This window comes from Capricornis sumatraensis, chromosome 10 (genome assembly GCF_032405125.1).
Source record: "Capricornis sumatraensis isolate serow.1 chromosome 10, serow.2, whole genome shotgun sequence".
NCBI classification, from domain to species: Eukaryota; Metazoa; Chordata; class Mammalia; order Artiodactyla; family Bovidae; genus Capricornis; species Capricornis sumatraensis.
Genome location: NC_091078.1, coordinates 77,668,614 through 78,245,329, shown reverse-complemented (window position 1 = coordinate 78,245,329; position 576,716 = coordinate 77,668,614). Strand labels below are relative to the sequence as shown.

General features: G+C 41.1%; 6 protein-coding genes, 2 non-coding genes and 1 pseudogene across 10 annotated transcripts; 4 read left to right on the top strand and 5 right to left on the bottom strand.

Moving 5' to 3' along the window:
* Window positions 1-5,292: 5,292 nt before the first annotated feature.
* Window positions 5,293-42,277, bottom strand: EOGT (EGF domain specific O-linked N-acetylglucosamine transferase). The gene is made up of 14 exons (XM_068982311.1): window positions 42,246-42,277; window positions 40,610-40,665; window positions 38,723-38,946; window positions 37,227-37,327; window positions 36,523-36,631; window positions 32,874-32,968; window positions 32,427-32,531; window positions 29,601-29,707; window positions 25,945-26,048; window positions 17,778-17,846; window positions 13,932-13,993; window positions 8,594-8,713; window positions 6,311-6,413; window positions 5,293-5,732 (listed from the first exon to the last, which is right to left on the bottom strand). The coding sequence occupies exons 3-14, from the start codon at window positions 38,930-38,932 to the stop codon at window positions 5,586-5,588; spliced, it is 1,332 nt and encodes a 443-aa protein (XP_068838412.1). The 5' UTR covers window positions 38,933-38,946; window positions 40,610-40,665; window positions 42,246-42,277; the 3' UTR covers window positions 5,293-5,585.
* Window positions 42,278-48,927: 6,650 nt separating this feature from the next.
* Window positions 48,928-86,445, bottom strand: TMF1 (TATA element modulatory factor 1). 2 transcript variants are annotated; one of them, XM_068982150.1, is made up of 17 exons: window positions 86,304-86,445; window positions 82,358-83,558; window positions 80,061-80,165; window positions 79,289-79,415; window positions 73,290-73,395; window positions 65,784-65,926; window positions 65,365-65,531; window positions 64,923-65,079; window positions 60,584-60,676; window positions 59,748-59,904; window positions 56,278-56,470; window positions 55,373-55,442; window positions 55,053-55,145; window positions 54,093-54,194; window positions 53,660-53,812; window positions 52,202-52,327; window positions 48,928-51,631 (listed from the first exon to the last, which is right to left on the bottom strand). In XM_068982150.1, the coding sequence occupies exons 1-17, from the start codon at window positions 86,443-86,445 to the stop codon at window positions 51,488-51,490; spliced, it is 3,279 nt and encodes a 1,092-aa protein (XP_068838251.1). In that variant the 3' UTR covers window positions 48,928-51,487. The 2 variants fall into 2 exon arrangements, with proteins under 2 accessions (XP_068838251.1, XP_068838250.1); XM_068982149.1 differs by having other exon boundaries at window positions 80,061-80,164; window positions 82,366-83,558.
* A 1,991-nt stretch (window positions 86,446-88,436) lies between these two features.
* On the bottom strand, window positions 88,437-115,902 carry UBA3 (ubiquitin like modifier activating enzyme 3). 2 transcript variants are annotated; one of them, XM_068981761.1, is made up of 18 exons: window positions 115,883-115,902; window positions 115,655-115,696; window positions 113,711-113,831; window positions 112,218-112,298; window positions 107,811-107,893; window positions 104,594-104,674; window positions 100,710-100,753; window positions 100,297-100,361; window positions 99,836-99,991; window positions 96,174-96,276; window positions 95,920-96,033; window positions 90,985-91,038; window positions 90,425-90,461; window positions 90,257-90,338; window positions 89,827-89,927; window positions 89,647-89,710; window positions 89,506-89,560; window positions 88,437-89,162 (listed from the first exon to the last, which is right to left on the bottom strand). In XM_068981761.1, the coding sequence occupies exons 1-18, from the start codon at window positions 115,900-115,902 to the stop codon at window positions 89,074-89,076; spliced, it is 1,392 nt and encodes a 463-aa protein (XP_068837862.1). In that variant the 3' UTR covers window positions 88,437-89,073. The 2 variants fall into 2 exon arrangements, with proteins under 2 accessions (XP_068837862.1, XP_068837863.1); XM_068981762.1 differs by lacking the exon at window positions 115,655-115,696.
* A 5,390-nt stretch (window positions 115,903-121,292) lies between these two features.
* ARL6IP5 (ARF like GTPase 6 interacting protein 5) lies at window positions 121,293-142,587 on the top strand. The gene is made up of 3 exons (XM_068982328.1): window positions 121,293-121,854; window positions 139,175-139,392; window positions 141,718-142,587. The coding sequence occupies exons 1-3, from the start codon at window positions 121,679-121,681 to the stop codon at window positions 141,888-141,890; spliced, it is 567 nt and encodes a 188-aa protein (XP_068838429.1). The 5' UTR covers window positions 121,293-121,678; the 3' UTR covers window positions 141,891-142,587.
* Window positions 142,588-156,475: 13,888 nt separating this feature from the next.
* On the bottom strand, window positions 156,476-160,848 carry LMOD3 (leiomodin 3). The gene is made up of 2 exons (XM_068983113.1): window positions 160,558-160,848; window positions 156,476-157,891 (listed from the first exon to the last, which is right to left on the bottom strand). The coding sequence occupies exons 1-2, from the start codon at window positions 160,846-160,848 to the stop codon at window positions 156,476-156,478; spliced, it is 1,707 nt and encodes a 568-aa protein (XP_068839214.1).
* Window positions 160,849-182,255: 21,407 nt separating this feature from the next.
* Window positions 182,256-182,327, top strand: TRNAE-UUC (transfer RNA glutamic acid (anticodon UUC)). The gene has a single exon. It is a non-coding gene; the product is annotated as a tRNA-Glu (tRNA).
* Window positions 182,328-197,878: 15,551 nt separating this feature from the next.
* On the bottom strand, window positions 197,879-396,620 carry FRMD4B (FERM domain containing 4B). Its single transcript, XM_068981787.1, has 23 exons — window positions 396,459-396,620; window positions 340,217-340,282; window positions 337,552-337,646; window positions 326,279-326,371; window positions 314,003-314,087; window positions 278,242-278,298; window positions 277,406-277,428; window positions 251,938-252,021; window positions 250,353-250,418; window positions 247,824-247,881; window positions 246,219-246,305; window positions 224,969-225,045; window positions 223,303-223,441; window positions 222,681-222,822; window positions 221,627-221,760; window positions 221,412-221,531; window positions 219,902-220,130; window positions 217,340-217,396; window positions 214,526-214,673; window positions 209,643-209,762; window positions 207,835-208,646; window positions 203,613-203,745; window positions 197,879-199,550 (listed from the first exon to the last, which is right to left on the bottom strand). The coding sequence occupies exons 1-23, from the start codon at window positions 396,618-396,620 to the stop codon at window positions 199,430-199,432; spliced, it is 3,108 nt and encodes a 1,035-aa protein (XP_068837888.1). The 3' UTR covers window positions 197,879-199,429.
* Window positions 396,621-406,740: 10,120 nt separating this feature from the next.
* On the top strand, window positions 406,741-406,844 carry LOC138088044 (U6 spliceosomal RNA). The gene has a single exon (XR_011145637.1). It is a non-coding gene; the product is annotated as a U6 spliceosomal RNA (small nuclear RNA).
* Window positions 406,845-414,765: 7,921 nt separating this feature from the next.
* Window positions 414,766-415,411, top strand: LOC138087705 (ras-related protein Rab-2B-like; annotated as a pseudogene).
* The last annotated feature ends 161,305 nt before the right edge of the window (window positions 415,412-576,716 follow it).

Here is a 576,716-nt window from a genome sequence, read left to right as displayed (position 1 = left end):
ACTCTGTCCTAGACCAGCCGCTCCCAATCCCTGTGCAATGCGACACCCGGGGACATTTGACCAGAGAGTCGCCTGATGGCATCCCTGAGAATCTAAATACTTCCGTGTGGGGAGAAGTCTGGAGATTCAAAATTTAACTGCTTTCCACATACTACAGCTTTAAATAATAACAGTTCTTTATGTTCCATAGTATAATAGCATTTACTGAACAGATAGTATGCACCAAGCCCTAAACGAGTGTGACTTTATTTTTTTTACCCTTGAGTCTACCCTGCCTAATAGATATTGCCATCAATTTATGAGAAAATTTAAGCTTCATAACACTAAGCAATAAACCCCTGATCACACAGCTGCAAGGGATGTGCAAGGCTGAGGAGTCAGAGCCCTCTGATTCCTAGAGCTGAATTCCTGGGTCTACAAAACATGCTTCTCCCAGGAACTTTCTCTCTTGGTCTGAAAGTTCCTGTTACTGGTGGGCAGTCAACAAACCATAGTGAAATGAACAAAAGCTACAAAGGATCTCAAGGTCCTTTTCAGCAAAAACATCCCCAAATACTGCAATTCATAGTTGTAAAAAACAAATAATAGCAAATACCTGGAGAACTGCATGGGTCAAATTCACGTAAAGACTCGATATTAATACTCCTTTGTTTGTGCTAAAAACTCCTCTTTAATTAACACGGTACCACTCTTGACATTTAGACCTCAATGAACTCCTTCGTTTACACTGGGCTTCCCCGTTGACTCAGTGGGTAAAGCAGCTGCCTGCCAATGCAGGAGATGTAAGAGACACTGGGGTGGGAATATCCCCTGGAGAAGGATATGGCGACCCACTCCAGTATTCTTGCCTGAAAAATCCCATGGACAGAGGAGCCTGGTGGGTTACAGCCCAAAGGGTCGCAAATAGTCAGACATGACTGGGCAACTAAACACAAGCACAAGAACTCTTCCACTTACAGTCTGGTTCTGCTCAATGATAAAAGCACTTATATATACAATAACCTATCAAGCCCAATATAACAACGAATTTAGGTCCTAAAAAGGACTGAGGAACTAACGGGCTATCTAGAGATCCTACAATAGAGCTCTCTACCCAAGAAAATTCCTTCACATCAATGAGACTGCATTCCACTGAACAGTTTCTGTCACTAGAAATCACTTCCCAAGACCAAATGCTCTTTCCACAGGACGATCAGGAGATGGTACAAAGGGTTCAGGAATTGGCTGCAGCTAAGAAATTCCACACTTAAATCTGAAAACTGTCCAGGATAATTTTCCCACTCTACCTCAAATCAGGGATGAAAAAAATACATCACACACAGAAGCAAGGCCTTACTCCTGGCACTCAGGTGTCTGGAATCTACAATGAGATTATTACACCCAGGCTTTCAGAGTGCAGAGGCCATTTGGAAGGGCTTGACTGCCACCTCATGGTTAAAATGTGCATTACCATCCAAACAGGGCCCACATAACCGCAGCCAAGCTCTAAGCCACTTCCTCCATGACAAGCGTGCTTATGACATCTTATGCCATGCCCCAATAAGCTAACAGAGGAAGACGATATTAAAGTGTCTGGCAATAATAGCCCTTGGTTGTGAATATAGTACTCTGAAAGACTGGTTTCTCCAAGGCAACCATACCTGATCTGATTATTGCTCTTAGTTTCAAAAAGCAAGTGTTTTTCAAATTCTCTCTCCATTGAGTGTGTATCAGAGAAAACTATATTGTAACTGCAAGGAATAGCCTCACACCAGGACTACTTTCTCTATTTTCTTTTCCACCCAACTTCTCTCTTCTCTTTCCTTCTTTCCCTCCCTCCTTCCCTCTTTCCTTTCCTTCCTTTCATCCTTTACTTCCTACATTACCTCTGTTTAAATTCCTTCACAAAGAAAGCCCTATATCCAATTCATGGCTTTGGGCAAGATCCTTAACCTGTTTAAATATCCCAAAGAATGTTTTTTACGTTTGTTAAAAGATTAGAGGTGGGGCCCAACACATAATAAAATGGGACAGAGAACTCATATGGCCCACAAAGCCACTCTCACCTTCTACCATATGAAGTACACAGAACTGTCTTCAAGGAGTCTTTAAAACAAAATCTGAATCAAATGAAGCCTTAGCTATAACTTTCTATTGGCAGGCAGTAGACAAGTGGAACATGCTGAATGGTAACATCGCACTATGGATGCTGTAGAGGGCCTGGGAGATCCACCCACCACACTGCAATGGGAATATTGACCACTGATGGATCACACCAAGCTCCTCTCCAGGAACTGTCTTCAGCTGAAGAGAGCTGCCCTGCTCCAGACGACACCCCTCTGGAGAAATGTCGGTATTCAGGGATTCATTGCTATGAGGATCTCCAGCGTTTACAATCAGCTCTACAGTGCCTCCCTGTGGCCTCACTTGCAATTGTGTTGCAGCTCCACGGCTCCCTCCACCCCAGTCTTGTCCCTTTACTTCCTTCCAGGTGTCCATCAAGGAGCATCTTCCCCAACACACCACCTGCATACAAATTTACACCCCATAGTCTGTTCCCCAGGGTACACGACCTGAAACATTTCTCCAGAGTCTCTTCCCAGCATAATAGCTACAGTTCTCCTCTTCAAAGTCAGGCCATTCCTCCTGTTGATATTCCCTTCAATGACTTCCATCTCATCACCATCAAAGGACAAGAGCCTTGCCATTTGAACACCAGGCCCATTACCTCTTTGACCTCATCTCCTCTGCCCCCAATACTGGCTTCCTGGCTGTTTCTCAAACATACTGGGTACCCTCCTGCCTCAGGACCTTTGCACATACTATTCTGTCATCCTGGAATACTCTTTGCCAGCTATCTACATTGCTTCCTCCTTTAAGTACTTTAAGTCCTGACTCAAAAGTGACCTCAACAAGGACTTCCCTGACCCTCTACCTAAGTGTGCTGGACTCTACCCACCCCCCCAGAGCTCCAGAGCCCTCATTCCTGTTTTAGTTTTGTCCATACCATGCTTGTATCAACATCCAACACACAGTGTATTTTCCTTATTTATGTTAATATCTGTCTCCTCCATCAGAAAGCAAGGGCCATGAAGGCAAGGATTTTTTTCTGTTCTTCTCACTTCGGTATCCCCAGAACCTAGAGTAGAAACGTACACAGTAGTTGCTCCATCAATATTTACCGCATAATCTGGTGTATAAATGTAGGACTATAGATGTGGAGTCAGAAGACATGTGATCTTTAGGGAGGTCCCCTAAACAGTATCTGACTTTTGTCACATTAAAAAATGGGAACAACTAAGTTGAGTTTATGCAGATTATGCAATATACCATGAAAGCATCACATAATAAACTGCTAAATAATTGTAAGGTACAACTTTTCCTTAAATTGAATTGTCACTGACCTACTCAATTCGTATAATCTAGAGCGACCAGATTGCACACACACACAAAAGGTAAACATCTGACATTCAGACACAGAAAATCCTGAAAATAGTCTGGTGTTCAAATAAAATATAAAAAGATTTATTCTAAAGCCATATCCCAAATGTACAAACAATGACATGCATCTCTTTCAAAGACTTAATAAAAAGAGCAGTCTTAACATTTTAAATTTTATAACAATTTGAAGACCTTCTTTTGCTCCCATCAAAAAGAAAGTCTGATAAAAGTGAATTACATAAAGTACCTAGTGTATTTTCTCATTTCTATAAAACATACTGTTTCTTTGTGAAATATGCAAATATAACATTTTATTATGAAATTGTTTTCAATGTCTAAAATTCTTGCTCATCTACAGAATCACATTGCCAAACACTTCTTAAAATGAGGTAAGAAGATAAATGCTGAAACCTTTTTTTTCCAGGCCATTTTTTTTAGATGTTTCTGCCTCTCTGACTAAACATGCAACATAGCCTTGACAATTCCTTTCATGTGAATGATCTTCTCAGTGGATACTCAGTATTTTGGACAAAGAACAGCAGCAACACCAATCATTTCAAAAGTCATGTTGTAAATCTTTTTAAATATTGTAAAGGTCTCAAATCAAAGCTACTGCTATAGTGATTCATTAATTCATTTACAGATATTTTAATAAATATTCCTAAACTCTAGAAGACTGTTGATAATCCTTTAAAGCAGGAGTCAGCAAATGTGTTCTGTAAAGGTCCAGATAATAAATATTTTAGGGTTCTCAGGTCACTTGTCTGCTGTATATTCTTTTTTCTTTTAACTACTCTCAAACATAAAAATTTAGCTTTACTGTACTTTGTTAATTCCTTACTTAAAAAAATAGAAGTTGCTAGTCTCTAAATGAGATTACTCAGTGTTAATAAAATGTAAACTTCACATTCTGCAATAAAACAAATCCGTGGTTTCCAACCACTAAATTGAAGGTTCATAAACAGTAAGAAGTGAATCTCATTGAGGGAGTAGGGGTGGCTGTCAGATACCCTTTTTAATCTATGACACTTTCCTATGGCTTCTTATTCATTTTGAACTGGCTAATTCACGTGTGTCTTTACCCTTTTTTGCCTTTACTTTTTTTATAGGGGAAAAAAACTCTCTACTTGTGGCTAACCTGAAGTTTGCAAAATCAAACACTGTAATAGTTCCATGCTAAAAGAGGTAGACGGATACACACAGGTATATGCACTTACAAATATGTGCACAATGAAACCACTGTTTCATACATAAATGCTCTCCACAGCTAAGAAGGAGCCGGTGGGAACCAGCTAGAAGATACATAAAACCGTTCTAAAGAACGTTCTCATTTGTTTTTATCATATGTGGTTGTTACATGTGGGGAAAACATGATTTGCATATGAAATATATGAATATGACTTAAGGAAACAGCATGATTTATTCAGGTTCTAGATGACTATAACCTGGCGTTGACTATAAGGATATAACAGAGAATTCATTGGGACGAAGTTTGAACTCTGATAAGAATAAAACAGATCTATTTATAATACTGTTTGATCTGTAACACAGTCCTATAGCTTGGTCCTAAAAACCACAACCGTGTGTGTGTGTGTGTGTGTGTGTGTGTGTGTGTGCGTGCGCACATGGGTGTGTTGCATGTTTTCCTTTCCAACTATGAACAGTAGTGTGTGTGTGTACATTGCATGTTTTCCTGTCCAACTATGAACAGTGCTATGAACAAACTATGGCAAAGAAATGAGTTGTGATTTTACTCAAACATATTATTATCAAGTTGGAAGCCTCTAAAATGATGATCTCATGGTATTCTACAAAAACACTTACAATTTCTAAAACTAAGAAAGTTGCAAACTTTGGCATCCCTAAGAAAAAAGCTCAATGATACCAGTGAGCCCAAGCCCAATTTTTGAACTATAAAAAGTAAAGTTTTCAGTGCAAAAATAGTATCTTGATAAATAGCAATAACACAAAAATCAAACAAAACACTTAAAAGCTATAAAAGACGTAAGTAATATCCTGAAGGCATTGTATTGGTTTTTTTTTTTTTAAAAAAAAGGGTGATTTGGGGCTAGGAGATAACAGGCTGTTTTACCTATTTAACTGTGAAGTAAGTCTGGGTGCAGGACTGCTCAAGAACTCCCTTTCGGCAAAAAGACTCAACAGATTTATAGCTCATCATGTTTTTTCTTAAATGGCCACTTTGGGTGTTGCAATACATGATCTGCAGCCTGAAGGACAAGGTACATAAATTCTTCTACATCAAAAGAATAGTTGGTAAACTTTGGATGCTCCCCCAGAGTTGGGTGGTGGCCCTGCAAAAATAGCAAAAGACAAATTTGTAAGCTGTTAAGCATGTGGTTTTCTGAACAAGAATAAAATTACTTCACTTTGGCCAAAAGCAACTATTTTAATTCATGCTCTACATCAGAGGCTGGCAATTTTTTTCAGTAATAGGACAGACAGCATGTACTTTCTTCAGCTCTGTGGACCAGAGTCTCCACCACAATTATTAAGCCCTGCCACTGAAGTGCTCAAGGAGTCATAGAAAACATGTGAACAGAAGAGAAGGACTGTGTCCCAATAAAGCTTTATTTATAAAAACGAGTGGAGGGCCAGAGATAGCCCACTGGTCTATAGTTTGCAGATCCTGTCTCTAAATAATTTAACAGATCTCTCTAGTCCCAAATTTCATGAAGGTCACTTTTCCACATAAAGATAGAGAATAATTAACTTCCCCTCTCCCACAAGTTTGCAAATATTAAAAACAATTCACGATTCCAAAGAACGGTTTTATCTTTGGATTGAAGCTTAAAAGACAGGTTGCAATTTAATTAGATGCTTTAAGCCAATTAAAAAATAAAACAAGATGATTTTTGTCACTGAACTTTACCTTATCTTGAGGAAAGACTTTGTTCTGCCTTCGCCAAGTGATGTAGTGGACACCTCTCAGCCTAGCCAGGTCCAAGTAACAACGTTCATCTCCACAGTTGTACCTAAGGACACAAGGGCATCTGTACGTGGGGCTTTGGCCTGGGATTTTTGACCAATCCACAGTTCTTTGGGGAAAAAAATTCACCACCCAAATACGTCCTTGCAAAAGATTGTATAAACAGTACACAAGAAAGAGAGAGAGATTCATGTTCATAGCAGCATTATTCACAATAGCCAAGAGGTGAAAAGAATCTGAATGTCTATTGACTGACAAATGGATAAATAAAACGTGGTATATAACCATACAAGGAATTATTGCTAATAAAAAGGCATGAGCACTGATCCACGCCCCAACATGGATGAACCTTGAAAACACGACACTAAGTGAAAGCAGCTGGTAAGAAAAAGCCCACATATTGCATGATTCCACTTCTGTGAAATGTCCATAATGGTAAATCTACAGAGATAGAAAGGAGATTAGTGGTTTCCAGGGGCTGGGAGGAAGATGGAATGAGAGTAACTGCTGAAGAGGACTGATTTTCTCTGGGGGGCAATGAAAATATTGTAAAATTGATGGTGGTGGTTTCACAACTCGGTCAATATCTTAAAAGCAATGAATTATATGATTTACATGAGTGAACTATAGTATGGTATATAAATAAAACTTGTTTATAGAAACACACACACACAAGAGTGAAACAGATTATTTTAAAAATATTTCCATAACTAAATCATCCTAACTTTCAAAAAGCAGAACAGGATTAAAGAATGGAGGAGATTTTTATCAACAGGTCTGTGAACTTGATATCAACTCCTAATAACCCCAGCTTTGTACATAGGAACATGGCCTTGAGGTGGGTGGGTAACACATTCTCCAAAAGAAACTGATCCCAAGACTGTTGACCTCCAAGGACTGAAATGTCTCAGTGACATTTTTTTCCTTCCTTCCTTTTTCTCTTTCCCCCCTCTTTCTCGGGGAGAAAGGAACAACTAAAACAGAATCCACAATGATCTAGCTATTTCTCTAACATATATATTTATTTTTAAGGGTTTTTCAGGGTGTTGAAAGTTCATGACAAATCTTTTTCTAAATAGTCTCTCATTTGAATGCCAAGTTATTTTTGAAATATGACCACAAAATCAAGATATTTAGTTACAAGGGGAAGAAATCAGGTAACAGCAATCACCGTTGGTATCCAGAGTAGAATTATTAAAGGAGAGAGGTCCACGTCTCCACAACCAAGCACCGAGTTAGAGGAACGCTGTGGGAACATTACTTTCACCTGAGGCCTCAGTCTCGTGTGTGTGTATGGAATCAAACAGGCCCGTGGAATGGTATGGTGCCTGTGAGCACCAGGCAAAGAGGTTGGCTTATGTTTTGGAGCTGTGTTCTTCTCTAGAAGTACAGATACTCAAACCTTCTCTCTCTCTTTTTAAATTGTGGTAGAAAACACATGACATAAAATTTGCCATCTTAACCATTTTTAAGTGTGCAGTTCAGTAATACATACAGCTCACTGTTACAACCAATCACCAGAACACTTTCATCATGCAAAAGTGAAGCTCTGTCCTCATTAAACACTTCACCTCTCCCACTAGTCCTTGACACCCGCCCTTCTACTTTCTGTCTCTATGAATCAGACTTCTCTACGTACCTCATGAAAGTGAAATCATACAGTATTCGTGCTTTTCAGAGTAACATTTCACTTAACATAATGTCCTCAAGGTCCATCCCTGTCACGGCACGAGACAGGATTTCTTTCTTTTGTAAAGCTAAATAGTATTCCACTGGGTATGTGTGAGTCTGCATCACGTTTCATTTACCCGTTCCATAGTCAATGGGCAACTGAGTTTCTTCTACCACTTGGCTAATGAGATAACACGGCTATGAACATGGGTATGCAACACACAGGTTCTCTTTTCACACAGTAACTACACTGATGGCAGGGAGAGGCTTTCAGTTGACAAGCACACAGGAATGCACTCAGAGCAAGGAAACCACAGATTCACATCTCCCGAATCCTGCTGAGATGGGGGAGGAAAGGGTTATTTGCTTGCTAAGGATGCTAATCGCAGTCTTCAAACTTTTAGGTCCTTTTTTCTTTTCTTTCTAGATGTATATATGATGTGACTTCTTTATAATAATTAAACATTAAGCCTTTTGAGGCTCTGAATGGAAGTCTCAGCAAGCAGAAAAAGCATTATCAGCTGCCTCAATGTTAAAGTGTCCCCGGACACTTACAGTTCAAACACCGCAGCCCAGTCTGGAAGGAAAAGCAAATGGGTAAGACCAGCTCCATGCATTCCAATAAATATGTCTGTGTTATGCGTGATTCTCAGCTGATCTAAAAACCCAAGTTCCCTGTGAACATAAAGAACAACAAAAGAAAGGGGAGGAGAGGGAAAGTACTGAGTTGAGTAAGCTCATGATTCATGGTAACAACATTTATACAAGTGTCTTTCCCAGTTGAAAGTACATTTCCTCATGATATTTGCCAATTTCAAGCCTACTCCCATAACTAACGGCTTACTTAATAAAAAAACATTTTTCTAAGGTAAGCTTGCCTTTTTTAAAACTTGCATGTTCTTATTTTAGAAGGAAACTTTTATACCTGTCTTAAATGAAAAACTAATAACACATGACATAAAACTGTAAAAATGGGTATAATCAAGCTAAAAAGCATTATTCCAAGGTAGGTAGGTAACACTACAAGGCAAAGCTCTGATTCCAAGGCTCACTCACTGTTTAAAAAGTGGAATTAGCAAGCATTACTGTGATGTTATGATATATTTAGCAACCAACTGAAAACTATTTCCTTAAGATCATACAGGAACTTTTCAAAAATAAATTCTTGCTTGCATGATTTGAGTTATTCAGTTGACATCTGTGTACCACTAAAATGATCTCAGATACCATGAGGGCATTTTCCTGCCTGTGCAACAGATGAATTCACAATTTTACACGTGCTGGTCTTTGAATTCAAGACACTGAAAGATGTACAAACTTTAAAATGAAAGTAAGAGGCAAAAGGTTCATGAATCAAGGTAAATTGCAAGTGGTTAAACAGGAGATGGTAAGAGTGAACACTGACAGTTTAGGAATCAGTGAACTAAAATGGATGGGAGTGGGAGAATTTTATTCAGATGACTATTATATCTTCTACTGTGGGCAAGAATCCCTTAGAAGAAATGGAGAAGCCCTCAGAGTCAACAAAAGAGTCCGAAATGCAGTACTTGGGTGTAATCTCAAAAATGACAAAATGATCTCAGTTCATTTCCAAGGCAAACCATTCAGTATCACAGTAATCCGTTTATGCCCCAACCACTAATGCCGAAGAAGTTGAAATTGAATGGTTCTATGAATACCTACAAGACCTTCTAGAACTAACACCCAAAAAAGATGTCCTTTTTATCACAGGGAACTGGAATGCAAAAGTAGGAAGTAAAGAGATACCTGAAGTAACAGGCAAGTTTCGCCTTGGAGTACAAAATGAAGCAGGGCAAAGGCTAACAGACTTTTGCCAAGAGAACGCAGTGGTCATAGCGAACACTCTCTTCCAATAACACAATAGATGACTCTACACATGGACATCACCAGATGGGTAATAATGAAATCAGATTGATTATATTCCTTGCAACCGAAGATGGAGAAGCTCTATAGAGTCAGCAAAAACAAGACCAGGAGCTGACTGTAGCTCAGATCATGAACTTCTTATTGCAAAATTCAGACTTAAATTGAAGAAAGTAGGGAAAACCACTAGACCATTCAGGTATGACCTAAATCAAATCCCTTACGATTGTACACTGGAAGTGACAAACAGATTCAAGGGATTAGATCTTATAGACAGCGTGCCTGAAGAACTATGGGCAGAGGTTCGTGACATTGTACAGGAGGCAGTGATGAAAGCCATCCCCAAGAAAAAGAAATGCAAAAAGGCAAAATGGTTGCCTGAGGAGCCCTTACAAATAGCTGAGAAAAGAAGAGAGACAAAAGGCTAAGAAGAAAAGGAAAGAAACACCCATCTGAATGCAGAGTTCTAAAGAACAGCAAAGAGAGGTAAGAAAGCCTTCCTAAGTGAACAGTCCAAAGAAATAGAGGAAAACAACAGAACAGGAAAGACTAGAGACCTCTTCAAAACAATGAGAGATACCAAGGGAACATTTCATGCAAAGATGAGCACAATAAAGGACAGAAATGGTATGGATCTAACAGAAGCAGAACACACTGCGAAGAGGTGGCAAGAATACACAGAAGAACTATACAAAAAAGATCTTCATGACCCAGATAACCACAATGGTGTGACCACTCACCTAGAGACAGACATCCTGGAATGTGAAGCAAGTGGGCCTTAGGAAGCATCACTACAAAGCTAGTGGAAGTGATGGAATTCCAGCTGAGCTACTTCAAATCCTAAAAGATGATGCTGTGAAAGTGATGTACTCAATATGCCAGCAAATTTGGAAAACTCAGCAGTGGCCACAGGACTGGAAAAGGTCAGTTTTCATTCCAATCGCAAAGAAGGGCAATGCCAAAGAACGTTCAAACTACCATACAATTGCACTCATCTCACGCACTAGCAAAGTAATGCTCGAAATTCTCTTCAACAGTACATGAACTGAGAACTCCCAGATGTTCAAGCTGGATTTAGAAAGGCAGAAGAACCAGAGAACAAATTGCCAAATTTGTCTATCTGTTGGATCATAGAAAAAGCAAGAGAATTCCAGAAAAACATCTACCTCTGCTTTATTGATTACACTGAAGTCTTTGACTGTGTGGATCACAACAAACTGTGGGAAATTCTTAAAGAGATGGGAATACCAAACCACCTTTTGCCTCCTGCAAAATCTGTATACAGGTCAAGAGGCAATGGTTAGAACTGGGCATGGAAAAACAGACTGGCTCAAAACTGGGAAAGGAGTGTGTCAAGGCCATATCTTGTCACCTTGCTTATTTAACTTATATGCAGAGTACATCATGTGAAATGTCAGGGTGGATGAAGCACAAGCTGGAATCAAGATCTCTGGGAGAAATATCAATAATCTCAGATATGTAGACAATACCACCCTTATGGCAGAAAGCAAAGAAGAACTAAACAGCCTCTTGATTAGGCCACCTGACACGAAGAGATGCCTCACTGGAAAAAAACCTTGCTGCTGGGAAAGACAGAAGGCAGAAGGAAAAGGGACACAGAGGACGAGATGGTTGGAATGCATCATTAACTCAATGGACATGAGTCTGAGCAGGCTCCGGGAGTTGGTAAAGGACAGGGAGGTCTGGCGTGCTGCAGTCCATGGGGTCACAAAGAGTCTGACATTACTGAGTGACTGAACAACAAGAACAACAGCCAAAGAAGTTCACTGAAGTAAGGCTGGGAAGAAATGCTGGACAGAGTCTAATACTCTGATAAATAAAACAGAATCCAATCTCCCAGTCTCACCCACCCACAGTGAAGAAAAATAAATGAACAAGATCTGTTTGCATCGAAGAAGGGGAAGCAACTTTCCTCTTAATCAGCTTCTCCTCTTTGAAGAGCTTCCTCTCAGGACAGAACAGAAATCCCACACCTGCACAAGGGAAGGAAGACAAAGGCACCAAGTGCATCTCACATGAAGTACATGTGCCTCAGTTTCCCCAGGATGCCAACTGATACTGAGGAGAACAAGGGGCATTTGTCCAGGGAACACATCTGTGGAGTGGTCATTTCTGGGAAATGCCTATAGATCAAAACTCACAAAGCTCAACACTATTAGTTTCTATCGTGTCCCTCAGGTTGCCAAGGTCTGAATTCACTGTCACTAACCCTGGGCTCTCTTCTTGCCTCTGTACCTCCTCAGGTGGCAGTGAGGATTGCCACCATCAGGTTAGTGTCACCTGTCAGACAGAAACAGCTTCAGAAACTCCACAAGACTTTTGAAAGAGGAAGATGAGACAGAGCAAGGAAAGCATTAAGAATACGTGTCAGCGCTCACAGACTTAGATTAACGAATTTATGGCTGTTGGTGAGCAGGGACAGTTGAGAAGATCATGTATGGACGGTTATACTAAAATGGATAACCAACAAGGACCTACCATACAGCACATGGAACTCTGCTCAATGTTATGTGGAAGCATGGATAGGAGGGAAGTTTGGGGGAGAAAGGATATATGTATATGTATGGCTGAGTCCCTTTGCTGTCCACCTGAAATCACCACAATATTGTTAATCGGTTCTACCCCAATACAAAATAAAAAGTTTAAAGGTTGGGGGGAAAAAAGAGTATGTCTCAATAAACAGTTGCTGTTCTTGCAACTGCTATTTACTTGTACTTAGTGTCTGACGTAGGGACACGGCCATGCTTCCTCCGAAACTGTCTTCCTGCTTCGAAGCCTGGTGACCAGCTTATGGCATGTACCTGACAAAGACTTGTTGTGGAAATGAACAAACGTGTAATGAATGAGGTGCTAAACGCCCAGGCTTACTGATAAGTTTAAACCGAACCATGTCAGGCACTGTATGTTGGTAAATGTGTACTTTTTAACACAGACAAAAGCTGTTAAATTTGGAAAACAACACTATGACTGTGGGTGGGTGAAAAGGAGAGAGAAAAATTTTTACTTTCCTTTGGCACTTTTCTATACTGCTTGACTTTTTCAATCAAGAACATGTATTACTTCTATAGCCCTATAGTTTCTATATCAACAGGGGTTATGTAGACAGGGGTTACATAACATATAACATATGATATAGTATCTATATCAACAGGGCCTACATAAATGGTAGGCAAATTATATCTTTCTAACTTTTTACTTATGTTAGAATTTTAAAGGAAATGTAAAAAAAAATTTTTTTTCTTTTCAATTTTTAGCCTCACCCCACAGCATGTGGGACCTTGGGTCCCCAGCCAGGGATCTAACCCATACCTCCCGCATTAGAAGGCAGAACCACTGGGGAAGTTCCCAAAATGTAAATATTTTATAAGATTTTTTTTTTAAACCTCATACTGTTCTATGAACCTCAAATTATTCCCATATCTTAGGCCAGAAGATGAAACCCAGCTGCTAACAGGGCAATTTAGGCTTATGCCATTTTTTAAAATTTGGAATTAGTTGCTGGTTTTAAGATTTTTTTTTTAATGTGGATCATTTTTAAAGTCTTTATTGAATTTGTTGCAATATTGCTTCTGCTTTATGTTTTGATTTTTGGGGGCCACAAGGCATGTGGGATTTAGCTACCCAACCAGGGACTGAACCAGCAGCCCCTACATTGAAAGGTGAAGTCTTCACCACTGGACTGCCAGGGAAGTCCCCCAGTTGCTGACTTTAGAAATTCAGAAATTTCAAATGAAAATAGGATTCATCACTTCTCTTTAAAAAGGGACAGTGTGGCAACATCAGGCCTATCACAGCGGAAGAACTTCTGCCCACTAGCCTTGGCATCTTCACCTGCCCACTTCATTCACCGATGGTATCCGCTTGTCCCTACCAGATCCACGAGTGCCAACACCTCCCATTCACAAAGTCCTCCCTCCTCTCCCTGCCAAAGGATGCCTCACCAAAGCCAAAGAGGACAGGATCTGCCCAAGACTGGATTATTACTTACTTATACTTATAATCAACAATCTGGACTTCAAATGTAGATACTGTTTTCAGTGCATTTACAAGCTGGGGGAAAAAAGAAATATATTTAGAATTTCTTTTCCTTCCTTCTCTTCAGTTTTATTTACCTTAAAGTCCCCAAATTTCTTATTTTTCATGTAAAGTTATGTTTCAAGTATTAAATCCCCTTTGTATTTTCATACAAATATGTTTCAGTTTTAAACCTTAACTGAGTTCAAGTACAGGCTCCACCTCTGCATTTTAGGGAGGAACACACCACCTTCCTAAAATTGCTCTGCACTGGGCTGCTATGAGGATGAAAGGAGAAAATTCATAAAAGTAAATGGCTTGTCATAGACAAGCTAGACACACATGAAATGTTACCTTTTAGCTACTGTTATTCTAATAGTTCGGAGAAGGTGATGGCACCCCACTCTTGCCTGGAAAATTCCATGGACAGAGGGGCCTGGTAGGCTGCAATCCATGGGGTCGCTAAGAGTCGACACGACTGAGCGACTTCACTTTCACTTTTCACTTTCATGCATTTGAGAAGGAAATGGCAAGCCACTCCAGTGTTCTTGCCTGGAGAATCCCAGGGACAGGGGAGCCTGGTGGGCTGCTGTCTATGGGGTTGCACAGTCGGATATGACTGAAGTGACTCAGCAGCAGCAGCAGCATTCTAATAGTCCCTCAACTTTCAATGTATATTCACTGGGCACCGACTTTGTTTCAGAATTTTCTTCCTACCCACTATATCATTTCAGACAAACACCTAGTGCTTGGAACCTCATCCACCAAAAATACTAAATTCCTGGCAGAAAAAAATTTCAACATCTCTACATAGAAAAATAACTATACTTTTAGCAAAGAGAAAACAACTAAGCTCAATTCATCATCACATCAAAAGCATCGCTATGGTTCTCTAGGTCCCTCACAAATAAGCTATCTTAACCCAACACCACGGATCACTGCTTTTCAGAAGCATTTTGTATTTGTATCCTGCTCTCTCATGTGTACACTTCGATTGCGACAACAACAGGTACAGAAGCATCACTGACTGTGCACTGAAATCATGCTGGCATTTCCAAGTGCTTTAGGTATATATCACTTCCTGCTCACAAATACCATACCAAGGAAGTATTATATTATACACATTTCATAAATGATGTACTGAAGTCTTAGAGAAGGTAAACAACTTTGCCAGGATCTCCCATATAGCAAATGGCAGGGCCAAAACTAAATCTAGGTCATCTGACCCCAGAACCTGTGTTCTTGGCTAGTGCACTTCCACTCTATCGCTCATAAAAAGCAACAGGCAGTGGCCCAAATCCAATCCCATCCCCCATCACACACTCACAGAGTTATAAAATAGAAGTTTCTCTCACTGGACAGTCCCTGGATGCCCACAGATACACTGTTTATAGCAAGTATTGAAGGAGTGAGGAGAGATTAGAATTCCACTTTTCAGGGGAGAATTAATCAGAGGACATGAGCCCCTGTCTTGTAATGAGACGGGCCTACCTTAAAGGAGTCACATGTCTCCAAGGATCCCGAAGGAAGTGTGTTCTTTTCCATGATTTCTAGTCAGACCAGAGACATGGCCATACCCCTTCCGGAATGACTGCTGTAACCTTGAGTCTGGGCAAGACTACATGAACCATCATTTAATGAGAGTATCTAGGTTTTGTTGGAGAAGGCAATGGCACCCTACTCCAGTACTCTTGCCTGGAAAATCCCATGGATGGAGGAGCTTGGTGGGCTACAGTCCATGGGGTCGCTAAGAGTCGGACACGACTGAGCAACTTCACTTTCACTTATCACTTTCATGCATTGGAGAAGGAAATGGCAAGCCACTCCAGTGTTCTTGCCTGGAGAATCCCAGGGACGCCAGAGCCTGGTGGGCTGCTGTCTCTGGGGTCGCACAGAGTCGGACACGACTGAAGTGACTTAGCAGCAGCAGCAGCAGCAGGTTTTATCTATTCACAAGTCAAGGAAAAGGAAAAAGTGCTTTCTTCTCTGCCTGGGAGTTACCTTTCCCAGTGACACCAAGCCTGGGAGCAAAGCAACCAGTTGGGCACACGATGGCTTGGGGTTGGAGCTGAATGACCAAATTCTGCCTTAGGGCAAGAGCATCCAGGCGACCTGAGGGGCTGGATGTGAGAACACGGACAGCTGCAGTGCAGCACCCACTGGTGGTACCTTTCCACTGGACTTCGCTCCAGCAGTTGACCGACAGACAGGGAAGGAAAGTGGTTAGCCTCCTCCCAGGTGAAGCTGGGTTACAGCTATGGAGTGTTCTCTGCCTATGAAGTAGACTCCTTTCCCTCCCCGACCCCACCCCGTTACTCTGCTCACCAGCTGGGTGAACTTGGGCATGTTTTTTTTAACCTCCAAGGTTCAGTGTTCTCGTTTAGAATGGAGAATAATAATAAAATACTGATATTATTGGTCTGCTGGGAGAGTTGAAGGACAGGCAGAGGGAACACGTGCTTGGCATATACCTGCATCCAAAACGTGTTACCTTACCAATAAGTACTACTCATCTGCCTATTAATGACGCATCTCAGTGCATTACTTTATACACTTTTATTTCCAGGTCTTTAAAACATACATACACACGCTGTTCACTTCTTCCATCCACAGAGCTTACAATCGATGCCTCATTACACCATATGTTCATGTCCTCCATAATCGATATGTGTCTCAAGAAGAGATGCTAATTACACAATTTGAATCAGCCTCTTAGGCATCCAAATTAACTTGTGCCAAACATTTTACCCATTAAAAGCTGCCCCCAAATTCCCTCCCATCTCAAGTCCACTGAAGTGCTTAGGCTAACAGTCCAGGAGTTCATGCCTGATTCTCACTACCTCTCCTGGCCTCACCGAGGCTGTAACTTTACACTCCCACAAGCAGTGTCATAGGCTCTGTCTCCAAGATATATCCTGAAACCATTTATCTTGTCATCCCTCCTGTCCTCCCCTTCATCTAAGCTCTTATCGGGACAACAGCTCTTAATCAATCTCCCTCCACCTATTCTTGCAGCCAGAGTGATTTACAAATAAATAAAGAAGTCGGTTTCATGCCTCTCTATTTGCTACTATGACAAATTACTACACACTTATCATCTTAAAACAACACAATTTATCCTCTTACAGTTCTGTAGCACAGAAATTTGACACACAGAGACAGAAGTCTCAGTGGGATGAAATCGAGGTGTACGCAGTGCTACACTCCTTGTGGAATCTCTAGGGGATAATCCTTGTCTTTTCCGGACATCTAGAAACCTTACTCTTGCAAGCACATTGCCCTGTCCTGCTGTTGCAGGGAGCCTTCCATTGCAATCTTGTTGAAATTAAGTATAAGTTTTGAATTGATGTTGTTGAAATGAGTCAGGAAGCATAAGAGGGGAACAATTTCTAAGATACTCATGAAAAGGATAAGGACTTTTCCAACTTCATCTGCTGCTGGAGGCCACAGTCTTGCCACACTCCATCTACCATCTGCCCAAAGATATTCTCCCATTGCTCAGCTGCTAGTTTGTTCAGAGACAAAATGTTTGGCAATCCACTGCAGCAAAGGCAGGACTCGGGCAGTTTTGTCTCTGTTTCCACTCTGAGTTAGTGCAGAGGAATGTCTATAGTAAGGCAGAGCTCATTTAGTAATGTCTGGTTTGATGATTTCCAGTAAAAATCTAATAAATGAACTGGGTGCAACCATCAAAATATTCTAAAAGCTAATAATTTCAAACCAAAGCATTTAGTAGGGTATGAAAAAAAAAACAAAGCACATTACTCATAGGAAGTTAAATTCAATATGTCGCTATTAAAAATGCATACCAAAAACTGACCTCATTTTGGTTCAGTATTTTCCGATACTCTGTGCTCCGTGCGAGAATGGTCACTCGAATTTTTCCACCCTGTGAAAAAGGCAAAACATTGCTGTGTATGCCTGGACAGACAAATAAATAAAATTTAAAATGGGATTTTCACCAAAAGATAAAACTCAATAAGAACACCTTTATGGGACTTTTTTTTTTCCTTTCAGCCTGATTTCTTCACAGTTCTCCCAGGGGTTAAAAATGTATTCACTTTAGCCACAGAAGGCAAAACGCATTCATTACACTACTTCTGTTTGTTTGAGTATATTTGGGGGCAGAGGATGTGTGGACTGGGTGGGAGCTTGGGAAAGGAAGGGGAGAGATAGGGAAAGGAAAAGGAAAAAAAAGTACATTCTTCCACTATCTCTTAGTTTATCAAAATTTCCTAGGTTGTTGACATCTGATTTCAAATTACTCCAGGTCAGAATTTCTGGTTAACCCAGAAAACACTGTCTGCTGATGATCTTTTTCTATAAAGATGATATTGACTTTTATCAGGGGGTGAAAAGTCCAGCCTACCTCAGAAACCATAATGCAGCCATTACCTTGGGACCCTCTTGTGTGATGTTCAGTCTGTGCAGTACATGCTGGGAAAATGCCCTGAATAACCCAGTATTTTGACACCCAGAGATCTACAATAAAAAACAATATTTCCTATTACAATGAGTAATTTCTGCGTTACTATTTAAGATGTTCTCAAGTTATACATAAGTACTATCTTAATGGCCATCATCAAAAAATCTACAAACAATAAATGCTGGAGAGGATATGGAGAAAACGAGGCCCCCCTACACTGTGGGTGAGAATGTGAACTGATACAGTCACTGTGGAAATCGGTATGACGATTCCTTGAAAAACTAGCAATAAATCTAGCATCAGTTCAGTTCAGTCGCTCAGTCCAATTCTTTGCCACCCCATGGACTGCAGCATGCCAGCCTTCCCTTTCCGTCACCAACTCCCAGAGCTTGCTCAGACTCATGTCCATCAAGTCGGTGATGCCATCCAACCGACTCATCCTCCATCATCCCCTTCTCCTACCGCCTTCAATCTTCCCCAGCATCGAGTCTTTTCAAATGAGTCAGTTCTTTGCATCAGGTAGCCAAAGTATTGGAGCTTCAGCATCAGTTCTTCCAAAGAATATTCACCCATTCCAGTCCATTTTAGTTCACTGATTTCTAAAATGTCAGTGTTCACTCTTGCCATCTCCTTTTTGACCACTTCTAATTTACCATTGATTCATGGACCTAACATTCCAGGTTCCTATGCAATATTGCTCTTTACAGCATCGGAATTTACTTCCATCACCAGTCTGGGTCTAGGTCATCTACCATATGACCTAGCAATCCCACTACTGGGCATATATCCTGAGAAAACCACAATTCTAAAAGACACATATACCCCAATGTTCACGGTGGCAATATCTATAATAGCCAAAGCACGGAAGCAATCTAAATGTCCATCAACAAATGAATGGATAAAGATGTGGTACATACATACAATGGAGTGAAAAGGAAACATATGAGTCAGCTGTAGTAAGGTGGATGAATCTAGAGCCTCTTACAAAGAATGAAGTCAGTCAGAAAAAACAGAATCAAATATTAACAGATATATGGAATCTAGAAAAATGGTACTGATTAATCTAGTAGAGAATGGACTTGTAGACACACCAGGGGAAGGTGAGAGTGGTATGAATTGGGAAAGCAGCAATGACATACATTCACTATCACGTGTAAAACAGACAGTGGGAAGTTGCTATATAACAAAGGGAGCCCAGTCTGGCACTCTGTGATGACCTAGAAGGGTGGGATAAGGGGAGGGGAGGGAGGCTCAAGAGGGAGGGGATGTGTGTATATATATATATATATATATATATATATAAAACTCTGTGTGTGTGTGTGCATATATATATATATATAATTATGACTGATTCACATTGTCGTGTGGCAAAAACCAATACAACATTGTAAAGCAAATTTCCACCAATTAAAAAATTTTTTTTGATTTTTTCTTTTAAATGTTATCTTAAAATCCACCAAGAATCAATTCTCTGAACATGACTGTCAACCACAGATGACATGCTTACCAGAGGGGTGTTATAGAACAGCCCGTATCTCATCCGAGGAAGTAAGGAAAAAATAGCTTCTTTAAAACATACCTAAGAATGGAGATGTTTTAAAAGGTAAGAGAATTACAATCTGCATCCTTCACACTAAAATAGCAATTTTTAATAGAAAAAAATTAATGCCTATTTTGCATTAAAATATTTTGATTAGCTAATTATTTCAATCAAATGGCATTCATATTTTCATAAAAGTTATGGGGAAAAGTTTTTAAAAGCTACATGGTTAAAATAATCATGATGATTCTAGTTATTACAGAGAAACTAAGGAGTTAGAAATCAATGATAATAGCTCATAGAAACCCAGATTAAATATTTATTTGATGAGTGAGTCATTGATAATGACAGTTATTTACAGGCATTTCAGTAAAGCTTCCAGTACCCTTTTGGAGTCATAAGTTTTCAAATGTATAACATCATAATCAGTAAATGCTTTCCACGTGTCGGAGAATAGGTCACCATATCCATAGGAGCTCTGAAAGTGGAAACAAAGTAAGTTAGGGAATGTGGCTAAACCTGGCTTTTCAAAAACATCAGAAAACACCTGAATTAGCTTGTTAGTGAACCAACAACCTGAAACACTGTTCATAAAATCCACAGAAGAAAAATGGATTTTCATCTTGGGCCTGAGCAAGTCCCTAATTTGATGTAATAGCATCAGAAAGAATCATCACAATTATAATCTCATTCTGCTAAAAATGTTTTGTTTTCTCACCCTAGCCCTTTTTATTCTCATGTCCTTGAAATTGGAATAATTGTGGGGTTTTTTTCCTGTGAATTCTCTATGCAAACTACACAACACATAGACACATCACCTTTCGTACACACCAGAACATGCACAGGAAGCAAAACTCATCAGAGCAGACAGAATGCACTTTTGGAAAGAAATCTGAGCGCTTATGGAATCTAGAAACATGGTACTGATGATCCTGTTTACAGAGAAGAAAAGGAGATGCAGACGTAGAGGAAGGACTGGTAGACACAGTGGGGGAAGAGAGGGTAGGACAAATTGAAAAAGGAGCAGACATACATGCACTATCATATGTAAAACAGTACCTAGTGGGAAGCCGCTATATAACACAGGGAGCCTAGCCTGGCACTCTGTGATGACCGAGAGGGGTGGGATGTCAGGGAGATGGAGGCTCAAGAGGGAGAGGACACACACACGGACGGACACACACGGACGGACACACACACACACACACACACACACACACACAGAGTTATGACTGATTCATGTTAACGTATGGCACCACAACATTGCAAAGCAATTATCCTCCAAGGGGGGGAAAAAAATCTGAGAGTAAGAAAATGCTTTGAAAGTTTTAACATTAAAAATATAATGTTAGTAACTCTAGGAAATGATCTCCCTATTGATTAATGAGTAATATTTGATAATTCCCTTGGACATTACTAAGAGTAATGACAAGAGTATCTTGCATACTTCCTAGATCCCAGGCACTGTTTTAAGAACTTGATGTTATTAACACATTAAACCACTGCACTAACTTCATGAGTGAGGGAATACCATTATCCCTGTTTTACAGATGAGGAAACTGAGACAAAGTTAAAGTAACCCGCCTCAACTGTAGAGCTGCTGGGATTACAGAGCTGGGATTAAATCCAGCCTCATTGGTTCCAGACTCCATACATGTAACCTCCATACATGTATATGGCAGAACTAGTTCTTTCTGGACACTTACCAAATGCATTTAATTTTTGAAAAGTAGACATTAATTACTACTCCATCAGCTGAAGGAAGTAGGTCAATTTATATCAAAATGGTAGAATTTAGATGGAAAAACTCAGCCAAAAGAAATAAGAAATACATACTGTAGGGTTACATTCAAGGTCTCCAGCTGGTTACACATGATGTTCATTATGTCCATGTCTTTTTATCTTTACAGCATTCTTTTTTTCAGATTTTGAAAATTTTATGCTGCACATATTAGAGTCATTTCAAAGGTACTGAGAACTGTTAGATGTGATGATAAAAAATAAAAATTCTTTCCTTCAATGGGTCTCTGGTGCTGTTCTAATAAAGGCCCTTCTCAACACCATCAAAAATTACATGTTCCTGTTTTGGTTCAATAATACATAAAGGGTAATTAAAGAAGTGATTCTAGGCAGTTTCCTGAGCTAAAATACTTGTGATGAAATAAGATGAAATAAGGAAAATTTAATAATAAAATACAGTGATCCTGACTGGTCCCTTTTCCGAGATAGCATGTGTTATTCAGTAATAACCACCTCGAGAAGCTTCTTTTTCCACATCCCTCAAATTCAAATGATTTGCCACAGAGGAAGGAGGGACTTTTCCAGTCTTATATTGAAGAATATTTGTACAGTCTTAAGATGACATAAAATTTCCTCCTGTGTATATCTCAAACATAAGACAACCTATGACTTAGAAATTCCCCTTATAGGAATCTGCCCTTCAGAAATTCTAGGATGACTGTGTAAAGATACATGTATATGAAAAAGATGTTCAGGACAGAATTTCTGTAAAGAGAAAAGAACTGGAAACAAATTAAATGTGACCACAGTAGGGGCAGAGGGAAATGCATGAACTAAGGCATTCCTGGTGGCTCAGGCAGTTAAGAATCCACCCGCAATGCAGGAGATCCAGGTTCAATCCCTGGGTTGGGAAGATCTCCCCTGGAGGAGGGCATGGCAACCCACTTCAGTATTCTTGCCTGGAGAATCCCATGGACAGAGGTGCCTGGTGGGCTACAGTCCATGGGGTCGAAAAGAGTCAGACACGACTGAGCAATTTCACATTATGTATATATACACATCCTTATGTAAGTCCTTGTATAAGTGTTGTATAAAGATGTGTTTACATTTATTAAAATAAAGTCTTGCAATGTATTCTCATATATGCTAACCACAATTAACCTTCAAAGGAAATGGAATTTGAGGAGATACAGGAGACTTTAAAAAAAAATAAAAACTTTATATACTTCTGGGTTGACCGAACTCATCATAACTTGGTCTTAGTTGTGTAATTAAAAATAGTAATAATAAAGCTATAGTACACTTTTCAGCACAAGGAAAGGCGGAAAGCCTGCAGAAAGCTCCCTGGTGCTCCTTTGTGAGAGCAATCCTGCCATGCCCAGAAATGCGTCTGCAGGAGTGTCCCCGGGTGCGTGGCTCCAGGTCAGCAGTTACACTGCTGAGCTCTGTGCAGGTGAGAAGGGTGGCCCCAGATGCTTCCTTGTGGGGAGAGTCTGTAAACTGACCTGAAGTGCAGCACCGCCAGCTCCTAACTCCTCCTCGGGGCACACAGCTCGTCCAGGGCCACAAAGACTGGTTCCAGGGCAACACCATCCACCACAGGGGGTTCAACTCATGTCAGCCAAGGGTGGCAGAGCTGCTTCCCTCAAGGCCTTCCCAGCAAAAGAGAACCAGGTGGCAGCCACAGGACACCTCACCCACCCACATCCTCCCTACAGGCTTCCAGGGGGTCTCAATTCTGACACAACCTGGTACTTGCCTGTCCTGAGACCCTGACTGAGCCACGAGCAAAGGCCTCTCTGACCAAGAGCACAGGTTCTAAATGGATGCACAGACAGGAGCAGAGGAGGGAGGTCACATCAGGCTGGCCAACTTGCTCGACTAAAAGTACAGGGCAGTCGAGGTCAGGCTGCACTAACACCATGTGTCCCATTAACTGAGTAACTGGGGAGCCCCATGGTGGCCACGCACCTTATTCACTCCACCCCAGCAGGCTTAGAGAAGGGGAGAGGCTGTAGACGCTGGCTCAGTTTAGTTTACTCCACTAGAGGAAGACACGGAAAAGCATCCAATGAGATACAAGGAAGCTTCTGGAAAACTTTCCGTCAACTTAACAAGATCTTCAGGGAAGTACAGGGAGACGAGGAAGCACTGTAGTTGCAAGGCACAGGTCTGGGGACAACTGCTTAGATGGGAACCCTGACTCCACCCTTCACCGACTGTGTTGTCTTATAAATACTAACACCTCAGCTTCCTCATCTATAAAATAAACAAATAAAAACCCTGGCCCACCGACACTTGTGAGCATTATGAGAACATCAGATGCAAATGAAAAATAAAAAAACCACAACAACCCTGAGTTAATCATTCAGAGCTACAGTGAGCCTGTGCATGGGACCTAGAAACCACAATCATATACAAAAAGAGGAAAGAAAGGGACGGTAGATCCCTTTGCTCAGAAAAACATTTCTAAGAAATAGAACCATAGTGGCAGCAAAACTGAAACACAAAAGGGAAGTGAAAACACATGCAAAGAAGGAAAGCAAAAAGTGAGCATTAAGTTGCTGAAAATGTTAGAAACAGTTCTCATCAGGCTTGAAATCAAACTATAGGGCTAGGGAGCCATGATGATGAAACCTCTTGTCACAGCTCTGCTACCAGCCCCTCATCAGCAAAGAAAGTGTTAGCAAAACAGTTCCCCTTCTGCAAGACAACCTGACCTCAGTTCACGGTGCAGCTCTGCCCTCTGGAACTGGACAGCACGTCTCCACCGTGCGCTAGGGGCCATGGCTTGTGATTCTAAAAGACACCTGACGGGTACACTGAGTGTGGACGGAAGAGAGCTCAAGGACTCCTGTAACTGGCTTGCCTCTCGGGATCCTGGTGGTGTGGCCAATGCAGTTGTTTCAGAAGATCCTGGCCCTGGGGGACCTGTACCTGTCCCAGGAGGAATCACATCTCTCTGCGAGGAGTCCTGAGAAGCAGTGCCTAACGCTGCCCTGCCAGCAAGCTGTATTTCCCCTGAACCATCCTTCTCAATAGACTTGGGGTAAGAGGGGGCCCTGTGAGCATCCTGAGCATTGGAATGTCTGAGTGAACCTGAGGTGACTTCTCGGTGGGTGTTCCCACCTCCCAGGTTGGGCAGCCTCTAGCATGCACACTATATACCATGTGTTCTCCAGCCCACTGTCATGGTTACCATTCAGAGCACATGTGCTGTGGATCAGGCGCTGAGACTGTTTGCACATGATATGCTTTATCCTCAAAACGACACTGAGGTAGATACTGTAATTCTCCCATTCTAGAGGTGAGAGTAACAGGGCAACTTTGGGATGACCTTGGCCAGTGGAAGGGCCAGCTATAGGAAAAAAACAAGTGAAAGGCAGGCAAAGAAAGAGAAGAGGGAAAAAGATGCACTAAAAACAAATAAGCCCATAGCAGCTGTGATTCAACATGTGTAGCTACATGTAGGCCTAACACTCAGATACATGCGGCGCAACCTGGCACGAAGCAGGAAGCAACCAGGAAGGCACAGTGAGGCAAAATGGATGGCGATCGCCAGAGGCCAGACTGTGAGCAGAGGCAGGCTCTCCCCACCCAGGGACCACAGTGGAAATGGATGCCGATCACCGAAGCCAGACTGTGAGCAGAGACAGGCTCTCCCAACCCAGGGACCACAGTGGAAACGGATGGCGATCACCAGAGGCCAGACTGTGAACAGAGGCAGGCTCTCCCCACCCAGGGACCACAGTGTAACAAATGACGATCTTTTATGCTTGTCTCAGTGGCACCCTGAGCTCTACCTCCTCAAAGCATGGAAAGCAAGCTTCTACAACCTCATTCTAAATTTCAAAAACATGTGCATCTTCCCATATGTATCGAGGTTGTAGTTCAGTCACTCAGTCATGTCTGACTTTTTCGCGACCCCATGGACTGTAGCCCGCCAGGATCCTCTGTCCATGGGATTCTCCAGGCAAGAATACTGGAGTGGGCTATCATTCCCTCCTCCAGGGGATCTTCCTGACCCAGGGATCAAACCCACATCTCCTGCATTATCGAGCGGATTCTTTATCACTGAGCCACCAAGGAAGCCCAGCCATGTGTATACCTACACATAAATTCATCCACACAGATGCATTCACACCATCTGCACATGCATGAATATGTATGTGTACATGTGTAAAAGTGCGTGCATCTTAGCAAATTCTATTACATAAGATGAGAGTCAAACCAGTACTGAGCAAGGTAAAGACAGCACTAAAGCAGAAAGCCAGTTCGTACCGTGTCCCACATCACAACATACACGTCTGTGCTAAAGGAATTGTTAACGTGCTGGGTAATGTAAAGATTGATGAAATCACAGAAGTGGTGATACATGTTAACACCTAGGATTGAAAGAAAAAAAGAAATTAATGTCCATTAACCCCAAAAGAAATGATTACACAATTTTTATTCTACCCCATCCATTTACAGTATGGTAGACTTTTAGCTGAAATGAATCAGTGGAAAATTAACAATTTTCTAAACATAAAATGATCATACACAAGTTGTCCTCAGTTGACAGATTGATTATGCTCAAACATTTATTTTCAAATCGATCATGTGAAAACTAGGAATGCCTTTTCCTTACACACTAAGAAATAACTGATCACTAAGTTCCCAGAAAAAGTAACAGAAGCTTCTTTAACTCAACATGAGAACTATAGAGCCATTAAGACTAATCACTATTTTTATGACCTTTTATTTTTAAAAATCAATCGATACCTGCTCATGATGGTACTGGCAACGATGGCAACCATTAACATTTTGGTATTTTTTCATTCCTGTCTCTTTTTCTCCTTTTAATCACTACTTATAATATTGCTTCTTGGGAAAACAGTAACCAGTTATCATTTAAAGAGCTGAAATCTCATGTCCTAATTAAAAGTGTAGGAACTCTGGACTCAGAAAGAGGTTGAAATTATGAGCAACATTCTCAGGTAAGTCTGTAAATTCCAAAGCTTCAGCTTCTGTACTGGAAATAGGAAGTCAATATACTTAGATGCCAGCTTTTAGGTAACATACCTAAAGGAGACACCCCAGTGCCTGGCACAAGGGAAAACTTCAACCAGCTGGAGTGTTCTGGGTCAAAGAGGAAAGGGGAGGGTGGCGCTGCTCTTTGTAAGTTCCTAATTCTGGCATTCACGAGAAATAAATGTATAAATCTAAATGGGGTGAAATTCCAAGAACTGACACCTTAAAGGAAAGGTCAGTTAAAAGATAAACAGTGACTTTCGAAAGCAGAAATCATAAAGTATTCTGACTTCATTCCTAGCAAATAATAACACTGTGTGCCAGAAACTAAGAGGAAAAAGGACTCCATTTATAAAAGTCAGGTCATTACAGTGTATGCCTTCAACATAAACAGTGCTGGATGTCAATTATATCTCAACAAAGGAAAAGGCAAAGAAAAAAAAAAATTACTCCCTTTTTAGACCCGTATCTTAGGTGAATGTTTGGAAGGACTTTTTTATTTTCACCCAGAAAAATCCTGCCAAAGAGCACATTTTCAAATAAACAAGGAAAATGATGTCTTATGACAAGCCATCTCCTTTTCCCAGATTAGCACACAGCCCACATTAGCTTCTCATGAATCGTTCAGCAACTTCATAGCACTTACTGAGGGAGACCAAATGTATAAAACAGCAATTGGTACCAGGAGGATTTATAAAAGAGGGAAAAAACGTAGGCTCTGTCCTCAAGAAACAGGCCCCACTTGAGTATTATTCTGTGGAATGCTCATTTTCTCAAGGTAACGGTTAATATGGGGGCGTCCCTGGTGGCTCAGTGGTAGAAGAATCTACCTGCCAATGCAGGAGTCATGGGTTGGATCCCTGATCTGGGAAGATCCCACACGCCGCGGAGCGACTAAGCCTGGGCTCTAGAGACCATAAGACACAACTCCTAAAGCATTTCACCTCTCCTCCTCATCCCCTCTCCCCACCGCACTACCCTAGAGTCTGTGCTCCGCAACAAGAGAAATCACCGCCAGTGAGAAGCCCGGGCACAGCCACTAAACAGTAGTCCCCACTTGCCACAACTAGAGAAAGCCCGTGCAGCAACAGAGCCAGCACAGTCAAAAATAAATAAATAAAATAATAGAAGTTATTTTCTTTTAAAAGAGTGAAAACTGTTTGATGTATGTTTATGAGATTTGTTCAACTGTTTAAAAACAAAAGTTAATATGAGAAGGAACATGGGCTGATAGTGTTAAGTTGGAAGAAAAAGGCAGAGTTATAAACACAGGAAAGAGAGGATGCAGATCTACCCTCGCCTATTATTCCAACTTTATATTCTTTATTGCATAAGTAGCTACATAAATTCAACTATTTGCACATGTTCAACCCTTCCTCAGACAGATCAGTATTTTCTTTGCTCCATTTTAATCTGCATATTTTAAAAATGTGTTGGGACCTTGAACACAGCATTTTTACCTGCTTGCATTTCTAAAACCTAAACCTGTCTGATTTCTGAACCTCAGATTTTGTCATGTAAGAATTACGACTTCAGGAAGTGGAGCACATTAAAAATATGATCAATAAATTAGAGGAATTCTGAAATATTCATGACAGGGGGCTCTCTATATTTCATCGTAAGCCCAGCCTCTCATGAATTTGGATGTGGTGTGGCACAGAAATCTCCATTTCTTGTAACGAGAAAGATAATAGGTACAATTTGTGTTTCTTCTCTCCAGGGCAGCAAGTTCACAAAGCAAAAGCTGTGCTTGCATGTGGAGAATTGGAAGCTTTAACTGTAAACAGGACAATAATTTTAACTTTTTTTTTTTCCCAAGAATATATGCCAGGGCTAACTTCCAAAAGAATTTCAAGTTAGCTTCAGTCATGGAGACAGTATCACAAAGTCTGCCTGAAGAGGCCACAGGCCTTCCTTTCCCACCTACACTGCATACAGGGCTCTTAATTTTTAAAAAGTTCTATTGAAGCACCAGCTAAATCAAGGAATTAGAGAAACCACATGGGGTAAATATAGTTGCAAAAGGGGTACCCAGGCATTCTCCACTCATCTTTCGGTTTTCACTGAGTTATTTGACAATGATATGAAAGTTTCTTTAGCACGCCAGAACATAAAACAGTGGGAAGTTCAAATTAGTTCACTTTTTCAAGAGAAGAAACCAAAAAGTAAATCTACTGTTCAATGTCACCTTGCTAATGTTGTTCAGTCACTAAGTCATGTGTGATACTTTAAGACCCCATAGACTGCAGCACGCCAGGCTTCCTCATTCTTCATTATCTCCTGGAGTTGCTCAAACTCATGTCCATTGAATTGGTGATGCTATCCAACCACCTCATCCTCTGTTGTCTCCTTCTTCTCTTGCCCTCAATCTTTCCCAGCCTCAGGGTCTTTTCCAATGAGTCAGTTCTTCGCCATCAGGTGGCCAAAGTATTGGAGCTTCAACTTCAGCATCAGTCCGTCCAGTGAATATTCAGGGTTGATTTCCCTTAGGATTGACTGATTTGATTTCCTTGCTGTCCAAGGGACTCTCAAGAGTCTTCTCCAGCTACTGCAATTCGAAAGCATCAATTCCTCGGCACTCACCCTTCTTTATGGCCCAACTCTCACATCCGTACATGATTACTGAAAAACCATAGCTTTCACCATATGGACCTTTGTCAGCAAAATGATGTCTCTGCTTTTTAAAACACTGTATAGGTTTGTCATAGCTCATCTTCCAAGGAGCAAGTGTTTTTTTAATTTTGTGGCTGCAGTCACCATCTGCAGTGATTTTGGAGCCCAAGAAAATAAAATCTGTAACCGTTTCCACTGTTTCCCATGGTTTTGCCATGAAGTGCTTCCCAAAGTTACAGGAACACATATATCAGTAAAAAGGAACAAAGCCACATTAACCAATAAATAAAACAGACAAATTAACTTCTCACCTGCATCTAGTTTCATGAAGTAGGTTGGTTTTTCAATAACAGTGTCACACTGAGCATCTTCTACAGGTCTGAAGTTGAGCTCAGTGTAGCTCTGTAGCTCCGCAAACCTGGAATTAAGAATCAGGAGATGCTTTAAAGGGCTCCTCCTGTATCTCTTGTTGCAATACTGTAATTCAGGATCTGTTCATTCGGTGAGTTTTATTTCCAGAAAATACTCATAAACACATGTGAAACTTCTCAAACTTACTAATACTTATGCAGCTTGAAATCAATTTTAATGTTCAGACAAGAAACACAAATGATTTTAAATTTCAGCCTAATGTGCAAGAGCAACTGGGAACATTTCTGACAAAGAAGAAATTTCCACAGAGAGCTGGAAAAACAAAAAAATCTACCAGTAATGTGGAAAGATTCAGAAAGGTTTCTTGCAGTCTGGCAAGGCTCAGAAGGAACACTGACCCAGAGAAACTTTTTGGATTCTGAGAAAGAGGGCATACCAAGACTTATCAAGTACCTTGGGAAAAACTGCAGACAACTACATTTCCCAGAAGAAAGAAAACTCTGTTTCTCGGAAAACCACTTCTGAAGCCACTTGGTACAATTTTATTCCATACAAAAGAAGACAATCACAAGTTAACCTACAGATCATTTGTAAACTTTTTATCTTTGAGACTATATGTGACTTAAGACAAGTATCAAAGAGATCCTTTTAAAACACACATAATGCTAAAATATTTATTCCAGTGGTTTCAAAAATATGTCCATAAATTCTTCAATACTTCTTCCTTCCAGAGGTGGAGATGAATTCCCTGCCCTGGAGGGTGAGCTGGACTTAGTGATTCACTTGTAATGAACAGAATATGGCAGAAGTGATGGTAGTCACTTTCGGTGTGACCATTAGGGTATAAATATAAAGACTGAGGCCTCCGTTTTGGGCCATGCTTACACATGTTCTCTCTCAGACAATATGATCTTGGGGAAGTTGGCTGCCAGGCTGTTGGCAGCCTCAGGGAGAAGTCCATATGATAAAGAAATGACACCTCTAGCCAACAACCAGAGAAGAAAATCTAAAGATAACAGTTACATGAGTGAGTTTAGGAAACAGATTCTACAGGCCCAGCTGTGCCTGAACCCATAAGGAAATATTATTGTACAACCCAGGGAATATAGCCAATATTTTATAATAACTAAGTATTGAGTATAACCTTTAAAAACTGTGAATCCCTATATCATATACTGGAAACTTATATAATATTGTATATCAACTATATCTCACCAAAAAGAAAGAAAATGAACATTATGAGTGTCCTGTATGACTATAAAGGGAAGCACGACAGTTTCTAGGATGATGGGAACAGTTTCTTTAGTGACTGTGATAGTGGTTACATTTACCTAAACATATGATATAAATTTTACTGAGCTCTACATCCAAAAAAATAAAGAATGCATGAAGTACTGATAATATTCAAATGTGTTTCTTTAATAACATTGTACCACATATACACAATGCAGTATTACTCAGCTATTAAAAAGAATGCATTTGAATCAGTTCTAATGAGGTGGGTGAAACTGGAGCCTATTGTACAGAGTGAAGTAAGTCAGAAAGAAAAATACCAATACAGTATATTAATGCATATATATGGAATTTAGAAAGATGGTAACAATGACCCTTTATGTGAGAGAGCAAAAGAGATGCAGAGATAAAGAACAGAGTTTTGGACTCTGTGGGAGAAGACAAGGGTGGGATGATTTGAGAGAATGGCATTGAAACATGTATATTATCATATGTGAAACAGATCGCCAGTCCAGGTTCGACGCATGAGACAGGGTGCTCAGGGCTGGTGCACTGGGACGACCCCGAGGGATGGGAGGGGGAGGGAGTTGGGAGGGGGATTCAGGATGGGGAACGCATGTACACCCATGGCTGATTCATGTCAATGTATGGCAAAACCACTACAATATTGTAAAGTTATTAGCCTCCAATTAAAATAAATTTTTAAATTTAGAAAAATTAAAAAATAACATTGTACCAATGTCAATTTCCTGCTTTGGATTACTGTACTATGCTTATTTTAGATGTTATCATTAGGGGAAGCTGGGGTAAGGGTACAATGGAAATTCTTTGTACTATTTTTAAACTTCTTATGCTACTTTTGAATTATTCTTAAATGTCTATGACTCTAAAGTTATCTTAAAATATAAAGCTTTTAAAATCCCCCAACTCTCTAATTTCCAGAGATAGTAAATGTCTTGAGAGACCTAGTTTAATATTCAAAAAATTTTAAATCAAAACGTGTTCTTCAATCTATCTAAAGTTCAAAAAGCTTATGAAAGGTGCTTAAAATCAGGGTAGTGTTTATCTTTGGAAAGGAAGATGGGGTTTGCATTTGGGAGACAGCCTGGGTAGATGATGGTCTAACTGTAAACCAGGTAAGAGTTACTCAAGTGGGCTTACTTTTTCAAAATCCAAACTGTACATTTCTCTATATGCTTGGTATCTGCTTTAATAAGTATGTATTTTTTTAAAATGTATTCTCCAAAACACATGTAGCAATTATGAGGAGCTAAAAAAATTCATTTTTGAACTTTTTTGTTAGCAAACAGTAAACAGTATCACTTCCTAATATTTTATGAACACATACTTAAGTCAAATACAACTGATGATTCACTGTGGAGCCATCACTCCCCAGAAGCTCAGGCCAAATTATCCACAAATGGAGTCACATTTTCCATTTAGAGTCCCTACCAAAATTCGTAAGCATCAAAAATAAAGACAAATACTTCAGAAACATATTCTCTGCCCCTACCCCCCCAAAAAAATCTTACCAAGACTGCAGAGGGCTTTTGCGCTGACCTTGAGACATCAATGAACGAATGTCAAGTTTACAGTGTCCTCCAATTTCTCCACTCTGGACAAAATCTTCCTTGAATCTAGTGGATAACAAAAAATTGAATTTGGAATTTTTTTTCATGACTCAGGCACACAGGTTATAACTAAAGTGGTCTACCAATTTCCAAAATCAGTTTCTCATTAGAAGTTAACTCTTATAATAGAACATTTCAAATTTCTACAAAGTAGCAAAATCATATCTAACGTAGCCATCACATAGCTTCATAATGATCAACTCATTATGACAGGTGTGGGTCATTCATCTCCCTCTCCCATTCTCAAACCTCCTAACCATATTATTAGGAAGCAAATCCAAGGCATAATCCTGGACCTGCAAATATTTCAAGATTTTCCTTAGATTTTAACATCCACTACTGAAGTACCTGTCGTGGTTTCTCTTGATGTTTCTTAAATCAAGGTAGATATTGGTGGCTCTGCAGTACTGAAGGTAACGGGAACACACCAGACTTGAGTCATTCTGAAATAAGGTGGAGAAACAAGAAAAAGATAACTGTGAGCATTAACACTGCAAGGACACACCCAGACTTGCTAGACATCCACACACTGTGATGAATACTTCCCAATGACACTTCTGTTTAAGAATTTTCCTCCCTGGGAGGCATTGCCCAAGCATACTTTTGCCAACTTGCACACTTTTAGGTTACTACAAAGAACTCCAAAATGTTCTATTTCTTTAATTTTCAAACTTTTAAGAGCCCAGAGTTGTATGGTTTATGGTTCAGTTTATCTTCATGAGAAAAAAAAAAGGGCACTCAGAACCCTCACTACCCTCACAGCTGTGTGAAAAAGCATTTTCAAAGACGAGCCAAAGGAAACAAAGAAGAAGGCACATGCCACAGACCTTAAAATGCAAGGCAGGAAGGGTAGTTTGTCAAATATGAGTTACTTTCAGCAAGCCTTTTCCCAGTAGTTTAGCAGTAAAGAATCTGCCTGCAATGTAGGAGATGCACGAGTCGTGAGTTCAAACTTTGGGTCGGGAAGATCCTTTGGAGGACGGCATGGCAACCCACTCCAGTATTCTTCCCAGGAAAATCCCATGGACAGAGGAGCCTGGCAGGCTACAGTGCATGGCGTCGCAAAGAGTCAGACACAAATGAAGTGACTGAGTATGCATGCAGGCAAAGGAGTTTAAGAGTCAGCCATGGAGCCTGTTTCTACTTCTGCCAACTGTGTTGAAAGAGGCCTGAGATGTCAGAGGCTTGGGTGGAGCTCAGGAACATTCAGTTCAGCTCAGTCGCTCAGTCGTGTCCGACTTTTTGCGACCCCATGAACCACAGCACGCCAGGCCTCCCTGTCCATCACCAACTCCCGGAGTTCACCCAAACTCATGTGTATCAAGTTAGTGATGCCATCCAGCCATCTCATCCTCTGTTGTCCCCTTCTCCTCCTGCCCCCAATCCCTCCCAGCATCACGGTCTTTTCCTATGAGTCAACTCTTCCCATGAGGTGGCCAGAGTATTGGAGTTTCAGCCTCAGCATCAGTCCTTCCAATGAACACCCAGGACTGATCTCCTCTGGGATGAAATGATTGGATCTCCTTGCAGTCCAAGGGACTCACAAGTCTTCCCCAGCACCACAGTTCAAAAGCGTCAATTCTTTGGCACTCAGCTCTCTTCACAGTCCAACTTTCACATCTATACATGACCACTAGAAAAACCATAGCTTTGACTAGACGGACCTTTGTTGGCAAAGTAATATCTCTGCTTTTGAATATGCTATCTAGATTGGTCATAACTTTCCTTCCAAGGAGTGCATCTTTTAATTTCATGGCTGCAATCACCATCTGCAGTGATTTTGGAGCCCAAACAATTAAAGTCTGCCACTGTTTCCACTGTTTCCCCATCTATTTCCCATGAAGTGATGGGACCAGATGCCATGATCTTCGTTTCCTGAATGTTGAGCTTTAAGCCAACTTTTTCACTCTCCTCTTTCAGTCTCATCAAGAGGCTTTTTAGTTCCTCTTCACTTTCTGCCATAAGGGTGGTGTCATCTTCATATCTGAGGTTCTTGATATTTCTCCTGGCAATCTTGTTTCCAGCTTGTGCTTCTTCCAGCCCAGCGTTTCTCATGATGTACTCTGCATAGAAGTTAAATAAGCAGAGTGACAATATACAGCCTTGACGTACTCCTTTTCCTATTTGGACCCAGTCTCTTGTTCCATGTCCAGTTCTATCTGTTGCTTCCTGACCTGCATACAGATTTCTCAAGAGGCAGGGCAGGTGGTCTGGTATTCTCATCTCTTTCAGAATTTTCCACAGTTTAGTGTGATCCACACAGTCAAAGGCTTTGGCATAGTCAATAAAGCAGAAATAGATGTTTTTCTGGAACTCTCTTGCTTTTTCCATGATCCAGCAGATGTTGGCAATTTGATCTTTGGTTCCTCTGCCTTTCCTAAAACCAGCTTGAACATCTGCAAGTTCACAGTTCACATATTGCTAAAGCCTGGCTTGGAGAATTTTGAGCATTACTTGACTAGTGTGTGAGATGAGTGCAATTGTGTGGTAGTTTGAGCTTTCTTTGGCATTGCCTTTCTTTGGGATTGGAATGAAAACTGACCTTTTCCAGTCCTGTGGCCACTGCTGAGTTTTCCAAATTTGCTGGCATATTGAGTGTAGCGTTTTCACAACATCATCTTTCAGGATTTGAAATAGCTCAACTGGAATTCCATCACCTCCACTAGCTTTGTTCGTAGTGATGCTTTCTAAGGCCCACTTGACTTCACATTCCAGGATGTCTGGCTCTAGGTGAATGGTGGACCCTAATCCTAAGTGCTTATGATTCTCTGGGGCTTTAAAAAACTATCACTGAGCCCTTTGCTGTGAGCCTGGCCCTGTATGGAGCATTTTTCAGTGTGGAATCTCATTTCAGCTTTACCACAAGTTATAAAACAGGCGTGGCTTTAAAGCAGAAGAAGCTGAACACAGAAAGGTTGGGTGCCCTTTCCACAGATCAAGATTTGAACCCCATAGTCCATTCTTCTCTATTACCCCAAACTGCCTCCTGATAATGTGTTTATCACTGAGTGCAATGGGGTATGAGTGAAAGCACAAGAAAAAGATCTGCATTTTAATTCTAGAAAGATTGAAGGCAAAGGAAAAGGGAGCGGCAGAAAATGGTTAAATAGCATTACTGACTCAATGGACATGAACTGATGACATGAACTCTAGGAGACAGTGAAAGATAGGGAAGTCTGATGTGACCTGGTGCAGTCCTTGGGGTCACAAAGAGTTGGATGCAACTTAACAGCTGAACGACAACAACAACAGAATTGTAAAAGACCACACTTAGTAGCTGTGTGGTCTTCGACAGGTTGCTTAACATTTCTGAGGATTCAGTTTTCCTCTCTAGTCCAACAGCACAGATAAAACCTGCCCTGCCTATCTGTTATACTGTTCGTGAGAATCAAACCAGATAACATACTGAAAAGCTTTTTGCAAAATGTAAAGTGCCAAAAAATACAGAGCAGCATGGTGGGAATGTATCACCTGTCCCAAACTACCAGCAAGGAAATTTATAAAGTTGTAATTCATCAACTTACCTTCTTTAGTGTATGTTGGGGGGAATAATTAATTCTAAAACTCGAAATATTTGACCGACCTCAAAATATGACCATCTGATAATATGTGTGTGAAAACAAGGACATGGCTTCCAACTTGGTTTTGGAAGTTAAATAAAACTTTAAGCCAATAAATATGTGAGAGTGAGGGTTTCCTCTCATAGAGCCCTCTATCTTGTATTTATATTACAATCTAACTATTACGAGTGCAAGCAATTAAGAGGTGCAAAGTATTATGTATAAAACAAGCTAAAAGGATATATTGTACAACACAAAGAATATAAGCAATATTTGGAGTATAACCTTTAAAAGCATGCATCTGAAATCACTATATTGTATAACTGTAACTTACACAATATTATACATCAACTATACCTCAATAAATAAATGAATAAATAGATACCACAGGTATTTTTAAATAAACATCTTCACTTATGAAGGGGTTGAACATCCACCTTTTCCTTCGGCTGGCAGAGCACATGGAGCTCCTCCAGACGCTCTCCGGCGTATCCGAAGTCAGCTTGCTTCCAGAATATTTCCTGGGCTGATTCAAGAGTGTCCGTCCTGTTTGCAAACAAAACAATTCTGTGATTTTCAACTTTTTACTTTTTCTGGACCTTAAATTTTCTAAAGGTTACATTGCTAGAAGTCAGTCATTATTTTCTTAAGTAAACTATCATAATTTTAAAAATCTACCCTCACTACATGAGGTTACCAAAATAAGTTATTTATAGACTTACTCCCTGATAATAAATATACACAATGGAAATCAGGATCATTTGGAACTGAAGACAATAAACTGTTAATTACTGTATTTTCTTTGCCCCATTAACCCTGACTGTATTGGAAATACTGATTATACTTAACTCTCTTCTCCAAAACCAAAGTCAGCCATCCATCTCTTTTCTTAGCATATGGTGAGGAAAAGTATTTTCTGTGAACCATACTGTTTTATCCCTCTGGCAGAGGAAATATATTCCTGTCCCAGTGGGAGACAGTCAAAACAAGTGAAATTACTCATGAATGTGTAAGCAAATTAATATCTAAAAGAATTATTATCTAATAGCAAAAGAGTCTAGCTGGGAATTGATGTTTCAGCATACACTGCAGAGAAAGGAGACAAGTATAGGGCAGGAGGGAAGTCCATCCAGAAACTTACCATCCCATATCCACATAGCTGCAAATAGGGTAACCAAATCTGAACTCTGGTCTGCAGGATTTCTCATAACCCCAGCAGTATTTCAAGTTTTCTAAGTATTTCTGGAACATAAGAGGTGTGTGTTGAGACTGGTCTACCTTCTGACATTCAGAGAGGACTCATAGATTTTTTTTTTCCATGAAAAAAACAAATCTTTCTAGAACTTTCACTTTCACATTTTATAATACATACTCATGAAAGAGAAATAAGTAAATTCTAAGAAAAACCGTCTTGAGATTCTTAACAGCAATTATCTTTAGTCACCAATCCCTTCCCTACCAGGTCTGTTTTCCAAACAAAAGTCTGGGTTTTAGCTAGACTACCACAGATCATTTGAATTGGGATTTTTTTTTAATTAACATTTTTTATTTAATTATAGTTGAAATTTACAATGTGTTAATTACTGTTCTGTGGCAAACTGATTCAGTTATATATATATATACACATACACATTCTTTTCTTAAATCTTCTTTTGTATTATGGTTTATCATAGGATACCAAATACAGTTCCCTGTGTTAAACAGTAGGACCTCATTATGTATCCGTTCTGTATAGAGAAATTTACATCTGCTAACCCCAAGCTCCCACTTCATCCCTCCCCCGACCCCCTTGACTGAACTGAAACTTCTTGAAGTAGCTTAAAGAAGTCAAGTGAGTAAACTGATTCTAAAATCAGTTTTTTATGACCCAAGAGAGTCATAAAAAATGGAATTTCTATGGCCAAAAGGATCACAACTAAACTGAATGGATCAGCAGCTTTATTGATTGATCAGGACCAGCAGAGATCTGGGAATACTTATAGCTTCCTAGCCCTTGGGGGACACACAACTGCTGCAGGCCAGGAGGTTGTTCTGTGGGGCCCGTAGGGGCAGTGCCAGCTGGCTTCCCAGCCCAGCCTATCCACGTGCTTCCTGTGCCAGCACCATGGGAAAGGAAATGGCTCACAATGCCCCGCTTTGATCTCTGAGGCCTCGTGAGATGTCTGAATGGGCTCCAATTTGAAACCTTTCCAACAACTCTGAAACAGAAGGAAGGCCACACTAACAGTCTTAATTATGGAGAGACAGAGGTGTAGGTGTTATTATCAAAACGAAGTGCTGAGAGATCCTCTTAAGTGCAATTTAAGAAAAGAGAGGTGTGAAATTCTTCAGTTACTTTTAACTACATATTCTTTTCTGCATCAAATCTAATTTATTTCATTTACAGACTAAACAAACCATACAGACTGCCTATTTCTTTTACTAGTGATTTAGATTTGTAATCTTACCCTTGTGAGCAGGACATACTTCTAAGCAAAGTCGAGTCCTAAGAAACATGAGATGAAATACAAACATCGACTGACCCACAGTTACAACCAGGAGTCTACCTGCAGATTCAAGTTATGATGGAGAAACTAGTAAACCAGCCTCAATTGCAACCTTTTAAAAATATGCAAGAAGAGGAGAAATAAGATTTACCTTATAAGGACAATGTGAGTCTTTCCTGCAGACTGTGGCAATATGCCTATTATTGTGCAAAAAGAAGGGAATATGTTCTTCCGGCAGGCGGAGGCTGGCATAGTTGAACAGAGGGGTGGCTGGAATGCCATTGGCCTGGGGAGGAGCCTTGTCTTGGCCACTCAGGGGGACCTCAGGAAGCAATGCTCCAAAGACAAGCAGCATGAACATAGCAACCTCCAAACCTAAAGGTCAAATTGATAACATCTTCATTAAGACAGAGCCTTCAAAGTCAAAGGGGTTAAATTAACTTCACTACTTTACTGAATAATGTTCTTTTACTCAACAAATACTGATTGTTGTAGGCCAGGCACTGTGTCAGGAGCTAGGTATATGGTGGTGAATAAAACAGGAAAGACCGCTGCTTTCATGGAACTTAGAAGCTAGTGCAGTAGATATAAAGTAAACAACCAAATAAACAACTTCAGATAATGACAAGGGCTGTGAATCAAATAAACCAAGGGCCAGCACATTTTTTCTGGAAAGAGCCAGGCCGTAAATATTTTTGGCTTTATAGGTCAGATAGTGTCTGCGCCCGTCAGGAAAGCAGCCATAGTTCTGCTAGGAATGGGGGGCTGTGTTCTAATAAAATTTTATTTACAAAGATGGGAGGAGGACCTTGACAGGACCCTGTTTGCTGATGCCTGAGTAAGTCAGGTAATATGATAGACAACACAGTTCACTAGTTAAGCATGCAGACTTTGAAGCTAGGCCACCTAGGTTTGAATGTGGCTGCAGCTAAGAAGAATGACCTTCAGCAAGTTATTTAACCTTGCTGTGCCTCGGCTTTTCCATCTGTTAAATGGAAATCAGAATAACCCTTTCTCATAGGACTCCGCAGAGGTAAATATTGGCAACATGTCTAGATATACCTGGCATGTTAAATGCTATGTTAAGTGTTTCTTAAATAAAAGTTTAAAGCTACACGGGATGGGGCAGGGTTGCTAAGTAACATTTAAGCTGAGATCTACATGATGCGGATCCAGGAAAACATGCCAGGAAGAAAGAAGAAAGGAAGTACAATGGGTCCGAGCAAGTGTGTACCTGCTGGATTAAAACTAACAGTCACTGAAGTATGTGAGAATATGCAGCGTGCCAGGTACTCTGCTAAGTACAAGGAGGCAGCAGCAAACTCCTAAGCCCTTGTGAAACTTTTCTTTCGCTTGGTGTAAGAACAATGATATTAAGAACTAAGACTAAGAAAACTCTAGGAGTGAAATCCAGACAGTCTGCCTCAGAGCTGTACCCTTAAATTCTCTCCATCTAGCTTTAGCATTGAGAAAAGAGATAATGGTCATGAACCTTCCTGCATTTCTAACTCATCCCAGAAGGATTAAATCTCTTAAATCAGATTTTTTTCTTTGTATTTCACAGATAATAAACATGTCATTTGGGGTTCATTTTAGTGATATATTTGCTCTAGTTTTTCAAAGGGTCTCCCCATCAGATGATAAAGCTCTAGTACATATTAGTTGCTTCCCAGCAGGGTCTGCTGTCACTGCAGCATACTGGAAAAATCCAAAGTTCAAAATCAGCTTTCAATGAATATGGCTGATGGAGACGGGGCCTTTAGAAACAGACTGCTATGTTCAATCACGTCTCAAGTTCCAAGATCAAGCAATCATAACTGAAATGTTGGAATGCTAAGAAGAAATCCTTTTCCCCTCTGCAGTAAATATAATTGTTCTTTTAGGTATCCCTAAAGAGTACCTTGTTATTTGTAATAAAAGTCACCTGAATTAATATTTTAATTGAGGCTTTTACCCAACTGTGAGTTCATAACAATTTCACAAAATTTAAAATACACATTAATAGTAACAGTGACTCTAATTATAATGAAACATTTACCTCTTTAATCCTCAGAACCACCCAGAAGTTGCTGTGATGTTTCAGGTATCTAAAATCTGTCAGAAATGAAACACATTGCCTTAAAAAGATGTCAAAGAAGACTTTTGCATCCCAGTGATATTCTGAATTAAAAGAAATATTAAGAGAGAAGATAATGAGATAATCTGTAAGCAGAGGGTCTGGCATTTAGTGAGATAAGCCATAACCAGAAGGCCTGGCTTATAAAACCTTTCTCTGCCTTAACAAATACAAGCTACTAAAAGTGAGGTAGCAGGTACAATCCTCAACACAGTAACGTAACAGAAGAGATTCTAAGAGTGAGCAGGAAGGAGATGACCCACTTCATACAGGCACCAACTGGTACAGGCCAACAGGACACTCAGCATTTCCAAGAGCAGACAATCCGACTGGTTCCCACCACAGTAATCCGACTCACCGAATGAAACTGCTCCCTGCTTTCATATTCAACAGGCAGAATGGCCATTCTCTCCCAGAAACAGGTCATTGTTACGACCAAGTTGACCTTTGGTTAGCCAAGTCCATTGTCCTCTACTGAGCTCTAGCCATAACTAAACGCATGGATCCGTAAACGATTTTTCCGCCAAGCGAAAAATCTAAAGGTTCAGATCAGAAACCTGGCTTTTGCAAAGGGCACGTACCCACTTGCATAAACTAGCAGGAGTGGCTGCTGTGCATGAAAGCACAACCCCAGGGCCTGACAGAGAGCCTTTCCGGGGTTGAGTCCTCTTGCAGGGAGAGCCCCTGAGGAACAGGCGGGCGCACTTCAGGAGATGGACGCTTTAGCAGCTGAGCTACTTTTTCCTTCTGCGCAAAGCTGCTGGTTCCCCACCCCCCCCACCTCTCCACGGGGATATCATGACTGGATTTCCACTGGCCTAAGAAAGGGGAAGGGAAAGGGAGAAAGCTTGAAAGCGAATGAGAGGTGAAACTCCGACAGTGACAAGGAACACAGTGGGTGAGATGGGGCAACACTCTGAGAGAGCTTGTAAAGTTTACAGAAGCCAGTGGACAGGGGAAAAGTTAAACGCATGTGAGACCCACAAGGACTCCTAAAACGGCTCGCCCCCACTAGCACTAGTTTTACAAGGCAGGAGGTTAGCAAGGGCCTGAGATGGCCAGGTGAGGTCCATCAGCGGTGCGCGGCAACGTCTGAGGAGCCAAAGCGGCGGGGTCGGTGGCGAGCGCCCTCCCGCAGCCATGATGCCGCGCTGGGGTTCGGGGCGCAGAGATTCCCGGGGACCACCCGCCCCCCAGCACCGCACACTGCACCCTCCCACCACAGACCTCAACACGCCTGGGAGGGGCCTGGAAGGAGGCTACGTCCCGGCCTGGGAAACCCGGCATGCTTCCCCGTGCCCAGCGGGCCCGGGGCCCCGCGCGCCGCGGCAGGCGCCGTAAAGGGGGCCGAGCGCTCGGTAACGGGAGGATCAGGTCGGCTTCCCCACGTCCTCCTTCTCGGCCCTCGGGCGATGGAAGGCGCGGGCGGACCCGTGGAGAAGCGCCAGCCCGCCGGGAAGCCGCGCCGGGAGCAGGCAGAAGCGCCCACCGCGCGCCCGGGCGAGGCAGAGGGCAGGGGGGCGGGTGAAGATTCCGCGGACCGCGGGGCGAGTCCCACCTGGAGCCTGGGAAGCCGGGGCTGCGGAGGAGGCGGCGGCGGCTCGGGCTGAGGGAGTCGTCATAACCGGCGACTGCAGCTCACCGGAAACCTCCGGCGCCGGAGCCGGGCCAGGGGGCGCCCGGGAGCTGACGGGACACCTAGGCCGGGCTGTGCCGGGAGCCGGTCTCCGCCCCGCATGGGGTCCTCGGGGTCGGAGCCGGGACCACGCGCGCACGACCTCACGCGGAGTCAAGGGGCATGGTCCGCAGCTCCCTGCGTTTCCCGCCAGGACGAGGACCTCTGTGCTGCGACCCCGGCCATAGCGCCAGGGGAGGAGGACTTTAAGAAACTGGACTCCTCCTTGAGAGGTAGCGAGAAGGCGCTTAAGGGACACTGCGACCGGTTGCATACAAAACCGGACTCTTTCCCTTCTTCCTTCCCGTTGCACTGAGGTGGAGGGTTACTGTATCTTATTTAGGGTACAAGTTGTCGCCCTCACATTCATTCTCTGAGCCTGCTCTTAGTTGGCTGCACCTTCTGGTGATGAGAATTCTTCGAAGCCTTATTATATAGTAGTCCTCTTATCTGTCTTAGTGACTATCAGAAAACTCACCAGCTCAAATGTCACTTTGTGGAGTTTGACTTTTATCCTTTTATTGTAGTTATTTAAATTGCACTGGTTTATCTTACCGTACTTATTTGAACGCCCATCTCCCCACACTTTTACTCTTGGCACTCTCGGTCCATATAGTATACTGTGTAGTGTAGAGCACAGTAAAGTTGAGCATTAATGACTGCTTCATCTTGAACTGATCAAAGCTGATGTCATCATACATTTATGCTCAGACACAAAGTCACCGGTTTTAAGTACTATGATCATCAGAAAACACAACGGTTTGTTTCTAAATCTTTACATACTTTTCAAATAATCTTTTCAGATACTGTTTGGAGAACTGTTACACGTTCCATTAGTAACCTGCTAAATGAGCCACATTATCTGGATTTCTTTTTTTCAAATAATCGCAATGCAGAAACATGGTATTATTCTACAGCAATTTACAGGACTAACTCATTTACTCTTCATGTAAGGTTTTGCTTCTAAAGGAACTACTGCTTTATTATAATTTCATACTTTGCCCACCCCTTATTAATAAGGGCAATAGCCATAAAAAGTGCTTTCTCAGGTTACTTGCCACCAACCTATTTTGTCACATACAGGAAATACAACTTTTCTGTCAGTTGATTCAAAAAGAACACACAAGCTAGTTTGCCTCTAAGTGATATGCAATAAAGATATAGAGATAGAGATATAGATATATAAGAACACATGAGAACAATATATGAGAAAGGCTTCTAAAAATAGTCTTATTACAAGAGCTGACAGGCCAATCCAACTGTTGCCAGGTGCACATAGTGCTATTTTAAATGGCTAACAATTAAGTTGTGGTCATTCAGACTCAGAGAAGACAAAATGTAAGGGGGTTTTAAGAACAAGAGGTTGAGTTCTATCATACAGTAACAGCCATTCTTAACATAGAAATTTCCCTCTCAAAATATCAATGTGAAAGTTTAGTTTTAAATGATAAATTCAAATGTCTATTAATAGTAGACTGATGAATAAACTATAATACACCCATACAATGCAGAGCTAGGCAGGTGTAAAAAAGGACTGAAAAATATCACTATACCCTGCAGGATATATTAAGTGGAAAAAGCACAGTAGAAAAACAATATGCAATATGCTATCACTAAGGAAAGGCAACATATATGTATTTATGTATATAAATTGTTATTTACAAATAGAATAACAACATTAAAATGATTACCTATAGGAAGAAGGAAGGAATATAGGTATAGGGAACAAAGAAGGTAAGTTCTCCAAATATACATTGTATAGATGTGACTTTAGAATCAGTAAACATTTTACATTATAAGACAAAAGTAAATTTTAAGAAGTAATCCTTGAAAACTGACAGTAAAATGAAACAAATCCAACTGTCATTCAGTTGTGGCATTTACCACAACAGGGGTACTAAACCAAGTGACTCTGAAATAGAATCTGTACATTTTGGTGAAATGTACCTTCAGGATTAAGAGAATTACAATAAATCACAAACTGCTTTCAGAAGCCAAATTACTGGTGGCAGTGTTGGTTGGTTGGTTGGGATAAACTATTCAGGAGTAATTAAGATGGTGTCTTTGAAGCTAAAATTTTTGACATGCAGTATACCTATAAGCCTGATGGAAGCTGTAGTTCCAAATTTGAATAAGTGTGAACTAACAATATATTTTATCCTTAAAAACAAATCTCTCCGTCGTCTGTTGAAAAGGCCTAGAAACAACCAACCCGGTATTATAGCAAGAAACACTCCTTGTGCCCAGACTGTGATCTTGGCAAACACTTTCCCATTTAAGGAACATGGTATCCAAAGAAAAATGGATAAATTGGTATACCCAGAGAAAAATCATCTTAGACATGGGGCAGGAAATGTACTAGAAAAATCTGAAAGATCTTACAGGAAGATGCAAGGAAGCAATCAAAGGCTATGAGGGTCATACCATAAGGACTCAGGAACCAATTTGAGAAGACTCCCTCCAGTCAAAATTGGAATAATTTAAAAGCAACCATTGGGTAACTATAATGGATTGAAGCACAAATGTACTCAAATATTAAATTCAAAAAGATCCAACTAGAGATTTTCCTGGTGGTCCAGAGGTTAAGAATCCACCCCACCAATATAGGGTACATGGGTTCAATCCCTGGCTCAGGAAGATTCCACATGCTAGAAGCAACTAAAGCCCATGTGCCACAACTACTGAAGCCCAGACCCTGCAAGCAGCAACAAAGAACAGCCCTGGCTTGATGCAACTAGAGAAAGCCCACACACCAATGAAGATCCAATGCAGCCATAAATAAATAAATTAATTAATTAATTAAAAAAAATCCAACTAATTGATTAAATACACAAGCCAAAAACCTCATTTCTCATCTTTGATGACAGAAAGGAACCAATTTTAATTGTGAAATTTGGTAAAGGAAAAGAATGAAGCATATTTATCCTGCCTTTCCTATATGAATTATGATGCAAGTATCCAAATAGTTGATGAGGAAAAGTTACCTTTTACAGAAACATTTCAGATTTAAGTAAGTCATACTTCTGAAACTGAAACTTGCTTCAAAATAATGTAATTAATAGGAACCACAAGCGAAATATAAAAAACAGAATGGATCATATATTGAATGCTATTAAAAAGAAAATGTTAATAAGTTTACGGGACTCATTTATCTGCTATTTCTTTTACGTAACTTTGAAATTTTGTATAATCATTACATCACAAGTTTGCTAAATGTGTTCTAAGTTTGCCACTCATATACTGATATTGGATAGCTCACAGAGTGTTAGCATGAACTATCCGCAGAATACAGCTTATTGGTTCTCTGATATATCCAATTACTTAAACCATAAATGAAAGCTATTGAAATTTTAAGCAAGCAAATTTTGACTAAATTTGATCTTATGCTACAGTTCATCTATATACTTACAGTTTTACAGAAAAGCAGGACGGGAAGCAGCATTGGATAGTTAATGGTTCAGAGCTTGGACTCTGCAGCCCAACGGCATAAATTATTTGCCATATGACCTTGAGCAATTGCTTAACCTTTTTTCATTTTAAAAATGAAGATGATAATGGTATCAACTTTAAAAGGATCTGAAGATATAGTACAGGTACACAATCTCTTTTCCAAAATCTTTGGTACCATACATGTTCCTGAATTTTTTTTTAATAAAATAGGGTATGCACACCATCCAAACACTCTAACACCATGATCTGCAAAATGCATGAGTGCTCACACTAAGTGAGATAAAGCCTGTAAAAGCCTCGTGTTAGTGAAGGTCAAGCTTTACTACCAAAACAGATTTGACAACAAGCTTATTTTTTAAAAAGCACTTGGTTTTCAGAGCTTTCTAGATTTTGTGACAGTGGATAAGTGATTATGATTCCATATAAGTGAATTCCTTAAACAAAAGCAAAGCAAGCACTGTGTTCCCTATTATCACCCATGACCACAAATTTTTGTTTAATAATGTGTATTGGCAAAAATTGTCATTTAAAAAAAAGACATATAGGCATGGAACACCTCTACCTACCATACTCTGACAGTCACTACCTGTAAAAGAGAGTTTCAACAGAAAAACCTCCCATTAGCCCTTGCCTAGTATTATTTGAGGACTGAAATGAAATTTAGCTTACTTGGGAGTAGGTCAGTATGGGGAATAAATTCAGGACAGCACTATGAATAAATTCTCTGTATCACAATTGTGGATTACTGCAGCATTGTAAGGTTTTATTTGAGAAAATGTATTTTTTAAGATATTAATATATATTTAATTTCCATTCTATCTTGTTAAAGGATCTTGATTTGCTAAAAGTTAGCTGAGTATATGTAAAGGCAATAGGGCTTCCCTGGTGGCTCAGACAGTAAAGAATCTGCCTGCAATGCAGGAGACCCAGGTTTAATCCCTGAGTCAGGAAGATCCCCTAGAGAAAGGAATGGCAATAGCTTAAAAGTACTTTAAAGGATCAAAGTTGCAGAGTTCAATAGTACCAGCAATATGAAGTCAAAATAACTTGTGAATGGAGGATACTTACATAGAAGAACTACAAAAATGATCTTCATGACCCAGATAATCACAATGGTGTGATCACTCACCTAAAGCCAGACATCTTGGAATGTGAAGTCAACTGGGCCTTAGAAAGCATCACCACAAACCAAGCTAGTGGAGGTGATGGAATTCCAGTTGAGCTATTTCAAATCCTCAAAGATGATTCTGTGGAAGTGCTGCACTCAATATGACAGCAGATTTGGAAAACTCAGCAGTGGCCACAGACTGGAAAAGGTCAGTTTTCATTCCAATCCCAAAGAAAGGCAATGCCAAAGAAAGCTCCAACTACCGCACAATTGCACTCATCTCACACGCTAGTAAAGTTATGCTCAAAATTCTACAAGCCAGGCTTCAGCAATACATGAACCGTGAACTTCCAGATGTTCAAGCTGGTTTTAGAAAAGGCAGAGGAACCAGAGATCAACATCCGATGGAACATTAAAAAAGCAAGAGAGTTCCAGAAAAACATCTATTTCTGCTTTATTGACTATGCCAAAGACTTTGGCTGTGTGAATCACAATAAACTGTGGAAAATTCTGAAAGAGATGGGAATACCAGACCACCTGACCTGCCTCTTGACAAACCTATATGCAGGTCAGGAAGCAACAGTTAGAACTGGACATGGAATTACAGATTGGTTCCAAATAGGAAAAGGAGTACGTCAAGGCTGTATATTGTCACCCTGCTTATTTAACTTCTATGCAGAGTACATCATGAGAAACGCTGGGCTGGAAGAAGCACAAGCTGGAATCAAGATTGCCAGGAGAAATCTCAATAACCTCAGATATGCAGATGACACCACCCTTATGGCAGAAAGTGAAGAATAACTAACAGCCTCTTGCTGAAAGTGAAAGAGGAGAGTGAAAAAGTTGGATTAAAGCTCAACATTCAGAAAACGAAGATCATGGCATCTGGTCCCATCACTTCATGGGAAATAGATGGGGAAACAGTGGAAACAGTGGCTGACTTTATTTTTGGGGGCTCCAAAATCACTGCAGATGGTGATTGCAGCCATGAAATTAAAAGATGCACTCCTTGGAAGGAAAGTTATGACCAACCTAGATAGCATATGAAAAAGCAGAGACATTACTTTGCCAACAAAAATCCATCTAGTCAAGGCTATGGTTTTTCCAGTAGTCATGTATGGATGTGAGAGTTGGACTATAAAGAAAGTTGAGTGCCAAAGAATTGATGCTTTTGAACTGTGGTGTTGGAGAAGACTCTTGAGAGTCCCTTGGACTGCAAGGAGATCCAACCAGTCCATCCTAAAGGAGATCAGCCCTGAATATTGATTGGAAAGACTGATGTTGAAGCTGAAACTCCAGTACTTTGGCCACCTGATGTGAAGCGCTTACTCATTTGAAAAGACCCTAATGCTGGGAAAGACTGAGGGCAGGAGGAGAAGGGGATGACAGAGGATGAGATGGTTGGATGGCATCACCAACTCAATGGACATGAGTTTGGGTAAACTCCGGGAGTTGATGGTGGACAGGGAGGCCTGGCGTTCAGGGGGTCACAAAGAGTCAGACACGACTGAGTGATTGAACTGATACTGGTTATATCTGTTATTTGAATACAGAAATATTTCAAGACTTTTAGAAGAATATCTTGATACACTTTAAGACCTTAAAAAGACACAAATCATCCTTACAGTAATTATACAAGAAGGTAAATTCTTACAATTATATTTTCCAAAAACATATCTTCATTAGGAAAACTATGCTGAATTCCTATAAAACTCTGAGTAAAATAACTCATAAAACATCTGGACTTACCTTCATTTTCTTAAAATAAGAATTTCAAAGTTATACAAGTCATCTATCTTCATAAAACAGAACTGTCTTCACTCATTGATACTGACCACTCTAAATCATGTTAAAAATGAAATACATTATTACTACTTTAAAATCTTTATTCACATCAGAATCATGCTTATTATTTACATTATCTTTCATTTAGAATTAAAATATAGTATCAATTAAAATATAATATCAAGTAGTTTTAAATCATACTTTTAGCCCTTTACAAAATATGAAGTTAAAGTTGTTATGTTTTAAAACTGAACAAAATTAGGGAAATTAGACTCAAATGAAAATGAAAAATTATGATACGTTAAAACATACATGTACACATACTAGACAAAGAGTAGTAAAACAAGTTAAAGTATAGTCACTTTCTATTATTCTTTTGTCTATTTTCTATATATTATAAATCACATACTTTTAATTAAAATTATGTAAATAAAACTTTCAATTAATAAGTGCCAAATGAAGGATTATAAGAGAAAACTTTTCCTGAACTTTTCTTTTCACTTACTTAAACTACATGTTTCCCTAGGTCAGAAATTTCCCATATCTAGAATATCTTAAAAATCAAAGATTTGATGCATCCCCACATGCTACACACTATACAATTCGAAGTTCTCTAAAAAGAGGTAAACAAAGAAATGGTACTCTCAATTTAGCTTCCCAAGAGTTAGAAGGATGCCCATAATCTGTGCTTACTTGTCTATATGGAAACGACAATGTTCATACCTTTTACTCTTTTTTAAAATATTCTTAACATTATTATGATTTATATTATCTATTTTCTTTCAAGAATGGAAACATCTGACTGCAAACTATTTTCTTATCTATTAAAATACAAATATTTTCTAGAATATGGATAGATAATTTTTAATGACAAACAGCAAAATATAGCAACCAATATCCAATAGGTATTCTGCCACTTAGTGGAGTTTTTCAAGAAAGTAATTGGTATACTTTCTCAATTTATAGATGTATTGGAAAATCTAAACATATAATAAAACAAACTCCTTTATGAATATCAGCTATTAATTTGTGGATAAAGAACATTATATGGTAATATACAGTCAACGACTTAAATATTAAATAGCTGCTGTATTTTTAAATTAAACTAAAAACACCATAAAATTTTAAGTTGAATTGATTTTATTAATGTTAATAAGGATTAAGAAAAGAGAATGTTTAATATTATAAAATTATAAAGTAAAGGAATTTTATCTCAATCTTTTCTCCACTGAAGGATTTTCTCCCTCTTCATTAATGGATACCATAAAAGAACAATTTCATAATTCCTAAACTTCTGGTTTCAAAAACTTGATAGAATTTTGCAACTTGTGTTTCCCGTATTTTCTAATTCTGTAAATTTCCTATTGCTATCAATTTTGTCATTCTGTCAACCCCTGAATATTAATAATAATTTTTAAAAAAGAAAAGCTATTTTACTGCTTTTTACCACTAAAATATAGAAAATGAATTTCATGAATTTGGCTCACACTGAAAGAATATTTATTAATGCTACAAATCAGAGATCCAATGACAGAAATACTGTCTTGAATCCAAAAAGAACAAAAATGAGGTCACTTGAATTGCCCTGAAAAGCATTCCACAATCTTCAGCATGGCTTACTTGTAGCTATACTCTAAAGTTTTAGTGTTTAAACTGTAACTAAAAACTAAGTGAGAGTTCTTATTTTCAAGTAAAGGCATCTAAATGACTTTACAAGTAATAAAATCTATCAAAATATTTCACAAGTCTAAAACACAGCTGAGAAGGAATAGCTATTTTTTCAGCTATTCTACACTGTTTTTGATTCTAAAAGTCCAAGAAAAAAATTAAATGATAAATTACAGAAAACTGCAAAATGTCAAACTTAACTCCTATAATTTCTCTATTTTGTTATGAATATTATTATGAATGTCAACATTTACTTTTAATGTGCCAAAAATAGGACTTTACAAAATGTGAACAATTAAAAAGAAAATTACATTGGGAATTTTATTTCTTTTGATTCATTTTATAGGGTGCTAAAACAATACCTCTTTAAAACCACTAAAATGTTAATGAAGTTATCACAAAATCTTTTTAAGTAGATTTTTCCACTATTCAATTATGCCTAGATAACTTTGAATAGCTACTGCTTTCTCCAAATAGGTACCAAAGTTTGTACAGACTTAATTGTGAAATCTGACTGAATTAAAACTTGAGATCACAAAAATTTTTAAGTTTTAATTATTTACCTTTTAAACTTCAGACTTTTTTTAAAAGAAAAAAATTAGTTCAAAATTTTAATAACTGCAGATTTAGTAATATTTTTACTTGAAAACAATGTCCATTTTCATGAATCGCAATTAAGATATATTGAAGATTTAAATGTGAAAGATTTCAAAGTGTCAATGTTACTATAACTCTTTAAATGTTCTCAATATATACAAAAACATACAAATTATAGATACAATTAGTTATATATCTACAATACAACATATGAACCATTCTCCTTCTCTAACCATACTGATATGAGGATCAAGTAATAAATCTCTGTGCTATTCAAGGCAAAAAAAAAAGACCTTTTAAAAAATAAATCTTTTAAAGAATAGTTTTAAAAATAAAGTTCAAATATTGCACAAAATAATTTAACTGGAAATATTACTATATACTATAAAAGAATTTTTTCAATTTTTTAACACTACAGTAAATTCCACCTTCTAATTCTATAAAAGAATTTATTGGATGTCTGCACGTAGATATTAAATGTTTACATTCAGCTTGATGGGAATGTAATTTGCAGAAGTTAACTGAGTCTTTGTCTTAAAAGTTCATCTATTTGAGTCTTATACATATTTTTTACATCTTCAAGATCTAATCGAAGTTCTTCTGCCTCTTCTGCTTTTTCTCCATACATCTGCAGAATAGTGTTGTATCTTTGATCCAAATCCTATAAAATATATTTGTTTATAACTTTTAAATAATGGTACAGAAAATCTTTAATATTATATTTATATTATCATAAATAAGCCACCAATAAAGACATTACAATCTAAATATAAGTATATAGTCATCTCTCATAAAAATTAAACTTGCACTTTAGTCTGTTAGAATAAAAGACTAAAAAAACAAATACTAGACTAGATAGCTATTAATCTTAACATATCTCTTCACTAAATGTACAACTGTAGATTTAGTAGCTTAATCTGTCTTTTCTCCCATTAATTTCAGCACATTTGATGCAATTTAAGTGTATGATTCCCAGTAGTTTTATCTGGCATTTACCCCAAAAGAAAATATATTCTCATATATAGGTTAACAGCAATTGGCAATCCAAATATGCTAATTGTGAGGATACATTTAACACTAATCAATAAAATATTACTCAGATCATGCAAAAGTTCAGGATTATTAAAGCCTTGGCCAAATGAAATCTAGTTATTTTCCTATGCTGGGACTAAACATAATTGTGAAAAATCACTGTGCATGTAAACTGAAAATAAGAGTGAAGGATACTTACCCTTAGCTGCATTCGAAGTTTGGGTATCTCCTTCACTTTCTCTTCAAGCTCATCATTTTGATTTGTTAATTTAACTAGCTCTTCAGCCATTATGGAGCGTGTTTTTTCTAGATTGCCAATTTCTAGCTGAGGCACATTACCAGAGAGTGATTTAAATCAAATATATCTTGTTTAATAATCCCATTAATATAAACATATATAATGTGCTAATTTTTAAGAAATAGATATGTGAATATATAACCAAGAACAAGCTCTTTCTTAAATAAAAGGAAATAGTGGCACAAAAAGGGTTTCAACTTTCCTCAGAGGTGTATCATTCACAGGATTTAGATATACTATGAGAAAGAAAGAACTAAAGAAAATTTAATAATCTGTAACATGCAACTCTATATTTTTCTCTAATCTAAGGAAATAGCAATATATTTCAGTTATTCTGTGGTTTAGTCCCTAGACTGTGTCCAACTCTTGCGACCCCATGGACCGTAGCCTGCCAGGCTTCTCTGTCCATAAGGTTCTCCAGGCAAGACTACTGGAGTGGGTTGCCATTTCCTTCTCCAGGGGATCTTCCCGACCCAGCAATCAAACCCGGGTCTTCTGTAGTGCAGGCAGATTCTTCACCGACTGAGCTACCAGGGAAGCAAAAACTAACTTTAATGTAGTGCCAACTGTGTAGGTCATATTGGTAAGAACTTATCAACTACCAAAGAAGTTTGTTTGCACCCTCAACAGGGCTACATAAACATAAAAGGTATTAAGATCATGCTGATCTATTTTCTTCGGATTCAAGGACAACTTCTTTAATAAGAGTTACATTTTCAGCTAACTAAAATCATAAAATAAGAACAGAAAAGTTCTCCTTTTGAGTGTATCAAGTTTAACAATGAAAACAGGTAAGTAAAACATTTTAACATTTCCCATCACATTAAGTTTATGAAAAGCAAGATGAGATAAGAGGATGTCCCACTCACACTCTTTCCTTTTTGTATAGCAGGTTACAGTTCTAATCTCTCTCATCACCTTTGTTCTTTCCTCATAGGGGGTGCTGGAGTAACTTATCTACGAGGTGAATCTCGGAAGAATTAAATGGCTATGCTCAGCTCAGCAACTTACCTTTTGTCATGTCTGGAAAAAGCTGCCTGCAAGGAGCTCTCTGCTTCTAGATGCCTCTAAGTCTTACTGAGGCAGGCTACCTATCACATGTGGGGAGGCTTACTCTAGCCTATCATTTTCTGTGACAGTCTCCCAAATTCTGGCACTCAGCAGACCCATCTGACTTTCATCCTTGGCTAATTTCTCCAACCAGCCTTTATTGTTAATATATATGATTTATTTGGGGCTTTATAGGCCACTATCACTTTATTTCTCAATTTGCTCAAAAAGCAGGTAGAAATGAAGGATGCAACTTACTGGGCCTCAAAATTTCATTTACTTGTATAGCACATTTCATTTTTACAATACCTGTAAATGAGAAATTTCTCCTTCCCTTAGCTTCAACTGAGACTGTAGATTTTCAATAATGCTTGATCCCGCTCCCATCCTTACAGCATCATAAAGATTGCTTCCATTTGCTGACACAGACATTGGTCCAAATGAGTGATCATGAGGCTCATCCTATGTTAATTAAAGAAAGTACATACAGTTATTTAGCTACTATAGACTATGCACAAGGTTCAAACAAAATGGCTTGGTCAGTTCTTGCTTTAAATTGTCTATGATTTTCTTAAAGGCAGAAAATTTTCTCTATTTCCCCAGTGCAATTAGCACTCCCTTACAAAAATGCAGATAAATTGTTCATAGAATGGCAAGGTCATCGTGAGAGCCAAACTACTATCCTGCACACTCTCTTTATTATTATTCAACTTAAGAATGCATACAAACAATAAAACATCACCTGAGACAGAAAAGATGTCTGTAGGCCTGCCATATCAACTCCACTTATCGAACTTGAACGTGATATTGTAGGAGTGCTAGAAACAGAAAACGGTTTCCGCTCCTTAGGGTGTAAAGAAAAAAAAATTAAATTCAGATTAAAAGGTAAAATGTTAAATAAAAAAGCAAGAAACTTTCCTAGGATCAATGACAACAAAGATTCATTCTAATATCCTCATAAAATGGTTACAGATATGATTTCTGAAGTCTTATCAAAAGCACAATTATTTAGTAATTTAAAAGTATAGACAATGTTGATCAAATCATCACAGGACTCATTTATATTCTACAATATAATTTGGTTTATGTTTAATGAAATGTGAATGTTTTTAACAGAGCAATTATATGAACTGTTTCATATTATATAACATATCACCAATTAAACATATTTCTCAAGAATAAGATTACCAACATTTACAAACTGTAACGTTTCTGGCTTATCCATTTTATTTTTACTGTATTTTAGACCAAATAAATTTAGAAGGTAGTCTCAATGTACATATAGGTGGTTTTAACATATTATGCTAATTACTGAGTATACTCCTTTAAATACAGGAAACTCCCATTAGAAAAATTACCTTCATTAACCAGAAACAAAGTGAACAAACCAGTTTCAGGCCCAGGTGCCTATGGGCCAAATGAGGTGCATCAGTATCAGTGAGAGACCACAAAATTCATTTAAAAAGGGACAAGACATTCTATAATTCATCTCCTAGAAATCACAGATCTCTTTGTATAAACTCAAGTCACTTTGGATCTACTCTGAGGAGAACACTGATTATACTACTAGAATTCATCACTATACTGACTTTAAATGTTAAGAAATGGTATTTATAAAGTTTAGCTTGAATTACATAACAATGACTAATCCCAAGAGCTACTAACTGGTTACATCAAAAAAGAAAATAACAAAATTTAATACCTTTTCTTTTACTGCTTCTTGAGTGAAAATTGCTTTCTTCCTCTCTTGTTCAACTTTCATTTTCTCCATTTCTAACTGACTATTCAACAGTGTCTAATGGAGAGAGACAGTCAGGTTATTTCTGTGAATCTAAGTCATCATAAGTCAATCTCCAAATTAGGAATATAAGGTATACAATCTTATTTGTTCTACCACTAAAGACCCAAGTACCAAAAGCAGAAACATCACCCATTTCGTGTTGTCATCTCATTAACTTGCTACCATTCCCAACCATTCTCTAATGGAAGCTCTAAGAGGTAAGTGAACACTAACAGAAATACCTTTTCTTTCCTTGTCTCTTCAAGTGTTCTTACATATTCATCTTTTAGGTTTTCTAATTCGACCTGGTACCTATTAAGCCAAAGGGAATTAAACAAAAAAAGATGATAGTACCGACTATTAAAAACATACTACTATATTACCTCTAGTTACATACTTAGTAGTCATTTTTATTATCAGCTTGATTTTCCAACTGTATTTTCCAGATTACCTGGGTTTTATTCAGAAGCTAAACTACCATGTCTGTGTATTTTTTGGTTCTTTGGGTTAAGATTTCATTTAAAAAGAGACTTCCTAAATAGAATTTCGAATACCACCATTCCATAATATTAATACGTTCAGATTCTACAAAAGCATTATGGAGTTCTACGAAAATGTCTGCAAAAGTTCATATTCTTTAGTTTATAAATCATTTTTCCCTGACTACTTTTTTTAAAAAGTAAAACTTCCAAAGAACTTTCAGGATAAAACCCGTCCTCATAGCCTTAATTAACTTCACACAGATAGATGTTACAGCTTGTGATTTCCAAAGAGCCCAGACGTTTATTTAGAAAGAGGAACAATGCTTAAACCCTTGTCATACACAAATAACTCCAGTGTGTGGTCTTCAACTACTTTGTGGTCACAGACTCCTTCAAAAAAATCTGATTAAAGCAATGAATCTTTTCCCTAGAAAACGCAAATATATTCAGAACATGCCACACATGTTCAAGAGACTATAGAAGGTTCAGTGAATCCTAAACCTAACTTGGTTCCACATCCTAATTAGTAATGACTCTGACATTAAACACTAAAAGTATGTATTTCCAGTTCTCAGTGCGATGAAGTTAAAAACCAACAGCATATTTTTTAAGTGCTTTAAAATGTCAAGAAACTATCAAGAATAACACTCAAGAAACATGCTCACCTATTATTTTCATCCTCTACTTTTCTTAGCCTATTTTTTTCTGATTCTAGCTGAGCCTGAAATCTACTATTTTCTTGTCTTAAGAGAGAATTTTGTGACTCCATGGAAGACATTTGAATTTTGTTAGCAAGAAGTTCTTCTGTGGCCGCACGTTCTCTCTCAACTGCAGCTGCCAACAAGGTCTGGGATTCACCTAATGGTAGGATAAGTAAGAAATTTCAATCATATATACATATATTCAAGAGGCCAAGATAATAATACCAAACAGATTCTGACTTCAAACTTCTAATGATGCAAATAGCCACACTTAAAACTGTTTAAATATTCACTGAGTAAGGCAGACTTGCCTACAGAGACAAATTTTACAAATCTTAATTTATAGGTGCTTTACCATTTTTTTCACCAATATATTTTAATTTGAAAGTGGAGTCATGTATCAGCAGAGTAGTGAATCAACAGTGCTGGATCAACTGGATAGTCAAAGGCAAAAAAAAATAACCTCAAACTAATCTTCACAACATATACGAAAATTAACTCAAATGGATTATATACTTAAAAGTAAAATAAAATATATTGAGGGGGGGCAAAACAGGTGAAGGGGATTAAGAGGTACCAACTACCAAGTATAAAACAGGTAAGCTGCAAGGATGTAATGTACAGCACAGGGAATACAGCCAATATTTCATCGAACTTAATATGAAGTCTGATCTATAAAAATGTCAAATTACTATTGTATACCTGAAACTAATAGAATACTGTAAGTCAACTATATTTCAATTTTTTTTTTAATCATAAAATTTTTAGGAAAAAAATCAAAGAAATCTTCAGGATCCAAGGATAGGCAAAGAGTACTTTGGTTTAACACAAAACCATGAGCCATAAAGAGAAAAACTGATAAATCAGACTTCCTCAAAATTTTAAACTTTGGCTCAATGTGAAAAAAATGAAAAGACAGGCTACATACTTGCAGGAAATAAATACAAACCATATTATCTAAGACTAGTATCTAGATTACATAAAGAAGCCCCAAAACTCACTAGTTAAAGTATAAATGGTCCAATTAGAAAATGGGCAACAGACAGTTTACTGACGAGGATGTACTAATGGAAAATAAGCATATAAAATGTCATTCACCATCTTTTATGAGGAAAATGCAAATTAAAATCATAATAAGGCATCATTACACCCCTGTCTGAATGACTAAAAGAAAATATAGGGGCAAACACCAAAAGAAAATGCTGGCCAGGATGTAAAGAAACTAGATTACTCTCATAGAAAGCCACTTTGGAAAACAGTTTGGCATTTGCTTAAAAAACTAGGCACACAACTAGACATACAACCCAGAAATTGCACACATGGGCATATATCCAGAGAAATGAGAACTTAAGTTCACACTAAAACCTGTACACAAATGTTCATTACAGCTTGATCTGCACAGACAAAATCTAGATACAGCCCAGACAGCCTTTGTTAGGTAGATGGTCAAACAAGATGTGCTATATATAAACACAGAAAAAATACTCAGCAGTAAAGACTAAATCTCTAATATACACAAGAACTTGCATGAATCTTCAGGGAATTATACTGAGCAAAAAAAGTCCATTCCCAAAATGTCACATATTATACAATTCTATTTATATAACATTTTGAAATTCCAAAAGTTTAGAAATAGAGGATTAATGATTGCCAGAAATTTGGGTCTGGGAGGGAAGGCCAAGAGGGTGGTAGTACAGTTTTAAAGGGCAAAATGAGGGGTCTTTGTGGTGTTTGAACTATTCAATATCTTGACTGTAGTGACAGATACATGAACCTACACGTGGTCAACTTGTATAAAACTTAATACACACATAGCCATAAACACACATACATAGACAAGAGAGTACCAGTATTCTGGGCAAATCAGAATAAAATCAGAAGGTTGTTTCAATGTCAATACCTTGGTTGTGATATTCTACTACAATTTTGCAAAACATTAAAATTTGAGTATTGGGGAAAGTGTGCAAGGGACCATTCCATATCACTTCTGCATATACTATAACTATGTATGAATCTAGTTATCTCAATTGAAAATTTCAACTTAAAAAACAAAAGACTAGTGGATAAAATTTTGAGATTTAACCAAGGCAAAAATTTTCATATTTTTCCCCACTAAAGTAGACCCAGTCATATCTCTGTTTTACATATATTCTTTTCTATACTGTATCTATGCTCTTATTTATAGCATTATAAAGTATGTTCGTCCTGTGGCTTTGCCTGCACTGTAGCACGATACCATACACACTCTCAGGTAAAAGCCACAGAAATAACGGCTTCTAGCTTCAATTTTATTGCTAAATATGTATTTGTTTTAGAAGGTGTCATTTTCAGAGATCTCATACTTCATAACAAATCAGTCTCAAAAAGCTGTCCAACATAAATGACAGACCTAAAATTTATATCTAGAAATTAAACAGTAGATGAAGGTTCATCTGTTTAGGGATTTTTCTTTTTAAGCAGATGAATCTATTTCAGACAAAATCTTACATGAAACTACAAGGAAAAAAAAAAAAAGGTAGTCAAAAGAGGCACTACTTTCATTAAAGAGGCCTGGAGGAAGCCCAGCACGTTACTTATCGAGCTTCCCTCTCACCATGACAGCCACCACTAAGACATACAAGAGATCTACTGAACACTGTCTCAAACCCACTAACCTAGCTCATCCCTCATGATTTTATAGGGCATAGTCCAAAGAAGGTAAATGACTTGCTCCAGAGTGTTCGGCTGGATGATTGAAAACAAACCATAAAACCTATGACTCCAAGTGTTTTGACACCCATTCACATCGGCTTTTATCACTACACCATGATGTCTCTCAAATTAACAGTTAATTTTAGGCATAGAAAAGAAACCGGAATTTTTCACCATTTGCTAGCTTCTGGGATATCTAATATATACATATTCTACATGTTTGTGCTTGAATAAGTATCTTGGAAAAAAAATTTTCTTTTTATTAACAGCACAGGGTATTTTTGTAAAGAAGCAAAATATGGAATCTTAAGACTTCATAACATCTGTCTATCAGAATCTGAACTTGATTTAACTTAGACCTATCTCTGCTCTTGGAATCCCACCACTGATTGGAATCATATCTGATCTCTACCTCCTACACTACCGCCGACAAGCTAAAACAAGGTCAGATTTAGCAATGGACAAGGAAACAATAGACTGCAAAAGTTTGTAAAAATGAGCAAAAGAATGACAAGAAAGTATTTTAGACAGTACCTGACACATTATGTAAGGCATGGTTTGAAAAGAGTCAATTAAGATATTAGAAAATAAATGTAAGAGAGGAGAAGAGGTCAAAATCTACAAGTGAGACACAAAATAAAACCATCAGATTCAGTGAATTTCAATTTCATGCCATTACCCTAATTCTGAAACAGGATGAAGGGCTTAAGAACTGCATTGAGCTTAAGAACTAAAGCAGTTACCAAGTCTATCAGAAAGATTCTTCTCTAACTTCTCCCATGATGACGTCTGGGACCCTAGAGTTGCTTGCAAATTTTCTATCTGTCGAAGCAATGGTCTTGTTGTTGATGAAACACTTTGACTCAGTTCTTGGTTTCGATTCTCTGCTTCCTGGAGTCTCTGAATTATGACATTCTTAAGTCATTATTACTGACAGCAGTAAAAACACTAAAAATGCTAGCAAACAAACTTTATGAGAGATTTCGGGAATAAATTATTTGTTTTCTATTACTTTCTAACTATTCAATCCTTAAGTTATAGTTAAGCTGCATAATGGAGTAACTAAGTTTGTGCTTCTTTTCAAAGCATTTCTATGTAATGACAGCCTTTGATTACCTTAAGGTAATAAAGAGTATCATCCAAACTTCTTAGTAGTTGCCTTCTCTCTAAATATTTCTAAGTATTTATAAAAACAGGAAGATCAATATGAGTGGAATTTTCTCCCCCTTTTCCTGCACAACTTCACTGACTGAAATCAACAGAGTAGGCATTGCTTTCTGCCCCACAGTAATCAAAGACTGAAAATAATTAATCAATCAGCCGTTACAAATGAAAAAAAACAATATACTACATATCTATCATGATAAAATTACTTTATAGAAAACAAAATTAGTTTTTTTCTTATAAATTTTTGAAGTGCCCACTCTGATTTTATTCACATAAACCACATAAAAATACAGAAAATGAAGAGTATGGCAGAAATCTTCTCAACTTGAAGAACATGGTCCAATTAAGTCATTTATTATTTTTAGAAAAACACATCTCAAGATTTGTATTTTAGGGAAACTCTGACAAGTACCTGCTGGAGTTCACTGATCTCATGGCGTAAATAATCCTCTTTTCTGGCAGCTGTTTGCTCTGCACGTTGCAGTGCCAGCCTAAGGTCCCCCACCTGTAAGAAGAGAACCAACACACTATCACAACCAATGTCAAGTATTATCTATAACTTCCTGCTACTATCTTTTGTGTTGACTTATGATTCATATATAATATGCTATGCTATCCAGTGAGCATTTACATACAATTATCACCTATCTCATTCTTCAGGCAATCCCTGAACCACATGTACTCAATATGTACTTATGAAAGCACAATAGGTATACACACATACACACACATACACACATGAGCATATACATATGTACAAGGTCCAGACACTGACATACAATATAGGAGGAAACACAGTGCATCCATAAATGTTTGCAGTGTAAGGCAGAATGTGATAGGAACTATATGAGCTATAAAAACTGGCTGCTATATTCACACACAGCTGCATAGGTTGTAAACTTGCTACAGCCTTTTCAGAAAGCATTATGGCAACATATTGAAAGAATCATCAAACTTTTTACATTCTTTCATCTGATCATCCTAGTCCTGAGAATTCACTCTATAGAAACAGATCTATAAACATACAAAAATATTCTCTACACTGTCAGCTAGACTAACAAAAACAAAACAAGAAATACTGCAAATACCCATTAGCAGTAATTTATTTTTGCCAATGTTGATACAACATGAATATGCCCAATAAAAATTAATATGACCACAAAAAACATGCATAAATGTATAATTTAATCTTAAATGAAAAAAACTACAACATAATATGAAAAAAGTGTGAAACTGTTAGTCACTCAGTCATGTCCAACTCTGCAACCCCATGGACTATATAGCTCGCCAGGCTCCTTTGTCCATGGAATTCTCCAGGCAAGAATACTGGAGTGGGGCCATTCTCTTCTCCAGAGGATCTTCCCAACCCAGGGATCAAACCCACATCTCCTGCACTGCATGTAGACGCTTTACCATCTGAGCCACCAGGGAAGCTCATATCAAATTATAAAAAAATATGTATATAGAGATAAGGACAAGAAATTAATACACAAACTGACAGTACTTGTAAAAGGTGATATTTGAATGGTAACCCCATGCACTCTTTATCTCAATTTTCTCAATTTTTCTTTATTGTCCCAATGTATTTTTAATTTAAAATATTAATATTTTATCTATCCCAGTGAGGGAGCAGCAGAAACACAAGGGGTATATGAAACATGGTGTGATCTACAACAGCAAAATATTGGAAACAACCCCAATATACATTAATAGGAACTGACTGAATGGTATAGTCACAGAATGATAAACTATAAAACTGTAAAAAGAAATTAAAAAAAAAATTCTATGCTGTATCATGAAATGATCACCGGGATGTTTTATTAAGTACATAGAGCAATCTATAAAACAGCATATTAACAAATAGAAAACTGTATTTTATGTAGAAAGGATGTGTGCTCATTCACTCATTCATGTTAGACTCTTTGCAACCCCATGGATTGTAGCCACCAGGGTCCTCTGTCCATGGAATTTTCCAGGCAAGAACACTGGAGTGGGTTGCCATTTCCTTCTCCAGTAAACTATACATTATGTAGAAAAGATGAAAGAGATACAAATAAACATGTGTAAAGTGTATGTGTATATACACACATTGAGGAGGAATATAAATAAATGTAGATATGGAATTTATTGCATTCACAAATAGAAACACTGAAAAAAAAAAAACCTAATTGTAATAAAATAGCTATTTATAGGCAAAGAAAGGGAATGGGGAGGGACTAATTTGGAATCAAATGTTACCCTAGTATATTTTGCTATGTAGCTTTCACTTTGGAATGATGTAAATGTTTTACATATTTATGTAAAATTCAATAAAAAATGCAATGAGATCAGTGAGAAAAGAATAGTCTTTTCATCAAGTAGTGCTGGACAATTTGATATTCACATGCAAAAGACCTAAATGTGAGAACTAAGACTATAAAAATCATAGAAGGAAATAGGTGAAAATCTGTGTGATCTTGAATTAGGCAAGAGGTTCTTAAATATGATATCAAAAGCACAAGGAACAAAACAAAAAATAAGTAAGTTGGACTTCATCAAAATTAAAAAACTTTTTTGTATCAAAGGACACGCTGAAGAAAGTGAAAGACAACATAGAAAGTGGGAGAAAAATATTTACAAATTCCACATTTGATAAAGGTCTAGTATGCAGAATCAGAGAAAGCAATGGCACCCCACTCCAGTACTCTTGCCTGGAAAATCCCATGGGCAGAGGAGCCTGGTAGGCTGTAGTCCATGGGGTCGCTAAGAGTCGGACACGACTGAGTGACTTCACTTTCACTTTTCACACTTTCATGCATTGGAGAAGGAAATGGCAACCCACTCCAGTGTTCTTGCCTGGAGAATCCCAGGGATGGGGGAGCCTGGTGGGCTGCCATCTATGGGGCTGCACAGAGTTGGACACAACTGAAGCAACTTAGCAGCAGCAGCAGCAGTATGCAGAATATATAAGGAACTCTTACAAATGAACAATAAAAATGATAATATAAAAATGGGCAGAGGATTTAAATATTTGAATAAATTTCTCCGAAGGAGATACAGAAATCCAATAATCACATAAAAAGATGCTCAACATTATTAATAATTAAGGGAATATAAATCAATACCATAACAGATACCATATAACACCCCTAAAAGGGCTACCGTGAAAAAAAAAAAAAGACAATGAGAAACACTGGCAAGAATGTTGAGAAATTGAAACCCCCATATATATGGCTGGTGGGAATGTAAAATGGTTCAGCCACTGTGGATAAGTCTGGTTGTTCCTGAAAAAGTTCAATGTAAGATTAGCATACGACCCAAGGGTATATATCTAAGAGAATTTAAAACATATGGTCACATAGAAATTTGTAAATTAATGTTTAGAGCAGCATTATTCATAATAACCTAAAAGTGTAAAAACTCCTGGGTATATATCTAGAGGAAGTGAAAACACTAATTTGGAAAGATACACACCCTCCAATGTTTATAGCAGCATTGTTTACAATATCCAATATATGGAAGCAAATAACTATCCATCAATAGATGAACAGATAAAAAGGTGTGATACATATACAGCTGAAATACTACTCAGCCATAAAAAAGACTGGAATTTTGTCATGTGCAGCAACAGGGACGGTGTGTATTATGATTAGTGAAATAAGCCAGAGAACAAATACTGTATAATATCACTTATATGCGAAATCTAAAAAAACAAAACTAGTGAATATAACAAAAATGAAACAGACTCATGAATTTAAAGAACACGCTGGTGATTACCAGAGGGAACAGAAAACAAGGGAGGGGAAAATCAGAAGTACAAGACTAAAAGGTACTGCTGCTGCTGCTAAGTCGCTTGTCGTGTCCGACTCTGTGCGACCCCATAGATGGCAGCCCACCAGGCTCCGCAGTCCCTGGGATTCTCTAGGCAAGGACACTGGAGTGGGTTGCCATTTCCTTCTCCAATGCATGAAAGTGAAAAGTGAAAGTGAAGTCGCTCAGTCGTGTCCAACTCTTTGCTACTCCATGGACTGCAGCCTACCAAGCTCCCCCATCCATGGGATTCTCCAGGCAAGAGTACTGGAGTGGGGTCCCATTGCCTTTTCCGTAAAAGGTACTACTACATATAAAATAAATAAGCTACATGATATATTGTACAGCAAGGGAAATATAGCCAGTATTTGATAATAACTAAAAATGGAATATAACCTTTAAAAAAATGTGAATCACTATGACATACACCTGAAATTTATATAATATTATAAAATAACTATACTTCAATAAAATAAATAAAATTTAAAAGTGTAAATAACCCAAATATCTATCAATTGATGATTTTATAAGACAAAGCCTGACAAATGTTGGTTTTACTCCTTCATTTGAAGTCCATGGATTCCCATAGATGCTATGAATGAGCTCAGGAGTTAAACAGATTCTCCAGAAATTATATGCAATGTTTAGTATTTATCTGCATACATGCATTCTTTTGGTTGAGAATGTCCCTAGTTTTCATAGCACTCTCAAATAAGTTCGAAATTCATAAAAATAATAAGCAATACTGGTTTAATGTAAGCATCACTTTAACAACAGTTTAAAAAACACACAATTAATTAAATTTGGCACAATCTAGTATTCTTAGAAAAGTGCCCAATAAGATTACAAAGGAAATGCAACACATATGCCACTATATAAGGTTTTATTCAAATTAACTAATGGATTCTTTATTTTGCAGAAGCACAAAGATTTTTAAAGACTAATTATCATCCAATGCTTACTTGAATTGCTAATGTTTCCTGCTGCTGACGGGATTCTTCTTGGGCCTTCTCCAGTGCTGCAGAAAGTTCTTCTTTAGCTCTCATTTCACGACTTAGAGCAGCTTCCTGGGCCTCACTATCCTTTGCAGCATTGGCTTTGTGGAGATCAGTAAGTTCTCTTAAAAATAGATAATTTTTAATTTAAAATAATATACAGTTAATTACATGACCAAATTAATTTCCATGTAGATTTCCATGAGATCTACAGAATGAGGAAGTTTACCACGTAATAAACACTGATTACAATGAGGACTCTCTGTGAAGCTTGCTTTAACCAATCATAAGTCCATATACCAGGAAGCTTATAAATGTTATTAGTGATCGGATAATAAGAAAAGTGTTTCTTCCATTTCTTGCTCTGGTAATTATTTTCAATGAGTTGCATATTTGTTCATTTTCTTACTTGTATGCACTATCAAGAGCAGCCTGAATACTTCGGTTCTTTTCTTCAAGTTCATTAATGTCTACTTGAAGTCGGCCAAGGTCTTTCTCTTGGCGTTCTACCACAGAATTTAGTTTCTTAATATTTTCTCTATGTTGTTTCTCAACCTCTTCTTTGCCATCAAGGACCTATATTATAAAAAGAGACAAAGGTATATTTCAGTAAAAAAAATACACCACAGTAAACAACCATGTTCTAGGAATCTCAAGCACTGTATCAATAATAACGAAGAAAAACCTTAACATTCACTATTTACTTGCTTGAAAATTCCTCCCAAATGACATACCTTAATAATTCATTCCAAATATTTTATAACCCATGGCCAACTATTCATATTGGAAGTAACAGCAACATGTATGTAGAGAATGGTTAATATTCACCTGTTTTAAATGTTGTAACTCTTCTTCTAGCTCTTGAACTTTTTTGTTCAGCTTTGCAATAATATTTTCATTTTCTTTGTCTTTAGTTCTTAATTTCTTAATGATGTTAGAATTATGCAGCTGCTGTTTTGAAAGTTTCTCTCCTGGCAATGGCAAAAAAGTATAAGTTCAAATAACGATGATTCTCTAAGAATGTGAGTAGAATGTTTTCTCTAACCAGTGACAGAAAATGACAGAATATTTTTAAAATCACAATGCTGTAACAGTTAATGTTAAAGTGATTTAGACAGGAATCAGTGATTTGGACATGAATGCTAAAATTACTAGGCAGAAGGATGGTGTGGAACAAAATATTTACAGTCTTAAACAATCATTCCCACATATTATAAATTACAAAAGGAAAAAAAATGTGCTTTTACAACAGAGAAATCTGGTTATAATCTTAACCAAACATTCAATTCTGACATCACTAAACTGTGCTACAGCCTGACATTATGTGTCCACTGATGGGATGGAGTAGAAGGTGCACAATATCACCTATTTTATTTACTAGAAATCTGATCTGAATCTAATCATGAAGAAAGTGACAAACTCCTAAACAGGGGTTAGTCAACGGGACAACTGGACTCCACAAAGTCTTTGATGTCATGAAAAAAATATCCTAGATTAGAGGAAGACTGAAAGAATATAATTTCCAAATGCAATGAACTTTGATTGGATCTTGCTGCTAAGTCGCTTCAGTGGCGATCGTAGGGCAGAACAAATAACCAGACATGAGAGTCATTTTTAGAGACAACTGAGATAAAGCAAAAAATACATGCTAGAATACACTTTTGAATTAATGCTTATTTTCTTAGATGAGATGACAATGTTGTGCCTGTCAAGAAAAACTGCCCTTGGGAGATGCAGACTGAAGAACTGAGGTGTGGACTACAGAGTCAATGCAATTTCTATCAAAATCCAAATGACATTTTTCACAAAAATAGAAGGAAAAAAAAACCCTAAAAGTCATATGCAACCACAAAAGACCTCAAACAACCAAAGTGAGTCTGAGCAAGAACAAAGCTGGAGATATCACACTTCCTAATTTCCTAATTTCCAAACATATGACTAAGCTATAGAAATCAGAACAGTATGGTAATGGCATAAAAACAGACATAGACCAATGGAACAAAACAGAGAGCTTAAAAAGTGATCTTCAACAAGGATGTCAAGAGTACAACCATGAGGAAAGGGCTGTCTCATCCATAAATGATACTGGGATATGCATATGCAGAAAAATTAAACACTATAGCATCATACATCAAAAATAAAAATCAATTCAAAATAGATTAAAGACTTAAATATAAAACCAGAAACTGTAAAACTACCAGAAGAAAACATAGGGGGAAAAAAGGAAAAAGTTTTCTGACGTTAAGTCTTGGGAATTGCTTTTGGAATAGGATCCCAAAAGCATAGGCTACAAAAGCAAAAAAAGGATGTGTGAGGCTGTATCAAAGTAAAAAAACTACTGCACATTAAAAGAAACAACAGAGTAAAGAGATAATCTACAGAATGGAAAAAAAATATGTGCAAACCATACATTGATGAGGAATTAATATCCAAAATATGTAAGAATTCCTAGAACTTGATAGCAAAAAAAAAAAGCCAATTTTGAAAATGGGCTAAAGACCTGAAGAGACATTTCTCAAACAATGCATATGAATGGCCAAAAGGTATAGAAAAAGGTGCTCAACATCACCCACCAGCAGGGATATGCAAATGAAAACTATAGTGAAACATCATCTCATACCTGTCAGGACAGCCATTATCAAAAAGATAAAAGATAAATACTGGAGAGGATATGAAGAAAAGAGAACCCTTGAGTTAACAGTGGTGACAATGCAAACTGGTATAGCCACTATAGAAAGCAGTATGAAGATTCCTCAAAAAATTTAAAATAGAACAACCATATGATCCAGCAGCCTCACTTCTGAGTATACACCCAAAAGAAATGAAGTCAGGATCTCAAAGAGAGATCTGCATCCCCATGTTCACTGCAGTTTTATTTACAATAGCCCAGATATGGAAACAATCCATGTTTAGTCAATGCACAAATGGATAAAGAGAATGTGACATAGATTGATAAATCTATATATAAAGAGATATAAACATTATTTAGCTTTGAAAAAACAACTTGCCATTTGTGAAAACATGAATGAATCTAGAGGATGAAATAAACCAGACACAGATACAGATGATCTCACTTAAATGTGGAATACAAAAAAGTTGAATTTGTAGACACAGAGAACAGAATGGTGGTCAACAACGGCTAGTGGGTAGAAGAAATGGGGAGATGTTGGCCAAGGGGTACAACGTTTCAGTTATGCAAAATGAGTAAGTTCTAGAGATGTAATTTACAGCATGGTGACTATAAATTAGAGTTACTAATACTATACTATAAACCTGTAACTTGCTAGAAAGAGTAGATGTTAAAGCTTTCTCATCACACACACAAAAATGGTAACTATGTGAAGTGACTGATACATTACTTAGCTTCACTGTGGTAGTAATCTCACAATATATACATATAAAAAAGTCACACTATACACCTTACAAATACACAACTTTTATACCTCAGCAAAGTTGGATTATTCCCTGGTAGCTCAGCTCAGTAAAGAATCTGCCTGCTATGCACGAGACCCCGGTTTGATCACTGGGTCGGGAAGATCCCCTGGAAAAGGGATAGGCTACCCACTCCAGTATTCTTGGGCTTCCCTGGTGGCTCAGATGGTAAAGTATCCACCTGCAATGCAGGAGACCTGGGTTCCATTTCTGGGTTGGAACAATCCCCTGGAGAAGGAAATAGCTACCCACTCCAGTATTCTTGCCTGGAGAATGCCACAAAGAGTCAACACAACTAAGTGACCCTGGTGGCTCAGTCAGTAAATGCGGGAGACGTGGCTTCCATCCCTGGTTTTGGAAGATCCCCTGGAGGACAGCACGGCAACCCACTCCAGAATTCTCAGCTGGAGAATCCCCATGAACAGAGGAACCCGGCAGGCTGCAGTTCACAGGGTCGCAAGCGTCAGACATGACTGAGCAACTAAGCACAGCACAGCAAAGTTGGATTAAAAAAAGAATTTAGGAGTTGAATGATACAATATCTGTCAACTACATTCAAGAGGTTAGGCAAAAGGGTAGTATATGCATGTGCAGAAAGATATGGAGGCGGTATAGCTAGATCTTAACAGTCAATGACTCTAGTTAATGAAGTAATCAGATACTTATTATAGTGTACTCTCAGCTTTGAGACCTGCAGCTCTTCAGCTATGACTTTAAAAATACCTCTAGGGTATACAGGAGCAGTATGTGAATACATCTATATGAAATCATTCTGTTTTCCCTATAAAGAAGCTAATTAAGCAAAAGAAAACATCACCTCACTCCCCAATTAAATTAATAAATTCCAACATAGTGAAATTTGATATTGATATTTTTAATAATTTTTAAAAATTATGAAACCATGTACTTAGCCTTCCCCTCAGTCTCTAATGCTATAACAGAAAATAGTAACAGACTGCAAGATATCTTGAGATATGTGTTTAATTAACTCTTCCTTCTTTCTTTTATTTTAGTGATTAGGTTGTTTTTAATTATCTCTGAACCTCTATTTCCCTCTCATTAAACTATAGTGCCTAAAGGACAGGGAATGTGTCATTTATTACAAATTTGTCATTTGTCTATATGAAACACAGAATCTGACCAACTAGCTATTAAATATAAGCTGAATAAATGAAAAAGAAAAACTGGACAGAACTATTTCAAATGCAGTGATTATTTCCAATTACTCTCAGTCTGGAAATTCACTTAAATGCAGTGATTTAAGTACAGAAATGTTCATCCCACTATGATTTGTAATATTAACATTTTAAAAATAAACACATAACATTAGGAAAAGAAAAACAAATATATCCATATAATGCACTTTAATACAGTCATTAATAATGGTATCAAAGCACATTTATTGGCTTAAGGAAATTTAAAAGAAAGAACACTGCAAATTAGATATATGATATTATGTTTAAAAATGTATTAAAATGCAATAAAAGGAAACTAGAATAATTCCTTATAAAACTGGATTATGATCTTTTTTCTCTTTCTTCATATACCTCCTATAACTTAAAAATCTTCTGGAAGTAGGAAGCATTATTCTTACAACTAAAAAACTTTAAGAAAAAGAAAAATTTATTTAACCATCTTTTCCAAAACTACCTTGTTTCCTATGACATTCCAATGTCCCACTGCAATGTCTAGTCTCCTGTAGAATCTTTAATTTTCATAACCCTATTAATTATAAATCTTTTCATATACAAAGTGTTTAATAATTGAAAAAATTAAAATATGAATTTAAGAAAAAATTCACTATCAAATTCCAGAACAACAGAAGGATACCATATAGTACCCAAGCTAGAGATTCAGATATTATATAAACTCTAGAATTAGAACTTTCAAATATCTTGGTTTAAATGAGGGCTCTAAAACGCCTATCCTACTCAAACTTTTCCAGAAAATTGCAGAGGAAGGTAAACTTCCAAACTCATTCTATGAGGCCACCATCACCCTAATACCAAAACCTGACAAAGATGTCACAAAAAAAGAAAACTACAGGCCAATATCACTGATGAACATAGATGCAAAAATCCTCAACAAAATTCTAGCTATCAGAATCCAACAACACATTAAAAAGATCATACACCATGACCAAGTGGGCTTTATCCCAGGGATGCAAGGATTCTTCAATATCCACAAATCAATCAATGTAATTCACCACATTAACAAATTGAAAAATAAAAACCATATGATTATCTCAATAGATGCAGAGAAGGCCTTTGACAAAATTCAACATCCATCTATGATAAAAACTCTCCAGAAAGCAGGAATAGAAGGAACATACCTCAACATAATAAAAGCTATATATGACAAACCCACAGCAAACATTATCCTCAATGGTGAAAAATTGAAAGCATTTCCCCTAAAGTCAGGAACAAGACAAGGGTGTCCACTTTCACTGCTACTATTCAACATAGTTCTGGAAGTTTTGGCCACAGCAATCAGAGCAGAAAAAGAAATAAAAGGAATCCAAATTGGAAAAGAAGTAAAACTCTCACTGTTTGCAGATGACATGATCCTCTACATGGAAAACCCTAAAGACTCCACCAGAAAATTACTAGAGCTCATCAATGAATATAGTAAAGTTGCAGGATATAAAATCAATACACAGAAATCCCTTGCATTCCTATACACTAATAATGAGAAAGTAGAAAAAGAAATTAAGGAAACAATTCCATTCACCATTGCAACGAAAAGAATAAAATACTTAGGAATATATCTACCCAAAGAAACTAAAGACCTATATATAGAAAACTATAAAACACTGATGAAAGAAATCAAAGAGGACACTAATAGATGGAGAAATATACCATGTTCATGGATCGGAAGAATCAATATAGTGAAAATGAGTATACTACCCAAAGCAATTTACAAATTCAATGCAATCCCTATCAAGCTACCAGCCATATTTTTCACAGAACTAGAACAAATCATTTCAAGATTTGTATGGAAATACAAAAAACCTCGAATTGCCAAAGCAATCTTGAGAAAGAAGAATGGAACTGGAGGAATCAACTTGCCTGACTTCAGGCTCTACTACAAAGCCACAGTCATCAAAACAGTATGGTACTGGCACAAAGACAGACATATAGATCAATGGAACAAAATAGAAAGCCCAGAGATAAATCCACACACATATGGACACCTTATCTTTGACAAAGAAGGCAAGAATATACAATGGAGTAAAGACAATCTCTTTAACAAGTGGTGCTGGGAAAACTGGTCAACCACTTGTAAAAGAATGAAACTAGATCACTTTCTAACACCGCACACAAAAATAAACTCAAAATGGATTAAAGATCTAAATGTAAGACCAGAAACTATAAAACTCCTAGAGGAGAACATAGGCAAAACACTCTCAGACATAAATCACAGCAGGATCCTCTATGACCCACCTCCCAGAATTCTGGAAATAAAAGCAAAAATAAACAAATGGGATCTAATTAAAATTAAAAGCTTCTGCACAACAAAGGAAAATATAAGCAAGGTGAAAAGACAGCCTTCGGAATGGGAGAAAATAATAGCAAAGGAAGCAACTGACAAACAACTAATCTCAAAAATATACAAGCAACTTATGCAGCTCAACTCCAGAAAAATAAACGACCCAATCAAAAAATGGGCCAAAGAACTAAATAGACATTTCTCCAAAGAAGACATAGAGATGGCTAACAAACACATGAAAAGATGCTCAACATCACTCATTATCAGAGAAATGCAAATCAAAACCACAATGAGGTACCACTTCACACCAGTCAGAACGGCTGCGATCCAAAAATCTGCAAGCAATAAATGCTGGAGAGGGTGTGGAGAAAAGGGAACCCTCCTACACTGCTGGTGGGAATGCAAACTAGTACAGCCACTATGGAGAACAGTGTGGAGATTCCTTAAAAAATTGCGAACAGAACTACCTTATGACCCAGCAATCTCACTGCTGGGCATACACACCGAGGAAACCAGAATTGAAAGAGACACATGTACCCCAGTGTTCATCGCAGCACTGTTTATAATAGCCAGGACATGGAAACAACCTAGATGTCCATCAGCAGATGAATGGATAAGAAAGCTGTGGTACATGTACACAATGGAGTATTACTCAGCCGTTAAAAAGAATTCATTTGAATCAGTTCTGATGAGATGGATGAAACTGGAGCCGATTATACAGAGTGAAGTAAGCCAGAAAGAAAAACACCAATACAGTATACTAACACATATATATGGAATTTAGAAAGATGGCAATGACGACCCTGTATGCAAGACAGGAAAAAAGACACAGCTGTGTATAACGGACTTTTGGACTCAGAGGGAGAGGGAGAGGGTGGGATGATTTGGGAGAATGGCATTCTATCATGTATACTATCATGTAAGAATTGAATCGCCAGTCTATGTCTGACGCAGGATACAGCATGCTTGGGGCTGGTGCATGGGGATGACCCACAGAGATGTTATGGGAAGGGAGGTGGGAGTGGGGTTCATGTTTGGGAACACATGTAAGAATTAAAGATTTTAAAATTAAAAAAATAAAATTTAAAAAAAAAAGAACTTTCAAATATCTTGGTTTAAATGAGGGCTCTAAAATCTGTTACAAGCTTCCTTAGGAAAGCACAAAATTCTATTTCTCACAGAGTCGGGGTTTTTTTTAACTCCCTAGAAACATAAAGCTACATACATTATATCTCTACTTCTCTACATGTTGCTCCACATTCTTTCATAAACTGTTACCTATCACTTCTGAAGCTTAAGTCCAAACCTTTCTTGCTTCCCATGTTTTTACATTAGGAAAAAGCAGCAGCTACTCACATGGTAAGTATTTTATTGTCACAATATTTTTCACGACCGACTGAATATTTTACTTACCTTCTTCCATTAACCCTCGGATCTGCTCATCTTTCTCTTTCAAAAGGTCTGCCGTTTCACTACTATTTAATCTAGTAGCAAGTTCTTCTTTCATACTTTTGATTTCCTAATTAAAAAAAAAAAAACATGAATACCATAAAGAATTAATTTCATTCTGGGCATATTTTTCATTTTTTTCCATATTCAATTAATTGTATTTTCAGTAACAATCCATAAGTTTTGTTAACCTGAGTTTATATTACCTTGTTTAATTAAGAGCAAGTAAAGACCTTTGAAACTGACATAGAAAATCTAAATTCAGACATAAGCAGGTTTTACTATGGAAATGTAAATATGTGTAAGTTAACTTTCAACACCCTTTTTGAGTATTTCTACACATATTTTCTACAGTTGAGACATTATTTTTGGAACATTCAACTAGTATATCTCCATTTTTCACTGTATTTCTTTTCCTCACCTGATACTTAAAATGAGTATTCCTCATCCTCATACTTTAAACTATGTTGCAAAGTGAGAGGAAAAAAGCATAACTTCATAAGGTTCAATCTACTTTAATTAAGCAGAGATTTAACAGAAACATGTTATGATATTTCATCTTTTGAAACAATGGTGATATAAAGTGTCCTATGATTTAAAATTTGCTTTTCACAATGCTTTGAAACTAAACAACAGCTTAAATCAACTAACATTTACTAAGTATTTAAAGTATACTTTGTATCCATTATCATTAATCCTTACAACAGTCCCAGGAGAGAGGAATTTGTACTATTCAACTACACAAGTAAGAAAATTAAGATTAAGAAAGCTTGAGCAAACTTTGAAGGTCAGAGAGCTATAAAGAGGTAGAGTTATAACCTGAACGCAGGTCTGTGAGCCCCTAAAGCTTATGCTCTGAACTATCAACAGCACTGCTGTCCATTTTCAACTGCCAAAATTCCATCCATCAAGGTCGAGGAAGAATGTCATACCTTCCATGAAAACTTACTCAGTTCCTCTGATTAAAATTCGTCCTCCATGATACCATTTCAAAATCCTTATTCATCCACCTACTACTATATGTTTGTTGATATTATTTGTCTTTCAAACTAGGAAGGCAAACTCTTCACTTAAGGTAATTCAATTCACCTTTAAATTTACAATGGATCCTAAGCAGGGGTTTCATACATGGCAGTACACATAAAATGTATTTAAAAACTTACGACCCAAGGTTTTTCCACCTATTAACATACTGGTTTGGATCTATTTTAGATCTACAATGCAAAGTGCACTACAGAAGACAAACATTCCTTAAAATCTACTTTTTGTACTGTATTCAGATGGAATGGAGCAAGAACAAGAGTTAAGTTAGTTAAGATAATCTCAGGTTATTGTTACTGTCTGAAATGATACTAATGGAAGTCACTAATTAAATCAGCCAAGAAGACAGAAGTATATCATGTATTATTTCTTTTCTGTAAAAATATGCACAGAAAAATTATAACATTGGTGAAGAAAGGGGAAAACAAGCTTAGAAAGGCACCTAATGAGAAATGCTACTATTAACAGTTGAGATACAAGCAATAATTAGTAACCTATTGGTTACAAGAAAATATTTCTGAACTGCTCCAAATGATGAGAACTAGAACAATGGTTTCCAACCAGGAGTATTTTTGCTCCTGGGGGACATTTGGTAATATTTTCAATTTTCACAATTGAGGGGGGATTGAGATGGCGTGTGGGTAAGGCAAGACAATACTCTATCTTGTAGATATGGGCCTGGGAAGCTGGTAAACCCCCTACAATGCACAGGACAGTGCACTACAGTATAAAATCATCCAGCCCAAAATAGCAACAATGCTGAGGTGGAGAATCAATATTTTATTCTAACATTCAATGCCACTAATCATTAGGAATTTCAAGCGCAGGCGGCGGCGTTGGGCCGGCGCACTAAGCGCCGCCGACAGCTACCCCACGTCCGAAGTCAGGGACAGCGGCCCAGAGTGCCAGGCTGTGACAGCGCAGGAACGGCTGGGAGGAGCTACCCCGCGTCCAAGGTCAGGGGCAGCGGCCGGGAGGACACACCCCAAGCCCGAGGCCAGGGGCAGTGACCCTGAGGAGCCACCCCGAGCCCGAGGCCAGGGGAGGCGGCCGGGAGAAGCAACCCGAGGAGTGGTGGCTGAGCAGGCACAGGAGGGCCTAGAGGAGCTATCCCACACTGAAGATCGGAAAGGGCGAGGGTAAGGAGATAACCCTCGTCCAAGGTAACGAGCAGCGGCTGTGCTTTGCCGGAGCAGCGGTAAAGAGATACGCCAAGACCAAGGAAAGAGAAACCCAAGTAAGATGGTAGGTGTTGCAAGAGGGCATCAGAGGGCAGACACACTGAAACCATACTCACAGAAAACTAGTCAATCTACTCACACTAGGACCACAGCCTTGTCTAACTCAATGAAACCAAGCCATGCCTGCAGGGCAACCCAAGACGGGTGGGTCATGGTGGAGAGGTCTGACAGAATGTGGTCCACTGGAGAAGGGAATGGCAAGCCACTTCAGTATTCTTGCCTTGAGAATCCCACGAACAGTATGAAAAGGCAAAATGATAGGATACCGAAAGAGGAACTCCCCAGGTCAGTAGGTGCCCAATATGCTACTGGAGATCAGTGGAGAAATAACTCCAGAAAGAATGAAGGGATAGAGCCAAAGCAAAAACAATACCCAGCTGTGGATGTGACTGGTGATAGAAGCAAGATCCAATGCTGTAAAGAGCAATACTGCATAGGAACCTGGAATGTCAGGTCCATTAATCAAGGCAAATTGGAAGTGGTCAAACAAGAGATGGCAAGAGTGAACGTTGACATTCTAGGAATCAGCGAACTAAAATGGACTGGAATGGGTGAATTTAACTCAGATGACCATTATATCTACTACTGCGGGCAGGAATCCCTCAGAAGAAATGGAATAGCCATTATGGTCAACAAAAGAGTTTGAAATGCAGTACTGGGATGCAATCTCATAAACGACAGAATGATCTCTGTTCATCTCCAAGGCAAACCATTCAATATCACAGTTATCCAAGTCTATGCCCCAACCAGCAACGCTGAAGAAACTGAAGTTGAATGGTTTTATGAAGACCTACAAGTCCTTTTAGAACTAACATCCAAAAAAGATGTCCTTTTCATTATAGGGGACTGGAATGCAAAAGTAGGAAGTCAAGAAACACCTGGAGTAACAGGCAAATTTGGCCTTGGAATGCAGAATGAAGCAGGGCAAAGACTAATAGAGTTTTCCCAAGAAAATGCACTGCTCATAGCAAACACCCTCTTCCAACAACACAAGAGAAGACTCTACACAGGGACATCACCAGATGGTCAACACCAAAATCAGATTGATTATATTCTTTGCAGCCAAAGATGGAGAAGCTCTATACAGTCAACAAACACAAGACCGGGAGCTGACTGTGGCTCAGATCATGAGCTCCTTATTACCAAATTCAGACTGAAATTGAAGAAAATAGGGAAAACCACTAGACCATTCAGGTATGACCTAAATAAAATCCCTTATGATTATACAGTGGAAGTGAGAAATAGATTTAAGGGCCTAGATCTGATAGATAAGAGTGCCTGATGAACTATGGAATGAGGTTCGTGATATTGTACAGGAGACAGGAATCAGGACCATCCCCATGGAAAAGAAATGCAAAAAAGCAAAATGGCTGTTTGGGGAGGCCTTACAAATAGCTCTGAAAAGAAGAGAGGTGAAAAGCAAAGGAGAAAAGGAAAGATATAAGCATCTGAATGCAGAGTTCCCAAGAATAGCAAGAAGAGATAAGAAAGCCTTCTTCAGCGATCATTGCAAATAAATAAAGGAAAACAACAGAATGGGAAAGACTAGAGATCTCTTTAAGAAAATTAGAGATACCAAGGGAGCAAAGATGGGCTCGATAAAGGACAGAAATGGTATGGACCTAACAGAAGCAGAAGATACTAAGAAGAGGGGGCAAGAATACACGGAAGAACAGTACAAAAAAGATCTTCACGACCCAGATAATCATGACGATGTGATCACTAATCTGGAGCCAGACATCTTGGAATGTGAAGTCAAGTGGGCCTTAGAAAGCATCACTATGAACAAAGCTAGTGGAGGTGATGGAATTCCAGTTGAGCTGTTTCAAATCCTGAAAGATGATGCTGTGAAAGTGCTCCACTCAATATGCCAGCAAATTTGGAAAACTCAGCAGTGGCCACAGGACTGGAAAAGATCAGTTTTCATTCCAATTCCAAAGAAAGGCAATGCCAAAGAATGCTCAAACTACCACACAATTGCACTCATCTCACATGCTAGTAAAGTAATGCTCAAAATTCTCCAAGCCAGGCTTCAGCAATACATGAACCGTGAACTCCCTGATGTTCAAGCTGGTTTTAGAAAAGGCAGAGGAACTAGAGATCAAATTGCCAACATCTGCTGGATCATGGAAAAAGCAAGAGAGTTCCAGAAAAACATCTATTTCTGCTTTATTGACTATGCCAAAGCCTTTGACTGTGTGGATCACGACAAACTGTGGAAAATTCTGAGAGAGATGGAAATACCAGACCACCTGACCTTACTCTTGAGAAATCTGTATGCAGGTCAGGAAGCAATAGTTAGAACTGGACATGGAACAACAGACTGGTTCCAAATAGGAAAAGGAGTTCGTCAAGGCTGTATATTGTTACCCTGCTTATTTAACTTCTATGCAGAGTACATCATGAGAAACACTGGACTGGAAGAAACACAAGCTGGAATCAAGACCACCAGGAGAAATATCAATAACCTCAGATATGCAGATGACACCACCCTTATGGCAGAAAGTGAAGAGGAACTAAAAAGCCTATTGATGAAAGTGAAAGAGGAGAGCGAAAAAGTTGGCTTAAAGCTCAACATTCAGAAAACAAAGATCATGGCATCCAGTCCCATCACTTCATGAGAAATAGATGGGGAAACAGTGGAAAACAGTGTCAGACTTTAATTGTTTGGGCTCCAAAATCACTGCAGATGGTGACTGCAGCCATGAAATTAAAAGATGCTTCCTCCTTGGAAGAAAAGTTATGATCAACCTAGATAGTATATTCGAAAGCAGAGACATTACTTTGCTGACTAAGGTCCGTCTAGTCAATGCTATGGTTTTTCCCGTGGTCATGTATGGATGTGAGGGTTGGACCGTGAAGAAGGCTGAGTGCTGAAGAATTGATGCTTTTGAACTGTGGTGTTGGAGAAGACTCTTGAGAGTCCCTTGGACTGCAAGCAGATCCAACCAGTCCATTCTGAAGGAGATCAACCCTGGGATTTCTTTGGAAGGAATGATGCTAAAGCTGAAGCTCCAGTACTTTGGCCACCTCATGCGAAGAGCTGACTCACTGGAAAAGACTCTGATGCTGGGAGGGATTGGGGGCAGGAGAATGGGACGACAGAGGATGAGATGGCTGGATGGCATCACTGATTCGATGGACGTGAGTCTGAGTGAACTCCGGGAGTTGGTGATGGACAGGGAGACCTGGCATGCTGCGATTCATGGGGTCGCAAGGAGTTGGACACGACTGAGCGACTGAACTAAACTGAACTTTAACTTGGAAGAGTGCGAGTGTGTGTGGGTGTGTGTATGTTTGAAGTGGAAGTGAAAATAACAAATGAGAATAATGATAACTTTTAAAATTGATAGAGTACCATTTAGATTTAAGTGTTATTTATTTTGATGGAATTCTAATTTATAAAAATTCTAAAGATCCTTGCTACATACCTTGCAAGGACTTTATACAGAAAGTATACAAACAAATATATGCTTAATTTTTTTTTAAGTATCAAAAATCTGAAATTCTAAAGGTATTGGAAAATCTAAAATTTAAGTGTTAATATACTCCATGGATGTTAATCTTTTAATCAGTCTTTTAATCTTACTTTTTTTCCCAATACCAAAATATTATTAATGCACTCCTCAAAAATATATGTCTCTATAGAGTTAGAGTAATATTATTTTAAACTTCCATTACCTTTTTAGCAGCATCTCTCTCTTTGCAGGCTAGCTGAACTTTCTTTTCCGCTTCTGCAATTCTTTGTGTAAACTCATCTTTCAAGGAAGAAATGCTGCTGCTCTCTTCTTTCACTCTGATCATTTCACTAAATTTGAAACAATGCTAAGACTGAAAATATTTGTTTATATATTCCAAAGTTGAGTTCATTTGCCCCCCCAAAATAACAACATTCTCTTCAACATGCACCTTACTAAAATAGATTAATTTGAGGAGTATTAACTTTTAAGAAGAAAACTACCTCCTTAATTTATTTTAAAACATTTCAAAGAAAACTCATTAGAAATTGAAAATGTCACCAATATTTGATGTGCAAAAATTAGAAAAAGAGAAAGCTTGTTATTTTTGAATCTTATTGTGCCACATTTTGCTAATCACCTCCTTTAAGCAAACCAATGCAACGCTCAATATTTTTTTAAACTGTAATCTAAGTTTTCCCTAAATATACCTTTTAAATCTCTAATACTAAAAGATTATTAATAAGTAAAGCGGAAGAAGTTTTTCTGGTTTTGTTTTACAAAACACCTCTCTTCAGTGCCACTGGTAAAAAAGTAAGATAATTTGAGGAGAAAAGTAATCTCTAAGGGTAGAACTGAAATGCTATTCAATTTTCAGTAATTATAAATAGGTTAAAATATAAAATATTTCAATTTAAAAAACATACTTAAGTAATAACCAAGTGCATGGGCCACTACAAAATGTATAAAATTACTCATATTTGTAAAGTACTTACTCTTTCAGATTATCATAAGCTTCTTCTAGAAGTGCTTTTTCTTTACTAAGAGATAATAACTGAGCTTCCCTTTTATCCAGTTTCTCATTCAGAAATTCAACTGTCTGGTAAGAAGAATACACAAAAGTCCAACATTTAACATTAAAACATCATTTTTACATGCAGGTAAACACTGTAAAGGTCACCTAATCACTATAATAAATCAGCATTATTTCATGAAAAGAATTAAAAAAAAAAACAGAACACAGTGGACATAGAACAGCAAGAACTCACACACAGTGGGTAGGATGGTATAAATCAGTAGTACAACCACAAAGCTGGATAGCTGGTGGTTTGGTAAAATGCTTTGGAAAACAAGCAATATCTAGGTGAAAATCTATATAACCTTTCATGTAGAAAATTCTATTTTTAGGTGTACCTCAGAGGAGAAAACTCTTGCATAATTGTACAAGAACATTTATAGCAGTTTATAATAACAAAAATGTAGGGAAGAGTGGACATGTCCAGTAAAAGAAGAGAGGAAATTAGATGCAATCAAAAGAGATCAAAGCCTCTACTAATGTTCTCTACGTTATCTGGGTAGTGGACATACAAGTGTTTGGTTCTCCACATTATTTTTTAACCCTAATGTGTAAGCTTTTTAGCATGATACATTGCATTTAAAAAATAAAGGTAACTTTAGGGACTTCCCTGGTGGTCCAGTGGCTAAGACTCCATGTTCTCAATGCAAAGGGCCTGGGTTCGATCCCTGGCCAGGGAACTAGATCCCACATGCTGCAACTGAAGAGTCTGCATGGCACAACTAAAACCTGGCATAGTCAAATAAAATAAATAAATATTTTTTAAAAAAGTAATTTTAGAAAATCCCTAGGCACGTAAATTTAAAATCTCCAGAATATATCAGTATGCTACTGCTCCTGCTAAGTTGCTTCAGTCATGTCCGACTCTGTGCGACCCCATAGACCGAGCCCACCTGGCTCCCCCATCCCCGGGATTCTCCAGGCAAGAACTCTGAAGTGGTTTGCCATTTCCTTCTCCAATATATCAGTATAACACCAAGCAAAAAGGAAAGATCAGACTAGCTAATTCTTTAGGGCTTGCTGAAGCAGTAATACACCTGTGCATGAGGAACAGTGCCTTTTATACTAAAAAATAAAGTCCTAACCTGATTTAGGTCTAGGTGAACTTAGAAATCACTGATCTCCTAAGAATGGTTCAAAAATATCTTAATAATAAACAGTGTTGTTTCTAGGAATTCAAACTGCTATTTTAGCTGGAGCACGACATTTTGTTTGTGAAAAATATTAAACCTAGGTAACAGAATCTGGCACTTTTTGTACATTAAATAATTCAAATACATGACACTTAGAGAACATTTCTTCAAGATATCCTATATCTCAGAGGAGTCTATTAAAGATGCCAGATTAGAGTCAATTTCTATATCTAAAAACCATAGAAAAAAACAAAACTGTGACTTAATGTCAAAAAATTTACACCACTTTCCTTTTGCCTGCCAGGCTCCTCTGTCCATGGGATTCTTCAGGCAAGAATACTGGAGTGGATTGCCATGCCCTTTTCTAGGGGATCTTCCTGACCCAGGGACTGAACCCACATCTCTCGGTCTCCTGCATTGGCAAAAGGGTTCTTTACCACTAGCACCACCTGGGAAGTTTTTTTATCTACTAGGTAAAAGCAATTTGTCATTCCTAAGCAACACCTTTGATCCTTGGACATTTCTCTTTTTCATTTAAGACAGCTATCAATAGGAAACATCAGAAACAACATAAACAAGAAAACAAAATGAAGCAATTAATAACAGAAAAACATCAATGATCTGAAACCAAATTTTTTCATTTAACATCTCCCTATAAATAATATGAACATGCAAAAAATGTTTGGTGTAAGAAAAATCGTGTAACATTTAGATTTCCTTGAGCTCCTCTATCTGCAAAGGAGTTGAAGATATCTGTTTACATAAGATAGTCCTTTACAAACTAACAAAGAATATATAGCAAAAGACAATATTAAGGTGATAAGAACTCAACAGTAAAGGCCTATGACGGGAATTGTTTATGCTCAGTTATACTGAAATATCAACTTATGTTACCATAGCTGCCTTGGAGAAATTTCAAATAACGTCAATAATTCTTCATCTTTAAGATCCTTAACACCACACTTAAATGGCAAAAGGCCTGTCTTTTTTAATCAAGACAAATCATTAGGCATCACTGAACATTAAAAATAAACCAATGATTTAATCTCTGAAGAAGATATCAAAAAACCCTCTTCCATTTCTCAGAGTTACCTTGCAGACATCTTCCTTCTCAGAAGGTGCCTCTGGCTGACTTGAAGCTTCAGGCTGCTCAGCCTCCTCAGCCAGGACAGCACGTCCTTCATTTACTGATGCCAAGATATCAGGCTGTTCGCAGTTAACAGGAGTTGCACTTCGTCCACTTTCTTCCATTTCTGTTTCCTCATTGGGCATAATTAATGTTTCATTTGCTTCTGCAGGTTTTCCTTCAACAGATTCAATTGTTTTGGTCTTTGGAGTTGAAGAATTAAGTATAATAGGTACTAGAGCATATCCCTTGCCTGACAGTTCATCATCTGAATTGATTTCGCTGACACTACGGCTATCTAATGACTGTACACTAAATGAGTCTATTCTTTCAAAAGCATCAGATGAGCAGCAACTCTCAGTGAGTTTTTGGAAATCATCTAAACGATTATATTCAGGACAAGCAGATGCTGAGAGAAGCTGAAAGGATGTCTGCATCAAGTGCAGGCTTGATTTTGAATCTGTATTCTCTTGTCTAGAACTTGCTGAGCTCTCACTTATTACACTTTCATGATCTAAAACTTCAATATCACTAGTGGTAGAAGTACCTGACGAGAAGGTACTAACAGGAGGAGAAGGTGTATTGCTCTGTCGGTCTTCAGGTTTTTGTTCCTTAGGTTCCAAAGCCATGTCCTTGGTTTCTGCTGTGAGAGGCTGTGTAGACATATTAGATACATTTTCCCTATTTGTTTTCACATTCATAACACTTTCAGATATTTTCAAATGCACTGCTGGCACCTTCGTATCAGATTCTTTATTAACCGTTTCTTCGTGCTTATCCTCAGTTTTAGGTGACAGAGTACTGACTGCTGAAGTTTCCTCGGATACACATGGAGGAGAGTCCTTTACTTTTGACTCAGTGGCTTCAGTTGTTTTTGACTGTCCAGTGTGCAAGGACTCTTGTAAGGTGCTTTTCACTTCTTCTTCTGGTCGCTGTGATTTAGCTGGTGGTTTTGATACCACTGGACTCTTCTGAATGGTCTGGACATCAGTTGGAGAGAGAAAGGCACTGAAGAAATTTTCAGATTCATCTACCACAGTTCTCCGAACTGGCTTTGTAATTGCTTTAGGAGAGACTACTGGCTGACTCTGAGGTTCAGTGTTGGATTTTAACCCCCAGGTTGAAGTATCCCATCCTCCACTGACAGGGGGACTTATTCCTTTGACAAAAAAAAAAAATTAAAAAAGAAAATTTTACACACACACATATATATAAAACATGCAAATTGCAATAATTATTGTAAGTCAATATAAATACATCTTTTTAAAATTCTACAAAGTACAACCTATAATTTGTATCTGTTACACTCCTCACTTACAACATAATTAATTAGTTCATCAGTTAACTTTGGGCCATAAAGATGAAAACTGGTATGCATTTGCCCAGGAGGAACTAAGAACAAAGATGAAAGACTGGACCTGGCATATGCCAGAAACAAGTATGTTATTCCCTCCTACAACAAATTAATAAAGTAATGGTAGATGTTAATAATCCATGCCAAGTCCAAAGTACATATTATGCATCTCACAATAATAGGCAGTATATTCACTTACAGGTCACGTGGAGTCATGAAAGATAGAATCTACCTTCTATATAGATAATTTCATATTAATTTTATTCTTAGAATATCAATGATAAAGCATCATTATCAGCTAGACAGACAGTAACATTCAACACTGAACCCAAAATACTGGTGACAAACATGCTTTATCAAAGATCAAAGTAAAATAATGGAACAGTAACTTCTAAAGGACGAACTCATTTCCATCCACTTAATGACAAACTCATTTTCTGAGTCCCACTCTCCAAACCCACTTCCTGAGAAACTTTTGTTCTCTTGCTGAATTCTAAATTATGTTAATAATTAGTAGAAGTTCATATGAATTTCAGAAATATATGTTTAGAATTATTGCCTTTTTGATAAAGACAGCAGTTTACACTAGGATTTAACAAAAAAAAAAAAAAAACCCTGGGAGAAAATAACCATCTTCTGGGCAAAAAAGGTAATTGTGTCAGTCATACAAATAATATGTTACTGAAAAACCCAACGATAAACAAAAAACGGCATATTTGCTAAAATAAGCATTTCTTAAAAAAAAAAAGTCACCCATTTCTAAATTCAAAAGCAGCTGAGCAGAATTTATCACATACTGTGAACAATTAGAAATTGTTGGGCAGAGCACAAGTACCTAAAAGCTCTTAAAAGCTGTCAAGCCTGAAACTAAAGTCTATCCTAATTTAATATGACTTTGGAGGTATGTAGGAAACTTTAGCTTGGGGGTATAGTATTATATCCATTTATTCAATATAGCAGAACAGTGAAAAACAAAATTAAAGATACAAAGGAATGAGCAAAATAAAGTGCTATATTAAGTTATGTCAATGAATGACAGAACTCAAATTTGCCAATTGGAGAAAGTTTTACACAAATCGCGGGGTTATGCGATATCCACTTGTGATTGTGATTATAAATATGTGATAATCACTGGTCATCGTTTAGTGATAGCAACATAAAACACAGGTGATCAGTGAACATATATGGCATTTCACTAAAACCTGAACCTATTCTGGATAACCTATTTTTTTTTTTAATTGAAGTCACAGTACAGGATTCAAGTCCCGGGTGTCACAGAAAGAAGTATCCTTACAATTAATATTCTCTTTCAAAGTTTAGTCATTCAATATGTGGGGTAGCCTGATAAAAAGGAAGTTGAGCTACTCCCACCAAGGTCCTATGCAGTTCAGTTCAGTAGCTCAGTCGCGTCAGATTCTTTGCGACCCCATGGACTTCAGCACGCCAGGCCTTCCTGTCCATCACCAACTCCCGGAGTTTACTCAAACTCATGTCCATTGAGTCGGTGATGCCATCCAACCATCTCATCCTCTGTCGTCCCCTTCTCCTCCCTGCCTTCAATCTTTCCCAGCCTCAGGGTCTTTTCCAATAAGTCAGTTCTTCGCATCAGGTGGCCAAAGCATTGCAGTTTCAGCTTCAACATCAGTCCTTCCAATGAATATTCAGGACTGAAGTTAACAGGATGATGACATAAACACTTGCGCCAAACCATCTTAAAATGAGGTACCTCAAATTTAGGTCCTGACTTCTCAACGATGTAAAATTAGAAACCAGAAAGAAGTAGTCAGGAATAATTTATTCTTTCTCTTACAGGTTCACACTCCGAAAGAGGGGCCATCCTCACGCCACACACCAAAAGGATAAACTGTTCCTTAGACTTAGCGCCAAAAACAACTGAAGATCCCTGAAAGATGAAGCCCAAGGTCTCTGAGAAAGAGACTGGGCTCTTAGGGACTAGACTGCGCAGCAAGCCGCAAACGCCCGGCGCGCCCCCACGGACCCTCCCCCTGGTGGAGCGGCCGAGAGGAAGTGACCGCGCGTCTCGGTACCACACTCAGGGCAGCACCCGAACCCGAGGAGCCGTCTCAGGAGAGACGGTCATAACAGAGAACAGGAAGCGCTTGCAAACTCGCAGTGCTCGCGAAATGTTTGCGACTGTTCTTCCCGTCCCAGAGGACCGATTTCGATACTGGGCTCCCCCGGCGTCCGGAGAACGCAGCGCACCGGGGCTCGGGGGAGGGGGAGAGGGGGCTGTGCTCCGTGGTCTGTGGAGCGAGGGCGCGGGGCCACTCCCGCGGAATCGGGTCCCCGTCAGCCCCCAACCCAGGGCCACAAGAAAGGAGGGACCCTGGGGCTGGGTTTTCCCTAGGGACCCCAGCAAAGCTCAACTGAGAGGCCAAAGCAGCGTTCGGGGCCGTGCTGGGGGCGAGGACGCTCAGGAGTCCGTCGCTCAGCGACAGGCAGGGGCCAGGCCTCCCGCCCCCCGCTTCACCTGTTGGCCTCTTGAGAGACGCCCAGGGGATAGAGGGACGCCGCCGCTCGCGCCCTTACCTGGCTCTCCGTACGGAATGGTCTCGGCCCAAGCGCTCGGCTCCTCTTCCTGGATGTCCAGGACCCTGTCGATGGACTTCTGGGCCTGAGACAGGGCCTGCTTGGCGAAGCTGGAGAGCTGGGAGGCGTTGAACCAACTCATCTCCCCTCCTCAACCGCCAGGCAGCGGCAGCACCAAGCGGGAAGGCCAAGGGACAGGCCGACGGTCGGGGGCCCGGGGGAGGGTGCACGGAGAGCCTCGCCTGCTTCTCCACTCGGCGAGCCCTGTCAGTGGGAAACCATGACCCCGAAGATCTCCCCCGAGCCCGAGATGTTACCCGCGGCGCTTCCCACACAGCTGAGACGACAGATCCAACTGCGCAGGCGCTAGCTGCTTCCACGTACACAACCGGCAACTCCGGGAGCCCGGAGTTCCGCCGATAGACGGAAGACCTGAAGAACGTTGACGTCACTTCCGGGGACGCAGGCTCGCCTATAGTTACCGAAGAACGCGGAACGCTTCGTATTGGAACTGGTTCCAGGCGTACCACAAAATTTCTTCGCCTCGGAATAAACTCTGAGGCTAAACCAGCAGAGACCGATTCCTTACGGAGGAATAGGAAGGTTTTCAAGTGGGTTCCTTCCTGGAAAACAGCCCTCGTACTAAGAGCTAGCGCATTGCCATTAATAAAAATAGGGAAGTTGGCTCTTGCATTTCTCTTATAGCCTTCTCTCAAATATTTAATCAGTTGTGTTCGGCCTCAAAGAGGAACTTTGGGTTTGAGTTTGTCTAAAAATAGTGCGCATCATATAAAAGACCTACCTGATCCGAGAAACTAAAAAGCCATCTTCCACAAGGAGGAATTAGAACAAGACAATCTCCTCCTCACAATACAGGTCGACTCTCAGCTACAGTTGAAACAAACTAGCATTAAGACTAGTACTCTATACAGTGCATATTATTTAAAACACACCTTTTTTGCATGTGCTCATCAAACAAATTGCCGGCCTTCCTAATCTAGTCAGCAGCTGTTAGGTTTGGCCACCATGTTAAAATTCTATCAACATTTAAAAGGTTTCATACAAAAACCCAAACTTCCAGCTGATTTTGAAAAATACGTACACCAACATGCAACAGTCAGCTGGAGCAGTTGCCCCTTTTGACAAATATTTTTCACTCCAGGATGTCACAGTCCCCACTATTCTAATTACACTCTCCCACTCTCACCTGTTTTTGCCTAATGAGTATTTTACCCCACTGCAAGGAAACATGCCATAAATGAATTATTTTTATTTATTTTTTAGCCAGATTTAAACTCTGCCCGTGAGAAGTTATGATCTTCTGATAATTTTATCTAACTTCTGTAAAAATGTGCATAATGAAACCTTTACAATTCAGTAATGTATAACCTGAGGAAGTGTCAGGTTAGACTTGGAATCCCTTCCAAGACCTCTAACTGTGTAGTCTGAGGCGAATGACCTAAATTTCTAAATCTATTCAGCTCTCAGATGAAGATACTATCACGTTCTCACAAGGCTACCTGCACAAGAATTACTGTTGTACCTGAATACAGCACCTGTAAGCTGAATCTGTATATAGCACCTGTAAACTCAACGTGTAACTTTTTAAGGAGATCGTATGAATTTATACCATGTTTTTATAATGAAACAAATTACTTGTCAATATAGAACTAGAAAGAATAAAAATAAATGAAAATCTAACCTGGTGATACATAATCACAAAGCATTTAACAGAAAGCTGCCAGAAAAATCAAAAACAAAGAACATGCACTATGTTCCCACACTAAGATACTAAAACTCACTTTCAGTACTTATGTTTAATTCTGTTTTAAGCCTTAGACTTTTGGAAGGGGGAAAAAGCATTTCAAGAGGCCTTAATATAAAAATTAAGTCATTCCATTTCATTATGTTATTATGTCAGAGCAAATTAAATCAGTAGGTATTTATTGTTGCTAAAGTACTAATTCAAGTACTATAAAATTTTTGTATTAGTAACTCTACTACGTTTTAAAATTATTTCTACATCAGTACAGAACTACTTACTAAATATATTTTAAAAATTTCAGTGACAAAATTAGACAATATATGATTTTATTAATAAATAATGTGAAAGCATCAGTGGTAATGGTTTAAACATTAAATTCTTTTAAACATCCATGTCTTGGCTTTAATGTTGTGCATATTGGCCTCTGTGGCACTGAAGGTAAACACATGAAAATATACCCCATTTCCAAGCACAGGTGTTCAGCTATATACCGTTTTCAAATTATTATGGACAAGGTAACTTTTGCAATAATATTCATTTGGACAGCCACAATTAATATTAAATCAAGCAAGAAGTAGGCTATGTTGAACATATGCTCTAGATGTCAGTATTTAATATTATTTAAAACTTAATTTTCTTATTTTTTTAAGGGACATCTTTTTGTATATGTGGGTGCTCAAATGAAAACTGAAGAATGCATTCTTTGACCATATCCAAATTCTCATACAAGAGGGTATTTGCCTCCTCCTCTAAAAGAAGCAATATATTTGCTCATTAATCTCCCTCCCCAGGCACCGTTTTCCATATTACTAATGAAAATGCTCACAAGCACCAACCCCAAAATTTTGTCTTCAAGGGAAAGGTATAAAGTTAAAAAAGTGGCTCATATTTTAAAAAGTCAAATTCCAGCAACACTAATGCTAAAAATGACATCAATTATATTTCTTAGCATCCACGAAGTATAGTATTTTCATGAGTTTTCTACTAAGTGAAGATTTATTTTCCTTAAGAAGTAAAATGAAGTTTGAATAGTACAGTCTGTGGTGTGGTGACATCAGCAACTGCCAGTTCTTGCCCATCAACGAGGCCTAATTCTAAAAAAAAAAAAAAAAGCTAAATTAACCCAAGCAAAAAAATAAATCTCAAGAAAAGAGATAACACATTCACAAACTATAGCAAATTATGGTCTAAACAAACATCAAAATCCAGTTCTCTTTACTCAAGGTAATATTATATTTTATTTCACACAGATTTTTTAACACTACTCAAAGAGCAATTAATTCCATTAATGTTTCTTAAGATATAACTAATTAGAATGGTATTACCATTCAAAAGCATTAAGAGCAAATCTAAAACTGGCCTTTATTACTTTTACTGAAAAAAAAACAAAAACAGAAGAAATTGATTAGCATTAGTAAATACACTCATTTAAAATACCTTTCAATGTCTTGGAGAGATTTGGCCTTGTTCGTTCTTCAATAGAGGTTACTGACTAGAAAACAATAATGTAAAGCACATTAAGTGAAATTAAACTTTTAATGTAATTTTGTGGGGGGAAAAAAACTAAACACTGATCACCTGTAAGTAAAGTGTTCTATTTTTGCCCTCTAATGTGGCTGTGATAGCTGGAGATTTCATCTGCCTATATTATAAGAAAAAAAAAGTCAGAATCATTTTTCAAAAAAAGCAATTCTAGTTTTTCAAGTTTTAAAATCACAAATTTTTTTCTACAACATAACAAAAGTCCTGAACACTTACAGAGAAGCACTATTGGTTAGATAATCCAAAACCTCCTGCAGTTTAGCTGATGGAGAAAACTGAATGTTTTGAGGAAGCTGGCTGCAAGCTGGGCAGTTTTCCTAGACATAAAACACAAATCACGGTGACACATGTACCAATTACAGTGTATTTATAATGATGAAATAAAAATCAAGTTGTTTTATCATCCGTTTATTTCCTATGGACAAATTTTTATGTTTTAAAACCTGCTTTTCCCAATGGGCCATTTTTCCTAAATTATTTCACCACACAGGCTGTACTACAAAAGATATACAGTTAAGTAGGGCTCTGGAAGTCAGAAAATACTAATGGTGTGGGAAATTTCATTCACATTTCCAACCAGTAATCAATATTTAAAAATCAAAGTATGCATAATCAAAAAAGCTTTCATTAGTATACTACTACTAACCTTTCTCTCTGCTTCAAATGTGTACGTGTACAGTCCATCTACATCGTTGAAAACCAAGTAATTATTAAGGGGAATATATGCACTGTAATGAAAAAAGTGTTCATTTTTATATAACTGAACCAGATCAAAACACAGACTTACATACATACTAAAAATGAAACTCATTACCTTGTGGCTATTTTAAAAACCTCAGTGGCACACACAGCTGAAGAGGAAAGAAAATAAAAATGCTTTAACTCAATGAAAATTAGACATTTAAAAACAGAAGTCAGTTATAAATCAGAACAGATAAAATTACAAAGCTATTGATTACAAAATAAATAGAAAAATACATACAAAAACACTATTATTTTTAAAAACTGAGAATATAACATTTTATGTTTTGTATAATCCAAATGATAAACTAACATTTTAAAGTAAAATTATAAGTTTCCTTCCCTCTTCTTCAGATTGAGTAGCCTGTTATACTGATTAAAAAGAAATGGCACTAAAATGTCTTATTATAGAGCAGTTTATGTATGAAATAATGTAAGACGAGGTAAATACAAGGTCCGATAGTTTGTCCAGTAGTTTTGGGGGCAGCTTAATTATACTACCATCCACCCAAGAAGATAATCAAATCCCCAGAACACTAGTTTTCTGAGATCATGTACTGCAGAAATACCAACTTAGGTACTGAAAATCTGAAGGGAAGGAAATAAAATTAAGTTGTGGCCATTTTTCCTCACCTGCAATGACTGCATTTGTGGAAGCTACTGCAGGAATGATTCGTTTTACTACTCCTAAAAAATATATTAATTAAAATATGGTTATTCCTTTTTTTTAAAAGTAGGTATCTTGCATTAGACAATGATTACTATTAAATATCATGCCCATTACTTGATTTTTCAGGCTTTCAGGTCAGAAAATAGACTTAAGTTTAACCATGAAACAATCTTCTTTCACACTCACATTATTTTGTATCAACAGCATGTTCAGAATCCCAAGTTATAGTAGGAAAGATAAGTAAATTCTTCACACTATTTCATATAAAGATGTGACAATAATATACTAATAAATCCTAAAATTTTGGGTGTTTATTTTGCTCCAAAAGTATGAAAATTAAATAAAATTTTACTGAATTTGCATAACATCATGTTAGTCTTATTACTCTGATTTTAAGGAAAATGATGTTGAGAGAAATAAACAACATCCACAGCTATACATCTTGTAAGAGATAGGGGTGATATATGAACCCAGATCTGCCCTAATGTACATAATCGTCAGGCAAGTGTACGCTTCTCGGTTCTTGTCTCGTCACAACAATGATTTGTAGCATCGGACATTAAAGCCCTCGGCGTGTCACAGCTCTGCGGTATTGAACAAACCATGCCATAGCTCTTAGACAAATCAGTGTTACAGCTCTATTTTATTTAGAAGATAGCAGGAGAATCCATCCTCGAAGAAGAAAAGAGAGTGGAAGAGCGCATCAACGCGGGTTGGGGGTCAGAGCGTAAGCACATGGGAGAGAGAAAGAGAGAGCAAGAGAACATAATCTTAACTGATACAGTATACTATGCTATCCTCAGTAAGGTTTGAGTAAAGTATGAGGAGTAAGAGCTAACTAGTTTTTCTTCGTCTATTAGTTTTAGCCATTCTATTCACAAAAATTTAAGACAAACAGAAAACCTGCCCCTAAACACTTTCTTTCACTCTACAACATGGACTATACAAAATATTAAACACAGTTCTCTATTTCTACCCCACTTTTTTCATATTAGTATCCACAGATTGGGAATAACCAAAGCCCCACCTAAAATTATTTTTTAAGTACAAAATAAATATTCTGTAACTACATCTGTACTGTTCATTTTAGAAAACAAAAATTCTGATAAAAGTAGCTATATTATCTTAGACTGTGAGAGAGCCCTGAAAGATGTGTTTCCAAGATTTTAGGTGTTGGCAGGTCAGGCTTTAAAAACTTAAGAAAGGCAAATATCTAAGAAGATGTGAAAGGAAAATAGTTAACGAGCTAGAAAGCTGTTTTAAAAAATTAATTCTGACCATCTGACCATTATGTGCAATTTCAGAAAAGAGGAAATAGGGAGGAGCTAACCTCCTGGCAATTCCTGGAAGCTCTCCAGTGAAACACAAAGAGCAGGATGTAGTGGAAGGAGAAACAGGTTGTCACAAACAGTGAGAAGATGAAGACACACTGTCCAATAAAAGATTCACCCATCTCTTACCCCTCAGAAAATCTGGATTCCACTTCCAATTTGGCTTCTCTACTCTTTGTCAAGGCCCTCAATCATCAAGCTAAGAAATGCACACCAAGCCTTGCTAAAAGGTATGGAAGGATAAATAAGACTACACACAGAAATGAGTTTGCAGTTCCTGATCACAACAAACGGAATTCATTTGTTAATTCAAACAATTAGCAAATAAATGTGGATTATATGCCAGATACCATTCTAGGTGCTGTACAGAGAAGCAGTAAAAAAAAATTATCTTACAGTGACGGAGGAGTCCATTAGACCATCTCCTTGGGGAGGTAATAATTTGAATAGAAATCTAAACCATGGAAAAGACCCATTCATGCAATGACCTGGGGAAAGTGCAATTGTGTACATGGCAGGGACAAAGGTCCCAAAACAGGGATGAATCAGAGTTCTAAGGATGAAATATTCTTCATATAGGAAAACAAGGCTATCTGAATTCTGAGCAATTATAAAAAGGTAAAATAGTGAATGGTTTATAAGTCATTATCAGTTGGTATGATCAGGAAATTGTTAAGTTAATACCTGAGGGACAGGCAACCAACCCTGAGGGGAATCCAAGGGAGAGTATTCCAGGCATAAGGATCAGGAGTTATTAAAGTTCTAAGGTGGGATCATGCTCGCTGTGCTCCAGGAAGACAAAGCAGGTCAGAACAACAGAACAATGAGTGTACAAATGCAACAAGGAGTGTGTAAGAAGAGAATTTTCAAATGACAGTACTAAAACATCAGGAAATAATTACAGGAGAGAAATGGCAGATTTTCAGAAAGAAAAAGCTCTTTCTGGTGAGCTTAATGATCTTGGACAAAATGCTTGGAAAGGTGAACTATGAGTAGATACACTAAGAAACATTAGTCACTAAAACTGAGTGTTAGGATTGTTACTGAGACAAGTCACAAGACTACCTCATTTAATTACCATGACTAGCTTTGGAGCCAAGGGAAATGTGGAAGATGAGTCTCAACAGAGCATCTGGAAAGGTCTTTCATGACACCCTTGTGAACAAGATAAAGAAACATGAAGTACTCAAGAACATATGGTCAACAGAAGGGAATAAATCTAAAAGGTCCTGACCAGAAGTATGATTCAGTTATCTGTTCTCAGCCACTTTAGTCTTATTAAAATTTTTAAGTATTTGGAAAAGAGATAAAAAGATATCAAAACAAGTGATATGAAGCTAAAAAGAATACGTTAAGTTGGCAGGCATAAAGAACATATTAGGTTGGTGCAAAAGTAACTGGTTTTGCAGTGCTGAAATCTGCCATTTGATGTTGGAATACATTCTAAATAAATGTGATTATGTTACACATCATTTTGATGTACATTTCTCACTTTATGTTTATTTACTAAATGACTTATTACTTGCTATTTATTTTCTTTTTATTTTAGACTACAGAAATGATGTTAGACAAAAAGCAAATCAGAGCAATTTTCTTATTTGAGTTCAAAATGAGCCATAAAGCAGCAGAGACAACTCACAAAATCAACAATACATTTGACCCAGGAACTGCTAACGAAGATACAGCACACTGGTGGTTCAAGAAGTTCTGCAAGGGTGACAAGAGCTTTGAAGATGAGGAACATCGTTGCCAACCACTGGAAGTTGACAATGACAATTGAGAGCCATCAATGAAGCGAAGCCTCTTACAACCACACGAGAAATTGCCAAGAACTCAATGTCAATCATTCTATGGTCATTTGGCATTTGAAGCAAACTGGAAAGGTAAAAAGGCTCAATAAGTGGGTGCCTCAAGAACTAACTGGAAATCAAAAATACCATCATTTTGAAGCATCATCTTATTCTACACAACAATGAACCATTTCTCAATGGGACTGTGATGTGCAACAAAAAGTGGATTTTATACAACCAGTGATGATCAACTCAGTGGCTGAACTGAGAGGAAGCTCCAAAGCCCTTTCCAAAGCTAAACTCACACCAAAAAAAAGTCTCGGTCACTACTGGGGGTCTGCTGCCCATCTGATCCTCTACAGCTTTCTGAATCCCAGTGAAACCATTACTGAGACGTATACTCAGCAAATCAATGAGATGCACCAAAAACTGCAACATCTATCGCCAGCATTGGTCAACAGAAAGGGCCCAATTTTTCTCCAAGACATTCGACTACACATCATACAACCAACACTTCAAAAGTTGAACTAACTGGGGTACAAAGTTTCACCACATCTGCCATATTCACCTGATCTCTCGCCAACTGACTAACACTTCTTCAAGCATCTCGACAACTTTCTGCAGGGAAAATGCTTCCACAACCAGCAGGCGGCAGAAAATGCTTTCCAAGCGACTGTCAAATCCCAAAACACAGATTTTTATACTATAGGAATAAACAAACTTATTTTTCATTAGCAAAAATGTGTTGATTAATAATGGTTCCTACTTTAATAAGGATATGTTCAAGCCTAGTTATAATGATTTAAAATTCAGTTCAAAACTGTAATTACATTTGCACCAACCTAATACACATATATACAGAACAGCAGGATGAGTCTAAGAATAAACTTAAAAGGACCTATACCTAAATATAAAGAAAGAAAAAAAATGCCATCCCCCAAAAACTGCCAAATCTATAACAGTGGGATGTGGCTTAGCAATTGCATATGTGAAAAAAACTTCCAGATTTTAGCAGACAGTAACCTAAAGGAATCAAAAGTAGAGCATCAATGTAAACCACAAACAATACAAAACCCTGGCCTCCTCTAAGACTGCATCAATGCTCAGAAGCATATCCAAAGACTCATCCTAGAGCACTGCATTCTCACCTGGATAGTTCAGAGAAGTATGGATAACTGAAATATGGTTAGAAGAAAACAGCATGATAGGAATTTGAGTCATGGAAACATGTTGATGGGTTAAAGTAACTAGCAAGGTTGATGGGAGTGATAACATTCTGGAGGGTTCAATATGTTAAGGGCTATTACTTGAAAGAAAATTAAATTTACATATGGCATAAGCATATGGCATACTCTGGGACAATATCCAGCCCACATGAAAAAGATGGAGATTTTTCTTCAATACAGAGAAGAACTGTCTTAACAATACTGTCCAAATGTGAAATGACTGCTCCAGAAACAGATCAACTGCTCTTCAGCAAAAGATAAAGTGAATGAATGGCTTGCCCTGGATGACTCAGGGACTCCTCCCAGCCTAAGTAAATAAGATTCAATGATTAAATTCCTCCAAGTTAAAAACTGCTATGGATTCTAGTAAACTCAGTTTCCTTCTAACAAATTTGGGGCAGCTGGAAACTGTTATTTCCAGAGCACTTTTACTGAATAGCAAAGGGACAGTACCATCTGAAATCACTTATCAATTATTTCGCCCAAAGCATCATATCCTCTGAAAAAGGGACCATCTTAAGATCATTATTAATGAAAATTCACTAACTTACCTTGAGTGAGTCTATATGTAACACCTCTAATATTATATTGTGATGCTCTTTCCAGGGCTTTTTGGAAAATCCACTGAATATGATCAGGGTCATCACCATCTAATGGAACCCCTTCTGTCAGGAAAGGGGGGAGAAAAAGAACAGAAGACAAAAACATGTACACATAAATCAAATTATTTTTAAAGTAAATGTCCAAATAAATAATATAGACAAATATCTTATGTAATTCTGAATTAGGAAATTAGGTTTATTACCTCCAAAAGGCTGCTCCTTAGGCCACTGCAATATCCTGACATACTCAATACAGTGTTCTGGTAGCCTGGGCATAGACGCAATGGTGCACATGGGAAAATTAACCTAAAAACACAGTTTGCCTTTTTTAGTGGATTTTAAATAAATTATTTTAAAATGCAACTTCTAGTTATGATCTAGTTTGCAAAGTTTCTTATAATTCACATTAGCCTTCCCCTTACAGAAACAAAATATTTAATACTATTAAGAATGCTTCTGAAATTAACATAGCTGATCTAAGTCACTTCACTTAGGTTGATCTCCCTAAAAAAATAGGTTTGCCCTACACTTAAAAAAATATATAAAGTTAAGCTTTGTTAGAACATGGGAAGAATAGGAGTGAATAAATTCTCAAATATGAGTACTCTATTATGTTTAAGATTTAAATCTGAAGATATAAAATTAACCAAATCAGTTTCAAATAAAAATTAATAAATTTATAAATCAGACTTCTAAATGCCCTTTCATGTGGAAATGCAGATTAAAGAGCCTCATCATTGGAAATATCATTCTCATCTCTGGTGTCTTTATATCCCTGAAACACAGGCAAAAACCAAACAAAACAGATTACAGCTCCATCCCACATATAACTTTCTAACTGATCCCTTGATCCTTACTCTCCAAATAAAAAACTAACAGAAATGAATTACAAGAACAGAACAGTATCAAAATGATATTGAGTCTATGTATGTGTGTGCTCAGTTGCTCAATCGTGTTCAATTCTTGCAACCCCACAGACTAGAGCCCACCAGGTTCCTCTGTCCATGGGGTTTTTCTGGCAATACTGGAGTAGGTTGCCATTTCTTTCTCCAGCGGATCTTTCCAGACCAAAGGATGGAACCCAAGCCTCCTGCACTGCATGCAGATTCTTTACCGCTGAGCCATCAGGGAAGATACATTATGTATCTTTCCTTAAATAGAGCAAAATTTCGTATTTCATCATCGTTCTTAGCATGCCTCTTTGCAGAAGAACACCGGCTGCGACGGATCGCGCAGAAGCATGGCCGAGAGGAGCTACCCCTTGCCCAAGGTCAGGGGCGGCAACCAAGTGCCAGGCTGCATCGGCACAGGAGCAGCCAAGAGGAGCTACTCCATGTCTGAGGTCAGGGGCAGCGGCCAAGAGGAGCTACCCTATGTCCGAGGTCAGGGGTGGCGGCCGAGATGAGCTACCCCACGTCCGAGGTCAGGGGCAGCGGCCAAGAGGAGCTACCCCATGTCCAAGGTCAGGGGCAGCGGCCAAGAGGAGCTACCCCACATCCGAGGTCAGGCGCAGTGGCCGAGATGGGCTACCCCACGTCCGAGGTCAGGGGCAGCAGCCAAGAGGAGCTACCCCACATCTGAGGTCAGGGGCGGCGGCCAAGACGAGCTACCCCCAATCCGAAATCAGGGGTTACACTTTGCTGGAGCAGCTGTGAAGAGATAATACCCCATGTCCAAGGTAAGAGAAACCCAAGTAAGATGGTAGGTGTTGCGAGAGGGCATCAGAGGGCAGACACACTGAAAACATAATCCCAGAAAACTAGCCAATCTGATCACACGGACCACAGCTTTGTCTAACTCGATGAAACTAAGTCATGTCATGTGGGGCCACCCAAGATGGACGGGTCATGGTGGAGAGGTCTGACAGAATGTGGTCCACTGGAGAAGGGAATGGCAAACCACTTCAGTACTCTTGCCTTGAGAACCCCATGAACAGTATGAAAAGGCAAAATGATAGGATACTGAAAGGGGAACTCTTTCAGTTGGTAGGTGCCCAATATGCTACTGGAGATCAGGGAGAAATAACTCCAGAAAGAATGAAGGGACAGAGCCAAAGCAAAAACAATACCCAGCTGTGGATGTGACTGGTAATAGAAGCAAGGTCCGATGCTATAGAGAGCAATATTGCTTAGGAACATGCAATGTCAGGTCCGTGAATCAAGGCAAACTGGAAGTGGTCAAACAGGAGATGGCAAGAGTGAACATCGACATTCTAGGAATCAGCGAACTAAAATGGACTGGAGTGGGTGAATTTAACTCACATGACCATTATATCTACTACTGTGGGCAGGAATACCTTAGAAGAAATGGAATAGCCATCATGGTCAACAACAGAGTCCGAAATGCAGTACTTGGATGCAATCTCATAAACGACAGAATGATTTCTGTTCGTTTAAGAAGCTGAAGTTGAACAGTTCTATGAAGACCTACAAGACCTTTTAGAACTAACACCCAAAAAAGATGTCCTTTTCATTACAGGGAACTGGAATGCAAAAGCAGGAAGTCAAGAAACACCTGAAGTAACAGGCAAATTTGGACTTGGAGTACGGAATGAAGCAGGGCAAAGGTTAATAGAGTTTTGCCAAGAGAATGCACTGGTCATAGCAAACACTCTCTTCCAACAACACAAGAGAAAACTCTACACATGGACATCACCATATGGTCAACACCAAAATCAGATTGATTATATTCTTTGCAGCCAAAGATGGAGAAGCTCTATAGAGTCAGCAAAACAAGACTGGGAGCTGACTGTGGCTCAGATCATGAACTCCTTATTACCAAATTCAGACTCAAACTGAAGAAAGTGGGGAAAACCACTAGACCATTCAGGTATGACCTAAATCAAATCCCTTACAATTTACACAGTGGAAGTGAGAAATAGATTTAAGGGGTTAGATCTGATAGACATAGTGCCTAATGAACTATGGATGAAGGTTCGTGACACTGTACAGGAGATAGGTAGGGATCAAGACCATCCCCATGGAAAAGAAATGCAAAAAAGCAAAATGGCTGTCTGAGGAGGACTTACAAAATGGCTGTGAAAAGAAGAGAAGTAAAAAGCAAAGGAGAAAAAGAAAGATATAAGCATCTGAATGCAGAGTTCCAAAGAATAGCAAGGAGAGATAAGAAAGCCTTCCTCAGCGATCAATGCAAAGAAATAGAGGAAAACAACGGAATGGGAAAGACTAGAGATCTCTTTAAGAAAATTAGAGATACCAAGGGAACATTTCATGAAAAGATGGGCTTGATAAAGGACAGAAATGGTATGGACCTAACAGAAGCAGAAGGTATTAAGAAGAGGTGGCAAGAATACATGGAAGAACTGTACAAAAAAGATCTTCACAACCAAGATAATCAGTATGGTGTGATCACTCACCTAGAGCCAGACATCCTAGAATGTGAAGTCAAGTGGGCCTTAGGAAGCATCACTACAAACAAAGCTAGTGGAGGTGATGGAATTTCAGTTGATCTATTTCAAATCCTGAAAGATGATGCTGTGAAAGTGTTGTACTCAATATGCCAGCAAATGTGAAAAACTCAGCAGTGGCTATAGGACTGGCAAAGCTCAGTTTTCATTCCAATCCCAAAGAAAGGCAATGCCAAAGAATGCTCAAACTACTGCCCAACTGCACTCATCTCACACGCTAGTAAAGTAATGCTGAAAATTCTCCAAGCCAGGCTTCAGCAGTATGTGTACCGTGAACCGTGTGCTGTGATTCATGTGGTAGCAAAGTCAAGACAGGACTGAGCGACTGAACTGAACTGAATCCTAATTAAAAATCAAAAATATTGACTAATCTTAATAATGCAACCCTTATTTCACCCCAAGATACTATCAAACAGATGCAGGTGCTTTTGTGATTACCTGTGGTGGATATAGTTCCAGCGTGCATTCAATACAAGCAGTCATTCCAGGCAGAATCACTCGGGCATTTCCTTTAAAACCTTCTGTCCCCCCATCTATCAAAGGGACAATGGAGCTTGGATCTAATACACCATCTTCATAATTTAGAAGAGATATCTAGGAAAATTGTTTCAAGGGTTTAAAAGGAGAGGGGATAAGAATTCAAAAAAGGAGAATGCTTTCAACAATTCTAAAAGTCAATCACATTACTGAATATAAATACACCAAATCAAGGGATTACATTAGCAGCAATTTACATCCAAACCTGCAAATTAATGACTAGCAATAAACGATGAACTACATCTATTACTGAAAATTGAATAAACTTTGATTTTTCAAAAATATGGTGCAAAGTCTCATTTTTAGTATGTTAAGAGCAGCAGGAAGAACTTCAGAGAACTGTAAAAACACTGAGTCTTTACCAGCATGCCATTTATCCATCTTCTGGCTATGATGGAGTCCAGTCCACATACAATTATATGAAATTCTACAAGAAAAAAAATGCAAGTTGAGTTTTTAAAAATGCTGCCACACGAAATGATTCACAATTTCTAAGAAACAAAAAACATTTTTCATTATAAAATAAATATACAGCTTCCAATCCTTGAGTAATCCTTACTCAAAACAGTATAGAAAAATGCAGCTAATGGTGCCAACTAAGAATTTAAAAACAGTTTGCCATCCTTTCAGTCAGTCAACAATATTCCTGAAAAGCCAACACCAAGAAATGAAAGGAAATAATAAAGAAATAGTAATCAAATAGCTAGCAATCTGTAAATAGCAACTAAAAAATATAAAAATTTAGTGAGAATTGAATTTCAAGTGGAAAACTTACGTCGATAGAAAGTGTCGTTAAAATCCTGAATCTTGTTGAAATGTCTGAATATAAGTAAAGGAACTTAAGCTGCTAAACTTTTAATTTGTAAGATGAATTCAACAATGCCACAGGATCAAATTATAAATGTATATTTAAAACAAGACTTAAGCCATCAGTGTTCAAAGCAATGGAATTTAAGGAATCTGATAAAATGAAAACAATCCTACCTCCTAAGAAAACTGTCTTCTAAACACTCCTCCCCTAATGACATAGAATAGTTTCTCTCATCCCCAAGCTTTCATATCAGTATAATTGTATGTCTGTTATACTTTCTACTCTGCTGCAATTCTTATGTAAAACCATAAACTCTGGGAAAATAGAATGTGTGTCTTCAACCATCAGCATCAAGCAGAGAGGCAATAAAAATTTGTTTAGTGAAGGGAACAGATATGCTATAGTTCCCACTTACAAAGGGGATTCTAGGAGTTAACGTACTGCACAAATTAATACACTGTGCTGCTGCTGCTAAGTCGCTTCAGTTTTGTCCGACTCTATGCAACCCCATAGACGGCAGCCCACCAGGCTCCCCCATCCCTGGGATTCTCCAGGCAAGAAACTGGAGTGGCTTGCCATTTCCTTCTCCAATGCATGAAAGTGGAAAGTGAAAGTGAAGTCGCTCAGTCCTGTCCGACTCTTGCGACCCCATGGACTGCAGCCTACCAGGCCCCTCCGTCCATGGGACTTTCCAGGCAAGAGTACTGGAGTGGGGTGCCTACACCTTTACAGTTTTATATGTCAGACATAGGAAATTTAAAATAAAAAAAAGTTACTGCAAAACTAATTTTTAGACAACACAAACATTTCCAATAGTTTTTTCAGGTGCTAATGATTTGTTATCGATTTTTTTCCCCTTGTTGGAGGGAAGGGTGAATTTTCTTCCTTTCTCGCTAAACTCAGTTCTTCAAGTCTCTCTCTTTCTACCCAACCTGCACCATATAAGCAGGCTTTCCTCAGCCTGGAGGGTGCCAAAAGAACGCCATTCAAAACCGGCTGTGAATGTGAATCATAGTACTTAACATGTGAACAGCATACGTATGCAAAAAAAGCATTTTTTTTCTAATGGAGCAATTTCATTTAGTACACATAAATTACACTCCCCTAAAACAAATCATCCATTGCAGGCTTTAAAAACCAAAATGGAAAAGAGGGACAATACATAGTATGTGTGCTCTAGATTTTATTATTATTATTCTGGCCTACAAATAAATATGTTCAATTCTAGCCCTCACCCACCAAGACCCCTATTCCTTTTGAATACCAGGCAAACGAGAGGTATAAGCTGCAGCTAGAAAACAAAAGCCAAAAGAGAACCAGAGCAAACATTAGCAGAACAAAAACAGGAGACCAAGGAGCCAGACCAAGAAATGCTATCTCCTGGATTTCTACAAAATACCCAAAGTTCCCCAGATCTAAACAAGAGAGACAAAAGAGTCTACACACTCTTTCCCTCTTCTCCCTATAAGGACATGTATTTGCATGTTTCAACTTTTTATTTTTGCAAAGACAGTACACAGTGTCCCATATTTCTTTCACACAATTTCCCCTAAGGGTTACATCATATATAAACCATAGAACCATATCAAAATTACAAATGGGACACTGGTACAATGCGTGTGTTAAGTTTTGCCATTTAAATACATGTAGATCAGTGTAACTACAATTAAGATGCACAACTCTTACAGCGCCACAAACATCTCCCTCCTGCTACCCCTTTACAGTCACATCTATCCCATCCAACATGCCAAATCCCTGGCCATCACTAATGTGCTCTCCATTTCTGCAATTTTAGTATCTGAAGGTTATATGCAATCATTCAGTATATGACATTTAGAGACTGGCACTTTTCATTCAGCGTAATGTTCTTGATATCCATCCAAGCTGTACCTCATTAGTTAGTTTTTTATTGCTCAGTATTATTGTACTGCGTACAATAATTGTATATTGTATACACAGTATAACTGTAATACAGGTTAACAATTCACCTATTGACGGATGTTTGAGTTGTCGCCAGTTTTTGGCTACTTGCAAACAAAGCTACGAACATTGGAGGATAAGTTTTTATACAGATGGTAAATGTCCAGGAATGAAACTGCTGAGTTGTATGCAAAGTGTATATTTAAATTAAAAAAAAAAAACAGCCAAACTATTTTCCAGATGACTATCATTTTACACTTCCAGTTTTCCTATATCTTTGCAAACGTTCATTACTATTTTTATGTCAGCTATCCATGTAGTAATCTCATTGTGATCATAACCTGGATCTCCCTTAAAGCTAGTGATACTCAATATCTTATCATGAGCTTTTTACTATTTTCTTTAGTGAAATATCCCTTCATATTTTTGGTCCATTTTCTAACTGCTTTTTACTGTTATGAGAGTTTCTCATATATTCTTGATGAATCCTTTGTCAGATACCTACTTCATAAGTATTTCCCAATGTGTAGCTTATCTTGTCATCCTAACAAGATCCTTCACAGAGCAAAAATTTTTAATTTTGATGACATTCAATTTACCTTTTTTTTTACTTTTATGGATTATTCTTTTGATGTGGTCTACAGATTTTTATCAAACCCTACGTCCCAAAGCTATTTCTCCTATGTTATCTTCCAAAGTTCTACAGGTTTACATTTTATACTTAACCTATGATCTATCTTGAGCTTATTTTTGTAATTTTGAGTTTTGAGATGCATTTTTTTTTTTTTTTGCTACCACAATTTACTGAAGAGATGGTCCTTCCTAGAGTGAATTGTTTTGTACCTCTGTCAAGTATAAATTGGCCATACTTCCATGTGGTTATTTCTGGTTTCTCTATTCTGTCCTGCTGATCTGTGTCTATACTCTCTCCTTGGCAACACCACAGTCTTGATTATTGTACTTAGATAATAACTCTTGAAATTGGCCAGTGATTCCCAACTTTATTCTTTCACAGTATTGTCTTAGGTAATCCTTAACTCTATCCATTTTAGAATAATCCTATTTGGAGCAACAGAAAAGTTTGCAGGAATTTTGATAGAAACTTGTATACAAATTGTACACAAATCTGGGGCTAAGTAACATCTTTACTATGATGAATCATCCAGTCCTTGAACACTATCATTTCATTATTTAGATTGCCTTTGATTTCTTTCATTTGCATTTTGCAATATTCAGCATACAAGACCATACTTATTTTGTTAGGTTTACACCTAAGTAGTTCTCCTTTTTTTGAGTGGTTATAAATGGCACTGTAGTTTAAATTTCAGTTTCCATGTGTTCACTGCTAGTATACAGAAATACAAATGATTTGTGTATGTCGACTTTTGTATCTTGTGGTATTTCCAACATAACAAATCCCATTTCCTAAGTTTCTATAAAATACTAAAAGTTCCCTGGACCTAAAAGTATGGGAATCAACAAAGTATGAATAGTCCTTTTTTAAAACATGTTTCTTATAAAAATATATTTATTCTGACACACCTTCCATTTGTCTAATAATATACTGACTCTTTACTTTGCCTGCTATGATAAGGCGATACAAAGATTACCAGTATCCAGCCTACAAACTTAAGAGTCTAGTCGAGGACATATGCAATTGAAACTTAAAGACAATAGGCAAATAAATGAAGGTATTTGCTACCTAAGCTTAATTTTGGGCAAAAAACATTTTATATAACCTTAAAAAGAAAAGATTGAGAGGACATTAAACAAAGTGTTACCAAAAGGTATGTCAGTAATAAGCTTACTGCTGCTGCTTATTTTTTTTGCCTATCTGTATTCTCTATGTTAAACATATCTTGTATAATAATAAATATAATAAGCTTCAAATAGTTAAGTATTGAGTAACTTATTTGTCAAAAGGATACGGAACTACATTGCAATTAGGAATTCTGTCATTTAGAAATTCTGCAGCAACTTCAGCCTTAGGTCTTCCAACATCTTTAGGCCTACAGAAAAAATTATATTTAAATTATCATTCATGATATAAATCTAGATTATATACATAATCTACTTTCACACATAAAAATATCCACAGTGAATTTATCTAGAGGCTATTTAGAAGGAATATTTTTACCTAAGTATTTCTGATGAATAATGAGTCATTCAACACTAAATGTAAACTCTTGTTGATATTCCAAATTAAGTATTTTTAAGTACTAACAAGTCTAATTAAGTATTTAAGTGAAAATAAGTTTTTTAAAGTAAAGTGTAACAATAGCATGTTTCCCAGACATTTCTCAACATTGTATTTCCTAACATAAAAAATTATCCCAGATTCAGAGATTTCCATGTCTTTGCCCTGAATCCCAGAACTTCAAGGCATTACTATGCAGGTCTTGGCAGAAAAAAAATCAAGGGATCCTAGGGATGCGAGAATGTTCATATACCCCCTTTTCCCCATGTGTGCTAATTAACTAGTAAACGCTGTATCCCATAAGTAGCCATAACTGTTTTTTGAAGGAATAATTCCAAAGGCAGTATCTAGAACTGCAAATGTTACCACTATCTTCAAGATGGTAATAACAAAAGACTTCAAAAGGTTACTCCTAGATAATAACCACAGTTACAGACAGGAAAGGACATGAGTTCTCTCTTCTTATCTCAGTATGAACGATATTTTTCTTTCCTAATATTTTCTCATTCTCATCATGGGAATAAATCACTCCCTCAGGTATACATAATAAGCGCTTCATTACTACTTTTTCACAACATGATTTTTGGTTATATATATATATAGGTCTATCATACCTACCAGACTATGAAAAACTGGAAGAAAGTTACCATACTCTTATCTCTTTGTACTCCTTCCTAGCTAAGCACAGAGTAAACACTTGAAAAATAAATGAAAATTAAACAGTCACTGTGTGCATTAGAAATCATATTTTATTTAAAATTGGAATTTTTAACATGTATATGTATGGCTGAGTCCCTTGGCTATTCACCTGAAACTACTACAACACTGTTAATCAGCTATACTCCAACACAAAATGTTTCTGCTGCTAAATAAATAAAATGCTAAAAATAAATAAAATAGGAATTTTTTAAAATGCTTTAACAGGTCAAATTTCTTCTCTCCAATAAGGCAGAATGCTTTTTTGACTCAAAACATTTGGTAAGAGTTTTATTCTTTATCCAAACTTGTAATTACAAGAGACTCTAGCACAAGTCAACGAACTTGATTTCAGTATTGCATCCACCCACCCTGGACAGAACTCTTTAGGTATACAGAGTAGATAAAATAGTTTCAAGAATCTTTCAGACTGTGTATTATATGTGCTTTCATAATTGATCCCAAAAAAAGAATTCTAAGATGGTTTCTGTGGGAACTGCTACTTTACCATCCCATAATTAGGGGATTCAATTGCTCCTCAGAAAAACTGTACTTTGAGTAAAATGGTCTTTCATACACATCATCCTTGCAAGAATGGCACTGTTATACAACAACAACACATCATCCTCTCAAGGTATCTTGGCCTAATTACTTAACCTGGAAAACAAGAACCTATCGTGGGGTTTGCTCTGAGATTAAATTAAGTAGTATAGATAAAGAGCTCAGAAAGTACTTAATATATCCTAAAGAAAGAAAGAAAGTGAAGTCACTCAGACTTCAGACTCTTTGCGACCCCATGGATAGTAGCCTGCACCAAGCTCCTCCGTCCATGGGATTTTTAAGGCGAGAGTACTGGAGTGGGTTGCCATTTCCTTCTCCAGGGAATCTTCCCAAACCAATTGTAGACAGACGCTTTACCATCTGAGCCACCAGGTAAGTCCAATATATCCTAAGCACTTCACAAATCTTCATTGTCACTATGATCTTCAATCATTATTTCAGCTCTGTATTAAAGGGCATAGCTTATTGTCAATAACCAATCAATTTGGTGGTGTCATTTCAAGAGCAGTCCTACACTAAATATTTGTCAGACTGTAAAGGGCCCACAAACTTTTTCTATCAAGAGAAGAGAAATGTCAAGGGCTGAAAAAATATACAAAGAAAACCTTAAAAGTTAAATGTAGGGTTCACCCTACAATTACAATACTTCATTAACTTGACTTAGTTTAACCCATCCTTCAACCTGTTTAAGATCTTTCCTAAAGTTAATTTTATCTTTTCTGCTACCTAACCTCATCCTGCATCCTAAGACTATTTGAGCACCCTTTGTCAGTACTCTATGATCACTACAGAGAGAGAAAAAAGTCCTTATCTCTGTGCTGTTCTTAGTTGCTCAGTCATGTCTGACTCTGCGATTCCATGGACTGTAGCCCACCAGGCTCCTCAATCCATGGAGATTCTCCAGGCAAGAATACTGGAGTGGGTTGCCAGGCTTTCCTCCAGGGGATCTTTCCAACCCAGAGATTGAACCCAGGTCTCCCACACTGCAGGCGGATTCTTTACCATCTGAGCCACCAGGGAAGCCCATCCGTATAATTCTTTGAGTAACAAATACACACTGTTATCTAAGCCATTCAAGTCCCTAAACACTACATAGTATTATTCATTAATGAACTTTTCCTCAGATCTGCATGTAAGGACTACTTCTAGTATTTAAAGTTACTCCACATAAGCTGCTCTTAGCTGTTTACTGCATTTCACTTACACCTAAGGTAATATCCCTCTCTGTTCCATTTCACTTGCTCCTGGGTTTTTTCTCCTTAACTCACCATCTTATTTCACCTTCTATAAAAAGTTCAAACTGTGTCATAACTTCACTGCCCCAGAGTCACCACTCAAGTCTTGGCTCATAAGTCCCTACCAATGTATCTCACTAGGGCGTAATATATATTTATTGTTCTTTTATGAAATCAACAGGAGGAAAAGAGTGGAACTTGGTGTCTTCAAGGCACAATCATCCCAAAGATCACATTCACCTTTTGGACATTTCTTTAAAATCAACAAATACATATATTTGTTTACAGAACTATTTTTGCTAGAATGCCCAAAATTTTCCTGCAAAATCTACCTAAGACAGGAGTGACAGTTCTTAACAAAATTAGCAATAACCTCTCAGCAGTTTTTTATTAAACTGAAAATGTACTCAAATTTGAATGATCACCACAATTTTAAAATAGGATATTAAAACTCACCTAAATAAAAATTGCCTATTCAGATTGGAAACATCTATAGTGTCCATGTCTATAACGTGAATCTGTCTAAAACCAGACAAGGCCTGTGAGAATAAAAGAAAAAAAATATCTAATTAAGCAAAAGGTTCATCACATTTGAAATTTTAAAATTTCTTTTCAATGGTCTTAAATCTACAAGTTCTCAGTAATAAGTTCTGCACAATTGTATTCAATGGTTAAAGAGTCATACAAGGTATATAAAACTCAAGGTTCTTGTAAAGGTCAAAAAAGTGTAGGTACTCAGTTTTCAATAATCCATAACCTAAAGAGAGTAACTCAAAATTTCTATGGTTGTTTCATAATCCCATAAACACATCTGTTAAAGTTTGTTTTGCTGTTGCTGCCAGACATTTTAATTTTACTATTCTTACTACTTAACTATAGTTGCTATTCTTTTCTAGAATACTGTTGAAGGTAATTCCTACAAGATTTATACTAATATAAGCATGCTGCCAATCAGAAATACCTATAAGATTATAAACATACACACACATATATATATACACACACATCCTGGACATGTAAAAGAAATACCTTAAAAGCAAAGTCAAGAGCAAGCAATCAAACAGCTTGAGAAAAGCAACAAAACTCGTGTGTTTCAATGATAATGCCACATAGTTTAACAGTACAAGGTGTTCAAACTTACTAGCAGATTAATGAAAAAAAAAAGGGTCTCAAGACTCAATTGTGCATCTCTGGTTATGGTCAGCTTACTTAGGTAATCAAATTGAATCACTTGGTAATAATTTCACCATTTTTCCGCCCTCTTTATAGTAAGAGTTGTCTATACTTTCATTCTCAAATTCCTCTCTTGCACTTGCTATAAACAAGCTTTCACTCCACTGAAAACTACACTTGTCAGTCACCAGTGACCTCCCATCACCAACTCTTACTCTCTCTGATATGACCCATCTCAAGTATTTGGCAGGGTATATGGATCAATTCCCCTCCTTGAAACACTTTCTTCACCTAGTCACCTCACTCACTCACAAGAATCTGAACACTTTTTAAAAATTGGTTTCCCATTCACTACTCACTCAAGAGTTTTCCTCCTCATTTACTGGCCAGAATTTGGGGCGCCCTTGCACTTATTAGTTGTGGTTACTTACAGCAATTTCAGACCATCTTGGAAGGTAAACCATCGTCTAACAGATATTAATATCTGAAATTTAACATTTTCCAAAACCAAAGCCAATCACCTTTGCTGACCCAAACCAGCGAATCTGTTCTTTACCCAGCCCACCTCACTTCAGCAAAAGCCAACTCCATCTTTCCAGCTGCTCACAGCAAAAACCTTATCATGTCAGCCTTGACTCCTCTTATGTTCCACACCAATCCACCAGCAAATCCTACTGATTTCATCTTCAAAACATCCATAATCCAACCTCCTCTCACCACCTCCAGTACTACTACCCTCTTCTAAGGGACTACCTATCACCTCTTGCCTAGGTGACTTCAACAACCTTCAAACCAGCCTCTCAGCTTCCTTGTCTGTTCTTTCTCTTGCCTTTTCTTAATATATCAGCCACAGCGATCCAGGTTAAAGTTGTATGGAGTCAACTCACAGACTTAAACCTCTTCCAATGACTTCCTGACTAAGAGTAAAAGGCAGTTCTTACAGCAGCACCTCAAGCCTTTTGCAACTCTCACTCCAAGCTCATTTTGTTATCTCATCCTCCTAGAAAATGCCCCTCTTCCTTACTTCTGCTTTAGCTACAATGACCTCCGTGTCCTCCTGGAACATAACAGTTATGTTCCCACTTCACAGCTTTTGCACCAGATACTCCCTCTGCTTAGAACGTTCTTGCTCACCTTTTTGCCCAAATAGCACCTTTTTGTGAACCCTTTCCCCTCCTGCCAGGCTATCTATATTCCATCCTTCCTTTCTCCATAGCATTTAAGCATTTATTACCATCTGACATACAACATAGTTCACTTGTCTTTTCCTTCCACTAAAACAAAAGCCCTCAACATACAAACACCTGTTTTGTTCAAGGCTGTATCTTTAGCATATAAAACTGTACCTGGTATATAGAGAAAGAGGTTTAATAAATATTTGCTCTATCAATAATATTAATGTCATATCCTTTATTTTAGAATGAGCCTTTGGGGGCTTACGATCAATTCAAAAAATATGCATGCATTTTTTATCTCTTTTGTTATTTATGTGTGAAACAAGCAAAGTAACAAGTGGTAAAATTGAAAACCCAGTTTTCTTCCATGTAAGAGATTATTACAATGCACTGAACAACAAGCCACTTCTGAAGTTGCTTGATGACTACTCCTCAGATCTAACCTCTAATTACTTTACATTTTAAACTGGTATCTATCACGTTTGCAATAACAGCTTTGAAATGGAAAAAGCTAACTATTTAGGAGATTTGTGCATACAATGCCTATGAAAACCACAGCCTACCTTTCCCAAATCCTTTGGTTCTTGTGCTGCAAGGGTATTTGTATCTAATAAAGTACTGTCATTTTGGCATCCTGCTGATGCTGCTGCTGCTAAGTCACATCAGTCGTGTCCGATTGTGCGACCCCATAGACGGCAGCCTACCAGGCTCCCCCATCCCTGGGATTCTCCAGGTAAGAACACTGGAGTGGGTTGCCATTTCCTTCTCGAATGCATGAAAGTGAAAAGTGAAAGTGAAGTCGCTCAGTCGTGTCCGACTCTTAGCGACCCCATGGACTGCAGCCTACCAGGCTCCTCTGTCCATGGGATTTTCCAGGCAAGAGTATTGGAGTGGGGTGCCATTACCTTCTCCATCCTATCACAGGGCAAATCGTGTGTGTGTATGTGTGTCTCTCACAAGGCACATCATGTGTGTGTGTGTGTGTCTCTCACAGGGCACATCGTGTGTGAGTGTGTGTGTGTGTGTGTGTCTCTCTCTCTCACAGGGCACATCGTGTGTGTGTGCGTGTGTCTCTTCTCACAGAGCACATCGTGTGTGTGTGTCTCTCTCTCACAGGGCACATCATATGTATGTGTGTGTCTCTCACAGGGCACATCATGTGTGTTTATGTGCGTGTGTCCACGTGCACTTAGTCGTGTCCAACTCTGTGTGATCCCATGGAATGTAGTGTAGTCCACCAGATTCCTCTGTCCATGGAATTTTCCAGGCAAAATACTGGAGTGGGTTGCCATTTCCTTCTCCAGGGAATCTTCCCAACCCAGGGATCAAACCTGCATCTCCTGCATTTCCTACACTGACCAGCAGTGTCTTTACCACTGTACCATCTGGTAAGCCCTATATGATACATAACAGCTATTTATTTTGTGCGAATACTTCAAATTCACTACAGACATACATCATGATGACCTGCAATGCCCACAGAACCAAACACTAAGTACCAGGAAGTGTATTAAGTTTTTGCAGTCTCACTAGGAGTGACGTTAGTGTTTCCTAGCAAAAGTAATGTGATTATTTATATTTAAACTTAGGTCCCAAGGCTGACTATTTAGATCCTTCATCTGGCTGTTACTTGCTTCATTTTCTAAGGAGTATGCTCTACCATTTTCACTTTTCCACATACTAATCAGAAGGCAAGCATACAACAGCTCCAAATCAATTCTTCCCCTAACCATTTTTGTTAAATAAACTGATAAAATCTTATAAAGATCTACTTTGTAGTTATCAGAAGTAATGAAACTAATTAAGTCACAAATTATGGATTCCATCCAGTACATAGGAAGAGCTTCACTAAATAGTACCCTCTTGAGATGATGTTCATTTAAAAGACTGACCAAAAAAGAAAAAAAAGGTTTAGCTCTCTCATACTTTATGAGTCTATTACCATATGGTTATCAAAAAAAAATTACTGTATGATTAGATCATGTAATGACACAATGGTTCAGTGAAATACTTGACTAAAAATTGATGGCCTGGATTAGATTCCAGACACACCACCATAATCCAGAAAAAACCTGTCACTAAACATCCCTGAACCTGTGTCTTACTCTATATAAAATGAGATAGTCCTATTCACCTAAGTGGATTATTTTGAGGGACATACAAAATAATAAATACTTTGAAATTACATGTGAAATATGAATTAACAGTTTTGCTATTTACTTCTCTCAATTAAAGAGCACTTTGCAAGAGGAAGCACAAAAATCTGCTGGATAAAAAGAAGAGAAGAAAGGAGAAATAAAAATGTCTATCAATCATTACTTTATAGCCAAGGACTTTAGAGTTTAAAAAGTTAAGTTACATCATCATTTTAATTACTATCTGGAATTTGACCTACTAAACTTATTTAACAAAGGCTCAGGAGAAACAGTTAACAATCATAATAAAGAAATGACAGAAAAGGAAAAAGGTTTAATTATTATAGAGAAGGAAAGTACATATTTTATATATATATTACCAGGTTTTTCAGGAGCTCACATCCTAAGCCGCCAGCTCCAACGACTAGAACTTTACATGTATCTAACAAAAACTGGAGAGACTGTAAAGAACGAAAGGCATATTAAAATCTAGTTGATAAAAACCATAAGTACCATCAATAAACCAATAAACCATAAAAGAGTTTCTGTTTCCATGAAAAATGCAACTGAAGATAAAGAGCAGCCTTTGAAATTCATAAATTATTTAAATTTATGAACAAGGTAGAACCAGAAACTGTATAACCCTAATGATTTCTGAGAGTTCCAACTTCAATGTTGCTAAATTGAGTTTTATTGATTGAAATGAAAAAGCTACTATTTCTAACAAGAAAAAATATGCCTAGTTTAGAGTTGTCTCTTTTTTTAACTTTGAAAGGAGAGCATCAAACTCAATTATTTAATTGACTTCTTAAAAATAGAAAAGTGTAAAAATCATAAGGACTGAAGATTAAGCACTGCACAAGCTGTTCAGAGGTCTTTAAAAAAAAAAGGGTAAGAACAATAACAGCTGCTTTTCCATACAGTTGGTTACACTTACAAAACAGGAGATGGAAGGAAGAAAAAACAGATAAAACTCTTATTTTTTGCCTATCAGCAGAAATATGATTTGAAACCACCACTTAACACAAGAATCTTAAATTATTAGCTCCCTGACTCAACCCCACAAAAAAAAGAAAATCAGAAGCATGAGAAAATATGCTGGATTATTCAAAGAAATACAGAAGACTGTCAATTTTGTCCAAGATTACTCAGGTTCCTCACTTAAAATGAGTCAAACCTAAGTCTGCACCTTATATTCAGGAGCAGCACAATACTTCTACTTCAAAACATATGTCTTCATCAACATAAAAGGAGATAAAAAATTTACTGTAAAGGAATATTTCCCATCCCATAATAAAAAAAAGTTGTTTCTAGTTGAACATTTGCTTTAAGTCAGACACTACTAGTTTCAAATTCTATTCCTCTATGATACTGCAGTCACATACTTTTTATACTTTTTAACAGGCAATTAATTATATTGAATTCTAAGTAATTATTTATAAATTAATTATATTCAATTCCAAAACTAATTATATTCATTTCTAAGTAAAGATACTCACTTCAAATAAACTTTAAAATTTAAGCAAGCACATCTGTATCTCTATGAAAGTTAAATTCTTCATAGCAGGGATTAAAACGGTGTGTCTCAAAAGTAATTTTAAACTGGAATTTTAAATGAAGTATAACATAATTTTAAGTGAGGTTATGAAGTTATTCTACTCTTGAAAATTAACATATTACATTTGAAAAATGTGAAAATAACTCAAATATTATTCAAAGAAAATCAGTTGCAAATATTCTATTTACTATTTCAAGATAACTTACACAATTCTATTAGTATTTTTATTATAGGAGTAAATTAAAAAGGAAGCATCTTATTATATTTGCAACATAAAACTATTAGAGGAGTTATTTAAAAATAAACATTTCTCACTTCAGTGCTCGGTTCGAAATCAGGGTGTGTGAAGGGTCCAGATCGCTCGAGGAACTTCTTTACATGGTTCCAGCGACCTTCCCAGTCTCCAGTGTCCCCACACCCACCATCAACAGCCATTCTGCACAGAACACAGTAAAATCAGCTGCAAAGATCAGTATGAAAAAGCCACACCTACAACTAATATGGTTTCCCCAAATGAAAAGGTAACCACACCAGATCTGCTCAAATACAAAGGGTAATAATTCAATGTAGTTATGCTTATGCTTTTATTGTCTTTTCTTGCTATTATATAGTTTATATAAAGGCAAGAACAGATTGAGGAAATAATCAGTACATTTCTGGGTTACTAAAATAACCTAAAATCAAACTTGGGACAGTGATCTATCAGCGAGAAATGGGCTTTCTAAACATTTGGAACTTACTGAACACTGTAAACTGCCCAATCTATTCTATAAACAGCCTTCGAACAGAAAATATAAGCTACAAGAAAAAACAAAAACCAAAAATATCCCTCCACTTCCAGAATCCTAATGCTTGACATCTAACATAACTCATGTGTTGTTTCCAAGTTTGAAAAGTATAACTTATTTCTGATGAGAGAAACATCATATTTTTCTCTGGGGTCCTAATTTTCAAAAAAAGAATCTCTTAGGACTATAAGGTGGCTTCTACTGCCACTAAACACAAGCAAAGTTTTAGGTTATAATTATGTCACAGGTAGGCAATACCATCTATAAACCTTTTAGAACATACAATCCAGTAAGGAGGGACTCCTCTAACAAAACATGTTTTCTATTCTTTGCAAGACTCATGTTTCCTTGTAGCTATTTTTAATTTTCAAATTTCCTACAATCCCACAATTTCTACCTTCAAACATATTTAGTAATATCCAATTTTTACAAAACGGACCAAGTATTGCCTAGCAATAAAGATTACAGGGTTTGACGTCACAGCTGGATTTGGTTCCACAATTAATAGCATTGTGACCTTCAGCAGATTACTAGACAGCCATAAACCTCATCTGTAGCTTGTCTGTAGCTACTTAACGTCAGAATGATAGAGATAATCCACATAGAGGCCTTAGTACAATACGTGGTATATAGTAAACATTCAAATCGTAGCTGTCATTTTAAGCAAAAGTGGAATGAAATGAAAGGTGGGAAGAAATGTGAAACTTAACTTGTTCCAAGTCCTCTCGAGATTGAAATTCAACTTTCTGAGATACCTAAGGCCCTGCTACTGAGGACTGCCACAGAAATGACTAACTAACCACGCCCACTGTAAGAGCACTCTCTTCCCGTCCCAAGTAAGGAGGAAATAAAAATAGGTGATGCTGCCCGGGGTGTAACACACTTCGTTTAAACCTGTCTCACTAGCACAAAACTAGGCATCTGATATGAAATAAGGTGTGTAATACATGGAGAACATAAGCTCCCTGGAGGCAACACTCTCCTTTCAGAGCCAATGATTTTGCAAAAATGACTTAAGTGCTTAGTACGATACCAGACTTAAAAGTTCTCATCAAAAGTTTGCAATTAATACTATTGTCTCCGTGTTTCCGAAAGGCCAAAAAAAGGCCCATCGTCCGTTTCATGTGTTTTGCTAAGACTCCCTTCTCACAAAGTCTCGGCTCTGACAATCTGGGATGGAGGAAGAGGGGCGCAAGGGTTCTTCCGCAAGACCTTTCGGTCAGGCACCCCGGCAGGCCGGCGCGGAACCTGAGCGCGGTACCCGGGCCCAGCGCCCGCCCGAGACAGAGACCGGGAGGGCCCGCCAGGCCCCTGGGGCTGCGGGTGGGGGTCGGGGGATGAGGCCGCGAGGCCTGCGCTCCGGGTGCCCCCCCTCCCAGCCCCCCGGGCCCGCTGCGGCTGGTCCCCTAGGCCTGGGGTGAAGGGAGGCGGGGGCCCCCGGAGAGGGCCCCGGCCTCCCGGCAGCACTAACTTCTCAGCCAGCAGCTCCTCTATTCTCCTTCTTTTCTTCTCCCTAAAAGAAAGAGAGAATAAAAGAAGGGTCAGCATCACGCTACACATTGGGCGCCGCGAGGGGATGGGGGGCGAGGGGACGGGGCGGAGGGTGGGAGGACCCCCGGGTGGAGGCGGCGACCGCCCACCGCCGCGCTCTCTCACAACCCAGCCCGGCCCGGGGCGCCTGCAGAGCCCGGGTACTTACGGTTCCTCGCCATCCGCCATATTGTTCTCCGCCTCTTCCCAGGCACCCCCACGGTGGGAGGAGCGAAGGGGCGGGGCGGGGCGGGACCGGCCATGAGGGGCCGGTGAAGAGGGGCGGGGACTGCGGGGAGGAGGCGGGGCTGCTGGGGCTGGTTGTGAGAGGCACCCGTGGGTTTAAAGGCTTCTTTGTAATTAAAGTCATGATTAAATACACTTAGAGAAGTCTTACCCAATGTATAATCTTGTGTGAAAATACAACCTCATCTGTAGCTTATTTATGAATATATATAAATTGTATAAATTACAATTTATACAAATAACATATTTGTTTATATGATTTATATATATATGCAAAGCATCTCATCACCTAAAGATAAACGGTGATAGAACTTGGCACTATTTTCCAGAGTCAGAGACAGATCTGCAGACATATAGGTAGATACATAGGGGTGTGTGTGTGTCTGCGTGTGTCTGCACACACACGCACCTGAGTTCCTATGTATCTGAATGGCTGGATAGAGAGAAACAATCATGTTCAAAACAAGCAACACACACACACACACACATATATATATACACACACACATACACATACATACAATATCCTTTCTTGGAGCGGGACACGAATGAGATTGTGAGTCAGAAAGGACAGTTTATTTAAATCCTTAACTCTCCACCTATTAACTGTGAGACTTTGGGCACTAGTGTGTCTTCATTTGTAAACTGAGGATGATAATGCTCACCTTGTAAGACTGAAATTAAATGAAATCTATATCTATCGTGTTTTCAAAATATAGTCCCTGATCAGCCACATCAGCATCATTAGGGAACTTGTTACAAATGCAAATTTTCAGGCCCTACCTGCAACCTTCACTAAACCCAGGATGATTCTGTGCAAAATAAAGCTTGAGAATTGCTGAAATGGAAAGCATAAAGCCTGGTTAGCACTCAGTTAATGTAGCTGCTAATAAATTATATTTAATTTCCTCCTTGTTCTTTATTATCCCCCAATCAAGTTTAATTCAATAACATTCATTGAGCTGAAAGTCAGTGCCAGACAGTCAATGGAGGGACAGAGTTCACAGCCCGCAGTCCCACAGCAGGAGACAGGCACCAGCCCCTCTCCATGTCACATGTCTCAACATCAACCCAAAACCTTTTTTTTTTTTTCCCCAAACTCCTTTACAGATGGAAACTACTAAGGTTAAACCCTTCTTTCTCAAAACAGGCTCATGTGTGCTGGGTCTCCAGCAATGCTTTTAGGAGACCTTTCTATTAATGGCAGTGAGCATCACAACCCTCTCAAATGATAAAAAACCAAGGGGCACCTTGGAGACCACATAGTTCAAACCCACCATTTCATGAGGACAAAGCTGAGACCCAGAAACAGGAAGCTGCTGGCACAGGAAAGTGAAAAAAGTGAAAGTGTTAGTTGCTCAGTCGAGTCCAACTCTCTATGACCCCATGGACTGTAGCCCGCCAGTTTCCTCTGCCCATGGGATTCTCCAGGCAAGAATACTGGAGTGGGTTGCCATTCCCTTCTCCAGGGGATCTTCCCAACCCAAGGATCAAACCCAGGTCTCCTGCATTGCAGGCAGATTCTTCACCGTCTGAGCCAGTTGGCCCAGGAAGAGGTCATCTGGCTCTGCTCCTGCCTTGGGACTCACACCCTGACTCACTGTGGTGGTATTCTGATAGACGACACCAGGCACTCCCACTGGCTCAGCATGACTGATAAGAAATAGCCACTTGTCCTTGCCAATTATGAAAGTAACAGAGACATGCAAGCAAAACCTACATCAGATTTACCTTATTTCAAATGGAGTATATAACAAACTTTTAGATTATCCACTATGATTTATATACAGACAATACTCTGGGCGGCTCTATCTAGAAGCAGAGATTTGGACAGAAGAGCCCCAGAAAGGCCTCTATGTTGAATTCCATCCCACTAAATAAATAGTGACAAACAGCTGTTACTAAAGTAGAGCATTTCAAACACCAGAAATAAAGTAAGGATTTCATATGTGTTCATTTTTATTTTAAATGATTTTATGATAAAGGTAGAAGTGTGTAGTGGGAAAAAAGTCTCTCACAGTTGAACCAGAGAGAGAAGCATGGTTACTATTTTAGGAGAGAGGAAGAAAAGGATCACGCTATATACAGAGCTCTATCCAACTTTTTTCATTTATTTTTAAACTCCTTTGAAAGTTTAAACAATTAAAAAACGCTGAATAAATATTTACTGGATGTCAATTGCCTATGACCAATGAGTAATGATTTATTATTAACACACACTTGACAGCTTATGGTCATGCAGTCCTGAGCAATTGGACGGTAAAGTTCTTGGTCACAGCTCCTACTGGGGTTCCTACATTGGTCTTAACGGAGATCATTTACTCAGCTTGGCCACAGAGCTGCATCTTGAAATTCTCAAGCCCCAAGGAATACTTCCACACCCTCTGACTTCCTGTAACTGAGCACCAAGCACTGACACACCTCTATGTAGTACTCACTGTCCAGGATTTAAGTCTCTACTGAATAGCAAGATCCTTGAAGGCATAGCAAGACTGCATTCTTTTCACCTGTTTCACCTGGAAAGGACTCAAATTTTATCTTTATTTTTTGGCATCACAGTGAAATTTTTCAACCTTTTTTTTGCCATCAAGTCTACTGGAATACAATCATAGAAATAAAACTGCAACAAGATAGAGAAGGGTCAGTGAACATTCACTATAGCAGCATAGAAAACAACTCAGGTTAAAGTACTGTTGCTGCTGCTGCTGCTGCTAAGTTGCTTCAATCGTGTCCAACTCTGTACAACCCCATAGACAGCAGCCCATCATGTCCTATATTATGATTAATATCAGTAACGGTAAGGACCTCCTTGATGGTCCAGTGACTATGAATCCACACTCCCAAAGTAGAGGACCTGGGTTCCAATCCTAATCAGGGAACTATATCCCACATACTGCAACCAAAGAGTTCACATGCCACAACCAAAGAGTTTCACATGGTATAGCTACAGACTCCACAGACCATAAGTAAAGATTCCTCGTGCTACAACGAAGATCGAAGATACTACCTGCCAAAACCAACACCTGATCCAGCCAAATAAAACATATGTTTTAAATTGCTAAAATATCAGGCATCTTAAAAAAAAAAAAAAGTAAACAGTAACATCTAACTGTGAGCAATCACTATACTCCAAACACTTCCCACCCACTATTTTATTTGTCTTCACCTACATGGCAGATGTTCCTATTGCACCCACTTTACACATGAAGAAACTGAAGTTGGAGGAAATTAAGTAATTTCTCCAAAATCACCCACCAGCAACAAAAGAGCTAGGACTCTAATTTTGCTCTGACTTTAAACCTTCCCGTTTTTCCAGAGTCAAGAAAATGTGAAAGCTCAGGAACACTTTCACGTTGTAAACACTATTCAGAAAGCATCAAGGCAATGGTTTTTCCAGTGGTCATGTATGGATGTGAGAGTTGGACTATAAAGAAAGCTGAGTGCCGAAGAATTGATGCTTTTGAACTGTGGTGTTGGAGAAGACTCTTGAGAGTCCCCTGGACTGCAAGGAGATCAAACCAGTCCATCCTAAAGGAAATTAGTCCTGAATATTCATTGGAAGGACTGATGCTGAAACTGAAACTCCAATACTTTGGCCATCTGATATGAAGAGCTGACTCATTTGAAAAGACCCTGATGCTGGGAAAGATTGAAGGCGGGAGGAGAAGGGGACGACAGAGGATGAGATGGTTGGATGGCATCATCGACTCAATGGACATGAGTTTGGGTAAACTCCAGGAGTTGGTGATGGACAGGGAGGCCTGGCATGCTGCAGTCTATGGGGTCACAAAGAGTTAGACACGACTGAGCAACTGATTCTATCCAATCACCATGTTTTTCTAAACACCAGTGAGTGAGTGAAAGTGAAATCACTCAGTCATGTTCGACTCTTTGTGACCCCATGGACTGTAGCCTACCAGGCTCCTCCCTCCATGGGATCCTCCAGGCAAGAGTACTGGAGTGGGTTGCCATTTCCTTCTCCAGGGGATCTTCCCGACCCAGGGATCGAACCCGGGTCTCCTGCATTCCAGGCAGATGCTTTAACCTCTGAGCCACCAGTAAACACCAGTAGCAGGATTAATTTCTTAGAGTCACTGGAATTTCCTTAGTACCTTCTGAATTATCCAGGGAAATCAAATTATGTCTTTAAGACTTTGTATTACATACATTTTATCACTTTCTAACTTTTTTGAAAATTGGTGGTCTAAGGAAAATGAATTCAATTTTTAAAAACAGCACCACTTGCAGGTTTAGAGATTTCATTCTTAGACATTAGCATCTTAGAAATCACATGATCTATTATTAACCAAAATACTTTATTCTCATGCATTTTGATAACAGGAGGTTTCCTTTATCAACCATTCCCTTAACTGAAAAAAGATGACTCTTTGGAACCCCCTAGAAGGAAATTTGGAGAAGTATTCTTGCCCGGAGAATCCCATGGACGGAGAAGCCTGGTAGGCTACAGTCCACAGGGTCGCAAAGAGTCGGACACGACTGAGTGACTTCACTTTCACTTTCTAATGGCACCCCACTCCAGTACTATTGCCTGGAAAATCCCAAGGATGGAGGAGCCTGGTAGGCTGCAGTCCATGGGGTCGCTAAGAGTCGGACAGACTGAGCAACTTCACTTTCACTTTTCATTTTCATGCATTGGAGAAGGAAGTGGCAACCCACTCCAGTGATCTTGCCTGGAGACTCCCAGGGACGGGGGAGCCTGGTGGGCTGCCGTCTATGGGGTCGTGCAGAGTCGACAAGACTGAAGAGACTTAGCAGCAGCAGCAGCAGCAGAAGGAAATTTACAACTATGACATCTCTTGGCAGTTCTTTGGGCTGGGATACAAAGCTACCACATTATCTATTAAAATACTATGCTCTTTTAGAGTTGTGCACAGAAATTAGGATAAAAGTAAGAAAAACTTGTGGAGTGGAATCCATGTTTCTGCCCAGAAAATACTGGAGAGCAGAACAATCAGTATTCTGCAGATAACTGTTTACTTTCAAACAAAACAACATGCTCAGCTCAAGGTTGAAGTGACCTGAGTGCCCACTTCATCAGAACGGCACAGTACGTGTATAAATTTGCCCACAGCAAACAAAGATGGAGAATAAAGAAGAGGAGTGAAAAAACAAACCAGCCGTTCCGCTCTAAACACGTATTTCTTTTCCATTTTGCCAACCTGATTTCACTTACGATGACTCATAGTGAAACAGAAAACATGTGAATTGCATTTGGTTGTGCAAAGGTTAGTAACGCCTTAACTTTCAAAACCAGCTCATCCTTCAGTAACACTACAGTTGCCTTCCACTCCCTTTCAGTCAGATTGGTGCATCTGAACAGCTGCAAAAATTTTCCCTAAAGTCCAGACGACATTCCTAGGTTAGACATTCAAAAGGGGTATTTTAAAGAAGGGTGTTTGTATTCGGACTGCCACCTCACTTCACCCAGAGCATTTCCTCTGGTTTCTATCAGTTCATCTCTTCTTTGCTCTGCTTCGGGGCCCCTGTTTTCCTGTAACCAACCGCTTAGAACCAATCAAGAAGTAGAGAGGAGAAGAAACGCCCGTCCGCTCCCAATTTCCTTTACTCCACTGTCCGCCAACCGCAGAGCCGACCGAGGCAGAGCTTCTTGTCAACTTTAACCCAGCTCAGCTGATCGGTTGCCGCGCCGCCGCCGTCAGATTCCAGAAGCAAAGAACAAGAAGGTGGGACGCGAGACATGGACGTGAATATCGCTCCTCTCCGCGCCTGGGACGATTTCTTCCCAGGCTCTGACCGCTTTGCCCGGCCGGACTTCAGGGACATTTCCAAATGGAACAACCGTGTGGTGAGCAACCTGCTCTATTACCAGACCAACTACCTAGTGGTGGCTGCCATGATGATTTCCGTTGTGGGGTAAGTGGGGTTCCCCTCCCGGGCACTGATCGGGGGCAGGACGGAGGAGGCTCTGGGTGCAAGATCCCGGGATGCGGAAACGGTCTCCCCGCTGGTCTCCTGCCCTGATAACTGCAGGCGGGCAAACCCGTGGAAACTTGTTCGCAGGGCGAGGCCGCAGCAATCTGGGGTCCTTTTTCTTTTCCGCGCCTCGGGCTGAAGCGTGAAAGGAGTCCTAAGGGCTGCAGAGATATTGCCAACCTCAGCAAGAAAAAAGAAAAAAAGACTTTTTTTTTCTTCCTCCGCCCCGATTACGCTTTGGCTGTGGTTGATATTTGTCGCTGCCCGGTCTCTTAAAAATAATAAGAAAGAGGAAAGTGGTGTAACTTTATCCTGCACCTGGCTGGGACGGACGCCGTCCTGGAAGGTTTGGGCCCCCGGGGTGTGGATCCGAACTTGCCTTCTGGGGTGTTAGTGTAAAAAGGATATCAGAGAAGCGATGCTCTTTATGGGTTTCTCGGCCTAGGGCCTGCCACATTGTACGAGAAAGCTGAGCTTGGGAGCAAAAGGGTGGGTGTAGCCTGGTGGCGCATCTCCCAGTATGGGGCGAAGTCTGCCATGTAGAAACGGTGTCCCTTTTGCTCTTTTTTTTCTTCCAGAACTTGCCAGGGATGGTCACTTTATCTTCGCACCCGGTCTTAAAATTAAGTGTCCTGTGTTATATACGATTTCACCCAACACCTGCTCTTCTAGAAACCACTTTTTCTTGTAGGTCATCCTTTAAGAAATGCTTCACTCATTTTTGCAAGATGAGGTGGTGCTATTCTACATCTTGCTGATCCAATGCATCTTTAAAGAAAAAGCCACCCTCAGACTTTATAAAGGAATCCACTTGTCATTAAAGAAGTGGCTGACATTTCTATTTGAAATAGAACACAGAGAAAGAGAAAGCTGGCCTGAGAGAAAGGAAAAACCTAAACTTGGAAGGTGTGAGGAAGGATGAATAGGGTGGTTTCTGAAGTTGGTTTACTGTTCTTTGTCTTATTTATTGAGTCACTTCTCTGTACCAAGCTCAGGCACACCAAGATCAATCACACATGAATCCTGGCCAAAGAGCATGCGACAGTTTTTGAGAAGCTGTAGGACCTGATACCCAGCTCAGGGGAGAGAAAAGTATTTGTGGGGTTCTGTAGACAATTACTCAGATCCTCATGATGTGTTGCTTAAAGAACTCAGAACGGCTTGGTGTGAGGAGGGCACTGGGCTCTGAACAGACTCTGCCGAGTTAAAATTAGTTGGAGTGGGACAGGCCTGGATCAGCTGCCTTCTAAACCTTCCCCGAACTTCATGCTTAATGCGTATTTCCCAGAGCAGTAAAAAAAAAATGTCTTAAAAAAAGTCATGGGTAAATAGGATTACATCTCTTGTTTTGCTTTCTTTTTCTTTTCCCTTGTAAAGGCATCTTATCTAATGATCTAGCTAGGATTTTTGTGTTTTTTTTTTAGGTACCCCCCACAAAGGCTTAGATATTGGGCAAGATTTGACACAGACCAATCAAATGTACAGAAAACAAAACAAAAAACTTGCTTTTCAAAAAGATATACTGCCCAGATGGACACAAGCTCCAGTAGCCTTGCTACCTTGATGGCATTCATTTTTCACTATGAATGCCAGGGGCAGCCGCTGACTAAATATAGCTCCTTCATTGTGAAGTCTTAGCCCACTAACTCAGGCAGTTTGAGATGTTGGCCCTTCCCAGTTCCCTTTTCAAGCAGGAGCTGTTGATTGGCAGTCAAAGTGCAAAGTAGCTATTTCATTGTATATTAACCTTATCTTTAAAAACTTAACAAAAGATATAGGCTAGTCAGTTGTTTTGAAGATTGTATGTCAAGTGTGGGATTTCCTTTGTACCCCAGTAAAATCTTTTGTGACATCTTCACCTGTTTGCTACGCATCTACAAACACCCAGCCTATAGTTCTTTCCAGATTGCTCATTTCTTTCTTCATAATCTAATTATAATAAAAGCTAACATTTATTGAGTGCTGCATGTGCCAGATACTTGCTACATAATGCAGCCCAATGAGATGAGATATTATTACTAAACCTGAGGCTGAGAGAGGTTACATGACCAGCCCCAAGTCACAATCCCAGGCTTGTGCTCCTAACTACTATCCACCTTCCTCTGAGTCATGAGGTTAGAGTGTTTTAAAGCTGGAAAAAAACAAATATCTTCAGGGTCAGGGAGCTTAGCTGACTCTGGAATGTGTTTCTCATTCTAAAGAAAAATTTTCTCTTTTGTGATGTCCATAGATGGGAGGATCAGAACAGTAGTGGAGGCTGCCACCTGGATCCTCTCTCTACCTGTATCTGATGGTTTCTCATCATATCTTGGTAGAGTGTGTGTGTGAAAATATGGCCCGGGTGTTTCCTGGGGAAAGGATTGTGTTTGAAGGGTCTTCTTCAGTGGTGCCGCCCGCTGCTGCACGGGAGAGGCCATCAGGTCATTGTTGGAGGGGTTCAGCCTCAACTCTGAATGTTCCTGTGTTGAAAACTGGCTTGGGTAAGGAAAGAGTGAAGCTGCTCTTGAACATTGCAGAAACGGAGGGGGCGAACAAAGTGGATATCATCTAGCTCCAAAACAACTGAAGGGGCTGCCCAGACTGAGATGGAGATTAAGAGGGATTGAGATAGAGACAGATCTGTGAGTGAGGGCCTGATCAGGCATGGCCTGATAATTCATGATTAGAAAAGTTTGAACTTCATCCTAATAGCATGGTTTCCCAGGCATATGACTTCCATTCATATATGGAATCTGTTCTGCCTTTCAGATTAAGTCTAAACAGACCTAATTAAGCTAATTAAGTCTTAGCTAACAGACCTGGTGGGGGCAATTGCCACATCTTCTGTCTCTTCACATAGTAGACAATAGTAGTTAAGAATTTAGGCACTAGCGCCTGGTTAAGTCAATTTTGAATCCCAACTACCAGTCACTAGTCATGTGACCTTGGGTAGGTCACTTGAAACACCCTTTGCCTCAGTTTCCTCAGCTGTAAAATGAGACTATTCCCGGTACCTGTGTTATAGGGCTATTGTGAGGATTATCTGAGTTAATATAGGCAAGTTTCTTAATACAGTGTCTGGCCTCTACTGTTTGCTGCAAGAAATTTATTTTGGAGTTTTATTATTATTTTTTATCTCTGTTAGTGTTATCATAGACTAACACAGGTAGCATCTTTATCCCAGCAGCTCCATTGACCCAAACACCAGTCCCCAACTTACTCACCTACCCCTGCTTCTCCTATAGGACTCGGCTTTGGTACCATCTCTTTGAGGAGACATTCTCCCTTCTCCCTCCCTCCCCACACCTGTGTCTATATTTTGCCTGGTACTTACCCCACAAGTTTTAGGTTGTCTGTTCACTTGTCATCACTCTGTGCTCTTGACACCTTGAGGCCAGAGACTGTGGGTTTTGTTTGTGGGGCGGGTTTTCTTGTTGTTGTGCTTAACATTATTTTTATTCTCTGGATCCCTGAGGCCAAGAATATAGCAGATGCTTAGCTGATGAGTGAAAAGAATAAATAAATGAACATAAGGTTTCAACATGAGGGTGGGGGCAACTTTTAACCTACTTAACAGAATAAATTATTTCGAAGCACACAGCAACAGCCAGCACATAACAGCAACATGCTCCCAGAGTGAGACTAACGGGGATTGTTGCTGACAGTGTTCACTATGTATTGGTTAGGATTACTATGGTGTAAAAATTCAATTTTAAAAAGTTTAAAAATCAGACTCTTGATTACTTCATACTGCCCTTGCAAATGCAGTGAAATACCCTTCTGTGATGTTTCTCCATCTGATGCTACTGACATTTTGGATGGTGGAATACTTTGTTGTAGGGGACTATCCTGTGTATTGTAGGATGTTTAGCACCATCTCTGCTCTCTGCTATGTGCATATTGATACATTAGTTTGTACTTGTTTTATTCATAAAACGTAATTTGCAGTAAAAGAAAAAAGTGCCCTCCCCTTAAGTTGTGACAATCAAAAATGTCTCCAGACATTGCCAGATGTCCCCTTGGGATCCAAATCACCCCAATTGAGAACTACTGCTCTCTTGCCAAGAAAAATATGATTCTTCAACATCATCTTTACTAAATGCAAGTTGCTTTATCCTTGTTGCTGTTGTTTAGTCACTCAGTCATGTCCAGCTCTTTGTGACCCCATGGACTGTAGCCCACTAGGCTTCTCTGGCCATGGGTTTTCCCAGGCAAGAAAACTGGAGAGGTTGCCATTTCCTTCTCCAGGGGATCTTCCCAATGACCTAGGGGTCAAACCCATATCTCCTGCATTGGCAGGCAGATTCTTTACCACTGAGCCACCTGGAAAGCAAGTTGCTTTATAACAAATTACAAAAACAGAGTTTCACAAGGACAGAACAGAGCAGTTTAACATTAGGTCCTGGCTCCTGACTTTTCAAACATTAGAATGGCATGGATTTGAACCTTTATACAGCTTTGATCATTAGCCTTAATTTATTATATTTGTTATGTGATCATTCTTTTTCTGCTTTGCCTCTACTGGTTCCACAGACTCAGTCTTTTTATTTTTTGATAGACTTATGGCATTTACTTTTATCCACTTTCTGTTCAAAAGTCCACTTGCCCTGGAGTTTTTCTGCTATAGAATAGGAATCAAATGACTTCATTAATATAAAACACACTGCTGCTGCTGCTGCTAAGTCACTTCAGTTGTGTCCGACTCTGTGCACCCCCATAGACGGCAGCCCACCAGGCTCCCCCATCCCTGGGATTCTAGGCCTAGCAAATGATAACACTCAAATGTTAACTGCTATTATTCTATGAAATCCTAGATTACAGACATGTTTAGAAGTCTCCCAACTTATGTATTCTCTTGAGCAGAAGTATTAGATGATTACTGTAGAAATTTTCATATTTTTTATTTATAAAAATTTATTTTTTAATTGAAGGATAATTGCTTTACAGAATTTTGTTGTTTTCTGTCAAACCTCAACATGAATCAGCCATAGGTATATGTATATTCCCTCCCTTTTGAACCTCCCTCTCTTCTTGGTTGATAGTTACCCTTTAGTAATTGCAACTTCTGTTACTTAGAAAACTTTGCTTCCTTGAAGAGCTGAGTTTCCTTTTGAAATGCTTGCATCACTCCAGAAGAGATCAAATGAGTTAAAGAAGCATGAATAACAAGCTGAGGAATGCATGTTCTGTTGAACATGACTTTGCATCATTTAAAACAAGAAAGAAACAATGTCTAAGATAGAAAAGGACATGACTTAACCTCCTCCATCCTTCACAGGAGACATCTCAGCACTGGATATTCTTTTTCTGTTGACTATAGTAATAGATGTCTCTCTCTATTTTGAAAGTGAAAAGCAAAGGCATAACCTAATTGCACGTGCAATTTAAGTACCAAGTATATGATGCATTCTAGTTGCAGACAGGCATCCATGTGCTTAAAAGAACGCCAAAAGATTTGCTAGAGAAATCTGTCCAAACTGTAGACCATGGAACTGCAGTATTTTTTTTATTTTTTTAACCCTGGGAGGCTGTTAGAAATGCAGAATCTCAGGGTCCATCCCAGACCTATTGGGTCAGAATCTGTATTTTAACACAACTCTTAGATGAGTCCTAGGTGCATTACAATTTAAAAATCACTGATCTGATCTGGTTTAAAGGAAAGAGTAAGGAAATATAAATAAATCAGCCTTTAAGCCCAGATGTTACCTTTGGAGATTCTTGGTGTATAGTTCTTGGCTAGGTTCAGGCATCTGTGTTTTTTTTATTTCAATGCCCCCAAGTAATTCTGATATGTCTCCTAAGTTAAAACTGAGAAGTATTGATCCCTATTATATTACAAATATGTTCTAATTTTCCTTGTTATGGCTTGTTAGATATCAGTTCAGTTCAGTCGCTCCGTCATGTCCAACTCTTTGCAACCCCATGGGCTGCAGCACGCCAGGCCTCCCTGTCCCCCACCATCTCCTGGAGCCTGCTCAAACTCATGTCCATTGAGTTGGTGATGCCATCCAACCATCTCATCCTCTGTCATCCCCTTCTCCTCATGCCTTCAATCTTTCCCAGCATCAGGGTCTTTTCAAATGAGTCAGTTCTTCGCATCAGGTGGCCAAAGTATTGGAGCTTCAGTTTCAGCATCAGTCCTTCCAATGAACATTCAGGACTGATCTCCTTTAGGATGGACTGGTTGGATCTCCTTGCAATCCAAGGGACTCTCAAGAGTCTTCTCCAACACCATAGTTCAAAAGCATCAATTCTTACCCATCATTTAAAAGTGGACATTTAATTTCTAAATACTTGGAGGTTTTAAAGTATCTTTGATACTACTTTCTCATTTAAGTGCTTTCTTCTCTGTAATCACCCTGTGTTTGTTTCAGTCTTCTAACTTTGAGGCTTTCAATGGCCAAGTCAAAGATCTCTGTTGGTAAATGTCACATTGAACTTGAAAATATGTGCTGCTGAACTATTTTTAAAACATCTTTTGATATTGATTCCTAACATAATCCCACTGTGATAAGAGAACAGACTCTATATATAGATTTCAGTACCTTTAGGCCATGAAATGTTTGCACCTTGTTTTATGTCCCTGGATATGTTCCAGTGTCTCCTAGTTTATAGTCTAAGGGAACTTGAAGAGAATTTTTATCCTAGCATTGTGTGAAAATTATGTAAATCTTAATTATGTTGAATTGGTTCATGGTGCTTTTCAGGTCTTGTGTATCCTTCTACTCTGTATATTCATTCTATTCACGCTTGAGAGTTTGATATTACAATTTCAATTAAAAATCTTAATTTATCTACTTATATAGTGGGACCATATGTAACTTTGTTCCATATTTTCCAAGTTTCCTGTACATGTTATCATATTCTCATAATTTAAAAACTAAAAAAAAAAAGAGAAGAAAGATAGCTTAAAAAAAAATACTGATTCTATCAAACCCCACAGCTTTCATAGATGTAAAGGTCACGAGGCTAATTTGAACCAAAGCTGCTAAAAGAAGCTTGGTTTATTAGTATAATTGAAATACTTTGTCCATTAAGCCATTGCATATATTCTAAAGCTCCTTATTAACCAAATTCAACAGCATACCTGACTCACAACATTTGTATTATCATGCCTATCTCCCTCTCACAAATACTCCCTGCCATTAGAACTCGTATTTTCTGACGTGGCCTCAGAAGTACTAACCGTACACAGATTCTGTGAATATGTACATGCCTCTGCTGTGTCTCCAGCCAGAAAGGCACCTTTATTCTTAATGCTGTACATTAGTGCTTCTCCTTTAAGGCAACATAATGTAGCTGGTGAGTGAATCAGCTCATATTTTGTTAGCTGAAGTACTTCTTCCCTGTATGGGCTATGGAGGTGTTACCACTGGGCAGAAACTAGAGTTACCGCTTTTTGCTTTCAGTTGCTTGGGATGGTAAAGAGTTTTTGGAAGGCTGGTATCTACCTGAAAAGACTAAACTGCAATCTTTTTTCAAAATGAGTGTGATCTCATTATATATTGTAGGCTGGTAGCTACCAACATCTGGTTTTAAGAAATGGGCAGATTGTTCATACCTTTTAAGTTTCTAGGTGGTAGAGGAAGAGAAGAATCAGAGAGCCCTTGGATGGGGAGGAATGTATTAAAACCTTTGCAGATAGAATTAATTGCAATCTGTTTATGCTGAACTTAATGGAAATGTTTCCTGAAATTTTTCAGCTTCAAAGCCAGTTCTACATTTCTCTCACTTGTGTTGCTTCCTTTATTCATTCCACTAAGAGAATGAATCACTTACCAATATCTCAGGCATTATGCTACGAGATACAGTGGAGAATAAGAATAAGCTGTGGTTCATGCCCTTAAAATTTTCAGAGTCAAGAGAGGCACCAGGATGATGATGAAAACATCCTTGGAAGAAAAGTTATGACCAAGCTAGATAGTATATTCAAAAGCAGAGACATTACTTTGCCAACAAAGGTCCGTCTAGTCAAGGCTATGGTTTTTCCTGTGGTCATGTATGGATGTGAGAGTTGTGAAGAAGGCTGAGTGCCGAAGAATTGATGCTTTTGAACTGTGGTGTTGGAGAAGACTCTTGAGAGTCCCTTGGACTGCAAGGAGATCCAACCAGTCCATTCTGAAGGAGATCAGCCCTGGGATTTCTTTGGAAGGAATGATGCTAAAGCTGAAACTCCAGTACTTTGGCCACCTCATGCAAAGAGTTGACTCATTGGAAAAGACTCTGATGCTGGGAGGGATTGTGGGTAGGAGGAGAAGGGGACGACCGAGGATGAGATGGCTGGATGGCATCACTGACTTGATGGACGTGGGTCTGAGTGAACTCCGGGAGTTGGTGATGGACAGGGAGGCCTGGCGTGCTGTGATTCATGGGGTCGCAAAAAGTCGGACACAACTGAGCAACTGAACTGAACTGAACTGATAGCAAGCGTACAGAAACATACGCATATATAAACACACACCGTTTTCAACCTGACTTAACCTGATCTCTTCTGTACATTAATGATTCCAAATCGCAAAACTTGCAGGTATCAAAAAGTGGGAGAGGCACTGAGTATGTGGATGGAGAAAAGATTATTAAATGGAACCATCCTCACTTGCAGCTCAGATGCCTTCTCCTCAGTTGGACAGATATTTACTGAGCACCTGCTACATCCCAGATACTGTGGATGCCTTGATGATACCCGTGGGAGTACAAGTCCGCCCAGCCTTCCTCAGTCCTCCCAGAACTCATCTCTTCCTGCCCTCCCACACACTTTTATTTGCACTTGAGGCACTGCACTTGGCATGCTGGCACGTCTTTCCCTGGCAGGGCATGTGTTTCTTCTGAATGTAGAACTTGAAGAGGTCTATCAATACTCAGTAAAATTTTAATCTGAAAATTCCTCATCAAATAAGAATTCATTAGATCATCTTCTCTGACACTATGTATATAACCTTGTTTTTCTCAACATCTCCCCATATACCCTTAAAAAAAAAAATTCCCCTAGTGCTGCCAGACTGGAGTTAGTAGTTTCTATCTCCTTTCCCTATGTAAGGATTTACAATGATTCTGGGTAAATGTGCAAATAAATAAGTGGATTTGGGGGTTTTCTGGATCTCTTTCTAAGAGGGCCAAAGCTCTCAGTCAGCTTACTAGGGGCAGAGAGCTCTGTACAGGAAATGCAATTCTAAAAGGTGAACTGGACTTCTACCAAATTGAGCAGTGCCATTGGACTTTTTTATTTTTGTTTTGGATAAATGAATGACTCAGCTTCAGAATATTTAGAACATTCATCCTGTCTCCTGTGGTGAGCTTGGCTTCTTGTTTCTGGGAACACTTTTGTGTCTGTGATCTTAAGCGAAACCTGTAGGCTGTCTTTCAGTTCTGGGAGCATTTACCCATATAAATAGATAGGATTTCCTGGTCTTTTCTCCCAGGGAGCATTCACAAAATGGAGACAGTTGGAAGCCTATCCCAACTGGAAAACTGAGGCTTTGGCTTCTGGTTCTACGAATCCCCCTTGTATCCCATCAGTGAAATCCTCCTTGTCTCCAGGAAATACAAAGGAAAGCAGAAAATGGGGCTGAAAGTGAATGTGTTAGTCTCTTGTGTCCTACTCTTTGCGACCCCACAGACTGTAGCCCACCAGTCTCCTCTGTCCATGAAATTCTCCAGGCAAGAATACTGGAGTGGGTTGCCATTTCCTTCTCCAGGGTTAGTGGAAGATAAATAGAGAAGGATTTGCTTGTAGGAGGGGAGTTTATGTGTCACCAGACTCATTAGCATTTGTCCAAACAACTGTCTTCTCTCCACAGCGCTGTAAGAACTTGCCATGTGACAACAATTTAGTTACCTCAACTAAAAGCATTCAGAAAGAACAGTTTTTAAACAAATATCTTTCCACTTGAGTTCTAAAGCATTATTATGAGATTAACCATGAGTTCCTAATTGTTGAAGGCAGTGATCAGTATACATGAAGGTTCATTACACCATTCTCTTTACCTTTAGAATTTGCCATAATAAAAAGTTTAAAAAGGATTTTCTGGGACTTCCCTGGTGACCCAGTGGCTAGGGTTCTGTGTCCCAAGGCGGGGGTCCCAGGTTTGATCCCTGTTGAGGAACTGGATCCCACATGCTGCAACTAAGAGTTTGCATGCTGCCACATGGCACAGCTACATAAATAAATATTTTAAAAAAGGATCTGCTGCAGTCTAATCCCTTGTATAGTGATTATTTGAAGCTTCACAGCTGTGGGAGGTGAGACTTATAGCTTCTAACTTAGGTCCAAGCTATTGTTTAATACAAATAAAACAAGCAATGAGCTTGATAAACACAGAAGAAAGCACAGAAGTTCCCAAAGTATATCTTACAATGGATATGTTTAACATGCCAACTGTGCCAAGACAGTGGATCATCAGGATGTGTTTAGTTTGATGATACCAATACACACAGTGTAACAAATATTCCCTACACAGCGAGTATGCAATAAATATTGTGGGCTGATTCAATCGATTAGGAGAATCTCAAGGTTAGGTTACTCTGACCTTTCTGTGACAAAAGAGACGAACTCTGCCCCATGTTAACTGCCTGTGATCAAGAGATCCAGGAGACACTGATCATGTTTACTCAAACCTGATTTGTGCGTTTAATACATTTATACTTTATAATCAGAGATAGTTCTTGTTAGGAAGAAAGCCCTGTGGGGAACCAAAGTAACCACAGAAGATGGCTGGGGTTATCTGTGGAATCTGAGAGCAAGGGGGGCCTACGTAGGCAGGACTATAGGAGGATGGATCTCCCTCTGTCCTTCTGCCCTCCTCCTGGCCCCCAGCCAGCACTAGAGACAGAACTTAGACTGAGTCCTTGCAGCAAGCCCAAGGGTCCTGTGATCTCATCTGATCTCTTCTTATATCACATAGGAGTTTTTCCTACTTCACGTTTTTCATTTGTTCCTTTCATCACAGCTCTGTGAAGGTACAAAAGCAGGGACTATCTTTATAGTAACGTTTAGTGTACAGTGAGGAATGAGAGCAATTTGTTCAAGACAGATCTCACATCACTTATTTCATGGCCATACAAAGTTGCTGAGCTTAACTTTAAATAACAGGAAAATGTGCTAGACTCTTACTTACCTTTTTTTTTTCTTTATTTCAACGAACATTTATCAAATTCCTGCTCTGTGCCATGTCATGCCAAGTGCTGGGGAGAAAATACCACGGTCCCTGCCCTCATAGTGCTTAATCTCTAGTGGGAGACAGAGATATTCATAAGATACTCATTCAAATAAGCATCAAATTGCCACTGAATTTATGGCAGCTCACTCCAGTATTCTCGCCTGGAGAATCCTGTGGAGAGAGGAGCCTTGGCAGGCTACAGTCCACAGGGTCGCAAAGAGTCGGACATGACTGAGCACACACACAGTTGTGTATCACCTTAGGGGTTGTGAAGAAGAGGCAGATGGTGCTAGGATGTGGTCAGAAAGACTAGGAAAAAGCTGATTAAGCTGAGATTTGAAGGAGATAGGAAAGAATCGGGCAGAAAGAATGGCTTGTGCTCAGGCTTCGGATGGCCAGGGGCAGGGTAGGCTCTAGAGACAGACAGAAACCCCAGTGGATGGTGTGGAAAATCAGGCGGCAGTGGTGTGAGAAAGCTGACAGGCAGAGATGCTACAGCCCTTAGGCATCCCTCATACTGATGACTGAAACGGTCCATTCCTCCTGCAGCGTAAGGCAAATCACAGGTTTGGCAGATGAAGTGTGGCCTGAATTTCAGGCTCCTGTTTCCCACCTCAGCTCAGCACCCTTGTCCCAGATACCAGCTACACAATTGTCTGCAATGGCCCTGGCTGCAGAGGCAGGCAGGGGCCAGAGCCTGCAGGGCCTTGTAGAATGTGCAAAGAATCCTGTTTTTATCCTAAGAGCACTAGGAAGCAAGAAAATGGATGGGTGGATTCGTATTTGCAGTGACTCCTGGTTGTTTCAGAACCTCAGAAAAATATCACCAATTTAGAGAAGTGCACTGTGAGTAAATGATTCCTCTGCTTTCTTGGTGAGTCAGGCTCCCTCAGGAACCAAACTGCAAAAATAGCTTTTTGGGGGTTAGAAAATTGGAACGCAGTGCAAAGCTGCTTCTGTTGCTCAGAAAATATTTCACTGCCTCTTTGGTTCTTGTTGGCATTACAGCATGCCAGGCATTAACAAATGTGCACTCGAGTCAATCTGAAGATCTCTGAATAAACTTTTGTCACCAGCACTGCAGTTGGGAGCCTCGGAACAAATTTATTAACTTACCTGTTTCTTATCTTAACTCTGTGTAGAAAATTCCGTGGACAGAGGCTACAGTCCATGGAGTCTCAGAGTCGGACATGACTGAGCAACTAACGCTTTCTGTGTAGAATGAGATGTGTTCTCAAGATCCATGCTAGCTCTAAAATTCTGCAGTTGGCCAAGATTTTTATTTTTCTTTTAGCAACTTGTGTTGAAACTACAGCCATAGCTAGCTGAGTCACGTTGGCAAGTTTAGGACCTGCGTCCACACCCGCTCATAACTACCTTCCTTTAGAGACAAATGAAAATGTTGAGGGATTTCCTAGAATGACCTTTAGTTGCTTACCCCAAACTAGAAGAAAAGGGTTCTAAAATGGTTGAGGGGGGAAAATCCCTGGAGCTGGTTAACAACACAGAATGGGTTATATTATGAATTGTGTCAACTGGCACTGTTTTTGCTACCCCTGGATTCCTCTAAATATGTTTATTCACTGCCCTGGGTCTCAGCTTATTCATCCGTGTAATGGGATTGCACTTATTCCTCTTTGAAGAGTCAGCTACAGGGTTCTGTGATGGGATTCTAAGCCTTTTTACAACTGTTAGTGATTCCACTAGAATTTTTAACTATGACATTTATCTGTCATATTGATATTGTCATTTATCTTCTTACTGAGTAGAATACATATGCATGTGTGTGCTTGTTAAGTTGCTTTGGCTGTGTCTGACTCTTTGCAACCCCATGGACCGTAGCCCGCCAGGCTCCTCTGTCCATTGGATTCTCCAGGCAAGAATACTGGAGTGGGTTGCCATGCCCTCCTCCAAGGGATCTTCCCAATCCAGGGATCAAACCTGGGTCTCTTATGTCTCCTGCATTGGCAGGCAGGTTCTTCACCTCTAGCACCACCTGGGAAGCCCAGGATAGATATATATGTAGGTATATATTTTCAACTCACAATAGAAAAACATATTTAATGTTTTTGAATTGTAAAGAAAAGTCCTGTTTTCACCAAAGACAGAAAATCACGCTCTCTCCATCTCTCCTTCGGTCTCTCTCTTCTCTCCCTCCTCTCTCCCTTCCCCTCTCTCCTTTGCTTCCATCTAGCTTCCAGCCTTCCTTCCTCCTTCTCATTCATGGACCTCTGAAAAATGAAATAGCACCTATCAAATCCAACGGCAGTTGTCCACGTGAAAGCTAGGTGGCATATTTATGAAAGTTTTATCCTAATGGTCCTTGGGCTTTATGGTGATTTATGTCACTAAGAACCCAAACTGTTGAGTGAAAGCTTTACTCATTTCAAACAAGAACTGGTTTCCAAAACTCCTGCACTAACTGGAAAATGAATTTAATCTCTGGAGGATGATCTGTGTATTTTATTTTGCTCCAAGTACAGGGAGGTGCCAGGGCAGTGGGAGTGCTGTGCATTTTCCCCTTTCTTAGAATGGAATTGTGCTTAAGCAGAATAAAGAAGAAAATCATTTCTGCTCCAAGTAACTTTGTTCATTTTTCCAGCTTGTAACTTTGGTTTCTAATTATAGATCACAGCTTGAGCATTGGGTAAGCTAAAACCAGTCCTATAGGACTCTCTGCTCTGTTCTCTCTTCTTGAACATGAGCAACAGGAGCAGGTGAAAAGCACATTTGGAATTGCTTGAGTCAGGCCTAGATTTTTCATTGTTCTTTGTCCTAGGCTTGATTTAGCCATTCAGCCTAGAAGTCTACCTCACTTGTACCGAGAAACATAGAAAAAACTTGGCATGCATTTTATTATATGCTATGCCTTGTGAATTATTATTTTAATAGATATTCTAGGAAGAACTGAGATGGAGACCTTTAACATTTTACACCAACCAACCATCTCCCAGGTCTCCCAGGTGGCGCTAATGATAAAGAACGTGCCTACCAATGCAGGAGACACGGGTTCAATCCCTGGGTCAAGAACATATCCTGGAGGCGGCATTGACAACTCATTCCAGTATTCCTGCCTGGAGGGAATCTCGTGGACAGAGGAGCCTGGTGGGCTAAGGTTCACAGGGTCGCAAAGAGTCAGACATGACTGAAGTGACTAGCACACACACACATAGCATCATCAGCATGCAACCATCTCCTGTTGGAGCTTATACAAAGGAGTTGCCTAAACTTGAAACTTCTGCTCTAGTTCTTTGAGTTAATATTGATTTGGTCAACATCAAGTCTATTTAAAGGGGTTTGTCTCTTTCAGGCAACTTTCTCCCATTACTTTTATTTTTAAATATCAATTATTTTATCTTCAAGTAATATATAACTATTGAAAAAATATGAAAATAGAAATAAGCAAATGGGAATATACTACCCATGATCCTATTATCCAGTAAAACTGCTAGAGTCTTTTAAATTTCTCTCATAATGTTTTTGGTGCTAGAAATGAAATATGTTAGTCTGTGAGAGTTTCTAAGCCTCTCTACCCAGTCTCCCCATCACCTGCAAAAGAAGATCTTGTTTTGGCCCTGAGCTAGATCTTTCCTTCCCCAGACCTTGAAGGACATTTTTGTCTTTACCAAACCAATTCTAGGGTCAAAGCTGGAGAGAAGGTATAACCCAGATAGAATCATGAAAAAGAAAAGAAAAAAGGGCCAAGAGACCTAGATAATGTAAACGGTGAGGGAGAAGGAGGACACACAGACAAGCACATAAGCCGGATGTTGGGAAAGCTTCGGGAGTCAGGTGGGGTGGGGTGGATTAGTTGAAAAAGAATCTGGACAGTGAGCCAGAAACCAGAGTTGTGAGTGGGAGAAGGCAGAGCTTGGCTGTGCTCTTGAATTGAAATTGCATCAGCATGACTGGAGAGATGAAGCAAGGCAAGATTGTTGAAGTTGGCCTCCCCAAAGCCAGAGGTGTGGGGCTAGAGAGCCTGTGTGCACACTCAGTCACTAAATCGTGTCTAACTCTGTGTGACCCCATGGACTGTGGCCCTCGCCAGGCTCCTCGATCCATGGGATTCTCCAGGCAAGAATACTAGAGTGGGTGGCCATACCCTCCTCCAGGGGATCTTCTCAACCCAGGGATTATTCTGAGGTCTCCTGCATTGCAAGCAGATTCTTTACCATCTGAGCCACGAGGGAGACTGGGGCTGGGGAGCAGTTACTTTTATATCTTTACATTTTAAGTTTTGTATGTTCACTTTATTTCTGATCATAAAATAAGGTACTGATTGTAGAAGTTTCTACTTCTGAGTTATATAACAGGTTCTAAATCCACCTACCAGACAGAATTGTTGCTTTTACCTAAGCAATATATTATTGCCTTCCCACATGATAAAGCATATTTTGACTTTTTAAAAATTATATATGTCACCATTTAGTACATTGTTGGCCATATACATTGTTTCTAAAAGTTATAAATCATAAATACCACTCATGTGAATACTGTTACAATTCAGTCTTTGCATTTTTATTAATTTCTTTACATTATCTATTCTGAAGAGATTTTTGCCTGGAAGGGTATAAGTATTTCCAAGAGTTCTGAATGAAATAAGCAACTTATTATTATAGAGTTTAATTTAAAACTACATGCTACTACTTTGACCACTGTTTAGCTCCATGCATTTTAGTAGAAATTAACTTTTTCAAAGGAGTTTGACATTAATTATGTCCCTGCTTTCACCCCTTAAGATATGCAATCTTTCACTCCTATTTGAAACTATTTAAATATTAAATAGTAAAATAGCTTTTCTGTTTCAGGAGGCAGAATCAGAGTGAAAAATTTCAAGAGATTTTTTAAAAAGGAATCTTAGTTATCCTAAATATAAATTCCAATATGAAATGACTTCATCTGTTCTGTTAAGGAGAAAGTCAGTTCTTGGCATCACCTTTCATTATCCTGTCTTCCAAATCAGTGATGCTGATGATAACACACTGACCCCTCCTTGTTCTTCCCAAGCAACATGCTCATTAGCCTCTTAGGAGGGTAAAAAGTTAGTAAATCATCGTACTTGCTGACCACAAATGTCTTTTAAGAATTTTGTACACACAGTGGGTTGGGGGTGGGGGTGGGTGGGGCTACAATACTCCCAGTCATTCTCACTTAGGAAGTACTTGATCTACATGTCCTCTTTATAAATGGCTTTCCCTCTTTATCCGCAGCAGTGTAACCTTTGGCTCATGTAACAATGAAACTGGAGGTTTTATGCCTGGAAATCTCAGTTGATAACCCATCTCCTAATGATACTCTGGGCCTTGTAAAGAATTAGAGTGGCCTCTTTAACACCAGGGGTCATAAACCCCCATGCCTCCATGGGCCAGGCAGCTTATGTAAGAGACCAGGGCAAGGCAGCTGTTAGAAAAACAGTTATTAATGGCAGCTCACTAGGGGCCTCTGTGTCAAAGATTCCGTAGATAGTGGTGGGAGCTGAGGTTAAATGAAGAGCATTTATTCTATGTAAAGGAGAAGGCACTCTAGCTAGTGGCTAACATGGGGAACTGGGCCTAGTTTTGTGAGATTTTCTTGTTTCTAGGAGAAGCAAGAAACCCCAAGGTTGATGCATTTAAACACGCACACACACATTGGGATTCAAGTAAAAGTTTTTAAAATTATTGTACAGTCCAGACACAAGTGTAACTGCACACTGGCTTATGAAGCCCACCATGTGACCTGAACACATTCATCTAGCAGGGCAGATTCTAGGTGGATTTAAATAAGCCCTTGGAGCTCAGAAAATACAATCATTGTATACCAGAGCCCAGGATGTATGAAAGCTAAAGACAGTGCATCCAACAAAGGGGCTCTAGACTATCGAAATGCTGGGCCTCTAATGTGATGGGCTGTTCGGTAGGACACTGCCTCCCTGTGAATTTTCCCTGCACTGTGCTCTAACCTCTGTTCCCAAGTTTCTTCCTTGGAGACGTAATTTAATACTATCGACCTCATCAGGATATGAGGATTAAATGAGACAACTGAGATGAAAAGCTTGGTAAGTATGCTATGTTGCTACTCTTCCCCTCCCCGCTTCCTCATTTCCCTTCTCCTGACCTGAGCGCCCCCTTTCTTCCATATTCCAGGTTCCTAAGCCCTTTCAACATGATCCTTGGAGGCATCGTGGTGGTGCTGGTGTTCACGGGCTTCGTGTGGGCAGCTCACAATAAAGACATCCTCCGTCGGATGAAGAAGCAGTACCCCACAGTGTTTGTCATGGTGGTCATGCTAGCCAGCTACTTCCTCATCTCCCTGTTCGGGGGAGTCATGGTCTTTGTGTTCGGTATCACTTTTCCTTTGCTGTGTAAGTGAACCTGAGCCTTATGTCATCAAGCAATGTCGATCCATTCATCCAGTGAGAATGTCCTAACCTGTTTCTGAGAGGTGCGTTGGCAGGTCTGCAAAACTATCAAGAGTTTTCTGCAACAGCAGGTCAAGGCTGAATAGCCCATTAATGGCACAGATACGTACTGGGCACCCCCTCTGTGCCACTCTTCTGGGGACACAACAGTAAACAAAACAAGTTCGGATCCCAAGTCATACAGTAGTGGCATGGTCTGCATTGGAATCCAGATTTGTCTGATATTAGAGTCTTTTCTTAACCCTTCAGTGCCAGGCATCCCGTGCTGACACAGAAATAAATGTTTACTCTCTACTTACTCAGAAGATCGTAATTAGTGTCGAAAGCGTTGTAAGTTGGTCCAGAGTATAGGTAACCATGGACTCCAATTCTGGTGATGAGAACTAGACATTTTCTAAAGTGTACGTGCACTGTTGACTGAGATTCCCAAGCACTTGAAGCCTGAAATAGAGAACAGATAAAACTCCAGTCTCATCAATGGAAATCTAATTAGAATTATAGTGTACTCAGTGACAGGAACATCCCTTTAATTTTTAAAAGCATTTCATATGCTGCCATTCCACTAAATAAAATCAATTCCTTGTTTTGGGTTTGTTAGATTAAGCCCTCAGAATATTTATATGTGAACCCCACACCTTATTGGATAAAATAATTGAATCATTAAATTTAGACATTTTTGAAATACTCTTCAGGATTTCTTTATGTGCTAGAGACAGTATTTCAGTGATTCTACCTCATATACAGCTTGTAAAAAACAGAGCAGTGTAATGAAACGTATCGTAAGTTAAGAGTCAAGGGTCCAGGTTTCTTTTCATAGACCTGCTGGAAACCAGCCATGTGATCTGCACCAATTGTCTTATATGGGAAGAGCTGACTCACTGGAAAAGATCCTGATGCTGGGAAAGATTGAGGGCAGGAGGAGAAGGGGACGACAGACGATGAAATAATTGGATGGGATCATCAACTCAATGGACATGAGTTTGAGCAAACTCTGGGAAACAGTGAAGGACAGGGAAGCCTGGAGTGCTGCAGTCCATGGGGTCACAGAGTCAGACACTACTGAGTGACTGAACAACAACAATAACCCTATATGGGCTATAGTTCACTCATCCATAAAGGAAGGGAATTAGACAAGATCAGTCATTCCCAAACTTTGATGATTGTGAGAATCATCCAGGATGATTTTAACATATATGTTTCTCAGCCACATCCCTTGGAGATCTTGATTCTTTGGTCCACAGGGCTGTCCAAAGAACCTGTATATTTTTACAAAGCTCCTCAAATGTTTCTAGTGGTCACTCTTGATTAGGAGCCTCCAGAGAGAACGCACATGAGTGCTTCTCACAATGACGGCCCCAAATCACCCACATCAAAATCATCCACAGTGGTTACTGAAACATTACATTCCGGAACCCTATCTTGGTCTCAACAATCTCAACTCCAGGTGCTGGAGACTGGGAATCTGCCTATCTAACAGGCTTTCTCTCTGGTGATCTATATGCACACAGAAGTTTGAAAAGTGCTGGTGTAGATTACCCAAGGTGTTGACTTAAATACAGACTCCTGAGCCCAGCCCTGTAAAGGTTCTAGAAGTTCAGGAGGCCCAGGAGATGGGCCAGAGAAAATCTGTTTCTTACAAACAAACTCAGGTAATTCTTAATGATCAGGTAAATTCTGTGAATACCAGGTTACATAAGGTCTGTAAACCCTTAGCATTTTATCCAGACATTCTATATCCAACACTGTGCAATAGCTTTTTCCAGGTATCTATACCCAACACTGTGCAAAACTGCTCCTTAGGAGGCACATTCTAAGAGGACTTCACTTGTGTGCCTCCTGCAGGAACAAAATACAGATAACCCCTGAACTGAGCATGAGTTCTTTTCCGGAAAAGGTTAGCATTTTTAGGTAGGTTGAAATCACATCAATTCGCTTTGAATTTTAGGGTATTTAAGTAGCATCTGAAAGGCAGTGATAACAATGTGTGAAGGGGAGAGCGTGGCTGCCAGATTATGGTCCTTCCTGCTGAATACGACATTCTCCTGCACACACAAAGAATACTGTAAAGTCCAAGGATCCATACAGGGACTTGGGTCCATTAGGCTGACAAAGAGCTTTATATAAAATTTAAGGATCCACTCTGGGACGTGGGTCAGTTAGGGAAGCAGACTGGACTGTAGCTAGTGGAGAAAGTTGTTACTTCAGTTGTGAAGCGGGGCGGGAGAATGGGTGCTTTGGTGCTAACCGTCACCTTTCACTTCCCTGTAGTGATGTTCATCCATGCGTCGCTGAGGCTCCGGAACCTCAAGAACAAACTGGAGAATAAAATGGAGGAAATTGGTCTGAAGAGGACACCCATGGGGATTGTCCTAGATGCCCTGGAGCAGCAGGAGGAAACCATCACCAAGTTCAGTGACTATATCAGTAAAATGAAGGAGTAGACGGAGCTGACCTGGTGATAGGGTTGCAGCAGAAGTCAAGTTGCGGTTTGCCCTTGTCCAGACCTACTTTCCGTTTGTGTTTTTGAAATAGGAGGTGCACGAACCATCCAGCCACCCATGGCACCGTGCACAGAGAGGCCTCCCTGTTCTCATCTCTGCTGTCACAGAGAAAAGGCCTCTGACTAAAAGAAACCACCCTCCTGTTAGGTCTGACATCTCCAGTGTGTTTATGTAAGCTGATTGGAAGCGGGTCACCCTGATTTCTTAAGGAGAATAAAAGAATCACGGAGTGTACAGCGACAGTATGGTTATTTTGTAGGAAAGAGTTTGTAAAGTATCAAGGCAATATGAATAAATGAAAAGACTATGAAAGGAGATGATGTTATCCTGTTTTAATCCCCCTCAGCATCCTCCTCCAAAAATATTCCTTCCTTAGGGTTATAATATGTGGGGTATCAATTAGTTTAGCTTTTATTATTATTGTTTAAAAAATTATCTTGATCACTTTGCCTCCTGGTTGATGTGCAGTGGATAAAGCAGTTGTTTCTATTTTGTTTACAAACATAAAGCTGCTAGCTGCTTAGGAAAATATTTTATCAACTTTTTTGTAAATTTTTGAAATGCTATTAATTAGAAGGCATTTGTTGCAAACTAAATATCATCTTCTTTAAGGGAGTTACAGCTCTGTAGCCTGTATTATTCTTGACAAGCTTGTTAAAAAAAAAATCAGAATAAAATGAGTTTCTATTGCATGGGTTTTGTTTTTATAATGACAAAGAGGTATCCAAGATAATATTTCCCTTTTTTCTTCCCCTTTTTCTTCTTGTTCAGTTTTTAACTGCAACATTTAGAAGGTAAGAAATGAACGTGCATTTTTATTAATTCCTTGGGGGAAGAAAGAGGACACTACTAGCTGATCTTTTGAAATGTGAAAAGCATCTTTAGATGACCAAGCAAACAGACCTTTAAAAATGGGAATGAAAATGATCATTGACTTCCACAGTTCATAGAACTTTTAGATGGCACTTGGCACCGCTATATGTTTTTATAGCTAGACATTAGAATTAATATAGCATGAATTTATATTTTCTGTTACTTTCTTCCTTTTACTCCCCATGTATTTTGAAATAGGTGACATAACATGTTTTCCTTGCCAGCTGAGTGATTTCAGAGATGAGTAGAAAATGTTTAGCTTTCCCTAGCATGCAGACCGGAGAAGGCAATGGCACCCAACTCCAGTACTCTTGCCTGGAAAATCCCATGGACAGAGGAGCCTGGTGGGCTGCAGTCCATGGGGTCGTGAAGAGTTGCACATGACTGAGCGACTTCCCTTTCACTTTTCACTTTCATGCATTGGAGAAGGAAATGGCAACCCACTCCAGTGTTCTTGCCTGGAGAATCCCAGGGACGGGGGAGCCTGGTGGACTGCCGTCTATGGGGTCACACAGAGTCGGACACGACTGAAGTGACTTAGCAGCAGCAGCAGCAGCATGCAGACAGTTGGGGCAGTACTCATTGAAGAGACTCTTGCACATCCTAGAAGAGGAAGCGATGCATATGCCACTCCTGCTTTTTCTTGCATTTTGAATTCTCACCCAACCTGCAGTCTTCATCTTCAGCACAGTGATATCACTGTGATTTCACACACATGGTCTAGAATTTGGACCCTTAGCTAGATATGAAGAATAAAATTTATCAAAGTTTTTTTGGGGGGTGCGGGGTGAGACTATTCAGACTATTGTCTGTGTTAAATGTCTGAGAAACTCAGTGACAACCCTATAAACGATGAGCCTGTTTCTGTGCAGCAAAAAATACTCAGCTAGTTTTCAAATACTGTTAATAAAACTTTAATATTTATTAATCTCCAGTCAGAATAAAATTGAATCCTAATAGGATCCTTTTTTAAACCTGACATGGGCTTATACATATTTTAGACCCATTTTCTACATGGTGAATTCTGCAGACTAAAATGCAATAAATGTGGAGAAGGTGACAACTTGAATGGAAAAAAATGCTATTATAATTACTAATGGTTGATTGTCATTTCTGGAAGGATTATAATAGAAAATTCGAACATGGAAATGCTAAAATTAAATTTTTCAGTTAAGATGTTTAGGGTGGGAGTGGGTGAATAGAAAAAAGCGTGTGAATGACTTCACTTGTCTCTTGACAAAACCCATGTAATGAGGCAGTAAATTTGAATTTGGATAATCTTTTCTGGACATCTAAGAGTAAAGTTCCCTTTCAGCACTCTTAATGCTTTGTAAAATTTCTGGCTTATTTATTAATAGTGTTGCTGTATAAGTAAACATATAAGAATTTTCCAGAACTTCAACTACTAATATAAATTAAGCTTTTAAACATGTTCAGAGAGCTCTGTCCCATCAGAGTTTAGCTTCTTAAATACAGAATATGCTGGACACTTTAGAAGTTGTATTTAGTGCAGCTCTTTTTAAACCATCTGGATTTGTATTCAGGGATGCTTTATAGAAATAGCAAAGTAGGAGAAAACAAAACTCTCAGGCTTTGACTAGTCTAAATAAAATTAGTTACTTGATTGAAAACTATAACTTTAAATTCAGATACTTTTGTATCCACTAAATTACCTTTAAAAAATGGAAACATCATATTTCTTTCCTACGACTTCTCCTTCCAAATATTGTGGTGTTTGTCCTCATTAAGTCCATTCTCTCCTAGCCTGTTTTGCCTGTGATGTGTCACCTATGCTTATATAAAAGAAGACAGGTGCCAATTATTTGCTCAGGTGAGGGGGAGAGAAAAGGCATAAAAGTGTGTCTTCCTGATTTCTAAGTCTCATGCCATGTCAGCACAAAATTTCAGATTCTTTGCATCTAGTGACCTGAACAGATCATTGTGGGCTCGGAGAACTTGGAAAGAAGAACAAACACTGGGGATGGAGTTGTCTGGAAGACTTTTGTGGAGTCTCTAAGGGTACTCTGTAGAGAGCAAAAGCATGAGGAAGTATTATCAAGAATAGTATATACACTACATTGTAAAGCAACTATAATAAGATTAAAAAACAAAGGTGAACAAATAATATAAAGCATCTTGTGGCAGATAAGACAATTACCAAACTGAGAAGAGGCAATGGAGGGCCTTGAATGATAGGATAAGAAATTCAAGTTTAATTCTTTAGCAAGTTTCATTAAGATTTTTGAGAGGATCAAGATCATTTACAGGCTAAACTATATCTATACACACACTTAGCTAAAACCAAAACTCAGTAAATCTATTATTCATAATGTCTTTTGTTTTAAACAAAACTAGCATGCTATCTCCCATTTTCTCCATATGTATGCAAACAGGAAAGGTTTTCTCTCTATATAAGCAGGGTTTGTTTTCCCTGTTACTTTTTCCAGAAACACTGTTTTCTCCATGTCCTGTGGCTTCAGTGTTTGCTCTTCATGATACCCCTCTCCGGAGTGCCCCCCAACACACGGGAATGGCCAAGACAGAAAGCTAGGCAGGGCTGGAAACCAGAAATCGCAACTGATTCTCCAGAGAAGAGGTAATGAACAAATTATTCAATTTCAAAACTTCCAAAGGGCCCGGAGTTCAATTCACCCTGCACATTTCCACAAAGTGAAGCATGCTCTGTTCTCTTTACGATACTGTGTGATAAATTACAGCAGAGTGGATGGAAGAAAACAAAAATGGGAATATAATAGTTAACACCTGTGTCATATTTATTGTTATTTACCAGAAGAAAGCAATAATAAAGCAAAGGTTTATGAAAATATTAACTTCTGCTAGAAGACTCTAAATTTCATCTAAGTCACTCCAACCAATTGGAAGTAGAAAATGTTGCCCTGAATAGTTATCTCCTCCCCCTGCCTTTTCAGCTTCTGTTTTGTCGCAGGCTAAGTATTCTGCCTTTTACAAAATACTCGTATCACTTAGCAATGTTCCCAGTTCCACCACCTGGATCCAGAAGTATGCAGCTGAAGCAGTCAAGTTCTAATCCCAGAGTCATTAAATCACTTCCTTCTTCCCCTGATTATTCTGTTGCCTCTTATGCCAGTTCTTTTGGCAGCTGCACCTGTGATGTAAGCATTTGAAAAGAGAAGAAAAAATGAATCTTAGTTATTCAAGTGTTTTACAGCAAAAATGGCAAAATGTACATAACTCAAAAGGTATAAAGTGGATTAAAATGTCTGGCCAGAGAGTGCCCCCCACCCAATCATGATAAAACAACAATAACCACAGCCACCACAGACTGGGCGTTTCGTGATGACAGGGACAGATCCAAGGGCTCTGAGCATGTGGTGAAGCTTACAATGTAAATAAGAGAGGGCAGGTGCTAGAATCTGCCTGGTCCATTATGCAGCTTACGAGTTGCATAATGCTATGCTGTGCTATGCTCAGTCGCTTCAGTCATGTCCAACTCTTTGTGACTCCATGGACTATACCCCAGCAGTCTCCTCTGTCCATGGGATTCTCCAGGCAACAATACTAGAGTGGGTTGCCATGCCTTCCTCCAGGGAGTTACATAGTATTGGGCATCAATTCTCTCAGCTATAAAACCATAGTATTTTATTTACAAGGCTACCATGAGGATTAAGTGATACAAGTTAGTAATCAATGCTACCACTTCTTTTTAAAGCATTTTCTCGTTTCATCTGACGACCATCTTGTAAACAGGGGATGGACTCAGAGAGAACAGGCAATCTGCTTCAGGTCACAGGGCTAGGAAGTGGCAGAGCTAGATGTGAACCTGGACCTGCCTGATTTCATTACTCATCTCAACCACCAAATAAACACCACTGTAAGAACATACAAATATGTTCTTTCCTCTTTAAAGTGAAGTGAAGTCGCTCAGTTGTGTCCGACTCTGTGATCCTGTGGACTGTAGCCTACCAGGCTCCTCCATCCATGATATTTTCCGAGCAAGAGTACTGGAGTGGGTTGCCAGTTCCTTCACCAAGGGATCTTCCTGACCCAGGTATCGAATCCAGGTCTCCCACATTGTAGGCAGACGCTTTACCGTCTGAGCCACTAGGGAAGTCCCTCCTTTTTAAAGTGTATTACTAATTTGACTAATTACTAATTTACAATGTTATTTGGAGAACCCCCTTCCAAGGGTAAAAAAAAAAAAAAATTGCAAAAGAGTAGTATAAGTCTGACTGAAAATCAACTTTGAGTTTTGTTTCATAGGAACAACTCAAAGATAAAGCAAATTCTTAATAGGTTTCAAGTGGTGTTACATCTAAGGAGAATGACTTATCCACCATGAAGGTAACTTTCAGAGAATGCTGACTAAAGTCCAAAGGACCCTGAGATATTGTATGATAATGACTTAAAAATATCTTTCCTCCTACTGTCCATGTCCACCCGCCCGTGTGACAGACCACTGCAGCCACCTCCTATGGACTCTCTTCAGCCAGTGCTTTGCCTACAACCTTTGGATAAAAAGGTTTCCCAACACCCTGCCCACTGGGGAGAACCTTGGATGTGTTGCTGTTGCCTGCCTGGTCTTCAATCCATAGGGTCCTCTATGTGCTTCTGAGTCCCTCTCCCTCCCTCGTGCCAGACTTTCAGGAGGGGAAGGGTGTGACTGCAACTTGATTGGGGTCACCCAAGGAGAACACCATCAGAGAAGAACACCAGTAAAATATATAATGCCAGTTACTGAAATTAACTGCAAAGCTGCAACAGAGAGTCAAAACTGTGTTCTTTCCATTGTCAAATGGAAAAAATACTTTTATAGTAAGTTATTTCATATATACATATGCATAGATTGGTTCCCAATTAATAAAAATATTTTCAAGAGCAAAACATGACAATGACCCAACATACTAAACCCAGAGATATACTGACATATTTAAAATGTGACCAAGCTGGGAGTTCAGATCACTGGGAAAAAGAATGAGTCACTGATCAGTGGTTAGCTACTTAGCAAAGAAATAAAATCGCAGACTTCTTGCTTCCTACTTACTTCTAAAATCCAACCCTTTAATTCATCTATAATATGGAATTTTTTTTATAAACCAAAAGCAGGAAGAAAGGCAAAGATTTAAATAAGATTTTAAAAAGTCATTTCCAAGCAGACCACAAAAGACTGAAAAAGAAATAAGAAAAAGATAACTAGATCTGATATTATAAAACTTTCAACAAATAAGAATCTACTCACATTATTGTTAGGGGGCCCTGTTCCCCCTTCACTTGTTGGTTAAAAATAGTTTTGTTTTTTTTTTTTAAAGTACATGTATGGCATTACACAGTGTACATACACAGAGACATACACCCAATGGCTGGGTGTTATTTAATTTCAGCAGGGGTTATTTAATTCAGCACACCCAAATGGAGTTCCTGTTCTGGGTCAACACCTCAGTGGGTGCCTGGGACAGAGATGAGGAAGATCTACCTTGAGGAACTCGGAATCCACTAGGAGACCTAATGCTGTGTCTGTGAGAGCTGTCAACCCGAGGCATCAGGAGATAAGGTTTGCCATGGATGTCACTGAACAGTGAGTGTCCAAGTGTGGCCTTCAAGTAAGCAGCATCAGCATTGCCAAGGAACAGGTCAGAAATGCAAATTCTCAGACCCCACCCAAGACCTACTGAATCAGAAACTCTGGAGATGGGCTCAGGAATCTGTATTCTATCTTCCAGGTGATTGTGATACATGCAAAAATGTGAGAATCACTATCATAGACTTTTTTAAAGTTGTACATAAAAATTCTTTTTTTTTTCCACTTGGTATCAGGGAAGGGCAGCTCCTGGTCTGTATAATTCTGGTCCACTTATGCTCCTTTGAGATGAGTTTGAAATGTTACATTGCTTTCTTCCATGGAGACTCCCTGCATAAAGAGTGTAACATTGCTCAAGCTCTATTCTAGATTTGGCCTTGACTCTTGAACATTCTCTTGGGTTTGGGTGGGTGTTCTTCTTGTATTTTGTTTTGTTTTGTTTCGTTAGGCAAAAATATGGACAGAAAAAAGGAAGGAAATGAAGGGAACTCTGGGGGTTTTTGTGTTCCCAGGTGGCTCAGTGATAAAGAATCTGCCAGCCAAGCAGGAGATGAGGGCTCAGTCCCTGGGTTGGGAAGATCCCCTGAAGAAGGAAATGGCTACCCACTCCAGTATTCTTGCCTGGAGATTTCCACGGATAGAGAAGCCTGGCAGGCTACAGTCCATGGAGTCACAAAAGAGTTGGACATGACTTAGCACCAAACACCAACAAACAACATTTGCGGCTTTAAACTTGAATGTATGAGAGAATGGAGACAACGTGAAAAATCTGAAACCAGAAATAACAACTACAGATCTAGAAAAGGGAAGCTTGATTTGGGGACAGATTGAATAAGGGTACTAAGAAAACCTGAGCAACTTAAAGGGAAAGGGAAATTTGGGGATTGTCCTAGATTATGTGATAATTGAAACAAAGAGAGAAGACAAGATGGGGAAAAGGAGAAAATTGCAAAAGGATAGAATCTAGAAATCTTAGTTCAAAAGAAATAAGATATAATAAGTGAGGCAAAGAAAAAATGGCCAGCAATGAAAACTCAGGAGTCTATAATCTTAAATTTTTGTACTCATAATGACTGCTAATGTGTCATAGAGTCTTTTGGCTAACTAAAGCTGCTTGGGAAATTATCGTCAAATCTTTCTGAAGGAAAAACTTAATTGCGTCTTTAGGCACCTGGCTGAAACCAGTCCAGATACACATAAGTGAGCCGAAAGTAAAATTAAGTGAATAATAAAACAGTTGGGCTTCCCAGGTGGCACAGTGGTAAAAGAATCCGCCTGCCAATGTAGGAGATGCCAAACATGTAGGTTCAATCAGTGAGTCAAAAGATCCCCTGGAGAAGGAAATGGCAACCACTCCAGGATTCTTGCCTGGAAAATCCCATGGACAGAGGAGCCTGGTGAACTATAGTCCACAGGGTCACAAAGAGTTGGACACGATTGAGCAACTGAACCTGGACGCATTAGAACAGTTGTCTTGTTTGATTGGCACCAAAGGTTGCATAGCAACGCACAGGTCATAGCAAACACTCTCTTCCAACAACACAAGAGAAGACTCTACACATGGACATCACCAGATGGGCAACACCAAAATCAGATTGATTATATTCTTTGCAGCCAAAGGTGAAGAAGCCCTATACGGTCAGCAAAAACAAGACCAGGAGCTGACTGTGGCTCAGATCATGAATTCCTTATTGCCAAATTCAGACTGAAATTGAAGTATGTAAGGAAAACCATTAGACCATTCAGGTATGACCTATCAGAGTGCCTGATGAACTATGGACAGAGGTTCATGACACTGTACAAGAGACAGGGATCAAGATCATTCCCAAGAAAAAGAAATGCAAAAAGCAAAATGGCTGTCTGAGGAGGCCTTGCAAATAGCTGGGGAAAGAAGAGATGTGAAAAGCAAAGGAGAAAAGGAAAGATATAAGCATCTGAATGCAGAGTTCCAAAGAATAGCAAGGAGAGATAAGAAAGCCTTTCTCGGTGATCAGTGCAAAGAAATAGAGGACAACAACAGAATGGGAAAGACTAGAGATCTCTTCAAGAAAATTAGAGATACCAAGGGAACATTTCATGCAAAGATGGGCTCAATAAAGGACGGAAATGGTATGGACCTAACAGAAGCAGAAGACATTAAGAAGAGGTGTCAGGAATACACAGAAGAACTATACAAAAAACATCTTCATGACCCAGATAATCACGATGGTGTGATCACTCACCTAGAGCCAGACATCCTGGAATGCGAAGTCAAGTGGCCTTAGGAAGCATCACTATGAACCAAGCTAGTGGAAGTGATGGAATTCCAGTTGAGCTATTTCAAATCCTAAAAGATGATGCTGTGAAAGTGCTGCACTCAATGTGCCAGCAAATTTGGAACACTCAGCAGTGGCCACAGGACTGGAAAACTCAGTTTTCATTCCAATCCCAAAGAGAGGCAATGCCAAAGAATGCTCAGACTATCACACAGTTGCACTCATCTTACACGCTAGTAAAGTAATGCTCAAAATTCTCCAAGCCAGGCTTCAACAATATGTGAACCATGAATTTCCAGATGTTCAAGCTGGTTTTAGAAAAGGCAGAGGAACCAGAGATCAAATTGCCAATATCTTCTGGATCATGGAAAAAGCAAGAGAGTTCCAGAAAAACATCTATTTCTGCTTTCTTGACTATGCCAAAGCCTTTGACTGTGTGGATCATGACAAACTGTGGAAAATTCTGAAACAGATGGGAATACTAGACCACCTGACTTGCCTCTTGCCTGTTTGCAGATCAGGAAGCAACAGTTAGAACTGGACATGGAACAACAGACTGGTTCCACATAGGAAAAGGAGTACATCAAGGCTGTATATTGTCACCCTGCTTATTTAACTTATATTCAGAATACATCATGAGAAACCCTGGGCTGGATAAAGCACAAGCTGGAATCAAGATTGCCGGGAGAAATATCAATAACCTCAGATATGTAGATGACACCACCCTTATGGCATAAAGTGAAGAATAACTAAGAGCCTCTTGCTGAAAGTGAAAGAGGAGAGTGAAAAAGTTGCCTTAAAGCTCAACATTCAGAAAACTAAGATCATGGCATCTGGTCCCATTACTTCATGGCAAATAGTTGGAGCAACAGTGGCAAACTTTATTTTGAGGGGCTCCAAAATCACTGCAGATGGTGACTGCAGCCATGAAATTAAAAGATGCTTGCTCCTTGGAAGACAGTTATGACCAAACTAGACAGCATATTAAAAAGCAGAGACATTACTTTGCCAACAAAGGTCCATCTAATCAAGGCTATGGTTTTTCCAGTAGTCATGTATGGATGTGAGAGTTGGACTATAAAGAAAGCTGAGTGCTGAAGAATTGATGCTTTTGAACTGTGGTGTTGGAGAAGACTCTTGAGAGTCCTTTGGACTGCAAGGAGATCAAACCAGTCCATCCTAAAGGAAATCAGTCCTGAATATTCACTGGAAGGACTGATGTTGAAGCTGAAACTCCAATACTTAGGCTACCTGATGTGAAGAACTGACTCATTAGAAAAGACCCTGATGACTGGAAAGATAGAAGGCAGGAGAAGGGGATGACAGAGGATGAGATGGCTGGATGGCATCACCGACTCAATGGACATGAGTTTGAGTGAACTCTGGGAGTTGGTGATGGACAGGGAGGCCTGGCGTGCTGCAGTTCATGGGGTCACAAAGAGTTAGACATGACTGAGTGACTGAACTGAACTGAACTGAAAGGTTGCGTAGTGTTAGTTGCTCAGTTGTATCCGACTCTTCGCAACCCCATGGACTGTAGCCCACCAGGCTCCTCTGTCCATGGGGATTTTCCAGGCAAGAATACTGGAGTGGGTTGCTATACCCTCCTCCAAGGGATCTTCCTGACCCAGGGATCAAACCTGTGATCCCCTGGAGAAGGGAATGGCTACCCACTCCAGTATTCTTGCCTGGAAAATTCCCATGGATAGAGGAGCCTGGTGGGCTACAGTCCATGGGGTTGCAAAGAGTAGGACACAACTGAGCAACTGACACTTTCACTTCCCAAAATTGCATCTGATATAAATGCAGTTGGTCTCTGTAAATTATATAGCTTTTGCAGATGAGATTTCTATCTCAGTGCATGTACAGATACTCATCTGGGATGGCTGCCAGTGAGCAGACCACCAAATTTTTTAAGATGAAAGGAAATCATATATTTATCAATGAAGGATATGTCTATACCAGTCTAACATCTTTCTTTTGGGCTGGCATCATATTGACTCAGAGTTATCAACTCAGAGGGAGATAACTTAGTGATTAATAAATTCAGTTAGATAAGACAAAGTCCTTTAAAACATAGCTAAACACAACAAACTAAAAAACTGTACTGGAGTCCAATAAGCAATCCAAATGAGTGAAAAAGGCCAGGTGTTAGGCAGTAGGGCACGGTGGAGACTGAGTTAAAACTGGAGAGTCCGTTACCTGTCTCAAGGAAGAAACTACCACCAATTCAGCTTATTTGTACCATGCATATGCAGGTCCCATGTGGCTGGATCTGATGTTTCAAATGCTGCCAGATACCTGAATGTTATCGTGGGATATTTTATAATTTGAACAATAATACTCAAGCCAAACAAAACCGGCCTGCAGGCTGGGTTTTAAGTTGCCTAGTTTTCAATACCTGGCCCACAGAATACATCTCTCTTAAACTGATTCAAACAGGCAACGTCTTAGAGGAGGCAGCACTTGAGCCAAGAAAGAATACAGATTTTGTCCTTTATTTTCTGCTAGCAACTTCAATTCTGGAATCCCAAGCCAGAAGCATGTGAAGGGGAGAGAATAAATATTAAAAGGAAAAAAACACCCATAAATTTAAAATATAAACTGAGTACTTCATGATCTATGCTCTAGAAAATACAAAAATAATATCTCCAAGTCTGTGAGAGGAAAAAAAAAACACTTTTTTCCTTTAAGAGTAAATAAGTTCTAAGTATGTTTATGGACATTCAGCATTTTAGTTAGGAGCATCAGTAGAAAGAATGACAAGATTTCCAAACTGAGTTTTAACTTCATATTTGAAAATCTGGTGGTTTAAAGAACATCTCTGTCCTCCAATCAACTGGGGAGGGGGAACCCCCATAATCTTTAGTTTTACCTCCTTAAAGTGAGTGTCGCTGTGCCTCGTTTGACCAGCCAAAAATAGCCCTTTTCTGCTGAGATCCTGAAATTTCACCACAGATGGCGTTTACAATATTTCACTGAGTCTAAGATGCGTGTTTTCTGATGTTTCCATATCCCCTACATCGGAAAGCATCTCACAATCAATAGTGTTTTAGAGTAGCTGGCTGCAGGCAGCCACACAATCACAGTATAACTTTTCATACCATTAGCACTTCCACTGAGCTCTGTGCCCTGTTGGAATTAAACACACGCAGAGGTATTTAAAATACCCTTAAAGAATGACAGAGCAAATAGGACAAATTGTGTTGGGTCTGTAAGAATTCTTTCTACTCTTTTGAACTTCCACACCTTTCAAATGATTTCAAAAGAAAAAGATAAAAAATGTCTTTTAAGAGAGATTACACTAAAAGTCAGCATTAAAGCAGACATTTATTATATATGCAGCAAGGCGCAAAAATGCAGCAGTACTGAGCGAATTGATGTCAGTCAAGTGAATTTTTGTCAGCTGGATGATGCGTTTTCACATTTTTCTTGCAGAGCATTTTATAGGACCACGCTGATGAAGTTGTGTGATATTTTGTATCTAAGATACATGTCAAGAGATGTCTACTGCAAGCCAAGCCAGGCAACTGAAAGCAGAAGATGCCAATCCCTTGGAATAGATAAAAGACATTTCAAAGCAAAGACTGATGTACAAGACCCCCATTCACAAACTGTGTCAGAGTTCACTTTGCTGCATATTTTTCTTTCTGAGTGGACATTAAACACACACAACTTAAAACTGATACCAATCAAGAACTGATTGAAAATGGAAAATGTAGTACTTACTAGAGTGTGGCAGTTTGGTAATTATTACGGTGAATTTATCTTAATACCTTTTGCTCTAGAATCTAGACTCAAAGCTGAAGTGACTAAAAGACAGAGTATCTTGACCATGAAAATGATAAAAACCAACACTGTAAGCTCCATGAGGTTAAGACTATACCTGTCTTATTCACTGCTCATGGTGCCTGACACGTGGTAGCACTAAAAGAATATTTATTACAAATGGATGGATGAAATTCAGCCAACTCCAGGCAAAGCAGATTTGCTCAGTAGACTCTTCCTTTAGAGGGCTTCCCTGGTCGCTCAGATGATAAAGAATCTGCCTGCAATGAGGGACATCTGGGTTTGATCCCTGGGTCGAAAAGATTCCCTGGAGAACAGAATGGCTACCCACTCCAGTATTCCTGCCTGGAGAATTCCACAAACAAAGGAGCCTGGTAGGCTACAGTCCATGGGTCACAACAACTCAGCCATGACTGATCACTTTCACTTTTTTTTTTTTTTTCCATATTCCTTCAGAAGGCAGGGAGAGGGGTCAGATGATCATCTAACCTTCACCCTCTTGTCTACTCAGAGTCTACATTCCACCTTTAATGCAGATTTTAAAAAGACTTCTCTTTATTCTTTTCGGACCAATGCTATTTTCTGACTGTCTAGCCACCACGGCAGTTGGAATTTGCTTTGACAACTGGTTACGGAGTGATAGCCCTAGCCTCTCTCAAAACAGCACCCTGATTCACCCCCTGCAGAGGTCTGGCTGCCTGGAGAAGAGCAGGTGCAGAAAGTGTTGATGTTGTGCCCAAGGGCAGGCAGAGATCTCCTGCCCGATCTCATGTGACCTCTAGTACTCTCAGCCTGGCCCCTGCCACAGGAAGACTCAGAATCCCTCTAAGTCACAGTTGAACGTCATCTTTGATTTAGAAGAATGAAGTATTGTCAATTCTGTATTTCTAGGGGATGGGAATAAGGGACATACATATATATGTGAATAAGTAACAATCATATTTGTGGATTTTTTTTGGGGGGGGCCATACAACACAGTTTGAAGGATCTTAGTTCATGGGCTAGGGATTGAACCTGGGCCCTCAGCTATGAGAGTGCTAAATCCTAACCACTGGACTGCCAGCAAACTCCCTGTATTGTTTTAGAATATAAATCTCTTTAAAGCAGGGAAAAAACAAGTTTACATGGAAATAGTTAAACTATCTTGAAAAAACTGTGACTCTCTAAAGGCATAACATAGTGACTATTTTATTAATGTAATATCGTGGCTAAATTACATATTAGATGTTAAAACAATACAGTTAATTATCAACCACCTGTGGCCATTGGACACACACCTTTCAGCCTCTATAAATCCCTTCATAGTAATGACTATAAAAAAATTTATTTGTGTAACTTAAGCTGAAAGGAATGGAACATTTTTGTCTATCAGCGGTAGTAATAGTGAGTCATAATAAGAAAACTGAAATAACAGTAAAATATTTTAAAGCTCCATTTATTCATGGAGACATTAATGTTACATTTATTATTGTCCGCCTACCTAAAATATAAAGAGTATAATTGCAATAGCAGGTGGTATCCACTCATCTACTGATAAAGAACTTTTTAAAGCCCTACAGAAGCACTTATCCACAAATGACTGGCCTAATTAGGCCTCATTCTTACTTATTCCTGCAGCAGTTCCCTGGGGATCTCAGCTTGTCAGTTCTGTGTGGCAGGAGAGAACAAAAGCTTGACCAGGGATGCTCAGGACTGAATTCCAAAGTCAACTCTACCACTTCTGAAATGTTATTTAACATCTCTAAGCCTCAATTTCCTTCTTATAAAACAGGGAGAATAATAATACCTACCTTATAGGATTGTCAAGGTGATTGTAAGAGTTAATTCATATAACGGATGTGGCCCATACGAAGTGCTTCATAAATGTGGGCTGTTAGTATCCTGGTTACAGCAGTCATATAGATTGTAACTGTGTCTTTGAGGATAACCAATAATTTAGATCTACCAGTAATGCTGACGGGTTTCCCTCAGTTAGTGACAATTAGTGAGAATGTCCTGGTGTTAAAACGAACAGGGAATAGAGTTGGGAGAGACTGACTGTGGCCCTGTGTTCACCGTTTCTCCCTCCTCCTACTTACAGGTTTAAGATAGGCGATGTTACTGTGACGAATGTCGTTCAAGAGCTGATCTCGGGGGGTAATTTCCACCAACGGGGGTGGCCTGTTTCTCGGCACGGGTTTGAGCGTTTTGATCACATCTTTGAGATTGGTTTTCTCGGGTGGCTCTCTGGCTTCCGGCATCCGAGATTTGCGCTGGATCCTCTTCAGCTTCACCACGTGGAAGGAGTCGGGGTCCGTCCTGTACTTGGGTGGCTGCGATGGCTTTTTCGTCACCTCATTTTGTCGACCGAAGGGGGCTGCTTGGGGGTTGGGCGGTCGAGGAGGAGGAGGCTGGAGGAACTCCTGCGTCCGGGAATCCGGCATTGGTCCTCCCAGCCTCTCCCACATCCCAGGGGGCAGCCCCAACCCGTTCTCCAACATGGCTATTAACTTCCGCTGCTCTTTGAGCTGCTGCTGTTTCTGTTCTTCTTGCCTTTTCTGCCTTTGTCTATCCTGATTCCTGGTGAGCAGATTGGTTACCACCATTCGTGGACCCGGAAGCTCAAAATGGTAGCCCATCTTCAGGAGAGTGTTGTTCGCTTTCAAAAGCCTGGCTATTTCCATTTCAGCGTGGTGGCCCAGCATATGTCTCTGATTGTGAAACCGAAGTTCGGTGAGTGTCTCGTTAAACTGGAGACACCGCATGATGGCCATGATGCCCTTGCCTGTGATGAAATTGGACTCTATGTTGAGAGTGGTAATGCTCCTATTTTCACGCAACATGTTAGCCAAGGCGAATGCTACATTCTCATCCGCACCCACATTCGCTAAACTGAAGGTTTTGACGTGTTTGTTTTTCTTCATTGCGTTGACAAAGTCCAGCAACATTTCTTTGGGGATGTTTTCAATGTTGTTCAGGTTGAGTTCCTTCATGTCAGGGTCATTTTGTCTCACTCGCCTTAAGCTCCCATCCAGGTCCGTTTGGTTTCCGGAGGGCCTTGCGCTTACTTTCAAAAAACTGGTATCTAGAGCTAACTTCTTGGGATCCAATTTTGATATTTTTTTCTCAATTTTGCCTTGAGCCTCTGGTCTGCCTTTCTGTTCTTCAGTTACTCTACTAGTTACCTGTTGGCAGGTGTTCTCACCATTTCTGATTTGCTTCTTTACCTCACCTTTCTCTCTTTTTGTCCCATCACTCTCTTCACCGTCTTCTTTTCCTTCATCTTCTGCATCATCTTCTTCATCATCATCTTCATCCTCCTCCTCATCTTCATTATCTTCATCATCATTATTTGCTTCTTGGACATTGTCACTGCCCTGTGATTCTCTTTTATGTGCAGCGATTTCACTGTTAAGTTTTTCTTTTAAATACTGGGACATATTGTTATTGCTTCTGTCTATCGCTTCATGCTGTTTTTGAGCTTTTTCCTAAAAGAGAAATTTAGAAAGGTTAGAATACGTAGCAGTGAAGAAATATGAAGAAGAGCAGTATCTATTGAAGATAATAAAAATATTTATTTAGTGAAAAAAAATAAGCAAATAAGCTCTAGGTATAGTATTATTTTTGTTTACATGTATATTTAAGTGTACATATGAATATGTATGTGTGTACACACTATATATATATGTGTGTTTGTAAATGTATATGAAAAACAGACTGTTGTAATGTTTATCAAATTAATAGTTATCCTTGAGGAAGAGAGGTAATTAAGATAATTGAGGAAGGGATGTGGGGATTTTAACTTTGTACATAATTCTAAACTGAGATATTTTTTCTGAAACAAAGTATGTCTTTGTTAGTTGTTTTACAAGCAAATACAACCAAAATAAAGCTAAATTTGTATAGGCACACACAGGCACAGACACACATTTTTTTGGTTGTGTTTTTCTCCTCCCAGTTAATTTTCAGACCCTCTATTGTTTTTAAAGACAGTGTCCAGTTCCAGAAGCAGTTAAAAGTTATTTTTGAAAACCTTATGGGATTATTCATCCATTCACTGAAGTCTTTGTTTTGTATACAGCTGAATAGGAATTTTGTATTCCATAGCTCTGTGTTACATAACAATTTCCTTATTGGCCTAACCAAAATTTACATACCTAATATGTTTGCCAATTTAATATAATGTGCACAACAAAGTTCCCTGAAAATAAAAGCTATTGTGGGGGGAATGAGAGCAGTTTGATATTTTGGAATATGCCAAAACCCTTGTCTTTGATTTTTTGTCTGCTTAGCTCTGTGAAAACTGCCCAGATGCTTCAGGCACAGGCTTTCCAGTCCAGTTCCCTGGGAAGGAATGTTCTAGGAGGTAAAGCCAGGTATAAAAGGGAACAAAATTATCAGAGATTCAGAAAAAAAGAATTGCTTAGTTTGGAAAGGAAAATAATAGTCTCTTATCAATAATGTTTATTAGATGCTTACATATTAATATACACTTTCCCATAAAGGATGTATACCTCATAGGTGTCATTTTGAAAGCTGGCGTAGAAGTTTGACATAGAGGCTTATGTGAGCAAGAACTTAATCTGTGGAGGAAGAAACGGGGAAAGGGGGTCAATTATATAGCTATAGATGGAAACTAAATTTTTAGTGGTGAGTATACTGTATATGGAACTTCCCAGGTGGCTCAGTCAGAAAGAATCCGCCACCAATGCAGAAGACATGGAAGACATAGATTCGACCCTTGGGTCAGGCAGATCCCCCGGAGGAGGAAACAGCAACCCACTCCAGTATTCTAGCCTGGAAAAGTCCATGGACAGAGTACCTGGCGGGCTACAATCCACTGGGTTGCAAAGAATCAGACATGACTTAGCAACCGAGAATAATACTGTATGTAGAAATAGAAACGTATAATGTTGTATATGTGAAACGTGTTATAAACCAATATTATTTCAATAAAAAATAAGCCTAAAATTTTAAAAAAAGAAAGAGCTTGATTTTACTGCTCATAATGTTATAGGTTGGAAGTGATACGTAAACTACCTAAAGTTTTCTCTGCATTTCTCATTTGTCTCAGCAGGGGGAGCCAACCATTAAGCTGTTTAAATTATACAAAAGGAAGAAACAGTGTTAGAAGTACCCAAGTTTGTTTTTCTTGGAAATTGGTATTCCTGTAGAATTGGCTTTTACTCAAGTTGTAAACCGTCTATAAATTGTACCTTAAACTCTAACCTGGTAAAGCCAGCAACTTATTTTCTTAAGTGCAGTACATGTTTAAACTCTCCTGACTATGAAATCAGTTAATAACTTTCCTAAAATTTCAGCTAGAATGATGGTAATGTGACAAGATGTACCTACCAAAAAATAAATCAGCAGGCATAACTGCAAGAGACTTTACCTGTGAGGATCTCTGTTTTCTTTTTGCCAAGTCACTTTTAAGTGAAACATTAAAAAAATATGCTGATATGCACTTCTAGTTTTCATATAAGGAACATATTTAAAGAAAGAACTATCTTTAAAACAGCCTAATAGGATCAACCTCTAAATTCACCACTGATACTTAATGCACTGTGGTAATGGATTTTTTGGTTACTGGACTTGGTTTATTCATTCTTTTTTTTTTTAGGTATAATAGTGACATTTTAATGGCCACAGATGCAAAAGCTTTAATCTACGTGGACTTGGTTTAATTGCAGGGTGTGTGGCTGAACTTCAGGGGGACTGTGACACATTTGTGATTGTATGTGAAACAGTGCATATGTACACGTGCCAGAAGGAGGACAAAGAGCTTTCCTCAGCATCGTAAAGGGTCCTGTGAGTCAAAAAAAGCATAAAAGACAAATGCTTCTGTGTTATGAGTTAATTCATTAAATATTAATTTCATGCCTACAGAATACAGGTTTTCCTGTACAAGAAACCCCCAGCAATTTTTTAAAAGAGATATTTATAAGAAATTACCATTTTTTTCCTCCCAATTATACTATGTAAGTGTTCTAGAAAGTTCTGATCTGGCATAGGATTAAATATTGTGATTTATGTATAAACGTCAACAAAAGAAGACAAAACATGGAGTCTTGAGAAAAGACAGTTACAATAGGGACACGCATCAGCCCAGGCCAGGAAGCCATTTCTCCCTTGTACACAAATCCCCACTTACCTTGGTTGGCACAAAGGTGACAGGAACACGTTCGTCTTCCAGCATGCGTCTGGATGCCTTTTGCCAATACATATAATCAACGAGAGATTTATGGTCGAAGTTCCCTGTCGGTGGCTTGTCGGTCTGATTCTTCTGAATCATTCCCACAGGAAGCCTGGGGTCAGGGGCCATCACCTCCATTTCCGACTGTAGTTCTTTGAGCTCTTCTGGGGACAAGTTGGCCAAGATTTCATCTTCATCAATCTCCCCATCGATTTCTTCTTGATCTGAATTCCTGCTATGTTCTGACATGACTCTGTTCAATACTTTTCTCTTACTACAAGAGTAGAAATAATCAACAAAGATTTACAAAAAGAAAAAACTCTCTCAAGAAGTTCCCCCAGTTAGTAAGTGTCCCAGGTCAATACCACCTTGAGGAGATTTCCCTCCCCCACAAGAACCCCAGTGGTGCTTGCTGAGCTGCTAGGGGTGACTGCAACTAAGTTCATGCCGTAACTATATTAAGCAGGGCTTGGTTGGAGACGGTCAATTTATGGAACTACTATGCTTCTCTCTTCAGCAGCTTGAGTCAGCTGTGCAAATCCATCTGACATTTCAGTACAGCTGCTTAGCTTTGCCAGGCCTCCCAAACCTCTACAGGAGTAAATTCTTAGTTCTCTTCCTATGAGCTCTCGTATTGTTCTATACAAATTCATGCAGTCCATACATACACCCAAGTACTGCAGGGGAGGCCGCTTCTTATTTAAGTGATGAAAACAACTTACAATATTTCAGAAGAAAAATCCAAACAGCAACTTGAGGTCTACTGAAGTGAAAAATTCATTTGAAGGTGGAAATCAAGCTCTCAGGACTTGCCTCTTGACTATCATGAGACTCTGGAAGCAAATAAAACTGCACACAGGTGAGCAGAGGCCTGGCTATGTTACTAACCCACGGCGTAAGCTGAACCTCTGCAAGACATCCTTGTTTGCTTCCTGATCCTGTGATCTAACAGATGGGGATGAGCAGCACTTGAATTTCCACTATGAGTGAGGAATTTAATATTTTAAATAATTTGTTTTTCTTATAAATATCTATTAAGCCAGGATAAAAATGTAAATAGATCTAAATTGAAATATTAAAAAAAAACACTCAAACCATTAAAGTACTGGAAGCAATCATGAAAATATTTTCTTTTTCATAACTTCAGAGGACAGTAAGGCAATATTTATCCAAATGAAAAATGCATACTCTCTTTGACCAAATGCATACTTTCAGCGTGTAGGAATGTATTCTACAGATATAACCCCCAAATGGGTGAAATAATAGATATGTGTACAAAGCAGTGTATTGTATGCTATTATCTGCGTCATAAAACATAAAAACAATGTATGTATATATATTTATACAAACTTTATCAACAGATCCTTGGAAAGATACACAAGAAACCAATACTAGTGGATGCTGTTGGAGAAAGAAATGGGTAATCTGGGGGACAGGACTAGGAAAATAGACTTTGTTACTGTATACCTTTTATAACTGCAAATTTTGAAACATAAATATAGTGCCTGCTCAAAAATATACACTTATTGTATAAAACAGGATAACACATGGAAGCATAAATTTTCCCCTTATTGTACTACTAAGAGCTACCACTATGAACATTTTGGTTTATCACTCTGGTCAGTCCTTTCTTCCAGGCATATAAACTCAATAATCTTTTGTCATCTGTCTGTTTTTTAACTTACAAAATCATGTGTTTTTTCTAGTCAATAATATATTCTGCTACTACATTATTTTTAATAACTCCCTGTTAAGATTCTTTATATGGAAATTCCATAATTAATGAAACCAATCTCCAGTTATTGAATATTTGGACTGTTTTTGATGCTCACAGCACTTCTTCAATAAATATCCCCTGTAGTAAAATATACACATGCAAGTTTATTTCTTTAGGATAAATCGAATACACACCAAGAAGTATAATTACCAAGTCAAAAAACATAAGGAAATTTAGGGCTTTTCATAGGTATAGCTAGGTGATCCCCTCAATATTATTATAACCCATCCTCAATACATGTATATTATTTACAAATTATATACACGTGTTACTTTTTCAATATCATCTATAATATATATTTATACATAAATATAAAATATACATTGTCAAACAATATATTCTTGAATATATATATAATGTTTGTAAGTATAAATGAATTTAAATGTATACAGACATCTGTATAATAAAACATGGAAAAAATTACACGTGAGAAGTTTTAAATGGACATTCTAATATTTTCTTTCTACCCTAATGGCTTGTTTTGAACACCCCAAGATCAAGAGGCTTTTCATATGTATGGCTACATTTTTCCCCAGAAAGCTATTACCATTTACTTGGAATGATCATTTTTAAAGTAAAGAATATAGATACACAGTGGCAGCTTACTCTTGACCTCTTCTCTGTAGAGACTTCCTCTTCCACCCAGTCCTGTAAAAGGGAAGTAAAAGCTTGGCCTCAGTGGACAGAGAGGTAGACCACTTTACAGACAACTGATTTGCAGACCATTTCAGAGGCTTCGCTTGCAAAACAGGGATCACAAAGAGTTGGACAGTACTGAACACGCACACATGCACGCGCGCGCACACACACGCAAAGAGACTGTACCAAAAAGAGTTTTGTGTTCAAGGAGGTTTGGAAATGTTATATTCTGCAATTGTCTTTCAGAGATTTGTAAAGCATGTGAACTTTTAGACTCTGAGAGATAATATGTGAAAGAAACCCATTTATTTAGCCCAATACTCCCCAACTTCATTTAGTTAATCAAGCTTTTTTTTTTTTTTTTTAAATCACTCATATCCTTGCAATTACTTTCCAAAATTTGTACTTTGGGAAATAATGATATAACTATAAAAGCCAAAGATCTGGAATCAGTCTGCTGGATTCAAACCACAGCTCTACTCCTTAGTAACTGCATGATGTTTGGCAACTTACTGACCCCCAATGCCTCATCACATAAAAGATATCTCAGAGTAATATTTACCATATGCTATTAATGAGAGAACCAAATGAGGATACAGATAGATATTGATGTCAATATATAAATTAAGTAGAACGGTACATGGCACAGAGCAAATCCTCAATACCCGTTAAATATTGCCAGTTTCTGTGGATAGCCACAGAAACACTTGAAGAAAAACATAGGCAACTGTGAAATGTAATACAGTTTATAAACCACTTTCATAACAGAAACCATTATATTAATGGCAATAAACAAAAATGGTTTAAAAAATCTTATTGCTCTTGCAGAAAGCAACTCAGAGGCTTTTAGGTGGAACTGTGAATAGGATTCCCAGGTTTCCTAGTCAAAAAGAATCTGCTTGCCAATGGAGATAAGGGTTCAATCCCCGGGTAGAGAAGATTGTCTAGGGAAGGAAATGGCAACCCACTCCAGTATCCTTGCCTGGGAAATCCCATGGACAGAGGAGCCTAGTGGGCTATAGTATACGGGGTTGCTGCAAAGAGTTGGACAGAACTGAGCACGTTTATAAAGAAAATAGAAAATCATCATTTGCATGTAAATAGGAAGCTATCCTGAGAAAATGATCTGAATTGTTGCTTGTCAGCTTTCAGATTTGTATTACTATTCTGGTGACCAAATGCTTTTGATGATCGTGCAGATTTAGAAATTTCAGGAAGGGACGCTGCCTCAGGTCACTTCCATCTTGCTGAATGAGTTTGGAAAGGGGGTACATCTCTCCCAGCTTCTTCCATGGTGCACTTCATCCATATGCTGACGGGAAGAGTTTTGCTGGTGTAATTAGTCTCATTTGATGCACAGATGATTTAGCTGTGCTTTCTCTTAATGATGTTCTGCTGCTGCCACCTCAGCAGCTTCTCACATCAGAATCCAGCTATGATGCCAAGAGAGCAACAAGCTGTAGGATCACCGATTGACTTTTATAGTCACACAGGACATCACAGATCAGACTCTCTGACAGAGGTTTATTCAGTACCTGGGACCTCCACCCCATTCAGATCAGTTCAGTTCTGTTCAGTCACTCTGTCGTGTCTGACTCTTTGCGACCCCATGAATCACAGCACACCAGGCCTCCCTGTCTATCCCCAACTCCCAGAGTTCACTCAGACTCACGTCCATCGAGTCAGTGATCCCATCTAGCCATCTCACCTCTGTCGTCCCCTTTTTCTCCTGCCCCCAATCCCTCCCAGCATCAGAGTCTTTTCCAATGAGTCAACTCTTCGCATGAGGTGGCCAAAGTACTGGAGTTTCAGCTTTAGCATCCTTCCTTCCAAAGAAATCCCAGGGCTGATCTCCTTCAGAATGGACTGGTTGGATCTCCCTGCAGTCCAAGGGACCGTGAAGAGTCTTCTCCAACACCACAGTTCAAAAGCATCAATTCTTCGGCACTCAGCCTTCTTCACAGTCCAACTCTCACATCCATACATGACCACTGGAAAAACCATAGCCTTGACTAGACGGACCTTAGTTGGCAAAGTAATGTCTCTGCTTTTGACTATGCTATCTATGTTGGTCATAACTTTTCTTCCAAGGAATAAGCGTCTTTTAATTTCATGGCTGCAGTCACCATCTGCAGTGATTTTGGAACCCCCCAAAATAAAATCAGCCACTGTTTCCCCATCTATTTCCCATGCAGTGTTGGGACCAGATGCCATGATCTTCATTTTCTGAATGTTGAGCTTTAAGCCAACTTTTTTACTCTCCTCTTTCAGTCTCATCAAGAGGATTTTAGTTCCTCTTCACTTTCTGCCATAAGGGTGGTGTCATCTGCATATCTGAGGTTATTGAGATTTCTCCTGGCAATCTTGATTCCAGCTTATGCTTCTTCCAGCCCAGCGTTTCTCATGATGTACTCTGCATATAAGTTAAATAAGCAGGGTGACAATATACAGCCTTGACGTACTCCTTTTCCTATGTGGAACCAGTCTGTTGTTCCATGTCCGAAGTTACTAAATCAGAATTCTCAAGTTTGGATCCAGGAATCTCCATTTCTTTGGAGAGCTCTTCAAGTGATTCTGGTATATAAATGGGTATGAGAGGGAATTTCTTGGTGGTCCAGTGGCTAAGACTTCATGCTCCCAATTCAGGGGGCCTGGGTTCAGTCCTGGTCAGGGAACTAGATCTCACATCCTGCAACTAAAGAGCATGCAAGCCACAATGAAGACCCAGTGCAGCCAAATAAATAAATATTTTTTAAAAATGAGTATGAGAATCACAGCACCATTGCAAGCCACTCATTTTAAAGATCAGGCTCAGAGACCTTTAGAAACTTTGCCTTTGATGAGGTTCAGAACATGCTACCTCAAAATATGGCACCTTGGCATATTGAATATTTTAAGCTGGAGGACTTTGAGAAAGCATGTGCAGGAAGGACTCTTTGACCTCCCTCTTCATCCCTGAAGCAGGTCATGAGACCCTCCTGTAAGAGAAGTGTCCTTACCTCTGAAGACAGAGGGCTCAAGATGAATCCAAACAGGCCCTGTTTGTCAACAGGCCCTGTAGTCAACAGGTAGTTGACTACCTGTGTTCAACCATCTGCCTTGTCTCATTTTCTCCTCCTGACTTTCTACTCTTCATCAAACCTAGGATAAAAACACTCAAGCTTAACATGTCTTGGGGTCTTCATTCCCTTATGAAGATTTCTATGTCATGCAAAACTTACCTTAAGTAAATTTGTATGTATTTCTCTTGTGAATCTGTCTTCTGGCCCAGTGTATAGGGCAAGAACTGGAGAATCTAGGAATGCAACAGGAAGAAGAATTTTTTCCTCCCCTGCCCCGGGCAAGTCAACCTCTGGTCCTCATTCCTACTTCATCTGTAAAAGTGGGATGGTAAATGGACCTACTTTAAAGGATTTGGAGGGGAAAAAAACCTAAATGGCATTATTCATATTAAGTGCTTATTAACCATTAGTTAATCTTATATTATCACAAAGAAATTGTGTGAGTCTTTCCTGCTAATATCTAGCAAATATTGTTCAAGCCAAAAATAAATGGCTTTTCAATTTTATTCTTTCCAAAACAGCATATTTTATATGCTGTTTAAGAACTGTTTAAGGCTTGATACATTTGTGAAAAATCCTACTGGTAACAGGAAGCACTTTTTTCTTGGATCTATCCATTTTTCCATCCCACCTTCATTCAGGAGACGGTGACTGTGGACAAGCCATCTATTTCATCAGCTCCAACACTAGCTATTAATATAAGAGGACACAACTTCTATAAATGGTTCCCAAATGTTACTAAATAAATCAGTTCTGTCCTGTTTGTGGCATGCTATTCTCTTATGCAACTCCATTTGGGTCACCACGACTCTGCTCACTGGCTGCAAACTGCCTGAAGATTTTGTGAGTGTGAAATAAATGCCTCGCTCTCTCCTCAAATTTCCCTGACCCACGACTGCATTGCCTCAGAAGGCGCACTTACAAGGTAGTTGCTTCCTAGACTCAAAATACCCAGCCTGTTCTACTCTTACCAGACTCCAGAGTAGCATGAATTACAAAAGGATATTTACTATTTTGTTTTCATTGGTTTAGTAAGCCATCTCAGAATTCTTAAACTGATTTGATTTTGGCCTAATTTCAAAGGTAAATTAATTCTGTCACTTCTGAAGGTATGAGGATGCTATCATACTACCCATACTGCTACTGCACTGTCAATGGCACGACCATCACTGCTATTAGCATTCAGCTTCTACTACTATGGGTACTGCTATTACTACTAAGGCTGCTACAACTACTTAGTACTATTGCTGCTATTACTACTACTAACATGACAGTCTACTGCTATTAATTGTACAGCCACATTGCTAGCATATTTGAGCACTTAATACCCCCAAGCTTGTGTTAAGTGATAGATGTATATGTCAATTTTTTCATAATCTTGGATAATTGGTACTTTTATTAACCTCCTTTGACAGGTATTAAAACTGAAACATAGGCATTTGAGTTAAGGACTGCCTCTAAATTTGGGGCTCTTAATCCGTGTCCTCTGTTAGCTTCCTATCAGTCCAGCAGAAATTGCATCTCACATACCCACAAGACTAGAGTCACATAGCACAGAAAGCAACTGCTCTGAGATTTGAGCCTCCCTGTTTCCACGATCAACTTTCCCACTTCCCTGCTTGCCTTTGGTCTCCGCCAAAGGCCAGTGATGGCAACTGACTGCCTTGCCAAAGCAAGCTCTGGGTAAATAACCTCTGTTTGTTCTCATTTAGGGGATCTTCATTTACTTCCATAATTTCAGTGCATTCTTCTCTGGCCATAGACTATCGCATAAGAAATAATAGTCATATTGAGGAAGGCATGAAGACAAGAAACTCTAGATCCGGACCCAGAAAGATTCAATAGGTAAATATCAGCCCCCACCTAGATAAGCAGAACAGTCCAAAAGAACATTTCTAAAAGGGAATTCTCAGACTTGTGGTCACCAAGGAGGAGGGGAGGTTGGGAAGGAGTGGACTGAGAGTTTGGTGTTAGCAGAGGCAAACTACTATTAGAATGGATAAACAAAAAGTCCCTACTATACAGCACAGAGAATTATATTCAATATCCTGTGATAAACCATAATGGAAAAGAATATGAAAAAGAATGTGTATATATGTGTGTGTGTGTGTGTTTATAACTGAATCACTTTTCTGTACAGAAGAAATTAATGCAACAATGTAAATAAACTATACTTCAATAAAATAATTTTTTTAAAAAAGAAAGCAACTATTCTGCTTCTTGGGGAAAATAAATGATGAAAATAGGCAGACTGCAAGTAATGCAGTCATAGACAGCTGTGCTATCATCACCAAATACCTACTGAAAATGGTAAGATGCTGTAAGAAGGATTCTTGACTCAAACTGGGTGGAGAATACTGAGTCAAAGAAATTTAGAGATATTTCTTAATCAAAAAGCTATGAACATGCTAATGAGAACTGTGAATTTCTAAACTGAGAAAATCATCTTCTGTACTGATAACCACAAAAAGCTTTTTAATACAGAGCATTTGTTCTTCAGGACACATTTTGTGAAATGATGATCTAACCAAGTCAAAGGAAGAAAACAATCTAATGAGTTTACACGGGAAAAAGACTAGAAGGAAATACTCTAAAATGCTACAACTCCAAGTAGAGGGATTACTGATGACTTTTCCTTTATTTCATTTTATTTTTGGATCCAATCTTGGTTTTTTTCCATCTTTTTTCTAAGTTCAGAAAACCAAATAAATGCTAGTTGCTTTCTACGACATATAAAATAACCCCAAATAATATTTAAGTCAATATCAGGATAACTGCCTTAATTTTCCTGCAAACTTGGGATATGAGCACTCTGTTAAAACAGATAAAAATAAATGCAGGTCTGATAAAATTTGTAGAACAAAATACTTTAACCCTTAGGCATTCTACCCTTAGGTATTGTTTTCTATGACATTTGTAAACATAGTAGGCAGGTCTCAAGTCTTTCTTTTCGGATACCTTATGTGTATGGCATTTCCCTAATCCTTTGATGAAAAGCCACATTATCCAAGGAAGAGATATCAAAACACTTAAAAACTGAAAGCACGCCTTGGATTTCTTGAGGGTTGTCTGCAACATATTTCGTCATGAAGAAATGTATTCAATTGAGCTGTAAATTCAACTCCCAGCTTGTTGAAAGCAAGAATGATTGCACAACAGTGTGAGTGTACTTAATGCCACTGAACTATACACGTACAAACAGTTCATCTTATAAAGTTTGTGTTATGTTATCACAATAATAAAAAGCAAGGGAAATGAAATGTATTTAGGTGGTATATTTTATTCTGAAAGATCCTTACAACTTCAGATATTTAAAAGTGTATTCACAGCATTGTTTATTACAGTGAACCAGAAACAACCTGAATGCCCAACAATGGGGGACTGATGAAATAAACCAGGCCCAATCTCTAATACTTTAAAATATCTTTAAAAAACTGATGAAGCTTTATATTTATTATTATGGAATAATATCTATAATTAAGTGAAACATGCCTGTTATTAAATGGCCTATTAAGTTAAAATGTTTAAAACATTTAAATACAGTCTATACATATTTATTTCATAAACTGTTTGAATCTTTATGAAACAATCATTGTTTTCTGCTTTAAACATGTCCAGGTTACTTGAATATTTTGCAAATGCATATATGATTTTAATATCAGAAAATCCTTACAGCATGTTTTAAGTGTGTCAGTATTTAGACACTATCCTTGTAGGGATCATTTTACATGATTAAAATTTAGGCCATTGTATACATTATCGCAGAAACTACCATGGACCCCTGTTTCACCGTATTTAAATGAAAACTTAAGAACTAAGACCATTTTATGGAGAAAGCAATAAGTAAATGGGCCATGGAGTAAAATTTTGTTGGGGGCGGAATAACCAGCAAAATCAGTATTTCAAACATTTGTTCCTTCCAGATTAAACTAATTTATACACTTTGATAGGCTTTAAAATAATCAAAAATGTTCATGGAAATAAAGTATAACTTCTATTTTAGAAATATAGTTTATTAATAGGTCAATGTGAAAAAAATTAATTAAAAATCTTGGAAATAAGCAATACAATTATTGAAATAGACTATACAATGAATGGATGAACTCCAGCTGAGTACGCACTGCATTTTTAAACTGCAACATAGAACCGAGATGTTCAAAATGAGAGATGGGGGAGCCGAAAGAATGAAAAAGTAACCAAAGTATGGAGAACATTTCTAAGGCTCCCACGTTTGTTTAACAGGAATTTCAGAATAAAAGAGTGGAGAGAATTGTGAAGAAGCAATATCTGAAGATAAATTATGGTTAATTTTCCAAGTAATCAAACCAGTCAGTCCTAAAGGAGATCAACCCTGAGTATTCATCGGAAGGACTGATGCTGAAGCGCCAATACTTTGACCCCCTGGTGCAAAGAACTGATTCATTGGAAAAGACCCTGATGCTGGGAAAGATTGAAGGCAACAGAAGGGGCTGGCAGAGGATGAGGTAGATGGATAGCATCACCAACTCAATGGACATGAATCTGAGAAAACTCCGGGAGATAGTGAAGGACAGGCGAACCTCGCATGTTGCATGCCGCAGTCCTTGGGGTCGCAAAGAGTCAGACACGACTGAGTGGCTGCACAACAAGAACAATCTTCCAGAACTGGAAAATTGGAAGACATAAGTCCTCAAAGTAAAAGTGCTTCCTGAATACTAAGCAAAATAAATTTTAAATCATTTTAGACCATCAGCAGTTTTAAAACAGCTGTACCTACTCTGCCACTCTCAGACAACTTGCAATAAAAATGCAGAACTTTGAAAGAAATTACCAGAGAGAAAAAAAATTATCTACAGAATAACGAAAATCAGAGTGATAGTAGACATCTTATCTACAGTCATAGATGCTCAAAGTCAATCAATCAAGTATTATAAAAAGAGAAGTACCAACTTCAGTATAGTGACTCTCGGAACAGAGAAAGAAGAGCATAAAAGGAAGAGGTGAAAGTGTTCACTAGCATTTATTATATAAGATCCTATTCAGTTTTTCTGAATTACTTTACAAGATATAAAGCCACTTTTTAAAAGAGTCAATAGTATTAAGTTCAGCAACAAAAGAATGGATAATCAAATTGTGGTATTGTATACATGAAAAGACTACTCAATAAAAATCATGTCCATAGTAACATGGTTGAATTTCAAGAACATTTGGTTAAATAAAAGAAGCTGGACACCAAAAAATACATGCAGTAAGATTCCATTTGTGTGAAGATCAAGAAGACGCAAAGTGAAACCATGGAGATAGAAATCAAAAGAGCAGTACTTATGGAGGGTGGGGATTGACTGGAAAGTTGGCACTAGGGAATCTTCTGGGGTGACAGCTAAATCTTGATTGGGGTATGGGTTATATTTCACATTGTTGTTTAGTCACTAAGTTGTGTCTGACTCCTTTTTGACCCCATGGACTATACCCTGCAGGGTTCCTCTGCCCATAGGATTTCCCAGGCAAGAATACTGGAGTGGGCCACCATTTCCTTCTCCAGGAGATCTTCCTGACCCAGGGATCGAACCCACATCTCCTGCATTAACAGGAGGATTCTTTACGACTGAGCCACCAAGGAAGCCCACATAGGTGGATAAATTTGTCACAACTCATCTGTTTGTATAGCTAGGAGCTAGGAATTTCATTCAGTGCACATCTTATCTCAATGTAGAAATAAAATTTTAAACCAAAGTTGAAATTTTTAAAATGTAGACCATTCAAGAGTGGAAAAAAGAACCACAACACTGGTGATACCACACACTTGAGGATATAAGGCCAAGGGCACTTCAGCTGATTGAAATGCAAGGAGAAATCTAGATATCACAGCTCTGTTACTCAAGAAGCACTCAGGACATCAGAGAAAAGGCCAGGGCTTCAAGAAACTAGAGAAGTATAACCTGAAACCATGTTCAGTGTCTTAGCAATTTTATCAAATCTTACTAAGCTACATACAAGCCTTGTCCCTGGTCTCTTTCCAAAGAAAGAGCTAGAAAATACGGTCACTGAAATAAAGTTAATGGCTTCTCTTTGTGTAAAATAAATATGTAAATGCTTATGTAAATCATGTAAATCATATTTGCTCATTATAGAAAAAAACAGAAGTTATAGATAAGCAGAAAGAAAAAACTGAAATCACCAGTTAGCAAATATGTACTCTTAACATGTGGTTTGTTTTCTCCCAGGCTCTTTTTTTTTTTTCTCCAAAAAAAATGTACCTTTCTAAATATTGCTTTTAATCTTTTCAATTTTGTTAGTAAGATTCTGCACATCATACTTTGCAGAAACCTGCGGCTGTCTTTGTTAGTAAAGAGCAAACAAGTAGATAATGTAATTAATCCTATTTTCGCTGGACTCAGGATATGATCTTAAACTGTCTTCCTTGGTTACTCTGTTTCTAAAGGTGGGTCTATTGTTGTCTAAGACAAAACCAATTTGTCTTTCAAATGTTACCATTTATGACTTGGAATGTGTTCTGTGATATTAAGGTAGTAATATTTCTTCACAAATGATTTCTTCCCACCAATACAAAAGCACCATTACCTAGGCTTGTGCTTGAAACATGACTACAAATGGCTATAAAACATGATTTTTAAAAATGAAAACACTAGAGTTTACCAACCTAAATGATTTAGGATCCCTTCTGTGGTCTTCTTGGTAGGATATACACTTAACCAGGTATTTCTGCCATCCATCAAAACACCTTTGCAATGTCTATGGGAGCTGCCTTTAGTCAATGCTGGATTCTGTTCAACATTCTCAATTTGACTATTTATTGTCCATTAGAGTGCAAGTGATATAAGATCAGAGACTTTATCTCATTCGCTTTGTTATCCTCAGTGCCTAGAAGAGACAGAGATTCAAAATGAATATGCTGAATGAAGAGTAATAGATTTCCATATATCTAGGGGCAATTGATTGCTGAAATAATTTACAATCTTCAAGATTCCTCTCCCTTCCTTCTGTCTCACCTTTCTTTCTTTTGTGGCTGGACATTAACGAGTGAGGATGAAAATGTAGCCTGACTACGGGAAGAGCTGGGCATGCTGCTGGGTGGGATATGCCAGTAGTTTGTCCTTCAGATGGTGACATTGTTAATTAGCCTATTTCCCCCCCTTTCTTCATGATATAAAAGGGAGGAGAGGTAACATTCTAAGATACAAAAGATAAAATATAAGTGAATTAAGATAAAGTTGACTTAGTTATTCCTTGCATTTTTTATAACAGAAGATTTGCCAGTGTCTCCAGCATCATAAAGCTTTATAAGGACAACTTATAGTACCTATCTGTTCTTTATGTCTTCTCATGGTTCAGGGCACACTGTGAGTTATCAAGTATTTTGGTTGAATGAATGAATGAACCACTTAAGGCTACTGGGGAGAAAAGGAGGGTATGTGTGATACGAATCGAAAGTATCCAAAGTTCTTCTCAAAAATAATTTGATGAATGTATGAGGACAACAGGAACATAAAGAAAGCCCAAACTCAGGTGTCGCCACCTCTGCCTTGACATGTGGAACCAGGCCTGTGCACCGGTCTCAGCCATGCAACAGAGCTCCCACAAGGAGATTTCAGCTCCCACTCCATCAGGACGCAGATATCACCACCTGACAATTCTATGAAGCCTGGAGACTAACCAGAGTCTCAGTTTATACCACGAGGTGGTGGGAGGTTCTGTGACAACGTTTAAAACAACTTGAACCCAAAATAACCAGTCATCGTCTAATATAGCCAACCATACTGTATAGCTGGTCTTCAAGCTGCAACTCAAAGTTACAACAACTGAACTTGGGAGCTTTTGTTGTTCCAGAGAAAACTGTGGAGTTAAGAGGTGAAAAAATGCCACAGAAGACCAGCAGTGAGTCAGAGTTATTGTTTCTCCATTTTTTTTTTTTTTAAGGCACAGCCAATATGAAGGGTTATTTCAGAGCTCTTCAGTTTCACTGGTGCATAATACATTTCTCAGTAAACTATTTCAAGGGGCCGTGAACATTTTTTAACAGAATGGTTCTTACAATCTTCAGAATTTCTCATTTGAAAACCCAGGTTTTTTTCTAGGGGTTCAGAAAATCAGCCCAACCAGGAAGGAGAAACAACTGCAAAACTATTAGGGAAATTACAACCAGAGGTTGATTTGTGCTCATCCTCTCACCATCATTTTGCTTTTATTTTTTTAGTCACAGTGAGGTTGTCTCCCTAATGCTGTGACCAACGTCATTCCTTACATACCTCACATAATTCTTGGGTCCTATTTTTAAATTAATGACAGTGTCATATGCTAAATGTTTCAAAACAAACTTCACACTGTTGGCTTCAATATCCCCCCCGATAAAGCTTATAAAGTGATTGATTTAAGCATTGCTCATTGTCTTTGGTTGCCAGACCTTCCCTGACTTTGCTCAGCAAATGTTTCCATGTAACACAAACTAGCATCACTTTAAAAAATACTTGTGGGTATGATGGGAGCTTCTAAAATTGAAAAAAAAAAATTATCTGCCTGTCCAACTGCAATCCACTGAAATGCAATCTGGGGATTATAGAGTGTCAGATGGTGCCTTTACAATAACAACCACTCAGCAACTGGGGGAATACAAGTGCAAGGTTCTGGGTAAACACTAAGACTATGGGGACGCAGTATTGGCATGTGTAACAGTTAGTGTAGGCATAATCTAGGCAAAGAAATTACTCTGCATTAGTTTTTTTTTGCTGTAGTTTTTAATAAATAAAATCATTTGGAGGTTTTCTATCTGTTACAGCATTTATAACTTCTAAAATGACTGTGCCCTTTTTTTCAAAATGTTTGTTTCAAGAATGACAAGAAATGACATCCCAAAGTTTCATGAAAAAATCAAAACATGGTATTTCGCTAGCATATTTTGATCTAAAGTAAATCTATTTCTTGCATGCATCCCAATAGATTTTCCATCTTTCTTGGCATCAGAACATATTTTAAAGCCTTAAACATTTCTTGAGAGCTCAAACACATATGCATACTGTGTCAATCTGTTATTGAAATTAAAATAGAATTTTAATTAGTGCAAAAGTACTCTATTTTAGGCCAGATAAATAAGCAGCCAATTACCCAGTTGCTACCAAGGCATCCAGATGGGCTGCCAAGGCCAAGTCAGGGCATCACCCAGGAGAAAATTACAACTACTACGACTGGCTGAGGCTTATATTACAGATCAGTAACGACAAATACATGGCACTTGTATCAGCACTCCCCTAAGTCACGGCCACGGCAGACATAACTAATTGAGGATGGCACTCTCTCAGCCCAGGAGCAACCTCAGAATCTTTCACAGAGCCCCACACCAGGCAGCCACTCTCTATCAAGTCAGTGTCTCATATGAAACCTATATTCAACCTCCAATTAAAGTCCATTTCTCAAATAAGATGGATGCACAAGGTATTTCTCACTTGTGTCCCCCTTCAGCAATAATTTGACATTATTTACAGACAGAAGTGTCTCTGTGGGCACTTTCAGATCAAGGTAGGAGACTGTAAGACCCCCTTTCGGTCACAGATGGAGGAGAGATGCTGTGAGAAGGCAGATGCATGTCTAGGCGGCTGACTCATGGACCACGGTCTTGGTTACAGACCCAGACACAGCTCCATGCCCCTGAGAACTTAGTTACAAGCTGTTACCTGGAGTAACAGGCAAATTTGGTCTTGGAGTACAAAATGAAGCAGTTCAAAGGCTAACAAGAGTTTTCCCAAGAGAATGTAGTGGTCATAGCAAACACCCTCTTCCAACAACACAAGAGAAGACTCTACACATGGACATCACCAGATGGTCAATACTGAAATCAGATTGATTATATTCTTTGCAGCCAAAGATGGAGAAGCTCTATACAGTCAGCAAAAACAAGACCAAGAGCTGACTGTGGCTCAGATCATGAACTCCTTATTGCCAAATTCAGACTTAAATTGAAGAAAGTAGAGAAAACCACTTTCCACTCCAGTGTTCTTGCCTGGAGAGTCCCAGGGACGGCGGAGCCTGGTGGGCTGCCATCTATGGGGTCGCACAGAGTCGGACATGACTGAAGCAACTTAGCAGCAGCAGCAGAGAAAACCACTAGGCCATTCAGCTATGATCTAAATCAAACCCCTTAAAATTTTATAGTGGAAGTGACAAATTGATTCATGGGATTAGATCTAATAGAGTGCCTGAAGAATTATGGATGGATGTTTATAACACTCCATAGGAGGCAGTGATCAAAACCATCCCCAGGAAAAAGAAATGCAAAAGGTAAAATGGTTGTCTGAAGAGGCCTTACAAATAGCTGAGAAAAGAAGAAATGAAAGGCAAAGGAGAAAAAAGATAAAGCCATCTGAATGCAGAGTTCCAAAGAATAGCAAGGAGACATAAGAAAGCCTTCCTACATGAACAATGCAAAGAAATAGAGGAAAATATTAGAAAGGGAAAGACTAGAGATCTCTTCAAGAAAATTTGATACCAAGGGAACATTTCATGCAAAAAAGTGAAAGTGAAAGTCACTCAGTCGTGTCCAACTCTGCGACCCGATTGACTGTAGTCCATGAAATTCTCCAGGCCAGAATACTGGAGTGGGTAGCCTTTCCCTTCTCCAGGTGATCTTCCCAACCCAGAGGACAGAAACAGTATGGACCTAACAGAAGCAGAAGATATTAATAAGCACTGGCAAGAATACACAGAAGAACTATACAAAAGAAGATCTTAATGACCTGGATAGCCATGATGGTATGATCATTTACCTAGAGCCACAGTGCGGAGTATATAGTCAAGTGGGCCTTAGGAAACATCACTACGAACAAAGCTAGTGGAGGTGATGGAGTTCCAGTTGAGCTATTTCAAATCCTAAAAGATGATGCTGTGAAAGTGCTGCACTCAATATGCCAGCAAATTTGGAAAACTCAGCAGTGGCCACAGGACTGGAAAAGGTCGGTTTTCATTTTAGTCCCAAAGACAAGCAATGCCGAAGAATGTTCAAACTACTGCACAACTGCACTCATTCCACATACTAGCAAGGTCATGTTCAAAATTCTCCAAGCTAGGCTTCAATAGTATGTGAACACAATATATTAAAACTCATAAAATGCAGCAAAAACAGTTCTAAGAAGGAAGTTGATTGCAACAAATGCCTTTATTAAGACAGAAGAATCTCAAATAGACAACCTAGCTTCTAATCCTCAAGGGATTAGAAAAATAAAACCAATCTAATCCCAAAGTTGGGCTTCCCTGGTGGCTCAGTGGAAAGAATCTGCCCGTCAAGCCAGAGACACTGGCTGGATCCCTGGGTTGGGAAAATCCTCTGGAGACAGTAATGGCAGCCCACTCCCCTATTATTGCCTGGGAAATCCCATGGACAGAGGAGCCTGGTAAGCTACAATCTATGGGGTCTCAAAAGAGTCTGACACAATGATTAAAAAAAAATCCCAAAGTTAAAGGAGAGAAGAAAATAATAAAGATTAGAGCAGAAATCAAAGAAATGAAGACTAGAAAGACAAGGGAAAGAGTCAATGAAAATAAAGGTTGGTGTTTTGAGGAGGTAAAAAACTGACAAACCTTTTGCTAAACTTACCAAGAAAAAAAGAAGACTCCAATAAACTAAATTGTAAATGAAAGAGGAGACATTACAACTGATATCACAGAAATACAAGGGATCCTAAGAAACTGCTATGAGTAACTATACACCAAAAACTGCCTAACTTAAAAATGAAAACTTTCCTAGAAACATACAACCTACCAAGAATCAGTCATGAAGAAATAGAAAATCTGAATACATAGCCATGATTTTCAAAGGGAAAAGGAGGGGGACAAATTAGGAATTTGGGATCCACATACATACAGTACTAAGTATAAAAAGATAACCAACAAGGACGTGCTGTAGGGCACACAGAATTATACTCAGTATCTTGTAATAATCTATAATGGATAATAATCTGTTTTAGGGGGTTATTTTTTGCAGCTTTCTTTGGAGGGGCCTCATAGCTTGTGGGGTTTTAGTTCTGCAACCAGGGGTTGAACTCAAGCCACTACAATGCCAGGTCCTACCTGCCAGACCACCAGGGAACTCCTAAGGATCTGAAAAGAAATTTATATACATATATACATACATATATATATATAACTGAATCACTTTGCTGTGTATGGAAACTTGACAACAATTGTAAGTCAACTATACTTCAATAAATAAAATTTCAAAAAAGATAAAACATCTGAACAGACCAATAATGACTAAGGAATTTGAAATAGTAATCAAAAACCTCTTAATAAAGAAAAATCCAGGATCAGACAACTTCCCTGGTGACTGTCACCAAACATTTCAAGAACTAATAATAGTCCTTTTCAAACTGTTAAAAAAAACTGAAGAGGAATGAATACTTCCAAACTCATTTTATGAGGCCTGCATTACTCTGATACCTAAGCCAGATAAGAACAGGCCAAGAAAATAAAACTACAGGTCAATATCTCTGATGAATATAGATGTAAAAGTTCTCAACAAAATATTAGCAAACTGAATTTAACAGCACATTAAAAGGATCACAGACCATGACTAAGTGGGGTTTATCCCTGGGATGCAAAGATGGCTTAACATACACAAATAAATAAATGTGATAAATCACATTAATAGAATTAAGGATTAAGATCATGTGATCCTATCAGTCAATACAGAAAAAGCATTTCACAAAATTCAACACTTTCATGATAAAAGTTCTCAACAAAGTGGAAATTATATATATAATCTCATTCTTAGGCGGTTCAGTAGTAACCGAATCCATCTGCCAAGCAGGAGATGCTGGTTCAATCACTGGGTCGGGAGGATTCCTGGAGTAGAAAATGGAAGCCCACTCCGGTATTCCTGCATGGAAAATTCCATGGACAGAGGAGCCCTTTGCGTCCATGGGTCATAAAGAGTTGGACATGACTGAGTGTGCACCCATGCACACGCACACTCACACACACACACACACAAATGTATCTGTGGGATATATACAACTCAATAGCAAAAAATCCCCCAAATAATCCAATAAAAAATTGGCAGGCAATCTGAACAGACATTTTCCAAAGAAGACATATAAATGGTCAACAGGTACATTAGAAGATGCTCAACATGACTAATCATCAAGGAAATGCAAACTAAAACCACAGTGAGATAGCACCTCACACATATTAGGATGGCTAGTATCAAAAAAGGACTTCCCTGGTGGCTCAGACAGTAAAGCGTCTGTCTACAATGTGGGAGACCTGGGTTCGATCCCTGGGTCGGGAAGATCCCCTGGAGAAGGAAATGGCAATCCACTCCAGTACTATTGCCTGGAAAATCCCATGGACAGAGGAGCCTGGTAGGCTACAGTCCATGGGGTTGCAAAGAGTCGGATAAGAGAACAGCTCTCTTGGTGAGAAAACAGGGCCCTTGTCCACTGTTGGTGAGAATGCAAACTGGTACAACCATGATGGAAAACAATACAGAGGCTCCTCAAAAAATCAAAAATAGAAGCACCATATGACCCAGCAATCTCATGTCTGGGTATATATTCAAAAAAGTTTAAATCAGACCTCAAAGAAATCGCTCATGTTCATTGCAAAACAGTCACCATAGCCAAGACGTGGAAAGAGCCTAAGTGACCATTGACAGATGAATGCACAAAGAAAATCTGATATACATATTATATATTATACACACACATGAAAGAATATTATCTGGACACTGGAAAGGAAATATTGTGCCTCTTGCAACAACATATATGGACCTTGAAGGCAGTGAAACAAGGAAAGTCGGATGTGTGCATGCTAAGTTGCTTCGGTTGTGTCCGAGTCTTCGTGACCCTATGAACCATGGCCCACCAGGCTCCTCTGTCCACGGGATTTCCAGGCAAGAATACTGGCGTGGGTTGTCACGCCCTCCTCCAGGGCAACTTCCCAACCCAGGAATCAAATCCACGTCTCCTTTGTCTCCTGCGCTGGCAAGCGAGTTCTTTACCACCAGCGCCACCTGGAAAGCCAAGAAAGGCAGATAGTGAAAGACAAGTACTGTATGATCTCAATTACATCTAGAATCTAAAAAAGGCCAAACTCATAGACACCAATAGTAGAATGGTGGTTCCAGGGACTGAGGGGATGTTGGTCAAAGGGTACAAACTTCTAGTGATAAGATGCATAAGTTCTGTGGGTTTTATTTTATGCAAAGCATGGTGCTAAACATCCTAAGGACAGGGCCGACAACAGAAGAATGTGGCCCCGAAGGTCCATAGTGCAGAGGTAGGAAATTCTGTCCTAGAGAAAAAAATTAGTAGAGAAAAGTAGGAGTCTCCCCGTATACACCCCCATATACAAAAAGGGACCCTGGACCAAGAGCCACTCATGAAATATCCCCTAGCATCTATGCCTTAAAGTACAATTGATCACACGCCATGTTTCTTCCTAAGTTTGTACATTTAACTTTCCTATAACACAGGAGCAAACAAGAAAAATGTGCCAGAGAGAGCAGGGCCTTACCAAGAGATTTTTAGAATTCATAGTTATGAGAACAGTTATTAGTATCATTATGAAACTATTTGTTTAAAACAAATTGCAGGAGGCTTCTCTGATGGCTCAGTGGATGAGAGTCTGCCTGCCAATTCAGGAGACGTGGGTTTGATCCCGGGTCTAGGAGGATCCCACATGCCTCAGGGCAACTAAGCCTGCGCGCCACAACTACTGAGCCCACGTGTCACGACCACTGAAGCCCGAACTCTCTAGAGCCTTTACTTCACAACAAGAGAGGCTGCTGCAATGAGAAGCCCATGCCCGGCACAGCCCAACAAAGAGCAGTCCCCTCTCGCCACAACTAGAGAAAAGCCTGAAGTGAAGTGAAGTCGCTCAGTGGTGTCTGACTCTTAGCGACACCATGGACTATAGCCTGCCAGGCTCCTCCGTCCATGGAACTTTCCAGGCAAGAATGCTGGAATGGGTTGCCATTTCCTTCTCCAGGGGATCTTCCCAACCCAGGGATCGAACCCAGGTTTCCCGCATTGTAGGCAGATGCTTTTACCGTCTGAGCCAAAAGCCTGAGCAGCAACAAAGATTCAGCACAGCCAAAAATAAATAAATGAAACGAACTGTAGTAGAACCCAAGGAACTTAACAACAATGAATCCTTTGTAAAGCTAAGTATAAAAGTAAATATGTGATTGAAAATCACATTTATAAAACTAAACTGAGATTCTATTTAGCTTCTTTCGGATCAGCTGTACAACTACTGTCCTCTATGTTGGGAATGAATTTACAAGATTAGAACACAAATTTGGTCTTCCCAGATAGGTTTTGTTTGTGATGTAAGAACAGCCTGTGTCAAAGAATAATTACTACTAAGAGTTGATTCATAATTTAGTTTAAATTGACATAAATCTCCCTTTTTACTTATTATCTTTAAAAAAGGGTTAATATTTCATATATTATCTTTAAGGAAAGGTTAACAATTGCTTTATTAATGCCACTAAATTGACTGAAAGAACAGGCATAGATTTAGGCCACTCTTCTGCTTGTTAAAAATATACTGTTGATCAGAATCTAGGGACTCTGAGTTTGGAACTATTTTCTTTCTCCCTCTGGGTTTATCTGATTACCTCGTTAGTCTCAGGGCACAGTAACTTCTGACACTGCCCTAACACAGACACTGGGCTCATGATGTCTATATCCCTTGAGATCCTTGGTAGATCTCCAGACCAAACCTCCTGCTCTGCTGAGACTGTGCTAGACCTGCAGGGTGTGTCAAGGCAACAGCTTCTGAAGGGTAGGTTGGCCCTTCATTGCTAGGCTAGTATTATTTATGCATCACAGCTATATACATCACCATTTAATTATTGAGGTGCATGTGTTAACTGGAGCCAGAATTTGAAACTTTTTAAAGACATGTATTCCATGAGGCTTTTCCAAATGGGGCTCCAGCCAAAAGGTATTGGTTTCTTAAGTAACCAAAGGGGATGGTGCCAGAGAGGGCTCATTTCTAAAGTGGTCCAGTGGCATTAATCCCAGAGGAACCAACTCCTGTGTTAGATACTATACATGGATATTTCCTAACCACGTCCAACAGCGACAAATCAGCCCCTTCAATCCCGTCTGAGGGCTGAGGAAAATGACCTTGGGCATGTAACCTAATAAAGCATCAGTTTGCTTATCTATAAAATGGGGGTGAGTTCCCTGGTCGTCTAGTGGTTAGGATTTGGTGCTTTCACTGCCATGGCCCAGGTTCAATCCCTGGCTGGGGAACTGAGATCCTGAAAGCTGTACGGCATGGCCAAAACTAAAACAAATAAAAATAACAACACCAACAACAAAAATTCTGTAGCTTCTTCAGAGAGCTTTTCAAAAAACAACACAAATAAATAAAATGGGAGCAACGATAGTGCTTGCTTTACGGGCGCACCGCGAGGCTGAAACGCGACAGCGCACGCAGAGCCTGACTGCATGACAAGACAATTAGGTCTTACCATTATGTCTACTAAGAAGACCACCATGTGAGAGAGCGGCCCCAAAGCCTGTGTTCTTTCCACTGAATCACTTGACATCCAAAAAGCAGGAGCCACCATCTTTTCAGTTATTTACATGTAATCTTAGCGATGGCTCAGAGGTGTCATACACAGACACTTTTTCCTATCTCCCAAGTTTAACTTATTAATTTCCAGAACCCTTCCTCCTAACCCTCAAAAAAGGAGGAGGGAAGAAAGAGAAACTAAAGACCAAGCATTTTATATGTGCTGTTTCCTTGGTCTAAAGGTAGCTTGTCCTTCAGATTTTAAGAAAATCACAGGGCTTCCCTGGCGGCCTAGTGGTTAAGAATCTGCCTGCCAATGCAGGGGACATGGGTTCGATCCTTGGTCTGGGAAGATCCCACATGCCACGGAGCAGCTAAGCCCGTGTGCCTACTGAGGCCTTGCTACTGAAGCCCGCACACCTAGAGCCCATGTTCTGCAGCAAGAAAAGCCCCTGCTCTCTGCAACTGGAGAAAGCCTGTGTGCAGCAACAAAGACCCAGCACAGCCAAAAAAAAGGAAACAAATCTTTAAAGAAAAGCAAAAGAAAATCATAATATTTTTTAATTAAAAAATCATTTTATTGAAGTATAGTTGATTTATGATGTTTTGTTAGTTTCTGGTACAGCACAGTGATTCAGTTATACATGTTTTATAGTTTGAATTTGCTAATCCCAAACTCCCAATCCATCCCTCCTCCATCCACCATGGATTTTAATTTTAACAGTTGCTTTGAAATAGCCCTTGGAATGGTTACGCTAACATATATTTTTAGTAGTAATATATAAAAATAAGTTTTCCCATACCCTGGTCAACATTTTTTTATCCTTTTTCTTTTTTTAACTTTTGAAAATAATAATCATTTTAGTTCTGATGTGCTTGGATTACTGCAGGATAGAGGGTCCATTACAGTCAGGATGGTTGTGTAGCTATGGTTTCTGGACAAGAACCTATTAACTGGCTAGTGCCCTGCAATGTTAACACCACACACTCCTTGCTGCTGATTCAGCTCTTAGATGGTGACTATACAATATTGCCTGACACTTGATAATTATGGGGAAAAATATCTTTTTTTTTCTTTTTGTTTAACAAAGTAATAGAAATATTGAATATACACACAGAATCAGAGGTTACGTCCCTCAGGGAGCCTTCCTTGACTGCACTCTGCCCCCAGAGAGGTTGACTGCCCACTCTTCATTCTGCGTCCCTGATCATACCACTTTGCACTATATTCCAATGACCTATGAATTTGATTGAGTCCCTGATTAGATTGCAAACTTCTAAGGGGTGGAGCCCATGTATGAGAATGTGCTATTCCCAGTACCTTGCACAGAATAGGTAATAATCTTTTAAATTAATAATTTATAAATAATTCTTGAGCATGTGGAAAACTAAGGAAATGGGAAAACATCCAGAGTGTGTTTGCATACACAGGTGTGGTGGCCCTTGAGAGAATGAAGAGAGAGTGGGAAGAGTTTTGAATGGAGTAGATGGTTTTCTTTGGAGATGAATGAAGCAGTACCATTAACTGAAATATGAGAGTCTTAAGAATTCAGACCTGGTAATATGCAGAACTGACTCATTTGAAAAGACCCTGATGCTGGGAAAGATTGAAGGCGGGAGGAGAAGGGGATGACAGAGGATGAGATGGTTGGATGGCATCACTGACTTGATGCACATGAGTCTGAGTAAGATCCGGGGGTTGGTGAGGGACAGGGAAGCCTGGCGTGCTGCAGTCCATGGGGTTGCAAAGAGTCAGACACGACTGAGTGACTGAACTGAGCTGACTAAAAATGGACAGGGTATATTAGCTGCTTAGGTGTGTCTGATGGGACTCTCCAGGCAAGAACACTGGAGCGGGTTGCCATTTCCTTCTCCAGGGGATCTTCCCGACCCAGGGATCGAGCCTCAGTCTCCTGCACTGCAGGCAGATTTCCTACCACCTGAACCACAGGTAATACGGACAGTAGAGCACTACTTCCCCCACTTTTTTAAACTGTAGGAAAATATGTGTCCCATAAAATTTTCCATTAATTATAGTGGCAGTAATTATATTAATATTGATGCAATGAAACCATCACCACGATTTCCAAAGCTTTTCATCACAGAAGTTCTGCAACCATCAAGCAGGGACTTCCCTTTTCTTCTCCCAGCCCCTAGTAACCTGGAATTTATGTTCTGTTTCTATGAAGTTGCCTGTTCTGGACATTTTGTAGAAGTGGACTCATATAGTATTTGTCATTTTGTGTCTGACTTATTTCACTTAGCGTAACATTCTTTAGGTTCATCCACATGGCAGTATGAAGACTATCCTTAAGCAGAGCAGTGGACTAGAGACTTTCACCATGTTCTGCCAAATTTTGCTCAATATACGAAAAAACTTATATTTGCTGGGACTGAGGCCACACATGGTTGGTTTATGGTGAAACTTGTTAGACAGTGACACGGCCAGATGTGGGATACAACTGCCGGGAGACAGCAGAGGAGAAGTGGTCAGGCTGGAAGGCAGGTGAAGGGCGTGCTGCCTGGAGGCCTTTAGAGACAAGCATGGTGACGCTGCAGCGGTGCTTATGTGGCGATGGTTGCCGGCTTCTTTATTATCTCGTAGAGCCTTTAATGCCTTTTAGTAACTGTTAGAAATACCTCAGTTGGACAGTGTGCCGTGTATGTCAAAGATTTGAGAACCAACAGACTTTGCATCCTAACATGCTCACATTAATTTATGAACAGTCAACTCTATACACCAGAGAGAGAAAGAGATAGGAGAAACAAGAGAGAGAACAAGAAAGGAAAAAATAAATCATGCAGGTAAAGTTGATTGCCATTTCATTCGATGAGCTTATGCCCCAGAGTGGATATGAACTGGGAAATATGCATCCATTTCTCAGCTTCCATAGTGAGATCTTTTTGTGCAAAATGTGCATCTAGGGTTTAAAAATAAGTACCATGTGGTCATGAAGGAGAAGCTACTTCAGCTGGGGCTCAAGTGAAGATGTAGCAGTGTATTGCTGCTGCTGCTGCTGCTAAGTCGCTTCAGTCGTGTCCGACTCTGTACGACGCCATATACGGCAGCCCACCAGGCTCCCCCGTCCCTGGAACTCTCCAGGCAAGAACACTGCAGTGGGTTGCCATTTCCTTCTCCAATGCATGAAAGTGAAAAGTGAAAGTGAAGTTGCTCAGTCGTGTCCGACTTTTCGAGACCCCATGGACAGCAGCCTACCAGGCTCCTCCGTCCATGGGATTTTCCAGGCAAGAGTACTGGAGTGGGTCGCTGTTGCCTTCTCCGGCAGTGTACTGCAGTGGCTGAAAGAGGACACAGCACTGTTTCACGTGGCACATCTCTAATACATTTTCTGGCATCATTTTGACCAGACCTAATTCTCACCTTATGTGCTAACTTTAGAAGCTAAACCCCTCCTCTGATTCTAGATTCATCTTCATGATAGGATACAATGGAAAAGCTATAGCATCCTGCAAGATTTCTTCAATATAGTCAGCAGTGCTATTGAGAATGCAGGGTTACAAGAATCAGAAAGCTAGCCCAAACTTATAAAAGATAAAGCAGGACTTCTGTAGTAGCCCAGTGATTGAAGAACCTGCCTGCCAATCCAGGGGACATGCGCTTAATCCCTGGTCCAGAAAGATTCCTCTAAGACCGTGTGCCACAACTACTAAGCCCGCCCTCTAGGGCCCTTGTGCTGTAGCTACTGAAGCCCCAGCATCTAAAATTTGTGCTCTGCAACAACAGAAAGCAGTACAAGGAGAAGCCAGCATATTGCAACCAGAGAAAGCCCACACACAGCAACGAAGATGGAGCTAAAATGGGTCTTAGCCAGAAATATAAGTATTTTTTTAATGTAAAAAAAAAAAAAAGACAAGGCATTAGCTGGTCACACTCAATACAATACGACCTAAAATCCTAAAGAAAATCAACTCTGAATAGTCATTGGAAGGACTGATGCTGAAGCTCCAATACTTTGGCCACCGGATGTGAACAGCCAACTCATCGGAAAAGACCCTGAGGCTGGAAAGATTGAAGGCAGGAGAAGGGGACGACAGAGGATAAGATGGTTGGATAGTATTACCGACTCGATAGACATGAGTTTGAACAAACTTCGGGAGATGGTGAAGGACAGGGAAGCCTGGCGTGTTGCAGTCCATGGGGACACAAAGAGTGAGACACAACTGAGCGACTGAACAATTTGATAAAAATCTGCATTGGTATTGCTGCAGGTTTGAAGAAACAAAGCTCATGATGGATGCCTTCCAAGGAGATAGTAGACGTTTCTCCTAGTGTGTCTCAAACTGAAATGTTCACCTTGTGAAAAATCCATCTGTATTCAGTAGGTCTGGGAAGGAGCCTGAGATTGTGTATCGTGTAACACGCTCCCAGGTGATACTGATGCTACTGATCCTCTGACAAACATTTGAGCAGCAACGTTCAATGCTGCTATTTTGACAGCATTCATTCTCTGAGGCCTTCACTGTCCAATTCCAAATTCCTAGAGGGGATGTGATTGCTCTAGCCTGGCTCAGACACACCCCTGGATCCATCAACTATACTTAAGGGATCAGGGCAGGAAATAGCAAAATTACCACTGCTAGTGCATAATGAGAGCTTACTCTGGGCTGCTGTTGTCTATGCATTTTATACATCTTATCTTCTTTAATCTGGAGATCAGCCCTTTGAAGTGAGGGGAGAAAATGGAGGCTTAGAGAAGCCGAGTGACTTTCCCAAGGTCACATGGCTAGCAGGTGTCAGAGCCAGGCTTTGAACCCACACTGCCAGGCTCTAGAGCCCCTGAGCTCTGTCCACTTTAAGATTTGGCCTTGGGGGTTGGAGTGCCCTTTGAATGTGAGGAGTAGTTTCCAGAGAAAGAAGACTCACTGTCACCTGAATCCAGAAGATTCACTACATGGACACTACCTTAGTGTTTATGAATCACTAGAAACAGAACAGCTAGGTCACTGGTGTCTAATGGCTTCTTCAATGAACAACAAACCCAACTTCAGGAACAGGGCAGAGGCATTCTGCAGGGGACAAAGTACACAGGCAGCTGACCCCTGAACAATCGTGTGCATCCACTTACGTGTGGATTTTTTTTTTCAGTAATAAATACTACAATACTACATGACCCACGGTTAAATTTTTGGATACAAAACTGGATACGGAGGAACAGCAGAAATGAAGGAACCACATATATGGAGGAAGACTGACTCTGATTTAAACGAAGGTTTTCAAACACAGGGAGCTTGGCACCCCTCCTCCCCCGCACGTTGTTCAAAGGTCACCCGTGCTGTCAGTAGCACGTTAAAGCCCAGTCGGAAGGGATGGTTCAGATGCCGGCTCCTTGTTACTTAAAGTGTGAGCCACCGACAAGAAACTCAGGCCCGCGCTGGGAACACCTTAGGAATGCAGGCTCCCTGACCCCCAACCCCATACCTCCTGGATCAGAACTGCATATTCACAAGGTTCCCAGGCATGCATAGGGCTTAGGTTCATCAACAGTACCTGAATTCCACAAGAAACCTGGGACCACGACAGGACTCTCTATCAGCACGCTTGCTTGTAGAAACTACCATGATAAGACTACCCCCAGGGCCAAGGAGCTGGCCAAAGTGCTCCCTCTCTGCAGACAGGCGTCAGAGGAAGGAGGAAAAGGATTCACTGACCAGGGGAAGGAGCGTGGAGAGGCCAGGTGCAGCTCCGTGGGTCTAGAGCCTCGTGCTTCTTATTAGGATCACCTGAGGGCTTTTGGTTCACCCTCCGATAGGTGGCGCTAGAGATAAAGAAACCTCCTGCCAATGCAGGACACCTGAGAGACGCGTGTCCAATCTCTCGATAGTGAAAATCCGCTGGAGAAGGAAATGGCTACCCACTCCAGGATTCTTGGGGTTCCCGGTGGCTCAGACGGTAAAGAATCCACTCGCAATATGGGAGACCTGGGTTCGATCCCTGGATTGGGAAGATCCCCTGGAGGAGCGCATGGCTACCCACTCCAGTATTCTTGCCTGGAGAATCCCATGGACAGAGGAGCCTGGTGGGCTGCAGTCCATGGGGTCACAAAAAGTCGGACATGGCTGAAGCGATTTAGCACGCACGAGGACTTTTGGTTCACCCTCAGATATTCAGATTTAGTGGGTCCATTGTAGGACTGAAGCATTAGTAACTCTTGGTTTCAAGCTTCCTGGGTGGATGTAACATACACGGGTCTAGTTGAAGTCGCTGTACAGAAACCCTAGAGTGGGGAGCGTGTGGGGCTTCTGAACAATCACTGTAACTTCAGGTTTGGGAGGAGAGGATGTTAATAGTGCAACGTAACCTTTGAATGTGCCTAAGCCTCAGCTGAGGATATCGTGCAAACGCAGAGCCTGGTTCACTAGATCCAGGCTGAACAATATTATTTTCCTACATGTCAGTAGTCAGATCTAAGTGAGGAGTCTTCGCTTTAATATCATTAAGTGAAAGTGAAAGTGAAGTTGCTCAGTCGTGTCCAACTCTTTGCCACCCGGTGGACTGTGGCTCACCAGGCTCCTCCGTCCATGGGATTCTCCAGGCAAGAATACTGGAGTGGGTTGCCATTTCCTTCTCCAACTACTCAGGGTAATTTTGAATCAGAATTTACCCCTCCCTCAGAATCTTTGCTGAGTAGAGATTTTTAAATCAACTAGAGCCTGTCAATCTATAATTTTAAGTTATTTGAACCTCAAAAATATTCTTCAGATGTTGGAGTCCTAACCCCCATCTAGGTATCTCAGAATGTAACCTTCCTTGGAAATTAGATCTTTACAGATGTAGGCAAGGTAAGGTGGGGCCTAAACTAACAGAATTGTTGTCTTGTTGCAAGTCGTGCCCCACTCTTTTGTGTCCCATGGATTGTAGCCCACCAGGCTCCTCTGTCTATGGGATTTCCCGGGGAAGAATACTGGAGTGAGTTGCCATTTCCTTTCCCAGGGGATCTTCCTGACCCAGGGATCGAACCTGTGTCTCCTACATTAGCAGGCAGGTTCTTTACCACTAAGCCACTTGGGAAGTCCAGTGGGATTGGTATCCTTATGAAAAAGGGAAATTTAGACAGTGGGACGTGCACGCAGGGAAAATGTCACATAACCGTGGAGGCAGAGATCAAGGTGATGCTTCTATTACAAGCCAAGGTACGCCCAAGATTGCCAGCAAACCCCCAGAAGTTAGGTGAGATATATGAGAGAGATTCCCCCTCACGCACCTTAAAAGAAACCAGATCATGTCCATAATTTCTGACTCTGTTTACGGCAGCTCTGGAAAACAAATACAGTATGGAAACACTATGCAATTACACAACCACATGCTGGGCAAGAAGCTGATTTAGATTCTAAATTCATATTTAAATAAAACATGGTCCCTGATTTCTAAGAGCTCACAGACTAGGTGGGGAGGGGAGAAAGCATAAGTATGCATGTGTGCGTGTACATACACACAGACACACACATCAGTAACATGGAAATTAGTGGGTCGTGTGAAGTGTTAGGAATTGCTTTGGGAAGGATCCATTTACCTGGGAGGGATCTAGAAAATTTTCACAAGGTAGGTAGGGTGCGCATTAGGAATTGAAATAGTTGTTCAAGTCATGCAATTTCCTAAAAATCCATTGTTGTGTTATAATGATTCACTCTTCCATTATTAAAAACCTAATTCCTCAAATATGACTTAAAGTTCAGGCTGGCCTTGAAATATTTTCCCCTTCTCCATCTGCATGCAGCAACATTATTGGAAGAAATAACTTCTGACAATATATTTAATTTACTGAGCTCCAAGGAGCTGAAATTTGCTAATGTTTCAGCTCCAGGTGGGCGACATGATTACCACTGCTTTTAAAACACCAATTTCATATGTTCTCAGCCATTTTCATTACACCGTAAGGGGGAGCAAATCATTGGGGTTCAGACTGTTGTGCCAAGGAAATAATTTATGTCGCCTCGAACTAGAGATCTCAAAATAACAAATAACATTTGTAGGATACACAGCACAGAACACCTAAAGCATTTTATTTCAACTCTGGCTTGTAATTTCTTATTCCAAAGCATCTCATTAAGGGCTAAAAAAGGGCTTTGGTAGAGCCAGAGAAAGCTCAAACTGTCCCTTTGCCATTAAGACTAAGATTTTAAGCCAATTTCCTCTATTTTTTTGTTTTTGGCCCTTGGTACTCTATTAAAGCGCTTTATTATTCCTGGTGTGTGCTCAGGTACAGACATGGGAGGCTTAATCCAGCAGATTCAAAATTCCATTTTGAAATTCTGTTTATTAAAATGTCTGGTTGCCTTGGTAATGGGGCAGGGAGAAGAGTGGTCAGATAAAGGACATTACGGGACATACACACACTAAAATTTTTTTCTCAACTTCAAATTTAACTGGGTATCCTTTACTTTTATTTGGTAACTCTGGCAATTCTACACATAGCACAAGTGAAATTATACCCTGGGGTAGAAAAATGTTAGCCTGCATCCCTTTGTGACTGGGAAGATAGAAAGGGCAAGTTGTGAGCTTTAGAATTGTCCCAATCTGGGATAGATTTCTGGCTTTATACTTAGTGCTGTGGCCCTGGGCAGTGTATATGAGGAGTTCCTCGGGTTTCCTTTCTCTCATCTATAAAATGGGTATACTGAATGCTGGCCTCCTCTGGTGGTAGGATGACCTGTTAGCACAGTGCAGTTCAACGCAGTGTAGCGCTGAGTCACGTTAGAGCCAGAAGCAAAAGGAATAAGCAGTAATACTGATTCTAACCTTATTTTAAATTTTTATATTTTGTTCATTGTGGATTTTTTTTTGCCTAGGTTTTGATTATTTTGACTTTTAAAAATATTTTGTGGCTTTTAAGACGGTGCTGAAGGTGAAGAAGGAAGCTCCTGTCCCCCTACCAAAGCCACAGCCAAAGCAAAGGCTTTGAAGGCCAAGAGAGCAGTGCTGAAAAGCGTCCACAGCCACAAAGAAAAGAAAATCCAGACGTCACCCATCTTCCAGCAGCCCAAAACACTGCAACTCAGGAGGCAGCCCAAATATCCTAGGAAGGGCACCCCTGGAAGAAACAAACTTGACCGCTATGTCATCTTCGAGGTCCCCCTCACCATGGAGAGAGTAGAGGACAACACACTGGTATTCACTGTGGATGTCAAGGCCGACAAGCACCAAATCAAACAGGCTGTGACGAAGCTCTGAGGCGTTGACATGGCTAAGGTCAACATCCTGATCAGGACTGATGGAGAGAAGAAGGCATGTGTCCGACTGGTCCTGATGATGATGTTGCCAACAAATCTAGGATCATCCAGGGCTTCCCTGGTGGCTCAGCGGGTGAAGAGCCCACCTGCCAGTGCAAGAGATGCAAAAGAAGCAGGTTCGATCCCTGGGTACGGAAGACCCTGGAGAAGGAAATGGCAACCTGCTCCAGGATTCTTGACTGGAAAATTTCATGGATAAACGGGCCTGGAAGGCTCCAGTCCATGAGGTTGCAAAAAGGTAGATATGACTGAGTGCACGTACAGGCAAACTGAGTCCATCTGGCTAATTCCAAGTATAAAAGTTTTCACAAAATAAAAAACAAATTTTATTTTTTGTGGCCATGCCACTTGGCTTGTGGACTCTTAGTTCTCTGACCAGGGATTGAACTCCAGCCTTCGCCAGTGGAGGCACTGGCCCACCATGAAATTCCCTTGATTATTTTTAAAAGACTGTTGAAATATTACTTATCTTTATTTATCTGGGCTTTCTGGTATCCCCTTACATTTTGCACTTGAGCAAGTACTTCACTCACTTTAACCTAATCCCAGCCCTGGTACTCAATGAATGTTAAATATTATTGACACTTACCATTTAAATTTTATTGATAAAGTTTATAGTATTATTAAAAGTTATTAATAACATCTCCCTTGTATTCCACATCCTTGCAAGTCTCATATTAGAAACAATAATGACAACAAACACCGATAAGCGCTAGCTGTGTCTGAGGCACTGGGAGTTCATGGTTTTAGTGAATCCTTACAATTTCGTGTTACAATTTTTATTTCTTATTGGAATATGACATTTTAAAAAATTTTAACTTCCCCAAGAAGACATTGCTAATAAATCAAACTGTCGGGTGTTCAATTTTTTTTTTTTCTGAATAGCCTTTAAACCTGGTGTGTACATCCATTTGAATTCAGTATTGTGGGGTGGCCCCATGAGAAATCTCCTGCCTGCAATAACCCATGCAGGCCTCTAGGTGTCCTCGTTGACCAATTTTGCCAACACCCGCGTTCTAGGCCAGAGGAAACAGGAAAGGTTTTCTCAAGGTTGCCCTTCCAGAAGAGCTTCATTCTATGCATAATGACAGACCAAACCAGGCCTAGACTGGAAGTTTTCTGATATGAAGAAAGGCTTGTATTGAGCAGGGCCAACCTCTCTCCACACAGAGGTGTAAGACCTATGTCCCTAGCATACCATCCCCCCAAACTTTTCATACATCTGTCCCACCTGCCCTTGGACAGAGGACTGGCAAGTATGGCTGTCCCTGTATTTATGGGACATGTTCTGTGGTGTCCCTTATTGATTTTTTAAAATCAGGATACCCCAAATGTCCTATATGCAGCTTTCTTTTCCCTCCCCCAATAAATTAGAGTTATTTTACAAATTTAACTGGGCATGCTGCATTTGCTAAATCTGGCTCCCCTCCTAACTGGCTTGTTTGCACTCTTATATACATGAAAAGGCAGGTACCAGTCTTTGAGACAGCAGCAGGCTCAAGCCCAGGGTGAAGAAGCCAGGGCACTCACTCTCAGGCTCTTTAAACTATACCCTGCCTTAGGCCTGGCCTTGCAGGAGGACTCTGACCAAAAGGTCAGGAAAACATCTTAATTGGTTTGACTTCTTGGGTTAATCTTTATGCAGCCCCCTTCCACAGTGTACACCAGCAGGGCACAAATTCATGATTTTCAAATGTTCTACTGAATGCATTTGTGAACTGCAATCCAGGCCTGCGTGCTTTCTTGATACATAACTTGGGCAAACTGCTTAGTTTCCTCAAGCTTTTGTTTGCGATTAATACTTGCAAACTTGCTCTGAGGATTAAATAAGAGAAAAAAAAAATTCCATATGCTCCCGACAGTACTTGAGACCTACGATGAATTGTTTCAATAGTGTTGTCATTTCAGAGGTTAAACTAAGGCCGTGCAAATCCTCTGAACCCCAACTTTCAAGACACTCTAATCCTTAACATCACCACCTTTCTTTCAGGGGATAATTTATATTATGAAGCATCTGCTGGGGACTAGATTTTGTGCTGAGCTGTTTATGTGCATTATATTTTTTGGTTTTCTTGCTACTTAAATTTATTGTTTCTTTTGTCTTAAAAGGTATAAAAACTGCCTGGATCGGTCACTTCTTTGAGTCTGTTGTTTTTTCATTTTGTACTGGAATATGGGCGATTAACAATGTTGTGATAGTTGAACAGTGAAGGGACTCAGCCATATGTATACATGTTTCCGTTCTCCCCCAAACGCTCCTCCCATCCAGGCTGCCAAACAACATTGAACAGAGGCGCATGTTCTATACAGTAGGTCCTCGTTGGTATGCGTGTTATCTTGTTCAGCCCACAAAAACCCTTGCGTGATGTGTCCTAGACAGGAAACTGAGGCCCAGGGAGGTTAGGAAAATGACCCTTAATCATACAACCAGAGCCGTCGGGTTGGGATTGATTCCAAGCCCGGCAGCGTGTCTCCAGATCTGCCTGACTTCAAAGCCTGCATAAGCACTGCTTTGAAGAGATGGTGATGTCTGCCCAGACACCCACTATCAACTCCCAGGAAGGCTTCTTTCATGGGAATTGAAGGGCTGCTGAGAATGCCCTTCCCACTTTTGGGGCTGTCAGTCTCCCTAAAGAGATCTTTCTCACTCTGGCTTTCCAATCTTTGATCTCCTTATGGCACCATTTTCTCACGAAATTGAGGAGAGGACAATATAAAGAATAGTTTTCCGGGAAAAGTTCTGTGTTTGTGCTAGGACGGAGCAGTGCGGTTAGGTTACAAAGCTAGTCTAATTAATTCATAGGACTTTCCAGCCATGTCATGCCTGCAGCTCAGTTGTGTCTGACTCCTTGCAGCCCACCAGGCTCCTTTCTCCATGGGATTTCCCAGGCAAAAAATAGTGGAGTGGGTTGTCATTTCCTTATCCAGGGAATCTTTCTGATCCAGGGATTGAACCTCCGTATCCTACACTGGCAGGTGGATTTTTCTTTCTTTCTTTTTTAACCACTGAGCCACTAGGGAAGCCTAGGACTTTTCAGGGCATTCCTTAAATGCCTTTGCTTTCCTCCTCCACCCTTCGTGCAAACGTAATTCTTGCCCAGTTGGTTGTTAACTAGTCCTTCAATTAGGCATATCCTCAAGCCACACGCTTATCAGAAAGAAGTGTCTGAATTGCACATCCTGAAAACTCACAAACTGCAGACTGCTCTGGACTGTCCTTTGCGCTGTTATTTTCACCATGCTATTCCGATCTGCGTCCCTCCCACTGGCCCTCCCTCTTTCTCCTCCCCAGGCTGACTCCTGTTCGCTCCTTCTCTTTTTCATTTCTTTTGGCTTCCACTACATGAAGGTGCTTGGTGAGCAGTCCCTATTTATAATATCACGGCAATAGATAGCAGAAGTTTTGGAGTCAGACGTAGGTTTGAATTTTGGCTTTACAACTTACTTTCTGCGTGGTCAAGCCACCAAGGCCACGGTAATCTTCCTGAATCTCTTTATATCCTTTTCTTCTTTTTCGCCGTTCTGTGTGGCTTGCAGCATGCGATTAGCTCCTGGACTAGTGATTAAACTTGCGCCTTCAGTTGTGAAAGCTCAGAGTCCTGTTAGGGAAACCATTAACTGAAACTGCCCACCCTGGCCAGGCACCATACTAATCACTTGTATGAGTTAGCTTAAACAGGGGGTCCTGGTAAGGAATGCAGAACAAAGTAGCGACAACTGGAAGAATTCGGGAAACCTCATATAAGGAGAGAGGAGAGGCTGGTCCCAAAGTCCTACCAACCTCCCAAAATTACTCTCACTGGAATCCATCTTGGCTGAGAGACAGGCATGCACGCACACGCAGAGGCACGCAGATGCACGCACACGCAGAGGCACGCAGATGCACGCACACGCAGATGCATGCACGCATGCGCCACCAGGAAGTCACGGTAATTGGCCAGAGACAACTGAAACTAACCTGGTTGCCTTAAAACTGGAGGCTGCAAGCCACGTGGCAGAGCTGTTCTCGGGGGTCCCCTTACCATGCTGCTCTGTTCCCCGGGTGCCCCCACCCCACCCCCATTAAGTCTCTTGCTTTCTCAGCATGTGTGTCTCCTGGGACAATTCGTTTCCGACTGTCAGACAAGAGCCCACTTTCGGAGCCCACCCCTGGACTTTATGTCCCCCTTCCTGCGACATAACCGCTAGACCACCAAGGAACTCTAAATCCTTTTTCTGGGATAAGACGACCTCTGTCACACAATTGAAGAAAGGATTAAACGAAGTAATGTGTTGTAACACTTAGTCCATCGTTGCAACAATGGCAAGAGCTCAAAAATGACAGCTTTATTACCTATATTTCTTTAATCCTAGAAAAAAAATCTGCCCTGCTATTTTTTCAGTTTCTAAAACTGGCAAAGCTTCTCCTAGCTTTTGGGGCCATGGCAAATGCCATAATGCCACTCTCCAAGCCCTAGTCGAGCTTCTTTTCCTTTTTGCTTAACTGGATCTTTTCTTACCAATCCCTAAAATCAGGCTTCAGCATCACTGCTAGAAAGGTCTCATGTCCCACAGAACTAAGGTATTATTCACGTCCCCTTTTCTTCTCACCACTCTTGGCCCCCATAGGACTAATGATCATTTTAAGCTACTCCAGCCAATCACTTTTGTTTCTCCCTCATTGCACTGTAAGGCTTCAGGAAGACATTGTATTTTCACATCAAAACTTTTCTACTGTACCGAAGAAAGGCATTATTTCAATTCTGAAAGTTCTTAAGGACTGACATTTGAACCTTTGTTCCTAAGAACAGGCTTTAAACTAATAGTGCAAAACAATTCTGGAATCTTTATTGCTTAACATTAAGCTTTTATGAATACAAAGGACCTTGGATACTTTCCTCAAATAGAGAAAAAAATTAAACATCCAGGAAGGTGAGACAATTTTTTTCAATTCACCTTGTAAAACATACATCTTTATGAGGTAGATCAATATATACTGACAAAACGTGAGGCCCAACATGTTTTGATGAAAAAAGTAAGTTGTAAAAGTATAGTTGTTATATGATGCTGTTTTTAAAGAAACTACTATTGGCATAGAAAAAAATCTGAACTGATATACAATAAATTAACAATTGTATCTGGTAATGTTAGGTTATAGGGCATGATGGTGCTTTTATGTTAAATATTTGCTTCATGTTTGAATTTAAGATTTTTAAGATGAGGGTATGATATTTTGCAATAAAAAACGTATCAATCTGATGTGTTGAAAAATTTACTTCTGTCACTTTTTGGTTATTAATAAGCATATCAATAATATGGTTAGGAAGTGCTTTTCAAAAAAAGATGAGAGGAAAATCATACAGCAGACCCACTGTGTCTTCAGTTTCTGTAACTTCTTGTCCTAGTTGAGAGCCAAGTTTTATATTTTTCAAGGTATACCTGCAATTCTGAGCCTATCATTTATTTGACAGGAAAATAAATGATACCTTATTTCCACGTAAAGTACTTGTACAGAAATACTAATCTCCCTATATTTCACTTCCCACGCCCCTTGCCCCATTGCATGGGACTAAAAGATAACAGAAATATTCCTGAATGTAAAAGATCTGTTTGCCAGTCTGCAAAACTAGAAAGAATGACTTGTTACAAATAAACAACATTCATAAGATTAGGAAGCCTAAAAATTTGTGATGTTTATCCTCCACGAGGCAATAAACTACTATATTTCACCCATTCTAAGACACAGCACTATTTTATATCTCACTAAGAAAGAAAGAAAAAAAATTGCTAATTCAACTATAACAAGTTAGTAGTCAAAAGATGCACCCTGATTTTGAAGATGTAAGTATGAAAAAATGGCCATCTTGGAACCCATAAAATACAGTAATAATATCACTAAAAATCTGCAATCTTCACCAGCCTGATTACTTGAAGTAGAGCAATTTCAATTGCTTTGTGTGAGCCCTGAACATAAATGGAAAGATACATAAACATTTTCAGTAGCACACCTTCAATTTATTGACCTATGTAAAAAAAATAAGAGGTCTAAAAAAGTCAGAACAGTAAAAGAATACGCAAAAGGGTATTTCTGTTTCTAGAAGGCTATACAAATATGGAAAAAGGAATAAGTTATTTGTTTGCATGTCTTTTTGTTTTCCAAATATCCCCCCCCCCAAACTTCATTTTTAATGATACAAATGACTAAGGACCAGTTTAACAAATCACCTTTATGTATATATTACATGCTTTGGAATATAGATAGAAAATGTCCCCAGAAAGTTGTTCAGAAACTTCTCTATTCACAATATGAACAAGAAACTTGTATAAAAGAGAGGGAAGGAGCACCTTCTGTGGAATTCTGAAGCAGAGTAAAGATGACGAAAAAGATCCATCTAGAATATGGAAATATTTGCTTAAAAAAAAGAACAACAAAAAACGAAAACTCCAAAACATCCTACAATAAACCATAGCGAATTAGTTCTTCCAAGGAAAGTATGAGGTAGTTTTAGCCTCATAATTAAATCTACTGCAGCTTGGAGGGTTTCGTTTTCGTTTTTAATGAGTAATCTAGCTTTTGTCACTTGGTGACTTAGAACTACCTGGGGAATCCAGACAATATGCTTATTTTTCAAATGTTCACAATTTTAAGGCACATGATTCATAGAAAATGATGTGGGTTTTGTGTCTTTCTTTTTGTTGTTGCTGTTTTTCTTTATATTGTGTTAGGTTCTTTCACCTTAAAATACTTTTCCAAACTCTTGGTTATAAAACCTTTCCATATCAAGCCTGCCATTGCAATGACAGCCATGTTGGAGAGTTACCAGCCTGAAGAATATAGCTCATGCCGTTGGCATAGAAAGGAAAAAAGGAACTCAATGATATTGTACCTTAGAAAATTCTCCAGGCAGAGTTTGTCAGTTACTCAGTGGGCTGCTTCATTTTCCCCAATCTGCTACCATAGTTATGTTACAGGACAATACGGCCGTAAGTCTTTCCAGAACCCATTTTGTGGTGCTTATGAAAACCATCACTCTTGATAACAGCCTAAAAACATTTACACTCATTCAGAACTTCATGAAAATCCAGCTTCTCTTCAAGTAATTCTCCAATACTGTCTGAATTGTTCATGTCTGGGTAGACATAGTATGTAATTCTTCGTCAGCTCAGACATTCAAACTTTCTGATGGTGAGCAGTGTCTAAAGAGCTTCCAGCTTCCTTCTCTCATCATCCTGAATTGTGCTCTGAAATTTCCCCTGTCCTTCTTTCCTTTGGGAGACCCTGAATGCACTTTTCACAGTTTTGAGGTCTGCCTTCAACCACTTTTATTCCCTTACAAAGTGCTTGCTCTTGGTAAAGGCCAAGTCCTCCTCGGCAAAGGTTCACACATGGTCTTGACCTTGCTCTGTTAGGTGACTTGGAAAGGCGGGGTGTCATTCAAGGGCTTTGTGCGGCTTAGTGTGTGATTCACTTCTGGGGCCAATGGAGTCCTCCTTTCCACCTCAGATGCCTTCAAGTTTCTAAAGCCTACGGCCTCCCAGGAAGACGAACACATTTTGCAAGGCACACTAGTGTGAGAACGCAGTGCTTGGTCAAGGGGCCACCCGCAGTTCAGACTAATGTTCCGGGCTTGGAGTCTTCGTGCCAGAAGAGCCTCTGCTCACTACTCCCCAGGCTGTCTTCCAGCCGGCTTCCCTCTGTACCGTCCAGTTGACCGGTCTCTGTGTACGGTCTATGAGAGGAAACCAGAAAAGTTACACCTTGGGGTTATTTTTGTTCCCAGAGTACAAAGGTTACTACACTCAAAGAAGTTAGTAGAAAACACAGTTAAGAAAACTGTTCAAACTCCAAAATAAGGTAAGGGATGACTGTGCACTTTTTTCAATGTCATACTAGAAAATGGTCTAACAGGCCCATGCAAGGAGTATATATTTCTCTTGAGAGACAGACTTTTTTAAAATATATATATTTATTTACTTGTTTGGCGGCATCAGGTCTTAGGTGCATCATGCAGGATCCTTCACTGTGGGCATGGGCTCTCTAGCTGTGGCATACTGCTCTAGAGCGTGCAGGCTTCTGTATTTGTGGTAGGTGGGCGTCGCTGCTCCACGGCATGTGGGATCTTAACCCATATCCACTGCACTGCAGAGTGGATTCTTAACCACTGGACCACCAGGAGACTCCCAAGAGACAGACTTGTCTAACTTTCATTTACCATGGATGAGTACCAAGATTAAGTTACATGTTAACTTGGTGGGGGTTCTGTATGGAAGAAATACACAGTAACCCTCTGTCTAGTAAAAAGATTATGGTCATAGTTTTATTGCCCAGTAGGATATTAACTGCTTTTGTGTCAACTGCAGGAATCTTATCTCAGTACTCTCTCTTTTGGTGTGTGGAATTCAGTCTTTTGAATTCTCTGGGAATAGCTTTACCATTCTGTTAGTTCTCTCATGAAGGAGTTAAATAAATCTTTCACATATGCTCATTTTCTGTTTGTAAGACAAACAGAAATTTGTGTTTTCGATTTTTGAACTGTTTTTGACAGTCACCCTTTAAGCATTCTTCAAATTAAGAGACTATACTAGATGTTTTTCTTGGAAACAAAGGAATATATTTAAAGGGAGGCAAGGGTACCTTGGGACATTTTACATCCCTAGGGTGTATGGGTCAGGTGTAAATTAAAACAGCATCACATAAGATCACGGGCCCATTTGGAAGGTATTAAATACATCCAAAGAGGGCATCCTGTTATACACACCATTCCAATATGCAAAACCTCATTCTTGTAATAGGAGGTTAGAATAGGTTAGATAGTTAGTAGTTTTCTTTTTATTTTAAATCTCAATGTCCCTTAGTACAGGTGAATAAAAAGTCCTTTGGAAAAGCGCTTTGGAAAGAAACACTATGCAAAGCCAGGTATTTAGTGGGTTTTTCTCTTTTTTTTTTTTGGTAATACAAAAACAAAGGCAGATTTCTGTAACTTCACACATCAGTCAGAACAGGCAAAGCTCCTGCTATGCAAGAAGCAACACACAGACGGGAGGCACTGTACTTACTACAGCTGGCTACACTTAAAAGAGAATTTATAACTGATCTCATTTCTGGAGATACAACCATTCTCCGGGACAGAAGCCCTTGGTTTTGCCTAGTAATAGAGTTTGATAAGGAAGGGGATGGGAAATGGAAAACAGGAAGTAAAAGAAAAAAAATCATTTTAAAACAGTTTGGAGCAGCAGAGCCAAGAATTTGACACACACTAGTAGCATAAGAGACTTCAACGTTTCTAACTTTGGAAAGTTTATGCTGCTGACAGTTGTACTATATCATATAAGGAAAAAAATTATTGGTATCAATTTGCAGCTTTCTATCACATTATTAAGCTCTGGACACTCTGAGGAAATACATAATACATGCTTCATTTTAAAAAACAAACTCTTCTATGACTCAATATTTCAAATCTTTAAGGGCAGATCTAAAGCTTTTATCTTTATCTTGAAACCCAACTTTTCTGTTACTTAAAAATTATATTGTCATAAAAAATAGCATGTGATTTTAGAGCAAATTTCTAAAGCTTTATGGAGGATTGTTATTATACTTGGCTTATTAATAGGTCGAGTTATATTGATCAGACTGTTTCATAATAAAAATAAAATCCTAAACTGACAAATGGGTAGAAATAAGCATTTCCATAACTCTCTGTGATAGGAGGGTAAGTTGGCAAATCTTTTAGAAAGCAGGGGTTTAAAAAATATGCTTTTCAATTTGATCCATTAAACCAACTTTCTGGAATATATCCTAAGGAAATAATCTGGAATTCAGACAAATATTTGGCTCAAAGATTCTCAAAGGCATTACTTACAATTAAAAAAAAGAAAGGAAGTTTAGAAGTCATTTAAAATCAAACTATGGAGAATTGTTAAATAAATACATAAAGTATTTACTGAGTGGAATACCATATTGGTCACATGAAATAATGCTTAAAGAGATTTTTTTTTTTAAAGGAATATACATGTTGAGATATTAAGTAAAAAATTGGGGTGCAGAATTTCATGTATAGTGAAGAATATAAAACTGTATATATGATATCATTATGACCATGTTAAAAATGAATACAGAAAAATGGGGGACATGTGCCAGAAATGTTACTAGCTAATATCTCTAGATGGTGTAATTATGGGTAAATTATTTCCTACTCATTTATTCCTTTATTATTTTCCTAGTTTCTACAATGAGCTCATATTATGTGCACATGCACACACACACAATAGGGATCTTTAAATAGTTTCTAATTTCCTGTGTATCATGCCCCTCTGACACCAGACACTGTTATCAGGCCCTCTTGGGCTGGCTGAAGTAGGTGGATGAACTTTGTAAAAATAGATATTGTCTAAATATCTATTTTATTGAGTCCAGTGAAAGTGGTGTTTAGGATATTAGAACCGTCTTATGCCCTGAATGGTTTGTTTTAAATAGTTTCTAATTCAGTTAACAAAAAGTGAAAGTATGCAAAGAGGAAAATTACTTGCAAATGTATTATACAAAGTGATTAGAACTGAATTGAAAAAATCTAGCTCAAATTTTGGGCCAAAGTCTTCCTGCTCCTAATGCATTTACAAGCGTTATTTACAGAACTCCAAGCTATCTGATGTCCTCTGAAGTATATTTTCATTAAAATTCTATTTTGAGCACAGCCTTTGTTGAGTTGAGACAATTGGCCTGATATTTTAAGCCAAGAAAAACTTTAGCTAAATATGGAGAATAAAAACAAGGCTTTGACACATGTAAGAATTAAAGATTTTAAAATTTAATAAAAAAAAATTAAAAAAAAAATAAAAAAAAAAAAAAAAAAAACAAAAAAACAAGGCTTTGGGGGTTAAATATCTCCCATTTGCTTATAACACTGAGTGCTTTAATAAGAAAGTAACCTCATTACAGTCTATGGAAGCCTCCTATGCCTGAAGTAATCTGACTTAAAGAAAGCAAAATTAAACTTTTCTTAAAACCAGAAAGTGCTTTACTTCTTAGCACCAGGGGTACAGATTATATTCTGTGAGAAAGTGATTGAGAAAAACAAAAGCTTCAATTTTAACTCCTCCCATGTATGCAAAGAACTGAAAAACATAATCCAGAGTTTGCAATCTTTTTTAAAAATCACATTTTAACAAACTCTCCTTGTCTATTTCCTCTAAATGTTTACAAAGGAGTACCATTACAGACACACAGGACAGCTGGCTGCGTCTGTTGCTTCTTAATGAACACAGGGTCAGACATAAAAAGGCAGCAAATGTTTGAAATCAAGCCCACCAACTGTCTAGGAGGAATGAACAGCGTTTTCTGGCATAAAGATATTTTTCCCTGCCAGGTTCCAAGAGAGTCTTAAACGGGTATATCAGTAATACAGTTTCAAGTACAGCAATTAAAAAGAACCCTTCAGACACAGAACTTAAAGTATAGAATTCTAAGAGGGTCAAATTTGAATGAGTGGGATTAAATATTAACAAACTTCTTAAAGGGCTAGGTATTTTTAGCTTTGTTGGCCACAAGATCTCTGCTGCAACTAGTCCCCTCTTGTCCTTATAAGTACAGAAACAGCCATAGGCAACAAGTGAATGAATGAGCATGTCTGGCTTTCCAATAAAACTTTACTTATAAACATAGGTGGCAGCTGATTTTAGACTATAGTTTGCCAACCCTTGAGCTAGATTACTTAGCGTTCATAAAATAAAACTGGATTTCTGAATTCTTTAGATCAGGAACAGGGTAGTAAAATTTTTGAGCATTGCTCTCTTACCTGCCTGGAGAAGGTAAAGGATTATAGATGTTGCTATAGCAGCTGGTGTAGGAAGAATGTGCTGGGATCTCGTATTCGGCTAGCCCTAAGGTTATCTGAGTCCTCCAGTTCCCAGAAGCATTTGTGGAAGACACTAGAAATAAAAATGAAAAGAGACAAAATTAGTGGGACTATTCAAAGTGAGAACTGTTTGGGTCATTCAGATGCATGTTATAATCAGCTGCATGCAAAGTCAATCTTAAAAACCAGTATCTGGAATCAAGAGAGTTGCTATTCCAATTTGGTCACTTATTGGCCATGTGACCTTGGGCAAACAGTTTATACTCTTTAAGCCTCAGTTTCTTCATCTGTAAAGTGGGGACAATATTCTGTACAGGGACAATATCAGGATTAAATAAGCTAGTTAGTGCAAATATTTAGCACTGTGCCCAGCAATAAATGATAGCTATTATTATTATTATAAATGTGAGTAAAGTTAATTGAAAGATATGCTATAAAAAATAACTCAAAAGACAAGCCAGAAAAAACAATTTTCATACACTAAAAGAATCTTCCCAATCTCCCAGTAAGGCTATAGTGGCTGGATAGCTTGATAGACTTCAATTGTAACAGTAAGACAACAAGTCTGAGTTTCTTGGAGACTTTTACAGGAAATGCATTCTATACACTGACTTGTTGAAACTTGCGGGCTCTTCACCCAAAGGTGGTATCGACCACCAGTAGGATCAAGGCACGTTTTGCCTTTTAAAAAAAGTTTGGGATGGAGGTAGGGGGAAGGTAAATAGTATAGGAAAGATTTCAGGAAGAGGAGATTTAGTTCTTCCGAGGGACTAATCTAGAACAAGGATCTAAATAAAAAGGAATGAAATAATGCCATTTGCAGCAACATGGATGCAACCAGAGATTATCATCCTAAGTGAAATCACAAAGACAAATATCATATGATATCGCTTATATGTGGAAGCTAAAAAATAATGCAAATGAACTTACTTATAAAATAAACAGACTCACAGACAGAGAAGACAAACATGGTTACCAAAGGCGAATGGTGGGGGTGAGGGATAAAATAGGAATCTGGGAGTAACATCTATATATTACTGTGTATAAAACAGATAAACAACAAAGATTTATTATATATATATAGCACAAGGAACTATATTCAATATTTGATAATAACCTATATAGGAAAAGCATCTGAATATATATACACATATACTTAAGCATAAACACACATATGTATATATAACTAAGTAACATTGCTATATGCCTAAAACTAACGCAACACTAAATCGACTAGACTTCAATTTAAAATTTTTTCTTTAAAAATGGTAAAAAACAAAATAAACAAATAAAGCAAGAGCGTAATATGGGAGCAAAACCCAGTGAATGCCCCACTGCTGGGCATTTGCTATCCTGTCTCAATACTTCGGCCAACTGATGCAAAGAACAGACTCACTGGAAAAGACCCTGATGCTGGGTAAGACATTAAAGGCAGAAGGAGAAGAGGGCAACAGAGTATGAGAAGGTTGGATGGTATCACTGATTCAATGGACATGAACTTGGGCAAACTCCAGGATATCTCGAGGTACAGGGTAGCCTGGTGTGCTGCAGTCCATGGGGTTTGCAAAGAGCTGGACATGACTTGGCGACTGAACACCAACAACTCTAAAATGAGCCCTGCCCCATGCCTCTGTGCACAATGCCACGCACGTCATCCAAGCCTCAGAAGTCCCACCCTGCTCCTGGAGCCTTCCCGCTCTCCTCTGATTCCTGTTCCTGGCGGCAACCTCCTCCTCTCTTTTATAACCACAAAGCACATGTGAGAAGTGTGAGACTAACACATTTCAAAACTCATCCGTAGTCCAGGATGCCACAAGGATTTGACCCAAGGATGTAAAAGTCCCACTTCCAGGAAGGTTTCATAACTAAGTCAGGCGGTGAAGCGTGGTGGTTGGGATATCAGAGCAGTAATAGAATTCCTATGGGCAGGGTCATTTAAGCTCTCTAAGCCAGAAGTGCCTCATCTGTAAGATTAGGGGAATAATAATAAACATAGCAACAGCGCTCACTGCACAGAATTGTTGCATACACTTAGTGGGAGAGTACACATAAAGTGCTGAGCAGGCCGGGTGGCACAGCGTCAAGTTGCCAAGAAATGCTGGCTGTCCTGACTACTAAAACTGAGTCAACCCAGAGAGCCTTTAGGTGGCTAGAAGGGATTACAAAACCCCTAAATGATTCAGATTCATCGGAAACTTTGCTCTCCATGAGAATGATGTGTGCTTGTTGAAACATACTTCCGCAGCTATAAAATGTAGACAGGAATGAGGAAAATTCCAAAAGGCAATTCTGAGAGCACTGATTCCATCCCTCTAATTCCTTAAAAACGTGATGCCTTTTGGCCCATGGGGCCAAATCGAGCTGCTTATCAGAAAGGCTCACACCAGGAAGTGTTATCTCCATTCTCACCTTTGCCCCAGTCCTGAGCCAATGGCCAGGAATGTTGAAATTTCTGAGTTACACCTGCTTCTCCCTGGCCTCGATGGTTAAAGAGATGATGGGGTAGATTTACCCCAGCCCTGTGTCCTGATGACCATCCACATGCATCTCAGCCCTCATTTTTTAGTTTCTGAAAGTTTCTCAGGTCACACCCTGAACCTGAAGGGCAAGAAAGGCCTTCTCTACATCAGAGCCACAAATAAGAAGTACAGGAGGCTTTTCATGGTAGATGTAGTAATAAGTGGGAAAGTCCAAAGTCTCGCACAAATAGTAGAACACTAGAACCCAAACAGAAATCTCCATGGAAATGCCTCTTGTCAACAACATTAGGAAACTTTTAAAGGAACAGTTTTCACTGATGATCACACAGTGATTCAAGAATCCCTGAGCTATGTCTCACTAAGGTGTCATGCTTGATGGGGGGCAAGACACCCAACCTCAGTTTTTTTCACACAGTTCCTGTTTCTTAGAGCTTTAATATTGCTTAACACTCATACATTCCTCTGGTTGCTAACTAAACCGTGAACTCATCCAGGCCAGGAAATGGCTCGAAACTGGCTCCTCGGCATCTTGGACATGCCTGCTTGTTTGCTGAAGAAGTGAAATGCTCAACAGACTCTCCTTTTAGGCCCCCATTTCTTTCCTTACAGTACCTAGCACAGCTGGAGGTTTGCAGGTAAGTCCTCCAGCAGTAATAGTGGAGATAGGGGACAAAGTCAATGCATGGAGAGAGTGCCTCTAATCAAAATGATCTTTGAAAGTCCCTTAGATCAGCCATAAAGTGGAGTATATATGCTGAATTGAGTTAAGACCTGCACAATACTTAGAACAGTGCCAGAACAGTGCTTAGTAAATGCCAGCTCCAGTGAGCTTTAGAAGTCTCATGCATGGACTGGAGCATTCAGAATGAACTGCCTTTTAGGTGATCCAATTCCTCATGGTGAACAAGGAAGGATGTATAATCCTGATGGTTTTCTGCTTACCTGAAGGGTTTATGCTGTTCTTTTAATATATCAAATCTCTATGCCATAAATATTTTATATTTATGGAAGGAAAGTTAATTTACAATGTTGTGTTAGTTTCAGGTGTACAGCCCAGAAGTTTAGTGTACACATACACACATACACACATTGGGCTTCCCTGGTGGCTCAGACAGTAAAAAATGCAGGAGACCCGGGTTCAATCTCTGGGTTGGGCAGATCCCTTGGAGAAGGGAATGGCAACCCACTCCAGAATTCTTGCCTGGAGCATTCCATAGACAGAGGAGCCTGGGAAGCTAGTCCATGGGGTGGCAAAGTCAGACATGACTGAGCGACTAACACTTTCACTTTTCATATATATTTATTAGTGTTATTATTTCTTTCTCAGAATCTTTTCCCCTATAGGTTATTAATTAAATATGGAGCAGTGTTCCCTCTGCTATCCAGTAGGCCCTTGTTGGTTATCTATTTTATATATAGCAGCGTGTATTTGATAATCCCAATGCCCAGAACAGTTTAAAGAGATGTGCCTGTCAGTGGAAGACCCAGAAAAGATAAAAATACATGAAAGGCCCCAACCCAGGGAAGGTTTGTTAGACTTGAATCTGCCTCTCCACCCAACGGCTACCGCTTGTCTGACCTTGGGTCCTGCTCTCATGCACCCTTGAGGAGGGTGGTTTGGAGTGGGCGTGGGGCAGGAACAGGGGCATATGCGGAAGATGCAACCTGGGTACCATTCTTACCTGAGGAGTAGGAGGAAGCACGGCTGCTCGGAGAACAGGGGACCTGCAGCCCGGCAAAGCCCAGGCTTCTCTGAGAGCCCCTGTCTGAGTCAAAGCTAGTCTGTGCGCTGTGGCCCTGCTCCTTCTGCCCAGAGGCCCGCTGGTACCAGCCTCGCAGGTGCTCTGCCACTAAGGCCTTGTGGATGTTTTTGGTGATGTGCTCTGACTTGGCGGCAGCCTTCCGCGGCAGCCGGAGTGTGGCGTACGGATTATGGGGCACCCGGTCGACCTCGTCCTCGTGAAAGGACCTGCTGCAGTCCCTTGGGCGGTCGTATCCGTAGTGGGTGGACGACCGGTAGGAAGGATTCACACTGTACTGTCCCTCCGTGTCATTCTCATAGACATAGCCGCCGGCATAATAGAGGTCACACTCAGCGTAGGGCGTGTACCCGGCAATGTAGCAGCTGGAAGAAGGCTGCTCCTGACTCTTGGGATAGACACCATTCCTCAGACTATCCTTGTGTGCTAGGTTGGGCATGCTTCCCGAATTGGAAGTCGAGACGTTCTGTTTCTTGGACCTTCTGCGACCCCGGGAGCGAGTGTCCAGCGTCTGGGTGGTGTAATAGGGGCCGGCCACGGGCGTGGTGCAGTAATACTCGGTGCTCGACTGGCTGGTGTAGGAAGATCCGTCATCCAGGATTTCAGTGCTGCTGCTTCTTTGGGATTTGGAGAGGGAGAAAAATGGCTTTTCGTGGTCCATCTCCGACAGCAGGTGAGACTGAGACTCGAGGCTTCCACTCCTCTGGCGGCAGTGCTGAGATGAAGGCTCGGGTCTGAAAGAGGAGAGAGAGGCAAGCTTGCTAAGGACAAAGAAGGAAAGGAGGACTGACATGAGGGAAAAGGACAGCATGTCGAATGAGTTGATAGCTCTTGAACTGCAATAGGATTTTTTTAGGTTTCCAGAGCTGACCCACAACAGAATTCACGGGGTTCACATGGTCAAAATGAGAAGAGAAATAGGTTCTGTCAATTGGGCAGTCCATGTTCCTCTTTGAAAACAGGCTAAACTGATGATGGACAACCTGCGTCAAAGCCTAAGAAACACCCACATGCCTTTGGAGGGTCCTTTTTCCCAACAGGATAGCAGGATACACAGACTAGCATTCATAGATACATAGACTGAAGGCAGCATTCATGGGGCTCACTTCAGTTCAGTTCAGTCACTCAGTCGTGTCCGACTCTTTGCAACCCCATGAACCGCACGACACCAGGCCTCCCTGTCCATCACCAGCTCCCGGAGTCCACCCAAACCCATGTCCATCCAGTCGACGATGGGGGGTGGGAGGGCCAAAGCCTGGCCAGGCTACTGGAGATCTCTGGGTTAACTCATGGCTCTATCACTTCCCAGCTGTATGAACATGGACAAGATATTTAACTAATCTCCCTCTCTAAACGAGGACAAAAATAGTACCTAATATCTCCAATCAGACTTGTTGTGGGGACTAAATAATATAAGACATATAAAACAGCACAGCCTTCAAGTAAACACTTCAAAATGTCTCTGTCGTCATTATCTTCGTCCACATCACTTAATAACAGAGAGTAATGCCTGGTTCGAAGAATTAAGGCACAAAACATCCAATATCTACCCAAGCAAAATATATTTTCAAGAACATTTTCTGGGCTGATATATTTGAACTGTTAAGTGCATAGAAAATGTAGAGCCATAAAGTCCTCTTGCAGAAAGCGATTAAGAACACAGCAAAGTGAAACAAAACCTTAGAGCAAAAGTCAATGGAGACAAAGCCACTAGAATGAAGCTCTCTTACTCCAAATGGCTGCTACTGTAGGCATTCCGGGTGAGAACGGGGGTGGTGGGCATGCTTCGTCCTCCCTGGGGCCGCCTCTCCAGAGTTTTGTAAGGACTGCTGTGTGTGGACAGCATTTCTCTGTGATGGGAAGAAAGAAATCAGAAAATGATGAGCCTCCCATCATTTCTGGCAAATCTGTAATAAGCTGCTTAGAAACTTACTGGAAGGGGAGAGACAAATTAGGATTTTGGTAATAACAGATATACATCACTATATATAAAACAGATAATCAACAAGGACCTACTGTATAACACAGGGAACCCTACTCAATATTCTGCAATAAGCTATATGGGAAAAGAATCTGAAAAAGAATAGATACATGTGTGAAAAGTGAAAAAGTCTTAAGTCATCCACTCATGTCTCACTCTCTGCAACCCCATGAACTGTAGCTCACCAGCATTCTCTGTCCATGGGATTTCCCAGGCAAGAATACTGGAGTGGGTTGTCATTTCCTTATCCAGGGGATAAAAAAGATCTTCACGACCCAGATAACCATGATGGTGTGATCACTCATCTAGAGCCAGACATCCTGGAATGTGAAGTCAAGTGGGCCTTAGAAAGCATCACTACAAACAAAGCTAGTGGAGGTGACAGAATTCCAGTTGAGCTATTTCAAATCCTGAAAGATGATGCTGTGAAAGTGCTGCACTCAATATGCCAGCAAATTTGGAAAACTCAGCAGTGGCCACAGGACTGGAAAAGGTCAGTTTTCATTCCAATCCCAAAGAAAGGCAATGCCAAAGAATGCTCAAACTACCACACAATTGCACTCATCTCACACACTAGTAAAGTAATGCTCAAAATTCTCCAAGCCAGGCTTTAGCAATACGTGAACCATGACCTTCCTGATGTTCAAGCTGGTTTTAGAAAAGGCAGAGGAACCAGAAATCAAATTGCCAACATCCGCTGGGTCATGGAAAAAGCAAGAGAGTTCCAGAAAAACATCTATTTCTGCTTTATTGACTATGCCAAAGCCTTTGACTGTGTGGATCACAATAAACTGTGGAAAATTCTGAAAGAGATGAGAATACCAGACCACCTGACCTGCCTCTTGAGAAATCTGTATGCAGGTCAGGAAGCAACAGTTAGAACTGGACATGGAACAACAGACTGGTTCCAAATAGGAAAAGGAGTACGTCAAGGCTGTATATTGTCACCCTGCTTACTTAACTTCTATGCAGAGTACATCATGAGTGACACTGGACTGGAAGAAACACAAGCTGGAATCAAGATTGCCGGGAGAAATCTCAATAACCTCAGATATGCAGATGACACCACCCTTATGGCAGAAAGTGAAGAGGAACTAAAAAGCCTCTTGATGAGACTGAAAGAGAAGAGCGAGAAAGTTGGCTTAAAGCTCAACATTCAAAAAACCAAGATCATGGCATCCGGTCCCATCACTTCAAGGGAAATAGATGGGGAAACAGTGGAAACAGTGTCAGACTTTATTTTTTTGGGCTCCAAAATCACTGCAGATGGTGACTGCAGCCATGAAATTAAAAGCCGCTTACTCCTTGGAAGGAAAGTTATGACCAACCTAGATAGCATATTCAAAAGCAGAGACATTACTTTGCCAACTAAGGTCCATCTTGTCAAGGCTATGGTTTTTCCTGTGGTCATGTATGGATGTGAGAGTTGGACTGTGAAGAAGGTTGAGCGCTGAAGAATTGATGCTTTTGAACTGAGGTGTTGGAGAAGACTCTTCACGGTCCCTTGGACTGCAAGGAGATCCAACCAGTCCATTCTGAAGATCAACCCTGGGATTTCTTTGGAAGGAATGATGCTAAAGCTGAAACTCCAGTACTTGGCCACCTCATGCAAAGAGTTGACTCACTGGAAAAGAGTCTGATGCTGGGAGGGATTGGGGGCAGGAGGAGAAGGGGAAGACAGAGGATGAGATGGCTGGATGGCATCACGGACTTGATGGACGTGAGTCAGAGTGAACTCTGGGAATTGGTGATGGACAGGGAGGCCTGGCGTGCTGCGATTCATGGGGTTGCAAAGAGTCGGACATGACTAAGCGACTGAACTGAACTGAACTGAACTATCCAGGACATCTTCCCGACCCAGGGACTGCATCCATGTCTCTGGCGTCTCCTGCACTGTAGGCAGATTCTTTACCATCTGAGCCACCAGGGAAACCCCAGATATATGTATATGCATAACTAAATCACTCTATTGTATACTTGAAACTATACAACATTGTTAATCAACTATACTCCAACCTAAAATAAAATAGATACCCAACAAGGACCTACTATATAGCACAAGGAACTATATTCAATATTCTGTAAGAACCTATAAGGGGAAAGAGTCTGAAATATATATATGTATGAGTAACTGCTGATAATTGTATATATAATTATATATATGCATAACTGAATCATTGTGCTATATGCCTGAGACAAACACAACAGTGTAAATCAACTATACTCCAGTTAAAAAAAAAAAAAAGAAAGAAAGAAACAGGAAGCCGAAGGAATGGGAACATAAAGAGATAATTGGGAAAGTTGTCTTTGTGGTTTAGCATCCAGGTGCATCTTGGATGAGTCTTAGGGGAAGAACAAGTGATCTGACTCTGAGTCATAAATATGAAGGAAAAAAACGAAAAGACTTTTGCAAAAGAGCGTACTGAATAAAATAGATTGAAAGCAAGGAGAGCAGGGGTAGCAAGTCCTTTTTCTGTAAAAAGTCTCATAGGAAGTATTTTCAGCTTTGCAGGCTATCCCAGTGATTCTGTCTGCCCCTCAAGTAAGAGAGCTGTAGACACTAGTAGACAATATGTATGTGACTGGAGGTGGTTGTGTGCCAATCAGATTTGACTGTGGATACTGAAATTCACCTTTCATATAGTTTTTATGTTACAAAATTGTCACAAAAAATATTACTGTTTTTTATTTTCCTTCCAATTATTCAAAATTCTAAAAACCATGCTTAGCTCATGGGAGATACAAAAATAGGTCACAGGCTGAATTTGGCCAGTAGACAGTCATCCACAGCATTCTTAAATTGCTTTATCCACTTTCCAGCACAGTGAGAACACAATTTGAAATTATTTTAATTAAAAACAACTTCGATTACACCTCACTTACTACAAAAGCATGGCAAAAAAGTTTAAAAAAAAATACTGTGTTTATACCTTTAAAAACAAAAAAATTAGATCTCTTTCAAATAAATTCTCTTTCAAAACCCACTTAAGGAAAAAACACAACTTGATCTAACATTTTATGTTGCTTAATATTCACTCACACTGTTATTTTAATGAGTGTACAGCATTCCACCATAAGGACTAGCTGTAATTTACTTAATCCACTAGTTGAGCATTTGGGCTGTTTTTATTTGTCATTAGAATAAACAATGCTGTGAGATAAGGATCCTGTAGTTATTTCAAGAGGAAAAATTCCTAGAAGTGAAATTGCTGGATCAAAGAGCAAACACATCTACAGGGCGAAGCTATAGGGAATGGAGGCATAATAATTTTTTAAGATAATCATTTTCCCAGTTATGATTCCTTTTGCTAAAACAGCTTTGTTTTCCCTGATATAATAAACACACCTGCCCAGTGCTATCTGACAGGACTTTCTTCGGTGATGGACATGAGCTCTATCTGTGCTGCCCAGCATCACAGACATCAGCCACATGTGCCTATTAGGACTTGAAATGCGACTGGTAGGACTGAAGATCTGAATTTTAAATTTTATTTGCTTTTAATTGAACTGGACACCACAGCTCTAGACACCTGGATCTCTATTGTTTAAGGCAACAGTTCTTAGATGCTAATCTACACATTGGGGCTAATATGAAATAAAGATTTTTACCAGTCTTTGACAAATCAGAAATATAACAAAATGTTGGTTCTCTTTTCATAAATGAAAAATCATTCCATCTAAATAATCCTCTTTTATTTTGAGACTAATTTCCATCTTTCCTGAGATGTAATAAAACATTTTGGCTAAAATCACATCATAGGCTTTGCAGTCAAGCTATGTTGGTTTAAATCCCAATTGTAACAGTTACTAATTGATGAACCCAACAAGTGATTCATGCTTTCTGGTCCTCAGTGTACTTATCTGTAAATGCTAAGGATGGTAGTAATACAATGAGCATTTTCTTACAACTAAATTTGTTATTATATTAAACACTTGGAGCAGTGTCTGGCACATACTAAGTGCTCAACAAATGTTCATCTTATTATTACTACAATGACTATATTTTGGACGTGTGTCATATTTTCATGAAATCACAGTGCTACCTGTGTGAAAATACTAATTAGGCAAAGTAAAAAGCTGGTAATCCTATTTTGGACCCAATTTAAAAAAACAATACAAACAAACAAACAAACAACCTAGTAGTGATCCATGCAGCCAAATTCTGGGAATCACTGGTCTTTCATCTTTTAAAAAGTTATTGTCCCAAAAATACTTACTTGAGAGACGTGAGAAGTTACAGATTAAAAATGTACTCAAGTCCCATTTTCCTTTGAAAGATTAGAAGTCAGTTCTATTGCCTGGTAGAGTTGTATTAAATGTTCCCGAGACCTTGGGTGATGAAACAGAACTTTGACACTATATCCAAAATCAGATTTATAGTTAATGCCTCTATTATTTAATACAAACCAAACAAGACTTTAAGGAAACAGCCAAATATTTTTTAAAAGACCTCTTTAAAAACACTTCCACTTGCTGCCAATAACAAATAACTGGGTTAGATTCTACTCTTGATTTTATAAGATAACCCTTTCTGAAAGAGTGAACAGGATAACACAAAAATAGGTTGACTGTTTTGGAGAAAAGGTCTTACAGTGGTGAGGCATTCACCTCTCTGATGATCTGTCTTCTTACCTGGACTGTCTGGTATCCACAAACTGTTCATTGATGGACGACTTTCTGAAATGGATTCTCTCAATACCGAGAGACTTGGGAGGCAGAATTCTTGGAGAATGAGGTACTGAACTTGATCGCTGCCCAGCAAGAGTGAAGGTATCGTTGGCTATATAATAAGTGAATGAATGAATAACTAGATAAATAAAAAAGCGAACAAATGCCTTGCGAACACCTCCCTCCCCCAAATAAAGTGGAAGATCTGTCTGGTGAGTAAAACGTTCTTCCAAAGAATGTAATTTTAAAAGTGCGTAAGTTCCAGGAAACGTATTTTTTATTTTATACAATAGAAAATAGAAATTACTGAATGTTCTTGTTGGGGACAGACCCAACTTCTGTCAACTCAATAGGAGCCACTTTGAGCACATAAATCTCTCAGGTGTAATGGGTGATACTTTACAAGAGTTATACCAAAGAAAAATCTCAGTGTATGAAGGGCCAAGAGGAAGTCGGCCTGTAAAGTTGGACTGGATCAGTTTTGCCCAGCTTTACTTTTAACATTCTTAGGCCTCCTTGGCTGGCCAAAGACTCATCTTATCACTGACAGGGATGAAACTGATTTATGATGAGTCATTAGGGACTTGTTAATGTCTCTCACTGATATTTGTATTTTCAAAGAGGAGTGGCAAGCATGACCAAACCTCAGCTAAAAGGAAGAATTCTGAAATGGAAGACTTTCACAAACCATTCCATTTGGAAGAAGATAAAGCAGCAGGGTTTAGTGGCTTCCTAAATTCTTTAAGTCACATCAAACAGACAGCCAGCTCCCCTGCTTAAGCACAAGGAAGGGATTATAAGGAAATATTCTACCATTTGATATGAAATCCATTCCATCATGAAATGTGCTGAACATGGGTCATTACAATTGATAAGGTCTATTTCTAGGAAATTGACACAGTAACATGTAACACAATTTCTAAAACATGTGCTTCTTCCTAAGGAAAATAAACTCCCACTTATCCAGAATAAGTAGATAGTGAAAAATCAAAGTTTCCATTATTTCCTGGTACTGTAGTATAGCCTGCACAACACTTGTTTCCTGGTTTTGTTATTAGACACCAAATATGTAAGATGTCACCACTGGACAAAGCTGGGTGAATGACTCTTTATTACTTTGCAACTGCCGGTGAATCTATAGCTACTTCAAAAGCTAAAAAAAAAATAAATCCTGCAGAACCTTACAAATCCTTATCAAGATACCTATTTACTCATGTTATGGTACTTTGATTCACTGAAGTCATGTGATTTGTACGATACCATATTTAACGCTGAGCTAACCTCTTGAGAGTCCCTTGGACTGCAAGGAGATCCAACCAGTCCATTCTGAAGGAGATCAACCCTGGGATTTCTTTGGAGGGAATGATGCTGAAGCTGAAACTCCAGTACTTTGGCCACCTCATGCGAAGAGCTGACTCATTGGTAAAGACTCTGATGCTAGGAGGGATTGGGGGCAGTAGGAGAAGGGGATGACCGAGGATGGGATGGCTGGATGGCATCATGGACTCGATGGACATGAGTCTGAGTGAACTCCGGGAGATGATGATGGACAGGGAGGCCTGGTGTGCTGCCATTCATGGGGTCGCGAAGAGTCAGACACGACTGAGCGACTGAACTGAACTGAACTGAACCTGTGTAACCTCAGATATGCAGATGACACCACCCTTATGGCAGAAAGTGAAGAGGAACTAAAAAGCCTCCTGATGAAAGTGAAAGTGGAGGGTGAAAAAGTTGGCTTACAGCTCAACATTCAGAAAACGAAGATCATGGCATCTGGTCCCAACACTTCATGGGAAATAGATGGGGAAACAGTGGAAACAGTGTCAGACTTTATTTTTGGGGGCTCCAGAATCACTGAAGATGGTGATTTGTAGCCATGAAATTAAAAGACGCTTACTCCTTGGAAGGAAAGTTATGACCAACCTAGATAGCATATTCAAAAGCAGAGACATTACTTTGCCAACTAAGGTCCGTCTAGTCAAGGCTATGGTTTTTCCTGTGGTCATGTATGGATGTGAGAGTTGGACTGTGAAGAAGGCTGAGCACCGAAGAACTGATGCTTTTGAACTGTTGGAGAAGACTCTTGAGAGTCCCTTGAACTGCAAGGAGATCCAACCAGTCCATTCTGAAGGAGATCAGCCCTGGGATTTCTCTGAAAGGAATGATGCTAAAGCTGAAACTCCAGTACTTTGGTCACCTCACACGAAGAGTTGACTCATTGGAAAAGACTCTGATGCTGGGAGGGATTGGGGGCAGGAGGAGAAGAGGACGACAGAGGATGAGATGGCTGGATGGTATCACTGACTTGATGGATGCGAGTCTGAGTGAACTCCGGGAGTTGGTGATGGACAGGGAGGCCTGGCGTGCTGCAATTCATGGGGTCGCAAAGAGTCAGACACGACTGAGTGACTGAACTGAACTGAACTGAACCTGTGTAAAGGGAGGCCTGGGTTTGACCCCTGGGTTGGGAAGATCCCCTGGAAGAGGGCATGGCAATACGCTCCAGTGTCTTGCATGGAGAATATCCACGGACAGAGGAGCCTGGTGGGCTACAGTCCATGGGGTTGTAAAGATTCAGACATGACTGAGCGACTAAGCGCAGCACAGCACAACCTGTGTAAAAGCTAATCTTAACCCCTTTCCCAACCATTCTTCATAAATGTAAGCTAGTTGATTCTACTTTTCCCAAAAGAGTAATAAATAGGCTTTCCTACTCAAAACCTTTCTTAGTCTTTCAGAACATATAACATTTTGAATTGAAAAGGGAGAGCTACTTACGATCATCACAGGTGGTAGTGTCAGACAAGGAGCTGCTTTCTGATGGGATGATGTCTTCTGTGAACAAAATAAACTGGCTTTAGTACAATGGTGCCTTTGGACACCCCTAATAGTTCAATAAAACAATTCTCAGTGGAGTGCATCTTATTTTTACTTAGATAAATGCAACTAGTTACACTGCATTAGGAATAATTACCTGTTGTGAGAATGGACTCATTGAACACTTAAGACACAAACATCTTCCCTACTATACAAATATTACACTGGATTATTTCTTACAATGGAACAGACTTGAGAATCTACTGCACCATTAGATTAACTTATTTTTTGAGCTCTCTCCTGAAGAGAAAGGCTTTTTCTTGATAAGAGTGAGGACATTTGTGGTACAGAAGCTTCTCAATCAGACTAGGGTTTCCTAACAGTAGGTGGCACTACTGACATTTTAGACTGGATGATTCTTTGTTGGGGGGTGCTGTCCTTTTCACTGTAGGATCTCTAGCCTCTACTACTGGATATCAGTACCATCCCCACCCTCAGTTTTGACAATCAAACACGTCTGCAGACATTTCCCCAGAATGCAAAATTGCTGCTCGTTGAGAACCACTGAAATAAACAGACCTGGAATCAAAGCTTGCTTTTGTCACTTATTGGCTGGGAGACCCTGGGCAAATTACTTCATCTCTCTACGCATCATTTGGCTCAACTCTGAAATAGGGATGACAATAGTACCTCGTGTTTAGCGCTTTGGTGAGCGTTCGATGACATAATAGATGCAAAGCCCTTGGCCTTGCTCCTGGTACAAGACAAATGCTCAATAAATATTAACTATACTTATTACTTTGGTTACCTACATACAGCATTCTAGTGAAAGAAGTCCAGTGGTTGGAAATGTCCATAAAAATGTGATTATTACTGGTGCTTGTCAAATGTTACAAAATGGGTTTAGCAAAAACCGCCATCTCACTTTGCTGTACAGCAGAAACTGACACAACATTATAAAGCAACTATACTCAAATAAATTTTTTTTTAAAAAGTGACATCTTTGATGTGTTGATGTGCTTTGACAAATCTTCCCATATTCAGTTGTCAAGGACAGGCAAGGTTACAGACAAATGTGACACCTCAACGTAAGCTTCGAAGCCATTATGAAGTGAATCTCCCCATCCAATCTAAAATTAATCTCTATCAGAGCCAAGAGGACTGTCTCTTAATGGGACACATGGTAGAGCTTGAAGGCGAGATGCCAGTACAGTCAGCTGTCAGGCAGGCTTTAAAAATAATCCACCCGATATATACTCAACCATTGGCATCAGTGCTGCCTAAATGTCAGTGACTGTAAAGGATAACATTTGAATTTTACACAGTTGGAGATGAATGGGCAACAACAAATGGCTATCAAAGTTAAGTGACCTGCTCACTACCCATCTCCTATAGGTCCAGAATGTGACCACCAACGAGGCCAACTGGATTTTCCATTGAGTCAAAACCATCCTAAATTCCCCAGCTGTAGTTGACGAACACTTGTGTGTTGATGTCCCTGCATTCATTTACCAAAAAGCTGTATCTCTACTTTTCAAATCATATGCCCTGAAGCTCAGTATACTTTAAAGCTCATTACCATATTTTGTCAAATCTAAGATGTAGAATTAGTTGATATCCCAGTAAAAAAAAAGAAAAAGTACTGATCATAACTGTAATGCCTCATCTAGTGTAAGAATTATCCCAATTTCACAGATGCTTAAATGGGGGGGGAAAAAGTCTTGGAATCAAAAGAAATAATCATATTTCAACCAATGATCAAGGCTAAAAACTATTCTAATAAACATGGAAGGCCAGTTGGACTCAAAATCCACCTAGATGAGATTTTTCAGTTTAATTTTTTTCTGAATATTAGTTTTAGATACATGATGCTGAGAATTTTGAAAATACTAAAGAGAATTAAGAAAATTGACATGAAATTCTACAACTATTAATGTTTTCGAACTCTTGCCCAACTAGTCTCTATGTGTACATATTTATACAATGTCAGGACTATGTTTTGGCTACAATTTTATATTCTGCCTTCTGCATTTCATAATACAATAGGAACATATGTCCATAAATAGCCTCTATAAATAACCGTAATTGTAAGAGTTCTTTTCTATCCACATATATTGGATAGGTCCTTAAAAAATATATATGGTCTGCTGCATTAAAAATCTCTGAGAAACTATCATGTAGGGCCCAGCTGTCTTAATACTCTGTGTTTTCAAATATTTTTCTTGCAATGACATCAGGCCAGTTAGAGGTGAATCTCTCTTACTGGGAACCAATATTGCTGTGTAAAGCTCTTTCATCCTGAAAATTAAAGCAATGCAATATTATAGTATTATAACAGTGAGAAGGTCACAGAAAACCAAGTTAACATACTTGTAAGAATGAAATTCCGAATCATTTTTATCCTAAGAAACTGAAGGATCAATCCATTCTTTTCTCTCTCATCAAATGAACTGGTTAGGAAACGGTACATTCCATTAAGAGGACTGACTTAGGTGACTCAAAAAAACCTCACTAGTTACTAACCTGGTAAGATAACTGTTGCTTTCTGGCTGGGTTTCTTTCCACATCTAATGCGGTACTCATTTATAGCATTTTCAATCTCCTGAAGCTTTTTCACCGCATCCGTGTAATCTTGCTTTCGTTTTTTCTTCACGGTTTTGCAAAGGTCGGGCTCACTGGCAAGTTTCTTCACAGCCTCAACCAGCTTTTGCTGTATTAGGAAATTGCTCTCCAGTTCTTGCAAAGCAGGATCCTGCATTCACACAATGATATTGCTTTATTTTTATGGACACACACGGTCACTGTCATATGTCCTGGATAATAAAATTTCTCTTTCTCATGCATTCTCACATCACATGCTCTTTGTGAATGAAATCTTCCTAAGCTTTACTGCTTAGGTATTCTCAAACACTTTCCTAGAAGATAAGATCTCCCTCCTCCATTTACTTTAACTTAATAGTCCAATTCTCTTTCCTTTTCAAAGAAGGGAATTGGCCTTCCATTCATTCAACTGGTTGGATGAAGATATTTTTCAAGAAGGGATCCTTCACCCAAGATTCATAGCCAGAGAATGTTATATGCACAGCTTCAGAAACAGATAAACTGAGATTCCATTCTTCTTTCTGGGTAATTCCTGGTCGCATGGCCCTGGACATATTACTTAATTTCTAATGCTTCAGTTTTTTTTTTAACTTGTAAAATGGATGTAACATCCACCTTATGAAACTATGGTGAAGATGGAAGGAAACAATGTATATGCATTGCTTAGCTCAGAGCTGGGTATACACTGAGCACTTAATAAACAGCAGTGCTAACTTTATTATTAATGGAAACCACTACTATTTTCTAAAGCCAAGATGGTCAAACTTCTACAAGAAACATGAATAGGGTCATAGTGTCTGATGACACACAAACAGGAAAGTATCCTCTATCAGTTCAGTTCAGTCGCTCAGTCATGTCCGACTCTTTGCGACCCCATGAATCGCAGCATGCCAGGCCTCCCTGTCCATCACCAACTCCCGGAGTTCATTCAGACTCACGTCCATCAAGTCAGTGATGCCATCCAGCCTGGCTAACAAATCTTTTAACTTTATTATACCTAAAGTGCTATATGTGCATTATCTCACTGAATACTCCTTGCATCTCTCAGAGGGAAGAACAATCATTACTCCCATTTTATTGATGAGAAAACCAGAGAATTGAGTCTTCAGAGAGGTCAATGATTTGCCAAAGGCTACTTGGTTTTAAGTGGGAGACTCTAGTGCTGAATTCTTAATTCTTAAAATAATGTTTCTCAATTTAGAGATACTTAGAGTTCATTTAATACTCTGTTTGGAGGAGTAAAGTCATGAGTCAATTTTAACTAAACTGTGCATGAAGGAAAGAATTCAACTTGGTCTCCATGATCACCTTTAACTGATGAGATTAAAATGTACAGCAGTAACTCAAAAACCAAAGGAACAAGTCAGCTACATTCAGCTGACAGCTTTTCTGCCTCACTGTTGACAGAAGTGCTCAGAACGGGTGCCCATACCTCTTCACTTGGCAGCAAGTTGTCATCTAATTTGAACGCGGTACCTATACGCCTTCTGACCTGAGGAGGTTTCTCACCTACGTTCAGAGGATACTCCTTGGGCATTTTGCCTGTGAGCTCCTATAAAACAGGACAGAACCGAGAGGGAGATTACTGACCCTGGCTGGAACTGTCAAACACAATTTGAAACGTTTCCCAAAGCAGATGACACTCACAGCCTCCCGCAAACAGATCTTCTTAAGCTCTTCAACTTTCTTTAGGAGCTTTTCTTGTAACAGTTTTTCCTTCTTCTTGAGTTCAAGGATCTTTTCTCTCTTTTGCTCCTCACTGACTTCTGAGTCTTGAGAACCTGGAGGTCGTGGGGGGTGGGGAGGGAGGGCAGGGAAGGTTTATACAGGCAATTTCCTTCCTTTTCAGAGGACAAAGGATTTTTAAGCCAAACCTGCTATTTAATAATAGTTTCTTTCTTTTCTCCTTGTTTCTGAACATAATAAAAGGAAACTGGAGAACATTTTCTCATGCTTCTGGGCATCTAACAGAACGTGGTAATAATATACGCCTTTTGCATTTTGGTTCAGTCATTTGGGAAGCAATGATAAAATGTTTAATGTTTCAGATACACTTAATGAAAAAATTCATTTTTCTGAGCAGGAAAGAAGGTAAGATGTTCCTGGAGATAGTTGTTTGGAATGTTCTTTTGGAAAGTAAGCAAGGCAAGGGGATATTCTGTGTTTCAGATTCACAAGCTGACAATGGGATTTAGATGAGAATATTTTTAGTGAATTATGTATACTTAGTGATACTCTCATATAAATGTCTGCAGAAAAAAAAAAAATGTCTGCAGAGTAAGGGTTTAGGAGCAAAAATCACTTTGCGGGTGAGATGGAGTTCAAGGGTTGTAATCATGGTTGATTTTATGTTAAATGGAAAATTAGACAACTGTCTGTATCAAAACCTACACACTGGAGAAAGAAAAAGCTTCTGGACTGGATGGGGAGAAAATGTTCTTGCAAGCTCCCCGAGGCACTCACTGTCTCAGCATCTAGTGTTAATTATACAACCTGAACTTTATAACTTAACTTGCTTCATATTCTTTTAAAAATTAATTTCAAAATTTATTCAAAACTGCTGTATACTATAGGTTCTCTCATATGCTTACTTATTCCGGAAATAATGGGTTAAAAGATACATTTAAAAGTGATTTACAACCAAAAAGAAAGTACATTAAGATACAGATAGCTCGCACACTCTCTAATCTAAAAATATTACCTGAGGAAATTAAACTGCCGTTGCTTGCCATAATGAACTGGCTTTTCGCCTCGAGTGTCACCAGTTTGGAGACCCTTGGTGCTCCTGTCTCCGTCAAGTCCATTGCGATGTCGTCTAAACTCCTGGCTGAAGGGATTTTTGCCTAACACAACATGGAAAGGGAGTACATTCAGTTACACCTATTTTGAATTAATAAAATGATTCAGTTAATATGGAATAAAAATGTCAACACAAAGGACAATACAGAATTTTTATATACTATAGTAATATTTTTCAGAAAAAAATTCAGACTTCAGCTTTGTCACTAAAATGTTTTATTAATCACGCATGATTCTTCCTCATGGTATAGTTCAATCATTAACATTAAAAAGTCATGAGTGCACACACACACAATGCCTAAAAGTTGGCAAATCTTACAACTTTCAGAGCAGGCTATATGTTGCCCATCTGTTAAATGTAAGAAAAATTAAAACAACTGATAGTAAAGTTAAAAAAAAAACCCACAAGACTCAAGAAACAAAAACCCATGAGGCTGCATCTTTTCTAAGAAAGTTTATCTTCTGAACGGAAAGTAAATGAGGGATGGGACTTTGTCCTTGTAGAAATACTTTCAGTTACTTACTTTGCTTTGCTTCCGGTCCAAGTAAAACTGATGCTGACTAATTGCCATTACCCAGATGGACTTGATGAGAGAGGAGTTCGCATACCACGTTTGCACAAAGAGGCCACTCTGCCCAAAGGTTCTTCTGGATACTGAAATCCTAAAAGATTAAGCAGAGCATTCATGATTTGTTTCTGGCCCAGCATAACATCAAATGTACCCAGTGGGTAGTTGTAACAAAGCATCTCCTTAATTGTTTTTCCTCTGCCACACCCTTGCCTTCAAGGACCAAGCCTCTGATTTTCTCCTTTTTATGAGAAAGCCAATCACACTTGGGTAATATCTCCTCATAAAAGCAGTATATTAAACAATACAAACACACATCTTCAAAAGCAGATGAGAAAATGGACAGAGTATTAGAAAAAGAATAGACACATATATATGTATAACTGAATCACTTTGCTGTATGCATGAAATTAACACAACATTGTTAAACAATTATGCTCTAATACAAAAGGAAAATCTTAAAAGCAATTAAGAGAAAATGATTATTAATATGTCAACCATATAATATTTTAGAAAAACCTAAGTCTAGTAGGCTTATGTACATAAATATAAACATTCTGAACTCTGCACAGAAGCATGATACTGGAAATAATAGAAGTTAAAAATTATTTCAAAGCAGATGAGAATTAGCCATATTGGAGACTGTACTAAAAACATCAAATCAAAGACCACAGGACGTGCGACCATCACAAAAAGGTGAGAATAAACGTGTTACTTTAAAGATCAAGCAATCACGACCTGTGGGATCAGCACCTTCCTCCAAGGAAAGAGAGCATCTCAGATCTAGCTATTGTCTGGCTTTGGCACTATCAGAGGATGAACATAATAATACTGTCTGATAATATGCATGTCCAAAACTGGCCCAGATTACTGCTTATGTACTGGATGAAAAGAGAGAGGGTCAGAGGAGGACAGAGCAAGAGAAAGAAAGATGGGGGCGGGGGAGGCAGACACTGTGTTGGGGCGGGGTTGAGGGGAGAAGTGCCAATGTTCCTTGTAGGAATCTGCCTTTTATCTCCAGGTCATCTTTTTGCCACAGCTGTTTCCTCCATCTCTCTGACCTCCAAATATCCATAAACTTATATCTGAAAAGCAACAACTGAGGGCTGATAAGGAATTCCTCCGAGGAACTCGGAGAGCCTACAATCTTGACTTTAATTCATGTTGATAATTTAGGAACTTTTTTAAGTGACTAAGAATAGCAAACTTAAAAATGAGCAAAGGATCTGAATAAACGTTTCTCTAAAGAAGGCAGACAAATGGCCAATGAGTCTATGAAAAGATGCTTGGCAAGCAAATCTAAACCAGTATGAGTTATCACTGCACACCATCAGGATAGCTATTTACACACACACACACACACACACAACCAGAAAAATAATAGATATTAGAGGATGTGGAGAAAATGAAACTGCAGTTTTGGTAGGGGTGTAAAAGGGTATAGCTGCTTTGGAAACCAGTCTGGCAGTTCCTCAGAGGGTCAGAGAATTATGATTTGATCAAGCAATTCTACTCCTAGGTATGTACCCAAGGGAAATGAAAACATGTGCACATGAATATTCATAGCAGCATATGTGGCTAGTCACTGGACCTATACAGAAAAAAAGGCTTTTATTCTCACCTCCGTGGATCATGAACTTCAACAGCAAACTTTTTCTCACGGAAATATAAGTTCTCCAGCTGTTTCCATTGGAATAACTAAGAAATGAAGAAAACAAAAAAACCACACAGCTTTAATTAATGTTAATTTTTAGAAAATAAGCTTAATAATAAAAAAATCAAGAATTGAGATTAGGCATGTGCCTTTTTACAAACCAACTATAGCATGAAACCACTTTATCCCTTCTTTTGACAGTAATCTTCACTTTATCACTGTTTCTTGAACAATAAAACCAAGCAACTGTGGGGAACATGCATACTATTTTTCCTTTGACTCAACTAAATAAAAGAGTGAGTAAGGAAATTGTAGATTCCAGTAAGCACATGCCTTCTGATCAAAGATGTTGACTTCATATTTAAATGGAAAGAGATTCAAAGGGATGTTTCAATAAGACCACAGATTAAATTTCAAAAGAATGCAAAGTGAAAGTAAAACAGAACCCCAAGCAAGGGTGATTCTCAATGATGATTTCCCCACCTACAAGAGTTCCCCTAAAAGCCACAGAAACTGAATGCTAGGAATTGGAGGCTCCGTGGGATGGGAGTAAATGCTGACACTGCCCTCTTGGTTTCTGAGCTAGAGCTTCCAGTTTTTGTAAGAGAATTCATCAACATATTCCCACTGTTGATACTCTAATGCTCCACCAGGTGTTATCTGCCAGTTGGGTGGGAGAAATACAACTTACTAGCAATGGACATCTGAAAATTTAACTTGTAAAAAGCAGCTCATTCACAGAACTGAGTGGGCCCTCCTGCATTTTCTGGGTTAATTCCCGACCCTTCACATTAGCCTGAGACCCAGGTTGTCCTTTGAACTTTGACTTCGTAGTTGGAAATTCCTCTTCCCCTCCTAGTCTTATTTGTCAGAGAAATACTAGCACAGCAATTTCACTCCACTATTAGACTTTAGCTGGATTTTTAACTTACGTTCAAAGAATCTTCATAAAACATTCTAATCATTAAGAAAATAACTTCTCTGCAATGCACCACCAGCAAAACCATTTCCTGGGGTACAGGAACCAAGACTTTTCACCAACCTTATCTAAAAGGAACAGCACAAGCCGATGGTTCCTATGCACAAACAGCTGGAAGACAGACCTGTTCAAACTGGAACCCCCACCTCAAACAGTGAAATAAACCATCACCCACTGAGAACACAGAGCTTCGTCATCTGAGCGCCTAGCGTGTAACTACAGCCCTTGCCCAGGTAGAAAGAGGAATTCGTGGGAGCTTAAAGGTACATACCGATTTCCTGAAATGTCTGTAGTTTCCAAGCTTTCATGTCTTTTAATCCCAAGGTTCCAAAAGTGAGACAGCAAGGGGAAGGGAATCTCCGAGGTGCTCTCTCCCTCCCCCGCTCCCTCCTGTCCCAGCCGGGCAGCTCCGGTGAGTTCTGTACGGAGTTTCCTAAGACACTTAGGTGTAACTCAGTTTCACAAACCGAGCCTCCCACGGCTGACACGCTACTGACATCAGCAATTCCTCCAAGTGACACCACCCCGGTTCCATTCCTTCCTCCATCAGGGAGAGGCCAGCCAAGTTCTCTCTAGCAGATTTCCACGGGAGAGAGACGCACGTTCCACACAGGGTATGGGGGAGATTCAGACGGTATTTCCTGGGAAGCAAGCTGCTTTGAATCCAGGCACAAATTTCACTGGAGGCTGGGTGAAGGCGACGTTGCTCCCGTAGCTCCCGGTTTACTCACCCCGGCCGTGAACAGGTTCGACAGGAAGAGCCACAATGCAGCTCAGCTGTGTTTTCCTTTGCGTCCATTCCCACACACATAAAAACTAGGGCTGGACTTGAAACCTGATCTCTGTAAAGCTGCCACCTCCCCCTCTTATCACTTACAAACGTGAAACACAAGGCTCTCCATTGGGCACATCCCAGCGTTGCGAACAGACAGCCCCCTGCACCAAAAGCCCTACTTAAAAGGTGAAAGGTTTCAGCTAATTTTAAAGAATTTGAAAAAATGAGATGGCAACTGGGTTTGCAAATGAAGTTATGGGAATGAGACTGCATTTTTAAGTCTGAATGGCAAAGCCATTTCTCCATCTGAAATCTTAAAAGGTTGTTGTGATGGGCGAGCGGGGTAGGGGGAATTCCCTGGCGGCTCAGTAGTTAGGACCTGGCACTTTCACTGCTGTGAGTTCGATCCCTGGAGTTTTTGCAAAATGTGATTTCATATATGTGCCTGTAATAGTATAAAAGTGAACAGGAATGGCACATACTTCATTCATGACAGCTGTTCAGGACAGTAGAATGTACGAGGGATTCATGGCACCACAAACTTCAACATTACCAGTCATGTTTATTTTATTAATAAAAATAAGACGAAGTCAATATGACAAAATATTCGTCATCAGCAGTTTAGGTGGTTATGCAGATGTTGTCACATTCTTGGTATTCCTGTTTTTTTTTTAATTTCTAAAAATTATAGAAGTTTGTATAAAATGAACAAAGGTCAGTCTATTTCATACAAGAGTGAGATTTCCACTAACCATTGGGAATCATCTAATTTAGACATGTATTACCTGTGTGATTCTTATCACTGTTTGAAGCAGCTAGGAAAACACTTCTAACTGTAGTGGCACTTGATCTAGCTAGCTGCTGGAAATAAGCTAGCTTGTCTTTTCAAATTTCTGAAATCATTCTTCTATCATGCCTTTAAACTGTCTTGGAGTTCTAGATCTCAGAGAGCCAGAATGAGGCTCTGAAAATGGAGTGGAGCTGAGGTGAAGTGGATTCCTTTACTCATTCAACACGCCTAGGAACGCACCTGGCACGAGCAGTCAATTGCCCAATCTTCATTCCTGTCCTTTTGGCCAGTGTTTTCCTTATAGGGTAAATACAAGGTCCCTCTTTGGTCAAAACCACTCAAGCTTTTGGGCCAGTGGAAGGATAAGGGGAAAATGTGAGAAAGATATCCACCAGGCTGACCTGACTTGCTAGGGTCTCTAAGAGAAATGGCCTGAATTCCCTGGTGGCCTCCAGTGTATGCACGCTCAGTCATGTCTGACTCTCTGTGACCCCATGCACTGTAGCCCACCAGGCTCTTCTGTTCATGAGATTTCCCAGCAAGAATACTGGAGTGGGTTGCCATTCTGTTCTCCAGGGGATCTTCCCGACCCAGGGATCAAACCCAAGTCTTCTGCATTGCAGGCAGATTCTTTACTTCTGAGTCATAAAGGAAGCTTCTCTTGGTGGTCTAGTGGTTAGGATTTGGTGCTTTTACTCTGTGGCCTGGGGTTCAATCCCTGATGGGGGAACTAAGATCCCTGCACAGTACAGCAAAAAAAAAAAAAAAAGAGAGAGAGAGAGAAATGGCCTGACATGTTAATAAACCACTCCAGCAATCCTGCCTGGAAAATTCCATGAACAGAGAAGCCTGGTGGGCTACAGCTCATGGGGTTGCAAATAGTTGGAAATGACTGAGTGACTAAACAACTCTAAATAAATCACCTGAAAGATGAAGAAGAGTTGCAAGAAACCATTTAAGGAAAAAGATCAAGGTTCAAAGGAAGGCACAAACAAGCTAAGTATGCTTTACATTCTCCACTGTTTGGAGAATACTGGACCCCACACAGAGAAGCACTATTACAGGGTCTGATGTCTTACAGGATAGAACAAGGCTACTACATATATTGAATCTTTCCTCATAGCTCAGTCGGAAAAGAAATCTGCGTGCAATGCAGGCAGACCTAGGTTCAATTCCTGGGTTGGGATGATCCCCTGGAGAAGGAAATGGCAACCCACTCCAGTATTCCTGCCTGTGAACAGAGGAGCCTGGCAGGCTACAATCCATGGGGTCACAAGAGTTGGACACGACTTGGCGACTAAACTGCCACCACCACTATATATATTTTATGCATGTATATGTATAGAGAAAATTTATAATTTTCATATTAAAATAGAATATTTTTTTTGCCAAAACAAAATTCCCACTCATGGAGATTTGCGGCGGTGGGGGGAGGTGGGAGAAGAGTTTTATTTGCTTTGCCACACAGAGTTAAGAGCATGAAAGTGGACTGTTTCCTAAAGCGATCGTTAAACCAGCCTAATGACAATCATTAACTGGTATTTATTGTTGTTTATGTGGCACTCACTAATAGGGTTGAATTTGAAATTGTGTTCTGTTTAGAATTCATGGTGTTAGTGACAAAAGGAAATCCTTGTATGGTGACAATAAAACTACAAACCAGGTCTTCCAGACTTCTTTTTGGGCTTCCCAGGTGGCGCAGTGGTAAATAATCCGCCTGCCAATAAAGGAGATGCAAGAGATGCGGGTTTGATTCCTGGGTTGGGAAGATCCCCTGAAGAAATGGAAACCTATTCCAGTAATCTTGGCTGGAAAATTCCATAGACAGAGGAGCCTGGTGGGTGACAGTTTTGAAGAGTCTACTCTATGCTCATATAGAATGATTAGTTGTGCTCTTTAGCATCAAAGAGATACCCAACATTCAAGGTAAGAGAAATCCAAGTAAGACAGTAGGTGTTGTAAGAGGGCATCAGAGGGCAGACACACTGAAACCATAATCACAGAAAACTAGTCAATCTAACCACACTAGGACCACAGCCTTGTCTAACTCAATGAAACTAAGCCATGCCATAGGGCCACCCAAGATGGGCGGGTCATGGTAGAGAGGTCTAACAGAATGCGGTCCACTGGAGAAGGGAATGGCAAACCACTTCAGTATTCTTGCCTTGAGAACCCCATGAACAGTATGAAAAGGCAAAATGATAGGATACTGAAAGAGGAACTCTCCAGGTCAGTAGGTACCCAATATGCTACTGGAGATCAGTGGAGAAATAACTGCAGAAAGAATGAAGGGATAGAGCCAAAGCAAAAATAGTACCCAGCTGTGGATGTGACTGGTGATAGAAGCAAGGTCTGATGCTGTAAACAGCAATATTGCATAGGAACCTGGAATGTTAGGTTCATGAATCAAGGCAAATTGGAAGAGGTGAAACAGGAGACGGCCAGAGTGAATGTTGACATTCTAGGAATCAGCAAACTAAAATGGACTGGAATGGGTGAATTTAACTCAGATGACCATTATATCTACTACTGCAGGCAGGAATCCCTTAGAAGAAATGGAGTAGCCATCATGGTCAACAACAGAGTCCGAAATGCAGTACTTGGATGCAATCTCAAAAATGACAGAATGATCTCTGTTCATTTCCAAGGCAAACCAATCAGTATCACGGTAATCCAAGTCTATGCCCCAACCAGTAATGCTGAAGAAGCTGCAGTTGAATGGTTCTATGAAGACCTACAAGACCTTTTAGAACTCACACCCAAAAAAGATATCCTTTTCATTATAGGGGACTGGAATGCAAAAGTAGGAAGTCAAGAAACACCTGGAGTAACAGGCAAATTTGGCCTTGGAATGCAGAATGAAGCAGGGCAAAGACTAATAGAGTTTCCCAAGAAAATGCACTGGTCATAGCAACACCCTCTTCCAACAACACAAGAGAAGACTCTACACATAGACATCACCAGATGGTCAACACCAAAATCAGACTGATTATATTCTTTGCAGCCAAAGATGGAGAAGCTCTATACAGTCAACAAAAACAAGACCAGGAGCTGACTGTGATTCACATCATGAACTCCTTATTGCCCAATTCAGACTTAAATTGAAGAAAGTAGGGAAAACCACTAGACCATTCAATATGACCTAAATCAAATCCCTTATTAATATACAGTAGAAGTGAGAAATAGATTTAAGGCACTAGATCTGATAGATGAGCTATGGACAGAGGTTCATGACATTGTACAGGAGACAAGGATCAAGACCATCCCCATGGGAAAAAAAATGCAAAAAAGCAAAATGGCTGTCTGAGGAGGACTTACAAATAGCTGTGAAAAGAAGAGAAGCAAAAAGCAAAGGAGAAAAGGAAAGATATAAGCATCTGAATGCTGAGTTCCAAAGAATAGCAAGGAGAGATAAGAAAGCCTTCTTCAGCGACCAATGCAAAGAAATAGAGGAAAAGAAACAGAATGGGAAAGACTAGAGATCTCTTCAAGAAAATTAGAGATACCAAGGGAACATTTCATGCAAAGATGGGCTCGATAAAGGACAGAAATGGTATGGACCTAACAGAAGCAGAAGATATTAAGAAGAAGTGGTAAGAATACACAGAAGAACTGTACAAAAAAGATCTTCATGACCTAGATAATCACGATGGTGTGATCACTCACCTAGAGCCAGATATCCTGGAATGTGAAGTCAAGTGGGCCTTAGAAAGCATCACTACAAACAAAGCTAGTGGATGTGATGGAATTCCAGTTGAGCTATTTCAAATCCTAAAAGATGATGCTATGAAAGTGCTGAACTCAATATGCCAGCAAATTTGGAACACTCAGCAGTGGCCACAGGATTGGAAAAGGTAAGTTTTCATTCCAATCCCAAAGAAAGGCAATGCCAAAGAATGCTCAAACTACCACACAATTGCACTCATCTCACACGCTAGTAAAGTAATGCTCAAAATTCTCCAAGCCAGGCTTCAGCAATACGTGAACCAAGAACTTCCTGATGTTCAAGCTGGTTTTAGAAAAGGCAGAGGAAACAGAGATCAAATTGCCAACAACATCCGCTGGGTCATGGAAAAAGCAAGAGAGTTCCAGAAAAAAACATCTATTTCTGCTTTCTTGACTATGCCAAAGTCTTTGACTGTGTGGATCACAATAAACTGTGGAAAATTCTGAAAGAGATGAGAATACCAGACCACCTGACCTGCCTCTTGAGAAACCTATATGTAGATCAGGAAGCAACAGTTAGAACTGGACATGGAACAACAGACTGGTTCCAAATAGGAAAAGGAGTATGTCAAGGCTGTATATTGTCACCCTGCTTATTTAACTTCTATGCAGAGTACATCATGAGAAACGCTGGCCTGGAAGAAACACAAGCTGGAATCAAGATTGCTGGGAGAAATACCAATAACCTCAGATATGCAGATGACACCACCCTTATGGCAGAAAGTGAAGAGGAACTAAAAAGCCTCTTGATGAAAGTGAAAGAGGAGAGTGAAAAAGTTGGCTTAAAGCTCAACACTCAAAAAACGAAGATCATGGCATCTGGTCCCATCACTTCATGGGAAATAGATGGGCAAATAGTGTCAGACTTTATTTTGGGGGGCTCCAAAATCACTGCAGATGGTGACTGCAGCCATGAAATTAAAAGACGCTTACTCCTTGGAAGAAAGGTGATGACCAACCTAGATAGCATATTCAAAAGCAGAGACATTACTTTGCCAACAAAGGTTCGCCTCTTCAAGGCTATGGCTTTTCCAGTGGTCATGTATGGATGTGAGAGCTGGACTGTGAAAAGAGCTGAGCACCAAAGAATGATGCTTTTGAACCGTGGTGTTGGAGAAGACTCTTGAGAGTCCCTTGGACTGCAAGGAGATCCAACCAGTTCATTCTAAAGGAGATCAGCCCTGGGATTTCTTGGAAAGAATGATGCTAAAGCTGAAACTCCAGTACTTTGGCCACCTCATGCGAAGAGCTGACTCATTGGAAAAGACTCTGATGCTGGGAGGGTTTGGGGTCAGGAGGAGAAGGGGACGACAGAAGATGAGATGGTTGGATGGCATCACTGACTCAATGGACGTGAGTCTGAGTGAACTCCGGGACAGGGAGGCCTGGCGTGCTGTGATTCATGGGGTCGCAAAGAGTTTGACATGACTGAGCAACTGAACTGATTAGCATCAAAACAGGGAAGATAGCAGGAGATGAAATAATAGCTAGGATTAACTTTGAGATTACAAAATAAATAGATATATAACTGAAAAAGTCAGAGAGGAGCAATGAGAACAGTGATAGTAGCAAACAGATAATAAAAAAAAAACTACAATAGGAAAAGAATGTTTCCTTAGGTTACAAATCACCTTGTCTTAGGAAAAGAAAGTGTCAAAGATGTAATAACTGACACAGAAAACCAAAGCTGAATCAAATCCCATTGAAAAAGTGAATGTGTATATAATACCATAAGTTAAGTCACTTGCTCAGTCGTGTCCGACTCTTTGCAACCCCATGGACTGTAGCCCAGCAGGCTCCTCCATCCATGGGATTCTCCAGGCAAGAGTACTGGAGTGGGTTGCCATTTCCTCTCCAGGGGATCTTCCTCACCCAGGGATCAAACCCAGGTCTCCCACATTGCACGCAGATGCTTTAATCTCTGAGCCACCAGGGAAGTATAGTCAGAACCTAGTCCCTTTATACTTAGATGTAAAGGAGGTTGACAGTTTTAGAATAATTGTCACACATTATTACACTTTGGGGCTTCCCTGGTGGCTCAGCGGCAGAGAATCTGCCTGCCAATGCAAGAGACTTGGGTTTGATCCCTGGGTTCGGGAGATCCCCTGGAGAAGGAAATGGGAACCCACTCCAGTATTCTTGCCTGGAGAATCCCATGCACAGACGAGCCTGGTGGGCTACAGACCATGGGGCTGCAGAGGCAGAAATAACCAAGCAACTAAACAATTACGCTTTAATGAGATTTGTGGGTTGAATATTTAAGACATTTTGTTGAAACCTATAATCCATAGTTAGTTAGACCCCACTATTATAGACTCAAAGAACTGGAAGAAATCACCTTTCCCCTCCTATCCTACAATCACACTGATTCCTAAATATCTGAGATCACAAACTTAGAAAAAAGGACTATAAGGAAAAGCAGAAGGACTTTTAGGAAACCAGAAGTCACATACTTAAGTAGCTCTTGTCCTTTACATATTCTTCTTCAATTAACAAATACATCTTGTTCACCTGGTACATGCGAAGTCCTGTTCTCATTGGAAAATAATGACCAGGTCCCCTCCCTTGTGATGCTTATCTGAACCAAATGGACCATATCAGCGTGCCTTGGCATACATGCTGATTTCAACACATGTGCTTTATTTGGCAAGTTTCTTAACTTTCCTGAGTTTCAGTTTCCTCATCTGTAAAATGGGACCAACAATGCCTGCCTCAGAGGATTGTTGGAAGGGTTTAGTTGAGATTATGTTCAAAAAGCATTTAGCACAGTGCCTGGCTCAGAATCAACATTCAGGAAGTGATACAGTCAGTTGTATCCATTAAGGACTCTCAGTCCAATTCTCTTATTTTATCATCTTTTCTGAAAATGGAGAAGAGCCACTTAATAGCAGTCATGTCCGACTCTTTGTGGCCCCGTGGACTATAGCCTGCCAGGCTTCTCCATCCCTGAGCTTTCCCAGGCAAGAATACTGGAGTGGGTTGCCATTTCCTTCTCCAGGGGATCTTCCCAATATAGGGCTCGAACCCAGTCTCCTGCACTGGAGACAGATTCTTTACCATCTGCGCCACCAGGGAAGTCCACTTAGTAGCAGAACTAGAACTAAAAACAGCCGTCTGGATCCCACATCTGTCTTTCCACCGATGAGCAACAGTCGAGTTATTCTGTTGACACATCTGTGTCCCTCAGCTTTCCAAAGCCATGAGCGTCAGCCTCTGTAAAAACTGCTCTATCTCTGCTGATTTCATCGGTCGTTTCCTGCTACACCCTCTAGGTAGGAAGTCTGTTTACGGTTTCTGTATTGCCAAGGTCACACAGGAGGGACATGGGGACAGGTCAAGGGCACGCCCACAGGGAGACTCATGGCAGCAAGCTAGCAAGTTCCCTCCGGTCTAAAGCACTCAGAAGGGACATGCCCTAACACATGAAAAATGCTGAGAAGTGTGCACCAGCAAGGGGGACCTTTGGAGGAGTGAAAGACATGGAAAAGTCATGGACAGAATGGATTCAACTGTCTGTGTGAATCTTGATAGACTGAAAGCTGACGGAGTCCCAAGTTTTAACACTAAGTGATGATAGGAAAGATGTCATCAGAAACTTTTTTTTAACAAAATAGCACTTATAACACAGGTTAATCATTTACCTGCAGATTCACCTGGAAATGACTAAATTTGGGATAGTCACAGCCCTGGTGTATGACTGTACATCAAATAATGACTCAGAGTAATTCCCCTGCTATAACTTGAAGCAAAAGAAGATCATAGTATTACTTGTTTTTTTTTCATGTAAAAAAAGTTACACTTGATGAGTATACTCTTAGTACCCACAAGCCAGCTTGCTGCCGTTGTTTAGTTGCTCAATCCTGACTAGCTCTTTGCAACCCCATGGACTGCAGCAAGCCAGGTTTCCCTGTCCTTCACTATCTCCTGGAGTTTGCTCAGACTCATGTCCATTGAGTCAGTGATGTCATCCAACTATCTCACTCTTTGTCACCCCCTTCTCCTCCTGCCTTCAACCTTTCCCAAAATCAGGGTCTTTTCCAATGAGCTGGCTCTTTGGATCAGGTGGCCAAACTTTTGGAGCTTCAGCATCAGTCTTACCAATGAATATTTAGGGTTGATTTCCTTTAGGATTGACTGGCTTGATCTCCTTGCAGTCCAAGGGACTCTCAACAGTCTGCTCTAGTACCACAGTTCAAAAGCATCAATTTTTCGGTGCTCAGCCTTCTTTATGGTCCAGCTCTCACATTCGTACATGACTATTGGAAAGACCATAGCTTAGCTTTGACTATATGGACCTTTGCTGGCAAAGAGATATCTCTGCTTTTTAATGTGCTGTCTAAGTTTGTCATAACTCTTTTTCCAAGGAGCAAGTGTCTTTTAATTTTGTGGCTGAAGACACCATCTGCAGTGATTTTGGAGCCCAGGAAAATAAAATATGTGTTTTTTTCACTGGAAGTGAAAGTTGAAATCAGTGTTTCCACTTTTTCCCCATCTATTTGCCATGAAGTGATGGGAACAGACACCATGGTTTTAGTTTTCTGAATGCTGAATTTTAAACCAGCTTTTTCACTCTCCTCTTTCACCTCCACCAGGAGGCTCTTTAGTTCCTCTTCGCTTTCTGCCATTAGCAAGCAGAAATGGTATCCTCTGCATATCTGATGTTGTTGATATTTCTCCCACCAATCTTATTCCAGCTTGTGATTCATCCAGCCCGGCATTTCACATGGTGGACTCTGCATAAAAGTTAACTGAGCAGAGTGACAATACACAGCCTCATTGTACTCCTTTCCCATTTTGAACCAGTCTGTTGTTCCATATCTGGTTCTAACTGTTGCTTCTTGACCCGTGGGAAGACAAGGTTTCTCAGGAGACAAGTAAGGTGCTCTGGTATTCCTATCTCGTTCAGAATTTTCCAGTTTGTTGTGATCCACACAGTCAAAGACTTTAGTCAATGAAGCAGAACCAAATTTTTTTCTGGAATTCCCTTGCTTCCTCTGTGATCCAAAGGACGTTGGCAATTTGATCTCTGGTTCCTCTGCCTTTTCTAAATCCAGCTTGTACACCTGGAAGTTCTTGATTCACAAACTGCTAAAACGCCACTTGAAGGATTTTGAGCATTACCTTACTAGCATGTGAGATGAGTATAATTATATGATAGTTTAAACATTCTTTCGCATTGCCTTTCTTTGGGATTAGAATGAAAAACTGATCTTTTCCAGTCCTGTGGCCACTGCTGAGTTTTCTAAATTTGCTGACATACTGAGTGCAGCACTTTCATAGCATCATCTTTTAGGATTTGAAATAGCTCAGCTGGATTCCATCACCTCCACTAGCTTTGTTCATAGTAATGCTTTCTAAGGCCCACTTGACTTCACACTCCAGGATGTCTGGCTCTAGCGAAGTGACCACACCATCATGGTTATCCAGGTCATTAAGATCTTTTTTGTATAGTTCCTCTGTGTATTCTTACCACCTCTTCTTAATCTCCTCTGCTTCTGTTAGGTCCTTGCTGTTTATGTCCTTTATTGTGCCCATCTTTGCATGAAATATTCCCCTGGTATCTCCAATTTTCCGGGAGAGATCTTTAGTCTTTCCCATTGTATTATTTTCCTCTACTTCTCTGCATCGTTCATTTAAGAAGCCTTCCTTATCGCTCCTTGCTAACCTCTGGAACTCTGCATTCAGTTGGATGTACTGTTCCCTTTCTCCTTCGCCTTTTGCTTCTCTTCTTTTTTCAGCTATTTGTAAGCCCTCCTCAGATAACCACTTTGCCTTCATGCATTTTTCTTTGGGATGGTTTTGGTCCCGTCCTCCTGTACAATATTATGAACCTCTGTCCATAGTTCTTCAGGAACCCTGTCTACCATATCTAATCCCTTGAATCTATTTGTCACCTCTAGTGTATAATCATAAGAGATTTGATTTAGGTCATACGTGAATGGTCTAGTGGTTTCCCCTACTTTCTTTAATTTAAGCCTGCATTTTGCAATAAGGAGTTCATGATCTGAGCCACAGTAAGCTTCAGGTCTTATTTTTGATGACTGTATAGAGATTTTTTTCATCTTCAGCTGCAAAGAAAACAATCAATCTGATTTCAGTATTGACCATCTGGTAATGTCCATGTGTAGAGTTGTCTCTTGTGCTGTTGGAAGACAGTGTTGTTTGCCTTCTGGAGTACCAGAAAATTAGAATTTTGTAGGATAATGAGCTTTGAGAAAGCCAAATTGACCTACCTTCTGTTCAGCCAGCCATCTTTGACCAATGAAATATTTATGTGACTGAGAGTGAGTGTTCCCAACAACCTTATAGTACTTATAGGTAATGCATTTAGCTCCATTTCACAGAAGGGAAGACTGAGGCTCAAAGAGACTTAAGTAGACAGAGCAAGGTCACAAAGCAAAATAGGTGCAGATCTGAGATTCACACTCAAGCACAACGATGGCTCTAAAATCCCCAGTGTCCTGCCTTTCTCATCTGAGAAGAATACTCCATGGAGATCTGTTATGTTAATCAAAAAAGGGAGGAAAAAGGAGTAATTTCCAGCTCTACCTCAGAGGAAAAAAGAGCAGCAATTACAGTAGCCTTTTGTAGGAAAAGGACTCTGAGTCTCTCAAATTTTACTTACTTATTCAACCAGTGATGATTTTGCTTCACTTCCCACCCTCACCCACAACTGCCAGAAAATCTGGCCATGTCTGGAGACACTTTTGGTTCTCACACTGGAGGGGAGGCTGTTTCTAGCATCTTGTGGTTAGAGGCCAGGGATACTACTGATATCAGACCATGCTCAGGACAGAATGATCTGGCCCCCAACAGCCATAGTACAGAGACCGAGAAAAGCTAACTCATCACTGTTAGTAATATAACTATGCTTTGGTAGGTGGTGTGTGTTGAAGAAGATGATAGAAGTTTTGCAACAAAATAATGATTTTGGAGTTCTCTTTTTCTCAACCAGGTAATGCCTTTAGAAATAAATAGCTGCCCAGATTGTTTTCTAAATGCAAATGTTACCTCCTAGAAGGACTTAGAGCAACTGATAAGACAACAAGAGGCCATGCTCTCCGTGTCTGGTGTGCTGAACTAAAATTCTGTAAAATATCACTTTGCTGACAAAGGCCCATATAGTCACAGACAAAGTTTTTCCAATAGTCATGTACAGATGTGAGAGCTGGACTACAAAGAAGGCTGAGTGCCAAAGAATTGATTCTCTCGAGTTGGGTGCTGGAGAGGACTCTTAAGAGTCCCCTTGGACTGCAAGGAGATCAAACCAGTCCATTCTATAGGAAATTAACACTGAATATGCATTTGAAGGATTGATGATGAAGCTGAAGCTCCAATACTTTGGCTACCTGATGCAAAGAGCTGGCTCATTGGAAAAGACTCTGATGCTGGGAAAGATTGAAGGCAGGAGGACAAGGAGGTGACAGAGGATGAGATGGTTGGATGGCATCACCAAGTCAATGAACATGAGTTTGAGCAAACTTCAGGAGATACTGGAGGACAGAGAAGACTGGCGTGCTGAAGTTCATGGGGTTGCAAAGAGTTGGATACGACTTAGCGACTGAACCACAACAACACAATGGCACATACTCAGGTAGTGACAATTACTTTATCAGATGTGATGTTATAACCTTGCACACATAAAACATTAGTTCTTAAACGCAAGGAACAAAACATTCTGAGTATTTTTTGAAATGTTTAGGTGAAGATGTCCTGGTTATCAGAAAATGCATAACATAAAACCTGATCAGGAGAATGTCATCTCATATAAAGTCCTTCTGTGGCCAAATCTCTAATCTCTCAGGGCTGATCTCATGACACCTGTTAGTACCTGGAGTGTTCATTGCATGTATCTGGTATAACCAGTGCTGACCTGTCATTCAGAGATACCTACATGGCTTTTCCGGATGCTGACAGCTGGCATCCCTTCTCACAAATTGGTACCTAGGCTTCCCTGGTGGCTCAGTTGGTGAAGAATCTGCATGCAATGCAGGAGACCCAGGTTCAATCCCGGGGAGGGGAAGATCCCCTGGAGACGAAAATGGCAACCTACTCCAGTATTCTTGCCTGTGAAATCACATGGAGAGAGGAGCCTGGTGGGCTATAGTCCACGGGATCACAAAGAGTCATACACACCTTAGCAGCCAAACCACCATCACTGCTTATTAAATATTTTCAATAAAAATCATGATTTTGTCTTTTCGGGTAGATTGTCAGGACCTTGATGACTAAGATTTGGGTTTTTCCTTAAAGGGGATAAAGAATATAAGGTACACATTCAGAGCCCTTGCACACAGAACAGGCTCAAGAAAATTTGTTGTAAAAATATCAAACAGTATATTGCTAGAATTTTGTTCCAGAAGGATGAATGAATTAAAGCCAAACTGATCTTTAGTTGTAAGTACAGAATGAAGAATACTGTTTATGCCTCGTGAAAGAGAAAAACTTTACCATGCTTTACATACTAACTGGTTTTTCTGCATTTGGACTGGTCAGTCCTATTAGAGATTTGTCTTTCATTTTTCTGTATATGCCAACAATTCAGCCATTCAGTAAGTGCCTATCAACACGGAGTAACAGATGAAATAAACAAATCTAATGGTTTTGCCTGATCAGCAGTCACTTTCTTTTTTTCAACCATCACCTTCAGTTTCTACAGGGAACAGACTCATTCTTTAAGCTCCAGCTGTAGGGGGTCTCTCAGTTTTTACAACGTGCCTGTCCCCCTCCCATCAGCACACACTGTTCTCAGACGTGAACATGCCAGCCCATTCTTTGTTTTAAGCCTGGCTCCTTCTCACCCTTCAGGTCTTAGCTCATATGTTACCCTTCTCAGAGAAGCCTTCCCTGAACACAGAAAACATGCCCACCTGTCCCATTTTCATCCCTCCGTCTCCTTTGTTCCCATCAGAGACTATTCAAAATCTATATCTTGTTTGTTTCTCATTAATCATCCTCCCTGAACGACTTCAAAGGGAACAAACACAGAAGGACAGAAACTACTTGTCACCCTCAGGATCTATTTTTCCTCCTTCCTCTTTGTAACAAAACACCTTGAGTGATAGCTTTGTCCATGGCCATCCACCACTTCCAGCCTCTTTTGCAGTTAGACCTGGTGACTTTCATGAACAAGGCTGCTTGCCTTGGCTTCTTTCCATCTGCCTACTGGTCTTGAGATGGAAATTGAGACTCCAAAGCACATCCAATTATCTGAGTTCTCTGTCTTAGAAGATCTGCTTCAGATTCTCATAGTGATTAATTATAGGAAGAAAAGACAAATACCTATGCTGCCCAGTAAAGTTTCTATAAATTAGAGCATGGTATGAAGGGAAAAATAAGTAACCATAAGTTTTTTTGTGTGTGTGCAATGTCTATGGGAAAGGAGGAGGGGAGGGATAAATTAGGAGTTTGGGATTGACATATACACACTACTATACATAAAACAGATAAGCAACAAGGACCAACTGTATAGAACAGGGAACTAAACTCAATATTTTATAACCTATAAGAAAAAAATCTGAAAAAAATAGAGGTATATGTATGTATTCATGATTGTATGAATCACTTTGCCGTCCATCTGAAAGTAACACAACATTGTAAATCAGCTATACTTCAATAAAAATTCTAAAAAAGGAAAGAAAAGTAAGTAGCCAATGAAGGAATTCACTAACTCATTGGGTCCACATAAGGAGCTGTGAGGTAGAGAGACAGAATTCTTTGATTTTGATAGTTGAGAACATAGAGACCCAAAAGGCTAAGAGACAGCTGCAGGTCAGCCAGCGGGTAAGCAGAGTGCAGGACTGGTTTCTCTTTCAAATCCATACTATAGGGCTTTGGTTCTCCTCCCACTGACTCTGTGGAAGGTTTTAACAATCACATTGATTATTGGTGTGGCTGGAGCTTAATTATAGACTTTACAAACAGGATGGACCGGTCTTTGGGTTCTGCAATTCGCTTTTCTCCCTGCACACAATTCATTTTGTATTGATGCAGAAAGTACAAGTGGGCAGCACACGTTATCTTCTCTCTCCTACTGTTAACCTCCTCCAGGCTTTCAGCAGCATTAGAGCTAGCATTCGATTCGAGGTCCATGGTGATGGCGGCTGGGGGAGCAAGCAAGCAGGATTTAGAAATCATCAAGTTGGCTGTGCTCATAGCTAGTGGGAAGCTGCTGGGTAGTACAGGGAGCTCAGCCTGGTGCTCTGTGATGACCTGGGGGTGGGGTGGGGGGCCAAGGAGGGAGGCTCAAGAGGGAGGGGATGTAAGTACACTTTACTGCTGACTCATGTTGTTGTATGACAGAAACCAACACTGTAAAGTAATTATCCTCCAACTTAAAAAAAAAAAAAGACACATACACACACACAAAAGATGGCTGCGCTTAGAAAAATAAGCAAGTCACTGAGTTTAAATAAAATGAACATTGTACTTTCATGACAAGGCAAGAGGAAGATTTTTGTGCTGGTTACTTAATTTGTCTGGCTCTAGGCAACTGGGAAATCCAATAATTAAAAAAAAAAAGTTTAGTTAACTGATATTTAAAGGCTTCTTCCCCACCCTGAAATGTCCCGGGGTAATGAAGTGTATCTTAAGACTCTCTTAGAGTGTTATAATGCAGCAAGATATTAATCTTGAAAAGCATTTTATCCTAGATGGTCTACTGTAACACCTTGACTAGCATGTCATTTTTATTCCTCCCACCTGACAGGTTCTGGCTTTCCCCAGTGAAATAACTTGCTGGAGGGGTACAAATCAGCCATGACAGATACTGACACTTTACTCAGTCACTGACCCACTGTCTACTTTGTGAAGACTTGAAATACTGAGTGAACAATAAAAACGCAGAAGGAATGTGTTTGGTTTTTTTTTCTTTTAATAAAGTTTCATCATTTTTAAGTGTGAATGTCCTACAGTTTGAAGCTGAGTTCTGGTATGTTTCATATTCCCAAAGAATTTGCAATGACACATTTCATGTTGAAAGGGCAGATTTAAAAGAAAAACTGCTTATGATCTGAATTTTTAATATCTCAAATCTTTGTGGATTATAACTCTGAATTTAAAACTTTTTTTTTTTAATCTGCACCATACCTTAGGGCATTGTGGTGAATGAACTGAGAGAGGCAGAATGCTCACCAGTTTCTGAAAATAGGAAATGTGAGCGTGTTCTCTCAGGTGGTACACTAAGGCTCTATGTCTATAGTAGTGTTGGATCCTTCCTTAATCAAATAGGAATCCAAGAATATTTCTCATACCCTTCTTTATTGCCTCTCTCCCTCACCATCAATGAGTAATTACCAGGTATGGAGTAATGATTGCAAATCACGCATAATGCTAAATATAATCTCATTTAACTCTTACAACCACCCTATGTAGTTGGTGGCATCACTATTGTGCAGATCAGGAAACTGAGTTTAAAAATAGGTTAAGCAACTTGCCCAAGGTCACATAGCAAACAGACATCAGAGACAGGCTTTGGATTTCTTCCCAAACCCTTGGCCTGTATCATTATACTACACAGATGCTTTTGCTGGGTATTCTGGGAGGTAAAACAAATACAGTCCCCAACATTCAGAGGCTATAACTGATAGACACGTGGAAAGGACAGAAGGGTTCAGCCTGTGGGACTCAGACCAACCATTTTTCAAAATAGCCTTTTGACATATTATTGGCAAACCTTCCTCCTTCTGATCTGTCTTTAAGCCATGTAATTATAATACAGCAGGCATGTGGTTCAAGAGGCTGAGTATTTACCCAGCCTCCCACTCCGGCCTTTGTTTCATTCCAATTTGCCAATCTGACCTTCTTTTCTGCCTGGCCATTGGTAACTTGCTGGAGCATCAGCCCATGAAAACAGCTGAAGCATGTCCTCCTTTTATATATCAGTGTTCACGTCCTTTTAAATTATGCACTCCCTTATTTGTGCCAACTGAGCCAGGACAGGGACTTGAAAAACTCCACCCGCCAACAGAACCCTTAAGCTGTCTGGACAGGGAGAAATAAAGATACAGAAGCAGAATCCCTTGTCAGGCTTAAGAGAAGAAGCAAGGAGGAGGTGAACTATGGTAGAGAGTGGATACCTCCAAAAATAACCAAGAATGAGAAAGCAAGACAGTGATGATACCAGATGATCTGTTTATGGTCCCTTTCCAACTGAGTGGCATATCTTAAAAATGAAATAGGAAAACTCTAGAAGGAAGTGGCTTCTGATCCTTGTCTAGACTCTGAAATGAACAAGCAAACCTGATTATGATCAGTGTCAAACAATATTTACCAATTTCTATGAAACTGTGAATGTGAAGAAAGGCCTGTGAGTCATGAGCAACTGAGAGGAAATTAACAGCAATATTTACTGTGCAGATTCTGATTCACCATTATTTTGGAAGAAAGCCCGGTTGTTTTCAGTCGATCCATTTAGAGTCTGTGAGAATCTCAATTTTCTCAAGGCATATTAGCTAAGAAATTATTTGTGAGTCAATTTAAGTTATATTTTATATGCAAATTCAGAACAAGCAATTTTTAAGAAATGTTATTAACATAAAATTCAGGGAAGAAATAAATTACCGAAAAAAAAGTCAACCGAGATGAGATCTGCCATAAGAAAACATGATAGGCAGTCATTTGATCCTACACAATGGATAAACTAGGGGCTAGTTTCAATAAGAAACTCATTATGCTCCAAATCCATCGTCCTAGCAGTGGAAACAACCCACACGTCCATCATGAGAGAACTGGTTAAAGTATGTATTTTGCCACCATAGAGAACTAGGCAGCTTTAAAAACTGAAAAGAGATCGGTTTTATAAGTGGCTTGGAGAAATATGACATAGTACGAAATAGCATACAGGGACTTCTCGGCTGGTTCGGTGCCTAAGACTCCACACTCCCAATGCAGAGGACCCGGGTTCGATCCTCAATCAGGAACTAGATCCCACATGCTGGACTTAAGAGTTCACATACCATGAGCGAAGATTCCATGTGCTGCAACTAAGCCCCAGCACAGTCAAAATACATATATAAATAAATAGTTTTTTTAAAAAAGAAAAGAAATGGTATACATAGTAAGGTTTCTTTCACGCTGTAAAAGCTCGTTATACACACTGACAAAGTCTGTATGAACCAGTATCGGTCTCTTGACAATGTTTATAAACAGGTGAAGGATGAAGACTGAAGGACTTCCTACCCCAATAGACATGCTTCTATAGTGGGTGCTTTTTTTGTTTGTTTGTTTCTTTTAAAGTGATTATTTAAAATGTTTGCTAAAAACATTAAAATATATAACTGCACAGAAAAATGATTTTGAAAAATATTCAAAAAATGATATGCCTATCATTTCTTTATTAGAAATTTATAATTATTTATAATTATTAGAAACTTAATCTTAGAAACAAACTTTCAAATGTAATCCTTGTTGGGGAGTTCCCCAGTGGTCTAGTGATTAGGGTTCTGGGCTTTCACTGCTGCGACTAGGGTTCAATCCCTGGTCAGGGAACTGAGATCCCATAGGCCCTGATAAAACAAACAAACAAACAAACAAAAACTCAAACCCCAAACATAACACAACCACTAATTACTTATACTCCTCCTGAAAATTAAGTATTCCTTATTTCAATTGATCTGGGTCACTGAGCCAAAATTACAGAGATCAAGTTCTGTGTAATTACACACAGGTTTGCTTACTGTCAGTCACCAGGCAGATCTCTGTTGAATGCTGTCTTACTTTTATTGAGAATCCCCAATAGGAAGCCACAGTGCCCAGCCAGTCTGATCCAGGAGAGCTGAATGGGCATTCAAAGGGGACTGTGGTTTGCTCTAGCAGACACCCTTTCATGTTTTCTGTGCCAGTTTCACAACCATAAAATGAGGAGAAAAGGGTACCTTATTTATTGCCTAAACTCAGAGAAAGATTGTAAGCACCAATTGAAGCTGAATGGACACTTAGAAGATGAAGAGCATGTGGTATTATGAACAGGGCCTGACTTTATGAAAAACATGGCTGTTTTTCTAGTACACATTAAAGCCAGAGACAGATGGAAGTGCTAAGAGCTATTTAAGGCTGTGATGTCGGGGTGTGATGGTGCAGGCCGCTGGACCACGGTCTGTTATTATAGGCCATTGTTTCACAGCTGTGATTCCCAGACATGGCAGCAGAGGACAGGGAGGGTAGCAAAACCTACCAGCATGAATAAGTTATGTTCCTATAATACTGAGTAGGCCAGAGCAGCTAGATGGTTATCTACACAAACTCATCAATTCTTACATAGGCAATAAGAAGTATTGTACACTTACACTTGGTCAAGAGGAACAATCTCACAATCAAATTGCCAAGAATGTAACTTATTAGCTCTGGAAAATCCAAAGCAGATAGTGTACCTTTATTAAACAGCACATAATTCCTTTATCAAAAGTAGACATGTTAAATGTGGAAAATTGTGAAACAAAGATAAGCAAGGATAACAGCAATAGGAGAAAGATTACTTGTAACTATACCCCTGAGAGGTAATCAGCACTCAAATTTTTGGCTTACATCTTTACAGTTCATCCATTTGTTTATCCATTCAATGTAAAGATGTATATGTATGCATAAGTGTGTGGATTTTGTATATATTTTTATATATAGATAAAATTTATTAAACAAATGACATCATCATGTTCATACTAACTTAAAATAGAAATTAGATGTGTACACTTATAAACTATGTTGTGATCAACATCCTTGTAGTTAAATCTTTGTGTATAATTTTACTAATAAATGATCAGACATGGAATTGCTGTATAAATGGTGCATGAATGAGTAAAAAGCATTTCACATTTAACTTGACTCTTCTGTACACCTAGGACTTGACTAATCAAAAATTCTTTACCCAAGATTGCTTGTTGCCTTAAAGTGACGTTTCTAGCTCTAGAACAGCTTAATGTTCCCATAAGTGTCTGAAATGATTCACACTTACTTTCCGAGGTTTCACCTTATCTTGCAAATCATACTGGCCAATTCCTTTATAGCTGATTCCAAGCCACCAAGGAAGTCCTTGTTTATCCTGAAAGATGGAAAAACATGAGAACCAAGACCTAATTGTTAAGTCTTCTAGAGATGAAGTAATATCTGCCAATTTCTTGCTTTAACAGGTATCAGCAAGTCAAAATAATTTTGTCTTGGTAAACAAAACACTATTTAAAATCCTGACTTGTTATTAGAACACTTTCTTTTTCTTAGAATTCCTTCAAATAAGATCTATATATCAAAACACACCAATACTATTAACGCCATCAAAAAGAAAGACGTATTACTGTTAGGATTAAAAAATTGGAAAGAAGATATAAAATATAAGCAATTCAACCAGTAATTAATCCAGAGTACAAAGCCAGTTAGTCATTTTTAAAAAAAGAAGAAAAAGAAAAAAGCCCTTTGTTCTCTTGATTAGTAACTAGCTATAAAGGTCAGGGAAGTTTCCAAAGAATTATCAAGATGAGAAAAGTGGTTCCAAATCCTTATGTTTATAAACTTAACAAGGAACATGGGAATACTAAAGCACTCTTTGGATGAGTTAAATGATTCAAAGACAAAATGCTTGAATAATGACTTTGAGGTATATACGGGGAGAGGAGGATTTTTTTTTTTTACTCATATATTTATCTTTTAGGTCTTGCCAAAGGGATGGGGGAGCCTGGTGGGCTGCCGTCTATGGGGTCGCACAGAGTCGGACACGACTGAAGCGACTTAGCAGCAAAGAAAGGGTATACTGACAAAGGGAAAGAAAAAACTTGGGCTTAAACAATTACCTATATGCAAATAAATTAAGAATCAGTAGGAATTAAAATGGAATTGGTACATATTTTTAGTAAAAGGTGTCCTCATCATACAGGTATGTATGATCCAATTCCCCACCACTTGGAATTGCAAACACTGTCAGAACTTGGAAAGTCACTCAAGATTGACCAAATACAAAATTATACTTCTTTCAAACAAGACTCTTTTATTGACAATATGCTTTGTTCTCTATCATCTCAAAGTTTTTCTTAGTCAATTTATCCGTGTGTATGAAATCTAAAAATACTACTCAAATATAAAACATACCAACTGAAAATGGGTACTACAAATCTTGTAGAAACTTGAGGATTTTATGAAGCTGCTTAAATGATATGGGATGATTCTCCAATGATTCCCATACAAAGGTGCCATGAAATGTACATCTAGTAGTATTGGAAAGGTGCCCAATTGAAAAAGACATAAATAAGTAAAAGTAGGTAAATGTATAGGTTTATCAGAAGAGAATGATCTGAATATTTCAGGGCTAATAGAGGCTTTGGGAACATTTGAACATAGCTAGCATTTTACAAAAATAATGTGCTTTATAATTTCCTATGACAATGACAAGATACAATCAGGCTTTTATTTTTTTAAGAAATTCAATCCTATTCTAAAGGCTGAAATTTCTAGAGATAATTTACATAAATATGCATATTGATTTATGTGATTTTAGAAAGTTAGTGCTGTTCACTAATGCTCATATGATAACACAGTCATGATGAAAGCTTTGTCATATGAAACTATTTACCTTTACTGCATAATAATGGACTCCATAGGTTGGCAGAGCTTCTACTATTTTCATATACCTATGAAAAATGAATATATGTTATAACCTTTTATTAAATTAGTTAGAGGGCCCTTTTGGGAAAAGTGATCTAAAGAAACACCATTTGTATCTGCTTTACTCATTAAAACCACTTCTTTGACTAAAAGCAGAAATAGAATAAACCACTCTAGGGAGTAATACAGTTTACCTTACTCAAATGTTAGAAGGTTGTTAACAAAAATTCAATTTCAAAAAGCTATAGGAAATATTATTTTCTGCATATTAAAGTTTCTATGACTCAGAAATATACGTTACTACAAACACAAACTGCAAGTATTTTTTTTATCTAGCACTTAATGATGCAAGACATTATAATCAACTTTTGAGTCTTGCTCATAATAAGTAAAACATAGAGGTAATCTATATATTGATGGTGGTACATTTTAGAAATTAAGTCAAGCCTCTTAGAAATATATGCTTTAAAAGAGTGAGTTTTATTATTGTAAATAAGATTTTTAAATGTATGTACTCCCTCAAAAAAGTTAAAGTGATTATTTACCTCTTGTTATTTTTAATTCAACAAGTATTTATTTTATTCTTTTAAGACTTTATGTTGTTGTTGTTTAGTTGCTCAGTTGTGTCTGACTCTTTTGTGACCCCATGGACTATAGCCCACCAGGCTTCTCAGTCCATGGGATTTCCCAGGCAAGAATTGTGGAGTGGGTTGCTATTTCCTTCTCCAGGAGATTTTCCTGACCCAGGGATCAAACCTGCATCTCCTGCATTAGCAGGCAGATTCTTCACCACTGAGCCACCAGGGTAGCCCTTAAGAGTTTATGGAGTGGACTAAATTGTGTAAGATTTCCTTTCTGCCCGCAAAAAACTGAGACTTCTGTATGATACAAGTGGGCTGTTTAAAAACATTTTGAAGATCAGTGGCTCTGGACCTTGTAATCAATAAACGTGATAATTCTTCAAAGTAAAAGGTCTGCATGTAAGTGAATATAAACAGCCAAGCGGATGTGCCAAGGCCAGGTAGCAGTTACACTGCATAGCCAGGATTCCCACACAAAGTGAGTCAGATTCCACAGTCTAGAGCCTTAACTACTGAGTTACACAGTCTCTTACTTGGAGCCATAATGATAATGATCAAAGGAAATACGAAGATACTGCATTTAATCAAGAACAGTTCATAATATGCTCATTAACCTAACCTAAAATCATTCATCAGAGAAGGCAATGGCACCCAACTCCAGTACTCCTGCCTGGAAAATCCCATGGATGGAGGAGCCTGGAAGGCTGCAGTCCATGGGGTCGCTAAGAGTCAGACACGACTGAGTGACTTCACTTTCACTTTTCACTTTCATGCATTGGAGAAGGAAATGGCAACCCACTCCAGTGTTCTTGCCTGGAGAATCCCAGGGACAAGGGAGCCTGGTGTGCTGCCGTCTATGGGGTCGCACAGAGTCGGACACTACTGAAGCGACTTAGCAGCAGCAGCAGCAGCAGCAAAATCATTCATGGAAATTGCTATTGCTTTTTATTTTTCATTTCAGAAGATGGGCACAAATCAGGGATTCAGCTTTGGAACTGCTAACTTCTGATTTCTGCCTTGAAGATCACAGCAGGTATACTGTGATTAAAAAGGAGATGAGTGCAAGAGCAGGGATGTGGGAGAAATCTGTATCTGATGGGGGAATAGTGATCACCAAGTCCTTATTTCACTTCTCACATGATTTGTGCTATATTCGGCAGATTTACAAAAACAAACAAAAAAAACCTTCTATCATCATAAAAGTTATTCCACAATATAGTAATAATGCTATATTAGTTTTTACAACTAAAAATTATAAATTTAGTTTTTATAATTTAAAAACTTCAATGTAGCTTGTGAACTGTTCTTAATAAATAACGGATACTCTGTAAGTCTAAAATGTAGAAGTCTATCATTACAGTCTTCTGTTTGTACCACGAAGAAAGAGATGATCCAACCTAGCACTGTGTGTTCCACCCAAAATAGAGTCGCCAACCAGGTGACCAAACATGGCCTCCAGACAGGTATTGTCTGCCTCACGTTGTACTAGTTTCTTAATATCACTTTGCAATTTTAAAATTAGGATTTAATGTAAAGTAATTAGCCTCCAATTAAAATAAATAAAAAAGAAAAAAATTAGGATTTAAAAATTGTAAATTCCTTTTTTTCTTGAAAAACATTAGATGATTTGGCAATATTATGCCTGAATGCTGAGGCTGAGTAGCCTTGTCTCCAGCCAGGTCAAAAGCTCTCTAATTCACCACAGTCACCACAATCTCATTTTTGTTACCTGCCTGACATTGGTAGGCATCTGAATTGATGACACCAAAGTATAGAATAGCCCATGAAGTTTTGTAATTCATGGCAAGATACCTCTAGCCAGGTACTATATGCACACAAACTATACAACAGAAATCATTTCAGATGACTTTCTCAAACAGAAGACATTACAACTATATCTTCAGAAATATACTTACTGAACGACAGCTTGACCCCGTGTCAGACCTTTGATTTTCAAATAATGTTCAATTACTCTGTCCTCACTGTAAAACAAGGAGATGAAAAGTAGAGCAATACATGACTGTATGAAGTACAGATTCCATTTCAAGATTTTCAGGGAGCCACTGAAAATACTTGAGAAAGAAGGCCTAGACCAGCTTATTCAGGACAAGAAGACCAGCTTGTTCAGGAGATAGAAGCTGGCTGACTTTTGTTTTTGTAGGACATAGACTCTTGGACCTCAGACATTTGACTACCTTGTCTTGACTGTTTACAATTTTATATAACTTACTTATGTGCAAACTTTTAAAACCTTAAGTTATTAGAAAAGGAAAATAACATCAATTCATCAAATGAAAAACTAACTGATGGAATATAATAAATACAAAATAATATTATTAAATGCTAAAGATTCTTGCTGGGGAAATTAAAAGTTTTTAAAGAGATCAGCAGGGGTAAGGTATTATAGACATTTTCCTTAAACTGCTAAGATTTAGAAAGAATTAAAAATGCTTCTAAGTGAATGTTCAACCTAAAATCCTCTACTGTCACGACTTGTGCACATAATACCCTAGGAGAAGGTAATAATACCTTCATTATTGTCTTAGGATAAAACTCTTTGACTAGAAAGGGGAAAAACGGGTGAACTCTGATCACTTTTGACACCCTTCAGTTATTTACCCTCCTTTCAGACTGGTAGCTTGTTAGTCACATCTCAAGTATAACTGAGAAGAATAAATGTTTTTATCTCTATATACCCAATAATCAACAGTAATCAGTCTTTGCTTTTTACTGTTAAGAAACTATCACTTAACAATGATTCATTTAAAAGGTTCCAGATTCAGGATGCAATGTAGCCTCAGCACTCACTCTCACTATTGACTTGGGAAATATTCCAACTTTCATATTATAGCTCATTCATGGTGAATATTTATTTTGTAACCAGTTTTCCAGTGGAAAGGAAAACCATCTTTAGGATTCACAGCCTTAAACTGAGGAAAATATATTTAAAGGGAATGTAAGTAGTTTAAGGGGAGAAAATGCACTTCTCTAGGAAAAATGTTGCATGGGAGGTGGGTACTATGGGTTCATTAAAACACAGACAAAGAAAACAACTCAAAATAGACAATGACTCCTGGCTGTAGATGAAACCTCTGATCATTCAGGTTGTTTCTGTTTATTACGAACACCTCTGTTCAAGGAAATCTGTCTTTTATACCACTTGCATTGTACTCCTCCAGATGAGGGCTGTGTTACACAGTGACTACACATATACTAAGCATGATTCACTTAACAGCACTCTACAAATCTTTTATGCACTTGAATGGAAAGGCAAATGGCTACTCTCCACATATGACTACAAGTCTTGGGATGACAGTCTCCAGAGAGCTTTAACAAGACCTTGTCACTAGAAGGATCAAGGTCTACTTCTTATTAGTCTGACACGTATTATAGGCAATTTGAGATTTCCCTCACTTATATTTCTTGCAGTCTCCTGAGGAGCACGTAGTTCTCAATGGAGGCTATGGCAATGGGGTCATGGGCCATCTTGGCTCAGCTTACCAGTAAGCAAGGGAGGGATGCTCCTGCAGAGTTTTGGTTGGAAAAGCAGGAAGTGTCTTTAAATCTTTCCTGGCATTTTCATCACTAAAATGAAAAGTAATACAGTATGTCAATTGCTGTTACCTAAATGATTATCCAAGCTGGTCGTCAGGTGAAATCTGAAAAGTAACAATTATAGCACATTTGTTGTTGTTTACTAGCTCAGTTGTGTCCGACTCTTTTGTGACATGTGACCCCATAGACTGTAACCCACCAGGCTCATCTGTCCATGGATTTCCCAGGCAAGAATATTGGAGTGGAATGCCATTTCCTTCTGCACTGGTAGGCAGGTTCTTTACCACTCAGCCACCTGGGAAGCCCAATGATAGTACACTGGGCTGTGTCAAATGTTATTGGGAGCAGACTTAAGGCAATAGACTTTAACTAAAGACAGTGCCCAAATGGAGAACCAAGTCATCTGATGAGATTTTTGAGGCTTTTACAAAGACCAAAAAAACATTAAAATAATGTTAAATTGCCATAATCTCATTTTCCTTACAAACTCACAGCTGTTTTCATTGTATATTCCCCATATGTATCTATTTTATTACAAAAGTATTACTATAATTGTGCATATTTCATATTCTATTTTTATATAGCATGTTTCAAATGTCATTATATACTTTGTTCATGTTCCTATAGCACCCTCATAATTATCTTTACTGTCTACATAATATTCACTATGTAGGGACATTAGTTATCCTAAAAGCATTCACACAGTATTACCACTTTTTCATAATAGATATTATTGCAGTAAAAAGATGTGTGTAGGCCTTTCTATTACTTCCCTACTGCTTTCTGGAATAAAATGAAGAAAGTTGGCCATCTGTGGAAACCACAGAACATGACTTGAAAAATGTGCTTCTAATGAAATCTAAGTGAAAGGCACGCAGTTGTGTCTGACTCTTTGTGACTGTGTAGTCCATGGAATTCTCCAGGTCAGAATACTAGAGTGGGTAGCCTTTCCCTTCTCCAGGGGATCTTCCCAACCCAGGGATCAAACCCAGGTCTCCCGCATTGCAAGCGGATTCTTCACCAGCTGAGCCACAAGGGAAACCCAATGAAACCCAAGATGTCCCTCAAATTGTATCAGGTGAACTAAAATGTACCTTGTGAAACATCAGCTCATTTTAAAATGGCAAAATTCAGGGCACATAGGCAATATTTTACAATAACCATCAATGGAATATCATCTTTAAAAACTGTGAATCATGTTATACACATGAAATATATAATATTTCAAATCAACAATATCTTGATCAAAAACAATGACTTATGAGAACAAAACTAAAAAAAAAAAAAAAAAAAGACAAAATTGTGGCTGTCCAAAGAGATGGGTGTGGCCCTTAAGGAACTTAACACAAGGGAGAACAGGGAGCATGACTCAGTCATAGCTGGTCCCGTGCTTTATGATAGAAAACACTCTTAAATTGCTACAGGTATTTAAGAAAGCAGTTTCCACTGAAACAGACATGACTCTCAAAAGAATCCACTGGAGCTTAGGATAAGTGCATTAAAGAGCAAAATCCTGACCACCCTGGCATTTCTCAAACACAATACTGGTAACTCTTCCTCTTATTTTCCACTTCTTCATACCTTTGCCACTAGCTACGGCTTCCTGAAAGTGAAAAAGAAAGAAAGTGAAGTCACTTAGTCGTGTCCGACTCTTTGCGACCCCGTGGACGGTAGCCCACCAGGCTCTTCCGTCCATGGGATTCTCCAGGCAAGAATACTGGAGTGGGTTGCCATTTCCTTCTCCAGGGGATCTTCCTGACCCAGGGATCAAACCCAGGTCTTCCACATTGCAGGCAGACGCTTTAACCTCTGAGCCACCAGGGAAGCTTTCTAGGTGGTGCTAATGGTAAAGAACCTACTTGTCAATGCAGGAGATATAACAGACACGGATTCGATCCCTGGGTTGGGAAGATCCCCTGAAGAAAGGCATGGCAACCCACTCCAGTATTCATAGGGTCACAAAGAGATGGACATGACTGAAGTGACTTAGCACACACGCACCCTTTGTTGAGGTTATCAAGAGCTAGGCACCATGGAAAGCACTTGGAGGACACTGTTCACCTCATGAAAATCCCATCACAACTCTTCCCATGTGGCAGGTACTATTATTTACCCAGACTACTTTATGGGGGCTAGAGGGTTGGGGTGGGAAGAGGGCCTCCCAGGCGGCTCAGTGGTAAAGAATCTGCCTGACAATGCAGGAGACATGGGTTTGGTCCCTGGATAGGGAAGATTTCCTGAAGAAGGAAATGGCAACCCACTCCAGTATTTTTGCCTGGGAAATCTTGTGGACAGAGGTGCCTGGTGGGCTACAGTCCACAGGGGTGGAAAAAGGGTCATACACGACTTAGTGATTAAACAACAACTTCACAGGTAAGAGTGTGAGGTTCGGAGAGGCTAAGCCTCTTGTTCAATGTCTCACAGCTATTAGGTGGAGGAGCAAGAAAGCTTCAAAGGCCAAGACCCACCAATAGAATAATTACAGTGTTCTATCACCTGATTCCCTGACAGATTCCCAGAGTAGTATCCTAGAGAACCCACATAATACTCTCATCTCTGGCAAGGCAGAGCTCCCCCTTTGCCCTCACCCCTACTTACAAATGAAACCTCTGAACCAATTAGTTTCAAAAGCCATCACTCAAGCATTTTCACATTTGTTTCCCTGAGGTTTGCCCCAGTGTGAATTGTGAAGTTGGAAGAGATGAGCTTGCAAGTGGAGGATGAAACATTGAACTCAAGGTCCATCTCCTCCCAAAGCATTCATCCAGTCCTCCTAGACCTAATGTCACAGGTCAAACTGGGCAACCAAGCATGGTGTGCTGACTGGTTTTGTTTGGCCCAGGTTGCACTGTGCCAGATTAGAAACTGCTCTCTCCTGTCACCTGATGAGGTGTGGTGTGAGTGGTTCTCCTTCAGTGTCTACAGAAGGTTCATTTGCTGGTTTTATCAGTTTCTCCACCAGGCCACGGGCAATCAAGTGAACCCATTGAGCAACCTGTACATAAATTTACCATCTTTCAGTGAGAATAGACAGAGTATCACCTAGCTGGGAGATAGTATGATCTGCACCTGTCAATGCTACAAAACCAGGCTTGTGGCCCTCCCTAAAGGTGAAAGATCCGGCTGTACAAATCACTCCAGGAAATGAAAAGTCACTTGGCTCCTGTTCTTACATAAGGATAAATCTCTCCATTCATTTGAAATCTGAGCAGTATGCCTTAACCACATTGACAATCTGGGGAAACTGGTTTGGGCTTCCTGAAAACGAAAATATACCACAGTCCAATTTAATCAAAGGAAAGGTCATCTGTCAACTCCCACAATGATATTTATTTTTCTTAATCATTTCTTTTATTCTGTCCTTCAAATCCCATTTCCTTTTCAAAGAGGCTGGCTTATGAATTTTTTTGTCAAGGGAAAATACAAGTACATGTTTTGAAGTGACAGACTAAAGATAATCCCTTTTGTTATTAATCATCACCACCATCCACATGTGTGTTATCTTCTGGGTTCATGTGAACTGCATGCTGAGTTTCAAGAACTCAACCTTGCATTTACTTATTTCTTTGGATTAGAGTTAATTTTGTGGTTATCAAGACCTCGCTAGAGTAGAGGAGAAGCTGCTATTTACCACAAATTCACTCATTCATTTAGCAAATACGCATTATGTGTATACTGCATCCGAGCATGTAGAAACAAGTGTCATAGGATGCAGTTGGATTTTAAAAAAAAATTTGTATGTAATTCTTAGAATTAATTTTTACTAGAGTATAGTTGCTTTAAAATGTTGTTAGTTTCTTGTTGTATGGTAAAGTGGATCAGTCATACATATATATACACACTCTATTTTTATATTTCCTTTCAGTTTAGATCACCACAGAATACTGAATAGAATTCCCTGTGCTGTACAGTAGGTTCTCATTAGTCATTTATTTTATACATTGTAGTATATTTATGTCAGTTCCAATCTCCCAATCCATCCCACCCTCCCATCCCCCACCTTGGTAACTAAGTTTATCCTCTATTTCATGATACCACTTTTAAGTTATGCAAATGTATTCAGCCAAAAGAGAGGAGAAAGGGGTAAGAAATAAGGGGGAAATTCTATCCATCATTCTATTCAAAAGCTGATTGTTGAGAATAAGTGTGAAATGGAAGGTTTGAAGTTGTTTCCCTTTAAGATGATTTTAGTTTCTATGTCCGTAAAGCACCAGCCTCTCAACATATTGAGAATTTTCTAGTATAGTATTTAAGCATTTAATACATGCTCGCTAATCATAAGAAACTTCTGTATTTCTTAAGTGCTTAACTTAAGAAACAGCTATGTGTTTCAAATGGAGAAAAATACTACCTGATGAATTTTGGTCTTCGACAGGTCACCTTCCCAACACATTTTCAAAAGTAATTTAAACTATGCATGATTAGAACCTACCCCAGTTCTAAGATGTGATGTTATATATCTGGAAATGATGAGTGAATAAATCAATAAATTACCAAAGGTTAATCATGAGCCCACATCCTAAATAACAATGAATATTCATTCATTAAGACTTCTTTTGGGTACAAATCAATCACTGAGAAGCAAGGAAAATGAGCATTAATAAATAGGCTTAGAAAAAAAAAATAGGCTTAGGGATCATTTCAAGGAGAGTTTAGATTACTTTAAAAGGAATACACTTGAATAGGTGGAGCACAAAGGATCTGGGGGGCCATGAAACTATTCTGAATAATAGTGTAATCATGGATATATGATTTATCAAAAGCTATAGAATCAGTACAACACAGAGAGAATCATAATGTGACTATCAACTTTCAGTTCACTTCAGTTCAGTCGCTCAGTCGTGTCTGACTCTGTGACCCGATGGATTGCAGCACTCCAGGCCTCCCTGTCTGTCACCAACTCCCGGAGTTTACTCAAACTCATGTCCATTGACTGGGTGATGCCATCCAACCATCTCATCCTCTGTCGTCCCCTTCTCCTCCTGCCTTCAATCTTTCCCAGCATCAGGGTCTTTTCAAATGAGTCAGTTCTTCATATCAGGTGGCCAAAGATTTGGAGTTTCAGCTTCAACATCAGACCTACCAATGAACACTCAGGACTGATCTTTGGGATGGACTGGATGGATCTCCTTGCAGTCCAAGGGACTTTCAAGAGTCTTCTCCAACACCACAGTTCAAAAGCATCAATTCTTCGGCACTCAGCTTTCTTTATAGTCCAACTCTTGCATCCATACATGACCACAGGAAAAACCACAGCCTTGATGAGATGGACCTTGTTGGCAAAGTAATGTCTCTGCTTTTGAATATGCTATCTAGGTTGGTCATAACTTTCCTTCCAAGGAGTAAGAGTCTTTTAATTTCATGGCTGCAGTCACTATCTGCAGTGATTCTGGAGCCAAAAAAAAAAAAGTCTGACACTGTTTCCACTGTTTCCCCATCTATTTCCCATGAAGTGATGGGCCCAGATGCCATGACCTTAGTTTTCTGAATGTCAAGCTTTTAGTCAACTTTTTCACTCTCCTCTTTCACTTTCATCAAGAGGCTCTTTAGTTCTTCTTTGTTTTCTGCCATAGGGTGATGTCATCTGCATATCTGAGGGTATTGATATTTCTCCCAGCAATCTTGAACTAGTAATGTATCAATATTGTTAATCTGAAACAAATGTACAACGCTAATACAAGATGTTACTGATGGGGAAACTGAAAAGAGGGGAGAGGGGAGAAGAGAAGATATATATATATTTCCCCTCCTCTGGATTTTCTATTTAACTCGTGTGTAAACCAAAAACTACTCTTAAAAAATAAAGTCTACTAATTTTTAAAAAAAGATTAAAAAAGAAATCTACTTTCAATTAGTGGTTCTTAACTAGGGCAACTTTGCTCCTCAGGGAATATTAAGCAATGTCTTAAGACATTTAGTCACACCTGGGGAAGACAGTGTTACTGGCAGCCACTGAGCAGACGCCAGGATGCTACTATACAGGCCACAATACACAGGACAGGCCCCAGCAACAAAGAATTATCTTGCCCCAACTGTCAATAGTGTTGAGGTTGAAAAACCCTCACCTGGATTCTTATAAAACTACTGATAATCCAACCCTAAAACTTCTAATTGCATCTTTTAGACTTGAAGAAATGTTCTCTTCTGTCATCTTTAGATTTTAAAATATAAAAGTATCTCAGGTGCAAGTGTCTAATAGGAGCCATGGGAGAGAGGTACTAGAAATCCATCTGTGTAAGCTAGCTGAGAAGGGCAAGTCAAACTCAGCAGCAGACACAGGGACTATGGGGACTGATGGGGACTGTGAGGAAGAGAACGATGCCCACCTGAAGTATTACTGGGAACATAGATTTGACTGTGTGAGAGAGAGATCAACACTTTGGTTAATTTCTCTTGATATAAAAGTCAGAGCTGGAATAACATGAAGTATTCAGGGGCCCAATCCTTTCTCCTCTTGCTTCACCATTCCTGGGGTGCTGCTATCCTTCATGTTATCCAAGACAGCCCATCACCATACCCACATTTTAGCCATCAGGTAGGGGAAAAAGAATAAAGGAGGACATACCCACTCTGTTACAGGCAGAACCTGAAAGCTGCCCATCTCCCCTAATCCCACTGGCCAGAATAATCTCAAGGCTCTTGCTAACTGCAAGGGACACTGGGATGTGTAAGTCTTTATTTTGGGCAGCCACATGCATCGCTAAAAATTCTACAAACATGGAGAAAAAGGAGACTGGATACTGAAGAAACAGACAGCACTGCTGATGGGGAAACACTGCTCAGATCCAGGTCTTTTGTGTCACATGGGAATACAGATCCACTACTGCCTAATTAGGATTACACTTGTTTTGAAAAGGGGCAAAATCTCAGATTTTTACCTAGAGCAATTTCAAAATATTGCCTCAATCAGGGAAAAAAAAAAGTCAAAATAAAAAAAGTAAAACATTGTGCAGGTCCTATAAAACATATATACCAGCAGACCATGACCATTACTTTGCAAGTTCTGATATAAACTATTAGAAGAGCACGTAGAGTTCTCAGTTCAACTTGGTTTCCAGCTTCAGATAATTTATTTACAGTGCAAAGTGTCAGTAGGGCATGAATAAATGAGAAACATAAATAATTTTGACAAATGTGGAATTTGGAGCATTCCAAAAGATTACTCTCAGGAAAAAACATAAGCCTTATTTCTTTGTGTTTGAGAAGGTGCCTATTAATCCTCCAAATCTGTTCCTTTGAGCTACTGCAAAACATCCTTTCCCGTGAATACACAGTATCACTTTTCTGAAAGAATGTATTTAGTACAGGAAACCTCTAACAGGTCACCACCAACAAGGAAGTGACTGAGCTAAGGAGCTGGCTATGACACCAGAGGACCAAGAAGATACAAAAGATGGCTGAGATGGACGGCCCGGCAGTGAAAGGGCTTGTATCTCTCACCGAGCAGTGCGCAAGTAGAAACCCAGATGGCCAACAAGCAGAATCAAGTGTTCACCTTTACAGGAACTCAGGGGAACACACAGTAAATCTTTAATGGATTACCACTTTGTACCAGACTGCAGAGGTTACATCAAGATGTTTGGCAATAGGAACTTCCATCCATTCACGGTGGAAAACTCTGTTGATATGATCATTTTGGAAATCTGCATACCCCACAACCCAGAGATCTTTTCCTAGGTATATCTCTAGAGAAACTGACACAAAAGAATAAAGTTTATAACAGCATTTTTCACAGTAAGACAAAAGAAAACAACCCAAATATCCCATGACAGTAGAAATGATAAAATTATAGTATTCATAATGGAATGCCATATAGCAAAGAAAATACTGTTTAGCTTCACACAATATGGTGACTCTCACAAATATTAAGCAAAGAATCAAGACTCAAAGTAAGATATACATCACCATCCCCTGTACATATGTTCGAAAGCAAGCAAAATGAATACAGAGGATCATACACAGGTGACAATATAAAGCAGAACAAGAAGATAAGTTCCATAGTCAGAGTACAATCGGGCAGAGAGAGAATGTTTATTGGGAAAAGGGGGCGCTAGCACACAATGGGCGTGGGTGGGGTCCTGGCAACATTCCTCACTGGGTGTGGTTATGCGGCTGTGCAACTTCTAATCTGTTTTTTAAACCATTCATACATGTTTTACCCATACTTCCTGGTGATTATCAGTTGAGTTCAGTCACTCAGTCATGTCCTACTCTTTGCGACACCATGGACTGCAGCATGCCAGTCCTTCCTGTCCATCACGAACTCCCAGAGCTTATTCAAACTCATGTCCATTGAGTCAGTGATGCCATTCAACCATCTCATCCTCTGTCATCCCCTTCTCCTCCCGCCTTCAATCTTTCCCAGCATCAGGGTCTTGTAATGAGTCAGTTCTTTGCATCAGGTGGCCTAAGTACTGGAGTTACAGCTTCAGCATCAGACCTTCCAATGACTATTCAGGACTGATTTCCTTTAGGATGGACTGGTTGCATCTCCTTGCAGTCCATGGGACTCTCAAGAGTCTTCTCCAACACCACAGTTCAAAAGCATCAGTTCTTGAGTGCTGAGCTTTCTTTATAGTTCAACTCTCACATCCATACATGACTACTGGAAAAACCATAGCTTTGACTAGACAGACTTTTGTTGGCAAAGTAATGTCTCTGCTTTTTAACATGCCATCTAGGTTGGTCATAGCTTTTCTTCCAAGGAACAAGCGTCTTTTAATTGTCACCATCTGCAGTGATTTTGAAGCCCCCAAGAATAAAGTCTGTCACTGTTTCCATTGTTTTCCCATCTATTTGCCATGAAGTGATGGGACCAGATGCCATGATCTTAGTTTTCTGAATGTTGAGTTTTACGCCAACTTTTTCACCCTCCTCTTTCACCTTCATCAAGAGACTCTAGTTTTTCTTCACTTTCTGCCATAAGGGTGGTGCCTTCCGGTGACATAATTCACATCCAGTGATCCGGGTGATATAATTCACATCAAAAACTAAGTTAAATATGACTAGTGGGTGAAAGGTAGAGTGCTGGTGAGCAAGTCCAGTGCCAGTTAGAGGGCAAGTGTTAGAAACACCAGGGGATTACTTTCAAGTTCATCCCCATCATTTTCAGAGGTTAGAACCAGGCAGGATTTCAAGTGTGAGTAGACTGACAGTAGCAGAATGCTTATTTGTTCACCCTCCAAAGAACCCCAGCTGGGGAATTTGCCTGGGAGCTGGGACCACGTGGATCCTGCGAGTGGGTGGGGGAAAAGTGAGGAGGCCCAGGTCTGGCTAGAGCACAGAAGGCCCCTCCCCTCCCGGGGCTGACAGACAGGCAGGCAAGCAGGCAGGGCAGGAGGCTGGGTTTGTATGAATGAGGAGTGACCTCAGAATCCCCAGGGAGGGCCCCTAACCAGCTGGATGTAAGCAAGCCTGGACGGAGATGTCTCTGCCTCTCCCCAGGAGTAAACACACTCACTCCGTGTGGACGTTCTTGAGCCTCCTGCAGTGGAAGTGCTATTTTAAAGACTCAGTTGACTAGAACTGCCGAGAGGGACTGCTTTTTCCAAGTCCTAGCCAGAGACAATGCCCATAAATCTACAGGACTTTCTACTTGTCGGTAACAAACCAGAAACTGCTATTCTTCATCCTTTCAACAAGAATTCAGATGCTACAATGAAGACTGCATTTTATCTGATGACTTAGGCTAAACCCCCACCCCTTAGGCTAAACCCCCCGTCATCAGGTATTCTCATCAGGTATTCCAGGTTCGTATACTGACAGCTTTCTAGAAGGAAGCGGCCCAGGACCCGCCTTTACCGTTTAGCCACCAGCGGCTCCTTTTGCCTCGATGATTGTTTTTGGCATTCCCAAGAATCCCCTTTCACGGGCTTTTGTTTTTCTTTCCTGATCTCAAAAGCCCTGGAGGAATGTGCCAACCTCACCCCTTTCTGAGACAGCCACGTGGCTGGCAAAACTGAGGCCATCCTTTGTGTGTGCTGGAGCAGTTGTGTGGAAACAGCCACCCCCAGCAGATGTGTGCACCTGTTTGTGCCTAGTTGGGGACTTGCCCACAGTTATAATCAGCCACCTGCCATGCCGAGGCTGGAGGGCAAGGGAGTTCAGGCAATTAGCAAACGGTGGTTGCTGGCCGTTTTGGAGCAAACCAATCACTGAATGAGATCCCTTGAAGATGGTAACTGTCAGTGTTTGGTGTGGGAGCATCCCTAGGTTTATAGAACAGTTAAAAAAAAAAAAAAAAAGGCCAAGCCTCAAACTTTCCTTTTCTTTTTGATGCTAAAGCTCTTCCTTATCTGAAAAGCACAATGACCCATGGAAATGAGTGTCAAACGTCACCAAGGCAAAAATTAAGCTCTTTAGGGAAGTAACCTGGGACTGGAGTCGTCTTCTCATCCACACATAAGCATAACTCAAAATCCATGTTTCATTAAATGTATGTTGTTGTTTAGTCTCTCAGTCATGTCCGACTCTTTGTGACCCCATGGACTGTAACCCACCAGGCTCCTCTGTCCATAGACTTCTCCAGGCAAGAATACTGCAGTGGGTTGTCAATCCCTTCTCCAGGGGATCCTCCCAACCCAGGGATTAAACCAGGTCTCCTGCATTGCAAGCAGATTCTTTACCACTGAACCACAAGGGAAGTCCCATTAAATGCATATGCAAATATAAAAAAGCTATAGTTAATGCCTGTTGAACACTCAAGATAAAGTCTACCAGACAGCCTAAGGGGCCTCCGAGAATCCAAGCGAGTTGTCACAGCTGGGAGCTCTATTTAATACTGTGCTCTGTGCAAGCTAAAGATTTACTGCCATTAGGAACTGGTGTAAATTAGAAACGTTTGCCAGTCTTCTGGAATTGCCTGCACAGAGGTTGGTGATAAGCCACTTCCTTATCTATGCTTGTTGGAAAGCTGACGTGTGGCTATCAAAGTTTTGCACTAAACTGAAGGAACGGGCCATGGCAATGATTACAACAGCCAGAAAAAGTGTATTTAATGTTTGTTAAATGGTGTAACAGGTGTCAATTCAACTACTAAAGCATTCCGGGTGGACCTGGTCTTTAAGGATGTGTGTATGTCTGCTCAGGCATGTCAGACTTTTTGTGATTCATGGACTGTAGCCCACCAGGCTCCTCTGTCCATGGAATTTTCCAGGCAATATTGGAGTGGTGTTATTTCCTCCTCCAGGGGATCTTCCAGACCCAGGGATCGAACCTGCATCTCCTGCATTGGCAGGCGGGTTCTTTACCACCAGTGCCACTTGGGAAGCCCTGACAGCTTGCTTAACCATGGTATTATTAGAAGGATCCTGGATACAGAACATAAGCACTAATTTCCTCAACTATGGTATCAGTGTTGGTCAACACTGTGGTGGTTAGCAGTTTAAGATATGTTATCAGTTTACTTAGAGCATTTTTTCACTGGCCAGACAGCCTTCACACCACCCTTTTTTAATTAAAAAAAAAAAAAATCATGTTTCTTTCAGTTATTTGGGAGCTTGGCCTTCAATGATGAATCCAGTTCATTACCTTCTCAGAAAGGTAATTTTCATTACAGAAAATTTCTCTCTACTAATTCCCAGGTAAAGGGATATTAAAGGTTGTCAAGCATGAGAAAATACAGTAGTTCTTATAACCCCCTGGCCAGCAGCATCAGCACTATCTGAGGATGTGTTAGAAATGCAAATTCTAGGGCCCCACTCCAGGCCTACAGAACCAGAAGGGCTGAAGGTGGGACCCAGCAATCTGTTTAATAAATGACTTGAGAACCACAGGAACAGAATAACAGAATGAACACATAATATGAACACAGGGAGGTTTTCAAGAAAGAGATAAAATCTACAATTTAAAACAGGAAAGAAGGTCAAAGAGGCTGAAGAAGCCCAGTAGGCTAGTTTCAGGAGACCCTTCTGAGGCCCTTGTTGTTTACTCAGTCGTGTCCCACCAGGCCCCTCTGGCCATGGGATTTTCCAGGCAAGAATACTGGAATGGGTTGTCATTTCCTCTTCCAGGGGATCTTCCCGACCCAGGGATGGAGCCTGCATCTCCTGCATTGCCAGGTGGATTCTTTACCACTGAGCCACCTGGGAAGCCCCTTCCAAGGATGACCCAGCAGTTATACAGACAGAGTAAGTACCTCCATTCAGTCCCTAAAAAGAAATGCTCACACTCACTGAACATTATTAGGCTCCAGAGACTGGGCTAAAACCTCTCTATAGGTTCTGCTATTATCACTAGCATCCCTGTTACGTAGATGTGAAAACTGAGATTTAAAAGAGATTTCATTTAAACTCAGCAAGAAAGAAACTGATATGATTCCAGGCCTACACTTGGACAACTCTGCTAACTTCTCTAGTTTCAAAATGAAGGGACAGAAAACAAGGAAGGAGGTTTTGGGATTTGTAATTATAGTGGCCACTCATTGATTTTACTAAACTTAGTTTCTAGGGTAAAGATAGGTTGCTTTTTTAAAACTAGATAATCTGATTGTAGATGGTATGGGACAGGGAGGCCTGGTGTGCTTCAGCCCATGGACTGCAAAGGGTCAGACAAGACTTGATGACTGAAAAAAAAAAAAAAAAAAAGACTTGATGACTGAACAACATAATCTGGTTTAGTAAAAAACTGGATTAAACCACAAAGATCTAATTACAGATAACCAGACTGAATATGTGTTATCACTCAGTGTTTCTTAAATCAAACCAACTATTGTCTGTAGCTGTCCTCTAATAGCAAAGATTCCAAACTTAGTTAAAAAAAAAAAAAATTTAAAGAGCTACAAAGTCAGACTCCAGTCATTTTTAGCAGAATTTTAGGGCACGCAAGCCCACTGAGAAGCCCAACATCCAACAAAGGTTCCTTAAACCACACGAAGTGTTCCTAATGCCTGATTTTTATTTTTCAAACTTTATTGAGTTTGACACTTTTTTTTTTTTCCAGCTGTGCTACCCAGCAAGTGAGATCTTAGCTCCCCGACCAGGGATCAAACCTGCACCCTCTGCAGTGGACTCAGGTTATCTCAATCACTGGACTGCTAGGGAAGTCCCTGATGCCCCATTTGTAATCCTAGCTAAGAAGTTCATAGTAAAATCTCAACCCTTGACGAGTTCTCTCGGTTACAGGATAGAAGGCTTGGGAGCAGCTGGAGAAAGAGGGAAACAAGCAGTCAATCTCATTCATAGTCAATCATATGCCAAGACAAAAAGCTAGGGCTCAGATCCACCCGATTTTAATGCCACAAATGATTACTGCAGTTTTCAGTAAAACTGCTCACAGACTGAGACAATTTCATAATAGCTAAAATAAAGTGCCTGCCTCACTTTCCACCCCTTCAGACCAAACCCTGCCGGCCGGTTAAGAGATCTAAATTACTCTGGTCCGACACTGAGTTTGTAGATGCAGGAAATAGGGCCTAGCGACCTTAAAGACTTACCAGGGGCCTTTCGCTGAGGTAGTGCTAGATCGAGAGGACCAGAGGCTGTCTGGCTGGTTCTCAGGACTCCAGGTTTAAGCTGAGTGGCAGCAGGGGAGGAGGAGGAAGGAGAGGAGGGAACTGGGAAGCTGGGTGGAGAGAACAGGGGGAGGGGCCAGAAAAGCCCGGCGGGCTGGGCCAGAACTCTTCCCCTCCCCTCCGAAGTCAGAGGGTCTTTCCATTCTTAGGATTTCCTCCCCACCCCATTTAATCAGGTCCTGATCGCACCTCAAGCCAAGGTCGTCTTTTTGGAGTGGAAAGTGAGAACTGAAAGGATTATAGAAGCTAGGGATGCCCTCCATCCCTTCTGGGAAAAGGAGGGACACCCCAGTTCATCTTAATCAGATGCAGCTCCTTCCTTGGTGTTCCGGTGTGAGCATACATTCCTAGGCTGCCCTTGGTTTCTAGCTGCCTTGGACCTCTCTGCTCCTTCACAAGACAATAAATTAGAAACTTCTGTGGCTCTAAAAGAAAAAGGGCATGTGCTGTGCGGCAGACAAGTGCTCAGCATTTTACTTATACAAAAAGAGAAAGAGAAAAAAAAAAAGGATGTCATTCAATCCTTATAGCAAACTGAGGTGTAGGAGCTGTTTCTAACTTACATATACGGAAACTGAGGCTTAGAGAGGTCACCTGGCTGCCTGCTGTCCCACCAGAGTTGGTACATGGGCAGCCAGGGTTGGGACATAGGCCAGTGTAAAACCATCACATACTTAGAAACAAATCAACAGACGTGCTCACTGGCTGGCCCTAGACCTGTGATGTGCAGTAATAAGGTCAGGACCTACAACTGGATTCAGTTCCAGGTCTCCATGTTTATAGGACTTAGCTAAACTAACCTATGTAAGCCTCGGTTTCCACATTATAAAGACAGGGATACTGATGTGTTTTCTGGCATTCTTGGGAAGATGCTATGAAGCTATGTTGCTATGAAGGCACCTGCCTATGTTCATTAAATGTATTCTTTCCTTTCTGATCACAGCACAGAAAACCAACAGTTATACCAAACACTTTACTTCAATCATCCTCAGAACAGGCTAGGGGTGGCTTCTTAACACTGAGAAGAATCCCCAGTGGGTGATCTAGGTTAGAGTTGCCAGATTAAACATTTAGAACACACAGTAAAAAAAGTTATGCTTTGTTTATTTTATGTGTTCAGTCTGGCAATCCTAACAGTTGGTAATAAACCACATGGGTAAAGAACTTTGGAAGCAGCTTGGCAAGTTCCTAGTTCTAAGTGGCTTTAGGATGGATTCAACAGAACCCACGGTAACTGTGGAAGTGCAGCCTTGAAACTTGCTCCTCCAACATCATGACCAATCCGTGGAATTTGTATCAGACCCTCCTTATCTCTGCATTCTACCAGAGACAAGAAACCAGCTTGTGTTGTGGGAAACACAGTGTCCTCTCATCTAGAATTCCTTTGTTAAACTCTTGTCTGTTGTCTAACTTGTAACCAAGGACAAATTACTCTGTCCATCTACATGCTTGATAGGGATCAACTGTCAAACTACTTTTTTTTTTTAAGATCTGAAGAATTTCTTATAATAATGAAAATGTGATGAGAGATTATTTTTTTCTAAACATTAGCCAGCTTGCCAAGAACTCTGATCCTGTCTACTTTGAAACTTCACATCTTTTAGAAGAAATATAATCTACAAAAATGACAGGCTGAGAATGAGGTTAACACAAAAATCTGTAAATATTGAAAATAAAAACACTTCAGAAATTCAGAGAGACAGAGGATAGAATGGTGGTTGCCAGGAGGTGAGGGGAACCCAGTGAAACCCCAAGGTCTGAGCCAGGGCTGATGATATTCCACTGTTGCCAGAAATGAGAATTACAGGTACCAGGCACAGTTCTAACTCTTTTATGGGCATTTTCTCTCTTGATTTTCATAATGGCCCTAGGAGGTCTAGGTTATGTTATTCCCTGGGCCTTGGACCTGGGAGATCATGCATACTGAAATCAGAAAAAGGTTAAGAGGTTCCCAGACATATAGGAAAAAGGGCTTTTTTGCAGAATTCTGTGTGGTTCTATCTTCATCAATGGAGTACCTGTTTAGACGCCTACAAGAGGACCTTTTCTTTAATAATCCATCTAATACCCAGGCCTTACAGTTTTCAACAACCAGGACCAAGCTACACAATTTGCAGGACCCAGTGAAAAATTAAAATGTGGAGCTTCTTTGTTTAAAAAATCATGAGGAATCTCAAGATGGCGACAGAAGAGTATCAAACTGAGCGTGGGTTCCTTCTGAGCAGGGGGGCCTGTGTGATTGCACAGGTCACACCCTGGTGAAGTCTGCCCTGCCAACAGCATTTTTCCCTGGTAGATTTCCACTGTCTTAATTGCTTCCTTTCTGCCTGCCCAGCCTTAGGCGCCTGTGCCCAGAACTAAATGAGCCTGTTCACAAAGGCACACAGACCCCCGGAGGCCAGCAGGTTCTGGATAGGGCCCCCCACATGCCGGGGGGAATCACAAGCTTGCTGCCTTGTTGCTCTGGGGTGGCAGGGAAGGGCTTTAAGCCTTGGTTTGGGAAGTTTCCGTTAGGTCAAGTGGGTAGTGTTCCATGAATCTTACATTCGTTTTGAAAAACGATGCAGTGTCAGAGATCTGTAGGTCACTGTGCTAATCTATGAGTTTTTTAACAGGACAAAATAACATTTAAAAAAATTCTGACATAAGCACTGTATATTCATTATCAATAAATGAAAACACACTGACATGTGAAGAAGGCAAATTGCAAACATTTCTATCCCACCCATCCCACGATAACTCTTAGTCATGACAATAGTATTGGCTTCATTTTTTTTTTTTACCTCTACCATAAACTGGGCAGTGTACAATGCACTATAATATTGTTTTGCAAATTTGAAAGTTGCTAAGAGAGTAGATCTTAAATGTCCTCATCACAAGAAAAAAAGTTTTGTAACTATGTATGGTGATGGATTTTAACTAGACTTTTTGTGGTGATCATTTTGTAATAAATACAAATATTGAATCATTATGTTATATATCTGAAACTAATATATGGTTACAAGTCAATCATACCTCAATTAAAAATTTTTTCTTACTTTTTAAAAAGAACTGTAATTATTCTTATTTACAGATGGGAAACTGCAGTGGAGAGATGTGCAATGACACAGCTAAGATTGTTCACCAGTGAGAAGCAGGATCTGGAGCCAAACTCAGTTTTGACTAACTTCAGAATCCACTCTACAGCAGTCTTTGTAGTGGGGAGTCTTTAGTTGTGCAGAAAGAAAATACTACAACTTCTAATGATACTTTCTTTGTATGCATTCTTTGGACATGTTACTCTATGTCATTGCTTTTGATGATGACTCTTTTCTGAGTATTTTACAATATACATGATGTTAATATAGTTCTCCATGTCTACAACTATGGGCTTCCCTCGTAGCGCAGCTGGTAAAGAATCTGCCTGCAGGGCAAGAGACCCCGGTTTGATTTCTGGGTTGGGAAGATCTGCTGGAGAAGGGATAGGCTACCCACTCCAGTATTCTTGGGCTTCTCTGGTGGCTCAGCTGGTAAAGAATCTGCCCGCAATGCAGGAGACCTGGGTTCAATCCCTGGGTTGGGAAGATCCTCTGGAGAAGGGAAAGGCTACCCATTCCAGTATTCTGGCCTGGAGAATTCCATGGACTGTATAATCCATGGGGTTGCAAAGAACTGAACACAACTGAGTGACTTTCACTATCAAATCTATAACTGTATAATGAAATAAATAATTAAAAGTATACAAATGAATGGGGCTGTAGGAACAAAATAATTTAGAGGTTACCGCACTGTGCTATAACTTACAGACTAGTTTTTATACATGTATCATATATTTGAATGTATTGGCATACTTTTTTTAATAAAAAAAGGATGATACATATGTTTTTTTCTATTTTCTATATTGTAATCATTTTTCCATGTCAATAAATATTCACCTACAAAAGTATTCTAATGTAAGTTACTGACATTCTTAAGTGTTACTTTTGATAAGATCTCATGATTTAGAACAAGGATCTGATATCCATCCTCCATTCTAATGCGTTCATCCCACCCCCACTCCAATGAACGGTGGAGTGTCTGGAAGCCAGGGACTCTCTTTAAAAATACATCTCCCTTCTCAAAAGAATTGAAATTCAGGACTCAAAAAGATATTTGTGCTCGTATCAGTATTATTCATAAGAGCCAAAAGGTGGTGTAACCCAAGTATTCACTCACAGATGAATGGATAAGCAAAAGTGGTAAATATATAATAGTGGAACATTAGTCCTAAAGTACAGGAAATTCTAACACATGGCACAATATGGATGCAACATGAGGACATTATGCTGAGTGAAAGAAGCCAGTCACAGGAAGACAAATACTGTATGAGTTCACTTATATGAGGCATCCAGAATAGGCGAATTTGTAGAGATGGAAAGTAGAATGGTGACAGTTAGAGGCTCGGGGGAAGGAGAGAAGGGTTATTATTTAATGGGTACGGAGTTTCCATTTTTCAAGATGGAAGATCTTGGAGATGGATGTGGTGATGGTTGCCCAGCAACTTAAAATGGTTCAGATGGGGGACTTCCCTGGGAGGCTGGTGGTGAGCAGTATGCCTACCAATGCACAGGACATACACTTGATCCCTTTTCTGGGATGATCTCACATGTCTCGGAGCAACTAAGCCCGTGCGTCACAACTACCAAAGTCCACAAGTTACAGTCCGTGCTCCACAACAAGAGAAGCCACCACAATGACAAGCCCGCACACTGCAACAAGGAGTAGCCACGGTTTGCCACAACTAGAGAAAGCCCTAGCGTAACAACAAAGACCCAGCACAGCCAAAAATAAATAAATTTAAAAACAAAAAAAATTAAGATGGTAAAACAACAACCATGCATCTCAGTATACTCGACAGACTGAGTGGCAAAGTCCCAAGCACTAAGTCTTCATTCTGTACTAGGCATCCTGCAAGGTGCGTGATCTCATTCAACTCTCACAACAAATCCCTTAAAGAAAAGGGACCTTAGGGAGGTGGATGAACCTAGAACCTATTATACAAAGTCAGTCAGAGAAAACACAAATATCGTAGATTAACGTGTATATTTGGAATCTAGAAAGACGGTGCTGATGTACTTATTTGCAGGGCAGCAATGGAGTGCAGATGTAGAGAAAAGACTTGTGGATACAGGTGTTGGGGGACCGGGAAGGAGAGGGTGGACAAGTGGAGAGAGTAGCATGGAAACACTATCATAAATAAAATAGATGGCCAGGAGGAATTTGCTGTATGACTCAGGGAACTCAAACCAGGGGCTCTGTGACAACCCAGACGGGAGGGATGGGGTGGGAAGTGGGAGGGAGGTTTGGGGGTGGGAGGACATACGTATACCTATGGCTGATTCATGCTGATATATGGCAGAAACCAACACAATATTGTAAAACAATCATCCTTCAGTTAAACACAAATAAATTTTTTAAAAGCGACCTTAGGCTCAATGGCTTGAACTGGCTCAAGGTCATGTCACTAGTAGATGAGGAAGGCTTGTCTCACTCAGCTCATGCCTGCGTGTCTGAATCCAGGGCCCAGAACCTTCCAGCGTCTCTTATAAAGGATGTAAAATGACTGTGGCTAAGTAGTACAAGACCGGAAATTTAGTCTGCCTCCACCACAGCCCTTAGTGGTCCAGAGCCTTGTACACTGTAGGCATTCAGTGTTTAATCTATTGAATACAAGGGTGAATAGGGTCCAGCAATGAGAAAAAGACCAAGCATTCCAAGGTCACTGCTGATGGAGCGCTCATTTCCTGCCTTCTCACTCTTAAGCTATCTCCTCAAGTGACTAATATTAGACTTGGGGCCGCGCCACTGATAACACCGCTTACCAGAGAGTCCACTGCCTGCTGCCCTCACTGCCTTCCATCACGGACAGCAAGGATCTGTGGAGGGCTCCTGATACACATGTAAGTCAGAATGGTACTCTGAGATGGTAGGGGAGGTCTGGGGACTGTAGGTCTGGTGCTGTCAACCTGAATTGTCATGGGTATGTCACTTAGTTCATCATGCGTGAAATGAGCGTTCCAATGCATAATATGGGGGCAACGCTAATACTCTATGTGCAGAGCAGATGAAAAAGCACCCACTGTATGGGATGGATGATTCTTTCCAAATTCAGGGCTCTTCAGAAAAAGCAAGTTCAGAATTTGATGAATGTTTACCCTAAGAGCTATTGGAATTATAATTGAGAGATGTAAGAATCTGACAGGCAGTACCAAGAAAAGGACCTGCTTATCTTTTAAAAGCATTTTAATACTGAGCTTTCACCAAATAAATAAGCCTCTACTTCACAAGGTGAAGCACACAAAACACTGGTCTGGGAAGAGGCTCGGACATCAGGGACAAGAAAGTGTGGGAAACACTGTGTGTTTTCTTCTGGGAGATCTGCCATGCACATGAGTGGATTTGAAACTGATCAAAAAGAACTTAAACTCTGTTGAGTTTCTTTTTAATTTATCTATTTTTAATTGAAGCATAATTGCTTTATAGTATCTCTTGGTTTCTGCTTTTAACAATATAGTTCCCATGCTTATTTGTCTGTAGCTCCCTACTTGTTATCTGGTGTGTTTATTCAGTGTAACAACTCAACATCTGGAGAAGTCATGGGGAAATGTTAAACCATAATATGAGTAATATAATGTTACCCACACAAAGTTTCTTAATCTCAGTTGTAACGTGGGAATAATATTCCACCAACCTCATGAGCAGAGATGACGATTAATGAGTTACTGTTTGTAAAACATGTAAAACAGCCTGACACATAGAAGTATTTACCAATTACTAAATATAAATAAAATATGAATGTGCTGAACTGATTGATAAAAGAACTATATGTTTAAAATCAAGCCTTAAAATAGCCATAACACCAAGAGAAAGAAAAGTCATTTCTTACTAGGTTTTTCACAAAAGCTCTTTGCTGATTCATTAAAGTTCTGGCGTGAAATCAGACAGAAACATTAAATTTTTGTCATGTCAGCCTTCTTTATTCTGTCAGCATGGAAGGTAATGATTCTTACAAGTTTAAGTTTGTGTTAGAATACTAAAAGGAGACTCCTGACAAAGGTCAAGAGCATCAGGCAGAGTCCTAACTGGGCCACTCTTGAAGTCATGTGACCTAGACAGTCCACTACTTACTCTCTCCACACCTCAGTTTCCCTGTCTGTAAAATGGGGATACCACTAGTGCCTGTCATCACAGGACTGGTGGGAAGGTTCAGTGGATTAACACTAATAGCAATAGTAAAGCCAAACAACAGAGACAAAGCAACTGAGTTCCAGATTCCAGAGAAGTTAGTTACCCACAGTATTACAGCAGGTACCTGGGCCTGGATTTGAACCCAAGCAATTAAATTCCAAAGCTCCTCTTCACATCTGCCTCCCATTGATGTAAGGACATACTCAGCATAGCACCTAGCCCATGGGAGCCGCTTTTTTTTTAAAGAAAAAAAAAACATGGTCACTGATTTTAAAGGTCCCAGAAACGGAATATTTTAGAGCTTCAAGCGCTCTAGAGGTGTAACAAGTAGAAGGACAAGTTCTTTAAAAGTCTTTGATTTTTTTTTCTCTCCTTTCATTAACTACTCTCAAGGCATCCAGAGAAGTTCCTTTCCCATGGGAAACAGCTGCTATTTTTGTAGCACAGCTGTAAATTGTGCATTATTCCTACTCATTTGAAGCTAAGTGACAATATGCTATCATTCTGACCCAGCACTGAAATGAAATTGTAGTCACTTTTTCTTATAAGCAAAAGTGCCCTAGTCACATAGTTTCTTGTTCCACCTTTCAGGATCTTAAAAAAAGAAAAGAAAAGAAACACCTTGCTTTTACAAAGTCATTTGCTGCTGGCTGAGTGATAAAACCTCGCCGTGTCAGCTTTCAGGAATCCTGTGTTTGTCTGTGTTGTGTTACCCAAGTAGCTTGTTATCTTTGCAGCTTAAGGGCTGACTTGGAAATTCAGGCTGTCAACTATTTAAAGAAAATAGAAGTCCTCACGCCACTATTTTAATTAACTTTCCAGAGAGCAAGGTTTTCTACTTGGTTATGATAGTGTTAACTTAAAATACTCTGAAGGAAAGAGGGCAGAAACAAAATAAGGAGGAGGATTATTGTTTTAAAAGGCATTCTAGGAAGAAGAATTTGAACATAACCATGATGGCAAAACAGTATACTGTATGTAAAGAAAAGAGAGTCAGGAACAAATATTAAGCAGTATGAATGGTAGATCGTGGGCAGTTAAAATATATTAATGCAGATTATATGGGGCCTTGAATGCCAGGTTAGGGTTTTGGAAGGTAGATGTCTATGCAATGGGAGATAAGAGATGTGTGGAAGTCAACAACAATGATCACATTTATGTCTTAGGAAGATAACAGGGGGTTATGTGTGGGTATTATGTAGCACACAATGGAATCGGAACAGATCCAGGAACTCACTGACTATGTGAGTTTGGCCTAAAATTTCCATCCATTAATTTGTTAAATGGTGATGATAAAACTGTGGTAGGAACTGAATGAAACCAGACATGGACTATTAAAATAATGTTATAGAAAGCAGTCAAACAATCAACACACACATGCATACTTTTACAGTCAGGCTGACTGGCGTTCTGATAGAAGGAAAGAAGGGAGCTGTCTGAGGTAGAGGAGATAGGTGGGAGGGAAAAGGGAAAATCCTGAGAGATGATTCAAGAGAGAAAGGAGCTTATACAAGGGGAGGCAGCGGGGGAGTTGGTCTGGGGGTTGGGATGCTGGCGGGTTCAGCTTTAGAAATGCTAAATATGAGAAAGAATGAGATATTTACAAGGATTGAATGGCCCAGAGCAGCCTCAAGAATTAGGTGTTCCATCAGTGTTTTAATTGAAAATGCTACATGGCTTTACTCCACGAGGGTAGTATTTGAGGATCTTTATTGATCCATAATTAAACCTCAGTGAGCAAACTCAGGTAAGTTCTAAAAGCCATGGCATGTAACCCAAGAGAGATGTGGAACTGTCACTGAGGGAGCTCTGGACAGAAAAACAGATTCTCTGGAAGGAAGCAAGGAAGTATCAGGCATGTATAAGTCCCCTTTCAGCACTTCATACTTAACCTCCTTTGAGGAATTTGCCTTTGCTTGTTCCCACTGGAGAAACATCACTTAGAAAAACAATCACAGATAACTCCAATCCCAATTACACAAAGATGTTCATCAAAGTATTATTTATATCAGCAAAAAACGGGAAGCAATACATATTTAAGACAACATGGGAGTGGTGGATTATGTCCATCAATTTGATGGAATATGAAAGTGGCGACTGGAGGAACCATTCTAAGCACTTTATATATATTAATTCCATCAGTCATCATAGCAATTCTATGGGGTATATACTAATAAAAGCCCTATTTTACAGATGAGGAAACTGAGGCTTGGTAAATTTAAATAACTTGCTCAAGATTGCACAGGTAATAACAGGCAGACCTGGGACTTCAGTGAGGCTATCTGGTTCTAATGTCTTCGCTCTAAACAGTATGTAACCACAAATGCTACTTTTTATTTTTGCCTGATTTTCCTAAATTAGTTTTATAACAAAACTTTGGAGGAAAAATATACCCTCTCCTTTCAGGGGAGGAGGAGATCAAATAGGGAAGGAGTGGTGACAATGAGCAAAAATTCTGCTTCTTTATATACCCAATGACAACAGATCGTATTTCCTATTCTTTCAATCTCATCAGCAATAACTAATGCTCGGACAACAAATTATAATCTACAAAGTCTTTGAACCCATTCATAGCGCCAAAACTACCCAGCCAAGTCTCATTTTCCTTACTCCCAATTTACAGATGAGGAAATTGAGGCTGAGAATGAGCACAGGGCTCATTCAATTTCATGGTGCTGGTTTCATGATTCCCCGTCCCAAGCTCCTTCTACTACTCAGCATGGTTTAGACAATTTCAAAACAATGTCCACCATTTCTTTAGTAATCACTCAGGAAAGCACCAGGAACACACTCAAATAAAGGAAAACGATTGACTTGGGTTTGGCCAGACTAACTCTCCAAACTTGACATCTTAGGGCTAAAAGGTCTGGGCTACCCAAGTACAGTTCTTTTAAAGACTTCTTCTGCCTCAAGCAAGCCATTTTCCCTAAAGGAGGTTTGCGGAATCAACCTTTTTCTCTTTCATTCTTTATACCCATGTAGGTCCCAAAAACCTCTTCAAAGGTTGCCAAGAGATGGGACAGGATGATGATAATGAAGAGGGAAATAATACTTTAATAGTTAATAATAACAGTCAACGTGTATACAGAGCTTGCTGCACCCCAGATACTGCCCTGGGCAATGTTTCCATACAGTTAACCTCACAACAGACCTGTGAAGGAGGTGCCATTATCTTGATGGGAAATGAGGCTCAGAGGGTGTCCATCACAGGCTTGACCGGGAGAAAGTGGGGGAGGAAGGGTTAGCAGTCCACAGACAGTGGAGTCTGAGTTGTTGGCTCTGAAAGCCCTCATTTATAAATCAACTTCAGACTCAGCCCCTAGCGAAGGAATTCCTTGCATATCTGATCTTCCTAGGAAATATGGCTCCTCCAGGGAAGACAAGAGTGGAGAACACAGCCTCTCTTGATGTTAACGACCTAGAGACTAATTTATCTTCTTTTTATGCCTTGACATTTTCTTTTAATTAAAAAGAATTATCAGGGAAGCTATCAGGGAAGATTTGCTGGAGAAGGAATAGGCTACCCACTCCAGTATTCTTGGCCTTCCCTTGTGGCCCAGCTGGTAAAGAATTCACTTGCAATGCAGGAGAACTTGGTTCAGTCCCTGCGTTGGGAAGATCCCCTGGAGAAGGGAAAGCTACCCACTCCAGTATTCTGGCCTGGAGAACCCCATGGACTATACAGAGTCAGACATGACGGAGTGACTTGCACTTTCAGTAATTTTTATGATTCCTTCAAAGCTTATTTACTAACCTAAAAATTTTTTTAAATCACAAAACAGAGCTAAAAGGACAATGCAGTGATTGGATCGTGTCATGTTAAGTGGAAGACTCAGTCATTCTACCAAATTAAATGGGCAGATGTGGAAAGTGCACCGAGTTTCTGAAGTGAAGCATGACTCTGTGACTGCAAGTTTTCAAGCCTGGAAGGCATGATCTGGTTATCAGTCTGTTAAGGAGCACACTAGTCAAAGACTTGGCGGGGAATGAATACTAGTGGATCTGTAAATAATCTACTGGTAAAGTTTACCCGGAGTAGAACATTAACACAGTACAGGCGAGGCTTTCAGCCGGTCATCAGCCTGTGCCCTGTTTCGAATTGGAGGCCTGGCCTCCACCTTTAACCCTTTCTACTACTCCAACGGCAACTATTGCATGAAAAGAACAGAATGGAGAGGACAGAGGAGGGTGAATTCAAATGTAAACACTCTCTGATGATTTGGCCAGTTAGGCAGTTAGGACCAGTAAGTGTCTCGGTGGCAACAATACAACTGTTAGGTCAAGTGTATGAAGGGTGAGGCCTCTTCAGGGCAGCTGCAAAAAGAAAGCCCCTATTAATCCCTTAACTAAGCAGCTGATGGATTTAATCTTTTTGTGCTTATAGTATATCGCTTCAAATACAGGATTAGTATAAGTTTAAAAAATCAGCACGGGTTACCCAAGCTTTTTATAGATTTTTTTCATTTGCTAACAGATGACAGAAGATAGAACTTTGGAGCATTTCTGAGAACAAGTTCTGTCACTCTGGCTTGGAAAGCTTCATTGCCTGGATTCATTCACAAAAAGAATAGGTTTCTATTTGAAGAGGAAAGAGACCTCCGTCTCTCGCCTAGGGATCTACTTTCTTTTGATTTTGCATCCATTGTTATTTAAAATAGCATTAAAAGCTGCATAGTTATATCAGAAAAGGAATCATACCTGGTGTAATCCCCTTTGGCTTCCTAAAAAAAAAAAAAAAGACAGATGATCAGTTTGTACTGATGTTAATCAAGCTAAAAGAATTTTTACTCTTGATCATTCTCTACTCTTAAAATGCCCGAGTTTTGTTTCGAATTTTTTTTTTCCCCACAAGAGACATCTTCCCTATTTACCACACTGGAGAACAATGTGGCATTTAAGACACTGGTATTACTCATTAATTTTTCTTGTTTGTATCAGACAAGACAAATCTATCTGAAAATGCATAGATGATTATTTCTCCTTTTAAGTTTCAAAGATCACGTGATAAATGCTTGTCTACCAGAGCAGCACCCTTTCTAGTCTGGATGCAGACCTTTTAAATCATTACACAGAAAAACCAACACATGCCATTTACTTTCTTTTTTTAAACCAGCATAGAACCCATCGTTTTTCTACTATGCATGCCTTTAAGAATTAAAGGGCTCTTTAACTCAACCCCAAGAAAAAGTATACAAAAGTTACTAAATTTAAATGCAAATTACAGCTGTTGTGACAACTGCCGCCTCCCAAATTCAAGTCACCCAGAGCTCTTTGCCAGGAATATGGTCTTAACAACGCTCCTTCCTCAGTGAAGTCTAAATTTCATTTTCTTCTGAGACACACAATGCCACATTCTCCCTCATCATGCAAACCTCACTAAAACAGAAAACGGTGGCTCACATCTTATTCTGGCAAACAACCAGGCGACTTTAGAACATCAGCTGCTGGCCCATGCAAAACTTTCAGAATTTCAGGCAGTTCACAAAACCCAATACACAAAAAGAGCGGGTAAAAAGCGGTTTGTCAGTTCTTACCTGTAAAATGAGTGCCGCTAACCTGAAGATAGTTTCGCTGTCTACTTCGATTTGCCCCTGTCAGAGGAAAAGGAAAGCATCACTGAACACAGGCTTCCCTAGGTCGTAGCAAACGGCTGTGGAGTTCGGGAAGCTGTCACAGCTTGGCACCTCCAGTTTACGATCAAATGCAGATCATACCATTCCAGAGGAAAGGGAGGGGGACATGGAGAGACGCTTCCAGGGTTAAGGGGAAGCCACAGCGTGTGTGTGTGTGCGCGCGCACGTGTGTGTGTGTGTGTGTGTGTGTGTGTGTGAGAGAGAGTTCGCGCTTTAATTAGCTGTGGAAAATTGTGTTTTGAGAGCAGTATTCTGGAAGGAACACACATGACTGAAAATTCAGACAGACTCTAAATGAATGAATAATTTTTATCTAAGTTCATTTTTACGCTCTGATTTTCTTAGTTTTCCTTCATCATAGCAATTATTTTGGTATACATACACAATGCAAATATTATAAAAAATGTAAGTTCCGCTTCTGTGTCAATGAGACTCTTGAATTAATATTTATAGTTTTATAGAGAAAACGTAAAGCCTTAAGAACCAGTTATAGCAAACACTTAAAAGATTAAAATTCTGTTGCTTTATACTGAAGTTTGATGAATCCTAATTTATCCCTTTCCCAGTATTTTATTTTTTAAGATCCCAAAGCAGAATAGGAGTTTGAGGCTGTAATTAAGGAGGAATACTTACTCAGGAAGGGATGCACAAGTGTGTGTGGGGGGGTGGGGAGTGGGGGTTGCCTCTATCAATAATACTCACATATACCTTCGTTTATTTTGTTAAATGTGATGACATAAGTAAATACCATTATTGCATTGTATGATAAATTCAATACTGAGTAGTAGACTAGGGTCATTATTTAAAAAACAATTTTTTTTTGTAGTAAGATGCTAGCTTATAAGCATTACCACAGGCTAAAACAATTTCATATAACCCTCTCCTGGTGTAAATCCTGTATAATTAGTACTCAGGCTGCATACTGTTTCAGAACACAAGTCTGCAAACTGCCCTGCATGTTTTCTTTCTCCTTTCTACCTGTTGAATCTGGGCTGAAGAGTTTTGTAATTACACAAAGTTTACCAGTGATAAGTAATTTAGTAGTTTTAAAGTAAATGCACATTAGATAGGTTTATAGAAGCAGTTAGCTCAGTGAGAATTTCTGGAAGGTTTCCAAATGACTTGACTGGGCTTCTCAAAAAAACGAGAAAAAAAAAAAAACAACTAGTAATAAATCTTTTAGAACTCATAAAATAAAAATATACAACCCCCAAATCGGGGATGTTACAATGTCGGCAGTGATAATTATCTGTGTTTCCCTTCTATTACAGAATGAAAACAAATTAACTTCATTTTCCAACATCTAAGTATTCCTTCTGAAACCTGAGGCAGAGGATCTGCTTCAAAGTTTTTTGCTTCAAAAGCTGACAGGCCCAGAGCCTTGGAATTCAAAGTTTGCCTATAATCTCTAGAAACAGTTTATAAAATCAAAGAAACAGGTTGATTGCAGAAATCCATTGGCCTCTGTCTTTCAGGCAAGAGACAACGGTTTTCTAATCTGGTGAAAGATGATGAAGCAGTTAATCCAACAGGTGAGGAAGGCGCTGATCAAGATTTAAATTTTAGAAAGGCTGAATCCCTTCTCTTCAAAGAAAAAGAAACTCATGCAGAGAGAGGTGAGCTTCCGGCGGCGGGGGCGGGGGCGGGGGCCGGGGGGGGGGGGGGGGCCCGCTGTAAAACATCTTTGAGTTTGAAATTAGACCTGACCTCGTTAAGTCAAATTTGTCTTAAAATTGGAGAGGAGATCAAGTGTGTTAGTTCAAATATTCAAGAAAAAAAAACAACTAAAGATGAATAAAATATATTGAAAATTATTGCCAACTCCTCTGCTACCCTGTGACCCCTTTGCTTCATCAGAATCTTAGATGAGTCATTTGAACACTATTTTACACACCAATTTAGTAAATGGAAGTCCAGCAGATAAAAAGACCTCAGATACTTTTAAGTAAGCTGCCAAATATTTCTCTAACTTAGAAGAGTCATTAAATATTAAAAATGCTGAAATGAGGAGCCGAGGTATGAAAAGTACCAAGCTGGGACAGCTCTAGAGTAGGGAGGCAAATAGGAACCTCACCTGTAGGTTTTTTCACCTACACAGTTCAGTTCAGTTCAGTTGCTCAGTCGTGTCCGACTCTTTGTGACCCCATGGACCGCAGCACACCAGGCCTCCCTGTCCATCACCAACTCCCAGAGTTTACCCAAACTCATGTCCGTTGAGTCGGTGATGCCATCCAACCATCTCATCCTCTGTCGTCCCCTTCTCCTCCCACGTTCAATCTTTCCCAGGATCAGGGTCTTTTCCAATGAGTCAGCTCTTCGCATGAGGTGGCCAAAGTATTGGAGGTTCAGCTTCAACATCAGTCCTTCCAATGAACACTCAGGACTGATCTCCTTTAGGATGGACTGGTTGGATCTCCTTGCAGTCCAAGGGACTCTCAAGAGTCTTTTTCAACTACAGTTCAAAAGCATCAATTCTTTGGCACTCAGCTTTCCTTATAGTCCAACTCTCACATCCATACATGACTACTGGAAAAACCACAGCCTTGACAAGATGGAGCTTTGTTGGCAAAGTTATGTCTCTCCTTTTTAATATGCTGTCTAGGTTGGTCATAACTTTCCTTCCAAGGAGTAAACGTCTTTTAATTTCATTGCTGCAATCACCATCTGCAGTGATTTTGGAGCCCAGAAAAATAAAGTCAGTCACTGTTTCCACTGTTTCCCCATCTAATTGCCATGAAGTGATGGGACCAGATGTCATGATCTTAGTTTCTGAATGTTGAGTTTTAAGCCAACTTTTTCACTCTCCTCTTTCACTTTCATCAAGAGGCTCTTTAGTTCTTCTTCACTTTCTGTCATAGGGTGATGTCACCTGCATATCAGAGGTTACTGATATTTCTCCTGGCAATCTTGATTTCAGCTTATGCTTCATCCAGCCCAGCATTTCTCATGATGTACTCTGCAGAGAAGTTAAATATGCAGGTGACAATATACAGCCTTGACATACTCCTTTTCCTATTTGGAACCAGTCTGTTGTTCCATGTTCAGTTCTAACTGTTGCTTCCTGATCTGCATACAGGTTTCTCAAGAGGCAGGTCAGGTAGTCTGGTATTCCCATCTCTTTCAGAATTTTCCACAGTTTAGTGTGATCCACACAGTCAAAGGCTTTGGCATAGTCAATAAAGCAGAAATAGATGTTTTTCTGGAACTCTCTTGCCTTTTTGATGATCCATTGGATATTATCTCTGGTTCCTCTGCCTTTGCTAAAACCAGCTTGAAGATCTGGAAATTCATGGTTCACGTATTGTTGAAGCCTGGCTTGGAGAATTTTGAGCATTACTTTACTAGCGTGTGAGATGAGTGCAATTGTGCAGTAGTCCAAGCATTCTTTGGCGTTGCCTTTCTTTGGGATTGGAATGAAAACTGAGCTTTTCTAGTCCTGTGGCTACTGCTGAGGTTTCCAAATTTGCTGACATATTGAGTGCAGCACTTTTACAGCATCATCTTTTAGGACTTGAAATAGCTCAACTGGAAATCTATCACCTCCACTAGCTTTGGTCGTAGTGATGCTTCCTAAGGCCCACTTGACCTCACATTCCAGGATGTCTGGCTCTAGGTGAGTGACCACACCATCGTGATCATCTGGGTCATGAAGATCTTTTTTGTACAGCTCTTCTGTGTATTCTTGCCACCTCTTTGTAATATCTTCTGCTTCTGTTAGGTCCATCCATTTTGAGCCCATCTTTGCATGAAATGTTCCCTTGGTATCTCTAATTTTCTTGAAGAGATCTCTAGTCTTTCCCATTCTATTGTTTTCCTCCATTTCTTTGCACTGATCATTGAGGAAGGCTTTCTTATCTTTCCTTGCTATTCTTTGGAGCTCTGCATTCAAATGGGTATATCTTTCCTTTTCTCCTTTGCCTTCAGCTTCTCTTCTTTTCACAGCTATTTGTAAGGCCTCCTCAGAGAGTCATTTTGCTTTTTTGCATTTCTTTTTCTTGGGGATGGTCTTGATCCCTGTCTCCTGTACAACGTCACAAACCTCTGTCCATAGTTCATCAGGCACTCTGTCTATCAGGTCTAGTCCCTGGAATCTATTTCCCACTTCCACTGTAGAATCGTAAGGGATTTTATTTAGGTCATTATCTGAATGGTCTAGTGGTTTTCCCTACTTCCTTCAAATTAAGTCTGTTTGGCCGCTCCAGCCACCTACACAGTGGCCCCAACACAACTGGTGGAGGAAGGCACCGGGGGGATGCAGAGGTAGGGTCCTTGAAAAGTCTCATCCCAGGAGGAGAGGACAATGCCTGGTCTGGCAAAGCCCCACATTCTTTTAAACATCTTAGCCCCTACCTCACCTTTTAGTTAACCACTGTCCTGGAAACCCAAGGCAACATATTTTAAGTTCCAGTACCGATTGTCAAGGTTATCTGACCTGTGTGTTGAGTTCATCCCAAACAATGGATGAACCAAGAATAATACGATTTTGCCTGGTTCTCAGTGCTTTCATATGGTGAAACTTAATTAAGACTTATACAGAACTCTAGAATTTCATGCCTGAAGGGTAAAAGTTCTTTAGAAACTGCAGTCTGCTCTTGGATAAAACATTTCTTTTACTTACAACCATGGCAACAGAGGTAACCTTATAGGTACTGGGCAAGCTAACACTTGAGAAAGGGATCACCTCAAAGACAGGGGTAATGGGATCCTTCAGTGGCTTTCCATGACTGTCAAGGATAAACAAAGAGAAGTGGAGGCTTGAGTCAAATGATGTAGCTGAATGCACAGAGGTAACATGAAATAGTACCAAGTGCTGGGGCTACACTCCCACTGCTAATTTAACTGGATTGTGGATCCCATCACTAGGGCACTGGGTTCAGGCTCCGCTTTGGACATCCTATCCTTGTCCTTGGCTTGTTAGCCCAGCTGACCAAAACATCAAGCTAATGAGGTGAACTCTAGGTTTCGATTCCCAAGCAGGTGAACAGAATAAACGTTTTAGAACTTGCAAAGGAACTTGGTGAAAACATGACTCCTGTGATTTTACATCCTCAGTGATGGCACTGAGGAACAGGAACGAGAAGTACACTACTCAATCTCCCAGCAGATGTTGACTCTGCACTCTTTCTGCTCTACCATGCATTAGTTAACTGAAATAGCTGAGACTCCAGTGCAAATCTCACCAGGAATCTTCTAAAAGCATGGTAAAAATGCAATCAGATGAGGCCAGAGAAATGACTCCAATGCCACTTACCCTGTTGGTAGGACAGCATATCACCATCAAACACACGTAATGACAGTAGAATGGGAAAGCTATTTCTGAAGACCCGGTCTGCATTTTCTGTATTGATAAAGTCCTCCATGTAAACTTATTCTGAACTATAGCAGTGAACATTAATAATCTGGTCACAGACATTAAGATTGAGAACTACTTGATAAAATGTTGAGAAATCCCAGTTTGTTTCTAAGTCTATTAGTTTAGGGTTAAATCTACAAAAAAAAAAAAAAATTAACTTGTAGAACATCAACAAATAAATGTAGAAGAAATGAAAGAGATAAAAAATTACTGTTTGCAACAATTATAGTACTGATGTACTGATTGATGCAGTACTGATACAGGCAATACACTTCAATAAATAAAAATAATGATTATTATTTTTTTTTTTTGCTATTAATCACTTGGTATTATCTTTAATTACAAAGACCTTTCCAATCACATCACATAGCGATCGTTTTATCCACTGCTCTGTTTGGCTGCCAATCTCTTATCTCTCTCTTCAGCAATGGTAAGGCGAATACCCTTTCCACGGGGAAGAGAGATCCATGGTTTGTTGCCTTTGCCAATAACGAAAATGTTCGATTTTTAACATATATATCGATATATATATTCAAATGCTATTCATTTGGTATATATTCAAATGCTAAGAAAACCAAGTAAAACTAATTTTATAAGAAAACCTAAAAAAAAAAATTGGGTGAAAATTAGAAGAGAAACAGGTCAGAATATTTACATAATCACAAAAGATTACTCCACAGGGGAAAATTAATTACAAAGGGGAAAACAGTAATTCTTCAATGGTGAAACCTGACAAGTACTATCCTACCCAAGGATGAGATATCACCAGTAATTAGGAAAACCAGCATCACGTGCCTTCTGAATGTATGTACTGAGAAGAGAGTGTGTGTGTGTGTGTGTGTGTGTGTGTGTGTGTGTTAGTCGCTCAGTTGTATCCCATGGACTGTAGCCCACCAGGCTCCTCTGTCCAAGAAATTCTCCAGGCAAGAATACTAGAGAGGGTAGCCATTTCCTTCTCCAGGGGATCTTTCGGACCCCGGGATTGAACCCAGGTATTCTGCACTGCAGGCAGATTCTTTACCACCTGAGCCACCAGGGAAGCCCTGGAAAGGATGTAACTTCATCTATATGCAGTGCTGTGCTAGTACATGTAAACGTTTCACAACCAGACATGGGGAAGGGGGTACAAGAACTAATCTGTAGAATTTGTGGATTTCCATGAAATCAACATGTAAACATTCCTACCATAGTGGATTTCAAGCTGTCATTATGGTATTACAGAACATAGCGTTGGGAAGTTATGTGAGAATTGGCTCTCATAGCTGGTACTGACTGACTCCAGCACACTGCTGGGTGGTATTCCTGCCAAAAATACATCACTAGATCTAATTATGAGGAACCTTGAGACAAACATCTGGCCCATACTCTTCGAAAATGTCAGTGTGATGAATGCCAAAGAAAGGCTGATGAACTATTTGCAAGCAAAGAAGGTTAAAGAGTTCTAACGACTAAATGCTGTGTATTACATCAAATGCTTGATCCCTCTGGATCAAGAGGGAAAGCTGTTATAAAGGTACTACCGATATAAAACTGAACTGTATGTTAGGCAACATATAGGTTCATGGTTAAGTGTTTTGAATGTGATCACTGTCATATGGTTCTATGAGAGATGTTCTTGATCCCAAGAGATGCACCGTGAAATATTTAGGGGTAAATAGTGTAACTTACTCGCAAATGATTCAGGAAAACAAATGCAATACATTTGGAGGTGTGTCGGGGGAGAGAGAAACAGTACAAATGTGGAAAATGTCAACAATTGGTGAATTTGGCTTGGCAAACATGCTGGCATTTCTTGTGCTATTTGTGCAACTCTTTTGTAAGTTTGAAATTATTTCAAAATAAAAAGCTTGTTAAAAAATGGATGTATTTTTCTGGAGTGTTGGATATCTATTTGTTTTGACTTCCTCTCCCTTATACCCCGACTTCCCCCTGCCCCCACTTTCAGACCATCTCATTCTTTTGGAGACTGCTTGCTTCCTTCTTCACTGGATCTAATGGAAATACAATCATCCTTCTGTGGGCAAGAGATGGAGGATGGTTCAAAGACTTTTCCCTAGGAGTTTTCCAAATTGGAACTAAGGGATCTCTCTGATGATGAATGACAATGGGAAGATGTGGACCAGAGACAATCAGTGACCGTAGATAGACAGAAAGGAGTGTCTTAATGTTGGTATTGACTGTATCCACTGCTAGGCTGGGCCAGACTTCAAAGTCCTGTTAAAGTTCAAAAACTGTAAAGAATGATACCTTGTTTGCTACCTACATGCTCTTACCTTGGTTTACTAGTAAGCCTGCAAACAGTGAGATTAACTAGTGGGATAAGGATACAAATGAATGAGTTGGTACTAGAGGATCCTGGGAGCCTCTCTAATACCTTCTGTGGACATGTCTACATGGAGGGAGGATTCTGCCAGGCCAGAGAAACCGGAGCAATTGGCTGACTACTTTTGTATACAATCAGGCAGGGAAGGGTCCACATAAACACTTAATACCTACTTACCATCTAACAAGACAGTTCTCACTAGGCCATTTCCTGGTGAACAGTGATAGGAAATGAAATTTCCTATTTTCTAGGAGTTATCATGCCCCTAAAGGGCCAGGCCATAAATACCACACTTGCACTCCCTCTTCCCCATGTGTAAATAAACCAGTATTTTCTCCTTTTTCATCCAAGCTAGTTTTGAGAGGCAATGTCCACAGAGGATGGTCTCAGTGAATATTGTTTCCATTCATTCTTTCAGATTGACAACTAACATTTTGAGTTAGATAATTTCTTCATGGTGTAGGTGGCCTGTCCTGTACATTGTAGAGTATTAAGCATCATTCCCAGCCTCTGCTCACTAGATTCCAGTAGCAGCCTCCCCAAGTTATGACAACCAAAAATGTCTCCAGAGTTGCCAAAGGGTTCCTTTGGGAACACGAATTGAGAACCATTGCTCTAGATTCACTAAGTTTATTCCTAGATTAAGCTAGAATCATCAGAAACCTACAAACCAGAACCAGAAGGATTTCCCCAGGTAAAACTCTTTTTCCTTTTTAAACTGTGTTCCAGCACCACTCTTCTGGCTTATGATGAGAAATGAAATAAGAAATAGGCCTCAGAAACTCATTATTTTAATAACTTTAGGTGTGTTGTTCAGGACATGATTCATTACACCATATAATATCCCTTTATGAGAACCCATGAGAGCAGTTTCTGATTCTTAGGATCAGTGATAACTATGTTCTTTTCAGCTGCTGCTTTGTTTTTAACCTTAATGACCATTGTGCATTATGTAACTGATTGTAACACTCTCGAGTGTTGGCTCTTGAGGGAAAGTGTATTTCAAATTTGTAGCTAAATGCTTTATACTCACCATGTTGAATGTTTTACACTAACCTTAACTTGGCAGCATCTAATTATTTCCACCTTTGTTTTCTCACAAATAATTCTTATTTCATCACTTAACACATTTTAGAGTATTTTTCCCCCTTTTTATTGAAGTATATATGGTAAAATGCACAACTCTGTGTAGCTTGATGAATTTTGATGTGTGTATATACTCACATAACCATCACCTGGATCAAGATATCAAATATGCTTACTAATTTTTTCACCTTAGGGAAATGTATATATATTTTATAAACCATATCAAATTAAAAAACTGATTTTGTTAATTAGAAAGGTGCAAAATAATACTGCAAAATTGTTTCAGCTTGTAAATTTTTGATTCCTAACCAACTTCAGCATTTCCCTTGCAACTGCCTATTATTTACTACTGTGAAATGACCCTTTTTTTCACTTACCTATTTGAGAATTTATTTTTATAACCTGAGCTACCAATATTAATGCTGTGTCTGGTGTATGGAGCAGAAATTGTGTCCTTCAAGCTGTTCCCCTCTGGCGTTCTCTCCTTCTCCTGTGAAGTCAGACTGGACTTGGGCCTCCCACACTGGAAGAATCTATGGGTCCTTGAGTATGTAATTTTTTTCTGAAACTCCTCAGTTCCTCCCTGAAAAATGGGGAGTGATAATATTGAAGTACTGAGTTGTTTGGAGCTAAATATAAAGCATTTATCATGAAGAGTAGCCCCTCAAGACTCTTAGTGTTACTCTCTCTGCACTGATGTTTACCGTGTTGCTGTTTACATCCTTATATATCATTATATCTACGGCTCGCTACTTTGGTCTGGGACACTGCTCAGTTTTCATGTAGTTCCATAACATTTAATCACTCTTCCTTTATACTATGTCTCAGTATCTGAGAAAGGCTTTAACTTTCCATAATAATCTTTGACATTCTTTTCCACTTATGTTTTTAAAAAAATTTTTAAAATAATCTCATCAAGTTTTTAAAAAGATAGAGTAATTTGTCTTCCTCTTTGGAACTATAACACATCTCTGTTGAAACTGCTCTAAAGTGATCATATAACATGAAGATCACCTACATTCTGTGTTAGGATTAATAATGTCTTTTACATTTTTCTATATAAATGGGCCACTTTTTTTCTTCATTCTATGAATCTGGTTATCCTTATGTAGGATTATTATTATTATTTTTAGTGTATTTAACTTATATTTAATTTCTTCACCAAAGCCAATAATGCTAACACACTTTGGCTAATTTATTTTTATTTCCTAGATACATAGTGAAATTGTAAATAATATTTTGGTTCAGTTCTTTGCAATGTATGGTGGTATAACTGATGGCACTGTACTAAAGAAGACATTTTACTTAACACATCAAAATAGCACTCCTTCCAAACATTGCCAGTGGACCAACTTAAGTTAGTTCTGGACTAACTTTTTGGTAAGGTCGACTAAAGCATACTACACACACGCACTATGGTACAGCAATTCTACTCCTAGGTACGCACATAACAAATATGTTTACATATGTCCTCTAAAGAGCAGGTGCTAGGATCGTTATGGCAGTTCTACTTGTGATAACCAAATACTGCAAGCTACCCAAAAGCCCATTTATGTAAATGTGAAAATGAAAGTTGCTCAGTCGTGCCTGACTCTTTGCAACCCCATGGATATACAGTCCATGGAATTCTCCAGGCCAGAATACTGGAGTGGGTAGCCATTCCCTTCTCCAAGGGATCCTCCCAACCCGGGGATTGAACCCAGGTCTCCTGCACTGTAGGCAGATTCTTCACCAGCTGAGCCACCAGGGAAGCCAATCAACTGTGGCATATTCATACTCTGATCTGCCATTCAGGGCGGAAGTGAATCAACTGGCTGCAACTACACACAGCAACATGAATGAATCTCATAAACACAAGCTATATGTTTAAAAAGTATAAACTGTAGGACTTCAGTGTTATAAAATACAAAATCAGCCCAAACTAATAAATGCTAATATAAGTCTTGGTAGTCGGGGAATTAATGACTGGAACAACATGTGAGAGACTTCTCACGTATTGGTGATGCGTGTTTCCTCGACAGTGATGCTAGTCGCATGTATGTGTTCAATTTGTGCAAGTTCATTGAACTGCACCCTTATATTACATACACTTTCCTGTGTGTACACTTTAATATAAAGAGAAGGAAAAAAACAGAACTACCAATGTTCCCTCAGTCTTTCCCATTTTTCCATTTTACTTAATGTCAGTTTGATCCTGAGTTGCTCAGGTCCAAGGTCTCCTTTGGGTAGAGTCGGGAATTGAGTAACTTGTGCTACTGTGTGTGGTGACCGCGTTGCCACCTTCGAATGCAGTATAACCTTAGTCATCTTCTTTATTGTCTTTCTCCATATCCACTATCACCTCTATGTAATAGGTTAAGATCCTAGGGCATGGGTTTTTATCTATTCTGGCCCTAGCTATATCTCCAGGACCTAGAACACTGCCTGGCAGACAGCAAGTACTCAGAATATTTGTGGAATATCAACTAGAAGAGAAGTGACCGAAAAAGTGATGAGAGGGAGCATTTTTATCTTTCTTTTTCAAAAAAGGAAGGATGTGTCCTGATTCACTCTACAGTTGATTTGCCTTGATTTCCAGCTATCTGAACCATGAGAACAACCAAGCGCAGGTGTTTCATGGGTGTGTATCACACTTTCAAAGACACAAGCAGTAGGACCAAAGTATCTGGATGGACTGCTTCTCAGAAACTAGATCACAATGAAGATAGGAGCCAAGAGAAAAAAGTATGAGAATGTGAATTAGTGTTGGGTTGTGGGAGGATAATAGAACTGAATATATGGATATGGAAATGAGAAAAAAGGATATGGAAATGAGAATAAGTGAATCAGACCATCTTTTTCCACGGTGGAGCCCAGGTTTGGTTTGTGAAATGCATGTTATTTTTTGGTGGACAGGTGACACATATTTTTGTTCTTGGAATGAAGTTCCAATGAGACCCTGGTTTCTAGATATCATTCTCCACTGGAAGCAAAAGGGCTGATTCCAAGGCTATGGCAGTGGGGGCAGTTAGAGGATCAAAATGAATGAGAGAGGAAATTAAAATACACTGAGGGGGAAAAAAAGTCCCTAAGTTGATGCTGATACTTAAAAATATTTTAAAAGGTAGAGAGGAGAAGACAGGAAAATTATTCTTTACAGATGACTGTTAATAAATATTGAAGGTGATAGAAATAGTGAATCACCATTTACAATGTATATCATACTACTAACCAGAGTACTCTTGAGAGTCCCTTGGACTACAAGGAGATCAAACCAGTCAATCCTAAAGGAAATTAACCCTAAATATTTATTGGAGGGACTGCTCCTGGAGCTCTGATACTGTAGTCACCTAATGTGAAGAGCTGACTCATTGGAAAAGACACTGATGCTAGGAAAGATTGAAGCCAAAAGGAGAAGATGGTGGCAGAGGATGAGATACTTAGATAGCATCATCGACTCAATCAGCATGAATCTGCGCAAACTCCAGGAGATGGTGAAGGACAGGTGAGCCTGGGGTGCTTGTAGTCCATGGGGTCACAAAGAGTCAGACAGGTCTTAGGGACTGAACAATAACAGCAACCACAGAACTAACTGGCTTAGGCAAGAATACCCCTGGAGGCCAAGATTACTGTGTCAAAGACTGTTGGGAAACAGGATGGTCAAACAGCCTCAAAGTGCTGACTCCAGACAAGTTAGTACTTACGAAGGAGAAAAGACGAAGAGAAATCTGGCAGATATTAGCTGCACCGTGAGGCTTGCAGGATCTTAGTTCTCCAACAAGGGATTGAATCCAAGCCATGGCAGTGAAAGTGCTGAGTCCTAACCACTGGACCACCAGGGAATTCCAGGCAGATACCACCTTAACCAAAAACAAAGCCGACTGCCATTGCAAGCCTCTTGTGAGAAACACTGAGAAAGACACAACGGCACTTATATAGTATTCTTGCCACAAAGAAATTATATTAGACTCATGGCTCTGAAACTTTCCTGTATAGTAGAGTTACCACGAAGGCCATAAAGAACAGAGGCCCAGACTCATGAAGCAAGATATAGTGAAACAGGGCAGCCTGTGGGTCTCTGTAGTTTCGCCAGTCTCTCAGATGATTCGGAGACATACCCAACATGCTGTGTGTCTGGAATCATTGAATTACACAAATCCATATTTCACAAGTAGGGAGACATTCTTCAAGGCAAAAGGCCTTTACTTTTAAAAAACACCAGAGTAAGAAAAGCCAAGGAAAGACTGGACATCTGATTCCCATTTTGGAGACTATAGAGTCATGACCAGAGAAGGCAATGGCACCCCACTCCAGTACTCTTGCCTGGAAAAGCCCATAGATGGAGGAGCCTGGCGGGCTGCCGTCCATGGGGTCGCGAAGAGTCAGACACGACTGAGCGACTTCACTTTCATGTTTCACTTTCATGCATTGGAGAAGGAAATGGCAACCCACTCCAGTGTTCTTGCCTGGAAAATCCCAGGGACGGGGGAGCCTGGTGTGCTGCCGTCTATGGGGTCGCACAGAGTCGGACACGACTGAAGCGACTTAGCAGCAGCAGCAGCAGAGTCATGACACCTAAAAGCAATGTGTGATCCTAGATGGATCCCGGTCCCGAAAAGGAAAAAACAAAAACAACAAACTGGCTCAAAAGGTAATTACTAAGACAGTGTTAATGGGAACTGTGTACTAGATACAATTTGTGAAATATGGTATTAATCTCATAAAACTCTAAACCCCACGTAGGCAAAGATCTACTTAAGTCAGTGGTCCCCAACCTTTTTGGCACCAGAGACATTTTGCAGAAGACAATTTTTCCACCGATTGGAGGAGATGGTTTTGGGATGGCTCAAGCACATTACATTTACTGTGTACTTTATTTCTATTATTATTACATCAGCTCCACCTTAGATCATCAAGCGTTAGATCCTGGAGGTTGGGGACCCTTGGTTTACAATGTTGCAAGTCACCCCTGTACACACAGCACCTGTGTGGTGTCTAGCACATAGTGGACATTCAATCAATATTTTTAAATGAATTAATCTATACTTAGAAAAAAACAACCAAACATTTCAATAACAAGTTTCTACCAGATGATGGTGCAAAAAAAAATCACCAGAACTATGAGTCTTCTTCCATCTAATTCTTTTTACTTCCCCTCCTATTCTGAGATCTGGAGGCTCTGCTTTATTTCTTTTGAACCCAGGAAGAATGAGACTGTCACAGGGCCAAACATCAGAGAGACTGGCTCCAGCCAACAATATCTGAATCCCTTTAATGAACACTCACACCAACACAGTTGCAAAGCAAGGGAGTGAGTGTTCATGAGACTACTCTGAAAATGAGAGGTGTAGTGATCTACAGCCAAATCATTAAGAGATTCAAGAAAGGGGAGCCTAAATAGGTCAGGTTCTGCTGCTAATAGGCATGGAGGTTCCAAGGCACCCACAGCTGATAAATAAGAGGAGAGACAATTGGAGAACAGATGAATAACCGTCATTAGACACTCAGAACCTAGCTCTCTGCTTCTGTACTTATCTTTATGCATTATTGGATTACATACACAGCAGATGTTAATTACAGCATTCTAATTGCTTAAATGCACCCTGGCACCGATTTATGATTACAGTTTGAATTTGTAGCAGTAGAGTGTCCTGGAGAAAAACTAGTCATATTTTACAAAAAAAGTGCAAGGTGCTTTACAAGATAATCAAGGATGATTAGAGGGAGAAAAGGATGAATCACGAGAAAGAAAGTTATGGTCATGATGTTAAAATAAAGCTTTTGAATAAATAAGCCCCACCAAAGTTAGTATCCTATCCTAATATTCTAGATGCTTTTTTGCAGGAGTGAACATTCAGTGATACTTTTATTTTTAGGATTACTGTGCCTCCATTTGATTGGTCCTCCCATTTATTATTATTTTTTTTCCCAACAGAGTATGCCACATTTAAATTGTTTTCACCAACATTCTCCTTTTATGCCATAATTGTGGTTATTTATGCTCAAGTTCTTCAGTACTCTTGCCTGGAGAATTCCACGGACAGAGGATCCTGGAGGGCTACAGTCCATGGGATTGCAGAATGGGACAGGACTGAATGACTAACACTTTCTTATAAATGGTAACAGCTTATAAAAGTTCCCTTGGGAATTTTGGAAGAATATTGTCAATAACAACAATAACAAAAATCAGAAACATGTAAGTGCTAATGATCTGTTCCTAGAAGTGGACATATATTAATTCATTGAGTCCTTGGGACAACCCTATGAGGAGATATTAATATTACCTCAGTTCACAGGTCAGGGGACTAAAGATTAGGAGATCACTGTAGACTTACTTAAGTCCACCTACCCTTTCAGTGGTACTGGATTCAAGTGGTCAGGATTCAAGCTGGGACCAACCCTCCACAGTGCCCCCCACCTTTGCCATAGCACGTATTGAGCCCATACTTTGGTCTCTCCAAGGAGTGAACAAGACACTCTTGGTTGGTGTCTAATATCCACAAAATATTTACTGACTTCACTCCAGCTGAGACGTGATTCATACTCTTAAATGTTTCATGCATTCTTAATAAATTTAAAATTGTAACTATTTATGGCTGATTCAACAGGTTTAATGAAATGGGTAGCCTGGTTTATTTCCCAATGAATTTATATTGTAAAACATTAAGATTCTTTAATTATGAAATGAAAGTCTCCCATTAAATTTCAAGATAGCTTTGCAAACCTCCTCCTTAGGTCTCTTAAACATGTATAACAGGGCAGAAAGGCAAATGACATCTGTTTCTAGCATGGGTTGAAAAAAATAGATGATAGATGGACAGGGAAATGGACACAGAGAGAATCTGCTAAGTCACTTCAGTCATGTCTGACTCTGTGCGACCCCATAGACAGCAGCCCACCAGGCTCCCCCGTCCCTGGGATTCTCCAGGCAAGAACACTGGAGTGGGTTGCCATTTCCTTCTCCAAAGCATGAAAGTAAAAAGTAAAAGGGAAGTTGCTCAGTCGTGTCCGACCCTTAGCATGGACTGCAGCCTACCAGGCTCCTCCATCCATGGGATTTTCCAGGCAAGAGTACTGGGTATGGATAAATTAGTTTTTAGAAGTTACTTTGCTATGTTCCTTTTGAAATACAACATTTGAGTCTTCAAGGATGTCAACTTAAGCATTTTCCAAAGCAGGAACCATACAAAGAAATTTGATTTCTATCATAAATTGAGAAAATATCTTCCAGAGTCTTTTCATCCATTCCTAGATTTTAAGATACTATATTTTCAGCTGAATGGACCATCTCCCTCCTCTTTCTGTCATCCAAACATTCACTGTGCAATTTTTAAGTTTTATGACTTTTTTTGAGTGACAATTTAGCTACAATACTATTTTTTGACCCCTTTCTGAGATGATTTGCCAAAAAAGTATTTACTAAAAGTTTAAATGTTTTAAGGTAAGTCACGTTAAATAGCACCATTATGAAATACAAATCTTCCAGCTCGACGTTTAGTGGCTCTTTTCAATGTAGTCAACAAATATTTGAGTGCCTACTTGTGCTGGCAAAATATCAATGAATAAATAATTCATTCTTTGTAAATTTACCCCAGGCAGTGCCAACTGAGTGCATTTCCCTTATACTCTAAGACCATGTCCTTTTGCCTCTTTGGGCGGGCCTTGGATTTTTCATCCAAGGACTCAGCAATTTCCTCTTTAGCACCTCACAGAGGTGGTAAAGGCAAGTGACAAAGCACATGTGACAGGTCCTGAGGATTACAACTGACATGTGTTATAAGCTATTATTACGAAAACTTTCATTTAGACAAACGCACAAGGCAGCACAGATCTCGATATTCACAATATAAGACACCTAATTTAAATGTTAGGAAAACATAGAGGGAAAACCACATGAAAGAGGGAAAAGTGAAATATTGACTATAAAACTCCCAACAGCCCTTTAAAATAAGGCATTCGATTTCTTTCTTCCTCCTGGATTGGCTAGTCTTCAAACCAACTCTGCTATTTAGCTTAGTGATTTCACTGGGTAAATACTGATGGCTAGTTATTTTGAGAAAGTGTGCTCACCTCTCTGTAGACAGAACTTACATCCTGCAAAATTCAGTTTCTGTTACTGACCCGTTAAATAATTTCAGCACCTTGAAATTGAGCTTGAGGATTAAAATACACACATTCACATAGGCAAACACTCTCAAATTCCAAATGCCCAAACTCTACCAGGCTAGCAGACAGACGTTGAACTACATGGAATAATTCCAGGACAAGAGTCATGAATGAGATGCTGACAGTAATGGACTGGTCACAGAGGAATACGCTTCATATTCTGTTAGGTGAGCTGAGACGAATTCCTCTCTTTTAAGGCATTGTAAACAGGGACATTAATAAGTCTTACCATGAATGTGTACTTTTTAAAAAGCCTCTTTGTGGACTTCCCTGGTGGCACCGTGAATAGGAATCTACCTGATAATGCAGGGGACAGGGGTTTAATCCCTGGTCCAGGAAGATCCCACATGCTGCCGACCAACTAAGCCCATGCACCACAACTACTAAGCATGCGAGATGCAACTACAAAGGCTGCATGCTGCAACTGCTGCACCCATGTGCTGCAACTACTCAAGTCCACACGCCTAGAGCCGGTGATCTGCAACAAGAGAAGCCACCTCAAGGAGAAGCCTGAGCACTGCAACTAGAGAGCAGCCCCGTCTTGGTGCAACTAGAGAAAGCCTGCACAAAGCAATGAAGACCCAGTGCAGCCAGAAATAAATATAAATAAATAAAATTATTTTTAAAAAGTCTCTTTGTCATGAACAGGCAGCTGGAACAATAATAAATTATCAAATATCGTTCTAGGTTTTAGGAGAATATTCCCCACTCAAAAAAGTCACAGGTTGATTACTCATGACCTCATTATTGACTTTTGGGATGACTCATTTCTCCAATTTTCCTTCCACTCCTTCGCTGCTGCTTATATGGTATGGATGTAAGAGTTGGACCATAAAGAAGGCTGAGCATCAAAGAACTGATGCTTTCAAACTGTGATGTTGGAGAAGACTCTTGAGAGTCCCTTGGACTGCAAGGAGATCAAACCAGTCCATTCTAAAGGAAATCAACCCTGAAAATTCACTGGAAGGACTGATGGCTGAAGCTGAAGTTCCAATACTTTGTCCACCTGATGAGAAAAGCTGACTCACAGGAAAAGACCCTGATTCTGGGAGACTGAAGACAGGAGGGGACTACAGAGGACAGATGGTTGGATGGTATCACTGACTCAATGGACATGAGTTTGAGCAAACTTTCAGGAGATGGTGAAGGAGAGGCAAACCTGGTGTGCTGCAGCACATGGGGAAGAAAAGCATCGCACGTGGCTGAGCGACTGAATGACCATATGGTAACTTTGACTTTATTCAGAGTTTGACTGAATGGCAGGGGTAGAAGAATATATTGGAAGACTTAGCTAAAATTGAGGTTTTACGATTAACTGGACTCCCTTTGCATACACTTGCAAAGCTCCTCCATCTTAAAGCCAATCAATTTCTTGATGACTTATTTCCTTGAAATTTCAAGAAAAATGTCTGAATTGAAGAGGAGAGAAGTATGTCAACCTACCCCTGTAGCTGATTTTACAGCAATTCTCTTAAATGTCTACAAAAAGTCCTTACAGTAAATAAAGCAGCAGAGGTTACAGTACTTACGCTGAAACTCCTGTGCTTTAAAATCCAATCATGTGGCATGCCAAATGGTATTCCAATAGGTTCAGTATATTAAATTTCAGGGTTGCAGGTACAATATCAACTCTGGAAAATTGAATTAGGAGCACTGGCTCCATCTTAGGCAGTGAAAACAAAATTAAGATAGAAAGCTGAAAAGGTCTAATCTTAAGGTTGTTACTCAGAACTGCTTTTCAATCTGGCTCAATCTTTTTCAAGCAAAAACTACCACAATATTGTAATTAGCCTCCAATTAAAATAAATAATTTTTAAAAAGCCAATTTTGCAAAATCTGATCATTTTAGTAGCGAATGTAAACTATATTTACTTTAGTCACTTACAAATATTTATTGAGGGTCTATAGTGTATGCCTGTCTTTGTTCCAGAGGTTGGGATGTAAAGCTGAATAAGAGCTGACCCTGGTTCCAAGGGGTCAATCCAGTTGCACAGGGAGCAGGTATAAAAATGAGTAATTCCCCACAATGGGAAGAGAGCTACAGAAAGTATTTAGAGGATATTTTCAAAGTGGGAGGAATTTAAATCCTTCAGGATAGGATTGGCAGTAGTGCACAAGAGAAGGGAAGAATTGGTTAAGGGGTGGGGACTCTGGAGCTGAGTTCAGAAGCATGAGTGGAAATCGATCAGAGGGAAATGAAAGGCAAGAGAAACATTCAGCAGAGAAAGAAGGACATGAAGAAGAGAAAGACAGTCAGCATAGGAATAAATACATTAAAAGCTCACAGGAACTTCAGAAAGCCGGTATTAATCTGCGAGCTAGGAGTTATTTCAGTATGAACATGATGAGTGGGGAAGAGGCTAGAGTGATGAGCTAGGGCTTGTGCGTCCTATGAAGGGGTTTGATATGTCAGAGCAGTAGCAATAACAGTTTAAATGTTAATAGCAAAACAATGTCAGCCTTAGACACTGTTTTATGCACCTGGTATATATTAATTTATCCGTGGCAGTAGGAACTATGATCCTCACTTTACAGTCAATAGAACTGAGGCTTAGAAACATAAGTAACATGCCAAGGTTAGAGCCAAAGCCATGTGTTTGCATCCAGACTGTCTGGTTTCAGTCTCGCCTCTCCCCCACTGCATTATCTGCTTCTCTAGGTAGCAGGGGCAAGCCAAGAGGGGAGGCATGAAGTCTTGCTGATTTTATGTTCTAAAATGTCTCAAATCGTGGGATTTCCCTGGTGGTCTGGCGGTTAAGACTCTGTGCTTCCAATGCAGGGTGAGTGGGTTTGAGCCCTGCTTGGGAATTGAGATCCCACATGCCACACAGTGCCACATAGCCAAAAAATTTTTTTAAAAATTAAATAAATAATGCCTTAACCCCACAAATGCTTCAACAAATGAATCCATTTGTTCATTCTTTAAACATTCGCTCCTTCCCTTAACCATTCATTCAGTAACCTTTTACCTAACCTCTAGGTTCTAGAGTTTCCAATATATAAAAAAACCTGGTCCCTACTCCCTATGTGCAAGTCTATAATAAATATAGAAATAAAAACATGAATTTTCAAAGCAACCCTGAAATCCTTCCCCATCTTGACTGCTGGCCCTTAAAACACAAGAATATATAGATAATAGGAAGAAAAGTGGACAAGATGAGGTCAACGTAGCCAAAATACTTAAAAATTTAAAAGTCTCACTGAATGTAAAATGCAGGTAGCAACTGATCCCAACAAAGAAAAATACATATACCTCAAAGAAAGAAATAGGTGAAACTAACATGACTAATGTACTGGTATCAGGATTATGGATTGATTCCTTCCTAAAAATTTTTTGTCCTTTTCTGCATTTTCGAAATGTTCTACAATCAACAAGTATATTTTTACAACAGAAAAGCATGTGATTACAATCGACAAATTAGTCAGTTGTCTTAAGAGTAAACCTTTTACTTTTCTAGATAAAGCAATTAGGAATTTTCAGCTTCCACTTAGTTTTGTCCAGTGACAAAAGATAACTGGGTATTTTTTCTAATGGAGGAAGAATGATCAGCACAATGGTTTTATTTTCTTCATGCAGTTTTAAAGAGATAAAAGTTTAAAAGAGATAAAGGACATTGATTGTTTTTATCTGTTTTTCTTATATAAAACAAATTCAAGAATCCTGTTAAAAAATGTTTAGAAAAGCATTACTGACAAAGCAAAAATCCTTCCATAATCTTGCTCTCAGAGATAATAAAAACTATGCAATGGGCTCCCCCAGGGACTCAAAGTAAAGAGTCTGCCTGCAATGCAGAAGACACAGGAGATGCAGGTTCGATCCCTGCGTTAAGAAGGTCCACTGGAGGAGGAAATGGCAACCCACTCCAGTATCCCTGCATGAAAAGTTCCAAAGACAGAGGAGCCTCGTGAGCTGCCCCAGGTTCACACACCTACACACAAATAGCATTCAGAGTTAGGACACTGTGCAGCATGTTCTAACCTGGCACGTGTGGCCAAAGCGTGCTTGGGGCTGAGGCTCTCCCCGTGTCTCCCGAAGAAAGGGCACACCTAATAAGGCCTCAGTCAAGAAATGGGGTAAAAGGGAGGATAAGAATAAATGTGATCAGACAGCCCTGCAATAACTCTATTTTTTAAATAGCATTCCTAATGTGTGGCTCACTTGTATTTCTACATCTATTCAAAGTACTATGATAAACCTAGACAGCGTATTAAAAAGCAGAGATATCATTTTGCCAAAAAAGGTCTGTATACTCAAAGCTATGGTTTTTCCAGTAGTCATGTACGGACGTGGCAGTTGGACCATAAAGAAGGCTGAGCATGGAAGAATTGATGTTTTAAACTGTGATGCTGGAGAAGACTCTTGAGAGTCCCATGGACAGCAAGGAGATCAAACCAGTCAATCCTAAAGGAAATCAACCCTGAGTATTCATTGGAAGACTGAAGCTGAAGCTCCAATACTCTGGCTAACTGGTGTGAATAGCTGACTCATTAGAAAAGACTCTGATGCTGTGAAAGATTGAAGGCAGGAGGAGAAGGGGATGACAGAGGATGGGATGGTTGGATGGCATCACTGACACAATGGACATGAATTTGAACAAACTCTGGGAGATAGAGAAGGACGGGAAGCCTGGTGAGCTACAGTCCATGGGGTCAGCTGCAGAGTTAGATGCTACTGAGTGACTGAACAACAAACCATCATATTCCCCTTAAAATGAACACAACACATGCCCACACACAAATGTGCAAATGAGAGACTCTTTAAGACTTAGCGTGGGCCATGGGAAGGCAGCATTACTAAATATTCCACTGATAACACAGTACTCACTAGAAATCCTGGCCCTTAATTGGAACACAATAATTTTTTTATTGAGTGAATGAAGACAAATACTGCTGTTTCTGCAGCCAGATTACCTAGTGATGACTTCACTACTAATGAGCTATTTGCTACTGCTAAGTTGCTTCAGTCGTGTCCGACTCTGTGCGACCCCAGAGACGGAAGCCCACCAGGCTCCCCGATCCCTGGGATTCTCCAGGCAAGAACACTGGAGTGGGTTGCCATTTCCTTCTCCAATGCATGAAAGTGAAAAGTAAAAGGGAAGTTGCTCAGTCATGTCCGACTCTTCGCGACCCCATGGACTGCAGCCTACCAGGCTTCTCCGTCAATGGGATTTTCCAGGCAAGAGTACTGGAGTGGGTATGAGCTATTTAACCATGGTCAAATTTTTTACCTTATTTATGCTTCCATTTGCTCATTTGTTAAAGTAATAATAAATAACAGCATTGGTGGTTGTGAGGCTTAGAGGAGTCAATACAGGAAAAAAATCAGTTCGAGCTCTCAGTAAGTCCATTTCCCATCCTCCACCTCATGCCCACCCCTGCCCACGCATGGTCTCTGCCACAGAGCACCTACTGAATCCCACCTGCTTTTTCATTTTCTGTCATCTCATGATTATAATAATAATGTGGTAAAGAACTTGCCTGCCAATGCAGGAGACCCAGGTTCAATCCCTGGGTCAGGAAAATCCCCTGGAGAAGGAAATGGCAACCTACTCCAGGATTCTTGCCTGGAGAATCCCATGGACAGAGGAGCCTGGCGAGCTACAGTCCATGGGGTTGCAAAAGAGTTGGATAGGACTGAGCAACTAACAAAGAGATAAGGTGGCCAATACTATTTTAATTTTGCAACCATGTCTTCAAAGGTATGGTAGTGATAAATGGTTTGATTATTAAATCACAGGTATGGTTGAAGAGACCTGCAAAAATCACCACTGAGGGCAAATCTGCAGGGTTTCTCACGCATTTGAGGCTCTTCCAAGCAGGCTGTGCAACAGCCCACACACAGAGGGTTCCTCAGCATCATAATTGTCATTTCCCCATCATCACCCTCTGGCAGGGGTGGTGGCTGTCTGCAGGCAAGGTGTGCCCCTCTGCATTCTCCCCAAGGAAGCCAAACAGGTTTGGGAGCCTTCACTTAACAGACAACTCAGACAACAGCTCTCTTCTGGGGAACTCTTGAACCATACGGGCAGTTTCAAACATTCTGTACCAACCCGAGCACCCTTCTGAAATATTCTTTCAGAAGTGCTTTGTCCCCTAGCCCAGGCTGTCAAAGGGGTCAAAGCCATTTGACCGCTAACGAGCAGAGGCACCTTATTAACCGTAAGCTAAGAGTATCGACATGAACAACAACATTCGAAAAATGGGAAAGAGGGAGCTTAAACTGAGGATGCCACAAATATGCCCCCCTCATGGGCAGTGGGCAGACAACCCTTACCCATCTAGAGGCAGGATGTGTCATGGTTAACCCATGGACTCAGGCATCATACTGCCTGGTGTGAATCTTGGCTTCTCCACTTATTAGCAATGTGAGTCTGTGTATGTTATTTAACGTCTGTACCTCAAAATTCCCATCTGTAAAATGGGGGATAATAATAGATTTTACCTAATAGGTTCTTACATACTAGGGTTGGAATGAGAACTGAATGCATGAATACACACAGTAAGTGCCTAGCAAATCATATGTATTCAATACTTGTTAGTGCTATGACCGGCCCATTCTGTAACAATAGTTCCTGGGTTCCAAATTACTGAGCAATCCCCTAAATGGGGCAGCTGAGGTAAATGGAAGGTGCTTTTAAGGTCCAGGGTCTCCTGCTGGTATAATTTGTCAAGGACACTTTTCCCACATAATAGCTCTAGGATGTTAAGCAAACTACTTAACTTCTCTGTGCCTCAGTTCTTTTATTTGGAAAAGGGAATAGTTTCCTTCTTCCAGGGCTATAGGAGGATCAAATGTATTAATGGTTAATTGCACACCACCCAGCCCACTGCTGGCTCATGATAATGTAGACAAAAGGCTCTTTAGATGTTTCTTTCCTTCTCTTTAGTCTCAGAGCTGGAAATTCATTTCACACCTTCCTTCACTTTCCTGTTTTTCTTCTTCCTTCACTTTTTCAACTCCTGTTTTTCTCCGTCCTGTTTTTCCTCCACTTTTTTTTTTTCTTTTTTAACTACCAGGAAAGAAGAGGAGGAGAAATGAAAAGGCATCTTTCTGAAGTCTTATCACTGGACCTTGATTCATATTTCTCAAAGCGAGTTTCAATATGTATTTAAACTTTCTGCATGTTTACCACGCAGAAAATCCAATGGTTCTTCAACCAAGGTGTTCAGGAGAATAACCTAAGAACCTTGTTGAAAAGACTGATGCCCAGCTCCCCACTCAATCCTAAGTCTGTGATCTGGAGAGTGACAAGAGGCAGGAGCCTGGTCATTTAAATGAGCATTTGTTGTCAATCTGATAAAAGGAGTCAAAGGTTACACATGAGACCTGCTGTAATCTCAGAGAATCACTCTGAAAGGGGAAAAATGTCTTAGAAAGGTTAAATACTTTTCCTAAGATCACACGGCTGCTGTGGCTCAGGGGCAGCCTGAGCCCTAAGGTCTTCCGTTAAAGCTACATTTCCTTGTCAAGATCAAAACACGGTATGATTCTTAACTAATTTTCTCCTATTGCAAATTTCAGCAGGTCATAGAAAATAGAAACATCATTTATTACTTTATAAGGACAGGCATATGTTAAGCCAGATTTTGTCATGACTATTGCTGAAGTATACTTTTTCTCAGAGAACAAATTTCATCTTCACTGATGTTTAAGTGGGATTTAAAATACCAGTAGAAAAATCAAGAGATTCTTGAAGCATTTCTAGTTGCAAACAGCTTCAAATGGGGTGGCAGGTAGCAAGCATGCAATAAATGCCTGCAGAATAAATGCAGTACTCATATGTACTGAGCTCTAGCGATGGTTGAATTTGGCCAACACACCAGTGCCTTCATAATTGACGTCTGCCAGAACCAGTTTTCTAGAAGAAACAGACCTTTAACTGATATCTAAAAAGATGAGAGAAAAATCCAATGATCTTTTCACTTTTCTTTTAACATTAGGCTAAACATGAAATTTTGTTCTTTACAGAATCATTTTTCACTTTCTTGGCTGTGCGGCATGGCTTGCAGGTCCTTAGTTCCCTGGCCAGGAAGTTACTATAGCATTGCTAAATGTTATTCAGTAATAGCTGGAACATGTTTCTGTTTTTGTTTAGCATACTAGGTTCAACTTCCTAGCATATTCAGATGCATTTCATACTCAATACTAGTCAAACTATTTATCAGATAAGCTGTTTTTGTTTATCTCTTGATTTCCTGGGAATCAAGGGTTGATCATCAATAATATCTATTCAACTGATTGAATTAACCAACAATTAATTGAATGCCCTATGTGTACTTGACTGTAACATGGGAGATTATTTTGGAATAAATAAAAGTGAGAAATATTTGTCCCTTTTTCAGAATACCCAGGATCCCAAATCAGAAATGAGGCACAATCTTTCTTTCAACACATTTAAGTGGCACCAATGGCTCATAACTCCCCAGGTCAGTAGGTGTCCAATATGCTACTGGAGATCAGTGGAGAAATAACTCCAGAAAGAATGAAGGGATGGAGCCAAAGCAAAACACAATACCCAGTTGTGGATGTGACTGGTGATAGAAGCAAGGTCCAATGCTGTAAAGAGCAATATTGCATAGGAACCTGGAATGTTAGGTCCATGAATCAAGGCAAATTGGAAGAGGTGCAACAGGAGATGGCAAGAGTGAACATCGACATTCTAGGAATCAGCGAACTAAAATGGACTGGAATGAGTGAATTTAACTCAGATGACCATTATATCTACTACTGCGGGCAAGAATCTCTTAGAAGAAATGGAGTAGCCATCATGGTCAACAACAGAGTCCGAAATGCAGTACTTGGATGCAATCTCAAAAATGACAGAATGATCTCTGTTCGTTTCCAAGGCAAACCATTCAATATCACGGTAATCCAAGTCTATGCCCCAACCAGTAACGCTGAAGAAGCTGAAGTTGAACGGTTTTATGAAGACTTACAAGACCTTTTAGAACTCACACCCAAAAAAGATATCCTTTTCATTATAGGGGACTGGAATGCAAAAGTAGGAAGTCAAGAAACACCTAGGGTAACAGGCAAATCTGGCCTTGGGATACGGAATGAAGCAGGACAAAGGCTAACAGAGTTTTGCCAAGAGAATGCACTAGTCATAGCAAACAACCTCTTCCAACAACACAAGAGAAGACTCTACACATAGACATCACCAGATGGTCAACACCGAAATCAGATTGATTTTATTTTTTGCAGCCAAAGATGGAGAAGCTCTATACAGTCAACAAAAACAAGACCAGGAGCTGACTGTGGCTCAGATCATGAACTCCTTATTACCAAATTCAGACTTTGGAAGTGAGAAATAGATTTATGGGACTAGATCTGATAGACAGAGTGCCTGATGAACTATGGACTGAGGTTTGTGACACTGTACAGGAGACAGGAATCAGGACCATCCCCATGGAAAAGAAATGCAAAAAAGCAAAATAGCTATCTGGGGAGGCCTTACAAATAGCTGTGAGAAGAAGAGAAGTAAAAAGCAAAGGAGAAAAACAAAGATATAAGCTCTGAATGCAGAGTTTCAAAGAATAGCAAGGAGAGATAAGAAAGCCTTCCTCAGTGATCAATGCAAAGAAATAGAGGAAAACAACAGAATGGGAAAGACTAGAGATCTCTTCAAGAAAATAGAGATACCAAGGGAACAATCCATGCAAAAATGGGCTCGATAAAGGACAGGAATGGTATGGACCTAACAGAAGCAGAAGATATTAAGAAGAGGTGGCAAGAATATACAGAAGAACTGTACAAAAAAGATCTTCATGACCCAGATAATCACGATGGTGTGATCACTCACCTAGAGCCAGACATCCTGGAATGTGAAGTCAAGTGGGCCTTAGAAAGCATCACTACGAACCAAGCTAGTGGAGGTGATGGAATTCCAGTTGAGCTATTCCAAATCCTGGAATATGATGCTGTGAAAGTGCTGCACTCAATATGCCAGCAAATTTGGAAAACTCAGCAGTGGCCACAGGACTGGAAAAGGTCAGTTTTCATCTCAATCCCAAAGAAAGGCAATGCCAAAGAATGCTCAGACTATTACACAGTTGCACTCATCTCACACACTAGTAAAGTAATGCTCAAAATTCTCCAAGCCAGGGTTCAGCAATACATGAACCGTGAACTTCCAGATGTTCAAGCTGGTTTTAGAAAAGGCAGAGGAACTAGAGATCAAATTGCCAACAACATCCACTGGATCATGGAAAAAGCAAGAGAGTTCCAGAAAAAACATCTATTTCTGCTTTCTTGATTATGCCAAAGCCTTTGACTGTGTGGATCACCATAAACTGTGGGAAATTCTGAAAGAGATGGGCACACCAGACCACCTGACCTGCCTCCTGAGAAACCTATATACAGATCAGGAAGCAACAGTTAGAACTGGACATGGAACAACAGACTGGTTCCAAATAGGAAAAGGAGTATGTCAAGGCTGTATATTGTCACCCTGCTTATTTAACTTATATGCAGAGTACATCACGAGAAACGCTGGGCTAGAAGAAGCACAAACTGGAATCAAGATTGCCGGGAGAAATATCAATAACCTCAGATATGCAGATGACACCACCCTTATGGCAGAAAGTGAAGAGGAACTAAAAAGCCTCTTGACGAAAGTGAAAGAGCAGAGTGAAAAAGTTGGCTTAAAGCTCAACATTCAGAAAATGAAGATCATGGCATCTGGTCTCATCAGTTCATGGAAAATAAATGGGAAAAACAGTGGAAACAGTGTCAGACTTTATTTTTTGGGGCTCCAAAATCACTGCAGATGGTGACTGCAGCCATGAAATTAAAAGACGCTTACTCCTTGGAAGGAAGGTTATGACCAACCTAGATAGCATATTCAAAAGCAGAGACATTACTTTGCCAACAAAGGTCCGTCTAGTCAAGGCTACGGATGGATGTGAAAGCTGGACTGTGAAGAAAGCTGCGCACTGAAGAACTGATGCTTTTGAACTGTGGTGTTGGAGAAGACTCTTGAGAGTCCCTCGGACTGCAAGGAGATCCAACCAGTCCATTCTAAAAGAGATCAGTCCTGGGTGTTCTTTGGAAGGAATAATGCTAAAGCTGAAACTCTAGTACTTTGGCCACCTCATGCGAAGAGTTGACTCATTGGAAAAGACTCTGTTGCTGGGAGGGACTAGGGGCAGGAGGAGAAGGGGAAGACAGAGGATGAGATGGCTGGATGGCATCACCGACTCGATGGACATGAGTTTGGGTGAACTCCAGGAGTTGGTGATGGACAGGGAGGCCTGGCGTGCTGTGATTCAAGGGGTTGCAAGGAGTCGGACACGACTGAGCTACTGAACTGAACTGAACGGCTCATCCAGGCTTCCCAGGCGGCTCAGTGGCAAAGAATCCACCTGCTAATGCAGGAGACGTAGATTTGATCACTGAGTTGGGAAGATTCCCTGGAGAAGAAAATGGCAACCCACTCCAGTATTCATGCCTGGGAAACCTCATGGACAGAAAAGCCTGGCAGGCTACAATCCATGGGGTCACAAAAGAATCAGACACGACTTGGCAACTAATAAAACAACAAGATGGCTCATTCACTATGCAGTAGGGGCGATGCCATTTACAAAACCATTGAAAACCACCCAGTGCTTCCAATGACAGATCATGAGGCTGAATTTTGTGAATATAAATCCATATTTAAATAGCTACACAGAGCTTTAGTGACTGTATTAACCCTCATCACAAGTCCTCTTTCTTACAAACCAAGAATGCAAAAAGCTATGGTGACTTTGTGTGTATTTGGAAATAATAGCTGTCTTTTCCTGCCTGTGTATTTCTCTCCTCAGTGGAAGGGGAAAGCTGTCTGGCGGAAAGGAAGAAGAATGGCTAGGGGCTAATAGAGAGGCTAACACGTTTGGTGGGAAGAATGTCCCCTGCATAGTGTGGAAGGGAGACTCATTCACCATCCACCTATATTCTACTGCTGAGGCTATGTTCTCATAAAACTTATTTACTCTTGTAGCTGTGATTCAGATGATATTCCTTATGCAGAATGTTCTTAAATTATCATACATCGTTAACAAACAGCAGCCCAATCTTGTTATCCTATTTACTGGATTTTGTAACATCTCTTGGGATTGTATGTAACTAGCTATCTGCATATTACTTAGACAGAAAATATCAAACTGTAAATTCCTACAGATGAATCTAAAAAAATTACCCCAACAATGCAAGTCATAGTGTCTTACTTCACCATGTTTTATAAAAGTTCTGAATTCTTTGACAGGTCATTAAACACTCTCATTTAGAAAGGAGCTCTTGACATCAGAGGAGAATTTAAAAGAACTCTACTTCCTTAAGGTCAACAGGATTAGCAGAAAAAGCTACAAGAGAAAATCAAGAGTTAAATTTTTCATCCTTTTTTTTTTTAATTAGCAACAGAATAAACAAATCACCAAGGAGACTATTTCTTTGGACCTTGGCCAGCTAGGTAGTGAGAAATATCACAAGGGATAATTGCATTTCTCTTCATAAGAGATGATGACCAATTATGACTTATGAAATGTTTTCCTGACTCAGTAAATGCTGCTTTTGCTATACAGATGTCTATCAGGGAACCCAATGCATTCTTGAAGAAACCCACATCTCAGAAAAAGAGGCTGTCATAAAGCCTTTGGTGCTGGAGACATTCTACTTTTCTTATAGAATTAGCCAAAAACTCTGCTTTGGAGTAACAGGCACTCGATTTACCCTCTTTCCTGGAAAAAAAAAAAAAAAACAATGAAAAAACCTAGAGAATAAATATGAAACAATAGTCATCAAAACAGTGCACATCAGGCAGCAAAGGACCATGAACTGTGAATGAGGTAAACCCCAACTATCCCCACTTGGCTGTGAAGGAGAAACCCAGACAGAGCAAGGTGGACTTCTGGAGTTGAGCAGATGGAGCTGAGAGACTCGGGAAAGCAAATGGATAGGATTTTATGGAACAGAGTGCTAGAGAAAACAGAGTTGCACTGAGAGAGTCTTGAAGCTATGCAGAGGGTCTCACGCTCACTGCCCAGGGCCCAGGTTCCCTGATCAGGGAATAAAGATCCCTCAAGCCATGTGGCACAGCCAAAGAAAAAAAGAATAAGCACACTGAAGACATTAAAACAGTTATTATAACTATAGTCATACACTCCCAAAGTTATGTAGCTACAGGAAAGATTTTAAAATGATCCAAATCAAACTTCTGAAGATAAAAACTCCAATGGACAGGATGGGATAAATGGCAGATTAGATTGCAAAAGAAAGATAAATAAAATTGAAGATACTGAAATGGGAATTATCAAAATAAACCCAGAAAGAAATAACTAAATGAAAAGAGCATTACTTAGCTGTGGGGTAACTTCAGGAGGCCTAGTACATGTGTAATTAGAATTTGCAAAGGTGGCATTGGCGGGAACAGAAAAAAAAAAAAAAAAACAGTTGAAGAAATCATGGCTGAAATATTCCCAAGTTCGATAAAAACTATAAACCCACAAGTCCAAGATGCTCAGTAAACACAATCATAGAAAGTGTGAAGAAGAAAGCAAATTGTTCAAAGTAGTGAGAAAGAGAAAATCTTAAAAGCAGACATGATTAAATTTTTACACAAAAACAATGACAATGTCATAAGGATCTGTAACAGAACTAAAAATAAAACGTATGACATTGACAGCTTAAAGGTTGAGAGAGGAGAAATAGAAATATACTATTATAAGGTTCTTGTACTACCTGTAAAATGGTACAATATATAATAAATTTGAAGGTAGACTTGATAATTTAAAGATGTATACTATAAACCCTAAAGCAATCACAGAAAACTCAAAACAAGGAGTTATACTAATAATCCAACAAAGGATGTAAAATCAAATCATAAAACACTCAAAAGTCCAAAAGAAGGCAAAAAAAAAAAAAAAAGGAACAAAGAATAGATAGGACAAATAGAAAACAAATATCAAGACAAACTTAAACTTAACCATATCAACAGTCACATTAAATGCAAATAAAGTAAACAACCAGTTAAAAGAGATAGATAAATGGATAAACAAAAGGGACAAAAGTTTCAAGATGTAACTATATGCTGTCTGTAAGAAATCCCCTTTTAAAAAAAAGACAGAGTACAACTAAGAGACGGAAAAAAGGAAACATTAAGTGGCTATATTAATATCAAACAAAGCAGATTTCAGAATAAAGAAGATCATTTAATAAAAACAATCCAGAGGACACAGCCTTCTTAAATGTTTATACCCTAATAAGAAAACTTTAAAAAGAGTCCATTGGGAAGACCTAAGAAAAATAAAGCAGTTAAAGATTGTGTTAATAAATAAATAAAATATATGAAATAAAAAGTGATAGAACTTACAAAGAGAAGTAGAAAAATCTACAATCATAGCTTTCAGTATCGATTGAGACCAGAAGTAGACATAAAATGAGCAAGACACAGTCGACTTCAACAATACTATCAAGTTGATCTGGTTAACATTTATTAGAACATCCACCCAATGAGAGCAGAGTACACATTCTTCCCAAGTGCACATGGGCCATTGACCAAGATGGAGCATATTCTGGACCATAAACAAGTCACATCAAATTTAAAAGAATTCAATTTACACAAAATGTGTTTTCTCACCACAGTGGATTTAATTAAAAATAAAGAACCCTGAAAGTCTCCAAATTTCTGGAAATTGGAGACTTCCACTTCCAAATAACAAAGAGCCAAAAGAAACTTTAAAAACATTTAGAAGTGAATGAAAATAAAACACAATATATCAGAATTTGTGGGATACAAAATGAGTACTTAGCAGAAAATGCTATATAGTACTATAAATAAATGCCTATATTATGAAAGAAATATCTTTAATCAATGATCTCAGCTTTCAACTTAAAAGAATGGTATAAGAAGAGCAAACTAAACCCAAAAGAAGAAAAAGAAAGTAATAATGATAGAAGATAAAAATAATAAAGATCATAGCAGAAATCAATGAAATAGAAAAAAAAAATTTTTTTAATAAGAAAATCATTGAAACCAAAAGCTGATTCTTTGTGAGGCTCAATAAAGACAAACATCTTGCCAGAATGATAAGAAATAAAAAAGAGAGAAGATACCAATTATTAGTATCAGGATCAAGAGAGGCAATATCACTATAGACAGCACATGTGAAAATGGTAAGAAAATATGAACACTACGGCTGTAAATGGGGCTTCCCTGGTGGCTCAGTGGTAAAGAATCTACCTGCCAATGCAGGAGACATGGGTTTGATCCCTGATCCAGCAAGATCCCATATACCTCAGAGCAACTAAGTCCGTGTGCCACAGCTATTGAGCTTGTGCTCGGGAGCCTGGGAGCTGCAACTACTGAGTTCACGTGCCGCAACTACTGAAGCCCATGTGCCCTAGAGCCTGCGCTCTGCAGCAGGGGAAGCCACCGCAGTGAGAAGCAAGGACAGCGACTGGAGAGTAGCCCCTGCTCACTGAAACTAGAGGGAAGTCCACGTAGCAGTGAAGACCCAGCACTGCTAAAAATAAACAAATAGATAAAATAAATTTTAAAAATTAATTCCAAATGGATAATAGACCTAAATATAATACCTAAAATTCTAAAACTTCTAGAAGAAAACACAGGAGAAAATCTTCGTGACCTTGGATTAGGCAATGTTTACAGAGGTACAATATCACAATCCCTAAGAACAAACTGATACACTAGACTTCATCAAAATAAAAGTCTTTTAGTTTTTGAAAGACATTAAGAGAACGGACAGCAAGCCACAGACTGGGAAAAAATATTTGTAATCCATGTAACTGATAAAGTACTTGTATCCAGAATGCATATGCTCTGAAAACTCATAACAAGTAAACGGCAACCCAAAGAAACTGGGCAAAAGATTCAAACATAAAAAAGATATACTGATGTAAATAACCATGAAACTGAAAGTGAAGTCACGCAGTCGTGTCCAGCTCTTTGCAACCCCATGGACTGTAGCCTACCAGGTTCCTCTGTCCATGGGATTTTCCAGGCAATAGTACTGGAGTGGATTGCCATTTCCTTCTCCAGGGGATCTTCCCAACCCAGGGATTGAACCTGGGTCTCCCGCATTGTAGACAGATACTTTACTGTCTGAGCCACCAGGGAAGTCCAATAAGCACATAAGAGATACTCAAATATCATATATGTCATCAGGGAAATAGAAATTAAAACTGCACCCCTATCAGAATGACTAAAATGGAAAAGATGCTGATTTCATGTGTTGACAAGAATATGAAGGAACTATAAATACCATAAACTGCTGTTGGGAATTTAAGATAGCACAACTACTTCGAGAAACAGTTTGGTAGAGCCTTACAAAGTTAATCCCATCTCCCACATGACCTAGCCATTCTATTCCCAGTATTTACCCAAGAAAAAAGAAAGTGTGTCAGATGTAAAGAACAGACTGTTGGACTCTGTGGGAGAAGGCGATGGTGGGATGATTTGGGAGAATAGCATTGAAACATGTATATTGCCATATGTAAAACAGATGACCACTGCAAGTTCGAAGATGAAACAGAACACTCAAAGCTGATGCTCTGGTACAACCCAGAGGGATGGGGTTGGGGGGAGATGGGAGGGGGAGTTCAGGATGGGGGGACACATGTGCATCCGTGACTGATTCATGTCAATGTATGGCAAAAACACCACAATATTATAAGGTAATTATCTTCCAATTAAAATAAATTTTTTTAAAAAAATGAAAAAAGTGCGTGTCCATACAATGACTTGTACATGGATGTTCATAGCAATTTTACTTGTAACATTTCCCAAACTTGCATAATTCAAATGTCCATCAACAGGTGGATGGATCATTTCAAAATATATGCACATATCAAATCACCATATTGTACACCTGAAACTCACACAGTGTTATTTGTCAATTATATCCCAGTAAGTTGGGGAGGAAAAGGGAGAAATAGCCACACAGGTGAATGAATAAACAATGTTGTAGTTATACCATGCAATATTATTCGGCAATAAAAAAGGAAAGGGCTATTGCAACCACTGAAGCCAGCAAGCCCTAGCGCCTGTGCTCTGCAACAACAGAAGCCACTGCAATGAGAAGCCCAAGCACGGCAAATAGAGAACAGCTCCAGCTTGCTGCAACTAGAGAAAACCCACCCACAGCCACGAAGACCCAGTGCAGACAAAAAGAAAAAAATGTTTTTCATTTTAAAAAAAGAAAAAAGGAAAGGGTTATTGATACAACATGGAAGAATCTCAAAATAATTATGCTCATTGAAAGAATACAAAAAGATTGTCTACTACATGATTCCACTTACATAGAACTCTAGAAAGTGTATAATCTACTGTGAGAAAAAGCAGATCTTTAGTTGCTGGGTATATTGACTATCTTGATTATCATGATCATTTCAAGAGTGTTACTTATATTAAGACATAAAATTATACACTTTAATTATGTTCAGTCAATTATATCTCCATAAAGCTATTTAAAAAACAACAACAAAAATTCTGCTCCTTGCCGAGTCTTATACTAATTAAAGCTGCAAGTGTGCAGTGGGCCACCCTTAACGTTTTGGGGACAAGGGGAGGAATATGAACGCAGGTGCCTCAATGCACAGTCTGTCCCTTTGTCTTTCCAGGCCAGGCACCAACCAGTTGTCCCTCATCACCCCTCAGATATAGGGCGATATATACCGGAAGAGGGAAGAAAGGGGTTCCCACCAGCCCTGGAAGCAGGTGTGGGATCCGAGATCCTGAACATTGTGAAGATAAAGGAAGCAGCTGGGCTTCAGCTGAGCCTATCTTGGCCGCAGGGACTCTCCACCCTTGCCTGGGATGTGGTTTGAGGAGATCAGACTAGAGGAGGCCAGACTAGAGGTCTTTAAAGCAAAGTTTATCTTCAAGGAGATAAGATTAAAAATGGAAAATGTCTAAAACTTCCACAGCAATTTGACCGCAGCACGGCTGCAACATCCAAGCTGGGGTCATTTTTCTCTCAATTCACGTGTACTGAATTTTATAAAAGCTGTGTGTCCTCCACGGTTTGGATACAAATGAAAAACAATAAAGCAAAAATCAGATCCTTTGCCACAGATAACTGAGACTCTGCCTTAAAACACAAGGCTCTGAGCAGAGGCCCCTAAGGAAGACTGGTTTCAAAGTAGGATAAATGTAGGGTGTACTCTGTTAGAACAGATTTCTGGCCTGACTTTTGTGAGGCTTCGATCAGCCTGACTGCTCCACCTGTGTGTCCTTCTGGGTCATTCTGTGTGGAGTTATGAGAGCACCGCAGGCAGTGGTGATTCTGTGTATTTCCTGACTCAGAATTTGAGAAGAGCTGCCTTTTCTCCATTAAAAAAAAAAAAAAACTGTTTTGCTTTGTTTTATAGGGTAGGATACACAAAGGAAGAAGATGATGTCCTTTATTGCACAGCACAGGGAACTCTGCTCAATGCTATGTGGCAGCCTGGCTGGGAGGGGAGTTTGGGGGAGAATGGATACGTGTAAAGGTATGGCTGAGTCCCTTTTCTAGCCACGTACAACTATCACAACGGCGTTAACTGGCTATACGTCAACATAAAATAAAAAGTTTAATAAACAAAAGTAACACAGAGAATAGTATGTCCGTGTGAAACACAGTTAAAGAATGAGAAATGTAAAGAAGAAAAAAAAAAAGATTATGTCCTTTTTTCTCCACTTGAACATGAAAACAAAGGCCGTGCCATTGCTCCCTGCTAGTCCAGCCCCACTGGAGTTCATAGCAAACAGGGCCCTTACCTTGTGCACACAGGACTTTGCGTTCAGGAAAAACAGCTCCACGGTGGTTTTATCCTTCAGGAACGATATGCTCTCAATGTAAAACCTGGAAAACAGCACAGAAGTTGACTCCTTCAGATTCTTTCCCTTCTCTGCATGGTTTCCTCATGCAGTGTCTCTCAGAGAATTACGAAGAGCTAGGGAATGGTTGTGCTTTTTTTCCCTTTTAAAAGCCATCTGCAACATGTATGCAAGCCTAGAAGTATGTATGAATATATGTGGATATACGCAGACATGCAGATAAAGTCTTCTACAGTGTGTTGGAAGGTGAGCGAGAGAAAAGTCCAAAATGGTCACCACCTGCAAATCCATCTTTATTTTCTTTCCTTTATTTTATTCTTTATAAATAAATATATATTTATATAAAAATATATAGATAAAATTTATTTATTTTATTCTTTATTCTTGCCGTTTCTTTGACACAGGTTCTGGGAGTTCACAATACCTCCCACAGCTTTGAAACAAACCCCAGGTGAGCTCTGAGGGCTGAAAGCAGAAGTCTGCTGAGAGAACACTACTGTATAACTGAACCTAGAGGCTCGTGGCTCCACGGTTTTCAGGCTCAGGGTGGGTGTGAGGGCCCCCATTTACCTCGCCCAGGGGAGTTTCAATCACGTCCTCCTTCCTTTCTTCACTCTCATCCTTCCAGGCTCTGGGCTTTCCCTTGGCTAGAAGCCAAGCTCCCCACTTAACACTGGTCTTTCTCATGCAAATCAGGGTATTCTGGGTCTAGCTTCCTCCACTCCCTTTTCTGGGCCTTTGCTTGTTGCCTCTGTGAGGCCCAGTCCCTCCTTTGGAAAAAAGCTGAGGGTCCTGAGGTGGGGAGGGGAGGAGAGTCCTGTGGAAAGCTGGCTGGTTGAAGGCAGGCCTCTGGGGTGCAGGAATGGGCCAGGGGTGGAGGCCCCACCTGATGAATAATGCATGAAGAGACTTAATACCCGAAGACAGCTCACAGCTAGGATCCTGGAAAAGAACAGGCTCTCAATCTGGTGAGAGTTAAGATAAATCCAAACTGAAGTCCCAGGGAGCTTTGCTCTTAGCTCTGCAAAATCGTGATAGACCTTGGGCATTTGCGCTTTTTATTTATTTTTCCTCCCCTTTCACAATAAGGAAATGTTTGAGAAATAAATATAGCAGCTTTAAGAGGCGGTGAAAGATTTTATCACTGAGATGGTAAAAATCATTTGAAAAATTCCACCCTTAGTGTTGAATCATCAAAGGAGGTTTCAGAAAGAGAATAAATCCTTTCTATTTTCACTTACAAGGGTTTATCTCACTTATTAGTGAATTTAATGAAGATTGGGCTCCAAAATCACTGCAGATGGTGATTGCAACCATGAAATTAAAAGACGCTTACTCCTTGGAAGGAAAGTTATGACCAACCTAGATAGCATATTCAAAAGCAGAGACATTACTTTGCCAACAAAGGTCCCTTTAGTCAAGGCTATGGTTTTTCCAGTGGTCATGTATGGATGTGAGAGTTGGGACCGTGAAGAAAGCTGAGCACCGAAGAATTGATGCTTTTGAACTGTGGTGTTGGAGAAGACTCTTGAGAGTCCCTTGGACTGCAAGGAGATCCAACCAGTCCATTCTAAAGGAGATCAGCCCTGGGTGTTCCTTGGAAGGAATGATACTAAAGCTGAAACTCCAGTACTTTGGCCACCTCATGCGAAGAGTTGACTCATTGGAAAAGACTCTGATGCTGGGAGGGATTGGGGGCAGGAGGAGAAGGGGACGACAGAGGATGAGATGGCTGGATGGTATCACCAACTCAATGGACATGAGTTTGAGTGAACTCCGGAAGATGGTGATGGACAGGGAGGCCTGGTGTGCTGCGATTCATGGGGTCGCAAAGAATCAGACACGACTGAGCAACTGAACTGAACTGAAGGAAGATTGATGAGTGTTAGATGTGCAAGAAGGGAAAGTTAAGGATTAAGGGGTAGGGGGAGAGGAAGAGTTGGAGGGAAAAACCAGCTTTGGAATCAAGAGTGTAGAATATGGAGTCCCAGTTCCGTCCTTTATTACCTGGGTGGCCTTGGGCAAGTTAGTTAGCTTCTTTGTGTCTTCTTCTCTAAACTGCTGTTATGACTGCACTTACCTCACAGCATTTGGGAAGAATTAAATGAGATAACACAAAAGGATGTGAAGCAACAAATACTAATCATTGCTAATAAAAATCCATTTTCTGGAATTTAATGCTATGTGGCCTGGCGGACGTGGCCTAAGCTTTGAGTCTAAGATACTTTGTCTATAAGGTGGAGATAAGGATGGCCATAGTAGGGACTTTATGAAGTGCCCAATACAGCCTAATGATCAAAGATGGTTGGAGTCTCTGATGAACTTGTCCATTGCCTCCTGCTCCCTAGATTCGTGCAGAGCCTGGATTCCTATCTTTTCTGAAGCCTTGTTAGTCCAGTTTTCCTTCAATTCTGTTAGTTTAGCCATAATTTGTTTCTGTTGCTGGCAACCAGAGAATCTAAGTCAGTAGCACTTCCCACGTGCTAGGGACAGTATGCAGGGCTCTATACGCATGCTGTCATTTAACTTCAGCAAAACCAGATGCCAGAGGTAGCAAGTTATTAACCCATCTTACAGATAAGAAAACTGAGATGCACACATAAAGTCAACTTCCCCAAGTCACCCAGGTAGAAAATGGGGGAGCCATGATTCAAATGAAGGCCTTTCAGACTTCAAAGTTCCTACTCCAAACCAGTATGATAGGATACTTTCCTATAATAATAATCACAATGAAATATAACATGTACACAATGCCAGGGGGCCCAAGGGAGCAATGCAATTAAGTCAGCTTATGAATCAAGAGAAAGAAGGCAGCCAAACTGAAATCCAGAAGACTCCGTGTCACAGGACACGCTGTCCCCTAGGACAATTGAGCCCAGTCTTAAAGAATGCATGAGTTCACCAGGTAATGAAAGGAGGAAGGGCATTCCAGGGAGAGGGCATGTTAGCCAGATCAAGCCTCTTTCTAGTCTTCAAGAATTAAAAATATCACATGCAGGGAGCTGGGTGGCTTAGCACCAAATCAACTTGTGACGTGTCCAACTCCGCATAGATAACTTCGTACTAGACATCGGGTTCCTCTTGTTTCTGAAGCCCGGGTCCCTGACTGTACCCTAGTTCCAGTAAACAGGTCCCTATCTTCTTTTCTAGTACTTTCTGGCAACCCGCCCTGTTGCCTTCTAACTTTCTGCCTAGGCGTCAGATTACCCACTCTCTGAATCCACGGTCCCCTCTCTCCCTCAAGGGAGCCACTGTGATGACTATATTTATGGAGGGTTTCAAAAGTACATATGGTTTTCCAGGAGAATGGCTCCCTAGGCATACCTATCAACACGTTCTATGAACTGAAAACAGAATCTAAGGATTCTCCGTGAAATGAAACGGACTATCCCAGACTTGTAAAATAAAGACCTTTTGTTTCAGGGCGTTTTTTTTTTTGTAAAAGGATACTGTTTCCCTTTTGCATGCTTACCGTGAATGATTTCACTAAGATTTTGTGAAGTCAAAGCCCACGGTTCAATTTTCAGCCTTGAAACAAACCCAAGCTTTTGGGTTAAGCATACATTCTGGAGACAGACCTCATACAATTTAACAAATGTAATTTCTTGAGAATTTGCCTTCTTGAGAAGAAGTTGTCTCTACTTTTCATGGTCCCCCCGTTAGCATTTTTCTCTCCTGTCGATGGGACAGGTGTTCACCTAACCGCTAATCAGTGATAAGAGAACATCAACCTCAATGGCATGACAAAGTTGTAGGAGGGGCAGGCCTGTCAGCCAGATGATGATACACGTGGGTTGAAAAGCAGAAGACTCTGATTGTTTGGGATGGGCTATCCGCTAGTGGTCACTGTCATGTAGGTGGCCCGTATTTTCCTCCTGTGTCATTTCTTTATCATGATCAAAAGTCAACACTACAGGGAATTCCCTGGTGGTCCAGTGGTTAGGATTCAGCACTTTCACTGCCATGGTCCAGGTTCAATCTCTGGTCAGAGAACTAAGTAAGATGCCATAAACTGTGAGGTGTGGCAAAAAAAAAAAATTGGGGCAAAAAAAAAAAGTCAACATCACAGAGTTGGGGAGATACTAGGTTGAAGTCTAGCCCCAACACTGATCCATGCTGGGGTCTGGGGCCAAACTGCTTGGCCTCTTGTTGCCTCCCTTATCTCACGTGTTGTTTCAGTGGTCAGTGAGTGGTGGTGATTATTACTATGTTATTATTATCTGTCTACCAGGAAGACTGTAACAAAAGGTGCGGACTTAGTTGGGAACCTCTTTAAAACTTCAACTGTAAAAACAAGAATGGAAATTCCAGTATCTTTTCTAAGCTTATTTTCTTAGGGAAGTAGGATGCTACAAAGGTGTCCATCTTGACCAAGAACAGGAAAATACTCTGAAACGAATATTCTTCTGACCACTTAGAATTTCTCCACAACTGAGCATATTTCCTTTGTTTTCTAGAATCTTTGCTTTGTCTGAGTGACAGCATCAAAGAAGGCAACCTGGGCAGGAATGACTCAATGATTTCTCACTCTGCACAATGCTGACTTTGTGACTGGTGTCCAGTGAGGGCTGCATTCAAACACCTTGTTCCTGGTTTCACTCAGTTATTGTGGGTAATTTCAGGCATTTACTGCAGCCACCTGCCTAAGTAGATTTCTATCAGGTTCTAATCTACATTCTGAACACAGAGATCTGTATTTATTGCTTATAATGACCCTGCAACCTCATAGTCCTGCTTTATGATGCACGCTGAAGACAGCGGGGTAATTGAAGTGTATTTCACTTTCTGCAAAGGATGATGCAGAACCTCTGAGAGTCCCCTATGTTCCCTTTCATCTGTGGGAGGGGTGCGCTCTTAGAGAACTCCCCAAGGGAAGCACTATTGGCTTCTACATTGTGCTCCCCTGCCAGGAAAACTCTGCCTCACTTCCAGATTTCCAGGCAACCCTAGAAGAAGCAGACAGGGCCCTCCAGGCGAACCTGTAGAAACCTGCCCTGTCGCTCCCCTCTCTGCATGACTCCAGGGAAAGGCTGGAGGCCCAGGAGTGTAAGGGCCTTGCTGTGACCAGTACAAAAAGGGAGGGAGTCATCTGCCCCAGGCAATGAGAAGTGCTGGGGTCCCATGGTGAATTCCACGTCCTTGCTTCAAACTGCAAAATAGCCTGCGCCTGTCCACCATGAAGCAAGTAGGGACAAACTCTGTGAGAAGGAGACAGGAAGAAGGAGAGGTTAATTGTATTTAGGGAGGTGATGGCTGGGCGGAGTGAATGGTGGAGAAATGATGAAATCTTCCACCCAGTGTAAAAGTAAACGGGTCAGTGTAAAAGTAAACGGGTCAGGGACTTCCCTGGTGGTCCAGTGGCTAAGACTCTGCACTCCAATGCACAGAACTTGGGTTCAATCCCTGGTCAGGGAACTAGATCCCACATGCCACAACTAAGATGCTGCATGCATAAACTAAGGCCTGGTGCAGCCAAATAAATAAGTAAATATTTTTTTTAAATAACAAAACAAGAGTGAGTCAGACCCAAGCCAGACAGTTTCCAAATTTCCATATTCAATGACCATATATCACATTATAGAATTTTTAACCCCCTGAACAGGTGGTTGAGGCAGTCTTTGTTATTTTTATATCATAAAAATAGTTTACATTTAGTGAGGGTCTTCACGACATGTTAACATCCTCCAACAACCCCCCTGTATTACTGTCAATTCCTATTACGTCTTCTAGATGAGGAACAAAGCCCATAGAGGCTGCCAAAGGCCACAAAGGTAATACCCAGAAGAGTTAGGGTTAAAAGTCAAGAGCGAGGTAAAAGCACTGGTTTTCAAGGGATGAGTGAGGTACATCTGGTTATGGTGAAGACTTTTTTGTTTTTGTTATTTTTTTTAACTGGAGGAGAATTGCTTTACAATGTTGTGTTAGTTTTTGCCGTACAAAAACGTGAATCACCCCTAAATATACATATAGCCCCAAAAGACTTTCTTTTTTTTGAATTTTCCTGACTTAGAGAATGCTACTGGCCAGGGATGCTGGAAACATCCCATAGAACAGCTTGGCTCCCTATAATGAAGAACTACCTGGCCCCCAGGAATGTTAGCCAGAAACCCTGAGTTCATGGCCCAGCTCTGAACTTCTGTACCCTACAGCCTTTTCACCCTTCATACTACTACTGCTTTCCTCTGCCCTTTCGATGTCACACTGAGGACAGATTAGAGAGGAGACTGAGCAGAGTCCCACAAACGCTGTCTGATATGTGATCCAGGGAGCACACAGAAATGTAATCCTGTAAGAAAGTGGAATTGAGGTTCAGCCTGTGTTTTAAATGATTCTGTGTCTTTCTGCAACTCTCATATAAATAAGGATGGTGGATCCTCAAATACAGAGGCTGCTTACCAACTGCCTGCAAGTTCAAGTATGGGTTAGGCCAGGAGGTCACAGTCAATATTAAGGCAACCAACAGATGCTTTCCCCAGGTTCTGGGATAACGTTCAGATCGGCGTGTGGTGGTGGGCAAAGAGGTCTGGCTGACTCACACATCTGCCTCAAATACCTCTGTTGGGCCCAAGGTAGAAGGAATCCTTTATTCCTCTGTGCTTTTTAATCACATTCCTCTGGGAAGAGATGAACTTTCCTGTCCTCTCCTTACTGTAAATCACCTACTCTTGACAGCTCTAAAATAACTCATTGCTATCCAGCCACAAACACTTCACTTTTCTTCCTTTTATTACACTTCACACTTGCATTTTTAAAAAATGGCTTAATGTGTTTATCGTAGGAATATATAAATAGACAAGCAAAAAATCACTCCCATAATCACTCTCTGTTGTTCAGTCTCTAAGTTGTGTCTGACTCTTTGTGACCCCATGGGCTGCAGCATTCCAGGTTTCCCTGACCTTCACTATCTCCTGGAGTTTGCCCAAGTTCATGTCCATTGAGTTGGTGATCCTATCCAACCATCTCATCCTCTGCCACCCCCTTCTTCTTTTGTGCTCAATCTTCCCCAGCATCAGGGTCTTTTCCAATGAGTCGGCTCTTCCAATCAGGTGGCCCAAGTATTGGAGTTTCGGCTTCAGCATCAGTTCTTACAATGAATTTTCAGGGTTGATTCCCTTGAGGAAATCACTCTACCCAGAGATTAATTACTGTTAACAGTTTAATTTTTTTCCTACTCACATCTTTTACTTAAGTGCAATCCTGTGGTCTGCTTTTATTCCCTAGAATATGTTGGGAGCATCTTTCTCTATCAATAAATCTTTCTTCACCAGGATCTTTACCTGTTGTGCTGTATTCCAAATGTTTGTCTTCCTTTAAAAAACAAGCAAACAAACAACTGGAATGATGTGGACCCATGAGTTGTAGTCATGATGCTTCCTTGAGTTAAACTCTTTCTACATGTTCCAGAAACAGGTCAGGGGGTGATAAAAGACTTGAAAAAAGTCTTTCAAAGACTCTGCAGCAACTTTGACTGAAAGGTAGCAGCGTTTCTCCACATCTCCTACCAGAACTCTCTACACACAGCCAATTCTCAGCCCCAAGTGTCACACACAATACTTAACTGGTACCTCTGAGAAGTCACTTACAGTCCCTGAACCTCACAAAGATGGCTTGGAAAGAGGAGAAAAAGAGGGGGAAGAAGAGCGGGAAGACCAGAAAGAAAGAAAGGAAAAAAAAGAGCAAGTGGCAGTATGATAAATGCAGAGCAGGGGGGGAATGACCCAAGACCCTGGCTCTGCTGGAGCTGGGTGGTACCAGCCAGAGCCACCTCCTCCCCTGAGGCAATGGGAGCTTTTCCAATGAGGTCACGCCCAATCCCCTCCCTAACCTCCCCACTTCTGATTTTTAAATGCCTGCTTGCTCACTATCAAGCTTTCAAATGCTTACATCTGGGCTGCATTACCAAAGAGGCCTTTGTGTTTGTGGAAGATAATTTACAGCTGCAGATAACAACCCAGGCCTGGAGGAGTCCCTTGGCAGCCTGGGGGCGTTTGGACTCACAGGAAAACAGAGGATGGGTTAAATGAATTACGGTGCATACATAAATCATGCGGCGTCAATACACATGTGTCACACCTAGAGTTAGCACCTACCACTGAGATTTTATAACTACAGCAAAGACAAAGGTTTAATTCTGAAATTCATCAAGGGAGAACTAAGTGCCTTCACTTGAAATGTTTTCTTCCCTCCATGCAGAAGCTGCATGTGTTTCTGAGCTGCTCCCTGCCTCCTGGGAGATATTAACCAGAAGAAAGTCTTTCCCTGTAAATCTGAAGCATGTAAGTGTTTAGCTCAGGAATCAGTGAAACAGTGAAACGATGCTGTTGCTTGGTCCCTAAGTTGTGTTTGACTCTTTGCGATGTGCCAGGCTCCATGAGATTCTCCAGGCAAGAATAATGGAGTGGGTTGCCATTTCCTACTACTGCGCATCTTCCCAACCCAGGGATCGAACCCCCATCTCCCACATTGGCAGGCGGATTCTTCATCACTGAGCCACCTGGGAAGCCCAGTGAAAGGACACAGGTCAAATATGTGGCACAGTGACTGCCATAACGTTAATGCTACATTTTAACAGAGAGGAAACCTTTTCAGAGCAAAGCTTTATGGTATTTTTCTTTTTCATAAACACTATAATTTGAAAAAAAATTACTTTCTTATATTTGCGTATTATTCTGCAAAGTTATTTTGTATCCCCTGATCTCTTTTTAATTCACAACCAGCTTGCCCAAGATCACACTCACTATCTCCAGGACACAGTAACAAAATTTGGGCCAGGAAAGTGGAAGTTTTGGGGACTGGAGGGGTGATTCTTTAAAAAATTTCCTATAGTGATTCAGATATGTGGCCCTTCTCCTCCTGGGGAAGCTCTGAAATGCAATGTACCTTTCCATCTTAAGGCTTCTATTACAGTGATCATTTGTCCACTGTAAAAATGCCATCACTTACTGAACTTATCTTTACTGTTGGCATTTGGATACCTTTATTTTTACTTATGTGTTTTTGCTGCACTGCGAGATCTTAGTTCCCTGGTCAAGGATTGAACCTGGGCCCCTGCAGTGAAAGCACAGACGGAATTTCCCTACATTTGGATAGTCTTAATTGTTAGCAATGAAAAGAGCAGTTATGTATATCCATATAACACGTTGCTTCTGTGGGGATTCCTTCTTTTGTGTGCACTCAGCAAGTGTGTACTTCAGTATCCAGGAGCAAGCGACTCATACCTGCTGATGGGAAAGGCAGCAGGTATGAGCAAGAGATCATGAGCATGATCTCTTGAAATCAAGAGATCATGTGTATTTCTAGAGGCTTCTATGGTGACCATGTGTCCAAATACAATCAAATGCTCTTTGGTTCTATTCTTCAGTGACTCACATCTATTGTCACGTCAGGCAACCTGGGGTGGGTAGTGGCGATGTCTGTTAGGACATAAGTATCAGCAGCGGTCCTGTTTACTCAGAAGGCTAGAGACCCTCTGAGAGGCCAGTGACTTCACTGCGGTGGCTATCGTCCCATTTGAGAGACCCCTGAAAAACTGCATTCCACTCACTGACTTCGGTCAGTTCACTTATTTCCTTGGTGTATGCTTTTTGCTCTATCATTTCTTTAATTAAATTGAAGTAACAACAAGTCCTTAATTGGAATAATAACAAAGACTATTATGATCTCACTGCACAGTTGGCAAGAAGAATTAAGTGAATAATTAAAAACCTGATAAGGGCCTTTAAACATGTGAGTGGTTAAGGGAAAGTAAAGCTAAGTGATTATGGGACACTTGTGAGATAAAAGCTGAAACTCACAAACAGTCAGCAGGCAACTTCTGACTCCCCAGAACCTGCTTTGGAAACACAGGGCTGCCTTATGAGTGACTGCTCAGAAGGGAAGACAGAACTTTCTCCTTTGGCATTTTGAGATAAAAAATAGATCAGAGAGTAGTGGTCAGGAACTAGTGCTTGTTAAATTCTCCAAAGACATAAAGCTCTCACTGAGTAGTCAGGCTACAGAAACACTACATGTGTGCACAGAGATGGAAGTACAGGGATGCTAGCTGCAATGCACATTTTAATAAATCACTGGAAACAGCCTGCAAGCTTAATAGGAGCCTGAACAGCTAAATTATGGATGTGTAAAGAAGTAAATTAGACTTTTATATACCCAACGAAAGATCTGCTGAAGCTGAAGCTCCAATACTTCGGCCACCTGCTGAGAAGAGCTGACTCACTGGAAAAGACCCTGATGCTGGGAAAGATTGAAGGCAGGATGAGAAGGGGGCAACAGACGATGAGATGGTTGCATGGCATCACTGACTCAAGGACTTGAGTCTGAGCAAACTCTAGGAGATGGTGAAGGACAGAGGAGCCTGGTGTGCTGCAGTCCATGGGGTGACAAAGAGTTGGACATGACTTAGTGACTGAACAACAACAACAAAGGAAAAATCTCCAGGTTAGGGTGGAAAAAAAAGTAAACCACCAAATAATTGATCAGCATTATTTTTCTCTAAGAAGGAGAGCGAATTGGGGAAAAAACAAGGGAGAGGCCTGGTGGAGAATAAGTCTTCTTTTTCACTCTATACTTTCAGGAAGTTTGAAATGTTTACAGTAATAATAAAATTCTTTATGAAAAAAAGATACTGATTTATGTTGAGCCATTTCCCCTACACAATACAACAGGAAAGTTTTTCTATGCTTGGACCCCTGCTTAATTACTAATGTATATACTTTTTCTTATTGCTGCTGGTCTGTGTTTGTTTTCGTCTCCATTTCCATGGACACAGCACTCATATCACACTCCAGGAAACTCCTATTTTTGTTTTTTTTTAGGATTTCTGTGCACTTTTTCATATCGGCTACATCCTGGACAAATCACCGTTATCTACCTCCTTCCTGGGTTTTAAAAATGTGACTTCTGGTGGAAAGGAAAAAAAAAATCTAAACCAGATTTCAGAGTAAAAAGCAGAAAACAAATTGGGGGCTATCAATATTTTATTTACTGAATAAGGAGCAGCCTCCATCCTCAATCACCATCAATTCATATTAAAACACAAACAAAAAGGTAGGACAATCAGGACACCTTATTATGACACTTTTGGACTGCATGGAGCATAAGGAGGTTAAAAAAAAGTGTTCGTGGAAACTGACATGATTTTATCAGGTAATCAGTCATTGTATAACCACCCTCCTCCCCAAAGAAAGACATGAAGCCTCTACCAACATGTCATAAAACAACTATAGTCCAACATCCAAAAAATAACATAAGCTTAGAATACAGGTCCATTCTTCAGGTTAATCTAGCTTTATGAAAACACACTTAGATTTATGGGAAATCTTCTACCTTAGCTTATTTTATCGTATTTGGCTTCAGATCAAGAAAACAAATTTATTATGAAAATATATCAAATTCAGGATAGTGGCGAGGGGCTAGTACCTAAGAAGAGGTTCTCAGAAAAACTGGTAACATTTTATTTCTTAAGCTGGCTACAGGAACACGGGCATTACTCTTTATAACATTTTATTATCTTTAATGTGAAAAAATATTTCTATCATTGGCCAACTATAAGAAAATACTGATTTAATGGAATACATCCATGTCAGGAGAAAATAACTGAGGCCCATATGTATGGTTAAGTGATCTGCCCAAGCAGAGTTCAGAGAACAAATCAAGAATTCCTTCCCAGCAGTCGCTCTTCAAAAAATCAAAATGTAGATTTCTGCATTAAGGTAATTCTTTCCATGAGCAGTTGTTTGCATTTTATTGCCTATTCCAATTAAGGTGTGAAACTGTATAAAATTCAATTATTTCCACAGTCTCTAGAAAACATACATACACAATATATAAAATAGTGTTTGTATATTTCAAATTATAAAAATCTAGAAGTATGTTGAGTCAAAAGCAGGTTATATATTGAAATATATAACATGTTTTTTAGCTTCACATAGATTCAAGAGCCTTTGGAAACTAAAGGAAGGTGAGTCTATCCTTCATCTTCAAAGGAAAACAGTTCTACACATATCTATGGTAACGCGTTCTCCAGACTAAGATAGCAGAGAATCTCTTTAACTCGTTCTCCAGACTAAGATGGCAGAGAATCTCTTTCACATAATATTTTTTTTGACAGGTCTCTTCTTTTTTTAAATTCTTTATCTCTGATCACCAAGAATTTTTTTTTCTCTTAAAAAAAAAAAAAGACCCCAGGGGATGGTGGACGTGTCTCTGGATACATACCTCACAGAGAAGCACAAGATGGTTGGGCCTGGTTTCTTGGGTAAATCGTGGTCAAGGACTCGGTGGTCTAGCTGAAGCCAGTTCTGCTGACCCCTGTAAGAGTAAAACAAGGAAAAAGGATTGCACGGAAAGCCAGAGCAAGTTTCAGGAAGCACTGTGTTGGCAGAGCGGTGGGGTAACAGTTACACTCACATATGGATGGCAGGAGTGTAACCTGTTACCACCAGTAATGGGGTCAACGGAGCAATTTCTATCAAGATTATAAAAGCACCTGCCTCTGGACCAGCATTTTCATTTCTGGGAGTTAATCCAGATAAAATCACACATGTGGAAAATGGGCCATGTATAAAGCTACTCACTGCAGCACTGTTTGTAGCAGCAAAAAGGATCAAAACAACCTAAGCATCCAACAGGATATTGTTTAAAAAAAATGAATATAAACAGCAATGAAATACTATGCAGCCACACAAAAGATCGGAAGTATCTTTACTAACTTATTGTGAATGATTTTTAAAATACACTGTTAAGTGAAAATGAAAGAGGTATAACGAGTATAATATATTGCCATTATTTTAACTAAAAAAAGAATACCTAGACATATCTGTATTTATATTATAGAAATAACTCTGAGAGTGCATCATAAAATGGACAAGAAACTGAAAACACTGGTTGCCTTTGAGGTAAAAACTAAATTTTTATTAACTACAAAATCAGAAAGATTTTAGATAATCAAGAAGGGAAAAACTTTTGTTTTAATGAAAAAGGACAAACACAGATAACAATACTACAGCTTTTATTTAAGAAATATGGAGTTGAAACACTAGTATATCCTCGAGTGTGAAGTCAAGTGGGCCTTAGGAAGCATTACTCTGAACAAAGCTAGTGGAAGTGACGGAATTTCAGCTGAGCTATTAAAACCCTAAAAGATGATGCTGTTAAAGTGCTGTCCTCAATATGCCAGCAAACAAACAAACAAAAAATATGCCAGCAAACATGGAAAACTCAGTAGTGGCCACAGAACTAGAAAAAATGAGTTTTCATTCCAATTCCAAACAAGGACAGTGCCAAAGAATGTTCAAACCACCATATAATCACGCTCATCTCACATGCTAACAAGGTAATGCTCAAAATCCTTCAAGCTGGGCATCAACAGTACGTGAACTGAGAACTTCCAGATGTACAAGCTAGATTTAGAAAAGGCAGAGGAACCAGAGATCAAATTGTCAACATCCACTGGATCATAGGAAAAAGCAAGAGAATTTTAGAAAAGCATCTACTTCTGCTTCATTGACTATGCTAAAGCCTTGAAAGTCTTTGACTGTGTGGATCACAACAGACTGTGGAAAATTCTTAGGTGGGAATACAGGACCACTTTACCTATTTAATGAGAAACCAGTATGCAGGACAAGAAGCAACAGTTAGAACTGGACATGGAACAACAGACTGGTTCCCAACTGAGAAAGGAATATGACAAGGCTGTATATTTTTATCCTGTTTATTTAATTTATATGATGAGTACATGATGTGAAATGCCTGGGCCGTATGAAGCTGGAATCAAGATTGTTGGGAGAAAAATAAACAACCTCAGATACGCAGATGACACCACCCTAATGGCAGAAAGTGAAGAGGAAATAAAGACCCTCTTGAAGGTGAACGTGAAAGATGAGAGTGAAAAAGCTGGCTTACAACTCAGCACTCAAAAAAGCTAAGATCACGGCATCCAGTACCATCACTGCATGGCAAATAGAGGAGAAAAAATGGAAATAATGGCAGATTTTATTTTCTTGGGCTCCAAAATCACTGAGGATGGTGATTGTAGGCATGGAATTAAAAGACGCGTTTTCCTTAGGAGGAAAGCTGTGAGAAATCTAGACAGCATTAAAAAGCACACATATCACTTTGCCAACAAAGATCTGTTTGATCAAAGCTATGATTTCTCCAGTAGTCGTGTATGGATGTGAGAACTGCACCATAAAGAAAGCTGAGTGCTGAAGAATCAATGCTTTCCAACCGTGGTGCTGAAGAAGACTCTTGAGGGTCCCTTGGATTGCAAGGAAATCAAACCAGTCAATCCTAAAGGAAATCAACCCAGAATATTCATTGGAAGGACTGATGCTGAAACTCCAATACTTAGGCCACCTGTTGCAAAGAGGCGATTCACTGGAAAAGACTTTGATGCTGGGAGAGATTGAGGGCAGGAGGAGGAGGGGGAGACAGAGGATGCAATGGTTGGATGGCATTACTGACTCAATGGAGATGAATTTGAACAAACTCCAGGAGATAGTGAAGGACAGGGAAGCCTGGCTTGCTGCAGTCCATGGGGTCGCAAAGAGAGGTGGACATGACTTAGTGACTGAACAACAAGACTAGTATATATAGAACAGATAACTAATAAGAACCTAGTGAATAGCAGAAGGAACTCTATTCAATACTCTGTAATGACCTATATGGGAAGAGAATCTAAAGACGAGTAGATATATATGTATGTACTATTGACTCACTTTGTTTACAGCGGGAAACTAAAATAACATTGTAAATCACCTATACATCAAAAAAATTAATTAAAAAATTAAAATATAGGGTCAAATACTCTCTGGGAGCTGTTTTTGGGTACATATTATGGACTTCCTACTATTTAACCATGTATCTGACGATTCATTCAAGGGCTTCACTAAATTCATTGGCATAAACATTCTCCTGAAATTGTGACCTGAGGGATGGAAGACACTGTGGCTGGAGATTGTTTACATGACTTTCCCACCAGTTGATCCATTTAAGATTGCAAATTCCCAGAGGGCAGAGACTTCATTTGTTTGCTTAGGCAAAACTTCATGCTGATAGTGGTGTATGTTGTGTCAAATTATAACAAAACTGATAATGATTCAGGAGATATTTTCCAATCTATTTTGGTCTTTGAATAAATAATGTCTTTTTAAAAATCAGAAAATTCTAAGCTATATTTATTATAAGTATTTAGGAAATGGAGGTAAGAATAATAATAATGATGATAATAATAGCAGCTAATTTTTATTGAGCAAGTACTTAGTGCCAACCAGCTTGGTACTTTTAAAAAATATTAATACTACATTTTACAGTAAGTCTGCAAAAAAATTATCAGAACTAGGATATGAACCCAGACTTTGAATACAGGAGAAAGTGAGATTAGGGGAGTGAATCAGCTTTCCTAACTTTCGGCTTGATCTTGTCACTTACTATGTTTTTTATTATTATTATTTATTTTATCACAAGTTTTAATATTGGGTAAAAAGTGTGTCTTTATTTTTGATATTACTAGATGAGGCTTCTGATAACTGTCTCTAGTTTTCCTTCAAGGAATATTATTAAGATAAATAAGCTGATAGAAATGACATAATAGAAGATTCATAGAATTACTGCTTTTGTGGGTAAAAAATATACAAGGACTGAGGTGTGTGTGTGTGTGTGTGTGTGTGTGTGCGTGTGTGTGTGTGTGTTAATCACTACAGTCATGTCCAGCTCTTTTTCAACCACATGGACTGTATAGCCTGCCAGGTTCCTTTGTCTATGGGACTCTCTAGAGAAGAATATTGGAGTGGGTTGCCATTTCCTTCTCCCAGGGATCTTCTGAACCCAGGGATCAACCCTGGTCTACCTGCATTGTAGGAGGATTCTTCACCATTGAGCCACTTGGGAAGCCCCATGATTCAGGTTAACATGCTACTTTCTAGTCTCTGAGACTAAAATGAGATCAAAAAGCACTTTATCTTTATAACCTGCTTTTCTCAAATTTTTCCATCAGCAAATGGGACAGATCTAATCAATTTATCAAAAAAGCTGAATCTACACATTTCATCTCTATTACCTGTGATAGACCACTTTGAAACCACAATCACAGAAAACTAAACAATCTGATGACATGAACCACAGTCAATGAAACTATGAGCCGTGCCGTGTAGGGCCACCCAAGATGGACCGGTCATGGTAGAGAGTTCTGACAAACTGTGGTCCAATGGAGAAGGGAATGGCAAACCACTTCAGTATTCTTGCCTGAGAACTCCATGAACAGCATGAAAAGGCAAAAAGATAGGACACTGAAAGATGATCTCCCCAGGTCAGTAGGTGCCCAATATGCTACTGGAGATCAGTGGAGAAATAACTCTAGAAAGAATGAAGAGACAGAGCCAAAGCAAAAACAACACCCAGTTGTGGATGTGACTGGTGATGGAAGTAAAGTCTGATGTGATAAAGAGCAATACTGCATAGGAACCTGGAATGTCAGGTCCATGAATCAAGGCAAACTGGAAGTGGTCAAACAGGAGATGGCAAGAGGGAACATCAACATTTTAGGAATCAACGAACTAAAATGGACTGGAATGGGTGAATTTAACTCAGATGACCATTATACTTACTACTGTGGCAAGAGTCCCTTAGAAGAAATGCAGTAGCTATTATAGTCAACAAAATAATCTGAAATGCAGTACTTGGATGCACCTCTCAAAAACGACAGAATGATCTCTGTTCGTTTCCAAGGCAAACCATTCAATATCACCGTAAACTAAGTCTATGCCCCGACCAGTAATGCTGAAGAAGCTGAAGTTGAACAGTTCTATGAAAACCTACAAGACCTTCTAGAACTAACACCCAAAAAAGATGTCCTTTTCATTATAGGGGACTGGAATGCAAAAGTACGAAGTCAAGAAATACCTGGAGTAACAGGCAAATTTGGCCTTGGAGTACAGAATGAAGCAAGGCAAAGGTGAACAGAGTTTTGCCAAGAGAACGCACAGGTCATAGCAAACAGCCTCTTCCAACAACACAAGAGAAGACTCTACACATGGACATCACCAGATGGTCAACACCAAAATCAGACTGATTATATTCTTTGCAGCCAAAGATGGAGAAGCTCTATACAGTCAGCAAAAACAAGACCGGGAGCTGACTGTCGCGCAGATCATGAACTCCTTATTGCCCAATTCAGACTTATATTGAAGAAAGTAGGGAAAACCACTAGACCATTCAGGTATGACCTAAATCAAATCCCTTATGATTATACAGTGGAACTAAGAAATAGATTCAAGGGATTAGATCTGATAGAGTATCTGAAGAACTATGGACAGAGGTTCCTGACATTGTACAGGAGGCAGGGATCAAGACCATCCCCAAGAAAAAGAAATGCAAAAAGGCAAAATGGTTATGTAAGGAGGTCTTACAAATAGCTGAGAAAAGAAGAGAAGCGAAAGGCAAAGAAGAAAAGGAAAGATAAACCCATTTGAATGCAGAGTTCCAAATAATAGCATGGAGATAAGAAAGCCTTCCTCAGTGATTAATGCAAAGAAATAGAGCAAAACAATAGAATGGGAAAGACTAGAGATCTCTTCAAGAAAATGAGAGATACCAAGGCAATATTTCATGCAAAGATGAGCACAATAAAGGACAGAAATGGTATGGACCTAACAGAAGCAGAAGGTATTAAGAAGAGGTGGCAAGAATACACAGAAGAACTGTACAAAAAAGATCTTCACGACCCAGATAATCATGATGGTGTGATCACTCACCTAGAGCCAGACATCCTAGAATGTGAAGTCAAGTGGGCCCTAGGAAGCATCACTACAAACAAAGCTAGTGGAGGTAATGGAATTTCAAATGAGCTATTTCAAATCCTAAAAGATGATGCTGTGAAAGTGCTGCACTCAGCATGTCAGCAAATATGGAAAACTCAGCAGTGGCCACAGGTCTGGAAAAGATCAGTTTTCACTCCAATCCCAAAGAAAGGCAATGCCAAAGAATGCTCAAACTACCGCACTACTGTATTCATCTCACACGCTAGCAATGTAATGCTCAAAATTCTCCAAGCCAGGCTTCAACAGTATGTGAACTGTGAACTTTCAGATGTTGAAGCTGGATTTAGAAAAGGCAGAGGAACCAGTGATCGAATTGCCAACATCTGTTGGATCATTGAAAAATCCAAGAGACTTAAAAGAAAAACATCTACTTCTGCTTTATTGACTATGCCAAAACCTTTGACTGTGTGGATCACAACAAACTGTGGAAAATTCTGAGATGGGAATACCAAACCACCTGACCTGCCTCTTGAGAAATCTGTATGCAGGTCAGGAAGCAACAGTTAGAACTGGACATGGAACAATAGACTGGTTCCAAATCAAGAAAGGAGTACGTCAAGGCTGTATACTGTCACCCTGCTTATTTAACTTATATGCAGAGTGAAAGTGAAGTGAAGTTGCTCATTCATGTCCAGCTCTTTGCGACCCCGTGGACTGTAGCCTGTCAGGCTCCTCTGTCCATGGGATTCTCCACACAAGAATACTGGAGTGGGTTGCCATTTCCTTCTCCAGGGGATCTTCCCAACCCAGGGATCGAACCTGGGTCTCCTGCATTGCAGGCAGATGCTTTATCTTCTGAGCCACCAGGGAAGCCATCATGAGAAACGCTGGGCTGGGTGAAACACAAGCTGGAATCAAGATTGCTGGGAGAAATATCAATAACCTCAGATATGCAGATGATACCACCCCTATGGCAGAAATCAATGAAGAACTAAAGAGCCTCTTGATGAAAGTGCAAGAGGAGAGTGAAAAAGTTGGCTTAAAAATCAACATTCAGAAAACTAAGATCTTGGCATCTGGTCCTATCACTTCATGGCAAATAGATGAGGAAATAATGGAAACAATGACAGACTTTATTTTTGGGGTCTCCAAAATCACTATAGATGGTGACTGCAGCCATGATATTAAAAGACGCTTGCTCCTTGGAAGAAAAGTTATGACCAACCTAGACAGCATATTAAAAAGCAGAGACATTACTTTGCCAACAAAGGTCTGTCTAGTCAAAGGTATGCTTCTTCCAGTAGTCATGTATGGATGTGAGAGTTGGACTATAAGAAAGCTGAGCACCAAAGAATTGATGCTTTTGAACTGTGGTGTTGGAGAAGACTCTTGAGAGTCCCTTGGACTGCAAGGAGATCCAACCAGTCCATCCTAAAGGAAATCAGTCCTGAATGTTCATCAGAAGGACTGATGCTGAAGCTGAAACTCCAATACTTTGGCCACCTGATGCAAAAAACTGACTCATTTGAAAAGCATCCCCTGATGCTGGGAAAGGTTGAAGGCGGGAGGAGAAGGGGACAACAGAGGTTGGATGAGATGGCAGGATGGCTTCACCGACTCAATGGACATGAGTTTGAGTAAACTTTGGGAGTTGGCGATGGACAGGGAGGCCTGGCATACTGCAGTCCACGGGGTTGCAAAGAGTCAGACATGACTGAGCGACTGACCTGAACTGAACTGAGACCACTTTGAACCAACTGTCCTTTTAGGCTAGAATTTTACCAGTCAAAGGCCCATCATCTCTGGCCCACTGGATGGAACGGAGATCAAAAATCACAGTTGTGTTGTGAAACCTATTTATTATTTTATAATAAACAAAGCTCATCCAGCAAATCCTTTCAAACAAGGGAAGGAAAAAAAGTTAAGTGGGTTGAAAGGGATGGGAACTGTTATGGCGAACGGAGTGCTGCCTTAGGAGGGTCGTGACTGCCCTCTAGGGGTAAAAAACTCACTCTGCACACAGAACACCAGAAGGAACTCAGCCTGAGCTCAGAAACTCTAACCCTCCCTTTAACAGGATCATGAATTTTTGTTGGTCACCGTCACTACTTTAATTATGTAAGCTCACAACTCCATTTTTCCATTTCTCTTCCTGGCCTGTGGAGTAGGATAGAGACAGTGGCTAGTTTCATTGACAAAATGTCCCCTCAGCTGTGCCTAACTCCATTTGGAGAAGTTCACCGGAGGCAAAGAGCTGATGTGGCATGTAGGCTGGAAAATGCAATTCATTCAGCATCCTGGGAGGGATCCGACTCAGTGGTTTTATGAGGGCGGGGGGAGGGCAGTGCTGAAAGAAAATACTTTCCAAAAATATTTACCAGACAAAGAAAAAGAACTAGGCCTGTGACCAAGACATTCCAAGGAGACACCCTTCAACAGAAGCAATTTTCCAGACTTGTTCCCCAGAAAGGTAGAAATGGCCAATTCCCCCTCCATGCTCCAAAAGCCGAGCTCATACTTCTTCTAAAAATAAACACAGCTAGAGTCAGAAGACACCTTCCAAACTGATCATAATTCAAAAACAGACTCTGTTGTCACTTGCAGGGGAGTATGCAAAGGGCATTTTGGAGCCAGGCTTCTTGGAAAGGCTATAACCAGTGACCTCGTTCACCAAAGGCGATAGCTAGAGGAGGCACTTAAGTGAGACATTTTCTTTTTCCAACAGAGTATTTAAAAAGAGATCATCCCAAGGCACATGAGGTGGAAGGTGGCCCAAGTCGGGAAAGGAAGTCATTCGTATTACATACGCCTCTCTGAAGAGCAGGTCCTAGCCTGAACGCTTGATTTATGCCCCCTCTGGTTATGCTCACCTGAGCTTGGAGCATTCCCCAAAGCCTGCCATGCCTGCCAGCCCTTTTTTCCAGCCTACCACGAACCTCGCAGCCTGGGACATTTGCAAGAGCACAGTCATCAATCATGTCAGTTCCCTGCAAAACAATCTTCAGTGGCCCCAGCATGTCTTCTCCATCTATGTGACTCTCAGGGCTCACCTTTGAGTTAGCCCTTCTTATACCTTAATCCACACTCAGGCCAGTTTCTTCCCCACTGGGCCGTGCTATGTCCATGTATTGACCCTCAAAATGTCTCTTCCCTGGAGCCCTGTCTCCTCTGCCCTCTACTGAAGGTCTTTTTGTCTTCGCTCCTGTGTGGGCTCCCACCCAAGCCCTCGTGCAGCCGCCTTCAGAGCACACCTGCCTGCCGTGACTACAAACAACAGGATGACAGCTTCCTTTCATTGTGTGCCTAGGCTCTAGTATAATAAGGCCCTACTATGAGGCCTTCCAGGCGGGTTCGATTCCTGGGTCGGGAAGATACCCTGCAGGAGGGCATGGCACCCCATTCCAGTATTGTCGCCTAGAGAATCCCACGGACAGAGGAGCATGGCGGGCTACTGTCCATAGGGTTGCAAAGAGCCAGACATGGCTTAGCATGCATGTGTACCCTATAAAGTACTTGTTATTTTGGTGCTATTATTATGTCCACTGTACAGATGAGAAAAGATGAGTGTCAGAGATTTTCAGTCTAAGATACCAAGCTTCTCTGACATCCACCCCCACCTCCCTCTCCACCTTATCTTGTACCACTTTGCCTCTTACTATTCAAGTCAAACTGGCTTTTTCTTTCTCAAAAATAAAAAAATTTTTAAACCCTCAAAATTAAAAAAAAAAAAAGTCAATCTTATTCTCACCTGAGAGTTTTTCCACTGGCTTTAGTTGGGAATGGCCTCCCTGACTTTTGCAGAATTGGTTCTTGTTTTTTATTATATGTCACCTTTCAGAAGCCATCTTGACTCACTCTCAAACTGACTCCCCTTACCCCCTAGTTTTTCTTGATCCAGGCCTCCTGTTTCACATTCTTCAAAGCACTTGTCATTTCTGGTCTTTTCTCATTTATCTGTTATTTACTTGTTCTGCGGGACCATATATCAGTGCAACATAAACGCCATGAGAGCAAGAATCCTGTCTGTGATGTTCACGGCTGAATCCCTGGGAGCTAGAACAATGTCTGGCGTTCACTGGCACTCAAGAAATACCTGTTAAATGGATACATTACTCTAATACTCATGATTTTAGCCTCTACTTTATGTGATCTCTCCATAAATTATAGCGTTTGTGTACTTATGGTTTTTATCGTATAACTCAGCCATCATGTATTTATGGTTTTAAGTCTTACATTGCTTGGTATGATTCCATTACATACAAACTCAGCCTATATGTATATATTTAATTGCTGATTCACATGAGCTGGTCTTGTCTTTCCAGCTAGAGCCTGTGCTCACTGGATATCTGTATTTCCTAATTCATCCAGCAGAGGATGATCAGAAAAGGTCTCAGACTGTAATTGAATGAGCAGATAATTTTGTGATTCAGATGAGGTGGGCCATATGAAGCATACGTTTCCCCTTTGTTGAACTCTATTCAGGAAACATCCTGAGTCAGAAATCAAAGTTTTAAGGTTTTTCTTCTCCATCTCCTGACAACTCATCTGTCTGGTTTTTGTCCTGCCCAAGTCCTGAGCCCATTGGCATTTTCAAGAGGTCCAGGCTGCATATAATCAGTGTTAAAAACAAATTAACCCCTTCTTGAGATTATTTTCTGCCTGGTTAACCTGAAGAACAGAAAAGCATTTAAACTGGGAGAGTTATGCAAAGAATGCTGGCTAGTTGGCCAATATATTTTGTGTCTGTAACACGTTTTCTTAAATTTTAATATTTGAAGAGTTCTCTGGAAATTATTCCATAAAGAGGAAGAATTCTTTGGATGCATCAAGCTGCCTGTAATGTAGACAAATCAGGCTGCCATAAAGCACACACATACCCACACAGAAAAGAGCCTGTAAGACTAAACACATTTGCTTACATCAAGTTTTAAATTCCTATGAATTCATTTTTATACAGCTGTCTCATTTCAGAGAGGATTTCAGTTGTTGATAAATATATACACCATCCAAGTTTGCATGAAAAAATGTAAGTAAAAGAAAAATATGAGAGTAAGAAGGTAACATAAAATAGACCTAAGTTCAAAAGTTCATCCCGCATTAAAGTATATACATATTTGTTGAGTGTGCCACAAAATTGCCTTTAAAGTTTCTTGCCATGAAGTCCAAACATTCATTCAGTTTTAACAGGAGTGGATGACATTCTAGTATTTCCATCCCTGACAGATAAGCTAAATTAGAAGGCACAATTGCATTCAAAGAAATGTGAAGACAGAATATCATCAAGAAAAATAAGCTCGTTGCAACAAATTTCTAAAGCACTTGGACAATATTTTGAGTTCTTAGAATGGCCAATATTCCTTTTACCTTACTCCTATAGAAAAATCTTGCATTAAAAAAGGTTTAGCTAAGCAGGACGTGGGGTTTCCAAGGTGGATCAGTGGTAAAGATTCCACCTGCCAGGACAGGAGATGCCGGAGACATGAGTTTGATTTCTGGGTCGGGAAGATCCCCTGGAAGAGGAAAGGGGATACTCCAGTATTCTTGCCTGGAAAATTCCATAGACAGAGGAGCTTGGTGGGCTACAGTCTATGGGGTCACAGAGAGTCGGACACAACTTGAGCTCACACGCGAGCAGGACATACTCCAGTTCTTGACGCATCCCGCCACTTTGGCCAATTGTGAGGGATGCATATAGGAAGACCAGACAAAAGGTTAAAGTGTTAAAACACTTACGTGTCATCTGTAAACGTGATTCCAAAGTACTCCTTTTCTTTCAGGTTGAAATGAGAAGCCACGAGATCCAGCAACTCTCTTGATAAAAGCTTGGGCTGTTGAGATATAAACCTGATTAGACACTCTCACTTACTGCTCCCACCTTATTCTCTCCCAAACAGTTTAAAACAGCCTTTGTTTGTCTGTTTTGGATACCTGTGCCTTTCTGTGCTTAGGTTAATCTACTGTAGACCATTCTCTAAGGGCTTGGGAAGGGCAGGAAATGGGAATAGGAGCATCGCTGAGATGATCGCTTTCATATATTTGCAATTCCATCCAGAGCCTTAATTTTTCCTCCAAGGTAAAAGTGTATTTATTAATGCATTGTTGTTTCAGAAAAAAATGCTCTTTTATAAACAGTATGGCGCTAGTGATCAAGACAAAGAATGTTAACCACTGCCTAGGCTGTAGGAATAATTCTGCTTGGTGACGGTCAACTAAAGAGGCCCAAGATCCAAGGCTGAGGGGTCACAGAGAAAATTAACAACAACAAAAAAGCAACAAAACAGGAATAGTAACCATTTATTGTACTGAACTTCTTCTATCCATGATTTCATTTTAATCCTTACAATGAGCCTATGAAATAGGAGTCCTTTCCATTTCATAGATGTGCCAACAAAAGCCAAGAGCAGCCAAGAATCTTATTTGATGTTCCACTTATGGAGCAGGTTTGAACCCAGTTCTGTCTGATTCCAAGGACTAAGCTTTTCATTTCTCTCCAGAGATGGAGTAACTGCATCCACTGTGCAGATCATTATCACTAGTACTTACTGGGCACCTCCTTAGAAGAACAACCCAGTCTGTGAGCTTTTGGGAAGCACAGGCTCTGGTGGGTAAGAAGATGGTTTGGAATCAGCCAGAAAGTCCAGAGTGAGAGCGGATGGTGGATTTGTAGGGACTGGGGAAGGAAAAAGGGATCTGTGGGGAGGCATTCTAGATGGATTTTTCTCGAACTTTCAGCCACACAGTTTAGGACTCACTACGGTAGTTTGAGAGTTGGATATTTGTTGTTGGGGAAGAAAGAATTGGGGATGTTTATTGTTGGCAAAGAAAAGAAGAAAGAAAGAAAAAAAAAAGGAAAAGAGAAAAGAAGAGAAATAGGGAGAAATCTAGACCAAAAGATCTACTCTGGTGAAACTGTTACTGACTGTACTATTTTTGTTCTAATTGAAGCCTGTACATAGTGGACTGGACACAAGCCTCAGAAAGGAGAAGAATTTAGGTTTGGTCAAGGGAGGGCATTCTTGTCACAGCTGTAGGTGTGGCTGTCAGCAGGCTCTTCCATGATTTTTTAAGGCTATGAGTCCAGGGACTTCCCTGGCGGTCCCATGTTTAATACTCTGTGGTCCCACTGCAGAGGGTGTTGGTTCTATCCCTGGCTGGGGAATTAAGAGCCCAGTGCTTGGCAGCCAAAAAGTAAAACGAACAACAGAAAAAAGAATCTGGGTCTAGAGTGTTGGGTGAATAAAGAGAGAAGCATCAATAATTAAGATACCGTCATTCATATAGCTCCATGTGTTTTACAGAGATTTCATTCACATATATAATCTAGTTTGATGTTTTTTAATTTTATTGAAAAATGCTTGATTTAAAACGTGTTAATTTCTACTACAAAGTGACTCAGTTATACATATATTCTTTTTTCGTATTTTTTTCCCATTGTGGTTTATCACAGGATATTGAACATAGTTGCCTGTGCTATACAGTAGGCCTTTGTTTATCCATCCTATATCTACTAGTTTACATCTGCTAATCCTGAGCTCCCAAGCAGACTCACAGACATAGGGAACAAACTTGTGGTTGACAAGGGGGAGGAGGTATGGGAGGGAAGGATTGGGAGTTTGGGATTAATCTAGTTTCATTTTAACCATAATTTCTGAGAGGAAGATGAGTCAGTCTTAACCCCAGCTCACAGCCATTGTAAATGAGTATTTAACTTAGACCATGCCATGTGGCAGGGGAAGCAGCAGAATGCAGTCTTAGCTCATAAAAACCCTTTCTGGGGGGCTTCCCTGGTGGCTCGGAGGTAAAGAATCTGCCTGCCAGTGCAGGAGACACAGGTTCGGTCACTCTCCAGGAGGATCCCGCAAGCCACAGGCAACTAAGCCCTGTGCCACAACTGCTGAGCCTGTGCTCTAGAGCTCAGGAGCTACAATCACTGAGCCCGCATGCCCTAAAGCTCGTGCTCTGCAACCAGAGAAGCCACGAGAAGCTTCTCATCGCGGCGGGAAGCCCGCACACCGCACCTAGAGAGTGGCCCCTGCTTGCCACTAGAGAAGAGCCCATGGAGCAGCGAAGACCAAGCACAGCCAAAAATAATAATCTAAAAAAAACCCTTTCTGGGAAGCATTATGGTCAGCGATTGACCAACAAGAGGTAATTCAAAGAGATCGAGTCACTTGCCCAGGGTCAAACAGCTACTGAGTGTCAAAGCTGAGACTGGAATCCACACATCTCTGAATCCTGTCGCCAGGCTATAGTTACTCTTAAATACAGGCAGGTATTGGCTTTGAAGCCCCTGCAAACAATTCTGTGTCACTGGTTCTGAGGCGCAGATAAGCCAGCAGGCCCCCCCGAGGCTCACAGAGGGAAGCCGGATGCGCTGTCCCCGGGTGGCAACACCTACCTGAACCAGCAGCTCCAGTCTCCGGTCATCCAGGAGGCACACCTGGCAGTGCCTGCCTTCCGTCATCTGCGGGGACAAGACAGCAAGAGGGGTATCAGGCTGGGCACCCTCGAGCTCGATTTGCCGTTTCTCTACATGTGATGTGCTTGGCCTAAAAATGCCATGAGCTGTGGTAATCATCAGTTTCGGTCATCATAAACAGATTTATTATACGGTATCAACTCTTTGATTTTTTTGTTTTAGCTCTTAGACATAAAAGAGAAAAGAATGAAAAGCAAAGACCACTCAATGTGTTGAAAATATAATACCTACATGGCACGTACAAAATTTAACTACGAAAAGCAGGTTTCCTGCCCAGAGGAAACAACTATATTTCTCCTTGAATCAGTATTTTATTTTTCAAATGAAAATAGTTTTATTCATTAGTGTCTTTCAATAAACACAATACATGCATAATGTATTTGACAAACAAATTTGTCATATTTGACATAATGTATTTGACAAATGAAACTCAAGTTAAAAAGTGAAGTCTCCAGTTTTGAAATTTTGGTTCCCCTTTGTAATATATCACTACTGTAATTGATAGTTAAGAATAGTTAAGATACCCAGTTAAGAACAGCTTGATGTACAAACTACTAATTATATTTAATTTTTTATCACTTATAATTGCAACATAAGGAAATTATTTCTTGTAAAATATTTAAACAATGCATAAAATGCAAAGATCCTCTTTGATTACCAAAAGCTCCAAACCATTCTACCTGCACAAATTACCACTCTGTCAGTTTGAGGCAAATCCTCACAGACCATCTTTACATGGATTTTCAGATATACACATGTACATGTTAAAAACACATCAGTTCAGTTCAGTCACTCATCGTGTCTGACTCTTTGCGACCCCATGGACTGCAGCATCCCAGACTTCCCTGTCCATCACCAACTCCCGGAGTTCACTCAAACCCACATCCATTGAGTCGGTGATGTCATCCAGCCACCTCATCCTCTGTCGTCCCCTTCTCCTCCTGCCTTCAATCTTTCCCAGATATGGGTTAAAAACATTATTTTAATACTGTTAAATTAGACACATTGTTCTGAAATGAAGCAGGTACTCTTAATATTTGTATGTGTGTATGAGACTGTGGTATCTGTGTCGTATCTGGTATCTGTGTATATGAATATTTATATGTGTGAGGTTCTTTTTCAGTTCAAGTAGAACGGCTACACTCACTGTTTGCCCTTTGCTTTTTTAATTCAATATTTCTCAGAAATCTTTCCAATATCAACACATATAGACCAACCTCTTCTTCATAAAAGGCCTATAGTATCAAATCATTTGTGCAGATATATAATAATTCAATGAGTGTCCTGTTGAGAAACACTTAGGTTGTTTTCTGCCTTTTGCTGTCATAAGCAATGTCATCATAAATTTTGCACATCTAGCTTTGTCCATGGATGTAGAACTGCTGGGTCACTTTTGAAAAGCAAGCACAGCACTTTGTCTCTCAGCTGTTGTACAAAATTCTAAGACCCTGGGAATTCCCTGGTGGTCCAGTGATTAGGACCTATGCTTTCACTGCTGTGGGCCCAGGTTCAGTCCCTGGTACTGGAACTAAAATCCTGCAAGCCATGTGGCTTGGCCAAACACAAAATGAAGCAAAACTGTAAGACCTGGAAACTCAGATACATATAATCCAATTTAAAAATGAAAATCGCCTCCATTACTGAGCAGCAACTACATACTCAGCGTTGCTCGAAGTGCTTTTATAATATTATCTCTGAGTTCCCTAGTCACCATCTGAGCTTGGTGTTATTATCCCCAGTTCAACAGATGAGAAAATTGAGGCTCAGAGTGGGATAGGCCATGTGAAAGATACTAATTATAGTACTGTACTTACATTTTTAAAAAATTGGGGTATAGTTGCTCTACAATGTTATGTGAGTTTCTGCTGTACAATGAAGTGGATCAATTATATGTATATATACATCCCCTCCCTTTTGGAAGACTTCCCTGGTGGCTCAGACGGTAAAGCGTCTGGCGACAATGCGGGAGACCCGGGTTTGATCCCCGGGTCGGGAAGATCTCCTGGAGAAGGAAATGGCAACCCACTCCAGTATTCTCGCCTGGAAAATCCCATGGACAGAGGAGCCTCTTAGGCTGCAATCCAAGTCTAGAAGTAGCTCAGTTGGTTAGATGGTGGCATTATGGAGATGTGGCCCATAAGAACTTTGGAAATAGCGCTAAGAGGTAAGTGAGTAAGTTCTACGTTGTCTCATTTCCCCTGATTATGTCCTTAAATCTGCAAAGCTAAGTCTTTGGTGGCAAGAGGAAAGGAAACATATCTTTGTTTTAGGCACTAAGGTGGGAACATCATGGAAACTATCTCATTAAAACTCCACAATATGACAACACCCCCATTTTACAGACAAAGAAACCAAGGTACAGAGTTTAAGGTGAATTATTCAAATTTGCCTGGGCAAGAAAAAACCAAGTTAAAATTTGAATTAATGTCTAAATGAATAAAAAAAAAAGTCATCTTTTTTTCCTACTGTTCTACAGGGCTTCCCAGCTAGTGCTAGTGGTAAAGAATCTGCCTACCAACGCAGGAGACATAAGAGATGTGGGTTCAATCCCTGGGTTAGAAAGATCCCCTTGAGGTGGGCATGGTAACCCAATCCAGTATTCTTGTCTGGAGAATCCCATGGGCAGAGGAACCTGGTGGGCTACAGTCCATGGGGTCGCAAAGAGTAGGACACAACTGAAGCAATTTAGCAACAATACACTCACTATAGGAGGAAATAAATCAATGTTTCAGTTTAACTCATTTGATCTCTTTTTAAAACCCGCAAGCAAACCCAAAGCACATGCCCCAGAGAACAATATAAAAAAAATAATACTCAAAAGATCAACGGAAACAATATGAATCCATTAAGGAATATGTCAAAACTCATAAAATATTACAAAGCACTCTGTTGCTGCATGACCCAAATGAATTTATTTCCTGATTAAAAAAAACCAAAAAAACAAAAAAACACTTCTCTTTTCAGTTTTTCTTTGGATCCCCCTTGATTTAGGTCAATGTATCTTTTGTCAATACATTATTTTATCTCAGAGAATAGTAAATATTTTTTAGGTGTATCTGGCCATCTCATGATAGACATAGGGAGTGGTGCCCATGTTTGTACAACTTGGTTGTAACCCTTTAGCCTTAGTTGATTGAGGAGAAAGACAGCTGACCTAAGGTGGGCCAATCAGAACCTCAGTCCAGGGAATCTGGAATTGAGTCTGAGTGGATGAAAATGTGGTGGTTGTGGGGCAGCCACTATCTGCAGCATGTAGAGAAAAAGGAAAACCAGCTGCAGGGAGAATGAAGGAGACAGGTAACTAGAAGGAGGCAAGAGAAAATCACACAGCCTGAGGAAAAGCTTGAGAGTTGCTGTCAGAGTTCCTAGTGTCTCTCCAGTGACGTCTAGCCTGTTCCACTGGTCTAGGTGAATCCTTATTCTTTTTTTAAAAAAATTTATTTCTTTATTGAAGTGTGGCTGATTTGCAATATTGAGTTAATTTCTGTTGTACAGCAAAGTGACTCAGTTATACATATGCATACATTCTTAATTATATTCTTTTCCATTGTGGTTTATCCAGAATCCTTGTTCTTGAGTTCCATAAAATATCCCTGTATTCCTTTGATAAATCCACTTCCCCTATGCCCCTCTCTTAAGCTCCCTTGAGTTGGAGCCTGCTTATTGAAACTAAAAGCATGTTCACAAGACACCACAAGTATCTATACTTTGTGCTAAGTCGCTTCAGTCATGCCTGACTCTGTGTGACCCCATGGACTGTAGCCCACCAGGCTCCCCTGTCCATGGGATTCTCCAGGCAAGAACACTGGAGTGGGTTGCCATGTCCTCCTCCAGGGGATCTTGCCGACCGAGAGATCGAACCCGTGTTTCTTAGGTCTATCTGCCCTGGCAGGTGAGTTCTTTAAAGATGCCAGAGAATGGACTCCCCAGATGATGTCATTAATATGGTAAAATTACTCAAATTACTGATGCTCTCATCAAAGACAATACAACAGCTGGTGGGCAGTGGAAAGGACTTAACAAATACCCACCATGTGATGTGAGGATACACACACACAAGCTAGATGGAGAAGGGCAGTGCAGACGAACTGGGGAGATGCTGCTACAGTTTTATGTCCACACTGGCATGTCCCAGCCCTGGCACATCTGAGCCCACAAGCCTAAGCCCTTTCCTATGTGGGAGGATGGCTTCTCTGGGAGGTCAAAGGGCTGATTTGATCATCGGTAACAACAGAAAAACCTGGCTGGTATAAGCTCTTTTATATAAAATGGATAAACACCAAGGTGCTACTGTATAGCACAGGGAACTATACTCAATATCCTACAAGAAACCGTAATATTCTAAAAAGAATATTTAGAAAAGAATATTCTTTCCTTTAGCAAGAATATTTAGAAAAGAATATTCTAAAAGAATGTAAATATATGTGTAACGGAATCACTTTACTGTATAGCAGAAATTAACACAACACTGTAGATCAGTACATCAAACCATACATTAACAAAATAAATAGAGTGGAAAAAAAAAAAAAAAGAAAAACCTGCCCTGGTCACTTACTTAAATCAAAGGTTGAGAGGTGACGGGATGTATTTTGTTGGTCAAAACAATGCTTATGAATAAATCTCAGTTGATGACACTAGAAATTAGGATATGCCACTTAATAAAATTTTAGATGGTAAGATCCAGAAACTGTGGGATGGATCTCCTTCACAGCTACAGGGTGAGGCTGAGCAGCGCCCTCTGAAGATGGCGTTTGTGGCCTCTGGTTCACACATGTGTATTACGTGCCAGGTTCCTGGGAGTCCTGTTATGTGAATACGCAAACCACATTCAAGTACACTGGATGAGAGGGAAGAGACACAACCAAACGTCCAGGAAGGGCCTGGCATGCACGGGGCAAAGGGTGTGACACCTGACCCTCATTAACATACAGTATCTCAAAATAAATGACCCAAAGTCAGGTAGTCCTAATTCAGAGCTTCCAGCGTAACAGGGTTTCTAAGAGAGTTTAGGGGGATACAAATTTGAAATCCAAGCTACATGTGAACCAAAGTGTTTCTGTGTGATCACAAGAGAAAAATAGGAGAGGCTGCAGAATAAGAAAAAAAAATTCATGTTTTCTTCTTTAAAGAAAAAAAATTACTATTTCAGTCTCTACACAAGCCTATGAAGGGGGAATCTCATTTAAGCACCAGGAACCTGAGGCCTGAGAAATGATGCAACTTGTATAACTGTTCTAAGCCAGACTTGGGCTCAAAATTGTACTTTATCTCTTACTTTATCTCTTACTATCTATATTACCTTTAAAAAAGTTACTCAGTCTTTCCAAACCACAGAAGCAACATCCTGACAGTTTTTAATCTGACACTCTTGAGAGTAAAATATTCTGCTTCTGAGAACCACAATTATTATAGTCCCCACACACTTCAAAATTAGCAAGCAAACAGCTAAACTTTTCTGTAATCCATTTATCCTCCCTTTATTAAAACAAAAAACTTTTTAATAGGAAGAATGTTATCAACCCATTTTAAAGAAGATAAATGACAGGTGAAGTTTAAAAAGCACATGGTAGAAACATTCTCTAGAGCTGATGGAGCAGAAATAAAGTAAAAGAGAGAAGACAGTTAGTTTCTGTGTCCTTCTGTGTCCCTGTCACTGGGCTAAGCATTTTAATAAACACACTAACACCACCACTAACAAACTCTTTGTACATTCCAGGCACTGCACTAAGCACTTTACACATATGAACATATTCAACCCTCATGACACTCGCACAAGGCAGTAATCTCATCTCCCAATAACACAGGGGAAGGAGGTTACTAGGGTGATTATAAATAACAGGATTCATAAACAGCAGAACTAGACCCATACCCAAAGCTCAAGCTCTTAACTACTTAGCTACCCACAAGGTACTCCCTACGCTATAAAGTGACAAATTGTAGGAAAGCCTTCCCACGCAGCACATTTTCAGGAGAGGAGATAAGTGGGTAGAAAAGAGAAAACAATGCATTGTAAAGCAGGTATGAAAAACCATCTCAGTTCCAGGGCAGAATCATTTGACTAGAAGCAGTTAGAATCATAGAACTTAGACTCTTAGAAGAGATCTAATCTCCACTGCTTATTTGGAATATGGGGAAATTAAGGACAGATGTGCCCAGTACCACACAGGGAGTCAGTATGAGCCCCAGGATTAAAATACAGGACTCTGGAATCTAAAAAATAAAAGCAATTAGTCAATAATAATAATAAAAAAGGAACAGACTCACAGATATAGAGAACAAAGTGGGGAGGGGAGAGCGGCAAGGCAGGGTAGGGGACTCAGAGGCACAAACTACTAGGTATAAAACAAATACGCTATAAGGATATATTATACAGCACAAGGAGTATAGCCAATGTTTTATAATAACTTTAAATGCAGTAAAATCTTGAAAAATTTTGAGACACTATGTTGTACAGCTGAAACTTATATAATAAAACTCAGGTCTCTGTCTTTCAGGCCAGACAGAGCACACACGGGGAGTATGAGGTTACTCAGCTGCTAAACAACACTTTACACAAATGTACTTCCCCCCTCCAACAGATGGATTTAAAAAGAAAAAAATTTAAAAACTACTGTAACCATTAAAAAGAAAAAGCCTGGGCATTTCTTCTTTATTTTCAAATATGACTCCCACTAAAGCTTTCTCTTCTAATGTCATCCACAGGAGTCATATGTGAAGGGAGCTGTTAGGGTCACAATAATTATACTGACACATTCAAATCACCCCGGAGCCCCATAGGGACCACTGGAGCAGTTTCAGATTTGACCCCAACACAGCGACAGCCAACAGCAACAATGCTTCCCGTGGAATAGAAACACATGTATGAAAAAGTTTCTCTTGACACCCACCCAGACTGGATATCCCTCCCACCACCCCTTCCTTCCTTCAACCTCAGCAGTTTGGAGGTTAAAATCGTGCATGTTGGATTAAAACTCCCACCTCAGTGGCTGCCCTGCACTTGCTCCCCAGCTGATAAAGCAGGTCCTCAGAGGCTAAGTGCTGAGTGCTGGTGGAAAGACCTCCATCTGCTTAGTGGTAAATGAGGAAGATCAGAAGGGAAGTGAGAACCGGCCACAGGCCAGACCTCTGGCTTCCTGGGGCGCCCTGGATGTGCAGCCCGTAGTGGGATTCAAGTCTGCGAGAACCTCCCCCTACCAAATCCCAATCTCACTACCTGATTTAGAACATGAGAGCGGAGAGTCAGAAAAACAGAAACAAGCAGAAACAACAACAAAACCCCCTCCAAACAAACCTAAGGGCAAGTCAAGACAGGGCATGGTAGGATCATTCCTAATGACTGGGGGCAGCTTAGAAAGCAACAGGACGTATCAATTACAAAAATAAAATAAAATTTAAAAATAAAAAATAAAAACATAAAAGACCAGAACCCCAGCCTACTTTGGTTTTGCTTTAGTAGCTCTTTGGAACACGGAAATGTAAAACCGTGGTAAGGAAGCAACAAGCTTCATTTCCTCTCTCTCATTCCCTTTTGACCTTTACTGAAAGTTCAGCAAAAGAGGACCTGTCTCATTGAAATGACTCCTCAAGATGTGTTGTGGGGTGACGGATCTAGAGTCTAGTCCACCATCATCTCTTACCTGGATGTGGGTAAAATCAGCTACCTAATCGGGATTCATTCTTTTAAGTCCAGTCTCCCTACGGTCTTGTGAGTGATCTCCCTTCACTCCCTGCTTAAAAACACCCAAAAGCTCCGCCAGCAGTGCAGTGGAGAATCCAGCTCCTTGCCTCACTGACACTGTCCACGGAACCTGACCCCCCACCCTCTCTAACTTCATTTACAACCCACCTGCCTTGACTTGACACACCAGTCACACTGACCTTCTTTTCTTCCTCAGAACCAAGGCTTGTTCCTACTTTGAGACCCAGTATACACTGTTCTCTCTGTCTGGAACACTCTTGCCCCAGATGATGGCATGACTGGGTGCTTTTGCATCTTTCAGATGTTAAATCAAATGCCAGCATCTTCAAGGGGCCTTCCCTGTCCTCAGTGTAAAGCGTGGACACTGTCTCTCATACCACATTGCTGTGGGATGAGAGACAACATACCAGAAAAGAAATATTTTGTTGTTGTTTGTTTATTCTTCTCTGAACGTTGATTCCACGGGAGAGGCCCTGGTTGATGTGTCCACCACTGTATCCCCAAGGCCTGGAACAGTGCCCGGCACGTGGTAAGAAAGTGGACAATACATCTCTGCTCAGGGAAGGGCTGCTTTAACTGGTCCGAGTCTAGATGCAGCTACCAATGAAATTGGTTCACAAATGATTTAAACATGTAGAGCATAATGCAAATTGAGGACGCTCCAAAAACACCGCCCAAGCCTTGACCAGACAGACAAACACATACAAAAAAACAAAAACAAGCTTTCCACCCAGAGAACAAGGTGTGCTATTAATTCCTCATGAGATGAGATATCTTGGAGGAAATGGAGAGACCGAAAAGGGACGTATCTGGGACGTTCTTACTTTAGGATCTATTGAGTGGATGGAGTTTTAGATTTCACGCACATGATGTCAACCTCAGCTGAACAGGGTCCCTTTATACCGTCTCTGGGTGCTGAGTGAATATAAGCTATTGACACTCTCGTTCAGAGAATGGCCTAGACTGACACAGACGTCGCCAATGCCAGTCAGCTGCAATTTCCCTTAAGGTCTTTCAAGACGGTGCCTGCCCTCCCAGCATGCAGTCCCTGGGGACTTCTTTTTTCAGTATCAATCACCCATTCTCTTAGCTTCGAGGAAGCACGCAGGACATGTCACACGAGCGCTAAGCAGTTCACGTGGGTACCGTCTTTTTTTCATGCTGTAAACAACCCTTGGAAGTGAGAAGTTTTCCTGTTGAGATTTTGTAGGTGGCAAAACTGAAGGGCAGAGATGTTGAGTAACTCGTCTCGGGTCAAGATGCTGTGTGACCTGGGGCAGAATCTCGGGACCATTAGTTCTATCAAAGTAGGACTCCTGGGAGTCTCCCGCAGTTCACTGGGACCAGAGTAGGCAAAGGAGAGACAGTGAGGAAGGAAGAAGCACAGGTAGCATAAAAGAAGCAGAGGAAGAAAGGAAAATGGGCGGGGGTTGGGGGGGTGAAAAAGAAGGGGTGAATTCCCTTAACCAAGGAGGAATAATCTGCTTTAGGAAAAATACTAAGAAGTAATGGCTGCTGTGGCCAGCTCTTTCCAGAGAGCTTTCTTTTCTCTACGTGGGCCATTTACATTCTCTCGTAACAACACTGTGAGGTAGATTCCAATCCTTTATCACTCTGGTGAGAAAACTGAGGCTCAGAGAAGGTTACTGATGGACCCCAGCCCACAAGGTTACAGAGCCAGGAAGAGGCGGCTCACGCTTATGCTCAGTCGTACCCAACTCTTTGCGACCCCATGGACTGTGTGTAGCCCGCCAGGCTCCTCTGTCTGTGAGATTATCCTGGCAAGAATAATCCACTGGAGTGCATTGCCATTTCCTCCTCCAGGGGATCTTCCTGACCCAGGGATTGAACCTGTTTCTCCTGTGGCTCCTGCACTGGCAGGTGGGTTCTTTACCACTGAGGCCCCTGGGAAGCCCAGGAAAAGGTGGAATAGGACATCAATGCAGGCATCTGACTCCATGGTCCATGCCCTGCACTGCTGGATCACACTACTTCTGTTACAAGCTGTGGTGCTAGTGGTAAAGAACCCCCCTGCCAATGCAAGAGTGCAGGAGACACGAGTTCAGTCTCCAGGTTGGGAAGTTAATACCCAGGAGAAATGGCAACCCACTCCAGTATTCTCGCCTGAAGAATTCCATGGACAGAGGAGCCTGGCAGGCTATAGTCCACGGGGTCGCAAAGAGTTAGACATGACTGAGCATCCACAATTATTAGTCTTATACATTAAATCACATGCGGCTGAGGCATTTTACATATCATCTTGATCATTATGCATCACACTATTCTGGAAGAGCTTGATCTAGATCCACCAAATTACAGCTGCCTGGTTCCAGCCACTATCTGAAAGCAAGGTCAGAGGTGTGCAAAAAGTTTTTGCAATCACCATTCCTTGGCTATCTCTTGCAGTTGCCAAAACGGCTTCTCTGTGCTTGTTAATGATTTTCAGTGACTACCAGGATGGAGTCAACTCCCACCTCTTGTGCCGCTGGTTCTGTCCTAACTTATGTGAACACTCTGGGTACAGGATGATTATTCATGGGTTAGGTGGCTGCCTGGGCCTGACTCCATTATTCTGGGCTTAAGAATGCAGTCCAGCACACAGCGCAGTTGATTCAGGGTAGAGAAACTCTGCAGCATGTGTTCATTCATTCACTCAACCAATATTCAGCACTTCCTAAATGCAAGCACTATTCTGGGTACTAAGATACCCATAAATGAGATTCACAGGACACTGTCTCTGAAGCTTGTCTCACAGTGTGATTTCTCAACACTGGCACCATTGACATTTGACGCTGGACAATTCTTTGTTGTGGGGTCTACCCCCATGCACTGTAGGATTTTTAGCAGCCTCCCTGGCCTCAACCCACTAGATGCCAGGACTCCTTCCTTCCTCGTGACAACCATATGTCTTCTGACCCTGACAAGTGTCTCCCAGAGGACGAAATGGTCCCTGATTGAGAACAACTGCTCTAAAGATAAGATGAAAACATGAAGAAGGGTTGGGGAGTAGAGACAGATTGGAAGTTTGGGATTGATATGTACACACTTCTATATTTAAAGCAGATAACCAACAAGGACCTACTGTATAGCACAGGGAATGCTGCTCAATATTCTATAATAACCTAATGGGAAAAGACTTTGAAAAAGAACAGATACGTGTACATGTATAACTGAATCACTTTGCTGTACACCTGAAACTAACACAACATTGTTAATCAGCTATGCTCCATGATAAAAGAAAAAAAAAATGAAACAAGATATTTTCAGATAAGAATAGGGTTCTGAAATAGCTCAGTTGGCAATGCAGTGAAGTTCTGAGCACGTGCAAAGAACATGCTTTGAAACTGACTTCTTACCCAGGAAGCACAAAACTTGAGCAAGTAGATGGAGAAAAGTTAAATTGGACCACAGCTCTTGACAGGTGGCTCCCAGGAGAGATTGGAAGAATAACCTTATTTTCTGGATGTTAGCATTCAACTGCTAGCCCCTTTCTGCCTGGCAGCGGTTGGAGAAAAGCAAACAAGAAAAGCTATTTCTGTGGCTCCAGCATCAACCTGGCAAGCAAGCTCAGTCAGCTTTAGCAGACATTCCCCAGGGAGGATATTCTCATAAAAGACAATCCCTTATCAGATTATCTCCTGATCTCATAAGACAGGTGAAAAGAAAGGGCAGGTTTGAAAGAAAGAAAGAGAAAGACAGAAATGGGGAGGGAGGAAGAGAGAGGAAAGCCTGGAGCTGAAGGCCATCAGGAGAAACCAGCCTGGTGTCAATGAGGCGTGCACAGGTTTTAGAATCAGGAGGTGTGGGTGTGTGTCCCAGCTCTGTCATGTAACTAAAAGTGTGGCCTGAAAATCAGACTCTCTCAACCTCAGTGTACGTGCCTATAAAATGGGAATGATAAGAATCAATCTCATTTAGCTTTGTCTCTTGTATTAATGCAGGTTGCACCTATTGTAAAATTTACTTCAAAGGTCAGAAGGTAGTCATATCACCAGTCATTCACTCAATTTATTGGGCACAGATTATGCATTAGGATCTGTGCAAAGTGCCTGACATGCTTTCCCGACCTTACTCCAGTGCAGTGAGTCTTAGAATTAGTGGAAATGATTTATAAGCTGCTGACTACTATTATGTGAACTGTAAGTGGTTATTTTCAGTTGGTTAAGTGACTGTTTTCCTTAAGAAAAAAGTTCTCTTGGATTATTAAGAGGTCAAACTGTCATATTAGCATTGAACAGTTTAACTCCACCAGTTAAACTCTGGAGAGAGCAGGCAACTCAACAGCTGGGGATTAATTCCATTCTGATTTCTCAGTGATAATCAAGAGATTAACTCAAAATCACCATTTGTAGCTGCCTATGTGCACGGAATGTGCTTCCCACATGGGCTTCCCAGGTGGTGCGGTGGTAAAGAATCTGCCTGCCAATGCAGGAGACGCAAGAGAAGCAGCTTCTCTCTCTGGGTCAGGAAGATCCCCTGACATGGGGACAACCCACTCTAGTATTCTTGCCTGGAAAATCCAGCGGACAGAGAAGCCTGGCAGGCTACAGTCTACAGGGTTGCAAAGAGTTGGACGCCACTGAGCAACTGAGCCTGAGTTCAAGCATGTGCCCAAAGCTGGGAAAACTCTTGCAAACTCTTGTTCCTTATTTGCCACCAAGCCGTGTCTGGGGCTAGCTACTCTTGTTTTCACCAACACAAAATGGAAATTAATACATGTTGATTGTGTTGTCCATGTCTTGTGCTTTGACATACATTTTATCCACCAAATTCTCACAACCATCCTGTGAAGTAGATAGTTATGGCGTGCCAAAGGGTCCCAGGTAATAAGAGGCTGAGCCAAGTTCAAGGAGGAGCTCATCAAAGGAAAAGGGGGAAAACAGGTGACCTGTCCTCACAGAAGCTTCTTCATGGAAGCAGCTGCCGTGAAAACAGGGTTCTCTATATATACATATTCAGACTCTGCATCATTTTCCAATTAGAAACTCTGATGAGACACTGTCAAGTGTTTATTTTCAGGAAACCATGGAGGATATGTCTGCTTTTTTTTTTTTTCCCCCAGAAAGAAACATCCTCTTTACTTAAAACCAGTTGTTAGACTGTATTTTTAGACATCATAGTACAGTATAAATGAGTCAAAAAAGAAACGGGAGGGTACAGATACTGTAAACAGGAAAAGTCACAAAGTGGAACCAAGAAAAGCTGAAAAGACTGCCCGGGCCAAGGGGGATTTTCGTTCCTGTCTGCCTTTCAGGTTGACCAGAAAAGACGTTCTCTGGTCGCTGGGTAGAAATTGGAAAGTTTAGCTTTAGTGATCATGCCAGTAGCAGACACCCTGTGGTTTGGAAACTTTTTGCTTTGCCAACTGTCAGTTTTCTCTTTTCCCGTGAAAAACAGCCTGTAGGAAGGAGCGAAAGTACTGCGTCTTTCAAAAAACTTAAAGACAAGTACGGCTCAGGAACTGCTGTACTTGTAACTGAAAGATACTCTCAGTACTGTTTATTCAGTAAGGCACATTTGGAAATCTGGACTCGATATAAGCCATCTACAGAGCAAACAGATTACATACATTGCCATACAAACCTAAGAATAAACAAAAACTAATCAGAAAGCCTTAATCAACTTTACACTAATTTTAGAAGATACACTTATTGTCAGAATTTTCATGTTTCAATTTTTTCATTGGCCTTCTTAGAATGTCTCTGATTTATGCTTTTCAAAATCTCTTGGTTCTTTGGGTCCAAGTATAAGCAGAGGATAAAATAGATCCTAGTGTTAGTCACTCTGTCGTGTCCGACTCTTTGCAGCCCCACAGACTGTAGCCCGCCAGGCTTCTCTGTCCATAGAATTCTCCAGGCAAGAATACTGGAGTGGATTGCCATTCCCTTCTCCAGAGGAACTTGCCAACCCAGGGACTGAACCCTGGTCTCCTGCCTCACAGGCAGATTCTTTACCATTTGAGCTACAGGGAAATCTAAAATAGATCCTTAGGGAGTTTATAATTATTATATTAATAATACAAATGGATTCTACTAGATCCAGATTCCTATCTTGGTTGATAGAAATGTCTATTTGAGTAGGGGATTTAGAAAAGCATTACCAAGTAGTGAAAACAGAAAAGTCACTTCATTTTGGACAATATAGAAAAATTCTTAACATCCAGGACTCATTCTACCATCACAGAACAAACCATTCCCCTCAACCTAGATACTGCTAATATTCAGTGATGAACCTTTAATGTCATCTAATGCTGGTTGTGCTTTCAAAGAGGATTCGGTCTTTTTTTTGAGGCTAACGTTGGATTCAAAGATTAAAACAGAGCAACCCCAAAACTGGAAGGCTACAGGTCAGAGAGATGAGAGAAATTCGTAACAAGAGCACAAGACGACTTCTGAGTGAGCACCAGGAATACAACGAGGGGAAAAGAATCCTCTGAGGGAGCCATCCCCTAACAGCTTGTGAACATCTACTGTCCCGTTTTCAAGCTGGTTTTTAAGTGCAACCAATATTAAAAATTAAGATAGATTAACTTACATCTTTTATTCCCTTTTACTATTCTCTTTGTTCTTGAGGTTATTAACATCTAGTGAATCAGTACGGTAGCAGTTCTGTTTAGTGATGCCTAATGCTCATCTTTTCCCATCTCAGTGTTGTTAACCTTGATGACATGAAGTCATTCAAGGTGAGAATATTATTGGAAATTGGGCATGGAAATTGGCAAATGCTACCTGGTGGCTTGGGCTTCACCGATGGCTCAGTGGTAAAGAATCTACCTGCCAATACAGGAGATGCGGGTTTGATCTCTGGGTCAGAAAGATTCCCTGGAGGAGGAAATGGCAACCCACTCCAGTATCCTCGTTTGGAAAATCTCATACACAGAGGAACCTTGTGCCCTACAGTCCATAGGGTTGCAAAAGAATCAGATACAACTCAGCGAGTAAACAAGAACGACTGATCAGTGCCCTTGTCCCCAGAGAGCTGGTTGTTAAACATTTACCAACATACCACTGGAGAAGTTCAATGGGAGAAGGAGGTCTAGGGGGAGGACATTGCTCAGAGCTCTAGTTCAGGATGCTGAGACCACTGAGAGACACGTGACAAAAGTAAAGAACAGAGGTTTTCGGTCCAGACATTACTCTGTTCAAAGCTCAGCTGATTCAACTTTCTTAGGATTTATTTATTACATCTCTAAAATGGGACTAATAATAGCTACTGACAGAAAGAAGAGCTTGGTGAAAGAGGCGGGCATAAACAATGCCTGTTATACTTTATTATTTATTTGAAAAGTCTCCAGTGGGCTAGCTCATTGCTGAGGTTCTCTCGACCCGGGACTAGGATGCTCGTATCAAATGCTCAGTGTCATTTGCTTTTCCCATTATTTTGGTACTAGATTGTAAGCTTCACTTACTGTTGCTTTCCTAGCCCCTAAGCCAATACCAAGACCACTGTAGGGCAAAGTAAGTATGTGTGGAATGAATGAATTTCCCTTCATTTTCAGCTCCTGATCCACTTCTGGGTTTTCTGCCCGTTTCTACTGTTAAGGTCTCATTGGCAAGTGAGGGACTCCTTTGCCTCTTAACTGCCAGGTCCCAACCAGCTGTGTTGCTGCTACCTTTCTGGAATCGATCAAACCACTGGAACTCTTCTGCTAAAGCAGACCGCCGTGACCTTAAAGCCTCGGTGAAAGACGCTTCCAGGATTTTCATCACAAGCAGAACCAAGCCTATGCCATTCTGCTCTGTCGGCAAGATTCCCCCTGCTTCTATTCCTGTTCTGAAATAATCTCAGTTCCGTTCTGCCCCCATCAGAACGGGTGAGTCTTGTGAAAGGAAATCTCATCCAACACTTGGGGCTGTAACCGGGACGAACCAAATATTTCCCCTGGTGGCCCTGCCTCAGCCCTGTTTCTTAGATGTGCTCTCCTAGAGCGGCGTTTCTGAAGGGAGGGGGGTGTGGTTATTTAAAACAGGATGGGTGTCTCTGGTTAAGAGTGGCCTGAATGGTGGATTATGCAGACTCAGTGGGAAGTCATCAGCTTCCAGAATTTCTAGTGCTTTTCTAATCACATTTGCTTTAGTCAGAGGGGTTAAGCAGGGTGGAGCTGCCCACTTGGCTAGTGCAGGGTAGTGGCTGGGAGCAGCCCTGAGGAAGACCAGTGGGCATGATGCCTGACCCTGGCTCTGCCTCAAACTAGCTGGACACTTCAGGCAAGCCACTTACCTTCTCTGAGTAGTTGCTATAAAATGGGGATAGTTTTGCCTGGTGCATTGTAGCATCCCATGGGTGTGTGTGTTAAGTCACTTCAGTCCGGTCTGACTCTTTGTGACGCTATAGACTGTAGCCCGCCAGGGTCTTCTGTCCATGGGATTTCCCCAGGCAAGAATACTGGAGCGGGTAGCCATGTCCTTCTTCAGGGATCTTTTCAAACCAGGGATCAAACTTAAGTCCCTTGTGTCTCCTGCATTGGCAGGCAGGTTCTTTACCACTAGCGTCACCTGGGAAGCTATCAGAAGCAGCTTATTACTTTTTAAAGTATAGTGTATTATTTAAGAAGTGTGATGCTCAAGACCATAGACTCTGAAGTGACTAAGACTTGGGTTTAAACCCCAGCTCTCCTCGGTAGCACCTGTGTGGTCTTATACAGGTATTTCACTTCACTTTGAGCCCTGGTTCCCTGGTCTGAAAGAAGAAATAACAATAGCACCCCCTGCCAAGAGCTGGAAAGAGTACATGAGATAATATACATAAAATGCTTAGCAGAGCACACACCTTACAAACACACTTTTCACTAATAAAAACCAAGGAATTTCTACAGGGGCTTCCCTGGTGGCTCAGTGGTAAAGAACCAGCAAAAGGATAACTGGTTACTATGAGATGAGGCTGGAGGTGGATGACAAAAATCAAAGAAAGACAGAGAGAACGAGAAGACTGCTTCACTGGTCCTCATCTATAAAATGGACATACAAACATGACTAAGTTTATCAGCTTACTGTGAGGATTAAATGAATGAATAAACATAAAGTGCAGTGCTTGGCACATGGTGTTGTTCAGCCTCTAAGTCCTGTCTACTCTGCGATCCCCTGGACTATAGTCCACCAGTCTCCTCTGTCCATGGGATTTCCTAGGCAAGAATACTGGAGTGGGTTGACATTTCCTTCTCCAGGGGATCCTCCTGACCCAGGGATTGAACCTGTGTCTCCTGAGTCTCCTGCACTGACAGATGGATTATTTACCACTGAGTTATCTGGGAAGCCCATAGTGACTATTACTTTCTTATAATAAATACTAAAACGATTCTGTTTTAATCATCTCTTCCAAACTCTTACTGGTTAATATGCAGACACGGATCCCCCACTCTTTTTAGATCCCTCTATTTCTACCTTTGTTACCAATTCAGTGGATGGCCTGGTAACATATTTCCCTTGGCTGGTAAATCTATAACACATTTTACAAGGCTACTTCAGGTCATGGTGAAGGTCCATGGTGAACTCTATTGAGTTCCCTTTCTTTTTCCTATGAAACGAAATTTTGGCCTAGAAAATGAAACTTTGTGTAAAGTATCAGTTTTAGATGGAGAAGGAACTGGCAACCCACTCCAGTACTCTTGCCTGGAAAATCCCATGGACAGAGGAGTGTGGTGGGCTACAGTCCATGGGGTCACAAAGAGTCGGACACAACTGAGCAACTCAACTTTCACTTTTTTGTTTTAGAATAGTTCTGTCATGAACTTGGGACAGTTTTTGCATCTGTAAAATAGGAAGTGAGATACGCAGGGTTAAGCATGGACTTCAGCATTAGGCAACCCTGGATGCAAGACTTGACTCCAACAATTAGCCAGTGGGACCTGGACAATTCATTTAACCCTTGTAAATGGGTTTTTTTTAATTTGAAAAATATGGACAGTAACAGTATCTACCTCATGGAGTTCAGGCTAAAACACAAGAACGGGTGGAAAGAACCCCACACAGCACCTGCCATTCTGTGTTAGCTATGATGAAGGATGGTGACTACTGAACCTACCACAGGCATGGTGTGACTACATAGACCACTAAGAAAAATGTTCTGCAGGCCCCAGAAAAGGCAGAAAACATCTGGGTCTGGAAAACACATCAATGGGACAGGTTGATGGCACAGACAAAACATCCTCAAGCAGGATGCTTTGTATACACAAGAAGATAAACAGATCTGAAACAGTCTAGTCAGATCAGGAGAATTCCCCTCCATGCTTCCATCTCACAGGAGTGGAAGGTTCCCACGAGGGTCTCCCTGACCACGGGGGTCTAGCTTCAGAGCTGATTCAATCAGAAGAAAGCTTCCATCACTCCTGCAGACCACCTAATCCTGCACTGCTCGCTCCCTGTCCACCCTCCCTGGTCTTGTACTCCTTTTCCCCTAAATCTCTGGCTCCAGCCACACTGTCCTCTTCTAGTTCTCCCTCTGTATGATCTCATTCACACCTCAAAGCATGAGGAAGTTTGGAAAGTGACTGGCTAAACCAATTTGTTCTTAAAAACACAGATTAAACATTCATTTCTCATAGAAGCCATTGTGTAGTGGTTATGAGTAAAGACTCTGAAGTCAGCTCGCCCAGGTTCAAATCCTGACTTCGATGTTTTGCTAGGGGCTCCACATGGGCAAACGACCTCATCTCTGTGTTCTTCTGTTTCCTGATCTGAGTAATGGAAACAGTACTAGCGCCTTGCTATGAGGTTTGAATAAGCTGATGAACAGGGTGTCTGGAATAGCCGTGGGCTCCATAACTCTTACTATGAGTGTGTGTTGTGTTCTTTCAGCTCTCTATACTGCTCTTTTGTAGCATTTCTCACAATTGTAATTAAAGAACGATGTACTTTGTTGTATAATATGTACCTCCAGGGACCCTATCTGTCTTCTTAATCACTGGACCCTGAGCTTATAGCTGGCACCGTGTAGAAGCAGCTGCTCAATAAATGTCTGTTGGATGAAAAAATGGAGTTGCTTATTCATTTTTTAAAAACTGAGAGCACAACGGAGTCTTCTTGTCTCACATAAAATATTTAAAAGCTATCTAGCTGATGAGTAGCTTCTTTTAAAAAGAAGGAAAAAAGGATAATGTAAAAGCAAGATCTGTGGTATGTTGGAACTCAGTACTTGTTTTAAAAAAGAGGGGCGCTTGCACTTCAGGTGAGCGCTTGGGGATGTGCATGGTTACTATGAACAAGTTCCTAGCGTTGCAACTCAAATATAGTGCTTACTGTGTAATCTCTGCAGATTTTCGGATGAATCCCTAAAGCCAGGTGACTGCTCTAATGGTGAACAGAACAGTTACTTGCAAGTCCCACTCGAGTGACCTTACTCTTAACACAAGGCCAAGTACCAAGAGGGTGCCTGCCTCCTCCGCACTCCAGTTATTGGAGGAGGCATGACTCCTCTCAGAGATGTGGTATAAACAGCTGTAGAGCCTCCTCTGCAGGTGGAAGGGCTTGCCCTTAGGTTCTAAATACCTTGTATGGAGTCCACGACAATTCCCGAATCACACACTTCTAGTGGGCTCGAATAAGGTTAAGTGCTAAAGAGTTCTCCAAAAAAACTCCTTTCTCAGGTATCACACACAGAGGCCAACTTGTTCCTCACCATTTCTCTGAGAGACACATACATTTGCCATTTCCCCTGCTGGGATACAGGACTTCTTACAAGTCTATTAATGTGGGGAGAGGGGTTTGCCAACAACCCCCTCCAAAGCATAAGCAAAACCTGTGTGTGAGAATCTTTTCCAGGAAGAGTTTCTATAACTTTTGTCAGATTTATATCTGGGTTCATGTCCTTAAAATGGTTTAGAACTAGGTCTTTTAAAATGATGAACACTTGACCTCAATCAGGCCCAAGACGCAAGTTTGCAATGGACATATGGTAATTCATTACTTATTTGTGAAGCTATGCCCAGTGAAATCCAGACAAATGTCTGCAAGGTCAAGTGATCTCGTGTGTCCAAGAGGACAGAAGGCTGATGGATATCCTGATGAGGACAAGAGGTGGGACAATGAATAACTGATTCACACTTATGCTATCATGAACATTAAAGACCCTGAAAAAAATTATCCATTCATTAGTTTGTACACTCAGTCTTCTGGTGATGCTTACATATTTTCACGGCACCCTTGTCTTTATTCGCTGTACTTGAGAGGCATGCTGTGTGCTAAGTCGCTTCAGTCGTGTCCCGCTCTGTGCCACCCTGTGGACTGTAGCCCCACAGGCTCCTCTGTCCATGGTATTTCCAGGCAATAATACTGGAGTGGGTTGCCATGCCCTTCTCTAGGGGATCTTCCGACTAAGGGACTGAACCTGCGTCCCTGGTGTCTCCTGCATTGGCAGGTGGGTTCTTTACCATTAGTGCCACCTGAGAAGCCCTGTACTTGGGATAGATGTATAATAATATTACCTAATAATAGCAACTGCCAGTTACTATGTATGTCTTGAGTGACAAGGCTCTAATCCTCTCAACTACCTCGTAAGAGAACTGTAATTATGTCTGTCACGACACCAGAAAGGCTACTCAGTTCGTAAGCGGCCATGCAGGATTCATGCACTACGACTCCTGCCACTTCCTGTTCCTGTTCCATCCGGATACACCCTCCAAAAACCTGTTCCTGTTCCATCCGGATACACCCTCCAAAAACAGACCTTTACCAGTGGACTCCTGAATGCTTTAGGGTGTCACTGTTTGCTGTAATTGACATGTTTCAATTTCTACCTAAAAACACCTGTTGGTTCAATCTTTTGACCTCAAAATCATAATGATTAAATTCTACTACTCACAGCCATGTTATATCAACAGCTTTTCTACTCCCCAGGAGTGAGCAGTAAATGAACTAAAAGGCAAGCCTGTAAGACTTACCAAGAGTCCCTGAAGAATTCCAATTTGCACTCCCTCCACTGGTCGGGTCTTCACATAGTCACTGCATCTCATTCACCTTTGTAAGCCTGAGTCTGGCAAGCTGTTGGTGCAGGACACCCCCAGAAAATAGGTGTTGACTTCTAAGGAATTTGGAATCTAAGGAGCAGTGTCAAATTTCAACACAAGAGATGTATCCATGACCCACAAGGTCCAGATTTCTTCCTAGATAACACCTCCACTTATGATTTCAATCTGCAGCCTGGGAAACTTTTCCATTTTCAACTTTGCTGTCCTACCATCGCTCCTACTCATGGACTGCCCCTGACTCAACAGGCTTCTGAGTCTTTATAGTCCATACTCAGCATCTCTTTTTATGAAAAGGAAAATATCAGTGGAAAGGAAGGAAGAAGGGAGAGAAAAAGGAAAAGGAAAGGAAGAGAGGAATGAGGAGAGGGAGATGGTGGCCAGCAGAAAGGGAGAGACATATGCAACTGGTCTGTAAGGCATCTAGGGGACTTCCCTGGTGATTCAGTGGCTAAGACTCCACACTCCCAATGCAGGGAGCCAGGGTTTGATCCCTGGTTAGGGAAGTAGGTCCCACATGACACAGTTAAGAGTTTAAACGCCACTAAAGATCCTGCATGCCATAACGAAGACTGAAAATCCCTCGGGTTGCAGCTAAGACCCGATGCAGCCAAATAAATAAATACCAAAAAAAAAAAAATCTGTAATTATTTCATATAATTAAAGTTAGAGCATCTCGAAGCTGAAAAGGGGTCTTGCCACTAGACTAATGCCTTCACCCATGAATGTGGGTTCAGAGGACTGGACTGGATGGGAAAAAGTCAGCTCACGGAGACCTCAGAGCTCATCAGTCAGAGGCTTGATCTAGAATCCAGTACTCTCTCTCACAGCGCTCTTTAGATAAAGATTTCCTACTGTGGAAGGTCAGCTTCTGGACTAATCTCATTCCTGACTGCAAAACCTGAATATAAAACATGTCTAACAGAAAGGGTGGAATACAGTAAAATCTTGAAACAACCAGTATAAACTCTGCTGACTTGTTCATTCTAACTTGCAAGGATAGAAGAAAACCAAAGAGGAAATAAACCAAGACAGGACAGAAGTGAACATATACTTTACAGCACCACCTAAAAAGGCTTGTTTTAAGGGGAAAAAAAAAAGGCATCTAAAATAAACAGAGAATGAGCCCAACATCATCCTTTGCTCTTGCTGCTTTTATTGGAATGATAAACTTTGACTAACCTTGTCAGATTACACTAACATATATTACTGTATACTTTACCTGTACTCAGCTTTATCTTTCCAGTGTAGAAAAAGTTTTTCATTTAAAAATTTTCATAGTTTTCCAACATTAAGCAAGAGGAAGTCTCAACTGGAGCTTCATGGAATCCAGATCGGGGAAAAACAAATGTGTCTCATTCTTGAATTATGATCTTGCGACACGCATCTACTAAGAGCTAACTAATATATTCAGGCTCGGACAATATTTTCAAAGCAAAGAGGAAGTCTTTTAGTACGCTTTTATCTAGTACTGCAGCTTGTTAGGACTAGTGACAAGACTGCTGCTTCTTTTCTTGGGGTCCTTCATGTACCTGCTCACTAGTTTCTGCCAGCAGTTGGAAGCAGCTGGAAGCAGCCCATAATAAGAAGCAGAGTCTCATTTGGGATGCAGCTCCCACCTCTCTATTCCAGGAGAGACATGAGTCCATGAGAAGAAACTCACGCTGCATGAAATGCAGAGATACTGGAAGTCAGACAAAGCAACCAGCTGGTCCTAGAAACAGCATTGTGGTGGACACAGTATAAAACAGGGCTCTGGAGAGAGGGCCTCTGGGACTGTGTCCTGCTCCTAATGCAACAGGAGATCTTAGGAGCATTCCTCCACTACTCTGGATTTCCAACTACTCAGTAAGAGCATGAGGGGACTGGACAAAATGACTTACGAGGTTTCTCCCAGCTCAAATAGTCCACAGTGTAAATAACATTTAACAATCCTACTCAACTAGCGGTATTTGTCCACCGCCCATCTCCCACCCTTCCCACTGTTTTTGAGCCCTCTCTCCATGGTGAGGATGTGCTGGGGGTGGGGTCCTTGACCGTAATAACCCCCATTCCAATAGTCATCAGTACATGGTTTTCTGTGTACTCCAAATGAATGACCAAATAAATGGTGCACTGGAACACAAGGAATGTGCCCTGGAGTGGTGTTTCTGGGAAAATTTTAGTTTCTCTGCTAAGAGATGTAGTTCCTGATTCCTGAAAGGGCTGCATGACAAGATGGTCTTACTTCTAGGCAGGTTTTACGTCCTGATTTTTAATAGCAGGATCATCTCACATGAGTCTATGTCACCAACAGAATCCAGGCAATAGGACTGCATTTGGATATGATTGCATTTCTTTCTACTCCTTCAGATCATTAAATAGTTTTAGATAGGACTGATTTAGAGACAGTTGATTGATTTCTAAGGCCACGCTGTTGTGCTGGATTATGACAAGGGGGTAGGATCCCAGCCGCTATTGTGATATATTTATTTCCTTGACGTTTCTCTCTCTACCCAATCCTACCCACTTCCTCCACAGACTTCCTCTTATTCCCAAGAGCTCTGCAGCCTCCTGGATGAGACAATTTCCTTTGTTTTCTGAAGTCTACCCAGATTTTCCTCCCCTCCTCCACTTCCAACTTCTAGCCATGAGGGAAAAAGAAAAAAATGGATGCACAGAATTGGATTTGATGAGCTTACCATAGCCACAATCCACAGGCGGAAAGAAAAAAAAAAGGCTTCCCTTTAATTAGGATGTAGGACTTCCTTTGACAAATCATAAAGGTTTTATGAATTAATTGATAGCCATCCCCAAAAATGGCATTGCTGAGGTCTCTACCTTGAACTGCTGAATTCTGATTTCATGAAGTCTTCATAAACTAGACTGAGGGATGGAATTCCATTTTCTGTTTTGAGGCAAGACAGGGATGTACGATAAAAGGTCCTTTTAGAAAAGCTACTAATGAGTTCTAGTCCCCCACAGGATCTTTCCTGCCAAATGCTCACAGAAATAGAGATGGCTCCCAACACACTGTGTTGAGGAGATGATTAACAACAGCAAATCTCAAAGCATTTCCATGCTGCTTACTGACACCGTTCCTGCCCTTGCTCTGTCCTTTCCACATCCGTATAACAGCTCAGCTCTTTACAATTAAAAAAAAAAAAGAAAGAGCATGGTTTGGGGGTGGGGTTGTGGGGAGCAGTGAGGTGGAATTATACACTTCAACAATTACCAAAGTTCTGAAATTGAAAACAAGAAATCAGCCTTTTAGGACCTTTAAGGAGGCAGAGATAACATTCAACACAATGACAGGAAAACCCTCCAGAAGATGAGTGTTAAGGATGATCTTCACAGTGCTATCACACTGGAGTGGATCCAGGTCTTTGGGGGAAGGAATAACTCTTTGAAAAGAGTGAAGACAAACATTTCTTGGAGTTTCCTTTTCTGAAAGTCGGGTTCTGAAATATTAGTACTTAAGTTAATTCACCCCCGTAAAATATTAAAATCTGCCCTCGATTCTCTAAGAAATGCCAGAAAGAGCTCAAGAGGCACCATTACGCTGTCTACAGTCAAAAGATTAGAAGAGAAATTATTCTTACCTCCGAACCATGATCTCGGCTCATTTAAAGGGACTGGAGAGAACGGGCAGGACAAAGGACACATGTATTAAGCACTTGTGTGTGTGTTTTCTCCAAATACAAGCTGGTGGAAGTAGGGACCTAAAAACCCCGACGCCTTCCGCTGCCATATAATCGCAAGGAAATGACCTTACCGTTTGTTGCTTTGATTAGAAACAAAAGCCTTTCAACATGAGTCAGGAGAGCAATGGGAGGAAAAAGAAAACCAACAACCCAAAACTTCTGCTATTTTTTTTTTTTTTTGGCCACCTAAAGCCTTTCTTCCTAACACGTGTAAAACACAAGATGAAATGTTGTTTATTGGTCATGCATCATCTGCATTGGATAATTATTCAGAGATTGGCTATGCCATCTAAGAATCCAAACTTCAGTTTTGGCTCTTCAGTCTGTACACATTTGGAACAGGCAGGGAATTTAATGAACACAAACAGAAATAACACTGAGCTCAGCTGTGCTATTCACAGCCATTCTACACCATTCGCGTTTACACTCAAAAGGAAACCCCAAATTCCACGAGATAACATTAGAACTGGCATCAGTGATGTTAGTCACAAACAGAAAATCTTGGGAGAATGACCTTGGTCTTGAAAAAGGATTTATTTCATCATTTGCACTTCAAAATCATTACTAATGAACTCAATGGACAGGGAATAATCAAAATCCATTATACTTCAAAGTCAAGTAGAGAGAAAAATATATAAAATTCAGTAAACAACAACAACAATCCACTTTTTAATTTTAGAATGGCTAAGTAAGAGGGTGTGATGTGGTACCCTGTTTTTCCCACCGGAAAAAGAATCTTCTGGACTTTTGTGCTAGTGTGTGGTGTAGCTAAGAAAACATGTATTCTTAGATGTATTCTACAGATGAGCCTGTAGCCATATGTCCTTGGGTAAGTTATTTGACCTCTCTGATAATCTGTTTCCTTCTTAGTAAAATGCAGATAAAAAGCTCTGTCTCATTAAGGGTGTTGGAGAAATTAAATGAGATTGGACATACAAAACACAAGGAATGTGACCGGCAGATAGACATACACCATGTATTTAAATAAAAGGAGAGGTGGCCTCTCTCCTATCAAAATCCCTGTCCCTCAGAAATGAGACATAATTCAAAGACTCCAATTCCTTTGAACTACAATGTACTGTTGGAGGAAGTCACAATACCTTGAAACAACCTAATTCAATATCAAGTTTGGATGCTTATAAAGATCATTTGGTGAAATCGGTAGCAAAGGAGTTACTGCCTATTCAATAATAATTATAGGCATGTGACCTTACAATCGGAAGGGCTGAATGCTAGAGTAACCAAGTTACTTAACACTACTTGGCCATGAAGTAGGTGGTTATGCTGGAAGCCCATGCATATACAATTCTAGGATGAATGAAAAAGGAGGAAAAAAAGCTCATGCAATAGTACTCCCAGTGAAGTAACATACACAGAGACTGAGAAAGTGCTGTACTATTTACTATAGCCAAGACATGGAAGAACTAAAGAGCTTCTTGATGAAAGTGAAAGAGGAGAGTGAAAAAGTCAGCTTAAAACTCAACATTCAGAGAACTAAGATCATGGCATCTGGTCCCATCATTTCATGGCAAATAGATGGGGAAACAGTGGAAACAGTGACAGACTTTATTTCTTTGGGCTCCAAAATCACTGCAGCCATGATATTAAAAGACGCTTGCTCCTTGGAAGAAAAGTTATGACCAACCTAGACATGTTATTAAAAAGCGGAGACATTACTTTGCCAACAAAGGTCTGTCTAGTCAAAGCTATGGTTTTTCCAGTAGTCATGTATGGATATGAGCACTGGACTATAAAGAAAGCTGGGAGCCGAAGAATTGATGCTTTTGAACTGTGGTGTTGGAAAAGACTCTTGAGAGTCCCCTGGACTGCAAGGAGATCCAACCAGTCCATCCTAAAGGAAATCAGTCCTGAATATTCATTGGAAGGACTGATGCTGAAGCTGAAACTCCAATATTTTGGCCACCTGATGCAAAGAACTGATTCATTTGAAAAGACCCTGATGCTGGGAGAGAGTGAAGGCACGAGGAAAAGGGGACGACAGAGGATGAGATGGCTGGATGGCATCACCAACTCAATGGACATGAGTGAGTAAACTCTGGGAATTGGTGATGGACAGGGAGGCCTGGCATGCTGCGGTCCATGGGGTCGCAAAGAGTCAGACATGACTGAGCGACTGAACTGAACAGAACTGAAGACATGGAAACAACCTAACTGTTCATCGATGGATGAATGGATAAAGATGTTATATGAAATGGACTATTACTCAGCTATACAAGAGAATGAATAATGCCATCTGCAGCTCCATGGGTGGATCTAGAGATGATCACACTGACCAAAATGAGTCAGAGAGAGATGGAGACAAGTAAGTATCATATGATATCACTTACATGTCTAACTACATAAGACACAAATGAACTTATCTATGAAACAGAAACAGTCTTGTGGTTGCCAAGGAGGGAGAATTGGAAAAGACGGATTAGGAGTTTGGGATTAGCAGAAGCAAACTATTATATACAGAATGGATAAACAACCCAAGGTCCTATTGTATAACGCAGAGAACTATATTCAATATCCTGTAATAAATCATAATGGAAAAGAATATGAAAACTATATGTGTAACTGAATAACTTTGCTGTACACCAGAAACTAACACAATACTCTAAATCAACTATACATCAATATAAAAAAAAAAAAGAAAGAAAAGGCTCTGTAGCTCAAATGACTTGGGCAGAAGCAAAGATGCTGTGCTTGGGTAAGCTAGAAGGATGATTCAGTCAGCGGCTTCCATTTTGGGGCCAACACACAGCACACAGATGCATGTGGAGAGACTGAAAAAATTTACTTCATAAAGAGGGAAAGTGCAAGATAGCAATCACCCCAATTCTTAATCCACAGGACAAATAATCTTAAGTATTAGAAGAAGATACTGGACTATTTCATCTACGTTCCTAAATTTTTATACCACCAAGTAGGGTAAGACACTTCCCAAGTGGCTCAGTAATAAAGAACTTGCTTGCCAGTACAGGAGACATGAGTGTGATCCCTGGGTTGGGAATATCCCCTGGAGTAGGCAATGGCAACGCACTCCAGTATTCTTGCCTGGAGAATCCCATGGGCAGAGCAGCCTGATGGGCTACAGTCCATGGGGTTACAAAGAGTCAGACATGACCGAGCACTCGCACATACACACCAAGGTGGGAACATCTGTCTTGAATCTTCTTAGTGGGAACATGGGGAGTGACTTTATATTTGGCGGAACCTTCTATTTGGGGACATATAGCAGCAAAAGCTCAATAAATGGTGACTTTTCTCCCTGAGTTGGAAAGTCTACTGAGAGAGCTAGTGTGACATTTCCAAAGATAAGGAAAGAATTTTTCACTGTTGAAGGACAATCAGAATTTTGATAAATAGTTTCATAAGCAAGACAATAGAATGGGCTAAATCCAGGAGGCTAAAGCCAACCTGAAGGACCAGGTAAAGTTACAGACCAAATACAGGGTTGGGTGAAGGTCAGGTTATGGCCGTGGGAGCACACATGAAGACTAAAACCAGGATATGATCACAGCTTAAGTGTGTTGTTTTCAACCATCTTAACTGTGTTTCACCTTTTCTAATTACAATCCCTGGTTTTCCATGAGGGCACCATCCAAATGATCAGGGTGAAACCTCACACCCCTATATCAAAGGATAATAAACATGTGATTCAGGAATTGTTGTTTAGTTACTAAGTCATGCCCAACTCTATTTTGTGACCCCATGGACTGTAGTCTGCCAGGTTCCTCTGTCCATAGGATTTCTCAGGCAAGAATACAGGAATGGGTTGCTATTTCCTTCTTCAAGGGATCTTCCTGATCCAGTGATCGAACCCACATCTTTTACACTGGCAGACGGATTCTTTACCACTGAGTCACCAGGGAAGCCCAGATTCAGGAATAGCAATAAAGATACCAGTCTCCTATATTCCCAGTTAAAGGGAACAGGGATGAGGTGTGTCTGTCTTTGTTCTGGAGTTAAAAAGCTGCTGGGATGAGATCTGGAGTACCAGAGTACTTAAGACCAGAGAGAAGAGCTAGAGATAAACAGAACCCAAAGACTGTCTGAATCACTATAATTTCTACTTTTACTTAAGCAAGTTTAAAAATTTTTTAATTGGTTTGCAAACAAAAAGGTTCTATCTAATACAGTAGTTCACAAGAGACAGGACAACTGGAATCAAATACCCTTTGTCATCTGACCAATACTGTTTAATAAGATGAGTGATTATCAACACGGAAGTGGGGACCTGGGTGGGGCCCCAGGTGCAAAGACACTGGGAGGCTGAGGTACCAGGGATTCCGTCTTGGGGAAAGGATAGTTGTTGCAACACTGGTATCAGATAGGAGCTCTGTGGTCTGTGCGTTAGACAGGACTCTGTCCTTTAGAATTTGCATAGAAAGGTGCACACTGCAATAGTGGCAACTCTCACTCTACACCCAACCTGAAACCACTGCTCTTCCACAGGGCTCCTCTCTGACAGTCAGCCCCGGGCCAGGGCTTAATGTGGGAGCCAAATGCAGACTCAGGGAGCTCTGCTGAGTCCCACTGAAAATGAAATGAAATTAAAAAAAAAAAAACAAAAACAGAAATTAACATAACGTTGTAAATCAACTACACTTCAGTGAAATAAGTTTTAGAAAAGAAAATGAAATTATACCCCCAGAGTAAGTCCAAATGAAATAAAGGCATAAGTGAAATTATGCCTATAAAATGCAAACTGTGACACAACTGGACGATCACTAACTGATGAGCTTGGACAAGAATACTGGTGACTTTGTGGGGCTTTCACTATCTCTAGAAGTGGGACAAGGGAAATAGGCCCATCATTTTAGGGGAAAAAATGTCAAAGTGTAGACCTGATTTTTAAAGAAATACAGTCTTAGGAATCCTTACCAGAAGCTTTGCACTTTCACAAAACTATCACTTTCATCACAGAACGCATCATACACCAAATGAATGCCAGACACACCATAAAATCCCAACACAGGCAAAGTGCTACAGTTTTCTAAAACTCTGATGGCCAAGCACAGCTCTGAACCACTCATCATAAACTAAAAGGACAAAGTTAATTTCAGACCGGCTCATCTCCTCCTGAATATGGTGAGGTTTGCATTAAAGAAAAGAATATTTCCTTCATAACTCCTCAACCTTCTCTAATTCTGCCTTGAGAACTGACCCAGTTCCTATCAAATATTCATGGACCACTATGTATGTGCAGAAGCCCTGCCAGGGAAATCCAAGATGAAAACACTACGGTCCTGACCCTCGGGGGATTTATAGCCCAGACTCAGTGTTTCTCAAGGCGAGCGCATGACCATCTCATTTCTCACCTCACAGGCAACCCTGCAGTTGACGATTCATGCATCCCCTTCACACACAGGCTAGGTCTTGTTTTCCATCATTTATCAATCTGGATGCCAGTGTCCCTTAGGTTCCTGATAGTTTTCCTTGGATTTGCATTCGTTCCAATAACTGTTTTGGCGGGGGGGTGGGGGTAGCTTAATAATAATGGTTCTAATACCTGCAAAAAAGGGCACCACACTTGGCTTAATGTGAACAAGTATCTTTTCAAGTCAAATGAACAGTTCTTTCAACTGAAAGAGATAGCACTAAGTCATGTCCACCTCTTGAGATCCCACGAACTGCAGCCCACCAGGCTCGTCTGTCCACGGGACTCTCCAGGCAAGAATACTGGAGTGGGTTGTCATTTCCTTCTCCAGGGGATCTTCCCGACCCAGGAATTGAACCCAGATCTCCCGCATTGCAGGCAGATGCTTTACCAACTGAGCTACGCAGGAAGCCTGAAAACAGCCCAGTTAAGCTGCCTTGATCTTTAAGTTACTGTGTGTTACTGCATATGAAATTTATTTTCAGTGCAGTATGTTAGGGTCTGGCTGAATGGGGTTGGGCTACAAGGGAAGGAAGGTAGACATCTCTTCCTATCCTCTTGCATCAGCTCTTCCCATTCCCCACCTCAGTAAACAAAACATTTATAAGAAAAAAAAAAAAAAATGAGTCAGCCAAGGGAGTTCCCTGGTGGTCCAGTGGTTAGGATCTGCTGCTATTCACTCCTGTGGCCTGGGTTCAATCCCCAGTTGTAGCAAAAAAAGAAAGGAGCCAGCCATGTGCATATTTGGGGGCTGAATTCAGGACCACTTCTGCCTTCTGTGGGGAATATGGAAATCACTCAACTCATACTGTGAATGAATAGGGCTTCTGTTCAAAAAGGAAGAGCAGCAAATGCAGAAAACAAATTCATAATTTACTAGAACTGGGACAGCACTGCTGACTGATAAGGAACATTTGAAGTTTATTTAAGGTCTCCCTCAGGATCACGTGTTCCAGCAGTTGGAGGGGCACACCATGTCCAGGAAAAACAACCCCGATGGAAAAGTCCATTACTCACATTCCCCTCCAGGCAGCAAAAGAGGGAAGTCTCTTGTTCTCGGCGGCTTCTCTTGCTTTCTTAACCAAAAATAGAAAAACAGAGGTGAAAAAGTAAGGGAGAAAGGCAGGCCAAATGGGGGATTCCTTTTCTATCTGTTTCACAAGATGAGAGCCCCATGACTTTTGACTTGGTTTTACCACTAGGCACTTGCCGTTTTTCAGGCGATGCACACTGTAAAATCTAATCTCACTCCCATGTTGGGAAAAACAAACAGAAAAAGGCCGTCAAAAATGCTCCAGCATTCATTGAAAAGTGCATATATTCATTGGTTTATTTTCTGAGTTTAAATGTTCCATGCAGTAAACTCATAGTCAACAGCCCGCATTTATTCAGTGCCGACTAGTGCCAAGTATTGTGCCCCGTGCTTTACACAGATTCTTCTTTTATCCTGACAACGACCCTAGGAAGTGGGTACTTGTTCGTGTCCATTTTACAGCTGAGACACAGAGGCTCAGAAGATCTGGTAAGAGAAGTCCTCACAACTGGGTGTAGTAGAACAGGATTCAAACACAGAGCTCTCCGTGTTGAGCACAGGCTTCTCATTTGGCTCTTGCAGACAGGGAGAAACAAGTCCAGGGGTTAACATTCAGGCACGCTGTTAGATTTCCTTCCTGGATTTCTGCAGATTCTGGGCTTTTGTTTTGTTTTCCCCTCTTTTCTCCCGCTTTGTGTTCCTTTGAAATCGAAACAGAACTTTTAATGGTAGAAAATTTCAAGTCCTTACACAAAGTGACAGATGGGTATAATGAACCTCCATGTATCCATCAACCAGTTTTAACAGTTGTAACACATGGCTAATCTTGTTTCATTAATATTCTCATCCACTTTCTGTCCTTTTATATGTATTACTCTGGAGCAAATCTAAGATGGTCAAAAAATTTTATCTGTAAATATTCCAATATAAAAGCTAAGGACATTTTTTAAAAATATAAAACTTTAATTACCCCAAAATGCCCAATATTAACTAATAATCATCAAATATCCAGTTAGTGTTCAAATTTCCACTTATTTTATGAAGGCATTTTTTTCCAAGTTTGTTTAAATCAAGATCCAAAAATGTTTACAAATGCATTTTGTTGTTATTTCTCTTAGGTCTCTGTTAATGTAGAAGTTTCTCTCCCATTCATCTTTCCCTGTTTTTTGCCTCTTCTCTGTCTCGCTCTCATAATTTATTTGTTGAAGAAACTGGGCTGTTTATTCTGCCAGTTCTCCCACCATCTGAGTTCTGTTGATTACATCTCTCTGGTGTCATTTAACATGGTCTTTTGTTCACTGTATTTCCTATAGGTTGGTTGAGTCTGAAGGCTTGGTCAGATACAAGTCAGGTCTCTTTTTGCCAAGATGGTTTCACTGGTCACCAATCTGTGTTTTCTCATTTGGGCTATCTCTTCTTGTGATGTTAGCTCAATAGACAGATCATTTAACTGACTAAGGTTTTCAATATGATGACTTTCCAATTCTATCACGTTTACTTTGAGCTAGACTATTTCTCAAGTGAGAAATCTCCTCTCATCCACGAATGGGTTACTAAGTGGTATAATTCATAAAGCAGAGATAGCAAATGCTCAGTTCTTCACCTTTATTTACCAGTTGTCAAAATAGTAAGCTGGCACTTCTAATGGTGGCCAAATTGGTTTTTTATTTAAGTATTCATAAACATATGTATTTAGATATATTATATGTGCTATAATAAAATTTGTTGTCTTTGTCGATGTTCAAACTGTCCCGTACTGGCCACTGGGAGACAATTCCTCTTCAAGTCAACTCCTGTATCCTTCAGACATGACTCATAGTTTTTGATATTTTTCTTGCTACCCAGGATGAAAAGATGCTCATCTTGTACATTTACTTTCCAAGACCTGTGCAGCATCTGCTATCGTTTTTTGTTTCATTTTAAAACAGAGCTATAAATAGCAAAATATACATCCTCTAGGTATTACAACTTGATCAAGTTTGACAAATGTATACACCTATATTGTCCACACCCCTACCAAGATAAAGAACTTTGCAGAATATTCTCCCAATTGCCTCTGCCCAATCTTTCCCCATCTCTCAGAGGCAACCACTGTTCAGATTTCTATTACCACAGGTTAGCTATTCCTGTTCTAGGATATCATATGAATTGAATTAGAAAGTATGTATTCTTTGATGAATGTTCCTTCACTGAGCAAAATGCTTTCGAAATTCATTCATGGTGTTGGATATATCTGCAGTTAATTCATTTTTTATTGCTGAGTAGGTATTCTATTGCATACATATACAACAGTTTATTTACTCTCCTGTTAATGGAAACGTGAGCTATTTCTAGTCTGGAGGTATTATAAAGAAATAGGCTATGAACATTCAGTTACAAGTCTTGTGTGTGTGTGTGTGTTTGTATGTGAGTATGTATATAAATTTTTATTTCTCTTGATTAAATACTTAGAAGTGGCACTAACAGATCATGCGATGGATGCATGTTTAATTTTCTAAGAAACTGTCAATTTTCCAAAGTGTTAAATGTCAGTCGCTCAGTGGTGCCCGACTATCTGTGAACCCATGGACTATAGCCCACCAGGCTCCTCGGACCATGGGGATTCTTCAGGCAAGAATACTGGAGTGAGTTGCCATGCTCTCCTCCAGGGGATCTTCCAAACCCAGGGATCGAACCCAGGTCTCCTGCATTGCAGGTGGATTCTTTACCGTCTGAGCCACCAGGGAAGCCCAATTTCCCTAAAGGGCCACACCATTTTACACTCCCATCAGTAATGTATGAGAGGTCTTTGCCAACATTTAGTATGACAGACCTTCTTAATTTAGCCACTTTAGTGACTGTGTAGTCATAGAAGCACCTGTGTTTAAGTGACTTTTTTTTTCGCACGTGCATAGGTTTGGATGTGGAGAAGGCAAGGGAAACCCATTCCAGTACTCTTGCCCGGAAAATCCCACGGACAGAGGAGCCTGGTAGGCTGCAGTCCATGGGATCACGAAGAGTTGGGCACGACTGAGCGACCTCACTTTCACTTTTCACTTTCATGCATTAGAGAGGGAAATGGCAACCCACTCCAGTGTTCTTGCCTGGAAAATCCCAGGGACGGGGGAGCCTGGTGGGCTACCTTCTCTGGGGTAGCACAGAGTCAGACACGACTGAAGTGACTTAGCAGCAGCAACAGCAGGTTTGGATGATCATTTGTGCTGACACTCAGTTGTGTCCAACTCTTCGTAACCCTATGGACTGTAGCCCACGAGGCTCCTCTGTCCATGGGATATCTCAGGCAAGAATACTGAAGTGGGTTGCCATTCCCTTCTCCAGGGAATCTTCCTGACCCAGGGATGGAACCCACGTCTCCTGATTGGCAGGCAGATTCTTAATCACTAGTGCCATCTGATGATAACTGCAAACTAATACTAGCAAACCCTTACATAGTACATATACACCAAATGCTGTTCCTATATTTTGTAAAGATATACACAATAACATCTTTGAGGTAGGAACTAGTATTATCTTTATTTTACAGATGATGAGAAAAATGAAGCACAGAGAGGTTAAGTAACTTACATGAAGTCATAGACCAGGAAGTAGCAGATGCAGGATCTAAATCTAGAGAGTTTGGCTCCAGGGCCAGATTTCTGACCTATATGCAGTTCTGCCTCCTGCAATTGTTAAAATTGCAAAAATCTCTTTCCTTTCTTTAAAGTTTTGCTGAGATGCTGGCAAATATTTCTAGTCAAGACCATTATCATATTAACGAAGAAAGTCTTGTGATTTTTAATGTAAAGCACTTTAAGAAAAGCACCCTTCTATTTTTACCTAACTTACTTTGAATTTAAACATTTTCCTTTTACCAGTACAACTTCAGCTATTCCATTATTTCCTCAGAAGTTTCTTTTCTTGAGCACTTTTTTGGTTGGACAATCCTTCTATAAGTCGTGATCCTCAAGTCCTGAGCAGATCTTATATCAGAATACTTTTTGTAGTAAGTATCAAAGTGAGGAGGAACTAAAGAGCCTCTAGATGCCAGTGAAAGAGGAGAGTGAAAAAGCTGGCTTACAGCTCAACATTATAAAACTAAGATCATGGCATCTGGTCCCATCATTTCATAGCAAATAGATGGGAAAAAAGTGGAAACAATGACAGACTTTATTTTCTTGCGCTCCAAAATCACTGCAGATGGTGGCTACAGCCATGAAATTAAAAGACACTTGCTCTTTGGAAGAAAAGCTATGACAAACTCAGACAGCATATTAAAAAGCAGAGATATTACTTTGCCGACAACGGTCCATCTAGTCAAAATTATTTTTTTCCAGTAGTCATGTACAGATGTGAGTTGGACCATAAAGAAGGCTGCACACTGAGGATTTGATCCTTTCAAACTGTGGTGCTGGAAAAGACTCCTGACAGTCCCTTGGACAGCAAGGAGATCAAACCAGTCAATCCTAAAGGAAACCAACCCTGAATATTCATTGGAAGGACTGATGATGAAAGCTCCAATACTTTGGCCACCTGAGTGGAAGAGTCAACTCATTGGAAGAGACCCTGATGCTGGGAAAGATTGAGGGCAGGAGGCGAACTGGGTGACAGAGGATGAGATGGTTGGATGGCATCACCGACTCAATGAATGTAAGTTTGAGCAAACTCCGGGAGATAGTGAAGGACAGGGGAGCCTGGCCTGCTGCAGTCTATGCGGTTGGAAAGAGTCGGACATGACTTAGCAACCGAAGAACAACAACAAACAAAGTGAAAGTAAAAACAACTTCACTGTTATGAATCGATTATCTTACTGTCTAAAGGGAGGGTAGCTCCAAGGTTGGTGAGGTCCACAGAAGAGCACTGCCATCAAAGTCCCAAGTTCCTTCCATTTTTTCCACTCAGCATGTTCTCCTGAAACTAACATTTTCTCATGGTTGCATATAGTTGTCACTCTTCCAAGTACCACATCCTTACTCCAAAAGAAGGACTATCTCTTTCTCTATGTCTCTTTTTAGGAGTAAAAAGAGCTTTTCAAGAAATGCATCAAAGCCTTGCACACACACCATTGGCCACACCTAGGTCATATGCTTACCCTAAACCAATCATGGGCAAGAGGAATAAGGTCATCATGATTAGCTTTGACCACAGCTTCACAACCTGTGTGTGCATGTAACAGGCGAAAGGGTATCCTAAGCTATTGGTCTGCTCAGCCCTCAAGGCAGCCTTAGATCCTGCAGATTGTCACCTCAAGCTCTGAGCAGCCTCATATACATTTGCCCTGGTACCACACAAACATAAGCATCACATATATACTCTATGGGGCTTCCCAAGAATCTGCCTGCCAAGCAGGAGACGCAAGTTCCATCCCTGGGTTCAATCCCTGGGTTGGGAAGATCCCCCGAAGAAGGAAACTGCAACCCCCTCCTGTATTCTTGCCTGGGAAATGCCATGGACAGAGGAGCCTGGTGGGCTGTAATCCATTGGGTTGCAAAGAGTTGGACATGACTGAGCGACTGAGCACGCACAACTTAGTGACTGAACAACAGCAGCAACAACAGTGACTCTGTGACATGAACAACAGTGGCAAGGACTGGCTTCAGGATCAATCAGGATATTCTCAAGACACGTGGGAGGAGATATTGATCTCTGAGCCAATTAAGACCTCTCAGGATGGAAGAAGGAAAAAAGACATGGCCCTTGTAAGCAGGCTTAGAAGATGAACAGGAAACAAGAGAACTCATAAGGGCACAAACACCTGGAGTTGTATTCCATGTCATCAACTACCTTGTCTGTGTCCTGCCCCCACCGCTGTTTTCATGGTTCTTTGATGAACCATGAGCTAGAGGTTCTCTACTTTAGCTCAGAACTCAGAGCGCAGGAGCACAGGGGTATCACAGGCCAAGTTGAGGTCTTGGCCTGGCCCCCAGGGTGAACAGGCAGCAGACAGGATCATCTGGCCCCCTTGGTGGGCATGGTAGGAAGCTTGCACGCAGAACTGCCTTTTTGCCATTTGCCTGGTGGCACCTCCAGAAGGGAGTTAGCGTGTTTAACAGAACACCGATGGCGAGTGCTGCCCAGCTAACACATGACAAACGCCCTCTTTGAGGGGCTTCCTCTAGTCATTTCAATTTACCTCTCAGTTAGGCTGGCCCTTAAGAAAGTCTGTACACAAACGAATCTTCAGGTCACCCCATCCTCGCCTTCAGGGTACAATCTCAAATTACCATGACATTAAGAGCACAAATCATCTCCCAAGTAATCAGTTCTGGTGCCTCCCCAAAATGAGACAAATGATAGTTTCATGGTCACTTGTTGCTATGAAATCTCATTGCAACAATTCAACTCTGGCTAAATTATATTTAAGTTAATAAATATGGATTTAGAGAGCCAAATAAGCTTAACAGGCCTCAGACACTCAAAAGAGAAAAGGTGAAAAAGGGAAAATAAATGGTGCATGGTTCTAGTCTCCTGCCCTAAGCTTTATTCCCTGTTAAAAAAAAAAAAATTAAGCCTCGGTGATCTCTTTCAAGCTAATCTAAATGAAGTTGAGAATGTTTACAGATAAGAATAAAACAAGATTTCTGAACTCCACTAAACAGTACATGGGGAAACCATGGTATGAAACCAAAGAGTATGATGGATGTGAAAAGAAATAACTATTCTCAGCTATTCGTAAATCCTAAGACTTTATATAGTACATGGCAGAGAGACTACATGAAAATCTGTCTTTGTGATACTTGGATTTCAACCAGCAATGCTCTACACAAACTTATTTTAACTATACAAGGAAATTCTGCATCACTATGAGAGGACAAACACTTTCTAAGAGACTACAATTTGCTCTAAAGCATGTCAACTGATTTATACTGTGATGAAATGCAGAGTATGCGTCCCCTGACCCTCTCTTGCTTCATGCTAAGTCGCTTCTGTCGTGTCTAACTCTTTGCAACCCTGTGGACTGTAGCCTGCCAGGCTCCTCTGTCCGTGGAATTCTTCAGGCAAGAATACTGCAGTGTGCTGCCGTGCCCTCCTCCAGGGGATCTTTCCAACCCAGGGATGGAACCCATGTCTCTTATGTCTCCTGCACTGGCAGACAGGTTAGATTCTTTACCACTAGCGCCACCTGGGAAGCCCTCCTGACACTCTCGGGCACGTACAATTCCAGTGTTCCAAGAATCAGGACCCTCAGGAAAGCTTTGAAAAGCAGTTTCGCTAATTAAGATGATAAAATGAAAACAAATATAAAATGTATTTTTTTTTTCGCTAGCACCACAGTATAAATCAAAATTTGTTGGCTACAATATGGAAGAGAAGGGTTCTTGCTCACTCAGTGGCACCAGAAATTGGTACAACTTTTTGGAAATTCAATGTCCTTCCCAACAAGGTATGTATCTTACAGAAATTCTTCCACAAATGTTTTACATAAGGATGTTCATGGTAACATCTGTCTTAGTAAAATCTAGAAACAACCTAAATGTCTATTAATAGGGGACTGGTGAAATTAATTGAGGTACATTCATACCATCGAATGACACAATGGTTATAAAAAATAATGAGATAGATCAGTATCTAAGATGTGTAAGTAAATACATTTCAAACTAAGATGTATAGAATGATCTCACCTCTGTAAAATTTTATATTACTGTAGTATGTGAGTCATATATGTTTAGAAAATATATGGTGAATATACACCACTAATAAAAGACTTTGACTAAAAACCATGTGTTTCTATAAAAAAATTTATGGACTTATTTTAACCATAAAAAACTCTATGGTTCCCCAAGGAATACAAATACTGCTTTTCAAAAATATTTTTTTGGTGTGGACCATTTTTAAAGTGTCTGTTGCATTTGTTACAATATTACTTTTGTTTTAAGTTTCAGTTTTTTGGCCACAATCATGTGGGATCCTAGTTCTCTGACCAGGGATCGAACCTGTACCTCCTGCATTTAAAGGTAAAGTCTTAGGCATTGGACTGCCAGTGAAATCCCTGCTTTTTAGTTAATAGTGAAGAAGCAAGACCCTATCCTTGCCACCACCCCCCTACCCCTGCCCCCACACACATCATGGCCTCTGTCTATTGTCTTTCGTAAACTTTAGTCAAAGAGCAAATTTAATCAGAGAAATGAGAAATGCGGAAACAAAGGAAAACAGTCGAAGGAGGCTAAATAATAATAATGTAGTCATTATGCACAGTCAAGGACCTTAAGATCTTTCTCAAGGGCTATAGATAATATTCTGAGCCATATCCTGTGAGCTGTCTTACAGATACTAAAATACCAGGTGGAGAAGTTAACTTCACGATGACCAGACGGTACCCACAACATTCGTGTTACTGTTCAGTCGCCCAGTTGTGTCTGACTCTGTGACCTCATGGACGGTACCATGCCAGGCCTCCCTGTCCCTCACCATCTTCCCAAATTTGCTTAAGTTCATGTTCATTGCATGAACATTTCATGGTGATGCCATCTAGCCATCTCATCCTCTGACCCAAGACATAAGCTGCCACAGTTCCTAGAACTGGCCTCAGAGAAATGGGAACAAATGAACTCTGGGAAGATTAACTGTACCTCAATCAATCAAGATGACACTGGTCAGACCAGCAATGACCAATTTGAAGATGACTGTCGGAGCTGACCTGTGCCATTTCTGCCAGTAGCTTCCTCTTTCTGTCTATAAAAGCTCTTGTCCCACTGGTTGCTGGTGAGGGGGTGTCAGCCACCCTCACCACATAGTTGCTGGCATCTGAAATAGAGCAAACTTCCCTTTCCACCAATGTGGCCTCTTTATTGGCTTTTGGGGCAGTGAGCAGCCAGACTCCACCACACACACTTTAGGTAACAACAGTAACTGCCTCAGTAATGGCTAATAGTCATCATTAAATAGACACAAAAGATATACTCATGCAGAGACACTGCTACATGCCAGGTGCTGTGACACAAGGTTAAACTGAACACATTCCTGTTCCCCAGAAATACTGTACACAACAGCCTGGATCAGAGGTTTTGAATAGGAAGTTTGAAAAATATCACATATATCCTTGCTGTAAGCAATTTAAATTCAGAATGACTGAAGTAAAAGAAGCAGAAACCTTTCCCTTTGTCTACTGACATTTCCCTGGGGTAAACGTTATAAATGGTTTGGTCTATGTATTTCCAACCCTGTTCTCTCATGTACAAGAGCACAGATACACACTTCTCACACTTATTTATGTCTTTTTGTGTCTATGTTATGTGTCGCATGCTAAGTCAGTTCAGTTGTGTCTGACTCTGTGCGACCCTATGGATTGTAGACTACCAGACTCCTCTGTCCACGGGATTTCCCAGGCAAGAATACTGGAGTGGGCTACCATGCCTTCCTCCAGGGGATCTTCCTGACCCAGGGATCGAACCTGTGTCTCTTACATCTCCTGCGCTGGGAGGCAGGTTCTTTACCGCAGGCGCCACCTCTATAGACACGCACATACACATACACACACACATCCTGTATAGTGTTCTGTCTTCTGTGTTTATTTTTACCCCAAAATAGATCAGTGACAATTCTGGGAGGCTGTGACGTATAGGTCTACTTCACTTTTTCTACTGATGTCACAGAATCCCATGCTTTGGAGGGATTATCATTCTATTAATCATCCTCCTACTCATGTCTCCACTGATTTGCTATTTCAAATCATTCTGCTATGAAAATCCTTACACATGTACCATTATGCCCTTCAGATGACTTCCTTAAATGGAAATGTTTGATCAAACAGGGCACATATCTTATATTTTGATTAGATACAACTAAGCTGTACTATGAAAAGGCTGTAACAATTTATCAGATTACAATTTAATTCTGCTTCAAAATATCCATCTCATCTCTTATCCTTATTTAAGATAACTTCATTGAGATGAGAGAGGCGGTGAGTATCCCATTTCTAACATCTGTCTTTTTTGGCGTATTTCAGTACCAAGGCCTTTTCCCTAAACTACAATGTACTGTGTTCTAGTCATGTTCTAGACACCATTATGAGCAGTCACAAGGGCATCCTTTCACTTAAACCTGGCAACAGGGACCTCTCTGGTAGTCCAATGGTTAGGACTCTGTGCTCTTAATGTACGGGGCAGGGGTTCAATCCCTGGTCAGGGAACTAATATCCTGTATGCTGCATGGCATGGCCCAAAAATCAAAACTAAACAAAAAACAGCTGGCAACAGTATGATAATATATTATGTTCCCATTTCATAGATGAGGAAACCAGGGCTCAAAGGAATGAGGTATTAAGCTTTGGGTGATACAACCAAGAAGGCATAAGAAACAGGATTAGAGTTCATGTTTATCTGACTCCAACATCCTTAGCTCCCAAAGGATATGTGCAAATCACTCAAAGGAGATAGATAAAGCTGTTCATCTCATTACGTGTTCCATTAGAACAGACTGATGTCATTAATATCTGTAAATAATAAATGAAGCTGCATGGGCCAAAGAAGGCTGCTTCCTCTTTTTCCTCACAGGTCCCTCAAGCTCTTAACTACCCACCTGGTCCTCTTTGGACGGAGCTGCTGGGGAAGGGGCAGGGGCAAGAGCTGCACTTTGAGAGACTTGCCCTAATGCTGTCTACTGACCACCCAGCAGCCTCCAGTATGGCAGCCCACGGCAAGGCCCCATGTCACAGACCAGTGAGCTGAGCCGATGCACAAGGTGACCAGGAACACACAGCCAGTCCTCTGATTTTGTATTTTCTTCATTTTTAAACCAAGGGAAACAAGTGAAATTATTGACCAAATCTTCATTTGCTGGACTTCACCAAAATTGACAGCAACTTCCTGAAGAATACAATCTATTATGGAACCCAACCCATATTATAGGTACTAGCTATTTACTTCAGGGTTATAATACAAATTTAGAAGTGATGCTGAAGATTAGGGGAAGAAAAGTGATGTCTGGTAAATATGTTGGCTCGTGGTCTTATTTTGGGGAAAAACTTCAGATACAGTGACATATATAAACACAAAAGCGCATGTGTGTATGTGCATTTATACATTTTTCATATATATATGTACACACACACACACACGTTATTTATTTACACTTTTAAGTGTGACCTATTTAGCTCAGAGAAAGTATACCAAAAAAGAGGGTGGGGAAGAAAAGGATAGAAAGACATAAATTCTTAAAACACACAATATACAGCATAAAAGTGTGGCAAGTTTTTGCTATATTTGTAATGTAATGCTTGAGCCTGAAAAAAAACTTAAACTGATGCAACCTGGTAGTGAATAAACGGCACTGTTCAGCCTCTGGCACTAACATCTCAGAAAAAAATTTCTTTGAAACTCAGAGTTGGTTTCTGAAGTTTGTTAAAGGAAAAATACATTCACTAAAAGAAATCTCATTTCCAGAAGGAATTTGACAGGAAAAATCTCATGAGCTCAGCTGGAACTATATCTGGCATCAATACCTAGAAAGATTAATATATAAAATCTTAAGGAAGGAAAGACCCCATAAATTTAAATATGAGTTGATGGTTAAGATTCTTCATATTCTGAACCAAACTGCTTCAAACTTAAAACTCTGATTACATTTAAAAGCTGATATTTGACTATTGGTTAAAAGTAAGTGCACTTTGTCTTCAGGAAATATTTGGGAAATGTCTCGTATTCCTTTTTGTTCTAAAAGATTATGATTCCGTCATTATTTGAGGTTGATAATTAGACACCATAACCCAGCTCTTGTAACTCAAAAGGTCAAACTCTATATTGTCTGTGCTTGCAGAATTTTAAAAAGCTTGGACACAGCCGAAGACTTAGGGATAGCAAGCTTTTAATTAAACACTAATGAAGAGCAGAGAGAAAGTTTTTTTTTCCTCCCAGGAATCCAGGCAAATCCAAAGGGTCCTTCCGTCCTTATCTCCAGGGGATGGGAATGATCTGGGCCAGGGTCAGAATGATAATCAACTTCCACAGAGTGCCACGAAGAGAAAGCCAGGGGTCTGAAACGTCTGTCAGCATCGGTTAGGCCAAAGAGGGCACCTTCCAGAGCTTAACCACAGGGCCGGGCACAGGAAACAGAGATCACTTGACAGTCAGCGCTGACGAGAACTGCAGAAACTGCCAGCTTCCACACCCTGGGCTGGGCACGGGAGGGGACTTGCAGCTGGTTGAACACAGAAGCCGGGGTCCCTGACTGACCCTGTTTTACAGGGCTGGGAGGAAACATCTCGCTCTGCTCTCTGGCCTGATGTTTCCTTAACGGAATGACTTTCAGAGAACTACTCTCAATCAGCTTACACTGGCTTGGGGCTATTTTCCATAACGAAAAAGAGTAAACACACACAGATACAAATCCATGTCAACACACACACACGGCTTCATCCTGGATGTTTCCAAAACTTCATAGACTGTAAACATTCTCATTGGACAGAGTCCCCTTCGTGCAGCAGCCTCCTCCTCCAAATTCCTAGCTTCTCCCTATAGCACGTGTGGCCACCATTCCAGCCTACCCCACTCCACTGTCCTGCGGCTGGACATCAGAAATGGCCTCCTGACTGCTCTTACCATTCCCCCACCCTTCCCCGCCACAGTGGCTAGAGCAAGTTTCTTAAAATGCAAAGCAGATCCCTTTGTTCGCTTGTGCTGCGCTTGGTCACTCAGTCGTATCGGACTCTTTGTGACCCGCCAGGCTCCTCTGTCCATGGGATTCTCCAGGCAAGAATACTGGAGTGGATTGCCATGTCCTCCTCCAGAAGAACTTCCAACCCAGGGATCGAACCCAGGTTTCCCGCATTGCAGGTGGATTCTTTACCATCTGAGCTACCAGTGAAGCCCAAAACCTCACTGAATGTGGGGCTCGAACCCACGACCTTGAGATTAAGATTCTCATGCCCTACTGACTGAGCTAGTTTGTTCATTTAGTCAAGAACTATTTCTGAAGGAATATTATGTTTCAGGAGCTGGGGACACTGCAGTGAACAAAGCAAAGTTTCTCCACCTCATCAGCTAACATTCTGGTTGGGGAAACACAGTAAGCACCTAAGCAAATAGATTTCCTAACATCAGGTGGTGATAGGGTTACAGAGAAGAATAAAGCAGAATAAGAGAACAGCCCAGGGTGGCCTCACTGGTTGGGTGGCATCTGAAGAAAGATCTGCAGGAAGTAGAGAGGGAAGCATGTCTCATGACCCTCTGGGTGACAAAGTTCCAGGCAGAGAAAACGCCAAGGGCAAAGGCTCTGAGGATGGAATGTGTTGGCAGGGCTGAAGGAACAGCAAAGAGGTCCGTGTTGCTGGAGAAGACTTACAGAGAGAAAGAACATCTCAAGCTGAGACCAGAGGTTGAGGCAGCTCACAGACACAGACTGGTGGTTGGCCAGAGGTGGGCTTCCCAGGTGGCTCAGTGATAAAGAATCTGCCTGCCAATGCAGGAGACCCAGGAGATGCGGGTTTGACCTTTGGGGCGGGAAGATCCCCTAGAGTAGGAAATGGCAACTCACTCCAGTAGCTTTGCCTGAAAAAATTGCATGGACAGATGAGCCTGGCAGACTGCAGTCCATGGGGCTGCAAAGAGTCAGACACGACTGAACACATGTGCACAAAGGCACGGCTTGGAGGGTGGGTGAAATGGGTGAAGGGATCAAAAGGTATAAACTTTCTAAAATATATAAGCCGAGGGATGTAATGTACCACATGGCACTATAGTTACTAATATTGTATGTCTGAAAGTTGCTAAGAGAGTAGCTCTTAAAAGCTATCATTGTAGGAACAAAAAATCTGTAACTATGTGTGGTGATGGAAGTTAACTAGACTTATTGTGGTGACCATTTCACAATATATATAAATATTGAATCATTACGCTGTACACTTGAAACCAATATAATGTTATATGTCAACTATTAACTAGAATACACATGCATACACAAATAACAGTGAATATAATGCTAACATTAGTAATAATAAAAAGACCAGAAGTTGAGTGTGTCTGCTGGGGGTGGTTGGTGGAGGACACTAGAGAAGAAGGTATCCATTATGCAGCACCTGGTAGGTTAAAAGTGAGACTGGCTTCTTCTGAGTTGTTAGTCATTACAGGGTTCTGAACAAGACGATGGATGACATGATCTGACTTACCATTTAACAAAACCACTCTGGAGGCTGGGCTGGGAGTAGACTGTAGAGGGAAAATGGCATTAGTCATTCAGTCTCAATGGGTTTATTAATACCTGCTATGACTACAGGGTTGGCTAGAGGCAGAGATTGGAGGCCAGAAAAGTGCTAGAAAGGACTCAATGAAGGCACGGTTTGCAAACCACGCCCATTCCATGCAGTGGCTGAGGGATGGATTTAGACAGATCTGAATCCTCCATCTTTGCTCTTGGCTAAGTGACTTAACATGCTAAACAATATTTATGTCTGCCAAATGGGTTTCATGTTGCCTACTTCATGTCATTGTTAGAAGAATTAAATGAAATGGTAAATACGAAATGCTTAGGGAATTTCCCAGTGGTCCAGTGGTTAGAACATGGTGCTTTCCCTGCCGAGGTGCTGGGTTCGATCCCTGGTCAGGGAAGTAAGATCCTGCAAGCCGTGCAGTGTGGCCAAATGCTTAGCGCTACGTCTGACAACATAGAAAATGTTCATTAAGTAGAAATGACACTCCTTAACTGCTGATTTTGAGCCAGGTACCCCAGAGAGAATTTTATTATGTAATCTTGTGTTGTCCCCTCAACAACCCCAAGAGGCAGGCACTATTATAATACTATCCCCATCACATAGGTGAGAAAACGGGGCACAAAGAGAGCATGTAACTTGCTCATGACACACAGCTAGTATATATGGGCCTTTGGGCTTAATTCCTGATCACAGTTTGCACTATTTGTGACTAGCTTGATAACTTCAGGCTTTAGGATCAACTTTGTGAAGGCATCCAAATGTTTACATTGGAAAAGCTACCTTTTCTGAATCCATGTTACACTTTTATATCAAACTTAAAATGTACATCTTATTTTCATCTTTTGTATAAGAAACAATTTCAGAGCAATGAAGTCACTTGGCTCAAGGTCACACAGCAGGTAAGTGATGAAGTCTTGATTTGTAACCCAGGTCCAGCTGACTAAAGCCCATTTTATTTCTCTCTTTTCTCTTTTAGCTAATAAGCATCTAATCACATTTTAATGAGACTAACTAATTCCTGTAAAAATGTTTGCTGGCTACTTTACCCAAGCATAGCATGATGCCTGTAATAACTGGGTCTCCTAAGCAGTTGGAAATTTAAGAGTCATATCAGAAGAGCACTTATACAGATGAGAATGCCATCAGTCAGTGGGGCCCCAGAGCCTTTATACATGAGAATCTAGGGCTCTCAGTCATACCAGAGTGGGGTTCAGGGTTGAGAGAGAGAAAGTTTAATGCTTTCATCTTGGAGAAAAAAAGAAAACAATTAAACATTTATGAGAATCTTTGCCTTCAAAGGATAAATGAAGAAGTCAGCAGCATTAGGAAGACAGAGTCTCTGATAAAATGCTGTGTCATGAAACCATGTGAGCACAGGGTCTCCGTGCAGTGGTCAGTGGGCCCCTTTCATACTTGTTACATTAGACGATAGTTCTTAATTTGGAGAGGAGAGAGGAGGGAGGAGACAAGGCTTCTGCAGATTTTAAAAGCTCCCAAGGTTATGCATATGCATAAGATGGTGAGGACTGCACATATGAAGATAATTGTGAGAAATTCACCCATCCATCCAACCATTAGTTCATTTGTTCATCTAGCCATCCAACCATCTTCCCATCTGTCTGTCCATCCATTCTTTTATCCATCCATCTATCCACCCAATCATCAGTTCAGTCAACCATTTGTCCATCCACCCAAGCATCTGCCCATCTGTCTCTCCATCCATCTCCTTGTCCATCCACTATCCACCTATCCATCCATGAATACATCCAACACTGTTTTAGTGCTTTCAAATATTAATGCATTTTATTTTTATAACAATCCTGAGAACATAACTCTTTAAGAGAGGTACTATAATTAACCATATTTTACAGCAGAAAAAAGTTTTTAAAAATATATTTTAGATGTAGTTTAAAGTCTTCATTGAATTTGTTACAATATTGGGTCTGCTTTTTATGTTCTGGTTTTTTTGCTCACCAAGGCATGTGGGATCTTAGTTCCCAAACCAGGGTTTTAACCTGCACCTGCTATATTGGAACGCAAAATCCCAAACACTGGACTGCCAGAGAAGTCCTAGAAAAAAGTTAATGAGAACAATCTCTGAAAACTCACAGAGCTAACAAAAGGGAAGTTAGGATTTGAATTCAAGAAGTTTACACATTTCATTTTTAAGCACTCAGCTATGTTTTCACCCAATGTATGCTGAGCAAATAAGTGAATAAATGAGATACTACCTTTATATATCTTTTTAATAAAGCTGCAAGTCAGGGGCAAAAGGCTAAGTGTTTTATATACTTATTAGCTAATAAGACATGGTGTTGAATCACGATATCATTCATGAGCTTTAGAGTTCGGTTCAAACTTCAGCACAATGTCTTATTAGCTAATAAGTATATAAAACCAATGAGGTGGGATTCATGATATCATCTTGGAGAGTGATTGTAAGGACAGAGATAAGGTACAACATCTACTAAAGCCAAAAACCTAGTAAGTCTCCCTTTTAGTAGATACTCTGGAGAAGCTCTTGCTCACAAGCACCAAAAGACAAACATAACCTTTTCAGCGTAGTATGTTGGGGACACTAAAACTTTGCCAACAACCTAAATGTCCATCAACAAGAGTTTGGTATGTTTAATGCAATGGAATATAGGAGTTAAAATGAATTTAGAGACAAGTCCCAAAAGCCTACTGAGAGAAAAATAAGGTAGTAGAATGACACATCCTTATTTAAATTTCACAAACACAAAAATAATATATATTGTCTATAGATATGAATATATGTGGCAAAATGAGAAAGATGTGCCTGGGAATGAAAACCACGAAATTCAGAATAGGACTATTTTTAGGGAGAAAGGAGAGGTAAGAAGATGGTTTCAATTGATTCTGTAAATTTTTATCATATTACAAAAAAAGAGTCTCCAGAGAAAATATGGTAAAATATTAAGATGCCTTAAAACTAAGCAGTGGGTATGTGGGTTTTTACCTGTATCATCATTTATACTTTTGTATATTGAACTATTTCCCCCAAGATATATTTCTTTAAAAAAAGATAATACATGTAAAGTACCAAGCACAAGGCATAGCACAAAGTAGCTGATTAATAATTAGTAACTATTTGTCAAGACAGTAAGACTATATAAAAACGCTAGTTAAGAAGAAAATAATTATTTAAGCAATAAGCTTTGCCCACACACAAAATTCAAGAAACTAAAAATGATTACGATAATAGGAGGAAATGGTTCTATTTAATTTACCATATTGACCAGCCTCTCTTATGGCTAAAGTTTATTTCACAAATGTCAGAATTTATATCTTTTAGGTATGTATATGCACACACACATATATAATTACTTATGGATTTTAATTTCAATTTTTTTTATCCCATTTGAGTCATTCAAACTTTTCCACAACCAAACTGGACATCACAAACATAATGTTCAGAAGAAACATAAGCAGGGGACGAACAGGAAGTTATTTTATGTTGCAGCTCCACCAGGAAAAGATGGAAGGAGAAAAACAAACACCAACCTGAAAAGGGCAAGAGAGTCTATTCTTAACTTGATGTTTTACAGACTGTACAACAAGGGTTCAAAAATGCTTTTTAAAGATCCTGCAACTGATTGTGTTGATCCTAAATCATATGGTCCTTTAGAAATTTATTTATGCTGAATAATGGGCTCAAATACTAAGATAGTTTTCTTATCAATTTTTGGGTACCCGAGCATCCCAATTTCCCATAAAATCCTAGTCTGTGGTTACCTAAAAATACAGAAGACGATTTCCTCAGTGGTAAGTAGACTCATATTTCCTTTATCAACCAAGTTTTCGCTTCTTTCTGTATGTGCCGCTACTATTAACTAACTCCATGGTTGCACAATTCATTCAACAGAGCATAGGAGCAGCTGGGAGACTGCCATGTTTTAAAGCTTGATTCTTCACATCAAGGCAATCCCTTTACTCTACTTCCTTCCCACTGGCCCTGCCACAGTTCAGGTTTTGACCCTAGCACCTGTCGGGCAGATACTTGCATAGTGATGAGCTGCCCAGACTTATTCCATCAGCTGCCTAGAGATTTTTGAGCTGTCATCTCAGATTTTACTTAAGGAATTAAAGAGAGATGTCTACTTCCAGAACATACCACTGACTCAAGGGCAGCCCATCTCCCATGATGGGGAGATGAAGGTGGGGTGGGGACACCCAGACCTCTTGTTCCAACTGGAGACAACTCTTAGGTTCAAAGCCACTGGTGAGGTCAGCCGAAGTCTTTGTTAAGCCTGAACTGTAACCCAGTTTCTCTCTCTGTTCAATCTTACTTCTTTCTATTCTCTCTACAGGAGAGATCCTCAGAGCACTCTCTAATAAACTTTCTGCTTGTTAATCTCTGTTTCAGAGTCTGCTTCTTAAGGAACCAAATCTGCACCAACATTCATGCTGTTTAGTGGAAGGACTGCTTTCCCTGGACCCTGTGGTCGAGTGAGTGATGTGACCAATGACTTGAAACAAGTGACATGAGTTACTTAGAGAAGCACTGAATTGCCAGTGCAAAGCCCTGAAGAGCTCTTCACTCTCTATTATGGAAACTGGCAATGTGCAGGAACATTCTGTGAACCCAAGTGACAGTGATGAGCACAGCTTCCAGCCAACCTGCAATTGGACAAGTAGTCTGAACTGAAAATAAATTTTTATTTCTTTAAGCCATTAGGATGTTGGGACTGTTTGTTGCCATAGTAAAACCTACCCTATTCTCAGCAGCACACATACATCACTGCAACAGCCTCCTAAGGTCCCCTCCTTTCCTGCTTCCACCATGCCCCCACCCTTTGCATCTATCAGCCTCACTCCTGCCAGGGACAGTTCTAACCTAATCTGTCTCCTGCCTTCAAAGTTCTGAAGAAAAACATCAAATCCTAATCTTAAAATGAAAGACCATTCAAATGTGGATGTCATCCCCAATGAAACCCTGTCTCTGACTTTGTCTCTCTCTCTCTTTCCTCGTGCATGCGTGCTAAGTTGCTTCAGTTGTGTCCAACTCTTTGCAACTCTATGGACTGTAGCCCACCAGGCTCCTCTGTCCATGGGATTCTCCAGGCAAGAATACTGGAGGGGGTTGCCATGCCCTCCTCCAGGGGATCTTCCCGACTCAGGGATCGAACCTGCGCCTCTTACGTCTCCTGTATTGGTAGGTAGGTTCTTCACCACTAGTGCCACCTGGGAAGCCCCTCTTTCCTTATCAACCTTAAAAACTCGTTATAACCATCCCCCTACCCTAGAGCTTGTTTCCCCACTGAAATGGCCTGAAATGCCTGCCCATCTGCCTTTCTCCACCTAACTCCAACTTGTCTTTTCAACTTCAGCTTGAGAATCGCTTCCTGTAGGAAGTCTCCTTGGCTTCCATTATCCCTCCCCGTTCGCTTTACTCCTGTCTGATTAAAACTCCCTAAGCACTTGAAGGACCCAGGTAAAACCCTTTCACAGAGTTTCATTTTCTTAAATGTCTTCCCTACTTGACAATAGACTCCTTGAACACAGGAGACAATCTACTTGACTTTGTCTTACTAACACCTCTGCAAAGGAACTGGGACATAGTAAGCACCTGATAATTATTTTAGGTATGAATATATGGACAAATGAATGAATCAATCTGTAACTCCAACCATGTTCTAAAGTGAAGGACCTAGCAAGGGCAGACTGAACATTGATCCTGAATATTTGTTTATTAATTTCCTAGTGACTAGGTTTTTTATGAGAAAATTCTTCCATATTCCTTCAAGTTCTATTTCTCTATGATTGAATTCTAAACTTTTCTTCCTCTAGCATTCTCTGCCCAATATATTGTTTTTTCTAGTCTGAGGATTGGCAAACTTTCTCCATTTTAAAAAACCTAATAGTAAATATTTTCAGCTTTGTGGCTGATACACTCTTTGTATCAACTATTCAACTGGAACTAGTTGAGTTACAACAATTTGGTTCTGACATTGTTTTTCAAATGAAGTCATGGACAACATGTAAATGAATGAGTAGGGCTGCGGCACCCTACTCCAGTACTCATGTCTGGAAAATCCCATGGATGGAGGAGCCTGGTAGGCTGCAGTCCATGGGGTCACGAAGAGTCGGACACACTGAGTGACTTCACTTTCACTTTTCACTTTCATGCATTGGAGAAGGAAATGGCAACCCACTCCAGTGCTCTTGCCTGGAGAATCCCAGGGACAGGGGAGCCTGGTGGGCTGCCGGCTATGGGGTCACACAGAGTTGGATATGATTGAAGTGACTTAGCAGCAAGCCAATAAAATTTTATTTACAAAAACAGGAGGCAGGCCAGTCTTCCCCTGTGGGTTGTAATTTGTCATCCCCGCTTCTGGCCTCTGTAATTCTGGGGGCTGTGGAGAGTGGAAGGTGGGGCCAAGCAAAGGATATATGGTTTGAAACATACACAGGTCACTGAAAGCTCAATGAGCAATTGCCATTTGGAGACTTGGTCTTCCATAACCAATATGGCGGGATGAAAAGTTCAGGTGTTAGTGATTGATGGGTCATCAGAGTCTTGGAATATAAAGAGATTATCTTCTCAGAGACCTTATTGCTAGCTGCCTGCGACCTCCTAGATTTTTGTACGGGCCATCAAAACATGTGGATCCACTGTGTGGAACACAAGCCCAGATACCCAAGGTCCACCCTATACTGACTGTGTGGGAGATTCCATAGTCTCTCTTATTGAACATTTTTGCATATAAAGATGGAAATTCAGTTTCCAGAGAATCAGTCTCACTTATAAAAACAACAATTAAAACCCTAAGCAATCCTTTATCAGATACCTTCTTCAGGCCTGGTATTCAGTTCTTTATGTACCTGAGAGCTAACGTTTATTTATGTCCTTGTGCCACGCACGGCATTCAGTGTTACACACATTATCTCATGAATTTTTTACACTATCCAGAGTGCCAAGGCTACAGTTCTCCTCTCTTACTCAGGAGGAAATGGGGCTCAGAGAGAAAAAGCAATCCACTCAAGGTCAGATTTGCTCAAGTTGGAGCCCACAGCCTCTGCCGTGATCTGGCATGCCTGCTGCCCATCACTGCCAGCTGTCTGCCCCAGGGAGCTAACCCAGTCTGTTATGGTCACTGAAGTACCCTAGATTCTGTCCAAAGTGCCTCCTCCTGGAGGCAAATGACTCCATTCAGGGTGTGCAAGAAATTCTACCTTTGAGACGTTGGAGATGAAAGGAAAACATATCCCAAGTAACAAACTGAGGGCTTTGTTAGAACACGTCAAACTTAATAAAAAGCAGAGAGTGTTGATCCTTTTTCAACGACACTCTCCCATCATTTTCCGCCTCAACTGTTTGTTAAGCCTAATTAATTGTGATACCGCAACCCGTCTGGGCAAGATAAAACAAGAGAGATATATCAGCTTTTAATACTCAGCCCTAAATGGAAGAGTGAATGTCCCATGTCTGCTATGTCGATCAAATTCAAATCTTTACTCATCAAACAAGTCTTTGTTAAAAGGCAGCCTTGGTACAGCCTCAGTCTGCTTTTTATTTAGTTGCATGACTACAGAAATGCCTTGTAGCTAGTATCTTTATTATTCATGGTTTCTGGCAAATTAAGTCTCTAGCCTCTCCAATATCTAGAAGTGGAGGAAGTATTCAATTCCAAAGAAATTATGCGTTCCCGGCTGTGCTGGCCAGGCAATGATGTGGTTGCCAAGTTCCTTACGAATAGGTAGAGATCTTATTTCACTTATAGTATATGAATAAACAAAACACCCCCTGGGGACTGCCAGGTATTTCGTGTAATGGATATCTCCTGCCCCACCCTCACTCTCCAGAGTGACTGAATCCTCAATTTTCTTACAAACAAGACTACTGAGACTAGAAGCAAGCAAACCGACACTTAAAAAAAAATATGGGTTCAATAAAATATGTAACCCTATGGTGTTTTAAGTTCACATGCCAGAAGCGTGAGTACAATAGAGCATTCCCCTATGTGTTTTAGAATTTATAATTATGGGACAGCAATACAGGTATTCTAATGATGGGCCTCCTATCCCCATAACTTGAATAAATTATTGTCACAAGATACTTACAAATATATTGCACATCAGTGTTTGTACTTATCTTGAAAAATAATCATTTTATTTATTTATTTTTTTTTTAAATTTTTATTTTCATTTTATTTTACTTTACAATACTGTGTTGGTTTTGCCAAAAAAATAATCATTTTATTTAAAGAGCTCTAGATTTGAGATTCTGGTAATACAGGAACAGTGGACGCTGACTGCATACCCCCCAACTGTCTGGTAGCTTTGCCATCTGGCTGGGGCCAACTTCACTCTTGGCTTCAGAAATGATGCGGCAACCCTAGTGGCCTAAGCCAACTGATGAAATTTAGGGTTTCTCAACCTTCTTATTTATTATCACTCCCTTAAGGAGGCTTTGAAGATATTTATGTTGTTTGCTAGTCACCTCACCCCCCAAATTCCACAAGTAGACTGTATAGCTGTTCATGTATTATATGTATATCTATGCTTTATACACAAAGATTAAGTTGGGTTTTTTTTTTTTTTGCCTCCCTCTCATCCCTAGAAAATGATTTTGGCCTGTTGCGGGCCTTATCATTCCCTTTGAGAATGCAGGAATTATATTTCCATTCCCTGTGCCAATCAGTGCACGGCAGTAGGGGTGAGAACAGACCCTAAACTGACTCGTCATAGTGCAAATTGGGAAATCATTTTTTGATAGTTGACGCCTTTGAGAAATCCTCTTTCTTTCTAAATGGGTTGATAAGTGGACCTACGTCCTGGAACTACTTTGGCTATCTGCTATCATGAGGAGGAAACCAACTAACATACAGCCATTGCATGAACCAGATAAGTCTGAAAGAATCATGGAGGACAACCAGAGTGCCCTGATCAAGCCATACCTGAAGTTTATCCTACTGCTAGATTTTTCAGTTGTGTCAAAAGTCCCTACTGTTTGTTCTGCAGGTTACTTTCAGTTCATTTTCATATTGCAATAAAAATAGCCCAACTGGGTAGAGCAGACAACACTTACTGAATATGTCCTAAAAACTCTCAACACTGTCAATTAATTCTTGTATCAACCTCTGTGGTTTGTACTATTATATTTCCCATTTTATAAACAATGAAACTGAAGAATAGTAAAATTAAATAACTTACTCATGACCATACATAGGTGGAGGCAGGATTTGTTCCTATGTCGACTTAACTTGGAGTAAAAGGTATTAACCAGTCTATTTTATGGCTGCTCAGGTCTATAGAATTTATATTTCTTGCTCAAATTTGAAAGACATTAAAGGAAATTTCTTTGCTAACAACTATGTTGTACAATTAAAAAATCTATAGTTCTCTCGTTTTAAAATATTTTAAAATTATTTCCAAAGACATGAACTTTGACTACTTAAGACTCAATACTTGTAAAATAGCACCGCCGACTCAACAGACATGAATTTGAACAAACTCTGAGAGATAGTGAAGGACAGGGAAGCCTAGTGCGCTGCAGTCTGTGGGGCTGCAAAGAGTCGGACACGACAGAGCAACTGAACAGCAACAAAGATGGTCATCGTTATTTTGGGTGTTTCTCCTTATCATTATGAGAGGGTACTGGCTCTGTCACTATCCATTTTATAGAAGAGAAAACCTACAGTTCAGTAGGTTCAAGTTGCAGTTCTGCTTAAAAATAATTACTGATCAACCTTATAAAGAACGTGTGGAGTCTCAGGCTTCTGAAACTGTCATTTCTGAATGGCTCACTACCAGGAGAAGAGGTAAACTGTGAGTCCCTGGAATCTTTGGGAGAGGGGCAGAAGGATTGCATGGTTAACCAGAGTACCTGTGCTCTCCTCTTAAAACTTTCTCACATGTTAAAGAGTGAAGACATAATTGTATCAGGGTCACTGCTCCTACAGAGCAAACTGAACAATGATTTCCCCAAAGAGAAAAAGGCTGAGAGGCAGACACACCTCTGACTCCAAAGAGCCAGGTGATCAGTGTCATGTGACCAGATGGGCTGTCTCCACAGCTCCATAATCCTCTCAAACCGCCTCACGCTGCCCTGGTTCTCAACCTGGCTTCTGGAGTCTTTCAAAATGCAAGACATCTCAGGCACGTTATCCAAAGCAGGAGTCGGGAAAGCACAAACCTTTCTCACATTTTAACAAGGATGCCGTGGATGTCAGGGAAGACAAGGCCACGCTGGTTCTTTAGACACCCACAGTTTGCTCCCAGGTGCTGGTCTTTTTCATTTTGCCTGACTGATGGAAGAAAATGGCTTATCAACACTAGCAGCTTGATCAGATATGGCACTCAATACAATGAGATATGAATTAGAGCCACGTTGAGAACATGGTCAGAGTAGGGAGAATCCAGGATCTGCAACAAAGCTGATTCTTCACTGCAGAAAAGAAAACGTGATGCTATACTTTAAACTCCAGGTAGAAGCTTCCTAAATGCAATGTTGATTAAAAAAAAAAAAAAAAACCACCTCAACGATATGAACAGCCAAAACACAGGACCTCTAAATCCACAAATGACTGTTTTTAAACAATGAAGGGAAGCTACAGCCCCAGAAAGATTGAACAAAGTTGCAGCATTTTTTGCCTGCAGGATGGGACCTAGCAGAGAAATAAAGAGGCTGTGTTGTGTGACAGGGAGTAAATCCAAACGTTAGCATTCCAGCGCTCAGCCAGGCCACCACTCCCCTCCCCAGCCCGTCATCTTCCTGCAAAGTGTTCACAATTTGCTGTCCTTCCTTCCAAAAGCCAGCAGACACAGAATCAGCTTTTCCTGGCTCTGCCTTGCAAGCTGAGGCTGCCTGATGGAAAGGCAAAATCAAGGAGGAGTGTGAATCCATAAACTAGTGTGAAATCCTTGCTCCCTGAAATGCCTACCGTCACCCCCAATGAAATGAAAAGGAAGGAATCATGTGAATGTCAAAGTTGCTCCCTGAAGAGGCTCTGCTGCAAAGCTACAGCTTTCTGAGCTAAGTGCCCTGCCGGAACACCATCACTCTGTAACAGATCTCTGCAAAAGCAAAGGTAATTCACTGAGGGTGCCCCTTACACATTGGGGAAAATTCACAAGCTTTGTCAGGCAGCAGTTACCTACAGTGGCTGAGCTTTTGACCCAAGAGTCGAGCAGTCGGCTAGTAGTTGAAAAAGAAAGCGGTGGAGGGAGAGGGACAATAAAATCATACAGGTGGAACCGGTTTCCCACGAGCGCCAGGCATCCCGCTAGGGCCCTCGGGCGCCGCGCGCCACGGCTCACCTGGTACACTTCCCGCAGCCCGCACCACGTCCGCAGCACCTGGTGGCAAGCCCGCAGCCTCTCCGTGTACCATCTCCGCAGCGTGGACACAGTCAAGTTCCACACGAAGCGGCTGCCGCTGAACAGCAGGTCCTCCACTCCGCACATGAACACTGAAGCCATGCCTTCTCCTTCCCGCTGAACCCGGGGGTTCCCTGGGGGCTCCCGCCGCTGCAGCCCAACTAGCCAAATCGCAGCGGCCCGGCCGCCTGGGCTCCGGACGCCGGCTTCTGCGGGCCGCCGGGGGTCAAGCCTTCCCCCAAACTGGTCTTTCACGGTGCGTCCCGGCCAGGCTCGGGCGGCATGCCCCGGGATTGGGCGCCCGCCAGCCAACGGCTGCGGCGGGCACACAGAAGCCCAGTGTCCACCCCGCCCGCTTGCTGGCAGCGCCGAGCGGGCTGCGCTAAGCTCCGCCAGGCGAGCCCTCGGTGCTCCCGGGGCGCGGGAAGCCCGGACCAGCGAGGACTCCCCCTGGCGCTCCCCGAGTGCGCTGGGCAGCGGGGGGAGTGGAGCGACTCTTCTCAGGCAAACAGGAGAGCTGCATCTCAGCGCACTGGGCTCGCACGTCCTGCACAAGGCACACACAGAAGTGTACACACACCAGTCCCAATCTCCGAATCCGCTTTGGGGAGCACCTTACTTTACACTACAGGATTTTTGCTTGGCATCTGCCTGCACTGATAAATATCTCCCGGCAGCCAGAGATGCAGGAGGAGGAAAAAAAAATCCTCCGAAGCATCCCTCTGGACCCCACTCCCGGGGGAACAGCCCTGAACGTTTCCTTGGTTGTGCTGAAGCCACAAGGTGAAGATATCAGCCTCAGAGCAACAGTGCGCTCCTGATTGCAAAACCTGCCTTTGCACCTAACTCGAGGGGTCTCAGAGGAAATAACCTGCCTATTGCCAGCCAGAGAGCAGGCTCCCTGGTATTGCACTAATTCCAATGCAGCAGTCAGCTCATGAGAAACACAAAGATGGTTCTTGGTCTCTAGCAAATAGTTCTTTGCTGGGAAATAGAAGCACACAAGAGAATCCTTGGTTTGGTTCTGGAAAATTCAGCTGCTGCACAGGTGTAGCAGCCACTGCTAGCACAAACCTGCACAGGAAGATAGTTTATTTTCCACTCATAAGCAAAGAAGGCTGTTCCACCACTCATGAAGTCACCAGATAATGAATGCTTTTTTTTTTTTTTAAGTTCTCCCCCAGGAAATTGATAGTCCCAAAGGCATTTGGAAAAAAGAGCCCAAGGAGTCCCACATACCACTAGTCTCTATTTTCCTCTGAAATATGTGCAGATTTCAGTCCCAAACAATAGTATAACATTGCTCACAGCAACAGGACCGCAGCAAATTTCAGGGTGGTGGTTTTTCCTGAAACTATCCTTAGGACAATCGTCTGTATTTTACTGGCGTTTCACACCTAGGGTGTTATCTTTGCTGTTAAGTGGCAGAAAGGTAAAGGTGCCAAAGCCTTTCTGGTGAACTAATTCAGAAGGCTTCAGAACAGACTATCGACAAGTCAAATCAGCTTTATTTCAGGTTTCCAATGTGCCTTGGGAATCTTAATTCAGGCGAAACTCAACCAGTCAAAAGAACACAAAAAATTTGTCCTCAAAGTACCTGGTTTTCAGTGTGATCATAATTGGGGAACTTTTAAAGGATGTTTCTTTTCTTACCTTTTACTTTGTGTTATTGCTAATAAAATTGCCTAAGAGTTTTTGTTGAAATAGTTAAGAGGACATTTGCCCTGATGCAGATTTGCACACCTTTCTTCACAGTAAATCTGTTCTATGTGTTCCTCAGTATTAGCATTTCGATGATATTTTCCAAGATAATGGTCACAGTGTTTACTCAGAAAATACTAGGTCCCACTAACTCAAAAGACAATGAACCAAGTATAGTTTGAAAATGAAATGTCATCCTTCTAATGGAAAACTACTGAACTTCAAAATGGGCCTATGAGTATAAGTGGATGATGGTGGTACGTTTTTATTTTTTTTAACAATGCAGTGTGACTGTGTTCTCGGAAATGGGCAGCCAAGGGAATACCAGAATAAAACCTACAACAGGTCAATTATCTCTGTCTCATGACACCATGCTCTCAGAAGAGATGCTCTAGATACCCCGTGGCAAATATCTACCTATGCACTGGCCTAATGTCAGTTGTCAATTCCAACCTCAGTGATTTGCATTCAAGGTTTTCAAAGTCAGTGCTTAAACTATTTTCTAGACAATGGGGTGTGGTAGCACAGGGGTTCTCAACGTGCAGTCCCTGAACCGGTAGCATCAACATCACCTGGGAACTAGATCCAAGTTCTTAGGCCCCCTCCAGAATCAGGGTGTGGTCAGGGAATCTGAGGTCTCACTTGGCCTCTGGGGGATGCTGACTCTCACTGAAGTTGGACAAGCACTATTGCAGGGAATGGCAGTTTAGGAGCTAAGTCTCCAAAGAGACTTAAATCCCTGCTCCTGAAGACCTGTGGCATCCCGCACAACTTCCTTAAAGTCACAAAGCCTCAGTGTCCTCATCTATAAAACAGGGATAATATTGGAATCTACTACATACCATTTTGGAAAAGAGTAAGTAAAACACACTGGGTTTCCCTGGTGGCTCTGTGGTAAAGAACATGCGTGCCAAAGCAAGAGACACAAGTTCGATCCCTGGGTCAGGAAGATCCCCTGGAGAAGAGGATGGCAACCTACTCCAATATTCTTGCTGGGAAATCCCATGGTCAGAAGAGCCTAGTAGGCTACAGTCCATGGGGTCACCAAGTGACAGATGTGACTTAGCGACTGAGCATGAACACAGATGAAATATACTATGACTGGCAAAAAATAAGTGCCCCCCCCCCCAAAAAATGATCACCACCACCAAAATTAGGAATTATTTTATTTTTTGGTACTTCAGTTCAGTTCAGTCGTTCAGTTGTGTTTGACTCTTTGCAACCCCATGAATCGCAGCACACCAGGCCTCCCTGTCCATCACCATCTCCCGGAGTTCACTCAGACTCACGTCCATCGAGTCCGTGATGCCATCCAGCCATCTCAATCTCTGTCGTCCCCTTCTCCTCCTGTCCCCAATCCTTCCCAGCATCAAAGTCTTTTCCAATGAGTCAACTCTTTGCATGAGGTGGCCAAAGTACTGGAGTTTCAGCTTTAGCATCATTCCTTCCAAAGAAATCCCAGGGCTGATCTCCTTCAGAATGGACTGGTTGGATCTCCTTGCAGTCCAAGGGACTCTCAAGAGTCTTCTCCAACACCACAGTTCAAAAGCATCAATTCTTCGGCGCTCAGCCTTCTTCACAGTCCAACTCTCACATCCATACATGACCACAGGAAAAACCATAGCCTTGACTAGACGGACTTTAGTCGGAAAGTAATGTCTCTGCTTTTGAATACGCTATCTAGGTTGGTTATAACTTTTCTTCCAAGGAGTAAGCATCTTTTAATTTCATGGCTGCAGTCACCATCTGCAGTGATTTTGGAGCCCCAAAAAATAAAGTCTGACACTGTTTCCACTGTTTCCCCATCTATTTCCCATGAAGTGATGGGACCAGATGCCATGATCTTTGTTTTCTGAATGTTGAGCTTTAAGCCAACTTTTTCACTCCCCTCTTTCTCTTTCATCAAGAGACTTTTTAGTTCCTCTTCACTTTCTGCCATAAGGGTGGTGTCATCTGCATATCTGAGGTTATTGAGATTTCTCCCAGCAATCTTGATTCCAGCTTGTGTTTCTTCCAGCCCAGTGTTTCTCATGATGTACTCTGCATAGAAGTTAAATAAGCAGGGTGACAATATACAGCCTTGACGTACTCCTTTTCCTATTTGGAACCAGTCTGTTGTTCCAGGTCCAGTTCTAACTGTTGCTTCCTGACCTGCATACGGATTTCTCAAGAGGCAGGTCGGGTGGTCTGGTATTCCCATCTCTCTCAGAATTTTCCACAGTTTATTGTGATCCACACAGTCAAAGGCTTTGGCATAGTCAATTAAGCAGAAATAGATGTTTTTTCTGGAACTCTCTTGCTTTTTCCATGATCCAGCAGATGTTGGCAAATTGATCTCTGGTTCCTCTGCCTTTTCTAAAAGCAGCTTGAACATCAGGAAGGTCATGGTTCATGTATTCCTGAAGCCTGGCTTGGAGAATTTTGAGCATTAATTTACTGGTACTTAGATAAAATGGAAAAAAAAAAGTGAAAGTTGTTCAGTCACGTCCGACTCTTTGTGACCCCATGGACTATATATAGTCCATGGAATTCTCTAGGCCAGAATACTGGAGTAGGTAGCCTTTCCTTTCTCCAGGGATCTTCCCAACCCAGGGATCGAATCCAGGTTTCCGCATCACAGGCAGATTCTTTACCAGCTGAGCTACAAGGGAAGCCCAAGAATATTGGAGTGGGTAGCCTATCCCTTCTCCAGTGGATCTTCTCGCCCCAGGAATTGAACTGGGGTCTCCTGCATTGCAGGTGGGTTCTTTACCAACTGAGCTATCAGGGAAGCCCCTTAGATAAAATAGTACTTGTAAAACATGTTTTAAAAAAATTTCTCTACTGATTATCTACATCTGGTTTCCTATATCTTTCTGTGTGTTGGAGGTTAAAGTTGGTGGTGACTTGGTTTTGAAGGGTGCTGGTCTTTAACTTCCAAGTTCCCTCAAAAGCTCTTTGAAGCTGGATCTTCCCCATCACACAGCCAGCCTTTCCTGGGGAACTGGAGAAGCAGTAGATACTCCAAGCTGGACGCAAGGGAAGAAAAGACATTTTGTACCCACCAATATAAACATGGATGCTGCTTCTTATGCAAACAGCTTTCTTCTGTAGAAGGAGAAGTTCAAAGCTCTAGGTAAAGACCACTTTGAGAGGGAATGAACAGTAAGTTCTTCACACCAGGGGCTGACAGTGGGTGACAACTGAACCCAGGTGTGGAGCAGGGGAGAAAAGAATGATCCAAGTGTGGCATCCTTCTGAAAATGGACAAGTCATGCGGGACAAACCAGCTCCCAGGCACACACCCTTGAAGCTGGTCTAAAATTTCCTGGAGAAAGGGAGCTAAGTCAAGCTGACTTCAAAATTATCTTGCCTTTTTTTTTTTTTTTTTTTTAAATTTAAGAGGATTTTTTCCCCCTCTCTAGCAAAAGAGTTCCTTGCAACACACTGTAATTTCCTGCAGCTCTCTCCGGAGGCTTAAAAAGGTGCTTCAGGTGACAGCATGGCTCATACTCCTGGGAGCTCTGCTGCAGATGTAAAAGAGAAATTGTCATTATCCCTGAGGCTCCTGTAGGTTCTCCTTTGAGCAATCAGCAGGAAGAAGAGCACAGTGCCAGGAGGCCAGCACAAAATGCCAAGCCCTGCCTCTGGAAAGAGATAAGCAGTTCTATCACAGCAGCTTCCAGAGGTCCCTTCTGCCCATCAAAGAGACAGAGTCCATTGCACGCTGGTGGATATTTTTAAACTTTCGTCTCTCCACAGCTGAAAAGCCAGTGTGGCTGAATTCTGACAGACCATGTCTGACACAGGGCTTGAGGGGGATGAAAACTCGGTCTGGTTCAGTGGCTCTCAATTAGGGGCAATTCTGCAACCACGCCTACAATGTCTGGAGGCATTTTGGGGGATGCTACCAGCCTCTAGTGGGTAGAGGTCAGAGATGCTGCTCAGCATCCTACAATGCCCAGGGCAGCCCCTGAAACAGACAGCTCTCCTGCCCAAAACATCAATGGTGTGGACACCGAGGAACCCTGGTCAAGTTCAACCCACACCCTGCTCTTCCTCCTCTCACAGGACTTGTTGGGGGAAACACTCTTCCCTCTTGCTGTTTTCTCCCAAAAAGCAGACTGGAGATGCAACAATCCCTCTATAAAGGTTTTCATGCAGTCACAAAGAGCTGTAATGTACTCAAAGCCCATTGAGAAGAAACCAGAATGCCATTTCCTATCATTTTCACATAGCCCTTTAAAAAATATTTATCATAAAAATGAGGCAGTCATTTTAATCATAAGCTATTTATCTTTTGGCATTTTAATTTTGGGCTTTATGATTCCACTTAAATCGCAGGCTCCTTAGTAGCACTGAGGACTTTCTTTGGTACAGGACAAAAACAATCCTCCCTACATCGACCCCAAAGTGGAATGCTGATTCCTCCAGTGGGCCATGAGTTGCTACAGAAGTCTCTCATCACACATACAATGAGGAAACTGCCCTTTTTCGTTCCCCTTTCCTCTATTGGACTGTAAACATTTCGAGGAGTCTCTACAGGTGAGTGGAGGTGGGTAGCTGAGTGGCCCTCCTTGCGCAGGGGTGTATCCACGCACTGGAAAATGTTTAGTGACCTTAGGCTCTGCTCACTACACACCAGTAGTGTCCCCAATCATGATGACATCAACAAAAAGCACTTCCACACACTTCCAGTGACTCCAGGTGGGGTGGTAGCCACGCCCATTCAGAAACCACTGCTGGAAGCTAGCAAAGGGCCTTATTCATACTTGTTTCCCTGGTGGCTGGCACATAACAGGCAATCAATCAATGGTTATTGAACTGACAGATGAAAGACTATTTGTCTCAAGAGTGAATATAGAAAGAAGTTCATCCATTCACAAAATACACACTCTTGTTCATTAAAAAAAATTACGTATTGAGTTTGCACTACATGTCAGTCGGGGAACTGAGTGCTTAGAAAGCAGGAGGACAAAACAGAGACGATTTCTGTCTAACAGGGTCTTAGAGAAGGGTGAGAAAGGCAGACATCTGAAGAAGTTACACAGAGGAAGCAGGCAGCGTCAAACAATTACAATAGAGACACATGATGAAGGATGCCGGGGATGGAGGGAGGGCCAGGGAACGCCTCCCGGAGGACGTGTTGCTGCAGCTGAGAACTGGAGGCTGAGGAGGGGAGAGCTCGGTGACGAGGGAGGGGACACAAATATCAGGCCAAGGTGGAATGAGCTGCTAAGAACAAGGGCTCTATGGCAAGAGGGATCCCGGATTTGAGGGATGGGAGGGGAAAGGGTTAGAGAGGTTGCTTGAGAAGTAGAAGAGCAGGAAAATCCAGCTGAGATGTGGCTGCAGAGTTCCAGAGGGGAGAGAAGAAAGGGCTTAACCAGGATCACAGGAATGTCAACATAATGACATCTACAGGTCCCCCAGATCAGGCCTTACCGATAGAGTGAGAGTTTGATGGGCCAAGGTGCCCTCTCCAACGCAAGCACCTCTTGTGGCCTGTGGGAGGGCTGTGCAACTGTGCAGAGGCAAGGGGTCAGGATGCCCTCCCTCCTTCTACATCTCGCCCCAGGGAGGAGGCAGGAGGACTGGCAGGACACCAGCTCTGCTTCATTTCCCCTTGAGCCCCCTGACTCCTCTCTCAATTTCTCTCCTCCTTCCCTCGGGCTGGGAGAGCAAGGAGCATCCTTCAGTCTTGGCCAGAAGCAGAAGGTGGATGGGAACATGCAGAGACCTGGAGGGGAGGGTACCAGCCATTATCACCGTTGCTGAGGGCTGACCAGTAGGCTGGTTAAGTTCTGCAGCTGCCTTTAGGACTCTGAACCACTTTCTGGAACCGTAGAGGGCTAGAACCACTGCAAACTAAACAATATCCAGGAGCAAGGTATCTATCCAGATCTATATTCCTTTCTTTGGCAAACTCATCCCACTCATAGAAGGAAAAAAAAAAAAAAAACTTTCTCAGCTTTCCTAGATAACCTCACCCGTTATTTTATTAAATCAAATTCTCCTTGCTCAAAGGGAAGAGGAGGTATGCTATCTTCACTGGATGAAAAAATACAAAAAAAGAAGCAACATATTAGACCCTGCATTGTGTCCATTTTTCTCTAGTTAATCCACTAAACAGACACTGGAAGCTTTGCCAAGTCAAGTTTCAGAAGTCACTGCTGCAGAAGGGAAAGCACTAGAGGGGATGAAGGTTTCAAGAAAGTCCATGTAGATCAGAGGGAAAGGGCCAACCTTCTTTTCTGTTTTTTATAACTTTTTCTATTTAATATATGTTTTAAGCACTTTCAAATGCTTCTTCTCTTTTTTGGCATTTTATTTTTTAAATAATTTTAATTTCTAAAAATTTTTATTGGGTTATAGTCTCTGCTGTACAGCAAAATGACTCAGTTATATGTGCACACAAAGCCACTCTTCCTCAGAATCGTTTCCCATATAGGTCATTACAGAGTACTGAGTAGAACTCCCTGTGCCATACAGTAGGTCCTTATTAGTTACCTATTTTATATATAGCAGCACATATATGGGCTGACCTTCTTCTTGAAAGAAGAAAAAATATCAATCTTGTGACTTACCTCCCACCCCCATAATTTGTCACCTCCTATTTACACTTAATTTACATGCACACCAATGACAAAAATAAAATAAAAATACATTGGTCTATATAGCACCCTTTCCTAAATAAATAAAGGCAGCTCTGTACATAGCATCAATTAATTCACATAATATTCTCCCAAGGTCAAATGGAGAAAGATATTGCTGTCCCCATTTCATGGATAAAGAAACCAAGACACAGAAAAGCTGGGTGATTTGCTGAAGATCTGTGGAGAAAGCATTTAATAGCATCTTCAATGGCACAGCTAATTTTTCAGTCCTACTTTAATTGAGAAATAAATGGATTTTTTGTATTTACAAGTTATCATTTGTTTTGGCCTAAGACTAAAATTTAAGGGTACAGAGGGCTCCAGGACTTATTTATTATCCAGGTACTTAATATGACAATATGTCCACCTTTTGGGTTTTCTCAATTTAAATAAGAATAAAGCAATGATGAGAAGAAAAAAAAATCTGTAATGAAAAGTAACTGAATTTTTTATTCATGATAAGAGAGTGGTTACCAAAAACCCAGTGACCTTCACTCCTATAAAATAAATGGTATAAGAAAAATAAAAGAATAAATGAAAAATCTTGACTTTCCAAAGATTAACTGTACTACCTATGTACAAACAATTGAAGTAAAATGAAAAACAGAAATCAGCCACGATGAAGGGCCTTAAAAGTAGTAAAATCTCTCAAAGCTAGGTATATCTGGCTAACAAACACATACGGGGAACAGGTTATAAAAACAGATCATTTTCCCATTATTACTAAAAACTACAGAATGGTTTGGCAGGATTATTGCAAAGAATTTCAACTATTTGGCCCTTAAGCAGTAAGAGCTAAATAAAAGCAAAGCCAAGCATAAAAAAAAAAAAAAGACATAAAAGTACTTCTTGTGCATTGCTATCCTAAAATTAACTTGACGTCGGTAAAGCGACATACTGTTTTCAACTATAAAATGAATTGTGTACAAGAAGATAAAGAGGCCAAAAGCAGTATGCTACAAGGCTCAAGGATTATGAATATTTTATAAAGTTGAGACAGCAGTTGTGTATTCTTTAGACCACGATTTCAGAGAGCTCCAGGCAGTAAGTATTTGAGAGGAATGAAGAGATGAACTACATGATCTGGTCTTGAGTCAACAACAGAGGAAGAAAATAGGTTTTATTTCTCAAGTACCTAGCACAGAAGGAATTTAAGGTAGACCTCCTTACCCTAAAAGATCCATTATTATGTTTCAGTCTGGTGGACTTACGGATAATTTTGGCTTATTCTTTATATGCTTATGTATTTTGGCAAATAATGTTGGTCATCTACCCATTAGCCATTTACTCCCTTTTGAGATACTCTAATTTTGTGAGATGGAAGGATTTTCTGGAATGAAGTGACTGGTCTAAAAGAAGGCATGACACCCTGTTTAGGCAATATGATATAGAGCAAAGCTTTGTAAAGGATTCTAGAAAAGATTTCCTTCTTTGAAGAACTGGAACAACACAAGAATTTTTTTCAGCACATTTCCTGATTCCTGCTTGGGATACTGTTGTATGAAGACACAGTGCTTTGAGCTGTAATAGTCATCTTGTCACCAAGAGGATATATTAGCAGCAAAGATAGTAGAAAAGTGAGTGGAAAAAGCCCGGGTCCTTGATGACACTGCTTACGTATCAGACAAACTCAGGAGCAGCCTAGTTTCAGATGACTTGTAACGAGATGTAAACAGTGAACGATCTTACATAGCTCAAGCTGCTTTTAGCTGGGTTTTGTTACTTTCAATAGATCACATTTCAAAACTCACTCCAAAGCTACAGTAATCAAGACAGTGTGGTACTAGCATAAGGGTAGATATACAGATCAATGAAACAGAATCAAGAGTCCAGAAATAAACCCTCACATTTATAGTCAACTGATTTTTGACAAAAGTGCCAGTGTAGTGCTCGCTTCGGCAGCACATATACTAAAATTGGAATGGTACAGAGATTAGCATGGCCCCTGCGCAAGGATGATACGCAAATTCGTGAAGCGTTCCATATTTTTTCAGGATGGGGAACATGTGTACACCCGTGATGGATTCATGTTGATGTACAACAAAACCAATACAATACTGTAAAGTAATTAGCCTCCAATTAAAATAAATAAATTTATATTAAAAAAAAAAAGCTAGGAATAAAACCACCATATGACCCAGCAATCTCATTCCTAGGCATATGCCCTGAGGAAAACAAAATTGAAAAAGAAACATGTACCCCAGTGTTCACTGCAGCACTATTTACAATAGCTAGGACATGGAGGCAACCTAGATGTGCACTGACAGATGATGAATGGATAAAGAAGCTGTGGCTGATTCTTGTTGATGTATGACAGAAAAGCCACAAAATTCTGTAAAGCAATTATCTTTCAATTAGAAAAATAAATTTAAAATTCTGGGGGAAAAAAAGTTAAAGGAAAAAAAAAGTCACCCTTATCGTCTAGTTATTTCTGTACCACTTACTACCACTAGCCCACACCGCTTTGTCTTGGCAGTTGTTCACAAATTTATTGTTTCTTTGTCCAACAGTTATGAGTTTCCTGCTCTGGTCACTTATTCTGACCCTTTGTTTTCTTGTGAAGTCTCCTGTGTACATGTAAAAACTCAATAAAATTTACATGTTTTTCTCAAAAAAAAAATAGAAAGTGCCAGTGTAATCCTATGGGAAACACAGTCTTTTTAAAAGTGATGCTGGGACACCTAGAATTTACCTGAACTCCTACCTCACACCATTAATAAAAATTAACTCAATATTGACCACAGAACTAAAAGTCAGAGCTAAATCTATAAAATTCTTAAAAGAAAACAGAATAATATTTATATATTTATGATGCTGAGTTTGGCAGTAGTTTCTTAGATATGCCATAAAAAGCATAAGTAACAAAAATAGATAAACTGGTTTCATCAAAATGAGAAACTTTTGTGCTTCCAAAAATGCTATAAAAAAATGAAAAGACAAGCCATTAACTGGGAGAAAATATTTATAAATCTTATGTCTAATTAGGAACTTACATACCAAATATATAATGAAATACACTCAATCATAAAAAGACAAGTAGCCCAATGAAAAAGTGGGCAAATGATTTAAAGATATATTTCTTTAAAGCAGGTATATGAATGCCTAGTAAGCACATGAAGAAGCACTCAACACCATTAATCATTTGGGAATCAAAAATCAAAACCACAATGACATATACCACTTCATAGCTATTACAATGGTGACGACAAAAAAATGCACAGTAACAAGTGTTGGTGAGGCTATGGAGAAATTGGGACATATATGTTGTTAGCGGTCATGTAAAATCATGTAGCTGCTGTGGAAAAAACTGTCTATTTCTCAAAAGGTTAACCATAGAATTTGAATGTGACCCAAAAATTCCATTCATAGGTATACACCTCAAATAAGTGAAGACAAGTGTTTTTAAAAAATCTTGAATGAATACTATTCACAATAACCTGAAGGTATAAACAACCCACTTGTCCATCAGCTGATGAGCAGATTATAAAAGGTAGTATATCCATATGAGGAGCCTGGTAGGCTGCTGTCTCTGGGGTCACACAGGGTCGGACATGACTGAAGTGACTTAGCAGCAGCAGCATGTCCATATAATGTGATATTTAGCAATAAAAAGAAATGAGGTAAATACCCAAGAAAACTGAAAATATTTCCTCACAGAATAACTTGGACATGAATGTTCATTGCAACTTCTTCATGAGAGCTAAAAGTGAAATCAACTCAAATGTTACTTGATGAGTGGCTATATAACACACAGTATAACTTTCTGGGTGGTCCAGTGGCTAAGACTCTGCACTTGCAATGCAGGGGGCCCAGGTTTGATCCCTGGTCAGGGAACTAGATCCCCCATGTCACAACTAAGGATCCTGCATGCCTGAATGAAAATCAAAGATTCTGTATGCTGCAACTAAGTTCTGACACAGTCAGATAAAAAAAATTTTTTTTAAAAACAAAAGAATGGAGTAGGCACACACTATATTATGGATGAATCTTGAAAACATTCTGAGAAATAGAACAAGGTAGACAAAGAGGCCATAAATTCAGAGAGAGAAGGTGCACTGGTGGTTGTCAAGTGACTAGAGGGATGAACTGGGGAGTGACTGACAATGGGTATGGAGTCTCTTTGCAGGGGAGCGGGGGCAGTAATGAAAATTATCTATAATTAAATAGTAGTGATAACTGCACAACCTTGTGATTATATTAAAAAACACTAAATTGTACACTTTAAAAGGGTGAATTTTGTGGTACATGAATAAATCAAGCAATCAGTGAAAAGTAAGTACCCCCCTCAGAAAAGGGTTTATGCTACACATGGATGAATCTCAAAATCACTATGTTAAGTGCAAGAAGCCAGTCATAAAAAAACACATATTTTACAATTCCATTTATCTAAAATGTCCAGATTAGGTAAATCTATATAGATAGGAAGCAGATTAGCGGTTGCCTACGACTGAGGGCAGAGAAGGCAATGGCAACCCACTCCAATACTCTTGCCTGGAAAATCCCATGGACAGAGGAGCCTGGAAGGCTGCAGTCCATGGCGTCAGGAAGAGTCGGACACGACTGAGTGACTACACTTTCACTTTTCACTTTCACGCATTGCAGAAGGAAATGGCAACCCACTCCAGCGTTCTTGCCTGGAGAATCCCAGGGACGGGGGAGCCTGGTGGGCTGCCATCTATGGGGTCGCACAGAGTCGGACACGACTGAAGCAACTTAGCAGCAGCAGCAGGACTGAGTTTGGAGGAAGGGGTGAGGGAAATAAGTGACTTCTAATGAGTACAGGGTTTCTTTTTAAGACAATGAAAATACTTCAGTTAGAATGTAGTGATGGAGGCACAACTTCATAAATACAATAAAAGCAACTGAAGTATATACTTTAAACAGGTGAGTTTTGTGGTATGTGAACTACATCTTAGTAAAGTTACTACCAAAAAAAAAAAAAAAAATGGGGTTAAAAAACACAGAACACTTTCCCTGCTGTGCCTGGGATCTTATTAACAGTCCCCTGACCAGAGATCTAATCTGGGCCCTTTGCAATGAAAGTGCTGAGTCCTAACCACTGGACTGCCAGAGAATTCCCCTAAAACACATCTAAATTCTTTTCCTGTATTTGCTAAATATTCTACAATGAGCATGCAATATTTATATCTTCAGAAAAAGGAGTTAACATTTTTCTTACAAAGTGAAAAGAAAAACTGGAAAAAAGTAGTGTATGTGAATTTCATTGTGAAACGGAGTATATGTGGATAGAAAAAAACTAAAGGAAAATGTATCAAATCATTGACAATAGTGATTTCTGAGCTGGGAGCACTAAAAGATTTTAATTTATTCTGGGAGATGCTTTCTTTCCCTGGTTTTCTATATCAGCAAATATTGCTTTTCCGTTTCTAATTTTGAAATGCACATGTAATCATACAAGAGGCTATTCAGTGAATGAAATGTCAGTCTCTCTCTCCTCCTTGTTCCCCAGCTCCTCATTTCCAGGGTTTCCATGTAAGGTTTCTCAAGTTGTTTACTACATGACGGCATCTGGCTTAGGGTAGTGAGTGCAGGTTGTAACCTAGCCTGCCTGGGCTCTGCTGGACAAGCCCTAACTCAGGACTCTGAGGAAACAGCCCTTTTTGTCTTAACCACACGAAAATGATATGTAGATGGCAGCTTTGCCCTTTTCCTTCCCCCAAAGGGGAAACCTCTAGAGTCTACGTTATCTAAGAAAAGACCGTATGTAGGTAGGTAAAAGTTATTCAGGAAGAATAAAGAAATAGCAGGTAAAGGCAATACAATAAAATCAGAATCCAAATATTAATACTGCAAGAGAAGCCTTTCAAGGTAGTATGGTAAAACTGGATTTAAGGGGAGGAAAACATATTTTGAACAAGCAAGTCCTAAGGAAAGAATTCTAACTGCAGCAATTGTTGGGCTGTTTTCCATATCAACAGTCCACAATTCACACACATAGTTTAAGCAGCAAATGAGATTGGTTGTATCCGTTGCCAAGTGTGTTGATATTTGGTACTTCACTCATCACAGTCCCTTTGGCTTAGAAGAGCAAGCTGGTGTGTGTGTTGTCCAGCATCCACTTCGGAAAGCCTTAGGATTTTAATCTGCGGGAGAAACCTGAGAGTGAGTGCCCCCGTGTGAAACCTGGCACTTCTGTTTCATTCACTTTTGTGTCCTTCAGAACAGGGTGCATTGATCAAACAGAAAAGTGAAAGAAAGTGAACTCGCTCAGTCGTGTCCAAGTTTTAGAGACCCCATGGTCTGCGGCCTACCAGGTTCCTCCGTCCATGGGATTTTCCAGGCAAAAATACTGGAGTGGGTTACCATTTCCTTCTCCAGAAATCAGAGGGCATTTTATTAATTGGTGTTCTAACATCTCTATATTCATTCAACTTGGTCTAAAGTTTCTGCTTGAGATAAAGTGATGGTTACATCAGTAAATAATTCAAATGGCAAGATCTAATTATGACTTTCTCAATAACCTTTTAACCACTGTTTCTGTTTCAGGTTTTGTCTTGTTATATAAAGCCATACCGGGTTTCCCTAGTGGCTCAGCAGTAAAGAATCTGCTTGTAGTGCAGGAGACGCAGGAGATGTGGGCTCGATCCCTAGTTCGGGAAGATCCCCTAGGGTAGGAAATGGCAACCCACTCCAGTATTCTTGCCTAGGAAATCACATGGACAGAGAAGCCTGGCAGGCTGCAGTCCATGTGGTCACAAGAGTCAGACATGAGTTAGCGACTAACCCACCACTATCACCAACTGTAAGCTCATGCTGGTCTTCTTTTGGGTTCCAACTCTTTTGCCTCAGGCTCTTTGTATTTGCTGTTCCTTAATTCCTGAACATTCTTTTCCACCTTAGGATTTCATCCAATAAACCCCAGATTATCTTTCAAGCCTTAGCTCAAATGTTGGTCCCCTGAAGCTGGTGTGGCTCCATCACACCAGCTTGATCCTTCTCTCTCATAATACCCATCACATTTAAAATTACCTACTTAATGCCTGATTTCACCACCAGACCATATGCTCTGTGAAATGTAAAAGCAATCTATGGCCCTACAGAAGGAGAGCCTTTTCTCATTAAAAAAAAAAAAAAAACAAACCTGGATGTAATTTAAGAGAGAACTTACGATGGTTTGAGAGCCAAGAATAATAAGGCTTGGAACCTACTCCCTAGGTCTGGAAGCATTTTCCAAGGAAGAAAAGGGGAGAAACACAGAGCTGGTATATTGGATTAGGGCAAATCATTGGATGAAAACCAACAACGGGGTAAAACAGTTGAGACCCAGGAAAGTGTTCAGATGGCTTAAGTGTGAGACACTTTTGCTCAGAAAGAAAGTGATCTGTAAGACCTCTGGCACTGAACCATCTTAATTTGAATTTGACCTGATTCAAATGGGTCTTGACAGTAGCTGCAGGGATTATCTGAGACATATTTGTCCTCCTAAGTGGCTTAGTTCTCTAAACCCCCTTTCAAGAGTGCTTTGGGATGCTCAGAAACTCATTCTCTTTCAACAACTTCAAGTTATGCTATGAGCAAGATAAGAAGACTTGAAGTTATTAGCCTAGTGGATTTGTTCTCTGTTTCTATTTCTAAAACAGAATACTTAATGTCTGTTAACTGATTAACTGTAAGAGTGGAGACAATATCAACAGTTAGTGGCATTCTTTACCTGTTTGGAATGCCATTTTCCTTATACACTATTATACAATTTTAGAGAAAGTAAAGAATTAAAGTAAATAAGCTATTCAGAATAGAAATATACAAAATACAAACATTATATTTACATGTTAAAGTGCAACTACCATGATAAAGTATAACTACTGTGAACATCAGATCATGATTAAGGTGGGGAAGATTTTTCAAAAGCCCATCATCTGGACTGAAGTACAGTTGTGTGGAAAGAAATGCATCTAGATTAATTAAATTTCTTTCCACAACAGTGAAAGCTTATGGAAACCTCTTTTACTATTCCATCCAAGTAAACTGTTATACATGGTAAAGGGGAGTGGGTATGTACCATCAGAGACTAGGGGGAGGTTCCTAAAAATTTTTACCAATCAGAAATCGAATACACAATTTTTAATCTAAAAGTACACATAGAGGTACTCTTTATCATGTATCTTTGATTTTCTTTATCATGTATCTTTGACTTTCTTTCCAAAAATAAAGTAAAATGGTTCTCCCAGAAGATGTACATGTTTAGTTTTGGTTTCCCATAATCTCTTAGGACATCTCCCAATACACTGATGAAGAGAACACATTACTCCAAGTATAACAAGCACAGAGGCAGACACTGGGGGATACAATTGTTATAATCTGTACAGACTTCAGAACAGCTTTTTGCTTAAAAAAAAAAGTTTTTCATCAGTAAGTGATTAAACACGGCAGTCTACGTAGAAACACTTCTAGAATCTCAGAGACTCCTATTATAGTACAAGCCACATGATAGTGAATTTGTAATTTCTCATTTCTAACCAACTATTATGGTAATGAGGCTATTATCCAAAATCGATTCCATCCCAAAATGATTAGCCTAAACTAGTTAGCCCTCTTCTCACTGAATGATTCCCATCCAGTCTTGGCTATTAAGACCTAAGGGAACGTCTCCTGAGGGGCCTTCTGGAAACCTTGCTGGGGAACTGCTAGAGCCCTCTTGCTGCCATTCTGCAAATGAAGCCAATAGAGAAGCTTACTTTGAGCAAGACAATTACCAAGAAGAAAACCTGGGGCTTCCAAGTATTGTGTGTATGTGCTAGAGGACATGTCAGGATGCCTGCTTATATGTTTCCTTTTTAAAATTAAGCCAACTAATATGTGTGGCTTCTCTACTTTAGGAAATCTTTAACAATACACTCTACGTTGGACTGGAAGCTTTGTCAAGGGCAAGATGTATGATTTATATTTCTTTGTATTTCAGAGCCTAATCTAATATCCCATATATTGGTGTTCTTTAATTGCTAAGTCATCTTTGACTCTTTTGTGACCCCAGGGACTGCAGCCTGCCAAGCTCCTCTATCTATGGGATTCTCCAGGCAAGAATACTGGAATGGGTTGCCATTTCGTTCTCCAGGGGATCTTCCAGACTAAGGGATCAAACTCACATCTCCTGCATTGGCAGGTGGGGTCCTTACCACTGAACCACCAGGGAAGCCCATTCCATATATAGTAGGGGCTTAATTAACATATTTAGGCTAAACTGAATCAATTCTCAAGCTTATGACATACAAAGTGAATTTCTCAGTCAATCTTAGACTTCTTGGACATCTAATACCAAGGAGCAAGCCAGATAACAGACACTATGACATTAAGGTAGCTGATGCTTGTTGGTGTCAGGTACAGTTGACTTCAACATATTATTTATATCATACCTGACATACAGCACTCGAAAGGGATAAGGATATAGTGAGATACAAGTATGGAAATGGCTGGTTGAAGAACAGCTGAAGAAGATCCAAAGGGATTATTTTGTTTCACAAATACTGGAACATCTGGATTAGAGGAAATTTAAGTATAGTATGCAGGAAGCAGGAGGAACCGTGCTGTGTATCTGTGTATCAGAGGACACGGCAGTAGCAGACAGACGTGTAGAAAATCCAGTGGATCTTGTGTGTACAGCTAAAGGGCTAGGTAAGATCCACACCACTTCATTTATGTGAACTGCTCAGATCACAGAGGTGCTTTGAGGTCTGGCATGATTTCAGGGGCTTGAAATGGGCACAGACATTTCTTGGAAAAGATTGACGCCTTCATGATATTCTTAAGAAGTTGTGTTTCAGACATTGTCATAATGAATTTCACACTCACCAACCCACCCTAATGTCCAACAACTCAGAAGGATTGTCACCATCCTTATTAAAAAAGCTGGCCTAAGGAGCTGGGCGGATATGGAATCCAGAGGAAAAGGGACAATGACTTATGATTATCTCTTCAAGTACATCATCATTGGGGAAACAGGTGTGGGGAAGTCATGTCTCCTGCAGTTTACAGACAAGCAGTTCCAACCATGGTCCACGACTTCACAATAGGCGTGGAGTTTGGGGCCCGTATGGTCAGCATTGATGGAAGACAAATCAAGCTGCAAATCTGGGATACGGGTGGACAAGAATCCTTCTGTTCTATCACCCATTCCTGCTACAGGGGAGCAGCTGGTGCACTGCTGGTGTGCGACATTACAAGGCGTGAAATTTTCAACCACCTGACCCCATGGTTAGAGGATACCCAGCAGCACTCTAGTTCCAACATGGTTATCATGCTGATTGGGAAAAAGAGTAACTTAGAGTCCTGTAGGGATGCGAAGAGAGAAGAAGAAGGCTTTGCTCGGGAACATGGACTTATATTCATGGAAACTTCAACCCAAACAGCCTGCAATGTTGCGGAGGCCTTCATTAACACAGCCAAAGACATATATAGGAAAATCAGCAGGGTTTATCTGATGTCCACAGTGAGGCAAATGGCATCAAGATTGGCCCCCAGCAGTGTATTTCAACCTCAGTGGGACCCAGTGCCTCCCAGCGGGGCTCCCGGGACACGGGGGCTGACTGTGTCTGCTGCTAAACAACTGGTCTGGACTCTTTTTTTTCCTTCCTGGAACAGCTTCAGATCAATAGGCTTAAAGAAAGAGGTCTTACATGCTTTGGCTGAGAAAAGCCTCTTTTCAAGGTGTGACGTTTTGCCTCTCCACTTAAAGCGAATTTGGGCCGTTATTGGCCTGTCCTTCAGGGGCATGAGCATTCCCTATAAATTAGGGCTCTTCTCATCCTCCTGTTTTAATTTGTACAATGTAAGGATCAAAGCTGATTGTCATGGCATTTCAAAAATAAATTCTTTTATAAGCAGACACAATCTACTCCCCACCAAGAATTAGTAACAAAAGTCTAGGGCATTCTGCTTGAGCCCTTGAGGTGACTGGGATCTGGCTGCCTGTTGGGCCGTAGGGCCTAAGTCTAGGGATTTCATTGAGGTTTTTCACTTGCCACTATGCAAGAATTGTTGCAGAAGGCAGTTCCTTCTACCTGAGCTGCTCAAGGATGATGAACACTTCTCCACCATCCCATTTCTAGCTTGTCTTGCTTCAGAGTAACCACAAAACTTTTGAGAGCAGTGGAGTTGCTCCTGGACCTATAGCCACTTCGTATCATTATCTAGAGAAAACATCTTTCCCTGTTTGTTTTGTTTTAGGGACCAGACCTAACATTGATAAGTCAGTGTCTTTCACCAAATAGACTCCTACAGTTTTATCCCACTCACTTCTTAAGGAGACCTATTTAGACTTTCTATCAAGCTAATCTGCTTACTGCACATAACATATGTGCTTCCACTCCTACGCCTTTGCACACGCCCTACCGCACACTACTGTTATACTCACGGAGTCCATATTTTTTTCCTTTGGAAAGCCTTCCTGGACTGACCTAGCGGCTTCTGAACACTTATTGACACAGTACCTTTTAGCTTTCAAATACTGTTTATTCATATGTATATTTCTTTGTATTTATGTTACTTTGTAAGTATGTTTTATAGTAGCTTTGTGTGTGGAACCTGTCTCCCCACATAGGTTCTAAGCTCCCTGGGAGGAGGAACCCCTGGTATCCTTTTACTTTGTAAACTACTTCCTCCACCATTCCTTCATAGCGCCTAGTGCTACTCCTGTGATCACTGAATTTGACAAAGACTTGGAACAGGTTTAGTTTAGGCTGCAGAGGAAACAAAAAGCCTTACAGTCATCTCTTTGTAATTCCATCTCAGTCTCTTCTATCTGCTTACCCTGGATTCTATATTGCTCTTCTCCCTCTCCCATCTCTCCCTTCCCTGGCTCTTTGCCTCCATTCCATGCAGCATACAATAAAGCGGCCTGCTTCCAAGCAATCAAATAAGTGGATACTTCTCCATTTGAAGAGCATACAATACTGTCCTAGTCAAGTCTGTCTTTGATGTACTTATCATGCAGCCTTCTGGGTCAGTTGCTATACTGATGTCTCATTTTCTTCCACAGCACTGCGGTCTTGTGAATTTTTCTTTTTTTTTTTGGTTGTCGAATTGTTTCATTATTAAATATATGCATGTATCCAAGCTGCTCATTAAAACAAAAACAAAAACTGGCCTAACTGAGAAATTACTTTTATTGAGCAAGGAAGGAATTCGTGTAACAGGAAATGCAGCAGGGGATGCCACATAAGGGAGCTTTCTACCAGAGGCCCTTTCCTAGCAAAGAAAACGCGTTCAGTGACAAGGATTTCAACAAGGAAGAAGAGAACATTTTCTCACTAGGTAAGTGGAAGAGTAGACTCCATTCCTGCCATTCCTGCTGCCCCCTAGGACTATGAGATATCAGGAACTATTCAAATACAGTCACAGGATCCTTCGCAGAGAAGAGAAACAGGCTCAACAGGTTTTCCAGTGTAGAAATCTTAAATATGCATTTAACGCGATCACATGGAAAATAAAAGTGGTTTAAGGACACAGTCAGACCTTACAAGTTCATATGCACTTTACCTGTGAAATATAGCATTCTTCCTCTATTTTATACACATACACATGTGCACACTCACATATTTGCACATGCACGCGCACACACACACACTGGTCCCCCTTTGCACATTTTAATTCTACCTAGAATCAGAGACAAATCTATTCCTAAACGTATTTTTTTCTAGATCCTTTTTTTAAAAAAAGACAAACAGGAAATACATCAGTTCAGTTCAGTCACTCAGTCGTGTCCGACTCTTTTCGACCCATGCATTGTAGCATGCCAGGCTTCCCTGTCCATCACCAACTCCCGGAGTTCACTCAGACTCATGTCCATCGAACCGGTGATGCCATCCACCCATCTCATCTTCTGTCGTCCCTTTCTCCTCCTGCCTTCAGTCTTGCCCATCATCAGGGTCTTTTTTAATGAGTCAGTTCTTCGCATCAGGTGGCCAAAGTTTCAGCTTCGGCATCAGTCCTTCCAAAGAATATGCAGGACTGATTTCCTTTAGGATTAACTGGTTTTGATCTCCAAGGGACTCGCAAGAGTCTTCTCCAACACCACAGTTCAAAAGCATTAATTCTTTGGCACTCAGCTTCCTTTATAGTCCAACTCTCACATCCATACACGACTACTGGAAAAACCATACCTTTGACTAGGCGGACCTCTGTTGGCAAAGTAATGTCTCTGCTTTTTATTTTTATTTTTTTGTAAAATAAAATTTTTTTCCATATTTGTGGATGACATTATTGTCTATGAATAAAATCCCAAGAAAAAGATATTGGAAAAGAAGAAATAAAACCACAACAAACGGACATGAAGAACTGAAAAATGGACTTCAGCACACATCTCACAACTTATAGAAAAGTAATTCAAAATGTAATGTACTTAAATCGTAATTTACATTGATTTATTTTACAATTTTAATAGGGAAAATGTAATATAAAGAATCATTAACTCTAGCGGGGGATTGAAGTAATGGGAGACTGGCTCGTAAGGAGTAAAGAGAACTCTAAAGAACACAAGAATAGCAGATATGAGCAGCAATCACCGTCTCTAGGGCCAAGGTAGAGCCCACAGGGAGGGAACAAGCGCAGAAGAGGGCCATACCCTCGAGGCTTTGGTCCAGGCCTCCTTGCTCACTGGATGGTGGACAAGTTCTCTGAAGCTGTAGTGTCTCTGCTTTTTAATGTTCTGTCTAGGTGGGTCATAGCTTTTAATTTCATGGCTGCAGTCACCATCTGCAGTGATTTGGGAGCCTCCCCAAAAATAAAGTCTGTCACTGTTTCCACTGTTTCCCCATCTATTTGCCATAAAGTGATGGGACCAGATGCCATGATCTCAGTTTTCTGAACCCCATTAACAGTATGAAAAGGAAATACATGGCATAATTATTTTTTCCCATGAGTTTTCTGCCCAATAATATAATTCTGAAAAATTAAAATAAAAAATGTATAGCCCTTCTAATCTAAAAATCTTTTTTATAGCTTTATTTTCTTTCATACAAAAGATGAAATGAATGTGATACTACATTTAAATCTGTTTATGAGTTGGAAGTATCAGATAATCACTTCTCCTACCGTATATTGATTTTTTTGTTATGAAGCATCCATTAAGCATTTCATCTTCACCACAACTATGAAACAGGTACTATTGCTACCTCCATTTTACAGATGGCAAACCTGAGGCTTAGAGAGGTTAGAAGGTGGCAGGGTAGATTCAGAGACTTGAAAAACTCACCCAAAGGCCAAGAGTTAGGACGGAGCAGTGAATTTAGTACTTTGTGCTGAATAAATCTGGGTACAGAGTACATCAAGAAAGACAGAAAGCCAAGTTCACGTGAGCAGCTGGGAATGAGGACATCAACAGAGGAGGACAAGGCCTAGGGAAAGGCAAGTCCATGGTTCATAACCCCAAACTCCACAGGGATGGAACAAGGTGCAAGAGGTCTTGTTATGCCCACTCATGTCCCAAGAGGGCAGGGACCACGACTATGTGCCTAAGCAGATTTCGCTACCTGACTCTCTTCCTATCTTCAGGGCCCATCACAGTGCTCACACGGTAACAGGCAACTAAAGAAAGCTTGCCAAAGCAGGCAGGAGTGAAAGGGTTAGAAATGCAGTCCATGAGCCTAGGAGAGAAATTTGGGGTGCTAGCTTTATTTGTTAAAGCTGTTTGCTTGCAAATGACAGAAACATAATTCTGAGTTAAGCAAAACAGGATATTTATGGGCTTTTGTGATGAAACTGGGGAACAGGCAGGATAGAACACGCCTTGTGGATGCCAAGAACTTTTTCTTTCTCCTTGCCCTGGCCACAGCTTCCTTTGTGGGGTTCATTCATTCTTTTGGGTGTGCTACCTTAGCAAGGTAAAAACTACAACCAAAGGCAGGCAGCTCCAGGTACATATCATTGAAAAAGTGAAGTGAAGTGAAAGTCACTCAGTCGTGTCCAGCTCTTTGCGACCCCATGGACTAAAGAGTCCATGGAATTCTCCAGGCCAGGATACTGGAGTGGATACCCTTTCCCTTCTCCAGGGGATCTTCCCAACCCAGGGATCGAAGCCAGGTTTCCCACATTGTGGGCAGATTCTTTACTAGCTGAGCCACAAGGGAAGCCCATTATAGCCTATTAATCAGAGAGGAAAGGACACTCCCTGCCAGCTCCCATAGGTTAAGTCATGCAAAGGATGCTGAATGGTTCTCATAAGGATTGTGGCCAGTTGTGGCCAGGGTGCAGGGAGGAGGTATAAGTATAGTAACTGGCTCAGCCAGAAGCAGGAGCCCTTCCACGGTCCAGGAGGGCAGGGTATCTTGATTGGCAGGCCCCTACTGAACAACTTGGTTGAAAGTGCCGAGAGAACTTTTCTTGCGGTGAAGGAAGTTCCCATACCAGAGGAAGGAGATAATGGGCTGGCAAGCAGCAGAAACAACGTATGTTTTCTACAAAGTCTCTTGCCCAGGAGGCAAACTAGCCCCCAAGCTTAGGCAGAACCATGGCTGAGCTGCAGTTCCCAAGCTCTGGAACACACCATGACATCAAGCTTACTCCAATACCTTATTCCCCAGTCCTTCCCTCATTTGTGCCAGAAATTAAACAATCCATGGTATCTGGCTTTCTAGTGGGCTTCCTTGGTGGCTCAGTGGTAAAGAATCCACTTGCTAATGCAGGAGATGCAGGTTTGATCTTTGGGTTGGCAAGATCCCCTGGCGGAGGGCATGGCAACCCATTCTAGTATTCTTGCCTGGAAAATCCCATGGACAGAGGAGCCTGGTGGGCTGTAGTCCATGGGGATAACAAAAGAATCAGACATGACTGAGCCACTTAACAACAAAGACAAATTAGGTTTCTGGTCTGCAAAAAGGGCCTTCTAGTTCCACGACAGCCCATCCAACTGAAATTTTAATTGAACTTGGTTCCTCTTGTTGAAAGAGTACCCTAAGATATGCACCATATGAACAGTAACAGCCTTTATATTAATGTGATTTTAAATAATATTATCTTCTGTTTTTAATGTTTGCTTATACAGCACCTTGGGTATAATACTTATTAAATTCTTTATCTGTTCCAGGAAAGAGTACATTGCTTTTTTCACTCAAAGAATATCAGCAACACCACATTATTAATTTTATTGAAATCCCATAAACCTAAAAGCTTAAACCATCATTAAAAAGGTCCTCATCATTGCCATTTGGGAAGGCAAATCTTACACTATTTCCAGAAGTAGGACACAAAAAAATCACAAGGTGCAAATGCTAAAACCTTTTCCCAAGGTCGGCTTAATGTTTTTAAATGACCAAAGGCATGCTCACACTCTCAATGGCTCAACTTTTAAAGCCCCAAATTTGATGAACAATGGCTCTTGGAAAAGCTCGGCAGGATTCCAGTCAACACTACCACGGTGCATAAAACTTTGCTGTCAAGATGCCAACGGTGTGAGGCTCAAAGAAACTTTCCCAGGGCGTCTGGATTCTTCCAGTGAATAGCTATCATTCCTTAGAGCTCAGATGCTCCCTAGCCAGTAAGAAGGAACAAGTCTCTCTAACCAACTGCCCGCTTAAGCCCCGTTTCCTTTGTAAAATATTCGCTTTCCTTCCCGGCCTCTTCTCCAACTTCTGGAGATTAAAGTAGCGAGAAACTGCTAAGCGATGCCACTCTCTCATTTGCGACTTCCCTGTCACCTTCTCAGGAGCTGGTTCCGTCAGGGTCAGTTTTGTTGCAGTAAATACGGTCTATGGGGCAGCTCCCCACACCTGTCAATGGATACCTGTCTTTAGCCAATTCCTACCCACTGTGGTTAATGTTTGTGGTTGAGCAGGTATCTGCTCCAGCATTTGAAAAGAGAGTCTTTTAGGAACTTCCCGGAATTCGGCTTGCTTTAAGGAAGATGTGGTGATAGAGATACCTCCATTTCAGTCCCTGGCAACACTGTATATGTGCTTTTACCTATTATGAATTCAACAGGAGCCTGGCTAAAAGAGAATGGATTAGCCATGGGAGAGAGAGAGCAGGAACAGTGTCAGTGATTCCACCTAGGAAGCCACTCAATGAGAATGACATTGATATGCTACTCAAGAATATTCTCAGTGGGCCTCAGTTCCTGGGTACCTCTCACAGTGCGAGCACTGCACAGTGTAATGAATCTCTTAAGGAAAAAGAAGTGGAGGCATTTTTTCATATAACATGATTCCTTATCGCAAGCTAACAACTTCATCTGGTGCTTAATCAAAGAAACAGAAAACAGTGGATTAAGTTCCAACTCTGGACTTAAAGGGAGATAGCGTGTCCGTCTCTGACATGGCAACCCAAAGGATGTGCAAGGATTATTTATAAACATGATTGTTGTCTAAGGTGATTCTCTGGACCACAGATGGAAAATAGTTTCTACTTCAATGCCGACTCTGATTGATTGGTAGTGGCAGCCTGGGCATTGCTTTGAAGAATCTGAGGCTCAGTTGGAAAGAGTGCGGTGATTGATTAGCAGTGTCTCTCAGGGCTCCAGAAACAGGGAGGGGCCACAGAAGTGTCAGCATGGACCAGGCTGTGAACAAGACTGTTTTTCCTTTACAAACATCAGGCACTTGATTTCTTTTTCTTTTTTCCCTTCCTAGAGTCCAGGCATTGGGAGGTTTTTATTCCTGGCCACATGAACAAAAAGCTGTTAGGGGTTTGTGGAGGAGTATATACTGATCTTACTGACGTAGATCAGGAATTGTCACTGCTGTTTAGTCGCTCAGTTGTGTCCAACTCTTTGCAACCCTCTGTCCATGGGATTCTCCAGGCAAGAATACTGGAGTAGGTTGCCATTTCCTTCTCCAGGGGATCTTCCTGACCAAGAGATTGAACCCAAGTTTCTTGCATGTGGGTGGATTCTTTACCGCTTAGCCACCAGGGAAGGCCCAAATCAGGGATAGATAGCTAATATTTTTGCCTTGGCAGGACATAGTCTCAGTTGTGCCTGTTCAACTCTGTCACACTAGTGGGAAGCTAGCCAGAGACAATCCATGTATGAATGGTGTGGCTATATGCCAGTAAAACTTTATTAACAAAAACAGGCTGTGGCCAGTTCATACCAGATCAAGATTATAAGAGCTATGGGTAGGATATAACACAGATAAAATTGAAAGGTGAAATCAGGAGGAAGTATGTTTCAGAAAAATTTCTCTGGAAGTGGTGGAGGATCCTGCATTTCTGGGACATGAAATATTCCTTTCAATTAATAACCAGCAATGCAAACCCACCAACTTTCAGGGAGCATCTTAGCTAACAAAGAGCATAGCTGTGAAGGAGAGGGACATGGGACATGTACATTTTGAATGGAAAATGCTGTAAAACGGGGAAATGAAATCAGGAAGGTCACAGCTCATTGCACTGGCTGGGCAGGTTAGGTCTGGGTGGGTCAGGAAACAAGACCAGCTCTCCTCAGGTGGAGGCTACCAGCATCTGGAGATACTGCATGTATATTGGCAGAGGGCCACGGTCACTCTTAGAGCAAGGATGATGGGGTGGGCAGAGTTCAAGCAGGGAGGGGAAGAACTGGGCAGCTTGCCCACAAAGGTCCACTGAGGACAAAAGTTCAGAGTGTGTTTATACAGACAGAGGCTAGTGAAAGGCTGAGGTTTGAAGTTAGATTCTACCCAATGTGGGGGGGAAGTCCTAGTTCTGCTCTATCTGCTCTACAGCCTTGGAGGAATTATTTACTCTGATTTGTCTTCTGTTAAATAGAGAGATGGTTAGATAGCATCACTGACTCAATGGACATAAGTTTGAGCAAACTCCAGGAGTTAACGAAGGACAGGGAAGCCTGGCATGCTTAAGTCTATGGGGTCGCAAAGAGTCGGATACAACTCAGCACCTAAATTGACAACAAAATGGCGAGAATATCACCTCCTTTCCAAGGTTATTAATAAGAAACACATATGCAGCATCTTTAGAAACAGTCCCTGGCTCTTCATGGGGTTTGGGTAGCGTCTAGTCTTCTACCTCGCTTCACGGATCACTGCCTTGTCGTGGCAAAGGGGTTTGTATAACTCAACGAAGCTATGAGTCATGCTGTGCAGGGCCACCCAAGATGGATGGGTCATAGCAGAGAGTTCTGACAAAATGTGATCCACTGGAGAAGGAAATGGCAAACTACTTCAGTATAATGGCCATGAGAACCTCATAAACTGTATAAAAGGCCAAAAAGATATGACACTAAAAGATGAGTCCCTCAGGTTTCAAGGTGTCCAATATGCTACTGGAGAAGAGAGGAGGACAATTACCAATAGTCCCAGAATGTATGAAGTGGCTGGGCCAAAGTGGATACGACAGTCAGTTGTGGATGTGTCTGCGGATTAAAGTAAAATCTGATGCTACAAAGAACAGTATTGTCCAGGAACCTGGAATATTAGACCCATGAATCAAGGAAAATTGGACATGGTTAAGGAGGAGATGGTAAGAATAAACATCAACATCCTAGGAATCAGAGAACTCACATGGGTGAGAATTGACGAATTTCATTCAGATGATCATTATATCTACTACTGTGGGCAAGGATCCCATAGAAGAGACGGAGTAGGCTTCAAAATCAACAAAACAGTCTGAAATATAGTAACTGGATGCAACCTCAAAAATGACAGAATGATCTCAATTCCTTTTCAAGGCAAGACATTCAACAACACAACAATTCAAGTCTATGCCCCTATCACCAGTGCCAAAGAAGCTGAAGTTGATCAGTTCTATGAAGACCGACAACACCTAAAAGAAATCTTCTATTCATCACTGGGGATTGGAATGCAGAAGTAGGAAGTCAAAATGTACCTGGAGTAACAGGCAAGTGTGGCCTTGGAGAACAAAATGAAGCAGGGCAAAGATTAACTCAATTTTGCCAAGAAAACATGCTAGTCATAGCAAACACCCTCTTCCAACAACACAAGAGACAACTATACACATAGACATCACTAGATGGTCAATATTGAAATCAGATTGATTATATTCTTTGGTGCCAAAGATGGAGAAGCTGTATACAGTCAGTGAAAACAAGGCCTGAACCTGACTGTGGCTCAGATCATCAGCTTCTCATGGCAAAATTCAGCTTAAACTATAGAAAACTAGGAAAAACAATAGGCCAGGAAGATATGACTTAAATCAAATCCCATGTGAATTTGCAGTAGAGGTAACAAATACATTCAAGGGACTAGATTTAGTTAATGAGTTGCCTGAAGAATTATGGACAGTGGTCTGTAATATTGTACAGGAGGTGGTGAACAAAACTATCCCCCTCAAAAAGAAAAGCAGGAAGGCAAAGTGGTTATCTGAGGAGGCTTTACAAATAGCAGAAGAATGAATAGAAGCAAAAAGCAAGGGACAGAGTGAAAGGTACATCCAATTAAACATAGAGTCCCCAAAAACAGCTAGAAGAGGCAAGAAGCCTTTCTTAAATGAACAATGCTTAATAATAGAAGGAAACAACAAAAGGGGAAAGACTAGAGATCTCTTCAGGAAATCTGGAAACATCAAGGGAGCATTTCACCCAAAGATGGGCACAATAAAGGATAAAAATGGTAGAGACCTAGTAAACACTGAAGAGATCAAGAAGAGATGGAAAGAATATATGGAAGAACTGTATAAAAAAGATCTTCATGAATTGGATTACCACAATGGTGTGGTTAGTCACCCAAAGCCAGATATTCTGGAGTGCAAAGTCAAGTGGGCCTTAAGAAGCACTGCTGTTAATAAAGCTAGTGGATGTGATGAAATTTCAGCAGAACTATTCAAAATCCTAAAGGATGATGCCATCAAGGTTTTGCATTCATTATGTCAGCAAATCTGGAAGACCCAGCAGTGGCCACAGGACTGGAAAAGGTCAATCCTCATCGCAATTCCCAAGAAGGGTAGTACCAAAGAACGTGCTAACCATCAGACAATTGCACTAATTTCCCATGCTAGTAAGGTCATGCTTAAAATCTTGCATGCTAGGCTTTAGCATTTTGCAAACCAAGAACTTCCAGGTGTCCAAGTTGGGTTTAGAAAAGGAAAAGGAGCTAGAGATCAAATTGCCAACATTTCCTGGATTATAGAGAAAGCAAGGGAATTTCAGAAAAACATCTATCTTTTGTTTCATTGACTACGATGAAGCCTTTGACTGTGTGGATCATGACGAACTGTGGAAAGCTCTTAGTGAGATGGGAATACCAGACCATCATACCTGTTTCCTGAGAAACCTGTATGTGGGTCAAGAAACAACAGCTGGAATCCCATTTGGAACAACTGACTGGTTCAAAATCCAGAAAGAAGTATGACAGGGCTACCTACAGTCACCCTGTGTTTAACCTATACAATGAGCACCTCATGAGAAATGCCAGGCTGGATGAGTTACAAGGTGGAATCAAGATAGGCAGAAGAAACATCAACAACCTCAGTTTTGCGCATGATACAACTCTAATGGCAGAGAGTGAAGAGGAACTAAAAAGCCTCTTGATGAGGGTGAAAAAGGAGTGTGAAAGAGCTGGCTTATGACTAAATATTAAAAAAAAAAAAAGAAACTAAGATCATGGCATCTGGCCCCATTACTTCATGGCAAATAGAAGGGGAAAAGGTGGAAGGAGTGACAGATTTTCCCTTTTCGGTCTCCAAAATCACTGTGGATGGTGGGTGACTGCAGCCATGAAATCAGAAGACAATTGCTTCTCAGCAGGAAAGCGATGACAAACCTAGACGGTGTGCTGAAAAGCAGAGACATTACTCTGCCGACAAAGGTCCATATAGTCAAGGCTGTGGTCTTCCCAGTGGTCATGTACAGTTGTGAGAGCTGGACCGTAAAGAAGGCAAAACACCAAAGAACTGATGCCTTTGAACTGTGGTGCTGGAGAAGACTCCTAAAAGTTCCCTAGACAGCAAGGAGATCAAACCAGTCAATCTTAAGGGAGATCAACACTGAATATTCACTGGAAGGACTGATGCTGAAGCTGAAGCTCCAGTATTTTGGTCCTCTGATGAGAACAGATGACTCATTGGAAAAGTCCCTGATGCTGGGAAAGACTGAGGACAGAAGGAGAGGAGGGTGTCAGAGGATGAGACTGCTGGACGGCATCACCAATGCAATGAACATGAACTTGGGCAAACTCCGGAAGATGGTGAGGGACAGGGAGGCCTGGCGTGCTCCAGTCCACGGGGTCGAAAAGAGTAGGACATGACTGGGCGACTCAACAAGACTGACAACATCCTCTTAACACCCAAACTGTCTCAGCAAGACACTGGCTTTCACTGGGTTCAGCACTTATTAGTAAAGCAGAAGCCACGAAAGGAAGGAGTAGGTTACTAGCAAATTCTGACTCAATCACTATCCCAGAGCGATATGTTTAAACATCTCTCTTGAAGCTGGAGGGGCAAATCTGCTGGACCATGGAGAAATTCAGAAAAGAATTCATGGAAAAGGAAAGTAACACAACTTTCAGTTCAGTTCAGTTCAGTTCAGTTCAGTCACTCAGTTGTGTCTGACTCTTTGCAACCCCATGAATCGCAGCACGCCAGGCCTCCCTGTCCATCACCAACTCCCAGAGTTCACTCAGACTCACGTCCATCGAGTCAGTGATGCCATCTAGCCATCTCATCCTCAGTCGTCCCCTTCTCCTCCTGTCCCCAATCCTTCCCAGCATCAGAGTCTTTTCCAGTGAGTCAACTCTTCACATGAGGTGGCCAAAGTACTAGAGTTTCAGCTTTAGCATCATTCCTTCCAAAGAAATCCCAGGGCTGATCTTCAGAATGGACTGGTTGGATCTCCTTGCAGTCCAAGGGACTCTCAAGAGTCTTCTCCAACACCACAGTTCAAAAGCATCAATTCTTCGGTGCTCAGCCTTCTTCACAGTCCAACTCTCACATCCATACATGACCACAGGAAAAACCATAGCCTTGACTAGACGGACCTTAGTCGGCAAAGTAATGTCTCTGCTTTTGAATATGCTATCTAGGTTGGTCATAACTTTTCTTCCAAGAAGTAAGCGTCTTTTAATTTCATGGCTACAGTCACCATCTGCAGTGATTTTGGAACCCCCCCAAAATAAAGTCTGACACTGTTTCCACTGTTGGAGGCTCTTAATTAGCAGGGCTCCATTTCCATGTGTCTAGAACAGAAAGTTTATGGTGACTCCGGGCCAGGGGAAGCAGTGAGTCATCCATGGGCCCAACAAAGCCTAAAGAAGATAATGAGCTCCAGCCAAAGGGCCACTAGATCCATCCTCTGTGGTGTGAAATCCCATTTTTCATACGTAATCCACCCTCACACAACCCATGAATGGCCCCAGTCCTCATATTAAAAGAAAACCTAACTGACATAAACCAATTAGTATGTGAGTGGACCTGAGACGTAAGCCGGTCCATTAGAGAGAATCTCGGGACTACTGTTTAGACCTGGATAAAGGTACCTTCTCTTCTCTGTATACCTGAGGCCAAGAGGTGAGGACTAAACTGCGACAACCAGTCTTGCTACCATAAAGGAAGAAAATATGACCTCAGAGCCCACAGGTGGAGAGGGCGAAACAGAGAGAATTCAGAGCACTGTGTCGGCCTCTTGATCAAACCTCACCTGAAATTGGTTTCTCAGTTACACCAGACAATGAACAGTCACTATTTACTGCAGCTCACACTGGGGTGTCTACTGCTCACGTGCATTCTTCTCCCTCCAGGACCCCCAGACCCTTCAGCAACGTCAACAAGAACCCCACCCATTCGTCAAATGCACCAGATTTCCTAAGAACACACGTAATTTCCTAGTACGTGAAACAGATCCTGGCTTGCTGCCCTCAGGCTGTGCAGCAAAGGGACAGAGGGATAAAGCTTAACCTTGGCAGCTTCCCTCTTCCTCTCTGAGCCCATCTCTCGTTTCTGACTGTTCTCTGCCCTGACACTCCTTTTGGATTAATTTGCCATCAACTAAGTCTGACCGATTTCAAGTTCAAAAAGTAAGGTCTGATACCAGCTCTGGAATTCTCATAATTCTACCAGCATTCTTGTGCAAAAGCAAGAATGTGTGAGTGCGTGTGTATGAATGTGAGTGTGTATAAGTTGCAAGCGGGTGTGCAGAAGTGTATACGTATGAGTGTATGTGGGTGCAAGTTAGTGTGAATGCAAGCGTATGCGTGTATGCAGTGTGTGTATAGGCTGTTTCTGGATAAGCACTTCACCTAGGGGTGGACTGTCAATCCAATGTCCTCTGAGGACACAGGAAGTAGGTGTGACTCAGGAATGGCCACAAGATGAAGGGAAGTAACACGACAATATGCAGAAGGCATAGCTTTCCTTTAATAAAAGTAAATAAGTGAAAGGTTGTGGAACAAATGAAAAAGGGGAGAACATTTTTTCTTATAATAGTAAACTACAGTAGCCTGTGTTCTGTGCTTAGTCGCTCAGTCATATCTAACTCTTTGCAACCCCATGGACTGTAGCCCATCAGGCTCCTCTGACCATGGAGATTCTCCAGGCAAGAATACAGGAGTGGGTTGCCATGCCCTCCTCCAGGGGATCTTCCTAACCCATGGCTCAAACCCAGGTCTCCCACATTGCAGGCAGATTCTTTATCATCTAAGCCACCAGGAAGTCCAAGAATATGGGAGTGGGTAGCCTATCCCTTCTCCAGAGGAATTTCCCGACCCAGAGATCGAACCAGGGTTTTCTGCATTTCAGGCAGATTCTTTACCAGCTAAGTTCCCGGGAAGGGTCACACAAGCTGAGTGTTTAAAAATCTATACATGGCCCATGGAACAGAGGCTGCAAGCCTTAGAGGGTCAGCCGAGTTAAATCTATGAGCCTTACAGGTGGTGTTTTCCTGTGACAACGTGGACCTGGCATGCCTGATCACAGGGAGACATTGCCATTTAGCTCTGATGGTTGACAAGTGCTCATGGTGGCCCCGTGAAATCAGATACACCAGAACAAGTTCTCCAGGTTTATACATGAACTGTCCCAGTTTTCTGTACAGTGGGGATTAAGTCACATGGTATTCAAACTACATCTCCAGTGTACAAACTACATTTGAATTCTCAACTGCTTCTTTAATTCACGAAGGTTTAACTTAGGAGTCCTTTAAATTCTTGCTGCCCTGAAAGTACTTACAACTATGACTCAACTCATAAAACGTACAACTGACCCCTCCATCTCAGTCTAAAGCAAGGGACTTTTGGATGATTATAAAGAAACACCATTCAAACCTAGTAGGAGAGGGAGGAGTTGATAGCCTTGGGTTTCTGAGTTCTGTTTTTCAGCCCACAGCATATGAATCATGGGCTCAATTGCTTACAAAGCGTGAATCTGTTTGTCAGAAGCATGAGGCATTAGAAATGTTCTGTCTCAATTTCGTAAAAATATTTGCCTACTGAACAAAGTCTTTAGTTCCAAAGCTGACTTTCCATCCCTTTCTAGGGGAACTCTTAAGAACTCTATCACATAAAGTACACAGTGAGTAATTTGAAATATCCCAGACAACCATCTGGGCGCATAGTGGTAATGTAATTCACACTGGAATTCCAGCTAGTGATACACTAGCCTCAGATCGTTGTTTCACCACACACTTCTCACAGTGGAAGATTTCCAAGGGCCCTGCTTCTGAACAATGATCCGTATCAAATCTGAACAGACCCCTGAGTGATTTCTCAATCTCATTGTCTTTCAGCAGAGTTGCAGAATCAAGTGGCTGAGTGCTCAGGAATACAGCAGGCATATCCCCCACCTGCTGATCTAGCTAGATATCTCATTTCTCTGGATGACAATAACAATGGCTAATATTTATTGAGTGCTTACTGTGTGCCAAGCACTACTCTACTTTTCATCTATCAGCTCACTTAATGGGCTCAACACCCCTATGAGGGGGTCTATCATTATCCCCATTTTTTTTCAGATGAAGCAAAGGAGGGTTAAGAAAATTGCACAAGGTTTTCTAGCCAGTGGGGTGGAGCCTGGTTTCAGAACCCAGGCTAACAGCCTCACTGGATTAAACTGCAGATTCAAAAGACCTACTGAATTACAACAGAGGAAAGAAAGATAAACTGAGGATGCTGATGTCACAGGTAAAGGACACCTGAATAAGGACCTACTGCACGTTGTAATGCAAAATATAATAATAATTAAAATAAATTATATTTATTTTAAATATAAATAGAATTGAAAATAATACTTAATATTAAACTAAAACATACTAAAAATTATATTAAAGTAAACATACATTTAAGTAAAACATAAAAATTATACACGTACACATATATGTATATATATATACACATATAACTGAATCAGGTTGCTGTAAACCTGAAATTAACACAACATTGTTAATCAACTACACTCTAAAATAAAATGAACATTTACCAAAAAAGGTTACAAAAAAGAAAAAGGAAAGGATGCCTGGAAATAGAAGAACTTGTCACTGGAGTTAGACAATATGGTGGATGGGCCAACTTTCAGTAGGCTGATTTTATTTCACTGACTCTATTTGTGTGTGTGTGTGTGTGTGTGATAACCCAAAAATCAGAGCACGAGGGAGTGAAAGTCGGTAGAAGTGGGAGGAGGGAGAGATTAAGAGTGGAACATGGGTGTAAAATAAGCAAGGGCAGTAAGACAGTCCAGGTTCCTTCTAGGTCCTGATTATTATAAAAAGTGCTGCAGTGAACACTGGGGTATATGTATCTTTTCGAATTATGGTTTTCTCCAGAAGTGACCTAAATGTCCATTAACAGAGGAATGGGTAAGGGTGTGGTATGTATATACAATGGAATATTCAGTTCAGTTCAATCGCTCAGTCGTGCCTGACTCTTTGTGAACCCATGGACTGCAGCATGCCAGGCTTCCCTGTCCATCCCCAACTCCCAGAGTTTCAAACTCATGTCCATCGAGTCAGTGATGCCATCCAACCATCTCATTCTCTGTCATCCCCTTCTCCTCCTGCCTTCAATCTTTCCCAGCATCAGGGTCTTTTCCAATGAGTCAGTTCTTCACAAAGGTGGCCAAAGTATTGGAGTTTCAGCTTCAGCATCAGTCCTTCCAATGAATATTCAGGACTGATTTTCTATAGGATGGACTGGTTGGATCTCCTTGCAGTCCAAGAGACTCTCAAGAGTCTTCTCCAACACCACAGTTCAAAAGCATCAATTCTTCAGTGTTCAGCTTTCTTTACAGTCCAACACTCACATCCATACATGACTACTGGAAAGACCACAGCTTTGACTAGACGGACCTTGGTTGGCAAAGTAATATCTCTGCTTTTTAATATGCTGTCTCAGTTGGTCATAGCTTTTCTTCCAAGGATCAAGTGTCTTTAACGGAATATTACCCAGCCATAAAAAGAAAAAAACAATGCCATTTTCAGCAACATGGATGGACCTAGACCTTGTCATACTGAGTGAAGTAACTCAGACAAAGACAAATATCATATGACACTGATTATATGTGGACCCCTCATGCAAAGAGTTGACTCATTGGAAAAGACTCTGAAGCTGGGAGGGATTGGGGGCAGGAGGAGAAGGGGATGACAGAGGATGAGATGGCTGGATGGCATCACTGACTCGATGGACATGAGTCTGAGTGAACTCCGGGAGTTGGTGATGGACAGGGAGGCCTGGCGTGCTGCGATTCATGGGGTCGCAAAGACTCGGACATGACTGAGCGACTGAACTGAACTGAACTGAATTGAACTGAAGTTGCTCAGTCGTGTCCGACTCTTTGCGACCACATGGACAGTAGCCTGCACCAGGCTCCTCTGTCCATGGGATTTCTAGGCAAGAGTACTGGAGTGGGTTGCCATTTCCTTCTCCAGGGAATCTTCCCGACCCAGGGATTGAACCCAGGTCTCCCGCATTGTAGACAGAGAGGCTTTACCGTCTGAGCCACCAGGGAAGTCCTGAAGGCAGGTATAAATTAATAGATAGATAGATAGATAGATAGGTAGATAATACCTGTTCTTAAGTTCAGTTAATCTCCCAACTACTCTGTTATAGAGAATTATACAGAGACTTCGCTCTGATCATCTCGATTTTACAGTGAAGGAAACTGAGTCATAGAGAAGAGAAGAAACCTACTCAAGGACACTGAGCCACTCTGGACTTGCCCAGAGGGAATCTGATGTTACAGACACACATCTCTTAACCTCACACCGTACCTCCCCTCACCTGATGCCCTGCCCAAAGGCAGTTAGGCACCCCATGTTTCCTCACCAATTGTCAAACACTTTACCACCAGGCTGCCCCTCTCAAAATTGCACCCGTGCAAGGTCATAAATCACCGTAACCCCACTTCATAGCCAGATTTTCCCAAGTCATCCAATCCCAACAGTGGGTTTTAAATGGAGACAAATATGCAAGATGCTGAAATATCAAGGTTTCCCCTCTTCTTCTCTTTCACCAGCTTTAGAGTTTGACTTGATCATCTCATTAATCCCAAGGGCATGTGGTGAATCCACCGTACTTTCCAAAAAGATGCAGAATTTGGAAAAGCAGCAGAACAAAGACAATGAAACCCTGCATGTCACACACTGTGCGCTGCAGAGAAAAAGACTAGAAAACAGAACAACCTGCTACTTGTTTTTCCAAGATGCAAGGGAGAAGTGGAGAACAATTTCTACTTGCTTAACTTCTTTTGTTTACACTGATTTCATCCCTCTCCCCTTGGAACTTCTGAATCTGGCATTTCTTGATTCTGGTGGGATTTTGTTGGGATTTGCATGACACTAAATTTCTTTAACGAGGATGATGTTGGCCTGGGAGAGAGTATACACTTGGAACAGTTTCAACTGTTTCTCATGACATGTATGCTCCTTTATCCAAAGAGAGCCTAGAAGTTATCACACAGTGATGTTTCATTTACACAGAGAGGGGATCCAAATGAGAAAGATTACAGGTAATAGATGAGTATCTTAATAGAACCATGAGCTCTTGTATAAAATACACAATACTCTTCTCAAAAGACTTCATTCGCGAGGAAATAAGGCACTGCTTTGACAATGGAGAGATACACACTAGAATAAGATTGAACAGATGAACAGCAGCAGCCAGTTCTGCACTAAAAGACTCTCCCCTCCCTCTAACATATTTCCATTCTCTGGTTGAGAAGCACACACCTTAGAAAATGCATGCCTCTTCCTCTTACCTAGTGAGAATAATGCTTCCCTTTTAATCAGAAGGTGTTCCTTCAGTGAAAGTCTAGTCGTCCATGGGCAGAAAAAGTCAATGATAGTCTTAGATCTCTTCAACGGGGGTGGATCAATAGATGCAGTCGTTGCTGCTGTCAGCTCTGCCATGACGTCGGGTTTCATGTGGAGCACATTTCAAGGGGCTGTACTGTAACACCATTACAGGTGCTCATTGCAATACAGCGTGTACTTAGGAATAGCTCCAGCCAGCCTCTGCAGGCAGCTGTGTTCTCCTCCAAGTATAGGCACTAGACCTCTCATTCTAATCTTGTTTCCTCCTGAGGCTGAGATTCACAGCTCAGTGAGAATAGAGGAATATTAGACATGTGTACTTTGTGAACAGGCAACAGTATGAGTGAATCACTCGAACAGACTCAGAGAAAGCCCCACGGTGGGACAAACACGTGTAAGACGTCTGGAAAAGGACACGGTAAAATGAATGCTACACCCTCTCTATCCATGTATTAAAGTTTTTACCTTACATTCATTATCAGATTTACTCCTCACCCACAGCCCTAGGCAGCAGCTCTTTGATACTTGAGGAAATTCAGTCTCAAGATGTTGAGGCATTTTCTCTGAGGTCACTGATCTGGGAAGTGGCAGAGCAAGGGCTCAAATCCAGGTGAGTCCAGCCCCATAATCACTGAGCTAATCCTCCTCTTTCTGAATTAGCCTTGACCTGCATAGGACAAGAGACTGGAGAAATACCCAGTAAAACTGAACTCTTGCAGTTTGAAAGACTATTTCAAAGCTTTCTTTGTCAATGTAAGTAAGTATTGCGGCCCAAGACTGAACTGACTAGGACTTCAGAAGGAAATCAAAAACCCTGTGCAAAAAGAAAAGTGTAACCATGTGAGTAAAAGGACTCCATGAAACAGAGGTACCAGGGAGCAGAAGCAGCCAGCAAAGGGTTAGCAGATGTACCATCACTGACAACAGTTGGAATTGTCAGAGGAAAACAATGAGGGAGGAAATCAGAGAGGGAAATGGCCAAGGAAAGTTCAGGCCTCCCTCCTTCCCACGCCCTCACTGCCCATTGTGACTCCCAGTGACTCAGCCCAGATGGGAGGAAGCAGAGACCTCTCTTACCCAATGTCCACCCTGTCCATGACCTGGAAGGAGGGGAGGATGAGGCTTGTGAATGCAGCTCAGACACACCCAGGTACCACCCAGGAGTGCCCCCCACCGCCTACACACACCCAGAGACCTCAATCAGGCCCTGAGTAGAGAGACTGCAGTCAAGGGATGCTGGTGTGAGCCCAAGTATTACTTCCTGGATGGCTCTGGGTAAGGGACTCATTGTCTCCTGACTTTAGCTCCCTGTATAAAAAGTACAGGCTGGAATTAGATCAGGGATTATACATTCAAATGCCAACAGAGACCAAGCAGGTAATGAAAACAATGCAGCCGGCTGAGTGGAAGCCGACAGGGAGCAGTGGGGACTGGAGACCACATATCTTGTCAAGAAAGAGCATCCCCAGTGTCCCCAGATGCTCCAGCTTTCCATAAGAAGCCAGATATTGGCCCTCTATATATAATCCCCCAGTCTTGGGAATAAAGTCAAACTTCTAAAACTCTGTGCAAGGCAAACAAAACAAGATGGCACACTTGAGTCCAGATGTGTCTTGTTCCATAAGGGAGCCATTAGTACATGTGGCTACTTCAACTGAAGTTCACTTTAGTTGAAATAAATGTTGGAGAGGGTGTGGAGAAAAAGGAAACCTCCTCTACAGTTGGTGGAAATGTAAAACAGTACAGTCATTATGGAAAACAGTATTGGAGGCTCCTTAAAAAACTAAACATATGATCCTGAAATTCCATGCACACCAATGTTCATCACAGCACTCTTTACAAGAGCCAAGACATGGAAGCAACCTAAGTGTTCATCAACAGATGAATGGATAGAGAAGATGTGGTGTAGACACACACACACACACACACACACACACACACACACACACACACACTGGAATACTAGTCAGACATAAAAAAGGAATGACATAATGCCATTTGCAGCAACATGGATGCAAATCTATTAGAGACAGTCATACTAAATGAAGACACACAAAGAAAGAAAAATATCATATGATATTGTTTTTATGAGAAATCTTAAAAAAAGAAGATCCAAATGAACATATACACAAAACAGAAACAGACTCACAGACACAGAAAACAAACTTATGTTTACCAAAGGGGAAAGGGAGGAGAAGGATAAATTAGGAGTTTGCGATTAACATATACATGCTCAGTTCAGTTCAGTCGCTCAGTCGTGTCCGACTTTTGCGACCCCATGACTCGCAGCACGCCAGGCCTCCCTGTCCATCACCAACTCCGGGAGTTCACTCAGACTCACGCCCATTGAGTCAGTGATGCCATCCAGCCATCTCATCCTTGGTCGTCCCCTTCTCCTCCTGTCCCCAATCCCTCCCAGCATCAGAGTCTTTTCCAATGAGTCAACTCTTTGCATGAGGTGGCCAAAGTACTGGAGTTTCAGCTTTAGCATCATTCCTTCCAAAGAAATTACAGGGCTGATCTCCTTCAGAATGGACTGGTTGGATCTCCTTGCAGTCCAAGGGACTCTCAAGAGTCTTCTCCAGCACCACAGTTCAAAAGCATCAATTCTTTGGCGGTCAGCTTTCTTCACAGTCCAACTCTCGCATCCATACATGACCACTGGAAAAACCATAGCTTTGACTAGATGGACCTTAGTCAGCAAAGTAATGTCTCTGCTTTTGAATATGCTATCTAGGTTGGTCATAACTTTTCTTCCAAGGAGCAAGCGTCTTTTAATTTCATGGCTGCAATCACCTACTACATATAAAATAGAAAACCACCAAGGACCTACTGCATAGCTCAGGGAACTATACTCAGTATTTTGTAATAGCCTCTAAGGGAAAAGAATCTGAAAAAGAAATATATATATATGTACGTATATATGTGTAACTGAATCAATATGTATGTACGTATATATGTGTAACTGAATCACTTTGCTGTATGTTTGAAACTAAGACAACATTGTAAATTAACTACACTTCAAAAAAAATCCATTAAAAGTAAGCAAAATTAAAAATTTAGTTCCTCAGTTGCACTAGACACATTTCAAATGCACAAGAGCCACTTGTACCATACTGGCTACCATACTGGCTACCATACTGGATAACAGAGAGAACATACTCATCTCCACACAAAATTCTCTTTGTATAGCCTTGGTCTAAATGATATTTAGAGTAACCTTCAGCTCTTAACACTGCAAAGAAAGATAGACTGAAACAAACTTTAATTTCTTCATTGACAGGAAACAAAGCTACTGGAATTTCATTACCTAATTTCAACACAAAATGGGTTCATGTCACTGTTTTGCAGTCACCTTGATGAGTTCCCTTCAGCTGCATTTAAATTGGGTTCACTAGATGTGTTCATGGAAACAGCCTGATAACTTATCTGCTTCAACATGCAGAGTAAATTCTTGAGTTATTTATAGGGATTTGAAATCTCAACTTGTATTTTAAAAAGGGAGATAGGAGTGCGGAAAAGAAAAAAGCTCTATTTCATGTTGCCTAATACTTACTCTTCCTGCTAGAAAAGTTTCACTGTCATACACTGCTTGTCATTGCCTGAGCATGACTCTCCAGGGTGACAAACCAGCAACGTTTTAGATCATGGATCGTCTAACTTTCCTATAAAGAATCAGGTAGTAAATGTTTTCAGCGTTGTGGGCTATATGGTTTCCATGGCAACTACTCATCTCTGCCTCATTACATGAAAGCAATGATACACACGATGTAAACAAACGGTCATGGCTGTGTTTCAAAATACTTGTCTGGTGGACACCAACATTTAAATGCCACATAATTTTCAAATGTTATGAAATAGTCTTCATTCCATTTCTTTCCCCTGATCCATTTAAAAGTGAAAAAAATCCTTTCTTAGCTTGAGACCATAGCAAAACTGGCAGTGTGTGGGATTTGGCCCACAGGCTGGAGGTTGCTGGCCTGGCCCCTTATTCCTTGGAAGGAAAATTATGACCAACCTAGATAGCATATTCAAAAACAGAGACATTAGTTTGCCAACAAAGGTCCGTCTAGTCAAGGCTATGGTCTTTTTACTGGTCATGTATGGATGTGCGAGTTGGACTGTGAAGAAAGGTGGGTGCCGAAGAGTTGATGCTTTTGAACTGTGGTGTTGGAGAGTCCCTTGGACTGCAAGGAGATCCAACCAGTCCATTCTAAAAGAGATCAGTCCTGGGTGTTCATTGGAAGTACTGATGCTAAAGCTGAAACTCCAATACTTTGGCTACCTCATGTGAAGAGTTAACTCATTGGAAAAGACTGATGCTGGGAAGGATTGGGGGCAGGAGGAGAAGGGGACGACAGAGGATGAGATGGCTAGATAGCATCATGGACTCGATGGAGATGAGTTTGAGTGAACTCCGGGAATTGATGATGGACAGGGAGGCCTGGCGTGTTGTGATTCATGGGGTCGCAAAGAGTCGGACACGACTGAGCGACTGAACTGAACTGAAAGCCTGCAAACTCTCTGATCGAGAGAATGGTAGCCTGAAAGCCAGAAAGAGTCGAGCTCTGGCATATGCATATGATTCACTAGGCTTTTATCCAGTGAAAGTTCTGTGCTTAGTTAGTGCTGTTCAGGAAGGGAAGGCTGGAACACATAGGTCCCTTTTTTTGTGAGACCACCCAATTTATAAAGCCAATCCTCATTATTCACAGATTTCATAATCGCAAATTCATCTACTTTTTTAGATTTACTTGGGACCCACCAATTAGTACTAGGGGCGCAGTTGCAATCATTCTCAGCTGTGGGCAAAAGATATGACAAATTTGAGTCACCGCCTTGAGGAAGACTCTAGCTAAAATCAAATAAGGCTAGAGTCTGCCTTCTTGTTTCATGGGCTTCACAGAGGTCTTTGTAGGTCTTTAAACTTTGTTGTTTAAAGTGCCCACCACCACCCCTGCTCCCAGCGCAGTGCTGATGTGCTGGTTAGTGTCCCTAAGCATAAGAAGGTTGTGATGTGCCTTATGGAGAAAACCCGTGTGTTACAAAATTCTGTTCAGGCATGAGTTACAGTTCAGGCCTGAGTTAAGCACTCACAGTGCTCTTGGCTGTGAGTTCAGTGTTAATGGATCCACATCATATGGTAAAACGTCTTTAAACAGAAACACACGTAAAACAAGGTTACGTATTGACTGGCTGATGAGAATATTGTGAGTAGAGAGTCAAAGGAACCCTGTATTTCTCCTGGAACTGATGATTCATTATTCACTTATTCAGTGTCTGTGGCTACTTTATTGGATGTAACTACTGCAAATAACAGAATTGATGGTGTATATATTTTACCGACCTTAAAAAGGAATTTCTATGATAGCCTGTATGTTGCCTCTCCTCTACCTTATAAATTGGATTTACGGTTCACTGAGGAAGGTTGAAATCATTTTAAATAAAGTTTTGAGGTTATTTGATGACTTTAGGTTTCCATGATTCCCTGTTTTCTCATTCTCCGGATAAATGGACTCTTGCCTGGTAAATGGCATAGAAAGTTATTCTCCATAAATTCTTCACTTGTAGGTAATTTGCAAGTTCACAAACTGCTCCAACTAGTGAAACACCTCAGGCCTAAAATCACAGCAGGACTCTGTTGGAAACTTGGCTGGTGAACGTGGAGCCACGTTGTAAATATTCAACACAGTTTTGTAGCCTCTCTATATATGGTATAAATATCACAGTTAATAACCCAAATCTAAGTATGCATTGTGTAAGTCAACCAGGGTTTTATAGGAGACCTGGCACCTTTATTATATGTCCTTGAGTATGATTTTCATTTGCAAACCCTGAATAAAATGTACTGGCTTTGCCCTTTGGAAATACGTCATGTGAGGTGGTCCAGCCAGGGAAGTTATTTGAGATCTGCAGAGGATGTTGAAAGCTGACAAATTTGAGATCTCAGGTTCAGGCAGAGTTTTTTTTTTTTTTAAAGATATTTCAAACACATTTAGAAGAATATCAATAAGCAAGTTGTTATGTCTTAGGGACACATATACACATAACTTTTTTTTTGTTGTTAATGATTAACTTCCTTCCACCAAATATAATCTTTCTGTGATTACTGATGTAATCACTGATATTGACTGAGCTCATCATAATGGCCTTGGTCTCTCGCCAAAGCATTTCTAAATATTAGATGACAATATAGTGCTTATGATATGCCAGGTCCTATTCTAGGCACTTTAAATATATGAACCCATTTAATCCTCAAAAAAAATCTTGTGAGGTAGCCAGAATTATTATCATCTTCATTTTATAGATGATGAAACTTAGACATTGAGATGTCATGTAACCTGTCCTGAGTCACACAGTAAACAATGGGCAGAGCCAGGATTTGAACTCAGGGAGTTTCATTCCAGAGTCCTTGCCCTTGACCACTTCCATAACACTGACTCTGAAAAATTGTGGAAAAAACCCAGCTTCGGTGCAAAGGGATTTTAACAGTGGCTGCTTCTATTAGCAGCAATACTCATCTTTCTCGTTTACTCTCCATCTCTTTCTCTTCTTTCCTTCTTCCTTTTTCTCTAATATACATACCATAAAATTCCCCATTTTTGACAAATATCCAGTCATTTAACCACCATCAATATCAAGATTGAGCAGTTCTACCTCAAAAAAGTTCCCCCATGCTCCTTTGCAGTCACCTCTCCCTACCACCTCAGCCCGGAAACCAAGGGATTTTAATCAGGGGGCCATGAACCCCAAAGGATCCTGGCAAAGAATTTAAGAACAGAACTTGAACTCATGTAAAAATTACACATTTCAAAATTACCAGAAACTTCTAATTGAAATGTAGCATTCCTTCAGTTGTTAATATAAATAACAAACTACAGAACTATTAGCAGAAACATCACTTGGTATCCAAGAGAAATCACAGATACCCTATTGTATTACAGTCATTGTAACACAAAATAGTGTTTACACGTCTGACTACTTTGAAATTTTGGTATACTAGAGCTTATTATTTACTACATTCATAAATGAGCATCGGTTATTATATCACAGATATTTTAATAAGTGTATTTAAATATGATCTAATTTAAATTTTCATTTTCAATTATTATTTTTTCTCTGAGAAGGAATTCAACTTGTGGAAGGGGGTCCCCTATTCTAGAGAGTGGTGCTAAGGGAAATCATATTGGGGGCAGACGGAGTCACTCATCATTTATTCCACCATCATTCCAATCAACGCTGGCCCAGAGAGGATGGTATAGAAATGAATAAGATCCCGTCACAGCCCAGACTGGTGGAGGAATCACGCATCTCCTTTCCTTAAAACCGATGGTGGAAAACAAAACAAACAAACAAAGGAAAAAGCAGTGGTGGACGTGGAGCTTTGCGCCTTCACAGTCAAATACTGCCGCTGCCGCCTCCTGAAGAGGATGGTCACACAGCCCCGCCTGCCTCCTCTCTGTGACTCTGCAGGGAAGCCGCAGTTCCAGCCCTGTGCAACCTGCCAACAGCTGACAAAGGCCACACACACCTCAGAGAGGGGAACCAGCCATCCCTGAGCTCAAGACTGACTCCGAGAGAGAGGGAGACATTGAGACGTCAACTACAAATGTTAGGCCGAAGATGAAAATTCACATTCTCCAATTATTTGGAACTGCTCTGTGACTGGAACTGTGTGATTAGGACACACTGCTTACATCTTGGTGTGTCACCTTCAAATAAATTATCTCTTAATTTATTAATGCAATCAACAAATCAATACAAAAAGGACAGGAAGGGGAAATTTTCATGAGAAATACAAATGACCAATAAGTATTAAAAAAAATCGTTGACTTCGCTGACAATCAAAAACAAATATCAAATGAATGAGATACAGAACTTCTCTTCAGTTGTCAGAAACCAAATTATTGGTATACAACACATGAATTGATGTAACATATAGGCTGACAACCTCAAACCCTAATATGGAAACCTGTAGTTGAAATAAAAGCAACTTTTTTGAAAATAAAAAGATAAATCTGAGATTTGCTTAGGGGGACTGGGTTAATTTCTGAAGCTTGTTTGAAGAGGCAAGGGTCAATGAATGAATGTAAGATTCTAAATCACAAATTAGAGAGAAGTAATATAAAAATGATAGGTGCTGTTGATATTAACTTTACCCTCGTAATCAGAGCTTGGAATAGAAGCGGCTTTGTTTCTACCCACCTCTAGTCCTCATGCTCACCCATCTTTCCGCGCCAGTCCTCTCCCTACCTCTGTGACTGGACTGTGTCTTAATCAATAGGAAGGTATGAGATGTGCCAGAGCTTTGAAAGGCTTTCTCGTCTTTCAATTTTTCCCAGTATTCTTCTCTGTCTTCAGTTGTTCCCTTCTCATTTATAGTATTTCCAAAAACGTTTCCCTAATAACTACCCAATGTATCAGTGTCACTTCCTCCTTGCCTTCTAAACTCCTCAAGCACATCTTTCTCATTTCAGAATGTATTGGTCAAAGAGAACGTTTCATAAATGTTCATCAATTCTGCTCCCGTAAGAATGTGGATGGAATTAAATTTAGCAGGAAACACAAATCAGAGAATTAACAGCAAAGCTGAACTCGCTGGTCAATACTTTCAGCCACTTCCCTGGAAGGGAAGGGCAGCACCTGAAACGGGTCTGGAGGCCAGTTATTCTGTTCACGTGGCGCCCCCCACTGGCCACTACGGAAAGTTCACCTTCAACACACAAACTGACTTTGCTGGGCCCAGCATCTAAATTTCATCTCTCACGGATTTGGAAATCAAGGACAATACATCTTTCCCCCTACCGTTCATGATGGCTTCTGCTGAAACATGAGAACTTTAAAAGAGGAGTAATAATAGGTGTATTAAACGCCTTATTCCGTACAAAGTAGAAGCATAGTAACGTTTATTTTACAAATCAACCATAGGTGTTTCTCCCATACTCTTCAGAAGCTCCAAGGCAAGCAAATGGTGGAGCATGGAGCTGAATCTCATCTAACTCCAGAGGTCACACTTAATGACTACCTCGTACTGTTCTCTTTATTAATTAAGTTTATATAAATAAAAGATGACATAATATAAATATAGATTCAGCTCAGTTTAGTTGCTCAGCCGTGTCTGACTCTTTGTGACCCCATGGACTGCAGAATGCCAGGCTTTCCTGTCCATCCCCAATTCCCCAAGCTTGCTCAAACTCATGTCCATTGAGTCGGTGATGCCATCCAACCATCTCATCCTCTGTCATCGCCTTCTCCTCCTGCCTTCAATCTTTCCCAGCATCAAGGTCTTTTCCAAGGAGTCAGTTCTTCGAATCAGGTGGTCAAAGTATTGGCGCTTCAGCTTCAGCATCAGTCCTTCCAATGAATATTCAGGACTAATTTCCTTTAGGATGGACTGGTTGGATCTCCTTGCAGTCCAAGGGACTCTCAAGTCTTCTCCAACACCACAATTCAAAAGCATCAATTCTTTGGCTCCCAGCTTTCTTTATAGTCCAACTCTCACATCCATACACCACTACTCGGAAAGCCATAGTTTTGACTAGATGGGCCTCTGTCAGCAAAGTAAAGTCTCTGCTTTTAAATATGCTATGTAGGTTGGTCATAGATTTTCTTCCAAGGAGCAAGTGTCTTTTAATTTCATGGCTGCAATCACCATCTGCAGTGATTTTGGAGCCCAGAAAAATAAAGTCTGTCACTGTTTCCCCATCTATTTCCCATGAAGTGATGGAACCAGATGCATGATCTTCGTTTTTTTAATGCTAAGTTTTAAGTCAGTTTTTGGGCTTCCCTGGTAGCTCAGCTAGTAAAGAATCTGCTGCAATGCAGGAGACCCTGGTTTGATTCCTAGGTTGGGAAGATCCACTGGAGAAGGGATAGGCTACCCACTCCAGAATTCTTGGGCTTCCTTGATGGTTCAGTTGGTAAAGAATCCGCCTGCAATGTGGGAGACCTGGGTTCGAGTCCTGGGTTGGGAAGATCCCCGGGAGAAGGGAACGGCTACCCACTCCAGTATTCTGACCTGATGAACAAGACCCTGTTCCCCCACAAAGTCAGTTTCTCCCATCATGAAGCTTCCATAAGCCTCTTATCCTCATCCATCAGAGGGCAGACAGAATGAAAACCACAATCACAGAAAACTAACTAAACTGATCACATGGACGACAGCCTTGTCTAACTCAATGAAACTATGAGCCATGCTGTGTAGGGCCACCCAAGATGGACAGGTCATAGTGGAGAGTTCTGACAAAACATGGTCCACTGGAGGAGGGAATGGCAGACCACTTCAGTATTCTTGCTGTGAGAACCCCATGAACAGTACAAAATATTAATTATGTTTGTTCAAATAAATTTTCAGCATAAAAAAACCACCTGTCCGAAGATAGTTTCAAAGTCTACCAAAATATGTTAGGCTTTTTAATATCTGATACAGCTTATGCTCAAGTTTGAGCACAGGAAGTTTCCTGAGCAGGTGGGTACAAAGGCAACTCCAAGGACAAGCGAATAAAAATGGGGCACAGGCCACATGATTTCAATTACAATCAGAACTGGGCCCAGTTTGGAGCCTCTGGGATGTGCTGGATGTAACAGCCCCCTCTCCCAATTAGTCAGAGCACCTGGACAGTGAGCTATAAGTAAGGTGTGGACAAGGATGTGATGGGGCTAGAGTGGAGACTTTGATTTTGGGAGATCTAAAGTAGACTTTTTAAAGTGTGTATGCATATGTTTGGGTAGAGGATTTTTCTTTTCTTTAAAGTCGCTCAGTCATGTCTGACTATACAGTCCCTGGAATTCTCTAGGCCAGAATACTGGAGTGGATGGAGGATTAGGGAGATTTACATTCACCTGAGGGAGTCAGAAGGTTCCAGAGGTGGGTGGATTTTATATCCGAGGTTTAGATGAGAGAATTTCCCCATTTGTATTAACGGCACTCTATCGGTAATACCTGCCTGGGGCTCAGGGTCAGGAAGGGTTTGAAACTGACTCTGAGTTCTACAGAGAAAGCAAGCTGTGATGATTAATAACATCTGCCCTGGCATGGGGCCTGAGAGGCACATTTACTGGGAATTTAATCAGGATTAGAACATTCATGGGGCTGCCATATCTGTTCATCATCATGGAGGTACCTCAGAGCTGCCAACCAGGACTAAGAGGAAAGACCAGGGGGCAACCTGGGAAATTCAAACCAGAAAAGAATCTGAGTTGTGACGACACAAAGGTCTGTGGGATCTATCCTCAGTTGTGATAACATAAGGCCATAGACACTCTTGTGAGCCAAGACGACAGAAAGGCCACTTGGCTGAGAAATGGGAGGGAAAACGGCAGGCGATGTGGCTGAGAACTTGTATTCCACACTGGCCTAGAAGAGCCTGGCATATTTGCGATTTCTTTGGCTCCACCTCATGGATTTGGGAAATATGACTATTTATTGGGCTTCCCACTTTTCTTATTTTTTTCCATCATCCCTTTGCTAAACTTCTTAGCAAACTCTCCTTGGAAATGTTAGCCTGTCTCAGGTGTGCTGAGGGAAAATAAAGTGTTGGTCAATGATTTATTTAAATCATAGTACATAAAAGGAGGGGGAGAACTGCCCCTGGTGGTCAGTTAGGAAAATCCCTAGAACATTATTCCCAAAAGTGTTCCTGGACCCATGACTTTCCACAAGGGAAAGTGGTGGTGGTTACTCACTAAGTTGTGTCCAACTCTTGAGACCCTATGGACTGTAGCCCACCAGGCTCCTTTGTCCGTGGGATTTTCCAGGCAAGAATACTGGAGAGGATTGCCATTTCCTTCTCCAGGGGATCTTTCCAATCCAGGAATCGAACCCGGGTCTCCTGCATTGCAGGCAAACTCTTCACCAATTGAGCTATAAGGGAATTCCACAAGGGAGTACTCCATGGTAAAATTACTCTGGGAAACAATTTAAAATTATACAATATATACTCATCCATTAGTTACTATAGTATATATCTTTATGACATTCACAGTATTTACCATGCTAGGGAGGTGATGGAATCCCAGTTGAGCTATTTCAAATCCTGAAAGACGATGCTGTGAAAGTGCTGCACTCAATATGCCAGCAAATTTGGAAAACTCAGCAGTGGCCACAGGACTGGAAAAGGTCCATTTTCATTCCAATCCCAAAGAAAGGCAATGCCAAAGAGTGCTCAAACTACCACACAATTGCACTCATCTCACATGCTAGTAAAGTAATGCTCAAAATTCTCCAAGCCAGGCTTCAGCAATACGTGAACTGTGAACTCCCTGATGTTCAAGCTGGTTTTAGATAAGGCAGAAGAACCAGAGATCAAATTGCCAACATCCGCTGGATCATGGAAAAAGCAAGAGAGTTCCAGAAAAACATCTATTTCTGCTTTATTGACTATGCCACAGCCTTTGACTGTGTGGATCACAATAAACTGTGGAAAATTCTGAAAGAGATGGGAATACCAGACCACCTGACCTGCCTCTTGAGAAATCTGTATGCAGGTCAGGAAGCAATAGTTCGAACTGGACATGGAACAACAGACTGGTTCCAAATAGGAAAAGGAGTACGTCAAGGCTGTATATTGTCACCCTGCTTATTTAACTTCTATGCAGAGTACATCATGAGAAACGCTGGACTGGAAGAAACACAAGCTGGAATCAAGATTGCCGGAAGAAATATCAATAACCTCAGATATGCAGATGACACCACCCTTATGGCAGAAAGTGAAGAGGAACTAAAAAGCCTCTTGATGAACGTGAAAGAGGAGAGCGAAAAAGTTGGCTTAAAGCTCAACATTCAGAAAACGAAGATCATGGCATCCGGTCCCATCACTTCATGGGAAATAGATGGGGAAACAGTGGAAACTGCCAGACTTTATTTTTGGGGGCTCCCAAATCACTGCAGATGGTGACTGTAGCCATGAAATTAAAAGACGCTTACTCCTTGGAAGAAAAGTTATGACCAACCTAGATAGCATATTCAAAAGCAGAGACATTACTTTGCCGACTAAGGTCCGTCTAGTCAAGGCTATGGTTTTTCCAGTGGTCATGTATGGATGTGAGAGTTGGACTGTGAAGAAGGCCGAGCGCCAAAGAATTGATGCTTTTGAACTGTGGTGTTGGAGAAGACTCTTGAGAGTCCCTTGGACTGCAAGGAGATCCAATCAGTCCATTCTGAAGGAGATCAGCCCTGGAATTTCTTTGGAAGGAATGATGCTAAAGCTGAAACTCCAGTACTTTGGCCACCTCATGTGAAGAGTTGACTCATTGGAAAAGACTCTGATGCTGGGAAGGATTGGGGGCAGGAGGAGAAGGGGACGACCGAGGATGAGATGGCTGGATGGCATCACCGACTCGATGGACGTGAGTCTGAGTGAACTCCGGGAGATGGTGATGGACAGGGAGGCCTGGCGTGCTGTGATTCATGGGGTCGCAAAGAGACGGACATCACTGAACAACTGAACTGAACTGAGTACAACAAGTCCAGCAATCAAGAAACTAACTTCTTTTAACTCACTATTATTTGAACATAGACAGAAAGACCTTTTTTTCTTTAATTTTTAATTTAACCCAGCATTTTGGGAGACAAGGAAAGATTGATTATGAGGTTGTCTTCCTCTTCCAATATGGAGATTTCCTTTCCAGAGCTTTTCCCTGACAAAACCTAGAAAACATTGCATTTTTATAGCATTCCCCTTCATGACTGCATTAGTAAAAAGCTGGCTTATGTTAAAGAAAAATTCCCAGCTGGAGACAATTTACCAGGTCACAGCTTTCTATCAAAGAAAAGCTGATAGCTTATCAATACACTCAAGTTTTTCAGATACAACTACCCAATAGAAATCCTAGAAATGAGCACATAATGTTATAGCCAACTCTCTGGATTCTAAAGCTCTTCATAGTTGGGAGGTGGGAAAACACAGTGGCTCGGAGTGCTGCGGGCTCTGTAGTCATATTCACAGTTTTGACGACAGCTCTACCTCTTATTAGCTGTGCACCTTTGGGCATGTTGCATAACTTCTCTGTTCCTATAGATCCTCATCTGTGAAAAGAAAGTGGCAGCATTTCCTACTTTGCTGAGGATTAAATGAGTTAAGACATGCAAAGTCTTAAAAGAGTGCCTGGCAGTTGGCCAGTAATTGATTGTTTCTGCATGTGCACCACTAAAGTCGGGAGTACGAAGTATCATTTAAAATGGAAAACAGTATTTTTTCCCTTTAAAAATACCTTTTGTTCAGGCTGAGACCACTTAGAAATGTTGGCCAACTATCACTAACATGTATTAGGGTGATGTTTTAAACTATTAACTTTTAAAATTTGGAAACCCTTGGGAATTTTCCTCTTTTAACATTTAAAAAAATTTGTGGGGAAATATATATATAAAACTGTCTAGGTGGCGCTAGTGGTAAAGAACCTGCTTGCCAACGCAGGGGATGGAAGGATCCCTGAGTCGGGAAGATCCCCTGAAGGAGAGCATAGCAATCCACTCTAGTATTCTTGCCTGGAGAATCCCGTGGACAGAGAAGCCTGGGGGGCTACAGTCCATAGGGTAGCAAAGATTCGGACACGACTGAAGCGACTTGAAGCGTGTGTGAACCACACATGCACATATATAAACTTACCGTTTTAATCATTTTTAAGATTGCAGTTTGGAGAAGGAAACGGTAACCTACTCCAGTATTCCTGCCTGGAGAATTCCATGGACGGAAGAGCCTGGCGGGCCACAGTCCATGGGGTCACAAGGAGTCAGACACAACTGAGTGACTAACACACACACACACACACACACACACACACACACACACACACACACACGATTGCAAATATCATCACAATCCATCTTCAGAACGTTTTCGTCATCACAGATGACACTGTATCCACTCAACTCCCTGCTTCCCCCTCCCTCAGCCTGCAACAACCACCATTCCACTTTCTGTCTCAAGAATGTAACCGCTCTAGATACTTCATATAAATGGAACCCTACGGTATCTGTCCTGTTGCACCTAGCTTACTTCCTTCGGCATACTGTCTTTAACGTTTATCCATATCTGCCATGTGTCAGAATTTCCTTCCTTTTAAAGGAAGAAAAATGAAAAATATTCCATTTGAAGAAACTGCATACTGTTTTCCACAATGGCTACATCATTTTATATCCCAACCAATAGTGCAAAAGATTCTGATTTCACCACAGCCTTACCAACACTTTTTTATATATATTACAGCCATTCTAATCCATGTGAAGAGGTACCTCATTGTGGTTTTGATTTGCATTTCCTGCAACTCACTCCAGTATTCTTGCCTGAAGTATCCCATGGACAGAGGAGCCTGGCAGGCTATTATACATCACGGGGTTGCAGAGTCGGCACACCTGAGCGACTAACACACACACACAGAATGACTAGTAATGTCAAGTTCTTAACATTTTTAAATGATCTTCAAGAAGAGTTTCATGAGAAGAACACAGATTTCAGTCACTAGCTCCCATCATCTGACATTTAGATTTTCCTATATACATATGCATCTTTGACAATTTTAAAGTTTTCCTTGCTTGGAAGGGGAAGAAAGGACACATATCTGGTGTCTATTTTAATTAAAAATGTTTAATAGTTAACTTTGAGGTATGGATGGTGAGAGCTCTTAATTGTCAACATCACAAAATACTTTTAAAACTCTGCATACTTTTACAAAAATCAGGCATATATTTTAAAACAAATAGTGAATTTTGAAAATTAAGAAAATTTAAAAAAACAGCCATCATTTTGTGAGACTTCAGAGACTAAGAAGAGTCTCTTGTTTGTTTTAATCAAACTTCAGCAGGAAATTCAAATAATAGCAGAAACACATAAAATTCCTCAGGGTTTAGTGTTCTAAATGCCAGTCAGACTCAAAGTAATCTATTTCAAATCCTGTTACTCACACTTAGTGACTTTATTTAACGTTTCAGAAAATGTTTAAACTGTTTCTTTTTTATGTTTAAAAAATTTTTATTGTTTCTTTAAAATTATTATTTTATTTTTTGCAAATGTATTTTAACCAGACTGTTTTATTCAAAGTCTGGAAATGACACATTTTCCAGAAACAAAGAAAAATTATACTAAAGAGCTAAAAAACAAGCAAACTTACTGGCATTTAAATATGAACAGAAGCTACCCAATCTAAAGTAATATTTAACTTGATATATGTAAAAGTTAACATGTCGACATAAGTTGATAAACTGTAGTATTCATAAATTACATTGTTTTTAAAAATAGGTTTTAGGTTTGATATTTTACATGGCATGAATCATCAGGACTGCATGATGAGTCCGGAAAAGTAATAAATAACAAATGAGGTTTTGAAAAAAATAATTTCAAAAGCAAAATTCTAGGACCATTAAACATGTATAGAGTAAGAAATTCCTTTTAACGTGGGATACATGTGCATTTTAATATGCTTGATATAACATGGGGTAGGTATCTAAATGTAAAAGTTCCTAAGACTGACAAATATCTTTAAATGTCCCTTACTGTAATAATTCAAATTACAATTAAAAAAAAAACAAACATTGAAAACGTCTTCTCTTCAAAACACACTGTTGAGAAAAAGAAAAAACAAGTTCAAGACTGGGAGCAAGTCTTTGCAAAGCATATATCTGATAAAGGATTTGTATCCAGAATATACAAAAAGAACTCTGAAAACTCATTAGGAAAACAAATGACCCAAGGAAAAAAAAATGCACAAAATATTGAACGAGACAATAACTGAGAAGATACACAGCTGACAAGTAAGAGCTGGCAAGTAGTGAAAAGATATTCAACATCATTTGTCATTAAGGAAATGCAAGTTGAAACTACAATGAGTTACTACTACATACTTTAATATTAGAATGGATAAAATGGAGAAAGATTGACCATACCAAATACTGACAAGGATGTGGAGGAACTGGGCCTCTCACTCAGTGCAAGTAGGGATGTAAAGTGGTACAGCCACTTTGGAAAATTTGTTAACAAGTTAAACACACACTTATTATATGATCCAGGCATTCCACTCTTAGCTATTTACTCAAGAGAAATGAAAGTATACATCCATATGGAGACTTATACATGAATGTTCACGACAGCGTTCTTCTTAGTAGTGAAAATCTGGAAACAATTCAAATGTCTACTAATGGTGAATAAACAAATGGGACTTTATACATACAACGGAATACAACTCAACAATAAAAAGGAATGAAATATCCATACACATTATAGCGTGGATGAATCTTTAATTATGCTGAGTGAAAGATGCTAAAGAAAAAGATTATGTACCATATGATTTCATTTATATGAAAAGCAAACTATTGGAGAGAGATAGAAACAAGATCAGCAGTTGCCTGGGGCAAGACAGGGGCTGGGATTACCAAAGAACATGAGAAACATTTTGAAATGAAGTAAGTTTTTACTAAGCTTCCCTATGGCTCAGTTGGTAAAGAGTCTGCTTGCAATGTGGGGGACCCAGGTTTGATCCCTGAGTGGGGAAGATTCCTGGGAGAAGAAAATGGCAACCCACTCCAGTATTTTTGCCTGGAGAATTCCACAGACAGAGGAGCCTGGTGGGCTGCAGTCCATGGGGTCACGAAGAGTCGGACACAACTGAGTAACTAACACTTCCATTTTTTCAAGTTTTCAATATCTTGATTATGGTGATGGTTTTGCGGGTATATATGTAGGTCAAAACATCAAACTGTACATGTAATCTTTTTATTTTGTGGGACTTTGAGCTGCTGCTGCTTTCTTTTACTGCCTAAGTGGTGCTGAACATCCAATACAAAGCAAGATATTTATAGATCTCTGAGGATCCTCTGTCTTAATTATATTTGAAAATAATTTATCCATTTAATCATTCTACCACCTCTCACTCTCACTCTTTGGTTTTATTGAGATATAACTAAAATCCAGCTCTGAATAAGTTTAAGGTGTGCCTCCTGATGACTTGACATACATATGTTGGGAAATAATTACCAAATAAGCTTAGTTAACATCCGTCTCCTCATATATTCACAAAAAATTTTTTTTCTCAAATTTTACACATTAAGTATGTGCAGTGTCTTTTAGGTCAGCTGTACCTTAATAAAGTAATTAAGAAAAGGCCTAATTATAATAACTCAATAATACACAGGGATACAAAGAAAAGTAAATAATCTTTCATCTGGTGCCATCCATCAGATAATCTCCTTGAGGTTACCAAACTGAGTACTCCAGTGAGTGCATTCTTTCATGTTTTCCCTTTACTTACATAAATGTATGATCTCATTATAGGCTTTAAACTTTTTATGTAATGGGTGACCCATTAAAGTGGTATTTTTTGCAACAATCTATTAGGGTTTAAAAAAATCTCTTATTATGCATAATAATTTTTAGTTCTGAGATTGAGGCTCATTTTTTTTATAGCTAGAATGCCTTAAATACCAAAAGAAGGGATATAAAACTACACACAGAAGCATCTTCTTTACAGTAAATTACTAGATAGAAGACACAGTCCTTACTGAGGGAGTCAGAAAACCAAATTCTTTCTATAGTGAGAGGCTGTTTTTCTGCAAGATGTAATTTAATCTGGAAAAGGAAAACCATTTAGCGTTTTAAACTATAATTAGATTCTCACTCTAGGTTAAACATTGCAGCATGGATGTTAGATGCGGCAAGTTTGACTGCAAACCCACCTTCGGGATTATTTTGGTTGTACAAGCTAGAATATCATACCAACTCCAAGATTTTGCCACAGGTCAACTTGTTAAAAAAAATCTTCAATTAAAAAAATGATTAAATATACGCTCACTGTGAAAAATGCCAAAAATACACAAGTATATGTGACGAAACTTTCTTATGCTCTTCCTCTAATTCCATCTGTTAGACACAACCACCTTCAACAATCTAAATGCATCTTCCCAGACTATAGAGTGTGCGTGGGCATGCATGCATGTATTTCCTGCTTTTATTTTGACTATTCATTAGCTTTTCTTTTTTTTTAAGTCTTTAGAAACTGTGGTAAAATATATATGACATAAAACTGACACTTTTATGACAATGACATAAAATTATAAAAATGACAATCATTTTTTTAATGGCACTGTTTTAGAATCATCAGAACATGCAGATGACTTTTCTTTTTAACTGGTTTTGGTCATGCTGCATGGCATCCAAGATCTTAATTCCCTGACCAGGGACTGAACCCATGCTTCCTGCAGTGGAAGCATAGAGTCCTGACCACTGGACCACTGAGGGAATTCCCTCAGTTAGTTTTAACTGTTTTAGTGGTATTAATTGCATTACACTGTTGAACAACAAAAAAGACCATTATTTCCAAAGCTTGTTCATCACTCCAGATAGTATCCATTAATCATCAACTCTCATCTTCCCTTATCCCAGCTCCGTGAGTGTGTGCTCAGCTGCACAGTCGTGTCAGACTCTCTGCAATCCCATGGGCTGTAGCCCACCAGGCTCCTCTGTCCATGGGATTCTTCAGGCAAGACAACTGGAGAGGGTAGCCAGTTCCCTCTCCAGGGAATCTTCCCGACCCAGGGATCAAACCTGTGTCTCCTGCATTGGCAGGTGGATTCTTTACCTCAGAGCCACCTGGGAAGCCACCCCAGCTCCAGGTAATGACTAATCTACTTCTTGTCTCTCCAAATTTCCCTAGTCTCGATGTTTCACGCAAGAGGAATCAAATATCCATAACCAGAGGTGGTGAAATTTAGTAGAGATATACACATGCAGCTGTGCTTGACACTAACCTACTGAGATTTCCTCCACAGTGGCTGGCAACAGATCACTGTCCTGAGTGTCACCTCTGAATTCCTCTCCACCTCTCCACCAGCGAAGGCAATGGCACCCCACTCCAGTACTCTTGCCTGGAAAATCCAATGGACAGAGGAGCCTGGTAGGCTGCAGTCCATGGGGTCGCTGAGGGTCGGACATGACTGAGAAACTTCACTTTCACTTTTCACTTTCATGCATTGGAGAAGGACATGGCAACCCACTCCAGTGTTCTTGCCTGGAGAATCCCAGGGACGGGGGAGCCTGGTGGGCTGCCGTCTCTGGGGTCGCACAGAGTCGGACACGACTGAAGTGACTTAGCAGCAGCAGCAGCAGCCACCTCCCCACAATCCAGCAACTGAAAAGTCAACACCATGGCCCATGCCTGTTCAACTTGATCCTTATTTGTGCTGACTGCTTGTTAATACTTAGAATATCAGTCCTGCCTATATGAGGCTAATATTTTGTGAAACCGATTGATTTTTTTTCCTCACGCCATTTCTGAACCTCTAACACGGTAGAGCAATCGTCTATTTCATTTACGAGACCTCTGCTCCTGAGGGCAAGGGAGGCTGTCTAGCTCATTCATTCTTTCATTCCCAAAATGTTTCATTGAACACTTCATATACTGCAGTTGCTGGACCAGAATATCAGAATACCACTGTGAAAAGGCAAACGCCATCTTGGGCTTCACAGAACTTACATGCTTTTTTTACTTTCTAGTAAGAAATCTGTATGCAGGTCAGGAAGCAACAGTTAGAACTGGACATGGAACAACAGACTGGTTCCAAATAGGAAAAGGAGTACGTCAAGGCTGTATATTGTCACCCTGCTTATTTAACTTCTATGCAGAGTACATCATGAGAAACTGGATGTACTAGACTGGAAGAAACACAAGCTGGAATCAAGATTGCCAGGAAAAATATCAATAACCTCAGATATGCAGATGACACCACCCTTATGGCAGAAAGTGAAGAGGAGCTGAAAAGCCTCTTGATGAAAGTGAAAGAGGAGAGTGAAAAAGTTGGCTTAAAGCTCAATATTCAGAAAACGAAGATCATGGCATCCGGTCCCATCACTTCATGGGAAATAGATGGGGAAACAGTGTCAGACTTTATTTTTTTGGGCTCCAAAATCACTGCAGACGGTGACTGCAGCCATGAAATTAAAAGACACTTGCTCCTTGGAAGAAAAGTTATGACCAACCTAGATAGCATATTCAAAAGCAGAGACATTATTTTGCCGACTAAGGTCCATCTAGTCAATGCTATGGTTTTTCCAGTAGTCATGTATGGATGTGAGAGTTGGACTGTGAAGACGGCTGAGCGCCGAAGAATTGATACTTTTGAACTGTGGTGTTGGAGAAGACTCTTGAGAGTCCCTTGGACTGCAAGGAGATCCAATCAGTCCATTCTGAAGGAGATCAGCCCTGGAATTCCTCTGGAAGGAATGATGCTAAAGCTGAAACTCCAGTACTTTGGCCACCTCATGTGAAGAGTTGACTCATTGGAAAAGACTCTGATGCTGGGAGGGATTGGGGGCAGGAGGAGAAGGGGACGACCAAGGATGAGATGGCTGGATGGCATCACGGACTCGATGGACGTGAGTCTGAGTGAACTCCAGGAGTTGGTGATGGACAGGGAGGCCTGGTGTGCTGTGATTCATGGGGTCGCAAAGAGCCGGACACGACTGAGCGACTGAACTGAACTGAACTGAAGAAAAGTCAGGTGAAAAATACCTGAAGAGCCAAATAAAGAAAAAAACGCCCAATAATCAGGAGTGGAAACAGGTTCTTTTTTTTTATTATTATTGAAGAATAGTTTATATACAATGATATGTTAAAAAAAAAAAAAGGAAAGAGGCTCTGAAGATGAGTAACTGTGTAATTAACCTCGGTCCTCGCTGAACACCTTCACACCCTCCCTCATACCAACTTTAAATAAACAAGCTCATCACCTGTCAGACCTGCACGGATGAAAACATACTTGATGTGGACAGAAAAGCTTCTACATTTGGTGTTGATGAGACTGTCAGTAAGGATGATATTTTTGGAAATAAACTCACAAAGAGGCCCTGTTGAGCAGAGAAGCCAGAGAAACTCCAGTTTGAGATTAAAGGAAAAGTTCGGGAATTGAGGACCAGGAGAGAGGACCCAGGCTGCACGAGGGAGTGTGAGGAGAGGCTCCAAGTGCAAAGAGCTGGTGTGATTAGAGGGTTGGGAAGGAGGTAAGAGTGAGCACAAGGCACTACCGGGGTCAGGCTGGGAGGACGGTCAGGGAGGGTCAAGTCACACCAAGTTTTAAAGATTACAGCCAAGGGTGGAGCTGATCCCATTTGTGATTTCAGAAGCTCCAACATCATTTAAGTCTATATTCTCCAGCACTTCTCAAGGTACTGAAATCAGTAAGAATCTGAGAAATGCATTGAGCATCCCTGTAACTTGCCTGCATCTCAGCCTGGTGCCGGGAAGTCCCTGAGATAGCCTCTCGGACACTGCAGATAAGCCCAGGGTTAGACATATCACCCTCCGCTTCCCTGATGTCTTTTGGGCTTTCTCACATCTCCAGTTCCCAAAAAACAAACAAGTGAAAATGTCTATTTTCGAAGTATACTTCATTCGATGAAAATAAATCAGCTAATAATTACTGAGTACTCTCTATACGTTCGGCCTTTGTCCAAGTGCCTCGTTTCTTTTAACTCATTTCATCTACCCATCCTCTTCTAGCTGAGGAAACCGAGGCAAAGGAAGACACATCATTTTCACCACAGTCACACAGGTGTTGAGAGGCAGAGTCTGTGTCCTGGATGGCTGCACGGTAGTCCTTGCTGCCAGGGGCCAGCACACAGAAATTGCAATCCTCTTGTTAATTTCACTAGAGGCAGCATTTTGAGAAGATCAGGAAAAAGGTGTCTTTAACTGTTACACAACGTACTTGTGCACAATTCACACTTTTTGCACATTATACATCAATACCCTTCAAATATGAATTATCCTTCAAATATGCCTCTCAAATATGAATTACTGAGCTTGGCTAATGAAGAAAGATCCTGAGAAATCACACAGAAATGCTACTTATACAACCACAATTGATCTCTATCACATTGTCATCCCTACGGCAAGGCTGGGTCAACCATTGAAATATTTCATTTTCCTCCTCATTGTATTCCAAAAAGCAGTGAAAAATAGAAAAAAAAAATAAATCAAAGTCTTGACATAAAAGATATAAAGCATATCTTCACTACCAGTAAGCTAAGGAAGAAAATCACTGCATGCATAAAAACAAGCATTAGTGCCGTTCACAACTGTACACTGGACTTAAATTGGTCAAATATTCAACTGCAAATAAAAAGAAAAGTTTACAAGCGTGCAAATGAAATATTAGAATTATGTTGTAGGAAATGTATCTACGGCACAGTAGAGTTAGAACGTTGTTACTTTTTGCTTGTTTTTCTTTCTGAGGAGAGAATCCCTTTGTAAAATGTAATCTGTTATTTAACTTTTGGGTACTTAGCTTTTACGTGAGAAGAGAGCACTAACTGTATTTACTGGTTTTCTTCCTCATTGTTCGTAACTCAGAGGTTTTGACAGTAGATCATGCCATACATCATATCCTATTTCCACTTGACAAGTCAACGTACACTCACAAATATTCATAAACCCAGTTTCCTGTAAAACACACCAGAGTTCAGCGTTTACTGAGATGTCTACCTACCTTGAACTACAAAGTTCAGTCTTGCCTTCCTTTTGTTTTCACTGGAATAACCTTTGGATTTTGTTGGCCAGGCACAGATGTCATCTTCTTCCTTCACACATTCTTTCTTCTGGATTTCTCATCAAAACCTGGAACACAGAACAGAGTAGCTCCTTGATGTCTGTGGGCACGGAGGAGAGAACTAGAAATCTCACGCCAGGGACACTTCTAACGCATTTCCAATTTTCCTTTGGTTGGCTACAGTTGAATCATAGTTTTAGAAATTCACTTAATTAGGAGATTCAGAATAGAGCTATCTCAAAATACAGAGGAAAAGAGGCCACCCTCTTTAACAACTAAAGATTTGAAACGGATGTGGCTTCTCATGTCCGACCTTCCATTGAATACAGAGTGTTAGGCTTCTGTCTTTGTAGGAGATGCTGAAAGCACTAAAAGTTACCTACAGTCAGTCGTAAAATCAGGGCTGTCAGAGCAGGGGGGAACTCAATAAAATACCACCTCGGAATGTGTGTCTTAGAAATGCTAAAACCAGGATGGCACTCCCGAATCTTGTTTTTAACAGATGTCAGTTGTAGAGGGAATGAAGTGCGTGTCATGAATACTGATGAAATAAATGTCGTGTGTGTGTGTGGTGTGTGTACTGCACCATAAGATACACTCATTTATATGGATTTGTCATTCTCCCTATAAAAGAAAACAGCTTTTCCCCAGAAGCTCTCCCTGAGTCAGGAAGCACCGCACTCCCTGGTCAACTGCGGGCTCCAACTGTTTCACATGCAGCAGGGAGTGAAGATCGGACCAGGAGGGCAGAGACAGTGGACGTGGTATTCAGTCCTCATTCTGCCACGTGGGTCAGTAAAACTCCACCGTCGTGCCATGAACCCCAACGCACCCCCGAGCCCGGCCTGTTCGACCCTCAATTCCTCTTAGACTTGGAGGCAGGTGTGAGTGGAAGGTGACAACAGGAAGTTGGCGCAATTCCTTCACAAGCATCTTTCCCCCTTTCCCCTTATCGCCGCCCTAGGATGAATCCACCTTTTCTAACAGAAGCAGAGAACAAACCTGACTCCACATACAGTCTGTTTCTTCAATCCTAACCCTGGTGCTCTGTGGCTAGTTACTTAGCCATGCTGGCTTGTACCTTCTGTAAAGGAACATTGCCGAGAGCCTGAAATATACGGGGTAGCCCATTCTCAAGGCTCTAACCTTTCCATTCAGATAGTTTCTTCACATGCAAAGTGAGAGGTCGGTGCGAATCAAAGAACAAGCCCCTTCCAGGCCTTCCAGTTCATGAGAAGCTTCAACTTCGTATGGAGTTCTTTGTGATTGGGCTATGGTCAAGTTTTATTGTACACCTTCCAATTTTTTTTAAAGGATGAGCTTATACTATTTTCATAACAGAAAAGAATAATTCATTTTAAAAGAGAACATTTCTCATTGTTACTCAGACATTTCCACAAGCTAAGATGCTTGTATTCCAGTACTAAACTTACTATGCGACTCTCCACAAATATAAAACAAACAACGTCTCAACACATGCTTATCCAACAGACTGTATGAAACAAATGTAAAATTCGCTTTAACAGGCAAAATTGGATCTGTGACTCTATGCTGTTGTTTACTCACTAAGTCCTGTTTGCCTCTTTTACGACCCCATGGACTGTGGCCTGGCAGCTGCTCTGTCCATGGGCTTTCCCAGGCAAGAATCCTGGAGTGGGTTGCCATTTCCTCCTCCAGAGGATCTTCCCAACCCAGGGATGGAACCCACATGTCCTGCGTTGGCAGGCGGATTCTTCACCACTGAGCACCAAGGAAGCTCCTGTGACTCTCTAGACAAGATGATAAGGATGAAACTAAACAGCCCAAAGATCCAATCTCAGCCAAAATCTCACACCACACAGAGAAATTAGCAGTACTTAGATATTTAACAATGCCTTGTAATTTTTTTAGACTTCTGGGTTTCAAAATTTTTGACAAAGTAATTCACAAGCCATAATTAACAAAAACAGGCAACCTCCCCCAAAGTCTCCCAGAGCAAAAGTAAATTCCTCAGAGCCCCCCCTCCCACTCCCAGTCAGCATGCTGTGAACAGTGGCATGCCAACAGTAAAGCCAGCAGTAAACAACAGAAGCCAGAGGGTTTGGATCGTGCTCCGAACTGGCGTCTGCTGAAAATGGCTTTAGCAAAAGAAGGCTGTGATTAGAAGATCATGACATTTCCAGCACCCACTTATTAGCATGTCTGGAGAATCACCAAAAGGAGATCATACAGGATCATTCCAGGATATTTACAAATACTTTTGCTGTTTCAGCCTTCAGAGCAACTCAGTCTCTGCTCTGGAGGCTGACAAAGGATGCAGACACCCTAACCAATCACTCCAGGTGGTCTCCCAGGTAAGACCCCCATCACTTCCTGGTTGCTCCGACCATAATTTCATGCATCCTTTCTCTTCATCACCCCACTTCCCATTCATCAAATCCTTGCAGCACTACCTCTAAAACACATCCCATCTATCTGTTCTTCTCTCCTTTTCCCCAGTGCCATTTCTCACCCAAGACCCAGCATCCCTCCCTTAGACTCCTTCCACAGCCATGCTTCTAACTGCACCCCTGGCCCCGGGTCACTCCCTTCTTCTCACAGTGGCCACATGACAATCCTCTCTCACCGTCAGTATTTCTCACGCTGGCCTCCTTTTCCTTCCTACCTTTGCCAAACCATTCTCATCTGCTGTCCCCACCGCTTACTTAGATTTCTGTTTCTCCAGGTTGTCCCATAGCTGGCTACATCTCATCATTCCAACCCAACACAATGGCCTTCCCTGACCACTGTATCCTAAGTACTATCAATCTGCATTTGTGTGATTCTTTCCCCGTGATAATGTCCCATAGGATCCTAAAGACACATCCCCAGCAAGAATGCAGAAGGAAAAGCTTGCTTGTCTTATTCAATGCTAAAGGCCCAGAGCCTAGAACAAAGCACATAGTAGACAGGGGACTGACTTTTAATCAAACGAATGCTTCAGATTGAATCAGGACCCAACTTTTCAATCCTCTCTGTCCCTTCAAAGTCAATGCCTTGCTTAGAAGACAAGTTGTTAATTTTCAGAAGAGACATCTCTCTCTACGAGTACCTTCACTGTTACCCCACAACTAGGTTAGCCTCCAACATAGAGTTCATTGCTCTGGAAACAGAAGATTCTTCAAAGATGTCAAATTAAACTTAAGACCTTGCTGACAAGCGAAGATGACTTGTACAACGTGTCTTGACTTAGGGGAACAATTGCGTAGGCTGTCACTGTCGGAAGTGAAGGGCTCAGCGTCTGAGTGGGTTGACGGGTATGGCACACAGGCTGAGGCAGACGGATAGTTTTCAAGGGCTAAGGAAGCTTGCTAGGAGGTTCTCTGTGCTCTGGCCAGGCATTCTATGAGGAGAGCTCATTTGGGGCCCAGATAAGAGGATCAACTATCTGAAACTTTAGATGGGCCTCCTCTCAAGGTAATTTCACTCTAATTTGCAGAGTGAACTACAGAGTGAGACTGATGGCCGATTTTCTGCATAGTATCATGATTCAGAAATCAGTTTTACACATTCATCATCTCTTTTGTTTCTCAGGGCAGTTCCAAAAGCTTGGCCTAATGTACCAATTATACCTGATTTATATATGTATGAGATTTGCAATCCCACCATGAGTAAATATGGAAACTTGATTTAGAATCAAGATCTTAGATCATCTAGAAATGCTAATGAACCAATAAGAGAGAAAATGCAACAGGTGTTTTCAAAACCTACCTTTTTGAGGTACAGTTTATATACAATAAAATACACTCCTATTTTAAGGGCTCAGTTTGTTGATTTTTGACATATAAACACACCCTTATACCTACCACCTCAATCAAGATATAGCATGTCTTATCCTCTGAAAAGTTCCTCCACGTCCTTCCATCCTCCATTCTCCCCTTTATCTCCAATCTCTGCCCCAGGAAGCCACTGATGGCCTTCCTGTCACTATATAGTGCTGTGTATTTTTCTACAATTTCATACAAATTAAATCAGACAGCCTGAATTCTTTTTTGCATGTGGCTCCTTACACTCAGCTTATTTCTGAGACACGACCATATTGTTACACATGTTAGTATGTATACAAATACACACACACACACACGTTTCCAGGTGGCACAGGGGTGAAGAATCCACCTGCCAGTGCAGGTACCCAAGAGACTCAGGTTTGATCCCTGGATCAGGAAGATCCCCTGGAGTAGGAAATGGCAATCCGTGCCAGTAGTCTTGCCTGGAAAATTCCAAGGACAGAGGAGCCTGAAGGGATATTGTCCATGGGGTCGCAAAGAGTCAGATACATGGGAGTGACTGAAAGCGCGCATGTGTGCACACACACACACACACACACACACACATACACACACACATCATATCCTTTTTTTCTCTGTAAATACTTTGGAGTAGAATGGCTAGATCCTATGATAGGGTATATTAATTTTACACAAAATAAAAACCATGCTCCAATGCAGCTTTACCATTTTACATTCCTCCCAGCAGGATATGAGAGTTCCAGTTGCTCCACGTCCTTACCAACACTTGGTATTGTCAGTCTTTTAATTTTGTCCATTTTAATAGGTATGAGGTGGTATTTCATTATGGTTTGAATATGGGTTTCCTTGGGGCTAATAATGTTGAACATTTTTTAACATGCTTATTGCCCAGCTATACGACTTCTGCAAAGGGCAATTTGCGAGGTTAAGAGATATAAATTCCACATGTGTAAGAACTTGCTTTATTTTAGAAACAATTTTTGAAAAACAGAACTTGGAAAAATATTTACTAAAAGAGTCATGAAATACTCAGATTATGAAGATCACATATATTTAGAGGCTAAATTAAAAATAATGAAGGCAGTGATATGGTAGAAAATATTCACATTTTATTTGCTTTGTATTTTGCACTGTACACTCATCTAATGCTCTAAGAAACTGGGGGACTGGAACTTGAAGAAAGGGGCTCAGACTGAATTAACTTGATGTCAGCAAAGAAGGGAAAAGCTTTGCTCTTTTCCCTTCCAATTATTCTTTCTTCCCTAGACTTCATTTTATAGATCATGGGCTCAATTATTCACTGTATCTTTTTATATCTAGTCTCATAAAACTGTAAGATGAATCATTACAAAATTAATATTCAACAGGCTTTATATAACTCTGCTTAATGCCATGTATAACTCAAGATTTTCATCACCCCAAGGCCTCTCAAGATCTATAAATGCCACTACATTAATAAAATACCAGGTATTTAACTCTAACACTCCCATCACAACTCAACACCACAAAACCACTCAATTTATTTTTTTTCTTTTTTTCTTTTCTTTTATTTATTTTTTTTAATTTTAAAATCTTTAATTCTTACATGTGTTCCCAAACATGAACCCCCCTCCCACCTCCCTCCCCATAACATCTCTGTGGGTCATCCCCATGCACCAGCCCCAAGCATGCTGTATCCTGCGTCAGACATAGACTGGCGATTCAATTCTTACACGATAGTATACATGATAGAATGCCATTCTCCCAAATCATCCCACCCTCTCCCTCTCCCTCTGAGTCCAAAAGTCCGTTATACACAGCTGTGTCTTTTTTCCTGTCTTGCATACAGGGTCGTCATTGCCATCTTTCTAAATTCCATATATATGCATTAGTATACTGTATTGGTGTTTTTCTTTCTGGCTTACTTCACTCTGTATAATCGGCTCCAGTTTCATCCATCTCATCAGAACTGATTCAAATGAATTCTTTTTAACGGCTGAGTAATACTCCATTGTGTATATGTACCACAGCTTTCTTATCCATTCATCTGCTGATGGACATCTAGGTTGTTTCCATGTCCTGGCTATTATAAACAGTGCTGCGATGAACATTGGGGTACATGTGTCTCTTTCAATTCTGGTTTCCTCGGTGTGTATGCCCAGCAGTGGGATTGCTGGGTCATAAGGTAGTTCTATTTGCAATTTTTTAAGGAATCTCCACACTGTTCTCCATAGTGGCTGCACTAGTTTGCATTCCCACCAACAGTGTAGGAGGGTTCCCTTTTCTCCACACCCTCTCCAGCATTTATTGCTTGCAGATTTTTGGATCACAGCCATTCTGACTGGTGTGAAGTGGTACCTCATTGTGGTTTTGATTTGCATTTCTCTGATAATGAGTGATGTTGAGCATCTTTTCATGTGTTTGTTAGCCATCCGTATGTCTTCTTTGGAGAAATGTCTATTTAGTTCTTTGGCCCATTTTTTGATTGGGTCGTTTATTTTTCTGGAATTGAGCTGCATACGTTGCTTGTATATTTTTGAGATTAGTTGTTTGTCAGTTGCTTCATTTGCTATTATTTTCTCCCATTCCGAAGGCTGTCTTTCCACCTTGCTTATATTTTCCTTTGTTGTGCAGAAGCTTTTAATTTTAATTAGATCCCATTTGTTTATTTTTGCTTTTATTTCCAGAATACTGGGAGGTGGGTCATAGAGGATCCTGCTGTGATTTGTGTCTGAGAGTGTTTGGCCTATGTTCTCCTCTAGGAGTTTTATAGTTTCTGGTCTTACGTTTAGATCTTTAATCCATTTTGAGTTTATTTTTGTGTGCGGTGTTAGAAAGTGATCTAGTTTCATTCTTTTACAAGTGGTTGACCAGTTTTCCCAGCACCACTTGTTAAAGAGATTGTCTTTACTCCATTGTATATTCTTGCCTCCTTTGTCAAAGATAAGATGTCCATATGTGTGTGGATTTATCTCTGGGCTTTCTATTTTGTTCCATTGATCTATATGTCTGTCTTTGTGCCAGTACCATACTGTTTTGATGACTGTGGCTTTGTAGTAGAGCCTGAAGTCAGGCAAGTTGATTCCTCCAGTTTCATTCTTCTTTCTCAAGATTGCTTTGGCTATTCAAGGTTTTTTGTATTTCCATACAAATCTTGAAATTATTTGTTCTAGTTCTGTGAAAAATATGGCTGGTAGCTTGATAGGGATTGCATTGAATTTGTAAATTGCTTTGAAAACCACTCAATTTAAACTAGACAACCAGACAGACACTGGTGATAGACATGGACTACATAGAAAAGGTCGAGCTCTGTGTAAGCAGTCCCGTGATGACAACCAAGGTCATGTTCTAATCCATTTGTTTTGAGAAACTCAATAGTTCTAATACAAATGAGCTTATTGTGCTTCTAGGGGCACTCACATAGGAACCATTATGAATTTTTTATACCACGCGGTCCCAAAGAGTTTCTCACTCTTAAGTAATCATCACCTTCCAGGTAGAAAAAAAAAAAAAGCTGCTGAATGCATCTACTAGACACCACCTTATAACCCCCACCCAACAGAAGCAGAAGAGAGTAAGAAGAGGTGGCAAGAATCCACAGAAGAACTATAAAAGAAAGGTCTTCGTGACCCAGATAACCACGATGGTGTGGTCACTCACCTAGAACCAGACATCCTGGAGTGTGAAGTCAAGTGGGCCTTAGAAAGCATCACTATGAACAAAGCTAGTGGAGGTGATGAAATTCCAGCTAAGCTATTTCAAGTCCTAAAAGATGATGCTGTTGAAGTGCTGCACTCAATATGTCAGCAAATTTGGACAACTCGGCAGCGGCCACAGGACTGGAAAAGGTCAGTTTTCATTCCAATCTCAAGGAAAGGCAATGGCAAGTTATGTCCAAACTACTGCACAGTTGCACTCATTTCACATGTAGCAACGTTTATGCTCAAGATCCTTCAAGCTTGGCTTTAGCGGTACATCAAGTGAGAACTTCCAGAAGTACAAGCTGGATTTAGGAAAGACAGAGGACCAGAGATCAAACTGCCTGCATTCATTGGGTCATAGAGAAAGCAAAGGAATTCCACAAAAACATCTAACTTCTGTGTCATTGACGTGCTAAAGCCTTTGACTGTGTGGATCATAACAAACTGTGGAAAACTCTTAAAAAGATGGGAATACCAGATGACCTTACCTGTCTCCTGAGACACCTGTATGCAGATCAAGAAGCGATAGTTAGAACCAGACATGGAACAACTGACTGGATCAAAACTGAGAATGGAGAATATAAGGGTGTTATATATAAGGGTGTAGGGCTTCCCTGCTGGCTCAGTGGTAAAGAATCCACTTGCCAACGCAGGGGACAGGGGTTCGATCTCTGGCCCGGGAAGATCCCACATGCCACAGAGCTTAGTTGCTCTAAGCCCTTGCCCCCCAGCTACTGAAGCCCCACGCTATAGAGCCCATGATCTGCAATTAGAGAGCAGCACCTACTTGCCACAACTAGAGAAAAGCCCGAGCAGAAATAAAGACTCAGCACAGCCAAGAATAAAATCAATATATACATGAAATTATAAAAAAAAGAAGCAGTGTAATAAGCCTGTATATACAAACAAGAAGACAGGGTTTAGGGTGCAGCTGGAATGAGGTGAAGGAGTCACGCTGAACACCATTTGGAACCAGACAAAAAAGACTGTTGGAATCCTGATTCCTGCCACTTGCCTAGTAGGTAACCTTGAGCAAGTCACTTAAACTTTTTACCCCAATTCCCTTATCTTGAGAAACAAAGCTAGTAATTCCTACCTTCTTTTACAATGCCAAGTATTGAGTTAAACTTCATTAAGTTCCCAGGGGAACCTGGCACAGAGTCTGAATTCGGCAAATATTTGTCAAATGAACGAAAGAATCGTGACCAAACACACACTGGGTCTTTAATAGCAAAAGTGGCACCTGGGCAGAGCAGAGAGTGAGGAAACAGAGGAATGAGACATTAGTCCTGTCTTCCACCTAGTTAGAGGGACAGAGAACATATATTATTCTTACCCCCACGCACACACAAATACATACAGGCTTCCCAGGTGGCGCCAGTGGTAAAGAACCCACCTGCCAATGCAGGAGATGCAAAAGACTCCATCCCTGGGTTGGGAAGACCCCTGGAGAAGGGAATGGCTACTGACTCCAGTATTCTTGCCTGGAAAATCCTATAGACAGAGGAGCTTGGTGGGCTACAGTCCATGGAGTAGCGAAGAGTTGGACAAAACTGAGCATACGCACACACACAGGCTGAAACCTATAGCCAACCAGTAAGAAATATACAGCAAAGTCATAAAGGAGCACGCTTCATGTAGCCAGGCCAGGGAGATGCAGCCAGCTCAGCTACAACAGTCCCTTGAGCCACCAGTGAGCGGTCCATATGTAAAATCAAAAAAACCACATAAAAGAACCATATATTTAACCCAGTATAGCCAAATACTGTCATTTTAGCCTGAAAGCAGTACGAGTTTACTAATGCGGCCCTTTACATTCTGTCCTTCTGTGCTCTCAGCCTTAGAATCCTGTGTGCATTTTGTGTCTGCACGACATGCCCGTTGAGCCTGGCCACACTGCAGATTACCAGCAGCCATGCATGGCTACTGGCTTCTGTACTGGACAGTGTGGCTCCAAATGTGTGGAGACGGGGGTGTCTGCTGAAGACAGACGCAGGCAGGTGGGCTTGTGGAGCAAGAGGGGTTTGAATGGATGGACATGAAAAGATGTGACTTTGGGTGCTTTTCAGAGCTCTCTGATGGCATGAAGGCTCTGGTGGGAGCACCTTCTAGAAGGCTCCTTGACCCTGCTCCTTCTGCCTCAAGGAGTTTCTGAATCTGCTCCCTGCCGGTGCACAAGCCGCACTGGGGCCTGGCTCTTGCTCTCTGCTGACCCTCCGCACCCCCATGCTGTCCCTTCCTTCCTGGGACCCTCTTACTTGGCACAATGCCTGGTGTACGGAAAGCACAGATACGTACTTTAAATAAGTGATTTCTTCATGACACTGTATGGCTCTAACTAAATCAAACACAAAGTGAATACTTGAGAGAGTCAAGTTCTGGCTCCCAGAGCCACAAGGTCTGGCGAAGCCCCAGTTTTGTCTCTAGGGTTTTGTCTCTCCGGCCCTCTAGCCACAGAGTCAGGAGCTAAACAAGTGCCGGAACCATTCCCAGCAGAAAAGCCAACGGGCGCCCGCGCTCAAGAGGGGACGGGTAGGCACACAGCCAGGCTGTGAGCATGGCCCTTGCAAGAGACACCTGACCCGCCACGGTCAAGTCCACCTTCTTTTGGCTGCACCGCATGGCATGGGGGGTGGGTCTTAGTTCCCCAGCCAGGGATGGAATCTGCACCCCCTGCAGTGGAAGCTCGGACTCATACCCACTAGACTGCCAAGAAAGTCCCCAAGTTCATTGTCTAAAGTAAGATGGACGAGGGAGACCCACGTGGCTGGGAAGTGTGTGGTGACATGTACTGAAAAGGAATCGAGGTGATGAATAAAACAGGAATGAGAAAGATGGAGGTTAGAAGAGGAAGGCAGACACCCAGAAACCAAGAGTCATTTTACAGGCTGCCCCTCCAGCAGCTGAAGACACCCTCCCCTAATCAAGTGTTCAAAGCGGCCCCTCTCTGGAGGCCATGCCAGGTCACATCGGGGGCTGGACCCACAGTGGCCTCCACCCCACTCCCCTATCCTGTCTCCTCCCATAGCTAACACCTGGGCAACAATCACGGGCAAGCAAACAAAAGAAGTGGCTTGGGTGAGAAGACAGGACAAGCATTCTCTGTTGCAGCCCCCTGCTGAGTCCCAATCACAGACTTCCTATTGGTTTGCAGGAGAAGGAATTTCTGAGTGGTTGCTAATCTCAGCTCAATAATATCATGATCAGAAGGCATGTTCCTTGTGTGGAAGTCACCCAGGACCCATCCGTTGTCAGCACATGGGAAGGTGACCCCACTGTGCCTGGGTCTTGCAATTTTTCTCAAGTTTTAAATATAGATTTTGTGGGACATTTTCCAGTTTTAAAATGTTTGGAATGACGTCAATAAATTTTTAAACACTGGGCTGGCCCACACTGTGCAAGCCAAAGAAAGCAATCAGTAGGGCTGCCAGCTTGAGATTCCTACTCAAGTTCAAAGAGACCCAGTCGAGGTCCAGCTCCACCACCATTGGGCCGTCTGCAGCTTCTCCGTTCCATTTTGTTCTGAGGCTTAATTCGGATCAGGCACATGAAGGGCTACCAGGGCTTCTGGCACACGGTGAAGGCAGTTAATAGCCGGTGTCGGCTAGCACTACAGGAACTTCTGAGATTTATTTCTAACTGTGATATAGGGAGCAGATCACAGGAAACCCTAGAGACAAAACATCTGAAACAGGGCTCCTCTCCCACGAATGATTCCCTGTCTCTTTAATTCTGTTTCACGGGTTAGATTTATGTGCTTTCATTTTACTGTCAGAATTTATGAAACTCGATCTGGCTGCATAAAGGCAGCAAGGAAGTCGAGGAAGGTAAAGTGAAAGCGGAGGTTGGTTTAAGTTTTCTAGAAAGTACTTTGGAAATGTTTCCCAGGTGGCTCAGTGATAAAGAATCTGCCTGCCAAAGCAGGAGTCGTCTCGCAGGAGTTGAGAGTTCAATTCCTGGAGGAGGAAATGACAAGCCACTCCAGTATTCTTGCCTGGAAAATCCCATGGACAGAGGAGCCTGATAGGTTACAGTCGATGCGGTTGCAAAGAGTCAGACATGACTGAGCACACACACAATGCTTAGCAAAAGATCCAAAAAAAAAAAAAAAAAATTGTATGCCTTTTGACTCAGGCATTCCACTGTAAGAAATTTTTAGCCCAAGTAAGAACTGATGGTTTTTCATAAAGACTTAATCCTAAGAATCTTTACGACAGGGAAGACGACAAGGAAAACAATTAAGGAAATTAAATGCCCATAAATAGGGGGTTGGTTGCAAGAGTTACGCTAGAAAGCTGATTTCTGTCTATCACAGCCCCCATGACTCAGGGCACTTACAATGTTCCGGACATATCTCACTCGGTACACAGCACTGGAGCTGAGGGCCTGTCAGTCTTGCTCACTGCTGAGTGCACCACTATACACAAGCTAGCACATAATGGCCACCAACAAATATTTAAATACATCCAATCATATGTAGTGTGAGTCTACTTTTCTTAAAAAAAAAAAAAAGGCATGTATTTCTGGAAGTTCTATTATTTGTGCTTTTCCCTAGGTAGGGACTCAGCAGCCTACACTCTCAGGACCTTCTGCCGGTTTTTGTAAGTAAACTTTTTTTTAATTATTAATTTATTTATTGTAAGTAAACTTTTACTGGGACAGAAGCATGCTGATTCTTTTACACACTCTAGGGCTGCTTTTGCAGGATAATGCATACCTGAGTTGGAGAAGGCGATGGCACCCCACTCCAGTACTCTTGTCTGGAAAATCCCATGGGCCGAGGAGCCTGGTGGGCTGCAGTCCATGGGGTCACGAAGAGTCGGACACGACTGAGCGACTTCATTTTCACTTTTCACTTTCATGCATTGGAGAAGGAAATGGCAACCTACTCCAGTGTTTTTGCCTGGAAAATCCCAGGGACGGGGGAGCCTGGTGGGCTGCTGTCCATGGGGTCACACAGAGTCGGACACGACTGACGTGACTTAGCAGCAGCAGCAGCAGCAGCAGCAGCAGCAGACCTGAGCACTTGCAACACAGACTATCTGGTCCTTCAGAAAAGCTAGCTGACTCCAGCTCTAGGTCTTAGAAGTTTTTAGAAGTGCTTTCATACACATGCACAAGGTGGGAAGCAAATCCTCAGGGAGGGTGTTGAGGAGTTTTACCCTCCACTGCCCAGTGTTTAGGAATGGACAACAGAAAAATAATAACATGGTGAATGCAAAAATGTGGACACCTAGGGCCCGCCACTTTTTCTTTTCCCCAAAGATTTAAGCCTGGCTCCTAATATTGCCTGAAGCTTTCTATTTACTTTAAAATGTTGTTGTGCTTTATCACAAAGTGGTGTCCACATCTTTTGTGAAGCCACAGACTGTAGCCCACCAGGCTCCTCTAGCCATGGAGTTTCCCAGACAAGAATACTGGAGGGGTTGCCATTTCCACCTTGAGGGGATCCTCCTGACCCAGGGATCAAACCTACATCTTTTCCATTAGCAGGTGGCTTCTCTACCACGGAGCCAGGAGGGAAACAAAATGAATGATATTGCAATAAAAAAATTAAATGTTAAAAAATAAAAGACAAAGAAATGCCAGGTGCCGCGTGCCTTAGGGACTGGTATTCCTGGAGACCAAGTCCCCCTCCCCCCGCACCCCGCGTCCCCCAGGCTGAAGTGTGGTGCAGCTGAGAGCTGGGAACCAGGCGTCAATGAATAAGCCCTCCTTGGCCTGGGAGTGCCCGGTCCCCTGTGGATAGGAACCCAATCTCTGATCCGGGCGGGCTCTCCTATATGTCAAGCAAGTTGAGTACACCCACAAAATGATGAAACTCTGTGCCGGAAGAGCTTTGAAAAGTCATCACCTGTTCCCCAGGGTTCCTGGTGCTGGAGTTCCCACCTGCAGCTTCCGTCCTCGGGAGTCACACCGCCTATGAACTACAGCACCATGAGCATCGCCGTTATGGCGGGGCTTGGGATTTCTGCGAAAGGACACGCTATGGAGGAAAGAGTATCCAGACATGAACCCTGGGCTCTTTCTTCCAGCACATTCCACAGAAAGCTACCATCCAGGACACCACCTTCTCTAGGGCTCTGGTTGCTCAAACCACTCTAGCTGGGTGCGGAGAAGTGCTGCCGCCTTGTGGACGATTTCTCGAACTACAAGCGCCAGAGCGGAACTTCTGGTGGCTAAAGAGTCTCAAAGCTTCAGTTCAGTTCAGTTCAGTCGCTCAGTCGTGTCCGACTCTTTGCGACCCCATGAATCGCAGCACGCCAGGCCTCGCTGTCCATCACCAACTCCCGGAGTTTACTCAAACTCATGTCCATCGAGTCGGTGATGCCATCCAGCCATCTCATCCTCTGTCGTCCCCTTCTCCTCCTGCCCCCATTCCCTCCCGGCATCAGAGTCTTTTCCAATGAGTCAACTCTTCGCATGAGGTGGCCAAAAGTATTGGAGTTTCAGCTTCAGCACCAGTCTTTCCAATGAACACCCAGGACTGACCTCCTTTAAATGGACTGGTTGGATCTCCTTGCAGTCCAAGGGACTCTCAAGAGTCTTCTCCAACACCACAGTTCAAAAGCATCAATTCTTCGGTGCTCAGCTTTCTTCACAGTCCAACTCTCACATCCATACATGACCACTGGAAAAACCATAGCCTTGACTAGATGGACCTTTGTTGGCAACTGCTTTTTAATATGCTATCTAGTTGGTCATAACTTTCCTTCCAAGTAGTAAGCATCTACTAATTCCATGGCTGAAATCACCATTTGCAGTGATTTTGGAGCCGCCCAAAATAAAGTCTGACACTGTTTCCACTGTTTCCCCATCTATTTCCCATGAAGTGATGGGACCGGATGCCATGATCTTAGTTTTCTGAATGATGAGCTTTAAGCCAACTTTTTCACTCTCCTCTTTCACTTTCATCAAGAGGCTCTTTAGCTCCTCTTTACTTTCTGCCATAAGGGTGGTGTCATCTGCATATCTGAGGTTATTGATATTTTTCCTGGCAACCTTGATTCCAGCTTGTGCTTCTTCCAGCCCAGCGTTTCTCATGATGTACTCTGCATAGAAGTTAAATAAGCAGGGTGACAATATACAGCTTTGACGTACTCCTTTTCCTATTTGGAACCAGTCTGTTGTTCTATGTCCAGTTCTAACTCTTGCTTTCCTTACCTGCATATAGGTTTCTCAAGAGGCAGGTCGGTGGTCTGGTATTCCCATCTCTTTCAGAATTTTCCACGGTTTACTGTGATCCACACAGTCAAAGACTTTGGCATAGTCAAGAAAGCAGAAATAGATGTTTTTTCTGGAACTCTCTTACTTTTTCCATGATCCAGTGGATGCTGGCAATTTGATCTCTGGTTCTGCCTTTTCTAAAACCAGCTTGAACATCTGGAAGTTCACGGTTCATGCATTGCTGAAGCCTGGCTTGGTGAATTTTGAGCATTACTTTACCAGCGTGTGAGATGAGTGCAATTGTGCGGTAGTTTGAGCACTTTTTGGCATTGTCTTTCTTTGGGACTGGAATGAAAACTGGCCTTTTCCTGTGGCCACTGCTGAGTGTTCCGAATTTGCTGGCATATTGAGTGCAGCAGTTTCGCAGCATCATCTTTCAGGATTTGAAATAGCTCAACTGGAATTCCATCACCTCCACTAGCTTTGCTCGTAGTGATGCTTTCTAAGGTCCACTTGACTTCACATTCCAGGATGTCTGGCTCTAGGTGAGTCATCACACCATCATGATTATCTTGGTCGTGAAGATCTTTTTTGTACAGTTCTGTGTATTCTTGCCACCTCTTCTTAATATCTTCTGCTTCTGTTAGGTCCATACCATTTCTGTCCTTTATCAAGCCCATCTTTGCATGACATGTTCCCTTGGTATCTCTACTTTTCTTGAAGAGATCTCTAGTCTTTCCCATTCTGTTGTTTTCCTCTATTTCTTTGCATTGATCGCTGAGGAAGGCTTTCTTATCTCTCCTTGCTATTCTTTGGAACTCTGCATTCAAATGGGAATATCTTTCCTTTCCTCCTTTGCTTTTTGCTTCTCTTCTTTTCACAGCTATTTGTAAGTCTCAAAGCTTAGGGGCTCAAAAAGACACGAGCCTTCAAGCCACGTCCTAGGGCAGGGCATGGAAAAATAATTCAAAAAGGAGCTGACCGTGGAAGCCAATTTCCAGAGGTCAATTTAGATTTAACTCACTTTTTTTTTTCTTCTGTTTGGTTTCTCAAAAGCACATGTTTTAAACACGCTCCATTTTTTAGGCTGTGAATCAAAACTGCAGCAAGATATCTCAAAGCACCACTCAAAATGGCCATCACCAAACAGTCTACACACAACGAACGTGGCAAACAGGGCATGCAGGAAACAGAATCCTCCCACCTCTTTTTGAGGAATGGAAGTGAACAACTGCCAAGATGAAAAATAGTGTGCAGGTTCTTGAAAAGACAAAAAACAGCTACCAAGTGACCTGGCAATCCCACCTCTGGGCCTGGAGGCCATGGCAAACCACACCTAGAAAAGTCACCTGTACCCCGAAGTTCACTGGAGCACCATGGGCAGAGCAAGCAACCGAAAGCTCCCTGGACAGACGCCCGGAGAAGAAGACGTGGTCACTTGGTTCCATGGGATAGGACTCAGTCAGGAAAATGAATTACTGCCTTTGCAGCCACACGGATGTACCTGGAGACGATCGTGCTCACTGAGGGAAGTCAGACAGGGAACAACAGAAGGACTATGACATCTCTCAGGAGTGCAATCTAAGTTCGATAGAAATGCTCTCATTAAAGAAACTTAATCAAAGACTTCAAAAAGAAACTGTGGTTCCCAAGGGGGAAGAACTGGGGTAAAGTGGGGAGGTTAGGGAAAACTTAGGAAGGTGTACACATGTACATGTACACAATATTATATATGATACAGATCATGCAAAGCACAGGGAATTCTACTCAGTCTCTAAGAACCTGGACAGGAAAGAAGGTGAATAAGAGCTGATACCTGTGAAGGTATAAGTCAATCCATTTGAGCTACACCAAAACACACACACACACACACACACACACACACACACATTGAACTACACCTAAACACACACACACACACACACACACACACACACACAGAACTTTTAAGTCAAGTACATTTCAATATAAAAGCAAAATCAAATCTAATTTTAAAAAAAAGGGGGGGGGGAGGGTAAACTAAAGCCAAAAATATTGCCCTTAAGCCTCAGGGTCCGGGCTGCTGTCGCATCCCAGGAGCCCCGCACTCGGGGTCCCCCAGGCTGAACTGCGGGGCAGCTGAGGCAGCTGGGGACGAGGTGCCAGCGAATGAACCCCTCCTGGGCCTGACTATCCTGATCAAGGTAGGCCCTCCTACACCTCTGTCAAGTTGAATACACCCCAAAGACAGTGGACCTCTGTGCCGAAAAAACTTCTAAAAGTCACCTGCTCCCCTGGTCTCCCGGGGCGGGGGATCCCAGCGGCACCTTCCATTCTCGGGTGTTACCTCTTCTACGGCCGACAGCCCCGCCAGCATTTACGTTAGGGGGCGGCTTAGGATTTCTGGCAAAGGGCACACTATGCCAGAAAAAGTAAGGAGACACGAGCCCTGGGCTCTTTCTTCGGCAGATTCCACCGGAAGCTACCATCCAGGACCCCCATTTACTTTCTCTAGGTCTCTGCTTGCCCAAGCCAAGCTAGCGGGGCGCGGAGAAGTGCTGCCGCCTTGTGGATATTTTCTGGAACTACAAGTGCCAGAGCGGTGTTTCAGGGCGCTTCAGAGTCACTAGGTCTGCGGGGCTGTAAAGGACACCAACGCACAAGCCTGTCCTGGAGCAGGTCATCGAAAAAGAATTCAACAGAAAGCGGATCGTGGGGAACCCAATTTCTAGAGGTCAACTTAAATTTAACGCACATGGAGTTTTCTTTTTTATTCTGTTTTTTATTTTTATTTTTTAAAAGCACATATTTTAAATATGCTCCATAAGCCTCTTTTGCATAACTGTGAATCAAAACTGCAGCAAGGTATCTTCTTGCACCAGTCATAACAGCCATCACCAAACGGTCTGCACACAAGGAATGTCGGAAATGAGGGCATGCATTGAACAGAACACTCCTAACTTGTTTTGAGGAATGGAAGTGGGTAAAAGCCACGAAGAAGACGACTGTGGATGCTCTCAAAAACACTAAAAACAGAGCTACATCGTGACCCAGAACTCCCATCCCTGGGTCTGCAGGCCAAGGAAACCCAAAATTTGAAAAGACACCTGGCATCTAAATTTCACTGCAGCATCACAAGCAACCAATTGCCCCCTGGATAGATGCCTGGACATGATGTGGTTAAGCTGTTCCAGGGAATAGGACTCAGTCAGGAAAATGAATTACTGCCTTTGCAGCCACATGAACGGTCCTGCAGATGATCTTGCTGACTAAGGAAGACAGGGGACAGCAGATCGACTATGGTATTCCCTAGGGGTGGAATCTAAACCTCGATACAAATGCACCCATTTATGAACAAACTCAAAGACTACGGAAAGAAACTTATATTTCCCAAGAGGGAATAAATTGTGACAAAGTTGGGGGGGAGGGTAGAGAGAATGTAGGAGGGTGGGATTCACACATACTCAATATTATGTATGAAACAGATCATCAAGAAACACCTATGGCAAAGCAAAGGGAAATCTACTCAAACAATCTCTAAGAACCCGTATAGGAAAAGAACGTGACTATGAGTTGATACAGATATATGGATAAGTGAACCTGTCTGCCCTACGCGGAAAAAAAAACCAAACACTGCAAGTCAACTATAATCCAACACAAAGAAAAAAAATCAAATGCAAAAAGAAAACAAAGGAAAATAAAGAAATGCCAGGAATACTGCCCTCAGGCCTTGGGGTGGGATGTTGTCACATCCCAGGAGCCCCAGCCGACCCGGGTCCACCGGTTGAACTGTGGTGCAGCTGACGGAGCTGCGGACGAGGTGCCAGCGAATGAATCCCTCTTGGGCCTGGAGGGCTGGGTCCCCTGTGGATGGGACTCCAATCTCCCGATCTAGGCAGGCCCTCCTACACCTTACACAAGCTGACTACCCACCCAAAACGGTGGACCTCCGTGCCCAAAGAGCTTTGAAAATCATGTGTTTCCCAGATCTCCCGGTGCCGCCGTTCCCACCTACAGCCTCCTTCCTCGGGAGTCACCCTGCTGTGTACACAGTACCCTCAGCATCGCTGTTAGGGTGGGGCCTGGGATTTCTGGGATGCGGGAACCCTAGTCGTGAAAAAGCACGGAGACACGAGACCTGGGCTCCTTCTTCCAGCACATTCCACTGGAAGCCACCACCCAGGACACCACCGTCTCTGTGGCTCTGGTTGCCCAAGCTACGCTAGCGGACATTTTCAGGAACTACAAGTACCAGAGTGGCGCTTCTGGGCGCTTCAGATTCCCAAGGCCTGAGGGGCTGTCAAGGACATCAGCCAGAAAACAATTGTCTCCGGCAGGTCAATGAAAAGAATTGAAAAGAGGGCGGATTGTGGGGGAAGCCTATTTCCAGAAGTCAATTTAAATTCAAAGCATACTGTTTTTTTGTTTGTTTGGTTGGTTTTTTTAAAAATCACATATTTTCAATATTCTCCATAAGGCTCTTTCAAAAGCTGTAAATCAAAACTGCAGCAAGGTGTCTCTCTGCAACAGTCACAATGTGAATCACCAAACTGTCTACACATAAGGCAAGGGGGAAAGGCAGGGCGTGCATGAAACAGAACCCTCCTACCTTTTTTGGGGAATGAAATTGGAAACAGCTGTGATGGAAAATAGTTTTTCCAGGTTCTTGAAACCACTAAAAACAGAGGTACCACATGACCTGGTAATTCCACCCTTGGGCCTGTATGCCACAAGGTCTTAATGACCCGGATAACCGTGATGGTGTGATCATCCACCTAGAGCCAGACATCCTGAAGTGTGAAGTCAAGGGGGCCTTAGTAGGCATTACTACAAACAAAGCTAGTGGAGATGATGGAATTCCAGGTAAGCTATTTCAAATCCTGAAAGATGATGCTGTTGAAGTGCTGCACTCAATATGCCAGCAAATTTGGAAAACTCAGCAGTGGCCACAGGACTGGAAAAGGTCAGTTTTCATTTCAATCCTAAAGAAGGGCAATGCCAAAGAATGTTCAAACTATCCCACAGTTGCACTCATTTCACATGCTAGCAAGATTATGCTCAAAATCCATACGTTTCAACAGTACTTGAACTGAGAACTTGCAGGTGTGCATACAACCTGGATTTAGAAAAGGCAGAGGAACCAGAGATCAAATTGCCAACATCCACTGGACCACAGAAAAAGCAGGAGAATTCCAGAAAAACATCTACTTTTGCTTCATTAACCAGGCTAAAGACTTTGACTTTGTGGATCACAACAAACTGAAAATTCTGAAAGAGATGGGAATACCAGACTACCTGACCTGCCTTCTGAGAAACCAGTATGCAGGTCAAGAAGCAACAGTTAGAACAGGACATGGAACAACAGACTGGTTCCAAATCGGGAAAGGAGTACGTCAAGGCTGTATATTGTCACCCTGCTTATTTAACTTATACGCAGAGGACATCATCTGGAATGCTAGGCTGGATGAAGCTCAAGATGGAATCAAGATTGCTGGGAGAAATATCAGTAACCTTGACGTGCAGATGACACCATCCTAACTGCAGAAATGGAAGAGGCACTAGAGAGCCTCTTGATGAAGGTGAAAGAGGAGAGTGAAAAAGCTGGCTTAAAACTCAACACTCAAAAAACTAACATAATGACATCGGGTCCCTTCACATTATGGCATCCAGTCCCATCACTCAAAGGCAAAAAATGGGGGAAAAAAAGGAAACACTAATAGATTTCATGTTTTGGGGCTCCAAAATTACCTCCAATGGTAACTGCAGCCATGAAATTAAAAGATATTGCTTCTTGGAAGAAAAGCTATGATAAACCTAGACAGTGTATTAGAAAGCAGAGATATCACTTTGCCAACAGTCAAAGTTGTAGTCAAAGCTGTGGTTTTTCCAATAGTCATGTATGGATGTGAGAGTTGGACCATAAAGAAGGCTGAGCGCCCAAGAATTGATGCTTTCGAACTATGGTGCTAAAGAAGACTCTTGAGAGTCCCTTGGACAGCAAGAAGATCAAACTAGTCAATCCTAAAGGAAATCAACTTTGAATATTCATCGGAAGGACTGATGCTGAAGCTGAAGCTCCAATACTGTGGCCACCCGATGCAACAAGCTGACTCACTGAAAAAGACCCTGAAGCTGGGAAAGACTGAAGACAGGAGGAGAAGGGGGAGGCAGAGGATGAGATGGTTGGATGGAATAACCGACTCAAAGGACATGAGTTTGGCAAACTTCAGGAGATGGTGAAGGACAGGGAAGCCTGGCATGTTGCAGTGCCTGGAGTTGCAAAGAGCTGGACACGACTGAGCAACTGAACAACCACGTGACCTGGCAGTCCCACCCCTGGGCCTGTATGCCAAGGAAAACCATAATTTGAAAAGACACCTGTATTCTAAAGAAGTTAGGAAGGTGGGGTTCAAACACACGCAATGTCATGTATGAAACAGATCATCAAGAAGCACCTACTGCAAAGCACAGGGAACGCTGCTCAGTCTCTGGAACCTGTACAAGAAAGAAAGTGAAAAGAGCTGATATGCTGCTGCTACTAAGTCGCTTCAGTCATGTCTGACTCTGTGTGACCCCACAGACGGCAGCCCACCAGGCTCCTCCGTCCCTGGGGTTCTCCAGGCAAGAACACTGGAGTAGGTTGCCATTTCCTTCTCCAATGCATGAAAGTGAAAAGTGAAAGTGAAGTTTCTCAGTTGTGTCTGACTCTTAGCGACCCCATGGACTGCAGCCCACCAGGCTCCTCGGCCCATGGGATTTTCCAGGCAAGAGTACTGGAGTGGGGTGCCATTGCCTTCTCCGAAGAGCTGATATATGTTTATGCATAAATTAATCCCTTTGTGTTACACCACAAACAACCACAACACTGTAAGTCAACTGCAACCCAATACAGAAGCAAAATCAAATCTAAAAAGGAAAAAAGGAAACTAAACCAAAGCCAAGAGTACAGCCCTTAGGCTTCAGGGAATGGTCTAGTGTCTCATGCCAGGACCCAGGCTTCCCAGGGTCCCCTAGGCTGAACTGTGGTGCAGCTGAGGGAGCTGGGGATGAGGTGCCAGAGAATGAACCCCTCTTGGGCCTGGAAGACCGGGTCTCCTGTGGATGGGACCCCACTCTCCTGATCCAGGTGGGTCCTCTTACACCTCAAGCAAGTCGAGTAACCCAAACAACGGTGGGCCTCTGTGCCAGAAGAGCTTTGAAAAGTCACGTGCTGCCCAGGGCTCCGGGCGCCGGGGTTCCCACTGGCAGCCTCCTTCCTCGAGAGTCATCCTGCCTATGGACGAAAGCACCCTCAGCATCGCCATTATGGCGGGGCTTGGGATTTCTGAGAAAGGGCCAGGCTACGTGGAAAAAGTACCAAAACAGGAGCCCTGGGATCTTTCTTCTGGCACACTCCGCTGGAAGCCGCTACCCAGGAACACCACTTTCTCTAGGGCGCTGGTGGCTCAAGCAACCCTAGCGGGGCACAGGGGAGTGCTGCCACCTTGTGGACATTTCCCGGAACTACAGGTGTCAGAGCTGTGCTTCTGGGCGCCTCAGAATCATAGGGCCTGTAAAAGGGTACCAGCCTGTAAGCAATGTCCACTGGCAGGTCATCAAAAAAGAATTCAAAAGAGGGCAGATCATGCGGAAGCCAATTTCCAGAGGTCAATTTAAATTCGACGCACATTTTTTTTCCCTCTATTTTTTTTTAAGCACATATTTTAAATATGCTCCATAATTTTCATTATCCAGAGCTGCAAATCACTGCAGCAAGGTAACTCCTTGTAGCAGTCACAATGGCCATCACCAATCAGTCTACACACAAGGAATGCGGGAAAGGAAGGGCATGCATGAATCAGGACCCTCCTACCTTGTTTTGAGAAATGGAAGTGGGCAACAGCCACCATGGAGGACAGTGAGGTCAGTCTTGAAAAAGCAAAAACAGAGCTATCACATGACCTGGCAATCCCACCCCTGGACGTGTAGGCCAAGGAAAATCATAATCTGAAAAGACACCTGTACCCTAAAGTTCACTGCAGCGCCACGGTCAATAGCAAACGAACAACAGCTCCCTGGACAGACGCCTGGAGAAGAAGACATGGTCAGTGCGTACCATGAAACAGGACTCAGCCAGGAAAGTGAATTATTGGCTTGGCAGCCACACGGATGGACCTGGAGATGATCATGCTGACTGAAGGAAGTCAGACAGGGAACAGCAGAACTCCTATGACATCAATTAGAGGAAGAATCTAAACCATGATATAAACGTACTCATTTGTGAAACAGACTCAACGAATATGGAAAGAAACGTATGTTTCCCAAGGGGTGAAAAAATGAGGTAAAGTGGGGAGGGTAGGGAGAACTCAGGAGGGTAGGATTTACACATACACAATACTACATATGAACTAGGTCACCAAGAAGTACTTACTGCAAAGCACAGGCAACGCTCCTCCAACAGTCTCTAATAAACCACACAGGAAAGAGCGTAACTAAAAGTTGAGATGTATATGTATATGAATAAGTGAATCTTTCTGGGATACACTGAAAACAACCACAGCACTGTAAGTCCACTACGTTCCAACATAAAGGAAAACTCAAATCTAAAAAAAAAAGAGAGAGAGAGAGAAGTAAAAAATTCTGCCCTTAGGTCTCAGGGCTTGGGCTGTTGTCGCCTCCAGGAGCAAGGGCCGACCCAGGTCCCCCAGGCTGAACTGTGGTGCAGCTGATGGAGCTGAGGGCAAGGTGCCAGCAAATGACACCGTTTGGGGCCTACAGTGCCCGGCCCGCTGTGGGTAGGACTCCTGATCCAGGCGGGCCCTCCCACACCTCAAGCAAGTCGAGTATACCGAAAAAATGGTGGACTTCTGTGCCAAAACAGCTTTGAAAACTTACCTGCTTCCCAGGTTTTCTGATGCTGGGGTTCCCACTGGAAGCGCCTTTCCTTGAGAGTCACTGAGTCATGCCCTTTGTTTGACAGCACTCTCAGCATCGCTGTTAGGGCAGGCTTGGGATTTATGGGAAAGGGCACATGATGCCAGAAAAGCACCAAGATGTGAGCCCTGGGCTCTTTCTTCTGACACATTCCACTAGAAGCTACCACCCAGGACACCACCTTCGCTAGGGCTCTGGTTGCCCAAGCCACCCTAGGGGCGTGGAGAAGTGTTGCCTTCTTGCGGAACTTTGCTGGAACTACAAGTGCCCAAGTGGTGCTTCTGGCTCTTCAGAGTCACAAGGCTTGCAGGGCTGTAAGGGACACCAACCCGCAAGCAATGTCCTCTGGCAGGTCATTGAAACAAATTCAAAAGAGGGCGGATTGTTCGGAGGTCGCTTTCCCAAGCTCAACCTAACTTTACCGAACACAAGTTTTGGGGGTTTTTTCCCCTTCTGTTTTTTTTAAAAAGCATATATTTTAAATATGTTCCATAACGCTCATTTTCGAGAGCTGCAAATCACAACTGCAGCGAGGGATCTCTCTGCACCACTCACAATGGCCATCACCAACGGTCTACACACAAGGAATGCAGGAAAGGGACAACATGCCAGAAACAGAGCTCTTCTGCCTTGTTTTGAGAAATGGAAGTGAGCAACAGCCACCATGGAGAACAGTGTGGATGTTCTTGAAAACAATAAGGACACAGCTACTACATGACCTGCGACCCCACCCCTGGACTGTAGGCCAAGGAAAATCGCAATTTGGAAAGACTCCTGTACCCTAAAGTTCACTGCAGCACCACGGGCGGACAAAAGCTTCCTGGACAGACGCCTGGGGAAGATGTGGTCAGTCTGTACCATGAAACAGGACTCAGCCAGGAAAGCGAATTACTGCCTTTGCAGCGTGGACCTGCAGATGGTCAAGCTAAACGAAGGAAGTCAGACAGGGGACAACAGAACAAGAATGACATCTCCTAGAGGTGGAATCTAAAACAGGATAAAAAAGCCTGCATGAATGACAGACTCAGAGACGTCTAAAAGAACTTATGGTTCCCAAGGCGGGAAAAATGAGGGCAAGGAGCAGGGGCAGGAAGAACTCAGGAGGGTGGGACTTACACATACACAATACTATACAGGAACTGAGCCGCCTACTGCAAAGCACAGGAAGGCTACTTAAACAGTCTCTAAGAACCTGTGCAGCAAAGAATGTGGACACGAAATGGTGTGCGTGTAAGTGAATCCATTTGCGCTATCTGAAAAACCAAACCACCACAAGTCAACTATATTTCAACACTGAAACAAAAACAAATCTAAAAACAAAACAAAAGGAAAGTAAATAGAAGCCAAGAATATTGCCCTTAGGGCTCGGGGACTTGGCTGTTGTCACACCCCAGGAACCCGGGGCCACCTGGGGTCCCCAGATAAACTGTGGTACAGCTGAGTGATTGGGGAGGAGGTGCCAGCGAATGAACTCCCTTGGTCCTGGAGTTCCTGTTCCCCCATGGATGGGACCCCAATCCCCTGATCCAGGTGGGACCTCCTTCACCTCACCCAAGTCGAGTACAATAACAACAAAAGCGATGGACGTCTGTGCCAAAAAAAGCTTTGACAAGCCACCTGCTCCGCTGGCCTCCCGGTGCCGGGGTTCCACCGGCAGCGTCCACCCTCAGCACCACTCTGGTCAGCATCGTTGTTTGGGTGCAGCTTGAGATTTCTGGGTAAAGGCACACTGTGTGGGAAAAAGTACCAAGACAGAGCCCGGGCTGTTTCTTCCGGCACATTCCACTGGAAGCTACCACCTGGGACACCACGTTTTCTAGGGCTCTGGTCTCCCTAAACCCCCTAGCAGAGCATAGAGAAGTGCTGCTGTTTCGTGGAAGTTTCCCACAAGTGCCAGAGAGCAGTTTCTGAGAGCTTCAGAGTCCCCTGGCCTGCAGGGCTGTAAAGGACACTGTTGCTGCTGTTCACTCAATCGTGTCCACTTCTTTGTGACCCCAAGGACTGCAGCACGCCAGGCTTCCCTGTCCTTCACCATCTCCCAGAGTTGGTGCCTACTAAGTCACTTCACAGGACTGGAAAAGGTCCGTTTTCATTCCAATCCCAAAGAAAGGCAATGCAAAAGAATGCTCAAACTATGACACAATTGCACTCATCTCACATGCTAGCAAAGTAAAGCTCAAAATTCTCCAAGCCAGACTTCAGCAATACGTGAACTGTGAACTCCCTGATGTTCAAGCTGGTTTTAGATAAGGCAGAGGAACCGGAGATCAAATTGCCAACATCCGCTGGATCATGGAAAAAGCAAGAGAGTTCCAGAAAAACATCTACTTCTGCTTTATTGACTATGCCAAAGCCTTTGACTGTGTAGATCACAATAAACTGCAGAAAATTCTGAGAGAGATGGGAATACCAGACCACCTGACCTGCCTCTTGAGAAATCTGTATGCAGGTCAGGAAGCAACAGTTAGAACTGGACAGGGAACGACAGACTGGTTCCAAATAGGAAAAGGAGTACATCAAGGCTGTATATTGTCACCCTGCTTATTTAACTTCTATGCAGAGTACATCATGAGAAATGCTGGACTGGAAGCAACACAAGCTGGAATCAAGATTGCCGGAAGAAATATCAATAACCTCAGATATGCAGATGACACCACCCTTATGGCAGAAAGTGAAGAGGAACTAAAAAGCCTCTTGATGGAAGTGAAAGAGGAAAGCGAAAAAGTTGGCTTAAAGCTCAACATTCAGAAAACGAAGATCATGGCATCCGGTCCTATCACTTCATGGGAAATAGATGGGGAAACAGTGGAAACAGTATCAGACTTTATTTTTTTGGGCTCCAAAATTACTGCAGATGGTGACTGTAGCCATGAAATTAAAAGATGCTTACTCCTTGGAAGAAAAGTTATGACCAACCTAGATAGCGTATTCAAAAGCAGAGACATTACTTTGCCGACTAAGGTCCGTCTAGTCAAGGCTATGGTTTTCCCTGTGGCCATGTGTGGATGTGAGAGTTGGACTGTGAAGAAGGCTGAGCGCCGAAGACTTGATGCTTTTGAACTGTGGTGTTGGAGAAGACTCTTGAAAGAGTCCCTTGGACTGCAAGGAGATCCAACCAGTCCATCCTAAAGGAGATCAACCCTGGGATTTCTTTGGAAGGAATGATGCTAAAGCTGAAATTCCAGTACTTTGGCCACCTCATGCGAAGAGTTGACTCACTGGAAAAGACCCTGATGCTGGGGGGGATTGGGGGCAGGAGGAGAAGGGGACGACCGAGGATGAGATGGCTGGATGGCATCACGGACTCGATGGACGTGAGTCTGAGTGAACTCCGGGAGTTGGTGATGGACAGGGAGGCCTGGCGTGCTGCGATTCATGGGGTCGCAAAGAGTCGGACACAACTGAGCGACTGAACTGAACTGAACTGAAGTCACTTCAGTCATGTCAGATCCTTTGTGACCCTACGGACTGTAGCCTGCTAAGCTCCTCTGTGCATGGGATTCTCCAGGCAAGAACTGGAGCAGGCTGCCAGGGCGCCCTCCAGGAGATCTTCTCGACTCGGATCGAATCCAAGTCTCTTATGTCTCCTCCATTGTCAGGCTGGTTCTTTACCACTCGCACCACCTGGGAAGCCCGCAAAGGACACCAGCCTGCAAGCAATGGCAGGTCACTGAAAAAGAATTCAAAAGAGGGCAGATCTTGGGGAACCCAATTTCCAGAGGTCAATTTTAATTTAACACACACTTTTTTTTAAATTTTTTCTTATTTTTTTTAAGAAGCACATACTTTAAACATGCTCCATAAGGCCCCTTTTTAAAGAGCTAGGAATCAAATATCTCCTCACATCAATCACAATGGCCATCACCAAACAGTCTACCCACAAGGAACGCAGGAAAGCAAGGGCATGCATGAAATAGGACCCTCCTGTCTTGTTTTGAGGAATGGATGCAGGCAACAGCCACGATGGAGAACAGTGTGGAGGTTCTTGAAACACCAAAAGCAGAGCTGCCACACTGCCAGGCAACACCACTCCTCAGCCTGGATGTCAAGAAAAATCACAATCTGAAAAGACAGCTGCGCCTCAGAATTAACTCTGCACTGATGGCAAGAGCAAGCAACCGAAAGCTGCCTGGACAGATGCCTGGACGGGAAGATGTAGTCAGTCTGTAGCGTGAAATAGGACTCGGCCAGGAGGATGAATTACTGCCTTTGCAGCCACATGAGTGGACCAGGAGATGATTTTGCTGACTGAAGAAAGTCAGACAGGGAACCACAACAGACTGACGACGGCATCTTTTAGAGATGGATTCTAAAATGCGATACTACTGCACTGATTCATGAAACAGATTCAAAGACTTCAAAAAGAAGGCTGTCTTTCCAAGGGGGAGAAGCATGGGGGTAAAGCTGGAGGACAGGGAGGACTTAGGAAGGTGCGATTCACACATTCACAATACAGCAATGAGCTAGATCATCGAGAAGCACCTCCTGCAAAGCACAGAGAGCCTCAGTCTCCAGTAACCTATACAGGAAAGAATGTGAATAAGAGCTGACATATACGTATATGTATAAGTGAGTCAGTTTGCCCTACATAAAAAAAAAACAACAACCCAAACACTGAAAGTCAACTATATTTCAACATTAAACAAAATCAAATCGAAAAAGAAAAAAAAAAAAGGAAAGGAAAGTATCACCAAGAATATTGCCCTTAGGCCCCGGGGACTGGGCTGTCACCTCCCAGGTGCCGCGGTCTCCCCAGGTCCCCCAGGCTGAACTGTGTTGCAGCTGAGGGAGCTGGCGATATGGTGCCCGCGAATGAACCCCTCTTGGGTCTGGCCTCTCCAGTCCCCTGTGGGTGGGACCCGAATCTCCTGATCAAGGCAGGCCCTCCTACACCTCACGCAAGTCGGGTACACCCAGGAAACGGTGGACCTTTGTGCCGAAAGAGCTTTGAAAAGTCATCTGCTACCCAGGTCCCTGCTGCTGGGGCTGCCACCTGCAGCCTCCTTCCGTGGAGTCACCACGGCGAAGGAGGACGTGCAGCCTTGACATCGCCTTTATGGTGGGGCTTGGGATTTCTGAGAAAGGGGAACGCCACCCGGGAAAGAGTACCCAGACAGGAGCCCTGGGCTCGCTCTTCTAGTTCATTCCACTGGAAACTTCTACTCAGGACACCACTTTCTCTAGGGCTCTTGGTTCCTCAAGCCACCCTAGCCGAGCGCGGAGAGGTGCTGCCTCCTTGTGGACATATCCTGGAACTACAAGGGTCAGAGCGGCGCTTCTGGGCGCTTCAGTCACAAGGCCTGCAGGGCTGTAAAGAACACCAGCCTGCAAGCAGTGTCTGTGTGTGTGTGTGTGTCTGTGTGTGTGTGTGTGTGTGTCTGTGTGTGTGTGTCTGTGTGTGTGTGTCTGTGTGTGTGTCTGTGTGTGTGTGTGTGTGTGTGTGTGTGTGTGCGCGCGTGCGTGCGTGCGTGCGTCCGCGGGGTGGGGGTGGGGGGAGTCAATGTCCAGAGTTCAATTTAAATTTCACGTGACATGTTTTTTTCCCTCTATTCAGTTTTTGTGTGTGTTTTTTTAAGAAGCACATATTTTAAATTTGCTCCATATGTTCATTTTCAAGAGCTGCAAATCAAACCTGCAGCAAGGCATCTCCCTGCACCACTCACAACGGCCCTGACCAAACACTCTCAGTTCAGTTCAGCTCAGTCGTGTCCGACTCTTTTGCGACCCCATGAATCGCAGCACGCCAGGCCTCCCCGTCCATCACCAACTCCCGGAGTTCACTCAGACTCACGTCCATCGAGTCCGTGATGCCATCCAGCCATCTCATCCTCGGTCGTCCCCTTCTCCTCCTGCCCCCAATCCCCCCCAGCATCAGGGTCTTTTCCAGTGAGTCAACTCTTCGCATGAGGTGGCCAAAGTACTGGAATTTCAGCTTTAGCATCATTCCTTCCAAAGAAATCCCAGGGTTGATCTCCTTCAGGATGGACTGGTTGGATCTCCTTGCAGTCCAAGGGACTCTCAAGAGTCTTCTCCAACACCACAGTTCAAAAGCATCAATTCTTCGGCACTCAGCCTTCTTCACAGTCCAACTCTCACATCCATACATGGCCACAGGGAAAACCATAGCCTTGACTAGACAGACCTTAGTCGGCAAAGTAATGTCTCTGCTTTTGAATATGCTATCTAGGTTGCTCATAACTTTTCTTCCAGGAGTAAGCATCTTTTAATTTCATGGCTGCAGTCACCATATGCAGTAATTTTGGAGCCCAAAAAAATAAAGTCTGACACTGTTTCCACTGTTTCCCCATCTATTTCCCATGAAGTGATGGGACCGGATGCCATGGTCTTTGTTTTCTGAATGTTGAGCTTTAAGCCAACTTTTTCGCTTTCCTCTTTCACTTCCATCAAGAGGCTTTTTAGTTCCTCTTCACTTTCTGCCATAAGGGTGGTGTCATCTGCATATCTGAGGTTATTGAGATTTCATGCAAAGATGGGCTTGATAAAGGACAGGAATGGTATGGACCTAACAGAAGCAGAAGATATTAAGAAAAGGTGGCAAGAATACACGGAAGAACTGTACAAAAAAGATCTTCACGACCCAGATAATCATGATGATGTGATCACTAATCTAGAGCCAGACATCCTGGAATGTGAAGTCAAGTGGGCCTTAGAAAGCATCACTACGAACCAGGCTAGTGGAGGTGATGGAATTCCAGTTGAGCTATTTGAAATCCTGAAAGATGATGCTGTGAAAGTGCTGCACTCAATATGCCAGCAAGTTTGGAACACTCAGCAGTGGCCACAGGACTGGAAAAGGTCAGTTTTCATTCCAATCCTAAAGAAAGGCAATGCAAAAGAATGCTCAAACTACCGCACAATTGCACTCATCTCACTTGCTAGTAAAGTAATGCTCAAAATTCTCCAAGCCAGGCTTCAGCAATACATGAACCGTGAACTCCCTGATGTTCAAGCTGGTTTTAGAAAAGGCAGAGGAACCGGAGATCAAATTGCCAACATCTGCTGGATCATGGAAAAAGCAAGAGAGTTCCAGAAAAACATCTATTTCTGCTTTCTTGACTATGCCGAAGCCTTTGACTATGTGGATCACAATAAACTGTGGAAGATTCTGAAAGAGATGGGAATACCAGACCACCTAACCTGCCTCTTGAGAAATCTGTATGCAGGTCAGGAAGCAACAGTTCGAACTGGACATGGAACAACAGACTGGTTCCAAATAGGAAAAGGAGTGAGTCAAGGCTGTATATTGTCACCCTGCTTATTTAACTTCTATGCAGAGTACATCATGAGAAACGCTGGACCAAACACTGTACACACAAGGAATTTGGGAAAGGGAGGGAATGCACAAAACAGAACGTTTCTACCCTGTTTTCAGGAATGGAAATGGGCAACAGCCACGATGGAGGATGGGGCAGAGGTTCTTGAAACACTAAAGGCAGAGCTACCGTGTGACCTGGCAATCCCGCCCGTGGACCTGCAGGCCAAGGAAAAATCATAATCTGAAAAGTCACCTGTACCCCAAAGTTCACTGCAGGACCATGGGCAACGCAAGCAACCGAAAGCTCCCCGGACGCCTGGAGGAGATGTATCGATCTGTCCCATGGGTGGCACTAGGGAAACAAAACCGGCGTTCCAGTTCAGATGACCTAAGAGACACAGTTTCGATCCCCGGGCCAGGATGATCCCCTGGAGGAGGGTGTGGCAAGCCACTCCAGTGTTCTTGCCTGGAGAAGCCTACGGACAGAGAGGCCTGGCGGGCTACAATCCATAGAGTCGCAAAAAGTAGGAGACGCCTGAAGCGACTTAGCACATAGCACGGACTAGGACTCAGCCGCGAAAATGAATTACTGCCTCTGCAGCCATATGAATGGGCCTGGAGATGATCATGAAGGAAGTCACACAGGGAGCGACAGAACGACTCCCGTGATACAAATGCACCCATTTATGAAACAGACTCAGATATTTCAAAAAGAAACACGTGGTCCCCAAGGAGGGAAAATTGGGGTAAAAGGCAGAGGGGAGGGGAACTTAGGAGGGTGGGATTCAAACATACCCGATAATATATATGAAACATCATCAGAAGCACCTACTGCAAAGTGCAGGGAACCCTACTTGACCAGTCCCCAACAAGCTGCACAGAAAAGAACGTGGATAAGAGCGGACGTATGCATATGTGTAAGGGAATCCGTATGTGCTACACGGAGAACCACCACAACGCTAGAAGGCAACCACACTCCAATGTGAAAGCAAAATCAACTCCAAAAAGTAAAGAGAAGGAAGGTAAAGAAAACCGAAGAACACTGCCCTTAGGACTTGGGGACGCGCTGTTGTAATGTCTCCGGAGCCCGGCCTTCTGGGGGTCCCTCAGGCTGAACTGTGGTGCAGCTGAGGGAGCCGGGGACGAGGTGCCAGTGAAAGAACCCCTCTCGGGCTGGAGTGCTGGCTGTCCTGAGGACGGCACCCCAATCTCCTGATCCAGGTGGGCCCCCCTACACTTCACCCAAGTCGACTAATCAAAACAACGGCCGACCTCGGAGCCGAAAGAGCCTTGAAAAGTCACCTGCTCCCCAGGTCTCCTGGTGCTGTGCTCTCGCCTGCAGCCTCCTTCCTCGGGAGTCACTCCGCTGATGGACAACAGCACCATCAGCATCGCCAGCAGGGCGGATGTGGGATATCTGGAAAGTGGGGAATACTACTTGGGAAAAAGTATGGACACATGAGCTCTGGCCTCTCACTTCTGACACCCTCCACTGGAAACTACCACCCAGGACTCCCCTTTCTCTAGGGCTTTTAACAGGAGCAAGCAGCAGCGGCTGCGCGGGTCCAGGAGGGCCAAGAGGAGCTATTCCATGTTCAAGATCAGGAAGGGCAACCTCATTCAAGGTAAGGAGCAGCAGTTGCGCTTTCCTGGAGCAGCCGTGAAGAGATACCCCACATCCAAGGTAAGAGAAACCCAAGTAATACGGTAGGTGTGGAGAGAGGGCATCAGAGGGCAGACACACTGAAACCATAATCACAGAAAACTAGTCAATCTAATCACACTAAGGCCACAGCCTTGTCTAACTCAATGAAACTAAGCCATGCCCTGTGGGGTCACCCAAGATGGGTGGGTCATAGTGGAGAGGTCTGACAGAATGTGGTCCACTGGAGAAGGGAATGGCAAACCACTTCAGTATTCTTGCCTTGAGAACCCCATGAACAGTATGAAAAGGCAAAATGATAGGACACTGAAAGAGGAACTCCCCAGGTCAGTAGGTGCCCAATATGCTACAGGAGATCAGTGGAGAAATAACTCCAGAAAGAATGAAGGGATGGAGCCAAAGCAAAAACAATACCCAAATGTGAATGGGACTGGTGATAGAAGCAAGGTCCGATGATGTAAAGAGCAATATTGCATAGGAACCTGGAGGTCCATGAATCAAGGCAAACTGGAAGTGGTCAAACAGGAGATGGCAAGAGTGAACACTGACATTCTAGGAATCAGTGAACTAAAATGGCCTGGAATGGGTGAATTTAACTCAGATGACCATTATATCTACTACTGCGGGCAGGAATCCCTTAGAAGAAATGGAGTAGCCATCATGGTCAACAAGAGTTCAAAATGCAGTACTTGGATGCAATCTCAAAAACGACAGAATGATCTCTGTTCATTTCCAAGGCAAACCATTCAATATCACAGTGATCCAAGCCTATGCCCCAACCAGTAACACTGAAGAAGCTGAAGTTGAACGGTTCTATGAAGACCTACAAGACCTTTTAGAACTAACACCCAAAAAAGATGTCCTTTTCATAATAGGGGACTGGAATGCAAAAGTAGGAAGTCAAGAAACACCTGGAGTAACAGGCAAATTTGGCCTTGGAGTACAGAATGAAGCAGGGCAAAGACTAATAAGTTTTGCCAAGAGAACGCACTGGTCATAGTAAACACCCTCTTCCAACAAAACAAGAGAAGACTCTACACATGGACATTACCAGATGGTCAACACCAAAATCAGACTGATTATATTCTTTGCAGCCAAAGATGGAGAAGCTCTATACAGTCAGCAACAACAAGACCGGGAGCTGACTGTGGCTCAGATCATGAACTCCTTATTGCCTAATTCAGACTCAAATTGAAGAAAGTAGGGAAATCCACTAGACCATTCAGGTATGACCTAAACCAAATCCCTTATGATTATACAGTGGAAGTGAGAAATCGATTTAAGGGCCTAGATCTGATAGACAGAGTGCTTGATGAACTATGGAATGAGGTTCGTGACACTGTACAGGAGACAGGGATCAAGACCATCCACAAGAAAAAGAAATGCAAAAAGCAAAATGGCTGTCTTAGAAGGCTTTACAAATAGCTGTGAAAAGAAGAGAAGCAAAGAGCAAAGGAGAAAAGGAAAGATATTCCCATTTGAATGCAGAGTTCCAAAGACTAGCAAGAAGTGATAAGAAAGCCTTCCTCAGCGATCAATGCAAAGAAACAGAGGAAAAAAACTGAATGGGAAAGATTAGAGATCTCTTCAAGAAAATTAGAGATACCAAGGGAACATTTCATGCAAAGATGGGCTCGATAAAGGACAGGAATGGTATGGACCTAACAGAAGCAGAAGATATTAAGAAGAGGTGGCAAGAATACACAGAAGAACTGTATAGAAAAGATCTTCACGACCCAGATAATCACGATGGTGTGATCACTCATCTAGAGCTAGATATCCTGGAATGTGAAGTCAAGTGGGCCTTAGAAAGCATCACTACGAACAAAGCTAGTGAGGGTGATAGAATTCCAGTTGAGCTATTTCAAATCCTGAAAGATGATGCTGTGAAAGTGCTGCACTCAATATGCCAGCAAATTTGGAAAACTCAGCAGTGGCCACAGGACTGGAAAAGGTCAGTTTTCATTCCAATCCCAAAGAAAGGCAATGCCAAAGAATGCTCAGACTACTGCACAATTGCACTCATCTCACATGCTAGTAAAGTAATGCTCAAAATTCTCCAAGCCAGGCTTCAGCAATACATGAAGTGTGAACTTCCAGATGTTCAAGCTGGTTTTAGAAAAGGCAGAGGAACCAGAGATCAAATTGCCAACATCCGCTGGATCATGGAAAAGCAAGAGAGTTCCAGAAAAACATCTATTTCTGCTTTATTGTCTATGCCAAAGCCTTTGACTGTGTGGATCACAATAAACAGTGGAAAATTCTGAAAGAGATGGGAATACCAGACCACCTGACCTGCCTCTTGACAAACCTATATGCAGGTGAGGAAGCAACAGTTCAAACCGGACATGGAACAACAGACTTGTTTCAAATAGGAAAAGGAGTGAGTCAAGGCTGTATATTGTCACCCTGCTTATTTAACTTCTATGCAGAGTACATCAAGAGAAACGCTGGGCTGGAAGAAGCACAAGCTGGAATCAAGATTGCAGGGAGAAATATCAATAACCTCAGATATGCAGATGATACCACCCTTATGGCAGAAAGTGAAGAGGAACTAAAAAGCCTCTTGATGAAAGTGAAAGAGGAGAGGGAAAAAGTTGGCTTAAAGCTCAACATTCAGAAAACGAAGATCATGGCATCTGGTCCTGTCACTTCATGGGAAATAGATGGGGAAACAGTGGAAACGGTGTCAGACTTTATTTTTTGGGGCTCCAAAATCACTGCAGATGGTGACTGCAGCCATGAAATTAAAAGACACTTACTCCTTGGAAAGAAAGTTATGACCAACCTAGATAGCATATTAAAAAGCAGAGACATTACTTTGCCGACTAAGGTCCATCTAGTCAAGGCTATGGTCTTTCCAGTGGTCATGTATGGATGTGAGAGTTGGACTGTGAAGAAAGCTGAGTGCCGAAGAATTGATGCTTTTTGAACTGTGGTGTTGGAGAAGACTCTTGAGAGTCTCTTGGACTGCAAGGAGATCCAACCAGTCCATCCTGAAGGAGACCTCTCCTGGGTGTTCATTGGAAGGACTGATACTGAGGCTGAAACTCCAATACTTTGGACACCTCATGCGAAGAGTTGAGTCATTGGAAAAGACCCTGATGCTGGGAGGGATTGGCGGCAAGAAGAGAAGGGGACGACAGAGGATGAGATGGCTGGTTGGCATCACCGACTCGATGCACATGAGTTTGGACGAACTCCGGGAGTTGGTGATGGACAGGGAGGCCTGGTGTGCTGCGATTCATGGGGTCGCAAAGAGTCGGACACGACTGAGCGACTGAACTGAACTGAACCTAGCTGGGCACGGAGAAGTGCTGCCGCCTTGTGGACGCTCCCTGGAACTACAAGTGCTAGAGCCGCGCATTCCTGGGCTTCAGAGTCACAAGGCCTGCGGGGCTCTAAAGGCCACCAGAGAGAATGCAATATCCTTGGGCAGGTCAACGACAAAGAATTCAAAAGAGGGCTGATGGCGGGATAACCAATTTCCAGAGGTCAATATAAATTTGATTCACAGTTTGTTTTTTTTTCCTTCTGTTCAGTCAGTTCAGTCTCTCAGTCATGTCCGACTCTTTGCGACCCCATGAATCGCAGCACGCCAGGCCTCCCTGTCCATCACCATCTCCCGGAGTTCACACAGACTCACATCCATCGAGTCCGGGATGCCATCCAGCCATCTCATCCTCTGTCATCCCCTTCTCCTCCTGCCCCCAGTCCCTCCCAGTATCAGAGTCTTTTCCAATGAGTCAACTCTTCGCATGAGGTGGCCAAAGTACTGGAATTTCAGCTTTAGCATCATTCCTTCCAATGAACACCCAGGATGGATCTCCTTTAGAATGGACTGGTTGGATCTCCTTGCAGTCCAAGGGACTCTCAAGAGTCTTCTCCAACACCACAGTTCAAAAGCATCAGTTCTTCGGCACTCAGCCTTCTTCACAGTCCAACTCTCACATCCATACATGACCACAGGAAAAGCCATAGCCTTGACTAGACAGACCTTTGTTGGCAAAGTAATGTCTCTGCTTTTTAATATGCTATCTAGGTTGGTCATAACTTTCCTTCCAAGGAGTAACCGTCTTTTAATTTCATGGCTGCAGTCACCATCTGCAGTGATTTTGGAGCCCCTCAAAAAGCACATATTTTACATATATTCCATAACACTCATTTTGAAGGGCTGCGAATTAAAAGTGCAGCAAGATATCTCCTTGTACCAGTCACAATGGCCATCACCAAACACTCTACACACAAGGAACATGGAAAAGGGAAGCAATGCCTGAAACCGAACCCTCCTACCTTGTTTTGAGGAATGGAAGTGGCAACAGCCACGATGGAGAACAGTTTCAGGTTCTTGAAAACGATAAAATAGAGGTACCCACATGACCTGACAATTCCATCCCTGGGCCTGAAGGCCAAAAACGTCTTAACGACCCAGATAACCATGATGGTGTGATCACTCACCTAGAGCCAGACACACTGAAGTGTGAAGTCAAGTGCGCTTTAGGAAGCATCATATGAACAAACCTAGTGGAGGTGATGGAATTCCAGCTGAGCTATTTCAATCGTGAAAGATGATGCTGTTAAAGTATTGCACTCAATATGCCAGCAAATTTGGACAACTCAGCAGTGGCCACAGAACTGGAAAAGGTCAGTTTTCATCCAACCCCAAAGAAGGCAATGCCAAAGAAAGCTCAAACTACCACACAGTTGCATTCATTTCACATGCTAGCAAGGAGATGCTCAAAATTCTCCAAGCCAGGCTTCAACAGCACGTGAACCGAGAACTTCCAGATGTTTAAGCTGGATATAGAAAAGGCAGACGAACCAGAGATTAAATTGCCAACATCCACTGAGTCATGGAAAAGACAAGGGAATTCCAGAGAAACATCTACTTCTGCTTTATTGACTACACTAACGCTTTTGACTGTGTGGATCACAACAAACTGTGGAAAATTCTGAAAGAGATGGGAATACCAGACCAGGTTACCTGGCTCCTGAGAAACCTGTATGGAGGACAAGAAGCAACAGTCAGAACCAGACATGTAACGACGGGCTGGTCCAAACTGGGAAAGAGTAGGTCAAAGCTGTATATCGTCACCCTGCTTATTTAACTTATACGCAGAGTACATCATGTGAAATGCTGGGCTGGATGAAGCTCAAGGTGGAGTCCAGACTGCCAGGAGAAATATCAATAACCTCAGATAAGTAGATGACACCACTCTAATGGCAGAAAGTGAAAAGCAACTAAAGAACCTCTTGATGAGGGTGAAAGAAGAGAGTGAAAAAGCTGGCTTAAAACTCAACATTAAAAAAACTAACATCATAGCATCTGGTCCCATCACTTCAAGGCAAATAAAAGGAAAAAAAGGAAACAGTGACAGACTTTATCTTTTTGGGCTCCAAAATCACTTCTGACGGTGACTGATGCTGAAGCTGAAGCTCCAATACTTTGGCCACCTGATTCAAAGAGCCGACTCATTGGAAAAGACTCTGATGATGGGAAAAATTGAGGGCAGGAGGAGAAGGTGGTGACAGAGGATGAGATGGTTGGATAGGACCAGCGACTCAATAGACATGAGTCTGGCAGACTCTGGAAGATAGTGAAGGACAGGGAAGCCAGGAGTGCTGCAGTCCATGGGGTCTCAAGAGTCGGACATGACTGAGCTACTGAACAGCCACATGACCTGGTAATACAACCCCTGGGCCTGTATGCCACAGAAAACCATAATTTCAAAAGACACCCATACTCTAAAGAACTTTGGAAGGTGGGATTCAAGCATACTCATTATTATGTAACAACCAGATCATCAAGCGACACCTATTGCAAAGCTCAGGGAACGCTCCTCAGTCTCTTAGAACCTGTACAAGAAAGAAAGTGAGTAAGAGCTGATGTGTGTGCAAGTGAGTCCCTTTGCCATACGCCAAAACAACCACAGCACTGTAAGTGAACTATATGCCAATACAGAAGTGAAATCAAATCTAAAAGGAAAAAAAAAAGTGAACCAAAGCCAAAATACTGCCTTTAGGCCTCGGGGACTGGCTGCTGTCACATCCCAACACCCAGGTCGCCCCAGGTCACCCAGCTAAACCGTGGTGCAGGTGAGGGAGCTGGGGACGAGGTGCCAGCAAATAAGCCCCTCTTGGGCCTGGAGTGCCCGGCCCTCTGTGGATGGTACCCCAATCTCCTGACCTAGGAGGACTGCATTCATTTCACATGCTAGCAAAAAGTGAAAAGTGAAAGCAAAAGTCGCTCAGTCGTGTCCAACTCTTTGCAACTCCATGGACTATAGAGTCCATGGAATTCTCCAGGCCAGAATACCGGAGTGGGTAGCCCTTCCCTTTTCCAGGGGATCTTCCCAACCCAGGGATCGAACCCAGGTCTCCTGCATCGCAGCTGGATTCTTTACCAGCTGGGCCACAAGGGAAGCCCTAGGAAATACCCAAAATTCTTCAAGCTAGGCTTCAACAATATGTGAATCGAGAACTTCCAGATGTACAAGCTGGATTATCAAAAGATCAAACTGCCAACATCTGCTGGATCACAGAAAAAGTATGGGAATTCCAAGAGAACATCCCCTTCTGCTTCATTGACTACACTAAAGCCTTTGTGTGGATCACAACAAACTGTGGAATATTCCTGAAGTGATGGGAATACCAGACCACTTTACCTACCTCTTGACAAACGTGTATGCAGGTCAAGAAGCAACAGTTAGAACAGGACATGAATATTGGACTGGTTCAAAATTGACAAAGGAGTACATCAAGGATGTATATTGTCACCCTGCTTATTTAACTTATATGAAGAATACATCATACAAAATGCTGGGCCAGAAGAAGCACAAGCTGGAACCAAGATTGTCAGGAGAAATATCAAAGCCACAGATATGCCCACGATACCACTTTAATGGCAGAAACTGAAGAGAAAGTGAAGAAGAACTAAAAAGCCTCTTGATGAAAGTGAAAGAGGAGAGTGAAAAAACTGCCATAAAATTCCAAGATTCAAAAAATTAAGATCATGACATCCAGTCCCATCACTTCATAGCAAACAGATGGGGAGAAAGTGGAAACAGCATCGGATTTCATTTTCTTGGGCACCAAGATCACTGTGGACAATGACTGCCACCATGAAATTAAAAGAGCCTGCTCCTTGGAAAAAAACTATGACAAACCCAGACAAGGAATTAAAGTGCAGAGACACCACTTTGCTGACAAAGGTCCTCATAGTCAAAGCTATGGTTTTCCCAGTAGTCATGTATGGATGTGAGAGCTGGACCATAAAGAAGGCGGAGAGCCCATGAATTGATTCTTTCAAAATGTGGTGCTGGAGAAGACTCTTGAGAGTCCCTTGGACAGCAAGGAGACCAAACCAGTCAATCCGAAAGGAAATCAACCCTGAATATTCATTGGAAGGTCTTGTGCTGAAGCGGAAGCTCCAATACTTTGGTCGCCTGATGTGAAGAGCTGACTCATTGGAAAAGACCCTGATGATGGGAAGGACTGAGGGCAAGAGGAGAAGGGGGCAACAGAGGATGAGACAGTTGGGTCGTAACACTGACTTAATGGACATGAGTTTGGGCAGACTCCAGGAGATGGTGAAGGACAGGGAAGCCTGGCATGCTGCAGTCCACGTGGTCACAAACAGGCTCGACTTAGGGACTGAACAATGAACAGCACTGCCCTTAGGCTCAGGGACTGGGCTGCTGTCACACCCAGGAGCAAGGGCTGACCCAGGTCCCCCAGGCTGAGCTGTTGTGCAGCTGAGGGAGTTGGGGATCAGACACCTGGGAATGAATCCCTCATGTGCCTGAAGTGCCCCATGACCTGGGGATGGGACCCCAATCTCCTGATCCCGGTGGGTCCTCCTACACCTCACGCAAGTCGAGTAAATCCTGGAAAAGGTGGACCCCTGAGCGGAGAAAGCTTTGAAAACCTGCCCGGCCCCCAGCTCTCCTGGCGCTGGGGTCCCCACAGGCAGCCTTCTTCCTTGGGAGTCACCCAGCCTATGGAGGACAGCATTAGGGCAGGGCTTGGGATTTCTGGGAAAGGACATGCTATGTGGGAAAAAGCACCGAGACACTAACCCTGGACTCTTCAGGCACATTCCACTGGAAGCTACCACCCAGGAGCTCCATTTTCTCTAGGGCTTTAGTTGCCCAAGCAATCTAGCCGGGCGCTGAGAAGTGCTGCCACCTTGTGGACGTTTCCCAAAACTACAAATGTCAGAGCAGTGCTTCTGAGAGTTTGAGAGTCACCAGGCCTGCAAGGCTATAAAGGACATGCTTGCTAAGTCGCTTCAGTGGTGTTGAGACCCTATAGACCGTAGCCAGCCAGGCTCTTCTGTCTGTGGGATTCTTCCAGCAAGAACGCTGGAGTGGGTTGCCATGTCCTCCTCCAAGGGATCTTCCCAACTCAGCAACGGAGTCAGGGACTGAATCCAGGACTGTTGTGCCTCCTGCATTGGCAGATGGGTTCTTTACCACTAGCGCCACCTGGGAAGCATGTAAAGGTCACCAGCCTGCAAACAATGTCCTCGGACAGGTTACTGGAAAAGAATTTTAAAATGGGCGGATCTTGGAGAACCCAATTTCCAGCAGTCATTTCAAATTTAATGAACACAGTTTATTCTTTTTTCTTTCCTTTGGTTTTTTAAGAAGCACTTATTTCAAACATGCTCCATAAGAGAGCTAGAAATCAAACATGCTCCCCTTTTAGAGAGCTAGGAATCAAAACTGCAGCAAGGTATCTCCTCTCATCACTCACAAGGGCCATCACCAGACAGTCGACACACAAGGAACACGTGACAGCAAGAGCATGCGTGAAACAGGACCCTCCTACCTTGTTTTGAGGAATGGATCAGGCAGCAGCCACGATGGAGAACAGTGTGGAGGTTCCTGAAAACACAAAAAACAGAGCTGCCACATGACCTTGAAATCCCACCCTTGGACCTGCAGGCCAAGGAAAACCATAATTTGAAAAGACAGCTGTTCCCTAAAGTTCACTGCAGCACCATGGGCAATGCAAGCAATGGAAAGCTCCCTGGACAGATGCCTGGAGAAGATGAGGTCACCTGGTACCACGGGATAGGATTTAGCCAGGAAAATGAATTACTGCCTTTGCAACCACATGGATGGTCCTGGAGATGATCGCGCTCACTGAAGAAAGTCAGATAGGGAACAACAGAGGTATGATAACTCTTAGAGGCCAAATCTAAACCACCATACAACTGCACTCATTTATGAAACAGACTTCAAAAGAAACTTATGGTTCCCAAGGGGGAAAAAATTGGGGTAAAGAAGGACAAGGGGACGGCAGGGGGAACTTAGGAGGGTGGAATTCACACATACACAACATTATATATGGAACAGATCACCAAGAAGCACTTACTGCAAAGCACAGGGAAGCCTACTCAACAGTCTCTAATAAGCTGTACAGGAAGAGAGTGTGACTAAGAGTTCATATATGCATACGTATAAGTGAATCCTTTTCTGCTACATTGAAATAAACCACTGGAAGTTAACTATATTTCAACACTAAAACAAAATCAAATCTAAAAAGAAAAAAATAAAATAAAAAAGGAAAGTAAAGAATCGCCAAGAATATTGCCCCTTGGGCTTGGGGACTGGGTTGCTTTCACGTCCCTGGAGCCCAGGCCACACAGGGTCCCCCAGGCTGAACTGTGGTGCAGCTGGGGGAGCTGGGGACGAGGTGCCAGTGAATGAACGCTTCTTGGTCCTGGAGTGCGCAGTCTCCTGTGAATGGGACCCAAATCTCATGTCCAGGCGGGCCCTCCTATACCTCACCCTAGTCAAGTACATTCAGGAAACGTGGTCCTCTGTGCCATATGAGCTTTGAAAAGTCACCTGCTCCCCAGGTCCCCTGTGCTGGGGTTTCTATCAGCAGCCTCCTTCCTCTGGAGTCTTGCCACCTATGGACCACAGCATCCTCAGCATCTCCGTTAGGGCGGGAATCGGGATTTCTGGGAAGGAAGAACACTTCACAGTAAAGTGCCAAGAGAGGAGCCCTGGACTCTCTCTTCCAGCGCACTCCACTGGAAGCCACCACCCAGGTACATCACTTTCTCTAGGCCTCTGATTACCCAAGTCACCCGAGGCAGGAGCAGAGTTGTGCTGCCGCCTTGTGGACGTTTCCTGGAACTACAAGTGCCAGGGCTGAACTGCTGGGCGCTTCAGAGTCATAAGGCCTGAGGGACTGTAAAGGAAACCAGCACACAAGCTATGTCCTGGGGTAGGTCATGTAAGAAGAATTTAAAAGAGGATGGGTCTTTCGAAAGCTGCTTTCCAGAGGTTAATTTTACATACTTTTTTCTTCTATTTGGTATTTTAAAAAGAACATATTTTAAATATGCGCCACTGAAGAGGAAAAGTTAAAATTTTACATAACCTCCTTCTCCTTCAGCCTCCCCTGCCCCTTGCAAAGTCTTGATCACGTAGGTCACGTAGTCTCAGAAAGTGGGGACTTGCAATACTAGGAACTGCAGTTTATCTCACTCACCCTTGTCCTGCTCTTTGCAATCACTGGGCCCCTGCAAACCTGCTTAATCACACCTGTCCAGTTCAGGCATCCCCCTCCCCACCTTGACCACTGTTCCCACGTGCACGAAACCCCTTAGTTTAAACCAGCCTATTAACAGCTAGTGTTGCCCACTACAGTCTGTCTATAAAAACTCTGTAATCCCTTTGTGCAGTGCTCAGAGCTTGGAGTATTAACTCCTCTGGGGAGTTCTCCAACTCTCCGAGGGTGGTGCTTGGTTTCTTGAGTACTGATTTCTGCAACACTAAAATGCTCATCTTCCAGAGCTGCAAATAAAAACTGTAGCAAGGTAACTCCTCGTACCAGTCACAGGGGCCATCACCACACAGTCCACACATGAGGAAAGCTGGAAAGGGAGGACATGCCTGAAACGGGACCCTCCTACCTTGTTTTGAGAAATGAAAGTGGGCAACTGACACAGTGGAGAACAGTGTGGACACTCTGGAAAATCTACAAACAGAGCTACCACATAACTTAGCGACCCCACCCCTGGACCTTCAGGCCAAGGAAAAACCATAATTTGAAAAGACACCTGTACCCTAAAGTTCACTGTAGCACCACGGGCAATAGCTAGCAACCCAAAGCTCCCTGGACAGATGTATGGATTAGAAGATGCGGTCAGTCTGTACCATGGAATAGGATTTAGCCATGAAAATGAATTAACGCCTTTGCAGCCACATGGATGGACCTGGAGAGGATCATGCTAAATGAAGGAAGTTAGAGAGGGAACATCTCTTAGAGGTGGATTCTAATACGTGATACAACTGTATTCACTTATGAAACAGACTTAAAGTCTGCAAAAAGAAACATGGTTCTCAAAGGGGAGGAAACCGTGGTAAAGTTGGAGGGGGAAGTAGGGAGAACTTTAGGAGGGTGGGATTCACACATACACTATACTATATATGAAACAGATCATCAAGAAGCACCTACTGCAAAGCACAGGGAATGCCTCCCTAACAGTCTCTGATAAGCTGCCCAGGAAAAGACCAGTGACTAAGAGCTGATATAAGAGAGTCTGTTTTGCTACACTGAAAAAAATCAAACCACAGGAATTCAAGTATATTTCAACATTAAAGCAAAATCAAATCTAAAAAAAAAAAAAGGACTGTAAATACCACCAAGAATGTTGCCGTTAGTCCTCGGGGACTAGAGTGTAGCCACATCCCTGGAGCCCAGGTCGCCCGGCGTCCTCCAGGCTGAACTGTGGGTGTAGCTGAGGGAGTTGGGGACAAGATACCAGCCAATGAGCCTCTCTTGGGCCCCGAGTGTCCGGTCCCTTGTGGATGGGACCACAATCTCCTGAGCCAGGCGGGCCCTCTTACAACTCATGCAACTCGAGAACACCCAAGAAACAGTGGACCGCTATGCGGAGAGAGCTTTGAAAAGTCACCTGCTCCCCAGGGCTCCTGTACTGGGGTTCCCACCTGCCGCTGCCTTCCTCGGGAGTCTCACCCAGTCTATGGACCACAGCACCCTCAGCATCACCGTGAGGGCAGAGCTTGGGATGTCTGGGAAAGGGAATGCTACTTGGAAAATAGTAGGGAGACACAAACCCTGGGCTTTTTCTTCCAGCACATTCCACCGGAAGCTACCACCCGAGGACACCACTTTTTTCTAGGCTTCTGGTTGCCCAAGTCACCCTAGCGGAGAGCTGAGAAGTGCTGCCGCCTTGTGGAAATTTCTTCGAACTACAAGTACCAGAGCGGAGCTTCTGGTGGCTCCGAGTCTCAAGGTTTACAAGGCACGAGGAACTGCAGAGTGTCCGAGTGGAAAACAATGTCGTGAGACGAAAAAGAATTTAAAAGAGGGCGGATGGTGGGGAAGCCAATTTGCAGAGTTCAATTTTAATGTAATAAACATGGTATATTTGTTTTTTCCGTTTGGTTTTTTGAAAATCACATGAAAAGATGCCCCTACATCGCTCATTCTTGGGAGTTACAAATCAAAACAGCCTCAAGATATCACCTGTATCACTCACAGTGGTCATCACCAAACATCCTACACCCAAGTACCGTGGGGAAGGGAGGGCATGGGTGGAAAAGCACCCTCCTACCTCTTTAGGGGAATGAAAGTGGGCAACAGTACTTCAGGCCTGGAAGAACAGTGTGGAGGTTCTTGAAGACACTGAAAACAGAGCTCCCACAGGGTTGGCAAGGAAAACCATAATTCAAAAAGACACCTGCCCCCCAAAATTCACTGCAGCAGGACTGGATAGGTGGAAGCAACTAAAAGGTCCCTGGATAAATTCATGGACAAAGATGTGGTGCCTCTATATGCTGGAATAAGTCTCAGCTCTAAAAAAAAAAAAAAAAGAAATAATGCCTTTGCCAGCAATGTGGATTGACCTGGAGATGCTCATACATAGTTAAGAATTTAGAGATGTCAAAATAGCCTATCAAGTCACTTACACGTAGAATCGAGAAATTCATATTTATGAACTCCTTTACCAAACCAATCCCCCAGTCTCAGACTCAGAAAACCAATGTATGGTTACCTTGCTCCCAACAACTGCTCTCTCACTTTATCGGCCTGCCATGTGACATAGAGTGTGTCTTGTCTTGGTAATGTGATGGTGAACTAGTTAAATACAGTCTACATGTATTGATATTAGAGAATGCCTTTGGAAATTGTACTGTGGAAGTAGAGAAAGATATACAAAAGTTTAATGTCGGGAAGAAAAAAGTATTTTTCCATCTACCCTTCTGATTTTTTAGCTGAGTTGCCTTAAGAAAAGACAGATTAATAAAGAGAAAAACAGAAGTTTGTAACATTTGGTTCATGTATTCATGGGAGATACCCAGAGGAAAGTGAGTACCCAAAGAGCTAGTTTTAGAATTTAGGATTAAATCCCGTTTTAATATGGAAAGAGAATTGGGCATGTCGGCCTCTTGCAAGTCAGTCTCTTCAGTTATGTCGACTCTTTGTAACCCCACGGACTGTAGCCCACCAGGCTCCTCTTTCCACCGGATTCTCCAGGCAAGAATACTGGAATGGGTTGCCATGCCCTCCTCCAGGGGATCTTCCTGACCCAGGGATCGAACTCAAGTCTCTTATGTCTCCTGAATTAGCAGGCAAGTTCTTTACCATTACAGCCACCTGGGAAGCCCATGTTGGCCTCTTAGGGGAGAGTAAATAATTTTTTTTTCCCCGGAAAGATGATTGGACCCCTAATGGAACTGATGAGAGGTATGCCAGTTTTAGACAAAGTTTTTGTCACAGTGTGGTGAGGACTTCTAGTTTTCTCTCCTGTGAATAATCAACCTTCCCTGATAGAGGAAATTCACCATGAGGAGATTTATGACAATTGACCACCTTCTGAAGGATCTGTCTTTCCAGGTAAAGGCAGCTTAGAGATTATCATTGTAAGTTACATTGGCCAGACAGAGAAAAGACAAATATCATACGATATCACTTATATGTGGAATCTAAGCAGAAAAAAAATGATACAAAAGTCTTTATACTTATTTACATATCAGAAATAGACCCACATACACAGAAAATAAACTTATGGTTACCAAAGGGGAAAGGAATGAGGGAAGGACAAATTAGGAGTTTGCTATTAACATACACACACTACTGTATATGTATAACCAACAAGGACCTACGAAATAGCACAGAGAACGACACTCAGTATTTTGTAATAACTGTTAAGGGAAAAGAATCTGAAAAAGAATGCAACTGTTGGTCACTCAGTCATACCCGACTCTTTGCGACCCCATGGACTGTAGTCCACCAGGCTCCTTTGTCCATGGGATTCTCCAGGCAAGAATACTGGAGTGGGGTGCCATTCCCTTCTCCAGGGGATCTCCCCAACCCAGAGACTGCAATTTGATTCTTTTACCATGGAATCACCAGGGATTCCCTTCCCATATCCATCACACACTCACACACATACACACACACACACACACACGTGTGTATATATGTATATTATATGAAGTGTCTAGAGCTCAAAATAATCAATATACCAACAAAGGAGCATATTTTGTGCAGCATGTCCTGAATCCTACAGTTGTAACTTTCACTAAGTGTTGTCTTCTCAAAAAATTCATGCTGACTCACTTCAGACCAAGTTCAGCTGGGTCTGAAAGTAGGAGCTGGCCGAAGAGTGGTGAAGGCTGTGTTATTTCCTCCATTACAAGGACTCGACAAGGAAGGTGGATATTTGATGCGCTGTCCAACCGTGTTAAAGGTTTGAGGACTTCTAAAATCATATAGTCACCAAACATTCTCCCCTTTCATCTCACATGGGTTAAAGATCCCAAGGGCTGAACAAATGTTTGGACACCTTCAGAGTTCTAATTACTGAGAGGATGAAAGTTTGCTGTTAAGATTTAAGCATGGCCTGCAGTAGCATCCGTGCAGTCAGACAACGCACCTGGTGGATTGATTCCCTTCTTGTTTGACTGGGAAGAGCAGAGAGCGTGGCTCTTGCACCAGGTGCCCAAAGGCATTCCAACTTGTTTCAAAGAGCCACTGTGTGAGGTTCACAGAGATGTCACTTTAAACTGATGTGAAGGGCGCCTGCCTGCTGATTCCCTCAAGTAGCCTCAGAAAAATCTGATCCTTACCAACCTCCAGGGCACACACACTCCCTGAGAATGTAAATCAGCTGAATTCTTCCTAAACATGTGCACTTTTTTTTTTGGAGTAAGTTGCTTTACACTGCTGTGTCAGTTACTGCTATACAGTAAAGTGAATTAGCCATGTGTAAATATATATATATGTATATAAACAGCCCCTCTTTTTTGGATTTCCTTCCCATTCAAGGCACCACAGAGCACCAAGTAGAGTTCTCTGTGCTATACAGTAGGTTCTCATTAATTATCTATTTTACACACCATCAGCAGTGTATAGGGCTTCCCAGGTGGCGCTAATGGTAAAGAACTCGCCTGCCAGTGCAGGAGACGCAAGAGACGCAGGCTCGATCGCTCGGTCAGGAAGATTCCCTGGAGGAGGGCGTGGCAATCCACTCCAGTATTCTTGTCTAGAGAATCCCCATGGACAGAGAAGCCCGGTGGGCTCCAGTCCACGCAGTCGCATAGAGTTGGATACGACTGAAGTGACTTAGTACGCGCATATCAGCGGTGCATGTATGTCAATACCAATTTCCCAATTCCTCCCACTACCTGCTTTTCCCCCTTGGTATTCATAACTTTGATCTCTACATCTGTGTCTCTATTTCTGGTTTGCAAATAAGAGCATCTGTATCATTTTTCTAGATTCCACATATGTGCATGAATATATGATATTTGTTTTTCTCCTGCTGACTTAACTGGCTTACTTTTACACAGTGCTTTTCACGCTAAGAAAATGCAGTATATACGGCTTCAGTGTTTCTGTTTGTTTATGATCGATGGCCTTTTTTCTGCAGCAATCCTGTAATAGTTTGCCTTCTTATTTTTATTATTCTCGCTGCATACTAATACTTGAAACATTTCAGTAAATCATGGTTCTCTGGTTCCTACTTCAGACTCATTTAACTAATTTAATGAGCTCTGTCTAATTATCACATTTCACCTTTCATACAAGAGTGCAGCAATGCTTTCGCTGAAATAGCTGGTAATAGCTCAAACACTCAGAAAGGGAAGAAAATGAGGATGTATAATTCAGGACTCACAAGAGTTCAGATAGAATTCTTACAGATACATGTACATAGCTATTCTATGTATGCCTCCATTAATTAATCCATTCACACATTCATTATGTATGCTCCAGGAATCACAAAAGACATCACATGAGCTTAAACAGCTCTTTCTTAGGTCTGTGTCCCTTTTAGGGGAGCATAAAACACGATGGTTAATAATTCTTGAGCTAGACTGTGTATACTTGCATCCTGGCCGCACCATTTCTTAGCCATGTGACCTTGGGCAAGTCAATTAGCCAGCTTATGACTCAATTTCCCCATTAGTAAAATGGGCATTATTATATATGGGCTTCCGTCATAGCTCAGTTGGTAAAGAATCCGCCTGCAATGCAGGAGACCCTGGGTCGATTCCTGGGTCGGGAAGGTCTGCTGGAGAGGGGATAGGCTACCCACTCCAATATTCCTGGGCTTCCCCTGTGGCTCAGCTGGTAAAGAATGCGCCTGCAATGCGGGAGACCTGGGTTTGATCCCTGGGCTGGGAAGATCCCCTGGAGAAGGGAACCACTACCCACTTCAGTATTCTGGCCTGGAGAATTCCAGGGATTATACAGTCCATGGGGTCGCAAAGAATGGGACACAACTGAGCGACCTAAAAAAAAAAAAAAAAAGCTGCTAGCACTACAGGACTATTGTAAACATTAAATGAGTCAATACATATACAAACATGTTAAAGAGTGTCTGAGGCATAATAGGCATTTCACAAATGTTGCCTCTATGTTTCCATCGTATTGTGTCTTGTGCGTGTCACATGTGGCGACTGCAATTGCCTATCTACATATCTGGGGTTCCCTGGTGGCTCAGTGGTAAAGAATCTGCCTGCCAAGGCAGGAGACACAGGTTTGATCCCTGAGTGGGGAAGATCCTCTGGAGAAGGAAATGGCAACCCACCCCAGTATTCTTGCCTGGGAAATCCCATGGGCAGAGGAGCCTGGCTATAGTCCATGGGTCACAAAAGAGTTGGACACAACCAATCAATTAAAACAACAACAAATCTACTTATCTATTTTTTATTATTTATCTATTATTTACTGCTTGCTTCCTTCATCAAACTATAGGATCCATAAAGACAGAGGCTATTAATAAATTTGCCATGCTTGGCATTGTGCTTGGCTTATAGTAAAGTGCCCAATTGATGTTTGCTGAATGAATGGACCAATGAATGAATGATTCCCTTTGGGGATGTGTAAGCCCTTTCACTCTCGACAAACTTCTCACTTCAGAGATTTCTATGGCACATGTCTATCAAATACCATTTGCTGGAAATTCCACATGGTTTTCTGTCCAGATGGTGCCCATGACAAAGGCAAGGCATTCTGGCATGCAGGAAACTCAGGGTGCCAGATGCCTAGTCAAGTCACTGTATTATTCATCATCAAATGTTGTTGGCCAGGGAAGTGATGGCTGTCAGCTGAGCCCCACGGTGGTCCAGTGAAGAGTCTGGTCTCTAAAATCACAGCAGCTAGGACCATCATTAGGGAGAGAGGATGCTGTGGTAGGAAGATGGGGGTTAAAAAAGGGAGAAGTTTCTCAGTCTTGTTTTGGCTTTGCAACCTTGGGCAAGTCACTTCACCTCTCTGGTTCTCTCGGCTTAGTGTTTCTATAAATGAAAGCAAATTGTCATCAGTATTTCCCAAACCTGGTTGTGTCCCCAGAATCTTCGGGAAAGCTTTTTAAAATACAGATTCCTCTAGACTAGCAATCAGCAAACTTGGTCTATGAAGGGCCAGATAGCAAATATTTTAGGCTTTGTAGGTTGTATGATGTGCGTTCCAGCTGCCATGCTCAAGTCTCCCACTGTGTCATCAAAGCAGCAATGGAAGATGATTCGTCCACCAACAAACGTGGCAGGATTTGGCCAGCTTTCCTGGTGGCCATGGTTTGCTGACCACCCTGCATCGCACCCCCCACTAGGCCAGACATGGCCTCTGCTGGGTAATGACCAGTTTTCTTATTTACAAAAGCTCCTCCAGATGACAGGGAGAGGCAGCTGCACTTGGGATCCACCAGATTAGATGCTAGAAGTCTTCTTCCCGCCCTTACTGGAGTTCTCATTCTCCGTTTCTTATTTTCACTGTAAGAAGTGGCTACTCTGAGTCAACACTATTTGGCTGGAGATCTTAATATTCTTTCAAATGCATCTCATTTGGGTATTAGCTTTTGACATCTAAAGTTTTTATTCTCTCAAAATTCAATTCTCTGTTCCACCAGGAAAAGTTTGAACAGTCCTTTCCATTGCATTGAGACCAAAAAGCACTTCTGCGTGTGACACCCTTGTCAGTTCTTTGCAGGTGACAACTTCACCACTAACTTGCAAATGCAAAGTTTAGTATTATCCTGTTCAGGCACTAAAGGGATACAGTGAGTCTCAACTTTAAGAAAGGATAATAGAAAAATACATGAAATTACGAAACAGGTATGGGTATTGATACTGTTTCCTTTGTACAGAGAGTTCCCTTTCTACTAAAGTCATGACTACTGGGTGATAAGACATCCTGAGCCCTAGAGACAGTCGTGTTTTTCACTTATGTTCACTGAGCAATTGCCATAGTTCCCTCTTTCACTCTCAAAAGTGTCCAATTTGGATGAGAAATTACACGGCCATTCTTATGGGTGACCTGGAGGGAAGATAGTCAAAACGATACTCCATTGATTCTGCACTTTCTAAAAGGCAGGCACTGCTCTGAGGGTTTTATTGATATTATCCCAACTAATCATTATAGTATTTTGCCGATGGCTTGTGTCTTTGTTGTTGTTTTAGTTGCTAAGTCATGTCTGACTCTTCTGCAACCCTGTGGACTGTAGCTCGCCAGGCTCCTCTGTCCAAGGGAGCTCCGAGGCAGGAATGCTAGAGTGGGTTGCCATTTCCTTCTCCAGGGGAACTTCCCCACTCAGGGACTGAACCTGTGTCTCCTACATTGGCCGGCATGTTCACCACTGAGCCACCAGGGCAGCAACGATGTCTTTAGAGTGGGTTTTTTCAAAAGCAGGCCTGGGGCAGGGATTCGGGTTAGGTGGTTTTGGGGGAAATGCTCTGAGGAAGAACAGAAAGGGAAGCGAGGAAGCAAAGCATGGAGAGGGAGGAAGCCAACACACAGGACCTTTGTGAGCAGGTTACGGAGGTAAATAAGTGGGGCTCAGTCTCCCCGGGAACCCCGAGGGTCGTGACAGCGTGCCCTCGGGTGGGGCAGCAAAGCTACAGTTCTGTTCCACAGCTCCTATCCCTCTTGGGTGAGGGTCACGCCTGCAGATGTCCACTTGCCCTCCCACATGTCTGGCCTGCCCCATAGTCAGAAAGAGCTCACTCCGGTGGGTAGAGAGCAAACACGCTCAGGCGAAAGACAAAAAGAGGCTTGTCAGTGTGTACGTTTGTCCACAGACAACCTTTAGGGTAGGCCCAGGGGCACCAATAGCTTCCTGTGTTTGAATCCAAGTTCTACCCTTTTCATCGATATGATCATGGGCAAGTCATTTGAGCCCTCAAGTCTCAGTTTTTCCACCTGTAAAACAGGGATAACAACAGCATGTGCCCAGAGCTGTTACGAGGCCTAAATGAGATCCCAGAAGTACAGCCGTCCTCTGTCAGTTTTCCCTGCCCGGGATCCACGTCGCCTTCCCTTGGCACAGTCCCCGGATGCTCTTTAGAAGAATCAGCCTCTGCAGATCCCTGGTGTTTGAGAGGAGGGAGACTACTCTCAGCTCCAGGGATAGAACATGACTGGTCCCTCCAAGCACTACTTTCTCCTGTCCATCATTCGTTTAGATCTGGGTACGGAATCTATGTGGGATCAGTGGGATCTCAGCATGGGACTTCCTAATAGAAAGGAGTTTCCCTTCACACTAGCCCAGACATAGAGGCAACCTAAATGCGCCTCAGCAGATGACGGATGGCGAAGATGTGGCCCACATATCCGATGGATGCTGCTGTTGCCGTTCAGTCGCCCAACTGTGTCTGACGCTTTGCGACCCCCATGGACTGCAGCACACCAGGCCTCCCTGAAATACCCTGAAATACTACTCAGCCATTAAAAAGGATGAAATAATGTCTTCTGCGTCCACATGGATGCAACCAGCGATTATCATACTAAGTAAAGGAAGTCAGAAAGAGAAAGAAAATACCTTATGTCGGGACTTAGATGTGGAGTCTAAACTATGATGTGAATGAACCCATCTGTGAAACAGAAACAGACTCAGAGAGCAGACCTGTGCTTGACGACTGGGAGAGGGCTGGGGGAGGGCTGGAGCAGGAGGCTGGAGTTAGCAGATGTGTGCTATAATGCATAGAACAGATAAACAACACAGATCTACTGTATAGCATGGAGAACTACATGCAATATCCTGGGATCAACCATAATGGAAAAGAATAAAAAGAATGTGCATGTAATATCTGTTTAACTGAATCATTTTTCTATAACCTGACATAGCACAACACTGTAAATAAACTATACTCTAATAAATTTATATTAAAAAAAAAAGAATGGCAGAGGACAGGGAGAAGAAAGCTAATTTCTGAATATTATTGAGCCCCTCAATCAAGCAACCTGAAAGCTTGGCCCATCTCTGCACTTGCTGTTCTGAGAGTTAAAATTTTGCTTCACTATTTAAACCTGTGTGCATCCAGGAATCTATTATCTGCTGTGGAAAGAACCCAACTGTGCTATCAGTACAGACTATGACTTGTAAAGTCTGGGTTCAGTATTCCAGAGTGAGGAATACAGATTAGGATGATGTAACAAAGATGCCCTAAAAGTGTGTCTCTTAACCAAGAACAAAAGTTGATTTCTTTCTCATAGAAGAGTTCGCAGCAGAGGTCCTGGACAGGTTAAGGTGGCTCTACAATCATTGGGACCAAGTTTCTCCTGCATGCTTAGCAGGCAGCTTCCATCTTCCCATCTCAACCAGCTGCTCTGGGTCCCAGCAGCACTTACAGCCTCCAGCCAGTGGGAAGAAGACAGAGATGATGTGGATACCCACTGCCTGCAGTTACCATTTGAGCCACCAGGGAATGCCCCCTGCAAGGGTACAACCCAGAAATTAATCACACACATCACATCTCATTGGCTGGAACTTAGGCATGTGATAGCACTCAACTGCAAGGAAGGCTGAGAAACGTGGTTATCATTCTGTGTGGTCATATGTTCAGCTCTATTTCTACCAGAAAAAAAAGGAAAAATAAATACTGGGACACAGAGCTAGCTGCCTCCACTAAAGAAGAAGGGAGGCTTACCTGTATTTGTTTCAACTGACAATTTTTTCATTAAAACGACTTCAGAATGTAAACAGGATTTAAAAGAAATGCTTTTCAGCACTTTCCCAAAGATTTAACCATGCCTATTTACTTAGAAACGGGTAAAACTGTACTTCTTTTCATCTCTTCTTTTTAGGCAGATCTCAGAAGGATTCCAGCAATCAGTGATCCCAAATTAGCACAGCTGATTACCCTGTGTACATGAAATTAATAACTGAATTTCACCAATTTCCCTTCATTCCAACTGTCTTTTCCTCAATTAGGCTGCACAACTATGGTTTAATTATATTCTTTTGATAGTCACCAGAATCCCATAACAAGCTCCTCTTTCACAATCCTATTATTAATCAGGGTAATTCAATTTATGGAAAAATAAAGACAGACAAATAGAGAAAAATGACTGAGCTGGCAAGAAGCACGGTGTTCTGCAGTCTGGCTAAAATGGCTGTCAATGAAGGGTTTACAGAATTAAGACAGAAGCAAGACTTGGATTCAGCGGCAGCAGGTTTTAAATGATGTACGAGGCGTCACCAAAGCAAATCCCATTCTCCATGGTCCCCTCGGGGTCAAGTACCACGTTTCAATTACAATTTCACCAAATTGCTGTGATGCCGCGAATGTTCCAGATTAACAGTGGTACAGCACCGTTCTTGGCAGGACGAAATCAAAAAAATCTAGTTCAGAGGTTTGTTGAAATACACCCCAAGACACTCAGCTGCAAAACACATTAAAGACTCCAAGATGATGGGAATGTTTCTGATCTGTATTCCCCAAAGAGGTTACTTTTGTAGAGAGCAAGTTTATTATTTATGGTAGCGAATAAAACTTCTCAGTGCAGCCAAGGAGGCTTCTTGCAATTACATCAGGAAGGCACCATCATGCAGTCCATTATGGAAATCATATTGACATGAATAGGCAAGGCTATTGTTTCACCAGGATGCATATTTCTTTCCAGAGCATGCTCATGATGGTCTGGCAAGGAGATAATGAATTGTTTGGTTCAACTTATTATTTCAAATGGCTTTATTCCTTGGAAGAGGATTTTGTATAGAAAGACATTATTTTGCAAATTCTACTTCAGATGATCAGCTGAGTTTTATGAGACGATCTCATAGGGGCTTGACATGGGTCAGACGACCAGTGCCACACTGGGTATACTGGGAGCTCCAGAAGACTGTGAGTTTGATCCACACTGGTGACTCTGTTAGCATTTTCAAGCCTTGAAGTGAGTCTCTGGGGAACTGTGTCTTTGGCTAATTCCTTCCACATATCCTATCCTCAAGAAGTATCAGCAATCTGGGATCTAACATCTCTATTTGAGGGGCAGTGCTGAGGAACTCCTTATGATTTTAAGTAGAGGAGAAAGAACTTGCCCTGAAAGAAATGAAGACTGGAAAAACCACTGGACCCTCTCTCCAGGAGTAATTTACCTAGTAGGAATGGGAAGAGACCAATTGTGAATATACAGCCTCTGATTTCTTTGGCTTTTCTTCTTTCTCAACTGCACACGCTCCCTCCCCTGATTCTCAGCTTCATGAGGGTGAGGCAGTTGAATCTTCTATATAACTGGTAGCTAAGTGTCCAGTATGGGGCTTCCCCGATGGCTTAAGCAGTAAAGAATCTGCCTGCAATGCAGGAGACTCGAGAGATGTGGGTTCAACCCCTGGGCTGGGAAGATCACCTAGAGAAGGAAATGGCAACCCACTCCCGTATTCTTGCCTGGGGAATCCCACAGACAAAGGAGCCTGGCGAGCTACGGTCCATGGGGTCATAAAGACTGAAGCGACTTAGCACAGCATGCACAGTGGACACTTGTGTGCGTATGTGCTCAGTCATGTCCAACTCTTTGCGACCCTATGGACCAGAGTCTACCAGGCTCCTCTGTCCGTGGGATTCCCCAGGCAAGAATACCGGAGTGGGTTGCCATTCCCTTTCCTTGGGGATCTTTCCAATCAGGGATTGAACCCAGTGTTCAAACTCAGGTCTCCTGCATTGTAGGTGGACACTTAACCGCTGGGCCATCAGGGAAGCCCATTTCAACCTCCCCTACATAATTCAAAAATCAGAGAGTCACTTGAGTCTCTAAGACACAAATGCCCAAGGCATGGTAGAGCCCGCTGGTAAATTTATCCAATGGTCTGAATTACTTGCTCTTCTCTTGCTTCCTCATCTTGAGTCTTAGCTCGTGTACCTACTGGGAACTACTAACGACAAGTGACAGAAATCTGTTCTAGCATGCTGAGTTAAGAAAAAAGGAAGAAAGAAACATGGTTTCTGATACTTGTATGAGCATTTTTGTCCCCAAAGCTACAAGTTCAAATACTACCTGTACGATTCCAATGTTAAGAGTTCAACACAGCAAAAACCAAAGAATTTCCACTGGAAGATACGTTCCAATATCATAGAGCTCAATTGTCTTAAACCCCAGACCACTGCTGCACAGCCTTGTGCTATTTTATTCACGTGTTCTAGTCACCATTTAAGCATATTAAGCACAAGCCATGTGAAGGGCAATAATGAAAACGAGAAACAGGGTTTCTGCCTTCACAGAGGCTACTCCCTGGTGGGGCAAATGGACTGTTATTTTTTTTCCCCTTAATTTATTTATTTTTAATTGAAGGATAATTGCTTTGCAATATTGTGTTGGTTTCTGCCGTACATCAACATGCATCAGCCATAGGTATACATATGTCCCCTCCCTCTGGAAACTCCCTCCCACCTCCCACTCCATCCCCCACTTCTAGGTTGTCATAGAGCACCAATTTGAGCTCCCTGAGTCATACAGCAAATTCCCATTGGCTATCTATTTTACATACGGTAAAGTATGTTTCATTCTCTTTCGGCCAAACCAATACTTTACCCCAGTAGTGTTGTTGTGAGGTCTGGAGTGTGAAACAGTGTATGTTAATTTCCTGGCCTGTATATATTTTTTTCTGCTCATAATAGGATTGGTTACTGCATGAGACTCAGATTAAATAACCAGTACTTGTCATTTATTAGGCCATTTTGTGGTTACAGATGGATAAATTCCAATGTGAAACACCTGAAGCATTTTTGCTTTGGGGAAATTTAGAGAAGGATATTCTGAGACTTTGCATACTTTACATACCAGTGAAGCAATAGAAAAGGCAGGTAGAAAGCCAGGGCCCAAGTAGGATATAATTCAGAGTTCAAAAGCCATCAGAGGCTGGTCCGAAGGTAGTGAGTTATCTCAATTGATTGTTCACAGTCAGTTACAGATCGAACTCCTCATTCTACTCTTCCCCCCTTCTCACTACTGCACTTGACTAGTAAAAAAAATAAAATAAAATAAATTTTTAAAAAAGTAAAAAAAATTTTTTAAAAAGCCATCAGAATGCTAATTCTCCTTCTGCATGTCAACTTCAATCTTCTGGTTCACTGACCCTTTCTATACAGAGGCAAACTTGGTCACAGAAGCTCCCAAGCTTCACCTTGTCCAAATTCAATCCCCACTGGACAGAGAAAACCTCAACCTTCAGGGTCTCAAGTTCAAGCATCTCAGGGAAGAGCTCCAGTTGGCCCAGCTGAAGTCAGGTCCCTATTTCTGGACAAACCATCCCCAACAGAGAACACGGTCCTAGTATATCAAATCACTACTCCTACAGAAACCAGGGAAATAGGGCTCTTTGGGGGCAATTCCCAAAAGACTGAGTGAGCTTCCCAAGCAGCACGGTGGTAAAGAATCTGCCTGCCAATGTAGGAGACACAAGAGAAGTAGGTTTGTTATCTGGGTTGGGAAGATCCCTTGGAGAAGGAAATGGCAACTCACTCCAGTAGTCTTGCCTGGAAAATCCCATGGACAGAGGAGCCTGGCAGGCTACAGCCCATGGGGTCACAAACAGTTGGACATGACTGAGCACGCAACTGAGCAGAAAATTCCACAAATGCTGACTAGATGTTTTTATGCTAACTGCTTCCATAAAGTGACGCGATAGACAACAATAATTGAATAAACAAGACAGGTTCTTTTAAAAGCTGAAATTCTGCTGAGGGGAAAAACCATCACCTCTGTTTCAGAAATAACTTAGCATGCACTATTTATTTGATTTGCTTATGCCAAAATGTTCCTTTGGACCTGTTGTTAGGCACCCAAATTCAAGTTCCTTAGACTTTCCTTTGCTTTTTAAGGGGTTGAAAGGTAAAAGCTTCAGTGAGACAAGGCACTTTAAAAATACCCTAAACAAGCACTGTTGCTGAGAGCTCTTCTGCAGCCCTAAGAATATCACAGAAGTGAGCATGCTGGGAATTGCAGGTCATACCCTGGAGACATGGGAAGTGTGTCTGCTCCTGTACTTAATGATCAGACACAGACTCCCACAGGTGACTGGTCCTGTGAACATGACTAATAAGGATGAGGAGGAGGAGGAAGGAGAAGCAGGAGAGAAAGAGACAGGAGGAAGAGGGGAAGGGAGGGGAGAAAGAAGGAGGGTGGAAATGAGCGGCGAGACAGGAAAAGTAACCCAGTCTGACCTGGGGACCTGCTGTAATATCTTTCTTCAAAAAGCAAGTTTCATGCAAACATTTCACAGAAAAGGTCTTCCTAGGTATTCACACCAACTTTCCTCTAATTTAAGGATCAAAGCTTTTACCAACATCTCCTGAAGGATGTTGAAGGAGACAAGAATTGCCAAGTTGGTCCAGAGACTGCCAAAGTGTGGGTGTGTGCTGTTGTTTGAGATGACCTTGTGGGGTCCCCAGAGGGGCCTCTCAATAATAGCACAATCCAGGGTAAAATGTTGCCCCTTTTTGCTTCTCTTTCAATCCCTCTAAATAGTCCTCAAAGAGTTTCAGTTTGGTGTTATTACTTAGCACTTCTCTAAAATCAATTCTATCCCCACTGTTGTACAGAGAAAAAGCAGGGCCTCCAGGAGGACCTAGATGGAGCTTAATAACAAAGATGTGTTTACACTGAATTTAATATCCCAATAATCTTCAGCTTTAGGCTGGGATTATTGGTCTTTCTTTTATAGTAGGCATGTAAAGTTACCTTTACAACATATATATATTTTGAGTTTAAAAAAGTCAAGAAACCTAAAAAGTATCAGAAGTGGTGATACCACAGGTTAGCAGAGAGATGGAAAATACTCTTAGTCACTGAGCATGTACAATTGATGGTGAGATTCCTGGGTCAAAAGGAGACCCCGTGTTCCCAACCTTTGTCAGTGTGGGAATAATAATCAAATATTGTAGGTGGGAAAGAATGCTGATGTATTCCGAGACCTTTGCCAGAGCTTCGTTTGTTTTAAAATGAGTCTTCGGAGCTTCTTCTTTCCTTCAGCACAAAGATTTTCCCTTATAAAGTGCTAAACACTGGTGACAATAATGATTATAACAACTGAGAAGCTGAAAGATATTTCCTCTTGAACTTTTTAGTTTATGAAGCTACTGTGGAGTCCATGACAGAAGGGAAGTGGACTAATGTTCAGTGTTTGACTAAAAGAAAGCTGAAAATGGACTGGAAAACTACCTCATCTCAGATTAATGATAAAAGAATGGAACATAAAGGACTGTCTTGGGAACCAGCCACCAGTGGGGCATCTCCCTACATTTCATGCTGGGAAACTTCATGAGAAGAAGACACAAAAACCGGGAAACTGCTTGTGGAAAAACAGTGACCCATCTCTTTGCCAACTCTTAAAAATAAAAGCATTAAATGTTAACCAACTGTGGACCCATGAAGTTATTTTTAAAATCAACTGAAAAAAATAGAGATTTAGTTTCCATTATGATGACCTTATTATCAGGGCAAAAGTCCTGAACTGGTTGCCTTATTCGAAAGAAAATGTTCTTTAAAAATAAAAACCAGTTATATCCCACAAATAGATAATGTTATCAGAACGCTGGTTAGTGAGGCTTTCCTGGGTTCAACTTGCAGATTTGGTTTTCCTTTAAATAAAATACATCTTACTTTGCCTTTTCCCTTTATCTATGAAATTTTGCAAACCATATTTATTTTATGCTCCTTGTTTCTTTGGTTCTGATTCTTTGAATTTCTCTTCTATCTCCTTAGGGTGCAGGTCTGTTAAAAACACTACCTGAAATCTTTTATGCAAGGAGTGGGATAGTTTGAGCAAGAAGTAGGAGATTAAAATTACCTTGCCTCATTTATTTAGTACCTTACACATACAAACTCTCACGGGAGGTACTATAGAAGGAGTATTTTTTTAAATCTTTAATCACATTATTTACTCTTTTCTTAAAAGGAGTATATAAGGTAAATCTCTAACCGCCTCCCACATCCCAGTCCCAGCAGTAACCACTGACCACTGTCAACACTCTGGTGGTTATGAGTCTTTCTCCTCTGTGATCATAAAACTATACCTATAGAATAAGTACAGACAAATACATCAGTGATAGCTTAAAAAAAAAAAAAAGAAAATGTGATCATGCTTTTTCCCCCCACTTAACCATACTTCTAGATTTCCCTGATAATCAGTATAGTATTTACAGATTGACCTCATGTTCCTTCGAGCCCTCACATAATAGTCCAGTATATAGATTACAACTTGTCTAAACAGTCTCTTACTGATAGACATTTGGCTTGTTTCAAGACATCTGTTAATACAAAAAGTGCCACAGAAATCATCTTGGTGCATATTTTTTACACACTGCCCAATTCACATCTTTTTAGAGCATTTAGCATTTGCCTGAAGGTGTCAGATGGTTAGGATCCACCCCACCTCCCTTGAACCACCCAGATAAAGCTTAACTGAATATTTACTTTTTAGAGTCCTCGATTTAGAAGGAGTATTTTAATTGAATGATTTAACATTCAAGATAACAAGAAGTGGTAGTCAGTCATAAGACCTTACAGGATTAACTGTCCAGGCAGACTCCCACGGAGGCTGGATACGGAATACACATGAGTAATGGGGGAGGCCGGGTACCAGACATAGCTTGATGGTACTCTACACACACACATACACACACACACACACACACACACACATCTTGGCTAAATGGGGAAACTCAAGAGAGCAGTCACCCTTGGTTACCACCTGGGAATACAGAGCCCTGCTTTGAAATTGACTGGAAATCTATTTTTTAAACGTGATAGATCAGACTTTCAGCTGTTGGTTCTAACTGAAATTTAAACAAAAAAAAAAACACAATGTGGGGGACTTCCTGGGAAGTCCAGTGGTTAAGATTTCACCTTCCAATGCAAGGGATGAGAGTTCAATCCCTGGTTGGGGAGCTAAGATCCCACATGCCTCGTAGTCAACAAAATCAAAGCATAAAACAGAAGTAGTATTATTATAAATTAAGATGTTAAAAATGGTCCATGTCAAAACAACAACAACAACCTAAAGAAAACCACACATACACACAATGTGAATGAAAGAAAACACAACAGCAAACTGAACCTGACCCATGGATTGACAGTTTGCAACATGACCTTCTACCGTGGAACTAAGCCTCGAAGGATCTCGATTTGAACCCATCACTCATAGTGGAGTAACCATGAGTAGGATTTATACTGAGTCTTGAAAGAGAGTTGTATCAATATAAGGAGAAGGGAGGGAGGGTGGTAGGCATACTACATGGACTGTGGAGGGTATAGGAAGCCCCAAACCAGAAAGGCTCAAGGTCTGTTCGGGAAACACTGAACAGCGTGGTTTGGAAGAAAGACAAACTCATATATGGAGGATGTCAGAGAAAAGGCTTGGAAGGCAAGTGAAAGGCAGCTCAGACAGGATTTTGAATATCAAGTGAAGAAGTTTAAGTTTTATCCTAAAGTCAATGAAGATCTGGGGCTCTAGAGATGGATGTAATCAATGAGTTTTCCAACAAAATCAATCCAATCTATCTGGAAGAGAAAGAGCCTGCAGGGGAAGAGACTGGTCAGAATTTTATTGCACTAATTCAGGAGAATCACTTGGAGGCAAAAGGAATGGAAATCTAGTAGATAACACAGTTCTGCAATGGCTAAATCTACCAGGCGCGTACATTGTTCGCTGTTCTAAAATGTCAAAGACTGTTTGGGACCTGAGGCATCAGTAGGCATCCGAGTGAAAATACCCAGTAGGACACTTAGGACCTGAGTTCAGGACACTGTCCAGGGATGCTAATGCAGTTGGAGCATTATCCACATGAGGATGGTGCAGGGAGAAAATTCCCAAGGGAAAAGTGTTAAAAAGAAGAAGCATACATCTTGGGAGGATGAATGCACAAGGTCCATATTTCTCATCATCTACTTCAAAAACTTTACTAAATTAAGAAGTCATTAGTCTGAGTTTGTGTGATTACATAATCTCATATGTCCAAATATTCTGTTCTATCCACATCATTGTTAAAATGGGCTTCCCTAGTGGCTCAGACGGTAAAGAATCTGCTATTGTAGGCATCACCTAGTTTAACTGCTCCTCTTGTTTGTTTTTTCTTAATTTTATTTTTTTAATTATTTATTATTTATTATTATTATTATTTTTTACTTTAGAGTATTGTATTGGTTTTGCCATACATCAACACGAATCTGCAACGGGCGTACACTTGTTTCCCATCCTGAACCCCTCTCCCTCCTCCCTCCCCACACCATCCCTCTGGGTCATCCCAGTGCACCAGCCCCAAGCATCCTGTATCCTGCATCGAACCTAGACTGGCGATTCATTTCTTATATGATAGTATACATGTTTCAATGCCATTCTCCCAAATCATCCCACCCTCGCCCTCTCCCAGAATCCAAGACTGTTTGATACATCTGTGTCTCTTTTGCTGTCTCACATACAGGGTTATCATCCTTCTAAATTCCACATATATGTGTTAGTAGACCGTATTGGTGTTTTTCTTTCTGGCTTGCTTCACTCTGTATAATCGGCTCCAGTTTCATTCACCTCATTAGAACTGATTCAAATGTATTCTTTTTAATGGCTGAGTAATACTCCATTGTGTATATGTACCACAGCTTTCTTATCCATTCATCTGCTGATGGACGTCTAGGTTGCTTCCATGTCCTGGCTATTATAAACAGTGCTGCGATGAACATTGGGGTACATGTGTCTCTTTCAATTCTGGTTTCCTCGGTGTGCATGCCCAGCAGTGGGATTGCTGGGTCATATGGCAGTTCTATTTCCAGTTTTTTAAGGAATCTCCGCACTGTTCTCCATAGTGGCTATACCAGTTTGCATTCCCATTAACAGTGTAAGAGGGTTCCCTTTTCTCCACACCCTCTCCAGCATTTATTGCTTGTAGACTTTTGGATCGCAGCCATGCTGACTGGTGTGAAGTGGTACCTCATTGTGGTTTTGATTTGTATTTCTCTGATAATGAGTGATGTTGAGCATCTTTTCATGTGTTTGTTAGCCATCTCTATGTCTTCTTTGGAGAAATGTCTATTTAGTTCTTTGGCCCATTTTTTGATTGGGCCACTTATTTTTCTGGAATTGAGCTGCAGGAGTTGCTTGTATATTTTTGAGATTAGTTGTTTGTCAGTTGCTTCATTTGCTATTATTTTCTCCCATTCAGAAGGCTGTCTTTCCACCTTGCTTATAGTTTCCTTTGTTGTGCAGAAGCTTTTAATTTTAATTAGGTCCCATTTGTTTATTTTTGCTTTTATTTCCAGTATTCTGGGAGGTGGGTCATAGAGGATCCTGCTGTGATTTATGTCGGAGGGTGTTTTGCCTATGTTCTCCTCTAGGAGTTTTCTAGTTTCTGGTCTTACGTTTAGATCTTAAATCCATTTTGAGTTTATTTTTGTGTATCGTGTTAGAAAGTGATCTAGTTTCATTCTTTTACAAGTGGTTGACCAGTTTTCCCAGCACCACTTGTTAAAGAGATTGTCTTTAAACCATTGTATATTCTTGCCTCCTTTGTCGAAGATAAGGTGTCCATAGGTGTGTGGATTTATCTCTGGGCTTTCTATTTTGTTCCGTTGATCTATATTTCTGTCTTTGTGTGAGTACCATACTGTCTTGATGGCTGTGGCTTTGTAGTAGAGCCTGAAGTCAAGCAGGTTGATTCCTCCAGTTCCATTCTTCTTTCTCAGGATTGCTTCGGCTATTCGAGGTTTTTTGTATTTCCATACAATTTGTGAAATTTAACTGCTCCTCTTGTGACAGAGGATGAGACGGTTGGATGGCATCACTGACTCAATGGACATGAGTCTGGGTAAACTCCAGGAGTTGGTGATGGACAGGGAGGCCTGGCATGCTTCAGTCCATGGGGGTCACAAAGAGTCAGACACGACTGAGCGACTGAGCTGACTGACTTGTATCATGACTATAAATCTCATCTCTTCAACCTAAGTTAGGATTTAAAGAAAGAAATGAAGAAAGAATCAAAGAAAGGAAAGGAGTGGGAAGAGGTAGAAAGAGGAAGGAAGGAAGGAAGGAAAAAGAGGAATAGGAAAGGATAGGAAAGAAACAGGAAACTAAATAGAATAGATATTGCCCTGTCAATGATGGTTCAGATGAAGCCCTGTTAAATGTCTGAAAATTGCCTGAAGGATCTTTTCAGTGCTATAGGTATAAATATTACCAGAGCCTTCATCCAGAAATTCACTTTATAATCAGAGAACATGAAGCCTCTTCACACCAGAATTTACCTGACAGCTACTTTACTACCAAACCAGAGCTTGCCTCTTTGAAGCCTTCATACCATGTTAGAAAGATGCCATTAATTAAAAATGCATCTTCCTTAGAGCCCAGAAATAAACTCTAATGCTCATGGTCAATTTATTTCCTACAAAGGGGCCAATGTAATTCAATAAGGAAACACTATTCTTTTCAACAAATTATACCAGGACACCTAGTTAAGTACTTTAAAAATAATGAAGTTGGACACCTATTTCATAAATTAAAAAACAACTAAAAGTGTGTCATAGACCTAAATATGAGAGCTAAAAGTGTAAGAATCTGAAAAAAACACACTATGAAATCTTTGTGACTTTGAGATTTCTTACATAATGTCAAAAGCACAAGCAGAAAAAGAAATTAATAAATTACACTTGCTAAAAATTAAAAATATTTGTGCCTCAAAGGACACCATCAAGAAAGTGAAAAGATAACCCACTGTCTTGTGGAAATTATCTGCAAATCATATATCTAATAAGGAACTTATCTCCAGAATATTAAAAATAACTTATATAACTAAAAAATAAAAAGGCAAGTAAGAAGCTCACTTAAAATATAGACAAAGGATCTGAAATGGACATTTCTCCAAAGAACACATATGAATGGCGAATAAGCACCTATGAAAACGTTTCAGCACCATTAATCATTATGGAAACACAAATCAAAGCCACAGTGAAACATCACTTCAAAACCACTAGAATGGCTATAATAAAAAAGACAGACAATAACAAGTGTTAGTAAGGATGTGGAAAAATCGTAACCCTTACACATTGCTCATGTAAATGTAAAATAGTGCAGCCACAGTGGAAAACGACTCAGTAGTTCCTCAAAATGTTAAAAGGAGGGTTGCCATAGGACCCAGAAATTCTACTCCTAGGTATCTACCCAAGGGAAATAAAAATATATGTCTACACCCAAACTTGTAGACAAATGTTCATAGCAGCATTATTCATAGGAGCCAAACAGTGGAAACAGCCCAAATGTCCCTCAACCGATGAATGGGCAGATAAAATGTATATTAACACAAGGGAATACTATTTGGCAATGAAAAGAAATTAAATACTAATAGCGCTATAACATAGAAGAACGCGTAAAAACATTCTAGAGCCATCAGGTAAGATCACATATTATATGAGCTTATGTATATAAAATGTAAAGAATAAGTGAATCTGCAGACACAGGAAGTAAGTAGTCTTGTGTCTCAACAGTGGTTGCTGCAGGGATTGGAAATACGGGAAGGGACGGCTAATGGGTGCAGGATTTCTGCTGGGTGGTAATGAAAATTTTCTAAAGTAAGATTATGGTGACAGTTGTTCAACTCTGTCAACATACTATGAGTCACTGAACTATACATTTTATAATGTTTATTTATTTATTTATGGCTGTGCTGGGTCTTCTTTGCTGGGTGGGCTTTTCTCCAGCTGTGGCAAGCGTGTTCTACTCTCTGGTTGCGATGCACAGGCTTCTTACTGGGGTGGCTTCTCTTGTTGTGGATCATGGGCTCTGGGGTGTGTGGGCATCAGTAGCTGAGACACAGGGGCTCAGGTGGTGCAGCTCCTCGACTCTAGAGCACTGGCTCAGTAGTTGCTCCGTGGCATGTGGGATCTTTGGGATCAGAGCTCATCGCCACGTCTCCTGCATTGGCAGGCGGATTCTTTACCACTGAGCCATGAGGGAAGGCCCTGAACTATACATTTTAAATCAGTAACACTTCAAATGGGTAAACACGTCTCATGGGATGTTGCTGTGTAAATTACATGCCATTCTTTGGTGAAGGTTATTTAAAAAGAACATGCGCACCATGTACTGCATGAAGTTTTCAGTACTAGCCAGAGAGCATCTGCTATTCTTCCATCTCCTTTCATAAAGACCTTTGCCCCAGTTCTTCCCTTTCTCAGGAAACCCTCGATTCTGTTCAGTACAAACTGGTTCCTCTCATCTTGCAGAAGAGCTTAAATGTTCCTGTCTCTCAAACATGCCAACCTTGTTCCTGTCTCAGGCATTTGCAATGGTGCTTCCTTCTGCTTGGAAAACTTTTCTCACAGACCTTTGCAGGACTGCTGACTTTTCAACATTTTGGTTCAATGCAAAAGAGAAACTTCTGTGGCTCAGGCAGTCCAGTCACTCATTACCACTCATTTTGTTTCATGGCATGAGCTTCTACCTAATGTTAGCTTGTGTTCCTGTTTCCATATTCACATTTGTGTTGGCTTATGGGTTTACTGTCTGTCTTACACACTAGAGCATGTACTCACTGGGGCCATAGTTGACTCCACCACGATCGTGTGCTAAGTCACTTCTCTTGTGTCCTACTCTTTGAGACCCCCACGGACTGTAGCCCGCCAGGCTCCTCTGTCCATGGGGTTTCCCAGGCAAGAATACTGGAGTAGGTTGCCATTTCCTTCTTCAAGGTATCGTCCTGACCCAGGGACTGAACCCACATGTCTTACATCTCCTTCACTGGCATGAAGGTTCGTTACCACTAGCACCACTTGGGACTCTACCACACCAAGGCAGTAATCAAGACTTGCTGGCTGATCAACTTTTAGGTTGAATGGAGCCCAGGATAAGATTTCCTGCCTCAGCATTTATAATAGGGTGGGGGGAAAAGGGATTGCCTAATACCTCTCCAAAACCACTCTCATTCACCTCCACCCACAACGTGCCCCCTGCCCCTCCACCAAAAAAAGAAAAAAACCCGCAAGAATTTCCTCAACAATATTTTACACTGAAAATCTCCTCATAAAAGACTGATTTCAGGAAAACAGATTCTTCAGCATTTGGAGATCCAGCACTGGCTTGATGAATGTTACTTTTCAGGATAACTAGATTCTCAAACAAGATGGATGAGACGAAAGAGAGAAAAGCAAATGACAGAGGCTAATGCTACTTTTAATGAAAGGAAAATCAAAGCAGAGCTCAAACAATAGGTGTCAGGAAGTCAGGCAGAGCTGTGCTGTTTCTCTTTTCAGTGAGGTGTTCTCTGGCTGGCAACCCCCTTGACAAAATGATGATCTCTCAGGAAACAAAGAGGAGAATGTAGACTTCTTGAATTTATAGCTGCCTTTGTGCAGCTGGTTGCAAAGCACTGAGCCCTTCAATCGTTAAAAAAAGAGAGAGAGAGAGAGAGAGAGGGAAGGAGGGAGAAAGGGAAGGAAAGAAGAGAGAGAGAGAGAGAAAGACCAGAGAAAAAGGAAAAGAAGTAAAAGCAAGAGCATACCCTCATCTAATATTCTTTTAGATCAAAGTATCGAAAGAAAGAAAATGGCACCTATATAGAACTGAAGAAACTTCACGTAAGAGCACCGTATCTTTTTTGCTTTCAGCTTTTCACTTATTTATCCTTTACATTTGAATCTTTAACCATTAAGAATTATTTTGGTATCTGTTTTATGTTGAGATGCTATATTTTCCAATTTGCAAACTGTCCCAGCACTATTTCTGAATAGTGTATCCTTTTCTTGATAATTCACAATGCACCTTTAGCATATGTTACAATTTTATAAATGGAAAAGAAGGACTTAACCGTATAGCACAAGGAACTATATTCATATCTTATAATAACCGATTATGGGAAAGAACCTGAAGCTGTACGTCTGAAACTAACACAATATTCTAAATCAACTATCGTCAAATTAAAAGAAAAAAGTACCCTATCTTTTTTCATATCCTGAACTATTTTTTCTCTTCTGCAAAAAAGAAACAGAGTTAAAGTTAGGCAAAGCCATTCAACTGATGCTCGATTTCTTTTTAACCTAAGAAAGTGTTGGTGAACAGCACAGTCAATAAGAAAAATGTCAGAAGTCCTTCACAATTTACCTGTTACACCTCGAGAAACATCCTGTCCAAATATCTCGGCGATAGATAAGCCTCAAGCCAGATGCACAAAACGCAGGAAGAAGGAGTTTGCATACAGCAAACCACTCAGCATTGTTTCCTTGTCTCGGGCATGGACATTTGCAGACTAGTCTTACATCTGAATGACTACTAGATATTTAAAACCAGCATTCAGGAAATGTACTCATGCTCAAACAAGAGGAGATCAGAGATTACAAAAGGATCCTTGCACCTAAGCCCCTACTTCCCCCTCCTCCGCCCTGCCTCCACGTGTCCCAAGATGGTCAGCCAAGAACAAATTTAGTATCAGCTTATCATAGGCTCTAGAGAGCCCTGTAATTACATCTCCCAGGCAGGAATCTGAAACTGGCAATCAAGGCTCCCTCTTGCCTCTGATTTCTACATCTTGCCTGTTTGGGGAGGTGGAGCATATGGGATGACCACATGCAGAAGCGAGAGTTTCCAAGACCTAGTTTGGGCGAGAGAGCTTGGGCAGCTGGGTATTTGTAAGGATACAGAGCACTGAATACTTCCTGGCACCTGGTAACCACTCAATCGGCGTTCCTTTTTATAAAATTTCTGAGATTTTTTCCCACAAGTATATGGGTTATGGGCTTCCCTGGTAGCTCAGTCGGTAAAGAATCTGCCTGCAATGCAAGAGACCTGAGTTCGATCCCTGGGTTAGGAAGACCCCCTGGAGAAAGAAATAGCAACTCACTCCAATATTCTTGCCTGGAAAATCCCATCGACGGAGGAGCCTGGCGGGCCGCAGTCCATGAGGTCACAGGAGTCTGATACGACTTAGCCACTAAACCACTGATGGGATTTTAATACCCCAGAGGACGAATGCAAATGGTCAGATGCCCACAGCACAGCAATGGTTAAGAGCTTGGGATCTGAATTCATTTAGACCTGCAATTCTGGTCAAATTCCTCTTCATGACCTGAAAATACCTCAACACTCAGGTGTCACATAGTGACTCTCTTCCAGCTCCTTGACATAAAAGGAAAACTAAAAATTTGTGTCGTGCTCAGTTTCAGGCATCCCTAACCACCATTTCTACATATTGCAACATAGGAAGTGGATGTTAATGTTTGTAAAAATTTCTAAGGGAAAATTTGAGTGGGTGAATGTTTCTTTAAGAACACGGTGGACAACCTGCTTACTGAGTTGGCTTCAAGTGAAGACACAGAGTTAAGACCAGACATCACAGGAACTTCCCTGGCAGCCCAGTGCTTAAGACTTCGCCTTTCAATGCAGGGGGTGTGGGTTCAATCCCAGAGCTAAGACCCCATGGGGCTTGTGGCCAAAACACCAAAACACCAAAACCCAGAACAGAAGCAATAATACAATAAATTTAATAAAGACTTTTAAAATGGTCCACATAAAAAAAAAAAAAAAACTTAAAAAAAAGACTAGACATCTAGAAGCTACTGCAGTGGATAGCTTCTATCCATCCCACGGGAGGAAATAAAAAGTCATCTGTGTCACTGTGCTTGTTCCAACCTCTGGCCTGAGAACTACACCAGCTCTGGAGCCAGGACTGCTCAGCCCTAGGAGAACAAATCCCCCATTGCCGAGAGCTGTGAATGCTGGGGACCCATTCACATGTTGCTGGTATAACTAGACTGCAGCAGTGACAATCTTTGTTTTCTTATTGTAGATTACACTTCTCTGAGTCTAAAAGAATTCAAATAAGACCTACTTGAGAGACTAAGACCATCTCTAATCTGAACAAGATTTTAAAACAGTGAGTTCAAATTCTAGCTCTAGCTGAGCAGTCTTGAGGGAGTTTCTTAATTGCCCTGTGTCTCAGTCTATCTATAAAATGGAGATAAGAGCAGTTCCCACCTAATACTATAGGTCCAAGTGATACTCTACAAAGGGTATAAATGATCAGGCACTGTATACAAAGCGCTTGGCCCAGAGCGATGGCACCTTCTGATGCACAGTGGCTCAAGTGTACCTGTCTTAAGCACACTTCCCAAAGAGGAACAGACAGTGAGAATACACTTTGATGTCCCAGTGGTAATTCGGCCTCAAGGAAATTTGCCCAGCCTGCTCTGAGACTGAACTCTATTAATCAAACTGACTAAAAAAAATAAGGGAGACATTATCAAATAAGCTGTTTAACAAAACATGGAAGGATTTCTTTCTATCAAGTTCTATAGTCAAATTTCCAACTACGCAACAACATCTCTTTTCAAAAGTAAGGTTTTATTTCTTGTTACATAAACAGTTACCTTTATATTATTTTTCTACTTTGTTCACAAAGGAGAAAAGGGAGAAATACGCTCAAGAGAGAAAACAAGTTTCAAAGTCTTTGAGTCACTCAAATGCTATTTGGCAGAAACTGAATGCAATACAAGACAGTGAAGTAGCAAGACCATTGCTTTTGAACCAGGGTGAATAAAGCAGTTTTCTTTAAGTTTTAAATTAAGAATCAAAGGTTATCCATTTGGGAAATCCCTGTTTCAGAGATATCATGCCTTGAGCTTGCTTTTGTCATGAGTTAGAACACATGTACAATTACTGTATCAACTCCAAACTTATTTCCTAAGAGAAATATGAGATTCTTCATAAATCTTTTTTTCTTATCTCTGAAAAATAATCTGTACCTTGTCCCACTATTTTAAACAAGTTCTGATAATGTATTTTTAGGACTTGGATCTATAGTGCTCTAAATTATCTAAATATCTCTGGATCAAGCCAGATCTTCAGAAGGCTATAAATTTGGGTCATTCTTGACTTCACAAAATTCTATTTTATCATTACAACCTTGGCTTTTATCAAAGGCTGATACAAGAAACACCGTGATGACAAAGACAAATGGACAAGGGTACTCACTGCAGCACTGGTCACTGCAGGAAAAGATTATAAACATTCTGAATCAATAGGTACTGGTTAAACAGACCATGACACATCCATACAATAGAATTCGATGTGGATATTAGAAGAAATGACCCAGCTTTACAAGTACTGATATGGAATGACTTTAATTTACATTACGAAAAAAAAATAATGTGCAGAACAATATACACACTGTGTTCAAAAACTGAGATGCACACACATACTTACACATATGCACATATACACATACAGACATGACTGCACTTCTTGAAAACAATGCTTATCTCTCAAGAGAGAATCTCAGAGAACTTCCCTGGAGGTCCAGTGGTTAAGACTTCACCTTCCAATTCAAGGGGCATGAGTTCGATTCCTGGTCAGGGAACTAAGTTTCCACGTGCCTCTGCTGCTGCTGCTGCTGCTGCTGCTGCTGCTAAGTCACTTGAATCGTGTCCAACTCTGTGCGACCCCATAGACGGCAGCCCACCAGGCTCCCCCGTCCCTGGGATTCTCCAGGCAAGAGCACTGGAGTGGGTTGCCATTTCCTTCTCCAATGCATGGAAGTGAAAAGTGAAAGTGAAGTCACTCAGTCGTGTCTGACTCTTAGCGACCCCATGTAGCCCATCAGGCTCCTCCATCCATGAGATTTTCCAGGCATGAGTACTGGAGTGGGTTGCCATTGCCTTCTCCGGCCAACCCCCAGGGTGTGGTAAATTTAATTTTTTAAAAAAAATTTAAAAGAGAATCTCCAAGGCAATGGTCAAAGCAGAGAGACATACCTTTCCACTGAAACCTTTGCATACTCTGAATTTATCACATATATCTATTACTAAAAAAATTAAACCAAAAAAGAAGGGCATTATGAAGTTCCTTCTGGCTGTGTGTATCACAAACACCAGCTCTTTAAACCACTAACAGGTGTCCCACAAAGGATTTATGCTCTACCCATCTTGGGGTTTCACAATGTACAATTCTGCAGTAGAGTCTGTGAGAAGGTCTGTAATCTAGAGTCTTATGTGTCTTCATTTACCCCAACATTTCCCAAATTTCTTGATCATAGAAACTGTTTTGGTTTTTTTTTTTAAGGGCATTTTCTCTGAACACCACACGTCAGTGAGTATAACACTGCAGCACTTATTTTTTAATGGTTCTGCCACCAAGACATGTACCATCCTAACTGACAGGTAAGAATTTAGCAGTAGGGTTACTTGTGCGTATTTTTAGAAATAACTGTATTTCCTATGCTGTAATCATAAGTCTGTATTGAATTGCAATGATTTTTTACACCTCATCTGCCAGGAGGCACAGATCAATGATGTCTCAACTTTCCCATCCTTAGAATGAGCCTGAAAGCCCGACTTCATGGGTAGTCATGACATTGAAATTGGATATCTTATATAAAAATGCCTCACATAAGAGAGGTCCAGCATTTAGGAGTCCCTGCCAGACTTTTTCTCATCTAGGCAATGCTCTCATAAATGCACACTGTTGTTCTCAAGAGGCAGCAAAGTAAAGATCAAGGCAAACCCATCAGCATCATTGATGACAACATCAGGGAGCCTCAGGGGGTGCAGTGGATGGTCTTTGTACAAAGGGCAGAGTATTTTAATCATCTCTGCTGCTTAAGGCCAGAAAGGTCAGTGGAGAAAGAATATCCGGCGGTGAAGGTGAGGACAAAATCAGCTGTCCTAATCATCATGATTCAACGAATATTTTTCAGGCTTTGGAAAGACTAAATGCAGCTGTAAGGGAGGCAGAGCTCTTATCTGCTGCTAGTTGGTTGCTGCAGAGACCTTCCTATTTGTAAACATCATCCAGGATTCACACTGACTGAGGCTTAAGCTTGGTCTTTATCCACCAGCTGACATCTCTGCAGGATCCTTTCATATAACAAAGAAGATGTGTGAGTAGATTTTACCCGTGAGGCCACCCCAGGAGTTTACAGCTATGTTGAATTAAAAACCACAGCATGTAGATTACAAATTTTCACTTACTTTCACATTTTTAAAGGAGGAGGTAAGTCAGTTAAGCAATAACATATTTTAATTAAATAAGATTATAAACCAAATTATATGTGCTGTGAAACCTTGGGTCAACATTCCACTGACACAGAAATTATTTTTCTGGATGTCAACCACTTCCAAGAGGTTGGTAGGGGATACACATACTTAAAGGACAAAGTGAGACAATTCAAAGAGACCATCTACCACTTAGAAGTCTCTGCTGATTTTCTTTAATGCCAGATGACAAGAAGGTTTCCAGCTAAAAATGATAAAGACTTATATAAGTAAATATAAGGTGTTCCCTTTAGGAATATTACTGTCCTATGGCCTCCGACACGCAACATAGGATAGAATCCCTGAGAACGGTTCTTTAGAATATTAGAAATTGTAAATACCTCCAGGTGTCACATGGAAAACAAAGGTTTTGTAGTTCAAACAATGAAGAACACAGTCGTTAATGTACTCAAGTGAGAGATAAAGATTGAATTAGAAGTGCTTGATGGTCAAAACAATGGAAACAGTGAGAGACTTTATTTTGTTGGGTTCCAAAATCACTGCAGATGCTGACTGCAGCTATGGAATTAAAAGATGCTTGCTCCTTGTTAGAAAAGCTATGACCAACCTAGACAGCATATTAGAAAGCAGAGACATTACTTTGCAAACAAAGGTCCGTCTAGTCAAGGCTATGGTTTATCCAGTAGTCGTGTATGGATATGAGAGTTGGACTACAAAGAAAGCTGAGCATCGAAGAATTGATGCTTTTGAACTGTGGTGCTAGAGAAGACTCGAGAGTCCCTTGGACTGCAAGGAGATCCAACCAAGCCATCCTAAAGGAAATCAGTCCTGATTATTCACTGGAAAGACTGATGCTGAAGCTGAAACTCCAATACTTCGGCCACCTGATGCGAAGAACTGACTCATTGAAAAAGGCTCTGATGCTGGGAAAGATTGAAGGAGAAGGGGACGACAGAGTATGAGATGGTTGGATGGCATCACTGACTTGATGGACATGAGTTTGAGCAAGCTCCAGGAGTTGGTGATGGATAGTGAAGCCTGGTGTGCTGCAGTCCAGGGGGTTGCAACGATCGAGCAACTGAACTGAATTGAACTGATGGTCAAAAGTCTGAAAATAAAATGCAGAACTTTTGACTCAGAATTTTCAAGTCTTGGAAGGCATTCAAAGGAAATAGTTAAGATTAATCTATAAGATTATTCATCATAGAAACAATTCAAACGTCCATCATTCATGAACAGATGAATAAAGCAAGATATATCCACACGGTGGGTTGTTTGGCAATAAAAAGAAATAATGCTGTGACAGTGCTACAGGGTGGGTGAACCTCAAAAAACATTACGTGAAGTGAAAGAAACCAGTCTCCAAATACAACATACTGTATGATCCCGTTTATCTGAAATGTCCAGAAATGACAAATCTGCAGAGACAGAAAGTAGATTAGTGGTTGCCTGGATCTGTGGGGGTTGACCATGGGGATGACTACCAAGAGCACAGGTTCCTTGGGCAGCAATAACAATGTTCTAAAGTTAGATTCTACTGACAGTCATACAATGCTGAAAACACTAAAAAATCAGTGACTCACATACTTTATGTGGGTCATTTAATGGTACATAAACTACATCCCAATAAGCCTGTTAAACACAGACTATTGATCACAGTGTTGTCTAAAACAAAAAAACCTTAGAAAAAAACACAAATGACCAGCAATAGGGGTGGGTAAATAAATTATTCTGACCCTATAAGATTTTACATCTGTTTTTAACAGGTCCACAACAGAATACACAATCAATTCAGTTCAGTCGCTCAGTCATGTCCAACTCTTTGTGACCTCATGGACCGCAGCATCACAGGCCTCCCTGTCCATCACCAACTCCTGGAGATTACCCAAACTCATCTCCATTGAGTCGGTGATGCCATCCAATCATCTCATCCTCTGTCATCCCCTTCTCCTCCCGCCTTCAGTCTTTCCCAGAATCAGGGTCTTTTCCAGTGAGTCAGCTCTTTGCATCAGGTGGCTAAAGTATTGGAGTTTTAGCTTCAGTATCAGTCCTTCCAACGAACACTCAGGACTGATCTCCTTTAGGATAGATTGGTTTGATCTCCTTGCAGTCCAAGGGACTCTCAAGAGTCTTCTCCAACACCACAGTTCAAAAGCATCAATTCTTCAATGCTCAGCTTTCTTTATAGTCCAACTCTTACATCCATACATGACTACTGGAAAAACCATAGCCTTGACTAGACGAACCTTTGTTGGCAAAGTAATGTCTCTGCTTTTTAATATGCTGTCTAGGTTGGTCATAACTTTCCTTCTAAGGAGTAGGCATCTTTTAATTCCAATTATGCAAAATATGCCTGTGTGTATACAGAAGCTTTAGAAAAAGTTCTAAAAATATGCAAGGTTTCTTTATAGTGATCATATATGATCCTATAGTATTATGATTTTTTTCTCTATGGTGATTTAAATACAATGATCGTTATTTTTGTGACAATAAGCACATGTAACATTTTACTGAGTCCTGAAGATGCACCTCAGTCAGTCTCTCCCATCAGGAAGCTTCCATGAGCCTCTTATCCTTCTCCATGAGAGGACAGACAGAATGAAAACCACAGTCACAGTGACAGAAAACTAACCAATCTGATCACATGGACCACAGCCTTGTCTAACTCAGTGAAACTATGAGCCATGCCGTATAGGGCCACCCAAGACAGACGGGTCATGGTGTAGAGTTCTGACAAAACGTAGTCCACTGGAGAAGGAAATGGCAAACCACTTCAGTATTCTTGCCTTGAGAACCCAATGAACAGTATGAAAAGGCAAAAAGATAGGACACTGAAAAATGAACTCCCCAGGTCGGTAGGTGCCCAATATACTACTGGAAATCAGTGGAGAAATAACTCCAAAAAGAATGAAGAGACGGAGCCAAAGAAAAAACAACACCCAGGTGTGGATGTGACTGGTGATGGAAGTAAAGTCCGATACTGTAAAGAGCAATATTGTATAGGAACCTGGAATGTTAGTTCCATGAATCAAGAAATTGGAAATGGTCAAACAGGAGATGGCAAGAGTGAACATCAACATTTTAGGAATCGGTGAACTAAAATGAACTGGAATGGTAAATTTAACTCAGATGACCATTATATCTACTACTGTGGGCAGGAATCCCTTAGAAGAAATGGAGTAGCCTTCAGAGTCAACAAAAGAGTCCGAAACGCAGTACTTGGATGCAATCTCAAAAATAACAGAATGATCTCTGTTCATTTCCAAGGCAAACCATTCAGTATCACAGAAATCCAAGTTCATGCCCCAACCAGTAATGTTGAAGAAGTTGCAGCTGAATGGTTCTATAAAGAGCTACAAGACCTTCTAGAACTAACACTCAAAAAGATGTCCCTTCAGCAGAGGGGACTGGAATGCAAAAGTAGGAAGTCAAGAAACACCTGGAGTAGCAGGCAAATTTGGCTTTGAAGTACAAAATGAAGCAGGGCAAAGGCTAATAGAGTTTTGCCAAGAGAACGCACTGATCATAGCAAACACCTTCTTCCAACAACACAAGAGAAGACTTTACATATGGACATCACCAGATGGTCAATACTGAAATCACATTGATTATATTCTTTGCAGCCGAAGATGGAGCAGCTCTATACAGTCAGCAACAACAAGACCGGGAACTGACTGTGGCTCAGATCATGAAATCCTTATTGCCAAATTCAGACTTAAATTGAAGAAAGTAGGGAAGACCACTAGACCATTCAGGTATGACCTAAATCAAATCCCTTACAATTATACAGTGGAAGTGACAAATAGATTCAAGGCATTAGATCTGATAAAGTGCCTGAAGAATCATGGATGGAAGTTCGTGACATAGTACAGGAGGCAGTGATCAAGACCATCCCCAAGAAAAAGAAATGCAAAAAGGCAAAATGGTTGTCTGAGGAGGCCTTACAAAGAGCTGTGAAAAGAAGAGAAGCAAAAGGCAAAGGAGAAAAAGGAAAGATATACCCATTTGAATGCAGAGTTCCAAAGAATAGCAAGGAGGGATAAGAAAGCTTTCCTCAGTGATCAGTGCAAAGAAATAGAGGAAAACAATAGAATGGGAAAGACTAGAGATCTCTTCAAGAAAATGAGAGATACCAAGGCAACATTTCATGCCAAGATGGGCTCAATAAAGGACAGAAATGGTATGGACTTAACAGAAGCAGAAGATATAAAGAAGAGGTGGCAAGAATACATAGAAGAACTATACAAAAAATATCTTCATAACCCAGATAACCATGATGGCGTGATCACTAACCTAGAGCCAGACATCCTGGAATGTGAAGTCAAGTGGGCCTTAGGAAGCATCACTACGAACAAAGCTAATGGAGGTGATAGAATTCCAGTTGAGCTCCTTCAAATCCTAAAAGATGATGCTGTAAAAGTGCTGCACTCAATATGCCACCAAATTTGGGATACGCAGCAGTGGCCACAGGACTGGAAAAGGTCAGTTTTCATTCCAATTCCAAAGAAAGACAATGCCAAAGAATGCTCCAACTACTGCACAATTGCACTCAGCTCACATGCTAGCAAAGTAATGCTCAAGATTCTCCAAGCCAGGCTTCAACAGTACATGAACTGTGAACTTCTAGATGTTCAAGCTGGATTTAGACAAGGCAAAGGTACCAGAGATCAAATTGCCAACATCCGTTGGATCATCGAAATAGCGAGAGCTCCAGAAAAATATCTCTTCGCTTTACTGACTATGCCAAAGCCTTTGACTGTGTGGATCATGACAAACTGTGGAAAATTCTGAAACAGATGGGAATACTAGACCACCTGACCTGCCTCTTGAGAAATCTGTATGCAGGTCAGGAAGCAACAGTTAGAACTGGACATGGAACAACAGACTGGTTCCAAATTGGGAAAGGAGTATGTCTAGGCTATGTATTGTCACCCTGCTTATTTAACTTATATGCAGAGTACATCATGAGAAACGTTGGGCTGGAAGAAGCACAAGCTGAAATCAAGATTGCTGGGAGAAATATCAATAACCTCAGATATGCAGATGATACCACACTTATGGCAGAAAGCAAAGAAAAACTAAACAGCCTCTTAATGAAAGTGAAAGAGGAGAGAGAAAAGTTGGCCTAAAACTCAACATTCAGAAAACTAAGATCAAGGCATCTGGTCCCATCACTTCATGGCAAATAGATGGGCAAACAATGGAAACAGTGACAGACTTTATTTTTCTGGGCTCCAAAATCACTGCAGATGGTGACTGCAGCCATGAAATTAAAGGACACTTGCTCCTTGAAAGAAAAGTTATGACCAACCTAGATAGAATATTAAAAAGCAGAGATAATACTTTGCCAACAAAGGTCCGTCTAGTCTAAGCTATGGTTTTTCCAGTAGTCATATATGGATGTGAGAGTTGGACTATAGAGAAAGCTGAGCACCGAAGAATTGATGCTTTTGAACTGTGGTGCTGGAGAAGACTCTTGAGAGTCCTTTGGACTGCAAGGAGATCCAACCAGTCCATCCTAAAGGAAATCAGTCCTGAATACTCATTGGAAGGACTGATGCTGAAGCTGAAACTCCAAAACTTTGGGCACCTGATGCAAAGAACTGACTCATTGGAAAAGACCCTGATGCTGGGAAAGATTGAGGGCAGAAGGAGAACGGGACGACAGAGTATGAGATGGTTGGATGGCATCACCGACTCAATGGACATGAGTTTGAGTAAGCTCCAGGAGTTGGTGATAGACAGGGAAGCCTGGCATGCTGCAGTCCATGGGGTCACAAAGAGTCAGACACAACTGAGCGACTGAACTGAACTGAAGATGCATCAGGCAGGGCCTGGGCTAAGTGGATGTGGTATACTTAATCCTCTATCAGCCCTGTAAAGCAGGCACAATTAACTGCCCTCATCTCATAGAGGAGGAGAGTGAGGTTGGAAAAGTGAATTTACTCAAAGTAGCAGTCTGTCTGCCAGCAAATACTAAGTTTCAACTGGTGGACTCCAAAGTGAGGATTGTACACGCCCCAGAAGCTGTGCAAGATGGAGTGTGGAAATATATATTCTTATATATTATATATATATATATGTAAACTTCTGTTTATATACTTTGGTTTAACCCTTAAAATGCTTGTGTTTGGGATATGTTTCTGACTGCAATGTAATCCACATTCTGCTGACTTCATGTCAGGCGTTGTTCTAAGGTCTTTGAGGATTATCATTTTGCAAAACAAAAATCTGAGATCCAGGGTTCGTGCTCTTACCAAAGCATGTCAATAAGGTACTATTGAGGAGAGATGCAATTTATAAATAAATATGTGAACTTTGGTTTGTCCGAATTTTTTTGCTGCGAAGATATATAACCAAAAGTATAACTATGCCTTAAACAAGCCCTTAAGAAACTGGACCAGATACCAACTTGGCGGCTTTAAATCAAACCACCTCAAACCCATCTCTTCCCATGTAGACTTTTAAGCTCATTTTGACTCCCACCCTTAGTCTGCATGAAACACACACCTTGACCCTCTCTATCCCCAGTGCCATTGTCTTTGGGGTGAGAATTTTTCTTATTCACCCTGAGCCCCTCTCTCATTCTGCCAGTGAACTCCCAACCAGCAATAAGGGTCTAAGCCAGGACCCCCAGCCACACTCCCTGCTCCATCCCATGCCATCCCTAGGAATACCTGGATGCCCTCACTGTCCACATAGTGTAGTATTCACGTTCCATCACTCTCCCCCGCAGTGGTTTATGTGTGTCTTGGGGTTTGAAGATTATTATTATAAATCTATAAAAAGAAAAGGAGGAGGAGAAAAAGGATGTGTGTGTGTGTGTGTGTGTGTGGGTGGGTGGGTGGGTGTCTAAAGACAATACCAAGACTTTCCTGGTGGTCCAGTGGTTAAGAATCCACCTGGAAATGCTGGGGCCATGGTTCAATCCCTGGTCTGGGAAGATCCCAACTAAGCCCATGTGCCACAACTACTGAGCCTGCGCTCTACAGACTGCTGCTGATGCTGCTGCTAAGTTGCTTCAGTCGTGTACGACTCTGTACGACCCCATAGATGGCAGCCCACCAGGCTCCCCCGTCCCTGAGATTCTCCAGGCAAGAACACTGGAGTGGGTTGCCATTTCCTTCTCCAGTGCATGAAAGTGAAACGTGAAAGTGAAGTCGCTCAGTCGTGTCCGACTCTTAGCGACCCCATGGACCGCAGCCTACCAGGCTCCTCCGCCCATGGGATTTTCCAGGCAAGAGTCCTGGGGTGGGGTGTCATAGCCTGTACTCTACGGCCTAGGAGCTGCAGCTGCTGTAGCCTGTGAGCCTAGAGCCTGTGCTCCATAATAGAAGCCACTGCAACGTGAAGCCCATGCACTGCAAGGAAGAGTCGTCCCCGCTTGCTGCAACTAGAGAAAGCCTGTGTGCAGCAACGAAGGCTCTGGGCACCCCAAAAATAAATTAACTAATTAATAAAATGAAAACATTTGTTTTAAATTTTAGAAAAAGTGAAGATAATGCCAACGCTATGATCTAGAGTGAATAATGACATCCCTCTTGTATTGCTGGTCTTTCATCTGCTCTTCCAGATCTACCTTCCTCCCTCTTCTTTCTCCTACAGGCAGGCAGGAGCTGATGGAACAGAGGAGGTGAATAAACTTCCTCAGTCGCTCCTGCTTCTGGGCCACTTCTCTGGCAGCAAACACTCCCTCCACCACTCCAGCCCCTACTGGCGGCTCCTGCTCTATGGCTTGGGTTCTCTCCTGGCTCAGGTAACTATGGTTCTGTCTTTATCTTCTTTGGCCCCTGGAGTGGTAACAGTTTGCCCTGCTGCCAGCCTCTTGGTGACTCCCCTGCCCTTTCAATGTCCCTGAGCCCTACCTAAACTTCTGCAAATAGTTGCTTCATTCATTCTCTTCACATGAACCATCAGAAGTGAAGTGAAGTGAAAGTTGCTCTGTCATGTCGCAACCCCATGGACTATAAGTCCATGGAATTCTCCAGGCCAGAATACTAGAGTGGGTAGCCCTTCCCTTCTCCAGGAGATCTTTCCAAGCCAGGGATTGAAACCAGGTCTTCCTCATTGAGGCAGATTCTTCACCAGCTGAGCCACAAGGGCAACCCCAAAATACTGGAGTGGGTAGCCTATCCCTTCTCCAGGGGATCTTCCCGACACAGGAATCAAACCTGGGTCTCCTGCATTGCAGGTGGATTCTTTTTACCAACTAAGCTATGAGGAAAGCCCCTCAGCGGTGAATCCTATTTCCTGCAAGGATCCTGACTGGTTGACACTCCTCTCTGGGCCTGCTCAGGAGACTTTCAAAAAACAAGGGTAACTCACTCACTGTCAGAATTCAGATCTCCATCTGCGGTAAGAAATGATCTTAGAGACCCTCCAAGCATCTTCAACCGAGAAGTGATCATTGCCAAGTACAGCTGAAGTTATAAAATCTATTTTTACAAATCCTGACATGAATTCTGCCAGGGACACATGTGTAATTTCAACCACAGGCCTGACCTTAGTCTCTCTTCTGAAGCCAGCTCCGGAGAAGCCTGGGGACACTTTGCCCCACCCTGCTGTCTGTCCAAACCACGGTGGTGAACCAGTTCCACAGCATCATGGATTTCTAGAACCTGCTCTGACCAGGAGCCGAAGGGGACCAGGCAGTCATCCTCTAGGCTCTGGGGACCATCAGAATCCCGGGACCACAGTCCAGATCTCCATCTGTCAACCCTTGCTGGCAGACGTGTACCCAAAGTCTTCTGACCAAGTCAGGACACCAGATGCAGGAAGTAGGCTGCAGGCAAAGGGGAGCACTGGGCAACAAGAAGGCCAGGCAGGTTGATGCTATCGGTCCCTTTGTCTTCTTTTAGAGCAAAGGAACCGGACACTGAGGCAGGCATCCTCACTGGCAGAGCCAATGTCCCACAACTATCACTAACCTAGTGAGAAGGCTTGGAGCAGATAGCTGGGGCGGGCAACCTGAATTCAAATGCAACCTATAAATATCAATCTCTCTCCCTGCTTCCCGTAGACAGAATAATAAGCTAACACTTCAAAAGGAAAAATACCTCACTAGAACAGGCAATTATACAATGCCTTTCAGAAGAGTATGCTGGAGTGCCAAGGTGATCTGAGTTGAATCCTCAGTACTACAGACATTCATAATTTAATTGCTTTAGTCAAAAACATAGAAGTTGCCCTTATTTCTGTTTTACTCCTTACCTCCTATCACCAGTCCACCAGTAAACCCTGCCACCTGATACTCAAAGATATTATAAATTCACCAACTTCTCTATCTCTGTTCCTACCATGATGGTTCAAACCACCAGCTTTCTTAGCAGCTATCTTTCTTCTCACTCTCTGCTATATCTACTCTGTCCATTCTACCCGCCAACTGGATGATCTTCTTAAATTCTACTTAGATCATGTTACTTTAGTGCTTAAAATCCTCTCAAGACTTCCCATTACCCTTAGATAAAATTCAAGCTCTCTTCTGTAGCCCTAAAGATTTTCTAATCTCTTGGCCTTCAAATACACTTCTTCCCGGTGTGGACTTAAAAAGTCTTCACAACCTAGAAGTTGAGAGTTATGTTTTATTTGGTGGGAATTTTTAGGACTTCAAGTCCAGGAGGCAGCATCTGAAGTAACCCTGAGAGAACTATTCTGAGGAGGTGCATGGGAAGCCAGGTTATACAGAAGTTTTGTAACAAAAGACAGCTAGTCTGAACGTCAAAAAAAAAAAAAAAAGAAAAGAAAAGAAAACTGAACGTGTCAGTTGATCAGTGTGTCCAACTTTGCGACACCGAGGACTGTGGCTCCTCTGTCCATGGGATTCCCCAGGCAAGAACACTACAGTGAGTTGCCATTTCTTCTGACTCAGGAATTGAATCTGGGTCTCCTGCATTGTAGGCAGATTCTTTACCATTGGAGTCTGAACATCAAAAGATTATCCTTTATTAAAGAAAGCCATATGTCTCAAGGTAAGGAATTTAGCACTTTTCTCTGTGTGGGAAGATGCAAGACTCTGGGCTCACTGAAATCATTCTTTTGATATGCATCTCACCTATCTAGGGCCAATATCTTCTGTTTTCATATCCTGAGTTTCCACAGGGCTCACCACAGGAAGTGGCTACAGTCTGATGGCTACTAGATGGCAGGTATTCTTTTCCTTTCTGAGTTTCCTCAGGGCAGACCAGCTCAGGCTGGAGGGCTGCTGCTAAGTCGCTTCAGTCCTGCCCGACTCTGTGCAACCCCACAGGCGGCAGCCCACCAGACTCCTCTGTCCCTGGGATTCTCTAGGCAAGAAGACTGAAGTGGGTTGCCATTTCCTTCTCCAGAGGATCTTCCCAAGCCAGGGAGTGAACCTGTGTCTCCTGCGTCTCCTGCATTGGCAGGCAGATCCTTTACCACTGTGCCACCTGGGAACTGGATGTGGCAGGAAATAGTCCGTTGGTCACTGGATTTGCCACATCCCCAAGATGACTTTTCCTTTTTTGTTGTCAAACCTGCTGAGTTATTTCCTGCCTCAGGATCTTTGCACTTGATGTTCCCTACCCAGAATGATTTCCTTCTCATCAATCCCATCTCAGCTCAAATATCTTCCCTTCACAAAGGACTTCTTTGACAAAGGGCTGTTTTAATGTGCTTAGTTACATTCTATCCCTTACCCTGTTTATTCTTCATGGTATTATATGAAATTATACAATTTTTTCTTATTTATCTTTCCAAGTAGAACATGAGCTCTATGTGGACAAAAGTGTATTATGGTAACATTATTTACTTGGAAATAGTCCTGACAAACAGTACTCAATAAATATTTGTTGAAGGAACAAGTTCTGACATAAATATAAGCTTTGAATATTAATGAGTACCCATGAGTCCAAAAGCAAGTTAGTTAATATTGGTAGGTCTCAATTTTCACATTTATAAGTAACAATAATCAATGCCCACTAAGTGTCCACTTTTATAACTCATCCAAAAGTTACATATTATATATTCTAAAGCTGTAAATTGTATCAGTTATGTTTTAGCATAAGTATATCCTTTTCTAGCTATGCCATACAGAAATACACTCTGAGAAATAAAACACACTGAGCACAGATGAAGTCATGCAAGTTTCTCTTCATTAAGTTGTGAAGTTAATTCCTTGAAGAGCAGGCTGTTGCGTGATATCGCTCAGGCTCTGCAAACAGCTCCGAAAAGTCAACAGCATCAAGCACTTGGGGTGGGAGAGAAGATAGAGAATATTACAGGACCACACAAAACTAGACTTCACAGTTTGGCCTGAGGCTGGAATATTCAAATTGTGTCCTTGAGCAGAGCACTATAGTCTGGGTACTGGTGTTGACTTTGGCTACAAACCATGCAACAAATACATTATATGCTAATCTTCTTTAAACACTGAGCCCTCAGGAAATTGAGCTCAAGGGTCAGTGGTGGGACATTTTTTTCCAAGTCCCACTTCTCTGTGCCATAACTTTGCTTATGCGTGGGCAAACACTTTATTTTCATAGTGCATTTATGAGGTCCTAGAGACCAGTGAGAGAGGCTTAAAATGAATCATTCTTGATAGTACTTCCCTCTTCTCTCTCATCCAATTCTTCACCAAGTTCAACTGAGTTCACCTCTTCAAGATTTCTGAAACTGGTCCACTTCTCTATCATCACCTCCCTGTTCTAAGCCTACCATGTTTCTTCCTGGGATCCCTGCGGTAGACTTCTAACTGATTCTCTGTACTCACCATTGAATCTTCTTTTCAACCACAAAGCCAGAATAATCTTTCAAAAGACAAATTGGGCCATATCATTTCCCTGACACTAACAGGCAAAGTGATAAATCCCTCTGGTAAACATCCTCCTGGTTTTTTTAACTTTTCTTTCTTGTAGCTAACATTATTGTAATTTCATAGTTATGCATGTCATGATTTAATCATCCATTTCTTCTTAGACTCTCAGTTCTATGAGGGTCACAGACAATACCTGATTGCATTCTCTATTGTATTCCCAGGTGGCTAGCACAATGCCTGGCACATTGTAGGTGCTCAGTAAATATTTGCTGAATGAATGAAAGAATGAATGAGTCTACACCTTTAGGCCCTAACACAACGCCTGAACACACTATATGATTCAGGAATCTTTATTGTAAAAAAAACTGGAAGCATCCCCAATTCCCAAGCTCAGTGCCTCCCTTCTTCCTATTAGGTTACATTCTGATCCTTTCCATACCATCCAAAAGGCATATGTGTGTGGATGCAAACATACACAAATACACAGCTTTCAGTCTGAATCACTCAAAAGACTTACTCTTTATTATTCAGAGATATTTGTCCTAAGAGGTACTCCTGTCATAAAAATTCCTTATCCCCTTTTCTAAGATTCTTAAATAATTAGTTCAACAAATGTAACCTGTGCCCTCTAACAAAAACCTGCCAAAAGGCACTTGTAAATAAAGAATGTGCAAAATTCAGAAGATGAATGGCTATCCTACTTCTCAGTATATTCCCTCAACTCTCATCCAACTTTCTCCACAGCATTCTTCCCAGTGACTGCTTCCTGAAATGATATAGACACAATTTTATAAGCAATGTCTTGGGACTTCCTTGGTGGTTCAGTGGTTAAGACTCCGCACTCCCAATGCAGGGGGCCTGGGTTCAATCCTGTTAGGGAACTAGATCCCACATGCCACAACTAAGGCCTGGCACAGCCAAATAAATAAATAAAAATACAAAATACTATCTTGGGAGCCTTCCCAGAATGCCACCCATTAAGTAGTGTTTAATATTGGTTAAGCTTTACTTGGACCCCATCCAAGGGGGTTTGTTACTGGAAGCATCAAAAAGAGTTCATAAGGGCACTTTCCTCTGTAATGATAAAAATAGTAGTTGCTATTTACTGAGTGTTTTATCATGTGCCTTGCATTGGGTTTAATTCTGTATGCACAAAAATCCTATGAGGAAGATATTATTATTATAAGGAGGACATTGAAAATCAAAGAAGTTTGGTAGCTTATTAGTTATTAATTCATGTTTGGTAACTTGCAGGATATACTCAGTGATTATAAGTGCTCTAGGTTTATACTCAATTGTAAATTTTGGCAACCATTCCAAAGATAGCAAGTACATTAGTCAGCTCTTGCTAGGTTATGCTTCACTAACAATACCACTAAAACATCAATAGTTTACAACAAAGTAAAATTGTTTCTTGTTCATGCTACTTGTCATCTGTGGGTCCACTAAGGCTCTGCTCCAAATATCTTCTCCATTCTGGGATTCATTTTGGGATCTATGGCCACTGGACAGATTAAAAAATAGAGAAAGAGAAAATGGCAGAACCGTATGATTGCCCTTAAATCTTCTGCACGGATATGGCACATGTCATTTCTTCCAACACCCTATTGGCCACAGCAAGTCACATGACCAGACTTGCCATCACAGATTAGAGAACTATTCTCCTCCCAGAGGGTAGTTAATGCAAGTCACATGCAAATGGGCGCAAATGGCAGCTCATAGGAGAGGAGCAAATAATCAATAATAATAATATATTCCACCATAGCAAATAAAGACATAATCAATACATTTCATCATGGCAGGAATAATCAACATATCTCATCTATGTTACCTGAAAGTAGATATAAACGACAGAAAACTTAACCCAACCAGCTTAAGCAAAAAGGGTAACTTACTGATGTGGGTTAATGAAAAGGCCATGAAGCTCTGCTGCTGCTGCTAAGTTGCTTCAGTTGTGTGTGACTCCGTGCGACCCCATAGACAGCAGCCCACCAGGCTCCCCAGTCCCTGGGATTCTCCTCCAGGCAAGAACACTGGAGTGGGTTGCCATTTCCTTCTCCAATGCATGAAAGTGAAAAGTGAAAGTGAAGTCGCTCAGTCATGTCCGACTCCCAGTGACCTCATGGACTGCAGCCTACCAGGCACCTACGTCCATAGGGTTTTCCAGGCAAGGTAGGACTTAATAACTTGGCCTAGATATTCAAATGATGTCATTAAAACCTAATCTCTCTTTCTATCTTCATCTTCTACCTCTCTATCTCTATCTTCATCATTCTTCATGATTAAGAATAAAACAGATGAAATCCTAATCCTTGCACCCATTTGCATGTGACTTGCATTAACTACCCTCTGGGAGGAGAACAGTTCTCTAATCTGTGATGGCAAGTCTGGTCATGTGACTTGCTGTGGCCAATAGGGTGTTGGAAGAAATGACATGTGCCATATCCGTGCAGAAGATTTAAGGGCAATCATACGGTTCTGCCATTTTCTCTTTCTCTATTTTTTAATCTGTCCAGTGGCCATAGATCCCAAAATGAATCCCAGAATGGAGAAGATATTTGGAGCAGAGCCTTAGTGGACCCACAGATGACAAGTAGCATGAACAAGAAACAATTTTACATTGTTGTAAACTATTGATGCTTTAGTGGTATTGTTAATGAAGCATCTACGCTTAATGAAGCAGCTTCCATCTATGTTCTTTATGATGGCTTCATTCTTAAGTAAGACGGTTGCCCATAGCTTGTGGCTTACAGTCGTAAAGCTCCAAATCAGCAAAAAAGAAAGCATGTTTTTTCTGACAAATCCTGAACAAGTCCCAAGATTGACCCTCACCTTTGTGCGTGCATTTGAACTTGCTTCAGTCATGTCCGACTCTGCGACTCTATAGACTGTAGCCCACCAGGGTCCTCTGTCCATGGGATTCTCCGGGCAAGAATACTGAAGCGGGTTGCCATGTCCTCCCCCAGGGGATCTTTTCCACCCAGGGATCAAACCCACATCTCTTATGTTTTCTGCACTGGCAGGTGAGTTCTTTACCACTAGCACCACCTGGGAAGCCCTGACCCTCACCTAGCCCATCTCTAATTCTATCAATATAGCCAGAGTTCAGTGTTTAGTTGTCCAGCCCTGGTGACTCCAGATGAAGAGGTGGGTCCCCCGGACTCTGGCACCCCCAAGCACTGAGAGTATTGATGTCTTTCTTCTAAAATTCCTGAAAAAACACAATCCCTGAAGAGTTTCAATATTAATCAAAGCATTCACAGGAACTCACAGAGTCAAACAGATTTAAGAATTTGGCATTTTTACAATATTTACTAAAGCTGCCATCTGTAACATTTTTTATTCTCTTTACAAGTCTAACTTGTCTTCTTTACAAACAATAACCAATAAGATGATGTGAAAGATAACTTAACATTTACTGAATAAAACAGATGAAATCCTAAATAAAACAAATTTTGACTTGAAACACAACCTAACCTACTTATTAAGGTCAGAATCCAAATATTTTTCATCCATGACACAAACCAAATACTCAAAATCCATTCCCATGCCATAAAATCACTGAATACTGATTTGCATGATTTTAGTTAGGGAAATCTGTGCTGTGAATTACTGGTCAATTTTAAGTATTAAAACAATGGCCCACAATTTAATATTGCAACCTAGGCAGACAGCAATAAAAATATATGTCCATTTCATAAGTTAAATAATCACAGCTCCTTCAGTACAGTTCTTATATTACTCAAGGCGATCAATGCTGCTGCTGCTCCCAAACAGAAAGACCCCAAATTTCAAAGATTTAACACATTAGAGGCTTCTTTCCATTCAGATGACTCTCCAAGGTAGCTGCTCCAGACTGACTGGCAACTTTCCTCGATGCAGCACCCAGGACTCTTCCATCTCTCAGCGTTATGCTCTCCATCCTCTAGGGCAGGATTTATAAACCTTCCCACAGTTCAGACCAGATAAGTCTTTGTTGGGGCGGGGGGGGTGGGGTGGGGGGGAGTGTCCTGTGCCTTGTAGGATGTTTAGCAATATCCCTGGCCTCTGCTTACTAGATTCCAATAACTCCTCCACACAACGGTGATAACCAAAGATATTCTCAGATTTTGCCAAATGCCCACTAGGGGGCCCATTTAAAATGCCCCTTGGTTAAGAACCACTGGTCTAATGTCGGGCCTGGCATCAGTTTTGTTAAGATAACCAAGTGATTCCATTGTGTAAAACAGTATTGAGGACAACGTCCTCATCACATAACAAGGAGAAAGTATGGAGAAAACAAGACCACCTCTTAAAAAAGCCTTGGTTTGGAAGGATCACATATCACTTCAACCTCATGACGTGGATAAAAACTAGTCCAGTGTTTTCCCTCTCACTTTCTCATCTCCCATGCAGAGGAGGAGAGATGCTAGGAAATACAGACCTGAGCTGGGCAGTCACTTCCCAGCAACAATTCTATACGGGAGGGGAGTACAAAATGTGGCGGACAGAGGCATCTATGCCTCCTTTCTCAATTTTCTCCCCTTTTCATAGGAGATCGCACCTTTTACATGGCCAATACATCTGTCTCAGTTTCAGCTAATGAGTCTTCCTAGACAACTGTTTTTAACCAGCATTGGCAGGGTGAATCATTCTCTACCCTCTGGCATCAGAACTGTTGTGTTACGAGCCAGAGCTGCTGGGAGCCAATAATAATAACAACTCAGTACTTTCTATGTATCAGGCACCATTCTGAGTGTTTCACATTTACGTGCTCCTTGCAAACAATCTATGATGTTGCTGCTATTAATTACGCACATTTTATAGATGATGATTTATCTAAGGTCAAAGGGGAGTGATGGGCTATACACTCAGGCTGTGGGACTGCCCCAGTTCATCACCACCAGGTTATGCTGTTCTCTACAGGGAAATCTCTCCCAGAGAGCAGAGTGAAGTCACAGCAGAGAACAGCACATAAATCTGGGGAGAGAAGAAACCCCAGGCCAGCTCTGCTCTGCCTTTGCATGCTGTATTTACACCAGCCAATAGCTTTCTCTTTCTCACTTAAGTTAATATGAATGATCTTTCTGTTCCCTATATAACCAAAGAGTTCTGATTGCTAAATATATGGAAGCATTAACCTATATGGGTTCTCCTGTTCTAAAAATTAAACATCCTTGGTTCAAACTCACTTAGAACAAAAGTTAGGACTGGAATCTCTTCTCCCTAGAGCCAAGGGTACTGATGTGAACCTTCGGGTTACTGGCATCTTAGTTGGGGTAGGATCTATTAGAGAACTCAACACCAAGCAACACTAATGCTGGTGTGGGCCTGATCTGGGCTCCAGCAACTGTTCTGTCTGGACACGGAGAGCAAATCTACACCTTATGCTCATTTCTGGAATTTTAGAATCCTAAACCCATCCTGGATGTCCAGATGGTTTCTTAGTACCCTGTCTCCTGTTGAGCCTTTCTCTCACCATTCCGCTTCTTACCACACGTGTGAACTCAACCTTCAGCTCCAGTGGATTTAGTTCTAGCATCAGCAGGCTAACCCAAGGCAGACTGCATATCTTTACCTGGGAATGCTGACCTTTTCTGGGTTTCCTGTTTTTCTCCATCATCAGACATTCCTGATGCCAAGCAACTTGCTCTGATTACTAGTCATGCTTTATTAATATCCATAAAACTTGCCATTTACTTCCTGGCAGAGCTGAGTCCACTGCCTGAGTATCTCCCCAGTCTACTGACCACATCTATTTTGAGAACCTGCCCTCCGTCCAGTGTAAACTAGTTCCATGTGGTTAACCATCTGTGGTGGACCATCATCACCAATCATTTCATCTAACGTATACTTACTGCATCACCACAATTGTACTAGGCACTGGGGGTTCCAGGATGAAAAAGATACATCACATGATGATAAGATATATCACACTCTTTGTTTCATCCCCTCAACAATTTTCTATTTTCAAAGCCAATTATGTATCTTGCCCTGGCCAGTGCAGGCAACCCACTCCAGTACTCTTGCCTAGAGAATCCCACAGACAGAGGAGGCTGGCAGGCTGCAGTCCATAGGGTTGCACAGAGGTGGGCACAACTGAAGCGCTTAAGCAGCAGCAGCAGCGGCGGCAGTACAGGTTAATTACAGAGATGAGCTAGATAAATGAGGTCCCTGCCTTCACAAAGCTTAACACTGACAGAAAGAGATTATAAACAAGAAAACAAATTAAAAGCAGAAACTAATTATACAGACTGTAATAAGTGCTTGAAAGGGGAATATAAGCAGTGCTGAAATAGGGAATAAAAGAAGGAATCCATTTGGATGCAATAGTCAAACTTATGAGACCTGTACGTATTTCCCTGTCTTGTGCTAATCTTGCACTTCAGAAACTTGAAAATTTCAAATGGCAGCCAGTGATCTGGCTGTTTTATTTGATCAGTATAATACTTCAAAAAAAAGTATTTTAAAAAAAAGTTAAGTGAGGTATGGTTCGCCAGGGTGCCCCGGGTCTCACCTTCCGCTATTGCTTTACTCAGACTTAATTATATACTTGTGTAATCTGGTTTTTTTTAAGTAATTATTTATTTTTGGCTGCTCTGGGTCTTCGTTGCTGCATGCGAGCTTTCTCTCGCTGTGGCCTGAAGGCTTCTCCTGTTGTGGATCACTCGGGGGCATGTGGGCTCAGTAGCTGTGGTGCACAGCCTTCGTTGCTCCGTGGCATGCGGGCTCTTCCCAGACCAGGGATTGAACCCGTGTCCCCTGCATCGGCAGGCAGATTCTTTACCCCTGGACCACCAGAGAAGTCCTGTAATCTGTTTTATTGGCCCTTTCCAGCATTTTGAGATTGCAATTCTTGACACAATCTTTCAAATACTTGAGGCAAGTGATTAGATTTCCATCCACTCCTCATCCCTATAATTTGATAGATTCTCTCCAAGTTTATCTGGACAACACTCCTCCTCTACCTTTAAACTGGAAATGAAGCTGAAAAATCATGTGTGTTCATGTGAATTTGTGCTGTTGAGTGTGTACACAAGGAAGCATATTGTAGACTGCTTGCAAAATAGAAGAATTAAGTTTGCCAGCTCTTGAAGTAATAGCTCTTGCCTCGATAATGACTTCAGCCAGTCACTTAAGAATCGTAATGAGCATCTGAGACTGAAGATACAGAAGTGATCACTCAGAAACATCTCTCGTCTTTGAACCATTCATCCATAAAACTGAACTAGAAGACCAAGAGCAGTAAAGTAGATCTGAAAATATTGGCCAGCTATGAAGTGATGAAGGTCTACTCAGAAAGGCTGCAAGGAACTTAGCAGACACACAAGGCATTCCAGACAGGCTAGAAGATTATGATAATATTATAACTTAAAATGACAGTGTCAGACTCCATGGTCAAATGAAGATCAGAAACGAAGTCAGTCCAGTACAGCAAAGGAAATCATGAACAAAATGAAGACAACCTGCAGAATGGGAAAAGATATTTGCAAACGATGCAATTGACTACGGCTTAATTTCCAAAATATACAAACAGCTCATATAACTTGAGAACAGTAAAGCAAATAACTCAATAGAAAAATGGGCAGAGAGAGAGGGTTGGATTGGGAGTTTGGGATTAGCAGATATAAACTGGTGTACATATAATAGATAAATAACAAAGTCTTATTGTACAGCACAGGGAACTGTATTCAAGATAAATTATAATGGCAAAGAATATGGAAAAGAATGTATATATATATATATGTGCAACTGAGTCACTCTGTTGTACAGCAGTAATTAACACAACATTGTAATTCAACTATACTTGAATAAAAGATAAATTTTTTTAAGAAGAGGAACTTTCTATGTGGTCCAGTGGTTAAGAACCCACCATGCATAACGCACTGGTTCGATCTCTGATCCAGGGAGATAACACATTCCACAGGACAACTAAGCCGGTACACTGCAACTGCCAAAGTCTGTGCACCCCAGGGCCCCTGTTCTGGAACGAGAGACCACCACAGTGAGAAGCTCGCGTACCACAACTAGAGAAAGTCCTCACACAACAGCAAAGACTCAGCACAGCCAAAAATAATAAAAATAACCAAATAAATAAACATTTAAAAAAAAGAAATTAAATCAGTCTAGAATTCATTTTATGAAATGTCGAGCAGCTTCTTTCATGGTGATGAAATTACAGATTTTTTATTTTCCCCCATGATATTGAATTGCTTTAATAATAATACTTTTTATTATCAGATAAAACAATAAGACAATTTCCATTTGGGATAAAACGAAACTTAAATGAATTCAAGGCATATCTGAAAGTACAAATCAAGAGTGAAACTGGATTCTGCTTCCAAACACCTGATTTCCTGCACCCTCAGAGGAGACAAATCCAGCAGCAGGAGCACACTTGTAAATTACAGGTCTACATTTACACCTAGAGGGCTACTGAGAGGCAACAGAAAAGCAAATGGTGTTGACTGCAGTAGGCAGGCTCACACTTAGGTTTGCCACTTGGGGCCCTACACTCGCACATACCACACTATAAGCAAAGAACTTTCAAGACCACCCACACGTACAAAAGCAAGTCCACCAACAGGTAAGACAAGAGTTCTCATACAGCCCAGATTTCATGTCTGCCCTTTCCTGACACTTCCTCTCTTTGCCTAACTTCAAAGCAGTGAGCACGGAAGAATCATCTATACTTTTATGTGTGTGTGTATGTATGCTCAGTCATAGTCAGACTGTGACCTCACATAGCTGGCCAGGCTTCTCTGTCCAGGGAATTTTCCAGGCAAGAATACTGGAGTGGGTTGCCATTTCCTATTCCAGGGGATCTTCCTGACCCTGGGATCAAACCCACATCTCTTGTGTCTCCTGCACTGGGAAGCGGATTCTTTACCACCAGTGCTAGCTGGGAAGCCCAAAATTTTTTAGGCCATGTTACATGGCATGTGGGATCTTAGTTCCCCAATCAAGGATTAAATCTGGGCCCCCTATATTGGAAATACTTAGTCTTAACCACTCAGTTCAGTTCAGTTCAGTCGCTCAGTTGTGTCCGACTATTTGCAACCCCATGAATCGCAGCACGCCAGGCCTCCCTGTCCATCACCAACTCCCGGAGTTCACTCAGATTCACGTTCATCGAGTCAGGGATGCCATCCAGCCATCTCATCCTCTGTCGTCCCCTTCTCCTCCTGCCCCCAATCCCTCCCAGCATCAAAGTCTTTTAACCACTAGACCACCAGAGAAGTCAAAAAAAATTTTTTATAGTTGACCAATATATATGACCATTTATCTGACTCCTGCAGACCAGTAAAGCAGTTTATTTACATGTGGGGTCATTTATAAATACTTTATTAAATTCATAAAGATATCCCAGAACAAACACTATCTTCTAAACACAATGAATTGATAACCGAGCTTAAGATTTTCTTGTGATTAGGTATTTCCAATATTTCGCCTGATCAATAGCCATAAGTTCATTTATTTCCTTACATTTCATCTAACAAAGATTTTCAGGTTAGTGTTTTCAGTTGTTTACAACCAGTATTGCAGATTTTACAGATTTTTGAACTGCCCCCTCCACAAGGCATTTTTTCTTTAAGCCAAGTTTAAGTTTTTTTTTTCTTATATTAATAAATTTTTTCTTTTTAATTTAAAAGAATGTCAAATTAATTTTTGAAAAGTTCAGGTTGCCTTTGATTTAACATATGCTAGACACTCTGCTCAGCCCTGGGGATATCATGCCAGACACACACAGTGGAGTAAAGAGGAGTACAGAGAAGGAAGAGCATGATAATATAAAGCCCGTACAGTCACACCTGTGTAAGAAGACATGGGGCTTAGAGAGCAGATGAGCTGGCTATTAAAATGCACCACTCACATCTCTGACTGCAGACAGCATAGCTCACTGACAGCCCAGCCAATGCTCTCTTGATCCTCTGGGCTTCTAGCCAAAAGCCGAGCACAGCAAGGGTCCATCTTATGGGAGGTGGGACTCCTCCAATTGGCAATTAGTGTTTGAGGATGCCCCATCAACCTCAAAGAAATGTATTTACAGGTGCCCAGAGTCTAAGACTCTTCCTACCCACTCCTCCATCCTTCCCTTCCCCCTCCCACAGGGGCCAGACTCTAATCATGATCAGAAGGCTCTTCCTATCAATTGCAAAAATGTTTGCAAATCCTGTATCTGATAAAGGGTTGCTATATATAAAGATTTCCTACAACTCCACACTCTGATCACTAGGTTACCTTCCCCTGGAGAGCTGGGGAAGGGCCTGCTCTGGTATCATGTTGAAAAGACATACAGTGATCTTTTTGCTTTATTTCCAAGTTTCAAATAACCTTTTTAAACATCTGTTTGTTGTGCTCATATTTATTTCTGAAGCAATCACTTAATTCCTTTTCTCCCCTCCCTTAAAAATCTATTGACCAACTGCACATCAGCCAACGTCGTTCTTGAAGCTAGAACTTGTGTATATTTCTTGTTTATTCAAACTAGCATTCAATCCACACAATAAACTCCCTTTGTTCCACCTTCCTCTGTGATGACTTGCCCAGCCACTATCTTCTGTCAGGTTGATTTGTTCAGCCTAGCAACCTTGTGGACAAAAAGCAGCAAATCATACACATAAATCTTAAAAATGAACTTCATAAAGGCTGAGGAAGAGCTGAATAGACGGGGGGAAAATTCTAATGAAAGTAGCATCAGGATTAGACGTGTGACCTAAACCCTTTTAAAGGGGAGGAAAACTACCTAACTGCCAAATCTCATCATAAGATAAATGTCTTTCAAAATACCTCATTGCACAGAGTCTAAAACTACCAAAGTCCTCAAGAAGTGGAGCAATGTCTTCTATGCTTTTGCAGTGACAATGGATCTTCCAGAATCTGCTGTAAAAGGAGCTGGTCTTTTTGACTCCCACCTTCTGCCTTCAAATCCATCCTGCAGGCCCCATCCAGCCTTTTCTTCACAAAACGCTTCATCAGCTCACGCCATTTTTGTACTTCCTTTTGATTCCGGGGCAGGCTCTCAAGTATTTCTGTGACCCATCTTGGCTCCACTCCAGCTGCTCCTTTTAAATGGTCAGTGCAGCTGATCTCGTGCAGTGTTTATCAAACTGAAGCTTTCACCAGCATCACACAGATTGCACGGTCCCATCCTGAAAGTTTCTGATTCTGCAGGTCAGGGGTTTGGGCCCAAAGATTTGCATTGCTAGCCAGTTTCCAGGAAAGGCTTGTGCTCCTAGGTGACAGAGCACGCTGTGAGAACTACCTCCCGAATCCAAGCTTGGGCTACTCTTTTCTAACGCAAATTAAGAATTAAGAAGCAGCCCTTTGAGAAAGGAGATTTGAGTGATGGAAATGTTCTGTATCTTGATTGACACATGGTTACACTGGTACACATCTCTGTCATACTCATCAAACTGTTTGCTTAAAATGGGTATATTTTACTGTATGTGAACAATGCCTCAATTATATTGATTTCAAACTTAAAAAACAGTGGAACTGTGCTCCTATACATTTGCAGTGACATATCCAGTCAATCTTAATTATTGAGTCCTCTCTTGGGGATAAGCACTCTGGTAAGTTTTACGAATATAAGGGTCCTTAAGATGGTGGTCTTGTCCTTAGATTTCTCTCAGTCTGATGGTGGATACTAGGAAGTATACTGCCAATTACATTAGATTTTATTAATAGATGTTAGAATCAGGAAAGTCAAAGCCCCATGGGATGCTGCACTAGAAATGATGATTTCTATTCTTTTTGTAAAAAAAACTCCCTGGTCCACAGTAACTGCAGAGAAGGTGACATCAACTCTTTCATCCCCTGGACCATAGCTGGCTGAAGCAAGGGTGATCTCTGGTCCAAGCTGGATTAATCCAGGACTGGGGATGGGGACTCTGAGGCTGAGTCAGTTGGCTGTTAGAACAATAGAATTTAGAACTGAGGGAACCAAGTATAAGCAAAGGAGAGCAAGTAAGGAGACCAGTGGGGAAACAAGAACTCAAATTTCTACAGATCTAAGATGCTTGACAAAGTTCTGGTTCCTCTCAGGCCCAGTTATAAGTACTGTTCTTTGCAAAGAGTACTGGGAGAATCTCCTGGAGCAGTGGCTCTTGCAAATGGATATGCAGAAGAAACATCCAGGCAGCTTGCTTATGTGCCAGTTCCTTAGATTTGGGGTTGAGCAGGTGTGGGCAGGCTGCAGGGATGGGTACTTAGAATCAGCACCCAGTGATCCTGAAGTAAGCAGTCTATGGAATTACATGCTGAGAAAGAAACACTACCCTACATCCATTTGCTTGGTTGGTTGTTTTTAACTTGAACTGTGAGTGGGGGTCTGGTTCTTAGAATTTGAGAAATGGAATATTTCCTACTATATCAGTAAACAAAAGATGTCACAGTCATTAGTGATTGCAGCCCTGAGGAAACTCAGGAAGGAAAAGAATATCTGACTGCAGCCATTCCCTTAGGTGAGCCCTGAAGAAACTCAGGATACGAAAACATGGATACCGGCCCCAGATAGGAGAGGTGCATATCAAAGGAAGAATTTCAGTGAGCCCAGACTCTTGGATCATCCCATCCATAAAAAGCACTAAATTCCTTGAGATATCTGATTTATTTCAATTAAAAACAATCTTTTGATGTTCAGACTACCTGTCTTTTGTTACTAAACTTCTGTATAACCTGGATCTTCCCTTCACCTCACTGGAGCAGTTCTCTCAGGGTAGAGATGCTGCCTCCTAGGTTTGAAGTCTGAAAAATTCCTGCTGAATAAAACATAACTCAGCTTTTAGGTTGTGAATATTTTTAAGTTGACAAATCAAAAGGCTCTAAGACAGTGTATATTATTATCAGGTTTAGAAAGTTAAGGAAAGCCATCAAATTGAGATGTGGGTCTTCAGGGATATATGAGAAATAGTCAGGCAAAGCATATATGTGTGTATGACTGGGGAGGGGCAAGAGAAGGAGGTTGTACAAAGGATCTAAGTCAAGAGAAGGGTATTATTTGATGGGGAGGGCAAAAGTCCTTCCATGTGGTTTGTACTGTGTGTGTGTGTGTGTGTGTGTGTGTGTGTGTGTGTGAGAGAGAGAGAGAGAGAGAGAGAGGAAACCATAGCACGCAACAAACACAAAACTCTTTGTTGAAAAAGAGTCATCTCTCATTTCTTCCACCAGGCAGCCTTCTCTTCCTTTCCATGCCTCGGGGCTTCTGCTGGCATTTTGGCTGCCATTTTCTATTTCCCCTACCCAGACCCTGTTTCTCTCTGGCGAGCTTCTGGATCATTTGTAGAATCAAAACCCACCATTTTAAAAGAGCATTTAATGCTAAAGCCTACAGGAGAAGGCCTTGAGGCTTTTTGCCCTGGGGCTCAGCTTGGGAGTTTGCCAGGAGCACTAAGTGTGAGGCCTGAGCAAACCTGGAAATAGGAGGCAGCTTACATTCAAGAAGTGTTTAAGACCAAGGGGGCCAAGAGCCCATGGAAAAATAATCCTGTTTTCCTCCCATTGTGTGGAAAAATTCTCAGGTGCATGTAGCATGGCGTCTCTGGGAGCAACCCCAAGTGGGACGGAGGTGCAGCTGCCCTCTGGTGATGGTGTGCGTGTGGATCCTTCTTCCTGTGCGGATGAAGAACTGTCACCTGCCGAATCAGTAAACAAAGATGTTGTGACCTGTAACCTTCAAATCACAGGCCACTGCAGCTGCCCCAGATTGTGCACCCTGAGGGGATTCAAGGTGGCAAAAAAAAAAAAAGGTATTAGCTCTAGATAGTTACAGCGCATATCAAAAGAATGATTTCAGTTAAGTTCAGACTCTTGCACCTTCCCATTCATAGAAAAGTGTTAAATTCATTAACTTTAAAGGTATATTTTTTCTTTAATTAACAGTAATCGTTTGATATTTGGACTACCCGGATTTTGTTGCAAACATTCCCATTTATTCTGGTCCCTCTCTTATCTATCTGAGAGCACTGCTCCCAGGCTTAAACCCTCAGTAAATCCACTGACTAAAACATAAGTCTGCACATTTAGGTTGTGCATTTTTTTTTTCCTTTCAACACTTGTTTACAAACCCCTGCTCCTTGAGATTTCCTCATAAAATAAACCACAGGCACCCAAGCACTCATCTCCAGTTGTACTCTAAGGAGAAGCTCAATAATGATAATGAAACAGAAGAATTACAGAAAAATATAGAAAGGCTTGTCAATCCCTCCTGGCCTTCCCTGTAAGGTGCTTGTTCATGTTAAAAGTCTAAGCTCGGTCTGCTCACCACATGACAGGCCAATTAACCAAGAGATGAGGTGTTAAGGCAAGGAAAGTTAAAGTGAAGTCGCTCAGTCGTGTCCGACTCTGCAACCCCATGGACTGTAGCCCACCAGGCTCCTCCATCCATGGAATTTTCTAGACAAGAGTACTGGAATACGACTTTATTCAGAAAGCTGACTGACAGAGAAGATGGAAGACTAATGCCTCAAAATAACCATCCTGTCTGGGTCTGAAAGCCAGGTTCTTTTATAGGACAGAGAGGGGGAGGAGTTGAGGAAGTAAAGATCCTTATCTTGAAAAAACTCTTGGAATGACCAACTGCAAGGAGGGGATGTGTTAACTGCTTCAGGCAATGTGCAGGGCTCCCCAAGGAAGGTCATTACGCATGATTATAATAACAAAAGCAATGGATAACAAAGGTTACAGTCAAAGAAACAGATTCATCATGGAGTCCAGATTTGGTTCTTCCCTGCAACACTCATGTCTTCAGCACTCTCCTATTTTGACATTGTTCTAGGTATTCCCAGGAGAGCACCCTTAGTTCTGTCTGGAGTGAGTGTCTATCTTACCCTGGGGGAATCAACACTTAAATGCTGTTGTGAATCAGATCCTGTCACCTCTCTGCTCACTATCCCATTGGCTTCCCACTGGACTCAGAATAAAATACAAAGGCACAACCAATGTGGTGTACAAGGCACACCATGATTTAACCTCATCTTACCACTCTCTCTCCTGCTCACTCTGCTCCAATCACACTGGCTCATTCTCCGTTCTTGAAATTTAGCAGACGCGTTCCTACTTCCGGCCTTTGCATTAGTCACACCCTCTGCTGGGAGTGCACACCTGCCCAGGTATTCACAGGACTGCTTCCTTCTCAGCATTCTGCTGCTGCTGCTGCGGCTGCTAGGTCACTTCAGTCGTGTCTGACTGTGTGACCCCACAGACAGCAGCCCACCAGGCTCCTCTGTCCCTGGGATTCTCCAGGCAAGAATACTGGACTGGGTTGCCATTTCCTTCTCCAATGCATGCATGCATGCTAAGTTGCTTCAGTCATGTCCAACTCTGTGTGACCCTATGGACAGCAGCGACTAGGCTCCTCTGTCCACAGGATTCTCCAGGTAAGAATACTGGAGTGGGTTGCCATTTCCTTCTCCAAGTCTCAGCTTTCTAGCTCAGATGAAACACAGACTCTAGAGAGGCTTTATTCCATTGCTAACCCAAAGTTACATCCCTCCCTAAGTCACACTCTCTCAATCTTTAGGGTCCTCATGGTCCCTCATACAATCACTGCAGGTACTCAAAAAGTGTTTCCTGGGACTTGCCTGGTGGTCCAGTGACTAGAAATTCATGCTTCCAATGAAGGGGGCTCAAGTTCAATTCCTAGTAGGGGAATGAGATTCCACATGCCACAACTAAAAGATCCTGCATGTCTCAACTAAGACCTGGTGCAGCCAAATAAATAAATATTTTTTAAAAAATTACTTCCTGAAAGGATGAATTAATGAACAATGAAACCTCTAACAAGTTGTGAAGTCTGCATGTGTTTAGTGGTACTTTGATTAATTCACTTATTATTTATTCCAAGCCATTTTCTGACTTTGATTCTTGGGATGCAAGAGGCCTTGGGGTCAAAAGCTATAATTTCAGAAGTCTGTCCACGTACTAGTTAAGGTATATAAAGCTAATGTCTATAAAAACCAATCCCCAGATCTCATGGGTAAGCACATTAAAGGTTGCTTTCTCATTGTGTCAGGATCCAGGGCAGGACAGCTGTGGGGTAGAAAGGAATTCTGTTTCCTGAAATTGTCTGAGCATCCCAGGATCCTTCCTTCTAGTGTGTCAACTCCCAGGGCCTCAGGATTGGGCACCAGATCTTCTGCATCCAGAAGGCAAATGAGGGTAAAGAAGGTCGGGAAAGTAGTGGAGGCACCTTGCATGGCACCTTATACAGTAACAGCAAAAAACACTTCCACCCTTATTCCACTAGCCAGAACTCAGCCTCCTCCTCTCCCCACCATAATCCTCCAGCAGAGGAGGCTATAGTTGTTGTTCAGTTGCTCAGTCACATTTGACTCTTTACGATCCCATAGACTGCAGCATGCCAGGCTTCCTTGTCCTTCATTATCTCCCTGAGTTTGCTCAAACTCATGTCCATTGAGTTGGTGATGCCATCCAACCAGCTCATCCTCTGTCGTCCCCTTCTCCTCTTGCCTTCAATCTTTCCCAGCATCAGGGTCTTTTCTAAGGAGTCAGTTCTTTGCATCAGGTGGCCAAAGTATTGGAGCTTCAGCTTCAGCATCAGACCTTCCAATGAATATTCAGGATTGATTTCCTTTAGGACTATCTAGTTTGATCTCCTTGCAGTCCAAGGGATTCTTCTCCAGCACCATACTTTGAAAGTGTCAGTTCTTCAGCATTCATCCCTCTTTATGGTCCAACTCTCACGTCCATAAATGGCTTCTGGAAAAACCATAGCTTTGACTATACTAGACTTTTGTCAACAAAGTGATGTCTCTGCTTTTTAATGTGCTGTCTAGTTTTGTCATAGCTTTCCTTCCAAGAAGCAAACGTCTTTTAATTTCATGGTTGCAGTAACTGGCCTCAGTGATTTTGGGAGCCCAAGAAAGTCTGTCACTATTGCCATTGTTTCCCCATCTATTTATCATGAAGTGATGGGACTGGATGCCATGATATTAGTTTTTTGAATGTTGAGTTTTAAGCCAGTTTTTTCATTCTCCTCTTTCACCCTCATCAAGAGATTCTTTAGTTCCTCTTCACTTTCTGCCATTAGAGTGGTAGCACTTGTATATTTGAGGTTACTGATATGTCTCCCAACAATCTTGATTCCAGCTTGTGCTTCATCCAGCCTGGCATTTTGCATGATGTACTCTGCATATAAGTTAAATAAGCAAGGTATCGATATACAGCCTTGATGTACTCTTTTCCCAATTTTGAACAGGTCTGTTGTTCCATGTCCAGCTCTAACTGTTGCTTCTTTAGTTTCTCAGGAGGTAGGTAAGACGATCTGGTATTCCTACCTTTCTAAGAATTTTCCACAGTTTGTTATAATCCACAGTCAAAGGCTTTAGTATACTCAATGAAGCAGAAGTAGATTCTTTTCTGGAATTCTCCTGATTTCTCTATGATCCAACACAATTTGATCTCTCGTTCCTCTGCCTTTTCTAAACCCAGCTTGTACATCTGGAAGTTCTTGGTTCACGTACTGTTGAAGAGGAAGTTGAACACAGAATTTCTCTGTGTGCCACCCAGGAAGTAAAAGAAACAGGCTTTGGTGAAAAGTGTCCCTCAGCCTTCAGATGATGACATTTGTAAATATCGGACTGGATCAGTCTTCCTTCTCAAGTACACATTTGCAGGCTGAACCACCACTGAGGTCCGCGGCTGCTGAGAAGATGCAAACTTGAGATGGAAACATAAATAAATCCTCTCCCATCCCCATCTATGGTCAACACATCCCACTGACAGCCTAACCAGAAGCCAGCTAATAAGGGGCTGTGGCAAACATAGCATATAGACATCTACCTCAGATCATAGTTTAGAGGAGAGCAGGATGGGCTTGGAGATGATAATCAACAGATGAATAACCAACAGAGTGTGAAGTTTACTCACTGAACAGAAATGACCAGAACCTGCAAATCTCAGGTTACCCCATTGGATATTTTTCTAAGGCCTTTTCCAAGGATCCCTCCTCTGAGGGAACAGTCATCAGGAATCCATCCACATATTCAGGACAGAAAATACAAGAAGAAGTGTTACAGTATTTGGAAGAAACTTCCTGACCACCCGGAAAGGCCATTAAACAACAAATCAAAACAATTTGAGAGCAGTTAAGCACAGAAATGTCCAGTCCTTCGTGCAACAGACAGAACAATGGCGTCATATGCTTATTTGGCTGGGAAGCTGGACTGTAGGCATTTGCAAGCAGGGTGAAGGAACTAAACTAGCCACACAAGAGGATGAGAGTAGCTATGCAGTTCTTTAGCACTGGGACTGGTAGTCTTGAAGGCTTTTGAAATACGTAATACAAAATGAGGCCAAGGCTCATTCATACACATAAAGCCAGAATAATAGGGAGGATCTTTGGATGGCGCTTGGATATTTGGACAGGGGAGCCTTTTCATGCAGAATGAAGGTCCCCTCTATCTTCAACCTTGCCATCCTGAGCCTGTGGCTTCTGCCTTCAAAGTCACAGAAAGGTTGCTGAAGCTCCATCCATCATTTCTATGTTCTTGGCAGCAGGAAGAGGGGGAAGATGGAAAGGCAAAAAAGCAAGACTCCCACCTGTGTCAGCTCCCAACTGGGATCCTTTTTGAACATCCTACAGAACACTACTTAAACCTCACTGGTCAGCATTTGGTCAGCTGGCCATATTTAACATTGTGCGAGGAAGGGAAATGCAGTGTTTTAGCAAAGTACACTACCACCTCAAATAAGACTGGGGTTCTGTTATTCAGAATGGAGGAACTGGTATTAGGTAGGTGCTAAGGTTTTGGCGAGTCAGGGAAAAGACTCAGTTTTTTTTCTTGATCACCAGGTGCCTCACCGTTAGCTCCACCCTCACCCTTTGTGAGGGATCAGAAGGCACCACCCCAGGAGCCTGTCCGCTGTATCTTAAGACATCCTTTACCCAAGGTAGGTGAATGCCATGCACAGGGGCTAAGGGGACTTCTGGTTTCTGCTGGCCCACTCATTGGCCATGGATCACCCAACCACTTCAGAAATTAGCAAAATTCATTCCAGACCTCAGAGCCAGCAGCTATTGTTACTAACACTGCTTGAGTTGATCAGCAACAACTTAGCATTGTGAATAATTAACCCTCATATGAATAACATCAATAGTCATCTTTCACTGATTGTTGACTTTGTGCCAAGCACTGTGCCAGGCATTTTACCCCCAGAGGCTTGTTGCAGAATATTAAATACGGTAATGCATGTTAGTCACAGAAGAGGTTTAGGCTAGTTTCTTATTCAATATTATCCTGTTAGCAAGTGACAGGGAGAAGGCAATGGCACCCCACTCCAGTACTCTTGCCTGGAAAATCCCACGGACGGAGGAGCCTGGTAGGCTGCAGTCCACGGGGTCGCTAAGAGTCAGACACGACTGAGAAACTCACTTTCACTTTTCACTTTCATGCACTGGACAAGGAAATGGCAACCCACTCCAGTGTTCTTGCCTGGAGAATCCCAGGGACAGAGGAGCCTGGTAGGAGGCCATCTAAGGGGCCGCACAGAGTCAGACACTACTGAAGCGACTCAGCAGCAGCAGCAGCAGCAAGTGACAGAACTAGGATTAAACCCAGGTCTTCTGGCTCCAACTCCCATGATCTTTCTAGCAACTCCCAGTTGGTTGAGGCTAAGTCATGTGTCAAACCTTTTTATCAGTTACAACATAGGTTCTTGGCTGGAGCACAGACCAAGCAAGAGTGGTTTAGATTGGTTCTGGTTCAAGTCCAAGTCCAAGTAGAGAGTGGCCCTAGCAGTGGGTGGGAGCTGGTAGCAGTGCTCTGGCCCACACAGTGGTAGAGGGACCCAGACACTTTCCACCTTGAAGATCTGGCATCTTCTGGTGTGGGAGCAGGTCATCGAGAGGACATGCCTGCCAGATGACTCATAAGGTGGGCCCAAACAACTGGAAACTTCTCACCTCCCCCCTCATCCTTAGTATATACATTCTGTCTACCACTCCTGCCCTTGGCCATTTCAAGGAGGCAGGCTTGAAAGAATAATATTAAAAAGGAAAGAAAGAAAAGACATCTTTACCCCAAATTTTCAATCAAGAATTAATCACTATTATTTTTTTGAGTCTGACAGTGACCCATCAACAAGAGAACTTTAAGAATGATGTCTTGTTATCTTAACCTATTGTTTTACATATACTGGAGAGTTGGGAGTAATCTTCCTCTTGAGGCTCACAGTGTACAATGATCTGCACAATGTAAGCACAACTGGGTGACGGACTTTGGAATCAAACACGTATCTTTCTGGTTCCAGATATACTTACAACTTTCCCCCGAAGACTCACATGTCAACTTCAGGGTCGAAATTACCTTATTTGATACATAACATCACTCTCACTCTAATCTTCAAATTCACAGGTCTTCCTTTCACATTGCGCTGTTCATACAACACATGTGGATTCTGCTTCACAGAGGTTTCCACATCCTGGTGCATACACACCCTTTGCTATTTATGTCCTCAGACCTGGGGCATGACTCCCCCCCGCCTCCCCCTACCCCATCTCTCATTCAGCTGTGACATACTCTTTTATTTTGGGGCCAGAGATCTTCACCAGTTCATCTCTGATTAAAATATGTCACTAAAAATAGCTGGATGCCCAGGAGAAGAAAGGTGAGAGAGAACCCAGGGTGGAGCAAATGAGTGTCAGTGGTATCCTTTGGAACACACATGAGGCAACTATTTTAGAGGTTTCCTTTCATCCCCAAATAAGATAGAGAACCCAGAGCTTCACAAGTGGGGAGTACACCTGCTAAGCCCCATCTTGATCGATTGAGTGAAGGGGGTGAGAGGGAAGAGATAGTTTCCAAATTCACTGTCTTAACTAAGAATGTTGTGTTATCCCACAGCCAGCCACATCCAAACAGCAGCAAAGCAGAGACACAGACGATAAAGGAAAACCAAAGTCACACTCTTCAATTCCACTCTGATTTTTACAACCAAAAAACTAGAGACAATTGTTTTATTTCAGCTGACATTTAAGTTTGGGGTCACTTTCAAAATGTAAATGTGCTCTGGGTGCCGTTCTCAGTACTTGACAAACAATTCCTTTAATTTGCAAAGCAATCTTGCAAGGGAAGGACTATTATTGTCCTAACCTTAAAACAAAATCGAGAAACAGAGAGGTTAAGATAACTGGCTAAGTTATAGTAGTTAGTGGGTAAGATGGGAGACACATCCAGGCATTGTCTCCAGAGTCTCTGGGTGAAATCACTGCTCTACACAGCCTCTGAACTCTCACCCTAGCTTGGTTTTTTAAATACCCTGAGTGGCTCTTTTGTCCATTGTAACAGGTGTTGACAAACCACAAGCCTGTGGGCCAATCCCTGTCCACTGCTTGTTTTTGTAAATAAGGTTTTACTTGAATACAGCTTCATGCATCATTTTATGTCTTATCTGTGGCTATTCTTGCCATGCAAAGACTGATTTAGGTAGCTACAACCCAGACCGTATGGCCTGCAAAACCTAGTATATTTAGTAACAGGCCCTTCACAGAAAAAAGTTTGCTGACCCCTAAATTATTGACTTGTCAAGCATTCCTCTGATTGCAGGTTTCTTGATTATGCTATTAAATCATAATACAGTAAATTCTATAACACAGTGATCCCCAACCATTTTGGCACCAGGGACTTGTTTCTTGGAAGACAATTTTTCTGTGGACCATGGGGTTGAGGGGATTGGTTTCGGGACATTACATTTACTATGGCCTTTATTTCTACTATTATTATATCAGCTCCACCTCAGATCATCAGGCATTAGATTCCAGAGGTTGGGGACCCCTGCTATAACCAATCCACCCAAAGTCTTAGCTCATAGTGATGAACTTGCAGATTTGACTTCCAGAAACTGCAACTGTGCAGAAGATGCCTGGGAACCTAGGAATCAGCAAAAATATTCTCAGAACTCCACTGAAGGAAAAAGATACCAACAAATGCTCCGTAAAAAAAGACACAGAAGTCATCTTGGGCTTTTACTTGGGGGAAGGTTTCAGAAGTAGGAGAGACAGAAATATACAGAGAGGAGAAGCAGAGCAAGAGGCAACTCTTTTAACACCTAGCAACAGACATCCTGCAGTTAGAGACCCAGGTTCAAATTACAGCTCCACCACTCACTACTAGTTTTTTAAAGCTCAGTTTTCTCCCCCTAAATGGAAGGAATAATCTCATTTCTTGGTGGGGGTAAGGAGTCAGGCAGATTAACCAAGACTATAATGTATATGACATTCTTAGCACCCTGCCTGGGATTTGCTAACTACCCAGAGGAGCGCTATTATTAGGAATAATGACAATTACAAAAGAATAAAAATATGTGATTATTTATACAAAGTCACTCAGCCCAATGCAAGTCTGCTGTCAAACAGTAACAGGATGATGGCAAGGGACGAAACTGGATGTTTATCATGAGAAGCCCAAGTCAAGGAAAGTTGTATCCACATTTGCAGACTCCATGTAAAAAAGTAAAGTACGTGTCACGTTTCCATCAGAAACAGTTCAAGCAAAAATATAATGTAGGTGGGCAGAGGTAAGCTGTAATCACCTGGAAAAATCACTTCAATGAAACAGATGTCTTATTCCTTGACAATGCTGTGGGGTGGAAGTTCGCACTGTGTACTCTGAAAGAAGGCAGTTAACATTTCCACCTTTTATTATCGAGTGAAAGAATCTATCCAATAGAATGAACATTTGCTAACAAAATACCAATTTTTAAATACCCTTTTTTCACAGCTTTCCTCTGATATCTGGAAAAGACCAATGATAGTCCACCCCTACGCTTTTCCAAGTATAATCAAGCTCAGTGCTAGAAAGTGCACCAAGAACCACTCATGGCTCGGACTGTTTAAAGCAGTCGCATCATTGTAAAAATACTTTCTTACTCTTAATTTGTTTGTGACAAACTCTTGACCCCTAGTAAACTGGACAGCCCATTCTTCCAGGCAGTGAAAGTACAGCTAGAGTGGGCACAGGGAAGTATATAAAACAGCATGTTTCTTTTTTTTTTTTTCCTCTCTTCAAAATACAAATTGAATTAATTTAACACAGTTGGAGCAAATTACCATGATATGTCCTCAATTTGTGTCTTACGGCCGCATTGGGACTGAGCTTTCTGGTCCCAGTCTAAGGGCACATGGTTTTTATTACTTAATCAGGATCCTGCATTTCAACTTGCAGGTTTAAATGGATGCAATCACTTCATTGGTGGTGGCCTCAAATACCCTTAACTTTCCTGATTTATCAAAGAAGTCACACTATCTTAATGTTTCAAGATATGTTTAAAACTGAAAGGTCACTTGATAGGAGAAGTTACACTGAAGATCATTTTTACCGCACAGCAAATAACATTACTGAAACGTTCCACCAACCAACACACTACAGATAAAGAAGCTCTTTTAAAGGCATTTATCTGTTAAAAAGAATACATTTGAATCAGTTCTGTTGAGATGGATGAAACTGGAGCCGATTATACAGCGTGAAGTAAGCCAGAAAGAAAAACACCAATACAGTATACTAACACATATATATGGAATTTAGAAAGATGGCAATGATGACCCTGTATGCAAGACAGCAAAAAAGACACAGATGTGTATAGCGGACTTTTGGACTCAGAGGGAGAGGGAGAGGGTGGGATGATTTGGGAGAATGGCATTGAAACATGTATACTATCATGTAAGACTTGAATCACCAGTCTATGTCCGATGCAGGATACAGCATGCTTGGGGCTGGTGCACGGGGATGACCCAGAGGGATGTTGTGGGGAGGGAGGTGGGAGGGGGGTTCATGTTTGGGATCGCATGTACACCTGTGGTGGATTCATGTCAATGTATGGCAAAACCAATACAGTATTGTAATGTAAAATAAAGTAAAAATTAAAATTAAAAAAAATAAAGGCATTTATCTAAGACTTTAAAAAAATTATAGTTAATTTACAATAGTATATTAGTTTCAGGTGTACAACACAGTGATTCAATATTTTTATAGCTTATATTCCATTTAAAAGATAGAAAATACTGGCTATATTCCCTTGGCTGTACAATATATCCTTGTAGCTTTTCTGTGTTATACATAGTAGTTTGTATCTCTTAATTCTCTACATTCATCTTGTCTCTCCTCCATCCCTCTGAACACAGGGAGGTGTTCTCTGAGCCCTTTTAGAAGTTTTAATGCGAGAAGAGTGCAATGGCTGTGGATAAAGTGCAAATCTTTAATAAGATTTGAAGTCTGAGCACACGTCTGGTGGTTCATAATGTAAATATCATCCCCCACTTGAGAAATCAGAGATGTAATTAACATGGCTAAGGTCAGTATGCTGTTGAGATGGGATCAGAACTCAGCCTTTCAGACTCTCCACCCAGGATCACAACTCTTTCTCCCCAACTCCAGAACCCTGCTGGAGTATTACACTTGGATGAACCAGGGCCAGAACTGGCTCTGTGATCTGGGCCTCCCATTCAGGTCACATATGGTCCCCCTGCTCTTTGGTGAGGACTGAATTGATGGCTAGGCTCAGTCAGGTGCAACAAGGGAAGCCAGAAAACAATCCTCAGGCCTCATCCATTGTCAGCTTCCCTACCAACGCTGTCGGCTGTTATAAGCACCAGCTGGAAGATGGATGCTGGTATTCCAGAAAGACCTTTTGAAAATCAGGAGAGGCAGTGATGGGCCCCATGCTGTGGCAGAGGTATATTATTTCCAATAACTGTCTCTCTGGGCTACTTGGTGACTTCCTAAGGAAAGTGCCTCCTTGTTGCAACAAAACATTCTGTGTTTATTTGCAGAAGAAAGGGGTAGGGCAAGGGGGCAGTTTTGAACCCATTTCTCATGGAAGGTCACAACGCTAAAAACTGCAGTCTGGTCATGGCTTATTCAGCAAAGCAGAAATATAATCATCTCTGGCTGAGGGTTCAGGATCTGTTTTCGGGGGCAATATTCTCATCTGAAACAAGATGAGCCGTTAGCATCTCTGATGAGGTATGCTCTCTGGAGAGAGAGCTGAGCCTCTCTGGCTGTGACTGTCAGGGATAACATAAAGCAGAGTCACTTGCAGCATGTCGTCCAAGAACACAGACCCAGCTGACTCTGAATTCCAGGTCTGTCACTAACCAGCTGTGTTTCTGAACAAGGGTGCAGCCCCTCCAAGCCTCCCTTTTCACCTCTACAAAGTGTGAGCTATTGTGGCTCATGGTGGAGACAGAATGAAATATATACTGTCTGGCAAGCACGTGGCAAGTAGCTGGCACTGATAGAGACACAGTCAATGCAGACTATCAGGACCAGGCAACAGGGCTTGTTCTTAGAAGACAGAGCTTATTCTAAGTGAATGTTTCAGTGTGTTGATCAGATTGTTACTGAAATTACCACTTTGTAGGTGCAGGCATTTTTTTGGAGTCTTATCTGCTTCTTGCACCCTTCCTCGTGCTCATCAAGCCTGTCTGGGAACTCTCCACTTGCTGCTACGAATCTTTCAGACCAAACCAAAACCCAACCCCCTCCTGCTACCCCACTGCAGCATCTCTGGGGCAGACCATGGTCTCTGTACCTCTCTCTCCTTCTGTGTTGCACTTTCTATGGATGGGGGAGTTTACCACCCACCTTCCTTCACATCTTTTCTCCCCAACCAGCTTAAGCTTCTAAGAAATAGGATTCCCTTACATTTCTCTATGGTTTTTGTTTTTTGAAAAATAGTTGATGTATGATATGTTGGAGAAGACTCTTGAGAGTCCCTTGGACTGCAAGGAGATCAAACCAGTCCATCCTAAAGGAAATCAGTCCCGAACATTCACTGGAAGGACTGATGCTGAAGCTGAAACTCCAATACTTTGGCCATCTGATGCGAAGAATGGACTCATTGGAAAAGACCCTGATGCTGGGAAAGATTGAAGGTGGGAGGAGAAGGCAACGACAGAGGATGAGATGGTTGGATGGCATCACCGACTCAATGGACCTGAGTTTGAGTAAACTCCAGGAGTTGGTTACGGACAGGGAGGTGTGGCATGCTGCAGTCCATGCAATCCACGGGGTCTCAAAGAGTGGGATTCGATTGAGCGACTAAACTGAACTGAATGTAAGTTACAGATGTACAATATAGTTATCCGCAATTTTTCAAAAGTATGCTCTATTTATAGTTATCATAAAATATTAGCTATATTCCCTGTTTTGTACAATATAGCCTTGTAGCCTATTTATTTTACACCTAATAGTTTGGCCTCTTAATCTTCTACCCCTATTTTGAGCCCCGCCTCTTTCCCTCTCCCCACTGGTCACCATTAATGTGTTCTCTATGTCTATAAGTCTGTTTCTTTCTGTTATATTCACCAATTTGTTTTATTTTTTATATTCTACATGTAAGCGATATCACGCATATTTGTCTCTTTTGAACTTACTTCATTTAGCATAATACTCTCAAAGTCCACCCATTTTGTTGAAAATGGCAAAATTCCATTCTGTTTTTATGACTGAGTAGTATTATTCCATTGTGTGTACATGTGTGTGCATATATACATGTGAAGGAAAAAGCCAACCCAATACATCACATCTTCTTTATCCATTCATCTGTTGAGGGACAAATAATGCTGCTATGAACGTTGGGGTACATTCAGTTCAGTTCAGTCGCTCAGTCGTGTCCGACTCTTTGCGACCCCATGGACTGCAGCACACCAGGCTTCCCTGTCCATCGCCAACTCCTGGAGCTTGCTCAAACTCATGTCCATCGAGTTGGTGATGCCATCCAACCATCTCATCCTCTGTTGTCCCCTTCTCCTCCTGCCTTCAGTTGGGGTGCATGTATCTTTTCAAATTAGTATTTTTGTTTCTTTCAGATATATACCCAGGGGTGGAATTGCTGGGTCATATGGTAGTATTATTTTTAGTTTAGTTTTTTTTTTTTTAGAAACCTATAGACTGTTTCCCATAGTAGCTGTATCAATTTGTATTCCTACCAATAGTGTAAGAGGGTTCCCTTTTCTCCACATCCTTGCCAACATTTGTCACTTGAAGATTTTTTGACAATAGCCTTTTTGATAAGTGTGAGGTGGTATTTCATTATACCTTACATTTCTTTGAATCCTCCTCAACACTCAGCATGTGTCAAAGAATCTTCTAGATTCTCTGATCCCTTCCTAGGTGAAGTATGGTCCACAGACCAGCCCCACTGGCATCACCAGGGAGCCTGTTGGAAATCCAGAAACTCAGACTCCAACCCAGATCTACTGAATCACAATCTGATTCCCAACTAAGTCTTATGCAGAGAGTTGGACAAACACTGCTCTAATCCAGCATTTCCCAGACTTCAGTCATTCACATCTTCCTTTTTATAGCTTTTGCCATTTTCCAGTACTACCCACCCTATGTTTCACCTAATATATATTTTTAAGTGATTTTACATTGACACTGTCTTGCTAGCCTCACCCTAAGCAATAGTATTGTCTGTTAATAATTTATTAGGCAAGGCAAGAAGAAACTTATTATTTAATAAAGTTTGAAGTTCTGAGTGTAAAAACAAATTCTTTTGGCACACATTAAAATAATCACTGAAGTAAAATGATTCTCCATCTATCACCTAAAATTAACCCATATACCCCCAGGAGTTTAGGTACCCTAGTAAGACAGTACTAGACATTTTGTAGCTGAATTAGAAGACATCTTCCCAACTGCAGATACAGTGTTCCCAGTTTGTTCCTGCTCTCACCTTGTTGGATGGATGCATTTGTCCTCAATTTATCAATGGCTGTGGGAGGCAGAAAACCTTGGTTCTGGCCTGGACCACCCTTAAATAACTTGCCAAGTCACATCACATATTGGAGTCATTTTTGAAGGCTGGCTTATTTCAAAACTCCCTTCCAAGTCTAACAATATAACATAATAAATAAGAGCAGAAGCTCTGGAATCAAAAGGACTGGGGGTTGCAAGTAATGGCTTTATTACTTGCTAATTTCATTAAATCTCAGTTTTCCTCATCTGGAAAATGGGAGTAATAACAACAACAAATAGCGATAACATTCAGATCACAAGACTTGTGATAAAGAAAATGATAGCTAAAAAAATTCTTAGACTTAAATGTGGCACATAGTGTTCAATTAAAAAAAATAACTATTACTATTGTTCCTAGCTTCATCAAAGCACAAATAATAGTTAACATTTCTGAAATATTTAGTATGTAGCAGGCACCACATGAAACAATTTTATTTTATCCTCTATTCACACAATGAGGTAGGAACTCTTATTCTCCCTATTTTGGAGATGAAGAAATTAAAGCACAGAAAAAGTTAAGCCACTTTCTTTTATATTTTTACCATGTAAACATGCATACTCTTGCATTGGTAGATGGATTCTTCACCATTAGCGCTACCTGGGAAGCCCTGGCACACATTCTTAAATATCATTTAATCTTGCCTGGTAAGAGGAGCTCTTTATAATTTAATCTATTAAAAAGACTCCTAATCATGGCCCCCCAAAACATCCTTTATAAGTAAAGTAACCATATAAGTTATCATTCAAACTGGAGTCACAGACATTAAGCAGGACAGACCAGGGTAAGCCAGCATGATCACCTGACTTCCAGGATCCTCTGCTGGAAGTGATTATTATTCTCACAGCCAAACACAAATAGGGTCCCCTTCCCACTGGATACTTGCACATAAAGTGACAGAAGACAATTAAAAGCAGCACATCCCCAGGGGTGAAGCGACACTGACTCAGATAAATACCTCTAGGCCGAAGACCTGCCGAGCAGAGAATTTATTCACCTTGGGCCTTAAGGAGATGTACTCTTCATAGAATTTTCTGGAAGACACTACTGAAATAACCATGGCCACCACATTCACACAACACACTGACTAATAGAATTGCCTCCCAAGATTTGCACATAGGTGCAAAAAAGAGATTTGGGGTCTGCAATGGGTTTTAAATCAGTATATCGGCCTTTTTTCCCCCCTCAGTGTCACCGGAAAGTATAGACACCACCATCACTTTGACCTGTTCTACATTTTGATCGGCGAATCTTGATACTGACCAAGGTAAAAGTGACAGCTAAAGCTTTCCTTACACACACGAAAAATCATAGCGAATACCTATCTGCCTGAATATACATCAGCTTGTCCTCCATTATCCTGGGCATCAAAGAGAACAGAAATCAGTCTATGTTGAGTTAGGCACTTGTGCGTTGTGGGGAACATTCATTTGACTTCCCAGCAATTGTATTCACCTGGAGGTCCAGGCCTCCAGCATCTACAGTCCACATGGCCTGGCTGGGACTCCCACTAGGGCAGAGTTTCCTTCAGCCAAGCCAACTGGGCCAGTCAGAACTGGTGCTGAGACGTTTTGTTCAGCAACTGGAGAAGGAGAGTTTATGCTTTTCCTGCTGGTCTTGAATCTAGAATTGTGTAAACCGGCAACTGCTACTGTGATTGTTACCCAACAGGGAACAAAAAGGAAGGAAGAAAAAGGCAGAATGAAAGATGAAAAAAATTAGATCAGATCCTGAAGTCACTGTTCAACCCTGAGGAAGATGCTCTTGAAATCAGTCTTACTTATGCACCTTTTAAAAAATTCAATCTGTATATATGGGATATATATATGTGTGTCTATATCCTAATTCTATTTAAATTGGGTGTTTGTCAACTTATGATACAAACACATCCTGTGGCAGTGACTTGCAAACTTTTTCATAGCAAATCATAGTGTGATTTATACTTTATCCAGCAAAGAGTGCACACAGTCTCAGATTCAGGACGGACTCAAAGGTTCATGAAACTACAGAACCTTTATTGACATTAAGAAGATGCTGATATTTTCTGTCCTTGTAATACTTAAAAGGAAAATACTGAGTGACCTACTAAACTGATTTCCTGAACTTCGTTTTGAAAAACACTGCTTTATAAGATTAGGTTAAAAATGGATTCCACCGGAAAGAATTAGATTTTTTTTTAAACTGACACAGGCTATTGAGGAAAATAGGAGGTTTGGCTCCTAAACCAAACATCTAGCAACAGAAAATTGCTACTTTACAGTTTCTCTCTGACCACACAGGACACGCACTTAACAGAGAAGAGAAAAGAATCTTAATGATCAAGATATAAATGAATTACCAAAAAAAATTAAAAAAAGGTAAATGGCTTTTAAAGCAAAACAAAAACCACATCCACATCTACAAAGACAGAGAAGAGAGATATCTAAGGAAATTAACATCCAAGTGCTGCTGATGAGCTGAGTTACATGACTTATTTATCTATAAGCTAAAGATAATAATTTCAGTGAACCTCAGCAGTCGCTGAGTATTTTAAAATAGTGCCTTCATGATAACATCAGATCTCTGGGGCAGATTTAGGGGGAGGGATGGAGAGAAGGAGGGAGAAAGAGAGAGAAATTCCTCACAGTATAATAAGACTGATGCCTTCATTTAAGTGTGTAATGTGTGTAAAATAAAGAGTTTCTGAAGTTTCAGACAATTACTGCAGGCTGGACAAGACAGGACATTTTGGACAGGGGTTGGGGGGGACAGGATATTTTTAACTGTTTTCCATGTACCTTATTTGTATTGTCAGTTAGCCAAAATTTCCTTTTTGTCTGCTCAAAAGCACTGCAGAGTCTTGATTCAGTCTGTGGACTCAAATAGAGAGCTCGGATTCTCAGGCTCGCTAGAAATAGAGGCCAGTCAAGTAAACAGTCCTGAGAAAACTGCATTTCCCCTCTAGAGAGGCTGGTGAACTTAACTCTGCCCATACTTTTCCAGCTTGTCAGGCTCATGCACAGCTGTCCGCCTGTTTGAGAAGCCATTAACTTTCCCTCCACTAACATGCAAATTGAAAACCACTATTCATTTCCAAACCAAGTGAAGTTTAAGACAATCGCTTGCATGCTCAGAAGAGACTTCCGAGAACTTTTTCCCAGGGATCATGAAAAACAGACCTCACTATAATAGTAGTTTAGGTGGATTTCCATCATCATAGTGTTCAAATGCGTTACACCTGCATTACTGAACTGAAGCAAATGAAGTGTTTAATTAATATCTGGAGATGTCATGAGGAAATGATAAACCTCTTATGTTCAGGAAGTTCTTGGAATTGCATAAATTCTTCTGGCCATCTTTTAGAAAACAATAATAAGCACTGTTCAAAAGCTAAGGGTGAATGTGTGTGTGCGTGTGTGTGTGTCCGCATGCATGCACATAAGTGCAGGTACACTTACTCTTTATTTCAAATTTTTCAGATACACAAAAGAAGACTCATAGTTATCAATATACCCATCACCTAGTTTATGACATTTAATTTAGAGACCAAATTATACCCTGAGTGTTTACCTTGGTTCAGCCATTCTTTTAAACGTCATTTGATTTAGTCTTATGATTCCATTGTTATTGTATTGTAATTATTTTTGCTTCATCATTATCAGTGTCACCACAACACAGCCTTTTTAGAGGCACTATTATGGTTAAGAGCCTGGCATTTGGAAACAGACCTGATGTAAATAAAAAATTATCAGTGTAACTTACAGCGGGTTACTTAACCTTCCTCAAGGGCTCAGCTGACCACTCCGCGGACTGTTTATGATGGCCCCAAACTGCCTATTGGGATGCCTGTCTCATAGTAAATTCTCTGAAGCACCATTCCTAAAGGGTATGTGTGTGCTTGTGCTCAGTCACTAAGACGTGTCCGACTCTTTGTGACCCCATGGATTGTGGCCCGATAGGCTCCTCTGTCCATGCAATTCTCCAGGCAAGAATACTGGAGTGGGTTGCCATTTCCTCTTCCAGGGGATTTTCCCGACCCAGGGATTGAGCCGGGGTCTCCTGCATTGGCAGGAGAGTGTGTTTGGGGGATTAAAGAGCAGTCTGCTGAGGTTAAGTAAGGTGAAGTTGCTTCTCCTCCCCTGCAGAGGTTTGATAGGGAAGCGCCACAGACCCATTCTCTTTAAGACAGGAAACAGCATGTCAGGGACTGCGCTAAAATCCTGCACCCAACCTCCAAATGAGTTGACAAGTTTATGGGCAAACACTAGCTAACCTTGAAGGATCAACAACCCTTCCCGAAAGACTGAGGCTGTCAGCACTCCAGGGTCGTTCTGCTCCCTCACCCCCTCCTCCGCCCCCCTCCGCCCCCCCCCCCCCCCCGCCGCTGTCTGGGTACCACCAGCAAGCAGACCAAGTCGGTTCGCAAAGTTCAGAGGAGTTGGCTCTGGTATGCTTACAAGTCCTAGCAGATCGCAGGAATGTTCACGATAATTATTACCCCACCCAGGAGCGCCCAGCCCAACCCTCTCACATCTGGAAGGAAGCGGCCACACAAAGGAGAACAAGCGAGATCTCCTCCTGCGGCAGCTTTCTCAGATCCGGGGAAGGTTTAATACAAGCTCTCACCCCTTTTGTGAACAAGACCAGGCACTGCTCGGCAATATCGTTCGGAGCACAGATCATTCAACGCAAAGGAAGAGTTCATCCCCTAGCCCAGATCGAATGGAATTTCCCAAAATATCATCTTTGTTTTTCCCTCCCTAGACAAAAGTGAAAAGTGAAATATTCCAGAAAATAGAGAGGGAGCGAACCACACACACACAGCCACTTCAACACAGCAGCAGCTAGGGGCAGACACACCTATTTGAAAAGAGCAGCCAAACCAAACCCTTAGCATCCTCTGCAAACGCAACGGATTTCCCCCTTCCACTCTTTTCGCCGCTTTTTCAAAGTATCTCTGGGCAGAGGGATCTGGGATTCATCAGCATTTCTCCCCACCTCCCACGAACTCGCGGCAACCAAAGCACATGGTCCCTGGCGGCGCGTTTGCAAACCCCACCAGCGACAACGCCCAGAAACCACCAAACTTCCTGTCTCCACACTACCAAAGCTACCGAAGCGCCGCCGCGCCAAGTGCCCGAGGGACTCCAGCGGAGGCTGCAGGCAGCCAGGGAGCGGCGGGGCGGGGTTTCCTGCCGGCAGGAGCGCCCGGGACCCGCACCTCCACTGGGGGTCTCCAAACGCGCGCGCTGCGCCCGGGGCGCACGGGAAGCGGCGCCGTGGTGGCGCGTCGCACGGTCGTCCCCCTCAGTGCGCTCCGGGCACCCGGAGCAGTCATCCACCTACCTGCTCTCCCGCTTCCAGCCTCGGGCGCTCGGCGGACTGTCGACCGCTACTTTATTGTCTCGGCTGCTCACCGCGCAGGACCTGGGGACCCGGCTCTGAGCCAGCTCCGCAACTCCGCTCTACGTAGCGCCTTCCTGGGCGGCTGCTTTTTTCCTTCTCCTCTCTGCCCAAGCTCCAGCTCAGCACATGAGCCGCGCAGCCAGACTCCCGGACTCGCAAGGCAGCCAGCGCCTGCCGCATCCCCCGACCCAGGGCTGTTAGTCGCCCCCGCCGCCGCTCGCCGCGCGTCCTCGCTTTGATCCACACTTAAAGCTGCGCTCCCGGCCGCCTTCCTCGTGTCCTGCAGTCCTTCCGTCCTGCCTGCCTCCTCTTCGCTGTCAGCCCCGGCTCTGGGCTCCCTCTCCCCAGCTGCCCCCTCCCGCCGCCTCTCCGGGGGCTGGGGCGGCCGCTGCCAATGAGACACGGCTGAGGCGCTGTTCCGGCCCAGTCATTGTATCGGGAGGGGAAGAAGGGGAGAGGGGAGCGAGAGAAGGGAGGGGGCGCCCTCGGCCCCCGCCGCGCGGCTGTGGGCTGGGCTCGTCTTCCCGACAGAGAAAAGGCGCTGGTGCCAAGGGGCGCGGAGCGGTTGGCGCTGCCAGGAGTGGGGAAAAGGGAGGGGGTCGCCAGCCCGCGCCTATCTTCTCTCCCTCCAGCTCTACAGCACTGGGAGGGACTTGATTCCGCTTTCCAGGTTTCAAGCATCCCGACTCGACTGCCCTTAGAATAAAGGGAATAAAACACCGGCGGCTGCAAGAGGCACAAAATCTAGCCAAGAATGGGACTGGGTCCGACTAATGACTTAATTTGAGATTCCAGCAAACTGGTGTTTCGGCTCTTGAAAGAAAGAAACAGAAAGAAGGGAGGGAGTGTACAGAGAAAGAGAAAAGAAAGAAGAGAGAGGATGACACAGAGAAGCAGAGACAGATAAAGAAGAGGGGTGAAAGAGAAAACCTCCCCAATGCCAGGCAGAACTGTTCTGTGATTCAGGAGTGTTTTAATGTGTTTTCTTTACAGATGAAGAAAGGAGAGAGAGGGGTTAATCAAAATCGCTAATAAGCGGCAGGGCAGGGGTTCCACCTTGATCTGATGCTGAGTGTAGGATGGCAAAGAAGAGAAGAGGAAGAAGGGAGGACCATTGGTGAAGGATCTATTG

Coding starts and splice junctions, on each gene's coding strand:
- EOGT (XM_068982311.1), bottom strand. CDS start 38,932: ATGTTCATGCTGCTTGTCTTTGGAGCATTGCTTCCTGAGGTCCCCCTG. Junction 36,632..37,226: donor AGCTATGTGGATATGGGATG/GTAAGTTTCTGG, acceptor GTTTGCAAACAG/GACGGACACTCTTGAATCAG. Junction 32,532..32,873: donor ATCAAGAGAAACCACGACAG/GTACTTCAGTAG, acceptor GTTATCCACTAG/ATTCAAGGAAGATTTTGTCC.
- TMF1 (XM_068982150.1), bottom strand. CDS start 86,445: ATGAGTTGGTTCAACGCCTCCCAGCTCTCCAGCTTCGCCAAGCAGGCC. Junction 79,416..80,060: donor GCTTATGATAATCTGAAAGA/GTAAGTACTTTA, acceptor TTTCAAATTTAG/TGAAATGATCAGAGTGAAAG. Junction 56,471..59,747: donor GAATCTTTCTGATAGACTTG/GTAACTGCTTTA, acceptor TCCTACCATTAG/GTGAATCCCAGACCTTGTTG.
- UBA3 (XM_068981761.1), bottom strand. CDS start 115,902: ATGGCGGATGGCGAGGAACC. Junction 115,697..115,882: donor ATGGCGGATGGCGAGGAACC/GTAAGTACCCGG, acceptor TCTTTCTTTTAG/GGAGAAGAAAAGAAGGAGAA. Junction 89,928..90,256: donor CATTTGAAGCAGAGAGAAAG/GTTAGTAGTAGT, acceptor TTTTATGTCTAG/GAAAACTGCCCAGCTTGCAG.
- ARL6IP5 (XM_068982328.1), top strand. CDS start 121,679: ATGGACGTGAATATCGCTCCTCTCCGCGCCTGGGACGATTTCTTCCCA. Junction 121,855..139,174: donor ATGATGATTTCCGTTGTGGG/GTAAGTGGGGTT, acceptor TCCATATTCCAG/GTTCCTAAGCCCTTTCAACA. Junction 139,393..141,717: donor TATCACTTTTCCTTTGCTGT/GTAAGTGAACCT, acceptor ACTTCCCTGTAG/TGATGTTCATCCATGCGTCG.
- LMOD3 (XM_068983113.1), bottom strand. CDS start 160,848: ATGTCAGAACATAGCAGGAATTCAGATCAAGAAGAAATCGATGGGGAG. Junction 157,892..160,557: donor TCACCTTTGTGCCAACCAAG/GTAAGTGGGGAT, acceptor TTTCTCTTTTAG/GAAAAAGCTCAAAAACAGCA.
- FRMD4B (XM_068981787.1), bottom strand. CDS start 396,620: ATGGCTTCAGTGTTCATGTGCGGAGTGGAGGACCTGCTGTTCAGCGGC. Junction 220,131..221,411: donor ACTTGCTGCCAAGTGAAGAG/GTATGGGCACCC, acceptor GTGTGAATGCAG/GATCCTGCTTTGCAAGAACT. Junction 217,397..219,901: donor AGCAACAGTTATCTTACCAG/GTTAGTAACTAG, acceptor TTTTGTTCACAG/AAGACATCATCCCATCAGAA.